Source organism: Gorilla gorilla, chromosome 20, assembly GCF_029281585.2.
Source record: "Gorilla gorilla gorilla isolate KB3781 chromosome 20, NHGRI_mGorGor1-v2.1_pri, whole genome shotgun sequence".
Classification (NCBI taxonomy): Eukaryota; Metazoa; Chordata; class Mammalia; order Primates; family Hominidae; genus Gorilla; species Gorilla gorilla.
In genome coordinates, this window is record NC_073244.2 from 10,518,577 (window position 1) to 10,993,448 (window position 474,872).

At 53.5% G+C, this 474,872-nt stretch overlaps 7 protein-coding genes and 1 non-coding gene across 20 annotated transcripts; 5 read left to right on the top strand and 3 right to left on the bottom strand.

The window, feature by feature from the left end:
- Positions 1-41,844: 41,844 nt before the first annotated feature.
- LOC129528848 (putative uncharacterized protein encoded by MIR7-3HG) lies at positions 41,845-45,386 on the top strand. The gene is made up of 3 exons (XM_055371344.2): positions 41,845-42,221; positions 42,500-42,627; positions 45,029-45,386. The coding sequence occupies exons 1-3, from the start codon at positions 42,104-42,106 to the stop codon at positions 45,167-45,169; spliced, it is 387 nt and encodes a 128-aa protein (XP_055227319.1). The 5' UTR covers positions 41,845-42,103; the 3' UTR covers positions 45,170-45,386.
- On the top strand, positions 43,540-43,649 carry MIR7-3 (microRNA mir-7-3). Its single transcript, NR_162072.1, is given in 1 exon segment — positions 43,540-43,649. It is a non-coding gene; the product is annotated as a microRNA mir-7-3 (primary transcript).
- An 18,157-nt stretch (positions 45,387-63,543) lies between the features above and the next one.
- On the top strand, positions 63,544-67,589 carry FEM1A (fem-1 homolog A). The gene has a single exon (XM_055371345.1). It carries the CDS (start codon positions 63,850-63,852, stop codon positions 65,857-65,859), a length of 2,010 nt encoding a protein of 669 aa, XP_055227320.1. The 5' UTR covers positions 63,544-63,849; the 3' UTR covers positions 65,860-67,589.
- Positions 67,590-87,866: 20,277 nt separating this feature from the next.
- Positions 87,867-103,415, bottom strand: TICAM1 (TIR domain containing adaptor molecule 1). Of its 3 annotated transcripts, XM_055368879.2 has the most exons (3): positions 103,257-103,415; positions 99,113-99,206; positions 87,867-90,451 (listed from the first exon to the last, which is right to left on the bottom strand). In XM_055368879.2, exon 3 carries the CDS (start codon positions 90,310-90,312, stop codon positions 88,174-88,176), a length of 2,139 nt encoding a protein of 712 aa, XP_055224854.1. In that variant the 5' UTR covers positions 90,313-90,451; positions 99,113-99,206; positions 103,257-103,415; the 3' UTR covers positions 87,867-88,173. The 3 variants fall into 3 exon arrangements, with proteins under 3 accessions (XP_055224854.1, XP_018869870.3, NP_001266518.1); XM_019014325.4 differs by lacking the exon at positions 99,113-99,206; NM_001279589.1 differs by lacking the exons at positions 99,113-99,206; positions 103,257-103,415 and having other exon boundaries at positions 88,174-90,312.
- Positions 103,416-109,993: 6,578 nt separating this feature from the next.
- Positions 109,994-139,653, bottom strand: PLIN3 (perilipin 3). Of its 2 annotated transcripts, XM_019016066.4 has the most exons (8): positions 139,259-139,653; positions 133,009-133,091; positions 131,503-131,701; positions 131,268-131,350; positions 123,679-123,964; positions 119,345-119,544; positions 116,316-116,441; positions 109,994-111,188 (listed from the first exon to the last, which is right to left on the bottom strand). In XM_019016066.4, the coding sequence occupies exons 1-8, from the start codon at positions 139,473-139,475 to the stop codon at positions 110,844-110,846; spliced, it is 1,539 nt and encodes a 512-aa protein (XP_018871611.2). In that variant the 5' UTR covers positions 139,476-139,653; the 3' UTR covers positions 109,994-110,843. The 2 variants fall into 2 exon arrangements, with proteins under 2 accessions (XP_018871611.2, XP_063558057.1); XM_063701987.1 differs by lacking the exon at positions 139,259-139,653 and having other exon boundaries at positions 131,503-131,728; positions 133,009-133,092.
- Positions 139,654-162,339: 22,686 nt separating this feature from the next.
- Positions 162,340-174,160, bottom strand: ARRDC5 (arrestin domain containing 5). 2 transcript variants are annotated; one of them, XM_031004403.3, is made up of 4 exons: positions 173,837-174,146; positions 169,337-169,460; positions 168,043-168,190; positions 162,340-162,914 (listed from the first exon to the last, which is right to left on the bottom strand). In XM_031004403.3, exons 1-4 carry the CDS (start codon positions 174,129-174,131, stop codon positions 162,387-162,389), a joined length of 1,095 nt encoding a protein of 364 aa, XP_030860263.2. In that variant the 5' UTR covers positions 174,132-174,146; the 3' UTR covers positions 162,340-162,386. The 2 variants fall into 2 exon arrangements, with proteins under 2 accessions (XP_030860263.2, XP_018870488.2); XM_019014943.4 differs by lacking the exon at positions 169,337-169,460 and having other exon boundaries at positions 168,043-168,248; positions 173,837-174,160.
- A 6,422-nt stretch (positions 174,161-180,582) lies between these two features.
- On the top strand, positions 180,583-232,293 carry UHRF1 (ubiquitin like with PHD and ring finger domains 1). 3 transcript variants are annotated; one of them, XM_004059788.5, is made up of 17 exons: positions 180,583-180,913; positions 182,134-182,296; positions 199,253-199,507; positions 200,750-200,910; positions 202,778-202,993; positions 211,545-211,645; positions 211,762-211,948; positions 214,257-214,380; positions 214,468-214,575; positions 215,987-216,091; positions 217,239-217,345; positions 220,755-220,917; positions 221,003-221,140; positions 224,497-224,635; positions 224,816-224,988; positions 226,867-226,971; positions 230,796-232,293. In XM_004059788.5, the coding sequence occupies exons 2-17, from the start codon at positions 182,144-182,146 to the stop codon at positions 230,940-230,942; spliced, it is 2,382 nt and encodes a 793-aa protein (XP_004059836.1). In that variant the 5' UTR covers positions 180,583-180,913; positions 182,134-182,143; the 3' UTR covers positions 230,943-232,293. The 3 variants fall into 3 exon arrangements, with proteins under 3 accessions (XP_004059836.1, XP_004059837.1, XP_018871530.1); XM_004059789.5 differs by lacking the exon at positions 180,583-180,913 and adding an exon at positions 181,322-181,503; XM_019015985.4 differs by lacking the exon at positions 180,583-180,913 and having other exon boundaries at positions 181,693-182,296.
- Positions 232,294-239,427: 7,134 nt separating this feature from the next.
- KDM4B (lysine demethylase 4B) lies at positions 239,428-425,319 on the top strand. 7 transcript variants are annotated; one of them, XM_019015987.4, is made up of 24 exons: positions 239,438-239,553; positions 287,406-287,488; positions 304,661-304,826; positions 311,629-311,804; positions 312,948-313,062; positions 319,028-319,221; positions 342,470-342,519; positions 348,169-348,272; positions 353,171-353,308; positions 382,191-382,387; positions 390,698-390,799; positions 391,233-391,432; positions 402,753-403,222; positions 403,580-403,700; positions 405,570-405,748; positions 407,022-407,244; positions 408,953-409,029; positions 409,312-409,367; positions 409,653-409,761; positions 415,683-415,868; positions 415,964-416,128; positions 416,512-416,631; positions 422,098-422,190; positions 423,059-425,319. In XM_019015987.4, exons 3-24 carry the CDS (start codon positions 304,686-304,688, stop codon positions 423,233-423,235), a joined length of 3,393 nt encoding a protein of 1,130 aa, XP_018871532.1. In that variant the 5' UTR covers positions 239,438-239,553; positions 287,406-287,488; positions 304,661-304,685; the 3' UTR covers positions 423,236-425,319. The 7 variants fall into 7 exon arrangements, with proteins under 7 accessions (XP_018871533.1, XP_018871536.3, XP_018871532.1 ...); XM_063701988.1 differs by lacking the exon at positions 239,438-239,553 and adding an exon at positions 264,252-264,373; XM_019015988.4 differs by lacking the exon at positions 390,698-390,799 and having other exon boundaries at positions 239,428-239,553.
- The last annotated feature ends 49,553 nt before the right edge of the window (positions 425,320-474,872 follow it).

Consider the following 474,872-nt stretch of genomic DNA (forward strand, 5'->3'; position numbering starts at 1 on the left):
CCCCACAGGCTGTCTCCCCACCAGCAGCCACCAGAGGGTGCTTTTGAGCACCTGAGTCACGTCCTATCCCACCTCTGCCCACAACCCTCCATGGCTCCCACCTCTCTCAGGGTCAAAGCCCAAGGCCTCCCCATATCTCACCAGGTCTGGCATGACCTGCTCCATCCCCTCCCTGCTCTCTCCTCTTCCCTTTCTCCCCATTGCTCACTCTGCTCCTCCTCGCTGTTCCTCCAACACACCAGGTGAAGTCCTGCCGCAGGGCCTTTGCACAGGCTATGCCCTCTGGTGGACCCAGGTATTTCCAAGGCTCACTCCCTCTCTTCCTTCAAACCTTGATTCCAAGGTTACCTCCTCAGAGGGCCTTTCCTGCCTGAGCCTGGCTAAGTGGTAGCCTGTCCTACCTGACCTTGGAACTCACAAACTTGGTACCTATCATTTATACATGTCCTTCCAGGGCGGCGCAGTGGCTCACGCCTGCAGTCCCAGTACTTTGGGAGGCTGAGGGTGGCAGATAGCTTGAGGCCTGGAGTTCAAGACCAGCCTAACCAACACACTGAAACCCTGCCTCTACAAAAAAAAAAAAAAAAAAAATACAAAAATTGGCCAGGCATGGTAGTGCATGCCTGTAATCCCAGCTACTTGGGAGGCTGAGGCAGGAGAATCTCTTGAACCTGGGAGGGGGAGGTTTCAGTGAGCTGAGATCATGCCACTGCACTCCAGCCTGGGTGACAGAGCAAGACTCTGTCTCAAAAAAATAAAAATAAAGATGTCCTCCCAATGGCTTTTTAGTCTCTGAAATAATCACATTTGTAGATCTGTTTGCTAATTTCTCCTCCATTTCCCTAGCCAGGCTATGAGCTTCACTAGCAGTATTTTTTGTTATTTATTTTAGTCCATTTTGTTTCCTATTGTGTCACTAAGTCTCAGTAAACATTTGTTGAAATTATGAACAAATGCACAGCCGGCCAAAGGAGAGAAAAGGCCTGGGGTTTGGAGATGGTAGTGAAGTAATACAGGTGGACTTCCTGGTGGAGGGGGCGAACCTGGGAGAACATGTTACCTCCCCTAGAAGCCCCATCAAGGCCTGAGAACTCATTAATCTGCCAAAAACCAACCAACCAAACAAACAAACCAAACACTCCTTTAAAACTTTTTCTTGGGGCCGGGCGCGGTGGCTCATGCCTGTAATCCCAGAACTTTGGGAAGCCAAGGTGGGTGGATCACTTGAGGTGAGGAATTTGAAACCCACCTGGCCAACGTGGTAAAACCCCCTCCTGTCCCAAAAATACGCAAATTAGTCAGGCGTGGTGGCGCGCGCCTGTAATCCCAGCTACATGGGAAGCTGAGGCATGAGAATCACTTGAACCAGGGAGGCGGAGGTTGCAGTGAGCCGAGATCGCGCCACTGCACTGCAGCCTGGCCCACAGCGTGAGACTCTGCCTCAAAATAAAATAAATCAGCCGGGCGCGGTGGCTCACGCCTGTAATCCCAGCACTTTGGGAGGCCGAGGCAGGCGGATCACGAAGTCAGGAGATCGAGACCATCCTGGCTAACACGGTGAAACCCCGTCTCTACTAAAAATACAAAAAATTAGCCGGCTGTGGTGGCGGGTGCCTGTAGTCCCAGCTACTCGGGAGGCTGAGGCAGGAGAATGGCGTGAACCCGGGAGGCGGAGCTTGCAGTGACATCACGCCACTGCACTCCAGCCTGGGCGACAGAGCGAGACTCCGTCTCAAAAAATAAACATATAAAAATAAAAATAAATAAAAATAAAATAAAATAAATAAAATAAAATGGTTTCTTGGGTCCCTGAAGCTCTCTCAGGGCAGCCAACATGCTGTGCGACTCCTGGCAAGTTACACCATTCAGTGCCTATTTGCCTGCCTGAAGTCAGGTGGATGTTTCAGAGGTGGCTACTTCACAGAGACGGCTTGCTTAAAAGGAACAATAGTTCCATCTTTCCACTAGGTGTCAGCAGAAGCACAGCTGGCCTCACTCGGCATCTCTCCACCCCTACCCCCGTAACCACCCCCGTCCCACCCTCTCCATCTCCACTCCGGGCCCCAGACCTCAGCATCTCAAATTCAGACACTTCCCTCCCTCAGTAGACACCCTTGTATTTGTAGACAAATTCCTGTCCCCAGGCAGGCCTTCGCAGCAGGCATGGTTGGTGGCCTGTCTTACCTGGTGTCCGATCACACCAGGAAACTTCAGCAAGGGCTGCAGAGAAGAGGAAAAAGGAATAAAAGAAGGAAGGTACCTAGGGCCTGGGTGCGGTGGCTCATGCCTGTAATCCTAGCACTTTGGGAGGCTGAGGCGGGTGGATCGCTTGAAGTCAGGAGCTCAAGACCAGCCTGGCTAACATGGCGAAACCCCGTATCTATTAAATTACAAAATCAGCTGGGTGTGATTGTGTATGCCTGTAATCCCAGCTACTTGGGAGGCTGAGGCAGGAGAATCACTTGAACCTGGGAGGCCGAGGTTACAGTGAGCCGAGATCGTGCCACTGCACTCCAGCCTGGGCAACGAGAGCGAGACTCCATCTCAAAAAAGAAGGAAAGTACATAGGGATTCAATGTTTCCAGCCAGGAAACATTTCATACAAATGTTTGTGTTCAAGAATAACTTTGCATGGAATAGCGGAAATCTGTATTGAAAATTGTTCTAAGAAAATGTCACTTTTTGCCTAGGTACAGTGGCTTACACCTGTATTCTCAGTACTTTGGGAGGCTGAGATGGGAGGATCACTTGAGCCCAGGAGTTCAAGACCAGCCTGGATAACATAGTGAGACGCCCGTCTTAGCAAAAACAAAACAAAACAAAACCAAACAAGACAAAACAAAAAAAACCTTAGCTGGGCATGGTGGTGAGTGTCTATAGTCCCCACTACACAGGAGGCTGAGGTGGGAGGATTGATTGAGCCTGGGTGTTTGAGGCTGAAAATGAGCTATAATTGAATCACTGCATTCCAGCCTGGGCAACAGAGTTAGATCCCACAGAAGGAAAGAAAGAGAGAGGGAGAGAGAAAGGGAAAGAAAGAGAGAAAGAGAAAGAAAGAGAGAGAAAGGGAAAGAAACAGAAAGGGAAAGAAAGAGAGAAAGGGAAAGAGAGAAAGGGAAAGAGAAAAAAGGGAAAGAAAGAAAGAGAAAGGGAGAGAGAGAGAAAGGGAAAGAGAAAGACAGGAAGAAAGAAAAGAAAGAAAGAAAGAAAGAAAAGAAAAGGAAAAGAAAAGAAAAGAATGGTCACACTTTAAACTCATTTAGTTCCCCCAACAACCCCATTATGCAGGTGCTATCCAGAATCATCATTGCCCTTTTAATGGGTGAGAAGACAGAGGGACAGGGAGGTTAATTTAACCTGCTCAAGGAGCGACAGAGAGGTTAAGTAACTCAACCAAGGTCACCCAGATCATGAGTAGCAGAATTGGGATTCAAAGCCAGGTGGTCAGGCTCCAAAGTCCACGGTGCATGATGAGACTGCATTCAACACAGATGAATTTCAAGGTAATCAAAGTAATTAAAAATAAAATAAGATCTAATAAAAGACCATTGAATTGAACCAGCCAGTAGAAGAACCAGCCTGGACCTTAAAAGGGTCGTGGGGCCAGGCACAGTGGCTCACACGTGTAATCCTAGTACTTTGGGAGGCTGAGGAGGGAAGATCGCTTGAGGCCAGGAGTTTAAGACCAGCCTGGGCAACAGGGTAAGACCCTGTCACTACCAAAAATACAAAAATTAGCCCGTCATCGTGGCATGTACCTGTAGTCTCAGTTACTCAGGAGGCTGAGGTGGAAGGACCGCTTAAGTCCAGGAGGCTGAGGCTGCAGTGAGCTATGATTGCACCACTACTGCACTCCAGCCTGGGTGGCAGAGTGAGACCCTGTCTCAAAAAAATAAAGTGGGGAGCTGGGTGCCGGTCATGGTGGCTCACAACTGTAATCCCAGCACTTTGGGAGGCTGAGGCAGGCAGATCACCTGAGGCCAGGAGTTCAAGACCAGCCTGGTCAACATGGTGAAACCCCATCTCTACTAAAAATACAAAAATTAGCTGGACATGGTAGCGCACGCCTGCAGTCCCAGCTACTCAGGAGGCTGAGGTAGGAGAATAGCTTGAACCTGGGAGGTGGAGGTTGCAGTGAGCCAAGATCACACCACTGCACTCCAGCCTGGGTGACAGAGCGAAACCCTGTCTCAAAAAAAAAAAAAAAAAAAAAAAAAAAGAAACAAAGAGAGAAAGAAACAGAGAGAGAAAGAGAATGAAAGGGAGGAGAGAGGGAGTGAGAGAAATAGAGAGAAAGAGAGCGATTCCAGAAACCATCCCACTCACTTCTCCCCCTCCCTGGCCTCTTCAACAGTAGTATTTCAACTGAGTGGAATGTTTGCCTTTGAAAAAAAAATACTTTTAAATTAAATGAGCCGGGCGAGGTGGCTCACGCCTGTAATCCCAGCACTTTGGAAGGCCATGGCGGGCGGATCACCCGAGGTTGAGCGTTCAAGACTGGCCTGACCAACATGGAGAAATTCCATCTCTACTAAAAATACGAAATTAGCCAGGCCTGGTGACACATGCCTGTAATCCCCGCTGCTCCGGAGGCTGAGGCAGGAGAATCGCTTGAACCCGGGAGGCAGAGGTTGCGGTGAGCCGAGATTGCAGCATTGCACTCCAGCCTGGGCGACAAGAGTGAAACTCTGTCTCAGAAAAAAAAAAAAAAATTAAATATTTGTTCCCTCAGCATCATATCTACAATAATCCCATTTATTCTCAATGCCACAGTGGCAATTCTTCGATGGATCGGCCAGGGAGATTTGAAGTACCCGGGAAGCCCTCATTGTACTACATCTTTGTAATTTTCATTGATTTATGAAACGATGCCTGTTGTCTGCAGCCCCTGCTAACACGGTCCCCTAAGATTACTGCCATTTGGGGGTGTTTAAATCTATCATACATGGTACTATAACAACTAAAACCTTAACAGCAGATAACATTTCTCAAAGCCCCCCAAGCACTAAAGAATTTAATCTGGCCGGGCGCGGTGGCTCACGCCTGTAATCCCAGCACTTTGGGAGGCTGAGGCGGGTGGATCATGAGGTCAGGAGATCGAGACCATCCTGGCTAACACGGCAAAACCCCGACTCTACTAAACATACAAAAAAAATTAGCCAGGCGTGGTGGTGGGCACCTGTAGTCCCAGCTACTCGGGAGGCTGAGGCAGGAGAATGGCGTGAAACCGGGAGGTGGAGCTTGCAGTGAGCCGAGATGGTGCCACTGCACTCCCGCCCGGGCGACAGAGTGAGATTCCATCTCAAAAAAAAAAAAGAAAAAAGAATTTAATCCTCGGCAACCACCCTATGAGGTGTGATTAATATTATTGTTTGTTTGTTTGGGTTTTTTGTTTCTTTTTCTTTTTATACACAGGGTCTTGCTCTGTCGCCCAGAATGGAGTGCAGTGGTGTGATCGTGGCTCACGGTAGCCTGGAACTCCTGGGCTCAAGTGATCTTCCTGCTTCAATCTCCTGAGTAGCTGGGAGCACAGACACATGCCGCCATGCGTAGCTCATTTTTTATTTTTTGTAGAGACAAGGTCTCACTATATTGTCCAGGCTGGGCTCGAACTCCTGAGCTCAAGTGATCCTTCCACCTCGGCCTCCCAAGGTGCTGGGATTACAGGCGAGAGTCACTGCACCCAGCCGAGGTGCAATTACTGCCATTTTATAGACAATGAAACTGACGCTCAGAGAGACTGGCCAACTGCGGAGTGGGGGAATTCTTTTTTTTTTTTTTTTTTTTTTTTTTGAGACAGCCTTGCTCTGTCACCCAGGCTGGAGTGCAGTGGTGCGATCTCGGTTCACTGCAACCTCCACCTTCCAAGTTCAAGCAATTCTCCTGCCTCTGTCTCCTGAGTAGCTGGGACTGCAGGCACCTGACACCACACCCAGCTAATTTTTGTATTTTTAGTAGAGACAGGGTTTCCCCATGTTGGCCAGGATGGTCTCAAACTCCTGACCTCAGGGATCCACCTGCCTCGGCCTCCCAAAGCGCTGGGATTATAGGCAGGAGCCACGGTGCCCAGCCAGGAGTGGGGATTTTTAACCCTGGCATTCTGTCTCCAGAATGTACATTCCTAAACCTCTCCACAGTTAACAGAGTGCCAGTAAATAGAGGAACAGCCTTCTCAATCAAAAGAGAATGGTGGCCGGGTGCCATGGCTCATGCCTGTAATCCCAGCACTTTGGGAGGCTGAGGCGGGCAGATCACCTAAGGTCAGGAGTTCGAGACCAGCCAGGGCAACATGGTGAAACGCTGTCTCTACTAAAAATACAAAATTTGGCCGGGCACGGTGGCGGGTGCCTGTAATCCCAGCTACTCGGGAAGCCAAGGCAGGAGAATCGCTTGAACCCGGGAGGTGGAGGTTGCAGTGAGCTGAGATCATGCTACTGCTCTCCAGCCTGGGCGACATAGCTAGACTCTGTCCATGGTGAAGTGGGCTTGTTGTTTTTGTCATGGGGATGAAAGCAGCAGAGACTTTAGAAGCTGAGGGGGCATGAAAGGAGGCTTGTTGGCTGGGCACGGTGGCTCACACCTGTAATCCCAGCACTTTGGGAGGCCGAGGCAGGTGGATCACGAGGTCAGGAGATCGAGACCATCCTGGCTAACACGGTGAAACCCCTTCTCTACTAAAAATACAAAAAAATGGCTGGGCGCGGTGGCTCACGCCTGTAATCCCAGCACTTTGGGAGGCCGAGGCGGGTGGATCACAAGGTCAGGAGTTCAAGACCAGCACAGCCAATATGGTGAAACTTCGTCTCTACTAAAAATACAAAATTAGCTGGGTGTGGTGGTGTATGCCTGTAGTCCCAGCTGCTTGGGAGGCTGAGGCAGGAGAATCGCTTGAACCTGGGAGATGGAGGTTGCAGTGAGCTGAGATTGCACTACTGCACTCCAGACTGGGTGACAGAGCAACACTCCATCTCAAAAAAAAAAAAAAAAAAAAAAAAATTAGCCGGGCCTGGTGGCGGGCGCCTGTAGTCTCAGCTTCCCAGCTACTTGGGAGGCTGAAGCAGGAGAATGGCGTGAACCCGGGAGGCGGAGCTTGCAGTGAGCCAAGATCGCAGCACTGCACTCCAGCCTGGGCGACAGAGCGAGACTGCGTCTCAAAAAAAAGAAAGGAGGCTGGGATTTTCCTCCCTCCCTCCTTCTCTCCTTCCTTCTCTCTGTACCTCTCAGCAGCATGCAGCTCAAGGCCACTTCACATCGCTCAGGGATAGTCTTAGCTCTGCAAAATCAAACAGCCGCCCATCTGAAGGCTACATGGAGAGAGAGATGGGACATGGCAGGTGGAGGTACGCAAAGATGCTCTCCTTATCCCCCTGTGTCTATCCCCCACCAACACACAGACAGAGAATCTGCTGGAATTTCCCCTGCACTGGGTTTCTCTCTTGGTCTCTCTTGGGTGGTGTGGTAACACACCTGGACAACGCTGTGAGACCCCTCTAAAAAAAATAAAAGATTAGCTGGGCCTGGTGGCGTGTGCCTGTGGTCCCAGCTGCTGGAGAGGCTGAAGTGGGAAGATGGCTTGAGCCTGGGAGGTTGAGGCTGCAGTAAGCCAAGATCACGCCACTGCACTCCTGGGCAGAGGTTGGTGCCCCATAACTTATGTGCATTAATTCCTCCAGTGCTCGCAGCAACTATGAAGTGGGTATGGTCATCAATATTCTTATTCTATTTATTTATTTAGTTATTTATTTATTTTGAGACAGGATCTTGTCCTGTCGCCCTGGCTGGAGTGCAGTGGTGCAATCACAGCGCACTGCAGCCTCCAAATCCTGGGCTCAGGCGATCCTCCCACCTCAGCCTCCAGAGTAGCTGGGAGCACAGGTGCACACCAGCACGTCTGGCTAATTGTTTTTTATTTGTTTGTTTGTTTCTTTTGTTGTTGTTGTTGAGATGAGGTTTCACCATGTTGCCCAGGCTGTTCTCAAACTCCTGGGCTCAAACGATTCTCCTGCCTCAGCCTCCCAAAGTGTCAGAGGCATGCACCACCATGCCTGGCTAATTTTTGTATTTTTAGTAGAGACAGGATTTCACCATGTTAGCTCAGGTGGTCTCAAACTCCTGACCTCAAGTGATCTGCCCACCTCGGCCTCCCAAAGTGCTGGGATTACAGGCGTGTGCCATCACGCCCGGCCCTTTATTCCCATTTTATTGGTGCGGAAACTAAGGCTCACAGAGGTTAAGAAATTTGCCCCAAATCGCTGGGTGCGGTGGCTCATGCCTGTAATCCCAGCACTTTGGGAGGCCGAGGCGGGTGGATCACGAGGTCAAGAGATCGAGACCATCCTGGCCAACGGGGAAACCCCGTCTCTACTAAAAATACAAAAAATTAGCTGGGCATGGTGGTGGGTGCCTGTAGTCCCAGCTACTCGGGAGGCTGAGGCAGGAGAATCACTTGAACCCAGGAAGTGGCGGTTGCAGTGAGCCGAGATTGTGCCACTGCACTCCAGAGCCTGGTGACAGAGCGAGACTCCATCACAAAAAAGAAAAAAAGAAAAAAACAAGAAAAGAAACGAAATTTGCCCCAAATCACTCATATAGGGGCGGGGTCAAAACACAAACCTGTTTCTCTATGAGGGCTGTGTCCTGTGTCCACATTACCACTTAATACCAGTGAGTTTCACCTGGGGGTGATTCTGTCCCCCCACAGGGGACACTTGGCCATGTCTGGGGACATTTGTGGTGGGTGCCCCTGGCATGGAGTGTGTGGAGTCCAGGGATGCTGCTCAGCATCCTTCCCTGTCCAGGGAAGCCCCCACCCCAGAGAATGGCCCAGCCCTAAATGTCCACACTGCCAAGGGGGGAGAGAGCCTGGCATGGCTCTCAGCTCCCCTCCAGCGGCCCCTAGCCCATGTGACCCACCATGGGTGGTGAGGCATCCCTGTGTTGCTGGCCTTGCAGGCTGCACCCCTGTGGTTGGTTTCCCTTAGCTCTCCCCACATTCCTATAGGTGGAACTCCTTTCTGGTACCCAGTCTGGAACAGACCAGCCTCATTCCGCCGGGACCTTGACCCACTGCCCCCAACCTCACCACAAACCCTGACCTTGAACTTATGGTGGAGTAAAGAGAGAGCCATCAGCCAGAGGGGGTGGCTCACACCTGAAATCGCAGCCTTTGGGAGGCCAAGGCAGGAGGATCCTTTGAGCCCAGGAGGTTGTGGCTGCAGTGAGCTGTGTTTGTGCCACTGTACTCCACCCTGGGGAACAGAGCAAGACTCTGTCTCTAAAATAAGTTTTAAAAATATAAACCATTAAGGCCAGGTGTGGTGGCTCACGCCTCTAATCCCAGCACTTTGGGAGGCCGAGGTGGGTGGATCGCTTGAAGTCAGGAGTTTGAGACCAGCCTGGCCAACACAGTGAAACCCCGTCTCTACCAAAAATATAAAATTTAGCCAGGCATGGTGGCACATGCCTGTAGTCCCAGCTACTTGTGAGGCTGAGACAGGAGAATGGCTTGAACCTGGGAAGCAGAGGTTGCAGTGAGCCGAGATTGCTCCACTGCACTCCAGCCTGGGCAACAAAGTGAGACACCATCTCAAAAAAAAAAAAAATATATATATATATATATATACACACACACACATATATATATATATACACACACCATCGGCTAGGCATGGTGGCTTACACTTATAGCTCCAGCACTTTGGGAGGCCAAGGCAGGAGGATGTCTAGAGCCCAGGAGTTAAGATCAGCCTGGCATCACAGTGAGACTAATCTCTACAAAAAATTCACTGGCATAGTGGCGTCCGCTTGCGGTCCCAGCTACTTGGGAGGCTGAGGCGGGAGGATGGCTTCAGCCCAGGAGTATGAGACCAGCCTGGGCAACATAGCAAGGCCCGGTGCTCTACAAATAATAAAAAATTGAGACAGGCATGGTGGCACACACCTGTGGTCCTAGCCACTTGGGAGGCTGAGGCAGGACGATCACTTGATCCCAGGAGGTCGAGGCTGCAGTGAGCTTTGATTGCACCACTGCACTCCAGCCTGGGAACAGAGCAAGACCCTGTCTCTAAAAAAAAAAAAAAAAAGAAAAGAAAGAAAAAAGAGAGAGACAGAGAGAGAATGACAGGGAGGGGATAGCCAAGGAAGGGGTGAGGCTAGAGGTGTCTCCAGTTAATACAGGGGCAGTAGTCTGATTTGCAGATGCCACCATGGTGCAGCTGGGCATGCAATCCCCTGGCAGGGTTCAATGCTATGCCCATTTCCTAGAAGGCAAAACTGATACTCTGAGGGCAGAGCTGTTCTATTCTTTCCTTCCTTCCCCTGGCTGGGGGAAGGGAGGGCTCCCCAGAGGAGAGGAGAGCTGGGTGGCAGGGGTGGGGGTGGGAGAGATAGCTGATTAGGGGTCCGTTTATTAGCTGTAATTGCTGTCTCCCGGGCTGAATTAGACGAAATTACAGCCGCTGGCCCTTCAGGACGACGAGCTCTCGGCATTGTCTGTGGAAGCAATCCAACGGCGGAGGGGAGTGGAGAGGGGGATGGGGGGGTGCCTCTTGACAATAGAGCCCCCGAATTAGCCAGGCAGGGAGGCGGGGAAGCTGTGGCCTGACCCCCCCGCCTTCCCACCACCCTAAAGAGCTGTCAGAGTCTCAATGAATTCAGCTCCACGAAGGCCAATTAAAGATAGCAGGGGGCCCAGTGGGCTGGGACAGGAGGTGGGAGAAGAGGGGGGAGGGGGACCACATGAACCAGGGTAGGGAGGTGCCAGCGAGGGGTGCCCAGGTCCACAGAGATCTGTGTGGAGAGACAGACTGTGGGGGCATCGTGGACCCCCCAAATATTGAAGGGGGTGAGGTTCTATTCTTCCTCCTCACACTGCCCCTTGCCCCCCATGCCTGATTAGAAAGATGGGGTTGCCCTGGAAGAGCAAGAGGGGCCCCCCAGGAGAAGAAGAGACAGTGGGACCCACCCAGCAAGCACTCCTCCTACCTCTCCCGTGGCCCTTGGCTGGTGTTCCTTGGTCAACAAGCATCAGCTGTTCTGTCCCTCTGTTAGCCACTGCTCACGGGGCCACTTCCAGCCGCATCCTGAGGAAAGGCCAGCCACACCTCTTGGAAGTCCTCCAGGATTGCCTAAGGCCTCACCACAGAGAGTCTCCAATCCCCAGGCACCCTCCCTTCCCCATCTCCTCTCTAATCTAACCCCCGCTCCCCATCTTCCAAGGAACTCCCCCTCCTCCGTGAGCCCCACCTCTAGACCTCCTCCCTTTCTTGTTCTTTCTTTCTGTTTTTTTTGAGATGGAGTCCCACTCTGTCTCCAGGCTGGTGTGCAGTGGTGTGGTCTTGGCTCACTGCAACCTCCACCTCCTGGGTTCAAGCGATTCCCCTACCTCAGCCTCCCGAGTAGCTGCAATTACAGGCACCCGCCACTGCCACCACACTTGGCTAATTTTTCTATTTTTAGTACAGATGACAGGGTTTCACCATGTGGGCCAGTCTGGTCTCGAACTCTTGACCTCAAGTGATCCATCTGCCTCGGCCTCCCAAAGTGCTGGGATTACAGGCATGAGCCACCGTGCCCAGCATGCCCAGATAATTTTTAAACTTTTAGTAGAGACTGGCTGGGCGCAGTGGCTCACACCTGTAATCCCAGCACTTTAGGAGGCTGAAGCGGGCAGACCGCGAGGTCGGGAGATCGAGACCATCCTGGCTAACACGGTGAAACCCCATCTCTACTAAAAATAGAAAAAATTAGCCAGGCGTGGTGGCGGGCGCCTGTAATCCCAGCTACTCGGGAGGCTGAGGCAGGAGAATGGCATGAACCCGGGAGGTGGAGCTTGCAGTGAGCCGAGATGGAGCCAGTGCGCTCCAGCCCGGGCGACAAAGTGAGACTCCGTCTCAAAAAATAAATAAATAAAAAATAAATAAATAAATAAATAAACTTTTAGTAGAGTTTGGTGTCTCACTTTGTTGCCCAGGCTGATCTCGAACTCCTGGCCTCAAGCAATCCTCCTCCCTCACCTCTCAAAATATTGGGATTACGGGCATGAGCCACCTTGCCTGGCCCATTTAACATTTTTAAAACAAAATTTTAACTGTCATCCTTACCATTGACAATCACAAGAAAATAGCAGCCACTCATAATTCCACTCCCCACTGGTAACCTTTTGTTGAAAATTCTTTTAGATTAGAAAAAGAAAAGATAAGAAAAGTGTGTTGCATCACTCACTGTGTGTGGGATGTTTGAGTCCTGATTTGAATGAATGAACCAATTTTATAAAAATGTCTGTGGGCCCTGTCAGGCTATTCCATACTATTAGAGGATTACTGCAGAGGTGGTGATGATACTGGGATTACATATTTGTAGCAGAGTCCTTTTCTGGGCCAGGTGCGGTGGCTCATGCCTGTAATCCCAGCACTTTGGGAGGCCGAGGCAGGCGGATCACTTGAGGTCAGGAGTTCGAGACCAAGCTGGCCATCATGGTGAAACCCCATTTCTACTACAAATACAAAAATTAGCCGGGCATGGTGGCATGCACCTGCAATCCCAGCTACTCGGGAGGCTGAGGTACGAGAATCGCTTGAAACTGGGAGAGGGAGGTTGCAGTGAGCCGATATTGCGCCACTGCACTCCAGCCTGGGCGACAGAGTGAGACTTCCTCACAAACAAACAAACAAACAAAACCTCTGGACCCCAAAGCTTGGTGGAGCTTCCTGATTGGTGAACATATTGATGTTCTTCCAGGAGAGGAGACACACTCTAATGCCACAAGAAGAGGACATGGGGCCGGGCATGGTGGCTCACACCTATAATCCCAGCACATTGGGAGGCTGAGGTGGGAGGATCACTTGAGCTCAGGTGTTCGAGACCAGCCTCGCCAACATGGTGAAACCCCATCTCTACTAAAAATATAAAAATTAGCTGGGTGTGGTGGCGGGCAACTGTAGTCCAAGCTACTCTGGAGGCTGAGGCAGGAGAATCACTTGAAACTGTGAGGTGGAACGCTGTGAGTCAAAATCACACCACTGCACTCCAGCCTGGGCAACAGAGAGAGACTCCACCTCAAAAAAAAAAAAAAAAAAAAAAAAGACATGGAAGCTCTTTTGGGGACCCTCCCAGACTTTGTCCTATGTGTCTCTTTGTTTGGCTGTTTCTGACTTGTTTTCTTACTTTTTAAATGTTTTTTTAGAGACATGATCTCACTCTGTTGCCCAGGCTGGAGTGAAGTGGTGAGATCATAACTCACTGTAGTCTTGACCTCCTGGCCTCAAGAGATCCTCCTGCCTCACACTCCTGAGGAGCTGGGACTACAGGTGCATGCTATCAACGCTGGCTAATTTTTTTTTTAAATTTTTTGCAGAGATGGGGTCTCACTATGTTGCCCAGGGTGGTCTTGAACTCCGGAGCTCAAGGTATCTTCACTCCTCAGCCTCCCAAAGCACTAGGATTGCAGGCGTGAGCCACTGTGCCTGGCCTCTGACTTGTGGGGTTTTTTGTTTATTTGTTTTTTGTTTTTGAGATGGAGTCTCACTCTGTCACCCAGGCTAGAGTGCAGTGGCGCGATCTCAGCTCACTGCAACCTCCACCTCCCAGGTTCAAGCGATTCTCCTGCCTCAGCCTCCCGAGTAGCTGGGACTACAGGCGCCCACCACTATGCTTGGCTAATTTTTTGTATTTTTAGTAGAGACAGGATTTCACCATGTTAGCCAGGATGGTCTCGATCTCCTGACCTAGTGATCCGCCCGCCTTGGCCTCCCAAAGTGCTGGGATTACAGGCGTGAGCCACCGCGCCAGGCCTGACTTGTCTTTTTAATTAAAAAAATTCTTTCCAAGACAGGGTCTCACTCTGTTGCCCAAGCTGCAGTGTAGTGATGCAATCATGGCTCACTGCAGCCTCAACCTCCCAGGATCAAGTGATCCTCCTGCCTCAACCTCCCAAGTACCTGGGACTACAGGTGCACATCACCACACACAGCTAATTTTTGTATTTTTTTTTAGAGGTGGAGTTTTGCTACGTTGCCCAGGCTGGTCTCAAATTCCTGGGTTCAGTCCTCCTGCCTCGGCCTCCCAAAGTCCTGGGATTACAGGCGTGAGCCATTGCTCCTGGTGACGAGGACAGCCTTGTTAGGGACTGTGCCCATAACTTGAGTCTGTTATAACCCCAGGCGGTTAATGTCAGAATTGCATTGTAGAGCCTGGGTAATGTGGCAAAATCCTGTCTTTACAAAACATCAAAAAATTGGCCGGGCACAGTGGCTCATGCCTGCAATACCAACACTTTGAGAGACCGAGGTGGGCAGGGCACGAGTTTGAGACCAGCCTGGCCAACATGGTGAAACCCCATCTCTACTAAAAATACAAAAATTAGCCGGGTATGGTGGCGAGCACCTGTAGTTCCAGCTACTCGGGAGGCTGAGGCAGGAGAATCGCTTGAACCTGGGAGGTGGAGGTTGCAGTGAGCCAAGACCATGCCATTGCACTTCAGCTTGGGCGACAGAGCGAGACTCTGTCTCAAAAATAAATAAATAAGTAAATAAAATTAAAAAGGAAAAGAAAATAATGTATTTTATTTATTATTATTTTTATTTTTATTTTTATTCTTCTTCTTATGTTTTTGGAGATACAATCTCACTCTATCCCCCAGGCTGGAGTGCAGTGGCGTGATCTCAGCTCACTGCAACCTCCAGCTCCCAGGTTCAAGTAATTCTACTGCCTCAGCCTCCAGAGTAGCTGCGATTACAGACACCCACCACCATGCCCGGCTAATTTTTGTATTGTTAGTAGAGATGGGGTTTCACCATGTTGGCCAGGCTGGTCAAGAATATATTCCATTTGTTTTATATTATATATAGTACATATGTAGAGTATTAGCTAGAGTATTCTATAATGTATAGTAATATGTATCTATTGTCTATCATAGAGATCACATATACTCACACCAAGAGTGTATCTTTTATTTTTTATTTTTGTGACGGGTCTTGCTCTGTTGCCCAGGCTGGAGTGCAGTGGCACAATCATAGCTCACTGCAACCTTGAACTCCTGGGCTCAAGCAATTTGCCTGCCTTGGCCTCCCAAAGGGCTAGGATGACAGGCGTGAGCCACCGCGCCCGGCCTCTGAGTGCCTCTGTGTTGTGTGTGAAGCCCAGTTTGCTGGAATGTTCTGGCGTTACAACTGTTCCAGCCTGACCGTGTGTGGGAGTGGGAGTGTATGTCATGATCTGCGCTTCTGTGACTGTGTTTCGTGGCTACATTGGTGTGCGTGTGTGTGGGCATGTTCGTGGGCATGTGGAGGTATGTTTGTGTCCCCTGTGTGGTTGTACTTGTAACCCTGCGTGTGTGTCTGTGTGTGTGTGAACTCGTGACCATCTGAAAGTGCTCAGCCGAGCTTGTGGCTGGGGTGTGTCGGGTCTCTGTGCTCCGAATCCTGTCCCGAGGCTGTTGCATGTGGCCTTGGGCGTCCTCCAGAGAGACAGTCATGCTCCACGGCCACGTGCATGTGTGTGTGTGTGTGTGTGTGTGTGTGTGGCTCTGGCACATGCCTGTGTGACCCTGCAGGGCTGTGTCCAGGGGACCTAGGGGGACAGGAGAGAGCTCAGGGGCTGTCTGAGCCGTAGGGGGTGTCTGTGATTTTCAGTGTGTGTGGCCCTGGGGTGACTCTGAGTGGCAGGTACACGTGCATTTAGAAGAAGCCCCTGGGGCCCAGCCTCCCCCAGCCCCCAGCCAGCCTGGTGCATGTTCCCAGGACACACCCAGGCCTGAAGAGCTCATAAGTGGAGATGAGTCCCCACCGGCCTTGCAGTCCTCCGTTCCCTCTCCTCCTCTCCTTTCCTCCCCCTTTCTCCCCTCCTCTCCCCCTTGGTCCCCTCTCCCTGCCGAGTACAAGGGGAGAAGCAGCCTCTGCCATCAGCTGGAACACGCTTAAGTGGCCCATTTCCTGGGAGGCTGGGCGGCCTCACCAGCCATTAGGGTAATGAGCCGCATGCTGTCCCCCATCCAGCGCCCTGGTAACCAAGGAGGGGGGCATTGCTCGCTCCGCAGGGCTGCGTTTTCCTCCTCCTGGCAGGGATAGGGATGGGGAGCGGGGAGGCAGGGCCCTGCAGACACAGACCAAGGCCAGAGGGGAGGGACACAGCAGAGATTCACATACAGGTCGGTTGGAGGCAGGAAGGGAACAAGGGACAGAGAGGAGAGGGAGAGACAGAGCCAGAGATAGCCTGAGAGCTAAAATGGGGTGGAGACAGAGACAGAGAGAGACTAAGGCAAGGAGGAAGACAGGGAAATGAGGGAGAAGACGTTTGGGGGGTGGGAGAGAGAAACAGGCAGAGAGACAGACAGGTGCAGACTCACCGATCACCAGGGAGATGGCCAGGGACAACCGAGGCAGGAAGAGAGACAGGGAGGCAGCAGGGGCAGGCGGGAGGGAGAGAGAGAAAGAGAGAGCGAATCCAAAAAAGAGACAGAGACAAAAAAGGGACAGAGAGAGAGAGAAAAAAGAGACAGAGGTATGGTGACTTATGTCTGGAATCCCAGCACTTTGGGAGGCCAAGGTGGGTGGACCATTTGAGCCTATGAGCTTGAGACCAGCCTGGGCAACATAGGGAGACCCTGTCTCTACAAAAAATTTTAAAAAGTAGTCAGGCCGGGCACGGTGGCTCACACCTGTAATCCCAGCACTTCGGAGGCCGAGGTGGGCAGATCACCTGAGGTCAGGCATTCAAGACCAGCCTGTGGCCAAGTGCGGTGGCTCATGCCTATAATCTGAGCACTTTGGGAGGCTGAGGCAGGTGGATCATGGGGTCAAGAGATTGAGACCATTCTGGCCAACATGGTTAAACCCCGTCTCTACCAAAAATACAAAAAAATTAGCTGGGCACGGTGGCACGCGCCTGTAGTCCCAGCTACTCAGGAGGCTGAGGCAGGAGAATTGCTTGAACCCGGGAGGCAGAGGTTGTAGTGAGCCAAGATCGCGCCACTGCACTCCAGCCTGACGACACAGCGAGACTCTGCCTAAAAAAAAAAAAAAAAAAAAAAGGCCGGGAGTGGTGGCTCATGCCTGTAACCCCAGCACTTTGGGAGGCTGAGGCGGGCACATCATGAGGTCAGGAGATCGAGACTATCCTGGCTAACACGGTGAAACCCCTTCTCTACTAAAAAATACAAAAAATGAGCCGGGCATGGTGGCGGGCACCTGTAGTCCCAGCTACTCGGGAGGCTGAGGCAGGAGAATGGCGAGAACCCAGGAGGCGGAGCTTGCAGTGAGCCAAGACCGCACCAAGGCACTCTAGCCTGGGTGACAGAGTGAGACTCCATCTCAAAAAACAAACAAACAAACAAACAAACAAACAAACAAACCAGCCTGGCCAACATGGTGAAACCCCATCTCTACCAAAAATACAAAAATCAGCTGGGCATGGTGGCAGGTGCCTGTAATCCCAGCTAAGGAGGTCAGGAGTTTGGGACCAGCCTGGCCAACGTGGTGAAACCCCATTTCTACTAAAAATACAAAAATTAGGCCGGGCACGGGAGGCTAAGACAGGAGAATCGCTTGAACCCGGGAGGCGGAGGTTGCAGTGAGCCAAGATGGTGCCATTGCACTCCAGCCTGGGCAACAAAAGCAATTATCTGTCTGAAAGAGAAAAAAAAAAGAGTCAAGGTCCATGTTACAGTCAGCCTGGTATATTTATACATCAGCACAGCAAAGCCAGACTGTGACCCACATATTTGGACACAAATGCCATCCTCCTTACAGGGGAGTACAACATTGCACCCCTCCTTTTCTCTCCAACCCTTCTCATAGCTTGGTCTTCCCAGGCCCAGTGACATCTCAAGGCTCTGTCTCTCGACGATCTCGCAGATGACTCATTTTTTGTTCCTGTTCTAGCAGCAATCCTGCACACAGAGTAATAGCCTTCCATTCCCTCCCACGCCTGTCCCTCCTCTCTGCCCTCACTCCAGCCTCCTGATTTTATTTTTCTTTGGATATATTCCCAGAAGTGAGATTGCCAGATCATATGGTAATTCTAGTTTTAACTTCTTGAGGGAGAAACCTCCTTACCATTTCCCATAATGGCTATCACAATTTCCATTTTCACCAACCTAGCAAAAGGGTTCCCTTTTCTCCACATCCTCACCAATGCTTGTGATGTCTTGTCTTTTTGATAACACCACTCTAACGGGTATAACGTGGTGTGTCCTTGAGACTTTTTTTTTTTTTGAGATGGAGTCTCACTCTGTCACGCAGGCTGGAGTGCCGTGGCGCGATCTCGGCTCACTGCAACCTCCACCTCCTGGGTTCAAGCGATTCTCCTGCCTCAGCCTCCCCAGTAGCTGGGACTATAGGTGGGAGCCACCACACCCAGCTAATTTTTGTATTTTTAGTAGAGATAGGGTTTCACCATCTTGGCCAGGCTGGTCTTGAACTCCTGACCTCGCGATCCACCTGCCTCGGCCTCTCAAAGTGCTGGGATTACAGGCATGAGACACTGCACCTGGCCTAATTTTTGTATTTTTAGTAGAAATGGGGTTTCACCATGTTGGCCAGTCTGGTCCCGAACTCCTGACCTCAAGTGATCTGCCGCCTGCCTCAGCCTCCCAAAGCTCTGAGATTACAAGTGTGAGCCACTGCGCCTGCCCCACCCCCCTTTTTCTGAGACAGGGTCTCACTCTGACACTCAGGCTGGAGTACAATGGCATGATCTTAGCTCACTGCAACGTCGAACTCCCAGGCTCAGGTGATCCTCCCCACTCAGCGTCCCAGGTTGCTGGGACTGTAGGCACGTGCCACCATGCCTAGCTACTTTTTTTTGGTTTGGTTTCTTTTTTTTTTTTTTTGTAGAGATGAGGTTTTGCCATGTTGCCCAGGCTGGTCTCAAACTCCTGGGCTCAAGCAATCTTCCTCCCTCAGCCCCTCAAAGTGCCAGGATTACAGGCATGAGCCACTGCGTCCTGCCGGATGACCACCCCTTTGAAGTAATTTGTTTCTAAAAATGGCTGCAATTGTTTCCATCCTCTTTTTTTTTTTTTTTTTGAGACAGAGTCTCGCTGTGTTACCCAGGCTGGAGTGCAGTGGCATGATCTCGGGTCACGGCAACCTCCGCCTCCCAGGGTCAAGCGATTCTTCTGCCTTAGCCTCCCAAGTAGCCGGGACAATAGGCGCCTGCCACTACACCTGGCTAATTTTTGTATTTTTAGTAGCCTTAAAGCCTGGACAGGCTTGGATGGCTTCAACCAACAGGATATTGTGGAAGTGGTGCTGTGGGATTTCCCAGGCTAGATCGGAAAAGATCAGCAGCTTCTTGTTTACTGGACACTGGTTTTCAGAGCTCAGAGGCAGCGGGCGTGGTGGCTCACGCCTGTAATTCTAACACTTTGGGAGGCCGAGGCGGGTGGATCATGAGGTCAGGAGTTCAAGACCAGCCTGGCCAAGATGGTGAAACCCCGTCTCTACTAAAAATACAAAAATTAGCTGGGCACGGTGGCTCATGCCTGTAATTGTAGCACTTTGGGAGGCCGAGGCGGGTGGATTGTCTGAGCTCGGGAGTTCGAGACCAGCCTGGGCAACACAGTGAAATCCGGTCTCTACTAAAATACAAAAAATTAGCCGGGGATGGCGGCATGCACCTGTAGTCCCAGCTACTTGGGAGCCTGAGGCAGGAGAATTGCTTGAACCTGGGAGGCAGAGGTTGCAGTGAGCCGAGATCGTGCCACTGCACTCCAGCTTGGGGGATAGAGCGAGACTCCATCTCAAAAACAAAACAAAACAAAACAAAAATTAGCTCGGCATGGTGGTGGCGCCTGTAATCCCAGCTACTTGGGAGGCTGAGGCAGAGAATTGATTGAACCTGGGAGGTGGAAGTTGCAGTGAGCCGAGATGGTGCCACCGCACTCCAGCCTGGACGACAGAGCAAGACTCCATCTCAAAACAACAACAAAAAACAAACAAAAACAAAACAAAAAAACACAGAGTTCAGAGGCTCAGGCCTCCTCAGACCCTTTCCCCACAGCCTCTCCACCTCCTGGTTGGGCGTGACTGCTGTTTCTCCTCTCCTTGTCCTCATGTCTCTGTCTCTGGTGGGGTTTTGGACTCTTGTTTCTTTCCGAGGTGGATTTCTGTGGTTCTCTTGGTGCCTTCTGTCTGGGGGTCAGGCTCAAGCTCTCTCTGGGTCTCTCCCTGTCTCTGCTCTGTGTTTCTCTGTGTCTCTGTTTCTGTTTGCTTTGGGGTCTTTTGCTCTGTGTCTCTGATGCTCCCTGTCTCCATCTCTCTCTGTTTCTTTGTTGTTGTTGTTATTTACAGATGGAGTCTCGCTGTGTCACCAAGGCTGGAGTGCAGTGGCGTGATCTCGGCTCACTGCAACCTCTGCCTCCCAGGTTCAAGTGATTGTCCTGCCCCAGCTTCCCGAGTAGCTATGATTACAGGCGTGCACCACCACAACCAGCTAATTTTTGTGTTTTTAGTTGAGATAGGGTTTCATCGTGTTGGCCAGGCTGTTCTTGAACTCCTGGCCTTAAGTGATCCTCCCACCTCAGCCTTTCAAAGTGCTGGGACTACAGGAGTGAGCCACTACTCCTGGCCTGGGGTCTCTTACTCTGTGTCTCTGACTGTCTGTCTCTGTCTCTCCCTGTATCTTCGTATCTCTGTTTGCATCTCTCTCTCTAGATCTCTCCATTTCTGTCCCTGTCTCTCTCCATCTCTCTGTCTCTCTGCATCTCTGTGTCTCTGTCTCCATCGCTCTACATTTTTCCCTTAATCTCTGTCTCTGTCTATCTCTGTTTCTGTCTTTCTGTGTGTTTAGTCTTGCCTCTGTCTCCCTGTGTTTTCATTTCTCTTTTTCTCTCTATCTCTCTGTGGGTGTCTCTCTGTGTCTCTCCCTGTATCTCTAACTGTCTGTATGTTCAGTCTTGCCTCTGCCTGCCCTCTGCCCCACCTGGCTCTCTCTCTCTGCATCTCTGAGCATCTGTCTCCCTCCCCACCTCCACACCCCTTCAAACTCTCGACCCCCGGGCTTTGAGGAGGACCCCCGACGGTGGCAGATATTCAGACAACCAGACACCCATGAGCTACTCTGCCCCTAACTCCCCAGACTGCCCCAGGAGATTCGATGCCACTGACTTTTTTGCTGCACCTCGATTAAATTTCCTCTCCTCCACCGGTGAAGTCCACACCTTTCCTAATGCAGCCTGAATCCTGGGCTGCACTCCACACTCCCAGCCTACTCCCAGGTCACCAGATGCCCGCCTGCACAATGCACCCCTGCACCTGCCTGGGTCTGTCCACCTGAGCCCCGCCCCTCCCCAACACAGTGCTGGGGTCGTCATCTCCACCTGGGACGCTTGGGGGCATCGACCCAAGTTCTCAGTGAAAGTCTTATTTAAAAAGCCCTCAGTGATTTGTCTAGATGCTTCCGTTTTCTCCTGCTTATTTTGAGAACACACACACACACACACACCATGTGTGAAATTCGTATTTCTTTTTCTCATCTCCAGACTTTTTAAAAACTTTCTATTTTAAAAATAATGATAGGCTGTACAGGAAGTTGCAAAAATAGCACAGCCAGCCCCTGTACCCTTCACCCCGCTTCCCCCCGGAATAGCGTCTTACATAACTCAAATAATTCTCAAAGCCGGAAGCGGCTGTGGGCGCCACACCTGCTCCCTCGTTGGCAGAGCTCCATTTCCAGATTTTTCACATTAAGCTTCCCTCTTGCACACACCCCTGAGTATGTGTACGTACAGTTCTGGAGTCACACACTGCACCTGACCCACACTCACAGAGTCACACGCCTACATCCAAGCACACGAGTTGCTCACACACAGTGACGTGCACCACATATGTACAGGCAGATTCAAATACCTACAGAGGCCAGGTACAGTAGCTCATGCCTGTAATCCCAGCATTTGGGGAGGCCAAGGTGGAAGGATCACTTGAGCCAGGAGTTTGAAACCAGCCTGGGCCACATGGAAAGACCCCATCTCTTTAAAAAAAAAAAAAAAAGAAAGAAAGAAAGAAAGAAAAGAAAAAGAAAGCAGGTAGAGTGATGGGGCTCACGCCTATAATCTCAGCACTTTGGGAGGCTGAGGTGGGTGGATCACTGGAGGTCAGGAGTTCGAGACCAGCCTGGATAACATAGTGAGACTCCGTGTCCACAAAAAATAAAAAATTAGCTGGGCGTGGTGATGCGCACCTATAGTCCTAGCTACTCAGGAGGCTGAGGCGAGAGGATCTCTTAAGCCCAGGAGGTTGAGGCTGCAGTGAGCCGTGATCACGCCACTGCATCCAACCTGGGTGATAGAGCGAGACCCTGTCTTAAAAAAAAAAAAAAAAAGGTAGAGTGTGGTGCTTCACACCTGTAATCCTAGCACTTTGGGAGGCTGAGGTGGGTGGATCACTGGAGGCCAGGAGTTTGAGAACAGCCTGGCCAACATAGAGAAACCCTGTCTTTACTAAAAATACAAAAAAATTAGCCAGGCATGGTGGTGCATGCATGTGGTCCCAGCTACTTGGGAGGCTGAGGCAGGAGGATCACTTGAATCCAGCAGGCAGAGACTACAGAGAGCCGAGATGGCACCGCTGCACTCCAGCCCGGGTGTCAGAGCCAGACCCTGTCTCAAAAAACCCCACAAAAGCCAAAAAACAAAAGACAAAAAAAAAAAAAGACTGTAGAAAAGGACAGGACACGGTCACAGCACAGATGCACACACACACACGACCAATTACATGGTGCCTGGAAATGAACCCTGTTGTGCACACACAGCTCTGAATACCTTTGTTAAAGTGCCCACACACACATCACATCCATGCAGAGACCTACACGTGGGGTTGCAATGCGCATTCAAACAGCTACACAAATATGCATGCACACAGTCACACTCATGCATGCACACACACACACGAGCCCCCCCCCACGTCCACACTCACAGTCATACATGCGCGTACACACACACACACACACACACACACTGCCTTGCTGGTACCGTAACCTGTGCTGGAAAAATCTGCACAGAGAATTATGAATGTCATCTGCGCCCCCGCCCCCAAGCCGTACTAGTCACCATGGTTTCAGTAGGATGCTGTCTGTATTAGGCAGTCTCTCTCTCTCTCTCTGTCTCTCTTTCTGTGTGTGTGTGTGTGTGTGTGTGTGTGTGTGTGTGTGTGTGTGTGTGTGTGTGTGTGTAGAAAACAGAAAACATTTGCTGCCTTGGTATAAGTTTGTCCAGCTTTGGATCTGACAGACATAGGATATACTCAATGTTCTGGAAGGGAAGATTAACACAGCTGTAGCAAGGCCTGCAGTGGTTACCCATACAGCGCCCTCCCCAGCTGTGTCCTTCTTCTAGTGTAAGAGAAATAAGATGGGGGAAGATGAGGCTCAGCGCTGGTCTCCCAGGCTCCAAAGCTGGTGCGGGGGCCATGAGGCCACCCGGCCCCCTCACCCCTGCCTGTCCCTCTGAAGAACCCTGGACACTAAGTTCTTTCTTGGGCCCAGCCTCTCACCCACCCACTGCCGTTACCTCTTTTTTTTTTTTTTTTTTTTTTTTTGAGACGGAGTCTCGCTCTGTCGCCCAGGCTGGAGTGCAGTGGCGCGATCTTGGCTCACTGCAAGCTCCACCTCCCGGGTTCATGCCATTCTCCTGCCTCAGCCTCCTGAGTAGCTGGAACTACAGGTGCCCACCACCACGCCCAGCTAATTTCTTGTATTTCTAGTAGAGACGGGGTTTCACCTTGTTAGCCAGGATGGTCTCGGTCTCCTGACCTTGTGATCCACCTGCCTCGGCCTCCCAAAGTGCTGGGATTACAGGTGTGAGCCACTGTGCCCGGCCTGCCCCTCCTTTTTTTTTTTTTTTTTTTTTTTTTGAGACAGGGTCTTGCTGTGTCACCCAGGCTGGAGTGCAGTGGCACGATCACAGCTCACTGCAACCTCCGCCTCCTGCCTTCAAGCAATTCTTCTGCCTTAGCCTCTGGAGTAGCTGGGATTACAGGAGCCACCACGCCTGGCTAATTTTTGTAATTTTAGTAGAGACAGGGTTTTGCCATGTTGGCCAGGCTGGTCTCGAATTCCTGACCTCAGGTGATCTACTCGCTTTGGCCTCCCAAAGTGTTGGGATTACAGCCGTGAACCACTGAGTCCGGACTCAACACATAATTTCACTTGTCTTTTTCGTATTACATGAGTACACATTCCCTGTAAATAATTTTTTTAATTTTAATTTTAATTTTTTTTGAGACAGAGTCTTTCTCTGTCTCTGGGAGCCACCTTGCCCAGCCTCAATAAGTAGGTTTAATTTTTTTTTTTTTCATTTTCAGAAACAGGGTCTCACTCTGTCACCCAGGCTGGACTGCAGTGACATGATCATAGCTTACTGCAGCCTCAGACTCCTGGGCTCAAGTGATCCTCCTGCCTCAGCCTCCCAAAATGCTGTGATTACCAGGCATGAGCCCAGCAATAACTATTTGTTGAATGAAAATGAATTAGACCGCTGGGCGAGGTGGCTCACACCTGTAATCCCAGCACTTTGGGAGGCCAAGGTGGGTAGATCACCTGAGGTCAGGAGTTTGAGACCAGCCTGGCCAATATGGTGAAACCCCTTCTCTACTAAAAATATAAAAATTAGCTGGGCGTGATGGTGTGTGTCTGTAATTCCAGCTACTCAGGAGTCTGAGGTGGGAGAATTGCTTGAACCTGGAAGGCAGAGAGTGCTGTGAGCTGAGATTGTACCACTGCACTCCACCTGGGCCACAGACCAAGACTCTGACAAAAAAGAAAGAAAGAAAGAAAGAAAAGAAGAAAGAAGAAAGAAAAAAGGAAAGAAAGAAAGAAGGAAGGAAGGAAGGAAGGAAGGAAAGAAGGAAGGAAAGAAAAGAGAAAGAAAGGAAATGAGGCCAGGCACGGTGGCTCACGCCTGTAATCCCAGCACTTTGGGAGGCCGTGGCAGGCGGATCACCTGAGGTTGGGAGTTCGAGATCAGCCTGACCAATATGGAGAAACCCCGTCTCTACTAAAAATACAGAATCAGCCCCGCGTGATGGCACATACTTGTAATCCCAGCTACTCGGGAGGCTGAGGCAGGAGAATCGCTTGAACCCAGGAGGGGGAGGTTGCAGTGAGCTGAGATCGTGCCACTGCACTGCAGCCTGGGCCACAGAGCAAGACTCTGTCTCAAAAAAAAAAAAAAAAAAAAAAAAAGAATTAGACCACTGGACAAACCCAAACCAAAAGATCATCTACAAACCCTGTCTCCTGACAAACGTTCCCGGAGAGGGCACAGTCTCTACTCACCTGCCAGTTGACTACCCCTGGTGCAGACACCTTGAACCAAACTCCCTCTGTTTTTCAGCCCACGAATTGGCATCACAGGTGAGCTGGGAGACTCTGTAAGGGCCATGACGGACACGGGGATTATCAGCATCCGTCCTGATCAACCAGGCCTCATTTCCAGGCCCCACACCTGCTCAGGGCCGGCAGCAGCTGAGCAGAGCTGAAACTTGAGCCCCTATACTCACAGCTGGTGACAGAGGCACCCAGACCTGTGCAGACACAGCTGATGAACCAGGAACAGTCCCTGGGAAGCCCCAGCAGCCCCAGAGGCTGGCGGCATGTCTGGCCACAATTTGGGAAATATTACACTTGTGGGACCAGAGAACTTGAGCTCAAAGGGGCTTAGGATTGCAGCTTGAGACTGGGCATGGTGGCTCACACCTGTAATCCCAGCACTTTGGGAGGCCGAGGCAGGCGGATCACTTGAGGTCGGGAGTTCGAGACCAGCCTGGCCAACATGGTGAAACCCCATCTCTACTAAAAATACAAAAACTAGTCTGGCATGGTGGCATGTGCCTATAATCCCCCTACTTGGGAGGCTGAGGCAGGAGAATCGTTTAAACTCAGGAGGCAGAGGTTTCAGTGAGCTGTGATCCCACCACTGCAGTCCGGCCTGGGTGACAGAGTGAGACTTTGTCTCAAAAAGAAAAAAGAAAAGGCCGGGTGTGGTGGCTCATGCCTGGAATCCCAGAACTTTGGGAGGCTGAGGTGGGCAGATCACGAGGTCAGGAGATCGAGACCATCCTGGCTGACACGGTGAAACCTCATCTCTACTAAAAATACAAAAAATTAGCCAGGTGTGGTGGTGGGCACCTGTAGTCCCAGCTACTCGGGAGGCTGAGGCAGGAGAATGGCATGAACCCGGGAGGTGGAGCTTGCAGTGAGCCGAGATCTAGCCACTGCACTCCAGCCTGGGCGACAGAGCGAGACTCCATCTCAAAAAAAAAAAAGGTTGGCCACAGTGGCTCATGCCTGTGGTCCCAGCACTTTGGGTGGCTGAAGCAGGTGGATCACCTGAGGTCAGGAGTTCAAGACGCAGGGGAGGTAAGTCCCCAAATTGGGCCTTAGCAGGGGAGGGTTTTTTACTTTGCCCAGGAGAGAATTCAGGGCAAGCTGGTGGTGTTAGCAACCTTTTTTTTAAAACGGATTCTCATTTTGTCGCCCAGGCAGGAGTGCAGTGGCGTGATCTCAGCTCACAGCAACCTCCACTTCCCGGGTTCAAGCAATTCTCCTGCCTCAGCCTCCTGAGTAGCTGGGACTACAGGCGTGCGCCACTGCGCCCGGCTAATTTTTTTTTGAAATGGAGTTTTGCTCTTGTTGCCCAGGCTGGAGTGCAATGATTCGATCCCGGCTCACGGTAACCTCCACCTCCCGGGTTCTAAGCGATTCTCCTGCCTTAGCCTCCCAAGTAGCTGGTATTACAGGCATGTGCCACCATGCCTGGCTAATTTTGTATTTTCAGTAGAGACAAGGTTTCTCCATGTTGGCCAGGCAGGTCTTGAACTCCTGACCTCAGGTGATCCTCCCACCACAGCCTCCTAAAGTGCTGGGATTATAGGCGTGAGCCATGGCAGCTGGCCTAATTTTTGTATTTTTAGTAGAGACAGGTTTTCACCCTGCTGGTCAGACTGGTCTCGAACTCCTGATTTCAAGTAATCCACTCACCTTGGCCTTCCAAAGTGCTGGGATTACAGGCGTGAACCGCCGTGCCCGACCGTGGCGTTAGCAATCTTAATTGCAGCGGCCGTATAAGCAGCTGCAGAAGTCCTGCTCCTTGCAGAGTAGGGCTACCCCATAGGCAGTGAGCTCAGAGCAGCAGCCCAGAGGCAGTTCTGCAGGCATATTGATAGCCACTTTTAATTATATGCAAATTAAGGAGCAGATTATGCAGACATTTCTAGAAGAACGGCAGTAACTTTTGGGTTGCTGGGTTGTTGCAATGGAAAGGGATGGTTACGTCTGGGTGTTGCCATGGCAATGGTAAACTGATATGGTACACAGATGGGGAAGTACTTTCTGCCTGTGCCTGTATTAGCTAGTCCTCAATCAGGTGTCTGGGCCCACCTGTGGAGTCAAGAGCCCCGCCTCTTATTTCAACAGTCTTTAATGCTTATGGAGGTTGTGAGAATTCAGTGGGTTGACAAATGGTGAGATTGGTGAATACTGAACGCACAATAAATAAAGTTAACTTTTTTTTTTTTTTTTGAGACAGAGTCTCGCTCTGTCGCCCAGGCTGGAGTGCAGTGGCGCAATCTCGGCTCACTGCAAGCTCTGCTTCCCGGGTTCACGCCATTCTCCTGCCTCAGCCTCCGGAATAGCTGGGACTACAGGCGCCTGCCACCATGCCCGGCTAATTTTTTGTATTTTTAGTAGAGACGGGGTTTCACCGTGTCAGCCAGGATGGTCTCGATCTCCTGACCTCATGATCCGCCTGCCTCGGCCTCCCAAAGTGCTGGGATCACTGGCGTGATAAAGTTAACTTTTAAGTGTGTTATTATTCCATGAATCCAATTCATACTTTCTCAATCTCGGCACTAATAACATTTGGGCCAGATAACTCTTGGTTGGTAGGGGTGGGGTCCTGTACGCTATCGGGTGCTGAGCAGGCTCTAATTACTCCATGCCACAGGCATGCCCGGTTCTGGGGGTAAAAATGACTCCAGACATTGCTCAGCATCCCCTGGGGACAGAATCACCCCCAGGTGAGGCCTCTACTGATCCAGGTTAAGTGATTTTAAAAATGACAATAATTGAAGGAAACCACGATGAGGAGATTAGACACTCCATATCCGTGTAACTAAAAATCGAGAGATGTCCATAAATTTCAAGCTGCAACTATGTGTTTTTAAAAATTGTTTAGGCCAGGCACGGTGGCTCATGCTTGTAATCCCAGCACTCTGGGAGGTCGAGGCGGGCGGATCACCTGAGGTCAAGAGTTTGAGACCAGCCTGGCCAACATGGTGAGACCCGCCGTCTCTAATAAAAATACAAAAATTAGCCGAGTGTGGTGGTGCGCGCCTGTAGTCCCAGATACTTGGGAGACTGAGGCAGGAGAATTGCTTGAACCCTGTAGGCACAGGTTGAAGTGAGCTGAGATCGCACCACTGCACTTCAGCCTGGGTGACAGAGTGAGACGCCATCTCAAAAAAAAAAATTTACAAAAGATCTCTTCAAATGTCACACAGGCACACTGAAGGCAACACGTGTTCCCAGACCACAAAGGAAAAGAGCTGTAAAGAACGTGATAGCGACAGGTGGCGAAGTGTGCATATGGATTATATATTGGATAATAACATCAAGTCAACGTGAAATTTCATGAATTCATTGTATCTTCATCATTATGTAAGGGAACAGCCTTGTTCTTAGAGGTGCCCAGTCCCTTCCGGGCTTATTAACAATAAACAGTTGTACATATTAAAATGTTCACAATGGGTGAGGTGAGGAAAGACAGTACCTGAGAGGTCATGGTACTCTTCTTGCATCTTTTGATATTCTTTCCAAAATAAAAAGTTAAAAAAAAAAAAACCAAAAAAAAAACAACGGCCAGGCGCGGCGGCTCACGCCTGCAGTCCCAGCACTTTGGGAGGCCGAGGCGGGCGGATCACGAGGTCAGGAGATCAAGACCATCCTGGCTAACACGGTGAAACCCCGTCTTTACTAAAAAAAAAAAAAAAATACAAAAAATTAGCCAGGTATGGTAGCGGGCACCTGTAGTCCCACCTACTTGGGAGGCTGAGGCAGGAGAATAGCATGAACCTGGGAGGTGGAGCTTGCAGTGAGCCAAGATCATGCCACTGCACTCCAGCCTGGGCGACAGAGCGAGACTCCTCTCAAAAAAAAAAAAATATATATATACATCTAAGTAGGGATGAAAAAATTACAAAATAGGGCCGGGCACAGTGGCTCACGCCTGTAATCCCAGCACTTTGGGAGGGTGAGGTAGGCAGATCACTTGAGGTCAGGAGTTGGAGACCAGCCTGACCAACACGGCAAAACCCTGTATCTACTAAAAATGCAAAAATTGGCCAGGCGTTGTGGCTCAAGCCTGTAATCCCAGCACTTTGGGAGGTCGAGGCGGGCAGATTGCTTGAGTTCAGGAGTTTGAGACCAGCCTGGCCAATGCAGTGAAACCCTGTCTCTACTAAAAATACAAAAGATTACTGGGGCGTGGTGGTGGGCACCTGTAATCCCAGCTACTCGGGAAACTGTGGCAGGAGAATCGCTTGAACTGGGGAGGCGGAGTTTGCACTGAGCCGAGATCACTCCAGCCTGGGGGACAGAGCAAGACTCCGTCTCAAAAAAAAAAGAAAAAAAAAAGTAGAAAAAAGTGTGCTGGAGGAGAAGAAATTCTGATTCATGCTACAACATGGATGAACCTTGAGGACATCATGTTAAGTGAAAGAAACCAGTATGAGGAGACAAATGCATAATTCCAGTTACATGAGTTCCCTAGAACTGGCTAATTTATAAAGACAGAAAGTAGGTTGGAGGTTAGCAGGGGCTGGGGAAGTGGGGAGTTTTTGCATAATGGGTACAGAGTTTCTGTTTAGGAAGCTGGAAAGATTCTGGAGATGATGATGGTGATGGTGGCACAACAGTGAATGTACTTAATGCCACTGAGCCGTTCACCTAAAAAGGATTCAGGCCAGGTGCGGTGGTATGCGCCTGTAGTCCCAGCTACTCAGGAAGCTGAGGTGGGACCACTGCTTGAGCCTGGGAGTTTGAGGCTGCAGGGAGCTATGATCAAGCCACTGCACTCCAGCCTGGGGGACAGAGTGAGACCCTGTCTCAGAAAAAAAAAAAAAAGTTAAAATGGCAAATTTCATGTGACACAGTCATGTATTAATTGATAATGGAAATACATGGGAGGCTGAGGCAGGAGAATCGCTTGAACCTGGGAGGCGGGGATTGCAGTGAGCCGAGATGGCGCCACTGCACTCCAGCCTGGGTGACGGAGCGAGACGCTGTCTCAAAAAAAAAAAAAAAAAAAAAAAGGAAATGCATTCAGCAAGATGTGTCATTAGACAATTTCGTCGTTGCGTGAACATCACAGAGTGTGCCCACACACACCTAGATGGCACAGCCTACCACACACCTAGGCTGTATGGTATAGCCTAATGCTCCCAGGCTACAAACCTGCACAGCATGGGGCTGTACTGAATCCTGCAGGCAACTGTAACACGATGGTAAGTACTTGTGTATCTAAACATATCTAAGCATAGAAAAGGTGCAGGAAAAATATTGTATAAACGATTAAAAATTGGCTGGGTGCGGTGGCTCACGCCTGTGATCCCAGCACTTTGGGAGGCTGAGGTGGGTGGATCCCCTGAGGTCAGGAGTTTGAGACCAGCCTGGCCAACCTGGTGAAACCCTGTCTCTACTAAAAATACAAAAATTAGCCAGGAGGGGTGGCGGGCATCTGTAATCCCAGCTACTCGGCAGGCTGAGGCAGGAGGATTGCTTGAACCTGGGAGGTAGAGATCATAGTAAGCCAAGATGGCGCCACTGCACTCAAGCCTGGGCCAGAACAAGACTCCATCTAAAAAAAAAATCTTATTCAACAACCATCATAATTGCAGTCTGTCATTGACTGAAATGTTGTTATGTAATGCTTAATGGTACATATTTTACCACAATAAACACACGTAGAGTAATAAGATGTCATTTCCACGCTCAGGTTGTAAGACACTGTAACTTCCATCTTGTTAGCCGAATGTATTGCCTTCTCAGTTTTCAGGCTTCAATAAAGCAATCCACCACGTTGAAGAGACCCCTATGTGAGTTTGCAAGTGGCTCTTTTCCCTTTCCAATCTTTTTTTCTTTTCTTTTAGATATAGGATCTTGCTATGTTGCCCTGGCTGGGATGCAGTGGCTATTCACAGGTGCAATCATAGTGCACTACAGCCTCAAACTCCTAGCCTCAAGCAATCCTCATGCCTCAGCCTCCAGAGTAGCTGGGCCTACAGGTACTTAACACCTCATCTGGCATCCCCCAGTCAGATATTTGGATGAGACCCCTGCCTTGGCTAACACCTTGATGAAAACCTGTGGAAGGTTCTAAGGCAGGTACGACACAGAAACAGTGAGATAATGAATATGATTATTTTAAGCCATTAAGATTTGAGGGGCCGGGCAAGGTGGCTCATGCCTGTAATCACAGCACTTTGGGAGGCCGAAATGGGTGGATCACTTGAGCCCAAAGGTTTGAGACCAGCCTGAGCAACACAGCAAAACCCCATTTCTACAAAAATTTTAAAAATTAGCTGGGCATGGTGGTGTGCCCCTTTAGTCCCATCTAGTCTGGAGGCCGAGGTGGGAGGATCACTAAGCCCAGGAGACAGAGGTTGCAGTGGGCCCTGATCCTGCCACTGCACTCCAGCCTGGGTGACAGAGGGAGACCCTGTCTCAACGACAACAAAAAAGATTTGGGGCTATTTGTTACACAGCAATAAATAACTAATACATGTGTGTGTGTGTTGTTTGTTTGTTTGGTTTTGAGACAAAGTCCTGCTCTGTCACCCAGGCTCTGGAGTGCAGTGGCACGATCTAGGCTCACTGAATCCTCCCCCCAACTGGGTGCAAGTAATTCTTCTGCCTCAGCCTCCGGAGTAGCTAGGACTACACGTGTGCCACACCACGGCTGGATAATTTTTGTATTTTTAATAGAGAGGGGGTTTCACCATATTGGCCAGGCTGGTCTTGAACTCCTGACCTCATGATCCGCCTGCCTTGGCCTCCCAAGGTGCTGGGGTTACAGACGTGAGCCACCGCGCCTGGTCCACTATTTTTTTTATCATTATTATTAGAGGAAGTTTCATAAAGAGAATGAATATATGGGCTTTTGTAGCCAATCCTAGAGGGTGGGAGTCCCTCCCTGCCTCCTAGCTTGTACTTGCCCCATTGGGAGCCTCAGTTTTCTCATCTGTAAAAGGCGAATGATAACAATGCCTGCTTCTGGGGTATAAGAAGCATGAGATGCAAATAAAGCGTTTCGCTCAGGCTCTGCACGTAGGGAGTGATCAGGTACAGGGGCCGTGATGATGCCGCTGATGGCTAGGGGGACAGGGACTGTCTCCTGTCTTGTCTGGTGACATCCCCTTCTGAACAGAGACTTGGAGCCTGCAGGGGTTTCAGCAATTGTTTGTTGATGCTGCAAGATCTCTGTGCCCCTGCCGTGTTTGTCTGTCTGTCTTTCAGCGTGCCCTACCCTCTGTGCTCGCTGGCCCGGTTCGTGATCCTCGCCGTGTCCTGTCCACCCACTTGGATGTCCTGTCATGTCCGTGGGGGGCTCGGAGCGACTGAGCTGTGGGGGCCGGAGACTGGGAGCGGGAGCTGAGGGAGGGAGGGAAGGAGAGAGGGAGGGAGGCAGCGCTTGCCTGGCCCTCATGATCCCCCCTCCTCGTCTCTTGCCGAGGACCCTCAGCGCAGCCACTTCTCCAGGCACTCGGCGGAGAAAACGCGCGTAGGCGTTGCCCTGGCAACGCCGGGATGCCCAGCAACAAGTCCACGGCGTGTATCACGTGCTCGGCGCGGACCAATCCGAGGGCCCGCTGGGAAGCAGGTCAGCCTGGGCCAAAGTCCGCCTCCTCCCTCCCGGCGAGAGGCTCCCAGCTAATTACCGTAATTGCGGTGGGAGAGCTGCCGGATGCGCGGGGGCTGGGGCTGGGGGCTGGGCAGGCCCTGAGGAGCTGAGCGGGGAGGGCTGGAAAACAGGACTCTCTCCTCCAACAGCCCTGCCGCTGCCTCCAACCCCACCATCGACGCGCTCATTAGGCGCCTACAGTGTGCACCTGCTGTTGGAATGGGTGGGTTTGGAGTGTTTCCAGTGGTGGTGGGGAACCCTAGCCTCCAGCCTGGGTAAACCTAGATTTGGGGGCGCGGGGAACAGATTTGACTCTTAAGACTCGGGGTCTCATGGAAACTGTCCAATCGCCGTTGGCTGTATTGAACCAATCCCCCCCTCCCCCATCCCGATGGGTCACGGTCTCCTCCTGCACAAAAATACAAAAAGTTTAACTCTTGAAGAGGGTGTATTAAAAGATTTGCCTCTGGGTGGACAGAATTCACATCCCGTCTCTGCCATTTGAGGCTGTGTGACTCTAGGTGAGTCCCTTAACCTCTCTGAGCCCTCGACTCCTCATCAGTTAAAAGAACAAATAGGACCGGGCACAGTGGCTCACTCCTGTAATCTCAGCACTTTGGGAGGCCGAGGCAGGCAGATCACCTGAGGTCGGGAGTTGGAGACCAGCCTGGCCAACATGGTGAAACCCCATCTCTACTAAAAGTACAAAAATTATCCGGGCCCGGTGACAGGCACCCGTAGTCCCAGCTACTCGGGAGGCTGAGGCAGGAGAATTGCTTGAACCTGGGAGGTGGAGGTTGCAGTGAGCTGAGATAGCGCCATTGTGCTCCAGCCTGGGTGACAGAGCAAGACTCTGTCTCATATTATTGAGAGAATGTGTGTGAAGTGTGCAGCAAGTATTTAATAAACAGCAGCTAATCATCACCATGGTCCCAGCTCTCAGTTAGGAGCTGTGAGAACTTCCAAGTGTCATTTAATGGCACTGAGCCCCAACTGTTTCCATAGATGAGGTGAAGGAGTGGGAGAAGTGGCCTCGTGTCAGATTCCCTGCCACTGCAGTTCGTTTCCTACACAATGTTCTCTGGGTTGTTTTTGTTTCTAATTAATAATAGCTCAAGGCCAGGTACAGTGGCTCTCACCTGTAATCCCAGCACTTTGGGAGACCTGGCGGAGGCAGGAGGATCTCTTGAGGCCAGGAGTTCAACACCACCCTTGGGTGACAGACTGAGACCATGTCTCTAAAAAAAAAATAGAAATTTAAAAAAAGAAAGAAAATTAGCTCAAAGTGGGGGCCTTCATGTGAAGACATTTAAATTTCTGATTCCTAGACTATCTGATTTTTTTTTTTTTTTTTTGAGACGGAGTTTTGTTCTTGTTGCCCAGGCTGGAGTGCAATGGTGAAATCTTGGCTCAATGCAACCTCTGCCTCCCGGGTTCAAGCGATTCCCCTGCCTCAGCCTCCAGAGTAGCTTGGATTACAGGTGCGTGCCACGTGTATTTTGTATTTTTAGTAGAGACGGGGTTTCACCGTGTTGGCCAGGCTGGTCTCGAACTGCTGACCTCAGGTGATCCTCCCGCCTCGGCCTCTCCAAGTGCAGGGATTACAGGCTTGAGCCACCACGCCTGGCCTAGCTGATCTCTTCTTAACTCCTTTCCAGTTATTTGCTTTGTTTGTTCTTTTGTCAGCAAGCATTAATTGAGCACCTAGTGTATACCAGGCTCTACTATGGGTCTGAGTCCTCAGCCTCGCTGTGCTGAACTCAGGGTCCAACTGAGCCGGACTGCAGGGCAGCTTCGAGGAGTAAATGAGACCCTTCAGTCATTCAATGAATTTCAGGCACTGGGAAATACAGTGCCAATAGTTGTGACTATCGCATTGACCACAGGAAGTGGCCCAGGACCTCAGTGGACGGGAGGGCACATCTGATCATCGTTCATTTTCGCCAGTGCTGATTTCCTCCTCCAGGTCTTTCCTCCCGCTCGCTGTTCCATCTTTCCCGGAAGACTTTCCCCTGAGCAGGCCCTCTCCTCACCTGCTCCGGGAACAGCAGGAGCAAAGACACAAATGGCAGAGCCTCTGAGGGGCTCCCCTGGGTGTACACCCCTCCACCACTGTGGCTGCCGGGAACAGTCTTCCTATCTGCTCCCCTGTTAGAAGGGCAGTCACCAGACGGCAGTTGCAGAGAAGGACTGTATTTGGAAGTTGTTTTTGTTGCTGTAGTTGTTGTTTTTGAGACAGGGTCTTGCTCTGTTGCCCAGGCTGGAGTGCCGTGGCACGATAATAGCTCACTGCAGCCTCGACCTCCTGAGCTCAAGCCATCCTCCTGCCTCAGCCTCCAGGGTAGCTTGGACCACAGGTGCATGCCACTATGCCTGGCTAATTTTTGTATTTTTTGTAGAGTCAGGGTCTTGCTATGTTGCTTAGGCTGGTCTCAAACTCCGGCCTCAAGTGATCCTCCAGTCTTGGCCTCCCAGATTACTGAGATTACAGGTGTGATCCACTGTGCCTGGCCCAGAATTTTGTTAATATGCATTTTTCAGGAGCCTCTGCAAGCTAAGAAGGGAGAATACAGCTTCCATGCGAGGGCCTCTCAGGACTCAGAGCTGGTGAGCAAACCAGGTCTGCAGGAACTTGGCTTGACTCTGCAGCCCAAAAGGCACATTTTGGAGGCTTGGGTCTGGTCCCACTTCAGACTCAGGTACCAACCACAGAATTTGGCTGAAAGTGGGGACTCTGGTTTCAAAAGGCAGCTCTCTCTGTTTCTCTGCTCTGTGAGCCTGGGCAAGAGTCTCAACTCTGTGCTTGCTTCTGCCCCTGGGACATGGTGCTAATAAGCACCAAGCTTGGAAAGTTAATGTGAGGACAAGACGAAGAGAAGAGCCAGCACCTAGTAGGTTTTCAATAAATGGTAGCTGGCATTATCATTTACACAGATTGGGGACTGATTGGAAGGAAGCCGTGACGGCCACAGAACCAACAGAAAGCTAGAAAATCGCTTTTGAGAACAGGCAGATGCCAAGAGAAGAGCCATTGAGGGGAGCAGCAAGATGGCAGGCAGGGAAATATCAATCCTAGCCCCAGACAGCCTCCGTCTTTCAGTAGGACTATGGGCTAGCAATCCAACCTCTGTCTTCTTCCCTTTTCCCCATCTTTCAAACAGGAACAAAACAACAGGTCCTGGCTCCCTGGAGGATGAGGGTGTGAGTTGGAACAGATACCCCTGGAGAGGTTCCGGAAGGTTCCAGAAGGTTCTGGAAGGTCCTGGAAGGTCCAAATCTGGACCTCATTGTATCATTGACAAATATCTATTGAGGCTCAATATTTTCAGGACACGGTGCTTCATGTTAGGGCTGCCAGAAAGTATGGCAAGCCAAGACAAGAAACATCAAAGACGGGGATAAGAAAGCTGGATTCTAGTCCTGGCTGGGCCTCTGACGTGCTGTTTGAGCTCTCTGGGCCTCAAGGAATTGAAAAGTAGGGGGGTTCTATAATAGGAAGGCCACCCTTCAGAGCCCTTCTCTGCCCCCTGCTTGCTAGGTGTCCCTGGGGAAAATGTCTCCACCTCTCTGGGACTCAGTTTCCACATCAGAACAGTGAGATTCAGTCACTGTGCTGCAGGACAGCTTTGAGGAGTAAATTAGATCATTCAGTCATTCAATGAATTTCAGGCATTGGGAAATACAGTGCCAATTAAAATGGGGCACGACCTGGCTCTCTATGGTCTATAAAACGCTTAGCACATAGTGAATGACAGACAATGAGTACCAACATCGGGCCATCATCATCACCCGTAAAGTGCTCGGCACAAAATAGATGCTCAGTAAACCCTAGTTCGTAATACTGCAGTAGTTCCAGGACCTACATTGCAAGATTCTCTCCTCTCCCACTGTGTCCGAAGCATTAACGTGCCAGGAAGCAGGAACTGAGACCTTTATTAGGGATTCCCTGGGTGGCCTCAGGTGGGGAGGGTGACCTGTGTGTGGTCCTGTTTTCATGCCCTGCCTCTTCTGGGTAAACGCCTCTGCTAATCTCCCCTTGCCCGGGCTGCAGGTCAGGTTTCGGGGCCCCAGGCAGATGTTGTCCAGAGTAGCCCTGTTTCCTTAATCCTCAGGGCTCCAGAAATTGTCCTTAGAAGAAAGAACAACAGACCCGCTGAGGTCACCATCTGTGCAGTCTTGATTTGTAAATGCTCATGAGGGTGGCAGGAAAGAGGTCTCTATAGTAACGGCTGAGGAAGGGGCTGCCTGTGCCTGTGTGTGTGCGTGTGCGTGTGTGTGTGTGTGTGTGTGTGTGTGTGTGTGTGTGTGTACGCGCACATACGGGGAGGAGGAATCACCCAAGGTCCTTATTCCTAGACTTTTCTTTTCTACCCTGATGAGCTATTAATTAATACTCATTGCTGGCTTGTTATTCCCAGAGATAATTAGCTACTGTTCCTAACTGGAGTCATGGGGCCATTTTCTAAATAGATTTGTTCGCCTCTGCCCACCCACACCTGTCTATCTCTGGGGACACAAGGAAATGTTACAGAACACAGAGACCCAGAGAGGAGAAAAACTGAACAAAGGGGTCTCTCTGGGAAGCTCAGATTCCAAGTGAATAGACAAGAGCAGAGCCTGAATGAGCAAGGGCCCAGTACACAGAAAGTTATAAAAATGCCAGCTATAGCTGGGAGTGGTGGCTCACGCCTGTAATCCCAACACTTTGGGAGGCCAAGGCAGGAGGATCACTTGAGGTCAGGAGTTCGAGATGAGCCTGGCAAACGTGGTGAAACCCCATCTCTACTAAAATACAATTGCTCTGGAAAAGTTTGACAGTTTCTTATAAAGTTAAATATACACTTCCCATATGACCCAGCCATCACCCTCCTAGGTGTTACCCTGGAGATGTGAAAATTTATCGCCCACATGAAAGCCTGCATGAAAATATTTATAGCAGCTTTATTCCTAATAATCTCCAAACACAGAAGGTGTTCCAGAACCTAATGTCCTTGGACTGATGAATAGCTAAACAGGCCATAGTTCATCCACATGATGGAATACTACTTAATAATAAAAAGGAACTAACTCCGGGTTCACACAACAGCATGAATGGCTCTCCAGTGTATTCTACTGAGGAAAGGAAGCCAGGCCAGGCGCGGTGGCTCACACCTGTAATCCCAGCAATTTGGGAGGCCAAGGTGGGTGGATTGCTTGAGGTCAGGAGTTCAACACCAGCCTGGCCAACATAGTGAAAACCCATCTCTACTAAAAATACAAGAATTAGCTGGGTGTGGTGGCGGGCACCTGTAATCCCAGCTACTCGGGAGGCTGAGGCAGGAGAATCGCTTGAATCCGGGAGGCAGAGGTTGCAGTGAGTTGAGATCATGCCACTGCACTCCAGCATGGGCAAGAGAGTGAGATTTCATCTCTAAAATAAAATAAAATAATAAAAAAATAAAAATAAAAAGTAGCAAACGTGCATGTGGGCGGAGAATGTACACACTTATATATGCATGTACTTCTGGAAGGGCACAGGAAATGGAATGAACAATTGATAAGAGATTAAACCTTGGGGTTGGCAGACTGGGGTCCCCAACTCCCACACCCTCTCCCTGTGGTCCTTGGGCAAGCCCCTTCCCCTCTCTAGCCATCTATAAAACATGCATATCAGCCAGGCATGATAGCTCATGCCTGGAATTTCAGCACTTTGGGAGGCCAAGGTGGGAGGATCGCTTGAGCCCAGGAGTTCAAGACCAACCTGGGCAACATAGGGCGACCCTGTTTCTACAAATAATTTTTAAAATTAGCTGGGCATAGCGGTGCACACCTGCAGAAGGCTGAAGTAGGAGGATTGCCTGAGCCAGGAGGCAGAGACTGCAGTGAGCCATGATTGCACTACTGCACTCCAGCCTGGGTCACAGACTAAGACTCTGTCTTAAAAAAAAAAAAAAAGGTCTTTCTTCCTTTTTTTTCTTTTTTTTTTTTTGAGAAGGAGTCTTGCTCCGTTGACCAGGCTGGAGTGCAGTGGCACGATCTTGGCTCACTGCAACCTCCTTCTCTCGGGTTCAAGTGATTCCCCTGCCCGAGCCTCCCAGGTAGCTGGGATTACAGGCACCTGCTACTATGCCCAGCTAATTTTTTGTATTTTTAGTAGAGACGGGGTTTCACCATGTTGACCAGGCTGGTCTCGACCTCCTGACCTTGTGATTTGCCCGCTTTGGCCTCCCAAAGTGCTGGGATTACAGGCATGAGCCACCGCGCCCAGCCGAAAGGCCTGCTTTCCTTTCTCTCTCTCTCTCTCTCTCTTTCTCTCTCTGTCTATTTTGAGATGGAGTTTTGCTCTTGTTGCCCATGCTGGAGTGCAATGGCACAATCTTGGCTCATTGCAACTTCAAACTCCTGGGTTCAAGCGATTCTCCTGCCTCAGCCTCCTGAGTAGCTGGGATTACAGGCATGCACCACCATGCCCAGCTAATTTTTGTATTTTTAGTAGAGATGGGGTTTCAACATATTGCCCAGTCTGGTCTCAAACTCCTGACCTCAGGTGATCCACTTGCCTTGGCCTCCCAGAGTGCTGGGATTACAGGCATCCAGCCAAAAAGAACTTTCTTTCTTTCTCTTTCTTTCTTTCTTTCTTTCTTTCTTTCTTTCTTTCTTTCTTTCTTTCTTTCTTTCTTTTTCTTTCTTTTTTCTCTCTTTCTCTCTCTCTTTCTCTCTCTCCTTCCTTCCTTTCTTTCTTCTTCTTCTTCTTTTTTTTTTTTTTTTAACAGAGTTTTGCTCTTGTTGCCTAGGCTGGAGTGCAGTGGCACAATCTTGGCTCACTGCAACCCCCACCTCCTGGGTTCAAGCGATTATCTTGCCTCAGCCTCCGAAGTAGCTGGGATTAGAGGCACGTGCCACCATGCTGGCTAATTTTGTATTTTTAGTAGAGTCAGGGTTTCTCCATGTTGGTCACGCTGGTCTCAAACTCCCGACCTCAGGTGATCCACCCACCTCTGCTTTCCAAAGTGCTGGGATTACAGGCGTGAGCCAGCATGTCCGGCCCTTTTTCAATTTTTTTATTATTATTATTATTTTTTAATACAAGGTCTCACTCTGTCACCCAGGCTGGAGTGCAGTGGCATGATCTTGGCTTACTGCAACCCCTGCCTCCCGGGTTCAAGCGATTCTCCTACCTCAGCCTCTGTAGTAGCTGGGACTACAGGCGCCCACCACCGCACTCGGCTAATTTTTGTATTTTTAGTAGAGACGAGGTGTCACCATATTGGCCAAGCTGGTCTCGAACTCCTGACCTCAGGTCATCCACCCGCCTCGGCCTCCCAAAGTGTTGGAATTACAGGGGTGAGCCAACGCACCTGGCTGGGATCTATCTCATGGGGCTGCCCTGAGGCCTTCAGAGCACTCAGCAGGTAGAATGTCTGGCGCTGACCCTGGCACAGAGTAAAAGCTTAGGGAAGGGGAAAGAGAAAGGGTGGCAGGTCTTCCTGTGCAACCTGAGGAACTTCACTTTGGTCCTGGCCTGAATGATCAGGTCCTGTACAGCTGTCCCTGATTTATATCCTAACTGTCCCTTCTATGCTTGCTCACCCCCAGGGCCTGTTCTTTCCCCCACCCCCACCAGGGCCCTTACACTGACTGTTCCTTCAACCCAATGCCCATACCAACATGTGAGCAGAGTTTTCATGTCTTTACCCTCCCTAAAGGCAAGGTTGGTTGCTGAATTCATGTATGTATCTCCAGTGCCTAGTACAACAAGTTTCTTGAGCAAATAAATGGGTGGAATAGATCAGGAAAGAATAACAGCTGCATTATTAGAAAACTTACCATAAACAGACATGATTGCTAGTGCCATGCCAAGCCATATTGGGACCTCAGGCAAAATGAAAAGTCAGAAAGGCTGGTTCTGCCTTTATTTACATTTTTGATATTTTGTTCATTGTGGATTTTGGCATACATTTTGATTTCTTAAAACATTGCATCGATTTTTTTTTGAGACAGGGTCTTGCTCTGTCACCTAGGCTGGAGTGCAGTGGTGCAATCATAACTCACTGCAGCTTCGACCTCCTGGCCTCAAGTGATCCTCTCACCTCAGCCTCCCAAGTAGCTGAGACCACAGGTGCCATTCTCTCTCTCTCTCTCTGTCTCTCTTTCTGTCTTTCTCTCTCCCTCTCTCCCTCTTTCTATCTCAGAAATGGGGTCTCACTATGTTGCCCAGGCTCATCTTGAAATCCTGGCCTCAAGTGATCCTCCCACCTTGGCCTCCCAAAGTGCTCAGACTACAAGCATGAGCCATTGCACCTGGCCCGAAATATTATTTACCTTGATTATTGAGTTTTTTGGTGCCCCTTTAAGTTTTGCACCTGAGGCTGGTGCCTCACCCAACTCACATTAGCCCCTGCCCTGATTATTTCTAACATGCAATCCACACCATACCATTAATTCCTCAGCAAATACTCTACTATTATCACTACTTCACAGTTGCAAAAACTGAGGCACAACTGTGCCCAATGTCCCAAAGGAAGGAGAAGAAAAATCTGAACTTGAACCCCAGTTTCTTCGTTTTTTGGTTCAGAGCCTGCCCAGTATAGCACTACAATAAGCTGAATTTTATAAATTGGGTTTTGAGTTAAGGAATCAAAAGCTTCAGGCTTAAGTCCCACCTCTGCCCCAGAGTCTTCTGAGCCCTCCATTTTCACAGACGTCAGTTGCCGTAGGTGGAACTGGACTTTAATATTCTCCACATCCCTTATTTTTTCCCAAAACAGTTTACCAGCTTTTTCTTTCCTGAACCAGGAGCAATAGCAAAAATTGGGAATGGGAAGAAACAGGTACCAGCCAGGACACCTGAACCAACTTGGAGCTCAGGAACCCAGGAGGGGATTGGAGAGAGTGGGGAGACTCCGTGGTCCACAATGAATGATCCTTCCCCATCCAAAAAAATCCCCTAGCCCAGTTTTTGGACAGATGCCAGACTTTTATTCTGAAGCGTGGGCCACAACCTATGAGGTAATCTTTGGAGCTTCATTCTGAGGCGGAATCCCATTGGCCAGTTGGGGAAGCCCCTCCCAGGATTCCTGGCGCTCCGCCTTCCCTGAAGCCTATAAAAGCGCAGGTCCCCGCCTCGGCAGCCACGGGACACCTGCATCTGCCAACAAGACTGGAAGCAGGTGAGGCACACAGAGGGGGAGGCCCGCAGCTGCGTGGGAGGAGGGGTGGTCTGAGGGACGTGGGATGCCGGGAATGAGGCTGGTTTGCAGGTTGGCGCATGGACATTTTCCCAGAAAGGGACAGAGACGGCGAAGTTTGACGGTCTGGAAAGCAGAGACCAGCAGGGCTGACTGCTTGGGAGGTAAGTTCTGGGGACATGGTACAGGGTGAGGAGCAGGTATCAGTGCTAGTTGCGACCCCTCTGTGTCTCCCCCCCGCCACCCCATTGCCATTCTGAAGCTCCCCAGGAAGAAGCTAGGAGGGGAAATAAATTGAGTGGGGGTGGGGTTTCCCAAGAATCGGAGGAACCGAGAACGAAGAGGGGTGGGGGAACCGGGAAAGAGAGAGGAAAATCAAGTTTTCTTCAGCACGAGGGACAGCTCTCCACCGACCGAAGGAGGAGAATGCTATTTATTTCAGCACCAATTATCCGGACAGCGCCTCTCGGGAGGTCCGAGAAGAGAACCGCGATCTGTTTCAGCACCGGGGCTCAGGACAGTTCCCAGCGGGCTCCGTTTCGGCTCCAGAACCCTGGACAGCTCTTCCAGGTAACGGGAGAGCCCTTTGACCCTGATTTTGCAGGGGGAGGACGAGAGAGGGTGGTCTGAGGTGCCTGGCATTTCTGGAGACCTGCACCTCATGTAATGGATTTTTAAACAAAGTATTTTCCAGATAAGCACACACAGAAGTCTGCAATTTTCTTTTTTTTTCGAGACGGAGTCTTGCTCTGTCGCCCAGGCTGGAGTGCAGTGGCGCGATCTCGGCTCTCTGCAACCTCTGCCTCCTGGATTCAAGGGATTCTCCTGCCTCAGCCTCCCGAGTATCTGGGATTACAGGCACATGCCACCACTCCCGGCTAATTTTTGTATTCTTAGTAGAGACGGGGTTTCACCATGTTGGCCAGGCTGGTCTCACACTCTTGACCTCTTCATCCGTCCGCCTCAGCCTCCCAAAGTGCTAGGATTACAGGCGTGAGTCACTGCGCCTGGCCCAAGTCTGGAATTTTCAACAGGTAAGATGCCTCACTGGGGTAACAGGTGCCTGCTAAGATGACATTATGGTGTCCCTTCCAGACTTCGGTGAGAAATCTTGTGCCAAGCATTTTACATACATCATATCATGCCATCTTCAACCCTAGGACATGGGTGTTACTGTGCCCATGTGACATTTGGGGAACCCAAGGCCCTGAGAAAGGCAGAAAAATAACCCACGCAGGGGCTCTCGGCCCACAAGTGAAGCTGTAAGTCAACCCCACCAGTCCAACTCCAAATCCCATGTCTCTGACGTGCCTGGGTGGGAGGTGGGCCCTTGGAGATCAGACCCTGCTTCTCTCCAGGAGAACCGGGAATGGAAAACAGGGAGGCAGCACAGAGGCAGGAAACTCAGGTGTCACAGCTTGGCTCAGGTGAGAAGGAGGAGCTGGGCAGGGGTCTCAGACATGGGGCAGAGGGTGGTGAAGAAGACTGGAGTGGCTGTGGTCTAGTGCTGTGTGGAAGACTAGTGATTTTGTTGTTCTGATGTACTACGACAACAAGTCACAGCCGGCCTCACAGCGCAGACTCCCTTCGACCTTCGCCTTCAATGGGCTGGCCAGTGGGGGAGAACCGGGGAGGTCGGGGAGGAATCGCTTCCACTCGGAGTGGGGGCTGGCTCACTCCAGGCGATACAGGCACAGGCAAAGGAGGGAAGCAAACAAGGACATACATCCTGTGCTCATACAGCCATGCACCATGTATGGGGTTTGTCACATCACTCGTACGCCCCCACAAGCCTGGAGATAGAACATACCTGACTCTAAACCCAAGACCTCTAACCACCTCATGGCGCTTTCCTGGGAGACCCAATGAGGGAATGACATTTAAAGCCCTCCCTAGACCAGAGTTCTCAGGGTACTTTTCTATTAAAAAAAAAATTATTTTTTTTTGGCCGGGTGTGGTGGCTCACGCCTGTCATCCCAGCACTTTGGGAGGCCAAGGCAGGTGGACCACTTGAGGCCAGGAGTTCAAGACCAGACTGGACAACATGGTGAAACTCCACTTCTCCTAAAAATACAAAAATTAGCTGGGCCTTGTGGCACACACCTGTAGTCCCAGCTACTCGGGAGGCTGAGGCATGGGAATCCCTTGAACCCAGGAGGCAGAGGCTGCATGACCCAAGACTGCACCACTGCACTCCAGCCTGGGCAACAGAGAGAGATTCTGTCTCAAAAAACAATTTTTTTTTTTTTTGTAAAGACATGGTCTCCTGCCTCAGCCTCTCAAAGTGCCAAGATTACAGGTGTGAGCCACCAAACCCAGCCTAAGGATACTTTTCAATAAAAGTTCCAGAAGTGGGCTGGGTGTGGGAGCTCATACCTGTAATCCTAACATTTTGGGAGGATGAGATGGGAGGATTGCTTGAGCACAGGAGTTTGAGACCAGCCTGGGCAATATAGTGAGACCCCGTGAGTTGACACATGCCTATAGTCCCAACTACTTAGGAGGTGGGAGGAACACTTGAGCCTGGGAGGTCAAGGCTGCAGTGAGCCATGACTGCACCGCTGCACTCCAGACTGGGCAACAGAACAACACCCTGTTTCAAAAAAAAAGTTTCAGAAAAGATTCCTTTCCTGTCTGCTACCCATCAGTGTCATGGGCCAATCATAGGACAAGCGTGAACTTGTGCCCAGTGGTGACTTATGACATCATAAAGGCTCACCTCCTTTGCCAGACATGATGGCTCACACTTGTAATCCCAGCACTTTGGGAGGCCAAGGTGGGAGGATAGCTTGAGCTCAGGAGTTCGAGACCAGCCTGGGCAACATAGCAAGACCTCATCTCAATAAAAAATAATAATTAAATAAATATATAAGACTCACTCCCAATTCTCTGCAACACCCTAATCAAGTGACAAACTGCACATGGTACCTGTCCTCCAGCCTCAGGGCTTTTTCCTTTGCTGTTCCTGCAGCTTGGAATGCACTCCCTCCACCTCCACCCAGAGCTCCCCACAACTGACCCTGCCTTCTTCTGCAAGCTCCATTTCATCAAGGGAAACGATCCTTATTGCCTCACCATTTCCCACGTGAAGTCTGTATTGACATTCTCATAGACCTGGGATATTGTGTCTGCAGCACATAGTCCAATTATTTTCATGTTATCTACTGACAGGTCTATTTGTCTCCCTGTTACACTGTGAGCTCCGTGAGGGCAGAAACAATGTTAGTATTTTCACTGCTGTGTCCCCAGTGCCTGGTCCGGGGCCCGGCACACAGCAGGCATATAATAAGCATGTGTTGAATCAATAAAGGCATCAAAGAATAAACCAATACATCAATCAATAAATGAATGAATGGCCTCAGCACACACAGGAAGATCCTTCTTCTAGGTCCCCCCCAGAGAGATACCGGAGGGCAATGGTTGCTGGAGGTGTTTATTGGGGAAGCATAATTGAATTTGTGGACACTTAAGGGCCGGCCAGCCAACTCACAGCCCCAAGAGAGAGAGCCAGGCTCATTTAATTAGCAATTACAAGGCACTGATTCCTCATTAGCTCTGGCAATCCTCGTCTTCCTCCTCAGCCCCAGACAAATGAAATCTTTCTCTCTCTCCCAGGAGTACTGCCTCAGTGGGTCCATTAACAAGCAGAGAAAATGAGATTAGAAGACACCTAAATGCCAGAGGCACTTTATGAATGGGCTGAGCAGAGGGAGGTTCAATGTCTGGGTTAGGTCTCATTGTGGGAGGTTTCCTGGTCTATTTAGAATTGCCTCCTGGGAATGCAAGGTCTTTCAGAAAGGAAAAGGCACACAGATATTGCCTTTTGGGGTCCTCAATGGAGGAGGACATTCTGCTATGGGTGTCTCCCAGTCACCCCAAATTAATCATTTCAAAGTGAACACTCAATCTGCCCAGCCCCTAGCTTCCTCCCCTGACACACCCATGAATATGACAGTCCCTCTACATGCCCAAGACCCTCCCCTCCTCATCCACTCCCCATGGTCCCCAAGATGAGTCACTGTGCTCAAATCCATCCTCTCTCCTCCAGCCCTCTGCCTCCATGACCTCCGCCTCCCTGCACGTCCGGATCTCCTCACTGTCTCCCCTCCGAGCATACACACACGTGCAGCCTGTTCATTCTCTACATGCAGCGAGGGGACTTTCCAGAACACACATCTGACCAAGTTCCACTCCTGCCTGTCACCCTTCCAAGAGCCCCACTGACTGCAGAATAACGTTCAAATATCCGGTCGGGCGTGGTGGCTCACGCCTGCAGTCCCAGCACTTTGGGAGGCCGAGGCGGGTGGATCACTTGCACAGGACCACAGGCGTGCGCCACCACACCCAGCTAATTTTTGTATTTTTGGTAGAGATGGAGTTTCACCATGTTGGCCAGGCTGGCCTCAAGTGGCCCACCTGCCTCAGCCTCCCAAAGTGCCGGGATTACAGGCATGAGTCACTGCACCGGTCTAATTTTTTCAGAGTCTCACTCTGTTGCCCAGGCTGAAGTGCAGTAGCATGATCTCGGTTCACTGCAACCTCTGCCTCCTGCTTTCAAGCAATTCTCTTGGCTCAGCCTCCTGAGCAGCTGGGATTACAGGCACGTGCCACCACACTTAAGCTAATTTTTGTATTTTTAGTAGAGATGGGGGTCTCACCATGCTGGCACAGTTGGTCTTGAACTCCTGACCTCAAGTGATCCACCCACCTCGGCTTCCCAAAGTGCTGGGATTATAGGCATGAGCCATTGTGCCTGGCCTTATTGATTCTTTTTTTCTTTTCCTTTTTTTTTTTTTTTTTTTTTTTTGAGATGGAGTTTTGCTCTTGTTGCCCAGGCTGGAGTGCAATGGCACAATCTCAGCTCACCACAACCTCTGCCTCCCGGGTTCAAGTGATTCTCCTGCCTCAGCCTCCCGAGTAGCTGGGATTACAGGTATGCGCCACCACGCCCGGCTAATTTTGTATTTTTAGTAGAGACGGGGTTTCTTTATGTTGGTCAGGATGGTCGCGAACTCCTGACCTCAGATCTGCCTGCCTCAGCCTCCCAAAGTGCTGGGATTACAGACGAGAGCCACCGCGCCCAGCCAGCCTTTATTGATTCTTATTAAAGCCACACTAACCTTTTATTTCCCCCCAAAGACCCCTGGGAGCCCTGAGTTTTTCCTGGCAGTTTCATCTTTGTACCCCCCACCTCCCCACACACACGCCTAGCTCAGTACTGGCATCCAATATTCACTTTGGGTATAAATGCTTGTGCCTGAGCCTATCACCTTCATCACACAGAAAATCCTGGAGGCCACACACTCCTGTAAAGATGAGCCATTACCCACAGAGGTCCAACCAACTTACCACCCTCTCCCAGCCACCCTCAAGGACCCAGCTTGCAGCTGCCTGCTCAATGGCTTTAGAAACTAAAAAAGGTGAATGAGTTTCCATCACTGCCCTCCTGGGCTTTGCTGTTATGGCTGGTTAACTTGACAGAAGAACACATTATACTTCATTTTTTGCTGTTGTCTTGTTGGAAAAAAAAGTGACAGCTGGGTGCAGTGGTGCACACTGTAGTCACAGCTACTCAGGAGAATTGCTTGAGCACAGGGGTTGGAGGCTACACTGAGCTATGATCGCCTCACTGCACTCCAGCCTGAACAACAGAGCAAGACCCTCTTAAAAAATACGTGAGAGGGGGTGGGCACGATGGCTCATGCCTGTAATCCCAGCACTTTGGGAGGCCAAGACAGGTGGATTGCTTGAGCTCAGGAGTTCAGGACCAACCTAGCCAACATGGTGAAATCCTGTCTCTACCAAAAATACAAAAAAAAAAAAAAATGTCGAACATGGTGTCACGAGCCTGTAGTCCCAGCTTCTCAGGAGGCTGAGGTGAGAGGATCGCCTGAGCTTGGGAGGCGGAGGTTGCAGTGAGCTGAGATCGCACCACTGCACTCCAGCCTGGGTGACAGAGCGAGACCCCATCTCAAACAAAACAAAACAAAAACGGGCATGATGGCTCACACCTGTAATCCTAGCACACTTTGGGAGGCCAAGGCAGGCAGATCACTAGGTCAGGAGATCGAGACCATCCTGGCTAACATGGTGAAACCCCGTCTCTACTAAAAATACAAAAAAAATGAGCTGGCCATGGTGGCGTGAGCCTGTAGTCCCAGCTACTCGGGAGGCTGAAGCAGGAGAATTGCTTGAACCTGGGAGGCGGAGGTTGCAGTGAGCTGAGATCGTGCCACTGCACTCCAGCCTGGGCGATAGAGCGAGACTCTGTCTCAGAAAAAAAAAAAAAGTGTGAGAGAGACCCCCTTCTCCCCTGGCCATAAGCAATTAAATTATGATTTTAATCATCCAGAGTTAAGTGTCAGAATCCACAGGTTAGCCAGGTGCAATGTCTCATGTCCTGTCATCCCAGCTACCCGGGAGGCTGAGGTGGGAGGATGGCTTGAGGCCAGGAGTTTCATACCAGTTTGAGTCTTACTATGTTGTGGGCAACATAGTAAGACTCCCCTCTCTTAAAAAAGAAAGAGGAGGCTGGGCGCAATGGCTCATGCCTGTAATCCCAGCACTTTGGGAGGCCAAGGCGGGTGGATCACCTGAGGTCAGGAGTTTGAGACCAGCCTGGCCAACACAGTGAAACCTGAATCTATTAAAAATACAAAAATTAGACGAGCATGGTGGCACACGCCTGTCATCCCAGCTACTTGAGAGGCTGAGCTGGGAGGATTGCTTTAACCAGGAAGGCAGCGGTTGCAATGAGCCAAGATTGTGCCACTGCACCCTGGCCTGAGCAACAGTGAGAGTCCGTTTCAAAAAAAAAAAACAAAAGCAGTCACTCCGCATTCTTCTTCCCACACTCCAGCCCCTGGCAACCATTTCTCTGATTTCTATCTCTCTGGATTGGCCTGTTCTGGACATGCCATAGAAATGGGATCACACACAGTGTGGCTTTTTGTGTCTGGCTTCTCCCACCTGAGCCTGACGTCCTCAAGGTTCTTGTAGCCTGTGTCAGAGCCTCATTCCTTTTCATGGCTGAGTCATATTCCATTGCATGGATATACCACATTTTCCTTATCCAGACGCTGTTTTGATGGCTTTAGACACATGATCTCCTGCGAGGTTGGTGGTCTTATTGCACCCTATTTTGCAGGAGAGGAAACTGAGGCCCAGGGAGGTCAAGCAAGTTGCTCGAGGTTGCACAGCTGCTGGTGGCATAGCCAGGACTTCAATCCAGGCAGTACCATCTAGGGTCTGCAAGTTGAACCCCTACCTTCTACCCCTCTAACAGTTTAGTATTCAGAGACTATGTAGCAATTATTATCATTTTTTAAAAAATGGAGTCTCACTCTGTGGCCCAGGTTGGAATGCAGTGGTGTAATCTCAGCCCACTGCAACTTCTGCCTCCTGGATTCAAGCAATTATCCTGCCTCAGCCTCCCGAGTAGCTGGGATTACAAGCACCCATCACCATGCTCTGCTAATTTTTGTATTTTTAGTAGAGACGGGGTTTCACCATGTTGACCAGGCTGGTCTTAAACTCCTAACCTCAAGTGATCTGCCTGCCTCGGCAGGCAGGGATTATGGGCGTGAGCCACCGTGCCCAGCCCAATCCAGGCAGTTTGATCCGTCTGCAAGTTGAACCCCTACCATCCACCCCTCTAACAGTTTGGTATTCAGAGACAACGTGGCAATTGTAATGTATCTCTCTGTCATTTTCCCAGGGAAGGATGCCAAGACACAGACAGGAGCTTGTGGCGGTCACCCACTGAATCATCCCCAGCTAGAGCTGGAACTGAAGCCTCAGGCTTGGGGAGGGGTCAGTTCAGAAACCTTGAGGGTCTTCTCTGATGCCTGCTTGGCTCCCTTGTGTATGTTTTGGAGAATTTTTTTGTAGGGAGGCAAGTGAGGGAGGAGGGCAGAACTTAAATCCTGCAACATTCAAGGGCTCAAACGGTGGTTGCTTCCCACTAGGGAGGGCAGGGGGCCGCCAGAGAGAGCCTTGATTATGTCCTGCACCTTAATGGGTCCTTCCTAAGAGAGTGGCTTTGGTTTCCATGACAACAAGCCGGCAGCATCAGAGCAAGATAGTGGAGTCTCCTCCCCCGACCCACATCTGGTTCTGGAATCTCTACCCCTCTATCCCAGTCATTCCAAATCGCAGGAATCCAGCTGTGGCTCAGCCCAAGACCAGAGCGGGCAGCCACGCAGTGGACAGCACTCCTTCTCTGTGGCCTAGCAGGCAGGACGACCCCTGGCCCTGCCCACGCTGGTAAGGAAGAGATGAATGGACAGAAATAGCATATGCCGGGCCTGGCACAGTGGGTTATGCCTGTAATCCCGCACTTTGGAAGGCCGAGGCAGGCAGATCACTCGAGGCCAAAAGTTCAAGATCAGTCTGGCCAACATAGTGAAACCACGTCTCTACTAAAAATACAAAAACTAGCCAGGTATGATGGCACGCGCCTGTTAATCCCAGCTACTCGGGAGGCTGAGGCAGGAGAATCGCTTGAACCCAGGAGGCAGAGGTTGCAGTGAGCTGAGATCGTGCTACTGTACTCCAGCCTGGGCAATAAGAGCAAAACTCCGTCTTGAAAAAAAAAAAAAAAAAAGCTACAGCCAGGAAGGGAGCAGTGGCTCATGCCTGTAATCCCAGCACTTTGGGAAGCCAAGGAGGGATGATTGCTTGAGGCCAGGAGTTCAAGATCAGCCTGGGCGACATGGCAAGACCATGCCTCACCAATAAGTAAATAAATAAAAAAATTAGTTGGGTGTGGTGGCACGTGCCTATTGTCCCAGCTACTTGGGAGGCTGAGGAAGGAGGACTGTTTGAGCCCAGGAGGAGGAGGCTGCAGTGAGCCATGATTGTGCCACTGCACTCCAGCCTGGGCGACAGAACAAGCCCCTGTCTCAAAATAACAGCAAGAAAACAAACAAAACAAAACAAGACAAAAAAACTCTACAGCTAACAGTTCACTTAATGGTACAAGACTGAATGCTTTCCCCCTAGAATGGGACTAAGACAGAGACGTCCAGCTCTGTAGCCCAGGCGGGAGTGCAGGGGTGTGATCTCAGCTCACTGCAACCTCCACCTCCTGGGTTCAAGCAATTATTGTGCCCCAGCCTCCCATGTAGCTGGGATTACAGGTGTGCACCACCACACCTGGCTAATTTTTTGGGCGTAATTTTAGTAGAGACAAGGTTTCGACATGTTGGTCAGGCTGGTCTCAAACTCCTGGCCTCAAGTGATCTGCCCACCTCAGCTTCCCAAAGTGCTAGGATTACAGATGTGAGCTACCATGCCCAGCTGACTCTGATCATTCCTTCCTTCCTTCCTTCCTTCCTTCCTTCTCTTCCTTCCTTCTTTCCTTCCTTCCTTCCTTCTTTCCCTTTCTTTCTTTCCTTTCTCTCTTTCTCTTCCTTCCTTCCTTCTTTCTTTCTCTTTCCCTTCCTTCCTTCCTTCTTCCTTCCTTCTTTCTTTCTTTCTTTCTTCCTTCCTTCCTTCTTTTTTCTTTTCTTTTTTTTTGACAAAATCTCACTCTGTCGCCCAGACTGGAATGCAGTGGCACCATCTCGGCTCACTGAAACCTCCGCCTCCCAGATTCAAGTGATTCTCGTGCCTCAGCCTCCCTAGTAGCTGGGATCACAGGTGCCCACCACCATGCCTGGCTAATTTTTATATTTTGGTAGAGATGGGGTTTTACCATGTTGGCCAAGCTAGTCTCAAACTCCTGACCTCAGGTGATCCACCTGCCTCGGCCTCCCAAAGTGCTGGGATTACAGGCATGAGCTGCTGTGCCCGGCCAAAAGGCAGGGTCTTGCTATGTTGCCCAGGCTGGTCTGTAACTCCTGGGCTCAAGTGATCCTCCCATCTTGTCCACCAAAACTGCTGGGATTTCAGGTGTGAGCTACTGTGCCCTGCAAGGGACCTCATCTTTGATGGAGAATTTCCCTAAAATGCTCCTTTTCTTAAATAGGGTCTCACTCTGTAGCTTGGGCTGGAGTCAGTGGCATGATCATGGCTCACTGCAGCCTTGACTTCCTGGGCTCAAGAGATCCTGCTGCCTCAGCCTCCCAAGTAGCTAACTATAGGCACACACCACCATGCCAAGCTAATTTTTTTATTTTTTTGTAGAAATGAAGTATCACTGTGTTGCCCAGGCTGGTCTCAAATTCCTAGGCTCCAGTGATCCTTCTGCCTTGGCCTCCCAAAGTGTTGGAATTACAGGCATGAGCCACCATGCCCAGCCAAAATGCTGTCTGATGAGCAAGGGATGTCAATACAATACTGAATGTACCATACCTGCCAGGTTGTCCATCCTCTGCATTTTTGGTGCTGTCTCTTCCTTCCACCTGTGTGATGGTCTTAAAACATCCACAACCGGGCACGGTGGCTGCGGGGCACGGTGGCTCACACCTGTAATCCCAGCACTTTGGGAGGCCGAGGTGGGCGGATCACAAGGTCAGGAGATCAAGACCATCCTGGCTAACACGGTGAAACCCTGTCTCTACTAAAAATACAAAAAATTAGTCGGGCGTGGTGGCGGGCGCCTGTAGTCCCAGCTACTTAGGAGGCTGAGGCAAGAGAATGGCGTGAACCTGGGAGGTGGAGCTTGCAGTTAGCCAAAATCATGCCACTGCACTCCAGCCTGAGCGACAGAGCAAGACTTTGTCTCAAAAACGACAACAACAACAACAAAAAAACATCCACAAACATCTAACTCTGTTTTCTTGTGAAGATCCAATTCTCTCCCCTTGAAAGTGGGCTAGACTTGGCAAATACGATGTGGCAGAAGTGACACTATGACTTCTGAGGCTGCGTGATAAGAGGTGATACGATACAGCTGATGCCTGGTTCTTTCTCTGGATGCTTGCTCCTGGGACCCAGCAGCCATCTTGTGAGGAAGCTCAAGCTACATGGAGGTGTTCCTGCTGGCAGTCCCAGTTGAGGTCCTTCAAGATGACTCCAACCCCAGCCTCCTTCTGACTTGAACCACATACGAACTGCCCCCAGTGAGAACTGTCTAGCAGAGTCCACTCTCAGAACCATGACAAGTAATAATAATAGGTTGTTGTTTATGTCAGTAACCTCGAGGTCGTTTGTTAAGTCAACTTAGGTATCTAGAGCAATCTGGAGCATTTGTTTCTTCCAAAGCTCTACCTAAAAAAAAATCCCTGTCCAGGCCAGGCACGGTGGCTCACGCCTGTAATCCCAGCACTTTGGGAGGCTGAGGCGGGCGGATCACAAGGTCAGGAGATTGAGACCATCCTGGCTAACGCGGTGAAACCCCATCTCTACTAAAAATACGAAAAATTACCTGGGCGTGATGGCGGGCGCCTGTAGTCCCAGCTACTCAGGAGGCTGAGGCAAGAGAATGGCGTGAACCTGGGAGGCGGAGATTGCAGTGAGCCAAGATACAGCCACTGCACTCCAACCTGGGTGACAGAGCAAGACTCTGTCTCAAAAAAAAAAAAAAAAAAAAAAAAAATCCCTGTCCATACTTGAAGACCTAGCCTTGCACATGAAGTATCTCCCAGGTTCCTCCTTCCCTCCCCAGCCAGATACAATCCATTCATTCTCGGGCTCCTGCATCCCCAACCACACAGTCTAACTTGAGTTATTCTCCTCCCATCAGATTCTGGGCTCTTGAGAACAACATCTGCTTGTTTACTGCTATATAACCAGGATCCAGCACGTAGCCCAGCACATAGCAGGTGCTAAGAATATAAATAAATGTGGCTGAATGTTTAAATGAATGAAGAAATGAAACAAAGATACATACTAATGCCTTCAGGCTGTGCTACATTATATAAATCTATCTAGTCCCTTCAGGGAGTGGGAGACACACTGAGACTGTTTCTTAGAAACTAAACCATGGCATATTTTCCCAATGAACAGACAGTTCCCCGGAGAGGAAACAGACATCGTAAACAAACTCTTGGGGAACTGTGTGATTTGGTTAGTAATTATAGACAGGCAAATTAAAGCTACCAGCTAGCACGTGGCACAATCCCAGTTACTATTACTGCACCACAGATGACCCCAAAATGTTCAGGCTTAAAACAATCATCATGGCTGGGCGGAGTGGCTCACGCCTGTAATCCCAGCACTTTGGGAGGCCAAGGTGGGTGGATCGCTTGAGCTCAGGAGTTTGAGACCAGCCTGGGCAACATAGTGAAACACCGTCTCTACACAAAAATACAAAAATTAGCTGGGCATGGTGGCACAGGCCTGTAGTCTCAGGTACTTGGAAGGCTGAGGTGGGAGGATTGCTTGAACCCAGGAGGCAGAGGTTGCACTGAGCTGAGATCATGCCACTGCACTCCAGCCTGGGCAACAGAGACAGACCCTTTTTTTTTTTTTTAAATCATTTTCTTATATCTTATGGATTCTGTAGGTCAGGAGCTTGGGGCAGGGCTCCACTGGGAAGGTAGCCATTTGCCCAAGCCAAGGAGAGAGGCCTCAAGATAAATCAATCTTCCCCATATCTTTCTTGTTTTTAAGTCAGGGTCTTGCTCTGTCACCCAGGCTGGAGTGCAGTGGTGCGATCATAGCTCACTGCAGCCTCCATCTCCTGGGGTCAAGATCCTCCCACCTCAGCGTCTCAAGGAGCTGGGACCACAGGTGTACATCACTGTACCTGGCTAATTTTTTAAATTTTTTCATAGAGACGGGGTCTCGCTGCATTGCCCACACTAGTCTTGACCTCCTGGATTCAAGCAATCCCTCATGTCAGTCTCTCAAGTAGCTGGGACAACAGGCGTGCCCTACCATACTCAGCTCATTCTGCCCATATGTTGATCTTGAACTTCTAGGCTCCAGAAATGTGGAAAAATAACTTTCTGTTGTTTAAGCCACTCAACCTGTGATATTTAGCTATGACAGTCCAAGCAGACTAATACACTTGCTCCTCTTCTCGTCTCTTTTCTTTTCTTTTCTTTTCTTTTTTTTTTTTTTTGAGATGGAGTCTCGCTCTGTCACCCAGGCTGAAGTGGAGTGGCATGATCTCGGCTCACTGCAACCTCTGCCTCCCAGGTTCAAGCAATTCTCCTGCCTCAGCCTCCTGAGTAGCTGGAACTACAGGCGTGCACCACCACACCCAGCTAATTTTTGTATTTTGAGTAGAGACGGGGTTTCACCGTGTTGGCCAGGATGGTCTTGATCTCTTGATCTTGTGATCTGCCCACCTCAGCCTCCCAAAGTGCTGGGATTACAGGCATGAGCCACCGAGCCCAGACTTGTTTTTTTTTTGAGATGGAGTCTCATTCTGTTGCCCAGGCTGGAGTGCAGTGGCAAGATCTCGGCTCACTGCAACCTCCACCTCCTGGGTTCAAGCGATTCTCCTGCCTCAGCCTCCTGAGTACCTGGAATTACAGGCATGTGCCACCATGCACAGCTAATTTTTGTATTTTTAGTAGAGATGGGGTTTCACCATGTTGGCCAGGCTGGCCTCGAACTCCTGACCTCAGGTGATCTGCCCGCCTCAGCCTCCCAAAGTGCTGGGATTACAGGGGCGAGCTACCGCACCCAGCCGAGACCAGTGTTCTAAGTGAAGTAACTAGTAATGAAAAACCAAATACTGTGTATTCTCACATAAGTGGGAGCTAAGCTATGGGTTTGCAAAGGCATACAGAGTGATATAATAGGTGGGACACAGTGACTCACACCTGGAATCCCGGCACTTTGGGAAGAGAAGGAGGGAGGACCATTTGAGCTCAGGAGTTTGAGACCGGCCTGGGCAATATAGCAAGACCCCACAAGCATCTAAAAAAAATTAGCTGGGTGTTGTGGTACATGCCTCTAGTCCCAGCTACTCAGGAGGCTCAGGCGGGAGGGTCACTTGAGCTCAGGAGTTCAAGCCTGCAGTGAGCTATGATTGCACCACTGCACTCCAGCCTGGACAACAGAGCAAGACCTTATCTCAAAACATAAAAATTTAAATTTAAAAAATGGTATAATGGACAGTGGAGACTCAGAAGCGGGGAGAGAGTGGAGAGTGAGGGATAAAAAGCTACATACTGGGGCCAGACGCTGTGGTTCACACTTGTAATCCAAGCACTTTGGGAGGCCGAGGCAGGTGGATCACCTGAGGTCAGGAGTTCTAGATCAGCCTGGCCAACATGGTGAAATCCTGCCTCTACTAAAAATACAAAAATTAGCCAGGCATGGTGGCAGGCGCCTGTAATCCCAGCTACTTGGGAGGCTGAGGCAGGAGAATCACTTGAGCCCAGCAGCTGGGGGTTGCAGTGAGCCGAGATCTTGCCACCGCCCTCCAGCCTGGGCAACAGAGCAAGACTCTGTCTTAAGAAAAAAAAAAGAAAGAAAGAAAAGAAAAGAAAAGAAAAAAAAACAAAGCAAAACAAGAAAACTACGTATTGGGTACAATGGACTCTACTTGAGTGATGGCCGCGTTAAAATCCCAGGCTTCACCACTATTCAGTCATCCATGTAACCAAAAACAACTTGTACCCCAAAAGCTATTGAAATTTAAAATTTTTTTTTGTTTTTTTTTTGTTTTTTTTTTTTTGAGACGGAGTCTCGCTCCGTTGCCCAGGCTGGAGTGCAGTGGCACCATCTCGGCTCACTGCAAGCTCCGCCTCCCGGGTTCACGCCATTCTCCTGCCTCAGCCTCCCGAGTAGCCGGGACTACAGGCGCCCGCCACCGCGCCCGGCTATTTCTTTTTTGTATTTTTAGTAGAGACGAAGTTTCACCGTGTTAGCCAGGATGGTCTCCATCTCCTGACCTCGTGATCCGCCCACCTCGGCCTGCCAAAGTGCTGCGATTACAGGCGTGAGCCACCGCGCGCAGGCTTAAATTTTTTTTAAGGGTCCGTTTTGTTTTATTTTGCTCCCTGGTCTAGCTCAGCTCCGGAATCGGTGCAGACACGCAATATCCTCTCAGTAGATATTTATGGAATAAATAAATCTGTCTCATCTTTGGCATTGCTATGATGGGGTCTATTTTGTCTTTTTCTCTATTTATCCGCATGTTTAAAATATTTTTTTATTAGAAAAAAAAAAGGAAGTCACCTTAGGATGAAAGCGCCTCCCCTCCCAACCCCCCACTGGGGTTTGGCACGTCTCTCGCTGTCCCCATCACCTCCCTGGCCCGTGCAGGTGGCCTGGCCGTGGTTCTGCACGGGCCGCCGCGTTTAGGCGGCACTGCAGCTAATGACACCCCGCAGTGTGTGCCTGGCTGGCCGCCCGAGATGTGCCGGCGCATGGCATGGGGACGTTTGCAAGCCTGGATCCTGGCGCGGGGGCAGGTAGAGGGAGAACAGGCACGCAGATGGCAGAGGGGCTGGGGCGGGGACGCTCGCCTGGTGTGGGCCACAGTCACGACCCAATCGTAGCCCCCACTGCGTCTCTTCATAGTTGCATCCTTGGAAACCGGCGGGGCTGCAGGAAAAAAATTAAAAATCAGATGAAAGAAAACAAAGCAGTGGAGACCTCCAGAAGGTGCCCGCCCCACAGAATAGTAGTCAGGGTGGTGCTGTGGTTACAGTGTGCTTCCTGGGGTGATGACTTTATTCATTCCACAGATATTTTATTATTATTATTATTATTATTATTATTATTATTATTATTATTATTTGAAATGGAGTTTTGCTCCTGTTGCCCAGACTGGAGTGCAATGGCACGATCTCGGCCCACCACAACCTCTGCCTCCCGGGTTCAAGCGATTCTTGTGCCTCAGCCTCCCGAATAGCTGGGATTACAGGCATGCGCTGTCACGCCTGGTTAATTTTTGTATTTTTAGTAGAGACTGGGTTTCTCCATGTTGGTCAGGCTGATCTCAAACTCCTGACCTTAGGTGATCTGCCCACCTCAGCCTCCCAAATTGCTAGGATTACAGACGTGAGCCACCGCGCCCAGCTTCCACAGATATTTATTGAGCACCTATTCTGTTCTAGAAACAGGAACGCAGCAGTGAACATGACAGAGAAGAGTCCCTGAACAAACATTCTAAATTTGTAAATTATACAGCAGGGTAGGTTGGAAAGTGATGTATGCTACGGGGGGAAAAATAGGCTGAAAGGATCGTTCCACCTCGGCCTCCCAAAATAGTGGGATTATAAGTGTGAGCCACAGTGCTCAGTCTTAATTTTCAATATTGGCCATGATTAACAACTGGCGGGAATAAAGAATCCTGAAAATGTAACGATCAGCTCTTGTGAGTCAGTATACACCAACATCTGCACACTCTGGAGGGGTAAATTCTGTTTTGTTTGTTTTGTTTTGTTTTGTTGAAACGGAGTCTGTCACCCAGGCTGGAGTTCAGTGGCATGATCTTGGCTCACTGCAACTTCCCAGGGAGTTGGAGGGAGGGAGGAGGTTGGAGGGAGGGAGGAGGTTGGAGGGAGGGAGGAGATTGGAGGGAGGAGGTTGGGGGAGGAGGTTGGAGGGAGGGAGGAGGTTGGAGGGAGGAGGTTGGGGAGGAGGTTGGAGGGAGGAGGTTGGAGGGAGGGAGGAGGTTGGAGGGAGGGAGGAGGTTGGAGGGAGGAGGTTGGGGGAAGAGGTTGGGGAGGAGGTTGGAGGGAGGAGGTTGGAGGGAGGGAGGAGGTTGGAGGGAGGGAAGAGGTTGGAGGGAGGAGGTTGGAGGGAGGGAGGAGGTTGGAGGGAGGGAGGAGGTTGGAGGGAGGAGGTTGGGGGAGGAGGTTGGAGGGAGGAGGTTGGAGGGAGGGAGGAGGTTGGAGGGAGGGAGGAGGTTGGAGGGAGGGAGGAGGTTGGAGGGAGGAGGTTGGGGGAGGAGGTTGGAGGGAGGAGGTTGGAGGGAGGAGGTTGGAGGGAGGGAGGAGGTTGGAGGGAGGGAAGAGGTTGGAGGGAGGAGGTTGGAGGGAGGGAAGAGGTTGGAGGGAGGAGGTTGGAGGGAGGGAGGAGGTTGGAGGGAGGGAGGAGGTTGGAGGGAGGGAGGAGGTTGGAGGGAGGGAGGAGGTTGGAGGGAGGAGGTTGGAGGGAGGGAGGAGGTTGGAGGGAGGGAAGAGGTTGGAGGGAGGAGGTTGGAGGGAGGGAAGAGGTTGGAGGGAGGAGGTTGGAGGGAGGGAGGAGGTTGGAGGGAGGGAAGAGGTTGGAGGGAGGAGGTTGGAGGGAGGGAGGAGGTTGGAGGGAGGGAAGAGGTTGGAGGGAGGAGGTTTGAGGGAGGGAGGAGGTTGGAGGGAGGAGGTTGGAGGCAGGAGGTTTGCTGATTTTTAGCATTTGCCCATTTCCCGTGGTGTAAATATTCAAGCCAAGAATGATTTCCAGCTACCACCAAGGGGCCATAGAACAGGGCATGGGGGGCCGGGCGTGGTGGCTCACACCTGTAATCCCAGCACTTTGGGAGGCTGAGGCAGGTGGATCACAAGGTCAAGAGATACAGACCATCCTGGCCAACATGGTGAAATCCCACATCTACTAAAAATACAAAAATTAACTGGGCATGGTGGTGTGTGCCTGTAGTCCCAGTTACTCGGGAGGCTGAGGCAGGAGAATCATTTGAACCCGAGAGGCAGAGGTTGCAGTGAGCCAAGATCACACCCCTGCACTCCAGCCTGGCAACACAGCAAGACCCCGTCTCAAAAAACAAACAAATAAAAAAGAACAGGATAGTGGGAAGGAACGTGCAGGGGGACCCCAGCACACAGTATCCCAGTACCACCGGGCAGGTGCAGTGGACTTAAATAACCCAGGAAACATAGAACATAGTGAGACATAGTAACAAAAATAGTGAATTTGTGAGCATTTGTTATTTGTTACCTTTGTTTTTGTTGTTGTTGTTGTTGTTGTTGTGTTTTGGGAGTTTTTTTGTTTTGTTTTGTTTTGTTTTTTTGAGACAGAGTCTCGCTCTGTTGCCCAGGCTGGAGTGCAGTGGCGCCATCTCGGCTCACCACAACCTCCACCTCCCCGGTTCCAGCCATTCTCCTGCCTCAGCCTCCCGAGTAGCTGGGAATGCAGGCACCCGCCACCATGCCCAGCTAATTTTTCTATTTTTAGTAGAGACGAGGTTTCACCATGTTGGCAAGGCGGGTCTTGAACTCCTGACCTCATGTTATCTGCCTGCCTCGGGCTCCCAAAGTGCTGGGATTGCAGGATTGAGCCACCACACTTGGCCTACAAAACACTTTTTTTATTTTTTATTTTTATTTATTATTATTATTTTTGAGACAGAGTCTCGCTCTGTCACCCAGGCTGGTGTGCAGTGGCACGATCTCAGCTCACTGCAACCTCTGTCTCCCAGGTTTAAGCAATTATCCTGCTTCAGCCTCCTGAGTAGTTGGGATTACAGGCGCCTACCACCATGCCCGGCTAATTTTTATAGTTTTAGTAGAGACTGCATTTCACTGTGTTGGCCAGGCTGGCCTCAAACTCCTGACCTCAGGTGATCCTCCTGCCTCAGCCTCCCAAAGTGCTGGGATTACAGACGTGAGCCACCGCACCTGGCCACAAAGCACTTTTAGACATGTTTTCTCTCTCACACTCCTATGTTCTCATTTTACAGATGAGAAAGCTATGTTCAGGGAGCTTGGGCCACTGTCCAAAGCCATGCAGCTGTTTGGCCATGGACTTGGTTGTTGAATCCAGGAATTCAGCTTTTAGAATTAACCTCTTGTCTGTGTTGAGAGGCAAATGGTTCATAAAGTATTTTCACTCAAAACGCTTAGCCTCCCTACGGTGCCAAATACTATAACAGGCAAAAAGTGTCCCGGGGGTTGACCAAGGTCCATCTGGCTGGAGCTTCTCATGCCCCTAAATGGTCTTATGGCCAATTCCAGGCGCACTGTGGAAGTCTCAAAAGTAGACATTTAACATGCAACTTTAAGCTGCTGTCCTGTTATTGGACCACGCTCCCTCTAATTTTTTAAAATAAATCCTGTAATTGCTTCGTGGAAAGAACAATTATATTGCAAGACACTGCCATCTGTGGAAGGACATTAAAATACAATGAAGTGGCCAGGCATGGTGGCTCACGCCTGTAATCCCAGCACTTTGGGAGGCCGAGGCGGGCGGATCATGAGGTCAGGAGTTCGAGACCAGCCTGACCAACATGGAGAAACCCCGTCTCTACTAAAAATACAACATTAGCCGGGCATGGTAGCACATGCCTGTAATCCCAGCTACCTGGGAGGCTGAGGCAGGAGAATTGCTTGAACCCGGGAGGTGGAGGTTGTGGTGAGCCCAGATCGCACCATTGCATTCCAGCCTGGACAATGAGAGTGAAACTCCGTCTCAAAAAAAAGAAAAAGAAAACAACAACAACAAAAAAAGAATACTTACACTCGTAGGCATTACCCAAGAGAAATGAAAATATATTTCCACACAAAGACCTGTACGCAGAAGTTTATAGCAGCTTTATTTGTAATCATCTAAAACTGGAAAGAACCATCACGTAATGGATAAAAGAATGGTGGCTCGTTCTTGCCATGGAATACAGCTCCGTAATAAAAGGCAACGAGCTGCTAATACACGCAACAGCATAGTTGCATCTTGAATGCATTGTGCCGAATGAAAGCTGCAGACCCCAGAGGCCACATACTGCATTTTTCCGTTTCTGTGCTGTTAGTATGAAACTCAGAGAACAGATCAGCAGTTACCAGTGGCTGCGGGTGGACAAAGGCGTTGATCAACAGGGCATGAGATAACTTTTTTTTTTTTTTTTTTTTTTTTTGAGACGGAGTCTCGCTCTGTCTCCCAGGCTGGAGTGCAGTGGCGCAATCTCGGCTCACTGCAAGCTCCGCCTCCGAGGTTCACGCCATTCTCCTGCCTCAGCCTCCTGGGACTACAGGCGCCTGCCACCACGCCCGGCTAATTTTTTGTATTTTTAGTAGAGACGGGGTTTCACCGTGTTAGCCAGGATGGTCTCGATCTCCTGACCTCGTGATCCACCCGTCTCAGCCTCCCAAAGTGCTGGGATTACAGGCGTGAGCCACCGCGCCCGGCCGGCATGAGATAACAATTCTGAATGAAGACGCTGTTGAACATCTTGGTTGTGATACTGGCTACATATCTGCATGTTTGTCACACCTGTTCTCTTTATTTATTTATTTATTTTTATTTATCTTAGAGACAGGGTCTCCCTCTGTCACCCAGGCTGAAGTACAATGGTGCAATCACGGCCCACTGCAGCCTTGACCTCCTAGGTTCAAGCGATCCTCCCACTTCAGCCTCCCGAGTAGCTGAGACAACAGGTGCACGCTACCACGCCCGGCTAATTTTTCTATTTTTGTAGAGATGTGCTATGTTTCCCAGGCTGGTCTCGAATTCCTGGGTTCAAGCAATCCTCCCACCTCAGCCTCCCAAAGTGCTGAGATTACAGGTGTGAGTCACCTTGCCCGGCCAAACCTGTCCTCTTTATTAAAAAATGCATTTTATTGTATATATATTACACCTCGAATAAACTTTAAAAATAAAGAATTCGGGTCACCAAAGATTTCTTTTTCATAATATAATTCATTGTTGTCAAAAAATGCCAGGAAATGGATCATCTTACAACTGCTAGAATAGCTATTATCAAAAAGGCGAAAGGTAACAAACGTTGGCAAGGATTTGAAGAGAACACTTATACACTATTGATGGTAATTTTAATTAGTATAGCCATTATAGAAAATGGTATGGAAGTTCCAAAGAAAAATTTAAAAATAGAACTACCAGGTGATCCAGGAATCCCACTTCTGGGTCTTTACCCAAAGGAATTGAAGTCAGCACGTCAGGCCGGGCATAGTGGCTCACGCCTGTAATTCTAGCACTTTGGGAGGCTGAGGCGGGCGGATCTCCCAAGGTCAGGAGTTCGAGACCATTCTGGCCAACATGGCGAAACCCGTCTCTACCAAAAATACAAAAATTAGCCGGGCGTGGTGGTGGATGTCTGTAGTCCCAGCTACTCGGGAGGCTGAGGCACGAGAATCGCTTGAACCCGGGAGGCAGAGGTTGCAGTGAGCCGAGATTGCGGCATTGCCCTCCAGCCTAGGCAACAAGAGCGAGACTCTGTCTCAAAAACAAAAACAAAAACCAAAAAACCCCACAAAGTTATTGAAAGAAATAAATAAAAATAAATACGTAAATAAAAGAAGGAAATTCTGACACATACTAGAATATACATAAATGTATGTAAATGAATAAATGAATATATGAACGTGAGAATAAGAAGTGAGCGCGTCATTTTTTACCGTTCTCCCAGCTCAAAACGTTTTCGCCCCGTCCAGCTTTTAGGCCTCCTCCAGGCGCCCCCTGCCGGTGGGCAGCTTGCCCGTGCTCCAAGCCCAAAACAGACGCGTCCCCTCTAGTCGCTTTTAGCCTTCGGTCTCGGTCCTGATTGGCTCAGAGTCGCTCGTGATACCTTTTGGGAAATGTAGTCCTTAAGGGTATCGCGCCTGCTTTTTCTATACGCTCCGACGCAGAGATAGCCACGGGAAGTACGTCACCAAATTTCGCCGGTTCCCACAAGCTAGGTCGTGTGGCGCTGCATGACGGGAATTGTAGTCCTCAAATTGCTAGCTTCCGCTGCCATGCGCTGCGACTGGGACGCCAATTCCCACCATGCCGCGCGCTCACAGCTCTCAGGGGCTGTCCTGTGGCCTTTGGGGAAGTGTAGTCTTGAGCCCCAAGATTCCTTTTCTGTTCTATGGAGTGGGCCCGCGCAAAGGACTCCATTTCCCGGCGTGCTCCCATCCGTCGGTCGCGGCAGCCATTTTGTTCCGCCCGAGGAGACCCTAAGATGGCGGCGAGGGGGACGGTGAAGGTTGCCTCCCGCCCGTCCGGGCTCTGATCCTCCGTCTCCCCGTCCCCCGGCGGCCAGCCCATGGCCTGGCGGAGGCCCGAACCATGGACCTCCGCACCGCCGTGTACAACGCCGCCCGTGATGGGAAGCTGCAGCTGCTCCAGAAGCTGCTCAGCGGCCGGAGCCGGGAGGAACTGGACGAGCTGACGGGCGAGGTGGCCGGCGGGGGAACGCCGCTACTCATCGCCGCTCGCTACGGCCACCTGGACGTGGTGGAGTACCTGGTGGACCGGTGCGGCGCGAGCGTAGAGGCCGGTGGCTCGGTGCACTTCGATGGCGAGACCATCGAGGGCGCGCCGCCGCTGTGGGCCGCCTCCGCAGCCGGCCACCTGGACGTGGTGCGGAGCCTGCTGCGCCGCGGGGCCTCGGTGAACCGCACCACGCGCACCAACTCCACGCCTCTCCGCGCCGCCTGCTTCGACGGCCACCTGGAGGTGGTGCGCTACCTGGTCGGCGAGCACCAGGCCGACCTGGAGGTGGCCAACCGGCACGGCCACACGTGCCTCATGATCTCGTGCTACAAGGGCCACCGTGAGATCGCCCGCTACCTGCTGGAGCAGGGCGCCCAGGTGAACCGGCGTAGCGCCAAGGGCAACACGGCCCTGCATGACTGCGCCGAGTCCGGCAGCCTGGAGATCCTGCAGCTGCTGTTGGGGTGCAAGGCCCGCATGGAACGTGACGGCTACGGCATGACCCCGCTGCTCGCGGCCAGCGTGACGGGCCACACCAACATCGTGGAGTACCTCATCCAGGAGCAGCCCGGCCAGGAGCAGGTCGCAGGGGGAGAGGCTCAGCCTGGGCTGCCCCAAGAAGACCCCTCCACCAGCCAGGGGTGTGCGCAGCCTCAGGGGGCTCCGTGCTGCAGCTCCTCCACGGAGGAACCACTGAACGGGGAATCTTACGAAAGCTGCTGTCCCACCAGCCGGGAAGCTGCCGTGGAAGCCTTGGAATTGCTGGGAGCTACGTATGTGGATAAGAAACGAGATCTGCTTGGGGCCCTTAAACACTGGAGGCGGGCCATGGAGCTGCGTCACCAGGGGGGCGAGTACCTGCCCAAACCGGAGCCCCCACAGCTGGTCCTGGCCTATGACTATTCCAGGGAGGTCAACACCACCGAGGAGCTGGAGGCGCTGATCACCGACCCGGATGAGATGCGCATGCAGGCCCTGTTGATCCGGGAGCGCATCCTCGGTCCCTCGCACCCGGACACTTCCTATTACATCCGTTACAGGGGTGCCGTGTACGCCGACTCGGGCAATTTCGAGCGCTGCATCCGCTTGTGGAAGTACGCCCTGGACATGCAACAGAGCAACCTGGAGCCTCTGAGCCCCATGACCGCCAGCAGCTTCCTCTCCTTCGCGGAACTCTTCTCCTACGTGCTTCAGGACCGGGCCGCCAAAGGCAGCCTGGGCACCCAGATCGGCTTTGCAGACCTCATGGGGGTTCTCACCAAAGGGGTCCGGGAAGTGGAACGGGCCCTGCAGCTGCCCAGGGAGCCCGGAGACTCAGCCCAGTTCACGAAGGCGCTGGCCATCATCCTCCACCTGCTCTACCTGCTGGAGAAAGTGGAGTGCACCCCCAGCCAGGAGCACCTGAAGCACCAGACCGTCTACCGCCTGCTCAAGTGCGCGCCCAGGGGCAAGAACGGCTTCACCCCTCTGCACATGGCTGTGGACAAGGACACCACAAACGTGGGCCGCTATCCCGTGGGCAGATTCCCCTCCCTGCACGTGGTCAAAGTGCTGCTCGACTGCGGGGCCGACCCGGACAGCAGGGATTTTGACAACAACACCCCACTACACATAGCAGCCCAGAACAACTGCCCGGCCATCATGAATGCCCTGATCGAAGCAGGGGCCCACATGGACGCCACCAATGCCTTCAAGAAGACGGCCTACGAGCTGCTGGACGAGAAGCTGCTGGCCAGGGGTACCATGCAGCCCTTCAACTACGTGACCCTGCAGTGCCTTGCGGCCCGGGCCCTGGATAAGAACAAGATCCCTTACAAGGGCTTCATCCCGGAAGATCTGGAGGCGTTCATCGAACTGCACTGACCTGCCCAGAACGCCTGCACCCTCACCTCTCCCCTCTCCTGCTGAGACGGGGGAAATCCGGCTGGGGCATAGCAGATGCTCGTTCTTGCCTCCTTCAGGCACCAATCAGGAGAAGGGTTCTGCCTCCCATCCCCTTTACCTGCAGACAGGGTCGGAGGTGTTAGCGAGCCTTTGGTGCTAGAAGCCTTTCAGGGTCACGTGCTAAAAGGACAGTCTTTCTCCGGGAGCCCGCTCACTCATTCTGAGTTAGGAAAAGACACAACACCTTCCCCACACCCTGTCTGCCTGGGTTATGGAGGCCTTTGCCTTGTTACCTAGAGGCGGAGGGACTGAAGCCATTGCGTTCCTTCCCTGCTAGAAACACAGGAAGAAGTTGAGGACGGTCTGCCTTCCCTCGTCCCTTTACGTGGCCGGATAACTCCAGCTGCTGAATACAGTGTTAGGACTGGGGGCTCCTGAGATGAGAGTTTGAGATTCAGGGAATGAGACCACCTCTCATTGGTGGTGAGATCATTCCCACCAGCATGATCATGCCCTGCTCCCGTGCCACCGTAGTCCCTGGCAGACAGGCAGGTCTCTGCCCAGGGCAGCCTGCCACTTGCATAGCTTTCGGTTGGTTTGGTGTTCTGTTTATTTAATAAGTGGGCAGGTTGCAAGCGTTGCACAGAAATTCTGAGATTTTACTGCCTTTTTTTTTTTTTTTTAAAGAAAGTTGTTTGTTGGACTCCATAAGTGAATTTCAAGCAGTGAGGATTTTGTGGTGCCTGAGATGGCCGAGGCCACAGGGAGTGAGCTGTATGTGTGAGGAATTTGGTGAGCGAGATAAAAGTCCATGGTGTCAACCCCTAAAACATGGGTGACCGTACATTTTTATACGTCTCCACTCTACGGCCTTTTACAGGCTTTCCGATTTTACAGGCCTTTCCAAGTTTCCATTCTCCTTAGAGAGAGAACTGTGCTTCCAAACAGAAATCAGGAGTGACCACAAAGCCTGAAAACACTTTGCCACCCAGCAAAGAACTGGCACAATTGGTTTGGGTCTGCATTGCCATAGTGCCCGAGTTAAAACTACAGGCCACTCTGCCTTGCAAACCTCACGTGGCCTCTGATTTCATTGTGGGTGCATCCACAGGTGGCCCGAGCTGTTCTTTCAGCTGCTCCAAGGATTGAGACCCAAGTCATCATGAAAAAGGCCCAAGTACAGTCTTAATGCGATAAATCCACTAGCTAAGACGTCGAGTGCCAAGACCAGCCTTCCAGCCGCGGTTTGGACAAAGTCTCAGGTTCCCATGACTCAGGGTAAGGTGCTGGGGCTGCCAGAGGACCTGCCCCAGCAAGATTTTTGTCAAGAGCGAGACTCCATCAGCCCAGGCAGATGGGAGCAGGTTCTTGGCCGGCGTAGACAGCAGCAAACAGCAGCAGGGAAGCCATTCTCACTACATCCTCCCTGCAGTAGCCACGGCCAGGCCCTTAGGAGGATCAGTGACCGGCGGTGTCCAGAAACGTCCTGTCCCTGGATGGAAACTAGGTCTCGTTTGGATTTTTTTTTTTTTTTTTTTTGCCGTGTTAGTTAGGAAATTATTTATTAATTTACAAGACAGGTTTTAACTCAGCCAAGGTGGGAAATGGCGTCCCTGTCCCTCCCAAAGCACAGAGCACAGAAATGAGGCCGTTTACATGGCGAGTCTCCATGCTGGTGTTTAAGTCATTAAAAAGATACTCAAAGAGAATGGCCTGCCTGATGCGTCCTTGGCGTGGGTTAACTGGGGAAGTCGGAGGTGGGTGAGTCAGTCCATGGCATTGGTCTGAGTGAACAGAGAGCCCTAGGGCCACCTCCCCTGGCTAGAGGGGTTTCTGTGTTACATACTGGGGCTTTTTTTTTTTTTTTTTTTGAGACAGAGTCTCACCCTGTCACCTAGGCTGGAGTGCAATGGCGCGATCTCGGCTCACTGCAACCTCTGCCTTCTGGGTTCAAACAATTCTTCTGCTTCAGCCTCCTGAGTAGCTGAGATTACAGACACCTGCCACCATGCCCAGCTAATTTTTGTATTTTCTGTAGAGGCAGGTTTTGCCATGTTGGCCAGGCTGGTCTCAAACTCCTGAACTCAAGCGATCCTCCCACCTCAGTCTCCCAAAGTGCTGGAATTACAAGCATGAACCACTGCACCTGGCCTCTATGTTACATACTGGGGCTTTGTGTAAAATTTCATTTGAAAAACAGTATGTTGCTGTTTGAAAAAAAGCCTGGGCAACATAGTGAGAGCCTGTCTTTACAAAAATAAAAAATAGGCTGGGTACGGTGGCTCACATCTGTAATCTCAGCACCTTGGGAAGCCTGGGCAACATAGTAAGACCTCTGTCTCTACAATTTTTTTTTTTTTGAGATGGAGTCTTGCTCTGTCACCCAGGCTGGAGTGCAGTGACGCCATCTCGGCTCACTGCAACCGCTGACTCCCGGGTTCAAGTGATTCTCCTGCCTCAGCCTCCTGAGCATCTGGGACTACAGGCACCCGCCACCATGCCTGGTTAATTTTGTATTTTTAGTAGAGACGGGGTTTCACCATATTGGCCATGCTGGTCTCAAACTCCTGACCTTGTGATCCACTCGCCTCGGCCTCCTAAAGTGCTGGGATTATAGGTGTGAGCCACCACGCCTGGCCCTTTTTTGTTTTCCTTTATCTGCCATCTCATCTCACCTCCTTGTGTAAACTTGTTCCATTCTAAAATTCCGGTTTTCTCCATATTAGAACAGTCAAACCCCCACCAGAAAGCACCACCCCGTTAGCTGGGTCCGTGGGATTTTGCTGAGCCCCTGCCATGTGCCAGGCAGGTTTCAGGCCCCCTTGGGGATAAGGATTGAGCTGTCGATATGAACGTCCGGTTAATCCCTGTGCGCCCGCCTCACGTGGCAGTGGGGAGAGGCCCTGCTGTGGGGCACCGCATGCTGCTTCCATGGTGCATTGGGTTGGAGGGCTCTTCTCCCGAGGGTGGGTATCTCCCATCTCTTGCCTTCACACACCTGCTGTCTTGTTTCATTTGGGACTGGACAGTGCCACAGGTGACAGCTGTTGGGCTGTTGTATGCCTGTTTGGTGTTGCATCAAAGGAGTGGGTTTGAATCAGCAGGTGCTCTCAAAGCTGTCTCCTGGGAGACACAGTACTAGTGAGCATTTATTGAGCACCTACTGTATGCCAGGCACCATTTTCTGTGGTTAAATGCACTGCCTGTTTACACAACAGCCCTCTAAAGGAGGAAAAACATATCAGAGTCCCATGGATGGAAGAAAAATGATGAAGTAGGAAAAACGACCCTCTTAAGATGAAGGTCATCTTTTTTTTTTTTTTTTTGAGACGGAGTCTCACTCTGTCGTTCAGGCTGGAGTGCAGTGGCGTGATCTCGGCTCACTGCAAGCTCAGCCTCCTGGGTTCACACCATTCTCCTGCCTCAGCCTCCCGAGTAGCTGGGACTACAGGTGCCCGCCACCATGCCCGGCTAATTTTTTGTATTTTTAGTAGAGACGGGGTTTCACTGTGTTAGGATAGTCTTGATCTCCTGACCTCATGATCCGCCCACCTCGGCCTCCCAAAGTGCTGGGATTACAGGCATGAGCCACTGCACCCGGCCAGATGAAGGCCATCTTAAAGCTCTACCAGTTTCAGGTGAGGGCTGATCCAGCAGATCCCAATTATTCCTAAAGACCTGGTTGATAGCTCCCTTGAGACTGGGGTGGGGTGGGTGTCCCAGGATGACCGCCAGCAGAAAAGACAGCATCTTTCTCCCAGTCAAAAGCCAAAGTAGGACCTATCTAAAGTAAGTCCTGGCCGGGCACGGTGGCTCACACCTGTAATCCCAGCACCTTGGGAGGCTGAGGCTGGAGGATTGCTTGAGCCTAGGAGTTTGAGACCATCATGGGCAGCAAAGTGAGATCCTGTCTCTACAAAAAAAAAAAAAAATTAGCCATGTGTAGTGATATGTAGTCCCAGCTGCTACTGGGGAGGCTAAAGCAGGAGGATTGATTGAGCCCAGGAGTTTGAGGCTGCAGTGAGCCTTAATGGCACCACCACACTCCAGCCTGGGCAACAGAGTGAGACCCTGTTTCAAAAAAACAAAGCAGGGCCGGGCGCAGGGGCTCACGCCAGTAATCCCAGCACTTTGGGAGGCCGAGGCGGGTGGATCACGAGGTCAGGAGATCGAGACCATCCTGGCTAACACAGTGAAACCCCGTCTCTACTAAAAATACAAAAAAAAAAAAAAAAAAAAAATTAGCCGGGCGTGGTGGCAGGCGCCTGTAGTCCCAGCTACTCCGGAGTCTGAGGCAGGAGAATGGCGTGAACCCGGGAGGCGGAGCTTGCAGTGAGCTGAGATTGCGCCACTGCACTCCAGCCTGGGCGGCAGAGCGAGACTCCGTCTCAAAAACAAACAAACAAACAAAACAAAGCAGGTCCTGTATGGCAGGCGGGGGAACTGAGGCTACTAAGAGACATTAAGATGCTTAAGGACAGTCGGGCGCGGTGGCTCACGCCTATAATCCCAGCACTTTGGGAGGCTGAGGCGGGCGGATCACGAGGTCAGGAGACCAAGACCATCCTGGCTAACACGGTGAAACCCCGTCTCTACTAAAAGCACAAAAAATTAGCCAGGCATGGTGGTGGGCGCTTGTAGTCCCAGCTACTCGGGAGGCTGAGGCAGGAGAATGGTGTGAACTCAGGAGGCGGAGCTTGCAGTGAGTCGAGATCGCACCACTGCACTCCAGCCTGGGCGACAGAGCACAAGACTCCATCTCAAAAAAAAAAAAAAAAAAAAAAAAAAAATGCCTAAGGACACAGCGCATGAAGGAAGGGTCGAGATTGGAACCCAGGACCGTCAGAGTTCATACCTTGTGCTGATTCTCCATCCGGGACGCCAGACACATGGATCCCTTTCCCCTGCTTTCTGGTGTTGTTTTGGCACAAGCTCTCCCATCCCTGGGGCAGGTGGCCATCCTGCCTCCGCATCCTGAGCGTCTGTTTCCCTCGGGGATCTGCCAGACTCAGCCCCCTAACCCCAAGAAAATCACTCACAAAAATCATCTGAGCTAAATGCTTGCTTTGAAAGCTCAGACCTGGGGATTGTAACTTTAGCCTCATACCTTCTAATGAAGGCCATCTTAAAGCTCTACCAGTTTCAGGTGAGGGCCAATGCAGCAGATCCCAGTTGTTCCTAAAGACCTGGTTGCTAGCTCCTCTGAGACTGGGGTGGGGTGGGTGTCCCAAGGTGATGACCAGGAGAAAAGAGAGCATCTTCCTCCCAGTCACATCCCAAGATTCGTGGCCGAGCGCGGTGGCTCACGCCTGTAATTCCAGCACTTTGGGAGACCGAGGCAGGTGGATCACGAGGTCGGGAGTTCGAGACCAGCCTGGTCAACATGGTGAAACCCTATCTATTCTAAAAATACAAAAAATTAGCCAGGCGCAGTGGCGGGCACCTGTAATCCCAGCTACTTGGGAGGCTGAGGCAGGAGAATCGCTTGAACCCGGGAGGTGGAGGTTGCAGTGAGCAGAGATTGCACCATTGCACTCCAGCCTAGGCAACAGAGCAAGACTCTGTCTCAAAAACAAACAAACAAACAAAAAAACTAAAAACATCAAGATACGCTCTGATTGGACCAGTCTGGGTCCCATGTTCTTCCATGACCCAATCCTAGTAGCCCAGGAGTGGGATGTGCCAATTGGCTTGGCCTGAGGAGGGCCCCCAGAGGGTCTGTAATCCATGTGTAACTGGAGTTGCTGTAAAATGGGGCCATCTGGCTGGGCGCGGTGGCTCACGCCTGTAATCCCAGCACTTTGGGAGGCCGAGGCAGGCGGATCACGAGGTCAGGAGATCAAGACCATCCTGGCTAACACGGTGAAACCCCGTCTCTACTAAAAATACAAAAAATTAGCCGGACGTCGTGGCAGGCACCTGTAGTCCCAGCTACTCGGGAGGCTGAGGCAGGAGAATGGCGTGAACCCGGGAGGCGGAGCTTACAGTGAGCCGAGATCACGCCACTGCACTCCAGCCTGGGTGACATAGCGAGACTCTGTCTCAAAAAAAAAAAAAAAAAAAAAAAAAAAATGGGGCCATCAATGCCATGGAGGGTAGCAAAAAATGTTCACAATAGTAAAATGACTACCTGCCGTTGATCAGTGAAGAAAAAAGCTCAGAGAGCTCAAGTGGAGTACCTAAGGCCACACCCAAGAGGGAGAGCCAAGTCGTTTGTGGTTAAATGTACTGCCTGTTTACACAGCAGCCCTCTAAAGGCGGGAAAACATGTCAGAGTCCCATGGATGGGAGAAAAATAAGAATAATAATAAAGTAGGAAAAACAGCCCTCTTAAGAGGAAGGCCATCTTAAAGCTCTACCAGCTTCAGGTGAGGGCTGATCCAGCAGATCCCAGAGAAACAGGCTCACAGAGAGGGGAGGGGGCTTGTCTAAGCTTACCCAGCCCGGAAGCATCGGGGTCAAAGCTTAACCCCCTGCTGGAAGGTGTCGAGAGCCAGGCAGCCTAGCCTGACCTGGGAGATGGGGAAGTGGGGGCCCCCTCAAGCTTGCCGACTGCCCTTCCCAGCCTGCTGCCAATCTGATTCCCCAGAACTGAAGTCGGGACCTGGAGTTCTGCTCATTCGCTCATCTACTCAGTGACTTTCTTAGATCCTCCCCAGCACTTTGAGGGTCTCGGTCACTGCTGCGTCCTCAGCACCCAGGCCAGGGTCTGTCCCACGCCAGGTGGGCTGTAAATATGGGCTGAGCAAGCGAACAGTGAACGAGTTGGGAATTCACATCCTCCTCTGACTACTTGGGGCAGCAGCAGGGGACACAAGCAGGCCCCTATGGCTTTGCCAGACCCCGGGTGCCGCCACCCCCATGGAATTGCAGGACTGTTATCTGAGCAACGTCAACGGGGGAGAACACCCCTGCCCGAGGTTAAAGATAGCACCGCTCGAATCACATCACAGGCCGAAAAGGCCAGATGACCCACCAGGGACATTGAATCCGTGTCCCGAGAGAGGGGTGGGGCGGGGGTGTGGATTCCTGCGGGGAGCTTCGGGACTGGAAAAAACAGAGGGTGCTCTGACCAAGTGTTTACCAAAACATGTATTAGGCAAGACCCGGGCCGAATGTGGGTGGCACCGCCCCAGTGCTGGGCCAGGAGAGTGTGCCCGCACCGGTCCCAGATCCTGTTTCTCCAGTGGGATGTACAAGACACCTTGAACTTCTGCATGAACTGGGACATTCAGAATTCCCTGGAGCAACCCCCTCCCTCCACCCTGTGCCTTGATATCTCCTATTAAAGCTTGTCTTTGAATGTCTGTTAATAGACATGATTTAATTATTGATATTAATTCAAATGTATTAATTTGAATTATTAACTTATTAATCATTTGATGTCGATTAAAGCAATGATCTTGGTCCAATGTCATCTCCTCCATGAAGTCTTCCCGGATTATCTAAGGTGCAGCCCCACAGCCAGGGACAGTGGCTCATGCCTATAATCCCAGCATTTTGGGAGGCTGAGGAGTTAGAGACCAGCCTGGACAACTTAGTGAGACCCACTCCCCTCATCTCTACAAGAAATATATAAAAATTAGCTGGGTGTGATGGTGTGCACCTGTGATCCCAGCTGCTCAAGAGACTGAGGTGGGAGGATCACTTGAGCCCAGGAGGTGGAGGCTGTAGTGAGCTGTGATTGCACCATTGCACTTCAGCCTGGGTGACAGAGAGAGACCCTGTCTCTAAACAAACAAACAAACAAACAAACAAATAAATAAATACGAGTTGAATGGCATTTACTTTTTTTTTTTTTTTTTGAGACGGAGTCTCACTGTCGCCCAGGCTGGAGTGCAGTGGTACGATCTCTGCTCACTGCAAGCTCCGCCTCCCAGGTTCACACCATTCTCCTGCGTCAGCCTCCCGAGTAGCTGGGACTACAGGCGCCCGCCACCACGCCCGGCTAATTTTTGTATTTTTAGTAGAGACGGGGTTTCACCCTGTTAGCCAGGATGGTCTCGATCTCCTGACCTCATGATCCGCCCGCCTCGGCCTCCCAAAGTGCTGGGATTACAGGCGTGAGCCACTGCGCCTGGCCAGCATTTACATTTTTAATGACTTTTACATTTTTTAATGTAGATATAATTTGCAAAACATAAAATTCACCATTTTAACATGGATAATTCAGGGGCTTTTAGTACATTTACAAGGCTGTACAACCATCACCAAGATCTAATTCCCAAAAAATAAAGGTTGATTTTTAAAGCCTATTTAAAGAAAAATATTAACTGGCTCAAGCAATAGAAAATATATTAAAGAGCCAGGCACAATGGCATGTGCCTGTAATCCCAGCCACTTAGGAAGGTGAGATGAGATCATCACTGAAGGCCCAGAATTCAAGACTAGCCAACATAGCAAGACCCCATCTCTTAAAAGAAAAAAGAAAAGAAAATACATTGATTTTGGCCAGGTGTGGTGGCTCACGCCTGTAATCCCAGCACTTTGGGAGGCCAAGGCAGGAGAATCACTTGAGGTCAGGAGTTCAAGACCAGCCTGGCCAACATGGGTGAAACCCCGTCTCTACTAAAAATACAAAATTAGCCGGGTGTGGTGGTGCGTGCCTGTCATCCCAGCTACTGGGGAGGCTGAGGCACGAGAATCGCTTGAACCCGGGAAGCAGTGGTTGCAGTGAGCCAAGATCGTGCCATTGCACTCCAGCCTGGGCGACAGAGTAAGACTTTGTCTCAAAATAAATAAATAAATAATAAAAAATAAAAATAGAGACAGGGGTCTCACTGTGTTGGCCAGGCTGGTCCCAAACTCCTGGGCTTAAGCGATCCACCTCAGCCTCCCAAAATATGGGGATTACAGGAAAGAGCCACTGCGCCCAGACACTCCTTTTCCTGGGAAGATAAAAAGTTTTGCAGCTTCCCTTGGAAACTGGAAACCGTGGCAGCCTCCCAGGGCTATAATAAGGCCACAGCCACTGAACAGGTTAAAAATAAAAGATCCCCGCCCAGGGGCACTTGGGGATGGCATTTGTGAGCCCAGGCAAACCCCAGGGCTGCAGCGAGACACTCTTGGGGGAGGGGACTGGAGAAGAGCCTGCTGTGTGGCCTCAGGCTGGCATCTGCCCCCTCTGGGCTCCAGTTGGGCTGGAAACAACATTAGACAGCGATTTCCAAAGATCCCGCACCTGCGCACCCCTGAGGATTAACTCTGGCTTTAATTTGTCTCTGAGGGGTCTTTCTGGCTCATCCTAGTCCCGGCCTTGCAGTCTCACTGTGTGACTTTGCAAAGTGACACTACCGCTCTGTGCCTCAGTTTCTCCATCTGCACAATGGGGCAAAGAAAGCCCTGGTGACCTGCCAATGGGGATAGGTATTTGGCTGTCATTATTGTTGCAATGTATTATTTATCTATTTATTTATTTTTATTTTTATTTTTATTTTTTGAGACGGAGTCTCGCTCTGTTGCCCAGGTTGGAGTGCAGTGGCGCGATCTCAGCTCACTGCAACCTCCGCCTCCTGGGTTCACGTCATTCTCCTGCCTCAGCCTCCCGAGTAACTGGGACTACAGGCACCCGCCACCACACCTGGCTAATTTTTTGTGTTTTTAGTAGAGATGGGGTTTCACCGTGTTAGTCAGGATGGTCTGGATCTCCTGACCTCATGATCCGCCCGCCTCGGCCTCCCAAAGTGCTGGAATTACAGGCGTGAGCCACCGTGTCCGGCCTATTTATTTATTTTTGAGGTGGAGTCTTGCTGTGTCACCCAGGCTGGAGTGCAGTGGTGCCATCTCGGCTCACTGCAATCTCCACCTCCCGGGTTCAAGTGATTCTCCCGCCTCGGCCTCCCAAATAGCTGGGACTACAGGTGCCCGCCACCACGCCTGCGTAATTTTTGTATTTTTAGTTGAGATGGGGTTTCACCATGTTGGCCAGGCTGGTCTTGAACTCCTGACCTCAGGTGATCCACCCACCTCGACCTCCCAAACTGCTGGGATTACAGGCGTGAGCCACCGCACCAGGCCTATTATTGCAATTTACAGAGGGACGAGGGGGCTGTTGGCATGGCTGGGGACTGGGCAATTTTCAGGGAGCCCCCTTTGGGCTCTCTCTTTGGAGCAGGCCCGGGAAAGAGGGACCGTCCCCTCCTCAGCCGGGGTCGGGAGAGGCTGGAACCGCTGTCCGATGGTGCCCTCTGGTGGCACTGTTGGCTCATTGCGGCATCTTCTGGGTCCCCACAGATAGTTCATGCGCCCCCTGCCTCCAGGCTTGGGGGACACAAGGCGTGCACCACGGTGGGCCACACTGGCTCCCCTCGGTCCCTCGGAGGGTCCACGCTCCCTCCTACCCCTCAGGGTTGTTACCTGTGCCATGCCCTCCACCTGGAGTGCCCTTTCCTTCCTGGGGGCTGCAGAGAGCTCTGAGCACTACTGGTGGGTTCAGATCCCTGTCCCCGGGTCCCCACCCCCTATTACTTCTGCATCCCCATCACACCCAGGGCAAGCCCACACGAGACCACCCATTCCTGTGTCTGCCTCTCCTTGGAGCTGTGAGCCCTATGAGGGCAGCAACGGGATCCGTCCCAGAAAACAGCGTTCACCCGATCTGAAGCCATCCCAGGCATACAGTAGATGCTCAATACACACTGCTCAGCGAGGGAATGAACGGATAATGGGGGGAATGAACAAAATACACCAGCTAGCAGGAAGCGAACGTGGAATCGAGAAACGGAAAAACTGACTTGAGGCCAGGCGCAGAGGCTCACGCCTGCAATCCCAACACTGGAAGGCCAAGGCGGGAGGATTGCTTGAGCCCAGGAGTTTGAGACCAGCCTGGGCAACATGGTGAAACTCCATCTCTACAAAAAATGTAGGGCCGGGCACAGTGGCTCACGCCTGTATTCCCAGCACTTTGGGAAGATGAGGCAGGTGAATCGTTTGAGGTCAGGAGTTCGAGACCAGCCTAGCCAACATGGTGAAATACCGTCTCTACTGAAAATACAAAAAAAATTAGCTGCGTGTGGTGGCACATGCCTGTTATCGCAGTTACTCAGGAGGCTGAGATGGGAGGATTGCTTGAGCCTGGGAGGTCCAGGTCGCAGTGAGCTGTGATCATACCGCTGCGCTCCAGCCTGAGCAACAGTGAGACCCTGTCTCAAAAAAAAAAAAAAAAAAAAAAAAAAGCAGCTGGGCATGGTGGTGCATGCTTGTAATCCCAGCACTTTGCAAGGCTGAGCTGGACAGATTACTTGAACCCAGGAGTTTGAAACCAGCCTGGGCAACACAGCAAAACCCCATCTTTACAAAAATTACCTGGGTGTGATGGTGTGCACCTGTGGTCCCAGCTACGCAGGAGGCTGAGGTGGGAGGATTGCTTGGCCTGGAAGGGTTGAGGCTGCAGTGAGCTGTGATCAGACCACTGCATTCCAGCCTGGGTGACAGAGTGGGACCTTGTTTCAAAAATAAATAAATAAATAAATAAATAAATTTTTAAAAAGACTTGGGCATCCACCGGATGTGGTGGCTCACACCTGTCATCCCAGCACTTTGGGAGGCTGAGGCGGGTGGATCATTTGAGGTCAGGAGCTCGAGACCAGCCTGACCAACACAGTGAAACACTGTCTCTATTAAAAATACAAAATTAGCTGGGCATGGTGTCGTGTGCCTGTAATCCCAGCTACTTGGGAGGCTGAGGCAGGAGAATCACTTGAACCCGGGAGGCAGAAGTTGCAGTGAGCTGAGATAGCACCACTACACTCCAGCCTGGGCAACAAGAGTGAAACTCCATTTCAAAAAAAAAAAAAAAAAGACTTGGGGATCAATTCAAATTCAAACATTTATTGAGCATCTGCTATACACCATACCTTGGGATCCCACAATAAAGTCCATGGACAGGCAGACCATAGACATGTGGGCCATGAATAAGTTGATTGTATTTGTCTCAAACTCCAAAGTGCTGTGGAAAGATGAAGCATATTCAGGGGATCTGGTGGGTGCTGTTTTGAATGAATTATATTATATTATATTATATTTATTATATTAATTTTTTTTTTTTGAGACAGGGTCTTGCTCTGTCACCCAGGCTGGAATGCAGTGGTATGATCTCGGCTCACTGCAACCTCTGCCTCCCAGGTTCAGGCAATCCTCCTGCCTCAGCCTCCTGAGTAGCTGGGATTACAGGCGTGAGCCACAGTGCCCGGCCAATTTTATTTAATTTTTTAATTTTTTTTTTTTTTACAGGTACCCCCAGGCCCAGCTAATTTTTTGTATTTTTGTTAGAGACGGAGTTTCACCATGTTGGCCGGTTGGTCTTGAACTCCTGACCTCAAGGCATCCCCCTGCCTCGGTTTCCCAAAGTGCTGGGATGACAGACGTGAGCCACCATGCCCAGCCTTGAATGAATTTTAAATGAGGAGCATGCATTGAGAGGGTGAGGCCTTTGATACCACAGGGAATCAAGAGACAGCATCCCGCTCTGTCGCCCAGGCTGGAGTGCAGTGGCGTGATTGATCATAGCTCACTGCAGCCTCGAACTCCTGGGCTCAAGCAACCCTCCCACCTCAGCCTCTGGAGCAGCTGGGACAACAGGTGCCCACCACCAGCTCAGCCAGACGGTGACGTTTGAGCAAAGATCTGAAGCAAGTGACGAGGGAGCCATGTAGGTACCTGGGGGAAGGGCATTCCAGGCTGAAGTCACAGCCTGTGCAAAGGCCCTGAGGCAAGACCGCACCCAACGTGTTGGAGGAACAACGGGAAGGCTCACATGGCTGGAGCAGAGTGACAAAGGCCAGAGGTCAAGGCAGATGGAGAACTGACCCTGGATTTAACAACACAAGATCACCAAGGACCTTGAGCAGAGCAGTTTCTTTTTATTCTTTTTATTTTATATTGTATTGTATTTTTTTGAGACAGAATCTCGCTCTGTCGCCCAGGCTGCAGTGTAATGGTGAGATCTCGGCTCACTCCAACCTCTACCTCCCAGGTTCAAGCGATTCTTCTGCCTCAGCCTCCTTAGTAGCTGGGATTACAGGAGTGAGCCACAGTGCCCGGCCAATTTTATTTTATTATTTATTTATTTTTTTTTTTTTTTTCCAGACAGAGTCTTGTTCTGTCGCCCAGGCTGGAGTGCAGTGGTGAGATCTCTGCTCACTGCAACATCTGCCTCCCGGGTTCAAGCAATTCTCCTGCCTCAGCCTCTCAAGTAGCTGGGATTACAGGCGTGTGCCACCACGCTCAGCTATTTGTTGTAATTTTTGTGGAGACGGGGTTTCACCATGTTGGCCAGGCTGGTTTCGAACTCCTGGGCTCAAGTCATCCACCAGCCTCAGCCTCCCAAAGTGCTGGGATTACAGACGTCAGCCACCGCGCCTGGCTGAGCAGAGCAATTTCTGGGACATGCGGCTGGGGTGGGTGGTGGATGGTAATAGTTTCACAGGAAGGACAGGACAGGAAGAGGATCCTGGGGGGCCTTCTGGAAATTCTGTTCTGGTGCAAAGCCTGTAGGAAGTGAAGCTGCACCCTGGCCCCTGCCTTCCAGAAAGGCCCTTTATTTTCATGGCCAGAGGGGCCAAGCGGGGCCTGGCTGTGCAGCCTCAGAAACTTCCTCTTTCAGTTCCTGGAGGGAGCCCGCAGGGCTGGGCCAGGGTCTGGGTCATGCAATCTCTAGCTTCAGCATCAGGGTGACCCCTGGCAAAGGCTCAGCATCATGCCAAGCCCAGGAGGGCAACAGATGCTTCTAGAAGAAACTAAGGGCCAGGTGCAGTGGCTCACGCCTGTAATCCTAGTACTTTGGGAGGCCAAGGCAGTAGGATCGCTTGAACCCAGGAGTTTGAGATCAGCCTGGGTAACATAGTGAGATTCTTGTCTTTCCAAAAAAATACAAAAGTTAGCCGGGTGTGGTGGTGCCTGCCTGTAGTCCCCGCTACCTGGGAAGCTGAGGCGGGAGGATCGCTTGAGCCCAGGAGTTCAAGGCTACAGTGAACCATGATCTTGCCACTGCACTCCAGCCTGGGTAACAGAATGAGACCCTGTCTCAAAAAATAGGATGGGCATCAGAAAACATATTCATGTTTTGCTCAGTGAGAGAAGGCAGACACAAAAGGCCACACAGTGTGTGATCCAATTTCTTTCTTTTTTTTTTTTTTTTCTGAGATGGAGTCTCGCTCTGTTGCCCAGGCTCGAGTGCAGTGGCGCGATCTCAGCTCACTGCAAGCTCTGCCTCCCGGGTTCACGCCATTCTCCTGCCTCTGCCTCCCGGGTTCACGCCATTCTCCTGCCTCAGCCTCCCGAGTAGCTGGGATTACAGGCGCCCGCCACCACGCCCGGCTAATTTTTTAATATTTTTAGTAGAGACGGGTTTCACCGTGTTAGCCAGGATGGTCTCCATCTCCTGACCTTGTGATCCACCTGCCTTGGCCTCCGAAAGTGCTGGGATTACAGGTGTGAGCCACCGCGCCTGGCCACGTGATCCAATTTCTGTGAAATGTTCAGGACAGGCTCATCCACAGAAACAGGAAGGGGATGCATGGGTGCCAGGGCTGGGGAGAGGCAGTGGGCAGTGTCAGCTGATGGTTCCAGTGCTGCTTTTTGGGGTGATGAAAGTTTCTGAAATTAGATAGTGGCAATAGTTGCATAATATAGTGAATACAGTAAAAACCACTGATGTCTCCACTTAAGAAATAACAGGACCAGGCGCAGTGGCTCACGCCTGTAATCCCAGCACTTTGGGAGGCCAAGGTGGGCAGATCACCTGAGGTCAGGAGTTCGAGACCAACCTAGCCAACATGGTAAAACCCCCGTCTCCTACTAAAAATATAAAAAATAGCTGGGTGTGGTGGCGGGCCCCTGTAATCCCAGCTACTTGGAAGGCTGAGGCACAAGAATCGCTTGAACCAGGAGGTGGAGATCACGCCACTGCACTCCAGCCTGGGTGCCGGAGCGAGACGCCATCTCAAAAAATAAAAAATAAACAATAATAATAATAAATGCCGGGCACAGTGGCTCAGGCCTGTAATCCCAGCACTTTGGGAGGCCGAGGCAGGTGGATCACCTGAGGTCAAGAGTTCAGGACCAGCCTGACCAACATGGATAAACCCCGTCTCTACTAAAAATACAAAATTAGCTGGGCATGGTGACGCATGCTTGTAATCCCAGCTACTCAGGAGTTCAAGACCAGCTTGGCCAACATATGTGAAACCCCATCTCTACTAAAAATACAAAAATTAGCTGGGCGTAGTGGCGCATGCCTGTAATCCCAGCTACTCGGAAAGCTGAGGCAGGTGAATTGCTTAAACCTGTGAGGCGAAGGCTGCAATGAGCTGAGATCAGGCCACTGCACTCCAGCCTGGGCGACAGAGTAAGAGTTGGTCTCAAAAAAATATGTATCAGAAAGAGATCATTCCAAGCAGGCACATACAGCTGCCCAGCCCGGTCTGGCTGTGTGTATACTGACTTCCAGAAAGAAATCCTCTGTTATTTATTCACATTTCACTGTTTTTAAATAGAGGGGACATTGGGCCGGGCTCGGTGGCTCACGCCTGTAATCCTAGCACTTTGGGAGGCCAAGGCAGGCAGATCACTGGAGGTCAGGAGTTCGAGACCAGCCTGGCCAATATGGAGAAACCTCGTCTCTACTAAAAACACAACATTAGCTAGGTATGGTGGTGCATGCCTGTAATCCCAGCTACTTGAGAGACTGAGGCAGGAGAATCGCTTGAAACCGGGAGGTGGAAGTTGCAGTGAGCCAAGATCGCGCCACTGCACTCCAGCCTGGACAACAAGAGCAAAAACTCCATCTCAAAATAAATAAAGAAATAAATGGGACATTTTCTTTTTTTTTTTTCTTCCTATTTTTCTTCAAGGCTGTTAGGCTCCCAGGGAATCTGGGCCTTCGTGGCCACGTGGGGCCGGCGGGCGGTGGCCACCAGAGGGCGCTGGGGCAGCGCAAATCGCAGCTGAGCCCCTAGAGCTGGGGACCTGGTCCTGCCTGGAGCTGCCTTCCAGACCTTCCAGACCTTCACCCATGCTGTACCACCTTCTAGAACTCTCTCCCCGCCCGTGGCTCATTCCAACGAAGGCCTGAGGTCTTAGCTTACTTCCTTCTTTCAGAAACTTCCCTTAATCTCCCCAGGCCAGTCTAGGGTCCCCTTTGGGGTCCCACAGCTTCCCCATCAGAGCCCCCATCACCCCGTAACTGCCCGATACTGTCTGTCTCCAGCACTGGACAACATAGATTTCTTTTCTTTTCTTCTCTTCTTTTTTTTTTTTTTTAATGGAGTCTCTCTCTGTCATCCAGGCGGGAGTGCAGTGGTGTGATCTCAGCTCACTGCAAGCTCCGCCTCCCAGGTTCACGCCATTCTCCTGCCTCAGCCTCCTGAGTAGCTGGGACTACAGGCGCCCGCCACCACGCCCGGCTAATTTTTTTGTATTTTTGGTAGAGACGGGGTTTCACCATGTTGGTCAGGATGGTCTCGATCTCCTGACCTCGTGATCCGCCTGCCTGGGCCTCCCAAAGTGCTGGGATTACAGGTGTGAGCCACTGCGCCCGGCCTCTTTCTTTCTTTCTTTCTTTTTTTTGAGACAGAATCTCACTCAGTCGCCCAGGCTGGAGTGCAATGGCGTGATCTCGGCTCACTGCAACCTCCGCCTCCCAGGTTCAAGCAATTCTCCTGCCTCAGGCTCCTGAGTAGCTGGGATTAAAGGCACGCATCACCACGCTCGGCTAATTTTTGTATTTTTAGTACAGACAGGGTTTCACCATGTTGGTCAGGCTGGTCTTTTATATCCTGACCTCAAATGATCCTCCCATCTCGGCCTCCCAAAGTGCTGGGATTACAGGCGTGAGCCAAGGAGCCTGGGCTTTTTTTTTTTTTTTTTTTTTTTGAGACAAGGTCCAGCTTTGTCACCCAGGCTGGAGTGCAGTGACGCCATGATATCTCACTGCAGCCTTGACTTCCTGGGCTCAAGGGATCCTCCTGCTTCAGCCTCCCAGTAGCTGGGACAGCAGGTGGGTGCCACCAAGCCTGGCTTTTTATTTCATTATTTCATTTCATTTCATTGAGACAGGATTCTCACTATGTTGACCAGGCTGATCTCAAAGTCCTGGCCTCATGTGATCTTCCCACTTCGGCCTCCCAAACTGCTGGGATTACAGACGTCAGCCACCGTGCCCGACCCTCAGGGCATTCAAAATGACCCTGCTTTACAGATCTACAGGAGGTATGTGGAGACAGCTGGGAATGGGAGTTCCAGACGTGAGGTCTATGGTACAAATGAGGAAGATGGGGCCCAGAAAAAGGCTGCCGGCCAGGTGTGGTGGCTCACGCCTGTAATCCCAGCACTTTGGGAGGCCGAAGCAGGTGGATCACCTGAGGTCAGGAGTTCAAGACCAGCCTGGCCAACATGGGGAAACCCTGTCTCTACTAAAAAAAAAAAAAGAAAAAAAAAATTAGCTGGGTGTGGTGGTGGGTGCCTGTCATCTCAAGCTACTCAGGAGGCTGAGGCAGGAGAATTGCTTGAACCCAGGAGGCGGAGGTTGCAGTGAGCCGAGATTCCACCACTGCACTCCAGCCTGGGCAAGAAGAGTGAAACTCTGTCACAAAATAGAAGAAAAAGAAAGAAGAAGAAGAGGAAGAGGAAGAGGAGGAGGAAGAGGAAGAAGAAGAGGAAGAGGAAGGCTGTGTCTTGCCCCAAGTGCCACAGTATCTCAGGGAGAAGCAGGGGCTTGAACCCGCTGTTCCTGCTGCCAAGGCCAGCCTGGCTTCTCAGCACAGCCTGGCTGACCTGGGACAAGTGAAGGTTCCTGGGCCGAATTCTTTTTCAGTCACTTTAAGGAACAGGAAAGGGTCCTCTGAACTGGGCACGCCCTGAATGTGCCCACATCTCCGCTGCTCTTGTCTCTACCTGGTCCAGCCCCAGCCAACATCACTCACCCAGACCAGTGCAGTCGCCTACACCCTGGTGCCCCAGCGTCAGCCCTTGCCCACCAAGGTCTGTCCTCCCTGCAGCGGCCACCAGAGGGCGCCTGTGAGCACTGGAGTCAGGTCCCGTCCCTCCTCTGCCCACAGCCCTGCATGGCTCTCATCTGCCTGGGGGGTCAAAGCCCAAGACCTCCCCATGACCCACCAGGCCCTGCTTGACCTGCCTCATCCCCTTTTCACCCTCGCCTCCTCCCTCTCTGCCTGTCGCTCACTCTGCTCCAGCCTCCTCGCTGTTCCTCCAACACACCAGGTGCCATCTGCCCCCAGGGCCTTTGCATGGGCTGTGCCCTCTGCCTAGAAGGTCATTCCCACTTTCACCTCCAGCTCTTCCCATGACTGACTCCTTTTCTTCCCCCCAGGTCTCAACTCCAACACCCCCTCCTAGAGAGCCCCTTCAGCCACCCCTGCTGAAATTCTTTCTCCTGAGACACTCCCACCACCCCTTCTCTTTTTGAGACGGAGTCTCGCTCTGTCACCTAGGCTGGAGTGCAGTGGCGCGATCTCGGCTCACTGCAAGCTCCGCCTCCCAGGTTCACGCCATTTTCCTGCCTCAGCCTCCCGAGTAGCTGGGACTACAAGCGCCCGTCACCACGCCCGGCTAATTTTTTGTAGTTTTAGTAGAGACGGGGTTTCACCTTGTTAGCCAGGATGGTCTCGATCTTCTGACCTCGTGATCCGCCCACCTCGGTCTCCCAAAGTGCTGGGATTACAGGCGTGAGCCACCGCGCCCGGCCTGTTTTTTGTTTTTGAGACAGAGTTTTGCTCTTGTTGCCCAGGCTGGAGTGCAATGGCCCCATCTCAGCTCACAGCAATCTCTACCTCCTGGGTTCAAATGATTCTTCTGCCTCAGCCTCCCAGGTATCTGGAATTACAGGCGCCCGCCACCACGCCTGGCTAATTTTTTGTATTTTTAGTAGAGACGAGGTTTCACCCTGTTAGCCAGGATGATCTCGATCTCCTGACCTCATGATCCGCCCGCCTCAGCCTCCCAAAGTGCTGGGATTACAGGGGTGAGCCACCGCGTCCAGCCCGAAGGCTCTTCACTTTCTGAAACTATTTTGCTTCCTTCTTTTATAATTTGTTTACTATTCCTTCCTTTCCTCCCCTACGGAAATGACAGCCAATGACTAATCACTTCTGTCTGCTGTCTGGGACAACTCCCAGCACATGGTAGGCGCTTGATGAACATTGGTCAAATGAAGGAATAGCCAGTTCACTGCCCCTGCTCAGGTATTTGCAGCTGGTTCCAGCCTGGATGGCCCGAAACCCTTTGTTGGGAACAACCTCACTGCACCCTGGAATCTCATCTCAGAACTCCACTCCCCAGGTTTCACTTCTGGGCCGCTGAGGCTGCCACCGGGACCAGAGCTCTGACAAAGTCTGAGTCAGCAACTAAAATAGCAAGTAGTGCATGGCTGCTGGGTGATTCACACCAGCCTGCTTCCATGTGGCCCGGCAATGGAGGAAGGAGCCTGCAAAGTCAAATCAGGTTGTCAGGAGGGAGGGCCTCCTCAGCTTCCCAGCTCAGTGAGTCCAGTTTCACCTTCAAGGACCCTCCTTTGTTTCCTCCCTTGGAAGTTCAGCTCCTTCCATTGTGATTCCCCGTTTCTGATCTGTGTGAGTTTTGGAGTCAGAATTAATCTCTTTAGGCCTCGGTTTTCCCCATCTGTAAGGTGGGTCCATAATAGAAGCTTCTACCTTGAGGGGTCATTTTGAGGATGAAAATGTGTTTGTTTATTTATGTATTTAATTTTTTGTTATATAGATGAGGGCTTCTTATGTTGCCCAGGCTGATCTCGAACGTCTGGCCTGGCCTCCTTATGCGCCAGGACAACGGACCTGCACCACCGTGCCTCCCTATTTATTTTTATTTTACTATTTTATTATTATTTTTGGAGATGGAGTTTCACTCTCGTCACCCAGGCTGGAGTGCAGTGGTGCAATCTCGGCTCACTGCAACCTCCATCTCCCGAGTTCAAGCGATTCTCCTGCCTCAGCCTCCCAAGTAGCTGGAATTACAGGCACCCACCACCACACCCAGCTAATTTTGTATTTTTAGTAGAGACGGGGTTTTACCATGTTGGCCAGGCTGGTCTCGAACTCCTGTCCTCAGGTGATCCACCCGCCTCGGCCTCCCAAAGTGCTGGGATTACAGGTATGAGCCACCATGCCCTGCCTATTTTTATGTATTTATTTATGTATTTACTGATACAGAGTCTTGCTCTGTTGCCCAGGCTGGAGTGCAGTGGCGCAATCTCAGTTCACTGCAACCTCCGCCTCCCAGGTTCAAGCGATTCTCCTGCCTCAGCCTCACAAGTAGCTGAGACTACAGGTGTGTGCCCCATGCCCAGCTGGTTTTTCTATTTTTAGTAGAGACAGGGTTTCATCATGTTGGCCAGGCTGGTCTCAAACTCCTGACCTCAAGTGATCCGCCTGCCTTGGCCTCCAAAAGTGCTGGGATAACAGATGTGAGCCACCATGCCTGGCCTATTTATTTATTTATTTTTTAAAAAGAGTTGGATGTCTTATTCAGTTGATAAATAAATAAACAAATACATAAATAAGAAAGATGCGGCTGGGTGTGGTGGCTTACGCCTTTAATCCCAGCACTTTAGGAGCCCAAGGCAGGTGGATCACCTGAGGTCAGGAGTTTGAGACCAGCGCGGCCAACATGGCGAAACCCCATCTCTACTAAAAATACAAAAATTAGCCAGGTGTGGTGGCGAGCTCCTGTAATCCCAGCTACTCGGGAGGCTGAGACAGGAGAATCGCTTGAACCCGAGAGGTGGAGGTTGCAGTGAGCTGAGATCTCTTCACTGCACTCCAGCCTGGGTGAGAGAGCCAGACTCCATCTCAGAAAAAAAAAAAAAAAAAAAAAAAGAGATGGGGTTTCATTATGTTGCCCAAGCTGGTCTTGAATTCCTGGCCTCAAGCAACCCTCCCACTTCAACCTCCCGAAGTTCTGGGATTAATTACAGATGTGAGCCACCACAGCACCCAGTCTTGTTTATGTATTTAGACACTCCAGAATCAATACATGTTAAGTGTCCAACAAACCTTGGCTCCATTCTTATTCTTAGAAGGTCTGTCACCCTGAAAAATATTAATCCCTTCCATGTGGGTCCTCATACTTAATGAGTGCTGCACCTGCTACCCAGGTATGGTGTACCTGATATGTGGTTCTGCATATGATCCGCTGAGGCCTTGAAACAACAGCCTCCACAGACCCATTTCTCAGATGAAAAAGCAGAGGCTCCGACAGGGGAGGCACTTGCCAAATGTCACACAGTGGCATCAGAGTCCAACCTTGGTGGGGGCATCAAGGCAGACCCCAAAGAAAAAGAAGGGCTGCAGCAAAAACTGCTAAATGTCCCCCAATGGCATTCATTCAAATTCATTCATTCATTCACTCATCCATTCATTCACTCACTCATCCATTCATTCACTCATCCATTCACTCATTCATTCTTTCACTCGTTCATTCATTCACTCATTCATTCACTCACTCGTTCATTCATTCACTCACTCATTCAATCATTCATTCATTCACTCACTCGCTCACTCATTCATTCATTCATAGCTCACTGCAGCCTTCGGCTCCTGGGCTCAAGCAATCCTCCCACCGCAGCCTCCTGAGTACCTGAGACTACAGGCGTGCACCACCACGCCCAGCTAACTTTTGTATTTTTGAAGAGACGAGGTCTCACCATGCTGCCCAGGCTGCACCCTCCCCGCCCTCAACAATATCTTTTCCCTCCACCTTTCCTGGTATTAGAACCCCGACTCGGGAGGCACATGGCCGTTCAGAAAGGACTACATTTCCCAGCGTTCCTTGCGGCAGGAGCAGGGCCATGTGATTATATTCTGGCCAATGGAATGAGGGCAAAGGCCGGTCTATGCCCTCCAAGAAGAGGCGTGCCCTTCCCGCTTCCGGTTCCCTTTTGCGGGAGCGGGAGCCACGTGTTTTATAACAAATAGCCAGGCAGAAGGTGTCCCAGAAGACAATGGCGCTGCGGAAGCATTCAATAAATATTTATTATAATTAAAAGACCGTAACAATACCCCCACCACCAAGACCCCTCACCCAGAAATAGAGAGATTGGAATTGTAAACACCGTGTCCAGTTCTGACCACCCTGAAAGCCAGGGCATCATCGCGCCCGTTTTGTCCTAAATGAAGGGCTCCCGGACAATGTCCTGAAAGTGGCAGATGACCCCATCTTCCACTGTCCACAGGGCACAGGGCAGACCGGGGTGGTCTATGGGGTCCTGGCCAATGCCTGGGTCCAGGGTTGTTCCCCAGGTGGTCAGGCAAGGACACGCGGTCATTCCGCCTCCTGCGTCTTGTCCTCGGGCGCCTGGGACCCTCTCTGGTTCCACATGTGGTTGTTCAGCCCCAGCTGTACCATCTGTGCATGGTGGATAATGAGGGGTTGCAGCCCTGGGCTCTGAGGGGGTGCAGGTGAGGCCGTAGGGAAGGCTGGGGACTGCGGGAAGGGCAGTGACTGTGGAAAGGCTGCTGGCTGTGGGGAGGGCGGTGGGGGGGTGCCAGCCTGCCATGCGTGCAGGGGTGGCGGCTGCGGGCACCCCGGCCAAGTGGGAAAGGGTGGCGGGGCTCCCAGGGGCACCTGGCCCCCAAAGGGCATTCGAGCCCCATAGGGCGCCCCAGTCCCAAATGACATGTGGCTCCCAAAAGCCACCTGGAGCTGCTCCATCTGTGCCTGGTAGGACAAGTAGCTCTGGAGGTAGGCTGAGTAGGCTGCGTTCAGTGCCGCCGCCTGCATCCGCTCACCGTCCAGGTGTTGGCTGTGTTCCCGCAGGGCTCGGGTGTCCTGTTCCTTCCTCCACATGGCCTTTCGGGCCTGAAGCCTGTGGGGCTTGAAGGTGTTGGCCACCTTCCTGGCGAAGATCTGGGAGTGTTCGTCCAGCCGCACCAGCCCGGAGAGCAGGCTGGCCGTGTCGGAGCTGAGCTGGGCCGGGGAGCTCTCCAGGGGCAGGAAGGGGATGACACAGTCTGGCGACCCCTGTCGCGTGAGGTTGCTCATCATGGCTTGGTTCACCTGGTGCAGGCTCAGGCGACAGTCGAAGTTGGAGGTGAGAAGTAGGATGATGAAAGCTGAGTGGTCTATGGCGTCCTGCAGGCAGCTCAGCTCCCCGCGCCCCGGCACCTGGAAATCCTCGCAGAAGGTGGCCCCGTCGGGCACGCCAAGGGCCTCCAGCTTCTCCCGGACCCGCAGGGCGATGTGTTCGTCTGCCCTGGCGTGGAGGATCACAAAGTTATAGAATTTCTGTTCCGATGATGATTCCAGGGAGGAAGGGAACAGGGAGGAGGGGGTCAGGTGAGCTGAACAAGGGGTAGATGAAGGAGGAGGAGGAGGAGGAGGAGGGGATGTTTCTGGGGTGGTGGGAGTAGGTGGGCACGGCTTGGTATTTGGAGAGGTGGTATCTTCTACAGAAAGTTGGAGTGGCGTCTGGTCTTTGACAGAGCAGGGGTTTTTGACCGGCTCCAAAATAGGCAAGGGGAGAGACTGGGGGCCTGCAGACCCCTCGGTGCACTCCACTGGGTAGTTGGTGCTGGTTTCTGGAGCTGCGGGGGTATCAGGGAGGCCAGTGGAGGTTGCATCTGGGGCCACTTCGGGAAGCCCAGGAGGTGGGCTGCTTGGCAGCTCTGGGGGGCTGGCAATCTCCCCCGATGGCGGCCAGCTCATCTCCTCAGGCTCCTGGCAGCCACCGGGGACAGGCTCAGGCACCAAGCTGGCCTGGGGGTCGTCACAGAGCTTGCTGGGCCCATGAGGGCTGCGGTGCAGGCTGAGGAAGGGCATGGTGGGGGACTGGCTGATTTCCAAGTTGCTGGCCAGGGAGGCAGGGCTGCCAGTGGATCGCAGGGAGCACCCTTGGCTCCAGTCTGAAACACTGTCAATGGGGCGTGGGAGGCTCCTGGTCCCAGAGGGCAAAGCCGAGGATGGTGGGAGGCAGCCCAGATTGGACTGGAGCGTCCGGATGCTCCCTGGATCCCCAGCAATGTCCCACCCACACCGGTTTCGGGCCTCATCCTGAAGTTCCCCCAGCCGGTGGTCGTCCCTGGAGCTGAGGGTGCGGACGGCTTCCTGGTAGGCCACGTCCCGCAGCGAGGCCGGGCACAGCTTCTCCTCAGCCAGCAGGTGGTACAAGCGGGCCACAGCCCAGGACACATCTGGGGGCTCCTCTGGGTCCTCGGTGCTGTCCACGCCAGCCCACTGGCGGGCCACCAGCCGGGCCACCGCATCGGCCTTCAATGCCTCTAGAGAGATCCTGGCCTCAGTTTCCTGGCCCAGCTTCAGGAGAACCATGGCATGCAGGAGGTCCTGCCCCTGGCAGCCTGGGCGTGGGGTCTTCAGTTTGTGCTTCAGATACAAGAGCTTGTCCTGGCCTGCTGCACCTAGAATGTCGAAGGCGCTAGGAAGTGATGGGCCCGTGCAGGCCATGGGCACAGGTGGGTGCAGCCTCTGGCAGCAGAAGCTGGGGGTGGTGAAGGCATGTTCCACACTGCCCCCCGCCTTCTGCACGCCCAATGTCCCCTACCCATTCACTGTTCCAGGTTCCGCAGGAGCTGCCCAAGCAGATCTGTAGGAAACAGGAGAAGCAAACACATTTACCCCCAAGAAAGGTCAGCACGGGAAGGCGGCCCACACACCCCCGCCTGCTTTCCCCGCCTGCCACCCAGACCTAGCCAGGTGACCCTTCGGCAACACGTCGCCTCCTTCAATTTCCAACTTCCATTTCTTCCTCTGCAAAATGCTATGAGGCCAATGTGGTGGCTCAGGCCTGTGATCTCATCACTTTGGGAGGCTGAAGCAGGAGGATCACTTAAGCCCAGGACTTCGAGACCAGCCTGGGCAACACAGCCAGACTCCGTCTCCACTAAAAGTTGAAAAATTAGCTGGGCTGGGTGAGGGGGCTTAAGCCTGTAATCCCAGCAGTTTTGGAGGCCGAGGTGGGGGGGATCACCTGAGGTCAGGAGTTCAAGACCAGCCTGGCCAACATGGTGAAACCCTGTTTCTACTAAAAATACAAAGAATTAGCCAGGAGTGGTGGTGCATTCTTGTAATCCCAGCTACTTGGGAAACTGAGGCAGGAGAATCGCTTGAACACAGGAGGTGGTGGCTGCATGAGCCAAGATCATGCCACTGCACTCCAGCCTGGGCAGCAGAGTGAAACTCTGGCTCAAAAAACAAAAAAAGTAGCTGGGCGTGGTGGCACGTGCCTGTTGTTCCAGCTACTCTGGAGGCTGAGATGGGAAGATCGCTTAAGCCCAGGAGGTTGAGGCTGCAGTGAGCTATGATGGTACCACTGCACTCCAGCCTGGGCAACAGAGCGAGACCCAGTCTCAAAAAAAAAAAATGCTATCATCTGAGACTTACTTGGTGTGACCTGAGAGGTAAACACTATTACACTATTTTCCCCATTTACAGATGAAGAAAGCGAGACACAGAGGTGATGTCACTTGCCCAAAGTCACACTATCAGTGGATGGCAGAAGACGGATTTCAACCCAGGCAGTCTGGCTGTGGAGGCTGTGTGCCTAATGGCATACACTTACAGACTTGTTTTGGGGAATTGAGTTGGATTAACACAGAGATACTTCTGAGCTTGATGACTGAAAGCCAGTAGGTGCTCAATACATGCTTGCTAAATAAAGTAGTCAGCCTCGGCTGGGCACGGTGGCTCACACCTGTAATCCCAGCACTTTGGGAGTCCGAGGAGGGTGGCTCACCTGAGGTCAGGAGTTCAAGACCAGCCTGGCCAACATGGTGAAACCCCATCTCTACTAAAAATACAAAAAAATTAGCCAGGTGTGGTGGTCTGCGCCTGTAGTCCCAGCTACTCAGGAGGCTGAGGCAGGAGAATCGCTTGAATCCGGGAGGCAGAGGTTGCAGTGAGCAAAGATCGCACCATTGCACTCCAGCCTGGGCAACAAGAGCGAAACCCCGTCTCGATACATAAATAAATAGTCAGCCTTCTAGATGGTCCTCAAGGACCCAACATCCTGGTATTTGCAGTCTTGAGCAGTCCTTCCAACACTGTCCCAGCATTGGACTATGAGATTAACAGAATATGGCAAGGGAGCCAGGCACCACATCCAGTCATTTTTCAAGAGAAGCCAGAGATCTAGATTTTTAGAAATCTGCTCATTCTTCTCGGGATGACAATCAATTCCAATATTTTTAAGAGACCTTGTGAGTTTAAAAAAAAGTTTGGGCCGGGCGCAGTGGCTCACGCCTATAATCCCAGCACTTTGGGAGGCTGAGGCGGGGAAATCACGAGATCAGGAGGTCGAGACCAGCCTGGCCAATATGGTGAAACCCCGTCTCTACTAAAAATACAAAAAATTAGCTGGGCATGGTGGCAGGCGCCTGTAATCCCAGCTACTCGGGAGGCTGAGGTAGGAAAATCGCTTGAACCTGGGAGGCGGAGGTTGCAGTGAGCCGAGACTGCACCATTGCACTCCAGCCTGGGCGACAGAGTGAGACTCCATCTAAAAAAAAAAAAAAAAAAGTTTGGAGCCAGGCCTGGTGGTGTGTGCCTGTGGTCCCAGCTACTCGGGAGGCTAAGGCAGGAGGATTGCTTGAGCCAAGGAAGTAGAGGCTGCAGGGAAGGATACATACATAGCATTCATTCATTCATTTAAGAAGTAATTTTTTGGCCGGGCGCGGTGGCTCATGCCTGTAATCCCAGCGCTTTGGGAGGCTGAGGCAGGTGGATCACAAGGTCAGGAGTTCAAGACCAGCCTGGCCAACATGGTGAAACCCTGTCTCTACTAAAAAAAAAATAAAATAAATAAAAAATAAAAAATTTAGCCAGGCATGGTGGCGTGTGCCTGTAATCCCAGCTACTTGGGAGGCTGAGGCAGAAGAATCGCTTGAACCTGGGAGGTGGAGGTTGCAGTGAGCCGAGATCGTGCCACTGCACTCCAGCCTGGGCAAAAGAACAAGACTCCATCAAAAAACAAACAAAAAGAAGTAATTTTTAGCCACGTGTGGTGGCTCATGCTGCTAATCCTAGCACTTTGGGAAGCTAAGGCGGACAGATCACTTGAGGTCATGAGTTCAAGATCAGCCTGGTCAACATGGTGAAACTCCCGTCTCTACTAAAAAAAAAAAAAAAAAAATTGCCAGACATGGTGGTGGGCACCTGTACTCCCAGCTACTCGGGAGGCTGAGGCAGGAGAATCACTTGAACCCAGGAGGCGGAGGTTGCAGTGAGCCGAGATCACGCCACTGCATTCCAGCCTGGATGACAGAGCGAAACTCCATCTCAAAAAAAAAAAAAAGTAATTTTTTCAGCATCTGCCATGTATTGGGTACTAGTGAATACACCAGTACGCAGACAAGGAAAAACAGCAATAGACTCTTCCCTGGTGCAACTGACTGTCTAATGGTATGTCAGTTATATGTAATATATAAGCATCATATATATTACATACGACAATATAACGGGCATGTGTGGATACACACACACACTTACATGCAACCACTTATTTGAGGACTTACTACATGCTATATTGTGCTCCCCTCTGTTCTTTAAACTGGGCACAGTCCTGCCTCAGGACCTTTGCACTGGCTGTTCCCTCTGCCTATATCACTGTTACCCCCCAGATATCCCTGTGGCTCACTCCCTTACCCTCCTTCATGTTTTTGGTTAAGCCTGTCCTGATCCCACTGTGCAGATCTCCCTTTGACAGGGGCCACAAAATATGGCCCACCATTTTCTTTTTCTTTTTTTTTTTTTTCTTTTTTGAGACAGAGTCTCACTCTTGTTGCCCAGGCTGGAGTGCAATGGCACGATCTCGGCTCACCGCAACCTCCGCTTCCCGGGTTCTAGCGATTCTTCTGCCTCATCCTCCCAAGTAGCTGGGATTACAGGCATGCACCACCATGCCTGGTTAATTTTGTATTTTTAGTAGAGATGGGGTTTCTCCATGTTGGTCAGGCTGGTCTTGAACTCCCGACCTCAGGTGATCCGCCTGTCTCGGCCTCCCAAAGTGTTGGGATTACAGGCATGAGCCACCCCGCCCAGCCTTTTTTTTTTGAGACAGAGTTTCACTCTTGTTGCCCAGGCTGGAGTACAATGGTGCAATCTCAGCTCACTGCAACCTCCGCCTCCCGGATTCAAGCAATTCTCCTGCTTCAGCCTCCCGAGTAGCTGAGATTACAGGCATGTGCCACCATGCCCGGCTAATTTTGTATTTTTAGTAGAGACGGGGTTTCTCCGTGTTGGCCAGGCTGGTCTTGAACTCCCGACCTCAGGTGATCCGCCTGCCTCTGCCTCCCAAAGTGCTGGGATTACAAGCGTGAGCCACTGTGCCGGCCAATTGTTTTTTAGTTTTGTCTTGTTTTGAGACAGAGTCTCGCTCTGTCGCCCAGGCTGCAGTGCAGTGGCATGATCTTGGCTCGCTGCAACCTCCACCTCCTGGGTTCAAGCGATTCTCCTGCTTCAGCCTTCCGAGTAGCTGGGACCACAGGCACCCGCCACCACGCCCAGCTAATTTTTGTACTTTTTATAGAGACGGGGTTTCACCATATTGGCCAGGCTGGTCTCAAACTCCTGACCTTGTGTGATCCACCCACCGTGGCCTCCCAAAGTGCTGGGATTATAGGTGTGAGCCACTACACCCAGCCAATTGCTTTTATAAATAAAGTTTTATTGCAACACAGACATCCTCACTCATTTACATACATCGATGGCTGCTTTCCCACTAGAGTGATGGAGTAGCTACAACAGAGACCATGGGGTCTACAAAGCGGAAAATATTCACTCTCTGACCCTTGACAGAAAAAGTCTGTAGACACCTGGGTTATGAGACAGGCATGTGATTTTTTTATTTTCCATTCCACAGAGGGGCAAACATGACCAAGATCACACAGCTAGTGACTGACAGAGCAGCCATTTGATGCCAATGTTTGTAACTATAACACCAAATGCCTTTTAATTAGTATGGGGCATGACTGGCTGTTATGGGTTCAAGCGTGTCTCTCCCCAAAATCATATGTTGAAGTGCTAACCTCCAGTAGCTCAGAATGTGACTTTATTTAGAGAAAAGGCCTTTTTTTGGTTTGTATTTGGCTTTGGTGTTTTTGTTTGTTTGTTTTTGATGTTGAAAGTATTTTTATTTGGCCGGGCGTGACGGCTCATGCCTGTAATCCCAGGAATTTGGGAGGTGGAGGTGAGCTGATCACTTGAGATCAAGAGCTCGAGACCAGCCTGGCCATCATGGTGAAATCCCGTCTTCACTAAATATACAAAAATTACCCAGGCATGGCCAAGTGCAGTGGCTCACGCCTGTAATCCCAGCACTTTGGGAGGCCGAGGTGGGCAGATCACCTAAGGTCAGGAGTACGAGACCAGCCTGGCTAACATGGTGAAACTCCATCTCTACTAAAAATGCAAAAATTAGCCAGGCATGGTGGCGGGCGCCTGTAGTCCCAGCTACTTGGGAGGCTGAGGCAGGAGAATGGCATGAACCTGGGAGGCGGAGCTTACATTGAGCCAAGATAGCGCCACTGCACTCCAGCCTGGGTGACAGAGCAAGACTCTGTCTTAAAAAAAAAAAAATTAGCCAGGCATGGTGGCATGCGCCTGAAATCCCAGCTACTCAGGAGGCTGAGGTGGGAGGATTGGTTGAGCCTGGGAGGTTGAGGCTGCAGCAAGCAAGCTAAGATCTCGCCACTGCACTCCAGCCTGGGTAACAGAGCAAGAACCTGCATCAAAAAAGGAAAAGGCGGGGGGCATTCAGATACAGACACATAACTGCACAGAAGGAAGATGATGTGAGGAGACCCAGGGAGAAGGCGGCCGTCTGCAAGCTAAGGAGAGTCCTCAGAAGGAACCAACCCTACAACATCTCGATCTTGGACTTCCAGCCTCCATAACTGTGAGAGAATAAATTTCTGTTGCTTAAGCCATCCGGGCTGGGGCACTTTATTATCGCAGCCACAGTGGCTAATACGCTGCAGATACTTGCAGTCTAGATCAGCCTCAACACTCTCTGTGTTGTCCAGTATGGCAGCCCCCAGCTACCTGTGTCTACTGGGCACCTGAAATGTGGCTGTGGTAGTGAAGAGACACTGAATTTTAATTTTTTTTTTTTTTTTTTTTAGGATGAAGTCTTGCTCTGTCGCCCAAGCTGGAGTGCAGTGGTGCGATCTTGGCTCACTGCCACCCCCCTCTCCTCGGTTCAAGTTATTCTCGTGCCTCAGCCTCCCCAGTAGCTGGGATCACAGGCACATGCCACCACGCCCGGCTAATTTTTGTATTTTTAGTAGAGACAGGGTTTTGCCATGTTGGCCAGGCTGGTCTTGAACTCCTGACCTCAAGCTATCTGCCCGCCTCAGCCTCCCAAAGTGCTGGGATTACAGGTATGAGCCACCATGCCTGGCTTGAATTTTAACTTTTATCCAATTTTTTTTTTTTTTTTTTTTTGGAGACAGAGTCTCGCTCTGTCATCCAGGCTGGGGTGCAGTGACGCAATCTCGGCTCACTGCAACCTCCGCCTCCCGGGTTCAAGAGATTCTCCTGCCTCAGCCTCCTGAGTAGCTGGGATTACAGGTTCGCACCACTATGCCCGGCTAATTTTTGTATTTTTAGTAGAGATGGGGTTGCCTCATATTGGTCGGGCTGGTCTCGAACCCCTGACCTCAGATGACCCACCTGCCTTGGCCTCCCAAAGTGTTGGGATTACAGGCGTGAGCCACCGCAGGACACAAAGAAGGGAACAACAGGGCCAGGCACAGTGGCTCACGCCTGTAATCCCAGCACTTTGGGAGGCCGAGGCAGGTGGATCACCTGAGGTCAGGAGTTCAAGACCATCCTGGCCAACATGGCGAAATCCCGTCTCTACTAAAAATACAAAAATTAGCCAGGTGTGGTGGCGGGTGCCTGTAGTCCCAGCTACTAGGGAGGCTGAGGTGGGAGAATCACCTGAGCCCAAGAAGTCGAGGCTGGAGTGAGCAGAGATCACACCACTGTACTCCAACCTGGGTGACAGAGCAAGACTCTGTCTCCAAAAAAAAAAAAAAATACCAGAGCCTGCTTAAGGGTGGTGGTGAGGAGGAGGGAGAGGAGGGTCGGGAGCGGTGGCTCACGGCTGTAATCCTAGCACTTTGGAAGGCCAAGGTGTGTGGACTGCCTGAGCTCAGGAGTTCGAGACCAGCCTGGGCAACATGGTAAAACCCCGTTTCTACTAAAATACAAAAAATTAGCCGGGTGTGGCAGTGTGCGCCTGTAATCCCAGCTGCTTGGGAGGCTGAGGGAGGAGAATTGCTGGAACCTGGGAGGCGGAGGTTGCAGGGAACTGAAATGGTGCCACTGCACTCCAGTCTGGGCGACAGAGCGAGACTCTGTCTTAAAACAACAACAACAAAAAACCACCTATCAGGTACGACAGTTATTACCTGTGTGATGGAATAATCTGTACACCAAACCCTGTGACATGCCATTTAGCTATATAACAAACCTGGATATGTACCCGTTAATTTTTGTATTTTTGTAGAGACCGGATCTCCCCATGTTGCCTGGGCTCAAGTGATCCTCCCACCTTGGTCTCCCAAAGTGTTGGGATTACAGGCATGAGCCACCGCGGCTGGCATTTTATCTAATTTTTAATTAATTAAGGTAGGGTGCAGTGGCTCATGCCTATAATCCCAGTACTTTAGGGGGCTGAGGTAGGAGGATCTCTTGAGCCCAAGAGTTCGAGACCAGCCTGGGCAACAGTGAGACCCATCTCTACAAAAAATAAAAATAGGCTGGGTGCGGTGGCTCATGCATGTAATCCCAGCACTTTGGGAGGCTGAGGCAGGTGGATCACCTGAGTTTAGAAGTTCGAGACCAGCCTAGCCAACACAGTGAAACCCTGTCTCTACTAAAAATAAAAAATATTAGCAGGGTGTGGTGGCGGGTGCTGGTAATCCCAGCTACTCGGGAGGCTGAGACAGGAGAATCGCTTGAACCGGGGAGGCAGAGGTTGCAGTGAGCCAAGATCGCACCATTGCACTCCAGCCTGGGCAACAAGAGCAAAACTCCGTCTCAAAATAAAAAAACAAATAAATAAATAAATAAATAAAATTAAAATATAAATACAATTAAAATAAAAATAATTAGCTGGGTGTGGTGGTGCATGCCTGTGGCCCCAGCTCCTTGGTAGACTGAGGTCAGAGGATCGCCTGAGGCCAGGAGAATCAAGGCTGCAGTGACCAGAGATCGCGCCACTGCACTCCAGCCTGGGCAATGGAGTGAGACGCTGTCTCAAAAACAACAAAATAAAAAAGGTATGGAAGATGCCTCATTCGTAATGGAACATTATATTGGACCATGTTGGGTATATTGAGTTAAATAAAATATATTATTAAATGCATTTACATATTGGATTAATAAAATGTATTATTAGGAGATATATATATATATTTATTTATTTATATATTTTGGAGATGGAGTCTTGCTCCATTTTCCAGGCTAGAGTGCAATGGCATGATCTCGACTCACTGCAACCTCTGCCTCCCAGGTTCAAGCGATTCTCTTGCCTCAGCCTTCCGGGTAGCTGGGACTACAGGCATCCGCCATCATACCCGGCTAATTTTTGTATTTTTAGTAGAGACAGGGTTTTACCACGTTGCCCAGGCTGGTCTCGAACTCCTGACCTCAAGTGATCTGCCAGCCTCGGCCTCCCAAAGTGCTGGGATTACAGGCGTGAGCCACTGTTTGCGGCTGCTTCATGTTATATTTCTGTTGGACAGCACAGTTTTAGACATCTCCACTACAGTCCAGTAATATTGGAGTACGGCCCCTTTTTGACACAAGGAAACAGAGGCACAGAGAAGTTGAGTAAGTAGTCCAGAGTCACACAGCTCATAAGGGATACAGCTGGATTGGAACCCAGGCTGTCTGGTTCTAGAACCCACTGAGCTTTTTGGCTCCTTTTAACATTTCCAGATTTAACACAGACTCCAGCTTATGTGGACCTGGTTATGGGGCCTGAGAAGCAGCCTCACCTAGTTTTAATTAAACTAATGTTCATGAAATAAGCACATGGCTTAAGTACTCCTCTAGAGAAGTGAAGGATAAAAGGTTTTTCCTAATAATCTTAGGAAATAATAATAATAATAATAATAATAAATAATGCAGGCACAATCGGACAATAAGAAAAAGGCCAGATGCCCATCTTCTATCTCTGTTGTAAGCTCTACATAAAATGGGATAAAAATGAAAATGGGCTGGGCGCGGTGGCTCATACCTGTAATCCCAGCACTTTGGGAGGCTGAGGCGGGCCGATCACGAGGTCAGGAGATCGAGACCATGCTGGCTCACACGGTGAAACCCCGTCTCTACTAAAAATACAAAACATTAGCCAGGTGTGGTGGCGGGCACCTGTACTCCCAGCTACTCGGGAGGCTGAGGCAGGAGAATGGTGTGAACCTGGGAGGCGGAGCTTGCAGCGAGCCGAGTTGGTGCCACTGCACTCCAGCCTGGGTGACAGAGTGAGACTCCATCTCAAAAAAAAAAAAAAAGATCCTATATTCAGGTGGGACCACAAGTCGGCCAAAACTTTTTGAAATGATCAAGACAACTACTTGGAATATGGTCCAATACCCCCACCCCCCGTTAAGTTCGATGATCCACGAATCAACTGCTCTTCCCACCTCCCGGTGGTTCCTGGGAACGGTTGTGTGTATAACTTACCAAGCAAAAAGCAAACATACATTGGCACGTACCCTCCAATTTTTAGCTGATAAGAGGGCATAGATGATAAAGTGTGGAGAAGGGTCGTGCTGGGACAGGGTAGCAGTGGGGCTGGGCGTCATGCTGAAAATTCATTGAGTTTAACACTTAGAATTCACACTCCTTTTTGTTTTTTTAATTTTTTTTGAGACAGAGTCTCGGTCTGTCTCCCAGGCTGGAGTGCAGTGGCGTGATCTCGGCTCACTACAAGTTCTGCCTCCCGGGTTCCCACCGTTCTCCTGCCTCAGCCTCCTGTGTTGTTGTTTTTTGACAGGATCTTGCTCTGTTACCCAGGCTGGAGTGCAGTGGTGTGATCATAGCTCACTGCAGCCTCAACCTCCTGGGATCAAGAAGTGATCCTCCCACTCAGCCTCCCAAGTAGCTGGGACTACAGGCACACGCCACCATGCCCAGCTAATTATTAATGTTTTGTAGGGACGGGATCTTGAACTCCTGGGCCCAAGCGATCCTCCCACCTTGGCCTCCCAAAGTGCTGGGATTACAGGTATGAGCCACTGCACCCAGCCTACATGTCAGTAAAATATATATACATATATATTTTTTTTGAGACGGAGTCCCACTTTGTCGCCCAGGCTGGAGTGCAGTGGTGCGATCTAGGCTCACTACAGCCTCCGCATCCTGGGCTCAAGTGATTCTTGTGCCTGACTCTCCTGAATAGCTGGGATTACAGGAGCCTGCCACCACGCCCAGCTAATCTTTTTTTTTTTTTTTTTTCTGAGACCGAGTCTCCCTCTGTCGCCAGGCTGGAGTGCAGTGGTGCGATCTCGGCTCACGGCAACCACCACCTCCTGGGTTCAAGCAATTCTCCTGCCTCAGCCTCCCGAGAAGCTGGGACTACAGGCACATGCCACCATGCCCAGGTAATTTTTGTATTTTTAGTAGGGACGGGGTTTCACCATGTTGGCCAGGATGGTCTCAATCTTTTGATTTCGTGATCCGCCTGCCTTGGCCTCCAAAATTCTGGGATTACAGGCGTTAGCCACCGCGCCCGGCTAGTTTTTGTAATTTTAGTAGAGACAGAGTTTCAGGCTGTTGGCCAGGCTGGTCTCGAACTCCTGACCTCAATCGATCCACCTGCCTTGGCCTCCCAGAGTGCTGGGATTACAGGCATGAGCCACTGCGCCTGGCCTGTATAGGACTCTTAAAGCAGTGCCTGGCACACGCGTGCCCCACAAACATTAGCATGCAAGACTGAAACCTCCTTGCAAGAAGGACTCAGGGGAGTTTTGCAGAAAACACGACAAAGCTAGCCAGACTTAGAATCATCAAGGCAGGACCATCTCCACCTGAATGCCTGGCAAATCTCTAAAATCACGTGGTCTTTCTTCTCATTCTCTCTGCCCCCGGGGCCTGAACTCAACTCTATTTCAGTGACTGCCCCAGCTTTCCCCGCCCGCCTCCCCTGCCCACTGCCACCTCCACCTTCTCGAGACCCAGCAAATTTCATTTCTCACTGTCCATGGCTGGGACAAAGTCCACTCCTCACTCTGAAGAGCAGGCGCCTGGCGGGAAAAAAACACCCACGGGGTAGGAGGGTTCTGGCTCTGCCACCTGCCGGCTTGTGTGGTCTGTTTCTCAGCCTCAGCTTCCTCATTTGTAACACCCACATGAACTGGTACTTAGGATGAATGGGAGTCTGTTTTGAAGCTTTCATGCAAAAATATGGTTAAAAAGTTTAGATCAGTGCCCAGCAAGGAGCAAGAGCTTGATATAATAATATTAGTGTGACAATAAATGTTGGCAGACTTTTTCTCTTCCTCTTCCTTTTTAAAAAAATTTTTGATTTTTAATTTCATTTCTTTTTTTTTTTTTTGACACAGAGTCTTGCTGTGTCGCCCAGGCTGGAGTGCAGTGGCGCGGTCTGGGCTCACTGCAACCTCCGCCTCTTGGGTTCAAGTGATTCTCCTGCCTCATCCTCCTGAGTGGCTGGGATTACAGGCATGCACCACCACGCCCCGCTAATTTTTGTATTTTTAGTAGAGACGGGGTTTCGCCATGTTGGTCAGGCTGGTCTCAAACTCCTGACCTCAGGTGATCTGCCTGGGATTACAGGCGTGAGCCACCTGTCCAGCCCCCATTTCATTTTTTTTAGAGATAGGGTCTCACTCTGTCACCCAGGCTGGAGTGCAGTAGTGGGATCACGGCTCACTGCAGCCTTGAACTCCCGGGTTCAAGTGATCCTCCCACCTCAGCCTCCCGAGTAGCTGGGACTACAGGTGTGCGGCATCACACCTGGCTAATTTTTGTATTTTTGGTAGAGACAGAGTCTCACCCATGTTACCCAGGCTCCTGGGCTCAAGCAATCCACCTGCCTCAGCCTCCCAAAGTGTTGGGATTACAGGCATAAACCACTGCACCCGGCTAACTTTCTTTTTGAATTTTTTTTGTAGAGGTGGAGTCTCGCTATGCTGCCCAGGCTTGTCTCGAACTCCTGGGCTCAAGTGATCCTCCCACCTTGTCCTTTTTAAATGTTTTAACCACCTCTCCCACTCTCCTTCCCACACTCTCATGCAGCCTTTCATGCATCGAATATGCACTTATTGAGCACCTACTAGGTCCAGGAACTGTTCAAAGTGCCACTGCATATCAAGGCAGGCACATCCGCCCTCAGAGCTCCCAGTCTGGTTCAGGGAGACCAACAGTAAGCGAGAAAATAACCCAAGATCATTTCAGAGAATGAAAAGCAACGTGAAAGCCATGAGCCGGGGGCTGTGTGGCTCTGAGAGACTGGCTGGGAAGGGGCTACAGGGGACCACAGTGGTCAAGGGAGGCCTTTGGGGACAGGAGGTGACATTGAGCTGAGACCTAAAGGAGCTGAGGGAGGAGGCTGGGTGGAGATCAGGGAGGAAAGCTTCCGGAAGGTGAAGCCACCTGCCCAAAGGCCCTGGGGCAGGACTGCGCCTGGTGAGCTGGAGGAACAGTGAGGAAGCCCATGTGGCTGGATAACCGTTAGGAGGGGGAGAAAGGAAGAAGGTGTGAGGTGGTACAGGGTGTGAGGTTGGGATCCTGGGTGTCAGGGAAGAGTTTGGGGTGTCAGGTAGGAATTTGGGATGTTGGGGAGGGATCCTGGGTGTCAGGGAGGAATTTGGGGTGTCTGGGAGGAATCTGGGGTATTGGGGAGGGACCCTGGGTGTTGGGGAAGAATCCAGGGTGTCAGAGAGGGGTCCTGGGTGTCACGGAGGAATTTGGGGTGTCAGGGAGGGACCTTGGGTGTCAGGGAGAAATTCAGGGCATTGAGAGAAATAGGGGGTGTCAGGTAGGAAGCTTGGGTGTCAGGAATTTGGGGTGAGAAGGAATACGGGGTTTCAGGTAGGAATCCTGGGTGTTGGGGAGGAATCTGGGGTGTCCGGGAGGAATCTGGGGTTTGGGGGAGGGGTCAGGCTGTCGGGGAGGAAGCCAGGGTGCTGGGGAGGATCCCGACAGTGGGGGAGGATCTGGGCCACCAGCGCGGGGAGCTGGAGGTTGAGGGGAGCGTCAACCTCCCAATGCGTGGCGCCAGGCCCCCTCCCCCGCACCGGGGCCCTAAGAGGGAGGCCAGGTGGCATGGAGCCCTGGCGAGCGGCACGGGCTCAGGGCCACCCCCCACACCCCCGACACCTTCTCCACCTCAGGCCCGTCCTCGCCCCTTCCCCACCTACCAGGGATCCGGGGCTGCCGGCTGCGCCACTGGGTCCTGGGGTCCTGGGGGCTGGGGCTTCTGCGGAGTTGCCCGCAGGCCGTAGCGCGCTCAGGGCGCTGGCTCCACCCCGCGGCCCGCGCCCTGGGAAGGAAGCGCGCCGCCCCTTCCGCGTCCCGGGTGGGTGTGGGACGTGAGGTCACGGTTTCGGAGTCCTGCCCCGCAGCACCGGGAAAGTCCCCGGGTCGCCCCGCACCCATGCGCTCTCTTCCCAGCCCTTGCGGTCACGTTCAGCAAGTGTGAGCACCTACTGTCTGCAGGGGGCCAGAAGAACTCGCATCTGCTCTCGGGGAGCCCACAGGCATCTGGGCTGGGGTCCCAGATGAGAAAGTAATCACAATGGTAAAGTGGGATCATCTCCGTTAGTGATAGGTGCTTTCCAGGAAATAAATGTAGCAGCTGTTTTTATTTTATTCCTATTATTTTATTTATTTATTTATTTATTTATTTATTTATTTATTTATTTATTTATTTTCCGAGACGGAGTTTCGCTCTTGTTGCCCAGGCTGGAGTGCAATGGCGCGATCTCAGCTCACTGCAACCTCCGCCTCCCGGGTCCAAGCAATTCTACTGCCTCAGCTTCCTGAGTAACTGAGATTACATGCATGTGCCACCACGCCTGGCTAATTTTATATTTTTAGTAGAGACGGAGTTTCTCCACCTTGGTCAGCGTGGTCTCGAACTCCCAACTTCAGGTGATCCACCTGCCTTGGCCTCCCAAAGTGCTGGGATTACAGGTGTGAGCCACCGTGTCCGGCCTCCCTTTTTTTTTTTTTGAGTTGGAGTCTTACTCTGTGGCCGAGGCTGGAGTGCGGTAGTGCGACCTCGGCTCACTGCAACCTCCACCTCCTGGGTTCAAGCGATTCTCCTGCCTCAGCCTCCTGAGTAGCTGGGATTACAGGCACGTGCCACCACACCTGGCTAATTTTTGTATTTTTAGTTGAGATGGGGTTTCACCATGTTGGCCAGGCTGGTCTCTAACTCCTGACCTCAGGTGATCTGCCCGCCTCGGCCTCCCAAAGTGCTGGGATTACAGGCGTGAGCCACTGCGCCCGGCCTAATTTTATTATTATAATAATTATTATTATTTGAAACGGGGTCTCCCTATATTACCCAGGCTGCTTTCAAACTTCCAGGCTCAAGCAATCCTCCCGCCTCGGCCTCTCAAAGTGCTAGGATTACAGGTGTGAGCCACTGCACCTGGCCTATATTATTTTTATCACCACATTAAATAAGATCTAATAATCACAGTGATTTTGCCGTGGTGACAAGTGTCAGATGTGTTTCTGGTTGCGATGCAATCTGAAAGTATCTGTGGCTTTTATTAGGGACAAACTGACAAGTCCCAGGTCCTGCGGTTGTCTTCATTAATAATTGAGGGAATGGTAATTATCAGTTAGAGTCAGTGAAAATAAAGATGTGAAATTTTTTTCCCGCATCATAATTCACAGACACCCTGAACACCCCTAAGAGGCTCAGGGAACCCAGGCTGAAGTTCACCTAAAAGTTATTGTGGGAAGATAGCAATGGAAGTTATGTTGATGTCAAATCCCCCACAGTTCCCCTTATTGAGTACTTCTCTCCAGTGAGGGAGAAATTTTATTGAGCACTGACTGTGTTCCAGGAATGTCTAGGCTCTGGGAATACAGTAGCGGGGAAGACAGAAATGGTCTTACCCTTCAGGGTCTCCAGGGCTGGTGGGGGAGAGAAAGTTAAACACATCCTCCTGGCCTCTCTGTCTCCCACCCCAATATTACCAATTCAAGGAGTGTCTCATAGGTGCTTGTACCCATGCAAAACTGTGCCCAGACTTTTTTTTTTTTGAGACAGAATCTCACTCAGTCACCAGGCTGGAGTGCAGTGGCGCAATCTCGGCTCACTGCAACCTCAGCCTCCCGGGTTCAAGCGATCCTCCTGCCTCAGCCTCCCGAGTAGCTGGGACTACAGGTGCATGCCCCCATGCCCGGCTAATTTTGTATTTTTAGTAGAGGTGGAGTTTCACCATGTTGGCAAGGATGGTCTCGATCTCTTAACCTCGTGATCCACCCGCTCAGCCTCCCAAAGTGCTGGGATTACAGGCGTGAGCCACTGCACCCGGCTTTTTTTTTTTTTTTTAGAGATGGGATTTCACTCTGTCGCGCAGGCCGGAGTGCAGTGGCGCCATCATAGCTCAAAGCAGCCTCCAATTCTGGGCCTCAAGCAATCCTCCTGCCTGAGCCTCCCAAGTAGCTGGGACTACAGGCATGCAACGCTGTGTTGAATTGTTTTTTACATTTTTCTTTTAGAGACAGGGTCTCACTATGTTACCCAGACTGGTCCCCGACTCCTAGCTTTAAGAGATTGTCCCAATTTGGCCTCCCAAAGTGGTGGGATTACAGATGTGAATCACCGTGACTGGGCTTTGCTGGTCAACTGATTAATGTCCTTTTTTTTTTTTTTTTTTTGAGACAGGGTCTTAATCTGCCACCCAGGCTGGAGTGTAGTGGTGTGATCACTAATCACTGTAGCCTTGACCTCCTGGTCTCAAGCGATCCTCCCACCTCAGCCTCCCAAGTAGCTGGGACTGCAGGTGCATGCCACCATGCCTGGCTAATATAATTTTTTTTTTCTTTTGTAGAGATGATGTCTTTCTATGTTGACCAGGCTGGTTTCAAACTCCTGGCCTCAAGCAATCCCCCTGCCTTGGCTTCCCAATGTGTTGGAATTACAGGCGTGAGCCACCATGCCTGGCTTGATCAATGTCTTAAAACAACCATTTCACCATCAAAATGGGTTTGATGGTTCCCATTTTACAGATGAGAAAACTGAGGCCCAGAGAAGGTAATGGCTGAAGCATTCAGACTTCCAGGGCTGCAGATGGGTTAATTTGGCCACTTGCAGAGAGGTGCAGTTGCCCCCTCTCTTCTTCAGTGAAAGAAACAGGCCGGGTGCGGTGGCTCATGCCTGTAATCCTAGCACTTTGGGAGGCTGAGGCGGGAGGATTGCTTGAGCCCAGGCGTTCAAGACTAGCCCTGGCAACACAGTGAGATCCCATCTCTACAAAAATAAAAAATAAAGAAAAAATGAGGGCCGGGTGTAGTGGCTCACGCCTGCAATCCCAGCACTTTGGGAGGCCGAGGCGGGTGGATCACGAGGTCAGGAGATCAAGACCACCCTGGCTAATACGGTGAAACCCCCGTCTCTACTAAAAATACAAAAAAATTAGCCGGGCGTGGTGGCGGGCACCTGTAGTCCCAGCTACTCAGGAGGCTGAGGCAGGAGAATGGCATGAACCCGGGAGGCGGAGCTTGCAGAGAGCCGAGATCGAGCCACTGAACTCCAGCCTGGGCGACACAGCGAGACTCCATCTCAAAAAAAAAAAAGAAAGAAAGAAAGAAAGAAAAAATGAGGCATGGCGGCACGTGCCTATAGTCCCAGCTACCTGGGAGGCTGAGATGGGAGGACCACCAGAGCCCAAGAGGTTGAGACTGTAGTGAGCTATGATCGCACCACTGCACTCCAGCCTGGGCAACAGAGAGAAACCCTATCTCAAAGAAAAAATAAAAACAAGAAAGAAAGATAATATTCCAGTAAAAGTCCAAGTTTTTTTTTACTTTCCCTCTCCACCACCTCCCCTAGAAGCCTCCACCCACAACCCCATCCATTCTGTTTTCCACTTTTTTTTTTCTTTTTGGAGTCAGAGTCTCGCTCTGTCGCCCAGGCTGGAGTGCAGTGACACGATCTTGGCTCACTGCAACCTCCTCCTCCTGGGTTCAAGCGATTCTCCTACTTCAGCCTCCTGAATAGCTGGGATTACAGCTGTGCGCCACCACGCCCAGCTAATTTTTGTATTTTTAGTAGAGATGGGGTTTCACCATGTTGGCCAGGCTGGTCTTGAACTCCTGGCCTCAAGTGATCTGCCTGCCTCAGCCTCCCAAAGTGCTGGGATTACGGCATAAGCCACCATGCCCGGCCTCTGTTTTCCACTTTTGCACACATATCCACAGATCCGTGATCATGATACTGAATATTCTTCGATCTGATTTTCCTTTTTAATTCGCATAGGCCAGAGTTCAGCAAACTGTTTGTTGTAAAGGACCAGACAATAAATACTTTCGGCTGGGCGTGGTGGTTCACGCCTGTAATCCCAGCACTTTGGGAGGCCGAGGCGGGCAGGTTACTTGAGGTCAGGAGTTCGAGACCAGCCTGGCCAACATGGTGAAACCCCCCCCTCTCTATTAAAAATATAAAAATTAGCTGGGTGTGGTGGCACACACCTGTAATCCCAGCTACTGGGGAGTCTGAGGCACACGAATCACTTAGCCCAGGATGCAGAGGTTGCAGTGAACCAAGATCACGCCACTGCACTCCAGCCTGGGCAACAGAGCGAGACTCTGTCTCAAAAAAAACAAAAAAAAAATTTGGACTCAAAGAGTGAAGTTCTCTCCACGGTGCTCATAACCACCACATTTTAAGGTAGCAATGCCTGTTTTGGAATATCATACATGACACATATGTTGACTTGCGAAAGTGTCAAAGATGTATTGACAATGGAATACAGTAAATTTTTTTTTTTTTTTGGAGATGGAGTCTTGCTCTGTAGCCCAGGCTGGAGTGCAGTGGCGCGATCTCAGCTCACTGCAAGCCACACCACCTCCCAGGTTCACACCATTCTCCTGCCTCAGCCTCCTGAGTAACTGGGACTTCAGGCACCTGCCACCACGCCTGGCTAATTTTTTGTATTTTTAGTAGAGACGGGGTTTCACCGCGTTAGCCAGGATGGTCTCCATCTCCTGACATTGTGATCCGCCCGCCTCGGCCTCCCAAAGTGCTGAGATTACAGGCTTGAGGCACCATGCCTGGCCTGAGTTCAAATTACTACTCAGCTATTAGTAGCTGAGGTGGGGCTAAGGGTGAGCTCTCTGGATTATACCTCATTTTCCCTGGAGATAATAGCATCTATCTGATGGGATTGGGAAAAAGATCGGGTGAGAGCCAGGTGCATTGACTCTCACCTGTAATCCCAGTGCTTTGGGAGGTTGAGTGGGAGGTCGCTTGAGCCCAGGAGTTTGAGACCAGCCTAGGCAACATAGCAAGACCCACATCTGTGTGTGTGTATATATATATATATATATATATATATATATATATATATATATATATAATTTAGCTGAGTGTGGTGGTGCACGCCTGTAGTTCTCAGATACTCAAGAGGATGAGGTGGGGCCAGGTGTGGTGGCTCACACCTGTAACCTCAGTACTTTGGGAGGCCGAGGTGGGCAGATCACTTGAGGTCAGGAGTTTGAGACCAGCCTGGCTAACATGGTGAAACCCCATCTCTACTAAAAATACAAAATTACATCCTGGCTAACACAGTGAAACCCTGTCTCTACTAAAAATACAAAAAATTAGCCGGTTGTAGTGGCAGGCGCCTGTAGTCCCAGCTACTCGGGAGGCTGAGGCAGGAGAATGGCGTGAACCCAGGAGGTGGAGCTTGCAGTGAGCCGAGATCCTGCCACTGTACTCCAGCCTTAGCCGGGCGTGGTGGTGCACGCCTGTAATCCCAGCTACTCGGGAGGCTGAGGCGGGAAAACCACTCGAACCTGGGAGGTGGAGGTTGCGGTGAGCTGAGATAGCACCACTGCACTCCAGCCTGGGCAACAGAGTACAACTCTGTCTCAAAAAAGAGCGAAAAAAAAAAAAAGGCTGGCATAGTGGCTCATGCCTGTAATCCAGCACTTTGGGAGGCCGAGGTGGGCAGATCACTTGAGGTCAGGAGTTCAAAGCCAGCCTGGCCAATATGGCAAAACCCCGTCTCTAGTAAAATTCAAAAATTAGCCGGGCATGGTGGTGTGCGCACCAGTAATCCCTGTGGCTGTTGGTTATAGGGAGTGGATTCCTATGTAACATTCATTGAACTGTCCATTTAAGATTCATATACTTGGGTGCATATGAATTCAACTTGAATATGGATTAACAAAGAGAAAGTAACATGTGGTTGGTGATGGGGGAAATGAACCCTCTCAGGACTTAGGGTGGGAGTGAAAAGACTGACAATGATTTGGGCAACAGTCCAGCAGTATTTAGTAAGACTGAGAATGTATCTTCTCCATGTCCCTGGGAGAAGTCCCTGAAGTTCCCCTTCTCTGTAGCTACCGTAGAGAAACACTGTAGATTGTCACTTGGATTTTTTTCCGAGATGGTATCTTGCTCTGTTGCCCAGGCTGGAGTGCAGTAGGGCGATCTTGGCTCACTGCAGTCTCAAACTCCTGGGCTCAAGTGACCCTCCCACCTTACCATGCCTGGCTAACTTAAAAAAAAAAAATTTGTGTAGAGATGGGGTCTTGCTATGTAGCCCAGGTCAGTCTCAAACTCCTGGCCTCAAGCGATCCTCCCACCTCGGCCTCCCAAAGTGCTGGGATTACAGGCGTGAGCCACTGTGCCAGGCCTGCCAGTGTCTTGATCTTGGACTTCCCTGCCTCCGGAACTGTGAGAAATCAATTTCTGTTGCTCATAAATTACCCAGCCTGGCCAGGCACTTTGGGAGGACATGGTGAGAGGATCGCTTGAGCTCAGGAGTTCAAGATCAGCCTGGGCAACATAGCAAGACCCCGTCTCTACAAAATAAATAAATGAATAAATAAATTACCCTGCCTAAGATATTTCTGTTCTAGCAGCAGGGACAGATGAAGACATACACACGTACACACATGGCCTGTATGCAGTTGTGGGTGAAGTTTATTAAGGCAATACTGAATACCAGAGCATTTCAACAAGGCTTACCACACAGGCCCCAGTACCTTTCTACTCTACAGTGAGGCTCAGAAGCTCAGTGTGCCACCCCATCCCCAGGAGGCCCACTTAGACCAGAAATCCCAAGTCCATTAGCTACAGGCTGATATTCAGGGACATCGGTGTAAACACAGAAGTGGGATATGAACTATATCCCTGATTTTTTTTTCTTTTTTTTTTTTTTCAGACTAAGTCTCACTCTTGTCCCCCAGGCTGGAGTGCAATGGCGCGATCTTGGCTCACTGCAACCTCCGCCTCTCGGGTTCAAGAGATTCTCTTGCCTCAGCCTCCTAACTGGGATTACAGGCACCTGCCACCATGCCCGGCTCATTTTTTTCTGTATTTTTAGTAGAGACGGGGTTTCACCATGTTGGCCTGGCTGGTCTCGAACACCTGACCTCAGGTGTTCCACCCGCCTCAGCCTCCCAAAGTGCTGGGATTACAGGTGTGAGCCACCGCGCCCGGCCTATATTCCTGATATTTAACGAGGAAAAAAAATTCTGCGGGGGAGAACTTTCCTGAAAGATATTTTTTCTGGACATCTCTCTCTACTGACTGATAGGGTGAGGCTCAGAACAGGCTTCTTCCAAGCTCAGAGAAGCTGAGAGAGGGGTCAACTGTGTGATGCCCGTTTTGAGAGCCTTAGCTTCCCAAGTGGACAGCACAGAAGAGCTGGGAGGAGTGGCTAGAAAATAAGTTTGAAATGAGCCCCGGGTTGAGGACTCCAGAGCACAGCTGCATTATAGAGACGGGGCCCGCTGAGTCCTCTCCTCTCCCCCTACTTCTTCTCCTCCGGGGCTTTCTCAGTGATTCCAGGGGCAAAGGGTCCCACGAGCCACGTGACAGGTGTGTTCTGGGCCACGTATTCCACCATGTGGTCCAGGGCCTCGCGGGCGCTGGCGACACGTTCGCGGCTCTGGGCCAGGATGCTGCTGGACAGGTCCTGGAAGGAGTGGATGCTGGAAAAGGTGGCCTGGAGGTCCTCCACCTGGCGGCGGGCCTGCTGCACATGGTCCTTCACGTTGGTGGGGAGGCCCTGAATGCTGGACCCCAGGGAGGTACAGGTGGCCTGCAGTTGCTGGGCAATGTCCCGGAACATGGTGAGCGCCCGGGACTCAACCTGCTGAGAAGGGAGATGGGGACACCAATCAGGACCATTTGTTTCAGGAAAGGCGATCGGAGCTGAAGCCAGGGAAAGAGGGGAAGAGGGGTTCTACCACTGACCTTGGGGCAAAAGCTTTCCATAGGCGAAACTTTTTTTTTTTTTTTGAGACGGAGTCTCGCCCTGTCGCCCAGGCTGGAGTGCAGTGGCACAATCTCAACTCACTGCAAGCTCCGCCTCTCAGGTTCGCGCCATTCTCCTGCCTCAGCCTCCCGAGTAACTGGGACTACAGGCACCCACCACCACGCCAGGCTAATTTTTTGTATTTTTAGTAGAGACGGGGTTTCACCATGTTAGCCAGGATGGTCTTGATCTCCTGACCTCATGATCTGCCTGCCTCGGCTTCCCAAAGTGCTGGGATTACAGGCGTGAGCCACCGTGCCCGGCCCTTTTTTTTTTTTGAGATAGAGTCTTGCTCTGTTGCCCAGGTTGGCGTGCAGTGGCATGATTTTGGCTCACTGCAACCTCCGCCTCCCAGGTTCAAGCGATTCTCCTACCTCAGCCTCCCGAATAGCTAGGACTACAGGCGTGTGCCACCACGCCCGTCTAACTTTTGCATTTTTAGTACAGATGGGGTTTCACCATGTTGGCCAGGCTGGTCTTGAACTCTACCTCAAGTGATTGGCCCTCCTTGGCCTCCCAAAGTACTGAGATTACAGGCATGAGCCACCGCGCCCAGACTCTTTTCTTTTAATTAGAAACAGGATCTCACTTTGTCGCCCAGGCTGGAGTGCAGTGGCGTGATCATAGCTTACTACAGCCTGTAGCTCCTGAGCTCAAGTTATCCTCTCATTTCAGCCTCCTGAGTAGCTGGGACTACAGGCACTCACTACCACGCCCAGCTACATTTTTAAAATTTTCTGTAGAGCCAGGATCTCACTAAGTTGCCCAGGTCTTAAACTCCTGGGCCCAAGTGACCTGCCCACTTCAGCCTCCCAAAATGCTGGAATTACAGGCACGAGCCACTGCATTTGGCCACTAGTCAAATTCTTTAAAGGGCATAGACAAATCACCAAAGAAGATATAGGGAGAGCACATGAAAAGCTGTTTGACCTTATAAGTCATTGAGGAAATGCAAATCAAAACCATAAGGAGGCCTGGCGTGGTGGCTCATGCCTGTAATCCCAGCACTTTGGGAGGCCAAGGCGTGTGGATCACCGAGGTCAGGAGTTCAGCCTGACCAACATGGCGAAACCCGCATTTCTACTAAAGATACAAAATGAGCCGGGCGTGGTGGCATGTGCCTATAATCCCAGCTACACAGGCAGCTGAGGCAGAAGAACTGCTTGCACCCAGGAGGCGGAGGTTGCAGTGAGCCAAGATCATGCCATTGCACTCCAGCCTGGGCAACAGAGCGAGACTCTGTCTCAAAAACAAACAAACAAACAAAAACCCCAGAGGCTATCAGATGATACCCACTGTCAGTCAAGAGGCGGAGAAATTGGAAGCCTCGTGTATTGCTGGTGGTATAGTTACTTTGGAAAACAGTCTAGCGGTTACTCAAAATGTTAAACCATAGAATCATCATATGACTCGGCAATTCTAGTTGTGGGTGTGTGCACAAGAGAAACGGAAACATACGTCCACACACAAAGACATGCACACGGGGGCACAGCAAAAAGTAGAAACGACTCAAGTGTCCTTCGGTTGATAAATGGGTGAACAGAATGTGATCCGCCCATACAACAGAATGTGACTCAGCCACGCAACGTCATGGGGCTCTGACCCAGGCCACAGCATGGGTGAGCCCTGAGGACGTCACGCTCAGCGCGAGAAGCCGGACACAAAAGGCCAAACAGGGTGTGATCCCATTTCTATGAAATGTCCAGGACAGGCCCATCCACAGAGACAGGAGGGGATACGTGGTTGGGAGGAGGAGGAAATGGGGCAGTGACCGCTGATGGGAAAAGGGTTTCTTTTTAGGGGCATGAGATGAGATAGGGATAGTTGCGCAATGCTGAGAACCAGCGATGTGTATGCTTTAAATGCGTGACTTGTATGGTATGCAAATGAGATCTCAATAAAACTGTTAAAAAAAAAGGCTGGGCGTGGTGGCTCATGCCTGTAATCCCAGCACTTTGGGAGGCCAAGGAGGGGGTGGATCATGAGGTCAGGAGATCAAGACCATCCTGGCTAACACGGTGAAACCCCGTCTCTACTAAAAATACACAAAAAAATTAGCCGGGCATGGTGGCGGGAGCCTGTAGTCCCAGCTACTCGGGAGGCTGAGACAGGAGAATGGCGTGAACCCGGGAGGCGGGGCTTGCAGTGAGCCGAAATCGCGTCACTGCACTCCAGCCTGGGCAACAGAGCGAGACTCCATCTCAAAAAAAAAAAAAAAAAAGAAAAAAAAAAGCTGTTGAAAAACAAAAAGTGGAAGCCAGGCTGGGACAGCCTGGAAGAACTTTCTAGGCAGAAGTTGTAAACCATCCAGGGAGAACATAGCTGAAATCAGGTCCTTGAAAATTTCCTTGGCCAGAGAGTGAGATGAGCACAGGCAGGGTTCGAGACCAGCCTGGCCAACATGGTGAGACCCCATCTCTACTAAAAATACAAAAATTAGGCCGGGCGCAGTGGGTCAGGCCTGTAATCCCAGCACTTTGGGGGGCCAAGACGGGTGGATAACTTGAGGTTAGGAGTTCTAGACCAGCCTGGCAAACATGACAGAACCCTGTCTCTACTAAAAATACAAAAAAATTAGCTAGGTGTGGTTGCGGGCGCCTGTAATCCCAGCTACTTGGGAGATTGAGGCAGGAAAATTGCTTGAACCCAGGAGGTGGAGGCTGCAGTGAGTCAAGATCACGCCACTGCACTCCAGCTTGGGTGACGGAGTGAGACTCTGTCTCAAAAATAAATAAATAAATAAAATTAGCTGGGCGTGGTGGCAGGTGCCTGTAGTCTCAGCTACTCGGGAGGCTGAGGCAGGAGAATCGCTTGAACCCGGGAGGCAGAGGTTGTAGTGAGCCGAGATCATGACATTGCACTCCAGCCAGGGTGACAGAGTGAGACTCTATCTCAAAAAAAAAAAAAAAAAAAAAGGCACACACTGGGAGGTAGGGTTTTGCTCAGAGCCCTGGCAGCCGGAGGACTCTGGACTTGAGCCAGGGATTATGGGAGAGTGCCCACGTGAGAGATAAGATCTGGTTTTTTCATTTGAAAAGCCATTCTGGCTGCTGTGCTTAGCAGTCGGGGAAACAGGAGACAGTTTTAGGCAGCAGGTGGTCTAGTTCTGCCTCCCGAACAATTTGCATTTATAGAGATATTCACGATATCTTTATACATGTCACTTTTGTAGCCCTTACTACGTGCTTTTGATATGATCTCATTTCACTTTTTAAAAAATTGATCTGGGTCCGGGCACGGTGGCTCACGCCTGTAATACCAGCACTTTGGGAGGCCAATGTGGGCGGATCACCTGCGGTCAGGAGTTTGAGACCAGCCTGGCCAACATGGCGAAACCCCATGTCTACTAAAAAGTACAAAAATTAGCCGGGCGTGGTGGCGCACGCCTGTAATCCCAGCTACTGGGGAGGCGGAGACAGGAGAACCACTTGAACCCAGGAGGCAGAGGTTGCAGTGAGCTGAGATTGTGTCACTGCACTCCAGCTTGGGCGACAGAGCAATAAATAAATAAATAAATAAATAGGCAGGGTGTGGTGGCTCACGCCTGTAATCCCAGCACTTTGGGAGGCCGAGGCGGGCGGATCACAAGGTCAGCAGATCAAGACCATCCCGGGTAACACGGTGAAATCGCATCTCTACTAAAAATACAAAAAAAATTAGCTTGGCCTGGTGGCGGGCACCTGGAGTCCCAGATACTCGGGAGGCTGAGGCAGGAGAATGGCGTGAACCTGGGAGGCAGAGCTGGTAGTGAGCTGAGATTACACCACTGCACTCCAGCCTGGGTGACAGAGCGAGACTCCCTCTCAAAAAATAAATAAATAAATAAATAAATAAATAATTGATCTGGGGTCGGGTGTGGTGGCTCATGCCTGTAATCCCAGTGCTTTGGAAGGCTGAGGTGGGAGTATTGCTTGACACCGGAAGCTCAAGACCAGCCTGGGCAACACAGTGAGATCCTGTCTCTACTAAAAACTAAAAAAAAAATTAGCCAGGCCTTGTGGCACATGCCTGTGTTCCCAGCTACTTGGGAGGCTGAGGCGAGAGGATTGCCTGAGCCTGCAATGGCGAGGCCACAGTGACCTGTGATGGCATCACTGCACTCCAGTCAGGGCAACAGAGTGAGACCCTGTCTCAAAGATAAATAAACAAATATTTCAAAAATTGATATATAATCCACACACCCTAAAACTCGCCCTTTGAAGTGCACGATTCATTGGTGTTTAATATATTCACAAGGTTGGGCACATGCTACCTTCATCTAATTGCAGGACATTTTCTGTTTTTTGAGACAGAATCTCCTTCTGTCGCCCAGGCTGGAGTGCAGTGGTGCGATCTCGGCTCACTGAAAACTTCCTTTGCCCCTGGGGAGCTTAAGTGGGTGGTGGGACAGGCAGCGAGACCCATTAGAGAACACAAGAGGCCAAGGCTTGAGATACAGTGGAGGGGGCCGGAGAATACTAGTCAGAAGTTGCTGCTAGGGGCCGGGCTCAGTAGCTCACGCTTGTTAATCCCAACACTTTGGGAGGCCGGGCAGGGCGGATCACTTGAGGTCAGGAGTTCAAGACCAGCCTGGCCAACATGGTGAAACCCTGTCTCTACTAAAAATACAAAAAAATTAGCCAGGCATGGTGGTGAGCGCCTATAATCCCAGCTACTAGGGAGGCTGAGGCAGGAGAATCACTCGAACCCAGGAGGTGGAGGTTGCAGTGAGCCAAGATCATGCCATTGTACTCCAGCCTGGGTGACAGAGCAACACTCCGTCTCAAAACAAAAAAAAGAAGCCATACCTATGCATGCCCAAGAGGAGAAATCAAGGCAGGCTTCCTGAAGGAGGTGTCATTAGCTTCCAAAAGCAGGTGAGGCTAGGGAAATCATTCGAAGCAGGTAGGCCCATGAACCAGAGGTGTAGAGAGTGGCATCGGGACTCCAAGTACCCCAGGCCACCCCCCAGTCCCTCATGGGTACCTCTGGCTTGGGCGGCTCCTTCTCGGGGCCCTGGAGCTGCTTCTGGTTCCAGCTGAGCCACATCTGGTGCAGCTTCTCCTGGCCTTCCACCAGCTTCTGATCAACGCCTTGCTTGACAGTTTCCATCTGGGGCAGGGGAGAGAGAGGTGAGGGAAGGAGACTCCCCTGGGAGAGACGGGATTCCAGAAGGAACCCAGGGAATCCTTCCATCATCTGACTTACATGACGGTCTAGAAAAGAGAAAGGGAGGGAGGGAGGAAGGGTTTCCTGGCTACGGTGAGCTCTGGTGCCTTTGGTTTAATCATTGACATACTCAGGCTCTGTGTGGTTGGTGCAAAGAAGGGCTGCACATCCCCTGTAGCTCTTCCCATTGTGTCAATTTCTCCTGCGCTTACAAGGGAGCCTGGACATGTGGCTGGCTTTGGCCAATGGGACATGAGCAGATGGAACTAGCAAAGGCTTAAAAAGTGCTTGCAGGCCGGGCATGGTTGTTCACACCTGTAATCCCAGCACTTTGGGAGGTCGAGGTGGGCGGATCACCTGAGCTCAGGAGTTCGAGACCAGCCTAACCAACATGGTGAAACCCCGTCTCTACTAAAAATACAAAAATTAGCCAGGTGTGGTGGTGCACATCTGTAGTCCCAGCTACTCAGGAGGCTGAGGCACGAGAATCGCTTCAACCTGGGAGGCGGAGGTTGCAGTGAGCTGAGATTGCGCCACTGCACTCCAGCCTGGGTGACAGAGCCAGACTCTGTCTCAAAACAACAACAACAAAAAAAAAACAAAAAAAAGTGCTTGTAATGAAATATGACTCAGCCTTCCAAAGGAACGAAGCAGGCTGACTTCTGCAATCCCAGCGCTTTGGGAGGCCAAGGGGGTTGGATCACTTGAGCTCAGTAGCTCCAGAACAGCCTAGGCAACACAGTGACATCTCATCTCTATATATTACATAAAGTTTAAGAGAAAAGAAAAATAGTCGGCCGGGCGCAGTGGCTCACGCCTGTAATCCCAGCACTTTGGGAGGCCGAGGCGGGTGGATCACGAGGTGAGGAGATCGAGACCATCCTGGCTAACACGGTGAAACCCCATCTCTACTAAAAATACAAAAAATTAGCCCAGCGTGGTGGTGGGCGCCTGTAGTCCCAGCTACTCGGGAGGCTGAGGCAAGAGAATGGTGTGAACCGAGGAGGCGGAGCTTGCAGTGAGCAGAGACTGCATGCCACTTCACTCCAGCCTGGGTGACAGAGCGAGACTCCGTCTCAAAAAAAAAAAAAAAAAATGCCGGGCGCAGTGGCTCACGCCTGTAATTCCAGCACTTTGGGAGGCTGAGGTGGGCGGATCAAGAGGTCAGGAGATCAAGACCATCCTGGCTAACACTGTGAAACCCCATCTCTACTAAAAATAGAAAAAAAAATTAGCCAGGCGTGGTGGCCGGCGCCTGTAGTCCCAGCTACCAGAAGGCTGAGGCAGGAGAATGGCATGAACCTGGGAGGCGGAGCTTGCAGTGAGCCGAGATCGTGCCACGAAAAGAAAAGAAAAATAAATAAAGAGGAATGATGGCAGACATATGCTCCAAGATGGGTGCACCTAAGAGACTGCAGTGAGCCATGATCATCCACTCCAGCCTGGGCAACAGAGTGAGCCCCTGTCTCTGGAAAAAAAAAAAAAAAAAAAAGGTCATTAAGGTAAATGAAGCTATCCATTAGGGTGGGCTCCAATCCATAAAGGGCTGGGCTCCTTAAATAAGGAGATTAGAGCTGTGCCTGGTGGCTCGTGTCTGTAATCCCAGCACTTTGGGAGGCTGAGGTGGGTGGATCACTTGAGGTCAGGAGTCTGAGACCAGCCCAGCCAACATAGTGAAACCCCATCTCTACTAAAAACACAAAAATTAGCCAGGCATGGTGGCAAGTGCCTGTGATCCCAGCTACTCGGGACGTGGAGGCCCAAGAATCACTTGAACCCGGGAAGTGGAGGTTGCAGTGAGCTGAGATTGCACCACTACACTCCCGCCTGGGCAACAGAGCGAGACTCCGTTCAAAGAAAAAAAAGAGATTAGGACACAGACATACACAGAGGGAAGGGACGACCACGTGAATGCACGGAGAGAAGATGGCTGTGTACGAGTCAAGGAGAGAGGCCCCAAAAGGACACTCTGATCTTGGACTTCCAGCCTCCAGAAATGTGAGAAAATAAATATCTGTTGTTTACATTTCCCAGACAGTGCGAATATTTTTTTTTTTTTTTTTTGAGATGGAGTCTCACTCTTGTTGCCCAGGCTGGAGAGCAGTAGCATGATCTCGCCTCACTGCAATCTCTGCCGCCCGGGTTCAAGCGATTCTCCTGCCTCAGCCTCCTGAGTAGCTGGGATTACAGGTGCCTGCCATTGTACCTGGCTAATTTTTGTATTTTTAGTAGAGATGGGGTTTCACCATGTTGGCCAGGCTGGTCTTGAACTCCTGACCTCGTGATCCACCTGCCTCAGCCTCCCAAAGTGCTGGGATTACAGGCATGAGCCACCGCACCTGGCCACAATTTTTTTTTTTTTTGAGATGGGGTCTTGCTCTGTTGACTAGGCTGCGGTACAGTGGCACAATCATAGCTCACTGCAGCCTCCAACTCCTGGGCTCAAGCAATCGTCCCACCTCAGCCTCCCAAGTAGCTGGGATTACAGGCACGCACCACCACAGCCAGCTAATTGTTTTAAATTATTTTTTGTAGAGATGGGGTCTTGCTATATTGCCCAGGTGGGTCTCAAACCCCTGGACTCATGCGATCCTCCTGCCTTGGGCTCCCAAAGCACTTGAGGGACTCACACAAAGAGGTGTGAGCCGCTGTGCCCGGCCCCAGACAGTGTGGTCTGTGGTAGCAGCCTGAGCAAATGACTGTACAACCAGACACAGTGCCAGGAGCAAGCGGGAATGGCCCTGCCAGCCTGCAGAGGGGTGAGCAATAAGCCACTGAGCTCTGGGTAGGTGTCTGCTGCGGGGTGAAGGCTGCTGGCTCAGGGCCCCGACCCCCCGGAACCTCACCAGGCTTAGGGCCTGTGACAGCTGCAGCAGAGCCTCCTGTGCCCTCTGCTTGGTGGCTCGAAGCTTGCCCAGCGAGTGCTCATAGGCGTGCTGCCGCAGCCTCTCCGACAGGGAGCCCAGACGTACGAAGTAGCTCTGTTCCTGCCGCTGCTGCTGCACGGACGCGACTTCGAAGCCATCCAGGGACGTGGCGATGCGGGCTGCAAGGAAAAGGAGAAGGGTCTCTGTGAAGACCAGAACACACAGCCGGGCTCGTCCCATGCAGACAGTCCCAAGAATCACACTGTCCAGTTTATTTATTTATTTAGAGACGGAGTCTCGCTCTGTCGCCCAGGTTGGAGTGCAGTGGTGTCATCTCAGCTCACTGCAACCTCTGCCTCCCGGGTTCAAGTGATTATCCTGCCTCAGCCTCCCAAGTAACTGGGATTACAGGCGCCCGTCACCATGCCCGGCTAACTTTTGTATTTTTAGTAGAGACGGGGTTTCACCGTGTTGGCCAGGCTGGTCTCGAACTCCTGATCTCCAGTGATTCATCCGAATTGGCCTCCCAAAGTGCTGTGATTATAGGTGTGAGCCACCACACCTGGCCATGCTGTCCAATTTATACCCCAGTTCTACTTCTTATAAACCTCGAAGGCCTGGGAGCAAAGGAGTCTGCCTTGGTTTTCCCTATCTGCAAAATGGGGATAAGGAAAATTAAACCTCACAGGAATCAGAGAACTTAGACTAGCAGGAGGGTCTCAAGCTATGGCCTGCAGGCCAGACCTGCCTTGGACAACCTGTGAATATAGGCCTGAATGTTCATTATGCAGTCCTGCAGAGAATAACAGCATTCCAGCCAGCAATACATCACATATACTACAGAGGTCCCATAAGATTATAATACTGTAGGCCGGGCGCAGTGGCTCATGCCAGTAATGCCAGCCCTTTGGGAGGCCAAGGCGGGCAGATCACTTGAGGTCAGGAGTTCAAGACTAGCCTGGCCAACATGGCACTACCCCATCTCTACTAAAAATACAAAAATTAGCCAGGCGTGATGGCACTAGCCTGTAATCTCAGCTACTTAGGAGGCTGAGGCAGGAGAATCGCTTGAACCCGGGAGGTGGAGGCTGCAGTGAGCCAAGATCACACCACTGCACTCCAGCCTGGGTGAGAGTGAGACTCCATCTCAAAAAAAAAAGAATAATGACATTTCAGCCAACAATGGACTGCATATACTACAGTGGTCCCATAAGATTATAATACCATATATACCGCATTTTTCCTGTACTTTTTCTTCTTTTTTTTAGACAGGGTCTCGGTCTGTTGCCCAGGCTGGAGTGCAGTGGCACGACCTCAGCTTACTGCAGGCTTAACCTCCCAGCTTCAAGCTATCCTTCAACCTTGGCCTCCCGAGTAGCTGGGACTACATAAAGCTGGGACTACGGCAAGACACCTGGCTAATTTTTGTACTTTTTGTAGAAATGGGGTCTCACTATGTTGCCCAGGCTGGTCTTGAACTCCTGGACTCAAGCAATCTGCTCGCCTCAGACTCCCAAAGTGCTAGGTTTACAGGTGTGAGCCATTGCACCTGGCTTCCTGTACCTTTTCTATGTTTAGATCTGTTTGTTTTGTCGGTTTTTATATTTTGAAGTACAGTCTCGCTCTGTTGCCCAGGCTGGAGCGCAGCGGTGCGATCATAGCTCACTGTAGCCTTGAACTCCCAGGCTCAAGTGATCCTCCTGTCTCAGCTCCCAAATAGCAACTGGGACTACAGGCGTGCACTAGCACACCCAGCTAATTTTTAAATTTTTTGTAGAGACGGGGTCTCACTATGTTGTCCAGGCTGGTCTGGAACTCCTGGGCTTAACTGATCCTCCCACCAAAGTGCTGGGATGACAGGTGTGAGCCACCGCGCCTGGCCTCATCCCATGTTCGTAGGTTCATATGTGTATATACATGTATTTATTTACTTATTTATTTATTTATTTTTTTTTGAGACAGAGTCTCACTCTGTTGCCCAGGCTGGAGTGCAATGGCATGATCTCGGCTCACTGCAACCTCCGCCTCCCAGGTTCAAGTGATTCTCCTGCCTTAGCCTCCTGAGTAGCTGGGATTACAGGCATGCGCCACCATGCTTGGCTAATTTTTGTATTTTTAGTAGAGATGGGGTTTCACCATGTTGGCCAGGCTGGTCTCAAACTCCTGACCACGTGATCCAGCTGCCTCAGCCTCCCAAAGTGCTGGGATTACAGGCATGAGTCACCACGCCTGGCCTTTATTTTTTTTGAGACGGAGTTTCACTCTTGTTGCCTGAGCTGGAGTGCAATGGCGCAGTCTTGGCTCACCACAAGCTCTGCCTCCCAGATTCAAGCGATTCTCTTGCCTCAGCCTCCCGAGTTAGCTGGGATTACAGGGATGCGCCACCATGCCCGGCTAATTTTGTATTTTTAGTAGAGATGGGGTTTCTTTATGTTGGTCAGGCTTGTCTTGAACTCCCAACCTCAGGTGATCCACCCGCCTCAGCCTCCCAAAGTACTGGGATTACAGCCATGAGCCACTGTGCCCAGCTGCATGTATTTATTTAATCCTGCTCCTACTGTACCCATGCTTTTTTTTTTTTTTTTTGAGATGGAGTCTCACTCTGTCGCCCAGGCTGGAGTGCGGCAGCCCAATCTTAGCGGCCCAATCTTGGCTCACTGCAACCTCTGCCTCCCAAGTAGCTGGGATTACAGACGCCTGCCACCACACCTGGATAATGTTTATTTTATTTTATTTTATTTTTGAGACGGCGTCTGGCTCTATTGCCCAGGCTGGAGTGCAGTGGCGCGATCTCGGCTCACTGCAAGCTCCGCCTCCCAGGTTCATGCCATTCTCCTGCCTCAGTCTCCCGAGTAGCTGGGACTACAGGCACCCGCCACCACGCCCGGCTAATTTTTTTGTATTTTTTTTTTTTTTTTAGTAGAGATGGGGTTTCACTGTGTTAGCCACGATGGTCTTGATCTCCTGAACCTGTGATCCGCCCGCCTCGGCCTCCCAAAGTGCTGGGATTACAGGTGTGACCCACCGCGCCCGGCCTAATTTTTGTATTTTTAGTAGAGACCGGGTTTCACCATGTTGGCCAGGCTTGTCTCAAACTCTTGACTTCAGGTGATCTGCCCACCTTGGCCCACCAAAGTGCTGGGATTACAGGCTGAGCCACCGCGCCCTGCCTATATCCTAAGCTATTATTTGCAAAAATCCCAATCCCCGCACTTTGGGGGGCTAAAGAAGTAGGATCCCTCCAGCCAAGGAGTTCTGGATCAGCTGGGATGACAGAGGGAGACCCCGTCTTTACCAAAAATTAAATAAAGAAAAATTAGTTGGGCATGATGGTGTGTGCTTGTAGTCCCAGCTACTCGGAGGCTGAGATGGGAGGCTCGCCTCAACCCGGGAGTTTGAGGCTGCATTGAGCTATGATCGCACCACTGCACTTCAGCCTGGGCAACAGAGTGAGACTATCCCTAAAACAAACAAATAAAAAAGGGCTGGGCATGGTGGCTCACGCCTGTAATCCCAGTACTTGGGGAGGCCGAGGTGGGCAGATCACAAGGTCAGGAGTTCGAGACCAGCCTGGCCAACATAGTGAAACCCCGTTTCTACTAAAAATACAAAAAATTAGCTGTGTGGTGGCAGGTGCCTGTAATCCCAGCTACTCAGGAGGATGAGGCAGGAGACTGGCTTGAACCCAGGAGGCAGAGGTTGCAGTGAGCTGAGATCATGCCATTGCACTCCAGCCTAGGTGACAGAGCAAGACTCTGTCTCCAAATAAATTAATTAATTAATTAAAGAAGAATATCAAATAAACAGTGCAGGGAGTGCGAGAATGTGACCGATGACTGGAGTGGGATGTCTGGCCTGGCGGGAACACCAGCATTGTTGTCACAGTTCAGTGAGATCTCAAGTTTAGTCATGTATTCATGCAGGAGCGGAGTGAGCGAAGGGGGAAGAGAAGGAGGGCGGGGAGAGGACAGGGGAGGTTGTGCAGGACCTTGTGGGCTGTGACGAGGACTTGGGCTTTGACCCCAGGGGAGGGGGGGTCCATGGAGGGCTGTGGGCAGAGGGACGGGTTCTGACTCAGGTAGTCACAGGCGCCCTCTGGTGGCTGCTGTGGGGAGGAGACTGTGGTGGATGAGGGCGGGAGCTGGTGAGCAGGACAGAGGGGACTGCGTTAGTGATGAGATTCCAAGATGCCTGGGAGAAGTGGCAGGGACGAGGCGGCAGTGAGTGTCGGCACAGACCCCAGGAGGCCGACAGCGGCTTCCGGTCAGGGGGCCTGGGGAGGGGTCCCAGAGCAGCCCGCTGGCCACACTTACCCAGTTCGGCATCCGTAAGGGGCAGGTGGTTGTCCGCCCACTCCTCCGACTTCCCCAGCACCGTGTCGACCCCACTCAGCACCATCTGGCCCAAGCGGGAGCCCATGACCGATTGGACCCCGCCGGTCACTACGGACTTTGTCTTGTCCACGCCGCTCTGCACAGCACCGCGGGTCGCGTCCACCGCCTCTGACAATCGGGTGGCCACCGTGTCCTTGGCGCTAGACACCATCTCTTGGGCCCCCGACACCTTGGACGACACAAGCTCCTTGGTGTCCGCCAGGACCTAGGAGATGCAACAGCATCAGCATTTCTGCCTTCCCTCCATATCTGGGCACCCCTCCCCTGCACCCCAACTTCCAGGGAGACCGACACGGGGAGCGCCATCCCCCGGGTGACCCCAGCACCAGCATCTCCATCTTCCCTCTGTATGTGGGCACCCCTCCCCTGCACCTCAACTTCCAGGGAGACTGAGGCAGGGAGCGCCATCCCCCAGGTGACCCTGAGTCTGGAGCTGTGGGCATGACCTCATACTCTGCAGCCAGACTACCTAGGCTCCGTTCCTAGCTAGCTACTTCTCAGCTGTGTGGCTTCAGGCAAGTCACTCTACCTCCCTGTACCTCATTTCTTTCTTTCTTTTTTTTTTTTTTTGGAGACAGGGTCTTCTCTGTTGCCCAGGCTGGAGTGCAGTGACACCATCTCAGATCTCTGCAACCTCTGTCTCCCGGGTTCAAGCAGTTCTCCTGCCTCAGCCTCCCAAGTAGCTGGGATTACAGGTGCCCACCACCATGCCTGGCTAATTGTTTTTTGTTGTTGCTGTTGTTGAGATGGAGTTTCACTCTCATTGCCCAGGCTGGAGTGCAATTGTGTGATCTCGGCTCGCTGTAACCTCCGCCTCCTGGGTTCAAGCGATTCTCCTGCCTCAGCCTCCCGAGTAGCTGGGATTACAGGCATGCACCACCACGCCAGGCTAATTTTGTATTTTTAGTAGAGATGGGGTTTCACCATGTTGGTCAGGCTGGTCTCAAACTCCTGACCTAGTGATCCACCCACCTCAGCCTCCCAAAGTGCTAGGATTACAGGCATGAGCCACTGCACTCTGCCTGTTTTTTGTTTTTTTTTTCAATTTAATTTTTTTTTCTTTTGAGATGGAGTCTCCCTCTGTCACCCAGGTGGAGTGCGGTGGCACAATCTCGGCTCACTACAAACTCTACCTCCTGGGCTCAAGTGAGCCTCCCACCTCAGCTTCCCGAGCGAGTAGCTGTGACTACAGGCATGTACCACCACTCATGGCTATTTTTTATCTTTTATTTTTATTTATTTATTAATTTTTTTGAGGTGGAGTTTCACTCTTGTTGCCCAGGCTGGAGTGCAATGGTGCAATCTCGATTCACTGCAACCTCTGCCACCTGGGTTCAGGTGATTCTCCTGCCTCAGCCTCCCAAGTAGCTGGGATTACAAACACATGCCACCATGCTGAGCCGATTTTTGTATTTTTAGTAGAGACGGGTTTCACCATGTTGGCCAGGCTGGTCTTGAACTCCTGACATCAGGGGATCCACTTGCCTGGGTCTCCCAAAGTGCTGGGATTACAAGCGTGAGCCACTGCGCCCAGCCTTATTTTTTATTTTTTGTAGAGACAAAAAATACAAAAAATTAGCCGGGTGCAGTGGTGCACGACTGTAATCCTTACTACTCGAGAGGCTGAGGCGGGAGAATCCCTTGAACCCGTGAGGTGGAGTTTGCAGTGAGCCGAGACTGCACCACTGCACTCCACCCTGGGCGAGAGAGAGAGACTCTGTCTCCAAAAAAACAAAAACAAACAAACAAACAAAAGCTTTGCATGGAATCCTTTGACTACGCCCCACCCAGCACATGGTGAGCGCTCATCTGTCAGTACCTGCTGTTCTCGAATCTAAGTCTTTTTTTCTTTTCTTTTGAGACAGGGTCTCACTGTGTCACTCAGGCTGGAGTGCAGTGGTGCAATCATAGCTCACTGAAGCCTTGACCTCTTCAGCTCCAGCGATCCTCCCACCTCAGCCTCCCAAGTAGCTGAGACTACAGGTACGCACCACCACACCCGGCTTATTTTTTTATTTTTTGTAGAGACAAGGACTCTCCATGTTGCGCAGGCTGGTTTCGAACTCCTGGCCTCAAGCAGTCCTCCTGCTTTGGCCTCCCAAAGTGCTGGGATGACCGACATGAGCCACTGTGTCCAGCTGAAGCTAAGTCTTTAGACAGATCTCTATGCAGAGGGCTCTCCGCAAAGTTGAAAACCACACCTGCCCCATTCCTACCCAAGTTGGTGCTTCCCTGAAGACTCAGTCCTCTTGTACTCATGAGAGTTCGTCTTTTTGTGGGGGAAGAGGGTGTGAGAGTCAAGCTTTTTTTTCTTTTTTTTTTCTTTTTACAGAGTTTTTGCTCTTGTCACCCAGGCTGGAGTGCAGTGGCACGATCTCGGCTCACCGCAACCTCCACCTCCCAGGTTCAAGCGGTTCTCCTGCCTCAGCCTCCCCAGCAGCTGGGACTACAGGCGTGCACTGCCACACCTGGCTAATTTTTTGTATTTTTAGTAGAGACGGGGTTTCACTGTGTGAGCCAGCATGAGCCAACGCCCCCGATGAGAGTCAGGTTCTAATAGCCGCACTACTCAGTGAACACGCACGTTCTCACACTGGCCCGGATTAAAATCTAGCTCTGACAACACCACTGTCCCCCAGAACCTGGGGAAAGTTACCTCTTCACAAAGGGGGAAAAAAATCATAGGGCCCAGAATTGAGAGAGCATTGCACCTCTCAAAAAGTCAAGAGCTCACAGCAGGCCAGGCACGGTGGCTCACACCTGTCATCCCGGCACTTTGGGAGGCTGAGGTGGGAGGATCGCTTGGGCCCAGAAGTGTGAGAGCAGCCTGGGCAACATAGTAAGACCTCACCTCTACAAAAAATACAAAAATTGGCCGGGCACGGTGACTCACGCCTATAATCCCAGCACTTTGGGAGGCCGAGGCAGCTGGATCACCTGAGGTCAGGAGTTCGAGACCAGCCTGGCCAACATGGTGAAACCCCATCTCTACTAAAAATACAAAAATTTGCTGGGCGTAGTGATGGGCGCCTATAATCCCAGCTATTTGGGAGGCTGAGGCAGGAGGATCACTTGAACCCAGGAGGCAGAGGTTGCAGTGGACTGAGATCACGCCACTGCATTCCAGCCTGGGCAACAGAACGAGACTCCATCTCAAAAAAAAAAAAAAAAGCTCCCAGCTGCTGCTCCGTTCAACGACCTTGAAGAATTCACTCTGAACTTATCCCTTCTATAAACAGAAAGACTGTTGGCCTCCTACGCTATCAGTGGGAGAGAAAGGGAAGCAAGGGCTTGGCCCTGAGACGGGGGCTCCTGGTTGACGTTTCCCATCTTCCTGTAAGCTCAGCAGTTTCCATCCCCCCTCAGCCAAGCCCACTATTGGCCTTTGCTGATAAGGTGTAGGCATGGCTGGGCACAGTGGCTCACAACTGTAATCCCAGCACTTTGGGAAGCCAAGGCAGGCGGGAGGATTGCTTGAGCCCAGGAGTTTGTTTTTTGTTTTGTTTCTGAGATTGAGTCTCGCTCTGTTGTTCTGATCTCGTGATCTGCCCGCCTCGGCCTCCCAAAGTGCTGGGATTACAGGCGTGAGCCACCATGCCCAGCTAGCCCGGGAGTTTGAGACCAGCCTGGGCAATATAGCAACACCCCATTCCTACAAAAAATTAAAAAATTAGTCAGGTGTGGTGGTGCACACCTGTAGTCCCAGCTTCTCAGGAGGCTGAGAGCTGGGAGGATTGCCTAAGTCTAGGAGGTCGAGGCTGTAGTGAGCCAAGATCACGCCACTGCACTCTAGCTTGGGCTACAGAGCAAGACCTTGTCTCAAAAAAAAAAAAAAAAAAAAAAGTGCAAGTTGACAACCGCTCTGCTGTTTCCCAGCTAAGGCCATTTCCGCATAAACGGGAGGCCAGGAAGTGTAACCATGATGGGACAGCACAGCTCCCCGGCATACAGTAGGCACTCAATAGCGAGTGGATGAATAAGCTGCCTGTCCCTGCAGGTGGTCTCAGGGAAAGTCCAAGGATGCTGGGATGCGGCTGGCTTGTCCTGCCTCCAACCCAGGGATCACCTATTTCTGATGCTACAGACCCAGACACAAGCAGGTGGTACCCGAGGGTGGCCCTTCTGTAACCACTGGGCTGAAGCGGACATGGAGCACCTGAATACTTAATAAGCATCTACCTGCCGGGCGCGGTGGCTCACACCTGTAATCCCAGCACTTTGGGAGGCCGAGGCAGGCAGATCACCTGAGGTTGGGAGTTCGAGACCAGCCTGACCAACATGGAGAAACCCCATCTCTACTAAAAATATAAAATTACCCAGGCATGGTGGTGCATGCCTGTAATCCCAGCTACTCGGGAGGCTGAGGCAGGAGAATCGCTTGAGCCCGAGAGGCGGAGGTTGCAGTGAGCCGAGATCGCACCATTGCACTCCAGCCTGGGCAACAAGAGCAACACTCTGTCTCAAAAAACTGAAAAAATAAGCATCTACCCCGTGCCAGGCTGCCCGCTGGGCACTGGACACAGCCACAAAGCAGGCAGCCTGTGCCCTGGTCCCAGCTGGGGAGACAAACAATAACCGATTAAGCTTCACACTTATCTGAAGGAGGGTGTTTTTTTTTTTTTTTTTTTTTTGAGACAGAGCCTTGCTCTGTTGCCCAGGCTGGAGCGCGGTGGCACGATCTCGGCTCACTGCAACCTCTGCCTCCCAGGTTCAAGTGATACTCGTGCCTCAGCCTCCCGAGTAGCCGAGATTATAGGAACTCACCATCACACCTGGCTAATTTTTGAATTTTTAGTAGACACAGGGTTTCACCATGTTGGCCAGGCTGGTCTCGAATTCCTGATCTCAAGTGATCTGCCCGCTTCGGCCTCCCAAAGTGCTGGGATTAAGGCGTGAGCCACCGCGCCTGGTCTGTGCCTAATTTCTTCATCCCAGGCTGTTATAGGTTGAATTATGGCCCCCTCAACCCCAAATTCTTATGTTGAAGTCCTGATCCCCAGGGGTAAGAATGTGGCTGTATTTAGAGACAGGGTCTTTAAAAAGCGGTGATTAAGGGAAACTGAGGTAGGGCACAGTGGCGCACTCCTATAATTCTAGCACTTTGTGGGGCTGAGGCAGGAGGATTGCTTGAGCCCAAGAGTTGGAGACCAGCCTGGGCAATATTGCGAGACTCCGTCTTGACAAAAAGTACAAAAATTAGCCAGGCGTGGTGGATGCATCTATAGTCCCAGCTACTCAGGAGGCTGAGGTAGCAGGATCTGTTGAGCCCAGGAGTCTGAGAACAGCCTGGGCAACATGGTGAAAACTCGTCTCTACAAAAAATTAAAAATAGCCAGGCATGGGTTGCATGCCTGTGGTCCCAGCTACTTGGGAAGCTGAGATGGGAGGATCACTTGAGCCCAGGAGTTCAAGGCTGCAGTTGAGCCATGATCACACTACTGCACCCCACCCTGGGTGACAGAGTGAGAACCTGTCTCAAAAAAAAAAATTTTTTTTTTAAATGTTAAGAGCCAACATTTGCTACAAGCCATGTGCTGTTCTGGGCCTTCAGGTGTTAACCCCAGGTCAGCATCGCCATTCTGTAGAAAAGAAAGTGGGGCCCAGGCTGGGCCTGGTGGCTCATGTCTGTAATCCCAACACTTTGGGAGGCCAAGGCAGGTGGATCACCTGAGGTCGGGAGTTCGAGACCAGCCTGACCAACGTGGTAAAACCCCATCTCTACTAAAAACACAAAAATTGGCCAGGTGTGGTGGCACATGTCTGTAATCCCAGCCACTCGGGAGGCTGAGCGGGAGAATCGCTTGAACCCGGGAGGCGGAGGTTGCAGTGAGCTGAAACTGCACCAGTGCACTCCAGCCTGGGCAACAAGAGCGAAACTCCATCTTAAAAAAAAAAAGAGGGGGCCGGGCACAGTGGCTCACGCCTGTAATCCCAGCACTTTGGGAGGCCGAGGCGGGAGGATCACGAGGTCAAGAGATTGAGACCATCCTGGCCAACTTGGTGAAACCCTGTCTCTACTAAAAATACAAAAATTAGCCAGGCGTGGTGGCGGACGTCTGCAACCCCAGCTACTCAGGAGCCTGAGGCAGGAGAATTGCTGGAACCCGGAGGTGGAGGTTGCAGTGAGCCGAGATTGCACCACTGCACACCAGCCTGGCAACAGAGCAAGACACCGTCTCAAAAATAAAAAAAAATAAAAAAAATAAAAAAAAATGAGGCCCACAGAGGCAAAGTAACTTGTGTGAGGGCCACCCAGCTGCTGAGGGGCAGGACACAGTTTGGAACATGGTGTTTTTTTTGTTTTGTTGTTTTTGAGACAGAGTCTTGCTCTGTCGCCCAGGCTGGAGGGTAGTGGCGCGATCTCAGCTCACTGCAACTTCCGTCTCCTGGGTTCAAGCGATTCTCTTGCCTCAGCCTCCCGAGTAACTAGGACTACAGGCACACGCCACCACGCCAAGCTAATTTTTTTTTTTTGTAGTTTTAGTAGAGATGGGGTTTCACCGTGTTTGCCAGGATGGTCTCGATCTCCTGACCTTGTGATCCGCCCACCTCAGCCTCCGAAAGTACTGGGATTACAGGCATGAGCCACCGGGCCTGGCCAGAATATGGTGTTTTTTTGGTTTTGTTTTTTTTTTTGAGATGGAGTTTCACTCTTGCTGCCCAGGCTAGAGTGCAATGGCACGATCTCGGATCACTGCAACCTCCACCTCCAGGGTTCAAGAAATTCTCCTGCCTCAGCCTCCCGAGTAGCTGGGATTACAGGCACCCGCTACCACACCCAGCTAATTTTGTATTTTTAGTAGGGACGAGGTTTCTCCATGTTGGTCAGGCTGGTCTCAAACTCCCAACCTCAGGTGATCCTCCCGCCTTGGCCTCCCAAAGTTCTGGGATTACAGGCATGAGCCACCGCGCCCGGCCAGGAACATGGTGTTTTGATGTTTTGACTTTCCTGCCACCAACCTTTTCTGACTAATAAAAGTTATGGGGGTGGCAACATTCTGTGTAAAGGGCCACGTAACTAAGATTTTCAGTACTGTGGGTCAGAGTCTCTGTCACAACTACTCAACCTTGCCATTGTAGGGTGAAAGCAGTCATAGACAATATGTAAATAAATGGGCATGGCTGTGTGCCAATAAAACTTTATTATAAAAACAAGTGGGCTGGGCACCGTGGCTCATTCCTATAATCCCAGCACTCTGGGAGGCCGAGGCAGCTGGATCACCTGAGGTCAGGAGTTCGAGACCAGCCTGGCCAACATGGTGAAACCCCATCTCTACTAAAAATACAAAAACTAGCTGGGCATGGTGGCAGGCGCCTGTAATCTGGCTGGCTTTGCAATTATTCCTCCAGCTACCCTGTGGGGAGTGGATTCGGGGTGGGGATGGGAACCGACAGGAGAGGCAGCAGGGAGGATGCCATCAAGCTTGTCCAGTTAAGCTGGGACCAGCGCACTCCACACCCAGGTAGGTCCCTGTCTCGACAGAGCCCCCGAGGACGGACATCGTTACCTTCTCCGTGGGCTGCTGCAGGATGGGGAGGTTCTCCTCCAACTTGTCCAGCCCCCTGTGGGCGTATTCACTGGCTGATGCAACTGCCAACAACAATTAAGACGCAAATGTGACTGCTGGAAGGTCACCTAGTAATGGTTCGGGGGACAGGACCAAGAGCTGGGTAGACCCCCCTACTCCCCACCCACGGAAATGGTCAGGAGAGGGATTCAGTGCCCCCTGGGACTTCACCCACTCTGGGGCTCCAGCTTGGAGAGGATCGGCTGAGCCCCGCTGACAGCAGCCGCCGTGAGGGTCCTCACTCCCTTCTCTGCCGCGTCGCAGACGGTCTTGACGTGCGGGTAGCTCTCCTTGGTGGAGGCATAGGCTGCGGACACCATGTCGCAGGTGGAGCTGATCAGAGGCATGCTGGCCACACGGTCCACCACACTGGGCTACAGGAGAGGAGTGGCTCAGGCAAACTGGGTGGGGGAAGATGGGGAGCTCAGCCGGAAACTCAGGGTCCCTTCGGTTTTGCTCTTACTCCTGGCCAGTGAAACGGCTCAGTTTACCCACACTTTGCATCCAGGCGGTTGCACAAGCCAGGAACCTTGGGGTTTCGCCACGTGCTTCCTTTATTTTTATTTTATTTTTGAAACGGAGTCTTGCACTGTTGCCCGGGCTGGAGTGCACTGACGCGATCTCGGCTCACTGCAACCTCCACCTCCCAGGTTCAAACGATTCTCCTGCCTCATCCTCCTGAGTAGCTGGGATTACAGGTGCCACCATGCCCAGCTAATTTTTTTGTATTTTTAGTAGAGATGGGGTTTCACCATGTTGGCCAGGCTGGTCTTGAACTGCTGACCTCGTGATTCGCCCACCTCAGCCTCCCAAAGTGCTGGGATTATAGGCATGAGCCACCGCGCCCGGCCCACGTGCTTCCTTGAACACAGCCTATTTACATGAGCCTGCACTGTATCCCAGCGATGTGCCAGGTGGTGATAAGGGACAACAGTCCCATTCTCACGGCAGTTAGGGTCTAAACCGGGGGCTGCAGACCACAGCCCACGGGTCACAGCCAGCGCACCACTTGATTTTTAAATTTTAATTATTTTGGGGGCCAGGCGCAGTGCCTCACGCCTGTAATCCGAGCACTTTGGGAGACCGAGGCGGGCGGGTCACTTTGGGTCAGGAGTTTGAGACTAGCCTGGCCAACATGGTGAAACTCCGTCTCTACTAAAAATACAAAAATTAGCCGGGCGTGGTGGCACATGCCTGTTACCCCAGATACTTGGGAGGCTGAGGCAGGAGAATCGCTTGAACCCAGGAGGCAGAGGTTGCAGTGAGCCAAGATGTCACCACTGCACTCCAGGCTGGGCGACACAGCAAGACTCCATCTCAAAAATATATATATAAAATAAAATCACCTGAGGATGAGAGAGCTGGAATAGAAACTGGCCTCCTAGGACGTACGTCCCTGAGAGAGCCTTCAGAGGTGAGGATGATTTGGCTCAGGGGTTGGGGAGGGCAGGTAGTTTCAGACAGAACCCTGCTCCCTCAGGCCCTCCAAGGGCCTTTGAGATTCCCCCCTCCCAACTGGGGACACCAGTGAGTGGTCCATACCCCACTGAGGAATAAATCCCTCTGGCTCTGTGAGCTGCCGGCAGATCCCTGGCTCCCTGCCAGGGCACCCTGGTGTGGGAAGCCTCCTTGCACGGGAATCACAGGGTCGGGGCAGTCCCTGGTCCCGGCCCTTCCTCACCTGCTGTACCGGTTCTTCCGCTGTCACCTGGGTGCTGCCATCAGCCTCTGCCCCGTTGGCAGACATGGTCTCTGCAGCAGACACTGTGGAGAGAGGAACAGTCAGTTACAGCCTGCCTGGCCCCACCTTCCAGGAGAAAGTCCAGGCCCACGCTGCAGCTGGAAGACAGGGTTCACACCTGCCCATGACTTACAGCCGTGTCTTTCAGTCCTTAGCAGGCACAAGAGTGACCTCTGGACTTTGTTCAATAGCAAGTGCTGATTCTAAAGCTTCGGGATGGGGCTCACCTGGCCCCCTATTTCTTTTTTTTTTTTCTTTATTTTCTTTGGAGACAGTCTCACTCTGTCACCCAGGATGGAGTGCAGTGGGGCAACCTGGGCTCACTGCAACCTCCGCCTCCTGGTTTCAAGCAATTCTCCTGCCTTAGCCTCCCGAGTAGCTGGATTACAGGCACCCACCACCACGCCCGGCTAATTTTTGTATTTTTAGTAGAGACGGGGTTTCACCATATTGGCCTGGCTGGTCTTGAACTCCTGACCTCGTGTTCCACCCACCTTGGCCTCCCAAAGTGCTGGGATTACAGGTGTGAGCCACCACACCTGATCCTTTCTTTTTTTTTTTTTTCATTAAAGACAGGGTCTTGCTCTGTCACCCAGGCTGGAGTACAGTGGTACAATCACAGCTCACTGCAGCCTCTAACTCCTGGGCTTAAGGGATCCTCCTGCCTCAGCCTTCCAAGTAACTAGGACTATAGGCACATACCACCACGCCTACTTAATTTTTTCTTTTTGGGTAGAGATGGTATCTTTTTTTTTTTTTTTTTTGAGACAGAGTCTTGCTCTGTCGCCAGGCTGGAGTGCAGTGGCGCAACCTCGGCTCACTGCAACCTCCACCTCCCACGTTCAAGCAATTCCCCTGCCTCAGCCTTCCCAGTAGCTGGGACTACAGGCGTGTGCCACTACACCTGGCCAATTTTTTGTATTTTTTTAGTAGAAATGGGTTTTCACCATGTTGGCCAGGATGGTCTCCATCTCCTGACCTCGTGATCCGCCCGCCTCGGCCTCCCAAAGTGCTGGGATTATAGGTGTGAGCCATTGCGCCTGGCCAATGGTATCTTGGTATGTTGCCCAGGCTGGTCTCGAATTCCTGGTTTCAAACAATCCTCTTGCCTTGGACTCCCAAAGTGCTGGGATTACAGGAGTGAGCCACCATGCCCGGCCCTGACCCTGCATTTCTAAAAGGCTCTCAGGCAGTGTTGATGCAGCTGGTCGCTGGGATACACGTCAGGAAGCAAGGCTTGGGAACAGTCCCTTCCAGGGCTCACCTGTACTCCAGCAAGCCAGGTATGACCTAAAACCTCTGTAGAAGACAATTTGCCAATAGCTGTCAAGTTCCAAGAGCCATCTTCCCCTTGACCCAGAAACCTCACTTCGGGGAAGAACCCACACCTGTGTTTCCGCATGAGCAGAGCTGTGTGGACTTACTGGCCACAACATGACACTGGAAACAACCTGGATGTCCAGCAAAAGGGGAATAAGAAAACAACAAGTGTGGCCAGACACAGTGGCTCACGCCTGTAATCCCAGCACTTTGGGAGGCCGAGGTGGGTGGATCACGAGGCCAGGAGTTCGAGTCCAGCCTGGCCAACATAGTGAAACCCCGTCTCTACTAAAAATACAAACATTAGCCAGGCATGATGGTGGGCGCCTGTATTCCCAGCTACTCAGGAGGCTGAGGCAGGAGAATCGCTTGAACCCAGGAGGCGGAGGTTGCAGTGAGGTGAGATCGCGCCACTGCACTCCAGCCTGGGCAACAGAGCGAGACTCCGTCTCAAAAAACAAAAACAAAAACAAAAATAAGTGTACCCCAATGCAGTGGCTAAAGAATGAGATTTAAAGGCCGGGTGCAGTGGCTCACGCCTGTAATCCCAGCACTTTGGGAGGCCGAGGCGGGTGGATCACCTGAGGTCAGGAGTTCGAGACCAGCCTGACCAACATGGAGAAACCCCATCTCTACTAAAAATATAAAATTAGCCAGGCGTGGTGGCGAATGCCTGTAATCCCAGCTATCCGGGAGGCTGAGGCAGGAGAGTTACTTGAACCCGGGAAGCGGAGGTTGCAGTGAGCCGAGATCGTGCCGCTGCACTCCAGCCTGGGCGACAGCAGCGAAACTCCGTCTCAAAAAAAAAAAAAAAAAAATGAGATTTAAATGTAACTCACATGGGCCAGATGTGGTGGGTCACACCTCTAATCCCAGCACTTTGGGAGGCCGAGGCGGGAGGATCACCTGAGGTCAGGAGGTGGAGACCAGCCTGGCCAACATGGCCAAACCCCATCTCTACTAAAAATACAAAAATTAGCCAGGCATGGTGGTGCACGCCTCCGTGTTTAGTTATCCCAGCTACTCAGGAGGCTGAGGCAGGAGAATCTCTTGAACCCAGGAGGTGGAGGTTGCAGTGACCTGGTATTGCACCACTGCACTCCAGCCTGGGTGACAGAGCAAGACTCCATCTCAAAAAAAAAAAAAAAAAAAAGAAAACAAACAAAAGACTAAATGTAACTGACATGACATGGACAAAGATCTAGTCAACGGATAAAATGTGTTAAATAGGGCAAACTTTTTTCTCTTTCTTGAGACGGATTTCCGCTCTGTCGCCCAGGCTGCAGTGTGTGGTGCGATCTTGGCTCACTGCAACCTCTGTCTCCTACGCTCAAGCAATTCTCCCACCTTGACCCTGCAAGTAGCTGGAACTACAGGCACGCACCACCACACCTGGCTAATTTGTGTGTGTGTGTGGTTTTTTTTTTTTTTTTTTGACAGGGAGTCTTGCTCTGTCACCCAGGCTGGAGTGCAGTGGCGTGATTTTGGCTCACTGTAACCTCCGCCTCCTGGGTTCAAGCGATTCTCCTGCCTCAGCCTCCTGAGTAGCTGGGATTACAGGCATGCACCACGTCTGGCTAATTTTTTGTATTTTTAGTAGAGATGGGGTTTCACTATGTTGGTCAGGCTGGTCTTGAACGCCTGACCTCGTGATCCACCCGCCTCAGCCTCCCAAAGTGCTGGGATTACAGGCGTGAGTCACTGCACTCAGCTGTGTTTTTGTTTTTGTGTGTGTGTGTTTTTTTTTTTTTAGTAGATGGGGTTTTGCCATGTTGCCCAGGTTGGTCTTGAACTCCTGAGCTCAAGGGATCTGCCCACCTTGGCCTCCCAAACTGCTAGGATTACAGCTGTGAGCCACCGCACCAAGCCAAAATTTAGGCTTTTTTAAAAAAGTGAGATAACATGCCTGCCTGCACTGCAGAGCTATGAAGTCCAGGTCAGGGGTGTGGGGAGGACGGGGTTCCCCAGGTGAGTCTATGTAAGCGGGATGAAGCCACAACTCCCTTTTCCTGGACTAGTGAAATGAAGCTGGGACACCATCATCAGATGAGATTCTCAGGGGGAAGCCAGGAGTCCCAGCTCCACCTACACTATGCTCCCTGGAGCAAGGCGCCTTCCCCTCCTCTGGCCTCGGTCATCTTACCTGTAATATGAGGCTAAAGGGTCGGGCATGGTGGCTCACACCTGTAATCCCAGCACTTTGGGAGGCTCAGGTGGGTGGATCATGAGGTCAGGAGTTCAAGAGCAGCCTGGCCAACATAGTGAAACACTGTCTCTACTAAAAATACAAAAATTAGGTGCGGGTGTGGTGGCGGGCGCCTGTAGTCCCAGCTACTTGGGAGACTGAGGCAGGGGAATTGCTTCAACCTGGGAGGCGGAGGTTGCAGTGAGCCAAGACTGCGCCACTGCACTCCAGCCTGGGTGACAAAGGAAGACTCCATCTCAAAGAAAAAAGAAAAAGCCAGGCATGGTGGCTCACACCTGTAATCCCAGCACTTTGGGAGGCTGAGGCGGGCAGATCACCTAAGGTCGGGAGTTTGAGACCAGCCTGACCAACATGGTGAAACCCCATCTCTACCAAAAATACAAAAATTAGCCGTGCATGGTGGCTGACACCTGTAGTCCCAGCTACACAGGAGGCTGAGGCAGGAGAATTGCTTGAACCTGGGAGGTGGAGGTTGCAGGGAGTCGAAATCGCACCACTGCACTCCAGGCCGGGCGACAGAGGGAGACTCTGTTTCAAAAAAAAAACAAACATGGGGCTAAAGGTCATGCCTGTCTTATGGGCTGCTTTCCTGGGGAATTCTGGTGTGAGCCTAAGAACATGTGGCCTTGAGTCTGAGCATCTTTTCCCAGAGGGATGAGGCCCCACCTCCTGGTGGCCTTGCTTCGATATCCCCTAAGCAGAACACAGCAAAATGATGATGTTTTGCAAGCACTAGATCTGGAGTCCAGATTGGGTTCTCTTTCCTTTTTTTTTTTTTTTTTTTTTTTTTGAGACGGAGTCTCGCCCTGTCACCCAGGCTGGAGTGCAGTGGTGCAATCTCAGCTCACTGCAAGCTCTGCCTCCCCAGTTCACGCCATTCTCCTGCCTCAGCCTCCTGAGCAGCTGGGACCACAGGCGCCCGCCACCACGCCTGGCTAATTGTTTGTATTTTTAGTAGAGATGGGGTTTCACCGTGTTAGCCAGGATGGTCTCGATCTCCTGACCTCATGATCCGCCCGCCTCGGCCTCCAAAAATGCTGGGATTACAGGCGTGAGCCACCATGCCCGGCCTTTTTTTTTTTTTTTTTGAGACAGAGTCTTGCTCTGTCGCCCAGGCTGGAGTGCAGTGGCGTGATCTCAGTTCAGTGTAACCTCCGTCTCCCAGGTTCAAGCGATTCTCCTGCCTCAGCCTCCAGAGTATCTGGGATTACAGGCGCCCGCCACCACGTCCAGCTAATTTTTATATTTTTAGTAGAGGTGGGGTTTCACCATGTTGGCCAGGCTGTTCTCCAACTCCTGACCTCAAATGATCCGCCCACCTCAGCCTCCCAAAGTGCTGGGATTATAGGCGTGAGTCATCCTGCCCAGCCCAGAATGGGTTCTAATCCCAGCTTGGCAACTCACTAGGAATAGGAGTTTGGGAAGGCAGCATCCCCTAGGAGTCTTGCTTGCCACATCTGTGAAATGTGTATAAGTGTTTCACAAGAGCCTGGAGTCCCTGTGGACTGGAGGAGACGTTGCTCCGGGGAAGCTCAGATCCGTTCCCGGCACATAGTAAGTGCTCCATAAACTATCTCACCGCACTCTGGCTTCCAAGGACAAAGGGGTAAAGCCAGCCAGGAACCAGCTTCCTGCTAGGTACAAAAAAGTCCCCCAACTGGGAAGTCAGGTGAGAAGACATACCTACCTGCCAGTGATCATTGCCTAAATCTATGCTTCTCTTCACCTCCTTTGGAGCCTGAGCTCACCTGGGCAGGGGGCCAGGTAGGCAGGCATCAAACTCCTGGCCTCGACCGATTCTCAAGTCCCACTTAGGACTCAGGCAGCTTCCTCCCGTCCCCTCTGTCCACCATGACTTCCTGGAACTGGTTTAAGCAAGGGTGGCCATGGCAGATGTCAACACCCTATGAAACCCCTGGGGGTCAGTGACCTGCCTTGCCGCTAGCTCCAGAAGGGGAGCTCCAGGCCAGACCCAGCCATCCAGCAACTTCAGAGCATGCTAAGACTGGACTTCCAAAATTCCAAGGGCCCCAGGTCCCACTGCCAGGCCTAGCCGGGACAAGAACCCCAAAGCAGTTAACGGATAGGCCTTCCTACTTTTAAGCCACCTCGTCGCCACGCCCACCCGAGGGAAGTGGGCAGGCTTTGCCCAAGACCTCCCCAGAATCAGTTGGGGGCGCCAGGAGCTGGGGCAACCCCCACCCCCACCCGTGGCAAAACCATCTGTAGGGGAGGGGGCTTTGCGGTGGCGGGGGGTGTCTCTGAAAACCCCAGAAGGGAGGGCGGAGATTCTGCCCGCAGGAGGAAACTTGCCTGCAAATGGCGTTTCCAAAAGCAAACTGTTCAAAATTTAGAGAAAACCTGGTGGGCGGGGGGCGGTATTTAGCCCGCCCCCCTTCAATATCACCCCTTCTACGGGGCTCTTTCGCCCCTCAAAAGTCCCAGGAAGTGAGAAGAGGGTTTCAAAGTCTGAGCTTCGTTGCAGAAGTTGGATTTTTCTGGGGGGAGGGGTGACCAGCCTGGGCTGAAGACCCCTCCCCAGGCCGCAGAGTCCAGCAAATCCCACCCCGAGAAAGGCCCTCCCCGACCCCTCCGGCCCCTGGGGTGCCCCAGGACTCGATGGACACCGCCCCCCAGCTCAACTGAGACGCCCCCACCACTCACCGCGGTCAACCGGACGTCCCAGGAACAGTGGCCGCGACTTCAAAACCAGCTTGGAAACCGTCCGGGCCGGGGCGGGGGTGGCTTTTACTGCGTGGTCGGTTGGGGGCGCACTGGAGTGACGGGCGAGGGGACCAATCAGCTGAGGGAATGCCCGCGCCAGGCCCGCCCCTCTACTCCCTGCCCCGCCTCCACTAGGCCCCGCCCCTCGCCAAGTCATGAAGTCCGGGAAGGACTCCACGCCCTGCCCCTGAAGGGGAGGGAGCACTCCTGGACCACGCCTGTCCCAGCCACGGGACCCCCGCTCCGCAGCTGGGGACCCTGTGAAGTTGGCCCTGGGAGGTGAGTGCGATCGGGGGCGCCGCACAGGTGCTGGGATTCCCCAGGTCGCCCATTTCCCCTATGGCCAAACTGAGGCTGCGAGAACCCCGGGAGAGTTGCAGGGTGACCCTCGCCAGCGCGTCAGGGGCCACGCCCTCCACCATGGGCTCCAACTCATCTATATATACACACACACACACACACACACTTTTTTTTTTTTTTTGAGACACAGTCTCGCTCTGTCGCTAAGGCTGGAGTGCAGTGACGCGACCTTGGCTCACTGCAGCCTCCACCTCCTGGATTCAAGCGATTCTCCTGCCTCAGCCTCCTGAGTAGCTGGGATTACAGACACGTGCCACCACGCCCGGCTAATTTTTTGTATTTTTAGCAGAGACGGGGTTTCACCATGTTGGTCTTGAACTCCTGACCTCAAATGATCTGCCCGCTTGGGCCTCCCAAATTGCTGGGATCACAGGTATGAGCCACCGCGCCCGGCCCAACCCAGCTATGTGAGTGACTTGAACCACCACGGGAACTTGTCCAGCCTCCGGCCTGATCTGCCCAACATCAGACCACTTCATCCTCCCAGCACTGTATTGTCTTTTTATCATCCCTATTTTGCAGAGAAGGAAACTGAGGCCTAGAGAGGGTCAGCCAGGGGCAATGGAGGGGTCAGGCTCCAGGCTCTGTGACTGCTGGATCAACCTTTTCCTGAAGCTGCCCCCACTTGGATTTTACCCCACCCCTCTCCACCTCCCAAATTATTTATCCCCTTGGTCTATAAACCAAGGTCTCAATCTCAGATGGCCCTAGGGTCCAGGGAGGAGGTGAATATTTCTGCTGAGGATGTGGCAGTGATGCTCTGCTTAGAGGGGCAGGGGAGAGCAGTGCCCTATGGGAGACCCACCTGGAGAGTCACAGATCCGCAGAAAGTTCAAGCTGTAGACATGTCCTGCCTGTTAGGGAACAATTGGACCAAATGAAACCCAACTGGGGCTTTGTCCAGCCCAGGGGCCACCAGTTTGCCACCTCTGCCAAATTATTTGAATAGAATGAAGCTTCTGGTAGCTTTAGAAAGAACATGGGAAAAACTGGGTGTCTGTGACTGCATTTTTTTGGGGGGGGTGGGTGGGGACAGGGTCTATGCTAGCACTGTCCAATAGAACTTTCTGCAATTCTAGAATTGTGTGCCATCCAACATTGTAGCCAAAAGCACCACGTGGCTAATGCACAGTGAGAAGCTGAATGTTTAAATTTTTTTTTTTTTTTTGAGACAGAGTCTCGCTCTGTCGCCCAGGCTGGAGTGCAATGGCGCGATCTCGACTCACTACAACCTCCACCTCCCGGGTTCAAGCGGTTCTCCTGCCTCAGCCTCCCAAGTAGCTGGGATTACAGGCGCGCGCCACCACACCCAGCTAATTTTTGTATTTTTAGTAGAGACGAGGACTCACCATATTGGCCAGGCTGGTCTCGAACTCCTGGCCTCAAGTGATCCACCTGCCTCGGCCTCCTAAAGTGCTGGGATTACAGGTGTGAGCTACCGCGCTTGGCCTGAATGTTTAAATTTAAGTAACTTCAGGCAGCTAGTGAGATTCTCAAGTGAATCTGAGACCCCATTCCATGACATTTGTAACAGGCTTTTTCCTTCTCATTCACTCATTCAACCATATTTATGGAGTCCTTGCGCTGGGGACAGCGGTGAGCTAAACAGATAAGAATTCCAGCCTTGGTGACACACACTACCCAGTGGGAGAGACAAACAAGGAACAACATAAGTGAGTGAACTTTACAATGGGTCACGTAGTAGGACAGCAAAGGACGAGACGAATGTGGGGGATGCGGGGATTTTGTTCTTGTTTTTTGTTACAGAGTCTCACTCTGTCACCCAGGCTGGAGTGCAGTGGCACGATCTCGGCTCACTGCAACCTCCGTCTCCCAGGTTCAAGAAATTCTTGTGCCTTGACCTCCCAAGTGGCTGGGATTACAGGCCTGTGCCACCATGCCTGGCCAATTTTTGTATTTTTTTTTTTTTTTAGTAGAGACGGGGCTTCACCATGTTGGCCAGGCTGGTCTCAAACTCCTGACCTCATGTGATCCACCAGCCCTGGCCTCTCAAGGTGCTGGGTTATAGGCATGAGCCACCACACCCGGTGGGGCCGCAGTTTTTAGTAGGGAGGTCAAAGGAGGCCTTTCTGAGTGACATCCAAGAAGAGAAGAGAGAGAGGCCAGGAGGGAACCATGTCCAGTTAGGGGGAACAGCATTCCAGGCAGCAGGCACAGTCCGTGCAAAGGCCCTGAGGCAGGACCACACCCTGCCTGTCAGAACAGTGAGGAGGCCCCTGTGGCTGGAGTAGAGTGAGTGAGAGAGAGGGAGGAGGGGAGGGCTGGGATGGCTCAGAGAGGGGAAGTGACTCATCCAAGATTCAAGGTCAGTGGGAGATTTGCCTGTTAACCCTTAACTTCTTAGTGGCCTTGAGTAACAAAATAGCTCTGGTCTAGGGGATGAGCCCTGGTGATTTTGCCCCACACCGTTTTTTTTTTTTTTTTTTGAGACAGAGTCATCTCCCAGGCTTTCGATTCTTCTTGATGGCAACATCTGCCCAGGAGCCCCCGCCTGGCCTCCCACAGCCCGAGGGTGAGAGGTAAGAAATAGCTACTGTTGGCTGGGCGCAGTGGCTCACGCCTGTAATCCCAGCACTTTGGGAGGCCGAGGTGGGCGGATCACCTGAGGTCGGGAGTGTGAGACCAGCCTGACCAACATGGAGAAACCCCGTCCCTACTAAAAATACAAAATTAGCCAGGTGTGCTGGCCCATGCCTGTAATCCCAGCTAGTCGGGAGGCTGAGGCAGGAGAATCACTTGAACCTGGGAGGCAGATGTTGCAGTGAGCCAGATTGTGCCATTGCACTCCAGCCTGGGCAACAAGAGTGAAACTCTGTTTCAAAAAAAAAAAAAAAAGAAAAGAAAAGAAAAAAGAAATAGCTACTGTTGGCTGGTGGCTCACACCAGTAATCCCAGCACTTTGGGAAGCCAAGGCGGACAGATCACTTGAGCTCAGGAGTTCAAGACCAGCCTGGCCAATATGGTGAAATCCTGTCTCTACCAAAAATACAAAATTAACCGGGTATGGTGACGCATGCCTGTAATCCCAGCTTCTCCACAGGCTGAGGTGGAAGGATCGCTTGAGACTGGAGGGGTGGAGGTTGCAGTGAGCCAAGATTGCACCACTGCACTGCAGCCTGGGTAACAGAGCAAGACCCTGTCTCAAAACCAAAAATGAGATAGCTGCTGTTTTCTGGGCTATTTCATTACATTATTCAGCAGCCTGATTCCCATTTTCTTTTATTATTTATTTATTTTCGAGATGGAGTTTTGCTCTGTCGCCCAGGCTAGAGTGTAGCGGTACGATCTCGGCTCACTGCAACCTCCGCCTCCCGGTTTCCAGCAATTCTCTGCCTCAGCCTCCCAAGTAGCTGGGATTACAGGAGCCCACCACCACGCCTGGCTAATATTTTGTATTTTTAGTAGAGACGGGGTTTCACCATGTTGGCCAGGCTGATCTTGAACTCCTGACCTCGAGATCCACCCGCCTCTGCCTCCCAAAGTGTTGGGATTACAGGCGTGAGCCACAGCACGTGGCGCTATTTATTTATTTTCCTCTTCTTCTTCTTCTTCTTCTTCTTCTTCTTCTTCTTATTATTATTATTATTATTATTATTATTATTTGAGTCGGAGTCTTGCTCTGTCACCCAGGCTGGAGTGCAGTGGCGCGATCTCAGCTTACTGAAAGCTCCGCCTCCTGGGTTCACGCCATTCTCCTGCCTCAGCCTCCCGAGTAGCTGGGACTACAGGCGCGTGCCACCACACCCAGCTAATTTTTGTATTTTTAGTAGAGATGAGGTTTCTCCATGTTGACCAGGCTGCTCTCGAACTCCTGACCTAAAGTGATCCGCCCACCTCAGCCTGCCAAGGTAAACCAACTGTGATTCCTGTTTTCTGGATCAGGAAACTAAGGATCAGAGAGGCAGAGTAACTTGCCCCAGGTCTCACAGCCAGAAATTGCCAGCCCCAGGGTTTGAACCTTGAGTTATCTGTCTTTAAGGTCTTTGGTTTCTGTTTGTTTTGGGGTTTTTTTGTTTTGTTTTGTTTTTGAGAGAGTCTCACTTCGTCTGGAAGTGAGGCTGGAGTGCAGTGGTGGGATCTCAGTTCACTGCAACCTCCGCTTTCCAGGTTCAAGCAATTCTCCTGCCTCAGCCTCCTGAGTAGCTGGGATTACAGGTATGCGCCACCACACCCGGCTAATTTTTGTATTTTTAGTACAGACAGGGTTTTGCCATGTGGGCCAGGCTGGTCTCGAACTCCTGACCTCAGGTGATCCACCCACCTCTGCCTCCCAAAGTGCTGGGATTACATGCATGAGCCACTGCGCCCAGCAGGTCTTTGTTTTTGACATTTTCTACTCTTTCTCTTCTTTCCTTCCCTCTCCATCCCCTCCCAATTCTAGGACTCCTAATTCTTTCTTTTTTTTTTTTTTTTTTTTTTTTGAGACGGAGTCTCGCTCTGTCACCCAGACTGGAGTGCGGTGGCTGGATCTCTGCTCACTGCAAGCTCTGCCTCCCGGATTCACACCATTCTCCTGCCTCAGCCTCCCAAGTAGCTGGGACTACAGGCACCCGCCACCAAGCCCGGCTGATTTTTTGTATTTTTAGTAGAGACAGGGTTTCACCATGTTAGCCAGGATGGTCTCAATTTCCTGACCTCCTGATCCACCCGCCTCGGCCTCTCAAAGTGCTGGGATTACAGGCGTGAGCCACCGCGCCCAGCCAGGACGCCTAGTTCTTTCTCACTGAGAAGAGGGGAACGGCGGTGAGCATGCTGCCACAAGGTGGCACTGCTGGTCCCAGATGGGTCCCTGCCTGGCACAGGTGTTCCCTGTCTCTCCTCTGACCCTTCCTTCCCTCCATCCATCCATCCATCCGTTTTCAAGCATGTCCTATTGAGTGTGAGCCAGGCCAGCGATTCACTGGATAGGCAGTCATTCAACAAGCAATTATTAAGCACCTGCTGTGTGCCAAGCCTGTGCTGGGCAGCCCTGGAGGCAGACACAGGATGGCAGGATTGCATTAAGACTTTTGGGGCCAGCTATGGTGGCTCACACCTGTAATCCCAGCACTTTGGGAGGCTGAGGATGGTGGATCACCTGAGGTCAGGAGTTTAAGAACAGCCTGGCCAACGGACAGAAACCCTGTCTCTATTAAAAATACAAAATTAGCCGGGCATGGTGGCGCATGCCTGTAATCCCAGCTAGTTGGGAGGCTGAGCAGGAGAATCGCTTGAACCCGGGATGGTGAGGTGAGAAAAAGCCTTTTGGGGCCAGGCACGGTGGCTCAGCTCTTTGGGAGGTTGAGGCCAGAGGATCACTGGAGGCCAGGAGTTCGAGACCAGCCAGGCCACATAGCAAGACCCCGTCTCTGCACAAACTTAAAAAATATAGCCGGGCATGATGGTGCCTGCCCGGGGCCTCGGCTACTTGGAAGGTTGAGGAGGGAGGATTGCTTGAGCCCAAGAGTTCTAGTCTGCAGTGAGCTGTGATAGCACCACTGCACTCCAGTCTGGGCGACAGAGCGAGACCCTGACTCAAAACAAAAAACAAACAAACAAACAAAGGCTTTTGGGGCTGGGCACAGTGGCTCATGCCTGTAATTCCCAGAAGATTGGGAGTCTGAGGCAGAAGAGTTACTTGAAGCCAGGAGGTTCTGTTTTGTTTTCTTTTCTTTTCTTTTGAGATGGAGTGTGATCAGGTGGATAAAATAGAGGGTTATCAGGGCTGTGATAGGGTGCACAAGCATGGTGGAGCCTGGGATAGGTGCTAGACCTAGGTGGGTGAGAGTAGTTCTGGAGGACTTTCAGGATGCGGTGATGTCTTAAGCTGAGCCCTGAGAAGTGAACAGCGATCAGGCAGGTAAAGGCACCAAAAAGCTGTTTCAGGCCAAGGGAACAGAGAGTGCTAAGACACAGAATAAGACTGGAGCGTAGAATGTGGTGGGGGTGGCATCAGGGGAAAAAAGATGAAGCTGGACAGAGTGGCCAGGGTCAGGCTGCCAGATCTAAGGGCACTGGGGAGCCACAGTAGGTTCCAGAGCAGGAGCAGCAAGGGCAAGTTGGAACATTTGAAAGATCTCTTGGGCCACCCTGTGGATAATGATTCAAAGGGAATAAGACTGGAGGATGAGGAACGGGAGGAGGAAAGAAACCAAATGCTTCAGGTAAATCTGGAAGAAAAAGTAGGACATAGGTGGTGGCAAGGCCAGATATGGTGGCTCACGCCTGCACTTTGAGAGGCGGAGGTGGGAGGATCGCTTGAGCCCAGGAGTTCGAGACCAACCTGGGCAACATAGTGAGACCCTGTCTCTGTTATGTTTGTTTGTTTTAGAGAAAGAAAATAAAAAGAAAGGTGGTATTGGAGAGGGAACAGTACAGAAGGACGTTCCAGTCACAGTAGCATTCATTCATTCATTCGGGGAATATTTATTTTTATTTTTATTTATTTATTTATTTTTTTGAGACGGAGTCTCGCTCTATCACCCATGCTGGAGTTGGAGTGCAGTGGCACAATCTCAGCTCACTACAAGCTCCGCCTCCTGGGTTCACGCCATTCTCCTGCCTCAGCCTCCCGAGTAGCTGGGATTACAGGCGCCCACCACCACGCCCAGCTAATTTTTTGTTTTTTTTTTTTTAGTAGAGACGGGGTTTCACCGTGTTAGCCAGGATGGTCTCAATCTCCTGACCTCATGATCCGCCCGCCTTGGCCTCCCAAAGTGCTGGGATTACAGGCATGATCCACCACGCCTGGCCTATTTTTATTATTATTATTATTTATTACTTTTTTTTTTGAGATGGAGTCTCGCTCTGTCGCCCAAGCTGGAGTGCAGTGGCGTGATCTCAGCTCACTGCAACCTCCGCCTCCCGGGTTCAAGGGATTCTCCTGCCTCAGCCTCCTGAGTAGCCGGGATTACAGGCACGTGCCACCACACCCAGCTAATTTTTTGTATTTTTAGTAGAGACGGGGTTTCACCATGTTAGCCAGGATGGTCTCAATCTCCTGACCTCATGATCCGCCCACCTCGGCCTCCCAAAGTGCTGAGATTACAGGCGTGAGCCACTATAAATAAAAAGAGACTTATTATTGTTATTTTTTAAGACGAAGTCTAGTTCTGTCGCCCAGGCTGGAGTACAATGGCATGATCTTGGGTCACTGTAGCCTCCTGGGTTCAAGGGATTCTCCTGCCTCAGCCTGCTGAGCAGCTGGCATTACAGGTGCATGTGACCACGCCCGGCTAATTTTTATATTTTAAATTTTTTTTAAGTTTTGTTTATTTATTTATTTGAGATTGAGTCTCATTCCATCACCTGAGCTGGAGTGCAGTGGCGCTATCTCAGCTCACTGCAACCTTCACCTCCTGGTTTCAAGCGATTCTCCTGCCTTAGCCTCCCAAGTAGCTGGAATTATAGGCGCCCGCCAACATGCCCAGCCAATTTTTGTATTTTTAGTAGAGACGGGGTTTCACCATGTTGGCCAGGCTGGTCTCGAACTCCTGGCCTCAAGTGATCCACCCGCCTCAGCCTCCCACAGTGCTGGGATTACAGGCATGAGCCACCGCGCCTGGCCAGGGCCTGGTCTTTATCTTGGGAGCAATGGGCAGCAATGTTGGATTCAGAGCAGGGGAGGGCCCTCATCAGGCCTCTGGGGAAGGGAAGGGGCCTGTGAGATGCAGGGACTGGCAGGGGCCTGGGGGGTCTGGGAGGGCCAGTGGGAGGTGACGGTCCGCAGAGGGTCTGCAGGGGGTGCGGGCAGAGGAGAGAGAGACTGTAGACGGAAAGTGGACAGGTGAGGCTGACACAGGCCTCGGGTTGGGGGTTCAGGGGGCAGGGCCAACCTTGAGGCAGGGACCCAGCAGAGGAGCACGTTGGGGGATATGGATGAAGATGAGCTCAGTTTGCCTCTTCCAGATCCCCTGGCCTAAGGTTGCAGGGTTAGCAAATAAAAATACAGGACACCTGGTTAAATGCAAATCTCAGCTACATTTTTTTTTTTTTTTTTTTTTTTTTTTTCACGGAGTCTCGCTCTGTCGCCCAGGCTGGAGTGCAGTGGCGTGATCTTGGCTCACTGCAAGCTCTGCCTCCCGGGTTCACGCCAATTCTTCTGCCTCAGCCTCCCAAGTAGCTGGGACTACAGGCGCCCACCATGCCCGGCTAATTTTTTTTTGTATTTTTAGTAGAGACAGGGTTTCACCGTGTTAGCCAGGACGGTCTCGATCTCCTGACCTCATGATCTGCCTGCCTCGGCCTCCCAAAGTGCTGGGATTACAGGTGTGAGCCACTGCGCCCGGCCTTTGTTTTTCTTTTGAGACAGGGTCTTGCTCTGTTGCTCAGGCTGGAGTGCAGTGGTACAATCAGGGCTCACTGCAGCCTCGACATCCTGGACCTAAGCGATCCTCTTACCTCAGCCTCCCAAGTAGCTGGGAGTACAGGTGCATGCCACCACATCTGGCTAATTTTTGTATTTTTCATACAGGTGGGGGTCCCACCATGTTGCCCAGGCTGGTCTTATACTCCTGGGCTCAAGTAATCCTCCCACCTTGGCCTCCCAAAGTGCTGGGATTACAGGTGTGAGCCACCACGCCTGGCCATGTGAGTAATCTTTAGCGTAAGTATGTTCCAAATTATTTTGAGACATACTTATGCTAAAAATTTTTCATTTAATGGAGTTCAGTGGCTCACGCCTATAATCCCAGTGCTTTCGGAGACAGAGGCAGGAAGATTGCTTGAGCCCAGGAGGTCAGGGCTGCCGTGAACTATGATGGCACCACTGTACTCCAGCCTGGGTGACAGAGCAAGACCTTGTCTCAAAATAATAATAATAGTAATAATAATAATAATTCATTTTGGCGGGGCACAGTGGCTCACGCCTGTAATCTCAGCATTTTGGGAGGCTGAGGCGGGCAGATCACTTGAGGTCAGGAGTTGGAGACCAGCCTCGCCAACATGGTGAAACCCCGTCTCTACTAAAAATACAAAAATCAGCTGGGCGTGGTGGCGTACGTTTGTAATCCCGGCTACTTCGGAGGCTGAGGCAGGAGAATCCCTTGAACCTGTGAGGCGGAGTTTCCTGTCAGCCAAGATCACACCACCGCACTCCAGCCTGGGTGACAGAGGGAGACTCTGTCTCAAAAAATAATAATAATGGCCGGGTGCGATGGCTCATACCTGTCATCCCAGTACTTTGGGAGGCCGAGGGGGTGGAGTGGATCACCTGAGGTCAGGAGTTTGAGACCAGCCTGCCCAACATGGTGAAACCCCATCTCTACTAAAAATACAAAAAATTAGCCGGATGTGGTGACATGTGCCTGTAATCTCTGCTGCTCAGGAAACTGAGGCAGGAGACTCACTTGAACCCAGGAGGCGGAGGTTGCAGTGAGCCAAGATCACGCCATTGCACTCCATCCTGGGCAACAAAAGCAAAACTCCGTCTCAAAATAAAAACAAAAACAAATACCAATAATAACAACAACAATAATTCGTTTAACTGCCTGTCTTGTAATTAACCTGGCAACTCAGCCAGACCTTGTCCACGTTGCCCCCCGCCACACTGTGGCTCCAGCGACCGGGTGGACACCTGACCAGCTGTGGCCCAACGGTGAGAAGGCAGAGGATTTTGTCTCTGGCAATTGGGGCTCGCTGCAGGAAGCCAGGGGTCTTTTAACATGCAGGCCCTGGCCTGTCCCCACCCCCAGGCCCTCATGGCGCCAGCTGCCCGCTGCCCCCTGCGAGGCGCTGGCGGGCGTGGGGGAGGGGAGCAGCTCTGAGACCCACTGTCCCCTCTGCTAGGCCAGGAGCGTCCTACTGGCTCGCATGCCCATCCGTGGAATGCCCAAGGGGACCCCGGGCCAGGCCTCCGCCTGGCCATTGTCTCCTGCACCCTCCGTCCCTGGTGGCCCGTCCGGCTCTGAGCCAGACATTTAGGACTTCTTGGGCCTCCCACAAGTCCTGCAGGCAGGCAGATTCCTTGTCCGTGTCCCGGAAGGATGGAGGCCTGGGGCAGCTGCCTGGGAATCCGATCCCACGGGGCCCTGCAACTCCATTCCTTGGGGCCGCAGCCACCCCCGCAGCCAACCCCTCCCTGGAGAACCGTGTCCAGGATGGCCAGGCCTGGCGTCTCTGGGCACGGCCCTCCCAGTGCCAGCTGCCAGGATGTGCCAGCCGCATTGGCGGGGAGAGAACAGGCCGTTCTTGGCTCTCCCGGCTGCCTCTTTGTTCCCCGGGCGGAGGTGGGGGGCTGTTGTCCTGGCAACCAGCCCCTTTTCCCCAACACAGTCACACGAGGTGAAAACTGGGGGCACCTCAGGCCTGGGGGTTCGGGTCAGGGAGGGTCCCCGGTCACCTAAGGTGGCCGAGGATCTCCCTCCTCCCCGCCAGCCCGGCTTCCTCGGAGTTCATATTTCCCGGACGATGAGGGAGGCCGGGTCACCCCCTGCGCTTTTGGGGATTGGAATGCCGGAGGTGGTGGCAACAGGGGGTGGACGTTCCCGGTGGGGCAGGCACCGTGGTGGTGGCAGCTGCTAGTCCCCTGCCTGTCCCACGTCCCCCAAGTGGGAGGCCGCAGCTGGTGTGGGTGACTTTGGTTCCCGGGGCGGGGGAGGGTTATTTTGGGAGTAGGGACCAGGGGGAATGAGAGGCCCCTCCACGGGGGCAGGAAGTGGGGCGGCCCCAGCTGCATTCTCCCGTTGGCCCACCTGGCGTGGCGGGTACTGCTGCCGCTGCACAGGAAGTGTCCCCAACGCCCGCCTGTGTGGTCCACTGAGTCTAGGGCCTGGAAATGGGAGGCAGCTGGCGAGGAGGGGGCAGGGACCCGCTGGGGGTGCTGTACAGCAGATCAGAATCTTCCAGAAGAGTCCCGCTGGGGTAATGGTGGTGCCTATGGAGTGAGTGGTGACTTTGGTTCAGGCCATTTATATGCATTGGCTGGTTTAATCCAGTGTGTTCCGGAGGAAGATGCTAGGAATAAATCCCCCTTTTACACATGGGGAAACCGAGGCTCAGAAACAGAAGCGACTGGCCCAAAGTCATTCAGCAAATAAACAGCTGAGGCCAGGCGCGGTGGCTCAGACGCCTGTAATCCCAGCACTTCAGGAGGCCAAGGCGGGTGAATCACCTGAGGTCAGGAGTGTGAGACCAGCCTGGACAACACGGTGAAACCCTGTCTCTACTAAAAATATAAAAATCAGCCGGGTGCGGTGGCGGGTGCCTGTAATCCCAGCACTTCAGGAGGCTGAGGCCGGTGAATCACCTGAGGTCAGGGGTGTGAGACCAGCCTGGACAACACGGTGAAACCATGTCTCTACTAAAAATACAAAAAATCAGCCCGGTGTGGTGGCGGGTGCCTGTAATCCCAGCCACTTGGGAGGCCAAGGCATGAGAATTGCTTGAACCCAGGGCAGGGGTGGAGGTTGCGGTGAGCCAAGATCGCGCCACTGCATTCCAGCCTTGGCAAGACAGCAAGACTCTGTCTCAAAACAACAATAACAACAAACAACAACAAGACAACAACAACACCAACAACAAAACAGCAGAGGCCGGGCGCCATGGCTCATGCTTATAATCCCAGCACTTTGGGAAGCTGAGGTGGGCAGATCGTTTGAGCCCAGGAGCTTGAGGTTGCAGTGAGCTATGATCGCGCCACTGCACTCCAGCCTGAGACTGGAGCGTGACTCCAACTCAAAACAAAATAATAATAATAATAATAATAATAATAATAAATTAATAAACATCAGAAGTGGGATTCTCATGCATAGCATTTACTATCAGATATATTATCTGATAGTAATATATCGGATAGAGACAGAGCGACACTCAACTCAAAACAAAATAATAACAATAATAATTAATTAATAAACATCAGAAGTGGGATTCTCATGCATAGCATTTACTATCAGATATATTAACTCCACAGAGGCCTCCAAGTATATACTGTACAGTGTAGCTCTCAACCAGGGGTGAGTCTGTCCTTCAGGGCCCATGGGGTGATGTCTGGGGACATTTGTGGTTGTCATGACTGGGGGTTGCTCCTGATATGGAGTGGGTGGGGGCCAGGGATGCTGCTCGGCACCCTTCAGTACCCAGGATGGCCTTGCCGCAGAGAAGGAACCCACCCCTAATGTACAGTTATGCGCGGTGGCTCACGCCTGTAATCCCAGCACTTTGGGAGGCCGAGGCAGGCAGATCACTCGAGGTCAGGAGTTTGAGACCAGCCTGGCCAATATGGCGAAACCCTGTCTCTACTAAAAATATAAAAATTAGCCGGCCGTGGTGGCACGCGCCTGTAATCCCAGCTACTCAGGAGACCGAGCCAGGAGAATCGCTTGAACCTGGGAGATGGAGGTTGCAGTGAGCCGAGATCACACAACTGCACTCCACCCTCGTCGACAGAGTGAGACTCTGTCTCAAAAATACATACATACTATACATACATACATACATACATACATACATACATACATTTCCCATCCTGGGGTCGTTCATATCAGCCTAACTGTCAGAGTTTAGGCAAGCAGTGAGTATTCACAGTGGTTCACATCACCGGTTTGGTTGAACTGGTTTCGAGTCCTGGCTCTGCAGTGAGTTTGCTGTGTGACCTTGGGCAAATCAATGAACCTCTCTGATCCTCAGTTCCTGGGCATTGGTAGTGGTATCTTCCTCATGGTTGCTGTCTGGACTACATGAAATGATGCAGGTAACTGGCTTAAGACAGTGTCATGCTCAAAGTGAGGGCCCAAGAAATGTGACCTAGATCACTATTGTTACTATTCAAGCCACAAACATTTCTTCCTTTTTTTTTTTTTTTTGAGACAGAGTCTCGCTTTGTTGCCCAAGCTGGAGTGCAGAACCTCTGCCTCCTGGGTTCAAGCCATTCTCCTGCCTCAGCCTCCCAAGTAGCTGGGATTACAGACATGTACCACCACACCTGGCTAACTTTTGTTTTTGTTTTTGTTTTTCAATGTTTCCAGTTTCTTTTTTTTTATTATTATTATACTTTAAATTCTAGGGTACATGTGCACAACGTGCAGGTTTGTTACATATGTATACATGTGCCATGTTGGTGTGCTGCACCCATTAACTCGTCATTTACATTAAGTATACCTCCTAATGCTATCCGTCCCCCCTCCCCTCACCCCATGACAGGCCCGGGTGTGTGATGTTCCCCTTCCTGTGTCCACGTGTTCTCATTGTTCAATTCCCACCTATAATTTTTGTATTTTTAGTAGAAACGGGGTTTCACCATGTTGGCCAGGCTGTCCTGAACTCCCGACCTCAGGTGATCTGCCTGCCTCGGCTTCCCAAAGTGCTGGGATTACAGGCGTGAGCCACCTTGCCTGGCCTAGGAAATTTAAAATTAACATTTGTGGCCAGGTGTGGTGGCTCACACCTGTAATCCCAGCACTTTGGGAGGCCAAGATGGGAGCATCACTTGAGGTCAGGAGTTCAAAACCAGCCTGGACAACACAGTGAGACCCCCATCTCTATTTGAAAAAAATAAAATAAAAAATAAAATAAAATTACATTTGTGGCTCTCATGATCACTAGCATTGGCTTAGAGGAAGAAATAGACATGAATTGACTGAATGTGGTGGCTCTTGTCTGTAATCACAACAGTTTGGGAGGCTGAGGCAGGAGGATTGCTTGATCCCATGAGTTCAAGACCAGCCTGGGCAACATCGAAAGACCACATCTCTACAAGAAACTTTTCTTTTTTTTTTTTGAGATGGAGTCTCGCTCTGTCACCCAGGCTGGAGTGCAGTGGCACGATGTCGGCTCACTGCAACCTCCGCCTCCCAGGTTCAAGCAATTCTCCTGCCTCAGCCTCCCGAGTAGCTGGGACTACAGGTACCCACCACCATGCCCGGCTAATTTTTTGTATTTTTAGGAGAGAGGGGATTTCACCATATTGGCCAGGCTGGTCTTGAACTCCTGACCTCGTGATCCGCCAGCCTCAGCCGCCCAAAGTGCTGGGATTACAGGCGTGAGCCACCGCACCCGGCCATACGAGAAAAATTTAAAAAGAAGTAGATGCTGGGTGCCGTGGCTTACGCCTGTAATCCCAGCACTTTGGGAGGCAGAGGCGGAGGGATCATGAGGTCAGGAGTTCGAGACCAGCCTGGCCAATATGGTGAAACCCTGTCTCTACAAAAAATACAAAAATTAGCCAGGCATGGTGGCGGGTGCCTGTAATCCCAGCTACTCAGGAGGCTGAGGCAGGAGAATCAGTTGAACTGGGGAGGCAGAGGTTGCAGTGAGCCGACATCGTGCCACTGCACTCCAGCCTGGGTGACAGAGCGAGACTCTGTCTCAAAAAAAAAAAAAAGAGAGAGAGACATGAATCCGGTGGGGCGCAATGGCTTATGCCTGTAATCACAGCACTTTGGGAGGCCAAGGCGGGCAGATCACTTGAAGTCAGAAGTTTGAGACCAGCCTGGCCAACATGGCGAAACCCTGTCTCTACTAAAAATACAAAAATTAGGCGGGCATGGTGGCATCCACCTGTAATCCCAGCTACTCAGAAGACTGAGGCAGGAGAATCACTTGAACCCGGGAGGCGGAGGTTACAGTGAGCCGAGATCGCGGCACTGCACTCTAGCCTGGGTAACAGAGCGAAACTCCATCTCAAAAAAAAACAAAAATGCAATTGTGGCTGGCGGCAGTGGGTCACACCTGTAATCCCAGCACTCTGGGAGGCCGAAGCAGGCGGATCACTTGAGGTCAGGAGTTTGAGACCATCCTGGCTAACGTGGTGAAACCCCGTCTCTACCAAAAAATACAAAAATTAGCTGGGCACGGTGGCTTGCACCTGTAATCCTAGCTACTAGCTACTAGGGAGGCTGAGGTGTGAGGATCGGATTGCTTGAATCTGGGGGGCAGAGGTTACAGTGAGCCAAGATCGTGCCACTCTACTCCAGCCTGGTCAACAGAGTGAGACCCTGTCTCAGAAAAAAAAAAAAAAAAAAAAAAAAAAAGGCAATTGTTATTAAACTTCGAGATCTTGAAAAAAGAAAAAAGAACAAAATGCAATTGTCATTACAGCAGTCTGTTTTCTTTATCTTTTTTTTTTTTTTGAGACGGAGTCTCACTCTGTTGCCCAGGCTGGAGTGCAGTGGCGTGATCTCAGCTCACTGCAAGCTCCGCCTCCCGGGTTCACTCCATTCTCCTGCCTCAGCCTCTGGAGTAGCTGGGATTACAGGCACCTGCCACTACAGCTGGCCAATTTTTTTGTATTTTTAGTAGAGATGGGGTTTTACTGTGTTAGCCAGGATGGTCTTGAACTCCTGACCTCATGATCCACCCACCTTGGCCTCCCAAAGTGCCGAGATTACAGGCATGAGCCACCACGCCCGGCCAGCAGTCTCTTTTTTCTGTTTCTTTCTTTTTTTTTTTTTTTTGAGACGGAGTCTCGCTTTGTTGCCCAGGCTGGAGTACAGTGGCGTGATCTCAGCTCACCGCAAGCTCCACTTCCCGGGTTCACGCCATTCTTGTGCCTCAGCCTCTTGAGCAGCTGTATTTTTTGTATTTTTAGTAGAGACGGGGTTTCACCATGTTAGCCAGGATGGTCTTGAACTCCTGACCTCGTGATTCACCTGCCTTGGCCTCCCAAACTGCTGAGATTACAGGTGTGAGCCACCGCACCTGGCCCAGCAGTCTCTTTTTTCAAAATCCCTCTGTGGGTGTCACCTGGCCCCAGGCTTGCTCCAGCAACACTAGTCTACTTTCAGTTCCATGCTCCTGTCATGTTCCCTTATATGCCAGGCCTTTGCACAGGCTGTTCCCTCTGCCTGGCACACTCTTCCCTGTTTTCTGCCTAGCCAACTGTGCGAATCCTTCAGATCTCATTTCAAGCACTGCTTCCTTAGGAAAGCTTTCGTGGAGCTCTGATAATGAGCCGCTATGCATCTGTCCAATGGGGAATGTGGCAGAGAAGCCTTTTGACACTTTAGTGGTAGAATTTGTTGATTCATTTCTGTTTCTTTTTTTTTGAGACGCAGTTTCACTCTTGTTGCCCAGGCTGGAGTGCAGTGACACGACCTTGGCTCACTGCAATCTCCGCCTCCCGGGTTCAAGCGATTCTCCTGCCTCAACCTCCCGAGTAGCTGGGATTACAGGCGCCCGCCACCACGCCCTGCTAATTTTTTGTATTATTAGTAGGCACAGGATTTCACCATGTTGGCCAGACTGGTCTCCAACTCCTGACCTCAGGTGATCCGCTGGTCTCAGCCTCCCAAAGTGCTGAGATTACAGGCGTGAGCCACCACCCCCGGCATTTTTTTTTCTTTTTTTTTTGAGACAGAGTCTCTGTCACCCTGACTGGAGTGCAGTGGTGTGATCTCAGCTCACTGCAACCTTTGGCTACTGGGTTTAAGGGATTCTCGTGCCTCAGCCTCCTGAGTAGCTGGGATTACAGGTGTGCACCACCATGCCTGGATAATTTTTGTATTTTTAGTAGAGACAGGGTTTCGCCATGTTGGCCAGGCTGGTCTCACACTCCTGACCTCAAGTGATCCGATCGCCTCGGCCTCCCAAAGTGCTGGGCAACAGATAGAGATCCTGTCTGTAAGAAAACAGTACAACACAAAAAAACTAAGTGTCTTGGCTGGGTGCGGTGGCTCACACCTGTAATCCCAGCACTCTGGGAGGCCGAGGCCTGCAGACCATGTGAGGTTGGGAGTTCGAGACCAGCGTGACCAACATGGAGAAACCCCGTTTCTACTAAAAATACAAAATTAGCCTGGTTTGGTGGTGCATGCCTATAATCCCAGCTACTCGCGAGGCTGAGGCAGGAGAATTGCTTGAACCCAGGAGGCAGAGGTTGTGGTGAGCCGAGATCATGCCATTGCACTCCAACCTGGGCAACAAGAGTGAAACTCCTTCTCAAAAACAAAAACAAAAAAGACTAGGCGTGGTGGCTCATGCCTGTAATCCCAGCAGTTTGGGAGGCTGAGGCAGGCAGATCACGAGGTCAGGAGATTGAGACCATCCTGGCCAACATGGTGAAACCGTGTCTCTACTAAAAATACAAAAATTAGCTGGGTGTGGTGGCAGGTGCCTGTAATCCCAACTACTAGGGAGGCTGAGGCAGGAGAATCGCTTGAACCTGGGAGGCGGAGGTTGCAGTGAGCCGAGATTGCACTACTGCACTCCAGCCTGGGCAACAGAGCAAGACTTCGTCTTAAATAAATAAATTAATTAATTAAGTGTCTTGGTCCCACCCTATGGAGAGGCTGGGTTTTCCGGAATCTGCTGGAATGTGGCAGGGGCCACTAAATGCAAATGTGTCATGGCTGCAGGGTTGACAGACACCCTGCAGCAAGAGGGAGGGAGGTACCAGTATGTTGCAGTTGGAAGGTGGCTGGAGAAGTATTTCAGGGCCATTCCCCCAAGAAGACAAACCCTGGACCAGTCTTTTTAAAACTTAATTTAATTTAATTTTAGTATTATAAAGAAAAATTAAAAAACAGGCCGGGCACGGGGGCTCACGCCTGTAATCCCAGCACTTCGGGAGGTCGAGGCGGGCGGATCACGAGGTCAGGAGCTCGAGACCATCCTGGCTAACATGGTGAAACCCCATCTCTACTAAAAATACAAAAAAAATTAGCCAGGCATGGCGGCGGGCGCCTGTAGTCCCAGCTACTCGGGAGGCTGAGGCAGGAGAATGGCTTGAACCCGGGAGGCGGAGCTTGCAGTGAGCCGAGATCCCGCCACTGCACTCCAGCCTGGGCGACAGAGCAAGACTCCGTCTCAAAAAAAAAGACAAAGAAAAATTAAAAACTAGACACAGGGTCTCCCTATGTTGGCCAGGCTGGTCTCAAACTCCTAACCTCAAGACATCTGCCCACCTTGGCCTCCCAAAGTGCTGGGATTACAGGCACGAGCCACAGTGCCCAGCCTCAGCCGCTGTTTCATTTCAGCCATGCAGGGCCTTGCAGGCGAAGCCAGGCCTTTTGGATTTTACTTCAAATGCTGTAGGGACCTGATGGAGATTTTCAGTGAGGGAACAGGATGGCCTTTTTCATGTTGAGAGTCCTTTTGTTGCTCCAGGAATACAATTGACAGGTAAAATCCAGGATGCCCAATTAAATCAGAATTGCAGATAAACAATACATTTTTTTTGAGACAGAGTTTTGTGCACTATCTCTCTCTCTCTCTCTCTCTCTCTCTATATATATATATATTTTTTTTTTGAGACAGAGTTTTGCTCTTGTCATCTAGGCTGGAGTGCAGTGGTGCGACCTTGGCTCACTGCAATCTCCGCCTCCCAGATTCAAGCAATTCTCCTGCCTCAGCCTCCCGAGTAGCTGGGATTACAGGCGCCCGCCACCACGCCCTGCTAATTTTTTGTATTTTTAGTAGGCACGGGGTTTCACCATGTTGGCCAGACTGGTCTGCAACTCCTGACCTCAGGTGATCCACTCGTCTCAGCCTCCCAAAGTGCTGGGACTACAGGCGTGAGCCACCGCCCCTGGCATTTTTTTTTTTTTTTTTTTTTTGAGACAGAGTCTCACTCTATTGCCCAAATTGGAGTGGAGTGGCGTGATCTCAGCTCACTGCAACCTTCACCTCCCGAGTTCAAGCGATTCTCCTGCCTCAGCCTCCTGAGTAGCTGGGATTACAGGCATACGCCACCACGCCCAGCTAATTTTTGTATTTTTAGTAGAGACAGGGTTTCGCCGTGTTGGCCAGGCTGGTCTCACACTCCTAACCTCAAGTGATCCGCCCACCTCGGCCTCCCAAAGTGCTGGGCGGCAGATCGAGATCCTGTTTCTAAGAAAACTAAAACAGTACAACACAAAAAAATTCTGATTTAATTGGGCATCCTGGATTTTACCTGTCAATTGTATTCCTGGAGCAACAAAAGGACTCTGAACATGAAAAAGGCCATCCTGTTCCCTCACTGAAAATCTCCATCAGGTCCCTACAGCATTTGAAGTAAAATCCAAAAGGCCTGGCTTCGCCTGCAAGGCCCTGCATGGCTGAAATGAAACAGCGGCTGAGGCTGGGTGCAGTGGCTCACGTCTGTAATCCCAGCACTCTGGGAGGCCAAGGCCTGCAGACCGTGTGAGGTCGGGAGTTCGAGACCAGCCTGACCAACATGGAGAAACCCCATTTCTACTAAAAATACAAAATTAGCCAGGTGTGGTGGCACATGCCTTTAATACCAGCTACTCGGGAGGCTGAGGCAGCAGAATTGCTTCAACTGAGGAGGCGGAGGTTGTGGTGAGCCGAGATCACGCCATTGCACTCCAGCCTGGGCAACAAGAGCGAAACTCCATCTCAAAAAAAAAAAAAAAAAAAGGTCCAGGCACAGTGGCTCGTGCCTGTAATCCCAGCACTTTGGGAGCCTGAGGCAGGCAGATCACGAGGTCAGGAGATTGAGACCAGCCTGGCCAACATGGTGAAACCGTGTCTCTACTAAAAATACAAAAATTAGCTGGGTGTGGTGGCAGGTGCCTGTAATCCCAACTACTAGGGAGGCTGAGGCAGGAGAATCGCTTGAACCTGGGAGGCGGAGGTTGCAGTGAGCCGAGATTGCACTACTGCACTCCAGCCTGGGCAACAGAGCAAGACTTCGTCTTAAATAAATAAATTAATTAATTAAGTGTCTTGGTCCCACCCTATGGAGAGGCTGGGTTTTCCGGAATCTGCTGGAATGTGGCAGGGGCCACTATTTAAGTGCAAATGTGTCATGGCTGCAGGGTTGACAGACACCCTGCAGCAAGAGGGAGGGAGGTACCAGTATGTTGCAGTTGGAAGGTGGCTGGAGAAGTATTTCAGGGCCATTCCCCCAAGAAGACAAACCCTGGACCAGTCTTTTTAAAACTTAATTTAATTTAATTTTAGTATTATAAAGAAAAATTAAAAAACAGGCCGGGCACGGGGGCTCACGCCTGTAATCCCAGCACTTTGGGAGGCCGAGGTGGGCGGATCACAAGGTCAGGAGATCGAGACCATCCTGGCTAACATGGTGAAACCCCGTCTCTACTAAAAATACAAAAAAAAATTAGCCAGGCGTGGTGGCGGGCGCCTGTAGTCCCAGCTACTCGGGAGGCTGAGGCAGGAGAATGTCATGAACCCGGGAGGCGTAGCTTGCATTGAGCCGAGACTGCGCCACTCCACTCTAGCCTGGGCAACAGAGCGAGACTCCGTCTCAAAAAAAAAAAAAAAGAAAGAAAGAAAAATTAAAAACTAGACACAGGGTCTCGCTATGTTGGCCAGGCTGGTCTCAAACTCCTAACCTCAAGACATCTGCCCATCTTGGCCTCCCAAAGTGCTGGGATTACAGGCACAAGCCGCCGTGCCCAGCCTCAGCCGCTGTTTCCTTTCAGCCATGCAGGCCCTTGCAGGCAAAGCCAGGACTTTTGGATTTTACTTCAAATGCTGTAGGGACCTGATGGAGGAACGGGATGGCCTGTTTGGTGTTGAGAGTCCTCTTGTTGCTCCAGGAATACAATTGCCAGGGAAAATCCAGGATGCCCAATTAAATCAGAATTGCAGATAAACAATACATTTTTTTTGAGATGGAGTTTTGCGTGCTTTCTCTCTCTCTCCCTATATATGTATACATATATATATTTTTTGAGACGGAGTTTTGCTCTTGTCACCTAAGCTGGAGTGCAGTGGTGCGATCTTGGCTCACTGCAACCTCTGCCTACCAGGTTCAAGCGATTCTCCTGCCTCAGCCTCCCGAGTAGCTGGGATTACAGGTGCCTGCCACCATGCCTGGCTAATTTTTGTATTTTTTGTAGAGATGGGTTTTCTCCATGTTGGCCAGGAAGGTCTCGACCTCCTGACCTCAAGTGATCTACCTGCCTCAGCCTCCCGAAGTGCTGGGATTACAGATGTGAGCCACTGCGCCTGGCCATCAATGAATGATTTTTAAGCATAAGTATATCCCAAATATTGCATGGGATATACTTATACTAAATATTTCTATCATTCCTCTGAAATCCAATTTAGGTCGGGCACGGTGTCCCAGGAGGCTAAGGCAGGAGAATCGCTTGAATCCTGGAGGTGGAGGTTGCAGTGAGCCAAGATCAAACCACTGCACTCCAGCCTGGGAGACAGAGGGAGACTCCGTCTCAAAAACAACACAAAACCAAAAAAGGTGGACAGAGAAGGGTAGAGGCAGGGGACGGGGAGAAGTGGGAGATTCTGGGCAGTGTGGAGACCGAGCCCCTCTGGCTTATTGATGGGTTGCACATGGGCAGATGGCACAGGCTCATCACTAGGAAGACTTTGGCATTGATCCTAAGTGCGGGGGAGGAAGCCGAAGCTGCTGTAGGCAGAGGAGACACAGGATCCGACTCAGGTATGAGACCCACAGAGCAGCCCCGGGGCTCAACAGCAACCTCTGTGAATTACACCAGCACACAGTTTCTCCCCCTGTGTACTGTGATATTGTGGGTGGCTTTTTTTTTTTTTTTTTTTTTTTTTTTTGAGACAGCGTCTTGCTCTGTCACCCAGGCTGGAGTGCAGTAGCACGATCATGGCTCACTTCAGCCTCGATCTCCCAGACTCAAGTGATCCTCCAGCCTCAGCCTCCCTAATAGCTGGGACTACAGGTGTGTGCCGCTACAGCCAGCTAATTTTTCATATATATATATATATACATATATATATTTAGACTGACTCTTGCACTGTCACCCAGGCTGGAGTGCAGTGAGGTGATCTCAGCTCACTGCAACCTCAGCCTCCCAGGTTCAAGAGATTCTCCTGCCTCAGACTCCTGAGTAGCTGGGATTACAGGTGCACAACATCATGCCCGGATAATTTTTCTTTTTTTTTTTTTTTTGAGATGGAATCTTGCACTGTCACCTAGTCTGGAGTGCAGTGGCACGATCTCGGTTCACTGCAAGCTCCACCTCCCAGGTTCGCGCCATTCTCCTGCCTCAGCCTCCCAAGTAGCTGGGACTACAGGCATCCACCACCGTGCCTGGCTAATTTTGTTTTTGTATTTTTAGTAGAGATGGGGTTTCACCGTGTTAGCCAGGATGGTCTTGCCTGACCTTGTGATTTGCCTGCCTTGGCCCCCCAAAGTGCTGGGCTGGGTGTGAGTCACCGTGCCCGGCCAGTTTTTCTTTTTTTCTTTTTTTTTTTTTTTTGTAGAGATGGGGGTCTCACAATGTTGCCCAGGCTGGTCTCAAACTCCTGGTCTCAAGTGATTCTCCTGCCATGGCCTCCTAAAGTCCTGGGATTACAGGAATGAGCCACCATGCTCAGCCCCCTTGGTACTGTTGACATTCAGGATAAACAATTCCTGATTGTGGGGGCCGTCCTGGACACTGCAGGGTGCTGAACATCGTCCCTGGCCTCCACCCTCTCCACGCCAATAAGACTCTTCTCCCCCGATCCCCTGCAGTTGTGACAGCCAATACAACCAGACATCAGCAGAGGGGAGAATTCTCCCCAAGTAGGACCCCTGGTCTTGGCACTGTGAGACCCCATTAGGCTGGGGCAGACTCAGGGTGGAAAAGGCAGGTTATGCCGGGTTTGGGTCCTGGGAGACCTTCCCGGTTTCCTTTGTCCATTCCAGGCATTCAGTGATAGTTCTAGGGAGGGGAGACACGGATACCTAAACCGCTAGAGCTCGGGGAGGTTGCAGACAACCTGTTGCCCACTCCTCGACTCATCTGAGAGTCACCTGTGCAAGAGAGAAGGCTTCCTCCCGGTAGAGACTAATAAAGCTTTTAATATTTAAAAGTTTGGGCACTTAATTCTGGTGATCTGGGTTCACGGGTAACACTCCGTCCTCTGACAGCTGGCAGATGCCAGAGTCCACTGAGGCGCTGGTGATGATGATGGGAACTTTGGCCTTGAGGCTGGTCAGGGACCAGGGCAGGTGCACGGTGGTGACCAGCTCGTAGCGAGTGTGCATGATCTCACCGTCCTGCGTGCTGCTGCTCACGGACAGCAGCAACGGCAGGTTGAAGGTGCTGACAACCTTGGTGGTGTTGAAGCGGGTCACGGGGGTGTTGGCCTCCTGCCTCAGAAGCTCGCTGCTGTCCAGCCGAGACCGCCGCTCTGCACTGGGCGTGAAGCCCTCGTACTGTATGTGGGCGTACAGGGCGAATACGACCGTCTTGATGCATTTGCTGGTCTGGTTGTTGATCTCTGTTGTGAAGACGACCTTCTCTCCTGGCGTGAAGGTGTTCTTTTCCATCTGGATTTGCAAGCAGACAGTGCCCTGGCGGCAGCAGTTGTAGGAGACTTTCTCCTCAGCCTCCATGAACAAGGGGTTCTAGAAGAGGAGGATGTGGGGGAACAGACAACCGTGAGGGACCAGGACCACAAAATCCACTTGCCTGCCTGATCCACCCTGGGAACTCCTCAAAGTCTGTGGGGCTGGCTGGGCACAATAGCTCACGCCTATAATCCCAACACCTTGGGAGGCCGAGGCGGGAGGATCACCATGTCAGGAGTTCGAGACCAGCCTGACCAACATGGCGAAACCCCGTCTCTACTAAAAATAACAAAAATTAGCTGAGCATGATGGAGCATGCCTGTAATCCCAGCTACTCAGGAGGCTGAGGCAGGAGAATCTCTTGAACCTGGGAGGTGGAGGTTGCAGTGAGCCGAGATCATGTGATTGCACTTCAGCCAGGGCTACAGAGCAAAACTCCGTCTCAAAAAAAGAAAAAGCCTCTGGGGCTTTGGGGGCTCTCCTAGGAAGAGGCATTAAGATGGAATCTGGAAGCCTAGGGATTTTGCAGTCAAAAACCTGGAGTCATCTCCCATCTCCCAGCATGTTTTGTTTTTTGTTTTTTGTATTTTTTTGGAGACAAAGTCTTGCTCTGTTGCCCAGGCTGGAGTGGAGTGGCGTGATCTCGGCTCAGTGCAACCTCTGCCTCCCGGGTTCAAGTGATTCTCTTGCCTCAGCCTCCCGAGTTCACACCCAGCTAATTTTTGTATTTTTAGTAGACATGGAGTTTCGCCATGTTGGCCAGGCTGGTCATGAACTCCTGACCTCAGGTGATCTGCCCACCTCGGCCTCCCAAAGTGCTGGGATTACAGGCATGAGCCACCGTGCTTGGCCTCTCCCAGTGTCCTTGGAGCAAGGCCATTTACCATTCTGAATATCAATTTCTCCTCCTCTCCTCTCTTGCTTTTTTTTTTTTTTCTTTTTTCTGAGACAGAGTCTCGTTCTGTTGCCCAGGCTGGAGTGCAGTGGCACGGTCTTGGCTTACTGCAACCTCCGCCTCCCGGGTTCACGTGATTCTTCTGCCTCAGCCTCCTGAGTAGCTGGGATTACAGGCGCACGCCACCACACCCAGCTAATTTTTTGTGTATTTTTAGTAGAGACAGGGTTTCACTATGTTGGCCAGACTGGTCTTGAACTCCTGACCTCGTGATCCGCCCGCCTCGGCCTACCAAAGTGCTGGGATTACAGACATGAGCCACTGCATCCGGCATTTTTTTTTTTTAATGCAGCCTGGAGTGCAGTGGTGCACTCATGGCTCACTGCAGACTTGACCTCCTGGGCTCAAGTGATCCTCCCCCATCAGCCTCCCAAGTAGCAGGGACCACAGGCATGTGTGCCACCACACCCCAGCTTTTTTTTTTTTGAAAGAAGGTCTCACTGTGTTGTCCAGGCTAGTCTCAAACTCCTGGGCTCAAGCAGTCCTCCCACCTCAGCCTCCCAAAGTGCTGGGATTACAGGCATGAGCCACCGTGCCCGGCCTGCTTTTATTTTTAAAAAGTTGATTGCAACATAGCAAATTGTTATTTCTGATATTTTTATTCTACTTGTTGCCTGTTCTGCTCTTTTATCTTAATATAAAAAAATGGTTGCAACCTGCTAAATTGATTTTTTGTGATATTGCCTATTTAGATTCTTGCCTATTCTTTCATTTTATAAAAATATGGCCAGGCGCTCCCAGCATTTCAGGAGGCTGAGCGGGTGGATCATGAGGTCAAGAGATCAAGACCATCCTGGCCAACTTGGTGAAACCCCGTCTCTACTAAAAATACAAAAATTAGCCGGGCATGATGGCAGGCGTCTGCAATCCCAGCTACTCTGGAGGCTGAGGCAGGAGAATCACTGGAATCTGGGAGGTGGAGGTTGAAGTTAGCTGAGATCGCGCCACTGCACTCCAGTCTGGCGAAAGAGCAAGACTCCGTCTCAAAATATATATATATATATATATATATAAAATAATATAATATATATATTATATTATTACTATATATAACATATTATATTATTAAAATATATATATTATATTATATATAATATGTTATAATAATATAACATATTATATATATATTATATATATATAGCCAGGCGCAGTGGCTCACACCTGTAATCCCAGCACTTTGGGGGGCCGAGGCAGGAGGATCACCTGAGGTCGGGAGTTCGAGACCAGCCTGGCCAACGTGGTGAAACCCCATCTCTACTAAAAATACAAAAGTTGGCCGGGTGTGATGGATGGCGCGCAACTGTAATCCCAGCTACTCAGGAGGCTGAGGCAGGAGAATCACTTGAACCTGGGAGACTGAGGTTGCAGTGAGGCTGAGATCCAGCCCTGCACTCCAGCCTGAGCAACAGAGTGAGACTCTGTCTCAAAAAAAAAAAAAAAGAAAAGAAAAGAAAAGAAAAGAAAATGCTTGTATTCCACCAAATGGATTTTTGCAACCCACGACTGGGTTCTGACCTGTGGTTTGAAAAACATTGCTGGCTGGGCATGGTGGCTCACGCCTGTAATCCCAGCACTTTGGGGAGGCCAAGGGGGGAGGATCACTGGAGCCCAGAAGTTCAAGACCAGCCTGGGCAACATAGTGAGACCCTGTCTCCAAAAAAAAAAAAAAAAAACCAAAAAGGAAGGCCGGGTGCGGTGGCTCACCCCTGTAATCCCAGCACTTTGGGAGGCTGAGGTGGGTGGATCATGAGGTCAGGAGATTGAGACCATCCAGGCTAACAGGGTGAAACCCCATCTCTACTAAAAATACAAAAAAAAAAAAAAAATAGCCAGGCGTGGTGGTGGGCGCCTGTAGTCCCAGCTACTTGGGAGGCTGAGGCAGGAGAATGGCGTGAACCCGGGAGGCAGAGGTTACAGTGAGCCGAGATAGCGCCACTACACTCCAGTCTGGGCGACAGAGCAAGACTCTGCCTAAAAAAAAAAAAAGAGGAGAAGAAGAAGAAGAAAGAAGAAGAAGACGGCCGGTGCGGTGGCTCACACCTGTAATCCCAGCACTTTGGGAGGCTGATGCGGGTGGATCACGAGGTCAGGAGATTGAGACCATCCTGGCTAACACGGTGAAACCCCGTCTCTACTAAAAATACAAAAATAATTAGCCGGGCTTGGTGGCGGGCGCCTGCAGTCCCAGCTACTCGGGAGGCTGAGGCAGGAGAATGGCATGAACCCGGGAGGCAGAGCTTGCAGTGAGCCGAGATCGCGCCACTGCACTCCAGCCTGGGCGACACAGCGAGACTCTGTCTCAAAAAAAAAAAAAAAAAAAAAAAAGGAGAAGGAGAAGAAGAAGAAGAAGAAGAGGAAGAAAATCATACTGCAGGAAGTCAGGTATGTTTCCTTTTTGAGAACTCAGGCAGACCCTTGACCCCCTCTGACCTCACCTCCCACTTTTCTGCCTCTGGCTTCTCTTCAGCCTTCTCAGGAGCAGCTGGAGCTCCCCCTCCTCTCCTGAAGGTTAATTGAATCTGGTTACATTGTAAATCCCTGCAGTCTTATTCGAAAATTCGTAGCATGCGTTAGGACCCTGCAGGTGTGAAAGAACCTGCTGCCCTAACTCCAGACAAAGCTGGTATTTCTGTCCTGGTCCTGAAGGAGGTATCAGGAGGTGCCAAGAGCTACCAATGTCCCTTTATTTCCAAATGAGCTATTACATTTTTTTTTTTTTTAATAGTGGTACCGGCTAGGAGCGGTGGCTAACGCCTGTAATCCCAGCACTTTGGGAGGCCTAGGCAGGCGGATCACCTGAAGTCAGGAGTTTAAGACCAGCCTGGCCAATATGTGGAAACTCCATCTTTACTAAAAAATACAAAAATTAGCTGGGCGTGGTGGTGGGTACTTCTAATCCCAGCTACTCGGGAGGATGAGGCAGGAGAATCACTTGAACCTGGGAGGCAGAGGTTGTATTGAGCCAAGATTGCGCCACTGCACTCCCGCCTGGGTGACAAAGTGAGACTCCGTCTCAAAAAAAAAAAAAAAAAAAAAGAAAGAAAGAAAAAGGAAAAAAAAATGCCAGCCCTCTGACATTTGTCGTCCTGTCCCAATGCTCTGATGACAAATGACTCCCTGGAGACGTGAAGTGACTTTGGCCAACGTCCCTCCTCCCACCTCGACTTCCGCCTCTGCACCTGGACTCGGGAAGGGATCCAGAACGAGTCCTTCACTCAGCCAAGCGGAGGCTGCACTGCCCGTCCTTCTCCTGGACTGAGGCCACCACCTCTATTGTCTGGGAGCTCCAAGGTCAGTGCTGGAGGGCCACTGAGTGTACATGCCTCTCTCCCACCCTGAGGGTCACCCTGTGGGGCCTCTTCTTGGCTTTTCCCCAGGGTTGTGTCTCCCTCTTGACAAGTGGACATTTGGGCCATTCTCCTGGGTGGGGCCGTCCTGGGCACTGCAGGGTGCTGAGCAGCGTCCCTGGCCTCCTCCCACTCCATGCCAGGAGCACCCCCCAAGTCGAGACAACCACAGATGTCTCCAGACATTGCCAAATGTCCCTTATGGGGATAAAACAGCCACAGTTGAAAACCACTGGCTTAGTTCCTGCCCTTGTTTCTTTTCTAAAAAAAATGTTGGCCTGGCATGGTGGCTCACACCTGTAATCCCAGCACTTTGGGAGGCCAAGGCAGGCGGATCACCTGAGGTCGGGAGTTTGACACCAGCCTTGCCAACATGGCGAAACCCTGTCTCTACTAAAAATACAAAAATTAGCTGGGCATGGTGGTGCACGTCTGTAATCCCAGTTACTCAGGAGGCTGAGGCAGGAGAATCGCTTGAACCTGGGAGGCGGAGGTTACAGTGAGCCGAGATCATGCCTCTGCACTTCAGCCTGGTGACAGAGCGAGACTGCATCTCAAAAAAAAAAAAAAATATATATATATATATATATATTTACACACACACACACATATACATATATATATATAATTTTATTTTAGAGACAGGGTCTCACTCTGTCGCCCAGGCTGGAGTGCAGTGGTGCAAACATGGCTCACTGCAGCCTTGACCTCCAGCTGCCCTAAGGTTTCTGACTCACCTTTTGTGAAATCTCGGGGCCTGGGAAGCTGCCAACACCCTTCCCTTCTCCCCATGGGACCTTCTCTGTCCCCTGCCCGCCCACCTTCCCTCTTCCTCCTTGGAGCTTGGAGATTGTTCCCACCTCCGCCTTTCCCCCATTGGTACCTGGAATGGGGTTTCTTTGTGGAAGGTGGAAGTTCCTTGAACCAATAAGTACATCCTCTTCTTGGCTAAAATGTGTTCCCTGCCCATGCAGGAAGCTTGTATGAAATAGAAGACATGGCCAAATTTGCTGGTGAAGGTAGAAGGAAGCCTGGGAGGTAAGTTGAAATGGAAGTCAAAGGTGTGGCTGCCTGCACTTAACCAATTATCTGAAAGCAAAACACACCGATGCCATCAGACGGTTCTAGAATCTTTTTTTCTTCTTCTTCTTTTTTTTTTTTGCTTTATTTTTATATTTATTTATTTTTGAGACACGGTCTCACTCTGTTGCCCAGTCTGGAGTATAGTGGTGTGATCTCAGCTCACAGCAACCTCTGCCTCCTAGGTTCAAGCGATTCTCCTGCCTCAGCCTCCCGAGTGGCTGCGATTACAGGCGTGCACCACCACACCTGGCTAATTTTTATATTTTTGACAGAGATGGGGTTCTGTCATGTTGTCCATGTTGGTCTTGAACTCCTGGCCTCCGGCGATCCGCCTGTCTCGCCCTCCCAAAGTGCTGGGGTTACAGGCGTGAGCCACTGCACCTGGCCTTTTTTTGCTTGATTTATTGTTTTGGCATGGAGGCGGGTTCTGGGCTTGGCTTGTCTGTCACTCCTGAGTTAAACTGAGCTCTATGTTTTTAGGACCTGCTGGGCCTATAAATATCAGGTCGCAGCTGGGCTGGAGTGGGATGCCCTGGGGTGGGTGACATGCCTGGAGTTGTCACCCGAAACCACTGAAGGGCTCTTGCATATCCCTGCCCTGAGCCTGAGAAAGTGGAAGTCAGGCCTTCAGGGTTCAACAAATATATCTTTTTTTTTTCTTTTTGTAGGGACAAAGTCTGGCTCTGTCGCTTAGGCTGCAGTGCAGTGGTGTGATCATAGCTCACTGCAGCCTCCAACTCCTGAGATCAAGTGATCCTCCCACCTCAGCCTCCAGAAGAGCTGGGACTACAGGCCCATGCCACCATGCCTGGCTAATTTTTAAATTTCTGGTAGAGACAGGGTCTTGCTATGTTTCCCAGGCTGGTCTTGAACTTCTGGCCACAAGCAGTCCTCCTGCCTCACTCTCCCAAAAGTGCTGGGATAATAGGCACAAACTGGCTGGGCCCAGTGGCTCACGCCTGCAATCCCAGCACTTTGGGAGGCCAAGGCGGGCGGATCACCTGAGGTCAGGAGTTTGAGACCAACCTGGCCAAAATGGCGAAACCCAATCTCTACTAAAAATACAAAAATTAGCCGGGTGTGGTGGCACACACCTGTAGTTCCAGGTACTCAGGAGGCTGAGATGGGAGGATAGCTTGAACGTGCGAGGCGGAGGTTGCAGTGAGCCGAGATCATGCCACTGTACTCCAGCCTGGGTGACAGAGCGAGACGCCGTCTCTAAAAATAAATAAATAAATAAATAAATAAATAAATAAATAAATAAATAAACAAAGTAGTACGTGAGGCAGAGAAAACTTTTGCCCTCATAGAGCTTGACCTTCAGTGCATGGTATACAGTGGGTGCTTAATACATATTGATTGACCAACTGAGTGATGGTCTAGGAAGCAGACTCTCACACAACTGCCATTTCCATGACCTTTGTTTCATTTTCCTTCTTGCACTTCTCGAAAATCCTCTTAGCATTTGTATCTTTCCTGGCCCATGGCAATCCCAAAGATACTAGGGACCCTGTCTCTTTCTTTCTTTTTTGTTTTTTTGAGACAGAATCTCACTCTGTCACCCAGGCTGGAGTGCAGTGGCGTGATCCTGGCTCACTGCAACCTCTGCCTCCTAGGTTCAAGCAATTCTCCTGCCTCAGCCTCCTGAGTAGCTGGAATTACAGGTGTGCACCACCACGCCTGGCTAATTTTTGTATTTTTAGTAGAGATGGGGTTTCACCATGTTGGCCAGGCTGGTCTCGAACTCCTGACCTCAGATAATCCACCTGCCTTGGCCTCCCAAAGGGCTGGGATTACAGGCATAAGCCATCGGGCGGGCTTGGCCTTTTTTTTTTTTTTTTGAGACAGGAGGGTCTCACTTTGTCACTCAGCCTGGACCTCTTGGGCTCAAGTGATCCTCTTGCCTCAGCGCCCCAAGTAGCTGGGACTACAGGTGCGTGCCACCACACCTGGCTAATTTTTGTATTTTTCATAGAGATGGGGTTTTGCCATGTTGGTCAGGCTGGTCTTGAACTTGTGACCTCAGGAGATCTGCCCACCCAGCCTCCCAAAGTGCTGGGACTACAGGCGTGAGCCACCGTGCCCGGCCCAGGCTGTGTTTTTTTCATCACTGCGGCATCCCCAGCACCTAGCACGGTGTTTGTGCACAGTAGGCACTCAATAAATGTTTATTAAATAAATGAAAAACCTGGAACAGGCATGGCGGCTCACACCTGTCATCCCAGCACTTTGGGAGGCCGAGGCGGGCAGATCACGAGGTCAGGAGATCGAGACCATCCTGGCAAACACGGTGAAACCCCGTCTCTAATAAACAAAATACAAAAAATTAGCTGGGCGTGGTGGCGGGTGCCTGTAGTCCCAGCTACTCGGGAGGCCAAGGCAGGAGAATGGCATGAACCCCGGGAGGCGGAGCTTGCAGTGAGCCGAGATCGTGCCACTGCACTCCAGCCTGGGCGACAGAGTGAGACTCCATCTCAAAAAAAAAATGTTTATTAAATAAATGAAAAACCTGGGATGGGCATGGTGGCTCATGCCTGTAATCCCAGCACTTTGGGAGGCTGAGGTGGGGCAGATCAGCTGAGGTCAAAAGTTTGAGACCAGCCTGGCCAACATGGTGAAACCCCGTGTCTACTAAAAATACAAAAAATTAGTAGGACATAGTGACATGCGCCTGTAATCCCAGCTATGCAGGAGGCTGGGGCAGGAGAATCGCTTGAACCCAGGAGGTGGAGGTTGCAGTGAGCTGAGATCACGCCGTGGCACTCCAGCCTGGGTGCCAGAGTAAAGACTGTCTCTTAAAAAAAGAACTAGCGGCCGGGCGCGGTGGCTCACGCCTGTAATCCCAGCACTTTGGGAGGCCGAGGCGGGTGGATCATGAGGTCAGGAGATCGAGACCATCCTCGTTAACACGGTGAAACCCCGTCTCTACTAAAAAAAAAAAAAAAAAAAACAAATTAGCCAGGTGCGGTGGCGGGCACCTGTAGTCCCAGCTACTCAGGAGGCTGAGGCAGGAGAATGGCGAGAACCCAGGAGGCGGAGCTTGCAGTGAGCCAAGATTGCACCACTGCACTCCACGCTGGGCGACAGAGGAGACTCCGTCTCCAAAAAAGTAAATAAATAAAAGAAAAGAAAACAACTAGCAACATTTTTTTTTTGAGACTGAATCTCACTCTGTTGCCCAGGCTGGAGTGCAGTGGTGCAATCTTGGCTCACTGCAACCTCCGCTTTCTGGGTTCAACCGATTGTCCCGCCTCAGCCTCCCAAGTAGCTGGCACTACAGGTGTGTGCCACCACTCCTGGCTAATTTTTGTATTTCTTAGTAGAGACAAGGTTTCACCATGTTGGCCAGGCTGGTCTTGAACTCTTGTCCTCAGGTGATCTGCCCGCCTTGGCCTCCCAAAGTGCTGGGATAACAGGTGTGAGCCACCGTGCCTGGTCAGAAATAGCAATTTTTAAGCATTTACTGTATACCTGGCATTATTCTAAGCCCTTTATGTGCCATTAAATCATTAAGTCCTTAACGCAATCTTATGAAATAGGACCTCTTCCTACTCCCATTTTATAGATTGGTTAACTGAGAGCCAGAGAGGTCACATAATTGCTCAGTATTAGTGTCTGGTAAGTTGACATTTGTCCCCAGGATATTTGCATGGCTGCAGTCCCTCCTGTCACTCAGTTCTGTGCTTGGTTGTCCCCTCTTTGCAGAGTACTCCTCTGGTGGAACAGACCATCTCATCTAAATTTTTAAAGTCTAAAATGGCCAGGCGTGGTGGCTCACGCCTGTAATCCCAGCACTTTGGGAGGCCGAGGTGGGCGGATCACCTGAGGTCGGGAGTGCAAGACCAGCCTGACCAACATGGAGAAATCCCGTCTCTACTAAAAATACAAAATTAGCTGGGAATGGTGGCACGCGCCTGTAGTTCCAGCTACTCGGGAGGCTGAGGCGGGACAATCGGTTGAACCCAGGAGGCAGAGGTTGCAGTGAGCCAAGATTATGCCACTGCACTCCAGCCTGGGCAACGAGTGAGATTCAGTCTCAAAAAAAAAAAAAAAAAAATTGCTAGTTCTTTTTTTAAGAGACAGTCATTTGAACCCAGGAGGTTGCGGTGAGCCGAGATTGCGCCATTGCACTCCAGCCTGGGCAGCGAGAGCAAAACTCCGTCTCAAAAAAACAAAAACAAAAAATAAACAAAAATTAGCCAAGCATGGTGCCATGTGCCTGTGGTCTCAGCTACTCAGGAGGCTGAGGTGAGAGGATCGCTTATGCCAGAGAGGCTGGGGCTGCAGTGAGTTTTGATCACAACACTGCCCTCTAGCCTGGGCAACAGAGCGAGGCCCTGTCTCAAAAATAAATATATAAGCCAGGCCTGGTGGCTCATGCCTGTAATCCCAGTACTTTGGGAGGCCGAGGTGGGCGGATCACGAGGTCAGGAGTTCGAGACCAGCCTGGCCAACGTGGTGAAACCCTGCCTCTACTAAAAATACCAAAAATTGCTGGGCGTGGTTGCGGGTGCCTGTAATCCCAGCTACTCAGGAGGCTGAGGCAGGAGAATCGTTTGAACCCGGGAGGCGGAGCTTGCAGCGAGCCGAGATGGTGCCACTTCACTCCAGCCTGGGAAGCAGGGCGAGACTGTGTCTCAAAAAATAGATAAATAAATAAATAAGATACAAATAAATACAGAAATAAATTAAATTAAATTACACTTTGTTCAGCCAAGTGTTGGCCACGTGTTCTGCTTGACTGCTTAATACCCAGGAATATCCCCACAAACACATTTTGCAAAGGACATATAATTCCCCCAACAACTCAGCAGACTCTCTGACATTTGTTCAGATTTCAGATCTGACCTGGTGGAACTGGGGACTAGTTATTCCTTGTCTGGAAGGTCTCCCTAGCTCTTCTACCTCCACTATCTTTCTTTTTTTGAGAGGGAATCTCGCTCCGTCACCCAGGCTGGCATGCTGTGGTGCGATCTCAGCTTACTGGAACCTCCCCTTCACGAGTTCAAGTGATTCTCTTGCTTCAGCCTCACAAGTAGCTGAGATTACAGGCATGTGCCAGCACGCCCAGCTAATTTTTTGGTATTTTTTGGCAGAGATGGGGTTTCGCTATATTGGCCAGGCTGGTCTCAAACTCCTGACCTCAAGTGATCCACCTGCCTCGGCCTCTCAAAGTGCTGGAATTACAGGCATGAACCACTGTGCCTGGCCCACCTCCACTGTCTCTCCCCATGAATACAGGACTGCCTACTTTATCTCCTGGGGTTTTGCTGTCAGAGTGAAACTTATCTGTAAAAGAATAAGACTTCTCAGAGGCCTCTCAAAGGCAGTTGTTGGATTCAGCATTTTCCAAGGAGACTACTTTGAACCTTCATTTTGAATAGCTGGGTTCCAATCAGCTCCTTATGTCTTGTTATTTTTGCGTTTTGTGTATCTGATGGTCATTGTTCTTCATGGCTTCCCTCCTAGGGAGAAATCAGGCCACTCCCTATTTCTGATAGCCCTAGAGTTTTGTTGATTGACTCTCGGATGTGTTTATTTTCCAGACCCAGGTTCCTGTCATGGCTAGGGGTGGCTGCTGGCCTCATCCTTACCCTCCACTGGGAATGTCTTTGTCTTATGCACGTAGTCTGCCTTGTTGTTGCAAATAACATTTCTGCTATAATCACGGGATGCCCCGGCTTCTTCACTCCATTCGACGTAACCCCTTCCCACAAGCTCCACCTTCACTATGGGGTCCACCAGGGTGCTGTTCAGGGTTAAGATCACCTGCCCTTTTATGCTGGAGCCAGCCAGGTAGATTCTATCCTTGGGCAGCACTAATTCGATCGACTTCACCACAGACATGGGGGGTTGGTGGGTAGAGAGACATTCCTCTCCCTCCCCCATGTCCCTGAAATTCCCGGTTCCTTGGCCCTAGTGAGGTAATCCATCTATGACATCACTCAGCTCAGAGTTCCGGGAAGTGGGGACCCCAGTGGCCAGGAGGGGAGGCAAAACTGTTGTTTAGGGTGGGTGGTTGATTGGGAAACCTGTAGTCCTCACTGGTTCTTTTTCACTGGTTCTTTTTTTTTTTTTTTTTGAGATGGAGTCTCACCCTGTAGCCCAGGCTGGAGTGCAGGGGCGCCATCTTGGCTCACTGCAACCTCCGCCTCATGGGTTCAAGCGATTCTCCTGCCTCAGCCTCCTGAGTAGCTGGGACCACAGGTGCATGCCAGCATGCCCAGCTAATTTTTTGGTAGAGACAGAGTTTCACTGTGTTAGCCAGGATGGTCTCGATCTCCTGACGTCGTGATCCACCCGCCTCAGCCTCCCAAAGTGTTGGGATTGCAGGCGTGAGCCACTGCACCTGGCCTTTTTCTTTTTTTGAGACAAAGTCTCATTCTGTCACCCAGGCTGGAGTGTAGTGGCGCGATCTCGGCTCACTGCCACATCTGCCTCCCGGGTTCAAGCAATTCTCCTGCTTCAGCCTCCTGAGTAGCTGGAATTACAGGCATGCACCATCACCATACTTTGCTAAATTTTTTTTGGTATTTTTATTTATTTTATTTTTATTTTTTGAGATGGTCTCACTGTGTCAGCCAGACTGGAGTGCAATGGTGTGATCTCGGCTCACTGCAACCTCTGCCTCCTGGGTTCCAGCGATTCTCCCACCTCAGCCTCTTGAGTACCTGAGATTACAGGCAAGTGCCACTGCAACTAGCTAATTTTTGTATTTTTAGTAGAGACAGGGTTTCACCATGTTGGCCAGGCTGGTCTCGAACTTGTGGCCTCACATGATTCACCTGCCTTGGCCTCCAAAGTGCTGGGATTACAGGCGTGAGCCACTGTGCCCAGGTGCATACACACTCATTTTCATCTTAAAGACTCTACATTTATATTGGTCTATAATGGAAAAAACAGAGATATGGCCAGGACCTGACATCTGGTGCGCACTGAAGTTGATCAGGGCATTGTGTGCTTAATCTGAACATCGACACCATCAGGAAGCAGCAACTCCCTGCATGATTGACATTTCTCTTTTTTTTTGAGGTGGAGTCTCACTCCGTTGCCCAGGCTGGAGTGCAGTGGCGTGATCTCGGCTCACTGCAACCTCTGCCCCCTGGGTTCAAGCGATTCTCCTGCCTCAGCCTCCCAAGTAGCTGGGATTACGGGCATGGGGGTTACAGGCACCTGCCCCCGTGCCCGGCTAATTTTTGTTCTTTTTGTTTTTGTTTTTGTTTTTGTTTGAGATGGAGTCTCACTTTGTCACCCAGGCTGGAGTGCAGTGGTGCGATCTCGGCTTACTGCAAGCTCCGCCTCCCATGTTCATGCCATTCTCCTGCCTCAGCTTCCCGAGTAGCTGGGACTACAGGCGTCCATCACAAATGCCTGGCTAATTTTTTGTATTTTTAGTAGAGACGGGGTTTCATCATGTTAGCCAGGATGGTCTCGATCTCCTGACCTCGTGATCCGCCCACCTTGGCCTCCCAAAGTGCTGGGATTACAGGCGTGAGCCACCGCACCCAGCCAATTTTTGTTATTTTTAGTAGAGACAGGGTTTCACCATCTTGGCCAGGCTGATCTTGAACTCCTGACCTCATGATCCACCTGCCTCGCTTGGCCTCCCAAAGTGCTGGGAGTACAGGCATGAGCTACCATGCCTGGCTGACATTTCTCTTTATGCCTGCATCTCCCCCATTGGATGGGAAGTCCCTCCAGGGTGAGACCTTGTCTAAGTGAACTTTGTGCCCACCAATGTCTGCGTGACCCAGGCAGGATCTGGCTCAGCCAGGAGTGGGGGTGGGGGGTGGAACCAATAAAAGTTTGTTGAATGACTTAATGACCTCTGAGAATGTATCATTTTGCAAAAGGGAAACTGAGGCCCTTTGCACTCTAACAATTATTCCTGGCACCTGATTTGCACATGGCCTGGTGCCTTAGAGGGAGGGACACTGTATCATAGGAAGGGCTAGGAAGTACCCATTCTCTAGCCTGGCAGGCCTTATTTCTTGTCTTGGCTATATCTTGCATTATTTTATGTGATAGCTTTTGTGGGCATTGGCCTCTTATTTCCCTAAATCAAGCTCGTCCAATCCCTGACCCACGGGCCACATGTGGCCCAGGATGGAATATGGCTCAACACAAATTCGTAAACTTTCTTTTTTTTTTTTTTTTTTTTTTTTTTTTGAGACAGAGTCTTGCTCAGTCGCCCAGGCTGGAGTGCAGTGGTGTGATCTCGGCTCAGTGCAAGCTCTGCCTCCCGGGTTCACGCCATTCTCCTGCCTCAGCCTCCCGAGTAGCTGGGACTACAGGCACGTGCCACTATGCCCGGCTAATTTTTTTTTGTATTTTTAGTAGAGATGGGGTTTCACCATGTTAGCCAGGATGGTCTCTATCTCCTGACCTCGTGATCCACCCGCCTCAGCCTCCCAAAGTGCTGGGATTACAGGTGTGAGCCACTGCACCCGGCCACAAATTTGTAAAGTTTCTTAAAACATTATGAGATTTTTTTGCAATTTTTTTTTTTTTTAGCTCATCAGGTATTGTTAGTGTTAGTGTATTTTATTATTTATTTATTTATTTATTTTTGAGATGGAGTTTCGCTCTTGTTGCCCAGGCTGGAGTGCAGTGGTGCAATCTCGGCTCACTGTAACCTCCGCCACCTGGGTTCAAGCAATTCTTCTGCCTCTGCCTCCCGAGTAGCTGGGATTATAGGCAAGTGCCACCACATCCGGCTAATTTTTGTATTTTTAGTAGAGACGGGGTTTCACCGTGTTAGCCAGGCTAGTCTTGATCTCCTGACCTCAGTGATCCGCCCGCCTTGGCCTCCCAAAGTTCTGGGATTACAGGCGTGAGCCACTGTGCCTGGCCAGTGCTAGTGTATTTTATGTGTGGCCCAAGACAATTCTTCTTCCAATGTGGCCCAGGGAAGCCAAAAGATTGGACACCCCTGCTCTAAGTGACTTGTGAGCTTTTTTTCTGAGATGCCTGGAATAGTTTGTTACTCATGTTTTTAAATTATTAACTTGAGCAATTATTACTACTTTTTGAGACAGAGTCTCCTTCTGTCACCCAGGCTAGAGTGCAGTGGCGCAAGCATGGCTCACTGTAGCCTTGATCTTCTGGGCTCAAGAGGTCCTCCTGCATCAGTGTCCTGAGTAGCTGGGACTACAGGTGCACACCACCATGCCTGGCTAATTTATTTTTATTTTTTGTAGAGAAAGGTTCTCACTACGTTGCCCAAGCTGGTCTCAAATTCCCGAGCGCAAGAGATCAGCCTTCCTCTGCCTCTCAAAGTTCTGGGATTGCAGGTGTGAGCCACTGCACCCAGCTGGACAATTAACCTGAGCTAATTTGAGAAATTTTGATGTTCTCAAGATGACTAGGGAACTGGAGCCCTCAATCAACAGTCCTCAGTATCTTTTCTGCAGGGAGGGCTAGATACCTCCTCTGTGACACTTAACTTCCATTATCCAAGGTGCTTAGGCTGTGCCCCTCACCATGTGTACATGAAGAATGCATGCCTGGCCAATCACAGTGGCTCATGCCTGTAATCCCAGCACTTTGGGAGGTCCAGGTGGGCAGACCACCTAAGGTCAGGAGTTTGAGACCAGCCTGGCCAACGTGGTGAAACCCCATCTCTACTAAAAATACAAAAATTAGCCGGACATGGTGGTGCGGACCTCTAGTTCCTGCTACTGGGGAGGCTGAGGCAGAAGAATTGCTTGAACCCAGGAGGCGGAGGTTGCGGAGAGCCAAGATCATACCACTGCACTGCAGGCTGGGCACCAAAGCAAGACTCCATCTCAAAAAGAAAAAGAAAAAGTAAAAGAAAAATGTATTCCCTCTTTCAGCCACGTTGAGTTTTCGCAACAGCGCTACAAACAGATGATGTGTTCTGATAGAAATAGGCTAGGTTCCCGCAGCAGGTGCTGTCATTTTGGAAGAGCTCAAGCCATCTCACACCCTCAGGTGGGCCTGCTCATACCTGTGGTGTGGGTTCTACCTGGCTGATGGCTGAGTGTCTAGAATTGTGTGCAGTAGCGTTGATCGTGTACTGAGGTTGCGAACAGTGAACAGCACCATCTGGACATCGTGGATTAGAATGCAGGAGCTTCCCAAGGCTACTATGACAAAGGACCACAAACTCAGTGGCTGCAAACCACACATTTATTTATTTGTTGATAGAACCTTGCTCTGTCACCCAGGTGGGAGTACACTGGCTCGGTCTTGGCTCACTGCAACTTCTGTCTCCTGGGTTCAAGTGATTCTCCTGCCTCAATCTCCTGAGTAGCTGGGATTATAGGTACACACCACCCTGCCCAGCTAATTTTTTTTTTGAGACACAGTCTCGCTCTGTTGTCCAGGCTGAAGTGCAGTGGCACGATCTCTGCTCACTGGAACCTCCGCTTCCCGGGTTCAAGCAATTCTCTGCCTCAGCTTCCCGAGTAGCTGGGATTACAGGCGCCAGCCACCACACCTGGCTAATTTTTGTATTTTTAGTTGAGATGGGGTTTCACCATGTTGACCAGGCTAGTCTGGCGACTCCTGACCTCCAGTTATCTGCCTGCCTCAGCCTCCCAAAGTACTGGGATTACAGGTGTGAGCCACCACGCCTGGCCCACACATTTATCATCTTACAGTTTGGGAGGTCAGAAGTCTGAAATAAATTTTAGGGGCAGGGCGGGTTCTAGGAGTCTTTCTTGCTTTTTCCAGCCACCAGAGGCTGCCCATCTTCCTTGCCTCTTGGTCTGATCATTTTTTTTTTTTTTTGAGACTGAGTTTTGCTTTTGTTGCCCAGGCTGGAGTGCAATGGCGCGATCTTGGCTCACCACAACCTCTGCCTCCTGGGTTCAAGCGATTTTCCTGCCTCAGCCTCCCGAGTACCTGGGATTACAGGCATGTGCCACCACGCCAGGCTAATTTTGTATTTTTAGTAGAAACGGGGTTTCTCCATGTTAGTCAGGCTGGTCTCGAACTCCTGACCTCAGGTGATCTGCCTGCCTCGGCCTCCCAAAGTGCTGGGATTACAGGTGTGAGCCAACGCGCCCGGCCCTTGGCCTGATCATTGTAAAGCCTGCTTCCACTTCCCCATCTCCTTTGACTTTGACCTTTTTGTATCCCTTTTTCACTTATTAGGACCTTTTAAGGACATTGTGCCCACCTGGATCACCCAGGAGACGCTCCCCAACTCAAAATCATTAACTGAATCACACCTGCAAAGTTGCAAAGTCCTTTTAGCTGTGTAAGGCACTGTATTCACAGATCCTGGGGCCGAGGACATGGGGGTCTAGAGACGCATATCTTCGGGGGCCATGATCTGTCTCCTATATTAGGGACATAGCAGAAGTCCCACTGACCAGATAGAGGAGACTTAATAGAGTGATGAAGAAACTGTAAAAAGCTAAGTGGGAACTCAACGTTTTTCTGCTCACAGCTCTCAAGAGAAAGACCAAAGTCCTCCCCGGTGGCCTTCAAGGTATTATATATCACCCCTCTGACCTCAACTCCCCCTCCCCTTTGCTCAGTGGGCCCCAACCACACCAGCCCCTTCCTGCTCCCTGGACACCTCTAAGCCTTTTCCGGCCTCTGGGTTTGACTTTCCCTCCTAGACCCATCTGTCCTTGGAGTCTCATCTCCGATTCCAGCTCAAATGTCATCTTCTCTGAGAGGCCCACCGCAGTGGCCCCAGTGAGAGAGTATCCTCTCTCCCCGCCTCCCACCACATGGCTGCTGGTCACTCTCCTATAAGGAATCATCTGAAATTATCTGCTTTAGTTATTCATTTCTTGCCTGTCTCCCCCAGATAGGAATTTTCCCTCCCTGAGACCACCAACTGGGTCTGCCATGTACACCGCTGGGTTCTGCAGCTCTGAGCAACCTGTCCGGCTGCTTTGTAGGTGCCCAGCACAGGTCACTCCTGTGCCCGCCAGGACTGGTCAGAGTGGAACAGACAGGGCGGAGGGGGCAGGGCAGCCCTGCCCGCCTGGACAGCCTGGAGAAGGCGGGAAAACGAGGCGGGAAAAGACAGCAAACAAGCCCTGCGGGTGGGTAGAGTGGGGAGCCCTGGCAGGCCCTGACGCCAGACAGTGGGGCTTGGGGCTATCAGGCGAGCCATCAGGGTGCAGGTGGTCTCCTAGGGGCCCCCCACATTCCCTCGCAGTATTTACACATTGATTCCGGCCTTCTTAGACCTACTGGTCAATGCGTGCGAGGGGGGGTCTGCGAACGGATTTGGACTTAAGAGTTCAGGGGGTCTGTACCCTGGGGGTCCCCAAGGCTTCTGGGGGGGTCCACGTGCGGGGGGTGACCAGGCGCTGCCACGCAGCCCCTTTGCACGCTGGGCGCGCCCAGCAGAGCGCGCAGGGCTGGGCGGAGCCGTGGCCCGCTAGGCGGAGGCGCCGTGGACAGAGGCGGGGGCGCCCCCCACCCTCTTTCTCGCTTCCCGCCACTGCGTCGGCCAATCAGGAGGCAGGCGCCCGCCCCCGGCACGGCCTCCTGCGGCCCCGCAACTCCCAAATGCCGAGTTTTCGCGGGAAAAAAATCAGAGCAGCTGGCAGCGCTTGCCGAGCGGGCGCTCCGGGTCGCACACAAGTCCGCGCGGGGTCCGGGCCACGCACGCGGTTTCATCGCCATCCCCAGCCGGGCTAGGCGCGCAGGCAGACAAGCTGTTCGCGGCGACGGGAGAGGTGAGTGGGCGGGCCGGGTCGGGGTGCCAGCCCAGGCCGGGCGCACGGGGCTCGGGAACTTTGCAAAACTTTCCCGCGCGGCCAGTCCGGGCGCACGCGTGTCCCGCACTCTGTCCCGGGATCCAGGGCCTCCCCTTCCACCTAACCCTCGGGAATCGTTCCCCGGCACACACCCGGCTGGAGCCGGGACCAGCGCTGCGTCCCCGGAGCCCGGCGGGGGGTCGAGCGCGCCGGGTGGGGGAGGGCCCGGCGAGCCGCCGGGGAGGATGTCAGGCTCCGCGCCTGCGCGCGGGGCGCCCCGCGATTCAATTGTCGCGCCCGAGCCCGATTTCGCGCGCCCTGAGTTCCCCGGGCGCATCTGGGCCAATGGGGAGCGAGCGGGGCGGGGCGGCCGGGTGCTGCGGAGTCAATAAGAGGCGGCTCAAGTGAAGGGGGGCGGGACTTGACGAGCGGGGGCCCCCGTGTAGTCCCAGCGGCGGGGGTGGGCGTGGGCTCGCTGGCGCGACCCGCGCGGGCCGGTGGGAGTGCGGGAGGGACGCCGAGGGTCCAGGGTTTGGAGGGGCGCGAGCTGCCGGGGGTTGGAGGTCGAGGTGAGTCGCGGGGCGCGCGCGCTCGCGGGTGGCCGGGACGGGGCGGCCGGTTACCATGGCCACCGCGGGGCGGGCCCGGTCGCGCACGCGCGCGGGGGGGGCCGGCAAGGAGGGGGGGCGTGGGCACCGAGGGGTCCCGGGGTCCGCGGATCTCGGGTGGGGTTTTTCCCTCTCAGTAGCACTTGGTTGAGTTCCCCCGGGGACTTCTGAAGTTCCGGCCCGCGCTGGACTTCTGGGATTCCCTCTTCCGTAAATAGGAATCCGAGGAATGAATGAATCAATGAATGAATGAATAAACGAACCAACTCGGCCACTTGGCCCGGGCCTCCTTTCTCCTCTGGTCGTGGGGAAGGAGGGATGGGTTGGACCTTCTGCTTTTCTTTCAATTCCCTCTTTTCATTCTCCTTCCTCCTCAATCTTTAACACTTGGCTAGTCGTTAATGCCTTAAGTCCTTAATTTGCTGTGTCTGGCCCTGGCCGGGGTCTGGCTGTACAGGAGGACTGGAAGGGCATCCTGGGAGTTTCCTGGTGTCCACAGGCCGGACAAAAGCAACCCCGACTCCTTAGAGCATGGCATGGCTCAGACGTGCTGGTAAAACTGATGGGGGTTTTTGCTGTCCCTCCCCTCAGCGCCGACACCATGTGGATCCAGGTTCGGACCATGGACGGGAGGCAGACCCACACGGTGGACTCGCTGTCCAGGCTGACCAAGGTGGAGGAGCTGAGGCGGAAGATCCAGGAGCTGTTCCACGTGGAGCCAGGCCTGCAGAGGCTGTTCTACAGGGGCAAACAGGTACACCCACCGCCAGCACCTTTGTTCTATGCCTGGTCCAGGCCCGCGCCTCTGCAGCCACCAGCCCATACTTTCTCCCTCCCACCTCCCCCGCCAACAACCTCGTCCGGTCCCACTTCACCTCTCCCGGAAGGAGAAGTCCACAGAAACCTCAAATGCCTGCGAGAGGAAGGAACAAAGGGAGGACTCACAGATTGACACGCTGGGCTGGCGGCTGGCCCTCGAATCTATAGGGTCTGGGCTTTTAAACTTCTTTTTTCAAAGCTCCGCCTCAAAATGATGGCTAGAGAAAGAAGTTTTGGAGGTGGCCGATGGAAGGCTGAGGAATTTTCGAGAAAGGGCCCAGGACCATCTGGTAGCTAGGACGGAGGGGACCAGGTTTTCTTTTTTAAACATCCACCACCAATTGCTCTCAGCCTGTACCGGTTAAGCATCAGACTCTGAGAGTGTTTTTTTCTAAAAATTTGGATTAGCTTATTCAGAGTCTGGAGATGGCGCTTGCTAATCAGGAATTTCCGCCACCCTGAGCCTGCTGTGCTGCGGCTGCTGCTGACCTGGGGCGTGTGGTCCCCGAGGGGTCCACCGGCCCTCGTCTCTTTCTCTGTTCTTTCTCCAGCCCCTCGTTGCATTTAAAATGTCCCCCTTTGATTTCGTAGCTGCCACGTTTGGGGCGCTCCCTCCATTGGCACCTGGGGGTGGAGGTGCTACTTTGGTTGGTGTTCTTGTGGGGGACTGTGGGACCTACTGTGAGTGGGGTTTCCCGGCAGGATGAGACAGTGTGATCGAAGGTGTAGGTCCCATCTGCTGGAGTTGGTTGGACCGTGGGGACGGGCGTAGACTACTGGAACTGGATTAAAAGTCGTCAGTTGAGCTGCGTGTACCCCACTGTGTTGTTGTTGGATTTTGAACCGGGTACTGCTGCCATCTGGTGTCTAGGTTGGAAAATAAACACTGCGCCCGGCCAGGGGTTTTTGGGGGCTGGGAGGATCATGCCTGCTCACTCCAGATGAGACCTGATGATTAATTTCTCTGGCTTGCATGCCATAGGAGACCTTCATTAGCCCTCTTCCCGTAAGAGACGTGATGACTTGAGTCTTAAGAATCTGAGTTAACCCGCCCTGCCCCGGGAGGAGGCGATCTGGAGAACTTGGGGAGTTGACGGTGCAAGCCGCGTGCGTGCAGAGAAGAGGCAGGGCCGGGCTCGACAGAGGAGCTCCGCCTGGCGCTCTCTTCCTCCCTCCTCCTATGATGCGTGCTCCCTTTGTGGCATCCAAACTGATTTTGATTTGCCACTCAGCCTATTGGGTCAGCACAGAAGGCTTCATTTCACAAGAGTTTCTGAAGCCTGCAAGGACCTTCTAAGTTCACAGCGTAGGTCAATGGCGGGTTGGACTCTCACGCTCCCAAGTTCAGGAGAGGAGATAATGCTGAGTATCCACTCTATGCCAGCCACCGAGCTAGCATTTTAACTTTTGCATTTCAACCATGTAGGAATGGGAAAACACCTAGACACACCTGCCATGTAGATTTCACCGTCGGTATTCTGACTTATTAGGTTTATCTTGAAGCGCTCTGTCTCTCTCTCTGCCCGCCAATCCATCTTTTTGGGATGCATTTCAAAGTAAGTTGCAGACGCCATTCCACCTTTCCCCTAATTACTGCAGCACACCGTCAATAACTAGAGCTCAGTATTTGTTTTTGGTTCTGTTTTCATTTATTTATTTATTTTATTTTTTTGTTGTTCCTATTTGAGACAGGATCTCACTCTGCCCAGGCTGTGGTGCAGTGGCACGATCACAGCTCACTATAGCCTCAGCTTCCTGGGCTCAAGAAATCCTCCAGCCTCAGCCTCCCAAGTAGCTAGGACTATAGGCATGCACCACCATGCCTGGCTAGTTTTTGTATCTTTTGTAGAGATGGGGTCTTATTTTATTGCCCAGGGTGGTCTCCTGGGCTCAAGTGACCCTCCTGCCTTGGCCTCTCAAAGTTTTGGGGTTACAGGCGTGAGCTACAGTGCCTGACCTGAAAACTTTGTCTATAGTGAAACAGATGTTAAACAGACTGAATAATTTTGGCAAATGTCTACATCCATGCAACCCAAAACCCCTATCTCCCCTCATTTGTAACATAATACTTGAGTCATACAATAGTGTCTGTCACATTTCTAAGTTTAGTGTGACAATGACAGGAACACTTATGTTAATTAGACATGTACATTGTGCTTTTTTTTTTTTTTTTTTTTGAGATGGAGTTTCATTCTTGTTGCCCAGGCTGGAGTGCAGTGGCTCGATCTGGGCTCACTGCAACCTTCACCTCCCAAGTTCAAGCGATCCTCCTGCCTTAGCCTCCCAAGTAGCTGGGATTACAGTCACCCACCACCACGCCTGATTAATTTTTTGTATTTTTAGTAGAGACGGAGTTTCACCATGTTGGCCAGGCTGGTCTTGAACTCTTGACCTCAGGTGATCCACCTACCTCCGTCTCCCAAAGGGCTGGGATTACAGGTGTGAACCACTGCACCCAGCCGCGTACATTGTGCTTTTAATTGTCAGGATGTCGGCAGTGATGACACCTGGCCCTAGCCCTGCCGGAACTCACCCGGACTGAACAGGGAGCTGGGATTGGAACCTGGGATTTTGGTTTCTGAGACTGGGCTCTCAACACTGAATTTCGTCTCCCAGGTCAGCTCTGGTAGTTATGAAAAGATTCCGTGTTCCTATGTAACCTTCATAACCGCCTCTTAGTTCCCTTACCCTGTGGCTGTTTCCCATGCAGTAGCTTTTTTTTTTTTTTTTTGAGACAGAGTTTCACTCTTATTGCCCAAGGTGGAGTGCAATGGCGTGATCTCGGCTTACCTCAACCTCCACCTCCTGGGTTCCAGCGATTCTTCTGCCTCAGCCTCCCGAGTAGCTGGGATTACAGGTGTGCGCCACCATGCGCGGCTAATTTTTTTTTGTATTTTTAGTAGAGATGGGGTTTCTCCATGTTGGTCAGGCTGGTCTCGAACTCCCGACCTCAGGTGATTCACACACACCGCCCCCCCCCACCCCGCCCTTGGCCTCCCAAAGTGCTGGGATTAGAGGCGTGAGCCGTCACGTCCGGCCCCCATGCAGTAGCTTTTAAGAGATCGTGTCATTGCTTCTGTCTTCTGGGCCACAGAGAGGTGATGCAGTTTCCCCACTTGCATGGCTGGGAAAGTGAGCTGGCAGCAGGGAGGTTTGGACAGTGGCGGGAAGGCGGGACAGAGGCACACAGCAGCACCTCCCAGAGCGTGAAGTCTGTCTGCAGGCACCCAGGCTAACGTGATAGAAAGCAACACAGTTCCCGGTGGGCACAAATGGGCCATTATCCTTATAGAATGTTCTAGAGTGTTCACAGTCCTTTTTTTTCCCTGTTTAAAGAAACCTGGCCTAGCAGCCCAAGGTCTGCAGTGAAGTTGATGGAGACCCCAGAGCAGAACAGAGTTGGGTCTGTCTCGGAATATGGAGGATCTCGTGGTGGTCTCACTTGGGCTGAATAGGGTGACAGTGATGTCGCTTGATGGGCGGGAACGCAGGGAGCTGATCGAGGGCAGTGACTTTGGGCAGACGGCCCAGCCTCGGCAACGGGAGAGGCATCTGCGGCCCCCCACCCCTCAACGTTTTTTTTTTTTTTGGCTGCACATCAAAATAGCAATAGCTGGTCTTTTGCGGCACCTTTAACCTGCTCAGGTACACCATTCTGCACTGTACATAATCTTTTCAGCATCCCTGGCCCGCGACTCGCCAGCTCCCACATCATCTTATTTTAGACAGGGCTAATACCCACCACGCTGCAGCGCAGTGCGAATTCAATGAGGATGTGGATTTGAAGGGCGGAGTGAGCCCTGTGCCAGGCTCACAATGAAAGCGAAATCAATCTCTCAGCACGGGGCCTGTCCCGCTCTGCACTGTGGATGTTTGGGGCCAGGTCATCCTCTGGCTGGGACCGTCCTGGGCACTGCAGGGTGCGGAGCAGCGTCCCTGGCCTCCACCCACTCCATGCCAGAGCATCCTGCCCTACCAGTCATGACAACCACAAATATTCCCAGAGACTTCCATGCCTCAAAGGCAGGATTAAGGTCAGTCTGATGCCTCAGTTGAAATGGTGGCCCAGGAATGGCCTTGCAAGGGTCACTTGTCACAGTGATGCCTCAGGTGTCCCCACTGGACGGCCCCCTTGCAGAGACCTGCCCTTCTGGTTGCAGGAGGGAGGGTCCCCACCACCAGCTCCCACCCACTGCGGCATCCCTCCCCCAGGAGGGCTCCCTGGTAGAGGGTGCGGCCTCTGTTAGGATGACTCACCACTGCTCTTATGGCCCTGAAGCAGCTGTAGACAATCTGTAAACGGGTGGGCGTGGCTTTGTTCCAATAAAACTTGATTTATAAAAACAGGTATGGCCGGGCCCAGTGGCTCATGGTTGTAATCCCGGCGCTTTGGGAGGCCAAGGCAGGCGGATCACCTGAGGTCAGGAGTTCTAGAACAGCGTGCCAACATGGTGAAACCCCGTCTCTACTAAAAATACAAAAATTAGCCAGACGTGGTGGCGCATGTCTGTAGTTCCACTTAGGAGGCTGAGGCAGGAGAATCGCTTGAACCTGGGAGGTGGGAGGTTGCAGTGAGCTGAGATCCCACCACTGCACTCCAGCCTGGGCGACAGAGCAAGACTCCATCTCCAAAAAAAAGCAAAACAAAAAACAAAACCAAAACAAAAGAGGTGCAGGCCAGAATTGTCCTCGTGGACATAGTTGGTCAATTAGATTGCATACTTTAATCCAGCCTCAGTTGGTGTGTCTGGGTTTTCTGGCTAGGAAGAATGCTGCTGTGGAATGTGCTGGAACAGATCCTTACGTGCGCTGTGTTGGAGTCTTTCCAGGTCAGGGGTTCTCAAACGGATTTCAGGACCCTTTACATCATCCAGAATGATCCAATAGCCCCAGGAGCCTGTGTCTGTGTGGATTATGTCTGTCGGCTGTTAGTGTGTTAGAAGTTGAGGCCAGGCATGGTGGCTCACACCTGTAATCCCAGCACTTTGGGAGGCTGAGGCGAGGATCGCTTGAGGTTGGGAGTTTGAGACCAGCCTGGGCAATGTAGCAAGACCCCGTCTCTACAAAAAATGAAAATTAGCCGGGCGTGGTGGCACATGCCTGTAGTCCTAGCTACTCGGGAGGCCAAGGTGGGAAGATCACTTGAGCCTGAAAGGTTGAGGCTGCAGTGAACCAAGATTGTACCACTGCATTCCAGCCTGGGAGACAGAGTGAGACTTTGTCTCAAAAAAAAAAACCAAATAAGTTGTAAGCTGAGAAATTCAGAGCACAAGAAGACAAGCGCGCCCCCTCTTTTAGCTGTCAACATGGCGGAGCCGTCCCTGGTGATGCAGCCTCCAAAGGCCTCCCTCTGCCCTCCTGAGACCGCAAGAGGGAAAGTGGCAGCGACAGTGATCGTGGTGTCTTTGTGGCGGTCGTGTTGACCTCACTGACCCCCGAAGTGCCGCTCTAGGGTCTGTCCTCAGCGGTGACCCAGCCGGGTCGAAGGGCAGAGTTCTGCTGTCACTAGCCCTCCACCCGTCCTGTGTGCTGGGATGCTCTCGCGGCGCCGTCCACGCCACCGCCGCTCCCCTCTTGTGGGTTCTGTCTCCTCCGTGTCTAGGATCCTCCTGCATCAGTTTTTCCTTCCTCCCTTCTCTCCCTCCGTCTGTCCTGCCCGCACCTGAGGTTGTCGCAGAGGCGCTGAGACGAGCCAGCAGGAGCTGTGGCTGCCCCTCAGGAAGGCAGAGCAGTTTCTCACTTCCTTCCCCTCAGGTCCCGTCAGGCCCCTGCAGGCACTCTCTCTTCCGGCTGGAGGTCCCTCCTGATTCGAGGCTTACACGGTCTTTGCTGAGCTCCTAAACATCTGGTTTCTATCCCTAAAGTTGGAGAACCACCGCTCCCCAAACCCGGTGGCATTATCTGCCCTGCTGTGCCGCTAGGCAGCGTTCGGCACCCTGAAAGAGAGCCCCTGAATGTGGCACGAGGGATAGGAAGTGGGCAGCTCAGTGGGGAGGGCGGGGGGGGTGCAGTGAGCTTTTAGTCTTAAGTTTTCGTTTTTTTTTTTTCTTTTTTATAGAGATGGGGTCTCGCTTTTTTCACCAGGCTGGTCTTGAACCCCTGGCCTCAAGTGATCCTGCCATCTTGACTTCCCAAAGTGCTGGGTTTACAGGCATGAGCCACCACACTCGGCCCTTTGTCTAAGTTTTCAAAAGGAATCAGCAAACTTAGTTATCAAGTTGTATTTGTATTTTTCTGGACACTTTTTTTTTTGCCTTTAAGGGAGACAGGGTCCACAAGGCCTGGCGCGGTGGCTCACGCCTGTAATCCCAGCACTTTGGGAGGCTGAGGCAGGCGGATCACGAGGTCAAGAGATCGAGACCATCCTGGCCAACATGGTGAAACCCCATCTTTACTAAAGATACAAAAATTAGCTGGGGATGGTGGTGCACATCTGTAGTCCCAGCTACTTGGGAGGCTGACGCAGGAGAATTGCTGGAACCCAGGAGGTGGAGGTTGCAGTGAGCCGAGATCACGCCACTGCACTCCAGCTTGGCAACAGAGCGAGACTCCGTCTCAAACAAAAAAAAAAAAAAAAAGAGACAAGGTCTTGCTGTCGCCCAGGCTGGAGTGCAGCGGCGTGATCATGGCTCACTGCAACCTCTGTTTTCCAGGCTCAAGCAGTCCTCCTACTTCAGCCTCCCGAGTAGCTGGGACTACAGGTGCCTGCCACCACACCCAATATTTAAATTTTTATTAATTGAAAAAACTTTTTTGCAGAGACAGGGTCTTGCCTGGTATCAAACTCCTGGGCTCAAGTGATCCTCCTGCCTCGGCCTTCTGAGTAGTTGGGACTACAAGCATGAGCTATTGGGCCTGGCCTAACTTTTATACAATGCCCATGTTACAAAATTCCAAATGTCCAAAAAGCAAGGAGAATATCTTCCACTCTGCCTTGATCTTCAGTTTCCCCCATGTAGTAACCTGTCTGCTTCCAGAAGTGCTTGAACATGTGTGTGTTTGCTATGGGTTTTTTTTTTGTTTGTTTTGTTTTGTTTTTGAGATGGAGTCTCACTCTGTTGCCCAAGCTGGAGTGCAGTGGCGTGATCTTGGCTCACTGCAACCTCCACGTCCCAGGTTCAAGTGATTCTCCTGCCTCAGCCTCCCAAGTAGCTGGGGTTACAGGTGCACACCACCACGTCCGGCTAATTTTTTTGTATTTTTAGTAGAGACGGGGTTTCACCACGTTGGCCAGGTTGGTCTCAAACTCCTGACCTCAGGTGATCCACCCACCTTGGCCTCCCAAAATGCTGTGATTACAAGTATGAGTCACTGTGCCTGGCCTGTTTTTTTTTTTTTTGAGACAGAGTCTTGCTCTGTCGCCAGGCTGGAGTGCGTTGGCTTGATGTCAGCTCACCGCAACCTCCACCTCCCGGGTTCAAGCAATTCTGCATCAGCCTCCTGAGTAGCTGGGACTACAGGCACCCACCACCACGCCTGGCTAATTTTGTATTTTTAGTAGAGACGGAGTTTCTCCATGTTGCTCAGGCTGGTCTCGAACTCCTGACCTCAGGTGATCCATCCGCCTCGGCCTCCCAAGGTGCTGGGATTACAGGCATGAGCCATCGCACCCGGCCAATCATTTAAATTATTAATGAAGAATAAAAAGAGGCTGGGCGCAGCGGCTCATGCTTGTAATTTCAGCACTTCGGGAGGCCGAGGCAGGCAGATCACCTGAGGTCGGGAGTTAGAGATCAGCCTGGCCAACATGGTGAAACCTCGTCTCTACCAAAGATACAAAAATGAGCTGGGTATGCTGGCACGCACCTGTACTCAGCCATTCGGGAAGCTGAGGCAGGAGAATCGCTTGAACCCGGGAGACGGAGGTTGCAGTGAGCTGAGATTGCGCCACTGCAGTTCAGCCTGGGTGACAGTGAGACTCCGTCTCAAAAAAAAAGAGAAAAAAAAAGTAAGTCCCGGCCGGGCGCGGTGGCTCACGCCTGTAATCCCAGCACTTTGGGAGGCCGAGGCGGGCGGATCACGAGGTCAGGAGATCGAGACCATCCTGGCTAACATGGTGAAACCCCGTCTCTACTAAAAAATACAAAAATTAGCCGGGCATGGTGGCGGGCGCCTGTAGTCCCAGCTACTCGGGAGGCTGAGGCAGGAGAATGGCGTGAACCTGGGAGGCGGAGCTTGCAGTGAGCTGAGATTGCGCCACTGCACTCCAGCCTGGGCGACAGAGCCAGACTCCGTCTCAAAAAAAAAAAAAAAAAAAAAAAGTAAGTCCCACATAGCCGTCACCCTCTGCAGTAGTCATCTGCTGTGTCTGATCTTGTTCATTTTGCTCATTTCTACCCCACCCACTTACCTCTACCTGACTGGATTGTTTAAGAGATGGGATCTTGCTGTGTTGCTCAGGGTGGAGCACAGTGGCCATTCACAGATGTGATCATTTTGCATGAGAACCCCAAACTCCTGGGCTCACGTGACCCTCCGGCCTCAGTCTGCCAAGCAGCTGGGACTACAGATGTGAGCCACTGTACCGGCTCCTACTGGATCATTTTGAAGTGGGTTACAGACGCCATAACTATAACACAGACATCATAGGTACAGGAATTTCAATGCATCTTCCCCAGTGGCTCATAGATCACACAGATAGAAAATCGGTCAGGAGGGCCACACGCGGTGGCTCACACCTGTAATCCTAGCACTTTGGGAGGCCAAGGCGGGTGGATCACGAGGTCAAGAGATCGAAACCATCCTGGCCAACGTGGTGAAACCCTGTCTCTGCTAAAAATACAAACATTAGCTGGGCGTGGTGGCACGCACCTGCAGTCCCAGCTACTCGGGAGGCTGAGGCAGGAGAATCGCTTGAACCCAGGAGGCGGAGGTCACAGTGAGTCAAGATCACGCCACTGCACTCCAGCCTGGTGACAGAGGGAGACTCCTTCTCAAAAAAGAAAAAAAAAAAAAAGAAAGAAAATCGGCCAGGATGCCGGGCACGGTGGCTCAGCCCTATAATTCCAGCACTTTGGGAGGCCAAGGCAGGTGGATCAACTGAGGTGGGGATTTCGAGACCAGCTTGACCAACATGGAGAAACCCCGTCTCTACTAAAAATACAAAATTAGCCAGGTGTGGTGACGCATGTCTGTAATCGCAGCTGCTCGGGAGGCTGAGGCAGGAGAATTGCTTGAACCTGGGAGGCGGAGGTTGCAGTGAGCCGAGATTACACCACTGCATTCCAGCCTGGGCAACAAGAGTGAAACTCCATTTCAAAAAACAAACAAACAAAGAAAGTTGGTCAGGATGCTGGGCACAGTGGCTGGGTCCTATAATCCCAGCACTTTGGGAGGCTGAGTCAGAAGGATCAGTTGAGCCCAGGAATTTGAGACCAGCATGGGCAACATGGAGAAACCCTGTCTGTACAAAAAATAGTGATGGCCCATGCCTGTAGTCCCAGTTAGTTGGAGGGGCCGAGGCGGGAGGGTTGCTTGAGCCCAGGAGGTCGAGGTTGCAGTGAGCCATGGTCGTGCCACTGCACTCCAGCCTTGGCAACAGGGAGGGAGACCCTGTTTTAAGAAGAAAAAGAAAATTGATAAAGATGTAGATGATTTGAACAACACAAGTAACAGGGTTACCGTAATGACATGGATGGAATCTGAACCCAGCAACAGAGAAAACACATTCTTCTCAGGCCACAAGGAGTGCTTAGGGAAACTGACCACATACAAGGCAGGTCTTAAAAACTCGATTTTTATTTTTATTTGTATTTACTTATTTTGTTTATTTATTTGAGACAGTCTCGCTCTGTCGCCTAGGCTGGAGTGCAATGGTGAAATTTTGGCTCACTGCCTCCCAGGTTCAAGCGATTCTCCTGCCTTAGCCTCCTGAGTAGCTGGGATTACAGGCGTGTGCCACCACACCCAGCTAATTTTTGTATTTTTAGTAGAGATGGAGTCTCACCATGTTGGCCAGGTTGAGATGGAGTCTTGCTCTGTTGCCCAGGCTGGAGTGCAGTGGTGTGATCTCGGCTCACTGCAAACTCTGCCTCCTGGGTTCAAGCAATTCTTGTGCCACATCCTCCCCAGTAGCTGGGACTACAGGCACCTGTCACCACGCCCGGGTAATATTTTGTGTTTTTAGTAGAGATGGGGTTTGCCATGTTGGCCAGGCTGGTCTCGAACTCCTGACCTCAGGTGATCCATCCGCCCTCGGCCTCCCCAAGTGCTGGGATTACAGGCGTGCGCCACCATGCCTGACCCTTTACAAATTTAGAACAATTACTGCCTTACTGACCATGTTTTCTCTCACCTGTGGGGTCAGAACTTAACAATAATTAAGCTTCCTCCTTCGCGCTTTGGGTTGTGCAGGCTTCCTCCTGCCTGCTTTGGGGCCTTTCTGCAATGTTCCAGAAGCGGCATCAGGAGGCTGCCCAGCCAGCTCGTGAGTTGTGTTCTGGAGTCAGAGTTTTGTGCCAGCCTGGGCCAGGCCCCATCCCTACTTCCTGCCCCATTTGCCCCTGTCTACATCATTGTACCGGGAGACACTTCCTGTCCCTCCTACGTAGCCCACGCTAAGCAGGGTGCTTCTATCCACCTCACCTTTCCGATGTGGGAAGGGCCGAAGTCATGGAGGGGCGGCCCGTCAGGCCCAGCAAGGTTGGCACAGATGCTGTCCCTAGTAACAGATGAGAGGGGACGGGCTGGGACTGCAGGCCTGGCTCCCCAAGCTGCTTCTGCGGGTCAGGGGCTGCCCATTAGCCTGGCCAGGGCCCCTCATTGGATCCCTCCTGGCCGCCCAGTCCACAGCCCTTGCCCCCCTGCCCACCTGCCACCAGTTCTCATTGGCCCTGCCTCCCTGCTTAACTCTGCCGCCTTGGCTTCCCCTCCTCGGTCTGTCTCCTCCCCGACTTGTCCTCTGTCTGAGTCTGGCAGGACAGAGTCCGACCGTCTGGCCCCCTCCTGGCTCCGTCTGCTCCTCCTGCCGCCTCCTGCTGTCGAGGTCACTTGGTTCTTGGCCTGCCTGGCCCCCAGCCACCCTGCTGGCTGCCTGCTCTCCAGGCAGCCCCTCGCCCAGGGCTGCACCTCCGACCTGTCCTCCGTCTTGGGTGGGGCTGGGACTGTATTTTCCATCCTCTGCAGTGGTCTGGTTTCCCTCGTGCGCTGAGGTCCCACTGCTTGGCTGCCCCTGGCTGCCCCATGCAGCTGAGCCGTGAGCGCGGCCTGTGTGCCCCTCTCCCGCTGGCTGGAGCTCAGGATGCTCACGCCGCTCTGGCAGATATCGCTGCTGCAAACATAGGACGAGCAGCTGCCCCTCTGCGCACGTGGCCTTCGGACACACGTGAGGGCCGCTCTAGCTTGGGTGCTCACTGTGGGTGATTCCACCCTCCAGGGGACACTGGGGGATGTCTGGGGACATTCATGACTCGGGCGCTCCTGGCGTGGAGTGGGTGGAGGCCTGGAGTGCTGATCAGCACCCTGCAGGGCCCAGGAAGGCCCCACCCCAGAGAGTGATCAGACCCCAAATGTCAGCTTTGGCAAGAGCGGTGTGCCTGGCCACAGAGGTGCTGGCCCGGATGCAGATGAGTGCCCTGTCCATCCCTCTGAGCGCCGTGTGGCTTGTCCCATGCTGCTTTTCCTGACCCAGTGATACTGGGGGCACTTGACTTCTCTCTTTTTAAGATGGAGTCTCATTCTGTCACCCACGCTGGAGTGCAGTGGTGAGATCCCGGCTCACTGCAACCTCCACCTCCCAGGTTCAAATGATTCTGTTGCCTCAGCCTCTTGAGTATTTGGGATTACATGCACCAACCACCATGCCTGGCTAATTTTTTAATTTATTTTTAATTTTTTTATTTTTTTGAGACAGAGTCTCGCTCTGTCGCCCAGGCTGCAGTGCAGAGGCGTGATCTCGGCTCACTGCAAGCTCCGCCTCCTGGGTTCATGCCATTCTCCTGCCTCAGCCTCCTGAGTAGCTGGGACTACAGGTGCCCGTCACCACGCCTGGCTAATTTTTTGTATTTTTAGTAGAGATGGGGTTTCACCGTGTTAGCCAGGATGGTCTTGATCTCCTGACCTCGTGATCCACCTGCCTCGGCCTCCCAAAGTGCTGGGATTATAGGCGTGAGCCACCGCGCCCGGCCAATTTTTGTATTTTTAGTAGAGACAGGGTTTGGCGATGTTGCCCAGGCTGTTCTCGAACTCCTGGCCCCAAATGATCTGCCCACCTCGGCCTCCCAAAATGCTGGGATTACAGAGTAAGCCACTGTGCCCAGCCCCTTTTTTAAAAAAAATTAATAAACTTTATTTCCTAGAGCAGTTCTAGGTTCACAGCAAAATTGAGCAGAAGGTACGGAGTTACCATAGACCCCCTGCCCCAACAGGCGTAGCCGCCCCCACTGTCAGCCTCCCCCCCCAGAGGGGTGCATTGGTTACAGTTGATGGCCCTATGGCCCTCTGTGGAGTCTTCTTCATCTCTCTGAGTCCACAGTCTACATACACCAAGGCTTGCCCTTGGTGTTAAGTGTTTTTTTTTTTTTTTTTTTTTTTTTTGAGACAGTGTCTCACTTGTCGCCCAGGCTGGAGTGTAGTGGCGTGATCTCGGCTCACTGCAACCTCTGCCTCCCAGGTTCAAGTGATTCTCCTGCCTCAGCCTCCTGAGTAGCTGGGACTACAGGCGCGTGCCACCACGCCTGGCTAATTTTTGTATTTTTAGTAGAGACGAGGTTTCACCATGTTGGCCAGGCTGGTCTCGAACTCCTGACCTCAAGTGATCCACCCGCCTTGGCCTCCCAGAGTGTTGAGATGACGGGCGTGAGCCACTGCGCCTGGCCTGCTTCATGTTTTAAATAACGGCTTGATTATGTCCCTGCAGTTCACCCAGTTAAAGTGCACAGTTCAGGTATATTTATAGTTGTGTAATCATCACTGCAGTCTATTTTAGAACATTTTGTCACCTTGAAAGGAAACCCTGAACCCTGTCCCAGCTACTACTTCCTTTTTCTGCATCTCCTCCCGCAGCCCCTGGCACCCTCAAATCCCCTTGCTGCCTCTGTGGCTTGGCCTGTCCTGGAAATTTCATAGAAATGGGATCATGCACTGCGTGGCCTTTTGTGTCTGGTGTTTCTCACTGAGTGTGACGTCCTCAAGGTACATCCACACTGTGGCCTGGGTCACAGCCTTGCTCCTTTTCATGGCTGAGTCGTATTTTATTTTGCCTTATATTTTATTTATTTTATTTTATTTCTTAAGACAGTCTTGCTCTGTTGCCCAGGCTGGAGTGCAATGGCGCAATCCCTGCTTACTGCAACCTCTGTCTCCCAGGTTCAAGCAATTCTCCTGCCTCAGCCTCTGGAGTAGCTAGGATTACAGGCACCCGCCACCACGCCCAGTTAAGTTTTGTATCTTTAGTAGAGACGGGGTTTCGCCATGTTGACCAGGCTGGTCTCAAACTCCTGACTTCAGGTGATCTGTCCTCGCTGGCCTCCCAAAGTGCTGGGATGACAGGCGTGAGCCACCGCACCCGGCCTGAGTCATATTTTGACACATGGATGGCCACATTGTGTTGATCCTCTCACCTTTTTTCTTTTCTTTTCTTTTCTTTCTTTCTTTTTTTTTTTTGAGACGGAGTTTTGATCTTTTTGCCCAGGCTGGAGTGCAGTGGCGCAATCTCGGCTCACTGCAACCTCCACCTCCCAGGTTCAAGCAATTGTCCTTCCTCAGCCTCTGGAGTAGCTGGGATTACAGGCGCCTGCCACTATGCCCGGCTAATTTTGTATTTTTAGTAGAGACAGGTTTCACCATGTTGGCCAGGCTGGTCTTGAACTCCTGACCTCGTGATCTGCCTGCCTCGGCCTCCCAAAGCGCTGGGATTACAGGCGTGAGCCACCGCACCCGGCCTCAATCCCCTCACCTGTTGATGGACACCTGGGTTGCTTCCACTCTCAGGCTGTTGCGAGTGATGCCGTGTGAACCTGCGTGTACAGGTTGACGTGCGTCTTCCCTTCCATCCATGCCACCTCTCCCCGAAGCCAGCTGCTCTGTGCTGGAGAGCTGGCCCTGAGCCTCCTCCTGGCTCCCAGGTAGCGCCCAGCATGTCAGAGGCACTCACTTCTAGCTGGGAGAACAGAGGGGCTGAAGCAGATATTGGTGGGCCCTCGATGTCCACGATGGGTTTCAGAGCAGCCCTTGAAACACTTGTAGCTGTAGGTGGGTGTGTACATGTTCAAACGGGTTTTTCTGATGCTGGTGGATCGCTTGCTTGAGCCCCGGAGTTCAAAACCAGCTTGGGCAAAGCAGCAAGACCTCATCTCTAAAAAAAATTAGCTGGGCATGGGTGATGTGTGCCTGTGCTCCCAGCCACTCAGGAGCCTGAGGCAGGAGGATTACTTGAGCCCAAGGTTCGAGGCTGCAGTGAGCTACGATTGCACCACTGCCCTCCATCCTTGGCAACAGAGTGAGATCCTTTCTAAAGAAAAAAAAAAAAAAAGGCTGGGTGCAGTGGCTCACGCCTGTAATCCCAGCACTTTGGAAAGTCGAGGCGGGCGGATCACGAGGTCAGGAGATCGAGACCATGCTGGCTAACGTGGTGAAACCCCACCTCTACTAAAAATACAAAAATTAGCCGGGCGTGGTGGCGGGTGCCTGTAATCCCCACTACTTCGGAGGCTGAGGCAGGAGAATGGCGAACCTGGGAGGCGGAGCTTGCAGTGAGCCGAGATCGTGCCACTGCACTCCAGCCTGGGTGACAGAGCAAGATTCCGCCTCAAAACAAAAAACAAAACAAAAAAAAACAGGCCGGGTACTGTGGTTCATGCTGTAATCCCAGCTCTTTGGGAGGCCGAGGTGGGTGGATCCCTTCAGCGTAGGAGTTCAAAACCAGCCTGGCCAACATGGCGAGACCCTGTCTCTACTAAAAATACAAAAATTAGCTGGGTGTGATGGCTCATGCCTATAGTCCCAAGCTACTCAGGAGGCTGAGGCACAAGAATCGCTTGAACCTGGGAGGCGGAGATTGCAGTGAGCTGAGATCACACCACTACACTCCACCCTGGGCGACAGAGTGAGACTCCATCTCAAAAAAAAAAAAAAAAAAATTTTTTTTCTGGAAAAGATGAGTCAGCCTTTATCAGGTTCTTAGGTTTATGGTGAACAAAGAAAGAAAGCCTGCAGAGAAGGGCCTTGGCCTTCACTGTGACCCCCATGCTGTTTGCATTTGAACAGCCGTCAGGCCTTGGATCCCGAAGGGGCGGAAGGAGGAAGAGCTGACATTCTATGTATGTCTCTCCTCCCTTTTCCTAAGGTCTCTCTCCTCCCTTTTCCTAAGGACGCTCCTGAACCAGGGCATTTCTGCCTCTAGGGGACACATGGTGATGTCTGGGGGACATCGGTTGTTGTCATGACTGGTGGAGGCCAGGGCCGCTGCAGTGCCTCTGCAGTGCCCAGGACGGCCCCACTGTCCAGTGCCCAGAGGGGGAGACCCAGCCCATCCCAGAGTGGTCAGCCCTAATGTCAGCCATGCTTAGGTCGAGAAACCTGTATTAATTACATGGAAACCAACCGAGTCCAGTCCTGCTCGCACCAGGCACGGGATAAACTCCTGACGGGGCAGACGTGGAAACCAGGGGGACCCCCAGCTCCTGGGATTCACCTCCTCTCTCCCTTCCCACTCAGTATGTGGATTTTAATGCGTGCAGCCTCCTGGGACCTCAGTAGGGCACAGCATCATGGGATAAGGAGTTTCTTGGGGGCCTGTGGAATCCTTAACCAGGGGGTCTCACCCAGGGTGACTTCACACCCCCCCACCCCATACTGTATGATGTCTGGGGACATTTGTGGTTGTCACAACTATGGGGTGTTCCTGGCATGGAGTAGGTGGAGGCCAGTGATGCTGCTCAGCACCCTGCAGTGCCCAGGATGGCTCCGCCCCAGAGAATGATCCAGGACCTGGCCCCAATGTCCACAGTGCCAGGGGAGAGGAACTTGTTGCCTTGGGGGCATCTAGATGGCAAATCATCCGGAGGGGGGGTCCTAGATGGGAAACCACCGGGAGAGGGTCCTTGTTGGGTGTTGGTGGAGTGTGGAGGGGCAGCTTCTGACAAAATGCCTTGGCTTCTCCAGCCGCCAGATACAGCTCAGGTGATGAGCTCCTCCTTGCATACCTGCTGAGTCAGGTGACCTGAGGGGCAGGCTGTGGAGCCGGGCCCCAGGGGATGAGCGCGTCAGGATAAAAGCGCACAAAGGGCGGGTGGAGCTGAGGGTCAGAGGAGGTGCCCTGGCAGGCGAGATTGGCGCTGGAGCCTTACCCAGGAAGCTCATAGGAAGCTCATGGATGCTGGCATGTGCCTCTTGCCGTTCAGGTGGGACAGGGTCTTTCTGTCTCGACACTGGACAGTGGGACCGTCCTGGGCACTGCAGGGTGCCGAGCAGTGTTCCTGGCCTCCACCCACTCCATGCTAGGAGCTTCTCCCAGTGGCGACAACCACAAATGTCCCAGACGTGGCCCAGCATCCCCCGGGGTCTAAATCATGTTTGGTTGAGAAGCAGTGACAGAGATGACACATGTTCACTGTCACAAAAACTGCCGTAAGCACGAAGTATTAGGAAAAACTCCCAAGACCCCCATGTATGCGTGGTGCCCTGTGATGATGTTTTGTGCTTCTGGGTGCTTCCTGCATGCAGTGCCAAAAGCCCTCGCTAGAGGGGCCTGAGACCCTGAGGGAAGGGACTGGGGTGCCGCTTGTGAGCGGGACAGCCCCCTGGCATGGCCCAGGTATCATGGCTCTTTACTCTGATGCAGATTGCCCCCCAAACGAGGGCTGGGACACAGAGTTTGGTTCACCACTGGTGCCCACAGATGTCCACTTGGGATTTGGTGGCTAAACAGCGTCTGCCTCTGGTGTCCCTGCAGATGGAGGATGGCCATACCCTTTTCGACTACGAGGTCCGCCTGAATGACACCATCCAGCTCCTGGTCCGCCAGAGCCTCGTGCTCCCCCACAGCGCCAAGGAGCGGGACTCCGAGCTCTCCGACACCGACTCCGGCTGCTGCCTGGGCCAGAGTGAGTCAGACAAGTCCTCCACCCACGGCGAGGCGGCCGCCGAGACTGACAGCAGGCCAGCCGACGAGGACATGTGGGATGAGACGGAGTTGGGGCTGTACAAGGTGAGCCTCCTCTCCGCAGCTGCTCTGGGGTTGGACGTTCTCCCTGCCATTCTGGTCTTTGCATACCCAGGGCTCACAGGAGGGGCTTCCCACGCCCCTCTCTAGCTCTGGCTGGGCAGAAATGGCCAAGGGGTGGTTTCCTGCGCGTTCCTTGAGGGGAACATGGTACCCTGGGATTCCTTTGTGGACCTCTAGAGCAGAGTCCTGTGTGGGGGCCTGCAGGTGTCTTCTCCGTGAAGCTTGCAGTGGCTGTGACGTTTCTGAACTTCCTGCCACCATGTAAGATCAGGAAATGTCACAGAAAGATCTGGGTTTCCAGCTCTTTTCTTTTTTTATTTTTATTTTTTGGCAGGGTCTCACTTTGTTGCCCAGCCTGGGGTGCAGTGGTGTGATCACAGCTCACTGCAGCCTCGAACTCCTGGGCTCAAGTGATCCTCCCACCTCAGCCTCCTGAGTAGCTGACGTTATAGGCATGTGCCACCACGCCCAGCTAATTTTATTTTATTTTATTATTTTTTTAATACATGGTCTCATTCTGTCACCCAGGCTGGAGTACAGTGGTGCCATCTCAGCTCACTGCAACCTCCACCTCCTGGGTTCAAGCAATTCTCGTGCCTCAGCCTCCTGAGTAGCTGGGATTACAGGCATGTGCCACCACACCTGGCTAATTTTTGTATTTTTTGTAGAGACGGGATTTTGCCATGTTGGCCAGGCTAGTCTTGAACTCCTGGCCTCAAGTGATCCTCCCGCCACAGCCTCCCAAAGTGCTGGAATTATAGATGTGAGCCACCGCACCCAGTCTGTTTTATTTTTTAGTAGACACAGTGTCTTACCATGTTGCCCAGGCTAGTCTTGAATTCCGGAGCTCAAGCGATCCACCTGCCTCGGCCTCCCAAAGTGCTGGTATTCCAGGCGTGAGCCACGACGCCCTGCCTGGATTTCCAGCTTCTCTTGACAAATGGGCAGCTCTGGTCTCTCAGGGCCTCCCAGCAGCTGTGGCTGAAGCAGAGCCGCAGGGGCCTTTGTTAAGACAGTCCATGCTCCCTGGCCCCGCATCCCCGTCACCCCTGCCGGGGCTGGTTTCTCATGGTCAGCGGTTCCCAGCCGGGGAGGAGAAACCTTGCTGTGGGCATTCGAGTTTGCGCCCTGGTTCCAGAGCATCCCAGTGTCTGAGAACCAAGGTGGTCTCCCATCAGTTTTCCTCACCCCGTTGGGATGCCAGAATTCCCTCATTCCTCACAGGTCAATGAGTACGTCGATGCTCGGGACACGAACATGGGGGCGTGGTTTGAGGCGCAGGTGGTCAGGGTGACGCGGAAGGCCCCCTCCCGGGACGAGCCCTGCAGCTCCACGTCCAGGCCGGCGCTGGAGGAGGACGTCATTTACCATGTGAAATACGATGAGTGAGTCATGGCAGGTGGGCGGGCCTGGGTATTCAGGCTCTGTGACGCGCATCCTTGGCTGCAGGTGTTCAGGCCAGAGCTTGGCACTGTCTCGAGATGGTGATCAGGATCTGGGGCCCCACCCTCGAATTCCTAACAGCATACGAGGCTGCCCACTCGGGGACTAGCCTGGGGACCCGAAGCCAGCTGCCCCCTCCTGTGTCTCCGCGGAGGGTTCTGCTCGATCAGTGGCTGAAACTGCCACCCCATCAGTTTTTCTGTTTTATTCCATCTTCCGGGTTTGTCATCTCTCCCTCATCCCCACCCCTAACGTCAGTCTCCAGTCTTTGCACAAGTGTTTACTGGGCACTTCCTACCTGCCAAGTACGGGGTCCACACACCAGTGGACACAGATGGTGGCTGCGTCTGTCCGTGCTGCCATCATGAGATTTCACAGACGGTGTGGCTTAAACACGGACATTGGTTGACTTGCTCACTGCAACCTCCGCCTCCTGGATTCAAGCGATTCTCCTGCCTCAGCCTCCTGAGTAGCCGGGACTACAGGTGCCCGCCACCACACCCAGCTAATGTTTGTATTTTTATTTTATTTTATTTTTATTTTATTTTTTCGAGACAGAGTCTTACTCTGTCACTCAGGCTGGAGTGCAATGGCGTGGTCTCGGCTCACTGCAACCTCCGCCTCCCAGGTTCAAGCGATTCTCCTGCCTCAGCCTCCCAAGTAGCTGGGATTACAGGTGTGTGGCCACCACGCCCAGCTAATTTTTGTATTTTCAGTAGAGATGGGGTTTCACCATGTTGGCCAGGCTGGTCTCAAACTTCTGACCTCATGTTCCGCCCGCCTCAGCCTCCCAGAGTGTTGGGATTACAGGTGTGAGCCACCGCGCCCAGCTTATTTTATTTTTTTGAGACAGTCTCACTCTGTCCCCCAGGCTGGAGTGCAATGGTGTGATCTCGGCTCATTGCACCCTCCATCTCCCGGTTCAAACGATTCTCCTGCCTCAGCCTCCCAAGTGGCTGGGACTACAGGCGTGCACCACTGCGCCCAGCTAATTTTTGTTTTTGTTTTGTTTTTGAGACAGTTTCACTCTTGTTGCCCAGGCTGGAGTCAATGGCGCGATCTCGGCTCACCGCAACCTCTGCCTCCTGGGTTCAAGCAATTCTGCCTCAGCCTCCCGAGTAGCTGGGATTACAGGCATGCGCCACCACGCCTGGCTAATTTTGTATTTTTAGTAGAGATGGGATTTTTCCATGTTGGTCAGGCTGGTCTCCAACTTCCGACCTCAGATGATCTGCCTGCCTCAGCCTCCCAAAGTGCTGGGATTACAGGCATGAGCCACCGTGCCTGGCCATGCCTGGCTGATTTTTGTATTTTTAGTAGAGGCAGGGTTTCACCGTGTTGGTCAGGCTGGTCTTGAACTCCTGACCTCAGGTGATCTTCCCACCTCGGCCTCCCAAAGTGCTGGGATTACAGGCGTGGGCCACCTTGCCCGGCCTCTCCTCTTGTTCTAAGGACACCAGTCCTGTTGGATTGGGGCCCACCCTACTGCAGTGTGATCTCATCTTAATATGATTTCATCTGCAAAGGTTCTATCTACAAAGACCCTGTTTCCAAAAACAATCCTATTCGTGGGTACTGGGGATCAGCCTTTGAACATCTCTCTTTGCAGGGGACACGGGCAACCCATAACAATTTTGCACCTGGAATGTGCCTTAATACACCTGCGTGTTCTCAACACCAGCAAATAAGCCTGTTGGGAGGGGCCTCTGCACACCGTCGGGAGGGGCCGTCTCCACCTCGGCTCGTTTCCCATTGAGGGAACGAGGCTTGGTCTTAGCACGGGGTCTAAGGCCCGGGCTTTCCTCCCAGCTACCCGGAGAACGGCGTGGTCCAGATGAACTCCAGGGACGTCCGAGCGCGCGCCCGCACCATCATCAAGTGGCAGGACCTGGAGGTGGGCCAGGTGGTCATGCTCAACTACAACCCCGACAACCCCAAGGAGCGGGGCTTCTGGTACGACGCGGAGATCTCCAGGAAGCGCGAGACCAGGACGGCGCGGGAACTCTACGCCAACGTGGTGCTGGGGTGAGCCTCGCGTCCTGGGGCGAGTCCTTCCTCTCTCCTTTCCTCCCCTCCCGGCCGCCCAGCCCCTCCCGGGGCCCCCGGACTGGCTTTGAAGCCGTCCAGCCAGCGCTGTGTGTGCGAGGCCCTTAGCCTCCGGCCTGGCCTTCCTGCCTCCCCTCTGGGGTCTGCTCCTGCTCACTGCTAAGCATCTTTCTAAGACCGACCACCTTGTGCCCCTGAGTGCCTCTGCCCAGGGAACTGTCTCTGACCCCCAGGCCCTGACAGGCAGAGTTGTCAAGCTTCCTTTTTCTTGTGGTGTTTTTTTTTTATCGCTGTGTTGCCCAGGCTGGAGTGCAGTGGTGCGATCTCGGCTCACTGCAGGCTCTGCCTCCTGGGTTCATGCCATTCTCCTGCCTCAGCCTCCCGAGTAGCTGGGACTACAGGCGTCTCCCACCACACCTGGCTAATTTTTTTGTATTTTTAGTAGAGACGGGGTTTCACTGTTAACCAGGATGGTCTTGATCTCCTGACCTCGTGATCTGCCTGCCTCGGCCTCCCAAAGTGCTGGGATTACAGGCAGTGAGCCACCGTGCCTGGCCTCAAGCTTTCTTTTTCTCTCTTATTTGTTTCAAATTTGGTGAATAGGTCCCATTCACAGGGTCAAAATAGAAAGCACCCAAGACCACACATGAAGGTTCTCCCTCCTCTGTCTGGTCACCCAGTTCCCCTTTTTGGCGACATCACTGTTACCAACTTTCCAGGGACATTCTGTTCATAAACATACACGCCAAACCACACCGCTTAGGAGTTGGCAAACTGCAGTCCACAGGCCTGTTGTGGTCCGCTGCCTGCTTTGACAAATAGTTTTATTGGGACGTGGTCACACCCATTTTTATCTTATTACCTGTGGTTGCTTTTGTGTTATAAGAGCAGAGTTATGTAGTTGCAACAGAGACTATGCGGCCTACAAAGCTGAAAATCCTTCCTATCTGGCCCTTTGCAGAAGCATTTTGCAAAGCCTGTTCTTTCTCCCTTGCCTCTTTGTGTGTGTGTGTGTGTGTGTGTGATAAAATGTATGTATCAGAAAATTTACCTTTTTTTTTTTTTTTTAAAAGACAGAGTCTCCCTCTGTCGCCCAGGCTGGGGTATAGTGGCATGATCTTGGCTCACTGCAGCCTCCGCCTTCCAGGTTCAGGTGATTCTCCTGCCTCAGCCTCCCAAGTAGCTGGGATTACAGGCGCCCGCCACCACGTCTGGCTGATCTTTGTATATATATTTTTTTAGTAGAGTCTGGGTTTCACCATGTTGGCCAGGCTGGTCTCGAACTCCTGACCTCAAGTGATTCGCCTGCCTCAGCCTCCCACAGTGCTGGGATTACAGGCATGAGCCACTGCGCCCGGCCAAAAATTTACCATTGGAACCATGTTTAAGCGCACAGTTTGGTGGCATTAAACGCATTTACGTTGTTACGCAGCCATCTCCAGCACTTTGTCCTCTTCCCAAACTGAAACTCTGACTCCATGAAACACTCACTCCCCAGCCCCTGACACCTCTGCGTCCTACTTTCCATCTCTGTGAATCTGACAACTCGGGGGACCTCCTAGGAATGGGATCACACAGGATTTGTCCTTTGCATCTGTTCACTGACGTCACTGAGTGTGATGTCCTTGAGGTGCATCAGGCTGTAGCCTGGTCGGAATTTCCCTCCTTTTTGTGGCCGAGTGATAGTACATGACGTGTTGTCTATAAACATGAGCATCTTGGCAACAGCGTTCCAAGTACAGGTACAGCAAGCACGCAGAGGTCCTGGGCTGGGACATTTATGGTGCATCTGTGGCCCAGTAGGGAGGTCAGTGGGCTGCGGGTGATGGAGGGGAGTGGCTGGGGCTGTGGGAGCCTCCTCACTGAGTCTGGGCTGTCAGGGCATGGCTCAGGTGTGGTGTGGAATTGGTCTTTATTCACTGCTAGGGACAGTTCTGAATCTGAGATTTTCTGAGAAACTATCTGGATTGTTACATGGAATCTGATTTTTAAATGCTGGTGACTAACTTTTTTTTTTTTGAGACAGAGTCTCACTCTGTCACCCAGGCTGGAATGCAGTGGCAGGATCTGTGCTTACTGCAACCTCCACCTCCCGGGTTCAAGGTATCCTCCTGCCTCAGCCTCCTGAGTAGCTGGGACTACAGGTGCCCACCACCAGCTAATTTTTGTATTTTTAGTGGAGACAGAGTTTCACCATGCTGCCCAGGCTGGTCTTGAACTCCTGACCTCAGGCGATCCACCCACCTCAGCCCCTCAAAGTGCTGGGATTACAGGCGTGAGCCACCGGGCCCAGCCTATCTGGTTTTATAAAGGGCAGTTCCCCTGCACACACTCCCTTGCCTGCTGCCATGTAAGATGTGCCTGTGCTCGTTCACCTTCCACCATGATTGTGAGGCCTCCCCAGCCATGCGGAACTGTGAGTCCATTAAACCTCTTTCCTTTCTAAATTACCCAGTCTTTATTATTTAGTATGTCTTTATTAGCAACATGAGAACAGACTCATACAACCCCTTCCAAGCTCTCGTGGTGGCTGATATAATCCACTACTTTGCGGTTGAAGGATGGGGGCTTCATTTTTTTTTTTTTAACTTGGTTCCTGGAGGCCGCCTGCAGTTCCCAGGGCCCACCTGCAGTTCCTTGCCCTGTGGGCTTCTCTGACGTGGCTACTGATGTCAAGCTAGCAAGGGAGGTCTTCAGCTAGTCGGCTAGTAAGATATAGAGCATTGTGTGATGTGTCATCATCCCAGGAGTGACAGTCCGTCAGCTCTGCTGTATTTTACGGGTTAGGTTTAAGTCACAGCCGTGTCCATACTTTCATGGGGAGAAACGCCTACAAATGCGTGGTTACCAGGAGGTGGGGGTTGTGGGGCCACCTTAGGCTCCATCCGTACCAGTTATACACCAGCTGCTGCCCGTTTACCCTGAGACAGATAACCTGCCCAGCCAGCACCCACGGGCTTCCTCCACCTCAGTCCCTCCCCTAGCAGAAGAAAACTGCGTTTCTGCACCTTGACTGTCACAAGGCAGGGGCGTCACCAGGCAGGGAAACGAAGATACTTGGCCGACCACACCTTGGGGTGTTTGGGTTCTTCGATTCATTCACGCTTGTGTCCCGAGGCCTCTGGGGGTGCAGGAGGCACAGCGGGAAAGGGAGCAGGTGCTCGGTCCAGGCGGCCTTGGGGCAGACACTGTCCCTTGCCAGCCCCATGGGAGCTTCCAGGGACGCAGTGAGAGGGTCACGCTGAGCCGAGTCGTGCCTCGCAGTGAGTTTGTGATGTGTGCCCATCGTTAGCACCTTCGACTTTTATCATCTGCTGAGTCAGGCATCATACAAGATGAGACAGAGAAACGCGGTTGCAGTCCCTGTCTTAGGAGGCACCCAGCCTGGTGTGGGAGACAGATCTGCAGATGACAGACCAGGGAGATGCGTGCTCTGAGACAACACGCGAGGATGGGTGGCAGAGATGGCCGAGTGGGCTCTGGGATTGGGAGGCTCAGATAGGTGGCTGAGCTCCAGGTCCTGCTCTGGGCAGTGCTAGGAGCTACCAGTCTTTGCCAGGGCTGACTTCTAAATGCAAGCCCTCTACACTGGTGTCTCTGCAGTGTGGGGGTCAATTCATTCATCATTCATTTTCATTAAATTTTACTTTGCATTGTAGATTCACATGCAGTTATAATGTAGAGATGGCTAGGCGCAGTGGCTCACGCCTGTTGTCCCAGCACTTTGGGAGGCTGAGGTGGGAGGATCGCTTGAGCCTGGGAGGTCGAGGCTGCAGTGAGCCATGATCACACCACTGCCCTCCAGCCTAGGCAACAGCAAGAGAGTCTGCAAAAAAAAAAAAAAAAGTGAAAAGAAAAAAAAAAAAGGCTGTGTACCCTTTATTCAGTTTCCCCCAGTGGTAACATCTTATATTAATAAACTATACTGTGTTATCACAACTGGAATATTGACATTGATACAGTCAAGAGTGAGTTTCCTCCTCACAAAATCCTTCTCGTTACCCCTTTTATAGCCAAACCCACCTCCCCATCCTCACCTGGTCCCTGACCCCCGGCAAGCAATAATTTTTTTTTTGCTGGAGACGGAGTCTCGCTCTCTTTTGTTCTCCATTCATACAATCTTGTAATTTCAAGGATTTTACAATTTCAACTTTGTAATAAGGATTCCCGTTATATAAATGGAATCACACAGTATGTAACCTTTTGGGATTGATTCTTTTTTTCCTGACTCTCCATAATTACAGATTAATTGAAGTTACCACATATCAGTAGCTCATTCCTTTTCATCCCTGAGTAGTATTCTGTGGTATAGATGGGCCACTGTTTTTTTTTTTTTTTTTTAATGACCCATTGGATATCTGAGCTGTTTCCAGGATTTTTTGCTGTTTAAGATTTGTTAATTTTTTTGAGACAGAGTCTTGCTCTGTTTCCCAGGCTGGAGTGCGGTGATGTGATCTCGGCTCACTGCAACCTCCGCCTCCTGGATTCAAACGATTCTCCTGCCTCAGCCTCTGGAGTAGCTGGGATTACAGGTGCGTATGCCAGCACACCCAGCTTATTTTTGTATTTTTAGTAGAGGTGGGGTTTCTCCATGTTGGCCAGGCTGATCTTGAACTCCTGACCTCAGGTGATCCGCCCGCCTTGGCCTCCCAAAGTGTTAGGATTACAGGCGTGAGCCACTTCGCCCGGCCAGTTTAGGATTTATTTGACTAAGTTAATAAGAAACAGTGGTCTTGTTCTGTATGGTCTTTGTTGGTTTGGTCAATACCAGCCTTATAATGTGAGCTGGGAAATGTTTATTCCTTTTTCTGTTTTCTGGAAGAGATTGTGTAAAATTTACGTTAATTCTTCTTTAAAGGTTTGATAGAATTCTTTAACGAGACCATAGGCTGGGTGCAGTGGCCGATGCCTGTAATTTCAGCACTTGGAGAGGCGGAGGTGGGCGGATCACTTGAGGTTGGGAGTTTGAGAACAACCTGGCCAACATGGTGTGAAATCCCCGTCTCTACTAAAAATACAAAAATTAGCTGGGCTTGGTGGTGTGCACCTGCAGTCCCAGCTACTTGGGAGGCTGAGGCAGGAGAATCGTTTGAACCTGGGAGGTGGAGGTTGCAGTGAGCTATGATCATGCCATTGCACTCCAGCCTGGATGACAGAGCAAGATTCCGTCTCGGTGGGGTGGGGTGGGGGAGGAAGGGAAGCTTTACTGAGGCCATGGAGATCTGGAGATGTCTTCTGGGGGAACTTTTATGAGTTGAATTTCTTCTATGCTTATGTGACTGTCTGGACTATCTGTTTCATCATGTTTGAGCTTAAGTACTTTCTGGGTTTTGGGGAATTAGCCGGTTTCTCTGAGCATAAAGTCATTTGTATTATTTCCTTATTCTCTGATGCCTGAAGGATCTAGTGAGATCCCTGTTTTATTCTTGGTGTTGGTAATTTATATGTTTTCTCTTTATTTTTGTCAGTCTTTGCCAGTCTTTATTTTTGAGGATCTTAGACCTTTCCCTCCCTTCTCATTTATTTGTCCAGCAAGAATAAGACAGTTTTTGTTTGTTTGTTTGTTTGTTTTGAGACAAGGTCTCACTCTGTCACCCATGCTGGAGTGCAGTGGCGTGATCTCAGCTCACTGCAACCCCCAGATCCTGGGTTCAAGCGATCCTGACCTCAGGTGATCCACTCATCTCGGCCTCTCAAAGTGCTGGGGCTACAGGCATGAGCCACTGCACCTGGCATAAGAAAGTTTTGTTTTGGTCAGTTTTTTTTTTTTTTTTTTTTTTTGAGATAAGGTCTTGCTCTGTTGCCCAGGCTGGAGTGCAATGGCAAGCTCTCAGTTCACCGTAGCCCCAACCTCCTGGGCTCAAGCAATCCTCCCACCTCAGCCTCCCAAGTAGCTGGGACCATAGGTGTGCATCACCATGCCTGACTAATTTTTTTTTTGTTTTTTGATGAGACAAAGTCTCGGTCTGTCACCCATGGTGGAGTGCAGTGGCACGATCTTGGCTCACTGCAACCTCCACCTCCCGGGTTCAAGCGATTCTCCTGCTTTAGCCTCCCGAGTAGCTGGGATTACAGGCGTGCACCACTGCACCTAGCTCATTTTTTTTTTGTATTTTCAGTAGAGACGGGGTTTCACCATGTTGGCCAGGCTGGTCTTGAACTCCTGACCTTAGATAATCCACCCGCCTCAGCCTCCCAAAGTGCTAGGATTACAGGCATGAGCCACTGCACCCGGCCATTTTTTTTTTTTTTTTTTTAATTTTCGGTAGCAATGGGGGTCTGGCTAGATTGGTCTCGAACTTTTGAGTTCAAGTGATACTCCTGCCTCAGCCTCCCAAAAGGTGCTGGGATTATAGGTATGAGCCACCATACCCAGTCTTAGAATATGTTTTTCTTTCTTTTTTTTTTTTTTTTTTTGAGACAGAGTCTTGCTGTTTGCTGTCTCACCTAGGCTAGAGTGCAGTGGTGCAATCATAGCTCACTGCAGCCTTGAACTCCTGGGCTGAAGCAATTCTCCTGCCTTAGCCTCCTTTTCCTTAACACTTAATTTGTTGATGAATCCTGGTCATTTGTCCCAGGAGTTCCAAATGGCTCTATCCAGACTGTAGAGATGACCAGGAGATGTCACTTGCTGTGTGCGTCTGTGCTACCTGTGAGCTGGTAGGTCAATGTGTTTCCACACTGTCCCATAGCCAAGAGCCACCTGTGCTGTGCTTGAAATGTGGCCAGGAGGAACTGGAATGTACTGTGAGTGTAAAATACACATGGGCTGCCAGGCGCAGTGGCTCATGCCTGTAATCCCAGCACTTTGGGAGGCCGAGGTGGGCGGATCACAAGGTCAGGAGATCGCGACCATCCTGGCTAACACAGTGAAACCCCGTCTCTACTAAAAATACAAAAAATTAGCCAGGCGTGGTGGCGGGCGCCTGTAGTGCCAGCTACTCAGGAGGCTGAGGCAGGAGAATGGCGTGAACGCGGGAGGTGGAGCTTGCAGTGAGCCGAGATCATGCCACTGCACTCCAGCCTGGGCGACAGAGCGAGACTGTCTCAAGAAAAAAAAAATACACATGGGCTTTCAGAGACCTGGTACAAAAGAAGAATGTAAAGTAGCTCATTAATAACTTTTTCATATTCATTCCATGTTGAAATAATCTTTTGTCTACACTGGGTTCTATGGAACATATTCCAATTACTTCCACCTATGTTTACCTCTCAAACGTGCTTATTAGAAAATTTAGAATTACACACACAGCGTGTGTTCAAATGCTGTTTCCCTCGGACGTTGCTGATGGAGATGTCGGATTATTGATCTCGGGGGATCAGTTTCACTCACAGGAGTTCTTGTATTTTGATGTAGGCCATTGGATCAAACGTTGCCTTTATGATTTTTTTTTTTTTTTTTTGAGATGGAGTCTTGCTCTTTCACCCATGCTGGAGTGCAGTGGCGTGATCATCTCAGCTCCACAACCTCCATTTCCCAGGTTCAAGCGATTCTCCTGCCTCAGCCTCCCAAGTAGCTGGGATTACAGGCACGGGCCACCATGCCCAGCTAATTCTTGTGTTCTTAGTAGAGACGGGGTTTCACTATGTTGGCCATGCTAGTCTGGAAGTCCTGACCCTCGTGATCCACCCACCTTGGCCTCCCAAAGTGCTGGGATTACAGGTGTGAGCCACGGTGCCCGACTTGATTTATTTATTTATTTTTTTGATGAGATGGAGTCTCACTCTGTCGCCCAGGCTGGAGTGCAGTGGCACGATCTTGGCTCACTTCAGCATCTGCCTCCTGGGTTCAAGCAATTCTCCTGCCTCAGCCTCCTGGGTAGCTGGGATTACAGGTGCGCGCCACCATGCCCAGCTAATTTTTGCATTTTTAGTAGAGACAGGGTTTTACCATGTTGGCCAGGCTGGTCTCGAACTCCTGACCTCAGATGATCGGCCTGCCTCGGTCTCCCAAAGTGTTGGAATTACAGGTCTGAGCTACCATGCCCGTCCAACCTTTATGAGTCTTGCTTGTCGGTTCTTGTGCTCCTTAGCCAAAGGTTCAAACTCATTCTTCCCAGGGCATCCTGCAATGAAACTCTGGTTTCCGTGGTTTTTTTTTTTTTTTTTTGAGACTGAGTCTTGCCCTGTCGCCCAGGCTGGAGTGCAGTGGCGCGATCTTGGCTCACTGCAACCTCTGCCTCCCAGGTTCAACTGATTCTTCTGCCTCAGCCTCTTGAGTAGCTGGGATTACAGGCGCGCTTCTCCAAGCTCAGCTAATTTTTGTATTTTCAGTGGAGACGGGGGTTCACCATGTTGGCCAGGCTGGTCTCGAACTCCTGACCTCGGCCTCCCAGTGTTGGTATTACAGGCATGAGCCACTGCGCCCTGTTCCGTTTCATGTTGCTTCTGTTGAGTGCAGCTTTGATTGCTAGGGGGCGTAGCTGAGCTGTTGCCCCAGGCATCCCGAGAACCCATGGTGTTCAAGTGCTGTGAGTAGATTTAGGGGCCTCAGCAGGCCAGAATGTTCCAGCGTCCTCATTCCTTGCAGGGATGATTCTCTGAACGACTGTCGGATCATCTTCGTGGACGAAGTCTTCAAGATTGAGCGGCCGGGTGAAGGGAGCCCCATGGTTGACAACCCCATGAGACGTGAGTTCTGAGCCAGCCTTTCCCCATCTTCCGCGGTGGGCACGGGGCGGGGGCTCTTGTCCCGTCTCTGGCTTGGCCGGGCCCCGCCGGAGCTGACCCTGCTGCCCCGTGCCCAGGGAAGAGCGGGCCGTCCTGCAAGCACTGCAAGGACGACGTGAACAGACTCTGCCGGGTCTGCGCCTGCCACCTGTGCGGGGGCCGGCAGGACCCCGACAAGCAGCTCATGTGCGATGAGTGCGACATGGCCTTCCACATCTACTGCCTGGACCCGCCCCTCAGCAGTGTTCCCAGTGAGGACGAGTGGTGAGTGCGGCCTTGCCCGCCGCGGGGAGACCAGAGCGCCCCCTACAAATCCCCAGAGGGGCACTGAGGAGATACAGGAGAGGGGCAGGCGTGGGAGCTCACGCCTGCAATCCCAGCCCTGCTCGTCGCGGGGAGACCAGAGCGCCCCCTACAAATCCCCAGAGGGGCACTGAGGAGAGACCGGAGAGGGGCAGGCGCGGGGGCTCACGCCTGCAATCCCAGTGCTTTGGGAGGCCGAGGCGGGAGGATCGCTTGAGCTCAGGAGTTCGAGAGCAGCCTGGGCAACACAAGACCAGCCTGGGGGACGTAGAGACTCTGTTTCTTTTTTTGTTTTGTTTTTTTGAGATAGAGCCTTTTTTCTTTTTCTTTTCTTTTCTTTTCTTTTTTTTTTTTTGAGACGGAGTCTCGCTGTCTCCCAGGCTGGAGTGCAGTGGCACGATCTCAGCTCATTGCATGCTCTGCCTCCCAGGTTCACGCCATTCTCCTGCCTCAGCCTCCCAAGTAGCTGGGACTACAGGCGCCCGCCACCACGCCTGGCTAATTTTTTGTATTTTTAGTAGAGACGGGGTTTCACCGTGTTAGCCAGGATGTTCTTGATCCCCTGACCTCGTGATCCGTCCGTTTCGGCCTCCCAAAGTGCTGGGATTATAGGCGTGAGCCACCTCGCCCAACCTTGAGATGGAGTCTAATGGCACGATCTTGGCTCACTGCAACCTCTGCCTCCCGGGTTCAAGCAATTCTCGTGCCTCAGCCTCCCGAGTAGCTGGGATTACAGGTGCCTACCACCACATCCGGCTAATTTTTGTATTTTTAGTAGAGACGGGGTTTCACCATCTTGGCCAGGCTGGTCTCTTAACTCCCGACCTCAAGTGATCGGCCTGCCTCAGCCTTCCAAAGTGCTGGGATTACAGGTGTGAGCCACCATGCCTGGCCTGGAGACCCCATTTCTACAAAAAATGTAAGAAAACTAGCTGGGCGTGGTAGTGCTCGCCTGTGGTCCCAGCCACTTGGGAGGCCGAGGTAAGAGGATCGGATCGCTGGAGCCCAGGAGGTCGAGGGTGCAGTGAACTGTGATCGCGCCACTGTACTCCAGCCTGGGTGACGGGAGTGAGACCCTATTTCTTTAGAAAAGTAAAAATGAGGTCAGGCGCAGTGGCTCATGCCTGTAATCCCAGCACTTTGGGAGGCTAAGGTGGGTGGATCACGAGGTCAGGAGATTGAGACCAGCCTGGCCAAGATGGTGAAACCCTGTCTCTACTAAAAATACAAAAAAGTTAGCCAGGCGTGGTGCCACGTGCCTGTAATCCCAGCTACTCGGGAGGCTGAGGTAGGAGAATCGCTTGAACCTGGGAGGCAGAGGTTGCCGTGGACTGAGATCGCGCCACTGCACTCAAGCCTGGCGACAGAGTGAGTCTCAGTCTCAAAAACAAAAAAAAAGGGGAGGTGGTGAGGAAATCTTCCCATGTTGCTTGAGTGGGTGAGACCTGCGGCCAGCCAGGGAACAGAGTGCGGGGGCTTCACAGCTTCTGTGAGAGGAGGTTTCGTAGCCACTGTGTTCCTGGCGCACATAATGACAATTGCGGATGTGGATGGGGAGGTTGTGACGCGCTAGGCTCGGGTCTGAGGACCTGCCTGTGGTCATTCCTCCAGCACAGAAGTGGGTGCTGTTGTTGCCCTGCCCCCCCCATCGTAGAGATGGGGAAACTGAGTCCACGGCAGTGAGAAGGCACCCATGGAATCTGCACGTGTATTTCCCACATCCCACATTGCGTTCACTCTCACTGTTGCAAGATCCGTGGAATTCTCCGTGGAAGGCCAACAGAGAACCTGCTTTCTTTCTTTTTTGAGATGGAGTCTTTCTCTGTCCTCCAGGCTGGAGTGCAGTGGTGCAACCTCGGCTCACTGCAACCTCTGCCTCCTGGTTTCAAGCGATTCTCCTGCCTCAGCCTCCCAAGTAGCTGGGATTACAGGTGCCCACCACCATGCCCGGCTAATTTTTGTATTTTTAGTAGAGATGGGGTTTCACCGTGTTGGCCAGGCTGGTCTTGAACTCCTGACCTCAGGTGATCTGCCCGCCTCGGCCTCCCAAAGTGCTGGGATTACAGGCGTGAGCCACCGTGCCTGGCTTAGTTTAAATGAATTTAAATGTAAACAGCCTCGTGTGCCAAGCGGCCTGCAATGTGGACAGGGCAGGATGGTAGTGGTGCCAGGCGGGGAGAGCCATGTCTGTGGTGTGTGGGCAGAGGGCACGTGTTGGCTGAGACATCTGCCAGGCTGGGCATGGGCAGTGACAATCCCGACCTCACAGGTACTGCCCTGAGTGCCGGAATGATGCCAGTGAGGTGGTGCTGGCGGGAGAGCGGCTGAGAGAGAGCAAGAAGAAGGCGAAGATGGCCTCGGCCACGTCGTCCTCACAGCGGGACTGGGGCAAGGTGAGGCGGGTCCTCTCCATGCGCCCGTGGCCCCTCCCCGCCTGCCAGGGCTCACGCTGTTGTTCTTTGTGTCTGTGCCTGGGACAGGGCATGGCCTGTGTGGGCCGCACCAAGGAATGTACCATCGTCCCGTCCAACCACTACGGACCCATCCCGGGGATCCCCGTGGGCACCATGTGGCGGTTCCGAGTCCAGGTACCTGCAGCGTCCCGGGGCTCCAGGGGCCACGCGGGCTCATCCTGCTTTTCTGGGGGCAGTTTCTCCTGGCTTTGGCCAGCCAGGGGTCAAGGTGGTTACCAGTGGTGCCTCGGCTAGCCGAGGAGGGGTGTGGAAAGCCTGCAGGTTTGGGTTTACTCCTTATTTTACCAGGGACCTGAAATGAATCCTTGGGGGTAGGGGCTGGTGCTCTGCTCAGAGGCACGTAAGGTCATTCCCAAAGCTCCTGTCCCAGGGAGGGGGTGGCATCTGCTAAGAGGGACCTGTTTCAGCGCTGGTTGTGATCTGTCATTGGGGCAGCCCCTGCCTGTGACTGGGTGTTGACAGTGCTGGGCGCTGTCAGCTGTGGGCTGTGTGTCACGGCAGATGAGACACTTTGGCACTAGTGACATTGGAGCCAGATGGTTCTCTGGGGCGGGGCCACCCTGGGCACTGCAGGGTGCTGAGCAGCATCCCTGGCCCCCACCCACTCCATGTCTTCCCAAGTCATGACAACCAGAAACGTCTGCAGACATGAGTGTCCCCTGGGAGGCAGGATTGCCCCTGGGTGTGATGCACTGAGCTGGGTGGACAAGCTGGGCCTCATCATGGAGTTCATGGGGCCAGGCGTGCAGGGCTAGGAGCTCCTGGGGCAGCGCTGTATCCCTAGTGCTCAGCAGCCAGCTGGGGTCCCATGCTCAGGCCAGGGCCTCTCAAGGCATTTTGTGGAGTGAGTGGCAGGCTGCACCTCAACCAGCCTAATGAAGGCCGGCTTTTATATCATAACCTCATTTAGAACTCAGTCACCCCCACTTTTCTTTTTTTTGAGACGGAGTCTTGCTCTGTTGCCCAGGCTGGAGTGCAGTGGTGGGGTCTTGGCTCAATGCAACCTCCCTCTCCTGGGTTCAAGCGATTCTCCTGCCTCAGCCTCCCCAATAGCTGGGATCACAGAGACATGCCACCACACCTGGCTAATTTTTGTATTTTTGGTAGAGATGGGGTTTCACCTTGTTGGCCAGGCTGGTCTTGAACTCCTAACCTCAAGTGATCCACCCACCTCGGCCCCCGAAAGTGCTGGGATTACAGGTGTGAGCCACCGTGCCCGGCCATCACCCCCATTTTCTAGAGGCCGAAGAGGAGCATCGGAGATCAGCAGTGAGGATGCCCCGTGCACGCTTGATGGGGCTGGAATTCACGCCAGCTGTTCTTTTTTTTTTTTTTTTTTCATGGTGCAGCTCAACTCCGGCCGTCTCTAGCCGAGCAGCACACGTAGTAGGTGACTCGCAGGCCTGAGGAGTTTGGCGTAAAAGTGAGGCTGCTGGCTGCTCGGGGTAGGGAGGAGGAGGGCGGTGGAGCTTCTCTGCAGCAGTCATTGCAGAGGACACCATGTATATCTTGGTGGCATCCTCAGGTCAGCGAGTCGGGTGTCCATCGGCCCCACGTGGCTGGCATCCATGGCCGGAGCAACGACGGAGCGTACTCCCTAGTCCTGGCAGGGGGCTACGAGGATGACGTGGTGAGTGTGTGTGTGGGAGGGGTGGGGGAGGGTTGCTCTAGTTTTTTGGATGGTGGTAAAATACATAGAACAAAATTTCCCATCCTAGCCATTTTTAAATGCTCGGTTCCCGGTGGCGTGAAGTATATTCCCATTGCTATGCAACCATCACCACCACCACCGTCTCCAGAACTTTCTCATCTTCCCAAACTGAAACGCTGTCTCCACGAAGCACTCACTCCCCACCGCCTCCCAGTCCCTGGCACCGCCCAACCTGCTTCCTGCCTCTGTGACTCTGATGACTCTGGAGACCTCCTGGGAGTGGAATCACACGGCCTGCGTCCTTGCGTGCCTGGCTCCTCTCACTGAGCCCGACGTCCTTGCTTTGTCCATGTTGTCGCATGTGTCCGGATTCCCCTTTCGTTCACAGCCGAGTCCTATTCTGCCGTGCGGAGGGACCACGCTGTGTTGATCTGTCTGTCTGTCCGTGGGCACTGGGGCTCCTTCCCCTTTCGACTGCTGTGAATCGATCTGCTACGAACACGGCTGTACAAGTATCTCCAGCCCGTTTTCCATTCTTTTGGGTGTATATCCAGAAGTGGAATTCAAGACTCCTGTGATAATTCCGTGTTGAGTGTTGTTTTTTTTTTTTTCTTTTTTTTGGAGACCGAGTCTCATTCTGGCTGGAGTGCAGTGGTGTGATCACAACTCACTACAGCCACTACCTCCTGGGCTCTAGTGATCCTCCCATGTCAGCCTCCCAAGAAGCTGGGACTACAGGCAGGCACTGCCACACCAAGCTAATTTTTGTATTTTTTTATGGCGATGGGGTTTCGCCATGTTGCCCAGGCTGATCTCGAACTCCTGGGCTTAAGCGATCCTCCCACTGCAGCCTCCCAAAGTGCTGGGATTACAGGTGTGAGCCACCATGCCCAGCCCTCTGTTTAAGTTTCTTGAGGACACACCACACTGTTTGTATAGTCGCTTTGCCATTCTGTAGTCCCACCAACAGTTTACAAAGGGCTCCAATTTCCCCACATTCTCACCAACGCTTGTTATTTTCTGTTTCTTTGAAAGTAGCCATCCTGGGGGGTTTGCTTTCAATGCAGTCTCTTTTTTTTTTTTTTGCCTCTGCAGAGGGTTCACCCAGCCTTCTTGTCTGTTTCAGGACCATGGGAATTTTTTCACATACACGGGTAGTGGTGGTCGAGATCTTTCCGGCAACAAGAGGACCGCGGAACAGTCTTGTGATCAGAAACTCACCAACACCAACAGGTTTGTGGAATCAGCCTTCTTATTTCCTTGCTGACGCACATCTGCCGAGTCCTTGGTTCTGTTTTGGGCCTCATGTCCAGCAAGTGATAGTCTCATTCGGAGCGTGGTAGAACATAGCGAAGCCTGGCATTTGGTTCCTCCCTCTGTCTCCCAAAGTGCTGGGATTACAGGCGTGAGCCACTGCGCCTGGTCTGGTTCCTCCCTTCTGTGTGCCACATACTGTGAGCCATTCAGATGGATGAAAGCAAACTTCCCTATAAAAGGCCAGATAATAGGTATCTTTTTTTTTTTTTTTTTTTTTGGGCAGGGTCTTGCTCTGTTGCCCAGGCTGGAGTGCAGTGGTGCACTCTCTGCTCACTGCAACCTCCGCCTCCTGGGCTCAAGCGATTCTCATGCCTCAGCCTCCTGAGTAGCTGGGATTACAGGTGCTTGCCACCTCGCCTGGCTAATTTTTGTATTTTTAGTAGAGATGGGGTTTCGCCATGTTGGCCAGGCTGGTCTCGAACTCCTGACTTCAGGTGATCTGCCCTCCTCGGCCTCCCAGTGTTGGTATTACAGGCATGAGCCACTGCGCCTGGCTGATAGTAGGTATCTTAATGCTGGGCCTGGTGGCTCATGCTTGTAATTCTCTCACTTCAGGAGGCCGAGGCTCAAGGATCACTTGAGTTCAGGAGTTCAAGACCAGACTGGGCAATGTAGTGAAACAACCCATCTACAAAAAGTAAAAATAAAAAAATTAGCTGGGTGTGTTAGTATGTGCCTATAGTCACAGCTAGTCAGGAGGCTGAGGCAGGAGGATCACTTGAGCCCAGGAGGTGGAGGCCGCAGTGGGCTGAGATTGCGCCACTGCACTCCAGCTTGAGCAACAGACTGAGATCTTGTCAAAAAAAAAAAAACAAAAAAAACCCCTCCAAAATAGATTGCTTCAGCTATGCAGGTCACACAGTCTATTCAGAGAACCTCTTCAGCTCTTGTGTCGTAGCACAAAATCAGCCATAGACCATATGTAAGTGAGTGAGCGTGGCTGTGTTTCAGTGAATTTTATTTGCAAAAGTATGTGATAGGCCAGAATTTGCTTGGCCCCTGATTACAGGATGGGGGCGGACTTTTCCAGCATAAAAACCATCATAAAGCCCAAAGGAAAAGACAGATTTGATTATCTAAACATTATAAATATATTACATAAATAAATCCTATAAATTAAAAGGCAGATGATTAGGAGGAGTTCTTGACATGACACATGATGATAGTGTCTTTATCATAAAAAGAGCTGTTGGAAATCAACAAGAAACTCATAGAAGAGCCAGGTGCGGTGGCTCACGCCTGTAATCCCAGCACTTTGAGAGGCCGAGGTAGGTGGATCACCTGAGGTCAGGAGTTCAAAACTAGCCTGGCCAACATGGTGAAACCCTGTCTCTACTAAAAATACAAAAATTAGCTGGGTGTGGTGGCAGGCACCTGTAATCCCAGCTACTTGGGAGGCTGAGGCAGAATCACTTGAACCCAGGAGGTGGAGGTTGCAGTGAGCTGAAATCATGCCGTTGCACTCTAGCCTGGGTAACAGGAATGAGACTCTATCTCAAGAAAGAAAGAAAAACTCATAGAAGAAAGCAAAGAGGTCAGGCGTGGTGGCTCACGCCTGTAATCCTTGCACTTTGGGAGGCTGAGGTGGGCGGATCACGATGTCAGGAGATCGAGACCATCCTGGCTAACATGGTGAAACCCCATCTCTACTAAAAATACAAAAAAAAAAAAAAAAAAGCCTGGTGTGGTGGCAAGCGCCTATAGTCCCAGCTACTCGGGAGGCTGAGGCAGGAGAATGTCGTGAACCTGGGAGGCGGAGCTTGCAGTGAGCCAAGATCGCTCCACTGCACTCCAGCCTGGGTGACAGAGCAAAAAAAAAAAAAAAAAGAGAGAATATGGAAATAATGCACAAAAGAAATGCAAAGTTGTAATCAAATACAAACTGAGGCTGTGGTGAGATACTATTAGTTTCCCCTATAAAGTTGGCCAAAAATTCTAAAATGTTGACATAGGTCAGGGGTAAAATAGCGTTCCACTGTTGGTAGAAATACAAATTGGAATCATCTTTCTGGAAATCTCTTCTGCCTGTTTGTATGAAGAGCTTTATAAATGATCTATTCTTGACACTCTAACTCCGCTTTGGAAAATGTCTTTAGGAGACCTCTGGCTAGGTAAAAATGTAAGATGTAATGTTTTTCATACCATTATCTAAAACAATTGGCACATAGACACACACACACACACACACACACACACACTCTCACAAAATCAGTAACTAAGTATCTAAAAAAGACATGGGCCATGGGTGGTGTGTCACACGCCTGTAGTTCCAGCACTTTGGGAGGCTGAGGTGGGAGGATTGCTTGAGGCTAGGAGTTTGAGACCTACTTGTGCAACATAAAATTATGAAAAATTAAAATTACAAAAAAGAATTTCAAAAAAGTTAGCTGGTTATGGTCGTGTGGGCCTATAGTCCCAGCTTGGGAGCCGGAGGTGGGAGGATGGCTTGAGCCCAGGAGGCTGCAGTTGAGTAAGGCGTGATCATGCCATTGCATTCCAGCCTGGGTGACAGAGTGAGACACCCTTTCTCTTTTTGTTTGTTTTTTTTAACTGTGTGTGTGTGTGTGTGTACTTTGTTTTGTTTTTTTTGAGGCAGGGTCTCCCTCTCTTGTCCAGGGTGGAGTGTGATCATAGCTCATTGCAGCCTCCACCTCCTTGGGCTCCATTGATCCTCCCACCTCAGCCTCCAGAGTAGTTGGGACTATAGGTGCATGTTACCACGCCTGGCTATTTTTTTTTTTTTTTTTTTTTTGTGGAGATGGGGTTTTGCCACATTGGCCAGGCTGGTCTTGAACTCCTGGGCTCAGGCAATCCTCCTGCCTTGGCCTCCCAGAGTACTGGGATTAGAGGTGTGAGCCATGGCACCCAGCAACCCTGTCTCAAATAAATAGTAGGCTGGGTGTGGCCTATTTTATAAATTATACATATATAACTTTGAAATATTAAATTTTTTTTTTTTTTTTTTTTTTTTTTTTTGAGACAGAACCTCGCTCTGTCACCCAGGCTGGAGTGCAGTGGCATAATCTCGGCTCACTGCAACCTCTGCCTCCCAGACTCAAGCGATTCTCCTGCCTCAGCCTCCTGAGTAGCTGGAATTACAGGCACGCGCCACCACGCCCGGCTAACTTTTGCATTTTTAGTAGAGACGGGGTTTCACCATGTTGGCCAGGCTGGTCTCGAACTCCTGACCTCAGGCGATCTGCCTACTTCAGCCTCCCAAAGTGCTGGGATTACAGGCCTGAGCCACCACTCCCGGCTCCTGTGTTTCCTTTTTTGGGGGGTACATCCTCACCTATAATGCGTGGGGTCCTGACTCTCCCCGCAGGGCGCTGGCTCTCAACTGCTTCGCTCCCATCAATGACCAAGAAGGGGCCGAGGCCAAGGACTGGCGGTCGGGGAAGCCGGTCAGGGTGGTGCGCAATGTCAAGGGTGGCAAGAATAGCAAGTACGCCCCCGCTGAGGGCAACCGCTACGATGGCATCTACAAGGTGAGTGCCCCTTGAGGAGGCCGGGCGCTCTGTCCCCGCCGGGGCTGCCTCTGATGGAGCTGACGCTGATGCCCGCTCCCTGCAGGTGGTGAAATACTGGCCCGAGAAGGGGAAGTCCGGGTTTCTCGTGTGGCGTTACCTTCTCCGGAGGGACGATGATGAGCCTGGCCCTTGGACGAAGGAGGGGAAGGACCGGATCAAGAAGCTGGGGCTAACCATGCAGGTGTGTCTGGGATGGGGGATGGCACTTTGGGAGGCCAAGGCGGATGGATCACTTAGGTCAGGAGTTCAAGACCAGCCTGGCCAACGTGGTGAACCCTCATCTCTACTAAAAATACAAAAATTAGCTGGGTATGGTGGCGGGTGCCTGTAATCCCAGCTACTGAGGTGGCTGAGGCAGGAGAATTGCTTGAACCCAGAAGGTGGAGGTTACAGTGAGCTGAGATTGCACCACTGCACTGCAGCCTGGGTGACAGAGTGAGAGTCCATCTCAAAACAGGAGGACTGCCGGGCTCCATGACGGCTCTGACACTTCCCGCCTGGGCACCACGTGTCCTGCTTGGAGGCTGTCATCCTTGAAGGTCATTGTGGGTCACAGAATGGGCCCTGCGTGGGCTTGTGGTGCTCATGTTCTGGACCGCGCTGAACACTCCAGGAGGCCTCCCGTCTCGGGCCCATGCTTCCCTGGTTTCTCTCTGATCCAGAATAATTTCCAGGGCCCCAGCTGATGGCACCCCCCTAGCTGTCCCATATAAATCCTCCAGTCAGGGGATGATGGGAACGCGCAGATGACATTTGCGTCTCCGCCTGCCGCATCTCAGAGTTGAAAACCAGACTTGCTTGTCTTCGTTCTGTTGGTAAAGGGATCGCTGCAGACCAGTCAGGCATCTGGTGTCTCTGTTTTCACTTCTTGGCTCATCACACACACACACAAAAAAGCAGAAACAAACCAACCAAATTGGTGGATTCCAGAGAGATCTGGATGGAAAAATGGGGAAGATGAATATCCCCAAGCCATCTCTCACCTCCCTGTGGCGATGGGACCTGCCGAGAACTTACTCAGCGAGCGGCGCAGCATTTCGGCACCAGTTAGGATGTGGTCTGTCCATTGCAGGGAGAAGCTTTACAGCAGATGAATCGTGAGACTATTTAAGGAATCTTAATTGCTGTCGAGAGCCTGATGTCCTCTACCCGAGGGGGTCACTCAGGTTGTCTTTTGAATGGATTTGTACAGTGGGGAATTTCAGAAGCTGAGGAAGTAGAGAGAAAAATAGTAATGGGAGAGACAGCCTCAGCTTCTGTTGGGAGTAGGATTTTTTTTGTTTGTTTGTTTTGAGATGGAGTCTTGCTCTGTCGCCCAGGCTGGAGTGCAGTGGTGGGATCTGGGCTCTCTGCAACCTCTGCCTCCCAGGTTCAAGCCATACTCCTGACTCAGCCTCCTGAGTAGCTGGGATTACAGGTGCCCACCACCACGCCTGGCTCAGTTTTTGTATTTTTAGTAGAGACGGGGTTTCACCATGTTGGTCAGGCTGGTCTTGAACTCCTGACCTCAGGTGATCCACCCGCCTCTGCCTCCCAAAGTGCTGGGATTACAGGCGTAAGCCACCGCTCCCAGCATTTTTTTTTTTTTTTTTTGGAGACAGAGTCTCACTCTGTCGCCCAGGCTGGAGTGCAGGCATGATCTCGGCTCATTGCAACCTCCACCTCCCAGGCTCAAGCGACTCTCTCACCTCAGCCTCCTGCATAGCTGGGATCACAGGTGCGTACCACCATGCCCAGCTATTTTTGTATTTCTAGTAGAGACGGGGTTTCGCCATGTTGGCCAGGCTGGTGACCTCAGGTGATCCACCTGCTTCCACCTCCCAAAGTGCTGGGATTACAGGTGTGAGCCGCTGACCCTGGCCAGGATTTTTTTTTTTTTTTTTTTTTATGACTCTCATCTCCATTGCAACATAAAGAATGTGAAAGGAGCTCAAAGATTTCCTGAGACACTGGAGAGTCAGACGTGACTTATAGGTACCTTCGAAATGGAGCGATGATGCCCTGTGAGGACAGAGAGGGCCCGAGTCCTCAGAATCATCAGAGTTTGGCCAGCTAAGGCCCTGGGGTCAGGTGTTCCTAAGTGAAGTTTCTGGGGAAACAGTCATGCTCATTCACTGAAGTAGCCTGCCCTCAGCGCTTGCGGTCCAGACCCATAAGGCTTGAAAACATTCACCCTAGGGTCCCTGGAAGCAAAAGTTTGCCTGCCCTCATGGAAATCGTAAAGACAACGAGATCTTATTGGTGGGATGTGATGCTGAACACGTCACCCGCGTTCGCTCACATTAAATGCGCTTACCCCGACCCTGCCAGGTGGAGCTTGGCCGATTATCTCCTCTTAGTCTCCTCTTGTTGGTAGTGAAGCTTTGCGATTAGACAGGATTAGCCATTGGTCGAGGCTCCACAGTTAACGAAGAGCTGAATGCACAGGCGTCCCCCCCTTACCAGGGGCACACTTCGAAGGTCCTCAGCACATGCTTGAAACCAGAGATAGTACCAAACCGTGGATATATAATTTTTTTTCCATACGTGTGGACTGATGATTAAGTTTAATCTATAGATTAGGCACAGTATGAGATTCACAACCTCTCTTTCGCATCTTAGGCTTCTCTTTAGCATTTCCAAATTGCCAGCATCCCTCCTCTTGCACTTTGGGGCCATTTTTATTTTTGAGACCAGGTCTCGCTCTGTTGTCCAGGCTGGAGTGTAGTGGTGTGATCATAGCTCACTACAGCCTCAAACTCCTGGGCTCAAGCGATTCTCCTGCCTCAGGCTCCTAAGTAGCTGGGACTACAGATGCACACCACCAGGCTGGGCTAATTTTTTAAATTTTTTTTGTAGAGAGGGGATCTTGCTATGTTGCCCAGGCTGGTCTCAAACTCCTGGGCTCAAGCGATCCCCCTGCCTTGGCTTCCCAAAGTGTTGGGCTTATTTAATAAAAATTAGAATGTTTAATATTAATATTTTATATTTAGCCTGTAATCCCAGCATTTTGGATGACTGAGGCAGGTGGATCACTTGAGGTCAGGAGTTCAAGACCAGCCTGACCAACATGGTGAAGCCCCATCTCTACTAAAAGTACAAAAATTAGCTGGGTGTGGTGGCGGGCACCTGTAATCCCAGCTACTCGGGAGGCTGAGGCAGCAGAATCGAGAAGCTGGACAAAGGGAAGGTTCACGTCCCTGCGGGACGATGCAGTGTTTCATCATGCAGTGTGCGTGATGTGAAGTGGCTGTAAAGGGGGAGGAAGGGGCCCCGAGCCGAGGGATGCAGCGCCTCTAGACGTTGGACACTCAGAACAGTGTGCAGTTTACAACTTAGGAATTGTTTCTAGAATATTTCATGTAACATTTTCAGTTGACTTTGGGTCACTGAAACCTCAGCAAAACTAGATAAGGGGGGACTACCCTGTGCTCTTCAGGGGGATTGGGGGTCAGGTGCGTCTGGAAACCCAGACCTGGCAAGGAGGCTGGAGGAGCGGGCTCTGCGTAGCGTGTGGGCCCCGAGCCTGACTCACGGCTGTCCCTCTTTCTCCTGAAGTATCCAGAAGGCTACCTGGAAGCCCTGGCCAACCGAGAGCGAGAGAAGGAGAACAGCAAGAGGGAGGAGGAGGAGCAGCAGGAGGGGGGCTTCGCGTCCCCCAGGACGGGCAAGGGCAAGTGGAAGCGGAAGTCGGCAGGTGAGCATCTCGTGGGTGTGGGGTGAGCGTCTTGTGTGTGTGGGAGCAGGTGGGCATCTCGCGGGTGTGGGGTCGAGGTTGTGTGGACGTGGGAGCAGGTGGGTGTCTCTCCGGCAGCTCGGGCCACACGCCCCTCCCTCGGCCACACGCCCCTCCCTCATGTGCCCCACCCTCTTCCAGGAGGTGGCCCGAGCAGGGCTGGGTCCCCGCGCCGGACATCCAAGAAAACCAAGGTGGAGCCCTACAGTCTCACGGCCCAGCAGAGCAGCCTCATCAGAGAGGACAAGAGCAACGCCAAGCTGTGGAATGAGGTCCTGGCGTCACTCAAGGACCGGCCGGCGAGCGGCAGCCCGGTAGGCACGCACGGCTCACTCGTCGCCCTGATTTGCGTTGATTGCGGTAAAATGCGTGGGGCTTGTTTCCCACGTTCACCGCTTTCCAGTGTACAGCTCAGTGGCACTGAGTACGTTCTTGTGGTTGCACAACCATCACCGCCATCACCACCTCCAGAACTTTCTCCTCTCCCCAGACTGAAACCCTGGCCCTGAAACTGTCACTCCCACCCCCTCCCGAGCCTTGGCACTCGCTCCCCAGCCCCTGCACCCGCTCCCCAGCCCCTGCACCTGCTCCCCAGCTCCGGCACCCCCTGCCATCCTACCTTCTGTCTCTGTCTCCCGGGGCTGTTGCAAAGTGACCCCAAGCCTAGGAGTGCAAAGCGACTCACATCTCACAGCTCTGGGGCTGGGAGCCCGACATGGGCCTTGCTGGGCTAAAGTCAGGGCAGGGACAGGGCTGGGCCCTCCTGGGGGCTCCAGGGGAGAACCAGATTTCTGCCTTTGCCAGCGTCTAGAGGCACTGTATCCCTCGGCTCGGGGCCCCTTCCTCCCCCTTTACAGCTACAGCGCATCTTCTTCCAGTCTGTGAGTCTCACCCTCCCGCCCTCTCTCGGGAGGACCTCGGGGTGACATCAGGCCCCCCGCCTCACCCAGGATGCTTTCCCAGCTCCAGGTCCTTCACTCAGTCCCGCCTGCCACTTCTCTGCTGTGGATGGTGACGTAGTTGCAGGTCTCAGGATTCAGCTGTGGCCGAGGCCATCTCAGTGGTCCCTCTCCTCCCGTTTCCTTCAGGCCACATTCTTCCCAGGGCTTTCTCCCCAGCCCCCACCCCACACTGGGGCAGCCCCTTGCCCCCAGACCTTCACTTGTGTCTCTTTGGTCCCCGCACTTAGCTCCAAGCAGGAGGAGGCGTCTTTCGAGTCATCCGCGGCTGGGCTCCTGGTGGCCCGTGTACTCAGTACACATTCTGTCAGTAGAGACCGTGTCTCTAAATTTTTTTGGTGACAGGGGCTCACCCTGTCACCCAGGCTGGAGTGCGGTGGCATGGACACAGGTCACTGCCTCCTTGAACTCCCAACTCCCAGGCCACACCTATGTTTTTAATTTATTTTGTTTATTTTTATTTTTATTTTTTTGAGATGGAGTTTTGCTCTCATTGCCCGGGCTGGAGTGTGCAATGGCATGATCTTGGATCACTGCAACCTCCGCCTCCCAGGTTCAAGTGAGTCTCCTGTCTCAGCCTCCCAAGTACCTGGGATGACAGGCACCCACCACGCCTGGCTAATCTTGTATTTTTAGTAGGGATGGGATTTCACCGTGTTGGTCAGGCTGGTCTCGAACTCCTGACCTTAGGTGATCTGCTCACCTCAGCCTCCCAAAGTACTGGGATTACAGGCGTGAGCCACCATGCCCGGCCTATTTTTTAAATTTTTGGTAGAGATGGGGTTCTCACTGTATTGCCGGGCTGGTCTTGGACACCTGGCTCAAGCGATCCTCTTGTCTTGGCCTTCCAAAGTTCTGGGATGACAGGCGTGAGCTGCCGCTCCCAGCCAGGAACCTCTCCTAAAGCCCTGTCTTGACTTAGTGCAGGGCGTGCTTGGTGGTGCCAGCTGGTCATATCTGTGTCCTGCCCAGCATCATTGAGGCCGGCGCCCTTGTACTGGCTCCGCCCCATCCTCCCCACCTTGCCACTTGGGGTGTTGGGGACTTCAGGTGAGGCTCATGCCTGTTGGGCCTCTGTTTTTCTCAGAACGGGGACGATCATGGCCCCCGCCTCCTGGAGTGAAGGCTGGGGACAGAATTAGAGGACCCAGGCACATGCGCAGCAGGAAGCCACTGATCTGCGGGAGCCCTGGTCCCGGTGTCTTTGCCGGCCTCACACCCGCTTCCCTCTAGTTCCAGTTGTTCCTGAGTAAAGTGGAGGAGACGTTCCAGTGTATCTGCTGTCAGGAGCTGGTGTTCCGGCCCATCACGACCGTGTGCCAGCACAACGTGTGCAAGGTGAGTAGAGATGGCCGTGGGAGCTGGGTGGAAGGTTCCGGAAGGATGACCTGACCTCCCGTTCCCACATGCCTGCCACTACAGACAGAGGCTTGTTGGCTTTGCTCCGCTCACTCTGCAGCTTTTCTCGGGGCCTTGTTGACTGCTTTCTGGGCAGCCTGTATTACCACGGAGGCCTGTAACATTCTCCCCCAAGTCCTGTGTGGTCAAGGGGCCAGGGTGGGAGAGGATGGGCCACAGTCTTGGCCTAAGGTCTGGAGAGGAGGTGCACATCCCCTAGGGGTCAGGAAAGAAGCCTTCTTGGAGGAGGTGGTCTTACCAGGCAGCATCCCTGGTACCTGGGACAGCAGGTGAAGAAGCCTGGGTGGGAAGCCAGCAGCTGGGGCCTGCAGTGGCTCTGGGCCCTGGGGTGGTGGCCTGGCATGGGCTTTAAACCCAGGACAAGTGGTCAGTCGTAGGAGGGACACAAGATCCCAGCTGATGGTTTTTTTTTTTTTTTTTTTCCCCGAGACAGAGTCTCACTCTGTCGCCCAGGCTGGGGTGCAGTGGCGCAGTCTCCACTCACTGCAAGCTCCGCCTCCCGGGTTCACGCCATTCTCCCACCTCAGCCTCCCGAGTAGCTGGGACTACAGGTGCCGGCCACCATGCCCGGCTAATTTTTTGTATTTTTAGTAGAGATGGGGTTTCACCGTGTTAGCCAGGATGGTTTCGATCTCCTGACCTTGTCATCCACCCGCCTCGGCCTCCCAAAGTGCTGGGATTACAGGTGTAAGCCACCGCGCCCACCCCCCAGCTGATGGTTTTCAAACCGATTGGTTTGGGGCCAGGACAGGGTCTCTTCCCCCCTGTGCTGTGGGCCTTGGGGCTGGATCATTGTCTGGGGTGTGGCCGTCCTGGGCACCGCAGGGTGCTGAGCAGCATCCCTGGCCCCCACCCACTCCATGCCAGGAGCTCCCTGCCTAGTCAAGACAATCACAGACATCCCCAGACACCTTCCAGTGTCCCCTGGGGGCAGAACTGCCCAGGTGGGCAGTGTGGGTCTGGGTGATGGTTTCTCTGCTGCGACCTCTGGCCAGAGCCGGCAGTCCTGGTGGACAGGTATGGAAGGGACTGACCCTGCCACCCCGCGGATCTCCCCAGGCCTCTGAGTTGCTGGCGGTTTTCCTTCCAACTGCAGTCCTGCAGTCCTCTCAGCCATGGGTCACACCCCCGGGTCTCAGACCCCGTGTTTGTTTTCATGCCAGGAGGCAGCTCAGGGAAGGTCAGGAGACGGGGTGTTCCCAGTCATGCCCATGGCATCTCTGCCTCCTCGGGCCCCACCTGCCTCACCCTGTGGCCTGAGTCCCTTCAGCTGTGTGGGCCTCCCTGAGTGCCCTAAGTGAGGTGGCAGAAGGGGTGAGAGGCCATGGTGTCTTTGGGGCTAGTGGTCCGGGTCTGGCCATCTGTCATCTCTCAGGTGTGCAGGCACTAATCCCTCCAAGCCTCAGTTGGCCACAGTGAGAAGGGGCCTGGTAACACTGTCCTGGATGCCAGGTGGTTGTGAAGGTCCTGGCTTAGCCTCTGGCAGGAAGGAGGTGCTCAGGAGGTGGGCACAGGCAGAGGGCTGGCTGTGGGGGGCTATTGGAAGAGGGAGGCCTGGGAGCCCTGTGGCGGTAGGAAGGACCGTGGGGACATTGGAAACCACCTGTCCTGTGCATCGGTGTGAAGGTGCGGAAGCGCTGAGGATGTGAAGGAAGGGGCTAACCAGCATCACTGTGTCCCCACAATCTGTCCTTGCTGCTCTGTTCCAACTTGGGAAGCTCAGCATCAGAGGGGTTCTGGGAAACAGGCTGTGACCTTCCACCTTGATCTTTTTAAATTATAAACTTGAGGCCAGCCGTGGTGGCTAACGCCTGTAATCCCAGCACTTGGGGAGGCTGAGGTGGGAGGATCACTTGAGGTCAGGAGTTTGAGACCAGCCCGGGCAACATGGTGAAACCCCATCTCTACTAAAAATTAAAACAAAATTAGCTGGGTGTGCTGACAGGTGCTACTCAGGAGACTGATGTGGGAGAATCGCTTGAACCTGGGAGGTGGAGGTTGCGGTGAGCCGAGATCGTGCCATTGTACTCCAGCCTGGGTGTCAGAGCAAGATTCTGTCCCCCAAAAAAAAAAAAATTGAAAAAACATTCAGAGACAGCATCTCACTCTGTCGCCCAGGCTGGAGTGCAGTGGTGCCATCATAGCTCATCGCAGCCTTGAACTCCTCGCGGGGCTAAAGAGATCCTCCTGCCTTAGCCTCCTGAGTAGCTGGGGCTACAGGCATACACCACCATGGCCAACATGATGAAACCCTGTCTCTACTAAAAATACAAAAATTAGTCAGGTGTGCTGGTGGGCGCCTGTGATCCCAGCTACTCAGGAGGCTGAGACACGAGAATCCCTTGAACCCGGGAGGTGGAGGTTGCAGTGAGCCAAGATCACGCCACTGCACTCCAGCCTGGGCGACAGAGCGAGACTCTATCTTAAAAAAAAAAAACAACAAAAACAAAAGCCACAGGCTGCCTGGGGCAGGTGACTGTGCTGTGGTCACCAGGCCTCTCCCCCATGTGGCCACCGCCCTCGCCCAGCTGTGTGATGACATGCTGCAGACATGTGCCCCCTGCATAGGCGTCTGCGCACCTGTGTGCGGCGTCTCACTCCTCCCTGGCGTGCAGCCAGCTCGGTGGCATCTTCCCTGTTTGTCTGCTTGGGAAGTGGAGACTCCAGGCCTCTCAGCTCTGTCTTCTCCTGGCTTTCTTCCCCAGGCACGACTTGGTTGATTGAGCTTGAAGTTAGGAATCTGAATCCACCAGACTTGGTTCCTTCCTCCTTTTCCCCTTTCTTCTCATTGACATGTATGTTTATTTTTTATTTTTTTCGAGACAAGGTTTTGCTTTGTCGCTCAGGCTGGAGTGCAATGGCGTGATCATGGCTCACTGCAGCCTCAGCCTCCCTGGGTTCAGGTGATCCTCCCACTTCAGCCTCCGGAGTAGCCACGCCTGGCTAATTTTTTTGTTTTTTCTTTGAGACGCGGAGTCTTGCCCTGTCACCCAGGCTGGAGTGCAATGGCATGATCTCAGCTCACTGCAACCTCCGCCTCCCAGGTTCAAGCCATTCTCTTGCCTTAGCCTCCCAAGTAGCTGGGATTACAGGCATGTGCCTGGCTAATTTTTCTATTTTTAGTAGAGACAGGGTTTCACCATGTTGGCCAGGCTGGTCTTGAACTCCTGACCTCAAGTGATCTGCCCCCCTCAGCCTCCCAGAGTGCTGGGATTACAGGCATGAGCCATGATGCTTGGCCTGATGTGTGTTTATTAAGCATCTACTGTTTACACTGTGCTTGGTGTTGAGAGAGAACACAGCCTCAAAGCTCAGGGAGCATCTGCCCTGTTGTAGATAAGATAAGCATATTAATAATATATAAGATGGCTCCACAGGTGGAAGGAGAGGTGCCGTCTTGAAGGCAGATGGGGTGAGGGGATGGGACTGCCTCTAGGGAGGTGTCAGGGAAGGCCCCATAGGGGAGGTGACTTGAGCTGAGCTGTGAGTGATGAGAGCTGGGGGACTGAGCTGTTAAGCTGCATGACCTGCCAGGGACAAAAGCCTGGAGGCCGGGTGAGTTTGGAATCTTTGAGGGCCTCTAGGGGGGCCAGGCTGGTGATGGGCAGCAGGTGGAAAGTGAGACTGAAGGTCAGAGGGGCCTCTGGACCTGGTGAGACTGTCCCCGCAGTCCTGGGAGAGGTGGCCAGGAGCAAACCTGATGGTGTGGATGGCACTTCTCACGCGCCTGCTGTGTCTTACAGGACTGCCTGGACAGATCCTTTCGGGCACAGGTGTTCAGCTGCCCCGCCTGCCGCTACGACCTGGGCCGCAGCTATGCCATGCAGGTGAACCAGCCTCTGCAGACCGTCCTCAACCAGCTCTTCCCCGGCTACGGCAATGGCCGGTGATCTCCAAGCACTTCTCGACAGGCGTTTTGCTGAAAACGTGTCGGAGGGCTCGTTCATCGGCACTGATTTTGTTCTTAGTGGGCTTAACTTAAACAGGTAGTGTTTCCTCCGTTCCCTAAAAAGGTTTGTCTTCCTTTTTTTTTTTATTTTTATTTTTCAAATCTATACATTTTCAGGAATTTATGTATTCTGGCTAAAAGTTGGACTTCTCAGTATTGTGTTTAGTTCTTTGAAAACATAAAAGCCTGCAATTTCTCGACAAAACAACACAAGATTTTTTAAAGATGGAATCAGAAACTACGTGGTGTGGAGGCTGTTGATGTTTCTGGTGTCAAGTTCTCAGAAGTTGCTGCCACCAACTCTTTAAGAAGGCGACAGGATCAGTCCTTCTCTCGGGTTCTGGCCCCCAAGGTCAGAGCAAGCATCTTCCTGACAGCATTTTGTCATCTAAAGTCCAGTGACATGGTTCCCCGTGGTGGCCCGTGGCAGCCCGTGGCATGGCGTGGCTCAGCTGTCTGTTGAAGTTGTTGCAAGGAAAAGAGGAAACATCTCGGGCCTAGTTCAAACCTTTGCCTCAAAGCCATCCCCCACCAGACTGCTTAGCGTCTGAGATCCGCGTGAAAAGTCCTCTGCCCACGAGAGCAGGGAGTTGGGGCCACGCAGAAATGGCCTCAAGGGGACTCTGCTCCACGTGGTGCCAGGCGTGTGGCTGACGCTGTCCGACGAAGGCGGCCACGGACGGACGCCAGCACACGAAGTCACGCGCAAGTGCCTTTGATTCGTTCCTTCTTTCTAAAGACGACAGTCTTTGTTGTTAGCACTGAATTATTGAAAATGTCAACCAGATTCTAGAAACTGCGGTCATCCAGTTCTTCCTGACACCGGATGGGTGCTTGGGAACCGTTTGAGCCTTATAGATCATTTAAATTCAGTTTTTTTAACTCGGCAAGTGAGAACTTACAAGAGGGTTTTTTTTTTATTTTTTTTTTCTCTTAATGAACACATTTTCTAAATGAATTTTTTTTGTAGTTACTGTATATGTACCAAGAAAGATATAACGTTAGAGTTTGGTTGTTTTTGTTTTTGTATTTTTTTTTTGAAAGGGTTTGTTAATTTTTCTAATTTTACCAAAGTTTGCAGCCTATACCTCAATAAAACAGGGATATTTTAAATCACATACCTGCAGACAAACTGGAGCAATGTTATTTTTAAAGGGTTTTTTTTTCACCTCCTTATTCTTAGATTATTAATGTATTAGGGAAGAATGAGGCAATTTTGTGTAGGCTTTTTCTAAAGTCCAGTACTTTGTCCAGATTTTAGATTCTCAGAATAAATGTTTTTCACAGATAGACTTGATTGTGTCTTCCTATTTGCAAACTGCCTTTGGAGGTTTCTGTCTACTTTTGTGCACTATTTTACAAAAATCCCAGGAGAAACATGAGGCAGGTGGCTTCAGCCCCACTTTACAGATGAGAAAACTGAGACCCAGGAGATGACGGTGACGGGCTGAGGTCCTAACCACAGCCTAGGAGATGCTGGGCTGTTCACTTTGCAGCATCCAGTGCAGGGGTCAGCAAACGACAGCCAATGGGACCCAAGTCAGGACACTGCCTGTCTTTGTAAATAAAGTTTTATTGACACCACCACACCCATTTCTTTATGTATATAGTGGCGTTTACGCTACCATCAGCAGAACTGAGTAGGTACAGCAGAAACCATCTGGACCACAAAGCTGAAAAATACTCACTGCCTGGCCAGCAAAGCTTGCTGGTCTCTTCTCTTGGGAGGATGACTTGAGTGTAGGAGTCTGAGACCAGCCTGTAGACCCCAACTCTACAAATAAATAAAAATATTAGCCAGGTGTGGTGGTGTGTTTCTGTAGTCCCAGCTACTCAGGAGGTTGAGGCAGGAGGCTGGTTGCTTGAGCCCCAGAGCTAGAGGCTGCAGTGAACTTTGATTGCACCACTGTACTCCAGCCTGGGCAACAGAATGAGATGCTGTCTTTAAAAACGTTTAAAAAAAAAAAATTGGGACGGTAAAGGGGCTGCGCCTTGCAGATTAATTAATTCACATCAACCTATTACTGGTGCCTTTTATTGATGGTTAAGTAACCATATGGGCAGATTTGTTTTGTTTTTGAGACAGTCTTGCCCTGTTGTCCAGGCTGGAGTGCAATGGTGTGATCACAGCTCATTGCAGCCTCCAACTCCTGGGCTCAAGTGATCCTCCCATCTCAGCCTCCCGAGTAGCTGGTACCACAGGCATGCAGCACCATAACTGGCAAATTTAATTTTTAATTTTTTTTTTTTTTTTTTGGAGAGACGGGATCTCATTATGTTGCCCAGGCTGGTCTCCAACTCCTGTGATTAGGCGATCCTCCCATCTTAGCCTCCCAAAGTGCTGGGATTACAGACGTGAGCCACCATGTGCAGCCTGGAGTTTCTTTTTGAGGTGGTAAAAATGTTCTAAAATTGATGGTTGCACATGTCTGTGGATATACTAAAATCCACAGAATTGTGCACTTTATTTTTATGTTTTCCTTTTTTTTTTTTTTTTTGAGACAGAGTCTTGCTCTGTTGCCCAGGCTGGAGTGCAGTGGTGTGATCTCGGCTCACTGCAAGCTCCGCCTCCTGGGTTCACGCCATTCTTCTGCCTCAGCCTCCCAAGTAGCTGGGACTACAGGTGCCCACCACCACACCCGGCTAATTTTTTTGTATTTTTAGTAAAGACAGGGTTTCACCGTGTTAGCCGGGATGGTCTCGATCTCCTGACCTCGTGATCCGCCCCCCTTGGCCTCCCAAAGTGTTGGGATTACAGGCGTGAGCCACCGCGCCCGGCCAGAATTGTGCACTTTAAATGGGTGAATTGTACGGTATGTGGATTATACCAGAAATATGTCAAGTGTGAACGTGAAGATAAGAAAGATTCCCAGTTCTTGAAGGAAACTCCATAAATGTCCCCAGTGGGCCCTTCCTAGAAAACACTAAAGTGGGTTCATTGTTGAGATTGCTGCCTTCTTTTTGATTTTTCTCTCACTTTAAAGAACAATGTCATGTTTAAAAAATGAGCAAAACCCAGAAAAGTATTTGTGGAACTGTTTTGCCACCGACTTTAATCTTGGGCATATTTCTTTCCTGGTTCACTTAAAAAAATTTCTTTGGCCGGGTGCGATGGCTCACACCTGTAATCGCAGCACTTCAGGAGGCCGAGGTGGGCGGATCACCTGAGGTCGGGAGTTTGAGACCAGCCTGTCCAACATGGTGAAACCCCATCTCTACTAAAAATACAAAAATAAGCTGGGCATGATGGTATGAACCTGCAATCCCAGCTACTTGGGAGGCTGAGACAGGAGAATCGCTTGAACCCAGGAGGTGGAGTTTGCAGTGAGCCGAGATCACACCACTGCACTCCAGCCTGGGCAACAGAGCGAGACTCTGTCTCAAAAAAAAAAAAAAAAAAAAAAGTCTTTGATTCAAGATCTCACTTTGTCACCCAGGCTGGAGTACAGTGGTGGTGTCATCATAGCTCGCTGCAGCCTCAAACTCCCATGCGCAAGCAATCCTCCTGCATCAGCCTCCTGAGTAGCTGGGACTACTACAGGTGCAAACCACCATGCCTGGCTACTTTTTTAAAGAGAGAAATATATATTTTAGTAGAGAGAAGTCTCACTTTGTTGCCCAGGCGGTCTGGAACTCCTGGTCTCAAGCCATCTTCCTGTCTGGGTCTCCCAAAGTTCCGGGATTACAGATGTGAACTACCATGCCCACCCTAAAAATCTTTAACAGCTCTATGGAGATAACAGTTCAGGTAATATAAAGGTCACCCTTTTAAAGCATACAGTTCAGTGGTTTTATTTTACTGTGTTGTTTTTGAGACAGTCTCGCTCTGTTGCCCAGGCTGGAGTGCAGTGGCAAGATCTCTGCTTACTGCAACCTCCCCCTCCCGGGTTCAAGTGATTCTTCTGCCTCGGCCTCCCAAGTAGCTGGGATTACAGGCATGCACCATCATGCCCGCCTAATTTTCATATTTTTAGTAGAGACAGGGTTTCACCATGTTGGTCAGGCTGGTCTCGAACTCCCGACCTCAGGTGATCCGCTCGCCTCGGCCTCCCAAAGTGTTGGGATTACTGGTGTGAGCCACTGTGCCTGGCCAGCTTAGTGGTTTTAGTATAGTCAATACAGCTATGCAGCCATCACCACCATCTAATTACAGAACTTTAACATCCATACAGAAAGAAACCTCATACCCTTCTGCAGTCTTGCCCTGTGTCCCTCCCCCAGCCCCTGCAAGCCACGAATCCTCTTTCTATCCTTACGGATTTGCCTGTCCTGGACATTTCATATAAATGGAATTATACTGTATTCTTTTGTGTCTGGCTTCTGTCACTAAGGATGGAATTTTCGAGGTTCATCTGCATTGTAGCCTGTGTCAGAGCTTTATTCCTTTTCATGGCTGAGTAATATTCCACTGTACGGATGGGCCACCTTTGATAATCCCCGTCTGACTTGTTTTAAGACGTGGTCTTGCTCTGTTGCCCAGGCTGGAGTGCAGTGGCATAATCTCAGCTCTGCAACCTCCACCTCCTGGGTTCAAGCGATTCTCCTGCCTCAGCCTCCCGAGTAGTTGGGATTACAGGTGTGCACCACCATGCCTGGCTAATTTTTTTGTATTTTTGGTAGAGACGGTGTTTCACCATGTTGGCCAGGCTGGTCTCGAACTCCTGACCTCAAGTGATCTGCCCTCTTCGGTCTCCCAAAGTGCTGGGATTACAGGCGTGAGCCACTGCGCCTGGCCTGTATTGTTTTTTATTTTTAAGAGACAAAGTCTCACTTTGTCACCCAGGCTGGAGTACAGTGGCATGATCATAGGTCACTGCAGCCTCGACCTTTTGGGCTCAAGGGATCCTCCTGCCTCTGCCTCCCAAAGTGCTGAGATTACAGTCATGAGCCATGAAGCCCAGTCCCCAACTGCTTTTTTTTTTTTTTTTTTTGGAGATAGTCTCCATGGCCCAGGCTGGAGTGCAGTGGTATAATCTCAGCTCACTGCAGCTGCCTCCTGGATTCAAGCGATTCTCGGGCTTCCCCTCTCTAGTAGATGGGACTACAGGCATGCACCACCACACCTGACCGATTTTTGTAGTTTTTGTAGAGATGGGGTTTTTGCCGTGTTGGCCAGGCTGGTCTCGAACTCCCGGGCTCAAGTGATCCTCCTGCCTCAGCCTCCCAAAGTGCTGGGATTACAGCCACTGCACCCGGCGTCCCATTTCAATTTGTTAATGCAGCAGACCAACCCATAAGAGGGAAGGGCATCTATTGAAGCATTGAACATTTTTGTGCTCCACACCTTGCCTGTCTAGAAAGATTGAGGGAGACCAGTCAGAAATTGAGCATTGGGCCTGCTAACTGGGGATTCCTTGACGTCTGAAAGCCAAGCCAAGCCTCCTGGTCTTGTTTAGGAGGAGGTCCCCAAGCATTCCCTGCCCCAGTCCTTTGTGAGATTTGCATCTGACTGCAAAGGATGGAAGAAAACCAGGGCAATTAGGTGAGTGTTCTCTAAATTAATCTGCCCATTAAAATATTCTAAAGAGCATTTCCTTCCTTTTTGGAGGATGAGGACTTCTACTTATCTGACAGCAATTCTAGTGTGTTTTTAACATTTTAATATGAAGAGTTTCCAAAACTTGGAAAGAATCGGATTTGGAAAGAATCGGATGGTGAACTCTCAGACCTACCATCTAGATTCTATGATCATGTTAAGTTTTTCTCATAAGAGATGGCATGAAAACATTGTCTAAGCAAAATAAAGTGGAGAACCCATTTGGGTTCCTTGGTTAAAAACATTTATATTGTCTGCGAAATCTAAACACCCCCACTGTCTTAGAGAATATACTTGGAAGTAGAACAAAAAGCCCTATGTATGTGGTACGTGGGGTGGGGACTCTTTCCCTTCATGATTGCACTTCTTCTTTTTTTTTTTTTTTTGAGACAGGGTCTCATTCTGTTGCCCAGGAGTGCAGTGGTGTGATCATGGCTCACTGCAGCCTCGACCTCCTGGGCTCAAGTGATCCTCCCTCAGCCCCCAAAGTAGCTGGGACCACAGGCGTGTGCCTGCACAATCAACTCGGTTTTTATTTTTAGTAGAGAAGAGGTCTTGCTCTGTTGCCCAGGCTGGCCTGAAACTCCTGGGATCAAGTGATCCTCCCACCTTGGCCTCCCAAAGGGCTGGGATTACAGATGTGAGTCACTACACCCAGCCTGTTTTTAAATTTTGTTTTTACTTTTTATTTTGAGACGGGGTTTGACTCCGTCACCCAGGCTGGAGTGCAGTGGTGTAATCAACGGCTCACTGCAGCCTCCACTTCCCTGGGCTCAGGTGATCCTTTCGCCTCAGCCCCCGAATAGCTGGGATTATACGCGCGTGTCACCACGCCCAACTTTTGTAATTTTTTTGGTAGAGACGGAGTCTTGCTATATTGCCCAGCCTGTTCTCAAACTCGTGGGCTCAAGTGATCTGCCCATCTCAGCCTCCCAAAGTGCTGCGATGCCAGGCATGACCTGCAATTAAATCTTAACTCCATGTGGAATATATGAATATGGTCCCATAAGAATTTAAAACACCCAGAGCTGCTTAAATTCTCCTTTGACTTCTCTGTTTACCAGCGTGCAGCTTTCCTTCTCTCCCCAAGGATTAAGTTAGTTTCTTCAGTTTAGGAGTACCTTTTTCTGTGCATTGACAAGCTTGTGTGCTCTTAAAAACCTCATGATACCGGTTTCTGTGTGTGTTTCCATATTTATTTTATTGAGTACAGGATTCTGGACCACTGTCCCTAGCTCAGTGGTTGGGAGATATTTCATGATTGCATACAGATCGGCCTTCTCTTTTTTCTTTTTCTTTTTTCTTTCCTTTTTTGAGACAGAGTCTCACCCTGTTGCCCAGGCTGAAGTGCAGTGATCTCGACTCACTGCAACCTCCGCCTCAGCCTCTGGAGTAGCTGGGATTACAGGCATACGCCACCATGCCTGGCTAATTTTGTATTTGTTAATAGAGACAGGTTTTTGCCATGTTGGCCAGGCTGGTGTCGAACTCGACCTCAGGTGTTCCACCCGACTCGACCTCCCAAAGTGCTGGGATTACAGGTGTGAGTCACCGCGCCCGAGCCACAGCACGGGGCCTGGCCTCCTTTTCAATTGCTACATAGTAAGTATTCCAGAGTACTGATTGCTATTAAGTTACTTCTCTAATCCCCCACTGATGGATAGTTAGTGCAAAACATTGGAAACAGTTGCAGACAGCCCTGCCGCCGGCATTCTTGAATTGTGTAAGCTCCAGACCTTTTCTCTGGGTACATCACCTCCAGGAAGAACTGCTGGCTGGGTTATCGGGTGGTGGATGCACTTAGGATGTTATTAGAAAATGTCAAATTGCCCAATTTACACTCCTGCCAGTCCAAATGGGGGCATGCCCACACCCCTGCGTGGTCCAGTACACAATGAATGCTCATTTTGTGAAGTCACAGGGTCAAATCTTTCTCCGTGCCTCATCCCACTTAATCCTTGCAACATTCTCAAGAGGCGGGTAGACGGGGTGTGGCCACTACCATCATATCCACTGCACAGTTGGAAACAGACTCAGCGAGGTTACTTTGCTGGAGGTCAACCACAGTGAGGCATGGGGCCCGGCTTAGCTTTGAATCCAGGTCAGAAAGCACCAAAGCTCATTCTCTCCCATACATTTTAGGGAACTCGGGGAGAGGGACCCTAACTATTCCGAAGGCCTTGCCCCTTGGCAAAGGTTTGTTGATTGTGATGGGAATAGACCTACGGTGGCGGGGTGGAGGCTCTTGCTGCTTTACCCTATGTTCTCGGTTCTCCTCCTTTGCAAAACGGATCGCTACGTCTCCTTGCTTGGCACTTTGCAAATTGGGGAACGCTACGCCCACGTTCCGGCCACGGGTTTCGAACCTCCAGCCTGCACATTCCCGGCCGGTGCTGATGCTGTGCTGGGTCTCACGTACTCAGCCGCCTCCTGATAACCAGGGCGGGGCCCGGAGCTTGCGGGCAGTGATTGGCACCTGCCCCAGCCTGTCCGCGCCTCGGGCTGGCCCCTCAAGCCAATACTGGCTCCTCTCTGTGCGGTCGTCGGGCGGGCCCTGAGGCTCCCTTGTCAATCCAAGGCCCAGCTGCCGTCGGGTTGGTCGCGGCAGCCTTGGCTGGCGTGCGCCCCCTCCAATGAGAACAGAGCCGGTCAGCGGGCACGTGGGTGGGCGCCGGCGTGTCCCCGCCGGTCTGCCAATGAAGAGGCGAGGCCGGCGTTTGTCCCCGCCCAATCGTGGCGCGCGGTGGGCGGGCCGTGCGGTGTTGATGGGCCCGGCGGAGGGGAGGGGCGGAGCTGTCAGCTCCGGCCAATGGGCGCTCGGGCGTGGGTCCGGCAGCCAATGGCAGTCGGGGCGGAGCTGGCGCGCGGCCTTATAAGCCCCCCCGCGAGCGCTCGCGGAGGGCTCGGTCGCCAGCAACCGAGCGGGGCCCGGCCCGAGCGGGGCCTGGGGGTGCGACGCCGAGGGCGGAGGAGCGCGCGCCGCTGCTCCCGGACCGGGCCGCGCACGCCGCCTCAGGTGAGCCCACGGGGAGGCCGCCTGGCCGTGTCCGAGCGCGGACCCCGCCGCCATGGCCGCCCCCGCGTCGCGGCTCGGGGCTGCGGGCGCGCCCGGGACTCGAGGCCCAGGCCTCGGGCGCGGCCTGCTCGGGCCGGGCCTCGCGCTTTGTCCGGGCCGGCGGGGCGGTTGGGGGCGTTAACCGCCCGGCCCGGGGGCGCCCGCTGGTTTTCGGGCGGGGGCGGCGGGGCCGGACAATGGCGGGGCGCGCCCAGGGGCGGGAGCGGGGGCCCCTTCCCGGGCCGGGGGCGCGCGGGGGCTGGGCACAGACGGCCCCGGCGCCCCGCACAAAAGATGACAGCGTGGGTGGCCCCGGCCGGGCCCTTTTATCACCCGGGACAACCCTCGGCGTATTATTATTATTATTTTTTAAAGAAAGCAAGAAAAAGAAAAAAGACCCCAGCCCCTGGGTAACCCCCGCCTGCGTTTCTGGCCCTTTGGGCGCCAGAGGGGCTAAGGGGAAGCCCCCAAGCTGGACACCCAGGGATGCCCCCTAAATGCCTATCATTGCTCCTGCACTGCCCCCACCTCCGGTCAACCTGCTATGCCTTGGTTGCTTCCAAACTTGCCCCCCTGTACGTACCCGAAACCCCCACCCCGCCATAAGCATATGCAATCTGGATTTCAGAAAAAAATCATCTTGCTATGCAACGGCAGCCTCCACGAGTCTCTCCGTCCCTCCCCCTTCCAGCCTGATCGCCATCTCGAACGAAGCCCCTGCTCTAGAGAAATGAATTGAGGAGTTGCTTCCGCCGAGACCCCTTTTCTGTGTCCCCCGTGGACATCCCCCTGGGAGCTGGGGACGGACTCGCTCTGAAATCTGCTTGACCTGGGGTCTGCCAGGGCCCAGGTCTGCGCTCAGTGGTGGCCATGACAATCAGGCAGGACGGGGGACTCTGTCCACCTGGGCACGGTGGAAGGTTTTAAGGGGCATGTTTTCCGCCCCTGGGGGCAGTGGAGGCGTGGACTGCTTTTGGGTGCATCCCATCTGTTTGCTTGGGGGAGGATGCTTTTGTTTTAATAATTTAGCAGCACCCTGTGAGGAAGTGTTCCCCGAGTTGTGAAACTAGTGAGAAGGTGGTTCAGCTCCGTGGAGCCTAGTGATCCTGTCATATGTGAAGAGCGTCTTTTTCCATGTGTTTCTGGCTGGGGCGTGTGTTCAGCAAGTTCCTTTGGGTCCCACCGGGTGCCTGCACTGTCTTGGGATCTCTGGATACTGGACTGAATTCAAGGGATTGGTGCCCTGCCCCACTCCTCTGCCTCAATGGCCATTTATCAGAATGTCCCCGGGCTGGAGAATGCTCCTAAAAACAGCAGCAGTCCTAAAGCAGGCTCATTAGACGACTCCTGTGGGCTTTTATCACTGCCGTTATGGGAGCTAATGACTCCCCTAATTCTCCAATAATAGCTTCCTTATGAGCCACCAGGAGGGTTTGTCAACACACGGGGTCGGCCTTCTCCTGCAGCCCCTGCTGAAGCAGTGGGCATCCTCTCTCCGCTTTGCAGTTTGTTTTGAAACCCTGAAGGTCGGAGTGTAAAGCCGTGGTAGAGTCAACTTCTGTCTGAGCCTAGGATTTCTGGGACTTGCCAGCCTCGTCTCCGTGTGTCTGATTGGACACCTGGCAGGTCCGGGCGCTCCCCCTCCTTGAGCCGGCGACACCAGGACGGGTCAGACTGTCCTGGCCTAGAGGAGGTCACCGCTGGGGAGGAAAAGGGGGTAACGGAGATTCTGCCGCACAGACGGGTGTCTGTGTACAGGCTGTTTTGGTGGAAGCGTGTACTGTGTCAGGAGCTGCGGGTGCCTGTGTGTGCACGTGTGTGTTTAGTTGCTGAGACCTGAAATATATATGTCCTAGTAACAATCGGTTTGCTCGCATTTTCTAACCCTTTCCTCTTTGGGGAGGGGGCTGCTAACAAGATGTTAACTGCTGGCGCTTAAAGGTATAGCTGATCAGCCACCGCACAGCACCCCGCCTGGCCTTTGTTGTACTTTTCTGTCTCATGGAAGAGACCCTTCCTCAGCCTGCCCTGTCTTCAGTCCCTGTCCCGTCCTGCAGGAGCCCTCTGGGGTGGCCAGGGGCCGTCCTCTGTGTCCTTCTCTCCCACCTGACCACTCTGCCTGTACTTTAATTCCTAATTTCTCTGTCTCCTCTGCTGGTTTCCTGCCCCTGTTTGTCCTATGCCCCACCCACTCCCTGATGAGCCGGGGAGGAGCCTCAGCTCTGGGGAAGCCATCTGTCCTCGGTTCCATCTGACACCTGTGGGGACGTGCCTTGGGGTCATGCGTTCACCTGGTGTGGGGCTGCTAGGTTTCCAGTGCCGAGTGCCATGCCGGGACAGATTGGGAGGAGTCCCTGGCTCCTGTGGGTTTAGAGTGTAGTGGGGGAAAGGGTGAGCTGGCTGCCCAGGGCCTGGTCACAGCTGGAATGGTGGCGTGCAGTCTGCTGCCCTCGGGCCCAGCTCAGGGAGCAGGCAGGAGGAGGCAAGGCTGTTGAGGGCCTGAGGTGCATTTGTAGGTGGCTTTGTTCCCTGGATCGGGGAGCAGAATTGGGGGTTCAGAGCTGGGTGACCTTGACCCAGTCACTTGCTCAGTGACAAAGCAGATCGGGGGCACTAAATCTTTCCGAGCCCACTGGGCAGGAGGGGACGGAGAGCAGATGAACAGGATGGGGGCTCGGGGCCGGGGGAGCTCCGCAGGCCTGCACTGGTCACCGCCATGTCAGATGGGCCGTCCTCATCCACAGCCTTACCCTAGGCTCCTGGCTCAGCTCCAGGGACCTGCCATGAGGCAGCTCGATGGGGCCTTCAGATGCCACAGCCCTCCCCCTTCCTGCCCCAGGGGTCTCTGCTCCTGGCTTAGGATGCCGGACAGAAGAGCAGGGGCCCAGCCTGGGCTCCGTTCTCATCTGGTGGTCTTGGCGACGTCTCTGGGTCTCTGCCCTCTGTCCCATGCCCCACACAGGCTTCAGAGTTGGAGAGACCTGGATTCAGATCCCTCCTCTGAGGCAGTCACTTTCCCTCTCTGGGCCTTGCTTTGTTCATCTGTAAAATGGGTGTAATGGGAACACCTCCCTCCCAGGTGGTTGTGAGGATCAAAGCGGGTAAAAGGCGCTGAAGCTTGCAGGATGCCAGGAGCTCTGAGTTCGGAGCCGGTTTATTACACGGCAAGGCCCTGCTGCCCTGTCAGGGTCTCCCCACCTCTGCCCTGTCCACGTTCTGGGCTGGGACATTCTGTGGCAGGGCTGTCCTGGGCACGGTAGGGTGAGTGTGAACAATATCCCTGACCACCACCCACCAGATGCTAGTAGCACCCTGTCCCCTAAGCGGTAGCAACCAAAAATGTCCCCTGGGAAGCACTGTCAACCCCTAAGTGAGAACCTTGGACTTGGCCTTCAGCCCTGCAGTAGCTCATGGTGTGCTGTGACCGTGATGGGCCTCAGCTCCCTTTCTTTCCTCCCCAGTCACCCTTTAGCAGTGAGTGACTCCTATTTGCAAACTGTGTCCCGGACACACTCCTCACCTGGTTGTTCAGGTTCTCCGTCACTGTCCTTCTGCCCTTCCAGGGTGGCAGCTTCCACCTGAGAGGAGAGGAGCCCCCACGGGGTCCCCTGCACGCCCTGCACTGAAGGGCAGCCTGGCATCTGTGGGGTCTTCTGGGCTGCTCTCTGGCCTCTGAGCTCCGGGTCTTCCTGGGCTGCTCTCTGGCCTCTGAGCTTTGGCAGGTCCTTGCCCAGGCTTGTTGGCTGCCCCCAGGGGTGGCACTTCCACACCCTCCCAGTCACCATAGCCCTGACCTGTCGATTTGCCAGATAGTTTTCTTTAAGTCCATTTAAAAATGACTCACCTCTTTGATCTTGGCCTCTTCCTGAACAGTAATGTCCCCAGAGTTGTGGAACGTTAATGTGCTAGTTGCACATACTTTTATTTATTTATTTTGAGACAGAATCTCACTCTGTCACCCAGGCTGGAGTACAGTGGCTAGATCTCAGCTCACTGCAACCTCCGCCTCCCGGGTTCAAGTGATTCTCTGGCCTCAGCCTCCCGAGTAGCTGGGATTACAGGTGCCTGCCACCACACCCTGCTAACTTTTGTATTTTTAGTAGACACGGGGTTTCACCATGTTGACCAGGCTGGTCTCAAACTCCTGACCTCAAGTGATCCACCTGCCTCGGCCTCCCAGAGTGCTGGGATTACAGGCATGAGCCACTATGCTTGGCCAAGTTGCACATACTTTTACTAATTCGCATTCAAATGAGCTTAACCACTATACTAAAAAAAAGAAAATTTGTATCTTCCCAAATACTGAGGCGGGAGTGGATTGACGAATTGATGTTTCTTGGTTTTTGGACAAATTAATTTTCAAGCTCACTCCCTGCGTGACTGGCCTGTTCTAGGATGCTGGGCTTGGTTAGATCTGGGTCCGTCTATTCCCTCCTGCTCCCTTGAGGAGCTCGGAAAATGGCCTTCCCTGTTGGGGCGGGGAACATGGGAAGTCTCTACCTCCTGCTTAGTTTTGCTGTGAACCTAAAACTGCTCTCTGAAACAAAGTATATTAAAAAAAAAAACAAACAAAAACTGGCTGGGTGCGGTGGCTCACGCCTGTAATCCCAGCACTTTGGGAGGGTGAGGCAGGCGGATCACCTGAGGTCAGGAGTTCGAGAACAGCCTGGCCAACATGGTGAAACCTCGTCTCTTCTAAAAATAAAAAAATTAACTGGGCGTGGCGGTGCACACCTGTAGTCCCAGCTACTTGGGAGGCTGAGACAGGAGAATTGCGCCGAGATCCTGCCACTGCACTCCAGCCTGGGTGACAGGGCAAGACTCCGTCTCAAAAAAATAAATAAGTGGCTGGGCGCAGTGGCTCATGCCTGTAATGCCAGCACTTTGGGAGCCGAGGCGGGCAGATCACGAGGTCGGGAGATCGAGACCATCCTGGCTAACACCGTGAAACCCCCTCTCTACTAAAAATGCAAAAAAAATTACCCGGGCGTGGTGGTGGCCGGCGCCCCTAGTCCCAGCTACTTGGGAGGCTGAGGCAGGAGAATGGCGTGAACCCGAGAAGCGGAGCTTGCAGTGAGTCGAGATCGCGCCACTGTACTCCAGCCTGGGCGACAGAGCGAGACTCCATCTCAAAAATAAATAAATAAATAAATAAATAAGTAAATAAATACGTAAAATAAAAAACTGGCCAGGTGCGGTGGCTCACGCCTGTAATCCCAGCACTTTGAGAGGCCGAGGCGGGAGGATCACCTGAGGTCAGGAGTTTGAGACCAGCCTGGCCAACATGGTGAAATCCCATCTCTACAAAAATACAAAAATCAGCTGGGCATGGTGGTGGGCGCCTGTAGTCCCAGCTACTCGGGATGTGGGGGCACGAGAGTCTCTGGAACCTGGGAGGCAGAGGCTGCAGTGAGCCAAGATCACACCACTGCACTCCAGTCTGGGAGACAGAGCAAGACTCTGTCTCCAAAAAAAAAAAAGGTAGTCAAAGGAGTAAAAACCAAAACAAACAAACAAACAAAAGATTTTCCCCTGCTCAGAACCTTCCGGTGACTTCCTATTGCCCTTGGGAAAAATTCCGGGCCCTTTCGCGTGGCCCCTTCGCTCTGTCATCTGTGGCCTTGTCCTTCCTTCCTTTCCTCCCTTTCTCCCTCCTGCACCTGCTCCTTTCCTGGCACAGCCGCCTTCCCTGCCCGCCCTTCCCTGCCGCAGGACCTGTGCACTTGCTGTGCCCGCTGCCTAGGTCTCTTTCCACCCAGCCGGCTCCTTATCACTCTAGTCACTTCCCTTCCCTGCTTCTCCTCCTTTGCATGTCACACGATCAGAGCTGGGTATTAGTCTGTTTGTGTATCTGTTTGTCTCATCTACTAGGGCAGGGGCTTTTTCTGGAAGGGCCGGAGAGTAAATATTTTTGGCTTTGTAAGCCAGAGGTCATCTCTGTCCAGACCATTCTGCTTTGCCGTTGTAGCAAGAAAGCTCCCGTGGGTGAGTGTGCCTGTGTTTCAGTAAAACTTTATTTATGGACACAAACGTGAATTCCGTGCAATTTTTACATTATAAGACATTTTTCTTCTTTTGCTTTTTTTTTTCCTCCAACGACTAAAAAATGTCAAAACCATTCTTAGACTGCAGGCTGTACAAAAACAGGTGGCGGGCAGGATTGAACCTGTGGGTTGTAGTTTGCAAATACCTGGCTAGGGTGTGAGGGCCACATTACGGAATGCTATGGAAACCACGTCAGCCTCGCGACCCCTAGGATGTACGGCAGCTCCTTAGACATGGTGGGTGTTGAGTGGACATTCCTTGTTGAGTGAATGAATTTTTTTTTTTTTTTTTTTGAGACAGAGTTTTGCTCTGTGGCCCAGGCTGGAGCGCAGTGGGCTGATCTCGGCTCACTGCAACCTCCACCTCCCGGATTCAAGCGATTCTCCTACCTCAGCCTCTTGAGTAGCTGGGATTACAGGTGCATGCCACCACGCCCAACTAATTTTTGTATTTTTAGTAGAGATGGGATTGCGCCATGTTGGCCAGGCTGGTCTCCAACTCCTGACCTCAGGGCGTCCGCCTGTCTCGGCCTCCCAAAGTGCTGGGATTACAGGCGTGACCCACCGTGCCCAGCCTGAGTGTGAATTTGTATCTTCCCAACTTCAAAGCATTTAGAGTCATATTCTAGCCTTGAAAAAAAAAAAATGGGTCATGGCCGGGTGCGGTGGCTCACGCCTGTAAACCCAGCACTTTGAGAGGCCGAGGCGGGAGGATCACCTGAGGTCAGGAGTTCGAGACCATCCTGACCAATATGGAGAAACCCTGTCTCTACTAAAAATACAAAATTAGTCGGGCGTGGTGGTGTATGCCTGTAATCCCAGCTTGTTGGGAGGCTGAGGCAGGAGAATCGCTTGAACCCTGGAGGCAGGGGTTGCAGTGAGCTGAGATCACGTCACTGCACTCCAGCCTGGGCGACAAGAGGGAAACTCAGTCTCAAAAAAAAAAAAAAAAGGGTCATGGGTCATTTCAAGGATCCTTAAAACTGCAGGAATGTGAGAAAATGCGATGCTGACATCCACCCAGACAGCCTCACCATAAAGGAGGGAAAAAACAGCTACAAACAGTGTAGGTGGGGGGAATGCTTCGCTGTTTCAGACGCCAGACTCTCTTGCTCTGGGGTTCACGCGGCTGCCTTTCTGTTACAGCTCACCAAGCGTCAGAAGCACGTCGAGCCGTGTACTCGGCCCAAGGAGTTCAGTGTGACCTGGCAGGAACTGAGGGTTTGTTTAAAAGGAAGACAGCATTGCACAATTTCACAAGGCTTTTGTTTTGTAAGCATCGGAACTCTACTCGTTACCAGTGCTAGCGCCCCCGATGGGAGGGGCAGGGGAGTCGCAGATGGTGGTTTCTGCTGTCCCTGAGCACAGAAAGCCTTGTGAGCGAGGCGGCTTATCCGGTGCAGAGCTGAGCTTTGTAGAGTGAGTGGACAAGTGCCCGTCGGTGGCCATCGTGCGGTCAGTGGCCGAGTGGGGGACTGTGCCCGGCCACACTTCCTTTGTCTCACTCTTCTCCTGGCTGACAGGCATTTTCTGAGCCAAGTAGGTCTTTGGCATCTTAGATTTGGGCCTGTCCCAGGAACGTTCTGACTTGTCAAGAAATCGTACCGTTAATTTACGGTCATGCTTTCTTTCCTTGATTGAAATAAACAATCTGGAGAGGCTTGCTCAGAATTTCTTGGCTTTCAAAAGTTGCCTGTCTTTTTTTCTTTTTCTTTTCTGTTTTTTTTTTTTTTTTTTTTTTGATTTTTGCTTGCCCTCTCTCTCTCCCTGCTTCTCTGGCTCTTCCTCCCTTCCCTCTTTCTTTTCTTTCTTTATCCACCTCAGTGATCTCAGCAAACACGAGGGGATGGATGACAAGTTTGCGTCCAGCCATCTCCGCCCCGCTGGCAGGCTGTGCCTCTTTGGCGGTGGCCGAGCGCGAAGTTGCTCTGTGGCTCTGGAGTGGGATCGTGTTTGTTCAGTGGACAAAGGCTGAGAATCCCGAGGCCGACTGCCCAATGGCTGCTGCACCTCAAGACCCCGAGGGCTCTCAGGTGCACAGTGACGGTCACTCACGCAGACCTGGCCCCGTTTGCTGGTAGGCGCGACCACCGTTGTGTTTTTCAGACAAGCCTGGGTGACTTGCTGTGAAAACGTCAGCTGAGGGCACGGTGGCAGGATTTCCCCCTGCATAGACCTCCCGTCAGCATTCATAGCTGGACCCAAGTGCTGGCACCTTCCGAGCCGCCGGCAGTGGCGGTGGGCCTGTTTGCGTTTTTGCGGCTGCCCTAGTCTCCAGGGAGAGAGCGTGGAGACAGATGATTTGTATGAGATTAGCCGGCCGTGGATTCAGAATCGCTCTTTGTGTGATGGGTCCCAGGGGTCCCTTTTGACCACAGAGCCAGCCTGAAACTACCCACGGGTGCTGTGGACCCCTTGATCATGGCGGGATGGAAATGGGCTGTGCCCTCAGCCGGGACTCAGGGCTGCAGCATGTCTGGGCAGCAGCCTGGAAGCTGGCCAGCCTTGGCGCCCTTGGGGACAGCCCTTGACACTCTGGCTCGGTGCCCTGAGTGAGGGGGCGCCACCCTGGGCTCCCTGGGATGCGAGCAGGACCCAAGCCAGGCTGCTGGACCAGGACAGTCGTGTCATGTTGCTGTTGTCCCCTTCCTGCAGCATCTCCATACTCTCCTAAAATCCCATCTGTCAGACAGTGTTGGCTGTAGGCAGAGCGGGCCTCCTGTCTTGCAGTCGGGCCGCGTGGATCTGATTGTCTTGCTCAGGAGAGAGAGAGGATTGCCGTCCCTAGCATGCACTTGAGTCAAGCCTCTGGAATTTCAACTGCTGCTCCCTGCTCTATTCCAACTGCTTCCCCCAGGAAGGGGGGACGAGGCGGAGGAAGTCGCTCTCTTGACACCCCTAGAACATAAGGCATCTTGGCCAGGCACAGTGGCTCATGCCTGTCATCCCAGCACTTTGGGAGGCTGAGGAGGGTGGATCACCTGGGGTCAGGAGTTCAAGACCAGCCTGGCCAACGTGGTGAAACCCCATCTCTACTAAAAATGCAGAACTTAGCCGGGCATGGTGGCACGTGCCTGTAATCCCAGCTACTCGGGAGGCTGAGGGAGGAGAGTCGCTTGAACCTGGGAGGTGGAGGTTGCAGTGAGCCGAGATCACGCCACTGCACTCCAGCCTGCACAATGGAGTGAGACTCTGTCTCAAAAAAAAAAAAAAAAGAAAAAAAAAAAGAACATAAGGCATCTCATGTTACTGTCTGTCTGGGCTGGAATTGGTGGAAGCCACAGAAGTTTTTTGGCCCCTCTAGCCATGGGTGTCCTGCGTACCCCAAAGGCAGAGCAGAGCCTGCTTCTCAGCCAGAGCCCGAAGGGCAGCTGCCGTTCATCAAAACAGCTCCTGTGCATTTCTGTGCCTGTCGCTGGCCCAGGGGCGGGAGGAGGGATGGGCTGCAGCGAGCGGGTGTGGTAAGGCCCAGGCTGGTGCGTGGTCACTGGGAGCTCGGGCAGCATGGCTGTCACTATAGCCACACCCTGGGTCCCTCTGAGTGGGTTTGCATTGTCCAGCTCCGCGTGAGAGTTGTCAAGTTCATGCGTGCCCGGTCAGGGGCGCAGGGTGGCCAGATGACCAGTGTCTCCTGCCCGCAGGGCCTCTTGGTGGAAGGAGATGGAGAAGAACTGCCAAGAGGGATAGAAACCAAGCCTGGAGGCCGGATGGCTATAACCCAGCACTGTGGGAGGCTGAGGTGGGAGGATCGGTGGAGGCCAGGAGTCCAAGACCAACAAGGGCAACATGGCAAGACCCCATCTCTACAAAAACTAGAAAAAATTTGCCAGATGTGGTGGCTGTGTCTGTACTCCCAGCTACTCGGGAGGCTGAGGCGGGAGGATTGCTTGAGCCCAGGAGTTTGAGCCTACAGTGAGCCATGATTACACCACTGCACTCCAGCCTGGGCAACAGAGCAAGACCATGTCTCAAAAAAACCCCAAAAAACCAAGCCCAGGGAAGCACAGGGCAGTGCAGTGCGCCGGGAGGCTTCCCATAGGAACTGCTGTTTGCGCAGAGCCTTGTCCATTGTGGGAACTGTCACAGATGACTGTGAGCTTGAGAGCAGAGGAAGTAGCGAGAGGAACTTGGGGGTGTGGCCTGGGAGATCTGAGAGGGGATGGGGTCAGGGTGAAGCCCACCTGGCATGCTGGAGGCAGCTGGGCACCCAGGCTCTGGGGTGTCTCTGGAGGTGTTACCCGAACCAGTGTGATCATGGGGACATGAGGCAGCAGGCAGCCCCGAGTCTAGTTGGCAAGTCTAGAAGCCATTCCTGTCACCAGGGAGGGCCACCTCACAGTTGCCCAACCATTGGCGTCAGTGTGCTGGCCAGGTTCTGAATTTTCTAGGACAGCCTCCCTTAGAAATGATCCTGCCATTTAAAAAAATATATATTTTTATGGAGCTATCATTCATATACTATAAAATTCATCTTCTTAAAGTATACAATTCAGGCTGGGCACAGCGGCTCACGCCTGCAATCCTAGCACTTTGGGAGGCTGAGGTGGGCAGATCACTTGAGGTCAGGAGTTTGAGACCAGCCTGGGCAAAATGGTGAAACCCCATCTCTGCTAACAATACAAAAGAATTAGCCAGGCGTAGTGGTGCACGCCTGTAGTCCCAGCTACTTGGGAGGCTGGGGCATGAGAATCGCTTGAACCCAGGAGGCGGAGGCTGCAGTGAGCTGAGATCATGCCACTGCACTCCAGCCTGGGTGACAGAGCAAGACCTTTTCTCAAAAAAAAAAAAGATACTATTTAGTGGTTTTTAGTACATTGAGACAGTTGTGCAACCGTCACCACTATCAAATGTTAGAACCTTTCTATTATTACACAAAGGCACTCTGCCTCCACCAGTGGTCACTATCCATCCCCTTCGCCATCTGCTGGTACCCACACATCTCTTTCCTGTCTCTGGATTGGCCTGTCCTGAACATTTCATAGAAATGGAGTCACACACTGTGTGGCCTGTTGTGTCTGGCTTCTCTCAGTGGGCGTGATATTCTCAAGGTGTATCCACGCATGGCATGTGTCAGAGCCTTGTCCCTTTTCTTTCTTTTTTTTTTTTTTTTGAGATGGAGTCTTACTTTGCCACCCAGGCTGGAGTGCAGTGGCATGATCTCAGCTCACCTCAACCTCCGCCTCCTGGGTTCAAGTGATTCTCCTGCCTCAGCCTCCTGAGTAGCTGGGATTACAGGCATCTGCCACCACACCCGGCTAATTTTTGTATTTTTAGTAGAGATGGGGTTTCACCATGTTGGCCAGGCTGGTCTCGAACTCCTGGCCTCAAGTAATCTGCCTGCCTCGGCCTCCCAAAGTGCTGGGATGACAGGCGTGAGCCGCCGCGCCCGGCCCGCTTTGTCTCTTTACATGGCTGCATCCTATTCCCCTGTGCGGGGGGGTTCTGTTTTGTTTTCCATTCATCTCAGTGGGCATTTAAGTTGTTCTCATTTTTTCAGCCCCATCCTCTCCCCAGTTCGTGGCAGAGCTCAGGGATTCATGTGCTGCACCATGCAGAATACAGGCCGAGCCGGCCCTGGGGCAGACACAGCATAGAAACCATTTGTGGGGCTGTCTTAGGGGCTGGGGTGGGGCGGGGTCAGCTTGGCGGACGCTGGGCTGCGGCTAGGCTTTGAGGTGCAGTGGCCCGGCGGGCCTGCAGGGGTGCACAGGTACCCTGTGAGGCCACAGCGTCTGGGCTCCAGGTCATTAGTGGCGAGTCCGGGCCACGGGCTTCTTCTCTCAGCCTGAGCTGGCGGGCCTCAGCCAGTGGGGCCCTGGCAGGGACCTCTCTGTGCAGCCACAGGGCCCCTGTGTCTCCGCTCCATGGGGCAGCATGGCCCCAGCTGACCACAGCTCTGACTTGCCCTTTGCTGTGTCCTGTAAGGTCACCCCTGGTGAGCAGGACCCCTGAGTCCACCACACCAGGGCCCGACGGCTGTCCTGTCCCCCCCCGTCCTGTTTTTGGTGTCACCCCGCTGTCTGGTTAGCTGTGCCGGCCTCCCTGAGGGGCTTGTGAGAAGATGCCAGGGCCTTTCTTCCCCAGAGCTGCTCCCGCGAATCCAGCCTGGGGTTGGAGAGCACGCTGCTCCCTGGGTCACTTCCCTTTCCTGGTCCGGGGCCTGGTCCCAGCCCTGACAGGGTTGTGAGCCTTAGGAGGTGGCCACCAGGTTCTAAATGTGCCCCTGGGGCCCAGCAGCCTCCACCTGGACATCCCCCCAGGAGGTTAAAAGGGGTGAGTGGGAGCCCCCCCCCTACCGCGCTGGGCCCCTTGGGAGTGCAGGTGGGTTCTCCAGGGGAGCAGGTGACACTGCCAGGCACCGGCGGTGCTGTACGGTCAGCCCAGTGCCAAGCCCCACCTCTTCCCACCTGCTCTGCAGTGCTCTCCCTGTGGGGACAGTGACGTGCCTGGGGACTGTCACCTGCTCTCCCCTGACAGAGGATGTGGGTTACCTGGGGTGCCCCATCAGTACCCCAGGGGCTGCCGATGAACATGGGAAGACTCCATGGCAGGGGGCGGTCACGTAACTAAACACTACCAAGTGTCGTGTGGTGAAGGTGGACCCCTGCCTCACACCATGGCCAGAAGCCAACCCCACATGTAGCAGAGATGAGAACATGTTACTAAAACGATTACAAAACCTCTAGAAGAGCCAGGTGCGGTGGCTCATGCCTGTCATCCCAGCACTTTGGGAGGCTGAGGTGGGCAGATCACCTGAGGTCAGGAGTTTGAGACCAGCCTGGCCAACATGGCAAAACCCCGTCTCTACTAAAAAATACAAAAATTAGCCTGGTGTGTTGGTGCAAGCCTGTAATCCCAGCTACTTGGAGGCTGAGGCAGGAGAATCGCTTGAACCTGGGAGATGGAGGCTGCAGTGAGCCAAGATTGCACCACTGTACTCCAGCCTGGGCAGCACAGTGAGATTCTGTCTCCAAAAATAAAAAAGCCAGACGCAGTGGCACATGCCTGTAATCCCAGCTACTCAGGAGGCTGAGGTATAAGAATCTCTTGAACCTGAGAGGCGGAGGTTGCAGTGAGCCAAGATCGCACCACTGCGCTCCGGCCTGGGTGACAAGAGCAAGACTCCGTCTCAAAAAAAAAAAAAAAAAAAAAAAAAAAAGCCTCTAGAAGAAAATCTGGATGTAAATGTAAAATGTTGTATTTCTTTTATTAAAAAAAATTTAAAATTATTTTTATTTTTTTGTTTTTAATGGCTTGTCTGTATAACCAAAAGTGATGCTCTCTCTCTCTCTCTCTCTCTTTTTTTTTTTGTGGCGGAGTCTCACTGTGTCAACCAGGCTGGAGTGCAGTGGCGAGATCTCGGCTCACTGCAACCTCCACCTCCCGGGTTCAAGCGATTCTCCTGTCTCAGCCTCCTGAGTAGCTGGGACTACAGGCGCGTGCCACCACACCCAGCTAATTTTTGTATTTTTAGTAGAGACAGAGTTTCACTGTGTTGGCCAGGCTGGTCTCAAACTCCTGACCTCGTGATCTGCCTGCCTTGGCCTCCAGAAATGCTGGGATGACAGGTGTGAGTCACTGCACCTGGCCTAAAAGTGATGTATTTTTTAAGGCAGCGCTGTCCAGTGAGGATGCAGAGCAAGCCCGTGTGTCTGAATTTTCTGGTAGCTGAGTTAAAAGGTGAAGAGAAATGGGGGAAATTAATTATAATAGTGTGTTGTATTGAACCCAGTATATCCCTGGTTTTATCATTTCAGCATGTAATCATCATCTTCAAAACTGTTGGTGAGATGTTTCACACTGCTTTTTTTTTTTTTTTTTTTTTTTTTTTTTTGGGTGCTGTCTTTGACATTCATTGTGTATTTTCCCTGAGAGCTGGCCCTACATGGTTGATCATTTGGGGAGGGCCCTGGCCCCGGATGCACTGAGCGTGATGCCAGCCTGGTGCTATAGATGGGGTCCTGGTGCTTAGTGGACCAGGGCCCACGCTCCTTCCTCCCACCCTCCCAGTCCTGCCCCCGCCTATCCCAGGCATGACTTATGGCTCTGATGGTGTCTGGCTGGAGAGATGAGACACACCAGACATTCACCAGCAATGGCAGGAGACGCTGCGACAGGTGCGGCTGAAGGAGAGCTAGGCTGTCTGGCGGTGGTCCTGGCCTATCTTCCCTGTGGGCCCTTGCCCACAGTCTCTCGCCTTTGCCAGGGAGCACTGAACCGTGGACTGGTCCTGGGGGCCAAGGGGTCCTGGCGGCCCAGCCTGGGCAGCGCCTCTGGCATCGCAGCTGGTGGGGAGGCGCAGGGCTGGTGGGGCTTAGGAGGCGCTTGGCACTGAGGAGGTGTTTCCGGGAAGAGAATGGCAGGAAGTTGGAATGCTTCTTTGGCTGTAGGAAAGCCCAGAAGAGAGACTTGTGGATCAACACCGCCCAGGAATAACATCCTATAGCCACAGGCGGCTTCAAAGGGCTTGAGCTATCAGGGCAGGATTGCGGGAGGATTCGCAGCAGGGAGGATGGACACCCGGAGACCTGCTACCCACGCATCTAGCCTGCTGGGCTCAGATCCACCTCTCCTGGGTCTGTGTCTTTATTTCCAAAGTAGGGGTGGCTCTACAGGTCCCGCTTCAAGGCTGGGTGAGGTTAACTGAATTACCACGCGAAAGCCCTTGGTGAAGTAGTTCTCACCCCAGGGGCAATTCTGTCTCTTAAGGGACACCTGGCCACAGCTGGGGACATTTGTGATGGTCAGGATTTAGGCGTGCTCCTGGCGTGGGGTGGGTGGAGGGCAAGGACACTGCTCAGCACCCTGCAGTGCCCCGGGCGGCCTCATCCCAGGGAAGGCTCCAGGCCAGCATCCACCAAGCAGAGGCTGAGGCCCCGATCCGGCGCTGGCCGGGTTGGGCCCCGGGAGGTCACAGGAATGACTTTTCTCTGGGCTTGTTTCTGCTCTTGACTGTGAATAGAGGTGCTGCACTAGAAGTTTCTAAAATCTTTTTCCATTCCAAGACAGCTTAGGGTTTATGCTGCTCTTCGTGTTTGTGCTGGAAAGGAAGTTAAGGAGCCGTGGAAGTGATCATAAAGCAACTTGAAAATAATAGTTTTTGCGGCCTCTTTATTATAATGGGGCAGCCAGGTGGGTTGGCCGGGGTTTTATGGGCCAGGAAGCAGGCGTGGGGGTTTCTGGGGGAAGCTGGACCCGAGGCAGCGTTGACCCCAAGACCAGGACTCTGCATCTCTCCTGTTCCGGCCTGTTCCGTACGCCTCGTCAGGTTTTCTGCTCTGGTGAACTTGGAGTGTGTTGGGGAGTGACAGATCCAGAGAACATGTCCCTCTGCTGCATGATGCCGCTGGGGCCCTCAGGAGGGCTCGGGGTGTGTCTGTGGGTCTTGCAAACACTCTCCTCTTGGTGAGAAGGATCTGGTTGCATTTTGTGCCCTTGGGCTGTCCCCTGGCTCGGACAGAGGTGTCCCTGCTGTAACCCCCACTTCGCAGGGTACCAGATGCCACTGCCCAGGAGTTAATAATGTACCTGGGGGTCTGGCACCTGCTCCGTGAAACCCGAGGTCTCCCTGTACTAATTAATTTGGCCTTTAGCCAAAGGGAGGGCTGCAGCCTTCGGGATCTGCTGGGTCACAGTGGCTGTTACCCTAACAAGTTTCCTAGAGGGATATTCATTAGAAAAATAATTTATTTTATGGTATAAAAATTAGCAATGACAGGCTGGGCACGGTGGCTCCCGCATGTAATCCTAGCACTTTGGGAGGCCAAGGCGGGCAGATCACCTTGAGGTCAGGAGTTTGAGACCAGCCTGGCCAACATGGTGAAACCCCTTTTCTACTAAAAATCCAAAAATTAGCCCAGCGTGGTAGTGCATGCCCGCAGTCCCAGCTACTCGGGAGGCTGAGGCAGGAGAATCTCTTGAGCCTGTGAAGTGGAGGTTGCAGTGAGCCGAGATCGCGCCATCGCACTCCAGCCTGGGCAACAGAGCGAGACTCCGTCTCTTAAAAAAAAAAAAATCAGCAATGACAGTTAAGTGGAAACAAAACAATACAAGCTGCCGTCATCTCCAGTGAGCTTCCGAGGTCTCTGCTCCATCCATGTGGATGTTTGGGAGGGGCCCTCCGTGGGCTCCAGGTGGCTGGTTTAGAGGTGGTAGAATGTTCTAGCTCTGTGAGGCTGGGATTCCCAAGTGGAGACCTGTGATGCTGCTGGGTGACAGGCAGAGGATCCTGCTGTGCAGGCTGGGGCTGCCATGGGAGGCTTGGAGCCCGAGGGTGGTGAGGATGGAATTAAGGGATCTGGCCCCGCGCGCTGTGCCGGGTGAGAGGCGGGTGTGAGCATGGCAGGAGGCTTTGGGGGCCGAATGTGCAGTGGAAGCCTGGATGGTGAGCGGATGAGCTGGTGCTGGAACCCAGACCCGCCTTCACTGCCCCCAGCGTTGGGCCAGGACCGCTCATCCTGTGGGCGGATGGTTTTGCTCTGAGCCTCAGCACCGGTTCCAGGAGCACAGCCTGGGAGCGTGGATTGGGACTGTCTGTCTCTGGCCAAGGCTGTGTGCGTCTCAGGAAGCCTCCCCGGCACCCAGCCCTCCACCTCTGTGTGTTCTGCACCGGCTGTCTCCCGGTTTTTCCCTCGCTGTCTGGGCCTGAAACAGCCCAGAAGAGAAATCGGATCTCTTTTCAGCCTGAGCTTCTCTTTTAGCCTGAGCTGAAAGAGATCATCTTGGGAAGGAGCTCCCCAGCCCGGCTTGGATTGGTCCCCTCTCTGGTGCCCCGGGGGAGTAGTGATGGATTCAGGACTTGGTCCTGGTCTGACCTGCAGTGGGGGCTGTGATGGGGTCCTGATGTGCCCCGTGTGCCATGGCGCTCGCCAAGGGCCAGCATGTCTGCGGCCTCCCAGGGGCTTCACGAGCCACATTCGGGACAGTGCTTGGTTTGGAGTCTAGAGCCAGAGCCTGGCGTGGGACCCGAGCTCGTGAACTCTGTCAGTGCCACTGACTTGGGGCAGTGTCTCCGTGTGCCTCCCTGTGGGGCGATGGCGGAGTAAACGGGTGATGGTCACTGAGCGCTGGCCGTGGGGACTCTTGGTCCTGGCTGCCAAGTAGAAGCTTCAGGGGTGCTCTTCACGGTCAGCTGACTCTGCTGTCCCTGATAGCAGAAGACAGCGAAGGCACCTGCCCCCTGCCATGGCAGGTCGGCGGGCACAGAGGAGGGCTCGGGAGGCTGTGTCCTCCAGCGTCTCCATGTTTACTGTGCCAGGCCAGGTGCTGAGGGGCCAGCGAGGAAGACGTGAGGACTGGAGAGAGCCTGGATTAGGGCCCTCGAGGGGCGGCACTGCTTTAGCCGGGGGAACAGGGAGGGCCTCTCCCAGCAGGCGACATTCAGTCAGAGACCTCTGAGCGACTCACACCTGCCCACCTTTGCAGGATTTGGGACAAGAGTGCTCCAAAGAAGTGCAGGCAGCACGTGCGGAGGCCCCGAGGCGGAACGAGGCGCAGCTCACTGAGCTGGCAGGAGCAGAGAGGGCCACAGGGGCACAGAGGCCGGAGCAGCAGTGCCTGCTGCCTAGTCAGCCATGAGGGGCAAAGGCTGGAGGCACTGCTGTCAGAGATTTATGCCTTTTTTTATTTTTATTTTATTTTATTTTTTTTGTGAGACGGAGTCTTGCTCTGTCGCCTAGGCTGGAGCGTAGTGGCACAATCTCTCGGCTCACTGCAACCTCTGCCTACTGGGTTCAAGCGATTCTCCTGCCTCAGCCTCCTGAGTAGCTGGGATCACAGGCGCCCGCCACTACGCCTGGCTAATTTTTATATTTTTAGTAGAGATGGGGTTTCGCCATGTTGCCCAGTCTGGTCTCAAACTCCTGACCTCAGGTGATCTGCTCTCCTCGGCCTTGTAAGAATTAAAGAAAGGGCCGGGCGCGGTGGCTTACGCCTGTAATCCCAGCACTTTGGGAGGCCGAGGCGGGCGGATCACGAGGTCAGGAGATCGAGCCCATCCTGGCTAACACAGTGAAACCCCGTCTCTACTAAAAAATACAAAAAATTAGCCGGGCGTGGTGGCAGGCGCCTGTAGTCCCAGCTACGCGGGAGGCTGAGGCAGGAGAATGGCATGAACCTGGGAGGCGGAGCTTGCAGTGAGCCGAGATCGCGCCACTGCACTCCAGCCTGGGTGACAGAGCGAGACTCCGTCTCAAAAAAAAAAAAAAAAAAAGAATTAAAGAAAGAGGAAAGAAACACAAAATGCAGCTGGCAGTTAAAGGCAAGTTTTCTTTAGTTGAAACCTGAGAGGCGCTCTTGGCCGATTGCGGTCAGGAGCGCTTTCTCTTATAGACTAAGAGTATATATTGGTTTTAGGGTGAAGGGGCTTATCACAAGCTTGGAATGTTTCTGTATGTGGAGAAGTTTATGGCAGGGCTGGAATCTGTCTGGGAGGAGGGGAGGTTATCTTGGGGCAGACATCTTCCCGGCTGGAGGGGGGTTATCTCGGGGCTGGCATGTCTCTGGTTGGGGAGGAGTTTGCGATGTTTCTGGCTGGAGATGCTATTTGTGGTTTATGGTCATGCTGATCTTAGCTGTTAGGCTGATACCCTTTGGATTTAGCGGTCTTTTATTAAGGTGAACTTTTAGAATGAGGGGCTTGTCCGGGATGGCAATGCTTCTGCTGTCAGGCCTCCCAAAGTGCTGGGATGATGGGCGTGAGCCACCGCGCCTGGCCAGTGTATGTGTTTTAAAGACCTCTCTGGTGGCTGTCAGGAGTGAAAGCAGGGGACCTGTCGGGAAACTCCAGGCGTCGCCCAGGTGATTGATGGCAATGGCTCAGGAGAAGGGGGTCTGGGCTGGGGCTGCGGCCTGGACTGGGGGTGGCTTTTGGAGGTAGACAGGATAGGCCTGGCTGGTGGGTTGAATGTGGAGCGGGGAGATCACTGCCACTCCCAGGGTGCAGCAGCTGGTTTCACGCCCCCGGCTCGGCCACTTCCTGCACAGCGATGTGGTCTTAGGCCTGAGAACGTGGGAATAACAAACTCAGTTTCTCCCAGGCTGTCAGAGCAGTCACAGATCCCTTCCAGCACACGCGAGCAAAGCGGTGCAGGGGCAGGAGCTGAGGCCCTCCGTTCAGTTCACTCCTACCTGGGGGCTGCATCGGGTAGGACAGGCTGCGGGCTTCTCCCCACATACCTAACCCCACGGCCCATGCCAGTCACAAGCCCCAGGCTGTGTCCTGAGCTTCTGCCGGACGCGCTGGAAACCAGCCTTCTCATGAACCCTTCTTTTTTTTTCTTTTTTGAGACGGAGTCTTGCTGTGTTGCCCAGGCTGGAGTGCAGTGGCGCGATCTAGGCTCACTGCAAGCTCCGCCTCCCAGGTTCACACCATTCTCCTGCCTTAGCCTCCGGAGTAGCTGGGACTACAGGTGCCCGCCACCACACCTGGCTAATTTTTTGTATTTTTAGTAGAGACAAGGTTTCACCGTGTTAGCCAGGATGGTCTCAATCTCCTGACCTCGTGATCCACCCGCCTCGGCCTCCCAAAGTGCTGGGATTACAGGCATGAGCCACCGTGCCCAGCCTCATGAACCCTTCTTTGAGCTTAATTTGCGAATGCACCTCTCAAAACTCAGGGGAGCTGTTACTTATGTTTACCAGCTTATTAGAAAGGATTTTACAAAGGAGGCAGATGAAGACGTGTGTAGGGCGAGGGATGTGGGAAGGGGCACAGAGGGTTCCGTGCTCTCCCCGGGCTGTGCCGTCTCCAGGAACCTCCACGCATTCATCTGTGGGGAAGCTTCCAACCCAGTCCTCCGGGTTTTATCTCAGCTTCCTCGCAGAGGCTTGGGTGACCTCACTGCATTGGCCTGGCTGATCAAGTCAGCCTTCAGCCACATGCCCCTCCCCTCCCGTCCAGCCTGGGCCTTTTCAGTGAGCAGCCCTATTCCCTCAGCTCCCGAGGGGCTGCCAAGCCCTTAGTCACCTCATTAGCACACCGGAGAATTCCGAGGATCTGGGGGAGTCGTAGGCCAGGAAACAGGACAAAATGTATTTCACAGTCTCACTGGGCCGGTCCCTTGCCTCCGCTTCCTTGTCTGTGATGAGGGGACGGGAGGGTGGCTGTCTGGACAGCGCTGAAGTGGTAGAAGTGAGTCGCTGGCGTGGAGGGCTCGTCAGGGTGCTCTGTGAAGGGCCCTGTGGCCTGGGGTGGAAGCCGCTTGCAGAGTGCTGGTTCTTTGCCTAAGGATGGTGGGGCAGGGGGGCCGTGTTCACATGTGCTGTTGGCTGTGTCTGCCAGTCTTCCTTTCTTTTTTCTGTTTCTGTTTCTTTTTCTTTGTCTTTTTTTGTTTGTTTGTTTGTTTGTTGGTTTTGAGACAGAGTCTTGCTTTGTCGCCCAGGCTGGAGTGCAGTGGCACGATCTTGGCTCACTGTAACCTCCATCTCCCAGGTTCAAGCGATTCTCCTGCCTCAGCCTCCCCCAGTAGCTGGGATTACAGGCATGCACCACCACGCCCAGCTAATTTTTTTGTATTATTAGTAGAGACAGGGTTTTACCATGTTGGCCAGGCTAGTCTTGAACTCCTGACCTCAGGTGATCCACCTGCCTCAGCCTCCCAAAGTGCTCGGATTACAGGCATGAGCCACCACGCCCAGCCTTCTTCTTCTTCTTTTTTTTTTTTTTTTTGCGAGATGGAGTTTCACTTTGTTGTCCAGGCTGGAGTACAAGGGCACGATTTTGGCTCACTGCAACCTCTGCCTTCTGGGTTCAAGCGATTCTCCTGCCTCAGCCTCCTAAGTAGCTGTGATTACAGGCATGCGCCACTGTGCCCGGCTAATTTTTGCATTTTTAGTAGAGATAGGGTTTCACCTTGTTCACCAGACTGGTCTTGAACTCCTGACTTCAGGCGATCCACTCGCCTTGGCCTCTCCAAGTGCTGGGATTATAGGCGTGAGCCACGGTGTCTGACTCAGTCTTCCTTTTAATGTCATCCCTTGTTAATTTCCTTTAGAAAGAATTTGGGCCAGGTGCAGTGGGTGGCTTATGCCTGTAATCCAAGCGCTTTGGGGGGCTGAGGTGGGAGGATCACTTGAGGCCAGGAGTTCAAGACCAGGCTGGGCAACATAATGAGACCCAGTCTCTACAAAAAAATTAAAAGCTTAGCTGAGCATGGAGGTGGCACCTGTAATCCCAGCTACTTGGGAGGCTGAGGCAGAAGGATCGCTTGAACCCAGGAGGTTGAGGCTGCAGTGAGCCATGATTGCACCACTGCACTCCAGCCTGGGCAAAAGAGTGAGACCCTGTCCCCGCCCCACAAAAAGAGGGTCAGAACCTTGGTGTTAGAGCAGTTCACTTCCACCCAGAAACAGGGACTTAGAAAGGGAGACACTTGTGTGGAGCCCGAGGCAGACATGCCCTGACTTAGCAGTGCAGGTTTCTGTACTGGAATGAGGGCCTGGGGCGGATGGCCTCTGGCAGGATGCATCTGTTACCTGAGTCTGAAGGCAGCGTGGCAAGGAGATGGGAGGGCTGTGCCTGGGATCCTGGGCCCGCGGAGAGCTCATCTAGAGGTCATGAGTATTGGGCAAAGCTCACATGCCGTGTTTTAATACTGTCATTATGGAAGTTGGCCTGGGGGTAATCCAGTGTCTCTTTTAGATCTGTGTTGTACAAACACTGAACTAGTTCTGGTCGCCTCTCCGGCCTTTGTTTTGGGGAGAATATTCAATGAGATGGCCCGTAATTCTAACACTGTGCATTTTGAAGGATATTTATAAACCCGGATGGATAAGGCCCTTCTTAGTGCTATTCTTGTGTTGGTTCCCTTTATTTTTTTTTTTTAAAAACTTTATTATGGGCCGGGTATGATGGCTCATGCCTATAATCCCAGCACTTTGGGAGTCTGAGGTGGGCGGACCACCTGAGGTCAGGAGTTCGAGACCAGCCTGACCAATATGGTGAAACCTTGTCTTTACTAAAAATACAAAAATTAGCTGGGCGTGATGGCGGGCGCCTGTAGTCCCAGCTACTACGGAGGGGACAGGAGAATTGCTTGAACCCAGGAGGCGGAGGATGCAGTGAGCTGAGATTGTGCCGCTGCACTCCTGCCTGGGCGACAGAGTGAGACTCGGTTTCAAAAAATAGTAAAGCAAAAAATAAAAATAAAAACACTGTTATGGAGAATTTGACTACACAGAAAGGTAGACAACATGGAATAACGAGCCCCCCAGGCCCCTCACCCAGCCCCAAAACCATCAACCCATGGCAACACCCCCTGCCCTACCCCCATATGTGGTGAAATAGCCCTCATATTATTTTTGTTAACTTTTAATTTTTAAAGAATTACAGAGGCTGGGTGTGGTGGCTCACACCTGTCATCCAGGCACTTTGGGAGGCAGAGGTGGGAGGATCACTTGAGTCCAGGAGTTCGAGACCAGCCTGGGCAACACAGTGAGACCCTGTCTCTACAAAAGCAAAAATAAGAATGAATTATAGACTGCCAAGGTGTTGCAAAAATAATAAAGAGGTTTCCCTAGGCTTCACCCTGCTTTCTCCAGTGGTAACATTTTACATAACTTTAGTGTCCCGTTAAAACTAGGAAATTGACACAGGACACTGTGGCTTCAGACCTTCCTCAGGCGTCCTCAGTGTTAGCACTGGCTCATTCTTTTGGTAGAGTCTTTGCGACATTCTGTTACCTGCACAGATTCCAGGAACCACCATTGCAATCAAGATACAGAACTGTTCTGTCAACACAAAGGAACGCTCTGCTTCTCCCTTCTGTCACCCCCAGGCCCTGGCGACGGCTGAGGATCTCTGCATCTCTGTAACCTTGCCCTTTTGAGAATGTTATGTAGATGGAATCACAGCGTATTTAACCTCTTGGGGTTGGGTTTTTTCGCTTGCAATCTGTCGAAGTTGTTGTGTGTATCAGTAGTTACTTTCTTTTATTACTCAGTAGTTCTCCATACGGGTGTTGTTTTCTCATTCTGCTTATTTCTGTGAGACGGGTGGCAGTGGTAAGGTCCCATCTTTCATTCCTGATTTTAGCAATTTGAGTTCTCCAGAGATGGAGGACAAGATCCAAGGTTGCCAGGGCCTGGGGGCAACAGAGTGGAAGCAGAGTGAGTTCCTTTGTGTTGACGGAACAGCTCTGTATCTGATTGCAGTGGCGGTTCCAGGAATCTGTGCAGATAACAAAATGTCACGAAGACATTTACCTTCGACAGTTTTACCGGTCTTTTCAAGGGACCGACTTTTGGTTTCATTGGCTGTCTCTATTTTGTTTATTTTTGCTCGTTATCTTTGTTACGTACTGTGCTCCATCTGCCTTAGTTTCCGTGTGCTCTTCTTTTTCCAGTGTCTTAAGGGAGATGCTTAAATTAATATTTGAGATCTTCCTCTTTTTAAAAACTGTATAGGCAATTATAAATTTCCCTCTAAGTACTGCTTTAGCTGCAACCTGTACTTTTTTTTTTTTCCTTGCGATAGGATCTTGCTCTGTTGCCCAGACTGGAGTGCAGTGGTGCAGTCACAAATCACTGCAGCCTTGACCTCCCGAGCTCAAGCAATCCTCCCACCTCAGCCCACCAAGTAGCTGGGACCAGAGGCATGTGCTACTATGCCTGGCTAATTTAAAAAATAATTTTGTGGAGAGGAGGTCTCACTATATTTCCCCAGGCTAGTCTTGTACTCCTGGGTTCAAGCATTCCTCTCACCTTGGCCTCCCAATGTGCTGGGATTACAGGCATGAGCCACTGTGTCTGGCCATCCTATAAGTTTTACTTTGTTGTGAGTTCATTTTTATTCACCTCAAAATATTTTCTAATATTTTCTTCCTGTTCAACCCTGTGATTATTTAGGAGTATGTTGGTTAATTTCCATGTACTTGTGAATCCCCAAATTACTTTCTGTTGTTGATTTCTAATTTCCATTGTGGTTGGAGAACTTACTTTGGATGATCTGAATTCTTTTCAATTTAATGAGGCTTGTTTTATGGACTAACATATGGTTTATCCTGGAGAATGTTCCATATGTACTGAGAAGAGAATATGTTCTATAGATTCTTTTGGCTTATAGTGCTCAAGTCTCTCTCTTTGTTGCTCTTCTGCTAGTTGTGTTATCTTTTATTGAAAGTGAGGGTATGAGCCGGGCATGGGGGCTCATGCCTGTAATCTCAGCACTTTGGGAGGCCGAGGTGAGTGGATCACCTGAGGTCAGCAGTTTGAGACCAGCCTGGCCAACAAGGCAAAACACAAAAATTAGCCGAGTGTGGTGGCGCATGCCTGTATTCCAGCTACTCGGGAGGCTGAGGCACCAGAATCGCTTGAACCCGGGAGGCAGAGGTTGCAGTGAGCTGAGATCACCCCACTACACTCCAGCCTGGGCGACAGAGTGAGACTCCATCTCAAGGAAAAAAAAAAAAAAAAGAAAGTGAAGGTATTGACATCTCCAGCTATTGTTGAATTACTTCTCCTTTTATTTCTGTCATTTTTTGCTTCATGTATTTTGGGGCTCTGTTATTAGATGCATATATGTTTATAATTGCTGTATCTTGCTAATGGATTCACCTTTTTATCATTATAAAATGTCCCTCTTTATCTCTAGTAACTTTTTTTTTTTTTTTTTTTGAGATGGAGTCTTGCACTTTTGCCCAGTCTGGAGTGCAGTGGTGTGATCATGGCTCATTGCAGCCTCAACCTCCTGGGCTCAAGTAATCCTCCTGCGTCAGCATCCTAAGTAGCTGGGACTACAGGTGTGTGTTGCCACTCCTGGCTAATTTTTTTGATTTTTAACAGAGATGAGGTCTTACTATGTTGCCCAGGCTGGTCTCAAACTCCTGAACTCAAGTGATCCTCCCACCTTGGCCTCCCAAAGTGCTTGGATTACAGGCATGAGTCATTATACCACACCTGGCACATTTTTTTTTTAAGTCTATTTTGTCTGATGTTAGTGTAGCCACTCCAGCTTTCTTATGGTTCCTGTTTGCATGTTACACGTTTAATTTTTATATTTTCAGCGTGTTGTTTTTTTTTGTTGTTGTTATTGTTGTTTTGTCTTTTTTGAGACAGGGTTTCGACCTCCCGGGCTCAAACAATTCTTTTATCTCATCTCAGCCTCCCAAAGAGCTAGAACGACAGGTATGCACCACCATACCTGGCTAATTTTTGTGTTTTTTCTGTAGAGACGGGTTTTGCCACATTGCCTAAGCTGACCTCGAACTCCTGGGCTCAAGCAGTTTGCCTGCCTAGGCCTCCCGAAGTGTTGGGATTACAGGTGTGAGCCACTGTGCCCAGCCTATTTTCAGCCTGTTCGTATCTTTGAATCTAAAGAGTGTCCCCTGGCTGGGCGCAGTGGCTCACGCCTGTAATCTCAGCACTTTGGGAGGCCGAGGCGGGTGGATCACCTGAGGTTGGGAATTTGAGACCAGGCTGACCAACATGGAGAAACCTCGTCTCTACTAAAAATACACATGCGTGGTGGCGCATGCCTGTAGTCCCAGCTACTCGGGAGGCTGAGGCAGGAGAATCACTTGAACCCGGGAGGTGGAGATTGCAGTGAGCCAAGATCATGCCATTGCACTCCAGCCTGGGCAACAAGAGTGAAACTCTGTCTCTCAAAAAAAAAAAAAAAAAAAGTGTCCCCTGAAGACAGTATATAGTATAGTATATGGTTGGATCTTGTTTTTTAAATCCAGTCTGACAATTTCTGTCTTTTGATTGGATGTTTAATCCATTCATATTTAATGCCGTTATTGATATAGTTGGATTTGTATCTGCCATTTCCCTTTTTGTTTTCTATTTTGTTCCTTTATTCCTTCTTTGATGTTTTCTTTTGCATTAAGTGAATATTTTCTAGTGTAATATTTTAATTCATGATTGTTAGCACTATATTTTTGGAAGTATTTTCTTAGTAGTTGCTGTCGGTCTTATAGGCATCTTAACTTCTCAGAATCGACTTCAGATCCCCAATATCGTTTGAAGCAAGGCTGTGCTTACTCCTTTTGAACTGTGCTTAGCAATCAGGATTTCACTTAATCAGTTCAATGGCTTGGGTTTTCAAGGATGCTGATGTGTTTGTTTGCCTGAATGGTGCCTCTTCTTTTGCTCATTCCTCCTCACATTCAGTGAAATGAGCACATCAAAGCCCTCTTAGGACCTGTGATCATGAAAACCATTTGGAGACCCCACTGTCTCGGGAGCAGGGCTTGGGAAGGACACCAGCTCCCCTGTCATCCCTCTCCTTGTGTTTCTGGCTTCTTTTCATCTCCCTTGCACCACTGAAACTGATGAGTTTGTAGCCCTGTTCCTGACACAAGACTCCAAATCTGTGTCAGTGGGTCTCACCCACTTGGAGGCAGGTCTTTTTTTTTTTTTGAGATGGATTCTTACTCTGGGCAACAGAGCAAGAATCCTGGGTTCAAGCGATTCTCCTGCCTCAGCCTCCTGAGTAGCTGGGATTACAGGCACCTGCCACCACATCCAGCTAATTTTTGTGTTTTTAGTAGAGACGGAGTTTCTCCATGTTGGCCAGGCTGGTCTCGAACTCCTGACCTCAACCAATCCGCCTACCTTGGCCTCCCAAAGTGCTAGGATTACAGGCATGATCCTCTGTGCCTGGCCGAGGCTTGGCATTTTTAATTTGAATTGGTAGAGAGTGGGTGCCATCATCGTTTTGATGATCATTGAACCCCAGGAATATGCATCCCTTTCCTGAGATGCACTCTCATCCTCTACGCAGAGCAGCCAGTGAGCTGCTGGAGGGACCTTGGGTCCCAGCACAGCATCCCAGGCCGGCTCCTTTTAAATACTCGTTGTTTTTATAAAAGGGATATGTAAGTATGGTTGGCATGTGAACTACAAATGTCCCTGCATCCTGCGACCCTGAAATGGCCTGTCTTGGTGTTGGCGCTCCTGGTCGCTGCGGTGTCACGCGTAGATCTTTGCTTCTCAGTGGCTCTGCAGTCCTTTATTTTGGTACAGATATGTGTAATTTACTTACCCATTCTCCTACTAATGAGCACTTACTTTTCTCTCTCTCTTTCTTTCTTTTTAGACAGTGTCTCGCTGTGTCGCCCAGGCTGGCGTGCAGTGGTGTGATCTCAGCTCACCGCAGCCTCCTCCTCCCAGTTCAAGTGATTCTCCTGCCTCAGCCTCCTGAGTAGCTGGGATTACAGGCATGTGCCACCACGCCTGGCTAATTTTTGTATTTTTGGTAGAGATGGGGTTTCTCCATGTTGGCCAGGCTGGTCTCAAACTCCTGACCTCAGGTGATCAGCCTGCCTCAGCCTCCCAAAGCGTTGGGATTATAGACGTGAGCTACTGCGCCAAACTACTTTTTTCTCTTGTAAACAATGCTGCTGGCCACATCCTTGCTGCCAGCCCTTCTAGGTGGGGTTGCTCAGAGTGTGTGTGTGCCTGTTTTATTTTTATGTTTTTGAGAGGGGGACCTGCTCTGTCGTCCAGACTGGAGTGCAGTGGCATGATCACAGCTCATTGCAGCCTCAGCCCCCTGGGCTCAAGCGATCTCTTGCCTCAGCCTTCCAAGTTGCTGGGACCACATGTGTGCACTACCACATCTGGCTAATTTTTTTTTTTTTTTTAGTAGTGACGCGGTCTCGCCATGTTGTCCAGGCTGGAGTTTATTTTGAAGCGTGTTGCTCAGCTGTCCCCTGAGGTGGTCTGAATTTGTGCCCCTGCAGTGGTGTGGGACAGTCATTGTGTTGGGGACAGCTCTGGTCTCTGCCCCTCCTTACAACCTGTCTCCTCGTGCTGGTTCTTGTTTGAGTTGCCAGTTCATAGCCTTTGCCTGCTTGTTGATTTGGTGTGTTTTTTTTCTTGACTTAAAAACAAAAAAACAAACCCAAAGCTTCTCAAATTCGGCACTCTTGTTATCTTGAGCTGGGTCCTTCTCTGGGGTGGGGCTGTCCTGGGCCCTGCAGGGTGCTGAGCAGCATCCCTGGCCTCCACCCACTGCATGCCAGGAGCACCCCCTAGTCGTGACAACCACAGACATCCCCAGACCTCCCAGTGTTCCCTGTGGGCACAGCTGCGTGGTTGGGCAGTGTGGGTCTGGGTGAGTGGGTTCTTTGCATCCCTGGCCTCCACCCACTCCACGCCAGCACCACCCTCAGTCGTGACAGCCATAAATGTCCCTAGACATCGGAAAGCATCCTCTGGGGGCACGATCAGCCTTGGTGGAGAACCCCTGTTTTGGAATAACCCTCTCTGTACCCGGGCTATTACCACCCTATTGTGTTACCTTTTTTTCTCAGTTCCTCACTTATTTTTAGTTTTATTTTTGGTGCGTTGTTACATAGGATGTTTTCAAGTTGCCTGATGTGTCCTTCCCTTTAGGGCTTCCGAGTTTGTGTCCCACTTAGAGAGGTTTCCCCCGCCCTAGGAGTCCAGGAGCGTCGGCCCCTGGCTTCCACCATGTCCTTCTGTGGTTCATGAGGACCTGCCATCTGGAGGCGGCGAGGTGGGCTGGGCTTTGTGTTTCCAACATGTCCACCCCAGCCGGCTGGGCCTGCATACCCAGTGGGTGGCGCTCAGGTCTGGAGCTGCCTCCTTGGCTCCCTGGTTGTTAGTTGTGTGATCTAGGGCAGGCCACTTCCTGCCTGTGCCTCAGTTTCCTCTCCTGGGCAGTGGGCTGGAATAGCGGTCCCTGCCTCCACCGGTTGGTGGGCTGGTCAGCCATGCCAGGCACTCAGAGTCATCCCTGCCTCCTCGGGTTGGTGGGCTGGTCAGCCATGCCAGGCACTCAGAGTCATCCCTGCCTCCTCGGGTTGGTGGGCTGGTCAGCCATGCCAGGCACTCAGAGTCATGCCTGCATGGGGGCCCCAGGACCTCGTCATCAGCCTCTTCATCCTTACTGTCTGGTCTGTTCCAAAGGCCGCATGCCCCAGAAAGACAGTGACACTCCAGGAGGTCGCTAGACCTGGCGGGCCCCAGGGCCAGGAGTGAGGGGCGGACGTGCCACTCTGCACTGCTGTCCCTCTCCACCCAGGCCTTGGGGCTCCCAGACAACCATGAAATTACAAGGCAGGTTTGTAGATGCATAGATTATTTAGTTAATGATTATGGTTTTAAATGGTTAATTATGGAACATCAGATACCTATAAATAAGTGTGAAACATGGACTGGTCCTCGTGTGTCTGCCAGGGGTTGCCTCCTGACTGGGTGGGAGCCTGCTTGGGGGCCCAAGTCTGCTGGCATCCCCGCTCTGTGTGGCTCCATCCCCTCGCCTGGGGGCAGTGGACGGACAGGTGGCCTTTGCCCGTGGTGCTCCCCAGACCCTGTTGAGTGCCTGGCAAAGATGTAGGTGGGCTGCACCTCCCTTTGTGTGGAAGGTTCCAGAAGGAAGTGCCAGGTGACCAAGCCTGCGTCTGTCCTGGGTTTTCTTGGCTCTTCACCCAAACACTTCCCTTTTTTTTTGTTTGTTTTTGTTTTAATAAAAATTTTTTGGACATAATTTCAGACTGACCCCAAAATTGCAAGAATAATAGGAAGAATTCCCAGACACCTTTCACCCAGGACCCCCATGTGGCGACATTCCCCGCTTTGCCTTTAATCCTTTCCTCTCATTCTCTCTCCCTGCACTTCTTCCTAAACTGTCAGTGTGTGGCAGATATGACATCCCTTTGCCTCTCCTTCAGTGTGTATTTCCCCCAGACAAGGAGTTTTTCTATCAAGTTATCAAAATCAGAAATTCACACTGATAAAATCAAATCTACAGACCCTATTCTGACTTTGCAGTAATGTCCTTAAGAGTCAGAAGAGAATCCAGGATCAACACAGCACTCACTCGTCTTGCCTGTCGGTTCCTTTTAACCTGGGGCTGCTCCTGTCTCTGGGTTCTCTGACTCTGATGTTTTGGGGGCGTACAGGCTGTCATTCTGTTAAATGTCCCCCAGGTGGGTTTGTCTGATGGTTCCTCAGGACCAGATTCAGGCCACACACTTTTGGCAGGAAAGTCCTGGAGCCGACATTGGGTCCTTCTTAGTGTGCCCTATCAAGAGGCCCATCATGCTAATTTGTCCCGTTTCTGGTGATGTTAACCTTGATCCTTTGGTTAAGGTGGGCCCGCCAGGTTTCCCCACCCTAACATTACTATTGTACCATTTGCATCTCATGGGGAGGCCAGTGTAAACATGCTGTTACTCCTCAAACATTCACTGCTTGTTTCAGCAGACATTGATTCTTGCCTCATGGTGGTTTTCTAGTCCTGTCATTTCTTCTGCATTTATTAGTTGATGTCTCCTATACAGGACAGCTGTCCCTTGTTCCTTTCTTATTTCTATCAGGGTGGGCTTGTGGATTCTTACTTTGTTCAATGGGTTATAATCCACTACCATCACGATTGATCTGGTTGCTCAGATGGCTCCACATTTTTCCAGAAAGAGCCCAGTCGAGCTGGCTCCTGGGCCATTTGACATGTCCCCACCCTGCTCGGAGCACTTCCCAACTTTTTGGCACTGGGATGCTCCCAGCTCATCCTGTAGTCTCCCTCATGGTCGATCCCTGGGATTGACCAATCTCCAAGGAGCCCTGGTTCTGTTTGTGGAGAATGCCACTTAGAAACCAAGATCCAGGTGCTCCGTGTGCTCAGTGCTACTGGGGTGTCTTTGCTTCTAGGTCCTCTAATCAGACAGAGCTGGGAAGTAGATGTGTGTACATCTTACACACATGTACATTGTGTGTGTATATGTGAATACACATGTATACATACAGACACCTGACATTTGTAGCCATCTCTGCATCCATCTATCCACCCACCCATCCACCCATTTACTCATCTATCCATCTATCCACCTGTCCACCCACCCACCTGTCCATCTATCCATCTATCCATCCATCCATCCACCCACCCACCCATCCACCCACCCACCCATCCACCCATTTACTCACCTATCCATCTATCCACCTGTCCAGCCACCCACCCACCCACCCACCTATCCATCTATCCACCTGTCCAGCCACCCACCCACCCACCCACCTATCCATCTATCCATCCATCCATCCATCCATCCACCCACCCGTCCACCCATTTACTCACCTATCCATCTATCCAGCTGTCCACGCACCGACCCACCCACCCACCTATCCATCCATCCACCCATTTACTCACCTATCCATCTATCCACCTGTCCACCCACCCACCCACACACCAACCTATCCATCTATCCATCCATCCATCCACTCACCAATCCACCCATTTACTCACCTATCCATCTATCCACCTGTCCACCCACCCACCCACCCACCTACCAACCTATCCATCTATCCATCCATCCAGCCACCCACCTATCCACCCATTTACTCACCTATCCATCTATCCACCTGTCCACGCACCGACCCACCCACCCACCTATCCATCCATCCACCCATTTACTCACCTATCCATCTATCCACCTGTCCACCCACCCACCCACCCACCAACCTATCCATCTATCCATCCATCCATCCATCCACCCACCAATCCACCCATTTACTCACCTATCCATCTATCCACCTGTCCACCCACCCACCCACCCACCAACCTATCCATCTATCCATCCATCCATCCACCCACCAATCCACCCATTTACTCACCTATCCATCTATCCACCTGTCCACCCACCCACCCACCTACCAACCTATCCATCTATCCATCCATCCAGCCACCCACCTATCCACCCATTTACTCACCTATCCATCTATCCACCTGTCCACCCACCCACCCACCTATCTATCCATCCATCCGTCCACCCACCCACCCATCCATCCACCCATTCACATATCCATCCATCCATCTATTCATTCACCTATCCATCCATCTATCCATCTGTCTGTCTGTCCATCCATCCATCCATCCACCCACCCATTCACCTATCCATCCATCCACCTATCCATCCATCCAACCGTCCATCTGTTCATTCACCTATCCATCCATCTGTCTGTCCATCCATCCATCCATACATACATCCATTTATTCATCCATCCATCCATCCATCCCCATTAATGCCCATGAGTTCACACTGAAACCTCTAGTTCCAGCCCCACACCCAGGGTCCCTTACCATCTTTCCCCATCGTTATTTGTAACTCCCTTGGCTGACAGTGAGAATCCACCCACTGCCTACCGTAAAAGCATCCTCCAGGGTAGGAGCCAATATTTCTTTTTTGTTTATCTCAAAGACATACAGTCCCAAACTGTATTTAAAAGTTTACATGGATTAGTTCTTCCATTTTTTTCCCCCTTCTTTACTGTGGTTATATTGTTTGCTTGAAATAAGGTTTGGTTTACTTGTTTTTGTTTGTGTTTTGGACAAGGATTTTCCTCCTCAACTCTTGCTGATTTTAGTTGCCTGTTGATTGATTCCTTGATTCAACATACGTGATGTAGTGTATAGAACATTAGCATGGTTCCAGAGTGAGGACTGCACAAAAAGACATGGGCGGAGAAGTGTCATCAACCCCCTTTCTCCTCCCCATTCCTGCCCACCCCCTGCAGGAAAGGAATCTCGTTAGTGTCTGGCTCAGCCTTTCAGGGCAGCTCATAGAAGCAGATGTGTATTTTTTTAATGTCCCCTTCTTTTTTTTTTTGGAGACAGAGTCTTTCTCTGTTGCCTAGGCTGGAGTGCAGTGGTGTAATCACAGCTCATTGCAGCCTTCACCTCCTGGGTTCAAGTGATCCTGCCGCTTCGGCCTCCTGACTTAGCTGAGACCACAGGTGTGTGCCACCATGCCCAGCTAATTTTTTTATGTTTTTATAGAGAAATACAGGGTCTTGCTATGTTGCCCAGGCTGGTCTCAAACTCCTGGGCTCAAGTGGGCTCCCAAAGTGCTGGGATTACAGGTGTGAGCCACTGCGCCTGGCCTTATACCTTTTCTTTCGCACGTGAAAGTGGCGCTGTGCTCTGTGCATTTAGCTGTGTGTCCTGGAAACCACTTCATTGGCCAGGGAGCTCTTCCCGGCTCCCCTGCAGAGCTGCGTAGTGTTCCTTGCAGGGATGCAGCGAAGTCCACCCAGTGTCTCTCCTGCATGCAGGTATTTAGTTTGTTTCCAGGCTCTTACGGTGGCGAACTGTGCTGCCGTGAGTAACCTGGTGTATATGGATTTTCACATTGGTGGAAGGGTATCTTCATGGTAGATTTTTGTGAGTGGGATTGCTGGGTCAGAAGTGCAGACATATTTTGTTAGCTTTTATGCTAAACACCCATGTAGTCCTGTTCCGCCAGCTGTGTCGTCTGGGAGGGCCTGGTTCCCCTGCCTCGCCAGCAGGGTGTGCTGTTTCACGTCTAAATGCTTGCCAATCCCAGCGCTGAGAAATGGGAGCTCAGTGGAGTTCTAATGATTGTTCCTGTAGTTATGAGTGGTGATGAACATCTTGTTGTGATTAAAGCTGTTTTTGTATCTTTCCTGTGAGCTGTATCTTCATGCTTTTCACTTACTTTTTTCTATTGGATATTTGACTTTTTCCTCCTAACTTGAAACTCCAATATGTGAACCTCTGTGGTATGTATTGCAAATATTTTCTTTGTGTTTTTTTTTTTCTTTTTTTTCTTTTTGAGACTGAGTCTCGCTCTGTTGCCCGGGCTGGAGTGCAGTGGCACAATCTCAGCTCATTGCAACCTCCGCCTCCCAGGTTCAAGCAATTCTCCTGCCTCAGCCTCCTGAGTAGCTGGGATTACAGGCGTGTGCCACCATGTCCAGCTAATTTTTATATTTTTAGTAGAGATAGGGTTTCACCATGTTGGTCAGGCTGGTCTCAAAATCCTGACCTCAGGTGATTCACCGGCCTTGGCCTCCCAAAATGCTGGGATTATAGACTTGAGTCACCTCGCCCAGTGCAAATATTTTCCCTCGGTCTCTGGATTGCCTTTTGACTTTGTTATTGGTGTTTGGTTTTCTTTTGCTCTGCAGAATGTTTTTTTTCTTTCTCCTTTACTTTCCTTTCTCTCTCCTTTCTCTCTCCTTTCTCTCCCCTTTCTCTCTCCTTTCCTTTCCTTTTCTTTCCTTTCCTTTCCTTCTTTCTTTCCTTTCTTCTTTCTTTCTTTTCACTTTCTTTTTCTTTATTCTCTTTCTTTCGAGACGAGGTCTTACTATGTTGCCCACGCTGGTCTCAAACTCCTGGGCTCAAGCAGTCTTCCTGCCTTGGCCTCCCAAGCAGCTGAAATTACAGGTGTGAGCCTGTAATTAATTAGCCACACCTGGCTAATTAAAAAAAAATAGTTAGCTGGGCACGGTGGCTCACACCTGTAGTCCCTGGACTGTGGGAGGATCACTTGAGCCCAGGAGTTTGAGACCAGCCTGGGCAACATGGTGAGACCCCCATCTCTACAAAAAAGAAAAAAAAGTTAGCCAGGCATAGTGGTGTATGCCTGTGGTCCCACCTACTCAGGAGGCTGAGGTGGGAGGATTGCTTGAGCCCAGGAGTTCAAGGCTGCCGTGAGCTATGATCACACCAGTGTACTCCAGCCTGAGTGACAGAGCGAGACCCTGTCTCAACAAAAGTCACATTTCTGAGTCTTTACTTTCTTTGCCTCTTGATTAGAGCTGTGGTTGTAAAGCCCTTTCCGTCTCTGGGGCTGGAGAGGAGTTCACCTCGTTTTTTTTCTGGCTCTTGTATGATTCCTCCTTTACACTCACATTCCGATTCCACCGCCGTTCATTCTCGCAGAGGTGCGAGGTGGGGACCTCACTTTATTGTTTTCTAAATGGCTACGCCATTGTCCCAGCTCCATTGATTAAAAAAATCCCTGCTTGGGCCGGGCATGGTGGCTCACGCCTGTGATCATAGCACTTTGGGCCCAGGCGGGCGGATCACCTGAGGTCGGGAGTTCGAGACCAGCCTGACTAACATGGAGAAACCCCATCTCTAATAAAAATTAGCCGGGTGTGGTGGCGCATGCCTGTAATCCCAGCTTCTCGGGAGGCTGAGGAAGGAGGATTGCTTGAACCCAGGAGGCAGAGGTTGTGGTGAGCCAAGATCGTGCCATTGCACTCCAGCCTGGGCAACAAGAGCAAGACTCTGTCTCAAAACAAACAAACAAACAAACAAATCCCTGCTTGGCCAGGTGCAGTGGCTCACACCTGTAATCCTAGCACTTTGGGAGGCTAAGGTGGGTGGATCCCTAGAGGTCAGGAGTTTGAGACCAGCCTGGCCAATATGGTGAAACCCCGTCTCTACTAAAAATACAAAAATTAGCTGGGCATGGTGGTGGGCGCCTGTAATCCCAGCTACTTGGGAGGCTGAGTTAGGAGAATCACTTGAACCTGGGAGGTGGAGGTTGTAGTGAGCTGAGATCGTGCCACTGCCCTCCAGCCTGGGTGACAAGAGTGAGACCCCGTCTAAAAAAAAGGTCCCTGCTTACCCCACTGCCTTGGGAAACCCCCTCTGCTCCCCACACAGTCTCCGCATATGCCTGAGTCTGTGTTTGGTCTTCCTCGTCTCTCCACAGCAGGTCTGCCCCCTGGGTTGTTGGCCGCGGTCGGATGCTCAGCTGCTTGAAAATGCTGTCTCCTGCCTGGGTGCGTCTGGCTCCCCTCTGCGCGTCCTGTTTCATGTTGTTTTTTAGGGTTTGTGCATTTCTCTGGGTACTTTGGTGCACAAATGCTTCTTTGAAATTAATACGTGGCAGTAATGCTGGCACTGGGGACGGCTAGGGCGGTGGATGGCATGTGTCCTGGAGGGCGGGTGTGCTGGCAGAGACTTAGGGATGAGGTTAAGGATTCTCCTAAGTCCTTTTCTTCTGGGGGAAAGAGACTCATGGGAACCCCTCCAGTGCAATGGCCTCGCCATTTCCACACGCCGGCCCCTGGCACTTTCCACCATTCGCGTGCTCAGCTCCCAGCCCTTGCCCTGCCACAGGCCCTCGCTCCCTCTTCACCCGGCCTGGAGTGCATGGCCCACAGTGGTCCTGTTCTCACCGCGCATCCCGCCAGCTCCTTGGCCCTTCTCAGCCCTTGCTGCCCCCGGGGCTCATACACCTCTACCCACGATCCAGAGATGGATCGTCAGGCCCACCCCAGCCCGGCAGCTTCCTAGAGCAATGCCCTCAGCCAGGCATGTTGTCTGGGGACGCTTGGCAGTGTCTAGACACAGCCAGTCCCTGTGACCCGGTGTGCACGTGTGCTGCCGTGCACGTTTCAGCTCCCCAGTTTCATGTAGTTGAGAACGCTTGGCTGTGAGATGCACCACGGCTCTGTGCTCCCTGGGAGTCCCCGTACCCCCGTGCGGTGAGCGTGAGAAGTCACCCACAGAGGGGCAGGAAGGCGGCTATATTTTAGTGGTCACAGGTGGGCATTACCCCTGGGTGTTGGGCAGAGGCCACCCCTGCTCCCCTCCGGAATACACTCCCTACTGTCCAGGCAGCCCTCAGATTACAGCCCCCAGCCTGACCCCAGAGACATGCAAATATGGGACAGACGTAAGGCTTTGGTGCCGGAACCAGGAGCATCCCGGGCAAAGTGAGACGAGCTGGTCACCCCCTGCACAGTCTCCCACTTCCCCAGGCTTTATTCTCCCACCCCCTGGAAGTGGTAACCCTTCTAGAGGTATCTGTGTAGCGTCTTCCTTTTCTGCGCGCTCTGTGTGTGCCGGCCTGTCCTGCGGCCGTCACCTGGCAGATAGCTCCTGTCCCAGGGATCCAGCACAAAGCTTGGAGATGCGTCTGTGCAGCCCACTCTGTGGCTGTGTGTGGAGTTGATGGTGGAGTTCTGTCGCCCCATGACATCTGAGGCTACAGGAGTGGCCTGTGGAGGTGTCGGTGGCCAGGTGGGACAAGTATGGAGAACACAGATGCCCGGGGCAGCTGGCAAGAAGGGGCAGGTGCTTTTGAAAGAAGAGATGTTACCAAACCGTCCTTCCCAGTGGTGCTGCCAGGCCACTGGGGCATAGATCAGTGTGGGCACCTGTTCCTCCATGGCCTCTGTGACCTGTCGTGTCATTGGACTTGCTGGTCAGCCTCCTGAGTGACAGGATGGTGACAGCTGCCACTTAGGGGACCTCATTGAGCTTCCTGAAGACCCCACGAGGAGGGTGTTAACATGGGGAGCCCCCTTTACAGATGAGGAAACTGAGGCCTCAGAGGTGGGGGCCTCACCCTCCTCTGGGCCTCATGGTGGGTGGTGGGGGTTCACCTTCCTTTATTTGCATGTGGATATCCAGTTGTCCCAGCACTGTTTGTTGAAACACTTTTTCTTTCTGCATTCAGTGGTCTTGGGACCAGGCCTTGGGGGACTGTGCTCTGTACCATGTCCTCACCCAGGACCTCCCTCTAACATCGCTCTTAGAGGCTACAGGGCCACGGGGGAGAAGGTCCCCACCATTCTCCAGCGGCCGCCTCGCCACACAACTGGGAGGGATGTGGGGTAGAGAGCCCCCTGCTTGGCACTGGCCCTGGGGGTCTAAGTGATACGAGGGGCAGGGGTCGCCCCTGCAGTCACCGCGTCCTCCTCTGACGGAGGTGAGTGGTGATGCTGGGTCACAAGAGGTGGCTTCTCATCCCAGTGGTCTCGTGCTGCACTTCAGGGCCTCCATCACCTGATCTGGGGGCTGTGGGGGTCCTGGGAGAGGGCTCATGGGTAGGGGACAGTTTTTGATGTTCTCTTAGTGAAGGACAGAGAAGAAGGATGGGGGGCTGCTGGTGGCGGCAGGGAGCCAGGATGGTGCTGGTCCCGCCTCCCTTCCTTCCATCCCTGCTGCAGGCCTGCCCTCTTCATGCCTGGCTCCCCGCAGCCTCTCCCTGTCCCCGTCTGTCCCGCCACTACTGGAACCCCACCCTGCCTCTGGGTAGTGTGCACCCCATCCTCAGAGCGGAACCCCCATCCCCTGGGCTTGTGGGGGCTTCACTTCCTGCTGTTTCCCCGCAGCCCACAGCCATTCTCCTGCTCCTCCCACCCCTCCTCACTGTCCTTCCTGGCACTCCAGGCCCCTCCGCCGCATCTTTCTGACTCGTGTTGCCACATCATCTGCCCTAGCTGGGGTTTTATCTCCCTGGCAACTGGAAATGTGTTGGTTGAGATATGGTGAGTTAGGCCGGGTGCAGTGGCTCATGGCTGTAATCCCAGCACTCTGGGAGGCCGAGGCAGGTGGATCCCCTGAGGTCAGGAGTTCAAGACCAGCCTGGCAAACATGGTGAAACCCCATTTCTACTAAAATTACAAAAATTAGCTGGGCATGGTGGCGCACGCCTGTCATCCCAGCTACTTTGGAGGCTGAGGCGGGAGAATTGCTTGAACCTGGGAAGTGCAGGCTGCAGTGACCTGAGATCATGCCGTTGCACTCCAGCCTGGGCAACAGAGCGAAACTCCATGTCAAAAAAAAAAAAAAAGATATGGTGAGTTAAGAGGGTAACCAGCCCTGGAGCTGACAGCCTGGGTTAGCACCTCTGGGACTTGGGACGGCCTCCATGTTCCCCTCTGTGAAGTGGGAGTGACAGCAGTGCCTTTCCCATGGGGCTGCTGGGAAGTGACTCAATGAGGAGCACCAGCAAGGGGACACCAGAGCGGGCCCCAGCCACCTCCTGGCAGAAGCATGGGGCTCATGAGGTGGGGCGGGGGTGGTGAGGACCAGGCGCAGACCTGGGCAGGGACCTGGGTGGAACAGGGGAGGCGGAATCTTCTAGAAGGGCCTTGGGGGAGGGCCCTGTCCCCACCATCCCTCGCGAGCACCCCCTGCCAACCTCCATCTCCCATTTGAGAGTTGGGGAACGTAGCAAAGTTATCTCAGGACTGGAATATGAATGGCAGCTCTTGGCCAGGCTCTGCCATATTGGAGAGGGTTCTAGAAGGTCCTGGAAGCCCACTGGCTCCTCTGTCATTTTCGGCATGGTTTTGGCCTCTCCTCTTCTCCTTTGCTTCATTGCTGTGATGTCAAGCATCTCTTCCCGTGACTGTTGACTCTTTTTGTATCTTCTTTGGAGAAATGTCTGCTCCATCCTTTGCCCGTGTTTTCTGTTAGGTTGTTTGTCTTTGGTTGAGTTGCAAGAGTTGGTGACATATTCTGGATGCAAGTTCCTTATCAGATAATGTTTTGCAAATATATGTTCTCCTGTTTTGTACATTGTCTTTTCACTTTCTCTCTCTCTTTTTTTTTTTTTTTTTTTTGAGACAGAGTATTGTTCCATCTCCTAGGCTGGAGTGCAGTGGCACAAACATAGCTCACTGCAGCCTCCAACTCCCAGGCTCAAGCGATCCTCCCACCTCAGCCTCCCGAGTAGCTGGGACTGCAGGTGTGCACCACAATGCCTGGCTAATTTTTTTCTTCTTTATTTTTTGTGGAGATGGCATCTTGCTGTGTTGCCTAGTCTGGTCTTGAACTCCTGTGTTCAAGTGATCCTCCCACCTCGGCCTGCCAAAGTGCTGGGATTATAGACATGAGCTGCCATGACCAGCCAAGTCTTTTCACTTTCTTGAGGTCTTTGCAAACAATTTTTCTTTTTCCACATGCACTTTTGGTGTTTTAGCCAGAAATCTTGCCTGATCCAAAGCCACGAAGGTTTAATCCTATGGTTTTCCTAAGAGTTGGGTAGTTCTGAGCTGGGTATACTAGCTCACATCTATATGCCCAATGCTTTGGAAGGGTGGGTTGGGAGGATCGTTTGAGGCCAGGAGTTTGAGACCAGTGTGGGCAACATAGGAAGATACTGTTGGTACAAAAAGTTTTTAAAAAGAGTTTTGTAGTTTGGGCACTTACATTTAGATCTATGACCTATTTGGAATTAGTATAAATATATGGTGTGAGGTAAGGGTCCACCTTCATTTTTTGTGTGTGAATATCCAGCTGTCCGAGCACTATTTGTTGAAAAAACTGTTCTTTTTGCATTGAGTGGTCTTGGCACTGTTGTTGAAAATCACCTGACTTTAAGTGTGTGGGTTTATTTCTGGACTCTCAGCTTTCTCCCGTTTATCTAATGTCTGTACTTATGCCAGTACCATGCTGTCTTGATTACTGTAGGTTCATAACCATGAATTATTTTTTGTCTAGTCTTGAGTGTAGACGTTAAGGAAAAATAATACGGTTCTTACATTAACATATAGAGACCCAGATTAGCTGATGAGACTACAGCCTTCTTAGTTGGGATCCAGAAAACCCTGGCTGTTCCCTGCCTCCTTGTTTCTTCTTTTTCTTTTTCTTTTTTTTTTTTTTTTGAGACAGAGTCTTACTCTGTCACCCAGACTGGAGTGCAGTGCCACAATCTCAACTCACTGTAACCTCTGCCTTCTGGGTTCAAGCGATTCTCCTGCTTCAGTCCCCTGATTAGCTGGGACTATAGGCATGTACCACCACACTTGGCTAATTTTTTTTTTTTTTTTTTAATATTTTTAGTAGAGACAGGTTTTCACCATACTGGCCAGGCTGGTATCGAACTCCTGACCTCGTGATCTGCCCGCCTTGGCCTCCCAAAGTGCTAGGATTACAGGCATGAGCGACCGTGCCTGGCCCCTGCCTTTTTTTTTTTTTTTTTTTTTTAAAGACAGAGTTTCGCTGTGTTGCCCAGGCTGGAGTGCAGTGGCATGATCTCGGCTCACTGCAGCCTCTTCCTCCCAGGTTCAAGCAATTCTCCTGCCTCAGCTTCCTGAGTAGCTGGGACTACAGGTGGATGCCACCACGCTCAGCTAATTTTTGTATTTTTAGTAGAGATGGGGTTTTGCCATGTTGGTGAGGCTGGTCTCAAACTCCTGACCTCAAAAGATCTGCTCACCTTGGCCTCCCAAAGTGCTGGGATTCCAGGTGTGAGCCACCGCTCCCGGCCTATTCCCTGCTTCCTTTATTGAGCCATGCCACCTTCCTCAGTTGGATTTTGGTATCAGTAAGGATATGAAGGTTTTGGTGACATATTTCTAAATAAGAGGCTGTTTCACTAGGATGCAGAGGTTGGTGACAAATGTCAGCTTTTCAGTTCTTTCACTCAAGGAGGATCTGCAACTTGAATTCAGCAGGTTTGGTCTTCAGTGGGGCCCGGAAGTGGAAGGGATGTGGTGGTGTCCACTTGGTTTCTGATCACCTTGGCTCTTTCATGGCCTGACTCTCCTCTTCCAGTGAAAACCTGCTATGCCCTGAGCTTCAGAGGACAGAGGTCCAGGTGGTTGTTTGGTTTGGTCTTTTTAACTTTTTATTTTGAAATAATTTTAGACTCACTGAACTGTTGCAAAGATAGCACAGAGCGTTCCTGTGTACCTTTCACTCAGCCCCTAATGTGAGCATCTTATGTAACCACAGAATGCTCAGAAATTAGCCAATTCCATACTACCATGCGATTTACTCAACTATAGATTCTTTTTTTTTTTTTTTGTCAGAGCCTTGCTCTGTCTCCCAGGCTGGAGTGCAGGGGCGCCATCTTGGCTCACTGCAGCCACTGCCTCCCAGGTTCAAGCGATTCTCCTGCCTCAGCCTCCTGAGTAGCTGGGATTACAGGTGCCTTCCACTACGCCCGGCTAACTTTTGTATTTTTAGTAGACACAGGGTTTCACCATGTTGGCCAGGCTGGTCTCAAGCTCCTGACCTCAGGTGCTCTGCCTGCCTTGGCCTCCCAAAGTGCTGGGATTACAGGCGTGAGCCACTGCACCTGGCCTCAACTATAGATTCTACTAGAATCTCACTAGTTGTCCCACCAACGTCCCTTTCCTGGTCTAGGACCTCATCCAGGACCCCACTCACCATTTAGTCTCATAGGCTCCTCCAGGGGTGCCAAGGCCTCCATCTTGCCTTGACTTTCATGACCTTGGCACTTCCAAAGAGCACCAGGCAGATGTTTTGTAGAAGGAACTTCCCTTGGCTTTCAGACGTTTTCTCATGGTTAGCCTGGGCTCTGGACTTTTTAGAAGCATACCATAGGGCTCGTTCTGCTCCTTCCCTGTGCAGCGTATCAGGAGGTGCGTGTGGCTGATGTGGCTGATGCGGCTCAGCGTGGTGGTGTTGACCGTGGCCTCCTGGCTGAGGCGTCAGTCAAGTTTCTCCACTGCAAAGTTACTCCTTTTCCCTTTGGGACTTTGAGCCTGTGAACATGTCCTGTTCCTTCAACTTTTGCTCACCAATTTTTGCATTTCCGCGTGGCTCTTTCCTGCAGGAAATATTCCCGTGGTGTTGGAATGGTGATTTTATGTTATGCTTATTCCTTTGACACTTATGAAGGAGAATTCTTCTGTGGAGGAAAGCTGTCCTTCTTCCCCGTTTGTCAGTTGCATTTTATTTATTTATATATTTTTGAGACAGAGTCTCACTCTTTTGCCCAGGCTGGAATGCAGTGGCGCGATCTTCGCTCACTGCAACCTCCGCCTCCCAGGTTCAAGCAATTCTCCTGCCTCAGCCTCCCGAGTAGCTGGGATTACAGGTGCCCACCATCACACCTGGCTAATTTTTGTATTTTTAGTACAGACGGGGTTTCACCATGTTGCACAGGCTGGTCTCGAACTCCTGACCGCAAGTGACCCACCTGCCTCGGCCTCCCAAAGTGCTGGGATTACAGGCATGAGCCACTGCACTTGGCGCTCGATTGCATTTCACATGTTCTCTCAGGAAAGCCATCTGTGTGTTTGTTTTATCCTGTGGGTTGTAACATGAGGCTGTCATTCATCCTGGTGCTGAGGTAGGTGGTCCTCGTTTTGGCCATCGGGAGCCCCTCGCGTGTCCTTTCTGCCCGCTCCCGTCTTGTCAAGCCTTCCCTTCCTCTCAGGTCCTGCAGGGCGATCTGGGCTCAGCTTGTATATTCTGCCCCAGCCCTGGAATTGACCACGTGTCCTGCAGGGCGCCCTGGTTCCTCATAGTGGAGAATGATGTTTACAAACCGTGGCCTGGGTGCTGGCCGTGCTCGATGCTGTTGGGGCATCATTGCTTCTAGGTTTTCTCTGCTGACAGGGCTTGGAAGTAGGAACGCTAACCCATGTGTATATGCACATCTGTATCCATCTCACTGTCTCTTTTCCAAAGCTCCTGAGTTCATACTCATAGGGTGCCAGAGCGTTCATGTCGTGGGCCCGTCTGAGGCTTTGGGTGTCCACCCCCAACCTGTAAGGGGTACGCAGAGCCCCTGGAAAAAGGAGGACCTTCCTGTGGGGCTGAAGACTTGGGTGGGAGGCAGGAAATGACATGTCCCTTTTGAAGGCCACTTGGGGCTTGTGGCCGTGGGAGAGGCAGGCAGGGCCGGGCACTGGGCCATCCCGGGTCAGGTAACCTCGCCAGGCGTGCAGGTGAGAGGACCCCTTCCTTCTGGTTCAGAGACTCCTGTTTTTGGACCCATGCCCAGACCCAGGAAAGAGGTGGGCAGTGTGGTCTGGTGCAGGCCCAACTTTCTGAACCCACCCGAGGGTCAGCCCTGGGGGCTCCGGTGACTGGCAGCCCCATGGCCAAGAGCACCTCCTTTTGGGGGGTTCTTGGGGGCCAAGTTCTGTGGTCCCCAGGCCTCTGTGCTGTGGTGCCGCTGTCTCCTCCCTGATTCCCGCCAGTGGTCTCTTCTTCCGCCCCACCTGCGGGTCTTGGCGGAGGGGCTCACAGAGCCAGCACTGTATCTGAGGCTGCCCTCAGGGTCAGCACGTGCGGGGCAGTGGCTATTATGTAATCGGTAGCTCATGCTGTTTGGGGGCGTTGTCGTCCGATGCCTTGGGCTGTCACTGCAGGCTTCTGTCATGCTGTGGTGGGCTCCCCTTGCCAGTTCTATTCCTAGTGCCCAGATCTGCCTAGAAGCCGCAGCAGGGTTGACAGGCTGGGCCCGTGGCAGGGTGCAGTCAAACCTAAACCACCTGGGTCTTGCCCTCCTGGCAGTTAATAGAACTTAGTGTTTGGAGCAGTTTTAGATTTACAGAGAATTTGGGCAAGTGGTAGTGAGAGTTCCCGTCTCTGCCTGCCATCCCCCACCCGTTTTCCTTGTGGGAACATCCTGCCGATTGTGGCGCATTTGTCTCTTGATTAACACGTTGTTAATGACACTTCCCGCTTCATTTGGATTGCCTCTGCTTTCCCCTAATGGACTGTTTTCTGTCCCAGGGCCCCCCACACCGGGATTCCTCGTGGCCCGTAGCCATCCCAGGATCCCTCGTGGCCCGTGGCAGTCCTGGGATCCCTCGTGGCCTGTGGCCGTCTCCTCAGGCTCCTCTGGGCTGGGACCACTCCCCACACGTTCCCTGTGTTTTGTGCCTCGACAGTGTTGAGGGGGCTGGCCAGGCAGATGGTAGGGCGCCCCTCGATTGGGGTGTGTCTGGCATTTTGCTCAGGCTGGCATGGGGTGGAGGCTGTTGGGAGGACTTCAGAGGTAAGGGCTCTTCTCATCACATCCCGGTGAGCGTCAGGACGTGGGCCATCAGCAGGACGGGGATGGAGCCGTGTGGCTGTTGCTGCTGCCCTGACGGCGTAGCTGCAGGGGTTCATCATCCTCTCCCCGGGATGCTGCCCCCGACTTTCCATTTGTGCACTGATGGAAGGAAGTCACCGCATAGCCCATGTGTAAAGAATGGGGAGCTGCCTGGGCCCCAACCCCTCGTCTTCCCTCCTGGAGGGGCAGTGGAGGCAGGCTAGCCCGGCCTCTCATCTGTTGCGGAGGGGGACCAGGGTGGACAGAGGCCTAGGCTTGGGCTGTGCCTTGAGAACTGGGGCCCGGCCTCAGCCCCAGAGCCTCCAGCCTCCCAGCTTGGAGTGGGCGCTTTTGGGGCCCCAGAGAGGGAGGGCAGAAGGACCCGTGGTCTTGGTAGCACTGGGCTGAGGTCTGTCCAGCTGAGAGCCTCAGGGTCTGGTGGCTTCCATGCCTTCTTGACCAAGTGCTGAGAGTGGGGGTGGCCCGTCGTGCAGTGGGGGAGAGAGATGTACAAAGAGACAATTACTTGTGGCAGGGGAGACCCAGGATCCCGTGGGGACCTGGTGGCAGCCAGGAGCAGCAGGTCACAGGGGAGAGGCCTGGGTGGCCCCTGGGAGTGGACAGGCGCTTGCCTCCGCTGAAGTCAGGGAGGTACCCTTTGCTGCTATGACAAATGGCCGCAGACACAGTGGCTGAAAACAGCACCCGTTCATTCTGTCCCATGCCTGGAGGAGAGAAGTCTGACATGGGCCTCCCTGGGCTAAAATCATGATGTGGGCAGGGCTGTTCCTTCTGGAGGCTCCTGGAGACAGTCCATTCCTTTCCTTTCCCAGCGTCTGGAGGCGTCCGCATCCCTCGGCTTGGGGCCCTTCCTCTCCCTTCACAGCCACAGCGCAGCGTTTTCCAGGCCTTGACTCTCACCCTCTGGCCTCCTCCCATGAGGAGGCTGTGAGGACATTCCGCCTCCCGGATCATCCCCTATCTCAAGATGCCTAACTCAGTCCCATCCGCAAAGCCCCTGTTGCCATGGAAGGTGAAATAGTCCCAGGGTCTGGGGGTTAGGACGGGGACATCTTTGGGAACCATTGTTCTGCTGCCCACAGCTGCGTGGAGGGATTCCGGTCGTCGGGTTCAGCTGGTGACAGTGTCAGGGGTAGGCCTGGGCAGGTGGGAGAGGTCATGAAGCCCTTTGCAGGGCACTTGGCTGCTCATCTGGCACAGGGGAAGAGGTGCAGCCCGCGGCCCGGCAGTCCAGGACCTGCTGTTCCCTTCCTACCCAGGGCGGGGCCTGTGGGAAGATATGGAAGTCGGGTGAATGAGCCGTGCCCAGTGATTTTAAAAAGCAGATTAAAATAACATAGAAAATATCAGAGCTCATTGTGTGCTCTAGGGCATTTGTGAAACTTGCATTATTTATTTTTTTGAGACAGGGTCTCGCTCTGTCGCCCAGGCTGCAGCCTTGAACTCCTGGGCTCAAGCGATCCTCCTGAGGAGCTGGGACCACAGGCACATGCTACCACACCCGGCTAAGTGTTTTGTTTTGTTTTGTTTTGTTTTTGAGACGGAGTCTCGCTCTCGCCCAGGCTGGGGTGCAGTGGCACGATCTCAGCTCACTGCAAGTTCCACCTCCTGGGTTCACGCCATTCTCCTGCCTCAGCCTCCCGAGTAGCTGGGACTACAGGCGCCTGCCACCACGCCTGGCTAATTTTTTGTATTTTTAGTAGAGACAGGGTTTCACCGTGTTAGCCAGGATGGTCCGATCTCCTGACCTTGTGATCTGCCTGCCTCGGCCTCCCAAAGTGCTGGGATTACAGGCGTGAGCCACCGCACCTGACCTAAGTTTTAAATTTTTTGTAGAGACAGAGTCTCACTATGTTGGCCAGGCTGTTGAGACTCCTGGCCTCAAGTGATCCTCCCTCATCATCCTCCCAAAGTGCTGGCATTACAGGTGTGAGCCACCGTACTACTTGGTGTTATCTAAAAGTCCTGTTGAATTATAAAAAGTGTACAACTTTGGGAGGCCGAGGTGGGTGGATTACAAGGTTAGGAGTTCGAGACCAGCTTGGCCAGCATGGTGAAACCCCGTCTCTACTAAAAATACAAAAAATTAGCCGGGCATGGTGGCACACACCTGTAGTCCCAGCTATTCGGGAGGCTGAGGCAGGAGAATTGCTTGAACCTGGCAGGCGGAGGTTGCAGTGAGCCGAGATCGTGCCACTGCACTCCAGCCTGGGTGACAGAGCGAGACTCCATCTCAAAAAAAAAAAAAAAAAGTACAACAAAACCAGGGCCCCAGGGGACGAGCTTCTCTGCCCTGGAGGTTGGGCCTGTCGAGGGGACCTTAGAGTGCTTCTGAAGTGAGAGTTAGCTGAGCAGAAGGAAGCAGAGGGCAGCCTGAGCTGAGAGCCAGCACCGGAGGAGCTCTGAGATGAGGGCTCGCAGGCCTGGGCACCCACCGAGCCCCAGGTGTGCCAAGTCCAATGGGAGCTGCAGGTCAGGATGTGAAAGTCCTTTTTTTTTCCCTAGACGTAGTCTTGCTCTGTCACCCAGGTTGGTGTGCGTGCAATGGCGTGATCTCGGCTCACTGCAACCTCTACCTCCCAGGTTCAAGTGATTCTCAAGCCTCGGCCTCCTGAGTAGCTGGGATTACAGGTGCACATCACCACGCCCGGCTAATTTTTGTGTTTGTAGTAGAGACGGGGTTTCACCATGTTGACCAGGCTGGTCTCGAGCCCCTGACCTCAGCTGATCTGCCTGCCTCGGCCTCCCAAAGTGCTGGGATTCCAGATGTCAGCCACCTCACCCCGCCATGAAAGTCTTGATATTGGCCGGCGTGGTGGCTTATGCCTGTAATCCCAGTACTTTGGGAACCCAAGGCAGGAGGATCACTTGAGGCCCGGAGCTCGAGACCAGCCTGGACACTATAGTGAGACCCTGTCTCTTAAAAAAAATAAAAATAAAAAGGTCTTGGTGTCACATCCAAAGTTTGGAGTTCTGTTCCGCATCCATCCTACAAGTGTCTGAGCGTCTCTGTGTCCAGTACTAAGTTCAACGCCTGGGCTGTGCCTTGGCCCCTGTGTGGTCGCAGCCCCTGCTTCCCTCTCTCCCTGTGCTCTGCCTCTCGGTGTTAGGGGGTGGGGGAAAAACTGGGTGCATTTTCTGCACTTTTCCCCTTGGAGGAAGCAAAACTTCTTGAAAATCTCTCAGTAGCTGTCTGCGTCTTAAGGCCTCCAGAAGCTTCTTTGGTTTCATTTGACTGTTCACGGATACTCTCGCTGCCTTGGCCCCTGGATTTTAGGAGCTAAGCTTAAAATGGGCCCTCATTGGAAAACTTGACTGGGTAAAGTGCTTATAGTTACGGATTTTTGTCTTGTAAAAAATTGACAAGAATGTGGAAAATCTGAATAAAGGCAAGCGTTCTCGGGCTGCGTACAGCTGGTGGGAGTCGAATTTAGAATTAAAACTTGAGCGTGCCATCACTGTAGTTAATCATGCTTTTATTTGCATGTTTTAGGAACCATCACCGTTGCTGGAGGCACCTGACAAATCCTAGCAAATATTTGGAGCATCTCCACCCAGGAACCTCGCCATCCAGAAGTAAGTAACATGGGCCCGGCCCCCAGGTGGCCCCACAGGACCAGGGACCAGAAGGCTGTGGCCTCTTCCCTGGGTGGCCCGCCGGGGAGAAGGTGGTGGCCTGACCGGCTCTGAATTCCCGGGACGTCCAGGCACGAGCAGTGCTTAGACGGGAGCCTGCGGGCCATGGTAGGGAGGTTCTTCTGCAAGTTTCTTCATGAAGCCTGTCTGCTTTGGGCTTGCATCTCACCCTTCGGCATCCAGCCACCCGACTCTCACTTCTAGAAACCGGAAAAGCTGTGGCTCCTCCTGCATTTCGGGTGACACTGGGGTTTCCCAGGACCCACTACCCTGTCTGCATCGGCCCTGGGGACACCTGAGCTCAAGGGGCGTTCCCCCACACACTGTCAGAAGTGGGGAGCAGTTAGAGCAGGGGTCTCTAAAAATGGGAGACTCATTTTTAAATGCCTTTGAGATAGTTCCATGGCCCGGCCGCCCAGGGTTTAGTTCCTTTTCTTGTGCCTTTCTTATAAGCCGAGGACGGTGGGCTTAAAGAGGTGCCTCTGGTGGCAGAGGGACCACTCAGGAGAAGAGAGAGAATGACCTCATCCCTTCTGGCCACACCCACAGGGCCCGGGTGACCCAGCGGAGGGTGTCAAGTGTGGGATGAGCAGTGCAGTGTCCTCCCGTCAAGGCAGAGGTGGCAGTGGCAGCGGCGGCCGGCAGAGCACCGGGGAAAGGCTGCCTTGTGCGGCGTCGCCCTTGGATTCTGTGCCGCTTCCCTGTGCAGAGGGAGGAAGGCGCCCATCCAGGGCCCCTTGTAGCTAATGAGGGCGAGTGTGGACTTGAGCTGGGGCCCTTGAGTCATTTGTGGGTGCCTTTTCTGTTCTACTGCGATTAGGACCTTGAGGAGGGTGGTGGAGCCCAGCCTCCTTTGGGAAGTCATAAAGTGTAAGGGAAGAGGCTCTGGGCACGTGGTTGGCAAACTATGGCCCCTGGACCCAATCTGACCCCCTGTTTTTATAAATAAAGTTTTATTGGCACGTGGCTGTGTCCATTTGCCTGAGCATTGTCCCTGGTTGCCTTCTCCTCACAGCGGGAGAAGTGAATAGCTGGAACAGAGGGCGTGGCCTGCGCATCTGGAGATATTTCCTGTTTGAGCCTGTGCAGAAAACCACGCGCCTCCTCTTGTCCAGGTTAACTTACTGCTGGCTGGAGCAGGATGGACGAGTCTCTTGGTGACTTGGTTTGGAAATTGGCAGGTCTGTCTGTGCCTCCTGAAATCTTGCTTTTACCCTTCAAGTTTGTGCTTCCTTACAAGATGGTCAATTTTCTAAAACTCAGCTGTTTTCTTTGTACCCAAATTAACACAGCACAAACCAAGTAAGCGACTTGCTCTATCAGTTAGCTTTATTACTTATTTATTTATTTTTATTTTTTTTGAGACAGAGTCTCGCTCTGTCACCCCAGCTAGAGTGCAGTGGCGTGATCTCAGCTCACTGCAAGCTCCGCCTCCCGGGTTCACACCATTCTCCTGCCTCAGCCTCCCTAGTAGCTGGGACTACACGAGCCTGCCACCACGCCCAGCTAATTTTTTGTATTTTCAGTAGAGATGGGGTTTCACCGTGTTAGCCAGGATGGTCTCCATTTCCTGACTCGTGATCCGCCCACCTTGGCCTCCCAAAGTGCTGGGATTACAGGCGTGAGCCACTGTGCCCAGCCAGTTAGCTTTATTTTTTTGAGGCAGGGTCTCGCTCTGTCACCCAGGCTGGAGTGCAGTGGTGTGATCATAGCTCACTGCAGCCTCCACCTCCTGGCCTCAACTGATCCTCCCACCTCAACCTCCCAATGTGCTGGGGTCACAGGCGTGAGTCACCTCATCCTGCCGAAGTTCACCACATAGCCCTTGATAAACCCACTTTATATCTGAAGGTGCTGAGTGCAGCAACCAGGAGGTGCTAGAAAGTCCTCGGGGAGAGCACAGGAGACAGGAGTAAGGGAGCAGGGCTCCTGCTTCCGAAGGCCTGGAGCTGAAGGAGAGGAGGAGCTCAGGGCAAACCATGTGGGCTTGCTGTGGTTTGGCAGGTCCCCAGATAGGCTGCGTTCACTTTGTAAAAGTTAACTTTTACTGAGAGGAAATTCACATACATCATATTCATTCTTTAAAGGATACAGTTTGGAGGTCGTTGGTGCACTCACAGGGCTGGGCAGCATCACCACTCATTCCGGAGCATCTCATTGTCCCAGAGGAAGCTCTGTCCCCCTCAGCAGTTGCTCCCCATCCTGCCCCCCACACCCCGAAACCAGGCATCTCCTTCCTGCCTCTGTGGACTGGCCTGTCCTGGACATCTCATAGAAATGGGATTGCGCACTGTGTGGCCTTTTGTGCCTGGAGTCTCTCACCAAGTGGCCCATCCTCAGAGTTCATCCACTCCGTGGCCTGCGTCAGAGCCTTGCTCCATTTCATGGCTGAGTCGAGTTCTGCTGTGTGTGGTGCCGGGCGACCTGCTCCCCTGCTGATGGGCGCTCATGTGGCCTCCTTTCTGGCTGTTGAGAGTCGTGCTGCTGTGGACATTGGTGTGCAGGCGTTGGTGTGGACATTGGTGTGCAGGTGCTGGTGTGGATGTTGGTGTGCAGGTGCTGGTGTGGATGTTGGTGTGCAGGTGCTGCTGTGGACATTGGTGTGCAGGTGGTGTGGGTGTTGGTGTGCAGGTGCTGGTGTGGACGTTGGTGTGTAGGTGTTGGTGTGCAGGTGTTGGTGTGGACATTGGTGTGCAGGTGTTGGTGTGCAGGTGTTGGTGTGCAGGTGTGGGTGTTGGTGTGCAGGTGTTGATGTGGATGTTGGTGTGGGTGTTGGTGTGCAGGTGTTGATGTGGATGGTGTGTAGGTGTTGGTGTGGGTGTTGGTGTAGGTGTTGGTGTGCAGGTGTTGGTGTGCAGGTGTTGGTGTGCGTGTTGGTGTGGGTGTTGGTGTGGGTGTTGGTGTGCAGGTGTGTTGGTGTGGATGTTGGTGTGGGTGTTGGTGTGGGTGTTGGTGTGCAGGTGTTGATGTGGATGTTGGTGTGGGTGTTGGTGTGCAGGTGTTGATGTGGATGGTGTGTAGGTGTTGGTGTGGGTGTTGGTGTAGGTGTTTGTGTGCAGGTGGTGTGCAGGTGTTGGTGTGGATGTTGGTGTGGGTGTTGGTGTGCAGGTGTTGGTGTGGGTGTTGGTGTGCAGGTGTTGGTGTGGGTGTTGGTGTGGATGTTGGTGTGGATGGTGTGGGTGTTGGTGTGCAGGTGTTGGTGTGGATGTTGGTGTGGGTGTTGGTGTGGGTGTTGGTGTACAGGTGTTGGTGTGGATGTTGGTGTGGGTGTTGGTGTGGGTGTTGGTGTGCAGGTGTTGGTGTGGATGTTGGTGTGGGTGTTGGTGTGGGTGTTGGTGTGCAGGTGTTGGTGTGGATGTTGGTGTGGGTGTTGGTGTACAGGTGTTGGTGTGCAGGTGGTGTGGATGGTGTGGGTGTTGGTGTGGGTGTTGGTGTGCAGGTGTGTTGGTGTGGGTGTTCGTGTGGGGGTGTTGGTGTGCAGGTGTTTGGACGTTGGTGTGCAGGTGTTGGTGTGGACGTTGGTGTGCAGGTGTGGGTGTTGGTGTGCAGGTGTTGATGTGGATGGTGTGTAGGTGTTGGTGTGGATGTTGGTGTGCAGGTGTTGGTGTGCGGGTGTTGGTGTGGATGTTGGTGTGGGTGTTGGTGTGGGTGTTGGTGTGCAGGTGTTGGTGTGCAGGTGGTGTGGATGGTGTGGGTGTTGGTGTGGGTGTTGGTGTGCAGGTGTGTTGGTGTGGGTGTTCGTGTGGGGGTGTTGGTGCACAGGTGTTTGTGTGGACGTTGGTGTGCAGGTGCTGGTGTGGACGTTGGTGTGCAGGTGTTGGTGTGGGTGTTGGTGTACAGGTGTTGGTGTGCAGATGTTAGTGTGCAGGTATTGGTGTGGGTGTTGGTGTGAATGTTGGTGTGCAGGTGTTGGTGTGCAGGTGTTGGTGTGGATGTTGGTGTGGGTGTTGGTGTGGGTGTTGGTGTACAGGTGTTGGTATGCAGATGGTGTAGATGTTGGTGTGCAGGTGTTGGTGTGGATGTTGGTGTGCAGGTGTTGGTGTGGATGTTGGTGTGGGTGTTGGTGTACAGGTGTTGGTGTACAGGTGTTGGTATGCAGATGGTGTAGATGTTGGTGTGCAGGTGTTGGTGTGGATGTTGGTGTGCAGGTGTTGGTGTGGATGTTGGTGTGGGTGTTGGTGTACAGGTGTTGGTATGCAGATGGTGTAGATGTTGGTGTGCAGGTGTTGGTGTGGATGTTGGTGTGCAGGTGTTGGTGTGGATGTTGGTGTGGGTGTTGGTGTACAGGTGTTGGTGTACAGGTGTTGGTATGCAGATGGTGTAGATGTTGGTGTGCAGGTGTTGGTGTGGATGTTGGTGTGCAGGTGTTGGTGTGGATGTTGGTGTGGGTGTTGGTGTACAGGTGTTGGTGTACAGGTGTTGGTATGCAGATGGTGTAGATGTTGGTGTGCAGGTGTTGGTGTGGATGTTGGTGTGCAGGTGTTGGTGTGGATGTTGGTGTGCAGGTGTTGGTGTGTAGGTGTTGGTGTGCAGGTGCTGCTATGGACATGCGTTTTTGTTTCCCTTGGGCCGACACCTGGGTGTGGAATCGCGGGTCCAAGGGTACATTCCGTTTAGCCTTCTCAGGATTCGCCTGCCCGTCTCCATGGTGGCTGCACCCTTAAACATTCCCACCAGCCGTGCATGAGGGCTGCCTCTGGTCTTGGAAAAGTCTCTCAGAATAGTTGCTCACTTTCTCCATTTCGACCCTGGAGCCGTCGCTTGGTGCCCAGAGGAAGCCGGGCCGCGGGCGCCGGGGGAAGGGGGTCCCACTGCAGCTGCAAGTCGGCCTCTCCTGCCTGCTTCCTGTGCCTCGGCTGTTGGCTTATTTGAGTATTGAATCGTAATGGTTTCTTCCTCCTAAATAGAATGCTAGGTTTCCTTGTTCAGGCCTCGTAACTTTTCCTGACCTGTAAAAAAGCACACCTTGAACACTTCGCTTTCTGTCTGTGCACACGGATAGGTGTCGGCTGGGGGCTGATAGAAAACATCCCTGACTGGCCGGGTGCAGTGGCTCACGCCTGTCATACCAGCACTTTGGGAGGCCGAGGCAGGTGGATCACCTGAGGTCAGGAGTTCAAGACCAGCCTGGTTAACATGGTGAAACCCCGTCTCAACTAAAAATACAAAAATTAGCCGGACGTGGTGGCGTGTGCCTATAATCCCAGCTACTCGGGGGCTGAGGCAGGAGAATTGCTTGAACCTGGGGGCAGAGGTTGCAGTGAGCCGAGATCGCACCACTGCACTCCACCTGGGCGACAGAGTGAAACTGTCTCAAAAAAAAAAAAAAAAAAAAAAAGAAAGAAAGAAAACACCCCTGGCTGTGGGCTTCGGGCGGCCCCGTGTCCTCCAGCTCTTGGGGTGGGGCCACTCTGACATCATGTGCCGTTTTTGGGAGTGTCATGACCAGGAGGGCATCTTTTGTTTTTTCTTTTAATTAAAACAAACGCTAGGTTGGGCATGGCAGCTCATGCCTGTAACCCCAGCACTTTGGGAGGCCAAGGCGGGTGGCCTTGATTGCTTGAGCCCAGAAGTTCAAGACCAGCCTGGGCAGCATGGTGAGACCTGGTCTCTACAAAACAAATACAGAAAGTACCTGGGTGTGGTGGCATGCACCTGTGCGGCGGGAGGATGGCTTGAGCCCGGGAGTTCCAGGCTGCAGTGAGCTGTGATTGTGCCACCGCACTCCAGCCTGGGCGACACAGCAAGACACTGTTTCAAAAAATAAAATCAAAAACAAACACTGAAGGAAAAGAGTAGATAGAGTGCAGGCCTGGCACAGGTTTGTTTTTGTTTGTTTTTTGAGACAGTCTCGCTCTGTTGCCAGACTGGAGTGCAGTGGCGTGATCTTGGCTCACTGGAACCTCTGCCCCAGGTTCAAGCAATTTTCCTGCCTCAGCCTCCCGAGTAGCTGGGATTACAGGAGCGCGCCACCATGCCCGGCTAATTTTTGTATTTTTTTAGTAGAGACAGGGTTTCATGGTGTTGGCCAGGATGGTCTTGATCTGTTGACCTCGTGATCTGCCTGCCTCGTCCTCCCAAAGTGTTGGGATTACAGGCTTGAGCCACCATATCCAGCCAGATTTTTAATTTAAGAGACTTGGCACGCATTTTTCGTTTGCCTCTGTCTGCTTTCCGTAGGCCCCCAAGCAGGGGCAATGTGTGATCGTCCGTTTGTTTTCTCCTCTGCAGTTTGGGGGTCCTTGGGTAGAAGGACTGAGCATTGAGCTTGGATCAAACTGCTGGTTTTATGGACAGAGTCAAGTGGCCCGGAGGTGGTGACTTGGGCCACATTCCTTGTGAGGGTTTTGTTTGTGGCTCATTCATTCAGCACAGGCGGGCCCCGTGGCCAGGTGCTGATAGTCCTATGTTCCCTCTGAGAGTGTGGCCCTGGTCCCTCATCTCCTGGGGATCAGTGGTAGGGCCAGGCCTGGCCCCAGGTGCTCTGGGTCTTGTGCCTGTCCTTCCTCACACCACCTCTCTTGGGTACGCAGGGCACAGGGCACAGGACCTCCGCCCGAGGGCCACCGTGCTGAGATGTGGCTCACATCTCGTGGCTTCATTTTGAGGCTGGTCCGTCTGCTTGTCTCCCCACAGTTAGGCCTGAGTGTCTGAAGAAGTAATGAGCTGCAAACCTCATGACCTGGAAATCCCACCTGTCAGAGCCCAGGCCTCAGGAGGAGGCAACTGAGGACATTGGGGGTGCCAGCAACTGGAGCCCACTTCCACCTGCCTCACTCAGGCCACTGGCCACCCCCACGATGGTCCCTGGAGTTAGCTCTGTGACCATGCGCGGCTGTTCCTGCTCCACCTCTTGGAGCGCCGCCTCTGTCTGTTGGTGTTGCAGGGGAGCTGGGTTGGGAGAGCTCACTCCCTTGTCTGATTTTCTGGAAACTGTGCTCCTGTCTGAGTGAGCGCAGGCAGAGGTGCTCAGTTTACCCGAGGTGTGCTGGGCAGGAGTGCTCTCCAGGTGGGAGGGCTTGGAGGGATGTGGGGGTTGGTACTTTTTTGTTTGAAGTTTTAATTTGTAGTTTTTATGGGTACAAGGTATGCTTATTTCTTTGCACGGTACATTTTCCACATGGCAGTCGTGGTGGACTGAATGATGGTCCCCATAGATGTCCACATCTTAATCCCTGGAACCCATGAATATATTACCTTAAATGACAAAAGGGACTTTTCACGGGTGGGACTGAGTGAAGGACCCTGAGCTGGGAGATGACCCTGAATGATCTGGGGAGCCCGATGTCTTCACCGGGTCCTCACGAGAGGAGACAGGAGGGTGAGAGTCAGAGAGAGGCTGGAAGAGGCTGTGCTGTGTCTGCGGAGGTGGAGGAAGGGCCTTGAGCTGAGGGAACCTGGCACGCACTGGTGCTCTCTGGAGTAGGACGAAGCAGAGAACGTTCTGGTGCCAAGGTTTTCTCTTTCCTGCCTGAGGGCCCTTTATGTAGATCAGACCAGAGACAAGTGAATCCCGGTCTTGCCAGGGGAGGCATTTGGAGCTGCTCGTGGGACGTGGTGATGCGGTGCCAGGCCACATGCCCGGGGCTGGGGCCGAGGGGCGTTCTCGTGCTGCCTCTGTGGCCAGGTTTCACTTGGGAACCTGGCTGCATCGCGGGTTCCTCCTGGGCCTTCTGGCTCAGGGCTCCTCTGTCCTCGGTCCCTGCTGGGAACCGTGCTTTGGCAGCAGGAACCAGCAAGACGGCAGCACAGGGGCTGGAGGCCGGCTGGGACTCACTGGGGCGGCATGGGGCTTCACCTGATGGCCAGCACTCCCAGGACAGGGACCAGCTGGGACTCACTGGGGCAGTGTAGGGCTTTGCCTGATGCCCATCCCTCCTGGGACAAGGACCAGTGGGAGCAGGAGGTGGGACAAGAGGACAAGGGCTCGAGGGAGCCCCCACACTTCCTACCCACAGAGGAGGGCCTGATAGTTTTCAAAAACCGTACACTGTCTTTTTGAATTTTTTTTTTTTTTTTTTGAGACAGGGTCTCACTCTGTCCCCGGCTGGAGTACAGTGGTGCAATCCGGGCTCACTGCAGCCTCGATCTCCTGTGCTCAAGGAATCCTCCTGCCTCAGCCTCTAAGTAGCTGGGCGTGCACCACCAAGCCTGGCTGATTTTTAAATTTTTTGTACAGATGGGGTCTCGCTATGTTCAGGCTCATCCTGAACTCCTAGCCCCAAGTGATCACCCACCTTGGCCTCCCACAGTGCTGGGGTCACAGGCGTGAGCCCCCGCCCCTGGCCTTATTTTTAAACCGATTCTTTGTCATCAGTTTCTGCGTGTGGCCGCTGAGAGCCATCACCTGGCTGTTTCTTGGGTGTCCCTTGCGCCCACACCCCTGCATCCTGCTCCACCTTCAAGTTCTTCCATCCCAGAGTGGACTCTGGGTCAAGGAGAGTCCTCAGATCTTGGGGACATGGGCAGTTGTGGGGCCTGGGGGCATGTGGACAGGATGCCGGCCCAGCCCCAGCAGTGCCAGTGCAGGTGGGGTGAAGGCCTGATGGGGTCAGCCAGACTGTCCCCAGTCTGAAGCCCCCTGCCAAGCCCCTGCATCTGAAGACTGAAGAGTGAGGGTGGCAGCCCGGGAGGGTATCCTTGGGCCCAGTGTGTCAGCGATCAGGAGAGCAGCCCAGGCTGGAGCGTGCGGCCCTGCTCAGCCCGGCCGGAAGCGTCCCCTCTCACTTGTTCCTCTCCCAGGTTGCAGAGGAGCTGTCCAGGACAGCCGGGGTGGGGCCGCCCATAAGATGCAGCTGCTGGTTCCATGTCATGGTCACAGCAGGAGGGCTGAGGAGCCAGGCCTGGCCCGTGGTGTGCAGTGTCCCTGGAACAAACAGCTGCCCTAAAAAAAAAAAGGCTTTAAGGCCAGGTGCAGTGGCTCATGCCTGTAATTCCAGCACTTTGGGAGGCCGAGGTGGGTGGATCATGAGGTCAGGAGTTGGAGACCAGCCTGACCAACATGGTGAAACCTTGTCTCTACTAAAAATACAAAAATTAGCTGGACATGGTGGGGAGTGCCTGTAATCCCAGCTACTCAGAAGGCTCAAGCAGGAGAATTGCTTGAACCCGGGAAACGGAGGTTGCAGTGAGCTGAGATCCCGCCACTGCACTTCAGCCTGACTGACAAGAGCGAGACTCCGTCTCAAAAACACAAAAACAAAAAGGCTTTATTGAGATACAATTTGCGAACCATACAAGTCACCCATTTGAAGCATGTCATTCAGTGGTGTGTAGTTTACTCAGAAGGCTGCTCTTGGGCCTCAAAATGAGTAGAGGGGAGAAAGGGACCCTTTTTTTGTTGTTAGAGATTTTGAGAGCTGGGTTGGGTTGAGCGGCTTTCGTGGTAAGCTGGAGGCCCAAGCCTGTCTTGAGCCCCGAATAAAGAAGAAACCTAGGGGTGGGGCGTGGTGGCTCACGCCTATAATCCCAGCACTTTGGGAAGCCGAGATGAGGGGATCGCTAAGCCCAGGAGTTTGCCCTGGTCTCCCAGCTTCCTCTGCGGTGCCCCAGCCAGGAGCAGCTGTAGACTCTGTGGACCGTATGTGAAATGAACCCACAGGGTTCCCGTGCTAAAACCATGGAGAGTCTTCAGGTGGGGCCAGCCGGGCCTTAAACTGTGTATCTAACTGAGTGGGGCCTGGGGTACCCGTGGGGGTTGCATGCCCTGGAAGCCAGCCCTGCCTGCCATCCACTTCCCACAGCCAGAGAGAGCTTTCTGGAAATTTCGGTTGGATCGTGTCTCCTTGCTCTGAACCACCCGTCGGCTTCCCCTCCAACCCCACAGGAGGGCAGGCTCCTTCCAGCCCAGCCCCCAGGGCCCACCCTGGTCTAGCCTCGATCCTGCCACCTCCTCTGCGCTCCCTGCCATCCGGCCTCTGGGGCCTTAGCTCTTCCCTGGCTTCGCTGGGTCCTTCCCTCTGCCTAGACTTTCCTCCTGCCCTGGACCGCCCAGAACTTGCACCCCTGCGTGTTTGACAATCACTTCCAGACGCAGCCCCGCTGCCGCCCAGACCTCTCTGGTCCCAAACCAACTTCATTTGTCTTTTTCCTTTTTTTAAAATTTATTTATTTATTTTATTTTACTTATTTATTTTTTTTGAGACAGAGTTTCACTCATCGCCCAGGCTGGAGTGCAATGACACTATCTCGGCTCAATGCAACCTCTGCCTCCTGGGTTCAGGCAGTTGTCCTGCCTCAGTCTCCCAAGTAGCTGGGATTACAGGCGCCTGCCACCACACCCAGCTAATGTTTGTATTTTTAGTAGAGATGGAGTTTCACCATGTTGGCCATGTCTTGAGCCCCAGATAAAGAAGAAACCCAGGGACAGGGCGTGGTGGCTCACGCGTATAATCCCAGCACTTTGGGAGGCCGAGGTGAGGATCGCTAAGCCCAGGAGTTTGCCCTGGTCTCCCAGCTTCCTCTGCGGTCCCCCAGCCAGGAGCAGCTGTAGAATCTGCAGACCCTATGTGTGCAGCCTCCCAAAGTGCTGGGATTACAGGCGTGAGCCACCGTACCCGGCCTTAAAATGTTTTTGAGATGATCTGGCTCTGTTGCCTAGGCTGGAGTGTAGTGATGTGATCACAGCTCACTGCGGCCTCAAACTCCTGAGCTCAATCGATTGTCCCACTTCAGCCTCCCAGAGCACTGGGACCACAGGTGTGTGCTGCCGTGTCTGGCCTTCATTTGTCTTCGAAACTCTTGCTCGCCCCTCTGTGACGTTGTTAATTAATAGTCTTCCAGATTGGGCCCTGTCTCGTCCCAGAACCGAAACTCTGCCTGGCATGTGGTGGGGCCTGCACATTTGCTCCGCGGAGGAGGATTCTGGGGCCCTGGGTTCCCGAGGCTGGCAAGTTGGCTCAGAGCTGCCCATGGGATGGGTCAGGATGGGGTAGGCTGGGGGCAGCACAGAGTGGGCACAGGGCAGTTTTGTGGTTTTGAAATTGAGTTTGTATCAAGAGCTTTACTGCTTTTGTAAAAACTTACTGGCATGGTACCGAGAGAAATTCAAACAATAGTTGGTAATAAAATCCCTCCCTACCCCTGCCCTGGTGTCCCCATAGCAGCTGACTGCCGCCCCCTTTCTGCAGCATTAGCTATTGTCCAGAATCTTCTACAAGGATGGGGCAGGGCTGTGGGAGCAGGGCCCGAGGGTCCCAGTTGTTGGGAACTATGTTGGCCTGGCTCCAGCCAGCTCACACCACGGGGCAGCCGAGGCCTCCTTTGGCCCAGCTGAGACCTTCACGGCACCCCGAGGCCCAGAGTCCCGTGAGCGGGAGACAGAGAAAGGGGTCTCCAAGGAAGGGTGGGCCTGGCAGCAGCACTATGAGCAGCGGCAGGTGCAGGGGTGCCACCAGGCAGAGGCCGGCAGAGGCAGAAGCCGGCACGGTTGCCCTGCGTCTGTTTCCACATCTGTGTGTTTGTGCCAGGGCTGCTAAACCTGCACAGCAGGCACTGTGGCGCCCACCCCAAATCACAAGAAGGATGTGTCTCTCTGTGACCGTGAAACGCACCACCACACCATAGTGTCGGCTCACACCCGGCTGTTTCCCACGCCTCCCCGCCTGTCCCCAAGACAAAAGGTCTGGGATGAAGCTGCCATTTGCATGGCTGGGGATGTCTCCTTGGCCTCTCTCAGCTGAGAAGAGTGCCAGTTTCCTCTCTTCTTTTGCGAGTTCAGGAGAGCATTATTCTTTCTTCTTTCCATCATTCTTCCTCCCTCCCTTTCTTCTCTCTCTTTTCAGTTTTTTTTTTTTTTTTTGAGACAGAGTTTCTCGTCACCCAGGCTGGAGTGCAATGGCGCAATCTTGGCTCACTGCAACCTCTGCCTCCCGGGTTCAAGCAGTTCTCTTGCCTCAGCCTCCTGAGTAGCTGGGATTACAGGCACCCACCACCACACCCGGCTAATTTTCATATTTTTAAGTAGAGATGGGGTTCATGGTGCTGGCCAGGCTGGTCACGAACTCCTGACCTCAGGCAGTCTACCCACCTTGGCCTCGCAAAGTGCTGGGATTACAGGCGTGAGCCACTGCACCCAGCCTTCTTTTTAATTTTTTTGCTAAGAGCTTTATTAGATATAATTTGCACACTCATTTGTTCACCCATTTAAAGTGTCCAGTTCCACAGTTTTCAGTATATTCAAAAACTTGTGCAACTATCATCACAATTTGATTTTATTTTTATTCATTTACTTTTTAGAGACAGGGTCTTGCTCTGTTGCCCAGAGGCTGGAGTGCAGGGGTGCAGTCATAGCTCACTGCAGCCTCGAAATCCTGGCCTCAAGTGATCCTCCTGCCTCAGCTTTTTGAGTAGTTGGCAGGCACGCACCACCATGCCTGGCTAACTTTTTATTTTAATTTTTAGTAGAGATGGGGTCTCCCTACGTTGCCTAGGCTGGTCTCGAACTCCTGGGCTAGAGCACCCCTCCCGCCTCAGCCCCTCAGAGTTCTGGGATTATAGGTGCTAGCCACCGCACTGGCCACAGTCAGTGGAGAACATTGGCATCCCCTACAGAGAAGCCCTGTAGCCAGGGGTGTAACACACGGCCTTTTGTGTCTGGCTTCTCTCACTGTGATGTCCTCAAGGTTCCTCCATGTGGCGCCTGTGTCAGAGCCTCGTTGCTTTTCATGGCTGTGTCGTATTCCACCGCATGGATGGGCCGTGTTGTGTTGATTCATTCTTCCGTTGGTGGACACCTGGGTCGTTTCCACCTTTGGCTGTTGGGAATTGTGCTTCTGCAGACGTGGTATATGCGTTTCTGTGTGGACGGAGGATGTTTTCATTTCTCTTGGGCAGATACGCAGGAGTGGAATTGCTGGGTCAAGTGTGATTTATGTGTGACATTTCCAGGAACTGCCAAGCTGTCTTGCAGAGCAGCTGTCCCACATCACCGTCCTGCCAGCCTGTGTTCGAGGGCCCCAACTTCTCCACATCCCTGCCCACAGTGTCACCGTCTGTCGTTCTGATTCTGCCATCCTGGTGGGTGTGAGGTGGTGGCTCATTGTGGTTCTGACTTGCATTTCCCTGGTGCTGAGTGCTGCTGGGCACCTTTTCATGTGCTTGTTGGCCATTTGTCTACTTTGGAGAGCTGTCTGCCCAAGTCCTTGGCCTGTTTTTTGCTGGTTTTTTAGACATGGTTTCGCTCCTGTAGCCCAGGCTGGAAGGCTGGAGTGCAGTGGTGCAATCTTGGCTCACTGCAACCTCTGCCTCCCCAGCTCAAGCGATTCTCCTGCCTCACCCTCCCAAGTAGCTGGGAGTACAGGTGCAGACCACCACACCTGGCTAATTTTTGTATTTTTTATAGAGACGGAGTCTCACTATGTTGCTTATGCTGATGTCAAACTCCTGGCCTCAAGTGATCTTCCTGCCTTGGCCTCCCAAAGTGCTGGGATTACAGGCATGAGCCACCACGCTCACCAGCCTTGGCCCATTTTTATTGGGCTGTTTGTCTTTGCCTCTGAGTTGAGAGCCCTATTCCTTGGCGTGGCACCGTTGTGAGCATGTTGCTGTTGCCGGGCAGCTCCTCTGGCTCTTCCAGGGTGTCTGATGCCCCCGAGTCATCCTGCGTCCTCTGTCTGCCACATTCCTGGTGACCTGGAAGGTCAGTCACAGGACTGCATTTCAGTAAATTCCCTTTTCCCTGTTTAGCTGTGTTGCACGTGCGTCAAGGTTATGGCGCGTGGGGATTGTGGACCATTTTAGTTTTCTCTTTATGATTTACTTCCTAAGCAGTGTCATTTCAAAAGGCACAAATGGCTGGGCGTGATGGCTCATCCCTGTAATGCCAATACTTTGGGAGGCCAAGGCGGGAGGATCATTTCAGGCCAGGCATTTATTAACAGCCAGGGCAACATGGCAAGACCCCGTCTCTACAAAAAGTACGAAAATTAGCCAGGTGTGGTGGCGCACCCTGTGGTCCCAGCTAGTTGAGAGGCTGAGGCAGGAGGATGGCTTGAGCCTGGGAGGTTGAGGCTGCAGTGAACCTTGACCGTGCCACTGCACTCCAGCCTGGGCGACAGAGTCAGATGCTGTCTCAAAAAACAATAGTTTTTTAAAAAGTGCACCAAGTTGCCCCTAGGGGGCGGTGGTGGGTGAAGTGCCTGAGTACCTGTGCTGAGAGCGGCTCCCGGTGTCACGGCTCCACCTTCCAGATGGAAGGGCTGTCTGGGTCTCCCCAGCGTGGGTTTTGATGCGTAACCTGCCATGGGCTTTTGTCACCTGACGCTGCAGGGTGTGCTGCTGGCAGCTGTGGCCACGTGCTTTCCAGATGAGCCCCCGCAACCCCACGAGGTGTGGGGAGCCCCCCTTTTTATTATTTATTTATTTATCTATTTTTTGAGACAGGATCACTGTCACCCAGGCTGGAGTGCAGTGGCGCAATCACAGCTCACTGAAGCCTCGACCTCCCAGGCTAGAGTGATCCTCCTGCCTCTACCTCCCAAGTAGCTGGGACCACAGGTGTGCGCCACCATGCCTAGCGCTTTCCTGTCGTACAGAGCACGAGTTTGAGGCATCCCTTGGGCCGTCCAGCCCTGTCCCAGGCCCTGTCCTTCCTGGGCCCAGCTGGTCTGGGGGACATGAGAGTGTGGCAGGCCCCATACTGCATAGGTCACCCTGTGGCCAGTCTTGTGGGGCAGGTGGGCTTTGATGACCTGGAGTTCAGAGCCTGCAGAGGAGGGTGGGCCAGCCCCTCACAGGACTCTTACTTGAGGGCTTCCTGGGAGCTGATGTCCCTTGCAGTGGGTTACAGGGAGGCAGGAAGAGGCCATGTGTGCACCGGCCTGCAGAGAGGCAGCCAGGGACAGGGGCTGCTGGGTGCACGTGGGTCCCAGCGCCTCCACCAGCTGCCAAAGCGCAGGGGGAGACTCATGCGGTCATGGCAGTGCGCTGGCACAGCATGCGGCCCAGCTGTGTGCCGTGTGGCCTAGGCCCACAACTGCCCCTCGTGGGCCTCTGTGCCTCCTCAATAAGCTCAGTCGACCATGTCATCACCTGTGATGCACAGAGCAGGGCCAGGGACCCGGGAAGTGCTGATGTGGGGACCACTGTGGCCACCACCGCATCTGGGCACTGTTTGTGGCAGGTCCAGGGATGGCCTCAGGCCTTTTGCCCAGCCTCTGAGGGCTGGGGACCAGTGGGAGGCCTGAGGTGACCGCGTTCTGCCACCCAGTCCTCCCAGAGGACTGCCCTGACAGGTGCCTTGGCAGCTCCCATCGTGGCTACTGACCCAGCTCAGGCCGGCACTGAGGGTCCCACAGTGGTCCAGCTGCGGCCTCTGCTCCCTCTGAGCCGGTGGCTCCCTGGGGACAGTGCGCAGGCCCTGGGTGAACACTACATGGCCACCTCCGGGTGAGAGCGGGAGGGCAGGTGCAGCGCTGGGGGGATCCTGGGGCCTGTGGGGTTGGCGGGGTCGCAGGTGAGGATTAGGTACTGGGACCTGGCTGTGGGCGAGGGGCCCGCTGGGACAGTGTGGTGGCCTGGGAGGCCCCGCGCAGTCAGAGGCTGGTCTCTGGGCACAGGCAGCTCTGGTGACTGTGACAGGTGCCTTGCCTTGACACACACTGTGGCCGTCTAGTCTACATTCCTAGGCTGCACGTGGTCACGTGCTGTGCACGGTGCACTTGAGGCCCCCTGTGCAGACACTGGCTATGCGGCTGCCCCGTGGGAGAAGCCGCGAGGACTCTGCACAGAGCAAGGGTGGCGGGCAGGGCCTCAGCCCACGTGGGCTTGGAGTTGTGCAGTTTTGTCAAACCCAGTGGGGGTCTCTCAGCAGCAGCCCAGCCGGGGGTGTGACGTCAGGGCTGGGGCTCAGCGCTGGGTATCAGCCCTGTGTGCTGCAGGCAGGGTATGGGGTGGACCCAAGGCAGTAGGTGGAGGCCAGGGGGCGACCTCGGCTTTGCTTTTGTCAGGATGGAGGGTTCTGGACGCCGGTGCAAGCCTAGCTGGGGCCTCCCTGCCGTCCTGCTCAGATTCCTGGGTGCATGCTGCCCTCTAGTGCCCGCAGTGGGGAGCGCCTTCAGGAGCGGGTGGCTGCGCCTTGGTGGCTGGGAACCCTGCTCCCGGGACAGTCTGGGTGACTCCCTGCCTTGTTTCCTTCACACTCTAGATCACTTTGGGGGTCACAGCGTGGGGAGGTGGATTTTGTTAAGTTTTTTCTAAGTTTTTGGATTTGTGTGGACTTGGGTCCTTGTTTCCGAATCCTAGAGGGATTGTGTCGTCTTTCTGCCTTTGGAGATTGAACCTGCCAAGGAGGACCCTTCCCCAGAGTCTGTGATCAAAGTCCCTTCCTGGTCGGGGTGGGCTACCAGTTCCCACCCTGCAACACCTGGGGCAGGAGGGAGCCGCTCCCGCCTGCAGCCTCCGTGGAGAGGACAGTCTGACTCCGATGTTTCCAGGCGGGTGCCGTCAGTGAATCACTTGGCCTGGTGCGATCCCCCGCTCTGTACAGGGCTGGTGGGCTGGTTTATGACCTGCGTGACTCTGGGCAGCTATGATGGCAGGAAATGAGCCGTCTTGGGCGGGCCTGCTGCTCTCCTGGGTCAAGGTTCCTGCTGGGGCCTGAGTTCTGCTGGCAGCAGCCAGCCAGCCCCCCGTGACCCACAGGCCTGCTCCGAGGGGTGGGTCCCCCTGCCCTTGAGCGTGTGACGCTCACCCATGGCCGTCCTCACCTTCGAAAACCCTCAGGTGCCACGGTCTCTCATGCGGATCTGGCTCAGAGCAGAGAGACTGATGTGCAGTGGACGCTGACACACCTGTGGCGTCCCTGATACGTAAACCTTTCTCTCCGAGGCCCCGCTTAAAATTAGCACACTGGCTCCCGGTATCGCCTCGGCCTTAGAAACTAGGACGCCTCTGCTTCTCGTTAGCTGCAGCCCTCGTGCCTTTTATGCTCAGCAGAGTGACGAGGCCGCTCGTGGTTTTCTCTTCTGCCCTCACTCAGCCGCGAGGGCCCAGCCGCCTTTGTCCTCCTGGTGGCCGCGGTATTTTTAGCACGCTCTGTTCTGAGGGAGGACGGGCTCCAAGGGCTGGGCGTGGCGGCACCGCTGGTTCACCCTCTCTCGTCTTCCTCCACAGGTGTGCTTCCCGCACAGCTGCAGCCATGGGGTCTGAGGACCACGGCGCCCAGAACCCCAGCTGTAAAATCATGACGTTTCGCCCAACCATGGAAGAATTTAAAGACTTCAACAAATACGTGGCCTACATAGAGTCGCAGGGAGCCCACCGGGCGGGCCTGGCCAAGGTGGGTGACATCCTGGCCCCAGCGCGGCCCTCCATCAGCCTGCGCCACGGGCCTGCGGACATCCTGGGTCCCAGCTCAGCCAGCCCCACAGGCGTGGCCTGTGCACGTGGAATGTGTTTCAGGGCCACTCCCAGCTCATTTACCAGCGCCTGTTTGTGGAGTTCCAACAATGTGCCAGGCACCATTCTAGGCACTGGAGTTGAGAAGTGGCCGGTGCAGGCCCTGGCTCCAGGGAGCTGGCAGGGGGTGGTGAGGACACACAGCCACACTGCAGTGAAGCCCAGGGGCAGTGGGGCACCAGGTTGTTCTGGCCGTGAGCTGACGTCTCACTGAGGGACGCCTTCCAGGGGTGTTTGGTGCCCAGGAAGGGCTTACTTTCCTAGTAAAACTTTTTTTTTTAAACTGGGTATGGTGGTGCATGCCTGTGGTCCCAGCTATTTGGGAGGGTGAGGCAGGAGGATTGCTTGAGCCCAGGAATTAGAGGCTGCAATGAGCTATGACCGTGCTACTGCGCTCCTGCCCGGGCAGCAGAGCAAGACCCTGTCTCAAAAACCAAGTCAGACCAAACCAGAAACAATCTTTTTGAGATGGCAGAGTGACTGGGTCAGGAAAACTCAAACAGGGCGACAGCGCAGGTACATAGTGACCAGGAGCCTCCTCCCTGTCCCGACCCAGTCCCCCACCCTCTCCCTGGAAGCAGCACTGTTATTGGTTCTTCTCTCTCTCTCTCTCTCGGCATATTGTGCACGTGTGATTGTGTATGCGTGTACGTGAATACACACAGCAGACCCCCGAACCCCACGTGCTGAGTATGTACAGTACCATGCTGCTCGTCTGGGCATGGTGGCCCAGGCCTGTAATCCCAGCATTTTGGGAGGCTGAGGCAGGGGGATTGCTTGAGGCCAGGAGTTCAAGACCAACCTGGCCAACACAGTGAGATCCCATCTCTACTAAAAATACAAAAATGAGCCAGGCGTGGTGTTGGTACATGTCTGTGGTCCCAGCTACTCGGGAGGCTGAGGTGGGAGATCACTTGAGCCGGGGAGGTTGAGGCTGCAGTGAGCTGAGATTGCACCACTGCACTCCAGCCTGGACGACAGAGGAAGATTCTGTCTCACAAAACAAAACAAACTTAAAAGTTCGTGCTGCACGTTTCACGGCTCTGAAGGTGGCTGCCGTGGTCCGTGAGTCTCTGTGTTCGGGTGTGAGCCTGTTCGAGCAGTGCTCACCCCTCAGTTTGGAAGATGAATCATCTTTGCATTTTGGGTTCTTCCAGTTGCCTGCTGTTTGACTATCGCTGTTCTTCATCAGGCCAGGGGTTGGTGGGCAGTCTCTACACACGGCCAGAGGGTGAACGCCTAGGCTCTGTGAGCCAGAAAGAGCAACCAGACACCGTGTGAATGAAAGTGCACAGCCGCCCTGTGCCAATACAACATTATTCCTGGATGCTGGAGGGCAAATGCGTATTGTTTTCACGTCTTCTGCTTTTTTCTTTTCCCCCAACCACTTAAAAATGAAAACAAACAAACAAAAGCCTTCTTAACTCAAAGGCTATACAGAAGCAGGAAGGGGCTGATTCGGCCGCAGTTTGCTGAGCGCTGAGGCCTCCTGCCTTTCCTGGCCGCCTCCACCCTGCCCCTCCCTCCACTCCCTGGTTTTGGTGGATTTTGTCAGTAGCCTTCGTCTCTCTCCTAGTGATCCTTCGGTATCAGACTCGCATTGTTATTTCTTTGTCTCTGAGCTGTAGAGCAAGGGAAGCAGTCTCGCACCATCTTTTCTTCCCCTCCAAGATGGATGTTTTTTCTGTTTTGAGAGGGGGTCTGGCTCAGTCGCCCAGGCTGGGGTGCTGGGGTGCAGTGCTGCGATCACGGCTCACTGCAGCCTTGACCTGGGCTCAAGCAGTCCTCCAGCCTCAGCTTCCCGAGTAGCTGGGACCACAGGTGTGCACCACCAAGCTGGATTTTTGCCTGTAACACACCATGACGATGTGGGAATGATGGCACATCTGTGTCCGGGTTAGAATGGTGGGGGCTGCTGCTGTCCCGGCTTCAGTTCTGTCTTTAAAAGGCTTTGGTCCTCCTATCTCATCTCAGACCGTCTTCTCTGGCCCTCTAGGCCACAGGCTGCTATCCCAGGAAAGGCCCAGGTCCTCCTCTTCCTCCTCTCCCTGGTGCACATAGGGCAGGTGGGACAGGCGTCGCCTCCCTTTATCCTGGCACCGCATCTGCCTCTGTCTCCTGCCCTTGACCTACTTCCACATTTCCCAGGATGCAGCAGCCCTTTCTGGCTTGGGATCCAAGGCATCCCGATGTCAGGACGTCGAGGGGAATCAGCATCTCAGACCGCCCTGCACTCTTCCGAGGCACCTTTAAATGCTCGCCCCGTCACTTCTTCCTCATCCCTCACCTCCCACCGGGCTCCGTGCCCCGGTGTTTCCGGCTGTCTCTGCCCTCCACGTGGCGGCCTTGGGTGCAGCCTGGGTTCCCGGGTGGCCTGTCCTCCCCTGCGCTGGCACCTCCGCTTCGTCCCTCCCTCCCTCTGCCTCCTTGGCTGCCACCTCTTTGAGCCCTCATGTCGCTGCTTCAGGTTTCTGCACACCCCCAGGCCAGTTCCCCCGAGATTCTTGGCACCGGCGTCTTAAGCCAGTGTGGGGAGTGTGGTTTCCCTGCCTTGCGTTCTGCGTGTTCCTTCCCACGCCTCTGCAGCGGCAGCTCCCATGCTGCTTCTCCTTGCACCAGTGCAGAGAATCCTTTCTCAAACCCGTGGAGGGGGCTGGGCAGTAGGGGGCCGTCCGGGTCCCATGCTATGGAGGGGCCGTGTGTGCGCGTGTCTGTGTGTGTGTGTGTGTGTGTGTGTGTGTGCGCGCGCGCTCACAGGAGACTGAGGTGGGGAGGCAGCTCTCATACAGCCCAGAGAGCTTGGCAGCTGCAGAGTCACGTTGGCACCCGCATGTGGCACATGCACACCCCCTTCTGCAGCTCTGTGGGGACAGATGGGTTCAGGGAAGCATCTGCTCTGGCCCTGGGCAGCCCTGCATCTTCCAAATGGGGGGCCCTTGGCTCGGGGCAGCCAGCCTCTTTGGAGAAGGAGCACAGTGCCCTGCTGGTTCTGAGCGAGCTGTGGGGGTGTTGGGGTCCCCCTCTCACCCTGGTCTGCCTGCCTTGACCACTGTGTGTGTGCGTGCATGTATGTGTGTGGGGGGGGGGCTGAGGGTTTCCTGGTTCCATCAAAACTGTGTTTGGTTATACATCGCCCCTACCCCCAGCAGAGATCTGCAGGCCCGATGGAGCTCGGTGGGGGCGGGAGCTGCGGGCACAGCCCTGAGAGGGCCCTGGAGCTGGCGGTGCCCCGGGTGCAGGAAGCCTTCCACTGGAGTTGCTGGGGCCTCCACACGGGGTGTCCCCGACCACTTGGGAAGCACTGAGGTGAGAGGAGCCCTGGAAGGCCCCGTCGGGGGTCCTGTTGGGAGGGGTGGGAGCTTCCAGTGCCCCTCCATCCCCACCAGCTGCCTCCCAGGCGGGTGCCAGCAGGGGAGGCCCTGGCTGCCCTCAGCTGTACCGCCCGCCGGCATCTGCCTCTCACTGTTGGCATGTGGCCGGTCGCCTTCCTGGCCTCAGCTGAATCTGGCCCCCCAGGAGCCCCGCATGAGGCACTTTCAGGGGCCGCCGGAGGCCTGGAAGACCCGAGTGTGGCAGTAGGAATGTCCCGAGCGGCTTTCAGTGCCTCCTTTTCAACCCTCCCCGCCTGGAGCCCTCCTTCTGGATTTGCGTCTCGGCAGATTGTGGGATGTCACTTCTGTCCTCTTCCGCCCTGCGGGATTTTCCCAGAGCCTTCGGGTTTGAGCCCAGCTGGAAGTGGCCCTCGTTCACGCTGCCTGTCAGCACCTGCCTGGGCTGTGTCACCTAGAGTGTGGCTCCGTGTGTGCGGCGCAGACGCCGTGGGGGTGTTTGGAGCCTCCTGCGTGGCTCCCAGATGTCTTTACTACACAGTGCCCGCCGTGGAGGGGACAGATGAGCAATGTAGCCCGAGGCGTTCTTTCGAGAGCAGAGGAATCGGGAGCGAAGTGTTTTTGTTCATTTAGCAGACTAGGATCATGGGCGAGTTTCCTCTAATAGCACTGAAGAGGCGAATTCACGGCTTCCCCTCAGCCAGCGGCTTTGGCGTGGATTTGGAGCCGGGCCAGGTTCATGGAACCCTCCTGCAGAAGCAGACTGGGGCTTCCTGGAGAGGGGGGACAGTGTCTGTGTGATTCAGAGCAGTGCTGGCCTGTGGGTCTCTGACCATACCACTCAGTTCTCTGCAGGAACGTCTCGTGTGTGGGACACAGGCCCTTTCATTTCTGTTTCTCGCCTTTCCACTCCTCAATGTCTTCGTGTCTCACTGACTCTTCAGCTGCTCCCCTGAAATCTAAGAGAACGGCAGCCCCGCAGCTGCCCCAGCACCCTGCCATCACACAGCCTGTGCCAGGGACAGGTGCCCCGGGCGACTGTTGCACTGTGGCCACAGTGGACATGGAGAGTCTCCAGAAAGAGCCGGCGCTAAGCTGGACTGTCCTTTCCTTGGGACCGGCCTCATCTCGGTTTAACTCTAAATTAGTGTTTATCTTCGCTTGGCACTGTGGACTTGGGGCCACATCATTCTCTGGGGTGGCGCCATCCTGGGCATCGCAGGGTGCTGAGCAGCTTCCCTGGCCTCCATCTACCTCATGCCAGGAGCACCCCCAGTCGTGAAAGCCACAGACATCCCCAGACATGGCCAGGTGTCCCCTGGGGGACAAGACCCCCCCTCAGTTGAGAGCCACCTGCTCGCTGCGGCTGCTGCTGCTGTTACTGCTGTTGCTAAAGAAACCTGCGCATGCCGGCCACGGAGGCAGCACCTTCCCGTCGTTAACAGGCACCTGAAAGATAAGTGTTTTCATTGCCAAGCAAAACAGTTTCTTCGCTGATGTGATCGCTGGGTCCTTGGGGACAGTAAATGGATTTTAGCCGTTCTGGAAGCTGCCAGCGATGCAGGCGTCAACACACAGCTCTTCCCTTGGTGGCCCGGAGCACGGAGGGGCAGCTTACCAGATTCCTGGCAGATGAGCTGAAGCGGGTGGGTTAGTTCCTTCTCCCTGTGCAGTGGGTGGCCCGGTCGACTCCTGGAAGGCGGCGTGGGGCCTGCAGTGCCCACCCCAGGGCTGGGTGTGGCAGCCCCGGAGCGGCTGGGAGGGCCTGCACAGAAGGGTGCCTGGTGCCCAGAAGGCCCGTGGTGCCCACCGGCAGTCTAGAATCTGGTCTTGTCGGCCCATAGGCTCACCCCCACCAGAGGAGGGAACATGAGGCTGGGGACAAGGCCAGGAGCCCAGGGTGAGGCGTGTACTCCGGATAGCCCCGGTCCCTCAGCTCCTGGATGTCTCCAGAAAGAGCCGGCGCTAACCTGGACTGTCCTTTCCTTGGGACCGGCCTTGTCCCGGTTTAACTCTAAATTAGTGAAGGCACCGGGTTCCGGCTGCAGTGCCTCCTCTGACAGGTGCTGGTCCTTGTCTTCCTCTGCTGTCTTCTCCACGTGTTCCAGTGTCTGAGGTGGCCCAGGACCTCTCTGGGGTGGAAGTCCACGCGGCCGCCAGGCTAGAGGTCCTGGGCCATAGTCTGTCCGCTCACCCCAGGGTGCCCCGGGCTGTGTTGTGGATCGCTGTGTGCCTCAGTTTCTTCAGCGGTCAGATGGGAGCTCTGCCATTCCTCCCACCCAGGAGATGGATGCGCTGGGCCCCAGCACGCTCTGCACAGTGCCCAGCTCCGCACAGCTCCTGTCCTGCCCCACGGCCCCTGTCCCATGTGGTGCTGTCACCCTCCCTGCGCCTGCACTTCCTGTTGGCTCACTCCAGGCGGGGCAGAGGCCCATGGGGGCTGGATCTGTTGCCCAGTGTTTCCTAGCTCCTGGAACTTGGGTTGTCCCATAGTGGGTCTCAGCCAAGTGGAGCCACTGGAGCTAGTGTCTGGGCTCCAACCCCTCTTCTCCAGGTGCATGTGGCCCCTGGTGGGCTCTTGGTGGCCAGTGGGTGCAGTTCTCACTTCCTGCTGCCAGAGGGCATTGTGAGCTGCAGCGCTTATGACCAAGCATGAAGATTCCTGTTTTGAAAAATGCCTTACCAGGGCACAGTGGCTCACATCTGTGATCCCAGCACTTTGGGAGGCTGAGACAGGAGGATCACCTGAGGCCAGGAGTTTGAGACCAGCCTGTGCAACAAAATGAGACTCCATCTCTAGAGAAAATTAAAATTTTTTTTTAAAAATTAGCTGGGCATGGTGGTGCAAGTCTGTGGTCCCCACTACTCGGGAGGCTGAGGTGGGAGGATCGCTTGAGTCCAGGAGTTGGAGGCTGCAGTGAGCTATGATTGTGCCACTGCAGTCCAGCCTGAGTGACAGCAAGACCCTGTCTCAACAACAACAACAACAAATGCCTCAAAATACGAGTCTCTGAGCCTCGAGATGCCGGAACACACACACGCCCAGTCCCACCTGTTTGCTGAGTCTAATCCTGCACACACGTGTCAGGGTCGGCCCTGGTGCTGGGGGAGTGCTGTACCCAGCTTCCCAGGCCTGGAGGATGGCTCTGCCCTAGCAGGTGAGGCCCTTGTTGGCTGCAGAGTCTTCTGGGGAGTTTGATAAGGCAAATGGGGGGGTTCCTCTTGCCCCTGGGGGGTGTCCCGAGGTGCAGATCTTAGGGGGTGCTGGTCTCTGGGGAGCCGGCGGCACAGTCTGCTCTCTGGCCCTGCCCTGAGGCTCTGAGGGCGCCACTGACTCCCATCTTGGTCTTGCAGATCATCCCCCCGAAGGAGTGGAAGCCACGGCAGACGTATGATGACATTGACGACGTGGTGATCCCGGCGCCCATCCAGCAGGTGGTGACGGGCCAGTCGGGCCTCTTCACGCAGTACAATATCCAGAAGAAGGCCATGACAGTGGGCGAGTACCGCCGCCTGGCCAACAGCGAGAAGTACGCGGGGCGGGCAGGGCGGACATGACCCCCGCCCCCGGGGGCACACCTGCTCATGGGGGCCCTGGGGGCAGAGAAGGTGCGGTACACATAGCCCCCACAGCATGGCCGGCCTGCTCTGTGTGCCCGGCGTGGGCTGTGGCAACCCCTGCTCCCAGGGTGGATGTGGACCCTCTCCCGGCCTGTGCTGACCCACACCGCCCTCATCTCAGCTTCCCAGGGCTTCCCAGTGCATGTCGGGTGGTGTCCTGGTCCCCGGCCTGGGAGCACGTCCTCCACACCCTCCTGTGACACCTGGGCTTGTGGCCCCTCCTCAGAGAGGGCTCCCTGGCTCCACACAGGCACATACACAGGCACACAGGAGGGCACAGACACAGGAACACACGAGGGCACATGTAGATACACATGGGTACACAGGGCACATGCACGTCCATACACAGGCACACATGGGTACACATGGCACACGCACGTTTCTACACAGGCACACGTGGGTACACATGGGCACGTGCACTGGACACAGGCACACACAGGCTCATGCATAGGTACACAGGCACATCCATGTGGGCACACCTATGGGCACATACCCAGGTACACATGGCACCTGCGTGTACTGGCAGGGAGTACAGCTCCCTGGTTCAACAGGCACAGCCACGCAGCCTCCGTGCTGCGCAGGCCCATCCCGTCGCTGTGCCCTCCTCTCTGTCTGTGGCCTCCACCCTGTAGCTCTCTGAGGTTCACGTGCCTTGTGGCTCTGGCACCAGAGCAGAGCCTGGTCTGTCCTGCTCACCCGGCCTTCCCAGCCCCCTAGTCTGTCGTCTGAGCTCAGTCTTTGCCACACAGGGATGACAAGAGCCTCCCAGGGCCTCTGTCCCCTGCCCACTCCCCCTGGCGTGTGTTCCGATGTGGGTGCCCCGGGCCAGGATAACTGAGGAGGGGTACGTGGGTTTGGGCCACTGCTCGCCCGTGGAAGTGCGCTGTCCCACCCGGAAGCAGGTTGCGTGGTACCCTAGGCGGGGCAGCGGGCAGTCGGAGCAGAGCCCCTCCCGCCTCTTTCATGGGTGCCCTGGGTTCCAGGTGGCTGAGGGTGGGCTGTGTAGCACCCAGGCCTCACCCTGAGCTGGTTTTGGGGTGTTTGTTCACCAGGTACTGTACCCCGCGGCACCAGGACTTTGACGACCTTGAACGCAAATACTGGAAGAACCTCACCTTTGTCTCCCCGATCTACGGGGCTGACATCAGTGGCTCTTTGTATGATGACGTAAGTAGGAGGCTCCGGGGAAGAACAGGGACCAGCTTCCTGGTGGGTGGTGGTGGGAGGGCCCTGAACGGGACTCTGCCTCGGCAGATGAAGCTTCCAGGCAGGCAAGGTTAACCCCCTCGCCCAGGCTCTGGATGCCGGCCTCGCCCTGTGGTGACGAAAGAGGAAGCCAGGCTTTCTCTGATTTTTGCAGGGCCCCTCCTGCCGCACCCTGCAGCCCCCACCCTGAGCTCACCCTGGCCCCGCCTCTGGCCTCAGCAGCCGGCCCACAGCGTGTTAAAAACACGTGTACTTTCCCAGTCCCTGCCGCTTGTCTTCCTGGCACTGTGGAACCTCGAGTCCCCAGCCCGCCAGGCCATCTGCTGGATTCGGCTCCAACCCGGTCCTGACTTGGGCTCAGGGCCCGGAGACACTGGGGTGAGGGGAACTCCCATCCCGAGCCTGGTCTGCTGGAGCGTCCTCTTGTCCACACAGCCCGGGCTCTCCATGAGGGCAGCTGGCGGGCATCCCCAGAGTCCCGGCCTCAGGCATAAGGTCCCCCAGGCCCCGCTGGACGCCAGAAGTGGGCCTGCAAGTGGGCCTGCGTGGCGGGTGTGTGTGGAACAGCAGCAGGAAGCTGTGACTGCCCTGAGGCCACGGCCAGCCTTGGCTCTGCCCTGCTTAGTGGACCTTGTCTGCGCTGTGGCCCGCAGGGGACTGGGTTTGCTCTCTGAGCCGAGGGCGCCGGTTTATGACACGGAGGATTCTGTTCAGGCTGGAAGTGAGCCCGCCCTGGAGAACCTGAGGGAGACGCCCCCGACATGGAGCCAGGCATAAGCCAGCCTTGCTTCTGGCCCCACCAGAAACAAACATGAGACCAGAGTATTTCGAATTTGGGATTTTTTTTTTTTGAATATTTGCATATACATCCTGAGATATCTTGGAGATGGGCCCTAAGTCTGGATTAGTCTGTTCTTGCACTGCTATAAAGAAATACCTGAGGCTGGGCGTGGTGGCTCACGCCTGAATCCCAGCACTTTGGGAGACTGAGGTGGGCGGATCACTTGAGGTCAGGAGTTCAAGACCAGCTTGGCCAACATGGCAAAACCTGTCTCTACTAAAAATACAAAACTTAGCCGGGCATGGTGGTGCGCGCCTGTAATCCCAGCTACTTGGGAGGCTGAGGCAGGAGAATCGCTTGAACCCAGGAGGTGGAGGTTGCAGTGAGCCAAGATTGCGCCACTGCCCCGCAGCCTGGGCAAAAATGAGACTACGTCACAAGAAAAAAAAAAAAAAGAAACGAACACCTGAGACTGGGTAGTGAATAAAGAAAAGGTTTAATTGGTTCACGTTTTTGCAGGCTCTACAAGAAACATGGCTGGGGAGGCCTCAGGAAACTTAGAGTCGTGGCAAAGGTGAAGGAGGAGCTGATCCATCTTACACAGCAGGAGAGAGTGAGGGGGAGGCGCCGTAGGCTTTTCAACAGCCAGGTTTCGCGAGCACTCACTGCGCTGAGAACAGCACCGCGGGGATGGTGCTAAACCATTCAGGAGACATGAGCAATCCACCCACGGTGCAGCCACCTCCCACCCGGCCCCACTGCCGACACCAGGACCTGCAGTTCCACAGACTGAAGTCTAAACACAAAATTCATCTGTATTTCGCATACACTTTACACACGTAGCTTGAAGATAACTTTATACAAAGTTTTTAATAATTTTGTGCACGAAGCGAAGTTTTGACTGTGTCTTAACTGTGACCAGTCACATGAGGTCAGCTGTGAAAGTTTTCACTTGTGGCGTCGTTATCGGTGCTCAGAACATTTGGGACCTTGGAGCTTTTTGGGTTTTGGATTTTTGGAGCGGGGGTGTCCGCTTTATCCCACGCGGCGTTTGTCGGAGTGGGGTGTCCACCTTATCCCGTGCTGTGTTTATTGGAGTGGGGGTGTCCACCATATCCTGCGTGGTGTTTATCGGAGTGGGGTGTCCATCATATCCTGCGTGGTGTTTATCGGAGTTGGGGTGTCCACCGTATCCCGCGCGGTGTTTATCGGAGTGGGGTGTCCACCTTATCCCGCGTGGTGTTGATCGGAGTGGGGGTGTCCACCTTATCCTGCGTGGTGTTTATCGGAATGGGGGTGTCCACCTTATCCCACGCGGTGTTTATCGGAATGGGGGTGTCCACCTTATCCCACGCGGTGTTTATCGGAATGGGGGTGTCCACCTTATCCCACGCGGTGTTTATCGGAATGGGGGTGTCCACCTTATCCCGCGCGGTGTTTATCGGAGTGGGGGTGTCCACCTTATCCTGCGTGGTGTTTATCGGAGTGGGGGTGTCCACCGTATCCTGCGTGGTGTTTATTGGAGTGCGGTGTCCACCATATCCTGCGTGCTGTTTATCGGAGTGGGGGTGTCCACTGTATCCTGCGTGGTGTTGATCGGAGTGGGGTGTCCACCTTGTCCCGCGTGGTGTTTATCGGAGTGGGGGTATCCACCATATCCCGCGTGGTGTTTATCGGAGTGGGGTGTCCACCGTATCCTGCATGGTGTTTATCGGAGTGGGGTGTCCACCTTATCCCGCGCGGTGTTGATCGGAGTTGGGGTGTCCACTGTATCCTGCGTGGTGTTTATCGGAGTGGGGTGTCCACCTTATCCCGCGTGGTGTTTATCGGAGTGGGGTGTCCACCTTATCCCGTGCTGTGTTTATCGGAGTGGGGGTGTCCACTGTATCCTGCGTGGTGTTTATCAGAGTGGGGGTATCCACCTTATCCCGTGCTGTGTTTATCGGAGTGGGGGTGTCCACTGTATCCTGCGCGGTGTTGATCGGAGTGGGGGTGTCCACCTTATCCTGCGTGGTGTTTATCGGAGTGGGGGTGTCCACCTTATCCTACGCGGTGTTTATCGGAGTGGGGTGTCCACCGTATCCCACGCGGTGTTTATCGGAGTGGGGGTGTCCACCTTATCTCGCGCGGTGTTGATCGGTTCATCCGCTGATGGACATTTGGGCTGTGTTCTCTTTTTGGCTATTTTGAATAATGGTGCTGAGAACGTTTCTTGTGTGTTTGTTTCTTTGTCTTTGAGACAGAGTCTTGCTCTGTCACCTAGGCTGCAGTGCAGTGGCGCAATCTCAGCTCACTGCAACCTCTGCCTCCTGGGTTCAAGCGATTCTCCTGCCTCAGCCTCCCGAGTAGCTGGGACTACAGTGTCACATGGAGTCATCCCACCACTCTAATGATCCCCTGAGCTCCACCTCGTCATTCCTCCCTCTCCCCCATCCCTCTCCTGCGCCCCAGGCAACCACTGATGTCTCACTGTCTCCATAGCTCAGCCTTTTCCAGAATGCCGTGAGCTGGAATCCTACAGTTGGTAGCCTTTTCCCACTGGCCTCTTTGACCAAGCAATAGGTGTTCAAGTTTGCTCCATTTTTCATGGCGTGAGAGCTCATTTCTTTTCAGTGCTGAATAATACTCCATTGTCCAGGTGCACCACAGTGTGCCTGCTCATTCACCTATTGAAGGACCCTTCCAAGTTTGGTCAATGTGGGCAGAAGTTTTCATCTCCTTTGGGTAAATACCAAGGAGTACAGTTGCTGGACCACGTGGTGAGAGGACGTTTAGTTTTGTGAGACGCCACCAAACTGTCCTCCCGCCCACCTGTCCCACTGTGTGCTCCTAGCAGCAGCAAATGAACGTTCCCAGGGCCCCGCTTCCTCGCCCTCATCTGGAGTTGTCGGTGTTGTGCGTCCTGGCCACTCTGGGAGGCGTGTTGTGCTGTCTCATTGCCATTTCAATCTGCATTCCCCTGATGGCTGCCTTCGCGGCGGGGCCCCTTTGCATGCCTGTTTGCCATCTGTGTGTTTCCTTGGTGAGCTCTCTTCATGTCTTTTGCCCAGTTTGTTGGTGTTGTTGTTGTTGTTGTTTGAGATGGAGTCTCCCTCTGTTGCCCAGGTTGGAGTGCAGTGGCGTGATCTCGGCTCACTGCAACCTCCACTTCCTGGGTTCAAGCATTTCTGTGCCTCAGCTTCCCAAGTAGCTGGGATTACATTACAGGCGCCCGCCACCACACCCAGCGAATTTTCTTTCTTTTTTTTTTTTTGAGATGGAGTCTTGCTCTGTCACCAGGCTGGAACTACGGTGCCCGCCACCACGCCCAGCTAATTTTTGAATTTTTAGTAGCGATGGGGTTTCACCATGTTGGCCAGGATGGTCTCAATCTCTTGACTTCGTGATCTGCCTGCCTTGGCCTCCCAAAGTGCTGGGATTTACAGGCATGAGCCACCATGTCCAGCCTAATTTTTGTATTTTTAGTAGAGACGAGGTGTTGTCATGTTGGCCAGGCTGGTCTCAAGCTCCTGACCTCAGGTGATCCACCCGCCTTGGCCTCCCAAAGTGCTGGGATTACAGGCGTGAGCTACTGCGCCTGGCCATCTTTTTCTGTTTTTTAACCATGCTGTTTGTTTTCTTGTGGTTAAATTTGAGAGTTTGCTGTATATTTTGGTTATCAGTTGTAACTTGCAAGTATTTTCTTTCTGTCTGGGGCTTGTGTTTCTCTTACGGATCCTGCCTGATTGTTTTTAAGTGAAAGTTCAGCCTCAGACTCCAGTGCATGAGAGCCTCTGGGTTGGCTGGCCTGCACTGCCTGCACTTGGCCTGTAGTGATGACCCGGGAGGGACTCTGCAGCCGCATGCAGGCTGTGCCAGCCCAGGCCGACCTGCCACAGGTGCCAGAGGAAGCTTCAGGGCTTCCTTGCCATGTGTTTGCCATGCCTATCCTATGCACTAGCCTACTTTTACAGCGGGGGAAACAGCCCAAATCAGAGAAGCGACTTGCTGTGGTCTCAGGATGAATTTGCGCCCAGCTCAGCCTGTCCCTGGGGCCTCCCTCCTCCCCATCCGGGTCTCATCACTGCCTCCCTCCTCACCTCTTCTGGGCTCCTGCCAGGGCTCACCTTGCAAAGGAACCTCTGGTCTTGCCAAATCTGAGGGCCGGTCGTGCTGGTGCAGGAACAGCTGGTGGGGGGTGGATTCGGGCTGTGAGAGGAACTCACGTTCATGAGTGTGTCTGGGCTCCTCTCAGCCTCTCAGCAGGCCATAAGCCTCTCCGGGGACTGCAGTGACTAATGTGTATTTTATGAGCTCTTGGGACAGGACGGGGTTTGTTTGCTTGTGGCATTAAGAATAGATGTGCCTGGCGGGTGGGGATTCCGTCCTTGTTTGCCTAGTTCTGAAAACTGTCTTCGTCTCCTCGGTCAGAAGCTGTGGAAGGGCTGTCACTGGGCCTTGGCTCCGGTACCATTGCTGGGTTAGCCCCACGTGGTGACTGTTTTTCTCCTTCTGTGTCATTGACTTAGAGGCGTGTTAATTATGCACTCCCAAACTGCAGACTTCACAACAAGGCCTCCACCCAGCAGGAAGCACGCAGCTCAGTGGAATCTGACAGGCCCTGCCTGCCTGGTGCACGCTGGCATGTGCGATGGGGCCCTTCCTGGAAGGGCCAGGCTGGCGGTGAGCCCTTCAGAAAAGGTGTCTGGGCTGGGTATGGCGGCTCATGCCTGCAGCCCCAGCGCTTGGAGGGGCCAAAGTGGGAGGGACCGTTGAGCCCAGGAGTTCGAGACCAGCCTGGGCAACAGAGTGAGACTTCATCTCTACAAAAAAAAAATGTAAAAATTAGCCAGGTGTGGTTTCTCACGCCTATAGTCCCAGGTACTCAGGAGACTGAGGCTGGAGGATCACCTGAGCCTGGGAGGTTGAGGCTGCAGTGAGCTATGATCCTGCCACTGCACTCCAGCCTGGGCAAGAATCTCACACAGGGTAAGACCAGCCCCTGGTCTGCAGGGTATGACCAGCCCTTGGGGGGGCCGCAGATACTGGGGTGGAGGAGGATGGGCAGCGACCCCTGGGACTCAGGGGAGAATTAGCCTGCACCCCAGGGCTCGCAGGTTCTGGGGGTGGCCGGGCGGTTGCCGACGCTGCTCTGCCGCCCCACAGGACGTGGCCCAGTGGAACATCGGGAGTCTCCGGACGATCCTGGACATGGTGGAGCGCGAGTGCGGCACCATCATCGAGGGCGTGAACACGCCCTACCTGTACTTCGGCATGTGGAAGACCACCTTCGCCTGGCACACCGAGGACATGGACCTGTACAGCATCAACTACCTGCACTTCGGGGAGCCTAAGTCCTGGTGAGTGTCTCCACTGGCCCTGCCGCCGGCCGGACCGAGAGCCCCTCGGGAGGGGGTGGATCCCGGGTACATGGCTGGGCACCGTGGCAGGGGCCCCACCAGGTGAGGCCACAAAGGTCGGGCTATGACGGCTGGAGATCTTCCGGACCGCCTGGGGTCACCCACCAGCTTTGGGGTGGGGGATGTGCACCCCCAGAGCCGAAGCTCCCAGGCCCCTAGAGCTTGCACTTTGTACCCCGGAGTGCCCCCATTGAGCTGTGAGCGGCCCCAGGTGTCCCCATGGCCAGGAGCGTGGTCTTGAGCCTCCTGAGCGGCCCAGGCTGTACTGCCTCACAGCCAAGTGGAGACGTTCCTGGTGAAGGCACACTGTCCATGCTGCCCAGAGGGGCCTGGCCAGGATGACCCTGCAGCCGCTCCCTCGCAGTCTCCGCCCTGGCACGTCTGGGCCAGGCCCTACAGTTAGGAGGGCAGGGCGTGGTGCTGCAGCCATGTGTGGAGTGCAGTGGACCTGCCCCTGCCCGGGAGGTGCCGGGTGCAGCGTGGGCGCTGCTGTGGCAGGCTGAGTTCCAGGACCTTCTCCTGGCTCCCTGTGCACGTCCGCAGCGAGGCCGTGTGGGGGTGTGTGAATGTGCACGTGTGCGCGCGCATGTGAGTGCGCACGTGAGTGTGTGAGTGTGTGAGTATGCATGCGTGTGTGCGCCCCTGTGTCGCTGGGCTCTGCTTGTGACTGCGGAACCTGCTGGGTGCTCCGCGGGGCTGCCCTGCGCTGTCCTCCAAGGGCCACTAGGTGGCGCTCCCGCCCTTCCTGGGGCCGCGCTCACGCCTGGAATCTTCCCAGGCTGTCCTTGCGCTGGAGGAGGACGGAGCCTCTGCCTGGAGGGCGTGGGAGCTCCGCCTTGCCTGGCCCTTCCCTGGGTTGGAGTTGTAAGCGGGGAGGCCGGGGGCGGGGGAGAATGCTGTACCTCTTCGTTAAAAAAAAGCACAATGAGCAGGAAGGGGCGAGCTGTGCGCATCCTCACCTGCGTCCCAAGCGCAGGTGGAGCCCAAGGGGAAGGCCCTGTAGAGGACCCAGTGTGACCTGGGGCAAAGTGTGGCCTCCCAGGGGTGCGTGGGCAGCGGGACGCCCATGGTGTGACCGGGTTTGTGCCTCCATAGGGACCGTCTGCCCTGTGCAGAGAGCCCCTGTGGGGCGGGAGGTGGCGAGCAGCCGGCAAGGAGGCCCAGCCAGACAGAAGCAGGGGGGTCAGGGACATGGGAGGTGGGGGACCAGCCAGTGAGTCAGACGTGAGGACTTCAGTGCCAAGGACCGCAGTGCCAGCAGCTCGGTCTCCTGTGAGGGGCCCCAGGGGTTGCTGGCTGTCATGGGAGCCTGGGCTGGGGGAGACCCTGGGGCTGGGGCTGCTATGGGTCGGATGCCAGGGCCGGGGGTGCCTGCTGCTAGGTCAGAGGGGCCTCTGTGGGAGGAGGCGACAGTGGCTCCCTGGAGGCGGCAGTGGGGCCCGGCCACAGGCCGTCGGAGGGACTGACAGGGATGCGCCAGGAGCCGAGGGCCTCTCCTGAGCTGGTTCATCCAGGACGCAGCCTCTGAGGGCATCCCGCACCTCGCCCCGAATGCCCCTCACTGCACCCCTCCTCTGCTTCGCCTGGTGCTGCAGGCGTCCAGCTGCCACCCCCATGTCTACCCTTCCCCACGACCCGTCGTGGGAGATGGCTCAGGGGAGACAGCCGGGGCGGGGCAGCGTTGAGTAGGCAACAGTTCCTTCGGGAAGGGAATTCCGGAAGCGCCCTGACCTTGGTCTTGGTTTCTGCCCAGGAAGGGGTGGGGATGGCAGGGGTGGGGCCTGGCATGAGGGGCCTGAGAGGAGCCACAGTGTAGGCTCTAGCTGCAGGGCATGCCCTCAACCCCCCAGAGCTCCCCACTTGCCCCCACAGTCAGCTTAGCCTGCTTAGCATGCAGGGCCCCTTCCCTGCTCTCTCACCAGGGCTGAGGCGGGGCCCCAGATGTTCGCACGGCACCCCATGCCTGCGACAGGCATAGACCAGGTGACCCCAGCATTAGCCAAGGTCTACTACGGGCCATCAGTCCTCCCCAGCAGATGGTAGGGGCCCTGGTCACCCCGTGTCCCAGCTCCCAGCAGGGGCCTGGCACAGAGAGGCTTGGTGACTTGCCGGAGCCTCTCGGATCCTCACTGTGTGCTGTGGGAGCTGACTACCCCTCCAGGCTGCCCTCCCAACTTGCAGGGGGGTGGGGACAAGGTAACTGGAAAGAGTGCCTGGCCTCTGGTCCCTGGGCTGGGGTTCAGGAAGCTACTCAGACCCCTGGGAGATGCTTCACCCCTCTCCCCTCCTCGGGCCCTTGGGGTAGGTAGGGCTCCCAGCCAAGAGATCACCAAGGCTGCGCCCCGTCTGTCTCCCTCATTACACTGCTCCGCTTGCATCTGCAGCCGCTTAATTGCAACCATTTCAGAGTATTCCAGTGGCATTTTAAAGAAAGTGTCAATGTACTCAGGTTTACAGCATTTTATTAAAGCTTTCTGGGTCTGTTGCTACTTTGGTAGCTTGATTTGTGTGTCAAAGTGACGTCAACAGCCTGGTGTCAATAACAGGCAGAAACATGCTTTAAAAGGCCGCCTTCTGTGGTGCTCTCAGGCAGCAGGGCTAAGAATATCTGAAGAGACTGAGCGCCTCAAAATCTCTTTGGCAATGGGGATTGAAACCAGAGCCAGCACCTGCAACTTCCCCCCGCCGACTTCCCGCAGCCCCTTCTGTCACCCAGGCCCGGGGGGCCGGAGTGCAGGTGGGTGTGGGGAGGGTCCGAGCTTTCCACTCGACCCTGTATTCCAGGGTCTTCCTGGGTGGGGTGGTGGCCTGGGGTCAGTGTCCTAAAGGCTGTGCCCCATAGAAGCCACTGTCCCAGGCCACACTCCTTGCCATAGATCAAGACTCCTGGGGCCAGGCGCGGTGGTTTGCGCCTGTAATCCCAGCACTTTGGGAGGCCGAGGCGGGTGGATCATGAGGTCAGGAAATCGAGACCATCCTGGCTAACACGGTGAAACCCTGTCTCTACTAAAAATACAAAAAATGAGCCAGGTGTGGTGGCAGGTGCCTATAATCCCAGCTACTCGGGAGGCTGAGGCAGGAGAATGGTGTGAACCCAGGAGGCGGAGCTTGCAGTGAGTGGAGATCACACCCCTGCACTCCAGCCTGGGCAACAGAGTGAGACTCCGTCTCAAAATAAATAAATAAAAAGACCCTCCTGGAACCTGGGGTGGGGGTGGTTTAGCCGAGCTGACCCTCCAAGGCCGGTCCTGCGGCTGTTCCCCTCCAGGCATCCCCTCCCCAGCCTGCACCTGTGGCAGCCCCTGCAGGGCCCACCCTCCTGAGCCGCCCGGGCCAGGCATGAAACACAGGCGTCGCCACGAGGCTGAGCGCAGTGTCGCCAGTGGCGTCACATGCCACATGCCCCTAGAAGAGAGTTCCAGGCCGGGGTGGGAGGATGTTGGGTCTCGGCCAGCCCTGGGAGAGTTGCTGGTCCCAGGGCACTTCTGGGTCATTCGGATTGTGCTGTGCACCCCAAAGAAGAGAGTGGCCATCCCCCCTCGAGGGCCCTGGCCCACGCTGCCCGGGAAAGTGCCCACTGTTCAGTCCTGTGCACCCATGTGCCGGGCTGGGACCTGGCCGAGGCTTCGGGTGCTCTTTTGCCCCCAACCCGTCAGACACCCTGCAGGGCAGTGCTGGGGGTGTTTAGGGGACTGTGGGCCACCGCCAAGAGCAGAAGCTTTGGCTCTCACTGCAGCAGGGAAGTCAGATGGGGGATCAGCATGTTCCTGGGGCGGCAGGGACTCCCGAGGACGTCGTGAGCTGATGGGACGTGGTCAGCTGCTTGCACCGGCTCCAAGGCGGCGAGAGGAAGGCCCTCCTGAGGAGTGCCGTGGGGCCAGCGCAGGTGCGTGGCAGCCACAGAGGCCTCTGCTCAGGCTTAGGGAAGGGGGTGTCCCCCAGGGCCTCTGCAGCTCCGCTTGTCAGAAGGGGTGTCATCCCGCACCCAGGTGAAGCCCCCAAGAGCAGCGGGGCAAAGGAGCGCTTGTCCTGACTGCGACCTTGACCTGCCCATGACCCGCGGCAGTCTGGAAATCCCCCGTTGCGCCAGGCAGGATGCAGGTCCCCCATGGTCTCATCTCTGGCTGTTTCCTCAGGGGATTGCTCCGCCCACCCTCTCCTGCCTCTGTTTACCTTGGACACACTCAGTCTCCGGTGCAGGTGTGGGAGGTGGGGGTCTCGGAGCTTGTGCTCCCGTGAAAGGCACGGAGCCCCCGGTTGCTGTTGGCCATCCTGGGCTGCTATGAGCCAGACCCTCCTGAGTGCTGCGGGGAGGGCTGCTGGGGAGGCCGGGGGAGAGGGGATTATCAGAAAACTCCACCAGCCTCCCTTGACCTTTAAGGAGCTGCAAGCCGAGAATTTTCCCTTTTGATTCAGCTACACCTTGAGTTTTCTCTCTGGCGTTTTCTCTCATGGGAATTTCACAGCATCTTTTCTTCTTGCTGCCAGGGAAACTTGAGTCCTAGCAGGCATAGCCGTCTTTTGCTTCATGGGCGTCCCTGGAGGTGCGCGTGCATGTGTGTGTGTGCATGGGCGCATGTGTGCACCAAGGAACCGTGCTCCAGACACTGGGGGTGGGGGTGGGGAGGGTGGGTACCAGGGCTGCAGTGGACCAGCCTGGGCTTCCTGCCCTGTGGCCGCAGGTGGGTGGAAGGCAGAGCCTGGGGTGGATGAGTCTGTCGCCCACCCAGGCCAAGCCAGGCTGTTCTTGGGGTGGAGGCTGTGGGCCTGCTCACTCACCCCTCTGCTGCCCGCCTAACTGCCCCTCAGGACCTCCCTGGCCCACCCGCCTCCCAGCTCCATCTCCTGCTGGCAGCTCCTGCCTGGGGGCAGACACCTGGCTCCCTCCGCCTGGCTGCAGGTGGCACTGTTGGGCCCCACGATGGCCTCTGCCCTGTCCCTCGGAGTGGGACCCAGGAGTCTGGTGGGTGATGGAGCTGGCGAGCCCATCCCAGGCAACAGCCTGAAGGCCCATGGGGTAGCGCGCTGGCGCCCGGGGACCTTGGTGTGGGTTTGTACTGCTGCTGCTGGCGAGCCAACCACTGGGACTTCCAGCTTCTGAGCCCGGGACCCGGGGGGTCCCACCAGCAGTGGGGACCTAGGGTCCCAGTCTACTGACTGTAAGGCACAGCCCCCCTCAGTGACCTGGGGCATTCCTCCCAGCCACTTTGCTCTGGCTGGGCCACCAGAGGTTGGGTGGCCGCAGATACAGCTCTGGCGGAGATTGGTGTCCCCACAGGGGTGGTGTAGCCTGAGCTGAGCACTGGGTTGAAATGGAAATTGCCTGGAGCCTGACAGCTTCACAGATTGGTTTTAATAACTCAGCTTCCCCACACTGCACTTTGTCACCAGAACAAGATGCAGGAGCGAGATAGTTGCTCCCTCCTCTCCTTGCCACCCGAGGCCCAACCCTGGCTAGGGTGCCTAGGGACAGAGCTGCATTGGCAGCTCAGAGCCGCTGCGGTGCCCTGGGAGGTCAGACTGAGAAGACCTACCAGGCTGATGGGGGCAGCCCGATGCGTGCCTCGCTCCCAGGCAGGGGACCGCAGCCAGGTCTCTTCCCAGCCACACACACTGAGCCAGGATGACAGAAATAGAAAAGGAAGAAGCGGTTTAGAACAGAGAGCTCCCACGGAGAGCAGATCAGATCCAGAAGGGAGGCAGAGGGACCCTGGTCATTAGAAAATGATAAGGTGTCAGGAGCCGAGGCAGCTTGCTCAGGGCCCAGGTTCCTGCCCGCCAAGGCCTCAGCACTTCCTCCCTGGCTCACTGAGACCCGCTGCAGTGGCCCCAGCCCATGGTGCCTGGGAGCCGTATCCTTGTAGAGACAGCTGTCTAGCCTGCATGAGGTTATCTGGGGAGGCTCTTGATGAGGGGTGTCCCCTCTCTGCAGAAGGAACCTCTTTTTGAGAGAAGACAGTTGTTGTCACAAGCAAGTGAGGCCCCCAGGCCCGGTGCCCAGGCCAGCTGCTACGCCTGAGTAGTAGTTACCAGCAGCCCAGACCAGCCACTACCCCCCAGCAGCGCTCAGCACCAGCCCAGGGGCCCAGCGTCCCGGCTGACTGGCTCTGGGTCCACGTGGGTTGGTGTGTGGCCAGGCACACCTGGTGCCCAGCTTCCCTATTTGAGGAGCATGGCCGTGGGCAGGCGGGAAGCTCCTTCATGGTCACCTGTCCCAATCCTCTGCTTCTGATGGCGACTGTGGCCACAGCATCAGTGCAGCGGTTCTTTATTTCTGTGCGTGAGTGGGTCTCAGTGACCAGCTCAGCTCTCCTAGCTTTATTTATTGTATTTTAGATGGAGTCTTGCTCTGTCATCCAGGCTGGAGTGCAGTCGTGTGATCACAGCTCACTGCAACCTTAACCTCCCGGGCTCAGGCGATCCTCCCCCTTCAGCCTCCTAAATAGCTGGGACCACAGGCGCATGCACCACAACTGGCAAATTTTTAAATTTTTTGTAGAGACGGGGTCTCCCCGTGTTGCCTGGGCTGGTCTTGAACTCCTGGGATCAAATGATGCTCCTGCCTCAGCCTCCCAAAGTATTGGGATTGCAGGTGTGAGCCCAACCCTTTCCCAGTTTTAAAACTGGAAGTCCCATATCCTGGAACCTGCTCAGATCCAGTGAACTGTGATGCTGAGTTCCCTGAGAGAGAGAAAGAATGTGTGTGTGTGTGTGTGTGTGTGTGTGTGTGTGTGTGTGTGTGTACACATGTACATGTGTTTGTTAGAGAAACAAGGGTCTCCAGTCACATAGGCTGTCTGGGAGGGAGTCTGGCCCCCTGGGACTCTGCCCAGAAGACGAGACCTGGGATTCTGCTGGGTAACTGAGAACTGGACTTTACCCGCTTAGCTGCGAGAACTCGGGCCGGGAGCTGAGCTGCCAGCAGGGCATTGCAGCCGTGCGGCCTAGAGCGTGGCGTGTGGCGCTGGTGCCGTGCTTGGGTAAGTGGTCCAGGCTGCGGCCAGGAGGGCCGGCACATGGGAGCTATGGATGGCAGCTGTGTTTTCCCTGGCCTGGTCCCCTCCCCAGCCCTCATCATCGAGCCCTCTGCCTCGCTTTTGTCACTACCACTCTGTCGGCCTGACGCCATCAGCCCAGGCCTGCTTATCAAGACTGGGGAGTGAACTGAGCACCAGAAGCTGGCTTTGGCGTTCAAAAAATTAACTCGTGATGCTGCAAAGACCTTTGAGCCTCACACTGGGGCGTCCACAGCGAGGCTGGGATTGCATCTCTGCGCCTGGCGTGTGGGGCACAGGTGCCGGAATCACAGCCTCTCCGGCTGGCCTGATCAGCCTCCTGCCAACCTCACTCACGTTAAGCAATCACAGCCCGATTGTGCCCCCAGGACAGGCAGGGCTCTCAGCTGTGTCTTGTGATGGCGTCCCCAAGGACTGGGAGAACACCTCTAGGCCAGGGTGACTGGGAAACCCGGGGCACATCGGGGCACTCACCGGGGCTCCCACCGTACCTGTTGGTGGGATCTGTCCCAGCAGGCTGGCTCCTGGCTCTTGCTGGGAGCTGGCAGGGACAGACACAGACACTTGGTGTTTGTTCGGGGACTGCAGAGCAATTTTCATATCGCCTTTTGCTGTGTGAAAATCGCACTCCAAGCTCTCCTCCAGAGCCGTGCCACTGAGCTGGGGACTTCCGGTGTTTGGATGGTCGATTGCCCTGCTGTGTGTCTGGACAGCAGGCACCGTTGCCCATGGATTTGGGAAATTGGCTTCTTGGTGAGCAGAGATGGTGGCCGTGATGGGGGCCGGGAGGGCACCCCGCAGCAAGCGAGTGTCGGGCGGTGGGCCCGTGATGGGGGCCGGGAGGGCGCCCCGTAGCAGGCGAGTGTTGGGCGGTGGGCCCGTGATGGGGGCCGGGAGGGCGCCCCGCAGCAGGTGAGTGTCGGGTGGTTGCCGTGATGGGGGCTGGGAGGACACCCCACAGCAGGTGAGTGTCCTGCAGGTCCCTCTTCTCATTCTTGTCCCAGGCTTGTGCTTGTGTTTTTCATCCACTTTTTGGTGAGGTCTTCTCCCCCTTTCTCTCTCTTTAAATAGGTCTTTATTAGACCTGTTTTAGATTCACTGAAAAAGTGGGAAGGTAGTAACCACAGAGAGTTCCCCACCGGGTTCCCTGTTATGAGCATTCTATATCAATGTGGTACACTTGTGATCATTGATGGGCCCACACTGATGCATTATGAACTAAGATCCATTCTCCAGATTTCCTCTGTCTTCCCCCATTGTCTTTTCTGTCCCCTGAACCCATCCGGGTCCCACGTGATGTTGTCCCATCTCCGTAGGGCCCTGGGCTATTACGGTATGTTTGATGCCCTGGACAGTGTTGAGGAGGGCTGGCCAGGGAGTTTATAGAACGTCCCCTAATCCGTATGTCCCCTAATCAGCACGTCTGATGTTTTTCTTGTGGTTAGATAGGGGTGATGGGTTTTAGGGAGGAAGACCACAGGGGCGAAGGGCCCTCCCATCACATCCTGCCAAGGGTCAAAGGCGCAGCCATCAGCGTGATGTCACTGCTGATGTTGGCCCTGGTCACCCGGCTTGGGTGTGGATGTCCAGTGTCTCCACTGCAGAGTGGCACTCCCCCCCTTTCCATGTTGTCGTCTGTGAATGTCAGGCCCACCAGGATCATCTCCCTTTCTTTCTTTTTTTTTTTTTTTTGAGATGGAGTCTTGCTCTGTTGCCTAGGCTGGAGTGCTGTGGTGTAATCTTGGCTCACTGCAACCTCCACCTCCCAGGTTCAAGCGATTCTCCTGCCTCAGCCTCACGAGTAGCTGAGATTACAGGTGCGCGCTGCCACATTTGGCTGATTTTTGTATTTTTAGGAGAGATGGGGTTTCACCATGTTGGCTAGGCTGGTCTCAAATTCCTGACCTCAGGTGATCTGCCTGCCTTGGCCTCCCAAAGTGCTGGGGTTACAGACGTGTGTCACTGTGCCCAGCCACCTCCCTTTCTTAAGGTTAACTGATTTGGGACCTTTATCACATCTTCGAGACCCTCACGGCAGCAGCACGGGGCATGTGTCACTCGAGGAGTGTGGGAGCCCTGGGGCGGGGAGTCCTGGGGTGTCTAGAGCCCTGGGGTGGGGACCCTGGGGCGGGGAGTCCTGGTGCGGGTACCCTGGGGCGGGGAGTCCTGGGGCGGGGAGTCCTGGGGTGTCTAGAGCCCTGCCTGTCCCGGGGCTTTCCTTTTGTAGGCATTTCTTGCTGTGAAACATGATTTGGTACAGAAACGGACATAAAGCATGTAAGTACCAGATATATATGTGTGTGTATGTGTGTGTGTGTGCGTGTGTTAGCAAATGACTCTCCGGCTGTCCCTTGTGTACCTCGATGTCAGGACACGGCCCCCACCTGTGCCTCCTTTTCCCAGCCCCCTCTGCACACTGTGGTGGCGGCTTCCTCCTGGCTCTGCTGGCGGCGCCCTTGCCTCTGCCCTTTGCCAGGCCGCGCGTGCCTGTGGCCCGGGCAGTGACGCTGTGTGTTGGCTGCATTGGAAGGTCTTACAAATAGGCTGATTTCCTTGCGTTTCTGCTCAATGGTGTGTGTGTAAGATTCATCCGGTTGTGTGTGGTGGCAGCGCGCTCATTGTCACGGCTGTGAAATTCCCCACTGTACGGCTGGACTTTAGTCGACTTTTTCCATTCTGCCATGGACGGACATTTGGGCTGTTTCCAGCATGAGGCTTCTGCGAAAGACCTATCATCTCTTCACCTGCTGCTCATGTAAGAAATTCATTTTGATTGTAAGCCTTGCTATCAGTAACTGTGACTGGGGCTGCGTGTATGGTGTTCTGTTCCTCATGCAGCAGCTTTGCCTGGAGTAACCCTTTGACTTGTGCCCCTGGCTCCACGTCCTTGTTCACGGACGAGGCACAGATTGAAGAGACGTCCGATCTGCCCTTGAAGCGCTGCCCTGTGGGATCAGGAGGGCAGTGGGTCCTGGGAGCAGGTGCCATGACGATGTGCAGCCTTGAGGACAGGGTGTGTCCCAATTGGCGAGGGTGGCCTGAACCGGAAGGTGTGGGTGAGGAAGGACCCATTTCTAATGGAGTCACCATATTAAGCCCTGCTTAGCCAAACTTGAAGGTGACAGTTTGTTGTGGGAGATGGAGATGATGCAGGGATGTGGGGACCGAGGCCAGCATGTGTGGTGTCCAAGGTCGCCCTGGGTGCTGCTGTGTAGGTGAGGGAAGAGAGACTGATGGCCTGCTTAGGGGGCCATGTCTGAGGGCAGGGCCCACCACTTCTGCCCACACCTCATTGGCCAGCACCCAGTCACGTGGCCACACCTTGCATCAGGGGAGGCTGGGAAATGTAGTCTGACCACATGTCCAGCTGGGAAGGGGCAGGTGAGACTTCTCTTTCCTGCCATGTGGGTGCTGGGTGCCCTGCAGGGGCTCAGCCAACAGGGTCTTGAGGTTGAAGAGACGGATCTGCCCAAGCCCTGACGGAGTGCTCATGCCTGCTCAGGGCCCAGCATGAGCTGCGTCAGGAGCAGAAGCCATCAGGAAGGGCTTTTGGTGTGGCCGGGCAGCCAGACACCCCACGCCCAACCCCCAGAGCAGTGCCAGGCCCGGGAGCCCTTGGGATGGATGGGGGCTCTGAGGACTGAGGGAGGAGGGGAGCCCGGTGAGGGGAGGATGGGTGACCAGCTCAGGAGCAGGGGCGGGAAGGGTGCATAGAAGCTTCCTAAGCAGGGGAGCTGCTACTCTTGGCCATGTTCCAGGAGGATGGAGTGGCTGTAGGAGCAGGCTTTCGGGCCAGGGCCTGGGTGTGGTGGGAGCCGGGGCTGGCTCTGGACCCTGCAGGGGCTGCCTTAGCCTCACGCTGTCTGACCAGCCCCTGCCTCACGTTGTGTGCTGAGTCCTGTCTGCGGCCCCTCGCTCACCCGCTGGCTTGGTCTGGCAGGAGCAGATGGCCTTCATTTTGGAGTCTTTTGTTCAAAGCGGGCGCTTCGGATTGGAGTGGCAGTGCACACGCTGGCTCGTGTCGCTTGTGAGGCTGCAGGATTTTTGTTTTAGGGAGGTAGGAGCCAAACAAACCTGGCACCCGCTTCCAGGCTGTGGCGTGCCAGGCGAGTCACCGGCATCCTGTCCCTGCCCACCACTTTAACAAACTGTTAGTTCTGTTTGAAATGTCATCACTGGGCGTGAATTCCCATCTTCAGATAATCCCGCAAGGCGGTGTTTGGATGAGGAGTTTATTCAGGCTGTGGGGGTCTGTGCATGCCCGCGGGTCCCTCCCACTGCAGCCGGCGAGGCTGGCCCTGACCCAGAGTCGCCCGCCCACCCAGTCTACGTAGGCATCAGAGGTTTGGGTTCTGAGCGCAGGGCCTGGTTTCCATGGCAAATTTCTCTCCCTTCGGCGAGGCTGCTGCCGGCGGGGTTCAGCTCCCCAGAAGGGAGATGGCAGCAAATCTGCGGGAGGAGAGTCTTCGTTATCTTTGCTTAAAAATTGGGCAGCGCACGGCTTCCTCCCCTCCACACTCGCCAGCAGCAGGGGACAGGAGCGCTGGCTGCCTTCTGATGAAATGGGGCGGGCGCAGGACGGGGCCGATGACAGCGATGCTAATGGCCCTCATTCAGCAGCCTCCCGCCGAGGGCTCGGGCCGCTTGTTCTCCCTGACCTGATTGCGAGCCAAGCAGACTTAACCCGTGTGTGAGCCAAACCCTCCCGGAGCTCCAGAGCCCAGCCCGGGTCCCCGAGGCCCAGGGAGGGACCCAGCATCCTGCGGCCTCTGCCCGTGGTGGGCACAGGCTGAGACTTAGGTCATAGGAACAGGAGCGCGTAGCCTCATGGCCATCGGCCTGTGTGTGAGACAGTTCAACTCCCGTGCTCTCCAAAGCTAGTCCCATCATTACGCGCGCCATTTAGGACGCCCCAGGCCATCTCGGTCACCAGGGGCCTGGCGGTCACCGTGTTTCCTCATGAGGCTCAGTGGGTGCTGTGTGTCTGTGGGTGCTGGTGATTAAATAAATGTAAGCATAGAGGCATCAGAGCGTTTTAATAGATGGGAGCCTCCACAGCCTGCAGGTATCCAGACCACGTTCTGCACACAGACTCAGACTCCCACCAGGGCCTCACGCCCCACTGCCTCTCTGGGATGCCTGCATGTGGCTCACTCCCGCCACGGGCACATCGGCCCTGGTGCCCAGCTGGCCTTCTGCAGAGCCTGGTGCTGGAGCAGATTCTCGAATTCTCTGCTGCCTCCTCCCCACAGCCTTCCAGGGCCTCAGAGCTGCTGCCAGGCCAGCACCTCCTTGGGCCCGTGTTGAGGCCCCATGGGGCTGGGCTCATGTGGGAGCTGATCTTGGCCGGGTGATCCCTTACTGCTCTGGACAAAAGGGAGCCATGGGCCGGGCATGGTGGCTCACACCTGTAATCCCAGCACTTTGGGAGGCCAAGGTGGGCGGATCACCTGAGGTCAGAGTTTGAGACCAGCCTGGCTAATGTGGTGAAACCCCGTCTCTATTAAAAATACAAAAATTAGCCGGGTGTTGTGGCGGGTGCCTGTAGTCCCAGCTACTCGGGAGGCTGAGACAGGAGAATGGCGTGAACCCGGGCGGTGGAGGTTGCAGTGAGCCGAGATTGTCCCATCCAGCCTGGGCGACGGAGGGAGACTCTGTCTCAAAAAAAAAAAAAAAAAAAAAAGAGCCATGATCGTTCCCCAGCTGCAGTCCCTGTCTCTTCAGACCCTCTGTGCTCTTAGGAGACTGTCCTTGGTCTCTCCTTTTTAAACCATCCTGTGCCTTTTAACAGAATAAATGGCAAGGGGTCCCCACTCAGGTCGAATAATGCTGGAGGAGGGCCGTGGGTCCAGACATGGTGGGGGCTGCCTCCTGGTTGTTGATGAGCAGAAATTCAGGCCGGTTTGACAGCAGGCACGTGAGGGAGGTTGCTGTATGTCAGTGGCCCTGTGGCCCCAGCACTATGTCCGAACCTGACAGCCGCTGCTGTGTCACTGGGCACCTGCCCTGCGCACCCTCTCCTGTGACGGGCACTCTCACAGCTTTCCTGGCGAGGCTGCGGGAAAAACATCGCAAACAACTCGCACATGACTTTGTGTTTTTGGCCTTGTCATATAATAAAAGTAATTTGTGGGCCTAAAATAAATCAGGGCTGGGGATCAGATGCCTCCAATCTGGCCTTTAATTGCAGGCGTGACATGGCTTGCCTCGGCGAGTCTGCTCCTAATTAAAGTGGGCTGGCGGTATATGAAGTTCGCACGGCTCCTCAGGGTGCTGACCCAGCCCCGGTTCCTGAGGGCCAGTGTGATGACACCTCGTGGCCCGGGAGAGCAGGGCAGGCCACCCACGGCCACCGTGCCAGGAATGGGGTATTCTGGCTGGCCCTGCGAGAGCCGAGAGCTCTGTCTCCTCCGCCTGCGGCTCCGCTTTGTCGGGCATTCCTGTGGGCCCCTCTCCCCATCCCAGGCTCCCCATCTTCCTGAGCCGAGGCTCCCAGGACTCTGTTGGTCTCCTGTGTGTCTCAATAAAACGTCATTATTTGAAATCATTGACACCGCTGGTTTAAGATACCAAATTCCATCATCTCTTTTCCCGTAAAACGATCCATTAAAGATAAAGCCACTGCAGCTCAATAAGGCTGTTTCCTGGGAAAAAGCCACCCTGCTCCCTGGCAGATCCTATCTCCCAAGCAAGTATTAGTATCTGCCACATAAAGGAGCCCCTGTGCTGGGGACAAATGAGGGAGGTGGCCTCTCCCCAGGACGAGGCTCCATGAAAGAAAATTTTTCCAGTAGAAACAGGCAGGTTGGCTCATGCCTGTAATTCCAGAGCTTTGGGCAGCTGAGGCCGGAGGATTGCCTGAGCCAGCCATTGGAGCTCAAGAACAGCCTGGGCAACATTGCAAGACTCCATCTCTACAAAAAAAGAAGAAAAAATTAGCTGGGGGTAGTGGCGCACACCTGTCATCTTTTAGCTACACGGGAGGCTGAGGAGGGAGTATTGCTTGAGCCTGGGAATTTGAGGCTGCAGCAAAGATCCTGTCTCTTAAAAAACAAACAAACAAACAAAAAAACAGAAGAAAGAAATAGGGTAGCTTTCCATCAGACATTGGAGGAGTTCTGTCATTGCCTTGGGAGGAGCCGTGCAGCCCAGGCCGGGCTCCATTTCTGCAGTGCTGGCATCTGGGGGAGCAGGGCCGGCCCCGCAGAATGCCAGGGCTGGAGCCTTCCCCATGGGGCCTGCACCTGCTCTGGGACTCCCGTTTCTCCTGTGAGTCTTTGCGAAAGGGTCTCACTCCTCCTCTTCCTGCCCTCTGTCCGGTCCCCTGTAATCTCTCCCTCCCAGCAGGCTGTGGTTGGTGACAGCTCCTCTCCCTCTCTCTCAGCCAGGATATGGGACCTCAATGCTCTTGGCAGTTCCCGGGCTGTCTGTGTGTCCTGGCCTGTGGATCCACTCCCTTGCCTGTGCAGGCGTTTTTTCTAACATCTTTATCTCTCCAGACTGACCTGTGGGGCAGCTGCCTGTCCCGGGCGACCCATCCTCCTGGGGTGGCCGTCGGTAGCATGCCTTTCCTGCTGCTGGCGACTACGCGGTGAGCTCTGGTGCCTGCCCTTCCTCCCGTCCGTCCCCATGCGCTGTTGCAGGGGTGTGGAGGGGTTTTACCCAGGGAGGCGCTGGCTTCCCAGGTCAGAGCCTGTGAGTACAGCAGGCAAGTGCACTACCAGGTCTGTGTGTGGCCTTGTTTGTGGAGAGAATTCCTGCTCCACCCTAGATGAGGGACAGGTTTACCCTAGTGGGTTTAGAGTGTTCTGTTAATGTTCTTTCTGCTGTAGAGGAAACCCTCTTTTTGTTGATTTTTTTTTTAATTAAAAATTCTGCCACCTTGCTGGTCTGTGTTTAATTCTATAGTTTTACCAGTTTGTTTGTTTGCTTAGATTTCTTAAGTAGAAACTTATGTTATAATTAAACTGTTTTTTTTTTTTTAGAGACAGGGTTTCCCTCTGTTGCCTAGGTTGGAGTGCAGTGGTGCAGTCATGGCTCACTGCAGCCTCAACCTCTTGGACTCCAGTGATCCTCCTGCCTCAGCATCCTGAGGAGCTGGGAACACAGGCATGCACCATCATGCCTTGCTTAGACGTTTATATTATGATTTTAAGAAGTTTGTCTTATCCCTTCTGCTTGGTAAAACGTTTGTCTTTTTCTTGATATATCACGTTGGCTAGTGTCTCTAGTGCAGTGTGACGTGTGCTGTGATGATGGGCAGATTGTGTCCTCTCCTGCCTCGCCATGAAGGTGATAGTGGGAGAGTCCCTGCTAGTCCTGGTTGCCTGAGAATTTTTGTACCAAATGCTTTGGAATTTTTGATAGATATTAATTTTTGGAATGTCTTTGCAACCTTGGAGATAAACTCTTCTTGGTCTTGCAATAGCCTACTGTGCTTGACTCACTAATACTGTATTTAGGGTTTTTACATCCACGTGGGACTGGCTGATCATTTTCTTGCGTGTTCTTTGTTGGTGCTAGGGTTTCCCATTCGTTCATTTATTCATCCATTTGGAAAATATGCCGGATTCAGAAAACGAGCTCAGTAACGTCAAATATTCCCTACTGCTTGCCAACCATGTGTGTACATGGGCACTGTCCCTTTAGATGAAGGTCATCGGGCAGGATTCATTAAAACCACCTGGGCTGGTGCCTTTTCCAGAGAGGACATCTGTGACCCGGTCTCTTCAGGGTTTCTGGTGGGGCCTGTGTTGACTTGGTGGACACCCTGGGCTCCACAGCACTGCAGATACTCTGAAGAGCCAAGCGCGTCTGTGGCACTGAGCCCAGCAACGCAGGCAGGGACCGTGGCTCGCTGGTCCTTGTGTCCCCAGCGCGGTGAATAGGTCCTCAGGTTCCCGTGAACAGCTTTGTTTGTGGTGCGGTTTCCATAGCATACATAGAAGGCGCTCAGAGAACTTGGCCATTTCCGTGGACGGAGTTGACACGGCACAGCACAGTGGCCACCACACAGACCTGTGCGTCCCTGGCCCGGTCACCATGCGGCTCTGAGGAGCAGAGCAGAGGAGCCACCCTGGCCCGGCTCGTCTTTAGCTGGCTCCGGGACTGCATGTCGGCTGAGGGGCTCGCGTGGATGTGGGGCCGAGACAGCAGCTCTCTGTTGGGTCTCGCAGGAAGCCCACCCTGTAGCCGGCTTGCTCTCCTTCCTGGCCTGTGCCAGCCACAGGGCAGTGCGCCAGAGCCGTCTTGCTGGGTCGCAGGCCGGGGCCACCGTAGGGCTTTGTTGCGAGGGTGGCGGTCACCATGGCTTTTCCGTTCTGTTTGCAACTTGGGGTCCTGGGGGCGCCGCTGGTGTTTGGATCTGCTGTGGCCCTCCTGGGCTTGTGTGGGTGGCTCACTCTGCCAGGTGGCCTCTGTCCAACCTGACACCTGGTCTCGGGTACTTCCAGCGTGACGTGCATGGGCTCTGCGTCCCTCGTTCTGTGTCTGCAATGATAGCGCATTAAATGGCGAAGGCCCGTCTGCCCAGGCCTGTGCAGACACTGTGAAATTAACTTCCTCACCCTCCAGCACGCGTTGGGCTGTGCCGACATCGCTGAAGGGCTCTTGGTCGGACCTCTGCTCTTGGCACACATTCCTCGGCGGCGGGGGTGGGGGGCAGGGAGGAGAGCGTTTTCATCCCTGGCACCTAATTGCCGAGAGCTTCCGCTGGCAGGAGCTGTCAGGCTGGGCCATGGGATGGATTCCAAGTGCCACTGTCACCTGGGAGAGAACTACACGAATCTTAAAAAAACCTTACACTATGATGTCCCGTCGCCTGGTTCAGAGCCATCCACAGGGACCAAGCAAGATGGTGCCAGGCAGGGGCCACTGCCAGAGGTGAGGGCCACAGAGTCCTGGCTTGAGAGCCTCCAAGGAGCCTGTTCCGCTTGCAGTAGGAGGGAGAGGGCGCTGGGAGTCACCTGGTCACTGTGGAAGTGCCGCCCAGGTAGGGAGCCTGGGGTAGCCGGCAGGTATGGTGGGGACATGTGTGGCCGGCGCCAGCATCACACCCCTCATCCAGAGACTTTGCCCCGATCTCGGGTTTTCTGCCTGGTCTGAGAGGCAGCGGCCCTGCTGGCATTGCCTGCCAGAGGCAGAGGCTGTGAGGGGGCAGGATATTGGACCCCCACCTCCTCCGCCTCGGGTTCCGAGGTCAGGTGCGGTGTGCTTTGGCCATGGCAGGCGGGGTCCCTGGGGGTGCTGGGGCGTCAGCCAGGCAGGCAGTGCCCACAGGCGAAGCAGGCAGCCACACTGCGCAGCGTCACCTAGCGCAGGAGGGGCCACGGCGCCTGCTTTGCAGAGACCAGTGGGGGCCACGCTTTCCTGGAGCCAGATGTGGGCCCGCCTCAGGCTGGGGCCCTGTGGGATGGTGCCCAGGGGTGGCCTGGGCCATGTGACCCCAAGCCCGTCTGCTCACCGTCATCGTAGCTAAGGGCTCCCTGGCAGGTCCCGGCTGCCCAGGACGGCCTGTGTTCCCTTTCCTGACACACTCATTTAATTTTTAACTCAAAGGCATTTGCTTATTTATTTTCATTGTTCTTGATAATAATTCTAAGCCATTAGAGGGGAAAATTATATTCAAAAATGCTGTTTCACACTTTATTTGTTTGATGATTTAGAGCGATAGAAAATAGCACATTTGCTGGCTTTTATAGTCTGATAATTATTCACATCCATCAAGCCATTCCGGGGGAATAAACAAAACACCAAGAAATTACACTATTAATAGCATCCTCTGCAGTGGACAGAAGACTCTTTCCCGGGCCGGCGTGGTGGCGAGATGACAGTGGCCCATCCGCTGGCTGGAGGGGAGCGCCTGCCTGCAGAGAACGCCTTTGCTTTGATTCCCTGGTTCCGGCTCCAGCTCCGGCTCCGGCTCCGGCTCATGAGCTGCCCGCCATCCGTCCCCTCCTCTGCACGGCCGGGGGCTTCTGGGGCCCATGGCAAAGGTTCGCCCACCCGTCGCCAGGAGGCCCTGGGGAATTGCGCGAGCAGAAGCAAGGCTGTCGGGGCCTCGCAGCATCCCCCGGGCAGCTCTGCCGCCAGCCCGGACTCAGGCCTGGTCTCAGCTCGCTGGCTGAGCCTGGTGGGGCGTCCCCACCCTCTGGTCTCGGTGCTGAAACAGGGACATGCGGCTCGTTGCTGCCCACGTCGGGCCCAGTCCTTGCTGCAGTCCTGACCTCCCGTGTGACCGGTGTCTCTGGACACCGGTCAGATTCATGTGTGTCAGGCCGCGGGGCTCAGCCTCAGTTGCTCTCTGCTTCTGGGTCCCAGCCCCTCGAGAGGTGGCCCGGCCCCCACTCTCGCCCAGTGGGTGGCTTTGAGGCTTTTAGCTTTGCCTTTCTTGGGTGGCAGTAAAGTGTAAGGTTGGTGACATTCACTACTCAAAACACCTCAAAGTGTAAAAGAGAAGCTGGGAAGGTAGAGGGTCCGGGGGCTGCCCACCTGCCCATGCCCACCCACCCACTGCCCCTGCGCCGGGGTGTCTTTCCTTCTGGATCTCATGTCCTTGTTGGCGCCTCACATGTGTCTCCCCATGGGCCTAGGAGGTCACTGTGCTGCCTCGCATGTGTCTCCCCATGGGTCTAGGAGCTGGTACACTGCTGGACCATCATTTTGTTTGTTAACCATCATGTGACCTCACGTGTCTTGTGTCCCCAACTCCAGAGGGGCCACATCCTAGCGTTTGTCTCTCCCATTGTTTTATTTTCTCACCCACGCTGCTTTGGCTTGCACATGACTGACTTTCCGAAAGGGTGTCCGATGCCCGGGTTTGTTTCTTGACCTCCTGGTCACCACCACGTGTGGCTCTCACGGAGCTTGTGGAGCCTTCTGCGGCCAGCACCGGACACCAAGGGTGGCTACCAGGTATATGGCTCCAGATCCCTGGCTGGAGTTGCGGAGCTGAGTTTCTATGACTTTGTGGTTTACTGTCTTCCAGAAGGACTTGTGTACAGCATTCCAGAACAGAGGGAGTGGGTACGGGGGGCAGACAGGCAGGGCTTTGAGAACACGGAGATGGAGACCCTGCGGGGGGTGCTGTGGACAGTGGTGCAGAGGAGTGGCGATGCCCGGGTCCTGGGTCCTGGGTCCCGCGTCCTGCGTCCCGGCCGACGCGAGTCCTCAGACCTCCTAATTGCATTTGCCCTGATTTAGAACCAGATTCCTCCAGGCAAGGCCAGGGGCCTGCAGTGGGTGCACCTTAGGGACCTGTGCAGGCCACCCCTCCCTCCCGAAGGCTCCCCTGGCAGCCTCCTCAACAGTGCTGTCTTCAGCCCCCGCCCAGACACACCCCAGGGCACCTGCTCCGTGCTTGGAGAGCTTAGCTTGCTGGAAGAGTCCTTGTTGCACTGAGCTAAGTCTCCCCACCCCCTTAACATTTCTGACTCTGCCCTCTGAAGCCCCATGGCTGTTCTGCCTTGCACAGACCCACCGGGTTCCAGGAGTCGCTCTTTCTGCTTCCTTCGTCTTGACCGCTTCAGCTTCTTCCAGCAATCTCTGTGCGCTGGGCCGCAGACCCTCCGCACCCTGCCCCTGGCTTAGGGAGAGCTGATGGCTATAGAGGGCCAGCCACACACAGCCCCAGTCCTGGGGACGTGCTCTGAAGATACTAGAAGGGAGGGACACGTACAATGACCTGGCCTCCAGGGCTCTAGAGGGTGAGAGGTGGTCAGCCCTTGTGGGGTCCCGGGGAGGTTGACAGAATCAGAGGACAGAGAGGCTGGTGTGGGGGCCTTTGTGTCAGCAGGAGGTGGTGCTGGCATGGGTGAGGGAGGGGAGGGAGGGAATGCCAGGGGCTCGTGGGCAGGACCCGTGCAGGTCATGGAGCCGGTAGCATCTCAGAGCTGGACGGAGGAGGAAGGCTGGGAGCAGGCCCGGTTGGGGACCAGTGGCCCCTGCACAGGAGCCAGAGGGCCTGGGCAGCTGTCTGTCCAGAAAGCATGCAAGAGCCCCGTGCCACCCAGGCACACAGGGCTGTCGTGTCTAGAAAGAGACCTCCAGGGGTCGCAGACAGGCAAAGCTGATTGATTTTGGCCGTGAAGTTTGACCTTGTGATGAGGACCGAGCTCCCAGGGAGTGAGACAAACTGCCTCTCCGTGTCAGTGGCCAATAAACCTGACTTGGTTTTACAGCCCCGAGAAATTGCTCACTAATAGCCAGACAGATGCTCCCCCTGCCTCGAGCTTTAGTGAACAAACATTTCCAAACCAAATAGCTGCTTTTGCCTTTTTTTTTTTTTTCCTCCAGAGCCAAGGCCAAATGTCAGGGATGCCCCAGCATGGCCCTGAGCAGGGACTATGAGGAAGGGGCCGTGCATTCTTCGCTCTTTGGGGGCCTGGGCGGAGGACCCTGCTGAGACGCCCCTCTGGGAGGCCCGAAGGCTCCCTGAGTCTCTTCTCCTGTGGTGACTGTGGGTCTCTGCCGTGCATCTGCTTCAATCCGCCAGTTCCATGGCCCGCCCACCAGTGCCGTCGCAACCCCGTCCTTTGGACTGGGCTTTTCAGGACACCCAGAGAGCCTTGGTGTGAGAAGCAGGCCCCGAGGCTACCTTCTAGTCCCCCGTCCTGGGGTTGCTCCCCTAAGCGAACGTGAGCGTGCTTTCAGCCCTGTGTGGACGGAGCGTGGCGCCTCCAGCCTCACTCAGTTCTGTGTGTCCTTAAAGCCCTGTCCTGGCACTTTCTCTTGGAAACTGAGGTTTTTCTTCCGCCTGTGTCCTTGGGGGTGGCCGGGAGGCAGGTCTGCCAGCATCAGGTCTTCTGGTCCCCGAGGCCGTCGCTGGGTTGTTCCGAGTGGCGGGAGGTGCAGCTCGCTGTTGGGCACTGGCGGTGGCGGAGCCCGGAAGTCTCCGTGGCTGTCCGGCCTCTTGTCCAAGAGTCCTTTGTGATTTCTCTGGGGGCCGCTCCTCTGAACGCTGGGCCTGCGTCCCGCAGTCTGTGCTTTCTGATAACGCCAGAGCCACGTTCCAATGTATTAAACTTTTAACATTCACCAGATTCAATTAATCTTATCTTTACAACTCCCAATTACAGGCAGTAATTAAGTGGAGCAGCATTGTAGGCTGGGGATATGGCATTAATCATCGCAGCCTTGGAGCCATAAATTAGTTCCTTCCCGTCCCCAGCATCTTCCCAGAAGGAGCAGAGTGTTTCATTCCCTGTGCGGAGGGGTCTTTAATCCCACAAAGGTGCTTTGGTTGGGATTAACTTTTCTCATCTTTATGTAAATGATAAAAGCCCATTTAAAAAAGAGGAACGCACGCCTGTCCAGACAGTGGAAGACTCTCTGAGGACGACAGAGTTGAAGGTGCTGGGGTCGCCTCGGCCAGGGACCCTGGGAGCATGCCCAGAAATTAATTATTTGTGTCCTGTTAGATTAGAGACTCCATGATGCTCGCCTCTTCTCTGGCTCCTGCCCCCTCCTTATTTATTTTTATTTTTTTAAATTTTTTGAGATAGAGTCTTGCTCTGTTGCCCAGGCTGGAGTGCCGTGGCGCAATCTTGGCTCGTTGCAACCTCCGCTTCCTGGATTCAAGCAATTCTCCTGCCTCAGCCACCTGAGTAGCTGGGATTACAGGTGCCTGCCACCACGCCCGGCTAATTTTTGTATTTTTTGTAGAGGCGGGGTTTCACCATGTTGGTCAGGCTGGTCTCAAACTTCTGACCTCGTGATCTACCCGCCTCGGCCTCCCAAAATGCTGGGATTAGACGTGAGCCACTGTACCCGGCCTTTTTGTTTGTTTGTTTGTTTTGAGAGAGAGTCTCACTCTCGCGCCCAGGCTGGAGTGCAGTGGCACCATCTTGGCTCACTGCAGCCTTTGCCTCCCAGGTTCAAACGATTCTTTTGCGTCAGCCTCCCGAGTAGCTGGGATTACAGCCTCCTGAGTAGCTGGTATTTTGTATTTTTGGTAGAGGAGGGGTTTCACCATGTTGGCTAGGCTGGTCTTGAACTCCTGACCTCAGGTGATCTGCCCGCCTCAGCCTCCCAAAGTGCTGGGATGACAGGCGTGAGCCACCGCACCTGGCTTCTTTATTTCATTAAAAAACAAAGTGGCCTTTCAGCTGGAAGGGGCTGTAGTGGAGCAGGGGCCGTCTCCCACCCTCTGAGCTTTTCCTTGTCTTGCTTCTGCCCTGGGAGGGTCTGGGGGAGAGACCATATCATGTGTCCTCTCATCTCTGTGACTGTTCTAGAACGGGAGCTGTTGGCCTTATTACTCTAGAGTTGGGGTCGAGGATGGGACTTGACCACCCTCAGCTGGCACTCAGCTGTGCGCCCTCAAGTCCCCGAGGCCCTGTCCTCGTCCCCTTCGCTTGGAAATTGAGGTTTTTGTTTTGCCGGAGGCCTCGGGAGTGGGCTGGGTGGTGTCCCCATTGGCACTGGGGCTTCTCGCTCGCCCTCAAGGCTGCAGCTCCTGGTGCCCACCCTCCCTGATGGGAAGAGAGTCCTAGCGTCGCAGGTCTCCAGTTTCTGGTACGGCATGAGCGGGATGCCACCCCCACTTCGCTTCGTGTGTTTGCACACTTTCATCTTACGTCTTTCTTATTCATGATGGAGCCTTGGTGATCTTTCAAATGTAAAATGTGTAAAAATAAAACTTACAAAGTCGGTGACAAATGCAGCTTTTCTCATTTCCAAAGCTGCTTTTTCCCTGTTGGCTCCCAGTGCCGGGAAAGGGTGACGTGGGCCTGGAGACCGTGACGTGGGCCTGGAGAGCGAGCTGGCAGCTCCGGGGGCCCCAGATGCTTCCTGTTCCAGACTCGGCCCCCCCAGGGTCCCCTCGCCACCCGCAGTTCCAATCCAGTACTTTTGTTTTTTGCCTTTTCAGCCTCCTCGAGGTGGAGTGCCGCTTAACCGGGAGCATCCCCACTCCTGGCTTTCTGAGTGTGTCACAAGCCACCGAGCCATGGTCCTCACTCCCCGCTCCTCCACCTGCCCCACCTTGCTTCCTTACGGATTCCGTCCTGAAAGCCCCCGCCCCCGGCCATCCCCTCCACACAGCCCTGACCATGACTCCACTTTGCTTCTACCCTGGGCACTGTCTGCGTCTCCCCAAGGCTGGTCCCACCAGGGACACCCCCTTGCGTGGCTGCCACCGATCTTGCCTCTGATGTGCCTCCCTTCTCTCGCAGGTACGCCATCCCGCCAGAGCACGGCAAGCGCCTGGAGCGGCTGGCCATCGGTAGGTGCCTGCCCTGAGGGCCCCAGGGACCTGGGACCAGGTGGGAGGGGCCTGTGGGTGGGGAAGAGCAGCTGGCGTCCCCCGGGCTCTGCTGCGGTCTGGGTTTGGGTTTTGGGGAGTGGTGACATTCTTTGAGCCATTACTGTGTGATTTTTTCCATTTCCTCCCACCCTCATGGTCAGATTCACGCCCTTCTGCTGTGCAGTTTGTCTCTTGTGAAATTTGCACAGAATGCCCAGACGCTCCTGTTTTCCAGTTTTCTTAGCGCAAACTTCTTGCGCCTGGTCAAAGGCTGCCAGGGCCCAGGGAGGGCAGCCTGTGTTCATTTTCCTCCCATCACCTGACCCCACACTGTGCCCTTGCTAATTCTGAGAAAGCCTAGGAAAGGAGACAATTCAGCCAGCAGTCCGCTCACCTGCGGGGGAGCAGACATGGTGGCCGCACGGCGTTTGCCCTTGTTCTGCTGCGACCCAACCTGGACACCTTTGGCAAATGTCCCCACTGGGGATGCCACCAGCTCGTGTTCATGTGCTCCCTGGGGACTCTTGGGAAAGAAGGGGTTTGTCATAGAGGGTCCCAGCATGTGCCTGAGGGAGTGCCAGATCCTCAGCGTGTGGGATCAGGTTGTGGGATGCTTGGAAACAAGTCAGACAGCTGGAGACACCCGGGGTGGGGCCACCCTGAGCTCCCCTGACCACCCAGCCCTGAGGCACTTGGGCAGGGTCCCCGTGTCAGCGCCGGCATCACAGCACAACAGGGGTGCAAGTTTCATGACACCTCACTGCTCCTAAGTGCCTGGAGAGTCATGAAAAGACACAGCTGGCTAAAGCAGTTCCTCCCTCCCGCTGGTCCATTCCCAGCTGCTCAAGAGCTGGCTCCTCCGGGTTGGCAGGTGGACAGCTTGGGGTGCGTGAGGGGTGAGGGTCAGTGAGGGCCCGTTGTTCCTCTGACAGCGTTGAGAGGGCCCTGTCCGAGTACCCCACCCTTCAAGGACGGCGTCAGGCAGCTCAGCAAGCGACAGCCACAGCTTTTCCAGGAGCTCTCACCCAGCCTCAGTACAGGCTCCCGGGACTGCCTGGTTGCTGTCCTCTGTCCCTTCCAAACCTTCGAGCCAAAGGACGCCCGCCACATGCTCTCTTCCCCCTTCCCATGGGCTTTTGGCTTTGGAGATGGGAACTGTCAGTCTTTCTAGGGAAATAAGGGTCTCCTGTCCCAGAGACTGCGCCAGGAGTCACGTGGCTGTGCAGGAAGTGTTGCCCAAGTGTGGCAGATTCGGTGGTGGGGACGGAGGGGAAGGGAGTCCTTGGGGAGTGGGCTGGGCCCTCTTCTGGCATGTGCTCTCCTGGCTTCTGGACTGAGGGCTTTGCTCTTGGTATTTTTGAGCGTTTCTGTTGGAAACCTGGACCCCTTTCTTATGCACAGGTGAATCCTGGTCTTAGGAGCACGCTTCTGATAGTAGAAATTCTGCGGTCACAGACAGGCTGTAGCAAAGGTCCAGCTCACTTACATACTAAAGCTGTGAAAGAAAAGCTAGATTAAAGCATTTCTCCCATTGTATGTTTTTAATACCAATTTCCAAAACAAATTTGAAGACATAAGCTAAAGAAACATTCCCCATGTTGTATTAGCGTCCTGAGGCTCCTGTAACAAATGACCACAGAATTAATGGCTGAAGACAACACACGTTCATTCTCTCACAGTTCTGGAGGTCAGGAGTCTAAAATGCATGTTAAGGGGCTAAAACCCAGGCGCAGGCAGGGCCAGTTCCATCTGGAGGCACCAGGGGAGAATCCATTTCCCGCCTTTTCCAGTGTCTAGAGGCCCCCCGCATCCCTTGGCTCGGTCCCAGGGGAGAACCCGTTTCTGCCTTCCCTTCTCCAGCATCTAGAGGCCGCCTGCATCCCTTGACTTGGGCCGCATCACTCCAGCCTCTGTCTCTGGTCTCCTCACTTTCCTCTGCTGTAACCAACAGTCCCTCTGCCTCGCTGTTCTGAGGACCCACGGAATGACATCGGACCACCCGGATAGCCAGGGTGCTCTCCCACCTCAAGATCCTTAACTCAATCCCATCTGCAAAGTCCCTTTCAGCATGGAAGGTACCACACTCACAGGTCCCAGGGGTTAGCATGTGGGTGCCTTGGAGTTCCATTTTTCAGCCAGCCACACTTAGAAAGCCACAGAAGAAAACCTCACTGAGCGGTCAGGGAGCACCTGTGGGCTCCTTGTCTGCTGCAGGCATGACACCTCACACCTCTGTCGTCCACACGGCAGTACCTCTCTACTGCCACAGGGCAGGGGATGCAGGCGCAGCCTGGGGAGAGCCAGCAGCCCCGGTGGGGAGCAGGCTCTAGGCTCCGCAGTCTGTACTGGAGCCGGGCTTCACCCGGGCGGGCCCCTCCGGGTGCTCTCTGGTGCCCAGATCGAGAGGGCCACCCCATCCTTGCCAGCCACTTCTCCCCCTCCATATTTAACGGAGACTACAGTTAGCCACTGTCCCCTCCCTTCTCACCCAGTGCGACTTTCGCATTAGAAAAGCAGAGGTTGACAGGAGCCTGCTGGAGAGGCCACCCCTGTCCCCAAGCACTGCCACATCCCCTCTCCCTGGAATGTGACCAGTTCTACCCAGAGGCCAGGCCAGGCACCTGGAGGGCTGGTTTGGTTTCTAAGTGTGCAGAGGGCTCAGTGCCTGGGCTGGGTGAGGGGGAGCCAGGGAAGAATTAGTTCTTGGTGATGCTTTCACAGGGGTTCTTAGAAAATATGGACTCTGGCCAGGTGCAGTGGCTCACACCTGGAATCCCAGTGCTTTGAGAGGCTGACGTCAGAGGATTGCTTGAGCCCAGGAGTTCAAGACCAGCCTCAGGAACATAATGAGACTCTGTCTCTGTAAAAATTAGCTGGGCGTGGTGGTGCGCATCTGTAGTCTCAGCTACTCAGGAGGCTGAGGCGGGAGGATAGCGTGAGCCTGGGAAGTCAAGGCTGCAGTGAGCTGTGATGGAGCCACTGCACTTCAGCCTGGGTGACAGAGTGAGACCCTAGTCACTCTTCAGCAGGGCAGAGCAGCTTCTAAAATTCTGGGAGCCAGCCTGGCTGTGAACGCCAAGGAGGGTCAGGAAGGTTGTGGGATGTGTCAGATGCCTGCAGCTGCGTGGAAACACCTTGCGTCCCCTGTGGCCTCTGGCTCAGGGCCCTGCCCTCCCCTCTGGAAGGCAGCTGGGGGCAGGATGGGGCACTAATGGGGAAAGCCTACCCGACCCCCCTTGTGTTCCTAGGTGCCCCTCCCAGACTCTTTTTGGGGGAGGCGATGTGCTCCATCATTGGGACGGTGGAAGGGGTGTGCGATTAATATGGAAAATGAATAGCTGTGCTCCAAATGGGCTCGCCGGGAGAGTTGTGGAGCCTATGGAGAGAGCATTAATGTGCTGGCGCCTTATTGGTGCTAATCACTTAAAATGTGCGCCTTTGTTAGAGCTTTAATGAGAGCCACTTAAACTGTGCATTAAGAAGAGGAACTGCGGAGAGGCCGGCGGGCCGGGCTGCAGGCAGTCATAAGTCTCACTGAAATGCTTTTAGTGTGGAGAAAAGTTGCTGGATTCGGCAAACCCCTGTACTTTGCAAAACCTCACCGTGGTGTCTGTGCGGCTGGGTGTCGGCAGAAGCACCGTGGCCCCGCTCTCCCGCCTCCCCGTGTGCCTGGGCCTCCGTGTGCTGGTGCTCTCGCACACAGCTGTGCCGCCTTCCACCAATGACCCAATGGGTGTGTGTCCCGTCCTGGAGGCGCTTGAGGTCTGTGCAGGCTTCTAGAAGGGCCCTCGGGCTGGCCGAGGCTGTTGGTCAGTCCTTGCAGGAGGTGGACGCCTGTGGGCTTCCTGTCTGCTGCAGGCATGACACCCCACACCTCTGTCGTCCACATGGCAGTACCTCTCTACCGTCACAGGGCAGGGGACACAGACGCAGCCGGGAGAGAGCCAGCAGCCCTGGTGGGGAGCAGGTCCTAGGCTCCGCAGTCTGTGCTGGAGCCGGGCTTCACCCGGGCGTGCCCCTCCTGGTCCACATCTGACCCCCATCCTCCTGCCTCCTGGGCCGGCCTCCTGCCCGTTGCCACTTGCAGAGTGGGTGGTGGAGCAGGAAGTGCCCCAGATGAGGCGGTGAGTCCCCTCCCTGAACTGCTGTTCCTGGCTTGGGCCCGTCTGGCTCCCCTGGTGTTGGTTCCGGGGGCCCGGCTGCTTCAGGGAAGTCCCTTTGGCACAGGGATTGTGTTGCACACCGAGGGGCGTGGGCCTCAGCAGCTGCTGCCGGGAAGCTGGGGCATCCTTACCTGACCCTCCAAATGCACGGGTCTTCACCTTGTGATTTGGAAACATTCCTGAACTGTGCTAGTTAGGAAGCTTGGTTTATTTTTTATTTTTATTTTTGTAGAGATGGGGTCTTGTGATGTTGGCCAGGCTGGTCTCCAACTCTTGGCCTCAAGAGATCCATCCACCTGCCTCGGCCTCCCAAAGTGCTGAGATTCCCTGTGTGAGCCGCCGCGCCCAGCCTGGCTGTGAGGTTTGTGAAGGCGCCGAGCCGCTGGTGTGAGTGCCTGCTTCCCAGGCGCTGCTTTAAGTCAGCTGCAGAGCCCACTCCTAGACAGACAGCCCCACACACATGTACGCAGCCCGCCATGCTGAGCACGGCCCGACAGGAAGAGGTCGTGAGCTCCGACCACAGCCCGGGGTCAGGCCCACTCTGCCACTTCCTGGTGGTGCTGGGGCCGAGGGTGAGTCAGTTGGTGGCCTGGGCCTCGATTTCCTCACCGGTGCAGTGACAGTGAGGACACCCGCGGTGCTGTGTGTGGGGCAGGTGCACAGTCTCATTTATGGCCTTGAAAGCAGGTGCCCAAGGGGGAGGCAGCACTGCTCACTCCCCACCGTCCCTGGCTGGTCTGGTTCTAGAACATCAGCTCCGAGAGGAGAGCGGCCACACTGCGTCCTTTCCCCAGGGTCGTGCTCTCTCATTGACTGAGTGACGAGAGTGGCCACACTGCGTCCTTTCCCCAGGGTCGTGTTCTCTCGTTGACCGAGTAGCAAGAGCGGCCACACTGCGTCCTTTCCCCAGGGTCGTGCTCTCTCGTTGACCGAGTGGTGAGAGCGGCCACACCGTGTCCTCTCCCCAGGATCGTGCTCTCTCATTGACCGAGCGACTGTGTGGGCTGTGGTCTGGTGGATTTTGTCTGGGGAGGTCGGAGGGGGAGTCTCTGCATAGCCGTGCTCTGTGAGGGACCCAAGTGTATGCCATGGGTGGGCACCTTGTCACACAAGTAACCCTGGTCCTTCCTCTGGTGAGGAGGCCCTTGGCTGCCCCTGCCGCTGGGCAGAGACAAGTCCAGACATCTGCTCACATGGTCACTGCGCAGAGGCCAGAGGGTGTCACCACTGTCTGCCACCTGCAGAACTCACAGCAGGGCACTATGGGGCGGCTCCTGCGCATCTCCTCTCCCCGACCTGCAGGCACTGGGGCCCTGAGAACCAAGGGCAGATCTGGGCCGTGCTCTGTGCTCCCACACGCCCGCTCTTCATGGGAGGAAAGAGCCAGCCTGCCCAGAGGGCAGCATCCTCGCTGACCCCGGCCGGCTGTGGCCCGGGAGACTGACGTCTGTCTTTTCTGCCCTAGGCTTCTTCCCCGGGAGCTCGCAGGGCTGCGACGCCTTCCTGCGGCATAAGATGACCCTCATCTCGCCCATCATCCTGAAGAAGTACGGGATCCCCTTCAGCCGGGTGCGTACGGGGTGGGGCCTGCACGCCTGTGGGTGAAGTGGGTACCGGGTCCAAGCCCAGGTGGCCACACATACCCCAGGAGATAAGCTGTTTAACCCTGGAGAAGTTTCTAGAACAGTGATTAGCATGCCAGAGGAGGGCCGCATGGCTCAGCAGCTAGCCTCCGGCTCTTCCACAGGGGAGCGAAGATGGCAGATCTTGAATCTGGCGGGGTGTTAACCTCCCTTCCCAAACCAAACCAAAACTTCCTCCTGGGTGTGGCCATCAGAGGCCCCTCCGCAGGGGCTGCAGGGGTGGAAGGGCAGGGGCAGCCCCTGCTGACCTGGCAGGAAGCTGCCAAAGAAACAGAGGGCAGGGCCCCTCACCCCATGCAAGGTGGGAACCTGGTTCCTACCGCCCCAGGCCACACCCTAAGTCTCAGGCACCCCCACGGCCCATGTCACCCGGCCGTGGAGAGAACTGCCTGTTTAGAAGTGACATTTCGGGCTCTCCTGCACCGTGAAGACTGTGAACTCATTCAGTTCACTGCTTCAGGGGCTCCTGGTAGAGGCTGTGATGGAGGAGACCTGAGGCCGGGGGGTGGGGCCTCCCTACACCTGATTTGATGGACAGCTGGGGTTTGGTGTCCCAGGAGCAGAGCTGGCTGTGCTCAGGGTCCAGCTCAGCAACTGCACCCACTCGAGGTAGTTCCTTCCCCATGGAGAAGCCTTTGTCCACGGGAGAGTCTAGGCCTGTGTCCCCAGCTCTGTGCAGGTGAGAGGCGCATGCCAAGAACCTGCAAGGCAGGTCTGGGCCGCAGCCCAGCTCATGAGGTTCCACGGGAAGAGTGATGTGCAGACTCGGGAGCGTGCTCTGTGGTGAGGCCCTGAGTGTCAGCCAGCCGGAAATTGCTTGTGACATTTCAATCAAACCGCCAAAGCATCAGCTCACACATCGGGGATCTGCTCTTCCTGGCGGGGCTGCAACCCAGAGGCCGCCTCCCAGCCGCTGCAGGCATTCATCAGACAGCGCAGATCTCGCTCGGAGAAGTGCGGGTTTCCGGCCTTTCCTCTTCTCCCCTGTCTTCTGGTTGGAACATCATTCATTACCAGCAAAACCAGACAGATCACGGCATTGCTCAGGGAAGTGAGAAGTACTGATTTTCTGGCTGGTTTGTCTAAAACCTTCTCCAGAGTGGTGCTTCCTGGAGGGGGGTGCCCATTGAAGGGGTGGGCAGGCGGTGAGTGGCCTGGACTCCCGGGTCAGCATCTGTATCGCACTGCAGTTTGTCTGTAAAGTTCCTGAACCTGAGCCAAAGGTGGCTCACCACCAGCCCCAGAGCGGCTGCTGGCACCATGCATGGTAGCAGGTGGGGTCCAGGCAGTACGGCTGCGCTCCCCCACACCGCCAGCTGGTTGCTGGGGCCGGGCGCCGGTTTCTCCAGAGGCTGGCACAGTGAAGGCCCCTGTCCCACTGCAGTGAGCAGCACCCTGTGCCGCCCGGCCTGGGGACCGTCCTTCAGCCTCTCAGACGCCGTGGGCTTGAGATGAACGTCCCTTCCAGACAGCGGCGTGGGTCCCCTCATCTGAATTCCTGGCAGCCTTCAAACGAGTGACTCCCCACACTCCCCTTATAAATCTTTGTAATGGTATTTACTTCTAGGAGAAAAAGCCGATCAATAGCAGAGCTTTTTAATAATTAAAAGTGTGTACTTCTGTAATCTGCCATTGACTCCCTCATTTATTCTGCAAGAGCTCGCAGAGGAAACCAAGTTCCGGGCTTTCTCCGTGCCTGGTGTCTGGGGCTGCGTCCTGTCACCACTGATGACTTTGCCGCAAAGCCTATTCATCATCCCAACGCCTTCTAATTGATTGTTGGATAATGTTGACAGCAGTGACACAGGGGACAGACACCGTGAGTGTGGAACGAAGCCGCCAGGATGCAGGTTTTCTCGCAGGAACATAATCTTCTTGTCCTAACCGAGTGCATTTTCTCTTCTAGGCCTTGGTTCATAGGAGGACTGGGGGAGTGAGGTCCTTACACCGTGAGAGCTTGGCTCTCTGCTGCCATCACCCCCATTCAATCTTGGCATTCCGGGGGCCCAGCTGGATCCCTGAAGGCTCTGAGTCTGATGTCTGCCTGACGCATGCCTGCAGGCCTGGTTCTCCAGGGGAGAGACAGGGAGGCGTCACTTGGCCTTAGAGCAGGTGGTCAGGGAAAAGCCTTTCCGAAGCCGGCTCAAATAGGATAAAGGAATCAGTAATGGCATTTACTTTACTTTCTTAACTTTTTTTTTTTTCCTAGAGTTGGGGTCTCACTCTGTTGTTCAGGCTGGTCTCAAGCTCCTGGGCATAAGCGTTTCTCTTGTCTTGGCCTCCCAAAATGCTGGGATTACAGGTGTGAGCAGCCATGCCCAGCCCAGTAATTACGCTTTTTTTTAAAAAGCCCCAAACCTTAATTTTATTTGCCCCTCATTTCACGGAGCTCCCAGCGTAGTGGGGAGAAGCTGGCCCAGAGAACCCCACGTCCTGCACAGTGAGGGCCAGCCCCTGGTGACCCCATGTCCTGCACGGCGGGGGCCAGGCCCTGGGGCCACGTGTGCTCCCCCCCCACCCCTGTTTTCTGCCGCGTGCTCGTTCTGCTGCACATGGCTGTCACTTGAATGGGAATTTAAAAATATAACTTAATACACACTGACTTCCCTTGATTGGTGCAATTAATTATTTGAAAAGAAAAATATCATAGTGTTCTTAAGGACTGACGTTTTTCCAAGCTGTGTCAGTTTTGATTGATGTCTGACGCCGTGGCTGGCTTCTGAAAGCCTCACTAGTTCTGATGGCTTATTGGCGACTTCAGTGTATCCAGCAATCTCTGCTCATCTTTCTGGGGGAATATATAATGATCAGCAGGCTGAGAACTCCTACAAATCAGAGATAAGAAAACAAATGGCCCGATGAATTCGGTGTGAGGGGCCTGAGCAGAGGCGTTACGAAGGAGCTGCAGGAACGAAAGCCATGGTTCAGTGCCCAGCATCGGTAGAAGTCAGAGGCAGCCAGCTGGGAGACACCGCCAGCCCCAGGACGGCCACGTCAGAACACCGCCACCAGATGCCAGTGAGGAGGGCGCAGCTGCACGCTGCTCCCAGCCGGGGTGGATGCAGGGCGGTGCCATGGCCGTGGAAAACCGTTCGGCAGTTTCTTGGAAACGGAAGCATGTACCCTGTGCCCCAGCGATGCCACTCTGTGCATATTTACTCAGGAGAAATGAAAACATATGTCTCCAGAAAGATTGGTACATAAGTGTTCTTAGCAGTTTTCTTCACGAGAGCCCCAAACTGGAAACAGCCCGCACGTCCATCAACAGGAGGATAGATAAATAAATAACCATAGATCCACGCGCAACCGAGTACTGTTTAGAAATGAAAAGGAGCGGTCGCCTGGTGCACACGACAGTGGGAACAAATCTCAGAAATGCACGCCAGGTGGAAGACAACAGGCATGTGTCCCTGCCGTACAACGCCATTCATGTGAACCACTAGGAGGGAACGAGGTCTGTGGTGACCGAGAGCGCGTGCGTGGTTGGGTGGGGATGGCCTGGTAGAGGGCTGGTAGGAGGGGTGCCTGGGGGCCCGGCATGTTTTGTTCCTGTCTGGATCAGTGGTTACGCCCAGAACTCCGAGCAGCCTGTGATCCCTGCGTTTTACTGGATGTTAAATAAAGACGAGGAGCCCACTTGACTTCAAGGATTCTAGTTCATGAGCCTCAGTTTCCACGTCTGTGGATTGGGCCCACAGCCCCACCTCCTAGAAGCCCTTGGCCTGAGCCCCGGGGTGCAGCAGGTGGGAGCCATCACTCCAAATTTGTTGTTGGTCTTTCTGGATGGTCGTCTTTCAAAGGCTTTATCAATGGGCTTAGCAGTGAGCAGGGAGTGGGGGTCAGTGTGGCCATCTCGAGTGTCCCCAGAGTGGGGAGGGTTCCTAGGGCACAAGGCTGTAGCCCCCCAGCCCTGGTAGGCAGCCCTGCCTTTTCTTCCAGACCTTGGGGTGGCTGTTGGGAAACCTTGGGTCTGGGGTCATTATGGGCCCCACCCCAGCCACGCACGCCTCGGCTCCTCAGTTTAGGGGGTCCTGCTTCAGAAACCTGCAAAGTCGAATGGGCTGAACATCCGAATTGGACCTGGGTCTGGAAGCATTGGCCCGCTCTCCAGGGTGCTGATCTGTGGTGTCAGGTCATGCCCCCAGTGTGCAGATATTTCTGGATCTCCATGACCTCATGGAGATCCCCTTGTTGGGATACAATTGAAAGATGGCTTGGGATGGCGGCGTGTCGCAGGCCGTTTCCTGGCGTGTTTTGCGCATGCAGTGGTGGTTCCTTTCTCATGCGAGGGCAGAAGGTGTCCTGAGCGCATGCAGTGTCTTGTCTTCAGAGCACTCTAAAGCTGCTGTCAGCACCACCTGCCCCGAAACCAGCCCCAGCTGCTTCAGGACGTGTCACAGTAACTGTGAGTGTGACTCAGCCACCTCCAAAGCAGGAGGCCCCCATCGCTCCCCGTGAAGGTCCGGCTGGAGACACCCCCACGGGCATTGTGTCCAGCCACGGCTCCATCTGCGGTTCTCCCACTGGGGTGATGCTGATGGCCGCCTTGGGGCAGGGCAGGGGCTGCTGGGGCTGGAGGGGCCCGGCTGAGCCGAGTGGAGGTTGCAGAGCTGTGGCTGCGGCTGCTCACTATGTCCTTCATGAGCCGCGTGGGAAATGGGCTGGAGCCCTGGAGCCCCTGGAGCCGCTGGATCACATATGACTTCGTGAAACCCCCTTGGCTCATAAGCCTGGCTCCCTGGCACTTGCTGGGAAGTGCCCACATCCCGTCCCCTGGTGCGCCTCCGGTGGCCCTGCCCTCACCTGTTCCCTTTCCCTCTGCAGATCACGCAGGAGGCTGGAGAATTCATGATCACATTTCCCTACGGCTACCACGCCGGCTTCAATCACGGGTTCAACTGCGCAGAATCTACCAACTTCGCCACCCTGCGGTGGATTGACTACGGCAAAGTGGCCACTCAGGTAAAAGCTTGCCTGCTGGGAACGGGTCCCAGCAGGGAGGGAGGAGGCTCTTTTTTGCCTCTGCAGCCACACGCCCATAGCTGGTCCAGCAGCCGTTTCGCTCAGCCCAGGGCCTGGGCTCTCAACCAGGGTCTGATTCCGGGCTCCTCAGAGAGCTTTTGCCTAGAACGCTCCTTACCTCGAAGACTGGAGAGGAGGTGGGCAGGTCGGGTGGACGATGGTGGCCCAGGGCCCATCTCCAGCGAGTTCCATACACCAGCTATCCCTCGGCCTGCGTGGGCCTCCTGGGTATGGCCGGCTGCTTGGGTCTAGGGGTTGGGGTGTTTCCTCCACCAGCACCATTGTCCCCCCTGCTGGCTGGCTCCTGGGCATCTCCTGGCCATCATGGTCCTGGGGATGGGTTGTTTGCTGACATCTCTCTCCTGGGGGCCGCTTGGCCAGGCAGGAGCCCACTCAGGCATCTGCCCCCCTCCCTCCCTGCTCCCCTGTCGGTGGCAGTCCCCCAGCTCCCAGTGCCTGGGCGCTTCCTGCTGGTGGGGTCCCTGGAGGTCACGGTGAGCTTAGCATGCCCGTGGGAAGACTCACAGCGAGTGGCCCTTGGTTGATTTTTTTCTGGTGATTCTCATTCCTGGTCTCAGAAGGCCGATTATTGGCCAGCAATTGGTGTCTGAACTGAGCGCTTGTTCCCCACTCTCCTCACGCCACGTACAGCCATCTGTGTGGCTGTTCTCGACCACGTGGAGGGTGTGGGAGGCTACTGGATGGATGGGAAGCCCACAAGAGCTGCTGCTGGGCACGGGTGGGACGGGGTCGCCTTGGCTGGCCACCCCCTCCCCCATGGTCTCTGCCTTGGGGTCCCAGTGACGGGGATGTGGACGGGGCTTATGAATCCTAAGCCTCAGAAAGGGGAGTGTGGGACCCGGGAAGGGAAGCAGCTAGGAGGCCGTCTGGGCATCACAGGTCTAGCCCTTTCCTGGCTGCCTGTCTGGGGCTGGGGGCCGGGGAGCCTCCTCCCAGGGCTGTCCCTGAAGTCCCCTGCGTGCTTTTCCTGGCTGCCCCCAAGTAGGACTGAGCTGTCCCGGCAGGCCAGGCTCGGCCACCTGGCCCTGGCTCAGGGCTGCTGTTTCTGGGCAGCATTGAACAGCCCAGCTCCTCCCAGCCCCTCTGTCTTCCCCGCAGAGACAGCCTCAGCCTCTGCCCCTCTCGGCGTCTCCCTCTGGTTCGGGGTCACATGGCTGCTCGCGATGCAGCAGGACGGGCAGTGGGCTGGCCAGGGTGAGAACAGGTACTTCCTCCCATCGTCCCTCCCAGTGCGGAGCCTTCCAGTTCCTTCAGAGCCGGGGTCAGCACAAATGGCAGATTCTTCTCAGATCCAGACGTGGGGGAGGTGTGATAGGAGAGACCACAGGGCCAGATCCGGATTCTTTGACTCTCGCAGCATTTTCTAGATGTCAGACCTTGGCCTGGTGCGTTGGCTTATGCCTGTAATCCTAGCACTTTGGGAGGCAGAGGCGGGCGGATCATTTGAGGTCAGGAGTTTGAGACCAGCCTGGCCAACATGGTGAAACCCTGTCTCTACTAAAAACACAAAAATTATCCAGGCATGGTGGTGGGCACCTATAATCCCAGCTACTTGGGAGACTGAGGCAGGAGAATCACTTGAACCCAGGAGGTAGAGGTTGCAGTGAGCTGAGACTGTGCCCTGGTACTCCAGCCTGGGCAACAAGAGCGAAACTGTCTCAAAAAAATATACATATTTATATATTATATGTAATTTATATATTATATATAATTTATATATTATGTATAATTTATAGATTGTATATAATTTATATATTGTATATAATTTATATATTGTGTATAATTTATATATTGTGTATAATTTGTATATTGTGTATAATTTATATATTGTATATAATTTATATATTGTATATTTATATAAAATAAATATAAATTATATGAATTACATACTTTATATATTATATATAAATATAAATTATGTTATAATTATGTATTATATATAAATATAAATTATATATGTTATAATTATATATTATATATAAATATAAATTATATATGTTATAATTATATATTATATATAAATATAAATTATATATGTTATAATTATATATTATATATAAATATAAATTATATATGTTATAATTATTTATATATTATATATAAATATAAATTATATATGTTATAATAATTTATATATTATATATAAATATAAATTATATATGTTATAATTATATATTATATATAAATATAAATTATATATGTTATAATTATATATTATATATAAATATAAATTATATATGTTATAATTATATATTATATATAAATATAAATTATATATGTTATAATTTATATATTATATATAAATATAAATTATATATGTTATAATTTATATATTATATATAAATATAAATTATATATGTTATAATAATTTATATATTATATATAAATATAAATTATATATGTTATAATAATTTATATATTATATATAAATATAAATTATATATGTTATAATAATTTATATATTATATATGATATATAAATTATATATGTTATAATAATTTATATATTATATATGATATATAAATTATATATGTTATAATAATTTATATATTATATATAAATATAAATTATATATGTTATAATTTATAATTTATATAAATATAAATTATATATGTTATAATAATTTATAATTATATATAAATATAAATTATATATGTTATAATAATTTATATATTTTATATAAATATAAGTTATATAAATTATATGTATTATATATAAATATAAATTATATAAATTATATATATAACATAATTTATATATATAAATTATATATGTATGTATAATTAAGGTGGATTTTGGCCGGACATGATGGCTTCACGCCTATAATCTCAGCCCTTTGGGAGGCTGAGGCGGGAGGATCTCTTGAGCCCAGGAGGTCAAGGCATCCCTGAGCTATGATTGCACCACTGCACTCGAGCCTGGGCAACAGAGTGAGGACCCGTCTCAAAGAAAAAAAAATGAATTTCACCTGTTTCATTTTACCACCCCCTCCTCCCCCCAACCGGCCCACCCTTTTATAGAGACAGGGTCTTAATATGTTGGCCAGGCTGCTCTGGAACTCCTGGGCTCAAGTGATCCACCCACCTCGGCCTCGCAAAGTGCTGGGATTACAGGCGTGAGCCACCACAGCACACCACCTCTTTTTGCTTTTTTCTCCTGGCTACTGGGAAAATGGAGGCAGCATAGGTGGCCTGTGTGACATCTCTCCTGGCCGCGCCGGTCTGGACGAATGAGCTAACCTTTATTTTTCTGGCTGTTTCTCTGCCTTCAATCCAGTTTAGAAAAAGAACAGGGGTCTACAGCAGGGAAGGCTTGAGAGATGCCCCCAGGACTCAGTTCAGAAAGTCTCAAACGTCTCTAGTGAAGACTCTGGGTTTAGCTAAAGGAAGAGAGATCCAGAAGTTGGGATTTCGGCTTTTTGATCTAAAGGAGTAGTTAAGTATCTCAGGGCTGTTGCTGTGTTGAAAGGGCATGTGTCTGTGTTTGTGCTGCCGTGAGGACACCGCGGGTGTTGTGACCAGCCCAGCAGCAGATTGAGCTGTAAGCCCCAGGCCTCGGGCTTGTCATGGAGGTGCTGTCGGAGCTGAAACTGCAGCGGGGCGGTGGGGACTGCCCAGATATTAAAAGCAATTTGGGGTTCAGCCATGTGTTCACAAACAGGTTGGCATTTGGGAAGTACAGACTTAGATTGGGCTCCACACTTCCATTGTCAGGCGGCGTAGCGTGAAATCGCTGAACAAGTGGCGTGCAGCGCGCAAAACACACCAGGGGTTCCAGGCAGGCGCCCAGGGCCTGGGCTTCCTCCTGGACCCCCCAGCCCCGCTGTCCCAGCCCCTGCTCAGGCACCCCTAGTGTAGTCAGGCCTGGCCTGGGCGGCGAGGGCCTTACGCAGGGAGTGTCATTAGCCACAAGGCCTCTGTGGCCGTCGGGGGGGTCGGTGGCTCTCAGGCTTCTTGGCGGGGCAGCCGGCCCCTGACTCTGGCAGGGTTTTCTCTCCCATAAGCAGCCCAGGATGGAGAGGCTGTTAGAGCATCTCGCCGCACGGATGACAGAGGAGCGTTAGAAGGCAGGGAAACGGCCCAGGTCAGGTGGGGCTCGGGCCTTGTCCAGATCTTGTGTGCAGCCAGATTGGAGGGAAGGGGCAGCCCAGAACCCCCCTTTTCTGGTGTCCCTCTGGCCGGCCCAGCTCCCCCGTCCCATTTGCGTTTCGGGCCACTTTGTTTTGAGCACATTCTTCAGAAGAGAGCCAAAGAGGAGGCTTTCCACCCCCTCGATTTGCTTAGAGACATTTTTGCTTGTTGGCTGTTCACCTTCCTTGACCCCTAGGGACCCCTGCCCCCCCACCCCACCCCATTGTCCCCTTTCTGTCATTTTTGTGCTCAGGAGCTGACAGGTGAAAAGCCACCCTCCTGCCCTGGCCGGGCCCTGTGAATTTTGGGTGTCTGTGTTCACGGGTTGGCAAGCTAGGGCTCGGATCTGGTAGGCCGACGCTGTGCCGTCTGCAAACTGAGCAGGGGGTTTCCGTCTTCACAGGGTTGTGGGAGGAGGGTAATTAAAAGGATGTGTGACCTGTGACAGCCAGACGAAACTGAAATCTCACCCGCAAATGAGCAGCCTGTGCACAAAGCCACACCCTGGCATGGAGGTGGCGTCTGCGTCTGCTTCGCCCTGCGGAGTTGAGTAGTTCCGAAAAGCCAAGAGGCGTGTGCTGCCTGGCCCTTGCAGGGGAAGCCTGTCTCCCCGTCTGCAGAAGCCAGCGGGGTTGCACAGCTCTCAGGACAGCCACCTCCTCCCCCACCCAGCCCCCAGGGCCTCTGTGGGCAGAGGGGCTGCTCCGAAAGCAGGTTGGCCCCCACCGCCTCACCACACCCTGAGCCAGTGCAGCTGCTCTGGAGTTCCGGATGGGCCTGCAGCAGCTACAGCCGTGAGCAGGCCAGATCAGTGCCACGGATGTGCTGCCACCTGCCTGCGGAGCATCCCTGGCTGCCCCATGGCAGGCAGGAGGCCCAGCCCTCAGCCCAGGTCTGCCCCCACAGGGCAGAGCTCTCCAAGGTTCCCCCGGCTGTAAAATCCCAGAGAAATACGATCTCCCTGCAGCAGGTGGCTTACCTAGATACACAGCCTTGGACCAGAGCCTCCGGGTGGAGCTTCCAGGGCCCTGCGCACACAACACAGGAGGCAGCCTGGGGCTCTCCCCTCCCGTCTTCTGCAGAGTAGGGCTGGCACCTGCCTGAGCTCAACAGGTGGGATGGAGCAGCCCAGGCTGGCACTTGTGGCCTAAACACGGCCTCATTCACTCCCCATCAGCAGAATGCCGTGGGCACACGGAGGCCATTGTCAAGGAGGGGGTGGGATTTATTCCCGTGGGTGTCTTTCCTTTCTAGCTGGTCTGCGGGCATTCACCCTTGCCACCTGTCTGTGCAGCCAGTGACATAGTCATTGCCCCTCGGGGCAGGAGGACGCCTGGTGGCCCTGTGTGTCTGTGTGGGGGAGGTACGGCTGTGTCCCCACCTCCGGCTCTCCACTCCTGCTCATCCCCTATGACACCTGGTGTCATGGACCTGCTCCCCTCGGGGCTGGTGACCTTTGGACCCCAGTGGTGACAACCGCAGAGGTCCCCAGACATCACCTGCAGCGTCCCTTGGAGGCAGGATTGGCCCCAGTGAGAGCTGCTGCCCAGGGCCACTTCCGAGGTCAGTCATCTCTTTCTGGGGGGTGGGGTAGGTAGTGCCACTGTCATTTTTGACTCCCCTGCTGGTGTGGCCTCCTAGGCCCAGGTTTCCCAGCATCTCCCCTCTCCTGCTGAGGGCCCCCATCTCTGAGTATTCCATTTGAGCTGCTCATCTCTGTGCCACTTTTTCCCAACTTAAGGTGGCTGAGCTCTGCAGCGGTCTGCAGCCTCAGTGTGCGACGTTCCTTAAGCACACAGGTGTTAAGTGTCTCAGAGCCATGAAACTCTCTGCCTTGCCTGACAGCTGCCTTGCCTGACAGACTCCCACCTTGAGGATGGACCCTGGCTTTGGGGCTGGGATTTCATTCACTGCACTCGAGTCTCTGGAGGGGGGCTGAGCTGTTCGGAGGGTTTGGGGAGTGAGGGCACCGGGCAGCACAGGTTTAAGTCTCCTGTGTAGGAATCTCACGTCTTTTGGGAGCTAAATGCCAGGCAGGAGGTTGCTTTCCCCTCAGGAACTAGAAGTTCTTACCCAACCTGCTCTTCACACCCACCTGTGGGGAGAGAAGCCCATTCCTTGTGTTCACTGCCTGCCGGAGAGCGGGAGGGAGCCTGTTTCCTCATGGGCGGGATGTGCCCCCCGACTCGGGTAGGCCCTGGGCATCTGCGGGCTCCCAAGGGCCCATTGTTGTCAGGGTGACCGTCCACACCTGCAGGGGCAGGGAGTCGGCGGCTTAGCTTCCTCTGGAGCACGGTTCCATCAGCCAGATGCGCTCACATCCAGCTCTTAGCGGCTCCTGCAAAAACCCGCTCTGATCAAAGGGAGATGAGTATAAAAATGCGGCCCGGGCTTTGTCTCCAACTCCCCCCGTGATTCCTGGACCACGCAGGCCATATCACTCGGACACCACGGATACAAATCCTCACTCCCCTGGCCCCTAGAACTGAGCAGAGCGCTGGGTTCGACTTCCATCTAGAGCAGAGGTCGATGGGGGGGGTTGCCCCTGCCCACAGCTCCACCCGTGATAAGTAGGCAGGCTTTTCCATAATTAATCAAAACCTAGGCCGTTCATCTGTGGGCCAGGGCTGAGCAGAGACCACCGGAGTCCCTGAGGGGGGCCCTGAGGCTGCAGGGGACAGGCCAGGACCCCCCACCCCCACCCCGCAAAAGAGCAGGTTGTGGTTATAGGGGCAGCATGACAGTGGGAGATTTTGACATCCTCAAGAGGCAGAGGAGCAGGACGCCCCTGCCAGCTTCATCGCACATCCCTTGGGGCAGATACAGAAGGAAGAATATGCATTGTTGGAAACCGGGGAACACGGTAAACAAAGAGAAGTGGGAGCTGACCTTACCATCTCTGCCAGCTGCTCAGCCATGAGAAGGAGCAAGGCCCAGCGTGGGTGAACCCTGAGGACACCCCGCTCAGTGAGAGAAGCCAGACCCAGAGGCCACACCGTGCGAGACCTCATTTCTATGAAATGTCCGGGACAAGCCAGTGCTCAGAGGCAGGAAGGGATGCTTGGGTGTGGGGGCTGGAGGGTGACAACGGATGGGGACGGGTTTTCTTTGGAGGATGAAAATGCTCTACCTTTGATGGCGAAGATGGTCTCCCCACTCTGTGAATACACAAGCTCCTGCGTCGCACACCTGGTGAATTGTAGGGCACACAAATCTCACTGAAACTGTCCAGAAACATCCTTCCCCCAGATCAGCTCTCAGCAAATCAGGAACAGTAATCCAGAATAAAAACTGGGCAGCCTTTCTGGAAGGCCGTCTGCCATGGGTTACACATGTGTCTCCTGTGGCCTAGCGGTTCTGTCTCTGGAACACGTGCATACCGGTTGCATGTCTAGGGATATCTGTAGCCCCGTTTGTTGTAGTGGAAAGTTCTATGACCAGGGGATGGGTTGAACCAGTGGAATGCTATGCAGCTGTGAACATGGGTTTGCTCCATGAGGTTTGCTCTGTATCTCTGGGCACGGAGAGATGAGCGCGACAACTTAAAGGGAAAAAATAGGCTGTGGACTGGGACTCTTGTGATTCCCGTTTTTTGTGGGGATGTGGTTCTTGAACTGGGAAAGGGAGATTTGCCCAAGTATTGGTTGATATTAATTTGATGTCATGGAATTTGGGATACCTTAAAAATATGCACTAACTTCTCAATATGGTTCTGTCTTTTTTTGTACTAAAAAAAAAAAAAAACCCACATACTCCTCTTTCCATAGTCAGAGGGGTGTAGCTCTGGGGAGGGAAGAATGGGGTCCACCATTCCTAGGTGCTTCTTGAGCAAGCACCCCACAGTTCCCAAGTGGAAAAGGTTTTTGTTGTTGTTGCTTCGTTGGTTTGTTTTCAGAATGGGAGTTAAAAACCAAACAAAAGGCCAAGCGCAGTGACTCATGCCTCTAATCCCAGCATTTAGGGAGACCGAGGTAGGATTGCATGACTCCAGAGGTTCAAGACCGGCCTGGGCAACATAGTGAGACCCCATTCTCCACAAAAAGGGGGAAATAAGACAAAAACACAAAAACTGTGAAGACCCCCAAAGCCTGGCCCCCTTCCTCCCTGCTGAGCAGGTGAGGCAGTGCTGGAGAGAGGGCAGGGTGGAAGGTCCTGGAAGCCCAGCCCAGCATTGCTGAGTGCCTGCCGTGTGCGGGGGAGGGGTCCCAGCCCCTGGGTCTGCCAGGGAGAGGTGAGAGTGCAGAGGACAGCAGGCTTGCCTCCCTAGCCACACGCCTCGCTGCATGCCCTGGCCTCGCCAGGCTGAGGCTTAGGGTGCAGTACCTGGTTCGTTTTGAGAAGTCTCTTTTCTCAGCTAGAGCTGTCTCAGTGGTAACGTTCTCTCTCTCTCTCCCCATCTCTCTCTCCCCCCATCTCTCTCCCCCTCTCTCTCTCTCTCCCCCCTCCCTCTCTCTCCCCCTCTCCCTCTCTCTCCCCCTCTCTCTCTCCCCACATCTTTCTCCCCCTCTCTCCCCCTCTCTCTCTCCGTCTCTCTCTCTCCCCCTCTCTTTCTCTCCCCCTCGCCCCCTCTCTCCCCCTCCCCCTCTCTCCCCGCTCCCCCTCTCTCTCTCCCCTTCTCTCTCCCCCTTGCTCTCTCCCCCTCTCCCCCCTCCCTCTCTGTCTTTCTCTCTCTCTCTGTGTCTCCCCGCTGCGCGTGTGCGCCCCCCTCCCCCCCGGCCCCCCCTTTCCCCCACCGCCGACAGTACCACCCTCCAAGTGCCGACTCTGGGCCTTGTCACCTTGGGAGGACCAGAGTAGTGCAGTGACTTTGCCAAGGTCACACAGCAGGAGGCTGGGCCCAGCACACCCTAGACATTTCTCTGCTTCCCTTGCCCCACTTGGAGGCACAGGCCGATGGGGCATCTGGGAGCCCACACCCTCCCTGCCCACCAGGTGTCTCCTGGGCCAGTGGCTTCGTGTCCTGGGCACGTGTCCTGTGCACGTGTCCTGTGCACAGCCCAGTGGGGGCGGCTGGAGGGGTCTCCAAGGCGGCGGCTTCCTGTCTCAGAGGAGGATCCCCCGGCATGTGCTCTAGCAGGCAGGCTTTGTAGTGGGATTACTAATGGGGCAGATCAAAAGGATGTTCCTGTTTCACTCAAGTAAATAAAATGTGCACACAGCCACCTTTCTCACGCTGAACTCAAGTTAGTCCTACAAGCCTGCATGCCATGTTAGATTAGCTCAGCACGCGGCCGGGCTGGCCCCGAGGTGGGTGGCGCCTGGAGCTGGTAGATAAGGGTCTCTCCTCCAGAGCCCAGGACTCAGCGGCATCCCGAAACCCCCCTGCCACGGGGAGAGTTGACTGAGGATTAAACAGAGCGTGAGAGATGTGAAGCCTGGCTGGAAGGCTGGGGAGCCACGCACGCGCTCTTAACTGGTTCCCTGCCAGCTGTCTGTGGGTGAGGCCTGCTGTGTGCCAGCCTCCCCGGGGACATCTCGGGCTCTCTGGAGGTGTCTGGCAGGGAGAGCTTCTGCTGAGCTTGGGAAGGGGACGATGACTTGGATTCCCCAGAGGCGCCGTTCCAGGAAACGGCCCACTCGGCACCACCCATCTCCTCCCACCTCCCCGCATCCAGGCTGGAGGGGGGCTCCGGCAGGAACCAGGCCTCTCCTAAAACCCCAGCCCTGGGGTGTACTGAACTTAATTACTGTAAAATTCAAACCAAATTGTTTCTGCTGCCTGGGAGAACTGTGTGTTCCTTCTGTTTGGTAATGAGGCCGCCTGCTCCAGGTGATTAACCCGGAGCCCAGGGGGAGGGAGCCCAGGGGGAGGCGGCAGAAGGCAGGGGCTGGGGAAGGGTGGGAGGGAGGAGGGCCCACGGAGGTGCGGGAAACTCCAGCCACTCCTCTGACCCGCCGGAGCCCACGGCCGGCCTGTGCCCTGCCTTTGGCTTCCCGCCTCAGTGAGCCTCTGATTTATGGCGTTGCGGGGCTGGACGCATCGTGTGTGCCCCAAACTGCCGTGTGAAATATGTCTCTCTTGCTCCTCCCAGATCTTCCCTGTCACTCTGACCCTGGTGAGGCCTTTGGGGCCCCTTCCCATGTGTGGGCTTAGGGGGTGTCACGGTCACGCAGAAGCGTGGGGAGAATCTGCAGCTAAGACCAGGCGGAGCGGATCCCGGGCCGGGCCAGAGTGAGTGGGTCCCGTGCTGGCTCTTGGCCTAGTGTTTATGCTACACGTCTGGAGGGTGATCTAGGAGAGGAGTGGTCTGGAAAGAAGGCCTCGTTTAGTCTCTCCCTCGGCACTGCGGACATTGGGGCCGGATCCTTCTCTGGGCTGGGGCCGTCCTGGGCACTGCAGGGTGCTGAGCAGTGCCCCTGGCCTCCACCCACTCCATGCCAGGCACACCCCAACCCAACTGTTTCAACCACAACATCTGCAGGCACATCCACTCCCATGGGGGCAGGGCCACCCATTGAAGACACTGGGTCTCCAGGCTCCCTGCGGGCCCTTCCTTCCTTTCTCCCACTGCTCTCGGCTTTCGGGATCACGCCCTCTAATACCCCCGGTTCTGCTGCCCAGGAGCTCCGGGGGGGACACATCTCCCCAGAGGAGGGTCGGGGGCTTTTCTAGACCGAGGCTCGTGGTGTGGCTCGAGGGCCTTTGCCAGCTCGGCAGCCCCCAGTCTTCTCTACCATCCTTCACGGACAGAGCTGGTTCGGGGGCTGCAGCTGGTTGCTGCCTGGCATCAGAGGAGCGGGTCTGCTTACGGGGTCAGGCAGAGGCAGGACCCCCTCGAGGGGCACTGGCGAGGGAGCCCAGGGGTCAGCCGTTGGAGAAGCAGGAGAGTCAGAGGAGGGGGCTCGCAGGGCCTGGCCCTGAGTCACAAATGGTGGAGCTCTCCCCTCTGCCATCTCAGGGCATCCCGGCTCATGGCCGTTCCTCAGCCGTCGTGGATGAGTCGTAACCTGGAGAGTGAGAGAGAACCTCCAGGGGCAACTGCTGGCAAGGAGGGATCGGGGGAGGCCGGGCCCCTGCACCCCTGACCACGTGTCCTCTCCCCACCCAAGGTGTGACCCTTCATGGGGCCTGTGGTTCATACCTGGAGCTGTCTGCCTGGGTGCAGACCCTCCCCTCCTAGTGCTCTGCCTCAGTTTCCCTCCTAGGGCTATTGGAAGTGACATGGAACAGCACTTGGGTGGCGCCTGGCACAGAAGCAGGACTGCTGTGGCTGTTGAGGCCCCTTCAGGGCAGCATGTGGAGGAGAAGGGCAGGTCCTGGTGGCCCGGGGTCAGGTGTACATCTGCCTGCTTGTCACGTCCCTGCAGGGGCTCACAACACTGATAGACTCGAGGCTACTTTCATTTACGGAGGGCCAAAGGGGACATCGGAGCCTCCCCTGGCACCTGGTGGATGTGTGGGCAGTGTGGAAGGCTGCGGAAGGCCATGGAAGGCCCGTGACCTTGCCTGGCCTGGCTGGCCGGGAGGGGCAGGGAGCCGCTTTCTGTGCTGCCAGGAATGGCCCCGCGGCCGAAGCCCAGGGAGCCCTGGGAGCCAGCGCCTAATTGTTTTGTTGACGCGGCTGCCGAGCACTTCCAGTAGGTTTCCTAATGAACTGGTTTGTTATTGGCCTCACTGCAGCGCTGATAATTACATCAGAAACAGGGGGCCCGCTCGTCCTTCCCACGCGTTCTGTGAGCCATCAGCGCAGATGCGGGCGCCTCTGCCCCTTCCTCGGTGTTTAACGCTTTGTGTGCCAAGGCACCTGCCACCCACACCCACCCCAGACAGATAGTCGAGATGGCTGTGAGAGGAGTGTGACCGCCACTCGCCCCAGTTGGTGTCTGCTGGGCAGTGGTCACCGCGCAGGTCACTGTTCAGCTGCTGGGAAGGCAGTGGGTGAGGCCATCGAGGTCCAGGGAGGAGACAGGACACGAACAAGGGTGGGAGGAGGAATTTCTGCTCCTAGAGAGGGTGCAGGGACGCTGCAGCTGCGGCCTGGTGTGTCTGCCACCTGGGTAGCCCAGTCCACAGCCCAGGCAGCTGGAAGCACCAGACATGTATCCTCTCGCAGTTCTGGAGGCAGAGGCTGAGATGGGTGTGTGGCGGGCCGAGCCCCCTCAGGGCGCCAGGGAGACCCCCCTGCCTCTCCTGGCTTCAGGGCTGGCCGAGATCTCAGGGCTGCTTGGCTTGCAGGGGTGTCGCCCTCTCCTCTGCCCCATGGTCACGCGGCCCCTCCTCCCTGTCTTTGTGTCCTCTTGTCTGCTTCTAAGGGCACCAGGTGCTGGCCCCTGGCAGGCCCTGATCCCATATGTGAATCACGCACTGATGACAGCTGCTACCACCCTGCTTCAGAAAAGCTCCTCTGTGAGACCCCGGGTGCAGGATGCTGAGTAGCGCGGGGAACAGTACTGCTGGGGAGGAACGGAAATTGCGAGGTCCCTGAGCGGGGGACCTGGCAGAGGCCAAATGTCAGAGGTCGGGGGCTGCAATAAGGGCCTTTGAAGTTAGATTTCATCACCGTGTGTCGGGGGAGGCACTGGGCATTTCAGCAAGGGAGAGGGGCCACTGGCTGGAGAAGGGACTATGGGAGAGATGGGGCAGGGAGCCCGGCGTGGATGGCCGCCGTCTAGATGGGCATGGGGTCTGTGGGCATGGGAAGAAGGGGACAGCGTGTGCGTGTGTTTTAGGGGTGGTGCCTGTAGGACCTGGTGATAGGACAGAGGTGGAGGCACAGGGGAGGGGTGGGGACTTGGGCATGTAGGTGTGCGGTGGTGCTGGGAGCGCACAGAGGGACATGGAGGAGCCAGGACTGGGTGCGCTGTTCAGATGCGTCAGAGCCTGCCTTCCAGTGTGGGAGCCACGGGCCACACATAGCACCGTATCCATTAACCAAAATGAACTAGGATGAACCCTCCACTCCTCAGTCGGGCCAGCCGCGGGTCAAGCCCTTGCTAATAGCCAGGTGGGCTGGTGGCCGTGTCCTGGGCAGCGCAGGTGCAGGTCATCGCCGTCACCACAGACAGTCCTGTCGCAGTGCAGCTGATGCGTCCCGTGGAGGGGTCTCCAGCTCGGGGTCGGTGCCGAGGCGTCCCGTGGAGGGGTCTCCAGCTCGGGGTCGGCGCCGAGGCGTCCCATGGAGGGGTCTGCAGCTCGGGGTCGGCGCCGGGGGCGGGGCAGGGCAGCGTGAGGGATGGGACGTGTTGAGCCATAGACGTCGTGTCGGCAGCTATGGGATGCTGTGCCCTCCCCACGCCAGGATCGCTGCTTCTAAGGCCCCTGCCCGTCCCCATCCCTGTCCACAGCAGGGCAAGCACCAGCCATGCAATGTCTGTCACCGTCGGCTGTAGAACCGCCCGCTGGTGGCTGGCATTGTCCTCAATGTTCCGCCCTGGTTTCTGGATCCAGGGGGCTGGGAGTTGGCGCTGCAGCTGACGAGAGCATTCATGATCCCCGTGGTCAGATGCTATTTGGGTTGATGATTTTATTGGACCACATACAATCATTTTCTCTTTAGGCCGGTGGCTGTGTCTTCTCTCTGCCACTCTACTGTTTTACATGAGGAGACTCTAGCATCTGTTCAGGCTTTTTAAAAAGAGATGGCCTCTGGTGAAAGCTCAGTGCTGTTTAAATCAGGGGAAAGGTGGCAGATGAGCCCCCTGGGCTCCAAGGCAGCAGTGGTAACCCACTGTGTCTGCAGGTGGCCAGGGTCCTGCGATGATGCTGCCAGCCAGGCTGCTGCACACTGAGAGCTGGGGGCCCACGAGCCTCGGTGCTGGATGCCCCCACAGTGTGGATCAGATCACAAGGGGCTGGCCAGGGCAGGGCAGGGCCTGTTAGGAGGGAGGGGGCTGGGAGCAGCCAGGGTGGACCCCTCAACCTGGATCAGATCACAAGGGGCTGGCCAGGGCAGGGAAGAGCCTGCTAGGAGGAGGGAGAGGGCCCGGAGCAGCCAGGTCGGACTCCTCAACCTGGGGACCCTCCCCCAGCAGCTGCAGGCTTGAGTGTGTGCAGCACTTATGTGCGAGCATGTCGTTTGTGTGTGTGTTTCCCTGGGAATCAGACCCTGGCAGGGGCCCCCAGTCTATAGAGTGGGTGGTATAGACCCCAGCCGCTGGCAGGCAGAGTGTACCCCCCACCAAGGGGCAGCCTGCCGAAAGGTCAGCTTCACAGGGAGCTTGTTTTAGGAGGAGGTCCTCGTGTTATGGAAATGTAGGCCACAGACTGAGGCGCACACAGGGCCGGTGTACAGTGTGGGGAATCTTTTTTTTTTTTTTTTTTTTGAGGTGGAGTTTTGCACTGTCACCCAGGCTGGAGTGCAGTGGTGTGATCTCGGCTCACTGCAACCTCTGCCTCCCAGGCTCAAGTGAGTCTCTTGCCTCAGCCTCCCTGAGTAGCTGGGACTACAGGTGCGCCACCACACCTGGCTAATTTTTGTATTTTTAGTAGAGGCGGGGTTTCTCCACGTTGGCCAGGCTGGTCTCGAACTCCTGACCTCAAGTGATCCACCCGCCTAGGCCTCCCAGAGTACTGGGATTACAAGCGTGAGCCATCGCGCCTGGCCATGGCGTGGGGAATGTTCACAACCCTACCCCATCCGGACTCCTGGCAGCATGGAGTGGTGTCACCTTGGATGGGGAGCACGGTCCCAGGTCTCCACGAGCTTGGGGAACCCCTGGGGTTCCTGCTGACCTCAGTGCCCCTGCCCAGACCCCAGTTTCTCACTTCCGTGCGATGTGGCATTTCTACACTGGAGTCGCTGATGACATCGGTGGCGCCCGTTGCTGCGGTGCCCCCGGCGATGTTGGTAGCGCGTGTTGCCGTGGCGCCTGCCTGGTGGAGGACGTGTCCCTCCGTTTCTGGGTTTGCCTTAATAGCTCAGAGAAGGCTGAGGGAAACCTGTGAGTGATTGTAAACATCCCATGCTAGGGAAGGGCTTGTGAGGCCACACAGGGTGGCTTCCACCAGAATCTACGCTTTAAAGAGCACGGGCTGGCAGCATGTGTGGTGTGGAGTCAGCAGGGTGGGGAGAAAAGGACAAGGCACGTGCCCCATGGCCATCGGGTGATGGGGATGGCGCCTGTTCACGAAGAAGAGTCGCCAAGGGAAGGAGGTGAGTGGTAACCAAAGCCACCCAGATGTCAATCTCACCGTACACAGGATTCTTCAATATGTGGTAAAAGGCTGTAAAGCCCTACATGGCGCCTCAGCCGGCCCTCCAGGCTTCGTGCTTTTGTTTTTTGTTTTGTTTTTTGAGACAGAGTCTCCAAAAACTCCAGATTGGAGTGCAGTGGTGCGATCATAGCTCACTGCAGCCTTGACCTCCTGAGATCAAGCAATCCTCCTACCTCAGCCTCCCGGGTAGCTGGGACTACAGGTATTGCACCACCATGCCCAGCTAATTTTTTGTAGTTTTTGTAGAGTTGGGGTCTCACTATGTTGTCCAGGCTGGCCTTGAACTCCTGAGCTCAAGGGATCCTCCTGCCTTGGCCTCCCAAAGCACTGAGATGACAGGCGTGAGCCGCCGCGCCTGGCTTGTGCAGGCCTTGGTGGAGCTGCTCCTTCGGTCCTGTTGGGGAGCATTTCCCAAATGTGCCCCATGGAGAAGGCAAGGCGCAGAGCAGGGATCGTAGGATGTCATTGACACGAAAAGCAGAGGACCGCTGCCCTGTGTGTCGGGAGGCTGGGGCCTCAGGGCAGAGAGCGCGTTGGCCACCTTCTCTTTTGTTCTTCTGGAGCTGGGTACTGGGTGCAGCGTTGGCTGTTCCAGAAAGTCTATGAGTTCTATCTCCGTTTTGGCTCGGAGTTCTTCTGTGGGAGGTGCCCAGCAAGGATGATTCCCCTCTGCCACCAGTGAGATGGGAACCCTCCTCCTCCTCAGCTCAGCAGAGCCATCGTGGACCTGGGGCCCGCAGCTTCTTTGGATCTCAGGCATGGGGGCCGCAAATGTCAGTCGGGAGCTGTCAAGCTCTGTGGAAGGTTTCTGCATGTTTGCCCGAGCCCCACCAGGAGGGGCTTCAGAAGTGCTTGTCCAAGTGCAGCCCATGAGCCCTGCAGAGCAAGGCAGGACACAGAGGCAGAGGCAGACACAGCCCCCAGCTGGGCCAGGGCTGGTGGCCAAGGGGCTTCCTCAGTGTGTAGCCTCCGTGGCAGCCTCCATGTGTAGTACATGGTCAGTAGAAGCCCCATTAACAGCAGGGGGGACTCGGCCTCTGGGGAGCGGATTTCTTTTGCAATATGATGTTAAAGGAAGGTCTGGCATTCAGTATGTTTTTTATTTTATTTTTTATTACAGTTTACAAAAGCACTCCAGTTTCATTGGATTTTAGGCATTTTGCATGGGATCGTTATGGCTCAGAAGGCGTAGTCTCAGGCATTAGATTAGAGTGACAGGCTTGGGAATTCAGACCGGAGAACAGCTGCCCTGCCTGTTCCCTTGTAGGTGACTGGCAGGTCTTGCTTTATAACAGGAAGTGCTCCCATGGTGGCCCTGACTTGCCCAGCCTGTGGGGTTTGCTTGTGTTACCTCATTTAAAACCCCTGGCAGCACAAGGTTAGTCCATCTAGTTCCCTAGAAAGGTGCCATGGACTGAAGGTCTGTGTCCCCTCAGAGTCATCTGTTGAGTGCTCATACCCCTCCCTAGGGTGATGGTATTAAGAGATGGGGCCTCTGGGAGGCGACGAGGGCGTGAGGGTGATGCCCTCATTGATGGGATCAGTGCCGTTATGAAAGAGCCCCCAGAGAGCTCCCTCGCCCCCTCCACCATGGGAGGACTCAGTGAGAAGATGCCAAGAATCAGGAAGTCACCCTCACCAGACACCAGACCTGCCAGTGCCCTGATCTTGGACTTCCCAGCCTCCAGAACCATAAGAAATAAGCAATTTGCTTATGAGCCCCCAGCTTATGGTATTTTGTTTCAATAATGGACTAAGACAAAAGGTTCATCCCAATCACTTCCTCACATGCCATTTCCCTCATCCCTGCCTCCAAGGAATGTGCAGGGTGGATTTCTGAGCCTTTAGTTGCTGCTTTCTTTCCTTTTGGCAGAGATACTTTCAGGGGAACCTGGTCACATAGAACAACCTCTGGTTCCAGTAGTGCTGGGCACACACTGGGTAGCAGTGGGCAGTGGAGAGGATTGTGGGGCACCAGAAGGCCCATTTGTTTCCTTTCTCTTTAAACATGATGAGCAGGTCTGTGCAAATACCCCAAAGTCCAAGGATGCTGAGAGGCCAAAGAAAGAGGCTGGCATTCCGTTTCTCAGAGAGAAACATTTAATAAGGATTTACAACGAGAAGCCATGTCTGTGTCTTGGGTGGCGGCAGTGAGACAAGACGGTGGATCCCTGCACCATCACCCCCAGACCCAGGGCTTATATACCATAGGGAAGGGTTGTTTGGGGATGTGCAAGACAATTGAAATATGGAAACCTCAAGGGCCATTTGACCAAAGGGCAAGATTTACAGTAAGTACCTGCTCTTATACAAGGAGCGGTAGATGAACTGGAAATCTCAGAGGCTTTCCCAGAATGGGGGTTAATCAAAAGCCAACATGGCAGGTTAGCATCCAAGATGGAGTTGCTTTGGCCTCCACACCTGCTGTGACCGCATTTCTGAGAGACATACCCTCCAGGGGCTTCTTGAGAAAGGAACACAGGCAGTAAAGTTTTGAGACTTTTCTCATTTGAAAACAGGGCCTGAGGGTGGCACCCTCATGGAGGAGATCAGAGCCCTTATAAAAGAGCCCCCAGAGAGCTCCCTCACCCCTTCCACCAGAGGAGGACACAGCGAGAAGGCACCATCTAAGAACCAGGAAGTGACCCTCACCAGACACCAAATCTGCCAGTGCTTTGATCTTGGACTTTCCAGCCTCCAGAACCTTGAGAAATAAGGAAAGGGCAGAATTTGAAAATGAAACCAAAAACTCCACAGGATGGTTAGGCAACAAAGTAGAAGAACTTGTGCAGGAAAAGCTGCTGTCTGGGTGGCAGATAGTTTGGCTGGGTATCGAAGTCCCTTCGAAGGCCGCACCCATCCGTGGTTCTCATTCAGTGCTGCTGGCACAAAGATGCTCCTCTGATTCTTCATCCTTGGTGTGGGACCTGTTTTTCTCCCTTCCGGAGGCTTATTGAACCCTTTTTGTGTCCCAAGTGTCCTGAAGTCCCCTCATTGGGTACCTGATACGTGTCTGATTTTTGTCACTTGCCCCTCCTTGGGCCTTTCCATCCATCTTTTCCAACCTTTCCCATGATTCTGGTAAACTTTCTTGAATGGTTTCATTGATTATTTGCTCTCCTGTCTTTCTTGTTTCTATTTCAAACTCTTGTCACTCGCTATTGCGCTTTCAGAACTAGCGTTCCACTTTCTTTATCCTCCCCTCCTCCGTTTTCTACTTTGTCTTTGTTGTTGTTGTTGTTGTTGTTGTTGTTGTTGTCTCCAAGACAGGATCTCACTCTGGAATGAGACAGAGTCTCAGGCTAGAGTGCAGTGGTGCAGTCATAGCTCACTGCAGCCTCAAATTCCTAGGCTCAGGTGATCCTCCTGCCTCAGCCTCCTGTGTAGCTCGGACCACAGGTGTGTGCCACCACACTGGCTAATTTTTTGTAGAGACGGGGTCTCGCTGTGTTGCCCAGGCTAGTCTTGAACTGACCTCAAGTGATCCTCTCGCCTCAGCCTCTCAAAGTGCTGGGATTAAGGCGTGAGCCACCACACTTGGCCTCTTTGTCTTTTTTATTAATTTGTTTTCTGGAAGAGTTCCTCAGCTTCCTCACTTAACCTGTCTATTGATGTGTTTTTATTGGTGTTTTTCATTTCTGCCCTTTTTTGTCTTCTGAATATTCCTTTTGTTATAAGCCCCGTTCTTCTTTCATGATGTAGTATCTTTTATTTCTGAGGATATTGATTGACGATAGGTTTAAATTCTTTTTGAAAATGTCTTCTTTGGCTGGACACAGTGGCTCACACCTGTGATTCCAGCACTTTGGGAGGCTGAGGTGGGTGGATCACCTGAGGTCAGGAGTTCAAGACCAGCCTGGCCAACATGGTGAAACCCTGTCACTACTAAAAATACAAAAAATTAGCTGGGCGTGGCGGTGGGTGTCTGTAATCCCAGCTACTGGGGAGGCTGAGGTAGGAGAATCACTTGAACCCGGGAGGCAGAAGTTGCAGTGAACTGAGGTTGTGCCATTGCGCTCCAGCCTGGGCAACAAGAGCGAGACTCCATCTCAAAAAAAAAAAAAAAAAAAAAAACTTCTCTGTCCTCTGTTTCTTACCAGTTGTTTTTTTTTTGTTTTTTTTTTGATAGTTTATTTTGATCTCTGGGGATCATAGTGTAGGCCCATCTCTCTGATGCTTGGGGGTAACGATCTAGTGTAATGATTACAAGTGAGGGGCTAGGTGCAGTGGCTCATGCCTGTAGTGCAGCACTTTGGGAGGCTGAGGCAGGAGGATTGCTTGAGCCCAGGACTTCGGAGTCTGCAGTGCGCTGCTGTGATCACGCCACCACATTCCAGCTCCAGCCTGGGCAATAGAGTAAGACTGTCTGAAAAAAAAAAACCCCAAAACCCAAAAAACCCAAGTGGGCAATGGATGCTGGTGATGGCTCGGGATGCAAGGGGATAGCGGGGAGGGCCTCACTCGGTGCTTTACCCGGGGAGGTCTGGGTGGGCTGTGGATGCAGGAGAAGGGTGGGGAGGGCCTCACTTGGTGCTTTCCCTGGGTGGGCTGTGGATGCAGGGGAAGGGTGGGGAGGGCCTCACTCGTTGCTTTTCCCGGGGAGATCCGGGTGGGCTGTGGATGCAGGGGAAGGGCGGGGAGGGCCTCACTCGGTGCTTTTCCCGGCGACACCTGGGTGGGCTGTTATGGGGGAGCCCACATCAGGCCCTTTGGGTCTCTCCCCTTGGGCCAGCCAGATTGCACAGGGAGTAGCCCTCCAGCCTCCTGCCTGGGCTCCTAAGGGTGGCACCCACATCCTCCACTGTGCCCAGTGTCCCCAGCCCAGACACCCACCTTCTCTGGCCTCCCCAGTAAATGATCCTAGGGAGTCCAGCGAGGAGGGGCAGGCGGCCGCCAGGGTGCCAGGAGGGGTCGGGTGCTGCAGCAGTCCTCGCTCAGACCTCCGTTCTGAGCAACCCCACCCATGTTTCCAGGGGACCCTGGGCCATGAGGCGTGGGGTGCGCACCCGCCACCACCATCCATGTCTCTGCTGGGAATGGCTCCCTGGTGGCCATCCGTCTCCTCACCATGTCCCACCCCCAGCCTGCCGTCGTCTCCTTTTCCATCCTCCCTGTCCTTGCAGGTGTGTCCTCCCTAAAGGCACTTTCTCGTGGCTTCAGGAGAGAGATGGGTGGCGTGGGCTTGCCAGCCTACCAAGGCGTCACTTAGAGCCAGGAGCCATGAGCGTGGCCTCCTTCCTGCAGTTGCCTCTGGCTGCCCAGGAGGGATGTGGTGTTGCTTGGCAGGGAGTGGAGGCAGTGGGGCCTTCTAGGGGTCCTCCCTTGAAGGGTCAGCAGACCAATGTGGAAGTCACCAAGGATGAAGGCCGGAGCTTGGGGGAGGGTGGAGCTGGACACCCCTGGGAAGTCTGGGAGAGGGGCTGAGCCTCCACAGGCCAGGGGAGCAAGGGAGGAATGGGGCCGGGGCCGGGGTGGCATCTGGGGCCACTCCCGGTCTCTTGCTGTTGGTGTTGGGAGGGATCTCGCACCACAGCAGGGAATCGAGGCCCCGGCTCCCCTCAGGCTCTCCCTTCACCAGCGATGGGCCGCGGGCGACGGGTGACAGGTGACGGGTGATGGGTGCAGCACCCGCCCCGCCCATAGGAGAGCCCTGGTCCACTATGGCCTGTGGATGCCACCCTTGACGTCAGCATCTCTCTCTGGCCTCCCTGGGAGCAGTCTCGGAGCGGTGAAGAGCTCTTCACGTCTGGTGCTGTGGCAATGCTAAGTAATAAGATCTCCAGGTTTTATTGGGCATTAATATTTATTCCCATGAAAAGGTTAAATTTATTTCACTTTAAAGCCCTGGAGAGTGCAAGGTGGAGCCATAGTCGCCTCTCCTGGCAACGGCCCTGCCCACCACGTACCCACCTCTCCCGCACAGGCCAGTCCTGGTGATGGCCTGCAGGACAGGGCAGGCTGTGTGGGGCAGTTGGGGGCACCCCCTTTTGGAAGGCACTGCTGCCAGTGGGGCCGGTGAGTGTGCAGAGCCCAGGGCCGATGTGTGCTTCCTGCAGGCACCGGGCAGGCCTGGCCACTCCTCAGCTCTCTGACCCCTTCCCCCGCTCTCTGCAGCAGGCACCACACGAGCCAATTTCGGTTGGCACGACGTCCTGAAGCAGGCCCTGGGCTCTGCGGCTGCTGGCTCTGAGCCCATCGACATTCTGATTTGTATTTTTTCATGCTTTGGAAAAAAGAAATCTATTTATCTCTGCATCGGGTCCCGCTCTGCATAACCGGAGGCAAACCAGCAGCCCCGCCCGCTTTCTCATTTTCCTGGGAAGGTAGCAGCGGGTCCTCTGAGGCCTGCGTCAAGAATATCGGGCTGTCGGACGCGTCAGTCTTCAGGGGCAGGTGACGGCCGCACTGCTTCCAGCTCTTTGGCTTGGTGTTTGGGCACCAGGTGACAGGGGCCAGCCGGCAGCAGCGGTGCTGAGGTTAGTCTAGGTCCCCTGAACTCGACGGCCGTCAATCCCGGGCCTGTCGTTTGCAAGCAGCTGCAGCAGCTGGTCCAGCCCCCTGCTAGACCCTCCCTCCACCCCAGGTTTTTCTTAAGGGCCTGTGACGGTATCTGTCAGTGGAGACTCAGGTTAGCCATGTCAGGAGGGCCTGTGCTGGAGAAGGATGGAGGGAACAGCCCCGAGCCCAGGGGGCCCGGCTTTTGCTCTGTGAGGCTCGCTCCACACCCTGTTCACTTCCTGATCCCCTTCCCCACCCTGCCTTGGTCCTTAAGGAGGTGAAGATGGGGCACGGGGGTGCACGGCCACCTCCTGTAGAACCAGGGCAGGCCAGCCACCTTCTGAGTGGCTTCCGAGCTCCTGAGGCTTGGCCACCCGCACATCATGGGGTGGGTGAGGGGCAGAAGGAGGGGCCCTCCCCACGGCTGCCTGCAGTCTGGCCCTCCCCTTTTTATCTGGGAAAAAGTGTTCTGTGGCTGCTGGGTGGGTGGCAGGGAGGCTGGCGGAATCCCTGGCCAATGAGTCCCGCTGGCAGGACCCCGAGAAGCAGAGGAGCTCGCTCCAGCTGGTGCCCCTCCACCCCGGCGGCAGCAGGACGAGCAGGCGTGCCAGCACAGCTCCTGGGCACCTGCCCCTTTCTGCTCCCGGGTCCCCTGGCTTCTCTCATGTGCTTATTTTGTCTCCCAGTTACACTGTGAGCTGCTTCAGGGCAGGGGCCCGGCGTTGCACGGTAAAACTACATTAATTCAGACTCATTAATTCAGAGCTTATAATGGTTCAGACATGGGAGACGTGACTCTTTTTGAGCTAAAAGTTGGAAACCGTTTTGCTCTGGGTTTTTATGGCCACAATTGCAGAACCTAATCTAAGATCAGTACCTTTTTTTTTTTTTTTTCCAGCAACTAAAATCTTGGGAAATTAAAGGTCCTTAAAACATGCTTTCAATTGTGAGCCAGACAGTTCTGAACCCGGCAAAGAGCAGGCACAGGGATGCTCTGTCTTGGAAGGGGGTTTTGTCTGGGAACGCCACTTCCAGGATTCAGACCTCATGTGTGTCCCTCGGGAGCTTCCAAAATAGGACTGCTTTTAGGTGGAGAGTATTGGAACTGATGTCAGTGAGAAAATGGACACCCTCACACCCCCCCAAAAATTAGAAACAGAAGACCTCACTCCTCAGGCCGTGCCTCTTCTCTTCCCCAGACTCTGGGCAGGTCTCAGCGAACCCGGGAGAACCAGAGCCTGACTCCAGGTCCCGAAGTTGTCATTTCAGGGACCTGAATTGCTGTTTTCTCCCATGTATGAGTGTCTGGGCTCATTAAGACAACTGGGGCCGTCCCAGCCGGAATGTGCGAAGTCCATGGGCTCCGGGAGTTTGGAGCTGGGTCAGGTGGTGAGGCTGGGAGAGTCGCACCTCCTGGGCTCCGTCCGGGCAGCAGGATCCAGGTCCCCATGAGGCTGAGGTGCAGTTGGCCCCACTCCCTGAGCTGCCTCTGAGTTCTGGGGGCAGCGTGCCCACAGTACATGGCTGGCTTGGGCTGATGGTGCAGAGGGCACAGGACCCAGAGCGGGGCAGAGCGGGAGGCCAGGATTCTCCATGCCTGGAGCCGGGCTGCTTCCCGGCAGGGGCAGTCAGAGGCCCGGAAGCCGGTGGTGGGGTGCGCGCAGCTGCCACGCTCAGTACAAACTGGGACTGCTGCCCATGTCTGCAACAGACACACCTGCAATCGCTCCCAGAGTGTACTGAAGCTGGTCTGTGGGACGTGGTGTTCACCCCGATACTGTTACACTGCGAGTTACACTAGAAAAGTTACTTCATGACTTAAGTCAGGCTTCAGCAAGCTTTTTCTTTTGAGACAGGGTCTCAGTCTGTCGCCCGGGCTGGAGTGCTGTGGCATGATCACAGCTCACTGCAGCCTCGACCGCCTGGGCTCAGGTGATCCTCCCACCTCAGCCTCCCAAGTAGCTAAGACAGTAGGCGTGCACCACCACACTCACCTAATTTTAAAAATAAATTTTTGTAGAGACAGCATCTTGCTATATTGCCCAGGGTGGTTTTGAACTCCTGGCCTCAAGCGATCCTCCTGCCTCAGCCTCCCAAAGTGCTGGGATTACAGGTGTGAGCCACCATTTGAGCCAGCCCAAACTTATTGTAAAGGACCTGATAGTGACTGTTTGCAGCTTTACAGGCCGTGCATTCCGCATCGTGAATGTTCAGCCCTGCCCTTGTAGCGTGAACACAGCTGTGGATGATACATAAATGAATGGGCCTGGCTATGTGCCAATAAAACTTTATTCACAAAAACAAGTGGCAGGCCAGATGTGGCCCATGGGCCCACCTAGATGATATGCCTTCTCAATAAAGAGATGTAGAGAAATAAGTAGCACCGAAGTGTTTACTCCCACAATTGAAAGAACCACAGTTATTGTTTTGATACATTTCCCTGTCTTGAGAGACCTCTGCCCATAATTGGGCTCTTGCTATATTCATGACCGTGCATTTTGTGTTTCTTCAGGTAACAGACACATCCTGAGGACGTTTCTGTCATTGAAAGGGTCCTGTAGACCGCATCTTGCCAGCGCACACCTCCCTGTTGTGTGTCGTTTATTTAGTCTGTCCACGATGGTTGAACGGTTTGGTTAGAGTCATTGTCTGTGTGTGTGTGTGCGCGCGCAGGCGTACTTGTCTTTCAGTATGAAAGCAAAGGACGTATTTGAATTCCTTCCTTCCTTAGGCGAGATCGCTAGCAGGGGGAGATTAGGGATGAGCTTGCCTGGAGTGTGCAAAGATCCACGTTGCGCCCGTCGTCTGCAGCTTGGAAGAGCTGCTCAGTTCCTCTTTGCATCCTCCTGAGGCCGCCAGGGTCTGCTCCATGCTCACTGGGGGCCGAGTAGGGGCCGTGATGCTGACCCACCCTCCTCCTCTGGGGGATTCCGCAGGACCCAGCAGCCACCCGGCAGCCACCCCTCCCTCTGCTGTCACTAGCTTTGGGCAGCGCGTGTCTCCTGCGTGCAGGAGCACTGTGAAGCCTCTGCTGATTCGCTGGCAAGCGGCACTGTCCAGGCCCCCAGAGGTGCACTTGGCAGGGTGGTCAGGCTGCCCCCTGACATGAGCACTGTCCAAGAACTGGGTTCTGCTTGGCATCTGGGGCACCAAGAGGGGGGGCCTTGCTTTGAGACCCTGCTCTGCGGGCCTTAGCCGGGAACGAGAAGAAGCTTATGGGTTCCAGCCCAGCCCAGAGCAGTGAGACCAGGATCTTAGGACTGGGGAGAACGGTGGGGGCAGAGAACCTGCGGTTGGTGGGCCCAACCTGTAGATGAGAGGCTGACCCCAAGGCAGGGCAATCCAGGGCCGTGACCTGCAGAGAATACGGCGTATTTGGGAACAAAGACCCTCAGTGGAGACTGGTGGTGGGACCCTGGCTTCATGCTCCGCGTTCCTCACCTGAGTCCCCACCTCCTGGTCTCGGACCTCCACCTGTCCCCAGAGGCTGCTCAGCACTGAGGGGGCACCGCCACCCTGCCTTGGCCAGACGCGCCCAGCTTCCCCGGCAGCTCTCAGGGTGGCCTCACCCATGCACACGGTTTTAGGGGCCATGTGTATCACACCACACGATGGGACACAGGCCCTGGGGCGTGCTCAGGCCTTTGGGGGCCGCGCAGACCTCCTGTTGCCCTGTTTGTGCCTGATTTGTCCATCAGAAACTAATGACACAGCCAGATTCCCCCGGATGGTGCCTTCCTTATCTGTCGCGAGTGCTGACAGAGGACCACCAAGTTGGGCAGCAGGAATTGGAGCAGGCGGGGCCTGTTCCCTCCAGTCACTCCTGCACAGCCTCACAGACACCCGTGTCCCAGAGAGTGGGGAGCTAGACAGGGCTGTGGTGAGAACAGCCAGGGGCCTGGCTAATGAAAATAGACAGCGAGGTCTACCCTGCCTGAGGACTCTGTGGTGAGGCTCCCTCCGGCCTGCTCTGAACCCTTCCCAGCCACAGTAGAACAGCCCACAGAAGTCCTCATGTGCCTGGCTCACCCTTTTCATGGGCACGTGGCTCCCACAGGCGCACAGCCGATCAGAAGAGGCCGGAGTTGGTGGCTCGCAGTGGGGGCTGGGCATGTTCAGCAGGAGGCTGCTGCTAAGGGGAGCTGGGTCTCCTCACCAACCCTAGCGGGTTTCTCTCCCACACTGTGGCCCTGCTGAGCTGCCCAGCACTCAGAAGCGACTGCCCTGTGTCCTCGAAGGCTGTGCTTCCCTCCCTGTGACCCACCGGCCTTGCCTCCTTCCTGCTGTTTGCTTCTTGGGTGTCCTGGCTCCCCAGCTCCCCGCAGAGCCATGTGGAGACTTGCAGGAATGCTCCCAGCTGCCACCTCCTTCCAGTCCAGCCGTGGGCAGCCTGGCACCAGCAGCTTTGTCCTGGCAGTGGCAGCCCCTGGAGCAGGGGATGCATCTGGAGCCGTGCCAGCCCCAGCCGGGCAAGGGAGCTCAGGCCGTGCTCCAGGCCGCGGCAGTGCACTCCGTGGAGCGTGTCTGCCTGTCCCCCTCCACAGGTGCACACAGGTGCTTTTTTTAATTACTTAAGGAAAAGCAATTGCAAAGCCGCTCAATACAAATCCCCTAAGCTGCTGTGGATGGGGATGCCGGGGCAGTCGGCCTGTCCAGGAGTCTGAAACGCCGGCACCATCTGTGCTCCTGCCACTCCACGGCCAAATGACACCACCAGCCTTTCTCTCCTGCGCTATCTTTCATTAAATGAATTGAGTTTGCTGGGAATTGCCCAGCCATAAATATTCCCTCCTGCTCAGCATGGTGGGAATCTAACTGTTCCCAAGCCCCTGCTCCTGGATCCAGCAGAAAGTTCCGTGGACCCCTGGGACTGGGTAAGGTGGGGGGAGGCACGAGCTGCAGGAAATTCCACAGGAAGGTTTCCGTGGTCCCCAACCCCGTCAGATTTGGGGTCATAAATATGTGAGTGTCTCCAAGCAAAGTGTGGGCCACCTGGAAAGGTTTGTCAGGGCAAGGGAATAGTTGCGTTGAATTAAGTCTTTCCCTTCCCGTTTCCTTCATCCCATTGAGCACGGGTGGTGACAGCAAGACAGGGACTTGAAATGGAAGAGTGTCTCACGATTTTTGGAAATGGGCTTCTTCTGTGCCTGTTTGATGGAGAGGCAGAAAGTTCCCTGTGGGCTTCTGAGGCTGAGATGAGGGTTGGCAGAGGTCGGGGCAGCCTGTGTCTGGCACGCGGTCCCTGGGCCCGCCTCTCCCCAGCAGGAGATGAGGTCTGTGCGCCGTTCAGAGGGGGGCCCGTGCCTCTGCCCCCCACGCCGCGAGCTTTTCTGCATGGCCCTCCCCCATGCCTGTGGAGACTCCCAGGGGCTACTTTGTCCCCTAGAGTCTAGACAAGGAATTTCCAAACTGCTGCCCGCAGGTCAACTCTGTCCCTGGCCTCCGTTTATTAATAAAGTTTTATTGACACACAGCCATGCACATGCATGTGCCCATCATCCGTGATGCTTTAGAGGCACGGTGCAGAGTTTCTCGAAGCTGAAAACACTCAGCGTTTGGGCCTCTGTGACAGTTGCCCAGCCCTGCCCTTTCCCCCTTCCTCTTGAGGTTGGGGTTTTTCCAGCCCCATCTCAGCCTCATCCCAGTAGGTACGTGGCAGACCAGAGCTTCCTGGCCGCCTCCTGGGATCTGAGTGCCATGGTGGTAATCGCCGCTTGGGCATCTGGGTTCATGCCCTCTGGGGCCTGGCTTCTCTGGCCCCGAGTCCCTGAAATGTTGAGCGTCACCAGGTCACCTGCAGAACATCCTTCCCAGTGCCCAGTGTGACCAAAGTGACGCAGCGGCAGAGCCACCAAGAACAGTGACCTGGGAAGGGCTGAGGGCATGAGAGCGGCAGGTCTGCCCGGCAGGCAGCTGGAGGGGACTTCAGCTCATCCTTGCCACTCGCTTGACGTTCCCAAACACAAGGGGCCATCCTATTGGGTGTTTGCTCAGTTCTCCCAAGACCCCAGGCAAGCCGGCTGCAGCACATGGCACGTTAATGTCCTTTCTTAGCCGCTGAGTCCCTGAGCCTCCCAGACCCTCAGCGTCGTCTTCGTTAACATTGGCGTCCCTCCAGCCCTGCAAGCTGGAGGCAGTCAGGTGAGGCGTGCGGGAGCCTGTGGGCCACCGTCGCCCTCGTGAGGCCTCCTGAGGAGGGGCCGTTGTCACATTCCAGGATTCCTGTTGGTTCTCTCAGCTCTTTGGGGACTGCTGTTGTCTCCCTTCTTCCCAGCCCTCTTGGAACGATTGCTGTTATAAAATACTCCGTATCCATTTTTACCTACCTGGGGGCACCCGCATCTGACGGGAGGGAGATTTTTGCCTGAACCAACAGGAGGCGTCTGAACCTCAGCCTCGCTGGTCTCTGGACAGCTGTGCATGGGGCAGTGCCCAGTCCTGAACCTCAGGCCCCTTATCGAGCTGCGCCCAGCCCCCATTTCTCTTGGGTGTTTGCTCAGTGGCCGTTCCAACTCCGTGGAGGCAAACCAGGGACTCACAACTGGGGGATGCTGTTTCCTGACTTGTGATAGAAGTTCTAGAAACAGAGCAGGAGTGGTGGTGCACACCTGTAATCCCAGGGCTTTGGGAGACTGAGGCAAGAGGATCACTTGAACCCAGGAGTTCAAGACTAGCCTGAGCAACATAGTGAGACCCCATCTCTAAAAATTCTCAAGAATTAGCCAGATGTGGTGGTGGGTGCCTGTAGTCTCAGCTACTTGGGAGGCTGAGGCGGGAGAATCGCTTGAGCCTGAGAGGTCAAGGCTGCAGTGAGCCGTGATTGCACCACTGCACTTCAGCCTGGGCGACAGAGTGAGACCGTGTCTCGAAAAGAAAAATGTTCTAGAAGCGGAATGCTCAGCGGTGGGATGGGGTGTGGGAGGCCTGGGCCGTGGGCCCTACCTGCTCTGGGGTGGGGTGTGAGGAGCCAGCCATCCAGGTGCGGCGCGAGGGCTCAGGCTCCTGTCCCCTGCCGCAGTGCACGTGCCGGAAGGACATGGTCAAGATCTCCATGGACGTGTTCGTGCGCATCCTGCAGCCCGAACGCTACGAGCTGTGGAAGCAGGGCAAGGACCTCACGGTGCTGGACCACACGCGGCCCACGGCGCTCACCAGCCCCGAGCTGAGCTCCTGGAGTGCGTCCCGGGCCTCGCTGAAGGCCAAGCTCCTCCGCAGGTGAGCTGCCAAGGGACTGCCGCGTGACTGGCCCAGCATGACGGAGGGTGGCCCTGCTGGGTGGCCCAGGCCCCTTCCCACTGGCAGGGGCTCCGGGCCGTGTCCTACTCCTCCCTTTCTTCCTATTCCCACCCCGCCTCCTCTTTCGTCCTCCTCCTCCTGTTCTGTTTCTCCTCGAGTCTGAGGCACAGTGTTTTCTCGAGGCCTCGCTTTGCTGGGGTGGGTGGGCTCTGCTCTGGCGGGCAGCGTCTGTGCCGTTCACACCTGTGGGCTCCCCATACTCCCTGTCATGTCCCTGCCAGGAGGCTGACCCTGGGCGGCCCCAGGCCCCGTGCCATTGCCTCAGCAGAGCCACCAGCCACATGGCTCCCTGTCCCTCTCACTCACCGCATTTCTGCTGTCCGGCTACTCGGGCCCCTCCCTGGCGCTGAGAGCAGTCGGGTCCCCTGCAAGGACTCAACGGGGCATCAGGTGGGGCTGCTTGGATTTGAGATCATGGAGAGGATTGCAGAAGGCCGGCCCCGGGGCATGACCCTGGATGCCCTCCTCCCACTCAGAACCCCTCCCTGCGCATCGCCGCATAGACCCTCCCAGCCAGGTATCTCGTGTCCACCTGGAGGAGAGGCCAAAGCATTTGCAGCCTCTTGGCTTCCGACCACAAGAGGCCATGGGGACACGGAGGCAGGTCCCGGCCAAGGAGGAGATCCACTTCATGCCCAGAGTGAAGGCGAGCACCGGCCTCCCCAGCCCCTCCTCTGGGAAGTGTCCAGGCTTCCAGGGCTCTGAGCTGCCCTTGGCACAGTTGTCGACAGATCTCACTCCTATTTGGTGCCCAAGGAACATTCAGGGAGCCCCTGAGCACGAGCTGGAGCCGGGAGGGACGGCACAGAGTGGGCTCAGCCGACTCCTCCTGGGAAGGGCCAGAGAGCAAACATTTGTGACTTGGCGACTTTGCAGGCCAGACATCCTGTGTCTTGACGTCTTGACTCCTCATGGCAACTCAAGACCCCTGCAGATGATAGACAGCGAAGAAATGCACGTGGCTGTGTCCGTGAAGCTTTGTTTACAGACCGTGAAATCCAGATCTCATGATTTTCACATGCTACCAAATACGATAATTTTTCTGTTTTGAACCACTTAAAAACGTGAACATTGGCCAGGCACGGTCGCTCACACCTGTAATCTCTGCACTTTGGAGGCCAAGGAAGGAGGATTGCTTGAGTCCAGGGGTTTGAGACCAGCCTGGACAACATATTGAGATGCCATCTCTACAAAAAATTTAAAAATCACCTGGGTGTGGTGGTGTGCGCCTGTGGTCCCAACTACTCAGAAGGCTGAGGCAGGAAGATCACTTAAGCCCAGGAGGTCAAGGCTGCAGCGAGCCGAGATCGAGATCGTACCACTGCACTCCAGCCTGAATGACAGAGCAAGACCTTGTCTCTCCAGGAAAACAAACAAACAAAAGAACAAAAAAACCATGTAAACACTGTTCCTAGCTTGTGGGTCGTACCTAGACAGGCTGCTGGCAGGTCTGGTCTTTGAGCCAACAGTGGTGGCCCTGGTGTGGGGGCAGCCTCCCCCTTCCCTTTGAGCAGTGGCCTTCCCTCTGCAGCCATCCAGTCTCTGCTGCCTTGATCCTGTCCCAGCTGGCAATGGATGGTGCCCACTCGAGACCCAGCCACTGAGCACCAAGGTTGGGGGCGGCTCAGCCTTGGCCCCCCACCACGCTCTGCAGAAACAGGCCTTGGAACTGGTTTCTGAAAAGTCACTTCTGGTCCAGAACCTTCTCCTCTAACTGGGCGCCTTCTTTTTCAACACGTCCATCTGTCTGTGAGTCTGGGACTCCTGGGCGGCCTGGGCATCTGTCTCGGCCTCCTCTGTCTTCCCCACCTCGCGGCCTCTCTCGGAGAATGTTCCCTCCGCCCCGAGTGTTTTCACAGCCCCTCCTGACAGTCCTGCCGAGGTCAATCTGTCTCTTCTGCTCTTGTTATCTGTGCTTTTGATTTCCTGCCTCCTGTGTGCTCCTCATGAAGAGCTGCCTCCTGGTGAGGCTACTCCAGGCGGCCCCCGCAGCACAGAGCTCGTGCACCCCAGCTCCCAGGCCCAGCCAGACGTGCTGTTTGCATAATGGTTAATTGATTGTGGCTCAGGCTAATTGGTCAACAGAGTGGATTGCCAATAAACCGGCACCACGTTCCAGGAGTGGAATGGGACTAGAGGCCGTCTCAATTGCCTGCCAGGAGGAGATGCGGAAGCCGCTGCACTCACCGCTGCTTGGAACCTTCTTTGCACGCAGGAAGTGGACCCCCCAGAACCAGCCCTTGCGTGGCCTGGCCTCCCTGCCCCGGCCACCCCCGCACTTCTAGTCACGACCTGCTCCTCCCAGGACCCCCCTCCCGCCCTCTCCCGTGCCGCCATCCTGGGGGCTGCCTTCACCCAGCAGCAAGCCTGAATAACAAATGAAGTCAGCTTCCCAAGGATATAATTTTCTTTAAAGCCTTCAGTATGTAAAACAAGGCTGATTCACTTTTTTTTTTTTTTTAAAGTCATGGGGGGTGCTTTTTTCTGGAGAGGCAGATGGGTGACTCACGTTTCAAAGCCCAAGCTGCCCCTCCCTCCACCAGGGAGGTGGTCGGTTCCCCCCTGAGCAGTGCCCTCTCCACGTGGCCTGCCTTTTCCCCTGAGCCAGGCTCCCTCCCCGAGGGCATATCTTGGGGCCAGGGCAGCCCTGTCTGAGCATCTGTGGCTCAGGCTGGATCGGGAGACACAGTGGACTGGCTCTGTCTCCCAGACAAGGGGCTTGTGGACACAGGCGGGATCCTTCTCTGGTTGGGGGAGCATCCTGGGCCCTGTAGGGTAATGAGCAGTATCCCTGGCCTCCACCCACTCCATGCCAGGAGCGCCCCAAGTCGTGACAACCACAGATGTCCCCAGACATCGCCCATTCCCCCGCGTGGGAACCCCTGCCCTAGACCAAGGGATGGCGTCAGGGTGGGCGCCATGCCCTCGCCCCCGTGTAGTCCAGCCTTCCCTGCCCTCGGCATGGCTGTGGGACAGCCCCCATGTGTTTACCAGGTGCCGCGTGGGGTGCGGATGGTTCGGCACAGCTGCCTGAGCTCAGAGGACACGGCCTACTCCCTGCTCGCCACCTTACATGGGTCTCTTCCAGAACTAAATCTCGTTGAGCGAGCGTTGGGGGCTTTGTATTCTTCCCCCTGATGGATGGGCCGCCTAAAACTGCAGCCTGGCTCCTGGCGGGTGCCCTCAGCCTCCCCACTCCCAGTGGCGCTGTGCGTTCTGGTGCCCTGCCTGAGCCGGAGCCCTCACAGTGCTCTCTGGCACCCACGCGGCGCTCCTCCATGCAAACTCTTTCCACGCGAGAAGCGCCATGTGCACGTGCTCCAGCAGGTACGCGCTCCCTGCAGGACATCTGTGCACCCGCCTCACCACAGCCTCCCTGGCCCACTGCTGCTCTGTGAGCCCGGCTGGGCCCAGGCCTCATCTCCCCTACCCCTCCGAGCTCGGCGCTGCCTGTCCCCTCCTGCTCTGCCTTGGCCTGTCACCCCTGCGCCAGTGCAGGACACCACCACGCCTCTGGCCCCGACTCCTGCCAGGGCTGCCACGGCTGCCACACCCCAGCTGCATTCCTGAGCCCTCCCCACCAACAGGGACCTCAGCCCTCAGGGACAGAACCTCACGAGCACAGGGACCTGCCAGCCCCTGCAGGGAGTGCGCAGCCTCAGGGACTCACTTGCTGTCTCCTGTCTCTTTCCTAGAGCTGCCCTTCATTTTCTCAAAGGTGAAATTACTCAGCACAGGGTCTAGCCTTGGGGGTGGGGAGCACTGAGCCACTTTGGGTTGGGGGTGGGCGGCTCTGAGGGCTCAGCCTGGGGCCAGCCTCCCAGTCCTCCCCGCCCTGTGAGAAGCCCTGAGCCAGCGCGGCACTGAGAGCTGATGGTCCCACTCTGGGTGCTGCAGGTGCCCCGTGTTACTGGGTGACAGGGCCAGAGGCCGTCCACCCCGCCTCCTGCCATACAAGCTGCAAAGGACACCTGCTTCCACCTTGGAAATATTAGTGCAGTTATCTGGACTACGTCCCGACATTTGGCTCATAGGAATGAGCCCAGCGGCGTCCAGTTAAGCCCGGCAGGCTAAGTGCTTATTTATCTCCACTCTCTCCTGAAACGCCACTGAAATGCCAGAGAGTGAAGTGCAGAGAACGGGAGAGGGGGCAGTGGCAGCTGAGCACATCTCCAGGCTTTGAAAAGCAGGGAAGGGTGGGCAGGAGACCCCATGGGCCGGCAACCGGGAGGACAGCCAGCAGGGAGCAGCTGGGCTGCACCACAGGGCCGCAGAAAGACACAGTGGGCAGACATGGGCAGCTCCTGGGGGGCTGCAGGGGGAACATACCACGGGGCCGCAGAAAGACACAGCGGGCAAACATGGGCAGCCCCTGGGGGTGCTGGGGGGATGCGGGGGCAACCAGCAGAAGACAGTGGGTGGCTCTGGGCAGAAGGGAGGCGCCTTCCTGGGGTCAGCAGTGGGGCCCAGCTGCCAGCCTCACATCCCCCCCCGAACCCCCAAGGCCAGGAGAGACAATAGAGGGGGTGGGGGTCCTCTGCAAGAGAACAAAGGGGCCCAGTGGAGCAAAGCCACATACGCTGATACTGGGGCTCTCCTAAAGTCACAGGCTCCTGCCCTCAGCAGCCCCTGCCACTGCCTTCGCCAGGCCCAGCTCACACACGGCTTGGCACCGTGCACAGAGGGATCAACGGCCAGGGGACCCGACACATTGGAGGCTGCGCTCCCATGACAAAGGCAGGGCCTGCACAGCAAAGAAGGGCAGAGCTCCGAGGAAAGAGGATGCAGTGAGTGCAGGGCCCTGGAGCGGGCCAGGACTTTGCATTATGGAAGAAGAGCCATTGCTGTGAAGAAGAAACATTCCAGGAATGAGTGGCTCTCGGATGTTACCATCTAGAGAAGAGACAAGCCCACGGTGGATTGGGAGGCCCTTGAAGAATCCCCTCCCACTGACAGACAGACAGACAGAGCTGGAAGATAGGAAGGATCAGGAAGTCAGAGGCGTAGTCTAGGAAATCTAGCCCCTGATAGGAGTTTCAGAAAAAGAGAAAAGAAAAGTGTCCCGGGACCCAAAGACTTTGCATTTCCAGGTTAAAAAGTCCACCAGAAAGTCCGCCCAAGAATGGAAATTACCCAAACCACAATGCATCGCTGTGAAATTTCACAACTCCTGGATTAAACAAAGGCCCTGAAAGCTTCCAGAGCAAACAGATCACAAACAGCTCACCAGACTGGGGCTGGGCATGGTAGCTCATGCCTGTGATCCCAGCACTATGGGAGGCCAAGGCAGGAGGATCACTTGAGGCCCAGAGTTCGAGGTCAGCCTGGGCAACATAGCAAGACCGTGTCTCTAAAAAAAATAAAAAATAAAAAAAATAATAATAATAAAGAATAGGAGACCCTATTAGCATTGGATTTACAGTCATAATGCCACAAGCTAAAAGACAAAGGAAAAAGGCCTTCAAAAGTCAGAAGAGGAATAATTCTCCCCAAATCTTTTACCTAGCCAAATTGTCAAGAAATGTGTGAGGGGAATAAGGATCTTTTTAGACACACAGAGTCTCGTATTCCACCTCCTTTCTCAGGAAGCTGCTGCAGGATGTGCTCCAGCTAAACAAGGATGTAAATTGAGAAAGCCATGGGGTTGAGGAAACAAGATCTAACCCAGGAGAGTCAAGGGGAGTCTCAAGATCATGGGAGAAGGAACCAAGACCCCCAGGGGTGTCATGGAGAGAAGGGGACACCCTGCATAGGAGACCACAGCAGGAGTTTAAGAGCAATGGCAGGGAGCTCAGAGATACCAAGGAAGCTAGGCGTCCAAAGCACGAGGCCAGTTCCAGACCCCAGGGTGGGGGCGGGGAATGCGGCCCGAGTTGCTCTGTGGCTCATGGATGCACAATGTTTATGGGGCATAAAAGCGTAAATGTGGAATTTGGCTGCAATGGAAGATGGTGGCAGGTGCAGGGAGAGAAGGGGACGGTCATGGAGGCGAGCAAGGATGGCCACACCCTCAACACCTGTGCCGGGAGCCGGACCCAGAAACAAGCATTGGGTGCAGAAACACGCGAAGGGGGATGAAGGTGTCAGGGTAAGGAAGAGGCGTGCTCTTAGGACCCCACAGATGCCCCAAGTGATGGCTGCCCCTCTGCCGTGGGCTGTGCCCCCCCTTGCTGTGTCTGTGCCGCCCTTGCTGTATCTGTGTATTGAGCCCTACCCAGTTCCGTGTAGTGTGGGACCCAGGGGTCTCAGCCTGGCACTGCTGCAGGTAGGAAAGGGCTGGGCTGCAAGGATGAGGCCCCAGAGCTCTGGTTGGGCACCAGGACAGTTCTGGGGCCCTCTGAGGCAGACACAGTAAGGCTTGAAGGCCGTGGGAGTGCCCCTGGAAGGCTGTAGCAGGGGAGGGCCATGGTCAGAAGCGACCTCTAGGGTGGGTTTTCAGGGTGGGGGTGGAGGGAGGGACTGCATTGGGCGGGAGAAGGGGCTGTGGAGCTGGGGGCAGCTGAGGCCAGGTGAGCGGCATGGGAGGGCGCCCTTCTGCTGGTGCTGTCTGGGACCAGGGCGGGTCCACTGTGGGACCCCGGCCCTACAGCCCTGGGGCATTCCCAGACCAGGAGGGCAGCCCACCTTGGGATGACAGTGGTGACAAGAGCCAGTTGCACCCCAGCGCCGGTCTGAAGCTTCCTCCTCCTGAGCCTGCTGTCTCCACCTGGGGCAGGCACCCAGCATTTGCCTAGCCCCCTAGTGGAGCCTGAGGCTGCCTTCCCGGAGCCGTCCTTGGGCTGCTGTTGTGGAGAACATTCTCTGGAGGGCAGGGGCCACTCCCGTGTCCCCCACCCACCTCCTGCTCCCTGTGTTAGTGACTCTGGCCCCACGCCCACCCCTGCCTGCCTCCCACCCATGCCCAGCCACCCCGCAGCGACCTTGTGTGCACCATGCTGTGTGATGCCATGCCTCTGGTCCACCCGCTTTCTGCCTTGAGTCATTGTGGTGGGCCATGCTGCAGACATCGGGGAGCACTGATTCTAGCGAGTTAGGCAGCTGAGGAGCAAGGAGGGCTGGCAGTGACTAGTGTTCTAGGAAGGCTTCCTGGAGGAGGCGCCCCAGAAGCCAGCATGGAGCACAGTGGCTGGGAGCAGCGGTGGGCAGGGGTCAGGTCCAAGTGTCCCGAGGGAGCATGGGCTGCTGCTGGCCCATGTGACAGCTTGGCTCAGGCAGAGGTGAGGAGGTCCTGGTAACAGAAGCCCCGGCAGCGGGCCCACCCCACCCCTGTCAGATGAGCCTGCCCCACCTTGGTGACCACTTGGTCCTTGGAGGGGCAGCTGCCACAGGGACCCCCGTGGGATTGAGGTGTCCGAGTCTGAGCCCACAGGGACAGGGGACACGGGAAGCACCTGGAAGCCGCAGCTGGCATTGGCGATTGTCCCGGAAACACTGGCGCTCCCAGCTCTGCCTGACTGCTGGCAGGCTTGAAGTGGCTGGATCTCAACTGGGGAAGGGGAGAAAGGCCACTGGGGAGCCGGGCTATGCGGCCTCGAGCTCATGGCCTAGTGAGGCCCCTGGCCAGGCCAGGGCTTAGGGCAGCTGCAGGGGGTGGGCCTGGAGGAGGTGCAGATATCACATGCCCAGGGGAGGCACTAGTGACCAGCCAGGCCTTGGCTTCTCTGCACTCCCGGCTTCTGCCTGAGCCCCCTGGGAACCACCCCCTCCGCATCTCCAAAAAGCTTTTGCTTCCTTCCTGGAAAGACCCTGGAGGTCCCCGGGGGAACCTGGTGTGAGGCCCTGGCCACTCAGCTGCAGGTTCACCTGGCTGTCACTTTTCCTCCCTTTTTCAGCCCCCCTCTCTCTCATTTCTAAGAAGTCCCAGCTCAGCCAAGCCTGTAAGCCTCAGGTTGAATCCCTTACTTGGGGCTGGTGTGCAGGGACCGGGACCTCCCCAATGTACCCCAGGATTGTGGGTGTCCAGGCTGGGCATGCAGGATGCACCTCCTCTTGGCCCACGCCTGCCCTGTGAGCAGATCCTGGGCTCAGGGCGCAGAGGAGGCCCTGGCAGGCCCTGGGGTGTGGGCACAGGTCAGAGCAGCGGAGTGTGAGCTGGGGCTCCCATGCACCTCATGGGCTGCAGAGAGAGGACCCAGGGAGTTGGGGACAGAGCCAGGTGCCCAGGACCAGGCGTCCTGGGGAGTTGAGCAGAAGTCCTAGAGAAAAAAACCCGTGAAATTTACATTCTAGACAAATTAGTCTGAAAGAAAACAGACACTGGAGAAAGACTGAGGAGGAGAGGAAACCAAGTCTAGAAAGGAAGAAAGAGCAGACCAAAAGGCCGGGGCTGTCGTAAGTGTCTTTTTCGTTCCGTTTGTCGTCTAGGCATTTTCCATGAGCTGCTGTTTCCCTCGGAGCTCACACTCCCTGTGTCTCTGTCCCGTGGCACACGCGGCTTCTGCCGCCCGGTCCCGCCCGTCATCCCACCTGGTGTCAGTCGGCTTCCCATCTCCAGCTGTCATCAGCGTCCCCCGCTTGACACCGTCCCCACCGTGTCCATTGCCCCGTCTCCCTTTGGTCTCTCCTCCCAACACGGCTCCTGCCCCGCAAGAGCAGAACCCCACCCAGGGTTCCCTTTACCCCCGGCCTCCAGCCAGGAGGCCCCCTGCTCATGGAGCGCTCTTCTAGGGGTGGGTGGGGGCTGCGTGCTGCCGGACAGAGTGCACAGACCTAGGGCTCTTCCCTCCCTGGTCTCCCCTCCTGCCTGATAAACCTCCCTCTCCAGGTCTCACCGGAAACGGAGCCAGCCCAAGAAGCCGAAGCCCGAAGACCCCAAGTTCCCTGGGGAGGGTACGGCTGGGGCAGCGCTCCTAGAGGAGGCTGGGGGCAGCGTGAAGGAGGAGGCTGGGCCGGAGGTTGACCCCGAGGAGGAGGAGGAGGAGCCGCAGCCACTGCCACACGGCCGGGAGGCCGAGGGCACAGAAGGTCAGTTCCTGCCAGGCCAGGCCTGGCACCACTGTTTTCCCACCCCCGTGGGCATCTCCTAGAAGGAACCAGTGCCTGCTACAGCCAGAGTCCCCGTTTTGTAAGAATCTGATTCAGTGGCTTTCTTGCCAGGGTGGGGCATTTCCTGAAAATAGACATTGTAAGGTGGAGGCCGTAAGAAAAGTGCCTCCGTCCCCAGAATTGAGAAGAGCAGTTACGAGAGGCCAGGAGGCCAAGGTGGCAGGATCACTTGAGTCCAGGAGTTTGAGACCCTGTCTCTACTTATGATATAAAAAAAATTTAACCAGGCTTGGTGGCTTGCACCTATAGTCCCAGCTACTTGGGAAGCTGAGGTGGGAGGTTGAGGCCGTAGTGAGCCGTGTTTGCACCACTGCACTCCAACCTGGGCAACAGAGCAAGACCCAGTATCACAAAAATAATAATAATAGTAAAAGACCAGGATGCTGTATATGGCCCAGATGCTGGAACGTGCCTGCAGCAGCCACGGCCACTTGTGAGCAGAGGGACGGTCCTGACTGTGAGCTGGGGCTCCCGTGAGCAGGTCTCTCACCTGCCCTCGGGCCTCCCCGCTCTCCCGGGGCTGGCAAGACAGGGGGCAGCCGCCTTCCCACAGGAGTGTGAACCAGCAGTTGTGAACGGGGTGCGGGGGCCCGGGAGGCAGTCTCAGAAACATTCCCTTCCCTAGGGGGAGGTTTTGGCTGTGGAACTCCCACCTGTGAGTGTGTAAAGGTTCCTATTCCAGGCTTGACAGCATTTTGTTTCCGGTGACTGGGTTTTATCTTCTCAGTTTAGAGCTTTAGCTGCTTCGGAGTCTGCGCAAAGTGGCTGTTCCCAGCTAGGGCTCCCCGCTGGGAGCCCTTCCCTCTCCCACCCTTTCCGGGCGCCATGCAGGGAGCAGGTTTGTGGGGTGTGCTGGCCAGCCTGCCTCCCACCAAGGGCTGCCCCCAGCCATAGTGCCTGAGGCCCATGGGGGCCACATTCGCCGGAGGGTCCTAGTCCTCAGTTTCCCTCTGTATGAGCCCAACATGACCTGGTCTGCCTCCGAGGCGTCAGGTCTCCAGGACGTGCTGGTGCCTAAGGTGAATATTGTCCTTGGAACATGGCAAGAGGCCCAGCTGTGGTGCCATTCAGCAGATGTGAGGTCCCTCCCACCTGCCAGGGGCAGCCGTGGGGCGCCTGATCTGTGACGATGGGGTCGTGGCCCTCGCAGTACTCCAGGAGGCAGGCACGCCCCTGCCCTCCCCATATACATGGGGCAGGTATTGAGGGTCACGGTTTGCCAGTGCCTGTGGGCCTGAGGCAAGAAAAGTGAGCGTCCCTGGGGGAAAGAGCAGAGGCCGGGGGTGAGTTTGCCCCTGACGGGCCACTTACTCGGTGGGGTATGTGGGCCCTGCATCTGTTCAGCACGCCTCAGGAGGGTCTGCCGGCCTAGAGAGGCAAGACGAGGACAGAAAAGGCATCGTGGGTAGAAGGGAAAAGCACAGCTGTCGTGGCACTGTTATTATGTAGCGACAATTCTCTACTGAGAAGCAGCAAGCAAGTCTACAGGCAGAGCCGCCTGGTGACTTGGGGATCGAGCGGAGCTGCCAGAGATGAGCGACGGGCACAGAAACCCAATCTCGCCCCTCATCTGCGAGCCGCTCGCAGCAAACATGGCTCCCAAAGATGCCGCTTATGGTGCTAGCAACCAGAAATAATGGATCTTGGAATAAACCTAACCAAAAACATGATCTTTTTGGAGAAAATTAAGAGACTTTTTTTGGAAATAAGAAAGAATTCCTAAATAAACAGAAGGACGTACCAGGTGTTAGGAGAGCTCTTAAGCAGACAACTGACGGCTTCCCCCACATTCTCTGCAGGTTCAGTGCAGCTCCATTTGGGATCCCAGCAGGGTTTGCTGATTTAAATGCAGGCGGATGAAAGCCCAAGGCCTGTCAAGAGGCCGGGGCCACCCTTCCAGAAGGCAGGGCTTGCCACAGAGCTTGCAGGACCCAAGCAAAGATGGCAAAAGGTCTAGGAATAGGAATCCCGGAGCAGTGGACATGGTGTGAGACCTCAATCCTCTCCCTCCCCCTGTCCATGCTGCAGCCTCTGTGAGTGCCCTGTGGCCACTGAAATGAAGGACCACGACCTTGGTGGCGTAAAACAACACACGCTCCTTGTCTCACAGCTCTGGAGGCCACCAGTCTGACACAGGCCTCACTGGGCTAAAATCAAGCCGTGGGCAGGGCTGCTTCCTCCTGGGGGGCTCCAGGGGAGAACCTGTTTCCTGCCTGTCTCAGTGTCTAGAGGCGCCCACATCTCTTGGCTCAGAGCCCCTTCCTCCCCCTTCACAGCCACAGTGCAGCCTCTTCCGGTCTCTCTCTGACTCTTACCCTCCTACCTTCTACCCGGTGAGGACCCTGGGTCCCCAGGTCTCCCAGATGCTCTCCCATGTCAGGGTCCTTCACTCAGTCCCACCTGAATATTCCTTCTGCCACGGGAGGGGACAGATTCCCAGGCTCCAGGGATAAGGATGCAGACGCTTTGGGGTCATTCCTCTGCCTGCCACATGCTTAGGCGTTTCTGTCAAAAGAGAACTGGCAAACTGGAAGCACAAAGCAGGAAAGTATCTATAACCCAAGGCTAAGTGATTCTTTATTAAAAAGCACAAACCAGAAAAATAAAGATGGACAAATTCAGTGACTCTCAAATCCACTGCTGTTTATCAAAGGATGAACCTTTAAGAAAGTGAGAAGACAAGCCGATAGGTAGGGAAGATACTCGCCACCCGTCACCGACCAAGAGCAGATAAGAATGCCTGAGGACCAGGAGGGGCTCAGCCCCCCAAGGAAGAGGGCACGGAGGAGGAGACCCCTTAGGCTAATGAGCCCAGCCTGCTCTTGGAAGCGCTGAGGAGACGCTGCTGTGTGCTCCTCGGACCACCAGAGGTGGAAACACCCACCGTGCCCAGCCCTGGAAGCCGGTGCAGCGGGCAGCCCAGTCCCCTGTTGCCTGGGACCTGCGTGAGTCCGGCTGCATTGGAGATGGACCTGGCCTTATCCAGAGAAGTGGAGCATTTGCAAACTGCACACCCAGAGCTGCCCTCAGGGCACGTTTCCTGGAGAGACCCCTGCTGGGGGGGCACTAGGACTGTGCAGATGCAGGGACAGGCAAACTAACCAACCTCCATCGATGGAGAGGGACAGGGAACCAGCGCCGCCTGTCGCCCTCGTCTGTCCCGGAGGCATGAGTGCTGGAGGCCACTGCTCCACGCCCTGTGGCTCTCGGACACGACCTTGCGTGGCACGGGGCTTCTCATATGCTGTGCTCCGTTTGTTTAAAGTCCACAGATGGGGCGGCTGAAATGGCTGAAATGTACAATCTCACACCTGTGGAAGCGGGAAGGTCACGGTCCAGGTGTCAGCCGGGCTGGCCCATTCCGAGGACCCAGGAGGACCTCTCCCAGGCCCCTTTCCTGGGCTTGGAGGCAGCACCTTTGTGTTCCCGTGTTCTCCCGGAGTATGTCTGCCCAGATTCCCCCCTTCCTAAGGACACTGGCCACGCTGGGCCCGGCCCGCCCCAAGGGTCTCATCATAACTCATTCCGTCTGCAGTGACGCCCTTCCCAAATAAGGCGGCACCCCAGGTCCGGGGGCTAGGACTGCAGCACCATTCAACAGTACAGGGACTCAGCTCTGCAGCAGGCGAGGGGCTTCCTGCAGGGCAGGAGCAGGCACAGGTGCCCATTTGTGTTGTCATCCTGCAGGGCCTGTGTCTACACTGCAGGTCCTCTGGGGTTTGGGAAATCCTCAGAAATAATGCAGACTCCAGCAGGCAAGCTGGGCACCTGAGCATGGGTCGTGCTGGTAGAGGATAAGTTCCTGGGCTGGCTGCGGTAGCCAGGCCTCATGTCTTCTGAGCAGGAGTCTGTGTCTGATTCTGGAGACGGTGAGCCCCAGGCAAGGTCGGCAGGGGAGTGGGGGATGGGCGCAGTTCAGGTTCTGTTCCAAGGGGGACTGTGGGATGTCGCTGGAGGGACTGGCATGGGACAGGGAGATGGCTGAGCCGTGACCATTCTCCCCACAGGATGGGCTGGCAGGGGTGGGCTGGGCTTGGGCTGGGGTCCCTGGGGGTGGGGGGCTGTGTGGGCCACCTTGAGCTTGGGCCTTGTGAAGCTGCCCTTCTCACGAGTCAGAACGTGCTGGGGGCTGTGTGTGGTCTCACAGGAGACGGGTGAGTTATGGGAAAACAAGCAGGCAGAGAAAGATCCAGGCTTGGGTCTGGGGACCCGGGCCCACCCAAGCCCACTGGTTAACTGCCCATGTGACCCTGAGCTGGGACACCGCCTTGATGGACCCTTCAGGAGGGCAGAGATAGGAGGACACGCATCCTCCCCAGGCCAGCACGGTGGGGGAAATCGGGCAGGCTGCTGCCACTGCCGCTGCCACCTGTGGGTTCAGGCAGCAAGGAAAGTGGCCCAGTCCTGGGAAGGCTTTTACAGAGTGGAGCTGGCTGGTCAGAGTCTGTCCTGGGTTCTCAGTGGGGCCTCCTGGGAGGGGTCACAAGGATCCCCCGTACCATGGGTGTCTTCCTCCCTCTTGAGCAGACTCTAGGGGCTGGCCAGCCTCTGGCTGGAGGAAGGGCGGCCACCAGCTCCTGTGACTTGGTTTACCCAACTGGTTAGCAAAGGACTGTGGCTTCTTTTCCTTTTCCTTTCCTTTCCTGATGGAGTTCCACTCTGTCACCCAGGCTGGAGTGCAGTGATGCAATCTCAGCTCATGCAACCTCCACCTCCCAGGTTCAAACGATTCTCCTGCGTCAGCCTCCCAAGTAGCTGGGATTACAGGTGCCCGCCACCATGCCCTGCTAATTTTTGTATTTTTAGTACAGACAGGGTTTCACCATGTCGGTCAGAATGGTCTCCAACTCCTGACCTCAGGTGATCCACTTGCCTCAGCCTCCCAAGGTGGTGGGATTACAGGCCTGAGCCACTATGCCCAGCCTTTTCTTTTCTTTTTTTTTGAAACCGAGTCTTGCTGTGTCCCCCAGGTTGGAGGGCAGTGGTGCAGTCACGGCTCACTGCAGCCTTGGTCTCCTGGGCTCAAGCAGTTCTCCCACCTCAGCCTCCTCAGTAGCTGGGACTGTGGACGTGCACCGCAACTCCGCTCATTTTTCAAAATTTTTAGTAGACACGGGGTCTCGCTATGTTGCCCAAGCTGCTCCCGAACTCCTGGGCTCCGCCTCAGCCTCCCAAAGTGCTGGGATTACAGGTATGAGCCACTGTGCCCAGCTTTCTTTTCATTAATGTGACTAACTGTTATTTACTAATCTGCCCAAGCCCACTGACGAGACAGCCACACCCTCCCCAGCCCCGGCGTTACCTGCTCTCACTTGGGCCTCACCATGGCCTTGGCCTCCAAGAGACTCAGGTTCAGGGAGGTCCTGAACCAGGGGGTCCTGGTTCTCCTCTGGTCTCCCCTGCCCATTCGTGGTCCTGGCTGGATGGGCGGCTTTCCTCGCCTGACAGTGGAACTTGCCCGCTGGAGAGAATCCTACACCGCGTGGGAGGGAGTGGAAACCAATGGCTCGTCCAGCTGCCTGGCGTAGGCGAGGCCCTGGCCTGGTCACTCACCATCCTGTTTAAAGATGTGCAGGGCAACTCGCTCCCTCCCAAGATCCCCGGGGCTCCACACACCCTGTGCAGTGGTCACGGTGCCAGGAGGCTGGGCCTGGTGCATCTCTGAGGCCTGTGGCTTCCACGGGTCTCTGAAGGGATCAGCCCCCACAGAAAGGCCAGGGACCAGCGAGGAGGGTTAGGGGCCACCTTGGTGCCACGTCAGGGTCTCTGCCCAGGGAGGGCTCAGGACTGGTGCTGCCTACCCCCCGCCCCCCGACCTGGACACCCTTATCTCTGTTCCACGACAGAGACTTCTTCTGAGAAGGACCCAATCTGGCAGGGGTGGGCGTTTTCTTGGACACAGCCGTTTTCCCGGGAGCCCGAAGTCCCAGGAGCCTCCGGACAAGAGGTTTATCTCGAGAGAGCCTCATAAATGCATGTTCACAGTCAGGGACACGACAGGAAATGCATGCCACAGCGCTGCGGGAAAGATTTCCTAAAGCGGTTCTGGTCCTCCTTGAATGCCAGTTTCACGCCTCTAAAAGCTATGACACTGAGGCACTTTTCAGGGCCTAGCAGTGGGGTGTGGGGTTTTGTGTTTTCATATAGAACAAGCTGGGAAGGGGCCGGAACCTGTTGCCCACAGGGGCCAGGGGGCATCAGCGTCGGGGAGGAAGCCCCTCGGGAGGAGAGGTGCCTGGGGGCCGGTTGAGAGGCTGCTTCCCAGTGGCTGCTGGTGTCCCCTACCCCATTCTTACTGGCTGCTTCGAGGTCTGGGAACAGCGGCTGCCCTATTGCCCAGCGCTAGGAGGGACTAGCAGCCCCACCAGCCAGCCCTAACCCCAGAACCAAGCAGAAAGCAGGAAGGCGGCCTCGTCCACCTCTCCTGAGCCTCCAGGGAGGCCCCGCGTCCTGGAAGAAGGCCTGCAGTGCAGGACACACAGGGTCAGGGGGCAGAGCCAGGATGGGGACCCAGGAGGGCTGGCATAGTGCCATCCTGCCTCCCAGAGGGTGGAAAGGCTGCGGTGAGTGCGGCAGCCAGCCCCCAGCCCTTCCCCTCCCCTCGCCCTGGAGTGCTGCTCTCAGGAGAGGCCTCGTGGCTGGTGACTGGTTTTAGGACACGGAAAGCAAAGGCTGCCATGTCTGGAGGGCGGCCCCAGCTCATAGTGAGGGGCTGTGAGCTCAGCCCGGGGACCCCCCAGCACATCCCAGTCGGGCCTCTGGGACCGTCAGGCGCACCCGGCTGTGGGTTCAGCACGGGAGGGTGGCGGTGTTGAAGGGGGTGGCCAGAGAGCCCCTGAGACCGGGGCTGGTTGGCCCAGGCATGGCAGCCAAGCATGAAACTTGAGGGAGGGGCCCCATAAGCCAGGCCGCAGCTGGTGAGTTGATCTCGGCAGCCTCGGAGCAGGAACAGAGTGGTGTCCTTGGAAATGGGTGGTTTCTTGCCCCCTCCACAGGGCAGCCTGGGCCTCGGGCCTGTCTTGGGGTTTGCTGGAGGCTCTGGTGGAAACCCCAGCGCTGGGGAGGAGTGGCCTCGCCACCAGGCAGGCTAGTGAGCCCCGATGGTGGGGGTTCTGCTGTGATACCTTCCCTCCACCCAAAAAGAGTGCTAGCAGGGCCTCAGCTGGCTGCCCTCGGGGGCCTGGGTGCATCCTGGGCCCCATCTGTACCATGGTCCCTGCTCCGTTCTGAAGCCCCTCACCCGCTTCCCTCAGGCCAGGCAGGTGAGGGGCGTGCCAAGGTCCCTGTGGAGTGTAGTCCCCATGGCAGGGACAGAGCCCCAAGGAATGGCCCACAGCAAGGACAGAGCCCCGAGGAATGGCTGCGGGGTGTGCCGCCGTCTTTCGGGGTGTCCTTCCTGGCCTTGGGCATCTCCCTCTAACAGGGTCCCCTGTGTGTCTGCCCGGGCTTCACAGAGCCTGGGAGCCGACGGGGAGAGGGCTGGAAACTTGTTCTTGCGAGTTTGAGAATCCAGGGCACCAGCAGGCGCGGGCTATGCATGGAGTGCGTTGAGGCTGCCGCCATTGTCATTCACTGCTGTCTCCAGACAGGGGATGGGGTGGCACTCATCAGCCGGGCACCTGAGGCTCAAATTACGTCCCGCTTTGTCTCCCATGCCTGGTCCCTCCGGGAGACAGAACCAGGCAGCCAACCAGGGAGGGCTGTGGGGAAGCGGGACTTGGGGCCATCCCTGTCCTTGGAGGAGGAGGGAGAGAGCCCTACAGTGTGGCCCTTGGTGAGGGGACAGCCCCCAGGAGGCCTAGGGGACGATGGTGGCCTCAGCTCCCCACCCAGCCTTGCCTCCCGAGCAGAACCAGGGCCTGGGGCGGTCACACCAGCCGCCTCTCAGCTCCCAGGAGGCCCCGTTGGTGGGGGGAGGATGCCAGCCCCTTAGGCGGGGACTCCCCAGGGACCCTCTGAGCAGGCACCTGTGGTCTCATGTGAGGACAGCCCGGCTCTGTGTCTCTGGCCCCACAGCCCCGGCTGGAGTCCCCTGTGCGCGGAGCTGCCTGTTGTGTGTGAGGACAGCCCGGCTCTGTGTCCCTGGCCCCCACAGCCCCGGCTGGAGTCCCCTGTGCACGGAGCTGCCTGTTGTGTGTGAGGACAGCCCGGCTCTGTGTCCCTGGCCCCCACAGCCCCGGCTGGAGTCCCCTGTGCGCGGAGCTGCCTGTTGTGTGTGAGGACAGCCCGGCTCTGTGTCCCTGGCCCCCACAGCCCCGGCTGGAGTCCCCTGTGCGCGGAGCTGCCTGTTGTGTGTGAGGACAGCCTGGCTCTGTGTCCCTGGCCCCACAGCCCCGGCTGGAGTCCCCTGTGCGCGGAGCTGCCTGTTGTGTGTGAGGGGTGGGTGGGGGTGCCGGCTGGGGACTCTGATGAGCGTTTCCTCCTCGCCTCCTTCCCCACTTCCTCATGTGTGCACTGAGTGGCCCTGCAGCTGGAGGCCGTGAGGCTGTGTCCTGGCATCTTCCTCCCTCTCCTGAGACCATCGATGCCCCAGGTGGGGCCCTCCTGGGCCAGATCCCACGCCAGCCCCCGCCCCTGAAGTTGAACCCGGCTTGGGAAGCCGGCCCAGCAGTGGGGGGGCCTGAGTCCCAGTCCCCGGTGAGGCTGGATGGGCACCGCAGCCTGCAGTCCTGAGTGAGGCTGGGCAGGCGCTATCATGGACGAAGGAATATTGGATTTCCTTAGGGGAACAAAGCTGTTTGTCCTCAGGTGCCTTTTACACACGCAGGACAGTGGCTTTCCTGACAGGCGCTCGGGGTGAGGCGTGCGGCCTCTGCAGCCTGCCCGGGCTGCTCCAGCTTCCAGCCCTGGTGAAGCTTCCAGCCCCTCCCCTCTGCATCTCCACGCCTCTGCTCCCAGCCTTCCAGGGAGGGGGTGCCTCCCCTCTGGCATCGGCAGGGGAAAAAGTATTTCTTCCCACACCAGCCTGTCTGCTGTATCCAGTGTTTACCTCCCCTGGCCAGATAACAGCTGAGGGGCCAGATAACAGTGGAGGGGGCAGGGGTCATATAACAGCGGGGGGCCCGGATACCAGCGGAGGGGAAGACTGCGCTCCCTGCAAGGCCAGACAGGACCTGGGGGTGTTCCAGGCTCCCCTGCCGGGGTGGAGGTCAGGGAGGAGCCTGGCCAGTGCCCCCTGTGCCCCAGAATGCTCAGGACTAGCAGGGGTGGGGGCCAGGGCAGTGGCGGGGGCTGCCTTCACCTTATGGCTGCTCGCCTGTCCTTCTTGAGAGGCAGGTGGGCATGTGCCTGCCAAGGACACCGTGGGCGGTCCCCCAAGCCTGCAGATGGAGCTGGGTAGGGTGTGGGGAGGAGAGCTGGAGCAGGGAGGGCAGGGCCGCCTCCACTCCTGGGGGAGGCTGTGGGCTGGGGGCCCCTTGTGGGAGTGTGTGGGGCAGTGTGGCTTCCTCCTGGCTGCAGGGTCTGTTGGGGGAGGGTCCTCACTTGACCCTTACTGGGGTCAGTGTGGGTCAAGGGTTAAGTGTCACCGTCGGCCCTTGGGAGCCTCATTGCTGAGGGTCTCAGCGCTTACCGCTGGTCCTGGCGTCACGGACTGTGGAGCTGGGGGCGGCCCGTGGTGGGTTTTATAGCAAGTGGTGAGATGTGGGCGCTGTGCTCCAAACCAGACCCCGTGAAGTGCCACGTGGTCAACAGTTTAGTGTGCAGAGATGAATTTCCTTCTCTTAATTTTTCCTTATTTTTCCAGCCTGTTGGGGGAGGTGGAGGTGGTGAAATGTTAGCAGTGGCCAGTTCATCCTGATCTGCTTGGGACCTTCCAGTTTTAGCACTGAAAGCCCCACAGCCCAAGAATCCCTTGGATTCAACCACGGTTCCTCCTTCCAGAATGTCCCAAGAGCCCTAGGGCCTGGAGACACACAGGTGGGGCCCTGAGCCCCTGTCCCCCTCCTCCAGATGGAGCAGGCAGGGCCCCAGGGCTCACGGTGTTCTGGGGTCCACAGTGTGCTGTGCGGCCAGGCTGGTCTTCCTCGAGGACAGGGCTCCAAGGTGCCGTGCCACAACTTACCCTGAGTGCGGCGGCCCTCAGAGGGATTGCCCCGGCACGAGCTTCCAACAGCCCGAAACAGAGCCCCACTGGGCTCACATGGAGCTGTGTGCAGGGCCAGGCCCTCCTGGGGACTCCAGGGCAGAAACCTTTCCCAGCATCTAGAGGCCCCTGCACCCCTCAGCTCGGGTCCCTTCCTCTCCCTTCCCAGGCACAGGGCAGCCTCTTCCAGTCTCTCTCTGACTCTCACCCTCCCGCCTCATCTTGTGAGGGCCCTGTGGGGACATCGGGCCTCTTGGATCATCTAGGATCACCTCCCATTTCACTCAGTCCCACCCAGAGTCCCCTCTGTCAGAGTCCCCCATGTCCCTCTGTCATGTCCCACATCCACATGTCCAGGAGAGTTGGGACCCGCACGTTTCTGGGGGCTGTGATTCAGCCAGCCAGGCTGCTCATCCCAGTTTTATTTTATTTACTGCACACCCGTCCTGGCCCCAAAGTAAAATGCCACCGAACACATGAGTCAACTGTCCCCTCCCTGTCACCTGTCAGGAAATCTCCCCAGTGCTGGCCCCGGGGATTTCTACGCGGAAGGGTGTCGGGCCCCACAGGCCCATCTGACGCTTCCTGGTTCACTCATGTGACTGCCAGGTTGGGGTTCATTGATTAAGATTTTGTGCGTTGTTCAAAGTTTTACTTTCGTCAAAAGCAAAACCTTAACGTTTCTACATCAACAGTAGAAATGTACGTAATTCGGATACACGAGAACACAAAAAGCGCTTCTCCCCCACCCCCACCGGGAAAGTGCCATTTGGCACGGCCCACCCAGGTGGGAGCCCAGAAGACAGAGCAGCCTCCCCTGGCTGGGTTTGGTGATGCGTCTCCTCACCCTCCGTGACCCCAGAAGGCACATAGAGCAACATCTGGTGGGTCCTCACAGGCCTTGGCAGGCAAGTGCTGCTGCTGCTGCGCCTGCACTGTGGGGAGACCAAGGCCTGGGGGTGCCTGGCCAGGTGCCCCTGCGGTGATCTGAGGTGGCCCGAAGCCTGTGTTCTCTGCCCACCCATGTTCGTGTGGCCTCTCTGGGTGGAAGGAGCCCTCGACCATCCCAGCCAAGGTTGGGGGATTTCTGGGGAGCGTGGGACCAGCACTTGAGCCCGGGTTCTCCTCCCTGACCGCCCTCTGCTCTCCCCACAGAGGACGGGAGGGGCAAGCTGCGGCCAACCAAGGCCAAGAGCGAGCGGAAGAAGAAGAGCTTCGGCCTGCTGCCCCCGCAGCTGCCGCCCCCGCCTGCTCACTTCCCCTCAGAGGAGGCGCTGTGGCTGCCATCCCCACTGGAGCCCCCGGTGCTGGGCCCGGGCCCTGCGGCCACGGAGGAGAGCCCCCTGCCGGCGCCCCTTAATGTCGTGCCCCCTGAGGTGCCCAGTGAGGAGCTAGAGGCCAAGCCTCGGCCCATCATCCCCATGTTGTACGTGGTGCCGCGGCCAGGCAAGGCAGCCTTCAACCAGGAGCACGTGTCCTGCCAGCAGGCCTTTGAGCACTTTGCCCAGAAGGGTCCGACCTGGAAGGAACCAGTTTCCCCCATGGAGCTGACGGCGCCAGAGGACGGTGCAGCCAGCAGTGGGGCGGGTCGCATGGAGACCAAAGCCCGGGCCGGAGAGGGGCAGGTGGGGTGGAGCGGGGGAGGCAGGGAGGAGGGGGGCAGGTGGGGTGGGGCGGGGGAGGCAGGGAGGAGGGGGGCAGGTGGGGTAGAGGGGGGAGGACGGGGGCAGGTGGGGCACAGGGGAGCTGGTGGCGGGGGAGGGGGCAGGGAGGAGGGGACAGGAGGGCTGCCTGCTGGTTTCACAGGGAACTGTGGCTCTTCTCACAGGGTAGATGGGGTGTCTGTACTTAGAGAACAGAGGAGCCCCGTGGTTCTTTGCTGGGACAATCACCCCAGGAGAGGAGACTCAGGCCTCAGGCACGCCGAGCCCCACCCAGGGGTCTGTAGCGGGGCCCTCACTGCAGCCTGTTGTGTGTTTCAGGCACCGTCCACATTTTCCAAATTGAAGATGGAGATCAAGAAGAGCCGGCGCCATCCCCTGGGCCGGCCGCCCACCCGGTCCCCACTGTCGGTGGTGAAGCAGGAGGCCTCAAGTGACGAGGGTGAGTGGGGGTCCCCAGGTCGGCTCTCATCAGCCCTGCTCCGCGCTCTGCTGCTGCTGGGGGGGGCCTGGCTCCCCTGCGGCCTCCTTCCCCCACTTCCCGGGTCTCCTTCCCTGAACCCAGGCCTTTCTGTGGCTCTGCCGCAGTGACAGGCTGTCACTGGGGCAGGTGGTCGTGCGGGGAGGCAGCTGCTGTTAGAGATGCTCGGCTCTGCTCTGCTGGCTGGGCTGCCCATGATGGGCGGTTCAGGGCTGGGGAGCTCGTACCTCCCCATGGAAGATTCCTCCCAGGGCTGAGCACAGGCCATCCAGGGCTTGGAGAAGTTGGAACAAAAGGCTCCCGCGAAGCTTTGAGTGGGAGGGGAGGAGATGGAATCTTCGACTTAACCCTCAGCCGAGAGCCGCTGTCTTGTGTGCAGAAGTCCTGCTAAGCCAATTTTTCATCTTCCGCTTTGGCCTTTCATTGGGGATGCATGTAGAATCTGAAAATGGTCTGGATGGCGTCTTTCATCCTGCATGCAATTGGAGGGGTGGGGAGAGGAGGGTTCTAGAAGCGCGTGGGATCACAGGGCGGGAGCTCCCAGGAGTGGAGGAATCGGCACAGGGACGGAGGAATGACCAGGGGCCCCCGCGGGCTGCCTTGGGAAGGGGTCTTGCCTTCTACCCAGGTATCCTTCCAGAAGGCACCTCCGGGGCCTCCGTGGACTCCCCCACTCCCCACACCCCACTGTGACCCTTTGGTGAGACCGGAGCATTTGCCTGTGAGACCATCACGGCCCCAGAACCCCAGGCATCCTGGGGTTGTGAGTGACAGACGCAGCCAGTGGCTCTGTTCTCATCCCCAGGGCCTTGGGGCCGCTTAGGGCCTTCCCTGGGCTCCGCTGGCGGGACTGTCTGGTTTGGGTTTTCAGAGGAGTCTTGGCCTAAGGGCTTCCTGAGTCCACTGTGGGAGACCTGGGCCTCCACCTCGGGGAGCCTGCCCTGCCCTGCCCTGCCCTCCTCTAGGTGAACCAGGGGCAGTGCCACAGCTGGGCTGATCCCAGGACCCCAGGCTCCCCTTTAGGTTGGGCTGAGGATTGGGCCACAGGAGTGGGCACCCCACTTCCTGGGGACAGCACCCCTGTGTCCACAGGAGATGCAGGGAGGGGACGTGGGGACATTGGGGTGCGGCAGCTGGCAATGGAGGCCGTTAGAGTTCAATGGGAACAGGCAACAGGTGGGAGAGAGACTGCCGCGGCTTCTCAGCAGCAGACCTGCCTTCCCGGGGTGTCTCCATCATGCAGCTCTTCCTGGGGCGGGCTGCCTTGGCTTCCTAGCCCTGGTCATGGCCCCTCCTGACTCCCTGTCACACTCCTCCGGCACCTCCCTTGAGTTCAGTGAGTCTGTGCCCACCCAAGACAGGAAGGACAGTGTCTCTGAGTCTCGGCTGGTCACTGCCGACGCCCCCACGCAGACTCAGACCCCAGGACGGGTGTAGGGCAGCCGGGGCAGGGCTGGGCACTGAGTTTGGCCGGTCCTTGGCCCGGAAGGCCCCGGGTGAGTGGACGGCTCTGGATGTCCAGGGAGAACCAGGTGTTGGGGGAGGGGCTCAGAGGAACCATGTTTGGGGGCTCTGGCCTCAGGTGGCAGTCAGCCGAGACAGACGTGTCCCCCTCCTGTTGATGGGATGGGATGCTGAAGTGTCAGCTTGATGGGCATTGTGGAGAATGGGGCAGCCAGGAGGCAGGTGGAGGGGGAGCTATGGGCCAGGGACCCTGTGGGCAGCCAGGGCTGTAGACCCGGGGCCATCCCCTGGGCAGTTGGGGTGATTCCTTGGACGAGTTTTTAGGGGGCTCAAGTGTCTCTCTCCCTCTCCCCTCTGTTCTTCTAGAGGCATCCCCTTTCTCCGGGGAGGAAGATGTGAGTGACCCGGACGCCTTGAGGCCGCTGCTGTCTCTGCAGTGGAAGAACAGGGCGGCCAGCTTCCAGGCCGAGAGGAAGTTCAACGCAGCAGCTGCGCGCACGGAGCCCTACTGCGCCATCTGCACGCTCTTCTACCCCTACTGCCAGGTGGGCAGGCGGGCCTCACAGGTCCCAGAGAACCCCAGGCAGGGGCAGTGGGAGAGGGCGAGGGACCGGGCATCCCACACGCCTCTCTCTCTCACGCAGGGCAGGGTGTTGGCCAGCACCCCGAGTTGTGAGGGCTTGTTCCTGACAGCCGTAGGCAGAGCCTGGTCTCTGGGTTTTGTTGGAAGCTTACTAACGTGCCCATGTGCAACATGAGCCATGGTGGATGGGGCAGAGGGAGGCTGCGGAGGCTCGGGGTCACTGCCCTCAGGGAGCGCCCATGTCTGGTGGGCGCTGAGATAGGCCGGGTGGTATGGGAGTGCAGTGAAGGCCAGGGTACACCACCTGGGTGGCCGGGCGGGGCTCCCGCAAACCCTGGCCTGTCTAGCTGAGCTGGGCATCTGGCTGAGGTCCCGTTTCTGGTGCTCTTTCCATGCCGGCCTCGCCTGTCCTCTGCACCCAGATGGGGAGCTGGCCTCTGCCCACGGCCATCCCAGGCATCAGCACCCAGCCCAGCTGTTTTCCTCGGATCTCTCGGATCCCCCCTTCTCTCTTTCCCTGGGCGTGCAGCCTCCCCAGGACAGGACCTGGCCCACGTGCTTTGCACTCCCAGCTCCTAGCCCCATGCCAAGCATGTCCAGGCATCAGCAGAGCTGCCCTGGGTTGGGGACGTCACCCCCCAGGCCTGTGCGCCAGCCGGTTCTGGGTGGACAGAGCCAGGGAGGGTGCTGTGCTGAGGGTGGTGAGCCTGTCTTGGGACCCTGCTGCTGGGAGCTGGATTTAGTGCTCTGGTTCCTGAGACAAACAAGACCTGACAGCCGACACCATCTCCAGGCACTTGCTGTCCTTTGTGAGGCCAGAGAGGCTGCTGGGAGCCACAGGGCCGGGAACGCCACTTCAGACATGCGTCTTCCTAACTCCCCTTGCCAGGCAGAGTGTGGAGACTCATTCATCACACACCACCCCCAGCATACCCCAGCTCCAGGGGCCACCCAGCACCAGGGGCCACACAGGCCAGCCTGAGCTCCGTGTCTGGATGCAACCCTCATGGGAAGGTCTTCGGCGGGTTGGGGACAGGGTCAGACCGTGTTTGGGGATCCTGACTTTCTGGAGGAGTGAGAAGAGGGGCCGAGTGGCTCTGGCCATCTCCCCGACCTCCCCTTCCAGAGCCAGGGGGTGTCGAAGCCTGGGGCAGGTGCCCTGAGAGAGGTCCGCACCGCCCGCCCACCTGCCCCACACATGGCTCTGTCCCCTGAAGGTCGCCTCTCCCCTACAGGTCCTACAGACTGAGAAGGAGGCGCCCACAGCCTCCCTCGGAGAGGGCTGCTCAGCCACATTACCCTCCAAAAGCCGTCAGAAGACCCGACCGCTCATCCCCGAGATGTGCTTCACCTCTGGTGGTGAGAACACGGAGCCGCTGCCCGCCAACTCCTACATCGGCGACGACGGGACCAGCCCCCTGATCGCCTGCGGCAAGTGCTGCCTGCAGGTCCATGCCAGTGAGTGCCACTGTGGGGCCCAGAGGAGCTGCGCCCTCCCTCAGGGTGTTGGTGGGGGTGCCGGTGGGGGCTCCATCCTCTCCTGCGGAGGGCCACGCCGGCCCCTCTCCCCAGGCTGCACTTTCAGGGCCAGGGCAGGGGCCTCCCCTGGTGACTTCCTGCAATTTCTGACTTTCTCGTCCTTCCCGTTGTGGTCCCACCATCTAGAGCAGGGGGAAAGGCTGTGGCCATGGAAGGGCTGGGTGACCGCATGCCACCCCGGGGCAGGACAGGGCCTCCACCGCCCCCAGCATCCAGAAGATGCCAGTGCAGGCCCAGGTGCTGGCCTCTGGTGCCAGCCTCTGCGGAGGAAGCCTCTGCTCCGAGGGGCACTGGGCTCATCCCACCCTGTCCCTGACACCCAGAAGCTCACCCTAGGGCCAGAGCAAGAAATGGGCCAGGCACCCGGTCTCTCCGCAGGCTGTGTTCCCTGAGAATGGCTGTCTCTGCCAAGCAGCCTTTGGGGGCAAACATCCCTGCCCTTGACCTTGGCCCAGGCAGGGTTCCTCCTCACTGGCCCTCTGGACAGTTCTGCCGAGTCTTCTCCAAGGCCTGGGAGGCGACAGGAGGAACTCAGGCAGCCGCTACGCCTGTGATTTGCGGCCGTGGTTGAAACTGATGGTCACAGTGAGATTGCAGCGTGGTCAGGGCGTCTGATTTATCTCTGCTCTCAGGGACCCCTCCCCAGTCCTGAGGCTCAACCATGGTCACAGACAAGAAAATGGATGTCTGTCTCTTTCCCAGGCGTGGGGGGTGGTGGCAGGAATTGGACTTCCAGGGAAGGAGGAGGGCTCTCTGGAGACGTTTAATTTTCTGTGCCCCTGGCCAAGGCAGGTAGCCATAGGTCTGTCGGTTTCCTCCTGGCGGTGGCCTGCCTGGGGGCTCGTGTTGTCTCCTGGCTGGGAGGCTCTTCACTCTGCTTTGCTGGGCCTGGGTTTGAGATGTGCCCCCGGGGCAGATGGGCTCCCTGGGGGAAGGGTTGCCGAGGGTCCCAGGCCTGCCACAGCCGGGCCGCCCCAGCCAGGCTACCCCAGCAGACGCCCCCACCCCCAGCCGTGCCCACCACCCCGCTGCTCTGGAGGCAGTGAGGTCCCCGCCCCCAGCCTCTTCAGTGGGCCATCAGCACTGGCAGAGAGCCCCTTCCACACTGGGGGCAGTGACCCCCAGCAGAGGCAGAGCCCTGGGGGGCAGGCGGCACCCCTGCCCTCGCTCTGGGGGCATGACTGGGCCTTTTGTGCCCTTTCCCCATTTCCAGACCCAGGGCCACATCCCACAGTGAGTCTCCCTTGTGGCTTTGGCCTTTCTGGACATAGCAGGAGGAGCCGCTGTTGGGGGTACAGACCCCCAACAAGGAGGGGCCCTCAAGACACCACCAGGCTGAGCGCGGCAGACCCAGCTGGAGCTCAGAGGGCCCTGCTTCCCCTTCTGTGTCCTCTTTCCACACAAGTAGCTTCCAGACCTTTCTCTCGCTCCACATGCAGTGGCCTGGATTGAAGCTCAGAGGGTGGGAACAGCACTCACCCTGAATGCTGCAGCTGCGTGCGGAGGCCTCGTCACTCCACATACGGACACTGGCCCCCGAGTTACCTGGCCCCTCCCCCTGAGTCTCACTCGGCTCCCCAAGTCTCACCTGCCCCCCAGATCTCAGCCAGCCCCCGCTGTCTTCCAGGTTGCTATGGCATCCGTCCCGAGCTGGTCAATGAAGGCTGGACGTGTTCCCGGTGCGCGGCCCACGCCTGGACTGCGGTAACTCGCTCCCCGCAGCGCGGGTGGTGCTCTGAGAGGCCTGGGCCCCGGCGCCACTCCAGTGGGGTGACTTTGGGGCGCAGTCTCCCCTCCGTGGGCCTGGGTTCCTTCACCTCTGCCCTGAGGGGGTGGAACCCAAGGGATTCCCACCCATCACTTTGGTGGCTGCTAGGTTGGAATATAAGGGCCGTGGGCTGGGGACGGTTGGCGGGTCAGGCCCCAAGCAGTGTGTGGGGAGCCTGCTTCGAGCCCTGCTCACCCAGGGCTGTCTGGTCTCCACAGGAGTGCTGCCTGTGCAACCTGCGAGGAGGTGCGCTGCAGATGACCACCGATAGGAGGTGGGTGGCACCGCACGTTGGGGCTGGAGGGCCGGAGGGGAGCCTGCCCTGGGCTGAGGCTCTGCAGGGTGTGACCCCAGTGCCTAGGGGTTGGCCATCACCTCCACATAACCGCCCCGTGTCATGGATGGGGTGGCCAGGGCTGAGGAGGAGCATACACCTGCACCGACCTTCCTGAAGGTCCCCAGGCCCTGACCCAGCCGACAGCCACATCACGCCCAGCCCCTCTGTGACCAGCCCAGGTCCTCAGAGGCGCACCTGACCCCGCTCCACCTGCCCTCCCAGGTGGATCCACGTGATCTGTGCCATCGCAGTCCCCGAGGCGCGCTTCCTGAATGTGATTGAGCGCCACCCTGTGGACATCAGCGCCATCCCCGAGCAGCGGTGGAAGCTGGTAGGTCCTTGCGGTCGAGGCCCACCCTGCCCGTGCCTCTAGGGCTGCCGGCCACGCTCGGCTCCCCACCTGCGCGATCTGAAGCCGTCTTTCCTCCAAGCTCTGCGTCTCCGTGGGGGTGGTGGGCAGCTTTCAGGAAGCCAGTGACCCCAACTTCAGCAGGTGTGTTATTTTTTGAATCCTTCCCCGAGGTGCGAGGTACAAAAGTCAGAAGGCATCAAGGGTGCCAGAGATAAGCAGGCCCCGTCAGGTGCGGCCTTGGGGGCATCCTCTGCAGAATCGAGCACCCCATGCGGTTTCCACCTTTCCACAAAAGCAGAGGCACCGCACGTGCCCTGACACAACCGGGCCATCTGATCTTTGTCGTTTTTCTAATAATTATAACAAGCCTGGGCAACATGGTGAGACCCCATCTCTATGAAAAAAATAAAAAACAATAGCTGGGCGTGGTGGCACACACCTGTGGTCCCAGCTACTCGGGAGGCTGAGGTGGGAGGATCGCCTGAGCCCGGGATACCCAGGCTGCAGTGAGCTGTGATGGCACCATTACACTGCAGCCTGGGCAACAGAGCCAGGCCCTGTCTCAAAAAAAACAAAAAACAAAAAAAAACAATTGTAACAATGCTTAGCATGAGATCTGCCCTCTTAAGAAGCATCTGAGGTCCAGTACAGCATTCACCACGGGCCCAGTGGTGGGCAGCAGGGCTCTGTGGCCCGCTCACCCGTCCTGTATAACTGACACTTCACACGTGCTAAGCAGCAGCTCCCTCCGCCCACCCCAGCACCCAGCACTCTGCTTCTGTGTGTTTGCCTGTGTTATAGACCCCACGTGAGTGGGATTGTACAGTCTTTATTCTTCTGCGACCTGCTTCTTTCTTAAGAGACAGGGTCTCTCACTCTGTTACCCAGGCTGGAGTGCAGTGGTGTGATCACAGCTCTCTGCAGCCTCAAACTCCTGGGCTCAAGCGATCCTCCCGCCTCAGCCTCCTGAGTAGCTGGGACCACAAGCACGTGCCAAAAAATTAGGTTAACTCCCAATTTTTTTTAAAAAGATGGGGTCTCACTATGTTGCCCAGGCTGGTTTGGAACTCCTGGCCTTGAGATCTTCCTGCCTTGGCCTCCTGGGTAGCTGGGATTACAGGCGCAAGTGGTGTCTTTCATTTGGCATAGTTTCCTCAAGGTTCATCCACATTCATTCAACCCAAATATGGCAGGAGTTCCTTCTTTTCCTGGCTGAGTGATGTGCCGCCATGTGGATGGACGACGTTTTGTTGATCTGGGCACCCGCTGATGTCTCTGCCTTCAGGCTGTTGTGGGTTGCGCCGCAGCAGATGTGGGAGTGTGGTTGTGGTTTGGAGATTCTGATGTCATTTCCTGCGGATACAGACCCAGCAGTGGGCTTGCTGGACCGTCGGGCAGCTCTGTTTTTAGCACTGGAGGAAACTGCTCTCCCTTGCAGCTGGACGGACTCCCATCCGCACCCCCGGGGTGCAGGGCTTTCCTCTTCCCCTCGTCCTCACCCACACCTACCTTTGACTTTTTTGTAGCAGCCGCCCTAGCAGGTGCGAGGTGGTCTCGCTATGGTTTGATTTGTGTTCTCCTGGTGGTCAGTGACGCTGGGCATCTTTGCACAGTCCTGTTGGCCATCTGCATGCTGTCTTTGGAGAAACGTCTGTTCTGCTCCTTCGCCCATTCCGTGCCTGGGTTGCTTGGCCTTTTGTGGTTGAGTTGGAGGATCTCTGCCACTCCACTCTTGGTGCACATTGAGGCCCCCCACAGATGCGCGCAGCCACCTTGGGCGTGGCGGGGCCTCATCGTGGGGGCTTGTGAAGCTTCCTCCTGCTCTCAGCAATGATGGCCCCCCTTTGGGGAACCCCTTGGAGCCACAGGGCAGTCGGAGTGGTCAGTGCTGGCCACCAGCTGGCTGTGCACTTGGGACAGATTCCTCGACCTCTCTGTGCCTCGGCCGTCCCTTCTGTGCTGTGGGGTTGCCACAGTCCCCGCCATGCAGGGTTGCAGTGGTGTGAGCTGGGCCCACTCCCTAAAGCATGGACCACCCCATCTGAACACTAGCAGCTGCTCAGGGCTTGTCAAATCTGCAGCCTCGTTCCCCCAGGCCCCCAGTGTCACCTACTGCATTTGATCCACACAGTGAGAGCCTGTGGGGTCATCCTGCACTGTCTGTTCTGCAGGTGAGGAGCCTGGGGCCTGGAGGGGCTTGGCCGATCATGGCCCGGGCTGCAGCCCTGCAGGGCTGTCTGCTGCATACCCTGTAGCCCACCTGCGCACAAGGCACTTGGGGCTGTCCACGCCTGCTGGAAAATGACACTCAGCTGGCCCTTTAAATCAGCTTCCTGCAGAGCCTTGGGATCTGGCCCAGAAAGAAGATGAGGAGGCCAGGCCTGGTGGCTCATGTCTGTAATCCCAGCACTTTGGGAGCCGAGGCGGGTGGATCTCCTGAGGTCAGGAGTTCGAGACCAGCCTGGCCAACATATGAAACCCCGTCTCTACTGAAAATGCAAAACTTAGCTCTGCATGGCAGGACGTGCCTGTGATCCCAGCTACTCGGGAGACTAAGGTGGGAGAATTGCTTGAACCTGGGCGGCGGAGGTTGCAGTGAGCTGAGATTGCGCCACTGCACTCCAGCCTGGGCGACAGAGTAAGACTCTGTCTCAAAAAAAAAAAAGATGAGGAGAGCAAAATGCAGATGTTGCTGGGGCTGTGTCCCCACTAAAGGCTGTGCATGTGGCAGCGCTGATGGGGAGGACGCATTTGTCCCTGTGCACTCCGGCCTCTGCACACGTGTCTCGTGGGCCCCTGGAGGCTGGGCCTGCAGCCAGTAGCACCCAGCAGCACCCAGCAGCGTCCTGCTTGCTTTTCCTGCCTGGTTTATCTTCCCAGCCGCGGACACAGTGCCTGGTGTTGACATTCAGGCTCACGTGGAGGTGGGGCTGGAAGCAGACACATCAGTCTGGCAGGGTGGGTCTGCTGGGGAGACCCACGAGGGTGGGACTGATGCCGGCCACAAAGCCCGGGCTCCCATGCACTGGTGCGAGGTGCCCACGAGCCCGGCGGGCTTGGATGCCGTGCTTGGAGCCCACAGGGGCTGGGCCACCTGGGCAGGGCTGTGCAGGCAGTCACAGAGGCTCATCTGGAAGGGGAGCCCTCTTTCCTCGTTCGTGGAGTGGAGTGTGCAGTGGGTCACACCGGCCTGGCCATGCACGGCCGAGCGATTAGGAAGCCGGCAGCCCGCGGGTGATGCTTCCGAGGCACCAGTGACTCAGTCCACAAACGTGGGCGTGAAAGGCCTCATGATTCAGGTGGGGTGGTGGTGCGATGCGGTGCACTGATAAATCCTCCCGCCCGCCGCCTTATGGATCATCTGACATTTCCAGAACGCAGCCTCTTCATTACCGGTGCTTGTAACGATGAATTAAAAATCCTTTTACACAGGCCCGCTTGTACTGCTTAATGGGGCTTTGCAAGGAGGTGGCGGTTAATTCCTGCTCGCCCAGCCGCCCAGCCACCTTCGCGGGCCACGGGCAGGCTGCAGGCATGGGGCACTCGCTCCTGGTTACCCATCCATCAATTTGTCTCCAGGACTTCTCCAGCCACCGGCTCAGGGCTCCAGGCAGTCCTGGTGAGTCAGGGGGCTCCGGCTGGCCGCCCGCCTGGGCCAAGTTATCACCACGTTCTCAGGGCGTGCTGCTGAGAAGCCTCTCACCTAGCGGCTGGGCAGGTTCCTGGCAGCGGGCAAAAGCACTGGGAGCTCCCTGGAGGATCTGGGAGGTCTGGGAGGGGCTTGGGATGGGGGGAGGCGCCTCCAGGGCAGCAGGAGGGGTGGGCAGTTGCACCAGCTCTCTCCACTGCCCACAGTCCTGCCTGGAGGGGTAGGGCTCGGTCAGGAGGGAGGGGCTCTCTGCTCCTCAGGGATTGGGATTGTTTGGGAAAGCAGGTCGGTGGACAGCCACCGCGCCTCAGTGTGTGACAGGCTGAGGACACAGCTTCATGGGTGGTACCTAGCGGTGACCACCTGCTTCCTCCAGGCTGTGGTGCCCTGCAGACCTCCGAAGCCCACCCTGCATTGTCCTAACAGCCCTGTGGCCTCCGGGGAAGGACACCGAGCCGGGAACTTCGAACCAAACACCAGTGCCTGGGCCCTTCCAGGCCCCCCACGGGCCGTAGACCCTGACTGCCCGGCACACACTGGCCTGGGCCAGGCCAGCACTGGATGTGGGTCTTCAAACTGCGGCTCCCAGGAAGGGAGGTGACGGCCAAGAACGCCTGCCCGACCTCCTGTGGCCACAGCGTGTGGCGTGACTGGACCTCGCCTTAGGAGGGGTGGCTCTGGGCGACCTCGGCCCCAGGCACAGCTCCTGACAAATGGTCCCATGGGTCCGGGGGCACGCTCTTCACAACGTGGAGATGCAGGGTCACGGGCTGCCTGCCACCACGAGGCGGAAGGGGATGGTGCTGTGCACCAGCCTGCCCCGGGGCTGGGTTTCTCCTGGGCCTGGGCCGAGGGGTGGAGGCCTGTGGGTGGCATGTTCAAGACGGCTCAGCAACCCCACCTGACAGTGTCCAGGTGGGGCCTCTCCCCCACCCCCAGGCCCCCCCAGGGAGCACAGCCTCCACTCCTACACACTGGCCACTCTGCCGGAGGGGAAGGCCGTGCTGGAGCGCTGCCTGGCGCGTGTTGTGTGATTGGAGAATTGGGTATTGACAGTTTAATAACGAGATCTCGATGCAGTTGATCGGCGCTGCTCCAGGCCCTTAGCTTATCTGGCTTTTGAACGTGGTTTATAGAGCGGTGATGGTGCCGCTTATTAAATGCTTAGCTGGGCCTGGCGTGGGTGTGGCGGCCGCCAGGGCCCTGGTGCTGGCTCGGGCAGGTGTTGCAGCGGGAGCCTCACGGGATGAAAGGTGGCTCTCCGGTGCTCCCTCCTCACCAAGGAGGCTTCTCTCGGGGCTTCTTGTTAAAAGCCGATGTAAAGGACCCACTCAGTGGCTCACGCCTGTAATCCCAGCACTTTAGGAGGTCAAGGCGGGAGGATCCCTTGAGCTCAGGAGTTTGAGACCAGCCTGGACAACATAGCAAGACTCCACCTCTACAAAAGTTAAAAATTAGCCAGGCATTATGGTTGCACCTGTGGTCCCAGCTACTCAGGAGGCTGAGGTGGCAGGATCGCTTGAGCCCAGGAGTTGGAGACCGCAGTGAGCTATGATCACGCCGTGTGCTCCAGCCTGGGTGACAGAGCAAGACCCTGTCTCAAAAAAAAAAAAAAAAGAAAAAATCCTTCACTCTAACCATTCTAAAGTGTGCCACTCTATGTTTTTTAGTGCATTCTGAGTTGTGCCAACTATCACACTAATTCCAGAACAGTTCATCACCCCATGAAGAATGGGCCCCGTTACCAGTCGCTCCCATCCCCTACCCTGTGCCCACGAGCCCACTTCCTGTGTCTGGGGATGGCCTGCCCTGGGGGTTGCAGATCACGGGGTCACACGGTCTGCACTCACCTCCGTGTCCCCAGGGCACATCTCTGTCTCCACGTGGTTCCTCTCTGGCTGAGCGACGCCACGTGGGGCTCTTCAGTGTCTGTCCCAGCAGTCAGTGACACGCAGAGGGACGGGAGAGGACTCCCCGGGGGCTGATCTGTCCCAGCACCCAGTGACACGCAGGGGGGACGGGAGAGTACTCCCCGGAGGCTGAGCAGCAGAGGCTGGGTCAGTGGGTCTGGAGGGCTTGGCCAGGGAGGCTGTGGGCTCTGGGCTGTGGAGGGGAACCCTCACTGGGCAGAGCGCAGGGCCACTCCCGCGATGCCTCCCTTGAAGGCTGTGCCGGGAGGGGCCGGGGACTCCATCCCAGGGTCCCTAGGGAAGCTCGAGCCCCATGCCCCTGCCTGTGTCCCCATCCCCAGAAATGCGTGTACTGCCGGAAGCGGATGAAGAAGGTGTCGGGTGCCTGTATCCAGTGCTCCTATGAGCACTGCTCCACGTCTTTCCACGTGACCTGCGCCCACGCCGCTGGCGTGCTCATGGAGCCGGACGACTGGCCCTACGTGGTCTCCATCACCTGCCTCAAGCACAAGTCGGGGGGTCACGCTGTGAGTGCCTGCCCGCCTCCTTGCCCCCAGCCCCTGGCTCCCACCCCCACCGACGCCCGTGCTGACCGCCCCCCACACCCTCCGCACCCTCCCAGGTCCAGCTCCTGAGGGCCGTGTCCCTAGGCCAGGTGGTCATCACCAAGAACCGCAATGGGCTGTACTACCGCTGTCGCGTCATCGGTGCCGCCTCGCAGACCTGCTACGAAGTGAACTTCGACGATGGCTCCTACAGCGACAACCTGTACCCCGAGAGCATCACGGTGAGCTGTGGGGTGGGGCAGGGGGCGGGGGGAGGCTGGGAGCACAGCGACAACCTGTACCCCGAGAGCATCACGGTGAGCTGTGGGGGGTGGGGGTGGGGGGAAGCTAGGAGTGGCCTGACTCCAGATCCCTTCACGGGGTCCCCTTGTCCTCAGGCCCCAGGCCCCTTCAGGAAAAGCACCGTTCACTGTTCTGCAGAAACAAAGCAGAAAGCAACCCGCAGCCAGGGCTCTGCACCGCCCCGCTACCCTGGGCCCCCGCAGCCGGCTTTGGGGCTTCAGGCAGAGAACCTCACTTGCCAGCGTGGAGAGGGTCTAAAACCCAGCGACAGCCCCCAGCGTAGTGTGGCCAGGACCTCACCTCCCACCTCTTCTCCCTGCAGAGTAGGGACTGTGTCCGGCTGGGACCCCCTTCCGAGGGGGAGCTGGTGGAGCTCCGGTGGACTGACGGCAACCTCTACAAGGCCAAGTTCATCTCCTCCGTCACCAGCCACATCTACCAGGTAAGCGGGGGACCTGGCAGCCGCGCCATGCCTTCACCAAGCTCTTCTTGTAGGTGCGGGGACAGGAGGATCACACCCCTGGCCCAGGTGCCTTTGCCTGGGGCACTGGCGGGTGTGGGCCATGGTTAGTGAGGCCTGCAGGACCCAGCTGAGCCTTGGCTCACCTGCCTAAGTTAGAAGCACAGGGCTTGTTTTCAAAGCAAAAGGGGCCTCCACTCGGGTGATATTTCCCTTTGAGACACCTTCTCAATTTTTCTTAACATAAGTTCTCTCCTTCACTGTTTTGGAGTGTACAGCTCAGTACCCCTGGGTTTTTTTTTTTTTAATCAAATTGGTTGTGAGTTTCTTCTCATGACTGTGGAAGAGAAATTATTTAAAAGTGTGGAATCTTAGACCAGGCATGGTGGCTCACCCCTGTAATCCCAACATTTTGGGAGGCCGAGGCAGGTGGATCACTTGAGGTCAGGAGTTCAAGACCAGCCTGGCCAACATGGTGAAACCCTGTCTCTACTAAAAATACAAAAATTAACCGGGCTTAGTGACAGGCACCTGTAGTCCCAGCTGCTCGAGAGGCTTGAGGCAGGAGAATCGCTTGAACCCAGGAGGCAGAGGTTGCAGTGAGCCGAGATCACACCACTGCACTCCACACTCCAGCCTGGGTGACAGAGCGAAACTCAGCCTCAAAAAATTAATTAATTAATTAAATGAAATAGAAGTGTGGAATTTTAGGAGGAGAGCTGCCCATATCCCAGCAGCTAGAGGCATCGCTCCCAAGCCTGATGCCGCATTTCCCTTGAGCTCCCCTGGCTTGAGGCTCCCGGGAGGAGGCGACAGCTCGTCTCTTCCAGTCACATCTGCCCCATTCGAGGAGTGGAAACGAAGCCTCACTCCTCACTCAGAGTCACCTTGGGTCACGCGGCGGGTCAGCCGGTGACGTCCTGGCCTTAGCTCGCACCCCGAGCCCCAAGTTCTTTGTAAACATCGGAGTTCAGCTCTTTACCGCATCGGTTAAAGTGAAAACCCTAACCCCTGCGATGGTCCCGAGTCCGCGTTAAGAAAAGGTCCCGCATCTCCCGCCAGACCTGAATGAACTGAAATGATCGAGTGTCACTGAGCATCCAGGACCCCCACCCCCCGCCGTGCAGGCCGGCCCCGCCCGGTCACTGCTCTCGGACCTGTCACTGAGCATCCAGGACCCCCACCCCCTGCCGTGCAGGCCAGCCCCACCCAGTCACCACTCTCGGACCTTACAGGGTCTTCCCTGCTCCTTGAGAAGGGGGTGGTTTCGGGGACAAGCCATCCCCATGGCCAGCCCTGTGGGAGCTACCACCAATCTCCAGACACTGTCACTTCTGCTCAGCTCCAGCCTTCCCTGGGGGAGGCTCAGGCAGCTCCTTGGACTTCCTGATTGTGTTAGGCTTAGACCAAGGGCGAGGTTGATTTGCACCCCTTAGCCCATCCTGGGCAGCAGCAAAAGAGAATAATCCCTGCTCAGCTCACCTGGCAGCTCTTCTCTCAGGTTATGAGTTTCAGGCCGGGCTGGGCACGGTGGTTCACACCTGCAATCCCAGCGCTTTGGGAGGCCGAGGCAGGAGGATCACTTGAGGCTAAGAGTTCGAGACCAGCCTGGGCAACAAAGTGAGACCCCACCCCCCCCCCCCCCAATCTCTACAAAAAATTTTAAAAATTAGCTGGGCCTGGTAGTGTGCGCGTGTAGTCTCAGCTACTCGGGATGCTGAGGTGGGAGGATCGCTTGAACCCAGGAGGTCGAGGATGCAGTGAGCTGTAATTGAGCCACTGTACTCCAGCTTGGGTGACACTGAGACCCTGTCTCCAAAAAAAAAAAAGAAGAAAAAAATCTCTGCTGGGAAGCATTCTGGTGCATCTAGTACACGGCAGGATGGGTGGGGTCTGTGTGACGGTGACAGCACCCTCCGCCTGCCCCGGGAGCCTCAGAGTCCGGCCCAGGCAGGTCGGACTGGACTCCGAGGAGGGGAGGTTGAGCCAGGACCTCTAGAACACCATGGAAGTTTACTCCAGAGATCAGGCTGAGCATGTGCCAGTCTCTCTCCCTCCCTCAAGAAACCTATGAAGATGATAGAAAACACACAAATAGATAAATAGCCATTTATAACGTACACAGAGCACAACCGTGGTGGAAAATGACAAGGGAGACTCAGGGTGGGTCTTGACAACATCCCACAGAAGAGGCGCCGACGCAGCCCCCGCTCTGGTGGCGAAGGAAGTGCTCCCAGGATCATTGTCATGTCACCAGAGCCCAGGCAGGGCCAGCGTCAGGGGAGCTCACCCCAAGGAATCCGAGCTAATGAGACAGTCAGAAATGAGATGATGCCAGCCAGGCGTGGGGGCTCACGCTGTGATCGCAGCACTGTAGGAGGCTGAGGTGGGCAGAGCGCTTGAGCACAGGGGTTCGAGACCAGCCTGGGCAACGCAGCAAAACCCTGTCTCTACAAAAAAAACAAAATTAGCTAGGCATGGTGGCACACACCTTTAGTCCCAGCTACTTGGGAGGCTGAGGTGGGAGGATCACTTGAGCCTGGGAGGTTGAGGCTTCAGTGATCCAAGATGGCACCACTGCACTCCAACCCAGGTGATGAAGCAAAGCCCTGTCTCAAAAAAAAAAAAAAAAGATGTCACATTTCCAGAGTGCTCGGGGCGGGGGGCAGAGGCTGTGGAATCAGGAATGGGTGGTATCGGAAGCCAGCAAGCCACCGTGGAGTGTGCGCCTGCCTGCGAGGTGGCGGCAGGACCTGGATCACACAATCATGCAAACGCCCGCTGTGTGGTGGCCAAGGAGATGGGGCTGGAGCTGCCTGCCCCGAGGCCAAGGCCTGGTCAGCGGGGGAGGGGGGCTGGGGCGGGCCCAGGTGACAGCGAGGCCGAGTGGATGAGACCCCCACATGCCAAGGCCCCAAGAGCCTCCCCGCCTGTCCGGAACACTCGGAACATGTTTCCCTCGCACGTGACCCCTCGAGATGCTTCTGAGACGTGCCGGGCAAGACGTCACCACAGGGAGCCCGGGCCGAGGCGCACGCCTCTCTGATTTCCTGTAGCTGCAAGTATATCCAGTTTTCTCAAAATGTTAAAAAGCAAACGCCGCCTTCAGAGCTCGCCCTGTGGAGACTTATAGTGAAAGCAGGTTCCAGGGAGGCCACTGGGAGGAAATCAGCCTGAGTCTCCAGTCAGCCCCCAGTTCCCAAATGACCCGGGCACAGAAGTTTCCCCGGAGCCCACCTGGACCCGGCAGTGTGAGCGCCGTCCTCCTAGGCGGTTCTGTGCTCCTGAGAATCTGGGGCGGATCTCTGCAGTCTTCCTGACCCAGAAACCTGAGCCAGTTTCCACTGAGTTTCTAGAACGCGCCTTCCCCTCCTGGCAAGGCTGCTTCTGTGCCTGACTGAATCACTGTGTGCCATGCCTGCCAGAAGCCGAGAGGCCGAGTCGGAGCCGGGGAGCTGGGGAAAGGCAGCAGGTGGGCCCTGGGACTCCTGGGGTGGGAGCTCCAAAACCCGCTGCTGCCCGTGGCAAAGTGGAGCCTCCAAAACCCGCTGCTGCCCGTGGCAAAGCGGAGCCTCCAAAACCCGCTGCTGCCCGTGGCAAAGCGGAGCCTCCAAAACCCGCTGCTGCCCGTGGCAAAGCGGAGCCTCCAAAACCCGCTGCTGCCCGTGGCAAAGCGGAGCCTCCAAAACCCGCTGCTGCCCGTGGCAAAGTGGAGCCTCCAAAACCCGCTGCTGCCCGTGGCAAAGTGGAGCCTCCAAAACCCGCTGCTGCACGTGGCAAAGCGGAGCCTCCAAAACCCGCTGCTGCACGTGGCAAAGCGGAGCCTGGCCACGCCGGGGGTGGAAATCGCTTTCTGGGGTGCTGGGGCTCCGACACTAGGACTCCTTCACCCAGATTCTCCTCACCGGACAGACGCTGGGAAGGGGCCTTCTCCCGGTGGCTTTCCTCTACAAATGAGATGGGTGGGACGGGGCAGAGGGTGGCACCCATGTCCTTGGTTCCCAGCAGGCTCCTCCACACATCCCCGAGAGATCTGTGCTGTCGTCCCAGGACACGGCCCAGAGGCAACCGGCCATCTGAGAGTCCACACTGGGCACTCCCAGCCCTGCTTCTCCCGCCGCCTGCGCCGGCCAAGAGGCATGTGGAACCCACAGCAGTCACTTGCTCCAGGGCCCACGTCTGTCTCCATCCCCACCCATCCCTGGAGGAGTCACAGGGACCGGCAGGCTTGACTGCCCCAAGGCAGGGCCTGTGCTCCCTTGGAGAGGGAGGTGCTGCGATCCCGGGCCCCCGCCCTGCACACTACCTGGGGCATCTGGCCCCAGACACACTTCTGTGATGGTCTTAGTGTGTGACTTTTATACACTTCCGTCATGGTCTTAGTGTGTGACTTTTGTACACTTCTGTGACGGTCTTAATGTGTGCATTTTGTTCATTTTGAGACGGGGTCTTGATCTGTCACCCAGCCTGGAGTGCAGTGACATAATTAGAGCTCACTACAGCCTTGACCTCAGCCTCGTGGGTAGCTGGGATCACAGGCACATGCCACCATGCCTGGCTTGTTTTGAGTTTTTAAATGTGAAAAGCGAGCCCTCTGATATGGGAACCTTCTCCCCCTGGAGCAGAACGGCAGTCAGGCCCAGGGAGTGAACCCAGCACCTTTCCTGGCTTGGGAACACGGCGCCCATCGCAGTTATGAGGTGGGCCCGGAGACACGCCCCTCCCTGGCACACCCTTCATGGGACAGTGTTGTGTTGCCAGAGGGCCCCTGAGAGAATCTCCGTGAGCCTGAGCTGGCACCAAGCTTAACGAGGAGGAAGCGGGGTGCTCCCAGTGCCCCTCACCAGTCAGGCATCTGCCGCCTGGAACAAGGCACCAGCTGGGGAGGCTGGAAGGGGGTGATTTTTCTCTGAGTTGAAGGGAAGAGGTGGCTGAGCTGTTTTCAGAGGGCCACACATAAGCCGGGGACCCTGTCCTTCACCTTCTGGTTGGGGGCTCCTGAGCTCAGGCCCCTGCGTCCCCCTGTCCGGCCTCCCCTGCCTCCCAGGCCCTGTTAGGGCACTGCGCCTCCTGCCTGGCTCTGTGTCCACCAGTGACTCTGTCACCTTGTCCTGGGGCTGTGTCTTCATGGAGACAGATGTCTTTTGAGCTGGGAGGAGGTGAGGGGTGAGTGTTCTGTCTCCACGTGGAAGCTGCGGGGCCCTGCCTCTGCCCCAGGCTGTCCCGTCCTCCATCATCCTTGGCCCGTGGTAGGGGACCCTCAGCCTGATCCTTGTTTGCTGCAGGCGGTGTCAGAGGTGGACATGAGCTTCAGCTTGGCTGCATGTGGCCTCTAGCGGGCCCCATGCACCCAAGGGGGCAGGCCTCCCAGCTCTTGAGGCCGTGGCCTGCCTGGAGCACCTGCCATCCTGGCAGTGCCAGGCCCCTGAGAGCCACATCCCCCTGCAGGTGGAGTTTGAGGACGGGTCCCAGCTGACGGTGAAGCGTGGGGACATCTTCACCCTGGAGGAGGAGCTGCCCAAGAGGGTCCGCTCTCGGCTGGTGAGTGCGCGAGGCTGGCCTGGTGGCTCCGGGTGACTCAGGGATCCCGTCTGGGACTAGGCAGGGCACAGGCTGCGTCTTCCAATGGCGTGGACCACCCCCTCCTCTTGCACCTCTGCTGGAAGGGGGTCCTGGCCGCCCCACCACAGCTGGTCCATGGGCTCCTGGCAGGAGACCCTTCCTTTGCCTTGACTCCGGGTGCCGCAGCTCCTGGGCGATGCCGTTCATGTGGGGAGGGAGGGTTGGAGAATCCCCTCCCCTTGTCACGAATGCAGAGCAGACCCTCCCAGCCCCCTGTGCCCTGCAGGACCCGCGCTGCCCCACCCTGCACAGGGCGGCCTCTGAACCATCACAGGTTTTGGGGCACAGGCGAAGTACGGGCACCCTAGTTGTCGGCTTGAAAAAGCTTTTCCTGAGGTTTTTCCTTATTAAACGGGAGCCTGAGTCCTGGAGGCAGCGGAGGCAGCGCCAGCTTTCGCTCCCCCAGCCCTCATGGGCTTCCTTTATTCTCTTTCTAATCGAGAGGCGAGGTGTTGAGGGGCAGAGCCCGTGGGGGAGGTTCCTGGTCCTGGCCACAGCTGCTCAGCCGCAGAGGGGTCCCTCGGAAAACAGATGGGAGCTGCCAGATGGACGGTCCCAGCCCCAGCCAGGGCGCCCACCCCACTAGGGGGCCAGAGGCTGGGGCCCAGTGCAGGGCCCCTCTGCTGGCAGGATCAGGGGTTTACACGAAAACAGGAGCCTGCTGAGCAGTCCCCACAGCAAGCAGGGCTCTGTGTCCAGCCAGCTCCTCTCAGAGGCCATAGACAGTGGCTGGGGCCGCACAGAGTGTCTCCACCATGCTAACCACTGTGCTTCCGCTCTCCCGCAGTCACTGAGCACGGGGGCACCGCAGGAGCCCGCCTTCTCGGGGGAGGAGGCCAAGGCCGCCAAGCGCCCGCGTGTGGGCACCCCGCTTGCCACGGAGGACTCCGGGCGGAGCCAGGACTACGTGGCCTTCGTGGAGAGCCTCCTGCAGGCGCAGGGCCGGCCCGGAGCCCCCTTCTAGGACAGCTGGCCGCTCAGGCGACCCTCAGCCCGGCGGGGAGGCCATGGCATGCCCCGGGCATTCGCTTGCTGTGAATTCCTGTCCTCGTGTCCCCGACCCCCGAGAGGCCACCTCCAAGCCGCGGGTGCCCCCTAGGGCGACAGGAGCCAGCGGGACGCCGCACGCGGCCCCAGACTCAGGGAGCAGGGCCAGGCGGGCTCGGGGGCCGGCCGGGGAGCACCCCACTCAACTACTCAGAATTTTAAACCATGTAAGCTCTCTTCTTCTCGAAAAGGTGCTACTGCAATGCCCTACTGAGCAACCTTTGAGATTGTCACTTCTGTACATAAACCACCTTTGTGAGGCTCTTTCTATAAATACATATTGTTTAAAAAAAAAGCAAGAAAAAAAGGAAAACAAAGGAAAATATCCCCAAAGTTGTTTTCTAGATTTGTGGCTTTAAGAAAAACAAAACAAAACAAACACATTGTTTTTCTCAGAACCAGGATTCTCTGAGAGGTCAGAGCATCTCGCTGTTTTTTTGTTGTTGTTTTAAAATATTATGATTTGGCTACAGACCAGGCAGGGAAAGAGGCCCGGTAATTGGAGGGTGAGCCTGGGGGGGCAGGACGCCCTGGTTTCAGCACAGCCCGGTCACTCACGGTCTCGCTCTGGCCTCACCCCGGCTCCTGGGCTTTGATGGTCTGGTGCCAGTGCCTGTGCCCGCTCTGTGCCTGCTGGGAGGAGGCCCAGGCTCTCTAGTGGCCGCCCCTGTGCACCTGGCCAGGGGAAGCCCCGGGGTCTGGGACCTCCCTCCGTCTGCACCCACCTTTGCAGAATAAACTCTCTCCTGGGGTTTGTCTATCTTTGTTTCTCTCACCCGAGAGAAACGCAGGTGTTCCAGAGGCTTCCTTGCAGACAAAGCACCCCTGCACCTCCCATGGCTCAGGGTGAGGGAGGCCCCCAGGCCCTTCTGGTTGGTAGTGAGTGTGGACAGCTTCCCAGCTCTTCGGGTGCAACCCTGAGCGGGTCGGGGGACACAGGGCCGAGGCAGGCCTTCGGGGTCCCTTTCGCCTGCTTCCGGGCAGAGACGAGGCCTGGTGTCCTCGCTCCACCCGCCCACGCTGCTGTCACCTGAGGGGAATCTGCTTCTTAGGAGTGGGTTGAGCTGATAGAGAAAAAACGGCCTTCAGCCCAGGCTGGGAAGCGCCTTCTCCAGGTGCCTCTCCCTCGCCAGCTCTGCACCCCTCTGGGGAGCCTTCCCCACCTTAGCTGTCTCCTGCCCCAGGGAGGGATGGAGGAGATGATTTGCTTGTATTAAAAACAAAAAACGGCTGAGGCAGGAGTTTGGGACCAGCCTGGGCTATACAGCGAGACCCCATCACTACAAATTTTTTACAAATTAGCTAGGTGTAGTGGTGCACACCTGTGGTCCCAGCTACTCGGGAGGCTGTGGTGGGAGGATTGCTTGAGTCCAGGAGGTTGAGGCTGCAGTCAGCTCAGATTGCACCACTGCACTCCAGCCTGGGCAACAGAGCGAGACCCTGTCTCCAAAAAAAAAAAAAAAGCAATGTTTATATTATAAAAGAGTGTCCTAACAGTCCCTGGGCTAGAGAGGACTAAGGAAAACGGAGACAGTGTTACGCAGGAGCAAGCCTTTCATTTCCTTGGTGGGGGAGGGGGGCGGTTGCCCTGGAGAGGGCCGGGGTCGGGGAGGTCGGGGGGTGTCAGCCAAAACGTGGAGGTGTCCCTCTGCACGCAGCCCTCGCCCGGCGTGGCGCTGACACTGTATTCTTATGTTGTTTGAAAATGCTATTTATATTGTAAAGAAGCGGGCGGGTGCCCTTGCTGCCCTTGTCCCTTGGGGGTCACACCCATCCCCTGGTGGGCTCCGGGGCGGCCTGCGCAGGCGGGCCACAGAAGGGCAGGCCGGAGCTGCACGCTCTCCCCACGAAGGTATCTCTGTGTCTTACTCTGTGCAAAGACGCGGCAAAACCCAGTGCCCTGGTTTTTCCCCACCCGAGATGAAGGATACGCTGTATTTTTTGCCTGATGTCCCTGCCTCTAGGTTCATAATGAATTAAAGGTTCATGAACGCTGCGAAACCCCGTTCCATGCCCCGGCAAGTGTCTTCATTTCTGAGCCTGTGCTAGGGGAACTGATGTCGGGGCCTCCCTGGGGTGGGGCTGCCCACGCCCCGTTCTCCCGGGAGAGGGTTTGCTTCCAGAGCTGGATGTCCCTCCCCTCCCACTCTCCAGGGTCCCCAACACACCCAGGGGCAGCTGTCATGCCCCTCACGCTGTGGCCAGACTGGGTGGCTGGGGCAGCGGACCCCATGATTCCCCCTCAGTTCCCTGGAGGCCTGGCCCTGGCCTCACTTGTCCCAGCCAGCAGCTTCCCTGTCCCTGTCCCCCATCCGGTTCTGGTTACACCTGAGCCCCGAGAGCATTGCTTGTGGTGGTGGTGGCTGGCGGACGTGCTAGGCGCTGGGGCTCACAGCCCTGGATGGCCACTGGGACCCAGCAGTCCTGGCCTGGGTCACTCAGTGCCCAGCCCCACCAGGCCTGGAGTCGGCAGAGGGGACACGGGAGACCTGAGCCTCCCTCAGGGAGGTGACCCTCCTGTGCCTGGTGTGCTGCAAGAACATGAAGAGGCCCCTGTGGCTGGAGCAGAGGGAGGCAGGGGAGAGGGGGAGGAGGGGAGGCAGGGTGTGCAGGCCCTTGTGGGTCTCGGGAAGGACTTGGGCTTTGACCCTGAGGGAGGTGGGAGCCATGGAGGGCTGTGGGCAGGGGAGGGATGGGCCCTGACTCAGGTGCTCACAGGCGCCCTCTGGTGATTGCTGTGGAGAGGAGACGGGGTAAGGGCAGAAGCTAGGGACCAGGGCAGGGGTCAGGTGTAGTGAGAAGCGGGTGGATTCTGGATGCATTTTCAGTGCAGAGCCAATAGGATTTGCAGATCACCCGAGCCCCTGGAAGGAGGCGTTGAGCTGGGAGGGGGTTGGATTTGAACACCAGACGTCCAGGTGAAGGTGCTGGGTCTGGGGAGGCCGCCCCAAGGCATGCGGTCAGGGGCCGTCAGCTGGCAGGTGTTGGAACTAGAGGATGAAGTCACCTGCAGGAAGTGGGTGGAGGTGGGGTGGGACCCAGGACTGGGTCCTGGGTGTCTGTGGTGGGATGGGGGCTGGGACACCCGGAGAAACCCAGGCCCAGCGGCCAGGGCTCGTGGGGACGCGGCCAGGCCATCCCTCCCTGGGCCCCGGCGTTCCCTCTGCAGAAGGAGTGTCCACCTGCCTGCTGTGCCGAGGGCTTGTGTCCTGAACAGAGGGTGCCCTTGACAAAAAAGCTTCGTCCACCTACCATCCCCAGCACCGACTCTCCTTTCTGGGGCCCTCTCGCCTCCAGCATCCTCTCAACACCGCCAGGACTCAGTTCCCCTGTGTGCTGCAGGTGGGGAGGAGGGATCCAGGGTGGGGTGAAGCCTGTGGCCACAGGAGGCTTGGATGCTCCACCTGCTGCGATTTCCCGACAAAGACTGTGTCCCTGTTTTCTCCATCTCGAAAGCCTTCCCTGTGTGCGGGGACAGACACAGCCTGAAACCAAAGCCTCTGGAGTGGCCCCCCCCTGAGGTCAGCGTCCCTGAGCCTCCCCAAGCTGGCAGAGGGGCTGTGGCAGGAGCAGGTGGTGCCTGCAATGTCCTTTCCATTGTTCTCCAAAACGCTCTAAAATGGGAAGGCAATTTGGGACAGGCCGTTGCTGTCTGCCGAGCAGAGTAAAGATGAGTGGATAGGTCCCCAAAAGTGCCACCGTGCGGAGCCGATGAGGTCTGCACTCGGGCCGGGGTGGGCGCCCCGATGTCGAGGTCTCGTATCTCCGGGCAGTGTGTGAGACTCCATAATCAGCACCTGAGTTTGGTTCATTTATTCCAGCTGCAATATTTTTATGCAATCCCTGTGCCAGGCTCTGGGGAGACTGCTGAGGAAAAGGGGGGAAAAAAACAAAAATACATCTTTAACGCATGCTCTGAAAGACAAGAACAGGGTCAGAGATGGAGGGCAAGTGGTGGTCAGTCACAGACCACCAGAAGGGTGTCAGTGGACACCCTGTTTAGTAAAGAGGGACTCTTAAACAGATATGACCCCCCGATGAGAGGGCAGATCAGAGACTCAGGCTGTGGGTACATTGCGTTGAGAGCAGGCACCTTCTAGGGCAAGGCCTGGCAACCTACAGCCCTCCGACCAAATGCAGCCCGCCACCTGTTTTTGTCAATAAAGTTTTATTGGCACATGGACATGCCCATTCATTTACATATGACAGCTGGCGCCCCGGCAACAGCAGACCTGAAGAGTCACTACAGAGCCCACCTGGCCTGCAAAGCCCAATGTATTTAGAATCTGGCCCTTTATGGGAAAAGATGTGCTCAGCCCTGACTTAGAAGAAGTGGGTGCTGGCAGCCTCCACCCTTTCTCTATGCCTGCAACAAAACATTCTCCCATAGGGACAGCCCCTCAGTGCCCAGGTCCACCTTGGCTCTCAAAGGCTTCCAGTTAGATGGACACTGGGCAGCCAGCTGCCCCCGCTGCCACCCGCAGGAGCGGGTGGAAAAAGGAGGCTTTGACCAGGGACTTTGATTCATCTGTCCATCTGTCCGACCCACTGGGGGCGCTCTGCCCTCTACCCTTGGGCCACCTGCTGCCCAAGTGCTGGGGTCGGGGAGAGCCTGACACACTCAGCCTCCGACCCCTGCAGCTGCCCCCTCACCAACCCCACCATTCACGGATTGGGCTCCCTCCCCTTCTGCAATGGAGAGTTCTGGCTCCCACTCCACCACAGTCAAGATTCACAGCTCCCATGACGGTGCTAAGATCCCGATGTGTCTCCCTCTCTCCCTGTGGCCACCGCCCCGACTCCTCCCATGACCTCAAATTGTCCCCTGGCCCCAGGAGGCAGCTCTGGAACTCAAGAGTCGCAGCCTGGTCATGATCATCAGGGAGAGAAGCTCCCAGGGACTCCCGGGGCCCCAGAGACCAGGCACAGAACACAAGGAAGCTGGGGGACACGCCTGAGGCCTTGGCACCAGCCTGGGGAGGGTTATTTATGGATTAGATTTACTCAGCGCTGCTGCTCTGTTAATGGAGAATATAAAAATTATTTGCTGCTGCAGGCAGTGTGAGGGGTGACAGCAGCCAGGAGGCGGGCGGAAGAGTGGGTGGCTCAGGGCATCTGTGCCTCCCAGCTAACTCGGTGACAGGGACAAATGCCTCCCTTCCCTGCAGCTTCCAGACGGAGGAGGGGGGGCCTTGTGGCCACGACAGCCTCCACCCCCACCAGCCTCAGCAGCTGCTTTAGAAACACAAAGCCAGCCGTGTACGGTGGCTCACGCCTATAATCCCAGCACCTTGGGAGGCTGAGGTGGGCGGATCACCTGAGTTGAGGAGTTTGAGACCAGCCTGGCCAACATGGAGAAACCCCGTTTCTACTAAAAATACAAAAAATTAGCCAGGCATGGTGGTGAGTGCCTGTAATCCCAGCTACTCGGGAGGCTGAGGCAGGAGAATCACTAGAAGCCGGGAGGCAGAGGTTGCAGTGAGCCAAGCGCGTGCCATTTCACTCCAGGCTGGACAACAAGAGCAAGACTCCATCTCAAAAAAAAAAAAAAAAATAGAAAAAAAGAAACACAAAGCCCAAAGTATGGGTGCCAAACCGGGAGTTTGAAAAGAGTCTCTGTGTCCCCCACCCCTTCCCAGGGCCCCTGCTGGTTCCAGAACACCTGTTGCCCTCTCGCCCCCGTACTCATCAGAGTGCCGCAAACTGGGGAGCTTCAACAACAGAGAATTATCCTCTCCCAGCCCTGGAGGCCAGAAGTCTGAGATCAAGGTGTCAGCAGGGCCACGCCCCCTCCCAAGAGTCCAGGGGGATCCTTCCCCACCTCTTCCAGCTTCTGGTGGCCCCAGGTGTTCCTGGGCTTGTGGCCAAATCACTGCAGTCTCTGCCTCTGGGGTTACACACCCGTCTCCTCCTCTTCTCCATGTCTGCTGTGTGTGTCTAATATAAGGACACTTGTAATGGGACTTAGGGTCCACCCACATAGTCCAGGATGATCTCCAAATCTCAAGATCTTTAATTACATCTGCACAGGCACTCTTCAAGGAAAAGGTCCCAGCCCAAGGTTCTGGAGAAGAAGATGTGGACAGATCTTTTTGGGGGCCATTAGTCAAGCCACCACCGCAATGTCTGTTTCCCCATCACAGATCAATAGCCCCATCCCTAATTGCCTGGTCCTGTGGCTGCCACCTCCCACCTCCCCTGAGAGGGTAAGGATATGGTCTTGGTCCCCAGGAAGTGGCAGGGGGTTCTGTGAGTCCTGGTGTTGGTGGAAGTCAGGCTCTGGAAGGACCCCGGAGGCGAAGGCTCTGGAGGGAGGACCCGACGGAAGGACAGGCATGAACTTGGCATGTGGATTCCCCATGGGTGGGTCTGAGAGCCACGGAGGATAATGTCGCAACTAGTACAGATGGCCCGGGACTTAGCCCAGGGTGGTCATGGCTGTCTCCCACACTCACAAACCGTGGTCTTCTGTCCGGAGTTGGTTCCTTCTGGTGGGTGCATGGTCTCACTGACTTCAAGAATGAAGCCGCAGGCCGGGCGCAGTGGCTCAGGCCTGTAATCCCAGCACTTTGGGAGGCCGAGGCGGGCAGATCACAAGTTCAGGAGATTGAGACCATCCTGGCTAACATGGTGAAACCCCAACTCTGCTAAAAAATACAAAAAAAAATAGCCAGGTGTGGTGGCAGGTGCCTGTAGTCCCAGCTGCTCGGGAGGCTGAGGCAGGAGAATGGTGTGAACCTGGGAGGTGGATCTTGCAGTGAGCCGAGATCGCACCACTGCACTCCAGCCTGGGCGACAGAGCGAGACTGTGTCTCAAAAAAAATAAAATTTAAAAATGTTAAAAAAAGAATGAAGCCGCAGACCTTCACAGTGAGTGTTACAGCTCTTAAAGGTGTCTCGGACCCAAAGAGTGAGGAGCAAGATTTATTGTGAAGAGCAAAAGAACAAAGCTTCCACAGCATGGAAGCGGACCCAAGCGGGTTGCCGCTGCTGCCTGGGCTGGCCAATTTTTTTCTCTTATTTGTCCCTGCTCATGTCCTGCTGATTGGTCCATTTTACAGAGTGCTGATTGATCCATTTTACAGAGTGCTGATTGGTGCATTTTACAAACCTCTAGCTACAGAGCGCTGATTGGTGCATTTTTACAGAGTGCTGATTGGTGCATTTTACAAACCTCTTGTAAGACAGAAAAGTTCTCCAAGTTCCCACTCAACCCAGGAAGTCCAGCTGACTTCACCTCTCAATCCCCCCTCTAAACAGGACACCCCAACTGCTGTTGGGAATTGGGCGATGACCGCTCTAGCTACTTCCTGCTGGATAGGGGCGAAGAAGGGGCCCTGCAGTTGTAGTGTCCTCCAGAGGGGAACTCTTTAGGCCAGTGAAAGGGCCAGCAGGTTGGTCCAGGGGTCCTCAGTAGAAGCTGTTAGTTGAGCTCATTTGGGGTTCCATTTGTAAGATCATCTGTAGCTTGATGGCCTCAATCCTAGAGGAAACAAATTTGACAAGGAGGTTAAAAATTCAGGGCCTGAAGGCAAGTAATAGCAAGATGGCTGTCACGGGACCTAGAAAGGGGAAAAGCCATGTCGCCCAATTCCAGAGGTTGTTATAAGAGTTTGAAAGGCATTGTCTGATTTCAGAAGCCTTTTCCTGTAAATGCCAGGCGGCGTCTCCTATTATCCCTGACTGATTAGTGGAAAAACAATGCTCTTCCCCTAAGAAGGTGCAAAATCCTCCTTTCTCAGCAGTGAGGAGGTCTAGACCTTGATGGTTTTGGAGAGTCACTGATGCCGAAGAGTCTATTTGGGATTGTAGAGTAAGGATAGATTTTGTTATTTCTTGCAAACTGTCTGAGAAATCCTTTGAGAGTGTGTGGTAGTAGGATAGTGAAGTGGACAAACCTGCTATTCTGATTCCTGTAGCAGTGGCCATTCCTAACCCTGTAAGTAGGGGTATTAGTTGTATGGCTCTGTGCTGATGGAGTTGAGCTTTGAGGGGCACTGATAGGGTCTGATTTCCACAAGATTAGAAGTTAGGATAATACATGTTACACTGTTGTTAACTTTTAGCAAACTTTACTTTTGTTGAAAACCTTGTAAGTTTGGGATTTCAGTTATTCTTTGCTATTAATAAGACCTCGTTCAGTCCATATTAACTTAGAATTGGTATAGATGGGTCCTTCCTAATTCTGTAAGTACTTTAAGGTTTGGCTGAGTGCAAACAGCTCTCATGTTTGAGCAGACCAATTATTAGGCAATTTTAATACCCATTGTGTCTTTTTCCCTTAATCACCGGAGAGGAACCATCTATCGTCCTGTCCTGAAGGGAGTACCTTCTAGGTCTGGTCAGACCTTTGTATGGTAATTAGGATTTAGATCCCCTATTAGGAAACCTGCTGGGTTAAGGATTTTTGATAGGAAAGCTACAGGTTGTCAGTGGCCTCAGTGCTTTCAGGCTACGCCCCTGTTTACGCTGACAACAAGGTGGTATTGGAGTATTACAGGGTCATGGAGAAGACCTTCAATTAACAATTGTAGGTTTTAAATTTACCCTGGCTTTTAAAGGAATAGGGTACACTGTTTTTTTCTTTACTACTTCTATCTCTCTCTTTCTCTGTTTCCTTCTTTCTTTGACTTTCTGTCTCTCTCTCTCTCTCTCTCTCTCTGACTCCCTCTTTGTCTCTGTCTCTTCCTCTCTTTCTCTCTTTCCTTCTTTCTTTGACTTTCTGTCTTTCCCCTCTTTTTTTCTCTCTTTGACTTTCTGTCTCTCTCTCTTTCCTCTCTGCTGGTCTTTCCTTGCCTCTCCTTCCCCTTTTTGATAGCTTCAGCAGTGTAAGACTGCCACCTCCTTGGGGTTTTTGCACTGCATGCAATAGCTCTGTGATTTCCTTGTGGTATTTAATGGGGGTTCCCCCAGAGGTTAGGAACTCCTTTTCTTTCCATATTGCAGCGTGGGCATGTAGGATTAGATAAACATACTTGCTATCTGTATACACATTCTTTTTCCCTTTCCCAGTTCTAAGGCTCAGGTAAGTGCCACTAGTTCTGCTAACTGAGCGCTGGTCCTTGGGGGAAGAGGCTTACTTTCAAGTACTGTTACGTAACTAACTATGGCATAACGTGCCCTTCATATCCCATTCTCCACAAGTGAACTTCCATTGGTATATAGATTAAGGTCAGGATTAGCTAAGCGGACTTCTAAGAGATCCTCTGAGGCGGCCTAAGTCTGGACTATAGTTTGTTGGCAGTCATGCTTGATTGCTTTCCCATCCTCTGGGAGAAAAGTGGCAGGATTGAGGGGTGCACACATGCGTATTTGAAGGACCATTCCCTCAAGTAACACCTGGTATCTAAGCAGGCGGTTGTCTAATAGCCATAAACTTCCTTTGGCACCTAGTATGCCATTTACATCATGAGTAGTCTGGACAGTGAGATCCTTTCCTTGTATTATTTTGATAGCTTCTGATACTAAGATGGCCATCACCGCAACTACCTGTAAGCAGTGAGGCCAGCCTTTTGCTACTACGTCAATTTCCTTAGGTACACCACTAGTTGTAGGGTTGTCTCACGAGTCTGAGTAATGACTCCAAGAGCTATCCCTGCTCTCTCTGTGACATATAAAGAGAAGTTTTGTCCTGTGGGAAGGCTTAAAGCTGGAGGTTGTACTACGGCCTGCTTTAAGGTTTTGAAGGCTGTTTCTGCCTCTGGTTCCCATTCTACTAGATGAGTATTTGCCCTCTGGGTCTCCTTAGAGTGTATCTCGCTGTATCTGGGGATCCATAGTCGGCAAAAGCCGGTGATTCCAAGGAACCCCCACAACTGTTTTAATGTCTTAGGGCAAGGATAAGCCAGTATAGGCTGTATTCATTCCTTGCTGAGGGCCCTGGTTCCTCTGGCTAAGATTAGGCCTAGATATTTGACTTGTAGGCAGAGCTGGGCCTTCGATTTAGATGCCTTATACCCTTGATTAGCTAGAAAATTCAAGAGATCGAGAGTAGTCTGCTGGCCTGAGTCTTCCGAACTGGTAGCCAAAAGTAAATCCACATATTGAAGGACCAGAGTGCCTGGACTTGAGAAGTGGCCTAGATCTTGGGCCAGTACCTGACCAAACAGATGAGGGCTATCCCTAAACCCTTGGGGCAAGACCTTCCACATAAGTTGGGACCTGTGGTATGTGGGATCCTCAAAAGCAAAGAGAAACTGGGAGTCAGAGTGCAGGGGAATACAGAAGAAGACACCCTTGAGGTCCAGAACAGTGAATCATTCTGCTTCCTCTGGTATTCGAGAGAGCAGGGTATAGGGGTTGGGTACAAATGGATATAGAGGAATTACTGCCTCATTGATTAGTCTAAGATCTTGCACTAGTCTCCACTGACCATTCAGTTTTTGTACTCCTAGAATTGGGGTGTTGCAGGGACTACTGCATTTTCTTACTAAGCCTTGAGCTTTTAAATGTCTAACAGTATCCTGTAATCCTTTATGAGCTTCAGGCCCTAAGGGATATTGCCTTTGATAAGGAAAATCGATGGGATCTTTTAGCCTGATTTGGATGGGGCAGGCATTTTTTGCCCTTCCAAATTGTCCTTCCAATGCCCAGACTTCAGGGTTGATTCCCTCCTCAAGTAGGGGACAACAAATGGGTAACTTGTTCCCCATATTCAAGTAAATAATAGCTCCAGCTTTGGCTAATATGTCCCTCCCTAATAAGGGTGTGGGACTTTCAGGCATAACAAGAAAGGCATGTGAGTAGAGCAAAGTCTCCTAATTACATCTGAGGAGGTGGGAGAAATACCTGGTTACAGGCTGTCCCAGGATTCCTCGGATGGTAATTTACCTTGAGGACAGCCGTCTGGGGCAGGAGATTAACACTAAGAAGGCTGCACCAGTATCCAGGAGGAAGTCAATTTCCTGGCCCTCATTGGTTAAACATACCCGGGGCTCAGTGAGAGTGATGACATGAGCTGGCGCTTGCCCCAGGCACCCTCAGTCCTGTTGTTGGATCATCTGGTTGGGGGCTTCTGGCCCAGAGAGCCTTTGCCCTCTGGGGCAGTGCACCTTCCAGTGATTGCCTCAGCATAGTGGACATGGGCTAGGGGGCAGCTTGTTTCTCATTGGACAATCTTTTTTAAAGTGTCCTTGCAAACCACACTGATAACAAGCCCTACTAGGTGATTGGCCTGTTCCATTTTCTGTCCTCTCTGAACCACCAAGGTTTGTTTGTCTGAGGGCCATGACTAAGGCTGTGACCTTCCTCTGATCTCGCTTTTCTTTTTCGGCCTGTTTCTCTTGGTCCCTATTATAGAACACCGAGGTTGCCCGGTTTAACAATGCATCCAGATTTTGTTCAGGGCCGTGGGCTCACTTTTGGAGCTTTCTCCTGATATCTGCACTGATTGGGTAATAAAGTTATGTTTGAGGATCAATTGACCCTCAAGAGAGTCAGGTGACAGGGGAGTATATTTTCTTAAGGCCTCCTGTAGCCACTCGAGGAAGGCTGTAGGATTTTCTTCTTTTCCCTGAGTTGTGGTGGACATCATTGAATAATTCATGGGGTTTTTCCTAATTCTCCTTAGTCCTTCTAGAACACAGGTCAACAGATGTTTGCGACTCCAGTCCCCATGATCTGAGTCGAGGTCCCAGTGGGGATCCATACTGGGGATGGCTTGCTGACCAGTGGGGAATTTGTCCCTTTCTTCAGCTGTCATCCTATCATTTACTTGATTAAGATACCAGGTATCTCCAAACTCTTGGGCTGCAGCTAAAGCTCCATTCTTTTCATTAAAGACAAGGGTTTGATCTAACAATAGCATGACATCTCTCCAAGTGAGGTCGAAGGTTTGCCCTAGACCCTATAGGACATCTATATACCTATCAGGATCATCTGAAAACTTCCCCAGGTCTACCTTGATCTGCTTTAAATCGAGAGGGAGAAGGGACATGTACCCAGATTGGGCCAAAATCCCTACCCCTGTAGCTTGAAGGGGACATAACTGATAGCCCAGGGGGTTTTGTGGTCCCTTGGAGATTTCTTTGCTTGTTTCCTTCTGGGTGGGGGAGATTAGATGAGGCTTATCCTTAATAGGAATGGGAGCTGTAGGAAGGCTAGGATATAGAGGTAAGTTGAGAGCTCCTCCTGTGGGATGTAAATTGCAAGCTTTGCATAGTTGTGGATTCTCCTTCAATGAAAAGAAAGCTTGGACATGAGGTATTTCACTCCATTTGCCTTCCCTCTTACAGAAAAGGTCAAGCTGCATGATAGTATTGTAATTTATACTTCCTTCAGGTGGCCATTTTTCCCCGTCAGAGAGAGAATATTGGGGCAAGGCCATAGTGCAGAAAAAAAAATGAGCCACCTCTTTTTCAGGGTTTGTGGGTCAAATTGGTCCCAGTGGCTTAGGATGCATTTCAAGGGTGAGCCTGTTGATGCCTGAGTCATTTCCCATGTGAAAGAAAAACTGCTCGCAGTTTTGGTTTGTTTTCCCCCCTCCCCCACCCAAGAACCTGCAACAGTCCCTGGACCCTGCTGATCGGAATAGTTGCGCTCACCGAAGCATCAGCAGAAACACTAGTTTTCCTCCTAGACCACAAAAAGGACTGAGGAAGTTCAGATTTAGCGGCCCTTACCAATGCATTCTCAAAAACATGCATCCTTGCCTTTCCTCTTAGACCACAAAGAAGACTGAGAAAAAACAGATTTAGTGGCCCTTACCAACACATTCTCGAAGACCTGTTAGAGTCCTAAGCATTTTCTCCTGTTAGTATTGGGACCTTACCCTTGTTCTATAAAGATGTTGTATCTCAAAATGGAGTGAAGGGCCATACCCTGAGGGAGGGAAGAGATCTCTAGAGTGATGCCTTTTGTCCTCACTTCTCATCATGTGAATAGGAAGGATATCATTTCTGAGGTTCCCCATATCCTAGCTTTGGGAATAGCCTTTGTTAGGCCTGCTAGTCTGAGGAGGGATCCTAAAATTCCAGATAGTCTCTCCGCCGACAGGGCTTTGGGCAAAGATTGTCTTTCTGATTGGTGAGCCCAGGTGCCTAAAGAAAGGAACAGAGTCCTGAAATGTATACTAGAAGTCGTTCTTATAGGAGAAACTAGAAAAGCACCAGAGACAGGGAGTGGTTTTTAGAAACAGGACTAGCCTTGGAGAGGAGAGGCGGGAGGAAGTATGTCTGACAGGCATTAGGACCCAGGAGGCAAGGGTCAGGATAGATAGGATAAATGGGCAAGTCTCGCTTGGGTGACGTGACTTTGAGAGTTCCGCTCATGGCTGCAGGGTCAACCAACTTTTTGTCAGGGCCCTGGAACTAAATGTCTTTCCTCTCTGTTGACACTTGGCTCAGTCCGGAAGTACAGGAAAAGTGGAAGCTGGTTCCAGGCAAACCAACACTCCCAACTCCAAAGAGTTGGGGGTTGTTAGAGAGCCCTTTCCCAGAAAGCCTGACACCAGTGTCTTTAGTCTGGAGGCCACGCTAGTTGCTTTTAACTGGCCGACAAGTGCCCGGTGTTTAGCCCCTGAATTCTAAGGAAAAATAGGACAGAATAGCAAGCAAAATGGGTCCGATAGTACTCACCGAAAGGCAATATCCCAGACAAGCCCCCAAGATGTGTCCAGAGTTGGTTCCTTCCAGTGGGTTCATGGTCTCACTGACTTCAAGAATGAAGCCGCGGACCTTCGCGGTGAGTGTTACAGCTCTTAAAGGTGGCACGGACCCAAAGAGTGAGCAGCAGCAAGATTTATTATGAAGACCAAAAGAACAAAGCTTCCACAGCGTGGAAGAGGACCCGAGTGGGTTGCTGCTGCTGGCTGGGGGGGCCAGCTTTTATTCCCTTATTTGTCCCTGCCCATGTCCTGCTGATTGGTCCATTTTACAGAGTGCTGATTGGTCCATTTTACAGAGCGCTGATTGGTGCATTTTACAAACCTCTTGTAAGACAGAAAAGTTCTCCAAGTCCCCGCTCGACCCAGGAAGTCCAGTTGGCCTCACCTCTCAGTCTTATCAATTCTGCCAGCTGCTACTGAGCCCTTGCACTGTGCTAGTTTTTCCCAAGCCCACACACACACTGGGGAGCCAGACACTGAGGATACAGCAAGTTCTTGCCCCACAAAGCCCATGCCCTTTAGAGGAGACAGATGCCAGCATCAACATTACCAGGTGTTAAGAAAGTACCTGGGAATAGTCTGAGTCCTTCAAAAAGTTAAACACAGACCAGGCATGGTGGCTCATGCCTGTAATCCCAGCACTTTAGGAGGCCGAGGCAGGTGGATCACCTGAGGTCAGGAGTTCATGACCAGCCTGGCCAACATGGTAAAACTCCATCTCTACTAAAAATACAAAAATTAGCTGGGGGTGGTGGCGGGCTCCTGTTATCCCAGCTACTCGGGAGGCTGAGGCAGGAGAATCACTTGAACCCAGGAGGGTTGCAGTGAGCTGAGACCGCACCATTGCACTCCAGCCTGGGCGACAAGAGCGAAACTGCATCTCAAAGAAAAAGTTAAACACAGAGTCACTGTATGACCCAGGAATCTGACTTCCAGGATACACTAAAAGAATTGGAAGCAGGGACTCAGATACTTGCACACCATGGTCATAGCAACATGATTCACAGTGGCCAAAAGGTGGAAACAATGCACGTGTCTGTTGTTTGATGGATGGGTAAACACAATGTGATCCATCCATACAATGGAATATCACTCAGCCATTAAAAGGAATGGGGGTCTGACACAGGCTACAGTAGTGTGGATGAACCTTGGCATCATGCTCGGTGAAAGAAGCCAGACACAAAAGGCCACACAGTGTGTGATCCCATATCTATGAAATGTCCAGGACAGGTCAATCTACAGAGACAGGAAGGGGATTGTAGGTTGCCAGCAGCTGGGGCCAGGGGAATGAGGAGTGGCTATTTAATGGGCATAGGGTCTTCTTTGGGGGGTATTTGGGAATTAAAGAGAATTGGTGACTGCACAGCACTGACTGTGTCAAATGTCACTGAATTGTTCACTTTCAAATGGCTAACTTTATTGAATCTCACTTCAATGAAAAAGAAATACGGGAAGGATAGACAAGAAACTAAGGATGTTGGTTACCTACAGGGGCAGGTGGGAAATTATTTAAAAGAATTAGGGCAGTAGGCAAGGTGGCTCATGCCTGTAATCTCAGCACTTTAGGAGGCCAAGGTGGGAGGATTGCTTGAGGCCAGGATTTCGAGACCAGTCTAGGCAACATAGCAGGACCCTATCTCTGAAAAAAAATTGTTTTTAATTAGCCAGATGTGGTGGTGCACACCTGTAGTCCCAGCTACTCAGGAAGCTGAGGTAGGGGGATCATTTGAGCCTAGGAGGTCAGGGATGCAGTGACTCATGATTGTGCTACTGCACTCCAGCCTGTGTGACAGAGCCAGATCCCATCTCTTAAAAAAAAAAAAAAAAAAAAAAAAAAAAAAAAAAAAAGGCCAGGTGCGGTAGCTTATGCCTGTAATCCCAGCACTTTGGGGGGCCAAGGCAGGTGGATCACGAGGTCAAGAGATCGAGACCATCCTGGCTAACACAGTGAAACCCCGTCTCTACTAAAAATACAAAAAAATTAGCCAGGAGTGGTGGCGGGTGCCTGTAGTCCCAACTACTCGGGAGGCTGAGGCAGGAGAATGGCGTGAACCTGGGAGGCAGAGCTTGCAGTGAGCCAAGATCGTGCCACTGCACTCCAGCCTCGGTGACAGAGTGAGAATCTGTTGCAAAAAAGAAAAAAAAAAGAGGCTGGAAGTGGTATGGGAAAAAGAGTAGCAGGAATGAAGAGGGAGTGCCCACTCTCTGAGAACCATTTGGTATAGCTCTGACTGAAAAATCATAGTCATGTTATACACACTTTAAAAGATAACTGATTAAAATCAAGGATATGATGTGTACTCCAAATGGAAAACAAATAGTAAAATATAAACTCAACTGCACCACAAATGAAAATCAACCACACTGAAGAGCGAGGGGAAGAATGGAGTTGATCTCAGTAAATTTGGGAAACAATGTTTCCACTGGATGCTGTTAGGCTAAAAATGAAAATACCTATACACCAACACTATACTCTAGTTCAAAAATCTAGTTCTCATGGCTTAGCCATCTGTAACTACTATATGTGAATATTGCAATTGAGCAAATGAGTGAATTAATTGTAGATGAGCTAGGTTTCTCTCTGTCAGCGAAAAAAGTTACAAATACGTCAAGGGTAAAGGAAGCGGCTAGAATGAACATTGTGCTGGTTGGAATCAAAAGTGTCAGTATAGGCTGGGCGCAGTGGCTCATGCCTGTAATCCCAGGACTTTGGGAGGCCGAGGTGGGCGGATCATGACATCAGGAGATCGAGACCATCCTGGCTAACACAGTGAAACCCTGTCTCTACTAAAAACAAAAAAAAATTAGCTGGGTGTGGTTGCGGGCGCCTGTAGTCCCAGCTACTCGGGAGGCTGAGGCAGGAAAATGGCATGAACCCAGGAGGTGGAGCTTGCAGTGAGCCGAGATTGCGCCACTGCACTCCAGCCTGGGTGACATAGTGAGACTCCGTCTCAAAAAAAAAAAAAAAAAAAGTGTCAGTATCAATCCGTGATTTTCTAATATATATATACAGACAGATGTTATAGAAAGAAATATATAGTCAGTACATATAGATGCAGAAATAAATATGTAAGTATATATATTTATATTATGAATACAGGCGAAGGGGCTCAAACTTGTAATCCCAGCTATTTGGGACACCAGGGTGGCTTGGGGAGAATCGCTTGAGGCTAGGAGTTCAAGACCAGCCTGGACAACATAGCACAGCCCCATCCCTACAAAAAGAAAAATGTTAAGAAGAAATAAATAAAGATGTGTGTACACATGGCTAATCTGATACCCCAATAGCAGTGAGCACACTAGCACCCCGATCTAAATACCATTCTCCAATAAAAGGAACCGGGGAGGAATCACTGATTTTATGACTGGGACAGGGAAAACAGAAGACAAGGTACAGGCACATACCGCTGTGCCCAGCTAATTTTTTATTTTTTTTGTAGAGATAGGGGTGTCACTTTGTCGCCCAGGCTGGTCTTAAAGTCCTGGGCTCAAGCGATCCTCCCGCCTTGGCTTCCCAAAGCTGGCCATACCCAGCCTACATGAATGATTCAATGGGGGTCTGGGCTTGGTGGCTCATGCCTGTAATCCCAGCACTGTGGGAGGCTGAGGTGGGCAGATCACCTGAGGTCAGGAGTTCGAAACCAGCCTGGCCAACATCGCAAAAACCCATCTCTACTAAAAATACAAAAATTAGCTGGGCGTGGTGGTGGGCACCTGTATTCCAAGCTACTCGGGAGGCTGAGGCAGGAGAATCACATGAACCCAGGAGGTGAGCCGAGATCATGCCACTACACTCTAGCCTGAGCAATACAGCAGGACTCCATCTCAACAACAACAAAAAAAAGAGTGAGAGAGAGAGAAAGAAAAACAGAAAACACAAGATAAACCTGAAGCATCTTGTGTTCCCAGAAAATAAGGAAATGCTCAAAAAAGGGTACAGATATGTAGAAAGGACACCAGACCCAACCGAAGCAGCTCCCGGTGGCTGAAGCTGAAACAATTTGAACAATAAAATTAGTGACAGTGTGGGATTATCACCTAGAGAATAAAATAAATATCCAAACTGCTATAAGTAATTGAATAAATACCTAAATGGAGGGAGAAGGGACAGATCTTCCTTACAAATGAGTCACATTACACGTAAGAGGGAGAAGTAATGGCTTAGTCCCTTTCTGCGGCTACAAGAGAATATCATGGACTGGGTAATTTACAAAGATCATAGATTTATTTCTCGTGGTTCTGGAGGCTGGAAAGTCCAAGATCAAGGCTCCAGCCTCCGGTGAAGGCTGCTCTCAGCTTCCAGAATGATGTCTTGAATGCCACCTTCTCACATGTCAGAAGGCAGGAGGGGAAAGGAGTCAAAATCTCCAGGAAACCTTTTATAATGGCACGAATCCTAAACACCTCCCCGAAAGGCCCCATCTCCCAACACTGTTGCATTGGAGAATCAGTTTCCAGCACATGACTCTGGGGGGACCCATTCAGACCATAGCAAAGAGAAAGGAGTTTACATTCGGTCACTCAGCAGACACCTTCACTTTCCCGGTGTTATCCCAGGAGCTTGGGCCACACTGGGCAAATATGGGGAAAAAAGAGAAAAATCCCTGCCCACAGCAGCTCACAGCCCCTCGGGGAGACGGATGAGATAAATAACCAAATTGGGGAGCAGGTTAGAGGGTTGTACATGCTATGCGATAAAAGAAGGAAGAAGAAGGAGGAGGAGAGAAAGGAGGAGGAGGAAAGAAGAAAAAGAAGGAAAAAGAAGAAAGAAGAAAACTAATGGTGATGGGAACAACTGTATTAGGTTGGTGCAAAAGTCATTGCACCACACAATGACTTTTGCACTAACCTAAATATATGGGTTGTGCAGGGTCCCACTGAGAAGGTGACATTTGAGCAGAGACCTGGAGGGAGAGAGTGAGTCAAGTGTATATTTGGAGGATGAGAGCTCCAGGCAGAGTGCACAGCCCATGCAAAGGTCCTGGGGCAGGACTATGCCTGGCGTGCTGGAGGAACAGTGAGGAGGGCCCTGTGGCTGCAGCAGAGTGAGCCAGGGGAAGAGAGGAAGGAGGGGAGGGCAGCAAGGTGATGGACGTGTCGTGCAAGGCCTTGTGGGCCTTAGGCTGTGACCCTGAGGAAGGTGGGAGCCATGGAGGGCTGTGGGCAGAGGAGGGACAGGACCTGACTCAGGTGCTCACAGGCGCCCTCTACTGGCTGCTGCAGGGAGGACAGGCTGTGGGTTGGTGGCGGTGGGGCAGTGAGGACGGGAACAGGTGGACCAGTGCAGAGAGGACTGGGCTGGTGCAGGGTGGAGGCAGAGGAGAAGAAGAGAAAGCAAACAAAAGGAGATGTAAAAGAAGCTGAGAAGGCTGGGCGCGGTGGCTCACGCCTGTAATCCCAGCACTTTGGGAGGCTGAGGCAGGTGGATCACCTGAGGTCAGGAGTTCGAGACCAGCCTGGCCAACATGGTGAAACCCCATCTCTACTAAAAATACAAAAATTAGCCAGGCATGGTGGTGGGCGCCTGTAATCTTAGTTACTTGGGAGGCTGAGGCTGGAGAATCACTGGAATCCAGGAGGTGGAGGTTGTAGTGAGCTGAGATCGCGCCACTGCACTCCAGCCTGGGAGACAGAGTTAGACCTCTAACTGGGAACTGACTTGTTCCCAGTGTCTCCCAGTTATGGGTGAGCCACAGCAAAGCCGGCTTCTCTGTGCATGTTAGCATCTGCGTGTTTCTCTAGAACAAATTCCTGAAGAAACAAAAGGGGAGATTGCCAAATGGAAGTATCTGTAATTTTATTTTGTTTATTTATTTTTTTTTTCTGAGAGTCTCACTTTGTTGCTCAGGCTGGAGAGCAGTGGCGTGATCAGGAGTTCCTGCAGCCTCAACCTTCTGGGCTCAAGCAATCCTCCCACCTCATCCTCCCAAGTAATTGAGACTACAGGCAGAGCCACCACACCCAGCTAATTTTTAAATTTTTTGTACAGATGGGGGGTCTCACTATGTTGCCCAGGCTGGTCTTGAACTCCTGGGCTCAAGCAATCCTCTCACCTCAGCCTCTCAAAAGCACTGGGATTACAGCGCAAGCCACAGTGCCTGGCCTGTAATTTTACTTCTAATCCTGCAGCCAGGTCACCCCAAATGCCTTGTGCACCCCCGATGTGTGGTAAAGGAGGGTGTGCACTTCCCGCTATCTACCCAGATGTAAGCTGTTACCACGTTTTTGTGATCTGTTTGATAAATCAAAAGTGATATCTGATTATGGCTTAAACATTCATCCCTCTTAGAACGAGCGAGGTTGAGTATACTCTCATTGGATTAAAAGCCTTTTGTCAGAACTGTCTTGAAACATACTATTTTTTAAATTCCACGATGGCCATTTCCCGTCAGTGAGAGGGTTAATTTGATGTTTAATCTTTTGCGTTCCTACATCCATCTAGCTCAGCGTCAGTTGCTGAGATCTGGGTCAGGGGTCACACCCAGCTTTTTCTTCTCTTACGTTTGATGTTGATAAATGAGAAAAACCAGGTCAGGTGTGGTGGCTCATGCCTGGCATTCCAACAGTTGAGGAAGCTGAGGCGGGAGGATCACTTGAGGCCAAGAGTTTAAGACCAGCCTGGGCAACAGAGTAAGACTTCGTCTCTACCAAAAAATCAAAAAGTGAGCTGGGCGTGGTGGTGAGCACCTGTAGTCTCAGCTACTCAGGAGGCTGAGATAAGAGGATCACTTGAGCCCAGGAGTTTGAGGCTGCAGTGAGCTACGATCACACCACTGCACTCCAGCCTGGGCGAAAGAATGAGACCCTGTCTTTAAAAAAAAAAAAAAAAAAAAAGGCCTCATGTCGTGGCACATGCCTGTAATCCCAGCACTTTGGGAGGCCAAAGTGGGCAGATCGTCTGAGGTCAGGGGTTCAAAACCAGCCTGACCAACATAGTAAAACCCTGGCTCTACTAAAAATACACAATTAGCCGGGTGTGGTGGCACATGCCTGTAATCCCAGCTACTTGGGAGGCTGAGGCAGGAGAATCGCTTGAACCTGGGAGGCAGATGTTGCAGTGAGCCCAGATTGCACCACTGCACCACTGCACTCCAGCCTGGGCAACAAGAGTGAGACTCCGTATAAAAAAGAAAAAAAGAAAGAAAGCCGGGTGCGGTGGCTCACGCCTGTAATCCCAGCACTTTGGGAGGCTGAAGAGGGCAGATCACAAGGACAGGAGATGAGACCATCCTGGCTAACATGGTGAAACCCCGTCTCTACTAAAAATACAAAAAATTAGCCAGATGTGGTGGCGGGCGCCTGTAGTCCCAGCTACTTGGGAGGCTGAGGCAGGAGAATAGCTTGAACCCAGGAGGTGGAGGTTGCAATGAGCCAAGATCGCGCCACTGCACTCCAGCCTGGGTGATAGAGCGAGACTCCATCTCCAAAAAAAAAAGACAGTGATGGGGCTCACACCTGTAACCCCAATACTTCACAGGGCTGAGGAGGGAGGATCACTTGAAGTCAGGAGGTTGAGGTCAGCCTGGGCAGCATAGCAAGACTGTCTGTACTAAATTTTTTTTAATTAGCTGAGCGTGATGGTGCATGCCTGAGTCCCAGCTACTTGGGAGGCTGAGGCGGGAGGATCGCTTGAGCCCAGGAGTTCAAGGCTGCAGTGAGCTATGATCACACCACCGCACTCCAGCCTGGGTGACAGAGCAAGATCCTGTCTTAAAATAAATAAAATAAAAATTTTCTAAATCCTGCAAAGAATCTTATCGGAAGCATTTAGATCGAATTTTTAAATATACTCCACAATGAATCATCCATTTCTGTCTCCAACAGGAAAAGAAAATCATGATGAATCAGCGAAAGGTCACACCCTTGGTGACTGAGCCATTTGTGCAAAAGCTTCATTCTTTTCCGGAAACCCCAGTTTGTCCTCAGAGTTAAGACTGTCAGCTCCAAAGGGATGGCCCCAGGCTGTGCTAGTAACTGAAAACCTCCCCACGACACAAGCCTGAAATAACCGCTGTGGGTGTGGGTGGCGTTATTGGTGTCACAAAGAAATATCATCTCAAAACTCATGTTTCAAAAATGCTTGTGAGGGCTGGGTACGGTGGCTCAGGCTTGTAATCCCAGCACTCTGGGAGGCCAAGGGAGGTGGATCACTTGAGGTCAGGAGTTTGAGACCAGCCTGACCAGGTCAGGAGTTTGAGACCCAACATGGTGAAACCCCATCTGTACTAAAAATATAAAAATTAGCCGGGTGTGATGGCGCGTGCCTGCAATCCCACCTACTCAGGAGGCCGAGGCACGAGAATTGCTTGAACCTGGGAGGTGTGGGTTGCAGTGAGCAAAGATTGCCCCAGTGCACTCCAACCTGGGCAACAGAGCGAGACTCCATCTCAAAAGAAAAAAAAAAACAAAAAAACAGGCCAGGAGCAGTGGCTCAAGCCTGTAATCCCAGCACTTTGGGAGGCCGAGGTGGGGGGCGGATCACGAGGTCAGGAGCTCTAGACCATCCTGGCTAACACGGTGAAACCCCGTCTCTACTAAAAATACAAAAAATTAGCCGGGCGCGGTGGTGGGCACCTGTAGTCCCAGCCACTCGGGAGGCTGAGGCAGGAGAATGGCGTGAACCCGGGAGGCGGAGCTTGCAGTGAGCCGAGATCGAGCCACTACACTCCAGCCTGGGTGAGACTCCGTCTAAAAAACAAACAAACAAACAAAACACGTATGAGCACCTTTTTCCAGGAATGCCAACATCCTTCCAAGGGAAAAGAGCAAAATCTTGTCACCACGGTCCAGCTTGTCCTACAGCTGATGAGGGTGATGGAGCTGCTGTAATGTCTGTCGTTTTCTTCACTGAGATGAGAAGATCAATGTGGGCAGTCTTTGCTGAATAAAGCAGCGTGGGATTTGCGGTTCCCGAGCAAACTGTGTTTGGGTAGCAAGGGCCCTTTCTGGTTGCTCCCCAAGCTGGTCGCCTTTCTGGACTGACCCCACCCATCCTCCCCAAGTTACTCTGTGGCCCCCAAAACAAAGTTTTTTTGTTTTGTTTGAGACGGAATCGCACTCTTGTCACCCAAGCTGGAGTACAGTGGCTCGATCTCGGCTCACTGCAACCTCCGCCTCCCGGGTTCAAGTGATTCTCCTGCCTCAGCCTCCCAAGTAGCTGGGACTACAGGCACCCGCCACCATACCCAGTTAAGTTTTGTATTTTTAGTAGAGATGGAGTTTCACCATGTTGGCCAGGGTGGTCTCAAACTCCTGACCTCAGGCGATCCACCCGCCTTGGCCTCCCAAAGTGCTGGGATTACAGGTATGAGCCACCGTGCCCGGCACTTCTTCCATCTTTACCTGGTGGTCATTAGATGTTCAACCCTGGGGGTGTTGGGAGACACCCCCAGAGGGCGGGCCAGGGCCTGGCCTGCAGCTATTATTACACGCTAAGTTAGCAATTGACAATTGAGGACTTACTATGTGGCAGCCACAGGTCCTTCCTTCCTTCCTTCCTTCCCTCCTTCCCTCCCTCTTTTCTTTTTCTTTTCTTTTCTTTCTCCCTCTGTCACCCAGGCTGGAGTGCAGTGGCTCGATCTTGGCTCACTGCAGCCTCTGCCTCCCAGGTTCAAGCGATTCTTGTGCCTCAGCCTCCTGAGTAGCTGAGATTACAGGTGTGTGCTACCACACCTGGCTAATTTTTGTGTTTTTAGTAGAGAAGGGATTTCACCATGTTGGCCAGGCTGGTCTTGAATTCCTGACCTCAAGCGATCCTCCCACCTCAGCCTCCCCAAGTGCTGGGATTACAGGCGTGAGCCACTGTGCCCAGCCCATCTAATTTTTGTTTTTGTTTTTTGAGACAGAGTCTCACTCTGTCTTGCCCAGGTTAGAGTGCAGTAGCTCGATCTTGGCTCACTGCAGCCTCTGCCTCCTGGATTCAAGCGATTCTCCTGTCTCAGCCTCCAGGGTAGCTGGGATTATAGGTGCCTGCCACCACGCCTGGCTAATTTTTGTATTTTTAGTAGAGATGGGGTTTCACCATGTTGGCCAGGCTGGTCTCAAACTCCTGATCTCAGGCGATCCACCAACCTCGGCCTCCCAAAGTGCTGGGATTACTGGCGTGAGCCACCGTGCCTGGCCCATCTAATATTTTTTTTAATGTTTATTGAGACCTTATTTACATATCAGTCAATAAATGTATCTTCAGTTGTATGGTTCAATAAGTTTGACAAATGCATACCCTCGCATAACCAAAACAAGATATAGGGCACTTCACTCCCTCCAGAATATTCCCTTGTCAACCCTCCACACTCAGCGGCAACTACGGATCTGTTTTCTCCAACTATCAGTGAGAATTACATGTTTAGCACTTCATATAAATGGAATTGTGCAGAATGTCACCATTTGTGTCCGGCTTCTTTCCCTTGGTGCAATGCATTTGAGATTCACCCAAAAACAGCCATGTTTCTTTCTTTTTTTTTTTTTTGAGACAGAGTCTCACTCTGTTGCCCAGGCTGGAGTGCAGTGGTGCGATCTCGGCTCACTGCAGGCTCTGCCTCCTGGGTTCACACCATTCTCCTGCCTCAGCCTCCTAAGTAGCTGGGACTACAGGCTCCCACCACCACGCCCTGCTAATTTTTGTATTTTGGGTAGAGACGGGGTTTCACCTTGTTAGCCAGGATGGTCCCGATCTCTTGACCTTGGGATCCGCCCGCCTCGGCCTCCCAAAGTGCTGGGATTACCGGCATGAGGCACCACGCCCGGCCAACAACAGCCATGTTTCTAAAGTGCAGTCCTTTTTCATTGCTGTGTAGTATTCCGTTGTATTGATGGGCCACAGTGTGTTTATACATTTACCAGTTGATGGACATTTGGCAGTTGCAGTTGGAGCAACTGTGAACTCATTCACGCACACAGCTCTTTGTGGGTATTTTGTGATATTTTACCCTCCAATTTCACTCAGTCTCATGGAACTTTCTCCTACCAGGGACACCTACGGTAAGGTGATTTCCAGCATGGGAACTTCGCTAAAGAAAGGGGCAATTGCGCCGGGTGCGGTGGCTCACGCCTGTAATCCCAACACTTTGGGAGGCTGAGGCGGGCGGATCACGAGGTTAGGAGATCGAGACCATCCTAGCTAACACCATGAAACCCCATCTCTACTAAAAATACAAAAAATTAGCTGGGCGTGGTGGTGCATGCCTGTAATCCTAGCTACTCAGGAGGCTGAGGCAAGAGAATCGCTTGAACCTGGGAGGCAGACATTGCAGTGAGCTGAGATTGCACAATTGCCCTCCAGCCTGGGCGACAGAGCAAGACTCTGTCTCAAAAAAAGAAAGAAAGAAAGTGGCAATCGGCCAGATGTGGTGGCTCACGCTTGTAATCCCAGCACTTTGGGAGGCTGAGGTGGGTGGATCGCCTGAGTCCAGGAGTTTGAGACCAGCCTGGACAACATAATGAAACCCCATCTCTACCAAAAATACAAAACAAACAAACAAACAAAAACAAAACAAAAAAAAACCCAGCCGGGCGTGGTGGCTCAGCACTTTGGGAGGCCGAGGCAGGCGGATCAGCCGAGGTCAGGATTTCAAGACCAGCCTGGCCAACATGGGGAAACCCCGTCTGTACTAAAAGTGCACAAATTAGTCAGGCGTTGTGGCACATGCCTGTAATACCAGCTACTCAGGAGGCTGAAGCAGGAGAATTGCTTGAACCTGGGAGGCGGAGGTTGCAGTGAGCTGAGATCAGGCCACCGCACTCCAGCCTGGGCGACAAGAGCCAGACTCCGTCTCAAAAAAAAGAAAAAAAAAATTAGCTGGGTGTATGGCATGGATCTGTAGTCTCAGCTACTTGTGCAGCTGAGGCGAGAGGATCTCTTTAGCTCAGGAAGTCGAGGCTGCAGTGAGCTGAGGTTGCACCATGGCACTCCAGCCTGGGTGACAAAATGAGACCCCGAAAACAAAAAAGAAAAGAAAGAGAGAGGAAAGAAAGAAAGAAAGAAAAGAAAGAAAGAAAGAAAGAAAGAAGGAGAAGGAAGAAAGAAAGAAAGGAAAGAAGAGAGAAAGAAAAAGAGAAAGAGAAAGAAAGAGAGAGAAAGAAAAGAAAAGAAAAGAGTGGCAGTGGCTGTCCTTGTACCTAATCATAGGACAGAGGGGAGACCAGACCCAGAATAGGTGAGGGAAGCCATTAGGGTCATTAGCGGCAGCTGGTGTGTCTGAAACAGCCATGGTAGGGCAGCAGGATGACCCAGACAGGACCTTTGGCTTATCACAGGGGACAGGAGTGGAAATCAAGAGACCCTAGAGGGCCTGGGGTTCACTTGAAAAGGGTCACAATGATAGCATCAGGTGGGGCTGATGGCCCAGCCCTGGCCCCCCTGGAGAAGGAGCAGAGGGCAGCCCCTGAGCCCCGGCCTCGGCATCAGTGCGGTTGACACCAGGGCCATCACCATCTGATAATAGGTTCTGTTTGGAACAGCTGCCTGGTGACAAGTATAATAAAACGTATTAACGAGGCCATTATTACTCCCTAATTAAAAGCTAATAACTAAGAGTTAATTGCCTTTAAAAGATGAAGCAAGGCTGGGCTGGGATTTATCTCTGTTTTCCTTTGCTTGCCTGGATAGGCTGATATTTGGGAACTAATTAATTGAGTCGAATCTTACAGGAAACTAATATCTCCTCTGCCATTGCGGCTGTTGGATTCAAAAGCATTTGCTGTGTGTCTGGGCATTTCTGTGGAAAGGTCTCCTGTGTCCACTGTTCTTGCCGGGGCGGGGGTGGTGGTGGTAAGGCTTCAAGGTGCGGCTATGGGGGGCTGCTTGTCCTCTCCTTTCCTGCTGATTCTCCCGCAATGGTAGCCCAAGCATCCATGCAATTTGTGAGTCAGAATGCTCAGATGCTGTTCCAGGGAACAGACAGGCCGAGCTTATATCACAGATCTATCGTCATCATCATCATCATCATTAAAAAAAAAAAAATCAGACTAGGCTCTGTGGCTCATGCCTGTAATCCCAGCACTTTGGGAGGCCAAGGCAGGTGGATCCCCTGAGGTCAAGAATTCCAGACCAGCCTGGCCAACGTGGCAAAACCCCCTCTCTACTAAAAATACAAAACTTAGGCAGGCATGGTGGCAGGTGCCTGTAATCCCAGCTACTCAGGAGGATGAAGCTTAAGAATCTCTTGAACCTGGGAGGCGGAGGTTGCAGTGAGCTAAGATGGTACCACTGCACTCCAGCCTGGACAACAGAGCTAGACTCCACCTCAGAAAACAAAACAAAACAAGACAGTGCTCTAACTGCAAGCATACAACTCGATGGCTTTTGTACGTATAAACACTTTAGTTACCAACACTTTAACAAAATAGAACAAGGGTTAGCAAACTCTGGTCCCTGGGCCACATTCAGCCCACTGCCTGATTTTGTATGGCCCATAGACTAAAAATGTTTCTACGTTAAAACAATTTTTAATAGTATTCAAGCTTTTGCTCATTCTTTCATTTATGCAATTTTCTTTGAGATGGAGTCTTGCTCTGTTGCCCAGGCTGGAGTGCAGTGGCATGATCATAGCTCACTGTGGCCTGGACCTCCAAGGCTCAAGCAATCCTCCCACCTCAGCTTCCTGAGTAGCTGGGACTACAGGCAACCCCGCCCTCTCCTTCTGCATTCAGCTTGGATGTTGCTTCCTCCAGGAAGCCTTCCATGCCTCCTGATGCCCATCTCTCTGGGTGCCCTAGGTGCTAAGGACGGCTGCGATTATGCCACTGCACTCCAGCCTGAGCAACAGAGTGAGACTTGGTCTCTAAAAGGAAGAGACATCTTTCTTCATGAAGCCTCAAAGGATTTCAGGCATCTTTCCACACTTAACTGAAAACCTACTCCCAGACTGGGATTTAAGCAGCCTGTGTGGACTGAGAGGAAACTTTAAAGAGCTTTACAGGACAGGGCAGGGAAGGGCTGTCAGCAGAAGGCTCAGCCGAAGCGAAGGTTAGGATGCGGAGCTTGTCAGAGGGGTTTGAGGAGGAACCGGTGTCGGCCTGGGCCCGGCCCACCTGGAGCCCTCGGCGCAGTGAACATCAGCTGTGCTGGTCACGTTGCCTCCATCATTCTGTGCATCTGTGCAGCGTGGCCATGTGCCAGCCAAGAGGACCCAGAGTGTAGCAAGAACAATTAGCCCATGACGGATGGCGCCTCGGTCCACCTTACTTTTGGCAAGGCTAATCGTTGAAGTAAAGCTTCCACCGGGGTCACTCGCTACTGCACGGGGCGGTGTTTCCCAAACCCCGTCTCCAGGAAACCGACATGGACCTGGGAGTTGTGGGAGGGGGTCCCCTGAGCTGGTTTGCTCTCAGCACTGGGGTCTCTGCAGAGTCTCCCAGGAAACCACCTGGGCTTGGCTTGGGTGTTTGTTGCTGGGAAGGTTTATCATGTATAAGACCACAGACCTCAGTCCATCCCCTCCCTCCCTCCCTCCCTCCTTTCCTTCCTTCCTCCCTCCCTTCCTCCCTCCCTCCTTTCCTTCCTTCCTCCCTCCCTCCCTCCCTTCTTCCCTGTCTCCCTGCCTCCCTCCCTCCCTTCTTCCCTGTCTCCCTGCCTCCCTCCCTCCCTTCTTCCCTGCCTCCCTCCCTTCCTCCCTCCCTCCCTCCTTTCCTTCCTTTCTCCCTCCCTTCCTCCCTCCCTCCTTTCCTTCCTTCCTCCCTCCCTCCCTCCCTTCTTCCCTGTCTCCCTGCCTCCCTCCCTCCCTTCTTCCCTGTCTCCCTGCCTCCCTCCCTTCTTCCCTGTCTCCCTGCCTCCCTCCCTCCCTTCTTCCCTGCCTCCCTCCCTTCCTCCCTCCCTCCCTCCTTTCCTTCCTTTCTCCCTCCCTTCCTCCCTCCCTCCCCTTCCTCCCTTCCTCCCTCCCTCCTTTCTTCCCTTCCTCCCTCCCTCCCTTCTTCCCTGCCTCCCTGCCTCCCTCCGTCCCTTCTTCCCTGCCTCTCTCCCTCCCTCCTTTCCTTCCTTCCTTCCTCCCTCCCTCCCCTTCCTCCCTTCCTCCCTTCCTCCCTCCCTTCTTCCCTTCCTTCCTCCCTCCCTCCCTCCCTCCCTCCCTTCTTCCCTGCCTCCCTCCCTTCCTTCCTCCCTCCCTCCCTCCCTCCCTCCCTTCTTCCCTGCCTCCCTCCCTTCCTTCCTCCCTCCCTCCCTTCCTCCCTCCCTCCCCTTCCTCCCTTCCTCCCTTCCTCCCTCCCTCCCTTCTTCCCTTCCTCCCTCCCTCCCTCCCTTCTTCCCTCCGTCCCTCCCTCCCTCCCTTCTTCCCTGCCTCCCTCCCTTCCTTCCTCCCTCCCTCCCTTCCTCCCTGCCTCCCTCCCTTCCTTCCTCCCTCCCTCCCTTCCTCTCTCCCTCCCCTTCCTCCCTTCCTCCCTTCCTCCCTCCCTCCCTCCCTTCTTCCCTTCCTCCCTCCCTCCCTCCCTTCTTCCCTTCCTTCCTTCCTTCCTACCTCCCTCCCTCCTTTCCTTCCTTCCTTTCTTTCTTTTTTTTTTTTTTCCTTCAGGGTGTTGCTCTGTTGCCCAGGCTGTAATGCAGTGGTTCCACCTCAGCTCACTGGAGCTTCAACCTCCTGGGTTCAAGCAATTTTCCACCTCAGCCTCCCGCGTAGCTGCAACCACAGGCATGCACTGTCACAAGCAGCTAGCTTTTTATGTTTTTAGTTGAGATATGGTCTTGCTATGTGTTGCCCAGGCTGGTCTTGAACTCCTGGGCTCAAATGATCCACCCACCTTTGTCTCCCAAAGTATTGGGATTACGGTGTGAGCCACAGTGCCCAGCTTCCTGTCCTTAAAAAAAAAAAAAAAAAAAAAAAAAAAAAGGCCAGGTGCGGTGGCTCACTCCTGTAATCCCAGCACTTTGAGAGGCCGAGGCAGGTGGATCACGAGGTCAGGAGATCGAGACCATCCTGGCTAACACGGTGAAACCCCGTCTCTACTAAAAATACAAAAAATCAGCAGGACGAGGTGGTGCACGCCTGTAGTCCCAGCTACTGGTGAGGCTGAGGCAGGAGAATGGCGTGAACCTGAGAGGCGGATTTTGCAGTGAGCCGAGATCACGCCACTGCACTCCAGACTGGGGGAGAGAGCGAGACTCTGTCTCAAAAAAAAAAAAAAAAACTTTTAATTTTGAAATGATTATAGATTCATGGGCAGTTGCAAAGGTAGTACAGACAGGATACTGTACACGCTTCACTCAGCTTCCCCTGATGGTTACATTTTATTACATAATCAAAACCAGGAAATTGATATGGATACAATGTATTCAGTTTTTTTTTTGTTTGTTTTTTTTTTTTTTTTGCTTGTTCTGTCGCCCAGGCTGGAGTGTAGTGGCGTGATCTCCACTCACTGCAACCTCTGCCTCCCTGGTTCAAGTGATTCTCCTGCCCCAGCCTCCCAAGTAGCTGGGATTACAGGTGGGCACCACCATGCCTGGCTAATTTTTGTATTTTTAGTAAAGACGGGGTTTTACCATGTTGGCCAGGATGGTCTCAATCTCTTGACCTCCTGATCCACCCGCCTCAGCCTCCCAAAGTGCAATGTATCTATTTCTATGTAATTGTATCACATGTATATATATATTTTTAAGAGAGACAGGGTCTTGGGGCCGGGCGCGGTGGCTCACGCCTGTAATTCCAGCACTTTGGGAGGCTGAGGAGGGCAGATCACAAGGTTAGGAGATTGAGACCATCCTGGCTAACATGGTGAAACCCCATCTCTACTAAAAATACAAAAAATTAGCCGGGTGTGGTGGCGGGCACCTGTAGTCCCAGCTACTCGGGAGGCTGAGGCAGGAGAATGACATGAACCCGGGAGGCGGAGCTTGCAGTGAGCCGAGATCGCACCACTGCAGTCCAGCCTGGGCAAAAGAGCAAGACTCTGTCTCAAAAAAAAAAAAAAAAAAAAAAAAAGAAAGAAAGACAGGGTCTCACTGTGTCACCCAGGCTGTAGTGCAGTGGTGTGATCATAGCTCACTGTAGCATTCAACTCCTGGGGTCAAGCAATCCTCCCACCTCAGTATCCTGAGTAGCTGGGACTACAGGCATGCACCACCGTGCCTTGCTGATTTCTTTTATAGAGAGGGGGTTTTGCTATGTTGCCCAATCTGATCCCAAATTCCTGGCCTCAGTTGATCCTCCTGCCTCTGCCTCCCAAAGTGCTAGCATTATAGGTGCATACCACCACACTAAGCTAATTTTTAAATTTTTTTGTAGAGATGGGGTTTTGCTATGTTGCCCAGTCTGATCCCAGATTCCTAGCCTCAAGTAATCCTCCTGCCTCAGCTTCCCAAAGTGCTAGGATTACAGGTGTGCACCACCACACTAGGCTAATTTTTAAATTTGTCTGTAGAGATGGGGTCTTGCTATGTTGCCCAGTCTGATCCCAGATTCCTAGCCTCAAGTGATCCTCCTGCCTCAGCTTCCCAAAGTGCTAGGATTACAGGTGTGCACCACCACACTAGGCTAATTTTTAAATTTGTCTGTAGAGATGGGGTCTTGCTATGTTGCCCAGGCTGGCCTCCAACTACTGGCCCCAAGTACTCCTCCTGCCTCAGCCTCCCAAGGCACTGGGATTACAGGCATGAGCCGCCATGCTCGGCTATCGCACATAAATTCTTGTAACTAAACACAGATGAGATACAGAACTATTCTGTCCCCACAAAGATCTCTCTAAAGCTACTCCCTGGGAGTGACCCCCACCCCATTCCTAACCCTAGGCAACCCCTAATCTCTTCTCCAGTCTACAACTTTACTATTTCAAGAATATTATAAGACAGTCGTGGTGACTCAATGCCCATAATCCCAGCACTTTGGGAGGCTGAGGCGGGTGGATCACTTGAGCCCAGGAGTTCAAGACCAGCCTGGCCAACACAGTGAAAACCGCCTCTCTACTAAAAATATACAAATTAGCCAGGCTTGGTGGTGGGCCCTTGTAATCCCAGCTACTGGGGAGGCTGAGGCAGGAGAATCCCTTGAACCCAGGAGGCAGAGGTTGCAGTGAGCCAAGATCGTGCCACTGCACTCCAGCCTGGGTGACAGAGCAAAATTCCATCTCAAAAAAAAAAGGAAAGAAAAGAAAAGAAAATTATATATATATATATATATATGTGATTAATGGAATCCAAACCTATGTTGCACTTTGAAATTGCCTCTTTTTTTCTGTGACTATTAGGCCCTTGGGAGCAGCCAGGGGGTATGTGGGGGTATCAGCAGTTCCTTCCTTTTTAGCCCTGCGTAGTATTCCGTGGTGTGGATGGGCCACAGTTTGTTCAACGATCCACCTGTTGAAGGGTACCTGGGTGGAGTCCAGGTTTTGTCTGTTGGGAATAAAGCTGCTATGAACATTTGTAGACAGGTTTTTACATAGACATACGTTCCCATTTTTCTAGGACGAATGCCCGGAGTGCAATTACTGGACGATGTGGAAAGTGTTTCGGGTTTTAAGAGTTTTCCCAGAGTGGCTATACCATGTTACATCCCCACCAGCAAAGGATGAGGGATCCAGTTTCCCTGTACTTAGAACGTCTTTTATCCCCATTCAGGCTCGTCCTGGAAGCCACACGTCCCAGCGTGTGCAGAGGCTCCTGGGTTTCATGGAGAGGTCTGGGAAGGGGAGAAAAATGTGAGCTTGTGGTTCTATTCTAGGAAATCGCCACAGGCTTCACTCTGGAGTTGGAAATCTCGCCTGTGGAGCTCAGAGCCTTCATAAGCTTGTGGGATCCAAGATGCCTCACGACTGCCAGACAGAGAATCCACACAGATCGGGCGCCAGAATTTGAAGCAACAGTCAGGCTCCAGCAGGATTTTATCTTAAAAAACAAAATAGGCAATTGGCTGGGCGCAGTGGCTCACACCTGGAATCCCAGCACTTTGGGAGGTCGAGGCAGGAGGATTGCTTGAGCTTGGGACTTTAAGACCAGCCTGAGTGACATGGCAAATCCATGTCTCTACAAAAAATACAGAAAAATGAGCCGGGTGTGGTGGCGAGTGCCTGTAATCCCAGCTACTTGGAAGGCTGAGGCAGGAGGATCGCTTGAACTCAGGAGGTGGAGGTTGCAGTGAACCAAGATTGCTCCACTGCACTCCAGCCTGGGCAACAGAGTGAGACCCTGTCTCAAAAACAAAACAAAACAAAACAAAACAAAACAATTGCTTTACTTTATCTTATTGTCACTTCCATTTCATTTACCATTGCAACTATGTACAAATGCTTAGAATGAACAAAGAAATTATGAAGTGTCTGGGGGAAATATTGCCATATTTTTCTTCCCCCAAATTGCACGCTAGAACAATCCCACACCCTTCCCTGCCACTTTGATTTTGCACCACCAATAGTCATGGGGGACACTTTTACAAGAATAAAAAAATAAAAATAAAAATAAGAAGGCCAGGCGCAGTGGCTCATGCCTTTAATTCCAGCACTTTGGGAGGCTGAGGTTGGAGATCACTTGAGCCCAGGAATTTGAGACCAGCCTGAGCAACATAGCAAGACTTCATCTCTACAAAAAATTACAAAATAAGCCAGGCGTGTTGGCACATGTGTGTAGTCCCAGTTACTCAGGAGGCTGAGGTGGGAAGATTGCTTGACTCCAGGAGGTTGAGGCTGCAGTGAGCTCTGATTGCACTCTGGGAGACAGAGCAATCCCCGTCTCAAAAAAAAAGAAAAAAGAAAAGAATAAAATGAGGCTCTATTAGTTTCCCCAAGAGTCTCTTTTAATCCACTGCTAATCAAATCTCTCTCTTTTTGTTTTTTAACTTTTTGTTTTGGACTAATTATAGACTTACAAGAAGTTTCAGCCGGGCGCGGTGGCTCACGCCTATAATCCCAGCACTTTGGGAGGCCGAGGCGGGTGGATCACAAGGTCAAGAGATTGAGACCATCCTGACTAATACGGTGAAACCCTGTCTCTACTAAAAATACAAAAAATCAGCCAGGTGTGGTGGCGGGCGCCTGTAGTCCCAGCTACTCGGGAGGCTGAGGCAGGAGAATGGCGTGAACCCGGGAGGCGGAGCTTGCAGTGAGCCGAGATTGCGCCACTGCACTCCAGCCTGGGCGACAGAGCGAGATTCTGTCTCAGAAAAAAAAAAAAGAAGTTTCAAAAATAGTACATAGTCTTAGATATCCTTCATCCAGCCTCCTCTAATGGTGACGTCTTATATGACCTTGGGGCAATATCGAATCCAGGAAACTGATGTTGGGATAACACTGGGAAATAGATATACAGATTGCGATGTTTTCTAAACCTGCATTCGTGTGTGTGCACGTGTGTGTAAACCTGCATTCGTGTGTGCACGTGTGTGTAAACCTGCATTCGTGTGTGCATGTGTGTGTAAACCTGCATTCGTGTGTGTGCACATGTGTGTAAACCTGCATTCGTGTGTGTGCATGTGCGTGCCCAGTTCTATGCAGTTTTATTCCATGTATAGATTAATGTAACCATCACCGCCATCAAGATACAGAACTGTTCCATCTTTACAAAGTAACTCCCTCATGCTACATTTTTTTTTTTTTTTTGAGATAGGGTCTCGCTCTGTTGCCCAGGCTGGAGTGCAGTGGTGCAATCTCAGCTCACTGCAACCGCCACTTCCTGGGCTCAAGTGATTCTCCAGTCTCAGCCTCCCGAGTAGCTGGGACTACAGGCATACACCACCACACCTGGCTAATTTTTGTAGTTTTTGTAGAAACAGGTTTTGCCTTGTTGCCCAGGCTGGTCTCAAAACACTCCTGAGCTCAAGCAATCCGGCCACCTCAGCCTCTCTCTCAAAGTCTGGGATCACAGGTGTGAGCCACTGCACCTGGTCACCCTCATGCTACCTCTTTATATTCAACATCCCACCTCCACTTCCCTGTCCCATCACAACCACTAATCTGTTCTCTATCTCTATGGTTTTGCCATTTTGAGAACATCATATAAATAAAATCAGAGAGCATGTACTCTTCTGAGGTTGACTGCTTTTACTGTTTATGAGACAGAGTCTTGCTCTGTCAGCCAGGCTGGAGTGCAGTGGTGAAATCATAGCTCGCCGTAGCCTCAACCTCCCAGGTTCAAGCAATCCTCCCACCTCAGCCTCTTGAGTAGCTGGGACTACAGGCATGCACCACCACGCTCAACTAATTTTATTTATTTATTTTTTTTAAAGATAGAGTCTCCCTCTGTCGCCCAGGCTGGAGTGCAATGGCACAATCTCGGCTCACTACAACCTCGGCCTCCCAGGTTCAAGTGACTCTCCTGCCTCAGCCTCCTGAGTAGCTGGGATTACAGGTGCGCATCACCACGCCCAGCTAATTTTTGTATTTCTAGTAGAGACAGGGTTTCACCATGTTGGTCAGGCTGGTCTGGAGCTCCTGACCTTATGATCCACCCACCTCAGCCTCCCAAAGTGCTGGAATTTTATTTGTTTATTTATTTAGACGGAGTCCTGCTCTGTCACCCAGGCTGGAGTGCAGTGCCACAATCTTGGCTCACTGCAACCTCTACCTCCTGGGTTCAGACGATTCTCCTGCCTCAGCTTCCTGAGTAGCTGGGACTACAGGTGCCCACCACCACATCCAGCTAATTTTTATATTTTTAGTAGAGAGGGGGTTTCACCATGTTGGCCAGGCTGGTCTTGAACTCCCGACCTCAGGTGACCCGCCCACCTTGGCCTCGCAAAGTGCTGGGATTACAGGCATGAGCCACCACACCTGGCCAAATTTTTAAAAACTTTTTTTGTAGAGACAGGAGAATATCGCTGTGTTGCCCAGGCTGGTCTTGAACTCCTGGCCCCAAGTGATCCTCCCACCTCAACCTCCCACAGGGCTGGGATTACAGGCGTGAGCCACTGTGCCTGGTCTGTTTTCACTTCATCATGCTCTTGAGGTCCATCCAGGTCTCAATCTTTTGTCCTTTTTTTTTTTTTGCTGAGTAATATTCCAGGCATGGAATGGAGGTGCTGCCATATGTTCAACCATCCAACCACAGAAGGGCCTCTGGTTTCCAGTATTTTGCTATCATGAATAAAGCTGTTATGAATGTGTGTGTACTATTCTTTGCATGAACACATGTTCTCATTTCTCCAGGATGGGTGCCTGAATTGTATTCAATTGCCGGGTGGTATGCGAATTGCATGTTCCAGCTTTGGAGAAACTGCCAGACTGTTTCCACGGCGGCCACGCCCTCTTACATCCCCACCAGCACTGCGGGAGAGAGCCAGTTTCTCCACGTCCTCACCAGCATTTGGTGTTGTCATTATTTTTTACTGTTCTAATAGGTGTGAAGTGGTGTCTCATTCTAGTTTTAACTTACATTTCCTAATGGCTGATGCTGTTCAACATCTTTTCATGTATCAGATCTTTCTCTTTAAAAACAAAAAATTCATTCAGGCTTTCCATACAGGAAACAGTGGATTATTCCATTACACACACACACTCACACAGACACACACACAGACACACTCACACACACATTCACACACATACACACTCACATATACACATATACACATACACACACACACATACACATACACACACACACACATACACACACAGACATAATGTTTTTTTTTTGAGATGGAGTTTCCCTCTTGTCACCCAGGCTGGAATAAAGTAGCACCATATCTCGCTGCAACCTCCACCTCCCGGGTTCAAGCAATTCTTCTGCCTCAGCCTCCCTAGTAGCTGGGACTACAAGCACTGGCCACCACACCTGGCTAATTTTTGTATTTTTAGTAGAGAGAGTGTTTCACCATGTTGGCCAGGCTGGTCTCAAACTCCTGACCTCAGGTGATCCACCTGCCTTGGCCTTGGCCTCCCAAAGTGCTGGGACTACAGACGTGGGCCACCGTGCCTGCCCGCCCCCACTCCCTTTTTTTTTTTTTTTTTTAGACAGGGTTTCTCTCAGTCACCCAGGCTGCAGTGCAGTGGTGCAATCATAGCTCACTGCAACCTCCACCTCCTGGGCTCAAGCAATCCTTCCACCTCAGTCTCTGAAGTAGCTGGGACTACAAGTGTGCGACACTATGCCTGGCTAATTTTGTTTGTTATAGAGACAGGGGTCTCACTCTGTTGTCCAGGCTGATTTTGAATTCCTGGGTTCAAGCGATCCTCCCACAGTGCTGGGATTACAGATGTGAGCCACCATACCCAGCCTCCAATGCACATCCTGATGAATTTTTACATTCATATTGTGAGGGGTGAGTGAACGGTGGGCTTTGGGTGGGGGGTCAGAAACTCCCCAGCACCCCTAGTTCACCCTCACAGGGCTGAGCTTACTTCTGCAGGCAGAGAAAATCCCCCAGGCGGACTTTGCTGTTTGCAATCAGCAGTCATTAATTAGTGTGTTTAGGTGAACACAGGTGTTGTGATCAGGGCCTCTGCAGTATCCACTAATTTATTTTTATTTTATTTTTTTTTGAGATGGAGTCTTGGTCTTGTTGCCCAGGCTGGAGTGCAAAGGCGCCATCTCGGCTCACTGCAACCTCCACCTCCTGAGTTCAAGCAATTCTCCTGCCTCAACCTCCCGAGTAGCTTGGATTACAGACACCCTCCACCACGTCCAGCTAATTTTTGTATTTTTAGTGGAGATGGGGTTTCACCATGTTGGCCAGGCTAGTCTCGAACTCCTGACCTCAGGTGATCTGCCTACTTCAGCCTTCCAAAGTGTTGAGATTACAGGCGTGAGCCGTGGCGCCTGGCCGTATCCACTAATTTAACAGTGACTGACTAATTTTCCAGGGCGTCCCACTGTTCTCAGGACACGCCCCTCAATGTGGCCCTCACAGCTCATGCTGAGGTTTGAAGGTGCCCCTTCCAAAATTCACATGTTGGGACTTAATGGCCAATGTGATGGGTATTAACAGGTGGAGCAGGTAGGAGGTGATTGGGGCCTGAGGACACCTTCCTGGTGAATGAGATTAAGGCCCTCATAAAAGAAGCACCGAGAACGTTCGGTTCTTTTTGCCCTTCCACCCTGTGAGGACAAAGCATTCTTCCTCTCCAGAGGACGCGGCAACCAGGTCCTGTCCTGAAGCAGACCGCAGCCGTCACGAGAGACTGACCTGCCGGCACCTTGATCTTGGACTACCTGACATGCAGAACCGTAAGGAAATCAATTTCTGTTCTTTATAAATGACCCAGCCTGACGCATTTTATTAGAGCCATGAAAATGGATTGAGACAATCCTCCATCTCTTGCCTCTGCCTCTCCGAACTTGTTTCATGCAATATTCCCCACCCCCAAATTACTCAAATGCACCAAGCCCCCATCCATCTTGCCAGCCTTTCTCTGGGCTGCTTCCCAGAACCACTTTCATCCTTCCTTCAGGCCAGCAGCTCCTTCCTATTCATCCTTTTGAATCTTGGCTCAAACGCCACCTCCTCCAGGAAGCCTCCCCTGCTTGCTACCTTCCGGTCTGAGCCCCTGTTCCAGATCCTCACATCTCCCTGGGCTCACCTTTGGAGAACTTCTCATGGCCATATTTATAACCATGATTTGCAGGCAATTTAGGGCTTCTCTTATCTGCCTTGATTTGCTTAAGGCCAGGGGTTCGAGACCGGCCTAGGTAACATGGCAAGACCCCCCCCCCCAACCCACCCACCACCCCATCTCTTCCCGCGGGGCAGAAAATCCAGCCTTGTGGTATCCGAGACACTCAGCCTGGAGCCTGGTATACAGTAGGTGCTCAAGCAGAGAAACTCAGGAGGGGAGTGAAGCGCGACCTAAATCACGTGGCTCAGCCCCTTGCATATTTCCTGCTGTTTTCCACGTCCCCCAGGGGACCCACTGGCCCTCTACTCAGGACGCCAGGAATTGAAAGTAAGTGTTCCCTCCACAAGTTTCCCCCATCTACGTTCATCTTCTGCACGGGCTAATTTTATTAAAGTTCCCCAAAGAGAGAATTGTAAATTCATTAGCACGCATCTTAGACCAGACCCTCCTTTACGCCGGGTAGAAAAAGATTAGAAGTCAGCTGGGCCCGATGATAATGAAACAGAAGATGCTAAAACATCATTCTTAATTAAACTGTAATGAGATAAGAAGTTGTCGCCGGCTTGTGGGCCTGGCTTGAGTCGCTCATGTTCCCATCGTAAATCTATGATTTATGGTTCTCCTCCCTCACAGATGTAATTAGTTTTTTCCCCCTCTAAACAAAAAATCCTAAACATTACTTAGATTATATATAGGTATAAAAAGCCTGGACCACAATTGGAGGTTGTTTTTATCTAGCTGGAATAATAACTTCAATTAGGAAAAAAAATAAATGCTGGAGGTTGAAAGAGGAGGAGATGAAGGAAAGTTGGGGGGAAGTGCCCAGTTCCGTCCTGGCCCAGACTCTTGGACTCTGCCCAGGTGGTGCTTCTGCCAGGATAGCCCTTGGTCATTTTAGGGATCTGCGGACATTTTTCACTGTGGAAACCTTCCCCAGATCCCTGCGTCTCCCTGAGCCTCATAGCTGGTTTGTGGCAGGTTTTTTATCATGGTAGATCTCGCAGCTGCATGCTTCAAGAATATCTGGGGTCTAGGCTGGGTATGGTGGCTCATGCCTGTTATTCCAACACTTTGAGAGGCCAAAGCAGGAAATTTGCTTAAGGCCATGGGTTCGAGACCAGCCTGGTTAACATAGCGAGACCCTCATCTTTAAAAAAAAAAAAAAAAAAAAAAAGGCCAGGTGCAGTGGCTCACGCCTGTAATCCCAGCACTTTGGGAGGCCGAGGCGGGTGGATCACGATGTCAGGAGATCGAGACCATCCTGGCTAACATGGTGAAACCCCGTCTCTACTAAAAATACCAAAAATTAGCCGGGCATGGTGGCGGGCACCTGTAGTCCCAGCTGCTCAGGAGGCTGAGCCGGGAGAATGGCATGAACCCGGGGGGTGGAGCTTGCAGTGAGCCGAGATTGCACCACTGCACTCCAGCCTGGGCGACAGAGTGAAACTCCGTCTCAAAAACAAACAAACAAAAAAACAGCCAGGTGTGGTGGTGCATGCCTGTAGTCCCAGCTACTGGGGGGCTGAGCTGGCAGAACTGCTTGAGCCTGGAAGTTCGAGGTTGCAGTGAGCTATGATCGCACCATGCACTCCAGCCTGGGCAACCGAGCAAGTCCCTGTCTGCCTTCCTGGTGTCTACCTCTCTTCCCCAAGAGGAACCAGGTGCCTGACTTTGGGGACTCCACAATCTCGGGGAGGGAAGCTGATGTTCATCAAATAACCACACACCAAAATGAGAGCTATGGTAGCTGGACAGGGTGGGAGGAGAGCTTTGGACGAAGGCCCAGAGGTGGGACAGCAAGAATGGGATGATGGGAAGCTGGGGAGTGAGGAGTTGGCCTTGGGAGGTCCTGGGAGGTTTAAAAGTCTGTTTTAAATTGAGATCATTTACATAGCATCAAAATCACCGCTTTAAAGTGGACAATTCAGTGTCGTTTTAGCACATACAGTGTGTGCAACCATCACACTATGTAATTCCACAACGTTCCAGCACCCCAAAAAGAAGCCCTGGCTGGGCGCGGTGGCTCACACCTGTAATCCCAGCACTTTGGGAGGCTGAGGCGGGTGGATCACCTGACGTAAGGAGTTCCAGACCAGCCTGGCCCACATGGTAAAAGCCCATCTCTACTAAAGATACAAAACATTAGCTGGGCGTGGTGGAGGGTGCCTGTAATCCCAGCTACTTGGGAGGCTGAGGCAGGAGAATCGCTTGAACTCAGGAGGTGGAGGTTGCAGTGAGCCAAGATTGCACTATTGCACTCCAGTCTGGGTGACAGGCTGAGACTCCGTCTCAAAAAAAAAAAAAAAAAAGCCCATCCCTATCAACAGTCACTCTCCCTCCCCTCCCCAACCCTGTGGTCAGCCACAAATCCCCTTCCTGTCTCTGTGGATTGGCCTTTCCCGGACATTTCATGGAAGTGAGATCATACACTGTGTGGCCTTTTGTGTCTGGCACCTCTCACTGAGTGTGAGGTCCTCAAGGTGCATCTGTGCTGTTTCCTGTGTCAGAGCCTCATTCCTTTTCATGGCTGAATAATATTCCATTTTACAGATAGACCCTGTTTTCTTTACCTATTCTTGTGTTGGATGTTCGTATTGGTTTCACATCGTGGCTGTTAAAAATCACGCTGCTATAAACATTCAAGTAGAAATTTTGGTGCCAACGTGGCCAGGCGTGGTGACTCACTTTTGTAATCCCAGCACTTTGGGAGGCCGAGGCAGGTGGATCACTTGAGGTCAGGAGTTTGAGACCAGCCTGGCCAACATGGTGAAACCTCATCTCTACTAAATACAAAAAAAAAATTAGCCAGGCATGGTGGCAGGTGCCTGTAATCCCAGCTACTTGGGAGGCTGAGGCAGGAGAATTGCTTGAACCCGGGAGGCGGAGGTTGCAGTCAGCTGAGATCATGCCACTGCACTCCAGCCTGGGTGACAGAGCGAGATTCCACATTCTACCACAGTGTAGCCGCATCATTTTACCTCCCGCCGGCTGTGGACAAGGACTCCCATATCTGCACACCCTTACCAGCGCTTGTGAGTACACGTTTTTCTGTTTGTGTTTGCTTTTCGCTTGGATTCTAGCTCTCACAGTGGGTGGGAAGGGTGGGGTCGTGCAATAGTTTGTTCACCGAAAGGGATCGCGCTTGCGGGCGGCTCAAACTGGAGTGATGGTGCCAGGGAGACCCGGGGACAGGATGCAATTTGCAAGTCCCCGTAGCTCTCTGTCATCCTCCTGCCCAGGGTCCTATTTGAGGGCTCCCATAGTGGGAGTGTTTCAGGAATGGGGTTCCGATCCAGACCCTGAGAGACAGGGTTCTTGGATCTCACACAAGAAGGAAGTCAGGGCAATTCCATAAAGTGAAAGCAAGTTTATTAAGAAGTTAAAGGAGGCTGGGCGCAGTGGCTCATGCCTGTAATTCCAGCACTTTGGGAGGCCGAGGCAGGCGGATCACCTGAGGTCAGGAGTTCGAGACCAGCCTGGCCAACATGGCGAAACCCCTTTTCTACTAAAAATACGAAAATTAGCCGGGCATGTTGGCACTCGTCTGTAATCCCAGATACTCAGGAGGCTGAGGTGGGAGAATCGCTTAAACCCAGGAGGCAGAGCTGATAGTGAGCCGAGATCGTGCCACTGCACTCCAACCTGGGCGACAGACCGAGACTCTGTCTCAAAAGACAGTAAAGGAATGAAGAATGGCTACTCTATAGACAGAGCAGCCCTGAGGGCTGCTGATTGCCCATTTTTATGTTTTTTCTTGATGATATGCTAAACAAGGGGTGGATTATTCATGCCTCCCCTTTTTAGACCGTGTGGGTAACTTCCTGGCGTTGCCATGGCATCTGTAAACTGTCATGGTGCTGGAGGGAGTGTAGCAGTGAGGACACCCAGAGGTCACTCTCGTGGCCATCTTGGTTTTGGTGGGATTTGACCAGCTTCTTTACTGCCACCTGTTTTGTCAGCAAGGTCTTAGTGACCTGTATCTTATGCCAACCTCTTATCTCAATCTGTAAGTTAGAACATCTAACCTTTGGCCGGGTGCAGTGGCTGATGCCTGTAATCCCAGCCCTTTGGGGGGCCGAAGCGGGCGGATCACCTGAGGTCAGGAGTTGGAGACCAGCCTGACCAACATGGAAAAACCTTGTCTCTACTGAAAATACAAAACATTAGCTGGGCATGGTGGCGCATGCCTGTAATCCCAGATACTCAGGAGGCTGAGGCAGGACAATCGCTTGAACCTGGGAGGTGGAGGTTGCAGTGAGCCGAGATGGCGCCATTGCACTCCAGCCTGGGCGACAAGAATGAAACTCTATCTCAAAAAAAAAAAAAAAAAAAAGAATGTCTAACCGTCTGGGAATGTCACCCAGTGGGTCTCAGCCTCATTTTACCCAACTCCTATTCAAGATGGAGTTGCTCTGGTTCACACGCCTCTGACAGGAGAGAGGAGGGGGTTAAGCCGGCCCAGACATCTCAGAGCTGGGAAACTTCAGCTGGGCCCCCAAACACAGCGAAGCTGCCTATTCAGGAGAGCCATTCAGCCGTTGCCCTGTTTGAAAAGGCCAAGCCTCTGTGTGCAAAGCCTCAAGGCAAAGTGGCTTCGTGCCTTCCTTTGTGAGGTCCAGCTGCTGGCTCTTTGTCTGGGGGGCCGCGGGGGTGGGGACAGGCCTGCCCTGGCCTCTCCTGAAACCCTCCCAGCTGCAGCCACCCCTTTGTCTGCCCTGATTGAAATGCGAAGAGAAAATTAGAATTCCCTGGCCTTCTCTCCTCCTCTTGCTTCTGGATTTTAATGAATTCAGCCCTTACAGGCTGCGCAGGTGAAGAAAATGGCTTTGGAGATTTTTTGTTGTTGTTGAATTATTTTCATTTCCAGGATGATGTTCATGTTCAACTTCATTCTGCAGAATGTTCCCCTAAAGTGGTCTGGGCTGCTGCTTCCTGATTTCTGGCTGGTCGGCCAGAGTTCCAATCAGACTTTTTGTTTTGAATCCACAAAGAGACTTTCTAGAGCTTTATCTGTTCTAGGAGGCAGATAACCATAAAATTAAATATGAAAGAAACAAAATTATGGTAATAAAAGTTTGCCTGCCCAAGGACTTGAACTTTAAGCCAATTGTCCTAATCACAGTGGTTTATGCCTGTCATCCCAGCCCTTTGGGAGGCTGAGGCAGGAGGATCACTTGAGCCCAGGAGGTGGAGGCTGCAGTGAGGCGTGTTTGTGCCATTGTACTCCAGCCTGGGAAACAGAGTGAGATTCTGTCTCTAAAATAAGTTTGTTTTTTGTTTTTGTTTTTTTTTTTGAGATGGAGTTTCGCTCTTGTCACCCTGGCTGGAGTGCAATGGCATGATCTCAGCTCACTGCAACCTCCACCTCCTGGGCTCAAGTGATCCTCCTGCCTCAGCCTCCCAAAGGGCTGGGATGACAGGCATCCACCATCATGCCTGGCTAATTTTTGTATTTTTAGTACAGACAGGGTTTCACCATGTTGGCCAGGCTGGTCTTGAACTCCTGACCTCAGTTGATCTGCCTGCCTCAGCTTCCCAAAGTGCTGGGATTATAGGCGTGAGCCACCATGCCCGGGCTTTAAAATAAGTTTTAAAAATATAAACCGTTGGCTGAGCATGGTGGCTCATGCCTGTAATCTCAGCACTTTGGAAGGGCTGAGGCAGGAATATTGCTTGAGCCCAGGAGTTTGAGACCAGCCTGGGCAACACAGCGAGACCGCGTCTCTTTAAAAATAAAATAAAATAAAAATTATATAAACTAACCTTCAGAGGAGATGGCGCCTCATCAACCTGCCTGGGCTTCCCACCACATTAATAAAACTGGGGTGGATGGTGGGACCAGTGAGTTTGTAGCCATCTACACTGTCTTCAGATGGCACACTCTTGTCGCTGGTCCTCACGTGAGCTGTGGCTTCCTCTAGACACAGCCTTGCCCTGCACTCCCCCTCCCCTAGGAAGATCTTGGAATCTTATTCACTGTGCACCTTGAGAAAGCCATTCCTGATGCCCTCCCACCGATGTACCCACAACCACTCATGCCCCACCTGGTAGAGCTCTTGGCACCAAGAATTGAAATTGCTGAAATTGTCTTCCCTGAGTCTCACTCAGCAACAAAACCCATGTAAGCAGGAAGTATGTCTGGTTCACTTTTTTTTTTTTTTTTCCAAGACAAGTTCTCACTCTGTTGCCCAGTCTGGAGTGCAGTGGCACAATCTTGGCTCACTGCAGCCTCTGCCTCCTGGGTTCAAGTGATTCTCCTGCTTCAGCCTCCCGAGTAGCTGGGACTACAGGCGCCTGGCCTCATGCCTGGCTAATTTTTGTATTTTTTAGTAGACACGGGGTTTCACCATGTTGGCCAGGGTGGCCTCAAACTACTGACCTCAGGTGATCCACCCACCTCGGCCTCCCAAAGTGCTCGGATTATAGGCGTGAGCCACTGTGCCTAGTCTCTTGTTCACTATTGAATTTCCATGGCCTTGTGGCTTGTTCAGGGTAGGGAAGACTCTAGGGCCAGGAGGTCCAGGTTCACATCCTGGCTCTGGTATTTCCTGGCTGTGTGACCTTGGGCAAGTTATTTAACCTCTCTGTGCCAGTTTACTAATCTGCAAAATGGGGATGATATTATATCAGAGGGCTGTGAAGTACTACGGGTAGTCACTCAATAAATGGAAGCTGTTTCTCATAAGATAGTGGCAGGACCCCGGGAAACAGCATAGTTAGCAAGATATAGCTCTGTCTCAGTCTTTTGTTTGTTTTTTGGGACCCAGGCTGGAGTGCAGTGGTGCAGTCATAGCTCACTGCAGCCTCGACCTCCTGGGCTCGGGAGATTCTCCTACTTCCCCGACTAGCTGGGACCACAGGCACATGCCACCACACCTGGCTAATTTTTTATAGAGACAGGGTCTTGCTATGTTGCCCAGGCTGGTCTCCAACTCCTGGGCTCAAGTGATCCTCCCACCTTGGCCTCCCAAAGTGCTGGGATTCCAGGCATGAGCCACCATGTCTGGCCTCTGTCTCATTCTTGTGGCTGCTTCTCTCTGCCCGTGGTAAGCTGAGTCTATAACAGCAGAGATGGATGGAAGCATGTTCCTTTGTTTTGTTTTATTTTTATTTATTTATTTTTTTGAGATGGAGTCTTGTTCTGTCGTCAGGCTGGAGTGCGGTGGCACTATCTCGGCTCACTGCAATCTCCGCCTCCTGGGTTCAAGTGATTCCCCTGCCTCAGCCTCCCAAGTAGCTGGGATTACACGTGTGCACCACCATGCCTGGCTAATTTTTGTATTTTTAGAAAGGAGGTTTTGCCATGTTGGCCAGGCTGGTCTCTAGCTCCTGACCTCAAGTGATCTGCCTGTCTTGGCCTCCCAAAGTGCTGGGATTACAGGCCTGAGCCACTGTGCCTGGCTATGTTCCTTTATTTATTTATTTTTTTTCCGAGATGGAGTCTTACTCTGTGACCCAGGCTGGAGTGCAGAGGCGTAATCTCAGCTCACTGCAACTTCCGTCTCCTGGGTTCAAGTGATTCTCCTGTCTCAGCCTCCCAAGTAGCTGGGATTATAGGCGTCTGCCACCACGCCTGGCTGATTTTTGTATTCTTAGTAGAGATGGGGTTTCACCGCGTTGGCCAGGCTGGCCTCGAACTCTTGACCTCATGATCCGCCTGCCTCGGCCTCTCAAAGTGTTGGGATTACAGGTGTGAGCCACAGCGCCCGGCCCTGTTCCTTTATTTTTTAAATTTGTTTTTAATGACACAATTACGATATAAAAGCATTTTTCATAATAGAAATGGTGCCATAAAAACTAAAGTTTCATTCACTCCTCTTTAATCCTATGCTCACTGTGGCCCTCTGTGCTAATTTTATTTTATTCATTTTTTAAGAGACAGTGTTTTGCTATGTTGCTCAGGCTGTCCTTGAACTCCTGGGCTCAAGCGATCCTCTTGCCTCAGCCTCTCGAGTAGCTGGGACCACAAGTGTGCACCACCAAACCTGGCTAATTTTTAGATTTTTTGTAGAGATGGGGTCTCCCCATGTTTCCCCAGGCCGATCTGAAATTCCTGGGCTCAAGCGATACTCCCACCTCAGCCTCCCAAAGTACTAGGATTGCAGGCGTGAGCCACTACGCCCTGCCCCTTGCCTCAGTATTGAATTTAGTGGCCATGGTCTGAGTAAATCCAACCCACCACTGGTTTTGTAAATAAAGTATTATTGAAACACAGCCATGCCCATTCACTTTGTCTATGGCTTTTATACTTAACTGGCACAGGTGACCAGATGCAACAGAGACTTTTTGGCCTGCAGAGCTTAAAATATTTACCATCTGGCTCTCTACAGAAAAAGTTTGCCAACTTCTGTTCAAAAGCTTCAGCATTATCAAGTTAATGTCTCAAGTTGAGAAAATTCATTTCCTAGTTTGCTGAGTGTTTATTTTAAACATGCTTTCAAAAAAATCAAATGCTGGCCTGGCACGGTGGTTCATGCCTGTAATCCCAGCACTTTTGGAGGCCGAGGCAGGAGGATCACTTGAGGCCAGGAGTTCGAGACCAGTCTGCCCAACATGGTGAAACTCTGTCTCTACTAAAAATACAAAAGTTAGCCAGGCATGTTGGCAGGCACCTTATAATCCCAGCTGTTTGGGAGGCTGAGGCAGGAGAATCTCTCGAATCTGGGAGGTGGAGGTTGCAGTGAGCTGAGATCACGCCACTGTACTCCAGCCTGGGGGACAGAGTGAAACTCTGTCTCAAAATAAATAAATAAATAAAAAGAAATGTTGCCCCAAAGCATTTTAAAAATTGATTTATGGTATTTTTATTATGGAAAAATATTTCCAAATATTTGTTATAATTTGTTACATTTTTATTATTTATTTTAATAAGTGATATAATGGGCTTGGCATGGTGGCTCACATCTGTAATCCCAGCACTCTGGGAGGCCGAGGCAGGGGGATCACTTGAGGTCAGGAGTTCAAGACCAGCATGGCAAATGTGGTGAAACCCCATCTCTACTAAACATACAAAAATTAGCTGGGCGTGGTGGTAAATGCCTGTAGTCCCAGCTACTTGGGAGGCCGAAGCGGGAGAATTGCTTGAACCCAGGAGGTGAAGGTTGCAGTGAGCCGAGATTGTGCCTCTGTACTCCGGCCTGGGCGACAGAGTGAGACTCCATCTGGGGAAAAAAAAAAAAAGATAAAATGAACACCATATACTTAACACCCAACCAAAAAAATCAAACACTACACTTTTTTTTTTTTTTTTTTTTTTGAGACAGAGTCTTGCTCTGTCACCCAGGCTGGAGTGCAGTGGCACGATCTTGGCTCACTCACTGCAAGCTCCGCCTCCTGGGTTCACGCCATTCTCCTGCCTCAGCCTCCCTAGTAGCTGGGACTACAGGTGCCCGCCACCACACCCGGCAAATTTTTTTGTATTTTTAGTAGAGACAGGGTTTCACTGTGTTAGCCAGGATGGTCTTGATCTCCTGATTTCGTGATCTGCCGGCCTCGGCCTCCCGAAGTGCAGGGATTACAGGCGTGAGCCACCGCATCCAGCCAACAATACACATTTTCTTGCATTCACCTATGTACCGTTTGCTGAATACATTCTCCTTCCTCCTGCACAGAAGGAACAATTACCCTGAATTTGTTTAAAGGTGAGCTTTTCTCTCTTTTTTTTTTTTTTTTTTTTGTTTTTTGGACACAGCGTCTTGCATTGTCTCCCAGGCTGGAGTGCAGCGGCGTGATCTCAGCTCACTGCAACCTCTGCCTCCCCAGTTCAATCGATTCTTGTGTCTCCCAAGTAGCTGGGATTACAGGCATGTACCCGCACACCCAGCTAATTTTTGTATTTTTAGTAGAGATGGGTTTTTACCATGTTGCCCAGGCTGGTATTGAACTCCTGAGCTCAGGTCATCTGCCTGCCTCGGCTCACCAAAGTGCTGGAATTACAGGCGTGAGCCACCACGCCCAGCCTCCTAAGACTTTTTAGCTTTTAGACTTTACATGTATTTTGAGTTACTGTTTTGAGTTATTTTGATCTATTTTGAGTTACTTTTTGTATATGGTATGAAGTATATAGTTTCATACTTCGCATATAGATACCTAGTTGGTCCAGCAACATTTGTTGAAGAAGTTATTCTTTCCTTACTAAATGGTCTTGGTACCCTTGTCAAAAATCAACTGGCCAAGACTGGGATCACACCTGCAATCCCAGCACTTTGGGAGGCCAAGGCAGGAGGATCACTTGAGGCCAGGAGTTCGAGACCAGACTTGGCAACATAGCAAGATCCTGTCTCTACAAAAAAAAATTAAAAACTAGCTGGGTGCTGCTGGGTGCGGTGGCTCATGCTTGTAATCCCAGCATTTTGGGAGGTTGAGGCAGGCAGATCATGAGGTCAGGAGTTCGAGACCAGCCTGACTAACATGGCGAAACCCCGTCTGTAGTAAAAATACAAACATTGGCCAGGAGTAGTGGTGCCCAGCTGTAATCCTAGCTACTCAGGAGGCTGGAGCAGGAGAACTGCTTGAACCCAGGAGGCGGAGGTTGCAGAGAGCCCAGATCACATCCCTGCACTCCAGCCTGGGCGACAGAGTGAGACTCTGTCTCAAAAAAATAATAATAGTAAAATAATAATAAAATAAATTAGCTGGGTACTAATTGGTGGTGGTGCATATAGCTACTAGGGAGGCTGATGTGGGAGGATTATCTGAGCCTAGGATTTGGCGGCTGCAGTGAACTCTGATTGCACCATTACACTCCAGCCTGGGCAACAGAGTGAGACCCTCCTTTTTAAAAAAAAAAAAGTCCATTAGCCATAGATGTGTGGGTTTATTTCTGGATTCTCAATTTTATTCCGTTGATCTGTGTGTCCTTACATCAGTACCACAGTGCTTTAATCACTGTAGCTTTGTAGTCAGTTCTGAAATGGAGAAATTTGGGTTTTCTAATGGTATTTTTTTCCTGCAAAATGATTTTGACTATTTGGATTCTCTTGTAATTCATTATGAATTTGTGGAGTGGCTTTTCCATTTTTGCAAAAAAGTCATTGGGATTTTGACGGGGATTGCATTGACTCATAGAGTACTTTAGATAGTATAGCCATCTAGATGAGTTTTTATATCTTTGCTGCTTATAGTGTTTCCCCCTAACTAATATGTGTTTGCTTTGTATGTTTTAAAATGTTCTGTGATGAAATTGCACTGTAACTTTTCTTCCTGAAATCTGCTTGTTTTGCTCAGAATATTTCTGAGATTTGTTCAGGTCATGGTGTATAGTTTTAATGGCTTCATATTCGTTGCCGTATAGTATTCCATCGTGTGCCTGTATTATAATTTTTTTCTTTTTCTGAGATGAAGTCTCACTCTGTTGCCCAGGCTGGAGTGCAGTGACCCGATCTCAGCTCACTGCAACCTCCACCTCCCGGGTTCAAGCAATTCTCCTGCCTCAGCTTCCTGAGTAGCTGGCTTTACAGGCATCTGCCACCATGCCCAGCTAATTTTTTGTATTTTTGGTAGAGAGGGGGTTTCACCATGTTGGTCAGGCTGGTCTCGAACTCCTGACCTCAGGTGATCCGCCCACCTGGGCCTCCCAAAGTGCTGGGATTGTGGCGTGAGCCACCATGCCTGGCCTTTTTTTTTTTTTTCTTGAGACAGGGTCTCACTCTGTTGCCCAGGCTGGAGTACAGTGGCACAATCTTGGCTCACTACAACATCTGCCTCCTGGGCTCACGCGATCCTCCTACCTCAGCCTCCTGAGTAGCTGAGATTACAGGCAGATACCACCACATTCAACTAATTTTAAAACATTTTTTGTAGTGATGAGTTCTCACTATATGCCTAGGCTGCTCTCCAACTATTGGGCTCAAGTAATCCGCCAGCCTCAGCCGCCGAAAGCACTGGGATTACAGGCATGAGCCACTGTGCCCAGACTTTCATAATTCTTTATACATTTTCCTGATGGATATTAAGTTTGGTTCCAATATTTTAATGACAAATAATGCCACTCTCGACATATCTGTACATGTCCCCTTGGACATATCTGCAAGAGTCTCTGTAAGATGTATATCTAGGAATGGAACTGTTGACTGAAAAAGTTAGGTGCATCATTAATTTACTAGATACTCTCAACTTGTCCTCCAAAAGCACCAATCTGTTATCACTCAGAGTTTCTAAAGTCAAACTATCCTTGCATTCCATAAATCTGTCTGAGTCATAACACTGTATTCTTTTAATGAGACGTTAGATTTCCATTGCTGAAATTTTCTTGGCCTTTTTGCATCTAGGCACATAAGTGGAATGTGCTTTTTTCCTCCTTAGTTTGTCCTCGTACAGTTTAGGTACCATCTCTTTTTTCACCTCATAAGCTGACAGTTGACAAAAGGTGCAAATCATCTCTTCCTTGCAGATTTGGCAAAACTCACTTGGAAAACTATCTGGGAAGGTGCCTTGTGTGGGGCATAGATCTTTACTATCACTTCACTATTTTCTTTCTCTTTTTTTTTTTTTTTTTTTTGAGAAAGGTCTCTCCATCACCCAGGCTAGAGTACAGTGGAATGATCACAGTTCACTGCAGCCTTGATTTCCTGGGCTCAGGTGATTTTTCCACTTCAGCCTGCAGAGTAGCTGGGACTACAGGTGTGTGCTACCATGCCTGGCTAATTTTTTGTATTTTTGGTAGAGATGGGGCTTTGCCATGTTGCCCAGGCTGATCTTGAACTCCTGGGCTCAAGTGATCCGCCCACCTCAGCCCCCAAAGTGCTGGGATTACAGGCATGCACCACCACACCCTGCTAATGTTTGTATTTTTGGTAGAGACGGGATTTCACAATGTTGGCCAGGCTGGTCTTGAACCCCTGACCTCAGGTGATCCACCTGCCCCAACCTCCCAAAGTGCTGGGATTATAGGTGTGAGCCACTGCACCCAGCTTCCCCATCTTTTTCTGTCTTCACTGTCTGTTCTTACAACTATCCTATGGAGGGAGAGAAGGGGATTTTTTGCATACCAGCTCTGCTACTGGTAGCCTCCACTGCCCCTGTCTGTTTCCTCCTTGGCTTTCCCAATACTCATCTTACCAAAAAAAAGAAAAAAAAAAAAAAGGCTTCATCTCTAAAGTGTTCTATCCCCACTTTTCTGATATTATTTGTACTTTCTCTTTTTTATTATCTTTGCCTAAGGTTTTTGGAGTTTTCAAAGAAAAGGTTTTTGATCTTGTCAATGCAAAAGAGCCATATCAAAATGCCCAATTAAGAGTTATTTCCAGGCTGGGTGCAGGGGTGCACGCCTGTAATCCCAGCACTTTGGGAGGCCAAGGCGGGTGGATTACCTCAGGTCAGGAGTTCACCACCAGTCTGACTAACATGGTGAAACCCCATCTCTACTAAATACAAAAAAAATAGCTGGGCATGGTGATGGGTGCCTGTAATCCAAACTACTTGGGAGGCTGAGACAGGAGAATCATTCTTACCTGGCACGTAGAGGTTGCAGTGAGCCGAGATCCAC

Excerpts from the sequence above, each read along its gene's own strand:
- KDM4B (XM_019015987.4), top strand. The coding sequence starts at position 304,686 with ATGGGGTCTGAGGACCACGGCGCCCAGAACCCCAGCTGTAAAATCATG. Across the intron at positions 407,245-408,952 it reads CTGCCTGCAGGTCCATGCCA|GTTGCTATGGCATCCGTCCC; the intron begins GTGAGTGCCACT and ends GCTGTCTTCCAG. Across the intron at positions 409,762-415,682 it reads CCGAGCAGCGGTGGAAGCTG|AAATGCGTGTACTGCCGGAA; the intron begins GTAGGTCCTTGC and ends CCCCATCCCCAG.
- LOC129528848 (XM_055371344.2), top strand. The coding sequence starts at position 42,104 with ATGCCGGGAATGAGGCTGGTTTGCAGGTTGGCGCATGGACATTTTCCC. Across the intron at positions 42,222-42,499 it reads CAGGGCTGACTGCTTGGGAG|CACCAATTATCCGGACAGCG; the intron begins GTAAGTTCTGGG and ends TATTTATTTCAG. Across the intron at positions 42,628-45,028 it reads ACCCTGGACAGCTCTTCCAG|CTTGGAATGCACTCCCTCCA; the intron begins GTAACGGGAGAG and ends CTGTTCCTGCAG.
- UHRF1 (XM_019015985.4), top strand. The coding sequence starts at position 182,105 with ATGGGGGTTTTTGCTGTCCCTCCCCTCAGCGCCGACACCATGTGGATC. Across the intron at positions 216,092-217,238 it reads GGGGCTACGAGGATGACGTG|GACCATGGGAATTTTTTCAC; the intron begins GTGAGTGTGTGT and ends TGTCTGTTTCAG. Across the intron at positions 224,989-226,866 it reads GGCCGGCGAGCGGCAGCCCG|TTCCAGTTGTTCCTGAGTAA; the intron begins GTAGGCACGCAC and ends GCTTCCCTCTAG.
- TICAM1 (XM_019014325.4), bottom strand. The coding sequence starts at position 90,312 with ATGGCCTGCACGGGCCCATCACTTCCTAGCGCCTTCGACATTCTAGGT.
- FEM1A (XM_055371345.1), top strand. The coding sequence starts at position 63,850 with ATGGACCTCCGCACCGCCGTGTACAACGCCGCCCGTGATGGGAAGCTG.
- PLIN3 (XM_019016066.4), bottom strand. The coding sequence starts at position 139,475 with ATGACTTGGCGAGGGGCGGGGCCTAGTGGAGGCGGGGCAGGGAGTAGA. Across the intron at positions 131,351-131,502 it reads CTCCAAGCTGGAGCCCCAGA|TTGCATCAGCCAGTGAATAC; the intron begins GTGGGTGAAGTC and ends TGTTGTTGGCAG. Across the intron at positions 111,189-116,315 it reads AGGAGCCGCCCAAGCCAGAG|CAGGTTGAGTCCCGGGCGCT; the intron begins GTACCCATGAGG and ends CTCCCTTCTCAG.
- ARRDC5 (XM_031004403.3), bottom strand. The coding sequence starts at position 174,131 with ATGGGGGAGGGAGAGGAATGTCTCTCTACCCACCAACCCCCCATGTCT. Across the intron at positions 168,191-169,336 it reads CTGAGTACCTGGAACTACAG|GCTTCCTTCTACCTTCACCA; the intron begins GTGTGTGCCACC and ends CTTACCTCCCAG. Across the intron at positions 162,915-168,042 it reads ACAAAGAAACCCCATTCCAG|AACCCCTTGTTCATGGAGGC; the intron begins GTACCAATGGGG and ends CTCCTCTTCTAG.